This window comes from Schistocerca serialis, chromosome 12 (assembly GCF_023864345.2).
Source record: "Schistocerca serialis cubense isolate TAMUIC-IGC-003099 chromosome 12, iqSchSeri2.2, whole genome shotgun sequence".
NCBI classification, from domain to species: domain Eukaryota; kingdom Metazoa; phylum Arthropoda; class Insecta; order Orthoptera; family Acrididae; genus Schistocerca; species Schistocerca serialis.
The window spans coordinates 140560892-141052726 of record NC_064649.1 but is presented as its reverse complement, the minus strand read 5'-3'; the positions used below and the strand labels follow the sequence as shown (position 1 = coordinate 141052726).

Genomic DNA, 491835 nt, shown 5'->3' with positions numbered 1-491835 from the left:
ACTTTAATATTCTGCTAGGCACTCCATCATATACGTGAGAGTCTTTAGTGATTTAATTATTGACGCAATCTCGCCCTTGTCAGTATCACATAGTAGTATTTCAGACATCAATCTCGGAAAGGCATTTTCCAAGACAGTTGTGTGATTCCCTGTAGAAACTAAGTTTTTCTTTAATTCACCAACAGTGCTCAGAAAATGGCTGTTAAATACTGTACATGCATCTGACTTATCAGTAACAGAAATATTTTTACGACGAACTGACTTTATATCGTCAAGTATGTTCTGCTCACCAGACACTTCCTTCACAAATGACCATATCGTTTTAATTTAATCCTGTGAATTAGCTATCCTATTTGCGTACCACATGCTCTTGGCATTCCTAATAACATTTTCAAGCACCTTATAGTACTGTTTCTAATGGGCTACTGTAGCTTGATTGTGACTACTTCTAACATTTTGATATAATTCCCGCTTTGTGCTACATTATATCCTTATCCCACTAGTCAGCCACCCAGGCTGCCTTTTACTGCTAGAACGTTCTAATGGAAAGCAACTCTCAAAGAGTATGATAAATGTGTTAACGAAGCATTATAATTGTCGTCTATGTATTCACCTGCTTACTGTATTCATATCTTGGTCTCCAATACGATTTTTACCACCCACACTTCCCTGCAGTACAAAATTTGTGGTCCCTTTATGTCTTAGAATGTGTCCTGTCAACCGATCCCTTCTTCTACTCAGATTTTTTTTCTCCCCAGTTCTGTGTAGTACCTCCTCATTAGTTACGTGATCTACCCATCTAATCTTTAGCATTCTTCTGTAGCACCAAATTACAAAAGTTTCTATCCTCTTCTTGCCTAAACTATTTATCGTCCATGTTACACTTCCACACATGGCTACAGTCCACACAAATACTTTCAGGACACACTCCCTACCTATTAAATCGATATGCGATAATATCAAATTTCTCTTCTTCAGAAAGTTTTTTCTTGCTACATTTTATATCCTGTCTACTTTGGCCATCATCATGAGTTGTTTTGCTGCCAAAATACCAAAACTCATCTCCTACTTTAAGTGTCTCATTTCCTTGTCTAATTCCCTCAGCATCGCCCGACTTAATTCGACTACATTCCATTATCCTCGTTTTGTTTTTGTTGATGTCCATCCCGTGTCATCCTTTCAACACACTGTCCACTCCATTCAATTGCTCTTCCACGTCCTTTGCTGTCTCTGACAGAATTACAGACGTGCAGACTTCCTGATTTTTGGGCGGGCGCCCCCCATTACAGATGTCGGACATCATAGGTTCGTAGGTGTTGTAACCGCGACAGGGACGGTCGCCGAGTTGCCCCTAACGAAAACGTGGGAGGACCGAATGGGAGCGGCCCGCGAACAAACGAGACGGACGAACGGGAATTGAAGGGCAAGCACGACGACAGACAACTGAGCAAGACACCAAGATCAACAACAAAGTATTAAGCAACGAGGTCATAAGAGATAATCTCACGAAATCAAAACAACGTCCACTCGTAAATGGGAAGTAAGCACACACAACGTAAACACGATGGCTGTAAGCGACATATTAACTGACTCAAAGCAAATACCAGACTGCCTCGCTGAGTTTATTTTTTTTTTCCTTTAATGAATTTCTATTCCACCCGAAGGGGGCGCGCTGGCAGCAGCTTAGTACGCTGCTCTTCAGCCTACAGAACTTTTAAAACATAAGAAGAAGAAAAAACAATAAAAGCAGGCGATAAAACGGCAACGTAAATAAGCAGCGGAAAATTGTGGAAAGTTAAAACATAAAACAAAGGGTGGGCGTTGTTAATTAAATACACATGAAGAAGACAGGTAAAATAGTAGACAGACAATTAAAAATACACGGCGACAGTATGGTTTCTGTTCGCAAGAGATATAAAAATCACAAATGTTCAAATGTGTGTGAAATCTTATGGGACTTAACTGCTAAGGTCATCAGTCCCTAAGCTTACACACTACTTAACCTAAATTATCCTAAGGACAAACACACACACCCAGGCCCGAGGGAGGACTCGAACCTCCGCCGGGACCAGCCGCACAGTCCATGACTGCAGCGCCCAAGACCGCTCGTCTAATCCCGCGCGGCTAAAAATACTCCCAGCAAACAGTATGATGTCCGTTCGAAACACTTCGGAAAAGACGCACAACACGTAACAATCACTGGAAACACTGTACTAAAATGTCGGCATGAAGATGACACACCACAGCCAAGGGCAGATGGGGAGGGAGGGGAGGGGGGCTGGACAGATGAGTGAGGAAAAAAAGGGGGAGAAGAGGAAAAACGAAAGGGGGGGAAACGACAGAGGGAGAGGACTCATAAGGGGTAGCGGCAAGGCAGAAGCAGGAGGGAATGGGGAAAGGCAGAGGAGGGAAACGCAAAAGGACTCGGGGGAGCGAAGGGGGGCAGAGAGAGGGTAGGTGGGGAAAAAAGAGGATGGAAGGGGGGGGGGGGAGAAGGAGCTCAGGAAAAGGATAGAGGAAGGCTCAATATACGACAGGGTGTGTAGCTATTGGCCGCTGGGACCACGTGTTCCGCAGTGGCGCCCTCACATTAGAGGAGCATGTGCAGCCACGGCTTACAGGGCAACTGCTGCAGAGACCTGTAGTGGTCATCGAGTTGCATGGCTTCTTGCGCGGATTCGAAACATGGGGCACTCGGTACCAGAGTAGGCTGAGCAGACCGGTAAAACAGGATGACTGGCGAACTGTGGCAGAACTAACATCAGACTCTAATGCTAGGCAGGGTACAAGTGTGTCTGAGCACACAGTGGACCGATCACTCCTAACGAAGGATCTCCGCAGTCGACGACCTGTGGACGTGCCAATGTTAACACCACGACATCGGCAACTACGACAAGAATGGGCACAAAATCATCGGCACTGGACACTGGCGTTGTGGGAATGTGTTACACAGTCTATTGAATCCCGAAACGTTCTTCATCGTGCCCATGAAAGGGCACAAATCCGTCACCTTCCAGTAGAACAGCACCTTGACACCTGTACTGCAGAATGGATACTAGCTGTCAACGGCTCCATTATGCTGTGCGGAACATTGATGTGGGAATCCACAGGCCCAGAGGCGCTCTTGCATGGCACCATGACGGTCAAGCAGGATCACACACTGGTTCCAGACCATGTACACCCCTTCCTGAAGATCACATTCCATGACGATAGTGGTATTTTTCAGCAAGATAATGCGCTATGTCACGAGGCCAGGAGTGTGATGGAGTGACTCGAGGAACACAGTGCCGATTTCCAGTTAACGTGCTGGCCCTCCAACTCGCCAGATCAGAACCCGATCAAACACATCTGGGATACGACTGAACGTGGCATCAAAGGTCATCGGCGCCCTCTCCGGACCTTACGGTAATTAGGTGCCTTGCGTGTGCAGATGTAGTGCCAGCTCCCTCGAGCAACCTAACACGGCCTCATTGCTTCCATGGTACAATGTGTCACTGCTGTTACCCGTGTCTAGGTGAACATACCAGCTATCATGCATGTAGATAGTCATAATGTTCTGACCGATCAGTGTATGTATGTTAAACATTTCCTTCCAAGCCACTAGACCGATTTGAGCTATACTTGGGACACATATCACTTCCTGTCTGGAGAGAATCGCTGGGGAAGTATGAACAAACATCGTTCAAATGCCTCTGAGCACTATTGTCATCAGTCCCCTAGAACTTAGAACTACTTAAACCTAACTAACCTAAGGACATCACACAACACCCAGTCATCACGAGGCAGAGAAAATCCCTGACCCAGCCGGGAATCGAACCCAGGAACCTGGGCGTGGGAAGCGAGAACGCTACCGCACGACCCCGAGCTGCGGCCGAAGTATGAACCCCATACCTATCAAATGGTGGGGGTTGAAAAAGTAGTGTAGCCCACAACGTGGGAATACCCAGCTTTTTTTCAGCACCTATTTAAAAATAAGAGCACTTAGAAAATACTTTGCATATAATTTCAAACCTTTACGAAACTTAAGGTTTTTTAACATGGCTGTCAATCAGCGACTGTTGTATAATACAAAATTTTGAAAAAACACAGCCCTCAGTCGTGAACACAATTAATTTGTGACCTAGGTTTCGGGGTCACAAGGGACACATTGTTCGGACAAAATTAAAACTAAATGTTACAGCATAACGTACCAAAAAAAAAAAAAAAAAAAACGAAAGCTGCGGTCATACACATGGCAGCCCCTAGTGGCTTGCACCTCTGTTTCATTTTATTTTAATTCTGACTATCTGAGGGTGTCAGGTATGACCGCAGCTTTCGTATTTTTTGGTACGTTACGCTGTAACAGTTAGTTTTAATTTTGACCAAAGAAGGTGTCCCTTGTGACCCCCAAACCTAGGTCACAAATTAATTGTGTTCGCGACTGACGGTTGTGTTTTTCAAAATGTTGCTTTACGAAACTTTTTCTCGATGATAATCTTCACAAAATGATGAAAGGGAAAAAAAATTATTGCTTACTACTTTTCGCTTTTCATGCTGTAAAACTACTGTATCTAACGCGACGTTTTAATTTACTATTTTTTTACTACTAATTGCAGTTGTAACAGTCGCCAGACAGTATTCTCATACATCAGTGAATATACCTGCAAAATTGTATCATTCTGCGATACATAGTTCAGGAGATATTGTGTCGCACACACTGAGCAGCGTGTAAACGGAACTGCAGGGTAAAATCCGTTAGGGAGACACGTGGAATACATGTCAAATACATTAAATGTATCTTATATACAGAGGGGTCCACAAAAATGTATCCACTGTTTAAAAGTCCATAACTGGCAAACTAATTGACGGAGTTGTCACATCTTTGGTAATGTAATAGTTCGTAGTTCCGGCAATCGCCACATAATCGTTGTATTGTGTTGTTTTGTTTTGTCAGACGACAGTCGCCAGATAGTCAGTGTTTTGTTCTTAGTTGCACCTAGTTACTCGAGTAAACATGGCTGGCGCAAGGCTTACATTCGATGAAAGGAAGTCGGTTTTGAAGTGGTACTTTAAGTACGAAAACATTAATGAGGTTCAACAGCAATGGCAAAATGAGTATCAAACAGAGCCGCCGACACGTTTAACGATTCGTCGCATTCGAGACAAATTCGAAGGCTGTGTTACAGATATACACAAACAACGATCTGAACGACCTGTAACAGTAACAAGTCCAGCTAACTCCCGTCGTGTGTTACAACAATTCACTCGCTCACCACAGAAGTCTGTTAGACAGTGTGCCCGTGAAACTGGAGTGAGTCGCTCAAGTGTTCGGCGAATTTTGAAGACAGCAAAGTGGAAGTGCTACATCCCACGGTTGCTACACGCAATGAACGAGGACGACCCAGATCGTAGAATGGTGCGCAACGATGAAGAGTTTGCAGAGATGATTGTGTGGTCTGATGAGGCACAGTTTAAACTCAGTGGTACAGTAAATCGCCACAATTGCATCTACTGCGCCGCCGAAAATACGAACTTCCATGTAGACAAAGGCGTAAATTTGCCAGAAGTAAATGTGTGCTGTGGGTTGCCATGCGAGACTTGTATGGAGACGGAAGAGTTTACTTTCAACAAGATGGTGCCACAGCCTACTACCAAAATCGTGTTAGAGCGTATCTCGACGAAAATCTACCAGGAAGATGGATAGGCGGTAGAGGTGCTGTCGAGTATCCATTACGTTCCCCAGACCCAACTCCTCTGGACTTTTACCTGTGGGGAACACTAAAGGACGTCGTTTATCGACAAAAGCCACGCACATTGGAGGAACTTCGAGAATCCATCGTACATTCAGGTGCAAATTTCCAACTGAACGCGCTGCAGTAGGTAGTTCGTGCTGCAGTTCGGCGGCATCGTTTCTGTGTGGATGTTAATGGTGACAATTTCGAACACCTACAGTGATATATTTAAGTTGGACTTTAAGATACACTTTCACCAAAAATGAGACAAGTTATGGACTTTTAAACAGTGGATACGGTTTTTGGACCCCTCTGTATACGTCACATGTGCGTATGTGGGCAAAAGAGACACACATCATTTAATCAGCAATGACTGTCATGCCGCTTATGCGCAAAAGAGAAACAAAAATTTTAGAACGGAGACTCAGAACAGCTAAAGCTATGATTGTGGGAAAACATACACCACATTTGCAAACGACCTCATGACACTTGTAATGGTCGCCTAATCGTAGATATTGCTAATTGCTATAATCGCACTATTTCACTCCCATTTATGGAGCTTGTTAGCACTTGATGTTAGGTTGACGCCATTAAAATGCATTGTGTTGTGGTAATCGCTGTTACTTGCTGGATCGCTGCTGTGTCCCGATGCTGATGCTGGCTCTAAATCTGGTTGTCTAGGGTTAAAAACATGAGGTCCCGTGTTTTTTATATGCTTTTGATGATAAAGAACGAGCGAAACCAACAAATATGTAAACTTCAAATATTTATTACTCTGGTGGCCATCTTAATTCCACTGTCCACCAAAGACTATGACACAACACAAAGTAGTACTTCCTTTACATGTTCTTTGCATTGTTTATCCACCTCAAACAATAACACACAAACACACTTTACCAAAGTGACATTCCGACTGCCTCCCCGACCCTTCTTGCTGCTTGTATTTATAACATTGTCAAAGAACTATTAAAAAGAGATATAGTTTATAAGTCACATGTACATCTGTTATCATAATTTGTGCAGAAAAGTTATTAATTTGCATCGAGTAACATAATTTAACATGTTATTAAAATGACAGACAGATTTGTTGACTTGATGACAGAATAATTCTTTGTTACAAAAAGGCCGTTTTTTAGAAGTTTGTCAATTGACTTCTCTAATTTGCATAAATAAGTAAATAACATGAATTATTAAGAATTACATTGGTTTTCGTCTAAAATACGATTGATTACATGAATACTGAGTGAAAACGCTCCTAGTGAACAAATAGGTTTCACTGGGTGATTTTTATTTAAGGAGATCCAAAATACCTAAGTTGGCCACTATTTTTCGTACTTCATATTAATTATTTAAGATGGACTTAGTGTTTTTACATGATGACATTTGCTGTATCAGTGATCAAGTGATATAAACTTTTGTGTGGGTCAGTTATTCAGTATAATTTAATGGGTTGACTGTTTATGGAGACATGTTATGCAATCATTGTTAACATACGCAATAACTTTTCTATAATCATAAATACTCGTTAAACTGGTTGAATTTGGAGGGTATCGCATACTTCGGTACAGTAAAGCCTTTAATATGTTCCGTTACACACTATATCCAGCTTACTAGCTTAAAGACACCAGTCAGCATTAATAATAATTGTCCACCTATCACAATACACAAGATGCATTGCAGTAACTTTAAGCTTCAAAATAGACACGCGCCACCTTTGTCAGCTGAACCCACAATTTTTTGAGGTTATACTCTAGGCTAGAAATTTCCTATACAGATTTTTCGCGGGCCGGAGTGGCCGTGCGGTTGTAGGCGCTACAGTCTGGAACAACGAGACCGCTATGGTCGCAGGTTCGAATCCTGCCTCGGGCATGGGTGTGTGTGATGTCCTTAGGTTAGTTAGGTTTAAGTAGTTCTAAATTCTAGGGGACTGATGACCATAGCTGTTAAGTCCCATAGTGCTCAGAGCCATTTGAACCATTTTGCTTTTCGAGATCCTTTCCTGTCTCTGACAGAATTACAACGTCATCGGCAAACCTCAAAGTTTTTATTTCATCTCCCTGGACTTTAATTCCTACACCAAATTTTTCTTTTGTTTCCTTTACTGCTTGCTCGATACACAGATTGAATAACATCGTGGATGCGCTACAACTCTCTTTTTCTTCTGAACTACTGCCTTTCGCTCCCTGTATTTTACCCCTTGCCACCACTACAATTTGAAAGACAGTACCCCAGTCAACATTGTCGAAAGCTTTCTCCGAGTCTTCAAATGCTACAGATGTAGGCGAGAAGTCGAAGAGCCAGTATTGCCTCGCGTGTCCCTACATTTCTCCGGAATCGAAACTTACTTTCTAGTGCCGAACTTAAAGCTTTGTCACAATCCATTTTTTTGCGAACGGGATACCGGTGAGCACCACCGAACGAAACAAAACGATATGCGTCTCGCCGAATGCCGTCCGAAGACCCTACGTCGGAGCGTTGAGGTCGCTTGCACTGGGAGCGCGCACGTACTGGGGTACTGGTTTGATAAAGGACGGCCGTCTTCGTACGACGTCGGTGCGTTGTGACCGCAGCCTTAGTGAGGGGTAGGGGGAACGAGTACGAAGCGGCTGCACCGTCACCAACCTCAGATTCGTCATACTCATGGGAATGGCCTAGCCAGTGGGGTGTGGATGCGTAATTCCCCGACACTTTTCAGCTAGTGTTGCGCAACGTAATGTAATAAATGAAAAAAAGCTCATTTAAATAACAACTCAGGCAGACAGATCGAACGTTATAGCGCTTTTTTTTTATTTCACTGACTATTGTTAAGTTTTACAAAAGTAGTGAAAAGGTGCAGACCTAAATTATGTGACAAAGTCTCCTAAATGCTTGACACGGTTCTTAAATCCGTGATAGTGGCATCATAATTCCGTGAACAGTTTCCCAATTCCGTGGGACGAAAAACAACTAACATATATTACACAAAACTAGAACGTGTTAACATTACATTGTGATCCACTACATTGTGGTAACTTCGCCAACGTATTAATGCGATGGAAAACACACCTTATAGTTTATCTGCCTCGAGACATTTGACTCTCATTTTTGAATGCTGAAGATTAGATGGGTAGATCACATAACTAATGAGGAAGGATTGAATAGAATTGGGGAGAAGAGGAGTTTGTGGCACGACTTGACTAGAAGAAGGGATCGGTTGGTAGGACATGTTCTGAGGCATCAAGGGGTCACCAATTTAGTATTGGAGGGCAGCGTGGAGGGTAAAAATTGTAGAGGGAGACCAAGAGATGAATACACTAAGCAGATTCAGAAGGATGTAGGCTGCAGTAGGTACTGGGAGATGAAGAAGCTTGAGCAGGATAGAGTAGCATGGAGAGCTGCATCAAACGAGTCTCAGGACTGAAGACCACAACAACAACAGCCATGGTGGAAGCTGAAGAAATGAATTAAAATTTGTTAAAATACGATCTAAGAGGGGAAAAAAGGATGGCTTGAAAACTCCGTGCACCAATCTTAGGTACGGTGCTGCGCTATCGTAATCACTAACATTCCCGGCCTTTAAGTAAGAAGACCGGCGCTCAAGTCAAGAATTTTCCAAATCTATTAAAAACTGCGGTAAGAACTGACATTATTAACTGTAAAGTTTGAGTTTTTTTCTTAACATGAAGTATAAAATATCATATCTCATTCATGTTTTCATAAATTAACTAAATTCTAGAGTTTCATACACCTCTAAGTATGGTTTGTATGCTGTGCAGAATTCGCCGAAGAATCCCTCTTACTTATGAAGAACAGTGCACCTATAGCAACAAGTGCAGTCAAGAGTATGAAAAAAAAGATGAAATTTCACTTGTAAAAAAAAACTATTTTGTTATGTTTTGAAACCATCATATTTGCCATAAATAAATACCATATCGGCCTATTCCTCAGTCGTAAATTTGAAAGGCATTCCTGTTTCATAAATAACCTACAAACTACCACAGTTACTACGTAGTTTCACTTAAATACACTATTGTTAGTATGCTCTTTCAATGGACAATAAGGAAAACTATCTCGTTTCGAGGTTAGGAAGCGATTGAAACAAATCACTAATGGTTGCGAGCAATGACGTAAGCGTTTCTACATTCTTAACGGAAAAGAAACAATTTTACTTGTATAATAATCTTTGCTTCCCTGGATGTTCTGAAAAACTACTGCAGACACACGTCCGGGACATATTTATTAGGCTCACCAGACGAATAACAAGAAAATAAATGGAATTCGTGTTTTACTTTAACCTCGCAGTTTTGCAATGGCGCCGGCCGGAGTAGCCGAGCGGTTCTAGGCGCTACAGTCTGAAACCGCGCGACCTCTACGGTCGCAGTTTCGTATCCTGCATCGGGCATGGATGTGTGTGGTTTCCTTAGGTTAGTTAGATTTAAGTAGTTCTAAGTTCTAGGCGACTGATGACCTTAGAAGTTAAGTCCCATAGTGCTCAGAGCCATTTCAACCTTTTTTTTTATTATTTTGCTAAATTTGAGGCAAAATCTGTTATTAGCCGTAACTCCGTAACCAAACATTGCGGACCTAAGTTTATATGAACTTTTTTTTTTCTAGGGTTACTTAATAACATATTAAAGTATTTGGCTATCTTCGCGAATCACCCTATATATCGTCCGCCCCCGGTAGCTGAGTGGTCCCCGGAACGGTAGCTCAGTGTGTTCGGTCAGAGGGTTAACTGCCCTCTGTAATTAAAAGGAAGCTGAGTTAATGGATCAACGACGAACCGAAACGGATGTCTTGCGACGTCCGCTGCGAGCAGATACTACGAACCAAAGCGAGTGTCCGCAGCTCGTGGTCTTGCGGTAGCGTTCTCGCTTCCCGCGAACGGGGTCCCGGGTTCGATTCCCGGCGGGGGTCAGGGATTTTCTGCGCCTCGTGATGACTGGGTGTTGTGTGTTCTTCATCATCATTTCGTCATCGTTCACTCGTAAGTCGTCGAAATGGCTTCACCTAGAAAGGACTTGCAACACGGCGGCCGAACTTCCCCGCATGGGGCCTCGCGGCCAACAATGCCATACGATCATTTCATTTCTGCCGGCACGGTAGCTCAGCGTGTTTGGTCAGAGGGCTAGCTGCCCTCTGTAATGAAAAAACAAGTGAGTTAATGGCTCAACGACGAACTTAAACGGGCGTCTTACGACGTCCGCCCCGTGCAGATGCAACGAAAGAAAACGAACGAAATAACGCCGGCACGGTAGCTCAGCGTATTCGGCCAGGGAGCCGGTTGGCCTCTGTAATAAAAAACTGAGTGGCATGATCAACCACCGAACTTGATGTCTTGCGACGTCCGCAACGACCGAATACAACGATCAAAAAAAGAAAAATAAGTGGTCAGCGCGACAGAATGTCAATGCTAAGGAGCCGGGTACGATTCCCGGCTGGGTCGGAGATTTTCTTCACTCAGGGACTGGATGTTGTGTTGTCCTACTCATCATCATATCATCCCCATCGACGCGCCAGTCGCCGAAGTGGCGTCGAATCGAAAGACTTGCGCCAGGCAAACGGTCTACCCGACGGGAGGCCCTAGTCAGACGACATCATCATCACCCTGTTTATCGATGATTTTTTTTCAATATATCGACGGCCGATGATATTTTTTAAATATCGATATATCGGATTCTCGGTATTTTTGAAAATATCAACAGTCCTAAAAAGAACGGTATTTGAGTCGAGGCCGTTCCGCGCTCCCTACGCAGCTGGCGGGGCGACGTACGAGGACTCGCGGACTAACGGGTGGAGGCTCGACCCAGGATGTCGGTACGACTGAACTCCGAGCGACGAGGTGGCAAAGGATGATTTGTTTCTGCGGGGCGGGCGAGCATACCGGGGCGGTTCCAGGAAACCGGGGGCTTCCGTCGGCCGCTCTTGGGCGGCTGGGGTGCTCCACACAGCGGCCGCCGGACACGGTCGAGCTCCGTGAGTCACGCTCCACCCCCACCAGAGCCTTCCGCCGTTCCCCCCCACCCGGCCAAGACACGCGCGCCTTTATAAGCGGGGCCGCATCGCCGGTCGCGCTCAGTGTTCGCCGCCCAACAGCCGAAGTCGAGGTCGCGGAAGGCTCCAGCTTCAAGGTCGAGCGTCCAGCGGACATCAGAGGTAGGCACGCCGGCTAACGCAGATCTGCAGGCGCCAAGCAATGTCTCCGACCTGTCCAGTGTTACCACAGCAGCGCATGTATTGTCGAGGACAAAAATTCGCGGCAACTTTTTTTTTTGGTATCTTAAAATGCATTCTATAGTGTGGTGGCTAAAGTCATAGGATATCTGGAGCACCTCGGCGTAGGCTCAACTCGTTGGAATTCCCCTGCAGAAATATCAAGCCATTCGGCCTCCGTAGCCTTCCATGATTGTTGGCGGTGCAGGATTTTGTGCATTAACTGATCCCTCGACAGTAACTTCGGTAGGATTCATGTCGGACCATCTGGGTTACCAAATTGTTGTTGTTGTTGTGGTCTTCAGTCCTGAGACTGGTTTGATGCAGCTCTCCATGGTACTCTATCCTGTGCAAGCTTCTTCATCCCCCAGTACTTACTCCAACCTACATCCTTCTAAATCTTTTTATTCCTCTCTTAGTCTCCCTCTACGATTTTTACCTTCCACGCTCCCCTCCAATACTAAATTGGTGATCCCTTGATGCCTCAGAACATGTCCTACTAAACGGTCCCTTCTTCTTGTCAAGCTCCTCCCCAATTCTATTCAATACCTCCTCATTAGTTATATGATCTACCCATCTAATCTTCAGCATTCTTCTGTAGCACCACATTTCGAAAGCTTCTATTCTCTTCTTGTCCAAGCTATTTATCGTCCACATTTCACTTCCATACATGGCTACTGTTGTGTTGGCTGAAGAGCCAACACCGTGTTACTAGAGGAGGCCGAAATGCACGCGTTTTAGCTCACGCAGACTGGCGTGAGGAGGGAAGGACTATATTGACGTGAGGTCTGGAACATGACAGGGAATTAGAATTCAGAAAGCAGACGTAATTAGTTTCGTACTTAACTTTAATCCATTTGTGATGAACGTCGCTCTTGACGGTACATGATTCACAATATTATCTGTTCAGAAGACATAGTAACTGAATATGGCGCCTTGCTGGGTCGTAGCAAATGACGTAGCTGAAGGCTATGCTAAACTGTCGTCTCTGCGAATGAGAGCGTATATAGTCAGTGATCCATCGCTAGCAAAGTCTACGTATACTAACGGACCGCGGCCGATTTAAAGGCTACCAGCTAGCAAGTGTGGTGTCTGGCGGTGACACCACAGCTACACTCCATACAAATACTTTCAGAAACGTTTTCCTGGCACTTAAATCTATACTCGATGTTAACAAATTTCTCTTCTTCAGAAACGCTTTCCTTGCCATTGCGAGTCTACATTATATATCCTCTCTACCTCGACCATCATCAGTTATTTTGCTCCCCAAATAGCAAAACTCCTTTACTACTTCAAGTGTCTCATTCCCTAATCTGATTCCCTCAGCATCACCCGACTTAATTCGACTACATTCCATTATCCTCGTTTTGCTTTTCTTGATGTTCATCTTATACACTCCTTTCAAGACACTGTCGATTCCGTTCAACTGCTCTTCCAAGGCCTTTGCTGTCTCTGACAGAATTACAATGTCATCGGCGAACTTCAAAGTTTTTATTTCTTCTCCATGGATTTTAATACCTACTCCGAATTTTTCTTTTGTTTCCTTCACTGCTTGCTCAATATACAGATTGAATAACATCGGGGAGAGGCTACAACCCTGTCTCACTCCCTTCCCAACGACTGCTTCCCTTTCATGTCCCTCGACTCTTATAACTGCCATCTGGTTACAAATTGTAAATAGAATTTCGCTCCGTGTATTTTACCCCTGCCACGTTCAGAATTTGAAAGAGAGTAATCCAGTCAACATTGTCAAGAGCTTTCTCTAAGTCTACAAATGCTAGAAATGTACCAAATTATTCGCTCGAATTGTCCAGAATGTTCTTCAAACCATTCGCGACTTGGCGCATTGTGATCAACACAAAAATTTCCTCATTGTTTGGAATGAATGGCTACAAATGGTCTCCTAGTAGCTCAACGTCACCATTTCCAGCCAATTATCGCTTCAGTTGCACCAGAGCACCCAGTGAGTTGCAGATAAACACAGTCCACACCATTATGGAGCCGTCTCCTGCTTGGCCGGTGTCTTGTTGACAACCTGGGTCTGCGCTGCACTTGAATCCTATCATCAGGTCTTACCATCTGAAAACAGGAGTCATCGTACCAGGCCACGGTTTTCCAGTCTAGCGTCGAACCAATATGGTGACGAGCTCAGGAGAGGCGCTGCAGGCGATGTCGTCCTGTTAGCGAAGGAGCAGTAGTGGCCGAGCGGTTCTAGGCGCTACAGTCTGGAACCGCGCGACCGCTACGGTCGCAGGTTCGAATCCTGCCTCGGGCATGGGTGTCTGTGCTGTCCTTAGGTTAGCTCGGTTTAAGCAGTTCTATGTTCTAAGGGACTGATGACCTCAGAAGTTTGTCCTAGCGGATAAAAAATGGTTCAAATGGCTCTGAGCACTATGGGACTTAACTTCTGAGGTCATCAGTCCTCTAGAACTTAGAACTACCTAAACCTAACTAACCTAAGGACATCACACACATCCATGTCCGAGGCAGGATTCGAACCTGCCGCCGTAGCGGTCGCGCGGTTCCACACTAAAGCACCTAGAACCGCTCGGCCACACCGGCCGGCGATACTGGCAAGATATCAGTCACAGCGATTCCAAAACTTTCAGGAGCGTTTTAATTTCAAATCTGAAGACGAATAACAAATGACAAAACAAATATTATTTTCACGTGATATCATTACAGATTAACAGCTTTCGGATATCTTTTCCTTTACTTGTACTGAGAAATCTTGCTTTCATGGTTCTAGGTCAATGAGGAGTACCCTGTAGGTATTGACGAGTGAGTTTAGCAATATTAAAATTTGTGACATCAGTGGCCTTCCAGTCAATATTGTCAAAACGTTTCTCTAAATCTATAAATGCTAGAAATGTATGTTTACCTTTCTTCAACTTATCTTCTAAGATATGCCATACGCTCAGTATAGCCTTGAGTATTCCTGCATCTCTCTGGAACCTTGGACAGGATTTGTGATTGGTGTAAGGAATGACAGCTAACTCTAAATATAGATAAATGTAAATTAATGCAGATGAATAGGAAAAAGAATCCCGTAATGTTTGAATACCCCATCAGTAGTGTAGCGCTTGACTCAGTCACGTCGATTAAATATTTGGGAGTAACATTGCAGAGCGATATGAAGTGGGACAAGCATGTAATGGCAGTTGTGGGGAAGGCGGATAGTCGTCTTCGGTTCATCGGTAGAATTTTGGGAAGATGTGGTTCATCTGTAAAGGAGACCGCTCATAAAACACTAATACGACCTATTCTTGAGTACTGCTCGAGCGTTTGGGATCCCTATCAGGTCAGATTGAGGGAAGACATAGAAGCAATTCAGAGGCGGGCTGCTAGATTTTGTTACTGGTAGGTTTGATCGTCACGCGAGTGTTACGGAAATGCTTCAGGAACTCGGGTGGGAGTCTCTGGAGGAAAGGAGGCGTTCTTTTCGTGAATCGCTACTGAGGAAATTTAGAGAACCTGCATTTGAGGCTGACTGCAGTACAATTTTACTGCCGCCAACTTATATTTCGCGGAAAGACCACAAAGATAAGAGAGATTAGGGCTCGTACAGAGGTATATAGGCAGTCATTTTTCCCTCGTTCTGTTTGGGAGTGGAATAGGGAGAGAAGATGCTAGTTGTGGTACGAGATACCCTCCGCCACGCACCGTATGGTGGATTGCGGATTATGTATGTAGATGATATTCCTCGAGGTTGCCTCCTACCAGTTTTTCCATTCTTCTGCACATATATTTACCTTCAATTAATGTATAACCTCGACGTTCTGCAATATCCGCGACGGATTTCAAAAACTTTTTTTCCTACTGCAAAGGATTCGAAATTCGTGTAGAGGTCGGCTATCATTATATAAACTGACAATCATAATTTGTTTGCATCGCATCGTCTTTATCCTTCCTCATGAACTGTTTCGGTCACAGCCACCGTGAAATCAAAACGAAAACTAGAGTCAGCAGATACGAGCTGTCTCGTCAACTACAGAAATGGATGGTAGTGATGGTGTTGCACTTATCACTGTAAGGTGCTGTTGTTGACGAGAGACCTTGTACCCAATCTTCGTTTCATTCTGATCAGATTTTTTAAATCCAGATCCACAGAAGCCATAAATTTCTTACTTGGCTGTATTGCGGCTGAACTGTTTAATTTTAGTTTTTTTCTGCGGCAGTGCATAATTTACGCTTTAGACTGTTTTTAAGTATCATTCTGTGATGACAAATATTGACTTGTTTCAATGTCGTGTTTGTTTTATGTGATGCACGTTTGAGTGTATGATTCAAACATTCCAGCTAACGAAATTTCCTGGCAGATTAAAACTGTGTGCCGGATCGAAACTCGAACTCTGGACATTTGCCTTACGCGGTAAAGTACTCTCTACCAACTGAACTATATAAGCACGGCTCACGACCCGCCCTTACAGCTTCAATTCCGCCAGAACTTGCCGCGAAAGGCAAAGGCCCCGAGTTCGAGTCTCGGTCCGGCACACAGTTTTAATCTGCCAGGAAGTTTCATATCAGCGCACACACCGCTGCGTAGTGAAAATTTCATTCTGGATTCCAACACCACTAGCGTCACCGGTTTAAAATCACGTACTGTGCAAAACACGTTGACCACAATCTACGTAGAAGATAGACTGAACAACGATCTACGTCAACAGTTTCAGCATATAGCGCATGAACTAATGTATGTAATAATACGTAAATTGCGATCCAAACAAGTTCTGTGGTCAGCTACTGTCTTCCCTCGACAACTTTTCAGCAGCTACTTTTTTCTGGAGTTGTCTAACGGGATTTTTGATTTTACAAGGTTATTCTCCCAATTTATCCAAATCCTAAAGGATCACCGTTGCACCCTTTGACACGCCAAACGCTTAACTCAGTTTAAGTCAGTTTATTAAATCTCCACGTATAAATCACAACAGCTCATCTAAATCTCCCAGTTCTTAAGCTCCATTGGTTCCAAACTCCATAGACGTGTGCACGTGGCTACACATTACGTGAACTTATGGGTCCTTTCTATAAATCCCATAAGCGTGACCTTCGTTCTTATAAAGTTGAATTCAAAAGCCAAGTTTCGTTTGTATGCAACTAAAAACGTCTTCAGTCAAAATATTTTGGTAGATTTTCGACCCCCTAATTTCTTGGGGTCGACAGTAATTCTTGGGCAATTTATTCTTTTCCAAACTCACAGCTTTACGCATTGGAGAACATTTTAGGCACTGAAATCCCTTTTCATCAACAGATTTTGTGGTGGTCTAATAAGATATTCCAATTTTATTAAAAATCGTTCTCCCCAATTCATTCATCTCTAAATATCTTGTACGACTGTAGTAGATTTCCACAGCGAACTTCACTCTAACTGTTTACGATTTTCAGTGAAACTTCTTTTGATCTCCAGTTTTTAGAGTTGTTTGATGTATACTGAATTTTATCCAGTTTTAACATCCTTCCACCCCCATTACCTCGGTCCTCATTCGCAACTAATCTGTCTGTCTGTACCTATCGTATGTAGATATCTCAAATAAATTGCTATCGGTTCAAGATACAGTAAGTTTCTCAAATGCTAATACACTCAGAGGGCATATTTACTGTTTAAAACTCCCAAGAAATCGAAATGTGGAAGCGGTTGCGTCCTTATGTGCAGTCTTTTTCTCTTGGCGCTGTTCATCGAGTATCGACCATTATAGACGTCTTGGAAAGGAAATAGCAGTAATATAACTTTCACCAAAGTCTGCGCTTTTTTCACAAAAGAACTGTTAAGGATAAAAGGAAAGAAGGAAGTTTAAGGGTTTAGCGTCATGTTAACTACGAGACCATTAAAAGTTACATGAAACAAAAAGCACCCATCCGAACCCGATATTTACATGGTAATAGATGGAACTACTGTCTCGAGCCTTGCCCCTTATATTCGGCAACACCGCGCCCCACATTTGTAGCAAGTTCCACTGGAAACATTAACGAACAATTCTTCGCTTTTCAGACGGACTCGATCAAAGAAGTGGCTTGTAGGGTACTACATTCGTGGATGAACTACATCATTTCTTTAAGTTTCTTGCCACGTATTTCGATGTAGCATCTGCTTTACTACATCTGCTTTTATGTGGTCATTCCACTTCAGGTCGCCCTGGACTGTTACAACTACGTACCTTACCGTAGTTGCTGCTAACAGTGGTTTATCGCCTACAGAGTAATCGATTATTAATGGATCTCTTTACCTATTCATGATCAATAGGTAACATTTATTTCCGTTCGAGGACCACTGGCGGAGGCAGTATGATCAATCGTCCACAGGTATTCCAGCATTTCGATACAGCCTTAGTATCTACTCTGTAGGAACCAGCATGGGTTTCGAAAAAGACGATCGTGTGAAACCCAGCTCGCGCTATTCGTCCACGAGACTCAGAGGGCCATAGATACGGGTTCACAGGTAGATGCTGTGTTTCTTGGCTTCCGCAAGGCGTTCGATACAGTTCCCCACAGTCGTTTAATGAACAAAGTAAGAGCATATGGACTATCAGACCAATTGTGTGATTGGATTCAAGAGTTCCTAGATAACAGAACGCAGCATGTCATTTTCAATGGAGAGAAGTCTTCCGAAGCAAGAGTGATTTCAGGTGTGCCGCAGGGGAGTGTCGTAGGACCGTTGCTATTCACAATATACATAAATGACCTTGTGGATGACATCGGAAGTTCACTGACGCTTTTTGCGGATGATGCTGTGGTATATCGAGAGGTTGTAACAATGGAAAATTGTACTGAAATGCAGGAGGATCTGCAGCGAATTGACGCATGGTGCAGGGAATGGCAAATGAATCTCAATGTAGACAAGTGTAAAGTGCTGCGAATACATAGAAAGATAGATCCCTTATCATTTAGCTACAAAATAGCAGGTCAGCAACTGGAAGCAGTTAATTCCATAAATTATCTGGGGGTATGCATTAGGAGTGATTTAAAACGGAATGATCATATAAAGTTGATCGTCGGTAAAGCAGATGCCAGACTCAGATTCACTGGAAGATTCCTAAGGAAATGCAATCCGAAAACAAAGGAAGTAGGTTACAGTACGCTTGTTCGCCCACTGCTTGAATACTGCTCAGCATTGTGGGATCCGTACCAGATAGGGTTGATAGAAGAGATAGAGAAGATGCAACGGAGAGCAGCGCGCTTCGTTACAGGATCATTTAGTAATCGCGAAAGCGTTACGGAGATGATAGATAAACTCCAGTGGAAGACTCTGCAGGAGAGACGCTCAGTAGCTCGGCACGGGCTTTTGTTGAAGTTTCAAGAACATACCTTCACCGAGGAGTCAAGCAGTATATTGCTCCCTCCTACGTATATCTCGCGAAGAGACCATGAGGATAAAATCAGAGAGATTAGAGCCCACACAGAGGCATACCAACAATCTTTCTTTCCGCGAACAATACGAGACTGGAATAGAAGGGAGAACTGATAGAGGTACTCAAGGTACCCTCCGCCACACACCGTCAGGTGGCTTGGTCCAAACAGATGGAAGCCGGAAAGTGCGAGTTCCGGGCTGTAGGTTGGATGACGAAGAACAGTCCTATAAGGTTCTGCGAACTGCTCTCGGATGCGCTAATTTACGTGAGGCCTTGCGTTGCCATGGAGAAACAGAAGTTGAGCAGCGAGGTATTCGATTGTGGTCCGTCTATCACCTCGAATGAGACTGTCCGCACGTTCCAATGTTGCAGTAGTCACAGCTCTGTGCTCGCCCAAGGACTCACCGTGCTTTTGTTCACTGCCAGGTTTCGGCAGACCTTCTGCAGGTGCCTATGAATATCTGCGATGCTCTGGTTTTCCGACATAAGAAAGTCAGCGGCAGCTCTCTTTGCTTGGGACGCCATTTTGACGATTACGTATGGCGCCGCCAACTATTAGAAGTTCATGAAACTATAGGAGCTGAAGCAGGAATATGCCGCGATGTCCCATTCAAAATTCCGCATTTTTTTCAATCAAAAAGTGTTACATTAATTACTGCATGCCCCTCGTACTTTCCGATACAGTAAAGGAGGGGACTTCAGAAAGTACGAGGGGCATGCAGTAATTAATGTAACACTTTTTGATTGAAAAAAACAGTCCTTTGGGGTACTGGCGAAACCTTAACAGCTGTCGATTTCGTATCAGTAAAAAGAACGAGTTGAGTCCTGCCTGAAAACAGATGCTGATCAACATGGGCGCCGTTACCTGGTACGCTCTGGGTTTCACCGACGAACAAAGCGAGCTGCGTTGTGGAACTGCTCTTTTTGAAGAAACCGTGAGGATTTTTCAAGAAGGGTCGTCGAGCAGATGCGCAAAACTATAGGCCTATACCTCTGACATCGATCTGTTGTAGAATTTTAGAACATGTTTTTTGCTCGCGTATCATGACATTTCTGGAAACCCACAATCTACTCTGTAGGAATCAACATGGATTCCGGTAACAGCGATCTTGTGAGACCCAACTCGCTTTATTTGTTCATGAGACCCAGAAAATATCAGATACAGGCTCTCAGGTAGATGCCATTTTCCTTGACTTCGGAAGGTATTCGATACAGTTCCGCATTCTCACCTGATAAACAAAGTAAGAGCCTACGGAATATCAGACCAGCTGTGTGGCTGGATTGAAGAGTTCTTAGCAAACAGAACACAGCATGTTGTTATCAATGGAGAGACGTCTACAGACGTTAAAGTAACCTCTGGCGTGCCACAGGGGAGTGTTATGGGACCATTGCTTTTCACAATATATATAAATGACCTACTAGATAGTGTCGGAAGTTCCGTGAGGCTTTTCGCGGATGATGCTGTAGTATGCAGAGAAGTTGCAGCATTAGAAAATTGCAGCGAAATGCAGAAAGATCTGCAGCGATAGGCACTTGGTGCAGGGAGTGGCAACTGACCCTTAACATAGACAAATGTAATGTATTGCGAATACATAGAAAGAAGGATCCTTTATTGTATGATTATATGGTAGCAGTTACTTCTGTAAAATATCTGGGAGTATGCGTACGAAACGATTTGAAGTGGAATGATCATATAAAATTAATTGTTGGTAAGGCGGGTACCAGGTTGAGATTCATTGGGAGAGTCCTTAGAAAATGTAGTCCATCAACAAAGGAGGTGGCTTACAAAACACTCGTTCGACCTATACTTGAGTATTGCTCATCAGTGTGGGATCCGTACCAGGTCGGGTTGACGGAGGAGATAGAGAACATCCAAAGAGGAGCGGCGCGTTTCGTCACAGGGTTATTTGGTAAGCGTGATAGCGTTACGGAGATGTTTAGCAAACTCGAGTGGCAGACTCTGCAAGAGAGGCGCTCTGCATCGCGGTGTAGCTTGCTCGCCAGGTTTCGAGAGGGTGCGTTTCTGGATGAGGTATCGAATATATTGCTTCCCCCTACTTATACCTCCCGAGGAGATCACGAATGTAAAATTAGAGAGATTGGAGCGCGCACGGAGGCTTTCCGGCAGGCGTTCTTCCCGCGAACCATACGCGACTGGAACAGGAAAGGGAGCTAATGACAGTGGCACCTAAAGTGCCCTCCGCCACACACCGTTGGGTGGCTTGCGGAGTATAAATGTAGGTGCAGATGTAGAATCAGTGAAGTGTTTCGTTCCACAGCCGGACAAAAAAGTTATTAAGCAGATGGTGATAATGTTTTGGCTCATCAGTTTATGTTCGCTTGTTATCAGTTCCCTTTCCATCGCAATGCTGTCTGAGCAAGTTTTAGGCAAAGGTACAGGGGGGGGGGGGAGTCAAAAACGCGAAAACACTAGAAAAACAACAGAGTACCATACCTAAAACTGTGTGTAGGGGAGAAATTGTCATTCAGAGTAACTTCCAGTCGTCTCGGATCGTGTATGGTTTTCAAGGGAATCCTATACCATTCTCCCAGCGAAATAGTCATGATTTTAGGTAACAACGCTGGAGATGGATAGCGATCATACACCCTTCGCCGAAAGTAGACCTCAGTCTCACTAACGTTGAGATCTGATAAGTGTGGTGGGCAAAGGTGATGTGGCAGTTCATCCTGGAGCTCACTGTCAGTCAGTACGTAAGCGCAACCTGGAAAGAGAGCATTCAAATTAAAATAGTTTGTTATACATGTCGTTAAAAAGAGGATTTTGACTGATATTGACGAATGACAATTCTCGACATAGTGTCCAACCGGGCGCATTAATCACAGTGCCTTCTTTCACAGTCGTTTGCAGTATTTTGTATAGTCTGTAATTGCAATACTCCCTTGGAAAATTATTTGCAATCCCAGATTTCCCTTTGCCTTTTATTTCGATGTATTTGCCGTGTAAGTAACTTACGGATTCCAGAATGAGATTTTCACTCCGCAGCGGAGTGTGCGCTGATATGAAACTTCCTGGCAGATTAAAACTGTGTGCTAGACAGAGACTCGAACTCGGGACCTTTGGCTTTCGCGGGCAAGTGTTCTACCATCTGAGCTACCCAAGCACGACTCACGCCCCGTCCTCACAGCTTTACTTCTGCCAGTATCTCGTCTCCTACCTTCCAAACTTTACAGAAGCTCTCCTGCGAACCTAGCAGAACTAGCACTCCTGAAAGAAAGTTTCATATAAGCGCACAATCCGCTGCGGAGTGAAAATCTCATTCTGGAAACATCCCCCAGGCTGTGGCTAAGCCATGTCTCCGCAATATCCTTTTTTTTCAGGAGTGCTAGTTCTGCAAGGTTTGCAGGAGAGCTTCTGTTTGGAAGGTAGGAAACGAGGTACTAAATACTGGTAGAAGTAAAGCTGTGAGGACGGGGCGTGAGTCGTGCTTGGGTAGCTCAGTTGGCAGATCACTTGCCCGCGAAAGGCAAAGGTCCCGAGTTCGAGTCTCGGTCCGGCACACAGTTTTAATCTGCCAGGAAGTTTCATAACTTAGAGATTGTAGGAGTTTCGAACCCACGATCCTCGTATTAGCTTTCTGAACTTTCACCGCTACGCCAAACGCTGCCTACAAACAATAAAAACTACCAACCGTGAAGGAATTATCCGATGATGATGATGATGATGATGTTTGGTTTGTAGGGCGCTCAACGGCGCGGTTATCAGCGCCCGTACAATTTCCCAACCTTTGCTCAGCCCAATTTCGCCACTTTCCTGGATGATGATGAAATGATGAGGACAACACAAACACCCAGTCATCTCGAGGCAGGTGAAAATTCCTGACCCCGCCGGGAGAATTATCCGAATGAGACGTAAGTCGGTAGATGTGCAGACAAAGAAATGATTAAAATTTCAAAAAATTGGACGATTTATTCAAGAGAGAGAGAGCTTGAAAAACTGAGCTAGTCAATAAATCGTTGGTCCACCTCTGGCCCTTATGCAAGCTGTTATTTGCCTGAGCATTGATTGATAGCGTCATTCGATGTCATCCTGAGGGATATCGTGCCACATACAGTCCAACTTGTGCGTTGTATCGTCGAAATCCCGAGCTTGGTGATGCATCCTGTCCATAACGCTCCAAACATTTTCAGCCCAAGACAGATCTGGCCGCCTTTCTGGATTACGTAGGTTTTGCCAATCACGAAGACAAGCAGTAGAAACTTTTGTGTGCGGGCGGGCAATATCTTGCTGAAATGTAAGCCCAGGATATCTTGCCATGAGGCGTAGCAAAACGGGGCGTAGAATATAGTCGACCACTGTGTTGCAACGGTGCCGCAGAGGACAACCAAAGGTGTCATGCTACGAAACGGTTGTCGGGTCTTACGGCGCGCGACAGAGAGGTTGGTCGCCTGTCAGGTGTCCCGACAACCAGGAGTGATTTGTCTGGAGTACCATTTCTGTCGTCAGCGGTATCGATACAGCACGCGGACGATATTCCAAAGCCCATTTTGGTGCCCTTCATGGCCAGGTGCCCTGGGGTTACACTTCAGCAAGATAATGCCCGTCCCGACACGGCGACAGTTCCTACCCCTTGTCTCGGTGCTTGCCACACCCCACCCTGGCCAACAAGGTCGTCGGATACCTCCCCAGTAGAGAACCTTTAGAGCATTATGGGTGGGGCCCTGCTACCAGCTCCAGAATTTGACGATCTAACTCACCAGTTGGACTGAAACTGGCACGATATCCCTCAGGAGAGCATCCAACTCTGTGGATCATAGCCAAACCGAATAACTGCTTGCATAAGGGCCAGAGCCGCAGAAACGCGTTATTGACATGCTCAATTTGTGAAGGTTCTCCTCATTCGTTGGTCTGCACATGTGCATCACATCTACCGATTTGCGTCCCTTTCAGATAATTCCTTTGTGGTGAGTAGCTTTTTTCTTTAGTCGCAAAGTTACAATTTTTCTCCATAATCTTGGCCATCCCTTTTCTGTCACTTTCATTTGTCGCCAAGCCTTGAGTATGTCATAAATTTCGACGAAATCTTTGATGACAAGTAGACCCGGTCGTCTTGTTATTCTTAGTCGTGGGTCGACTGGAAGGAACACCTCTGTAATGGGTGTTTGGCATGTTAAAACTTCTTACAGGAACCCAAGTTTTTCTCTTCAGCCGGCCGGAGTGGCTGAGGGGTTCTAGGCGCTACAGTCTGGAACCGCGCGACCGCTACGGTCGCAGGTTCGAATCCTGCCTCGGGCGTGGATGTGTGTGATGTCCTTAGGTTAGGTTTAAGTAGCTAAGTTCTAGGGGATTGATGACCTCAGAAGTTAAGTGAGGTAGTGCTCAGAGCCATTTGAACCATTTTTTTTCTCTTCAAACAAGTTTAGTATCTGCTACACTACTGGCCATTAAAATTGCTACACCACGAAGATGACATGCTACAGACGCGAAATGTAACCGACAGGAAGAAGATGCTGTGATATGCAAATGATTAGCTTTTCAGAGCATTCACAGAAGGTTGGCGCCGGTGGCGGCACTTACAACGTGCTGACATGAGGAAAGTTTCCAACCGATTTCTCCTACACAAACAGCAGTTGACCGGCGTTGTCTGGTGAAACGTTGTTGTGATGCCTCGTGTAAGGAGGAGAAATGCGTACCATCACGTTTCCGACTTTGATAAAGGTCAGATTGTAGCCTGTCGCTACTGCGGTTTATCGTATCGCGACATTGCTGCTCACGTTGGTCGAGATCCAATGAGTGTTAGCAGAATATGGAATCGGTGGGTTTAGGAGGGTAATACGGAACGCCGTGCTGGATCCCAACGGCCTCGTATCACTAGCAGTCGAGATGACAGGCATCTTATCCGAATGGCTGTAACGGATCGTGCAGCCACGTCTCGATCCCTGAGTCAACAGATGAGGACGTTTACAAGACAACACCCATCTGCACGAACAGTTCGACGACGTTTGCAGCAGCACGGACTATCAGCTCGGAGACCGTGGTTGCGGTTACCCTTGACGCTGCATCACAGACAGGAGCGCCTGCGATGGTGTTCTCGACGACGAACCTGGGTGCACGAATGGAAAAACGTCATTTTTTCGGATGAATCAAGGTTCTGTTTACAGCATCATGATGGTCGCATTCGTGTTTGGTGACATCGCGGTGAACGCACATTGGAAGCGTGTATTCGTCATCGCCATACTGGCGTATCACCCGGCGTGATGGTATGGGGTGCCATTGGTTACACGTCTCTGTCACCTCTAGTTCGCATTGACGGCACTTTGAACAGTAGACGTTACATTTCAGATGTGTTACGACCCGTGACTACCCTTCATTCGATCCCTGCGAAACCCTACATTTCAGCAGGATAATGCACGACCACATGTTGCAGGTCCTGTACGGGCCTTTCTGGATACAGAAAATCTTCGACTGCTGCCCTGGCCAGCACATTCTCCAGATCTCTCACCAATTGAAAACGTCTGGTCAATGGTGGCCGAGCAACTGGCTCGTCACAATACGCCAGTCACTACTCTTGCTAAACTGTGGTATCGTGTTGAAGCTGCATGGGCAGCTGCACCTGTACACTCCATCCAAGCTCTGTTTGACTCAATGCCCAGGCGTATCATGGGCGTTATTACGCCAGAGGTGGTTGTTGTGGGTACTCATTTCTCAGGATCTATGCACCCCAACTGCGTGAAAATGTAGTCACATGTCACTTCTAGTATAATATATTTGTCGAATGAATACCCGTTTATCATCTGCATTTCGTCTTGGTGTAGCAATTTTAATGGCCAGTAGTGTAAGTTTCGGGCCAAGTTCGTATCAGTTCAAAATTGTAGTTTTAGCTCTTTCGGGTTTTAGATTCTGTTAGAGGACCCCCCCCCCCCCCCCCCTCACCAACTCGGGCTGCTGTCGCCTTGATAGTGCTCGCAGGTGGCAAACAGCGGAGAATGTTCCGTCGTTTTCCTAGGGACAGCACAGCAGCAGGACATTATATAGCTCCTTGTCATAGTTTACACACCACTCAACCCGTCTTCCGTCGTTACGGCACTTGCCGCAGCTCCACTTGCGGCGCAAGCTCTTGTTATCTTCGTCGCAAAGTGCGAAAGCGAACATCCTTTGGCAGCGCCTGCGCCAGCACTTGGGACTGGAAGCCACAAACGGCGATAGCTGGACTATAATGTGTGGCGTTGGCGTCATTAGCGGCTCGACGCCCTGATACCGGCTTACACAACATTCGTCACGGCGGGCCGGTGCTCTGAACCGTGGCTGGCAGGGAGTGGAGCAGAGGAAAACACTGCCAACCAGGGCTTGGAGGGGGCCGCCAGATATGCTGACCGGCTGCTCGCCCCACTTTACTGCTGCCTCCCAAGGTCACCGTGCGTAGAACGTCATGTCTCACCATTCGCCCATAGACCTGCTAGTGGGAGCTGGTTGAAAGACCCGGAAATGTAATTTAGACACCAGTTTCAGATACCTCTCATAAGCTTACTCGTCTACACTACAACAGGCCGTACATTTTCAATTCTTATGGCATTGTTGTTGTTGTTGTTGTGGCCTTCAGACCTGAGACTGTTTTCCATACTACTCTATCCTGTGCAAGCTTCTTCATCTCCCAGTACCTACTGCAACCTACATCCTTCTGAATCTGCTTACTGTATTCATCTCTTGGTCTCCCTCTACGATTTTTACCCTCCACGCTGCCCTCCAGTACAAAATTGGCGATCCCTTGACGCCTCAGAACATGTCCTACCAACCGGTTCCTTCTTCTAGTCAAGCTGTGCCACAAACTCCTCTTCTCCCCAATTCTATTCAATACCTCCTCTTTAGTTATGTGATCTACCCATCTAATCTTCAGCATTCTTCTGTAGCACCACATTTCGAAAGCTTCTATTCTCTTCTTCTCTAAACTATTTATCGTCCATGTTTCACTTCCATACATGGCTACACTCCATACAAATACTTTCAGAAACGACTTCCTGACATTTAAATCTATACTCGATGTTAATAAATTTCTCTTCTTCAGAAACGCTTTCCTTGCCAATGCCAGTCTGCATTTTATATCCTCTCTACTTCGATCATCATCAGTTATTTTGCTCCCCAAATAGCAAAACTCCTTTACTACTTTCAATGTCTCATTTCCTAATCTAATCCCCTCAGCATCACCCGACTTAATTCGACTACATTCCATTATCCCCGTCATGCTTTTGTTGATGTTCATCTTATACTCTCCTTTCAAGACACTATCCACTCCGTTCAACTGCTCTCCCAAGTCCTTTGCTGTCTCTGACAGAATTACAATGTTATCGGCGAACCTCAAAATTTTTATTTCTTCTCCATGGATTTTAATTCCAACTACAAATTTTTCTTTTGTTTCCTTTACTGCTTGCTCAATACACAGATTGAATAACATCGGGGAGAGGCTACAACCATGTCTCACTCCCTTTCCAACCACTGCTTCCCTTTCGTGCCCCTCGACTCTTATAACTGCCATCTGGTTTCTGTACAAATTGTAAATAGTTTTCGCTCCCTGTATTTTACCCCTGCCACCTTCATAATTTGAAAGAGATTATTCCAGTCACCATTGTCTAAAGCTTTCTCTAAGTCTACAAATCCTAGAAACGTAGGTTTGCCTTTCCTTAATCTAGCTTCTAAGATAAGTGGTAGGGTCAGTATTTCCTCACGTGTTCCAATATTTCTACGGAATCCAAACTGATCTTCCCCGAGGTTGGTTTCTACTAGTTTTTCCATTCGTCTGTAAAGAATTTGCGTTAGTATTTTGCAGCCGTGACTTATTAAACTGATAGTTCGCTACTTTTCACATCTGTCAACACCTGCTTTCTTTGGCATTGGAATAATTATATTCTTCTTGAAGTCTGGGTGTATTTCGCCTGTCTCATACATCTTGCTCACCAGATGGTAGAGTTTTGTCAGGACTGGCTCTCCCAAGGCCGTCATTAGTTCTAATGGAATGTTGTCTACTCCCGGGGCCTTGTTCCGACGTAGGTCTTTCAGTGCTCTGTCTAACTCTTCACGCAGTATCATATCTCCCATTTCATCTTCATCTACATCCTCTTCCATTTCCATAATATTGTCCTCAAGAACATCGCCCCTGTATAGACTCTCTATATACTCCTTCCACCTTTCTGCTTTCCCTTCTTTGCTTAGAAGTGGGATTCCATCTGAGCTCTTGATATTGATACAAGTAGTTCTCTTTTCTCCAAACATCTCTTTAATTTTCCTGTAGGCAGTATCTATCTTACCCCTAGTGGGACAAGCCTCTACATCCTTACATTTGTCCTCTAGTCATGCCTGCTTAGCCATTTTGCACTTCCTGCCGATCTCATTTTTGAGAAGTTTGTATTCCTTTTTGCCAGCTTCATTTACTGCATTTTTATATTTTCTCCTTTCATCAATTAAATTCAATATTTCTTCCGTCACCCAAGGATTTCTGCTAGCCCTCGTCTTTTTACCTACTAGATCCTCTGCTGCCTTCCCTACTTCATCCCTCAAAGCTACCCATTCTTCTTCTACTGTATTTCTTTCCCCCATTCTTGTCAATTGTTCCCTTATGTTCTCGCTGAAACTCTGTACAATCTCTGGTCTAGTCAGTTTATCCAGGTCCCATCTCCTTAAATCCCCACTTTTTTGCAGTTTCTTCAGTTTTAATCTACAGTTCATGGCGTTATGGAAACTGAAATCCACTTTGCCCCATTTCTCATACAAATCTATGTGTTCACTATGGCCGAGTCTGCAGCTCGTTGGCTAGTGGCTAGCCTTGCTGCTTCTGAATCACAGGGTCCCGGTTACGAGGCCCGGCCGGGTCGGATATTTTATCCGCCCGTGAACTGGGCGTTTGTGTTGTCCGCATCATCTTATCATCACCATCATCATTCGAGCAGGGGCGAGGCTCGAAAAGGACAAATTGGGAACTTGTAAAGGCGCTGATGTCCACGATGTTGAGCGCCGCACAAACAACAATCATCATCATTGTGGCTGAAAATGTTGCATCACCGCATTAACTGGTAGCCTCTTCAACTTCTAATAAAGTAACTTACTCGTTCATGATAACTTAATAAACACCAGCCTGATGGTATTGGAACTTTCCTGTTTATGAAAATCGAATACGCTGGCTGACTACTTGTCTCCCATGAATCCGCACAGGAATGATGAGAAAATGTACGAAGAAGATCGCACGATTTTCAGAACACCAATACATAACCTATACCGAGTTTCTCTCGCAGAATCTTACCCTTTGGTTGTGCTCTTGACTGGATGGCCACTATTATTACCATATAACAGCAAGACGGAAAACCAAAGACAGCGTTTTATTGACAAGACACTTAGAAAATGTAACAGACCTGCTAAGGAGACTGCCTACACTACGCTTGTCCGTCCTCTTTTAGAATACTGCTGCGCGGTGTGGGATCCTTTCCAGGTAGGACTGACGGGGTACATCGAAAACGTTTAAAGAAAGGCAGCACGTTTTGAATTATCGCGAAATATGGGAAGAGTGTCATAGAAATGATACAAGATTTGGGCTGGAATTCATTAAAAGAAAGGCGTTTTTCGTTGCGACGGAATCTTCTCACGAAATTCCAATCACCAACTGTCTCCTCCGAATGCGAAAATATTTTGTTGACACAGACCTACATAGGGCTCAACGATCACCACGATAAAATAAGGGAAATCAGAGCTCGTACGGAAAGATAGAGGTGTTCATTCTTTCCGCGCGCTATACGAGGTTGGAATAATAGAGAATTGTGAAGGTGGTTCGATCACCCCTCTGCCACGCACTTAAATGTGATTTGCAGATTATCCATATAGATGTTGAAAATATTTTGGACTACTGCCAAGTGTTAGGTTATGTTTGTCTGTGATTATAGAGCAACTTCAAGCCGACCAACTAACATGACACTTGTATGCCGAAAAAAGGCAACAAACATAGAAAATACGCCGAAGAAACGGCAACACTCATAGAACCCATGCAGCGACTTAAATGTAAAAAGAATAAGCAAACCCATTGATGACGTCGAAATTTTCGTTGCAACTAGTTTGGAACATAAATTAAACGTAAGTCTTTCGCATCAATGGGGCCCACCGTCCCGTCTTATAGCAACTTGTACATTATCATCGCAGAGCAAGTAACTCTCAATGAATGCTGCACTGCATTTTCAGAATGATGGAGCATAGCAATCAGTCGGCCTTTTCTTTCAGGTTTTATTAAACAAAATCTAGATTTTGGCTACTGCCTTGCCGTTACCAACCCTATAAAAGGAATGTCGTACACAGTCAAACGATAATATAAAAAGTTACAACTCTTGGCATAGCCTTCACCGCTGATACACTGAAGAACCAATGAAACGGGTACACCTGACTAATGTTGTGTAGGGCCGCTGCGAGTACGCAGAAGTAACGCAAAACGACGTGGCATGGACTCGACTAATGTCTGAAGTAGTGCTGGAGGGAATTGAAACCATGAATCCTGCAGCGCTGTCCATAAATCCGTAAGAGTACGAGGGGGTGGAGATCTCTTCTGAACAGCACGTTGGGAGGCATCCCAGATATACTCAATAATGTTCATAACTGGGGTGTTTGGTGGCCAGAGGGAGTGTTTAACTCAGAATGTATCAATTCTGGACGTGTGCAGTGTCGCGTTGTTCTGCTGGAATTGCTGAAGTCCGTCGCAATGCACATTGGACATGAATGGATGCAGGTGATTAGACACGATGCTTACATACGTGTCACCTGTCAGAATCGTATCTAGACGTATCAGGACTCCCATATCACTCCAACCCACTTCAACTGCAAACACTCCACACCTTCACAGAGCCTCCATTAGCTTGAACGGTCACCTGTTGACATGCAAGGACCATGATGTTCTCTCCATACCCATACACGTCCATCCGGTAGATACAATACGAAACGAGACTCGTCCGACCAGGCAACATGTTTCCAGTCATCAAGAGTCCAGTGTCGGTGTTGAGGGTCTCAGGCGGGGCGCAAAGCTTTGTGTGGTGCAGTCATCAAGGGCACACGAGTCGACCCTCGGCTTCGAAAGCCCATGTTTCGTTGAATGGTTCGCACGCTGACACTTGTTGATGGCCCGGCACTGAAATCTGCATCAATTTGAGGAACGGTTGCACTTCTGTCACGTTGAACGATTCTCTTCAGTCGTAATTGATCCCGTTCTTGCATGATATTTTTTCGGCCGCAGCGATGTCGGAGATCTGATGTCTTACCGGATTCCTGATGTTCACGGTACGGGAAAATCCCCACTTCATCGCTGCCTTGGAGTAACTGTGACCAATCGCTCGTGCGCCGACTGTAACACCACGTTCAAACTTTTTAAAATCTCATGTAAGTCTGCAGGCGTTCGTGGCCGTTGTCACTGAAGTTAGCCGGCCGGAGTGGCCGAGCGGTTCTAGGCGCTTCAGTCTGGAACTGCGCGACGGCTACGGTCGCAGGTTCGAATCATGCCTCGGGCATGGATGTGTGTGCTGTCCTTAGGTTAGTTAGGTTTAAGTAGTTCGAAGTTCTAGGGGACTGATGACCTCAGAAGTTGTGCCATAGTGCTCAGAGCTATTTGAACCATTTTTGAACCACTGAAGTTAAAATCTTCTGGGTTATTAGGCCGCGTCATGTTTCTTCTAAAATCTTCGACGTTTCGACACCTCTGCTGGTATCATCCTCAGGATCTTTTGGTGTCCACTACTGCTAGAACACTGTCAGAGACGAGTTTCGCGCCCACTTACATAAGGGGAATTTTCTGGCGTTCGTGCTGGAGAAATAGTATTGGTTAAAATTCATATGGCTACCATTGGTGGGCCATAGTCATAGGCTAATACAGAAGAAGGGGCGTTGGGAGCTAATCTCCTGTGGATACCATTGGCAGTCATCGTCATTGGATATAAAGGCACTATCCCACACTTATGCTGGAGAAGGGTTATTGGTTGAAATGCCTGCTACCGCTATTGGTTGGTCGTCATCAGTGGCTGGATTCGAAACGGACCGTGCTAGAGAGGGGGGAATGTTTACCCAAAATATTATTGTTCGCCGAGGTGACTTGCAGTGCGTTGTTTATGCCGCTCACACACCGCGGCCGCGTATTTACTTTCTTGATGGCGGGGAGCCACGATGCCGGAAGCCTATAGCCCTCCTCTCTATTGAAATTAGAAGCATTCATAGAAATTTCAACCGCTTCTCGGACCTTTATTCTATAAATGTTTGTTTCTTCAGTCAGTACACGTACGTTATTAAAATCGATGTCAAAAAAAACGGTTCAAATGGCTCTGAGCACTATGGGACTTAACATCTGTGGTCATCAGTCCCCTAGAACTTAGAACTACTTAAACCTAACTAACCTAAGGACATCGCACACACCCATGCCCGAGGCAGGATTCGAACCTGCGACCGTAGCGCTCACGCGGTTCCTGACGGAAGCGCCTAGAACCGCTCGGCCACAGCGGCCGGCACAAAATCGATGTCAGAGCCACAGTTTTCGTGATGTTCCGCTACTGCCGATTTTGCACTTTGTTTTTGCCGCATGTGCCGTTCGTGTTCCTTAATGCGTTCTTTAACAGTTCTTCCCGTTTCGCCTATATGCGCTTTGCCGCAGCCACATGAGACTTGATAGACGCATTGTGGAGGTAATCTGGTGCATCCGTTTTCCATCGGAAAATGTCTCTTATTTTGTTTTGACTAAAGAAAGACGTCTGAAAACCATTTTTCTTTAAAATTCTGCTTATGCGGTCAGTGACCTCAGAAACGAACGGTAACCTGACGGAGTGAGAAGGCTGTTCCTCGTCATTCTTATTACCGGTATAAATATTCCGCCTAAAAGTCCTGTCGATTGACTAACTATCATACCCATTTGCCTTCAATGTCCTCTTCAAAAAATTCAACTCCTATTCCAAGTTGTCGCCATCGCTGATACGGAAGGCACGTGAAGACAGAGTGTTGAGTACTGCTTGCTCCTGGGCTGGGTGGTGGTGCCAAGTGGCATCTAAATACCTGTCTGTGTTAGTCGGCTTTCTGTACACTCTGTGACCTACAGTGTTATCAGATCTTCTGTGTACCAACACATCGAGGAAGGGAAGACCGACCTCACTCTCAACATCCAAGGAGAATTTGATTTTGGGGTGAATTCCATTTAAGAAATTGTGGAACGCATGAAAATCCTAAGAAATTTTGGTCTTATGTCAAAGCGGTAGGTCGATCAAAACAAAATGTCCAGACACTCTGTGACCAAAATGGTACTGAAACAGAGGATGACAGACTAAAGGCCGAAATACTAAATGTCTTTTTCCAAAGTTGTTTCACAGAGGAAGACTGCACTGTAGTTCCTTCTCTAGACTGTCGCACAGATGAGAAAATGGTAGATATCGAAATAGACGACAGAGGGATAGAGGAACAATTAAAATCGCTCAAAAGAGGAAAGGCCTCTGGACCTGATGGGATACCAGTTCAATTTTACACAGAGTACGCGAAGGAACTTGCCCCCCTTCTTGCAGCGGTGTACCGTAGGTCTCTAGAAGAGCGTAGCGTTCCAAAGGATTGGAAAAGGGCACAGGTCATCCCCGTTTTCAAGAAGGGACGTCGAGCAGATGTGCAGAACTATAGACCTATATCTCTAACGTCGATCAGTTGTAGAATTTTGGAACACGTATTGTGTTCGAGTATAATGACTTTTCTGGGGACTAGAAATCTACTCTGTAGGAATCAGCATGGGTTTCGAAAAAGACGATCGTGTGAAACCCAGCTCGCCTGTTCGTTCACGAGACTCAGAGGGCCACAGACACGGGTTCACAGGTAGATGCCGTGTTTCTTGACTTCCGCAAGGCGTTCGATACAGTTCCCCACAGTCGTGTAATGAACAAAGTAAGAGCATATGGACTATTAGACCAATTGTGTGATTCGATTGAGGAGTTCCTAGATAACAGGACGCAGCATGTCATTCTCAATGGAGAGAAGTCTTCCGAAGTAAGAGTGATTTCAGGTGTGCCGCAGGGGAGTGTCATAGGACCGTTGCTATTCACAATATACATAAATGACCTGGTGGATGACATCGGAAGTTCACTGAGGCTTTTTGCAGATGATGCTGTGGTGTATCGAGAGTTTTTAACAACGGAAAATTGTACTGAAATGCAGGAGGATCTGCAGCGAATTGACGCATGGTGCAGGGAATGGCAATTGAATCTCAATGTAGACAAGTGTAATGTGCTGCGAATACATAGAAAGAAAGAAAGATCATTTAGCTACAATATAGCAGGTCAGCAACTGGAAGCAGTTAATTCCATAAATTATCTGGGAGTACGCATTAGGAGTGATTTAAAATGGAATGATCATATAATGTTGATCGTAGGTAAAGCAGATGCCAGACTGAGATTCATTGGAAGAATCCTAAGGAAATGCAATCCGAAAACAAAGGAAGTAGGTTACAGTACGCTTGTTCGCCCACTGCTTGAATACTGCTCAGCAGTGTGGGATCCGTACCAGATAGGGTTGATAGAAGATATACAGAAGATCCAACGGAGAGCAGCACGCTTCGTTACAGGATCATTTAGTAATCGCGAAAGCGTTACGGGGATGATAGACAAACTCCAGTGGAAGACTCTGCAGGAGAGACGCTCAGTAGCTCGGTACGGGCTTTTGTCAAAGTTTCGAGAACATACCTTCACCGAAGAGTCAAGCAGTATATTTCTCCCTCCTACGTATATCTCGCGAAGAGACCATGAGGATAAAATCAGAGAGATTAGAGCCCACACAGAGGCATACCGACAATCCTTCTTTCCACGAACAATACGAAACTGGAATAGAAGGGAGAACCGATAGAGGTACTCAAGGTATCCTCTGCCACACACCGTCAGGTGGCTTGCGGAGTATGGATGTAGATGTAGATGTAGAAGTTCTTCTTCGCCGTGTGGCCATATAACAAATGTATCGTCCACATAGCGGAGCCAGCGAGAAGGCTTCAAAAGAGCACTACTTAACGCTTGTTGCTCAAAATGTTCCATAAAAACGTCAGCTGCAACTGGCGAAATGGGTGAGCGCATAGCAAGGCCGTCAGCCTGTTCATAGAATTCACCATTGTATTTAAAATAGCTCGAGCGAAGACATAATTCAATTAAGTCACAAACATCTGGAGCAACATTCTCTCTTGTGATCTCCATTGTATCTGATACTGGGGCGTTAGTAAATAATGATGTCACATCGAAGCTAACAAGAATGTCACCTGGAGATATCCTCAGTGTGCGTATAATTTCTTAAAAAAATGTTTCGAATTGTTTATAAAAGTAATTGTTTTACCAACGAGATATGTCAGTTTGCCAGAATCTTGACAACCCGCTATTGTAGCAGCAGTAGCTGATCTAACAACTGCGGCAGACACTTGTTGTCTTATACAGGGTGTTACAAAAAGGTACGGCCAAACTTTCAGGAAACATTCCTCACACACAAATAAAGAAAAGATGTTATGTGGACATGTGTACGGAAACGCTTAATTTGCACGTTAGAGCTCATTTTAGTTTTCAGTTGGCCCAATTAAAGGAAGGTAATGTTCGCTTCGGTGCTTGTGTTGACATGCGACTCATTGCTCTACAGTACTAGCATCAAGCACATCAGTACGTAGCATCAACAGGTTAGTGTTCATCACGAACGTGGTTTTGCAGTCAGTGCAATGTTTACAATTGCGGAGTTGGCAGATGCCCATTTGATGTATGGATTAGCACGGGGCAATAGCCGTGGCGCGGTACGTTTGTATCGAGACAGATTGCCAGAACGAAGGTGTCCCGACAGGAAGACGTTCGATGCAATTGATCGGCGTCTTAGGGAGCACGGCCAGCCTATGAGTCGCGACTGGGGAAGACCTAAAACGACGAGGACACCTGCAATGGACGAGGCAATTCTTCGTGCAGTTGACGATAACCCTAATGTCAGCGACAGAGAAGTTGCTGCTGTAGAAGGTAACGTTGACCACGTCACTGTATGGAGAGTGCCACGGGAGAACCAGTTGTTTCCGTACCATGTACAGCGTGTGCAGGCACTATCAGCAGCTGATTGGCCTCCACGGGTACACTTCTGCGAATGGTTCATCCAACAATGTGTCAATCCTCAATTCAGTGCAAATGTTCTCTTTACGGATGAGGCTTCATTCCAACGCGATCAAATTGTAAAATTTCACAATCGACATGTGTGGGCTGACGAGAATCCGCACGCAATTGTGCAATCACGTCATCGACACAGATTTTCTGTGAACGTTTGGACAGGCATTGTTGGTGATGTCTCGATTGGGCCCCAAGTTCTTCCACCTACGCTCAATGGAGCACGTTATCATGATTTCATACGGGATACTCTACCTGTGCTGCTAGAATATGTGCGTTTACAAGTACGTCACAACATGTGGTTCATGGACGATGGAGCTCCAGCACATTTGAGCCGAAGTATTGGTACGCTTCTCAACAACAGATTCGGTGACCGATGGATTGGTAGAGGCGGACCAATTCCGTGGCCTCCACGCTCTCCTGACCTCAACCCTCTCGACTTTCATTTATGGGGGCATTTGAAAGCTCCGGTACCAAATGTAGAGACTCTTCGTGCTCGTATTGTGGACGGCTGTGATACAATACGCCATTCTCCAGGGCTGCATCAGCGCATCAGGGATTCCATGCGACGGAGGGTGGATGCATGTATCCTCGCTAACGGAGGAGATTTTGAACATTTCCTGTAACAAAGTGTTTGAAGTCACGCTGGTACGTTCTGTTGCTGTGTGATTCCATTCCATGATTAATGTAATTTGAAGAGAAGTAATAAAATGAGCTCTAACATGGAAAGTAAACGTTTCCAGACACATGCCCACATAACATATTTTCTTTCTTTGTGTGTGAGGTATGTTTCCTGAAAGTTTGGCCGTACCTTTTTGTAACAGCCTGTATAGGCGTTTCCGTTCGCAATGCCGTATTCTGCCTGTTTACATATCTCTGTATTTGAATACTCATGCCTATATCAGTTTATTTGGCGTTCAGTGCGTTTTTACAGCAAGATGTCTTTTAATCAATTTTGAAGACAGGTCATTACACGTCGAGGACAAATTGAAATGAAACTGGTTGTCAGGGTCTAGCTGACCGAGGTTTCTTTGGGAATGCTTAAGTATGGAGTTGGCAGGAAGTGCTGGGACGTGGCCCTTGACCTAGTTTCTCAGAGATACGAAGCAGCAGCCTTGTGTACGACACTACCTCGTGTGGAGTGCCAACCCTGGACTGTTGGTCGTAGCTGAAGATGCGGTCGCAAAGCAGGTTCCCTCCTTTTCGGGCTCTGAACTGCGGAAGCTGTGAAGTAAGGACATTTATTTTGTAGACTTATAGAGGCGCACGCCGTGCACAACACTGCTCCGCGGCCAGCTCATGAATTATTCATCCGCAGACCTGGTCATCCGCTGTCCACATTTGTTCGCCACGTCAGGCAAGAGGAGTGGGAGACACACATTTGCATAGCAGCCCACCGCCCGGACTCGTGCTGTTGTTGTTGTTGTTGTCGACTATGTGGCTGGCTCAGCGCCAGTCTACTGTCTGACCAAAAGGGGCACACGTGTCCGACAGCGTTACCACGGGACACGGAAACTCGCTTCTCGCCTTTAAACTCCTTGGTTGTACTATGATAACCACACAGTTGTCCGCTCCAGGTAGCTCAGTGGTTTGGCGGAAAATAGATCGGTCCAGTAATCTGTGTTGCACAAATTTCTGACCTGGTTCCATGACGAGCTCAGTTTCTTCATGTAGCTGATTGGTATTTTGAGAAATCAAGTATCCATTGTTGTAGGTTCTTCGATAAATACAGCCGTGCATCATCAGAAGAAAAAAGAATTTCAGGAGCAACATTTCCACCATGCGCACAATACAGCATTACGTCCCAGTACAGAAATGGAATAACAGTACTTGAATTTTATTTTAAATTTGTGCTCCACATCTCTAATGCGTTTGATATTCCGTACGCACGTATGTTGTTCATTACGCGGCAGTTCTTAACAGTAGGGACATACATAGCCAGACTATCAGCTGACACTTCATGCGCGACAGTATTGTGGTCTGCCTAGCTGCCAGGGGAACATCTGTTCGCTTTCCATCCCACAGATGTGATTCGTCCAATTATGGCAGGAACAAACGCTTACTATCAATGAGGCATTTTTACTGCTCTTTTGCACAGAGCTTCTCAGCACGCCACGTATATTTGCTTCAAGTGCACCGTTACAGCGTTTTAAGCAATATCGAGCTGTGAACACCTGCTGATGGGTGAATGAGTATAGCGTCGGAGAAGCGGTGTAGTGTGGTAATGCGGTATGTCTCTGAAACGACTCCCTGTTTGCTAATTATCGATCTTTCACCGCCAGTGGTTTTCAGTACATCACTGAATAGCATACACACATGTCAAGTCTCCGCTATTTTGGCTCCCAGCTACCTCAAAAACCAACATAGACCTCACTATCATCTGTGTGTTTCCAGAGCGCAGTTGGTCGTTATCTTCAAACCCACTACACACGAGCGATTTAGCAAGGAATTTCGCATACTTTTATCAACATCATTGAGTTGCAAAGTTCTGCTATAGAAAATGAAGTGGCTATTTATGTCCGCATGCCGACTATTACTTGAAACAAAAAATTAAAAAAAAATACTTTCAACTGAATTCGGCGATGTGCGCTATCCCCCTAATTCTACGAAGTAGACCTGTGTGGATGCACACAGGGTGATGGTTGAAATGGCTCTGAGCACTATGGAACTTAACTTCTCAGGTCATCAGTCCCCTAGAACTGAGAACAACTTAAACCTAACCAACCTAAGGACATCACACACATCCATGCCCGAGGCAGGATTCAAACCTGCAACACAGGGTGACTTTGTAAAATTACGGGGATATGAGTTAGCACTTGTACAACGGCAAATTGACGAATTTAATCTGCAGAATGTTGAAAATTTCGAGACAGCACTTTGCAGGAGGAGTCGGACAACATATTACTCCCCCCCCCCCCCCCCCAACATAAACTCGCGTATTGACCACGAGGAGAAAATTCGAGAAATTAGAGCCAGTACAGAGGCTTACCGACAATCGCTCTTCCCACGCACTATTCGCGAGTGTAACAGGTTTGGAGGGATCAGATAGTGGTAACGAAACTACCCTCCGCCACATACCGTTAGGTGGCTTGCGGAGTATGATGTAGATGCAGAAAATTACGTGGCCTGATAAAAAATAGTTTCTAAACTATTTTCATCTCTATTATATAACGTACATTTTTTCACTGGTTAGTGAATTATAATACAGGCGAACGTAATTTACGAAATTTAACGATACGACATACAGAAGTAGTAAACTTTAGATTTCTACTAAAAATAATCTAACTATCAAGCTGGAGCTTTCGAAATGTACTCTGCAATCCATATACATAAAAGGCATTGTCTTGAGTGACCAACTCATCATTGCCCAGCCTAAACTCCTACGGATAGAAAATTGAAATTTGGAGAAGGTGTTGATCTTCTACCGTAGGCTTCATTTAAGGAAATATCTGCCAGAATTCGACCCCTAACACGATGAAAGGTTTTTTTTGTTTTTTTTTTAATTAATAGATTTCAGCTATCAGTCGTCCTTTCTAAATTTTATTGGCAGATCCATATTTCAGCCAGAAACTAGCCATTCTCAATGCACTATCATTTTCGATCTATGCATGTAATGCCTGTTGGTCGGGCCGTAGATGAAGCATTACATGATTGATCAAAAATGATTGTGCTTTGAGAATGGCTAGTTTCTAGCTGAAATCTGGATCTGCCAATAAAATTTGAAAAGAGCGACTGGTGGCTGAAATCTATTATTTACAAGTCAATGTAACAGTCGCTGAGTACAACAGTCTTCTGAATTTTTTTTTAATATGTTGCTATTATGGCAATTTTTAACCTAGGACTACGAAAATGTTATTTTGTTGCTCGGTCAGAATTAAAGAAATATGTGTTTCTCAATTTTGAAAATTTCATCCCAATGGGAATGAAATAGTGGTTGAAAGTTTTTCGACAATAAACCATTATTAAAGCACAAGCGAAGTATTTTTAAAGCTTCATCGATGAAAAATTGATAGTTGACTTCTCAGTTACAAACAAAAAAAAATACGAACGAAAAAAATGGTTCAAGTGGCTCTGAGCACTATGGGACTTAACTTCTGAGGTCATCAGTCCCCTAGAACTTAGAACTACTTAAACCTAACTAACCTAAGGACATCACACACATCCATGCCCGAGGCAGGATTCGAACCTGCGACCGTAGCAGTCGTGTGGTTCCAAACTGTGGCGTCTAGAACCGCTCGGTCACCACGGCCGGCTTACGAACGAAAATTCAGGTCCTAAGAGGTCGAAATAAGGGATGTAATGTTTTATGAATTTTTCTTAAAAGTTAAATTTATGAAATTTTGAATTTGGCTTCTCGTTCACAAATAAAAAATTACATGTTTCAGTGATTTTAGAAATTCAGCTCCAAAGGGTGTCAAATAGTTGTTAAAATTTTTATTAAAATATCTGATTATGAAAGCAGTTTGAAAGCTATACCTAAGAAAATTTGTAATTATGTTCACAATTAGAAATAAAAAAATAAGGGATTACGTAGGCTTTCCCGTAGGCTTCTTAATCCATTATCAAGTACAGCGACGTGGGGTATAACAGCCTTTTTTAATTGAAGTCATCCTGAATATCTATTAAACCATGGTCCCAATGTTTTGATATGTAGTTTCGAGACATTTTGGGTTGATCTTCAATAGTTCATTAACTAGTTTTCGAACCTTTCTCGGGTTCATCTTCAGCATTTCAGTAAACTAGCTTTCGAGCGTTTTTCAAGCTCATCTTCCATATTTCAATGAACTACGTTTCGATCCATTTTCAAGATCACTTTCAGTATTTCAATAAATTTGTTTTCGTTTTCAGGCTCATCTTAAATATTTGAGTAAAGAAATATTGGAGCCTCCTTCAAGCTGATCTTCAGTATGAACTAGTTTACGAGCCATTTTCAAAATCAATTTCAGTATTTCAGTAAATTAGTTTTCGAGACATTTTCAGGATCATCTTAAATAGTTCAGTAAACGAAAATTCGAACCTCACTTAGGTTGATCTTCAATGTTTCAGTAAACTAGCTTTCGAGCCTTTTCCAAACTCGCCTTCATTATTTCAATAAACTAATTTTTGAGAATTTCCTAGGCTCAGAAGTTGCACATTTATTTTGGTTGCGTGACTCTTGGCAGTGTGTCTGTGACAAGCAGGCAGGAACCACTTCGCGTCGCTTGAAGAACCCAAGATATGAGAGGGGCGTACTCGTTTGCAGAACAGGAAAGTACCATAAGCTGTTAAAAGCGCTCGTGCTGACACATCTTCGGTTAAAAGGAACTTTAATGTTCCCGAGGCCATAATCTTAAGAGCGGGTCTTTACAAAAGACCGCGTTGTTACAGGGCCCACCTGGAAACTCGTTATTCTCGCCGAGCTACTGCGCTTTCGTTTATGTGCGTCACCACGACCTCTCGTCATTGTCCTCGTACGAAAGCGTCTCTGCACGTCCGTCCCTCCGCTTTGCTAACATCCCCTGACTCATTACTCGCTCTACGACTGATAACGCTTCTCTGAGACGGCCTCCATTTCCTGTGCTGTCCACTCAGACGACGCGTCATCTGCCTATACAACTTCATGTCGACTGACTCAGTACAGCGGACTCAAACTTCCCTTCACATCAAGACTGTGTGCCTGACGGGGATTCGAACCCATAACCTCGCCTTTCGGGAGCACTGCTTATCCGATTTTTTCTTTTTTTTTTCTTCGGGCTTCTAATTTCTCCTTGTAGTTCATCCCGTCTCTCTCGAAAAGTGCCTTCTACAGCTAGATTGTCACACTGTAGTTCCTTCTCTAGGTTGTCGCACAGATGACAAAATGGTAGATATCGAAATAGATGACAGAGGGATAGAAAAACAATTAAAATCGCTCAAAAGAGGAAAGGCCGCTGGACCTGATGGGATACCAGTTCGATTTTACACAGAGTACGCGAAGGAACTTGCCCCCCTTCTTGCAGCGGTGTACCGTAGGTCTTTAGAAGAGCGTAGCGTTCCAAAGGATTGGAAAAGGGCACAGGTCATCCCCGTTTTCAAGAAGGGACATCGAACAGATGTGCAGAACTATAGACCTATATCTCTAACGTCGACCAGTTGTAGAATTTTGGAACACGTATTATGTTCGAGTATAATGACTTTTCTGGAGACTAGAAACCTACTCCGTAGGAATCAGCATGGGTTTCGAAAAAGACGATCGTGTGAAACCCAGCTCGCGCTGTTCGTTCACGAGACTCAGAGGGCCATAGACTCGGGTTCCCAGGTAGATGCCGTGTTTCTTGACTTCCACAAGGCGTTTGATACAGTTCGCGACAGTCGTTTAATGAACAAAGTAACAGCAGATGGACTATCAGACCAATTGTGTGATTGGATTGAAGAGTTCCTAGATAACAGAACGCAGCATGTCATTCTCAATGGAGAGAAGTCTTCCGAAGTGATTTCAGGTGTGCCGCAGGGGAGTGTCGTAGGACCGTTGCTATTCACAATATATATAAATGACCTTGTGGATAACATCGGAAGTTCACTGAGGCTTTTTGCGGATGATGCTATATCGTGAGGTTGTAAATTGTACTGAAATGCAGGAGGATCTGCAACGAATTGACGCATGGTGCAGGGAATGGCAATTGAATCTCAATGTAGACAAGTGTAATGTGCTGCGAATATATAGAAAGAAAGATCGTTTATCATTTAGCTACGATATAGCAGGTTAGCAACTGGAAGCAGTTAATTCCATAAATTACTTGGGCGTAGGCATTAGGAGTGATTTAAAATGGAATGACCATATAAAATTAATCGTCGGTAAAGCAGATGCCAGACTGAGATTCATTGGAAGAATCCTAAGGAAATGCAATCCGAAAACAAAGGAAGTAGGTTACAGTACACTTGTTCGCCCACTGCTTGAATACTGCTTACCGGTGTGGGACCCGTACCAGATAGGTTTGATAGAAGAGATAGAGAAGATCCAACGGAGAGCAGCGCGCTTCGTTACGTATATCTCATGAGGATAAAATCAGAGAGATTAGAGCCGACACAGAGGCACGCCGACAATCTTTCTTTCAACGAACAATACGAGACTGGAATAGAAGGGAGAACCGATTGACGTACTCAAAGTACCCTCTTCCACACACCGTTAGGTGGCTTGTGGAGTAACGATGTAGATGGAGATGAATGGTCTGCAGTGTTTCTTCCCGTTTTCCTTCCCTTGTTATTGCTGCCGGTGTGAACAACTTATCTTCGGTGTAGCAAAGCAGCTTAAATCAATTCATAAAGGCAAGGTCTCCAGTCCAGATTGCATACTAGTTAGGTTCCATCCAGAGTATGTTGATACAGTACCTCGTTACTTCGCATCCATATACACTGAAGAGCCAAAGCAACTGGTACGCATGGCTAATATCGTGTAGGGCATCCGTGAACCAGCAGAAATGCCGCAACACCAGGTGTCATGGACTCGACTGATGTCTGAAGTAGTGCTGGAGGAAAAGGACACCATGAATCCTCCAGCGCTGTCCATAATTCCGTAAGAGTACGAGAGGGTGGAGATGTCTTCTGAACAGCACATTGTAAGGCATCCCAGATATGCTCAATAATGTTCATGTCTGGGGAGTGTGGTGGCCAGCGGAAGTGTTTAAACTCAGAAGAGTGTTCCTGGAGCAATTCTGGACGTGTGGGGTGTCGCATTGTCCTGCTGGAATTGTCCGAGGCAGTTGGACTGTACAACGGGCATGAATGGACGCAGGTGATCAGACAGGATGCTTACCTACGTGTCACTTATCAGGGTCGCATCTAGACATATCAGGAGTCCGGTATCACTCCAACTGCACACGCCCCACACCATTACAGAGACTCCACCAGCTTGAACAGTCCCCTGCTGGCATACAGGGTCCATGAATTGATAAGGGTTTCTCCATAATCGTACACGTCCATCCGCTCGATACAATTTGAAACGAGACTCGTCCATCCAGGCAACATGTTTCCAGTCACCAACAGTTCACAGTCGGTGTTGACGGGCCCAAGTGAGGCGTAAAGCTTTGTGTGCAGTCATGAAGGCTACACGAGTGGGCCTTCGGCTCCAAAAGCCCATATCGACGATGTTTCGTTGAATACTTCGCACGTTCAGCATTGAAATCTGCACCAATTTACGGAATGGTTGGACTTCTGTCACGCTGAACGATTCTCTTCCCTCGTCATTGTTCCCGTTCTTGCAGGATATTTTTCCGGCCGCAGCGACGTCGGAGATTTGATGTTTTACCGTAACTGATATTCACGGTACGTTTGTCAAATAGTCATACCGGAAAATCCTCACTTCATCGCTACCTCAGAGATGTTGTGTCCCATCGCTCGAGCCCCGACTATAACACCACGTTCAAACTCACTTACATCTTGATAACCTGCCATTGTAGCAGCAGTAACCGATCTAAGAACTGCGTCAGACTTTTGTTGTGTTATTAATGCGTTGCCGACCGCAGCGCCATATTCTGCCTGTTTACAAATCTTTGTATTTGAATACACTTGCCTGTGCCAGTTTCTCTGGCGCTTCAGTGTACAACTGCTCGCACGACGAAAATCCATACTTAGACATGTTGTACAGGCGACACTGATATGCAAGGAAGGAAATGGGAGCAATGCGCCGAATTATACACCAGCATCACTAACGACGATTTTCAGCAGGATTTTTGAACAAATGCTAAGTCCGATCTTTATGAAATACCTCGAAGAAAATGATTTATCATCCAGCTGCCGACACGGATTGAGAAAATATCGTTCTTGTGAATCACAGCTGGCGCTTCATTAACTCGAAGCAGTGTTTGCCATCGACAGAATATCTCTAATTTATTGCATATTTCTAAAGTTGCAGAAGACTTTTGGTTCCGTTCCTCACTAAGCGACTTCAAAATATGTGCCTATGGAGTTTTGCGACTGGAATCGTGCTTTCCTGTCAGGAAGGTCACAGTTCGTAGTACGAGGTGCATTCAAGTTCTAAGGCCTCCGATTTTTTTTCTAATTAACTACTCACCCGAAATCGATGAAACTGGCGTTACTTCTCGACATAATCGCCCTGCAGACGTACACATTTTTCACAACGCTGACGCCATGATTCCATGGCAGCGGCGAAGGCTTCTTTAGGAGTCTGTTTTGACCACTGGAAAATCGCTGAGGCAATAGCAGCACGGCTGGTGAATGTGCGGCCACGGAGAGTGTCTTTCATTGTTGGAAAGAGCCAAAAGTCACTAGGAGCCAGGTCAGGTGAGTAGGGAGCATGAGGAATCACTTCAAAGTTGTTATCACGAAGAAACTGTTGCGTGACGTTAGCTCGATGTGCGGGTGCGTTGTCTTGGTGAAACAGCACATGCGCAGCCCTTCCCGGACGTTTTTGTTGCAGTGCAGGAAGGAATTTGTTCTTCAAAACATTTTCGTAGGATGCACCTGTTACCGTAGTGCCCTTTGGAACGCAATGGGTCAGGATTACGCCCTCGCTGTCCCAGAACATGGACACCATCATTTTATCAGCACTGGCGGTTACCCGAAATTTTTTTGGTGGCAGTGAGCTGACTGGCGCTTTGTTTCTGGATTGAAAAATGGCATCCACATCTCATCCATTGTCACGACCGACGAAAAGAAAGTCCCATTCGTGCTGTCATTGCGCGTCAACATTGCTTGGCAACGTGCCACACGGGCAGCCATGTGGTCGTCCGTCAGCATTTGTGGCACCCACCTGGATGACACTTTTCGCATTTTCAGGTCGTCATGCAGGATTGTGTGCACAGAACCCAAAGAAATGCCAACTCTGGAGGCGATCTGTTCAACAGTCATTCGGCGATCCCCCAAAACAATTCTCTGCACTTTCTTAATCATGTCGTCAGACCGGCTTATGCGAGCCCGAGGTTGTTTCGGTTTGTTGTCACACGATGTTCTGCCTTCAGTAAACTGTCGCACCCACAAATGCACTTTCCACACATCCATAACTCCATCACCCCATGTCTCCTTCAACTGTCGATGAATTTCAATTGGTTTCACACCACGCAAAATCAGAAAACGAATGACTGCACGCTATTCAAGTAAGGAAAACGTCGCCATTTTAAGTATTTAAAACAGTTCTCATTCTCGCCGCTGGCAGTACAATTCCATCTGCCGTACGGTGCTGCCATCTCTGGGACATATTGACAGTGAACGTGGCCTCATTTTAAAACAATGCGCATGTTTCTATCTCTTTCCAGTCTGGAGAAAAAAAATCGGAGGCCTTAGAACTTGAATGCACCTCGTAATTGACGAGAAGCCATCGAGTAAAATAGAAGTTATGTCTGGTGTTCCCCAAGAAAACAGTTACAGGCCCTCTACTCTTCTACACTGCCGAAAAAAAAGTAATTAGTACACCTGGAAAGACAACGTAGATCCTCATCCGATGACGGCATATGCCACCTAGGGGATAATACATTGAAGCGCCAAAGGAATTGGTATAGGCATGCGTACTCAATACAGATCTATGTAAACAGGTAGAACACGGCGCTATAAGAGAACAAGTGTCTGGCGCAGTTGTTAGATTGGTTACTGCTGCTACAATGGCAGATTATGAAGATTTAAGTGAGTTTGAACGTGGCTTTGTAGTCAGCGCACGAGCGATGAGACACAGTATGTCCGAGGTAGCGGTGAAGTGGGGATTTTCCCGTACGACCGTTCTACGCGTGTACCGCGAATATCAGGAATCCGGTAAAACATCAAATTTCCAACATCGCTGAGGCAGGAAAAGATCCTGCAAGAACGGGGCCAACGACGACTAAAGAGAATCGTTCAACTTGCTTAAATAGCAATCCTTCCGCGAATTGCTGTAGATTTCAATGCTGTGCCATCAACAAGTGTCAGTGTGAGAACCATTCAACGAAAGATCATCGATATAGGCTTTCGGAGTTGAAGGCACACTCGTGTATCCTTGATGACTGCACGACACAAAGCTTTACGCCTCGCCTGGGGCCGTGACAACCGACATTGGGCTGTTGATGACTGCGAACATGTTCCTACAAGGACAAGTCTCGTTTAAAACTGTGTTGAGCAGATGAACGTCTACGGGTATGGAGACAAGCTCACGAATGCATGGACCCTGCATGTCAGCAGGGGACTGTTCAAGCTGGTGGAGGCTCTGTAATGGTGTGGAGCGTGTGCAGTTGGATTGATATGGGATCCCTGACACGTCTACATACAATTCTTGACGCGTGACATGAACGTAAGCATCCTGTCTGATCACCTACATCCATTCACATCCACTGTGCATTCCAACGGACTTGGACAATTTCAGCAGAACAACGCGACACTCCACACACGCAGAATTGCTACAGAGTGCCTCGAGGAACACTCTTCTGAGTTTAAACACTTCCGTTGGTCATCAAACACCCCAGACGAGAACAGTATTGAGCATATCTGGGATGCCTTGCAATGTGCTGTGTGAAGAGATCTCCACCCCCACGTACTCTTACGGATTTATGGACATCCCTGCAGGATTCATGGTGTCAGTTCCCTCCAGCACTACTTCAGACATTAGTCGAGTCCATGCCACGCCGTGTTGGGGCTCTTATGCGAGCTGGCGGGGCCCTACACGATATTAGGCAGGTGCACCAGTTTTTTTGGCTGTTTGTTGTTCTGGTCTTCAGTCCTGAGACTGGTTTGATGCAGCTCTCCATGCTACTCTACCCTGTTCAAGCTTCTTCATCTCCCAGTACCTACTGCAGCCCACATCCTTCTGAATCTGCTTAGTGTATTCATCTCTTGGTCTCCTACAATTTTTACCCTCCACGCTGCCCTCCAGTACTAAATTGGTGAACCCTTGATGCCTCAGAATATGTCCTACCAACCGGTCCCTTTTAGTCAAGTTGTGCCACAAAATTCTCTTCCTCCACATTAGTTATATGATCTACCCATCTAATCTTCAGGATTCTTCTCTAGTACCACTTTTCGGAAGCTTCTATTCTCTTCATGTCCAAACTATTTATCGTCCATGTTTCACTTCCATACGTGGCTACACTCCATACAAATACTTTCAGAAACGACTTCCTGACACTTAAATCTACACTCCATGTTAACAAATTTTTCTTCTTCAGAAACGATTTCCTTGCCATTGCCAGTCTACATTTTATATCCTCTCTACCTCGACCATCATCAGTTATTTTGCTCCCCAAATAGCAAAACTCCTTTACTACTTTAAGTGTCTCATTTGCTAATCTAATTCCCTTAGCATCACCCGACTTAATTCCACTACATTCCATTATTCTCGTTTTGCTTTTGTTGATGTTCATCTCATACCCTCCTTTCGAGACACTGTTCATTCCGTTCAACTGCCGTTCCAAGTCCTTTGCTGTTTCTGACAGAATTACAACCTCAAAGTTTTTATTTGTTCTCCATGGATTTTAATGCCTACTCCGAACTTTTCCTTTGTTTCTTTTACTGCTTGCTCAATATACAGATGTAATAGCATCGGGGAGAGGCTGCAACCCTGTCTCACTCTCTTCGGAACGACTGCTTCCCTTTCATGTCCCTCGACTCTTATACCTGCCATCTGGTTTCTGTACAAATTGTAAATAGCCTTTCGCTCCCTGTATTTTACCCCTGCCACCTTCAGAATTTGAAACCGAGTCAACATTGTCAGAAGCTTTTTCTAAGTCTACAAATGGTAGAAACGTAGGTTTGCCTTTCCTTAATCTTTCTTCTAAGATAAGTCGTACGGTCAGTATTGTCTCACGTGTTGCATTATTTCTACGGAATCCAAACTGATCTACCCCGAGGTCAGCATCTACCAGTTTTTCCATTCGTCTGTAAAAACTGGCAGTGTAAACGCAGAAAGCAGAAAGTACGCAGCGGCGTATCGCCTCGCCTCAGGCGTGTACGCACTGCTAGGGAACGCGTCGCCCTCGCACGGGTCACGTACCGCTGTGAAACCCAGTACGGCGTTATCACAGGTGTCTGTGTCTGTTCCGCTCGTCACGCATGCGGGCGCTTCCTGCTTACAAAAGCCAGCCGCGGTGTGCGCAGCTTGCGGGACCATGAAAAAACTACACCATTGTGAGACAGAAAAAATACGCACACTCTCAGTCGAAAATCTTGAAATTTATTATCAGAACTGTTATTTTTACATGGCATATTTTATGCACACTCCGTCCAAATAGGCCTTCGAGACGCTAGGGAACCGATCGACCGCCGTGTCACCCTCTGGCACAGGCGTCACTGGATGCAGGTATGGAGGGTCATGTGGGCAGCACACCTCTCTGCCAGCCGTTGTCAGTTTATGAGACCGGAGCCGCTACTTCTCAGACAAGTAGCTCCTCAGTTTGCCTCACAAGGGCTGAGTGCACCCCGCTTGCCAACAGCGCTCGGCAGATCCGGCGGTTATCCATGCAAGCGCTGGCCAAATCACGTCCAGCTCCCCAAGCCACTTTACGGTGAGAGACGGAGGCTGTGGTGCGACACTCCCCCCCCCCTCCCCCCCACTCCCTTCACTGTCTGCTCCATTCGAGAATGGTGCATGAAAAAAATGACTGCATGAGCTCTAATGTCGCTGATTTTTCATTGTGATAACTTCTTGAGACGTATGTGGGAGGAAGTAAGGTGTTGCCAACTTTTCGTTTCAACAGTGCTCCTCTCTGGTTCAACTGCCTCTGAGCACTATGGTACTTAACAGCTGAGGTCATCAGTCCCCTACTTAAACCTAACTAACCTAAGGACATCACACACATCCATGCCCGAGGCAGGATTCGAACCTGCGACAGTAGTGGTCGCGTGGTTCCAGGCTGAAGCGTCTAGAACCGCTCGGCCACTCCGACCGGCCCATACCTCTCTGGAAGTGACTTCATAAACAATAAATTCAACAAGATATATTTATTTTTCCGCGACGAATTCTCTATCAGCTGATAGCCACATCTTCTTTCCACACCATGGAAGTACTGGAATCTGCAGACAAGGAGGTTTTCGCTTGATATTTGCCATGACCTGATCAGGATTCTTGCAGCCGGTCTTGTGCCGATAGGGATGTTTTCCATCCTATAATGTAGAGACAGAAATTGTCTGAGAAGCGTTTTCGACGAGACAGATAAACTACTTTTTATAAACTGCAACAAAATCGATGTTTTGTTATTTGACACGACATTTCATCCGTTTCCTTGGATGTCGTTCTCGTCGGGGAGAAACAAATGCGTAATTAGCTTCGACTGTCCCTGAAAGAAGTGACTACAGGTTCGTTACTGTATTCAGTAAGGTGTTTGATTTGGCACTCTGTACTGAGCAGCCGAGTCCCGCAACCATCTCTGAAAAGATGGCCATACAGAGTCATACCACCAAGTTCTTTATAAATCTGATATGATTTTGTAATCACTGAAATAATATCGCAACGCATGGTTTCATTTCGCTCTCATCTCCTGTCCTCGGTACTTCAGTTATTCTGCCGGGCAGTGTAATTTTATGGTAGCTCTACCTGATGATGATACTGATGGTGATGATCGCTTGATATAGTTCCGCACGGCCGCCTAATGGACAAGCTGTATGACTGAATTTAGGAGTTTGTAACAAACAGCACGCCATTCTTAAAGCAATGAAGATTTCAAATGTAAAATAACTTCGGCTGTAGCCCAAGTCAGTGTTACAGGACAACTATTTTTTACAATATACAGGGTGTTACAAAAAGGAAACATTCCTCACACACATATAAAGAAAAGATGTTATATGGACATGTGTGCGGAAACGCAATTTCCACGTTAGAGCTCATTTTAGTTTCTTCCACCTACGCTCAATGGAACACGTTATCATGATTTCATACGGGATATTCTATCTGTGCTGCTAGAACATGTGCCTTTACAAGTACGACACAACATGTGGTTCATGCACGATGGAGCTCCTGCACATTTTAGTCGAAGTGTTCGTACGCTTCTCAACAACACATTCGGTGACCGATGGATTGGTAGAGGCGGACCAATTCCGTGGCCTCCACGCTCTCCTGACCTCAACCCTCTCGACTTTCATTTATGAGGGCATTTGAAAGGTCTTGTCTACGCAACCCCGGTACCAAATGTAGAGACTCTTCGTGCTCGTATTGTGGACGGCTGTGATACAATACGCCATTCTCCAGGGCTGCATCAGCGCATCAGGGATTCCATGCGACGGAGGGTGGATGCACTATCCTCGCTAACGGAGGACATTTTGAACATTTCCTGTAACAAAGTGTTTGAAGTCACGCTGGTACGTTCTGTTGCTGTGTGTTTCCATTCCACGATTAATGTGATTTGAAGAGAAGTAATAAAATGAGCTCTAACATGGAAATTAAGCGTTTCCGGACACATGTCCACATAACATATTTTCTTTCTTTGTGTGTGAGGAATGTTTCCTGAATGTTTGGCGGTACCTTTTTGTAACACCCTGTATATGTACATCACCTAGTCTTTAACGGCGAAAGTTCCATGAGGCTTTTCGCTGCAGACAAGCAGTGACGCTGTAGCGAAATGCGGGAAGACTGCTGAGGGTCGGCGCTTGGTGCAGGGCGCGCCAATTGACCCTCAACATAAACAAATGTAACGCATTGGGACGACATAGACGGAAAAACGCTTTGTTGTATGATTACACGACTGCACAACACTCACTGGAAGCAGTAATTGGCATAAAATACCTAGGAGTTCGCGTAGAGGGTGGTGCGAAATGGAAGGACGATATAATGTTAATCGCGAGTAAGGTACAGGCCATTGGAAGGACCGTCGAGAAACGTAGCCCATCATCAAATAAACATGACAGCGGAAGTTCACTGAGGCTTTTTGCAGATGATGCTGTGGTGTATCGAGAGGTTGTAACAATGGATAATTGTACTGAAATGCAGGAGGATCTGCAGCGAATTGACTCATGGTGCAGGGAATGGCAATTAAATCTCAATGTGGACAAATGTAACGTGCTGCGAATACATAGAAAGAACGCTCCCTTATCATTTAGCTATAATATAGCAGGTCAGCAACTGGAAGCAGTTAATTCCATAAATTATCTGGGAGTACGCATTAGGAGTGATTTAAAATGGAATGATCGTATAAGGTTGCTCGTCGGTAAAGCAGATGCCAGACTGAGATTCATTGGAAGAATCCTAAGGAAATGCAATCCGAAAACAAAGGAAGTAGGTTACAGTACGCTTATTCGCCCACTGCTTGAATACTGCTCAACAGTGTGGGATCCGTACCAGATAGGGTTGATAGAAGAGATAGAGATGATCCAACGGAGAGCAGCGCGCTTCGTTACAGGATCACTTAGTAAGCGCGAAAGTGTTACGGAGATGATAGATAAACTCCAGTGGAAGACAATGCAGGAGAGACGCTCAGTAGCTCGGTACGGGCTTTTGTTAAAGTTTCGACAACATACCTTCACCGAAGATTCAAGCAGTATATTGCTCCCTCCTACGTATATCTCGCGAAGAGACCGTGAGGATAAAATCAGAGAGATTAGAGCCCACACAGAAGCATACCGACAATCCTTCTTTCCACGAACAATAAGAGACTGGAATAGAAGGGAGAACCGATAGAGGTACTCAAGGTACCCTCCGCCACACACCGTCAGGTGGCTTGCGGAGTATGAATGTAGATGTAGATGGAGAAGTAGCTTACAAAACACTACTGCAACCAACGCTTGAATATTACTTGTCAGTCTGGGATCTGTTCCAGAGAGGACTGATAGAACAAACAGAGAAGATCCAAAGAGGAGCAACACGTTTCGTCACAGGTTCATTTAGTGACCGCGAAAGCGTCATGGAAATGCTCAGCCTCTTCCAGTGACACACACTGCAAAAGAGGCGTTCTGCATCACAGTATGACCAACTGTGAAAAGCAATATATTGGTTCCTCCTACGTTTACCTTCCGAGAAGACGACTAAGATAAAATTAGAGAGATACGAGCCCACACACAAACTTATCAGCAATCTAGATCGACGTATGTTTGCAGGTGGGGATATTCAGCCGCCAAATAATGGTGGAACCTTCCTCTGCCCTTTATTTCGCACAGTTCGCTACTAGTTTTGGTCAAACGACCATTACGAAGTTAAGCTGGCAGAAACGGAAGGAAAGTTATACCGTAATTTGAGCAAATCAAATTTGAACAGAGCAAATTACTTTCGTTCAAATTACGGTATGACCTAGCTTCATAATGGTCGTTTGACCGAAACTAGTAGCGAATTGTGCGAAATAAAGGGCAGAGAAAGGTTCCACCATGGATTTTAACAATCTACATCTATACTCTGTAAACCACAGTGAGGTGCATGGCAGAATACGTAGCATTTTACCAGTTATTAGGATTTCCTCCTGTTCCATTCACGTGCGAAGCGCGAGAAGAATGATCGTCTGAATGGCTCTGTGAGTGCAGTAATTATTCCAATCTTATTCTCACGAGCCTTATGTGAGCGATACGTAGGGGACTACAGTATATTCCTAGAGTCATCATTTATAGCCGATTCTTGAAACTTTGTTAACACATTTTCTCGGGATAGATTGCGGCTATCTTCAAGAGGCATCCAGTTCAGTTCCTTTAGTATCTCTGTGACACTCTCCCACGTAACAAATAAAGCTATGACCATTCGCGCTGCCCTTCTCTGTATACGTTCAATATTTCCTCTTAGTCGTATCTCGTACGTGTCTCACACACGGAATGGGTCGTACGAGAGATTTGTAAGCAGTCTCGTTTGTAGACTGATTGCACTTCCCTAGTATTCTACCAATAAACCGAAGTCTACCACCTGCTTTACCCACGACTGAACCTATGTGGTCATTCCTTTTCATGTCCCTACAAAGAGTTGGCCGATTCCAACGGTGACTCATTGAAATTATAGTTACAGGTTACTACTTTTTTTTAGTTTTGCAAAGTGCACAATTGTACATTTCTGAACACTTAAAGCAAGTTGCCAATCTCGGAATCTTATTAATATTTATGCAGCTTCTTTCAGACACTACTTCATTCTAGATAACTGCGTCATCTGCAGAAATTATGAGATTACTATTAATATTATATGCAATTATTAATATTATATGCAACGTCGTTTACATACAAAATGAACAGCAAGGGTCCGAACACACTTTCCGAACGTACATCCGAAGTTACTTCTACATCTCCCGATAACTGTGCATCCCAGACAACACACTGTGTCATTCCCACCAAAAGTCCTCAATCCAGTCACAAAATTCACTTGATGCCCCCATATGATCGAGCTTTCGACAGTAAGAGCGGATGTGGCACTGAGTCAACTGCTTTTCGGAAATCAAGAAATACTGCATCTACATGACTGCTTTGATCCAGTATGTTCCGCTACGTTCTTTTCGCGAACCTTGCGCTACTGGAACATTGACTTTCGCGGCCGCCATAGTCCCACAGCGGAACCGAGAAGCATACATGGACGTGTACACACGTGCTCGTAACCGCGCATCGCCAGTTATCTCAGTAAACCGCTCATATGCAGATCAAACCTGATCAGACCTGTTTCCTTCCATCATGGTGCACTTTCTTCGCTAGCAGTATTCAGTACTTATAATCAGAGGTTTTATTTATTTTATTTACACATCTAGTTCCGTAGGACCAAATCGAGGAGCAAATCTCCATGGTCACGGAAAATGTCAGCACATGAAATTACAACAAAAAGATAATAACAGAAACAATAAATCGTTTACGAACCCAAAAAAGTCAAGTCATAAGTTTAAGTAAACACAATCAACAATATGACATAAGAAACAGCTTAATTTTTCAAGGAACTCCTCAGCAGAATAGGAATGACCTGTGAGTGGGCTATTCATTTTCGCTTTCAAACTGAGTAGTTAACTGCTAAGATTTTTTAATTATTGTGGTACTTCATTGAAAATGGATGCAGCAGTAAACTGCACACCTTTACTGCACAAGTGTTAAGAAAGTGCGATCCAAATGCAGGCCGGATTTATGCCGAGTATTAACTGTGAAAGCTTCTAAATCTTGAGAATAAGCTGACATTTTTAACAAGACACGACAGTAAAGAATATATATACAGGGTGTTACAAAAAGGTGCGGCCAAACTTTCAGGAAACATTCCTCACACACAAATAAAGAAAAGATGTTATGTGGACATGTGTCCGGAAAGCTTAATTTCCAAGTTAGAGCTCATTTTAGTTTCGTCAGTACGTTGTATCAGGTTGCAATGAAGCCTCATCCGTAAAGAGAACATTTGCACTGAAATGAGGATTGACGCATTGTCGGATGAACCATTCGCAGAAGTGTACCCGTGGAGGCCAATCAGCTGCTGATAGTGCCTGCACACGCTGTACACGGTACGGAAACAACTGGTTTCCCCGTAGCACTCTCCATACAGTGACGTGGTCGACGTTACCTTGTACAGCAGCAACTTCTCTGACGCTCACATTACGGTTATCGTCAACTGCACGAAGAATTGCCTCGTCCATTGCAGGTGTGCTCGTCGTTCTAGGTCTTCCCCAGTCGCGAGTCATAGGCTGGAATGTTCCGTGCTCCCTAAGACACCGATCAATTCCTTCGAACGTCTTCCTGTCGGGACACCTTCGTTCTGGAAATCTGTCTCGATACAAACGTACCGCGCCACGGCTATTGCCCCGTGCTAATCCGTACATCAAATGGGCATCTGCCAACTTCGCATTTGTAAACATTGCACTGACTGCAAAACCACGTTCGTGATGAACACTAACCTGTTGATGCTACGTACTGATGTGCTTGATGCTAGTACAATGAGTCGCATGTCAACACAAGCACCGAAGTCAACATTACCTTCCTTGAATTGGGCCAACTGGCGGTGAATCGAGGAAGTACAGTACATAGTGACGAAACTAAAATGAGCTCTAACATGGAAATTAAGCGTTTCCGGACACATGTCCACATAACATCTTTTCTTTATTTGTGTGTGAGGAATGTTTCCTGAAAGTTTGGCCGTACCTTTTTGTAACACCCTGTGCATTGAGACGGCAATATCAAAATACCCAGACTCGTCAACAGGGGGTCGACAAGAGGTTCGTGAACTTAACTTACTGTCCGAACTGCTCGTTGCTGAGCCAAAAACATCCGTTTAGAATGGGAAGCGTTACCCCAAAATATAATACCGCAAGACATAATCGAATAAAAATAAACGAAGTAGGCTAATTTTCGTGTAGAACGATCACTTACTTCAGATGCCGTTCGAATAGTAAAAATGGCAGCATGAAGTCTTTGAACAAGATCCTGAACATGGGCGTTCCACGACAGTTTACTGTTTATCTAAACACATAGAAATTTGAACTGTTCAGTTTCACTAATCATATGCCCATTCAGTGAAATTAAAACGTCGAGTTTTGTTCAATTGTGTGTTAGAAACTGTAAAATCTGAGTCGTACTGTGATTTAGCGTTAGTTTATTTTCTACAAGCCAGGAACATGTCATGAACTGCACTATTTGAAACAGAGCCAATGTTGCACACAACATCCTTTACTACCAGGCTAGTGTCATCAGCAAACAGAAATTGTGGGGAAAGCGGATAATCGTCTTCGGTTCATTCGTAGAATTTTGGGAAGATGTGGTTCACATGTAAAGGAGACCGCTTATAAAACACTAATACGACCTATTCTTTACCGTTCGAGCGTTTGGGATCCCTATCAGGTCGGATTGAGGGAGGACATAGAAGCAATTCAGAGGCGGGCTGCTAGATTTGTTACTGGTAGGTTTGATCATCACGCGAGTGTTACGGAAATGCTTCAGGAACTCGGGTGGGAGTCCCTAGAGGAAAGGAGGCGTTCTTTTCGTGAATCGCTACTGAGGAAATTGAGAGAACCAGCATTTGAGGCTGACTGCAGTACAATTTTACTGCCGCCAACTTATATTTCGCGGAAAGACCACAAAGATAAGATAAGAGAGATTAGGGCTCGTACAGAGGCATATAGGCAGTCATTTTCCCCTCGTTCTGTTTGGGAGTGGAACAGGGAGAGAAGATGCTAGTTGTGGTACGAGGTACCCTCCGCCACGCACCGTATGGTGGATTGCGAAGTATGTATGTAGATGTAGATGTAGATGCAGAAATATTTTAGAGCTACCTGTAATACTAGAGGGCATATCATTAATATAAATAAGGAGCAGGAGTGGCCCCAACAGTGATCCCTAGGGCAACCCCTATTTGACCGTATCCTACTCAGACCCCACATCGCAGCCATTTTCAATACTGTGAATAATGACCTTTTTCTGTCTGTTGTTAAAGTAAGAGGTGAAGGAATTGTGAGCTACTCCCCATATTCCATAATGGGCCAACTCCTGGAGCAGTATTTTGTGATCAACACGATCAAACGCCTTAGTTAAATCAAAAAAATATGCCTAGCGTTCGAAACCTTTTGTTTAATCTATCCAGCACTTCACAGGGAATATAGAAAATGTTCGAATGTGTGTGAAATCTTGTGGGATTTAACCGCTAAGCTCATGAGTCTCTAAGTTTACACACTACTTAACCTAAATTATCCTAAGGACGAACACTCACAGCCATGCCCGAGGGAGGACTCGAACCTCCGCCGGGACCAGCCGCACACTCCATGACTGCAGCGCCTCTAACCGCTCGGCTAATCCCGCGCGGCAGATAATGTAGATTTATCTTCAGGGGTGTACAAAGTACCCTCCACCACACATCGTAATGTGGCTTACAAAGTACAGATGAAGATTTAGTGGTAGTCCGTAAAGTTTTATTTCATCGTCGGCTCTTGGTGGTTCCTTCTCCTTCTCCTTCTTCTTCTTCTTCTTCAAGTATTTAGGAGCTGTCGGAGCGACCTGTACACAATAGATTCGATAATTATGCCACCTGTAAAACAAATGCACATTTCCCTCCTTGAGGCGAACAGGTTCGCACAGCACTTCCGTAAGTTGGCCCGGAAAAAAGGAACATACAGAGAGTATTGTCCCAATGGACACGCGTTACAAGTGAATGTTGCTCTGTTGGCGTTGACGTGTGTTTGTCGAAGACTTGTATCAGCTGATTAGGTGTTTGTTTGCTGCGTACAGTCATTGGAAAGTTCAGGCTGGCCACGGCCACAACGGGACCCAAGCGCTCGAGAGTCCAGCGGGCAAGGTTCCAGGGAGTCAGTGGAGAGCGCGAACCGGCATACACTGAGACGAGAGAGAGCCCAGCCCGCTCGCTTAGTTAGCACTATCGCTCCCTCCTCAGTGACTTTCGCGGCCTGCATAGGCCCACAGCAGAACCGGGTAGGATACACAGCGGCTCGTAACCACGCATCGGCAATTATCTCGCTACACAGCTCGTTTGCGGATCCATCTTTTACTGGGACCTGTTTGCTTCCATTACCGTGCGCTTTCGTCCGTGGCAGTTTCGGTACTTGCAAAGATAGGTCTTCAGGGATGACTACAACTTTTCGAAAACACCCGTACTCTGGTGCAGACTAGGTCCCAGATATCACACGCTGCAGTCATTACCCTGGTGGGCTCTCGTTTCAGAGTAATCGACAAAAAAAAATTCTTGTAAGCCACTAGAGCCTTAAGGGGGGTAGGACGTCAAACTGGCCGACTTGGAGCAGGAGAGGCACCACAGGACATTTGAATTCCCACTGTCTATACTTTTACCAATAAATTCATAAGACTTTGTTAGCATGACCAGGAATGGTGCAGGATTCACGCTCATAGCAGTGGAAGCTCAAAAATATAACAAAATATTTTCTTTACATGTGAAATGTCATCATTTTTTCACTTACTATTGGGTGCATTCGTTGCTATAGGTACACTTTTCTTCATAAGTAAGGGAGATTCTTCGATGAATTTTGAACAGCATACAAACCATACTTACAGGTGTATGAAACTCTAGAATTTTCCAAATCTATTAAAAACTGTTCTAAAAATTGAGATAATTAACCATAAAATTTGAGTTTTTTCTAAATATGAAGTTTAAAATGTAAAACTCATTCATTTTTTCATTAATTAAATAAATTCTAGAGTTGCATACACCTGTAGGTGTGTTTTGTACGCTGTGCAAAATTCATCGAAGAATCTCTCTTACTTGTGACGAAAAGTGCACGTATAGCGACAAATGCACCCAATAGTAAGTGAAAAAATGATGAAATATCACACGTAAAAAAATTTATTATGTTATACTTTTGAACTTAGATTGCTATGACTTTGAATCCTGAATCCTTCCTGGTCGTGTTGACAAAGTTTTATGAATTTATTTGTAAAAGTTTTTGTCGATGACATTGTAATTCTGTCAGAGACAGCAAAGGACTTGGAAGAGAAGATAAACGGAATGGACAGGATCGAGAAAGGAGGGTATAAGATAAACACCATCGAAAGCGAAACATGGATAGTGGAATGTAGTCGAATTGAAACACGTGATGAATTAGATCAGGAAACGAGACTCTATAAGTAGTACATAAGCGTTGTTATTTGGGCAGCAAAATAACCGGCGATGGCCGAAGTAGACAGGATATAAAATGTAGATTGGTTAATGGCTCTGAGCACTATGGGACTCAACTGCTGTGGTCATAAGTCCCCTAGCACTTAGAACTACTTAAACCTAACTAACCTAAGGACAGCACACAACACCCAGCCATCACGAGGTAGAGAAAATCCCTGACCCCGCCGGGAATCGAACCCTGGAACCCGGGCGTGGGAAGCGAGAACGCTACCGCACGACCACGAGATGCGGGCATGTAGATTGGTAATGGCAAGGAAAGTGTTCCTGAAGAAGTGAAGTTTGTTCAAAATGGTTCAAATGGCTCTGAGGTCATTAGTGCCCTAGAACTTAGAACTAGTTAAGCATAACTAACCTAAGGACATCACACACATCCATGTCCGAGGCAGGATTCGAACCTGCGACCGTAGCGGTCTTGCGGTTCCAGACTGCAGCGCCTTTAAACGCACGGCCACTTCGTGAAGTTTGTTAACATCGAGCATAGATTTAAGCGCCAGGAAGTCTTTTTTGAAAGTATTTGTATGGAGTGTAACGATGGTTGGAAGTGAAACATGGAGGATAAACAGTTTAAAGAACTATGAAGAGGTACTGAACAGAATTGGGGAGACAAGAAATTTATGGCAGAACGTGACTGAAAGAACGGATCGGTTGGCAGGATACGTTTTGTGGCATCAGGGGATCATCAGTTTAGTACTAGGGGGAAGGCGGGGGAAGCGGAATACAGTAAGCAGATTCAGAAGGAAGTAGGTTGCAGTAGTTATTCGGAGATGAAGAGGCTTGCAAAGGATAGAGTAGCATGGAGAGCTGTATGAAATCAGTCTTCGGACTGAAGAGCACAACAACAACATAATCTGCTGTAGGTCAGGGTCCCAGCTATCACAATCCGCAACCATTCTCCTTGATGAGCCCTCGTTTACGAGTAATCGACAAAATAGTAATTTCAAAATTTTGTTATATTCCGGTGGAGTCTTAACAACATCTACGTCTACATCGATACTCCGCAAGCCACCGTACGGTGCGTGGTGGAGGGTACCCTGTACCACTACTAATCATTTCCTTTCCTGAAACTTCCTGACAGATTGAAACTGTGTGCCGGACCGAGACTCGAACTCGGGACCTTTGCCTTTCGCGGGCAAGTGCTCTACCAACTGAGCTACCCAAGCACGACTCACGCCCCGTCCTCACAGCTTTACTTCTGCCAGTATCTCGTCTCTTACCTTCCAACCTTTACAGAAGCTGTCCTGCGAACCTTGCAGAACTAGAACTCCTGAAAGAAAGGAAAGGTTCGCAGGAGAGCTTCTGTTAAGTTTGGAAGGTAGGAGACGAGGTACTGGCAGAAGTGAAGCTTTGAGGACGAGGCGTGAGTCGTGCTTGGGTAGCTTAGTTGGTAGAGCACGTGCCCGCGAAAGGCAAAGGTCCCGAGTTCGAGTCTCGGTCCGGCACACAGTTTTAATCTGCCAGGAAGTTTCATATCAGCGCACACTCCGCTGCAGAGTGAAAATCTCATTCTGATTTCCTTTCCTGTTCCACTCGTAAATAGAGCGAGGGAAAAACAACTGCTTATATGGCCCCGTATTAACCGTAATTTCTCGAATTTTATCTTCGTGGTCGTTACGCGCTGTGTTGGCTGGCGGCAGTAGAATCTCTCGGCAGTCAGCTACAAATTTTCTCAATAGAGTTTTCGGAAAGAACGTCTCTCCCCTCCAGGAATTCCCATTTGACTTCCCGAAGCATCTCAGCAACACTGTTCGAACCTACCGGTAACAAACCTAGCAGCCCGCCTCGGAACTCCTTTAAATAAACAGCATTATTTCCAATTGTTGCCCTAGCCTAGCAGTTAAGGTTTTTGCTTGGTACGCTGATGGTTACGGGTTAGAATCCTGTCAGATGTTATCTGTCTTTTGTTTACATCTCTATCGAAATGAGTGTGGTCATTATTTTTAGTTTAATAACAGATTTAAATATTTTTTTTTCATTCGTAATCCTATGGCTCATAACGTTAATCATTGTTTTAACTTTTTTATTTTCTCTCATTTTGTATTCCTTTTATTCATTGTTTAATTAGGAATATTTGTCCATGATATTTTTCCATCTGTTTTCTCGATTTCCACAATTTTATATTTTCGTCCATATTATTAGAGTTGTTATTTCTGTCACTCAAAAAAATGGTTCAAATGGCTCTGAGCACTATGGGACTTAACTTCTGAGGTCATCAGTCCCCTAGAACTTAGAACTACTTAAACCTAACTAACCTAAGGACATCACACACATCCTTGCCCGAGGCAGGATTCGAACCTGCGACCGCAGCTGTCGCGCGGTTCCAGACTGAAGCGCCTAGAACCGCTCGGCCACACCGGCCGGCCCGCTGTCATTCATCTAGCGTGATTATTGTTTTATTTGTATTACCTTCCTCCGTTTAAAACCTCGTCTGTCCAAGATGTGAAAAGAACACACCTTTCAAATATTTGTGAGACGATTACAGTCCACAGACGTTTATTTTGTAAGAAAAAGTAAAACTTTTGACACCACACCACAGCCAATATAAATAGATCAGTTCGTCTCTTTTTTAACCGGTAGATCGGGAATTTTAATATTACGGTAGACAAATAAAAATAATTCAGATGACGTGAACAAAGATACCAAATGAACAACGAATAAAAGGAAGACAAAATCAAAACAAATAAAATATTTAGTATAATGATTAAAATTAGGCAGCGAAAGATTAGGAATGAATATATTCCTTCGATAGCAATGCACTTTCTCCAAGTGTTCCAGACGTATGCTTACATGTTACTCTACCTCTCTTTCCTCTTCGGTAACAACAGTAGTTGCAACATTGTACTATAAGGAAGGCTCCAGTCCTCTACTCCATAAACGGCATTTTTTTTTCTATGAGCATGTCGGCCGATGGGAAAAACTATTTGCCGTTGGCGTTTACTGGGCAAGAGTGACGTAGTGGTAGGAGGGGGGAGGGGCGGGGGCGGGAAGAAAGCCTTCACAGCGTCGCGGAGATCGTAAACTAGGCGCTTATGAATCGTGTTTTCGTCGGGCCTGTAGCAGTAAACAAGATATCATCACCGTGAATCAGTAAGAGACTCGTATTTCAAAGACAGCCGCGTCCGCTTCTGCGTCAATAGCTACGCAACGATTTCTAACAAGCGCGGTCCGCACACACGGACGCCTTGCGTTTACAGAGACCGAAGCTGTTGACTGTTGACTCGCAATTGGATACGCGCGGACGAGGAAGGAAGGCCTTGCTATGGTCGTGTAAACAGCGAGCCATTCGCGTGTCCGAAACTGCGAGATTCTGTTTACGGGGAATTCGCCTTGTAGGGCACACGCTGCAGCCGACAAGTGATCAATGTACAAGGTGGTTGTAATTAAACTGTCGCTACTTGAGCCGATGTAGATGGAAAACTATTTAGCGAGTGGGTGCCCAACGTTATTGTAATGACGTTCAGACTGTGCGCTGCAGGATTTGCATTGTTAGTAGTCACACGACTCGCCGTTAAGTCGTCGGCACACGGACCGTGCATCCGAAAGTTGAGCGTTGAACCTGCCGAGTTTCTGACGTCAATAGTGTGGAATGGCACGTTCGGGAGACTTTCCGAACGTGCAGAGCAGTATCTGGCATGTCAGATATTCTGAGCGTGCGTCTGAGCGTTGACCAATAAGATGGCACAACGGCACCTACGTCACACGCACGCCGTCCCCTTCAGTACAGAGTTGTGAGGCGCTATATTGCCCTATATGTACACAGGGTGTTACATAAAGGTACGGCCAAACTTTCAGGAAATATTCCTCACACACACACACATAAAGAAAAGATGTTATGTGGACATGTGTCCGTAAACGCTTAATTTCCTTGTTAGAGCTCATTTCAGTTTCGTCGGTATGTACTGTACTTCCTCGATTCACCGCCAGTTGGCCCAATTGAAGGAAGGTAATGTTGACTTCGGTGCTTGTGTTGACATGCGACTCATTGCTCTACAGTACTAGCATCAAGCACATCAGTACGTACCATCAACAGGTTAGTGTTCATCACGAACGTGGTTATGCAGTCAGTGCAATGTTTACAAATGCGGAGTTGCCAGATGCTCGTTGATGTATGGATTAGCACGGGGCAATAGCCGTGGCGCGGTACGTTTGTATCGAGACAGATTTCCAGAACGAAGGTGTCCCGACAGGAAGACGTTCGAAGTAATTGTTCGGCGTCTTAGGGAGCACGGAACATTCCAGCCTATGACTCGCGACTGGAGAAGCCTATGCTGCTAGAACATGTGCCTTTACAAGTACGACACAACAAGTGGTTCATGCACGATGGAGCTCCTGCACATTTTAGTCAAAGTGTTCGTACGCTTCTCAACATCAGATTCGGTGACCGATGGATTGGTAGAGGCGGACCAATTCCTTGGCCTCCACGCTCTCCTGACCTCAACCCTCTCGACTTTCATTTATGGGGGTATTTGAAAGCTCTTGTCTACGCAACCCCGGTACCAAATGTAGAGACTCTTCGTGCTCGTATTGTGGACGGCTGTGATACAATACGCCATTCTCCAGGGCTGCATCAGCGCATCAGGGATTTCATGCGACGGAGGGTGGATGCATGTATCCTCGCTAACGGAGGACATTTTGAAAATTTCTACATCTACATCTACATTTATACTCCGCAAGCCACCCAACGGTGTGAGGCGGAGGGCATTGTACGTGCCACTGTCATTACCTCCCTTTCCTGTTCCAGTCGCCGGCAGCGGTGGTCTCGCGGTTAAGGCGCTCAGTCTGGAACCGCGCGACAGCTGCGGTCGCAGGTTCGAATCCTGCCTCGGGCAAGGATGTGTGTGATGTCCTTAGGTTAGTTAGGTTTAAGTAGTTCTAAGTTCTAGGGGACTGATGACCACAGAAGTTAAGTCCCATAGTGCTCAGAGCCATTTGAACCATTTGAACCTGTTCCAGTCGCGTATGATTCGCGGGAAGAACGACTGTCTGAAAGCCTCCGTGGGCGCTCTAATCTCTCTAATTTTACATTCGTGATCTCCTCGGGAGGTATAAGTAGGGGGAAGCAATATATTCGATACCTCATCCAGAAACGCACCCTCTCGAAACCTGGCGAGCAAGCTACACCGCGATGCAGAGCGCCTCTCTTGCAGAGTCTGCCACTTGAGTTTGTTAAACATCTCCGTAACGCTATCACGGTTCCCAAATAACCCCGTGACGAAACGCGCCGCTCTTCTTTTTAAAGTAACAAAGTGTTTGAAGTCACGCTGTTACGTTCTGTTGCTGTGTGTTTCCATTCCACGATTAATGTGATTTGATGAGAAGTAATAAAATGAGCTCTAACATAGAAAGTAAGCGTTTCCGGACACATGACCGCATAAAATATTTTCTTTCTTTGTGTGTGAGGAACGTTTCCTGAAAGTTTGGCCGTACCTTTTTGTAACACCCTGTATATGCCGTTTCTGAGCACCAGAAAATTGAGAATCACTGGAAACCCGTTGCTAGTTGTGTGATTCGTTCCAATAAAATAGTGAGAAACATCATATTCGTGGCAAAAGAATTATTGTAACTTGCGTATTATGAGAGTAGGCTATTTGAAGGCAGCGACACACTGAAGATCCACCAAAAACGTATTGTTCTTGGTACAATTTCTTATAATTAAATATCAATTAATAACATAATTATCTACGATCAACGTTTTTAGGGTAACACGATATGGTCTAGTACACGCCGCGAATCGTTGGTTTAGCGTAATGAGCAGCGCCTCTGTCCATTTTGTTGGGGCGGTGATTCGTGTCTTGTTGTAGTTGTGGTCTTCAGTCCTGAGACTGCTTTGATGCAGCTCTCCATGCTACTCTATCCTGTGCAAGCTTCTTCATCTCCCAGTACCTACTGCAACCTACATCCTTCTGAATCTCTTTAGCGTATTCATCTCTTGGTCTCCCTCTACGATTTTTACCCTCCACGCTGCCCTCCAATACTAAATTGGTGATCCCTTGATGCCTCAACACATGTCCTACCAACCAATCCCTTCTTCTAGTCAAGTTGTGCCACAGACTCCTCCCCGATTCTATTCAATACCTCCTCATTAGTTATGTGATCTACCCATCTAATCTTCAGCTTTCTTCTGTAGCACCACATTTCGAAAGCTTCTATTCTCTTCTTGTCCAAACTAGTTACCGTCCACGTTTCACTTCCATACATGGCTACACTCCATACAAATACTTTCAGAAACGACTTCCTGACACTTAAATCAATACTCGATGTTAACAATTTTCTCTTCTTCAGAAACGCTTTCCTTGCAATTGCCAGTCTACATTTGATATCCTCTCTACTTCGACCATCATCAGTTATTTTGCATCCCAAATAGCAAAACTCCTTTACTAATTTAAGTGTCTCATTTCCTAACCTAATTCCCTCAGCATCACCCGACTTAATTCGACTACATTCAATTTTCCTTGTTTTGCTTTTGTTGATGTTCATCTTATACCCTCCTTTCCTGACACTGTCCATTCCGTTCAACTGCTCTTCCAAGTCCTTTGCTGTCTCTGACAGAATTATAATGTCATCGGCGAACCTCAAAGTTTTTATTTCTTCTCCATGGATTTTAATACCTACTGCGAATTTTTCTTTTGTTTCCTTTACTGCTTGCTCAATATACAGATTGAATAGCATCGGGGAGAGACTACAACCCTGTCTCACTTCCTTCCCAACCACTGCTTCCCTTCCATGCCCCTCGACTCTTATAACTGCCATCTGGTTTCTGTAGAAATTGTAAATAGCCTTTGCTCCCTGTATTTTACCCCCGCCACCTTCAGAATTTGAGAGTATTCCAGTCAACATTGTCAAAAGCTTTCTCTAAGTCTACAAATGCTAGAAACGTAGTTTTGCCTTTCCTTAATCTAGCTTCTAAGATACGTCGTAGGGTCAGTATTGCCTCACGTGTTGTAATATTTCTACGGAATGTAAACTGATCCACCCCGAGGTCAGCTTCTACCAGTTTTTCCATTCGTCTGTAGAGAATACGCATTAGTATTTCACATCCGTGACTTATTAAACTGATTGTTCGGTAATTTTCACATCTGTCAACACCTGCTTTCCTTGGGATCGGAATTATTATATTCTTCTTGAAGTCTGGGGGTATTTAGCCTGTCTCATACATCTTGCTCACCAGATGGTAGAGTTTTGTCAGGACTGGCTCTCCTAAGGCCGTCAGTAGTTCCAATGGAATGTTGTCTACTCCCGGGGCCTTGTTTCGACTCAGGTCTTTCAGTGCTCTGTCAAACTCTTCACGCAGTATCTTATCTCCCATTTCATCTTCATCTACATCCTCTTCCATTTCAGTAATATTGTCCTCAAGTACATTGCCCTTGTATAGGCCCTCTATATACTCCCTCCACGTTTCTGCTTTCCGTTCTTTGCTTAGAACTGGGTTTCCATCTGAGCTCTTGATATTCATACAAGTGGTTCTCTTTTCTCCAAAGGTCTCTTTAATTTTCCTGTAGGCAGTATCTATCTTACCCCTAATGAGATAAGTCTCTACATCCTTACATTTGTCCTCTAGCCATCCCTGCTTACCCATTTTGCACTTCATCTCGTTTTTGAGACGTTTGTATTCCTTTTTGCCTGCTTCATTTACTGCATTTTTATATTTTCTCCTTTCATCAATTAAATTCTATATCTCTTCTGTCACCCAAGGACTCCCTCTAACCGTCGTCTTTTTACCTACTTAATCCTCTGGTGCCTTCAATACTTCATCCCTCAGAGCTACCCACTCTTCTTCTACTGTATTTCTTTCCCCCATTCTTGTCAATTGTTCCCTTATGCTCTCCCTGAAACTCTGTACAATCTCTGGTTCTTTCAGATTATCCAGGTCCCATCTCCTTAAATTCCAAATTGACTGAAGTTCTATCATAACCACTGTGGACCCTTTAAGCTTGTAGTACCAGCCGAGTTGTTAAGACGCTTGGGCAGGGCTGTAAACAGAGAGAGCCCGTGCTGGCGCTAACTTGACCCCGTGCCAGAATGAAGCGAACTGACCCACTGGCCGCTGCTTAGCGATCGTCCCCTGTTTGTTTGGCCTCGCGCCTCTTCTGTTTACCGCCGCTGCCCACGTGACCGGAGATGATAAAATGGCTAACGGCCGGCCCTCTCGCTTGCAGCGTTACACAGGGAAGTCGTCAGTCACTGGGAAACTATTTAGCTCTGAGCTTCCAAGGTCATTTTCTTGTCACACTCTGTCCCGGATGTGGATTGACAGATCAGTATGTTTAAATAGCCATGAAAATTGCATTCAGCAGTTTCAGTGAAACAGTTCCCTTTTCTTTTTCTTTAAAGTCAGTACCGCCATTAGACTGTTTTTTATGTGCAGTGTTACATTTACACGATCACGATTGCGGCTTCAAAGTGCCATTATCAAGTGTTTTAATGTTGTACAGTGCCTAAGACGGCATGCTGTCGTATTTGAAATACACTATTAGACACATTGTCTAGGGTCAGCCTTTCTAGTAAAAGCCTACTGCTTTGTTTTGGTATACTCAGTGATAAAACAAAGCAGTAGGCTTTTACCAGAAATGTTGACCCTTTGACACTGTGTCTAATAGTGTATTTCAAATACGACAGCATGCCATCTTAGGCACTGTACAACATTAAAACACTTGATAATGGCACTTTGAAGCCGCAATCGTGATCGTGTAAATGTAACACTGCACATAAAAAACAGTCTAATGGCGGTACTGACTTTAAAGAAATATATTACGACTGTGGCCCCACATTATAAAAATAATTATTAAAGTTCCTTTTTTATGTAAAAGATAACATTAATACCACACACAAAATATATTAAAATAAATTTTGAAGTTTATTTTTACAAAAAAAAACGCATTTAAGCAAAAAACTGCACAAAACGAAGGTAATACATTGAAGAGCGAAAGAAACTGGTACACCTGCCTAATATCGTGTAGCCCCCGCGAGCACGCAGAAGCGCCGCAACACGACGTGGCATGGACTCGATTAAGGTCTGAACTAGTGCTGCAGGGAACTGACACCGTGAATCCTGCAGGGCTGTCCATATACCTGTAAAAGTACGACGGTGGTGGAGATCTCTTCTGAACAGCACGTTGCAAGGCATCCCAGATGTTTGTGCCTCGGGACTTTGGTGGCCATAGGAGGTGTTTAAACTCGCAAGAGTATTCCTCGAGCCACTCTGTAGCAATTCTAGACGTGTGGTGCGTCGCATTGTTCTGCTGGAATTGCCCAAGTCCTTCGGAATGCACAATGGACATGAATGGATGCAAGTGATCAGACAGGATACTTCCGTACGTGTCACTTGTCAGTGTCGTATCTAGACGTATCAGGTGTCCCAAATCACTCCAACTGCACACACCCCACACCATTACAAATCCTCCATCAGCTTGAACTGTCTCCTGCTGATATGCAGGGTCCATGGATTCATGAGCTTGTCTCCATACCTGTACACAACCATCCGCTGGAAACAATTAGAAACGAGACTCGTCCGACCAGGCAACATGTTTCCAGCAATCAACAGTCCAATGTCGGTGTTGACGGACCCAGAGGAGGCGTAAAGCTTTGTGTCGTGCAGTCATCAAGGCTACACGAGTTGGCTTTCCGCTAAGAAAGCCCATATCGATGATGTTTCGTTGAATAGTCCGCACGCTGACACTTGTTGATGGCCCAGCACTGAAATCTACAGCAGTTTGCGGAAGGGTTGCACTTCTGCCACGTTGAACGATTCTCTTCAGTCGCCATTGTACCGTTCGTGCAAGATGTCTTCCCAGCCACAGCGGAGATTTGATGTTTTACCGGATTCCTGATATTCACTGAACACTCATGAAATGGTCGTACGGGAAAATCCCTAATTCATCGCTACCTCGGACCTCGTGCGCCGACCAACACCACGTTCGAACTCGCTTCCATCTTGATAACCTGCCAGTGTAGCAGCAGTAACCGATCTAACAACTGCGCCAGATTCTTTTATACAGGCGTTGCCGACCGCAGCGCCGTATTCCGCCTGTTTCTGTATTTGAGTACGCATGCCTATACTACGAGGGCCGTTCAGAAAGTAACCTCCGGTTGATTTAAAAAAATACACCAAGTTAAATAAAAATATTTTAATATATACATCTTACAACTACATCTTTGCACTATTTTTCTACATAGTCTCCATAGCGATTGAGGCACTTATCGTATCTCTTCACAAGCTTTGAAATTCCCTCTGCATAAAAATCACCCGCTTGTGCCTGGAGCCAGCCTGGGACCGCATCTTTGAGCTCTTCGTCGTCATCAAACGGCTGTGACCCGAGCCATTTCTTCAAATGCATGAAGAGGTGATAATCACTTGGCGCCAGGTCTGGGCTGTAAGGTGGATGGTTGATAACGTCCCACTTGAAGGACTCAAGAGGGGCCGTTGTTCTGCGAGCAGAGTGAGGACGGGCGTTATCGTGCAAAAAAACGATACCGGAAGTCAGCATACCACGGCGTTTGTTCTGTATATCCCGTCGTAACTTTTTTATTGTTTCACAGTACACGTCTTGATTAATGGTCGTACCACGTTCCATGAATTCAACCAACAACACCCCTTTGGCATCCCAAAACACCGTTGCCATCAGTTTTCTGGCAGAAAAATGTTGCGAGGCTTTTCTTGGTTTGGTAGGCGAATTTGAATGTGCCCACATCTTTGCTTGTTCTTTTGTCTCAGGGTTCACGTACTTAATCCAGGTTTCGTCACCGGTCACGATTCTGTTTAACAATGGTTCTCCTTCGTCCACATAACGTGACAAAGTCTAATGCAGAGGCCATTCTTTGAGTTTTGTGGTGGTCGGTAAGAATTTTGGGCACCCATCGTGCACAGAACTTACGGTAACCCAATCTTGCTGTCACTATTTCGTACAAGAGAGTCTTAGAAATCTGTGGAAAACCAGTAGACAACTCCGACATTGAGAAACGTCGATTTTCACGAACTTTTGGATCAACTGTCTGAACGAGTTCGTCAGTCACCAATGATGGTCTACCACTCCTCTCTTCATCATGAACGTTTTCTCGTCCACTTTTAAATAAACGTACCCATTCACGGAGAACTCCTTCACTCATAACTCTTGGTCCGTACACGGCACAAAGCTCACGATGAATAGCTGCTGCAGAATATCCTTTGGCTGTAAAAAACCTTATGACAGCACGCACTTCACATTTGGCGGGGTTTTCTATTGCAGCACACATTTCAAACTGCCACAAAAACTAAACTAGCGCAGGTACGACGTTCACTCGACCACGGCTTGATGCCGACTGACCTGTTGAGTGCGTGAAGGCACAGATGGCGTCGCTACTCCCCCCACAACCCGCACTGTGACCAATCGGAGGTTACTTTCTGAACCGCCCTCCTAGTTTGTTTGGCGCTTCAAAAAGTCGGTACAGGTGAATAGCTAACCATAACGTAACGTAAAGCTTCTCATGCTTGGGATTCACAGTCGTATAATATATCTTAAAAGACATTATAGTCGCCGTTGACTGTATAAAATATTTATTGTTACTATTGCAATTTCGGCCTTATGGCCATTTTCAAGTAACACTGCAAAGTTACATTCTATATTCTGGCATTGCATTTTATATTCTGACAGAATATAACTTTGCAGTGTTACTTGAAAATGGCCATAAGGCCGAAATTGCAATAGTAACAATAAGTATTTTATACAGTCAACGGCGACTATGGTGTCTTTTAAGTAACGTAAAGCATTAACCCATGAGTCTCAAGTGCAGCATTTAGAGATTGGTGATACCACTGACAGTCCTCTCAGCGAAGATAAAATTTCTTCAGACTGTCTTATTGGTCACGGCACCGAACATTCTACTATCTCGGACGTATTGAACACTGGCGTGTAAATTCTCTTTCTAGTTCGCCACCATTTTCAGCAACTACCGTCGGTGACGCCCCTGTAAGCGAGTTTGCAAACTAATTCGGTGGTACAACGTACGAAACAAGCTTTGAGATTGCGTCTTTCACGTACTGTATCATTTGTTACGTTATGTGTAGCCATTTCCCTAAACCGATGTTTTAAAATGTTTCTTGGACTTCATAATTATCTCGTATTTAATATCTTACCGGCATTCTCGGCTGATTACGCCGACCGCCATCTTTCCTATATCATTTCAGACTGAAGTTGGCTTCTTATAGGCGCAACCCTTAGCAACGTCCTCGTGGATTAAAACTGTATGCCGGACCAGGATTCGAAGAATAGGGATTGCTTTTCACCGTCAGTGCTCTTACCAAATAAGGTATCCAGGCCTCGACTGCCTTGCGAAAGGCGAGGTTTCGTCGTTCTGGTCGCTTGTAACCAGTGACACCTATCAGGCGTCCCCTATCACTCCAACTTTTCTCTGGTAATTATTTTACGGAGACTATACAGCAACGGCGCTTCTGATCAAAAATTATTATTTTTGTTTAAGATGAAAACAGGAGTTACGTTGTTTTAAAAAAATGGGCTACTCTTAGAAGGATGAGACCACCTTGCCCGCCTCTCTCGTTGGTGGAGAAAGGAAACGTGCATAAATTCTGGAGTTCAGTCCATAGTCATTTCCAGGACTCAGTTTTTGAGAGTTCAAAAATTGCTGTGAGCACTACGTGACTTAACATCTGAGCTCATCAGTCCCTAGAACTTAGAACTACTTAAACCTATCTAACCTAAGTACATCACACACATCCATGCCCGAGGCAGGATTCGAACCTACGACTGTAGCAGTCGCGCGGCTCCGGACTAGCGCCTAGAACAGCTCGGCCACCGCGGCCGGCTAGTTTTTGAGAGTAAGGAACTACCTTCATTTAACAAGGAATTCAGCTTTTTGGAGTAGAGAACTATCTGCTAACTTATTTCAACTACTTCTGTTTTTCAACAACTTGCTCTTTCAACAACGTACTCTTAAATAGCGTAGGCAAGTACTCTGCTTGAAATTGTTTCCAAGGAAGAAGAACCCGCCGGTCGGAGTGGCCGAGCGGTTCTAGGCGCTACAGTCTGGAACTGCGCGACCGCTACGGTCGCAGGTTCGAATCCTGCCTCGGGCATGGAGGTGTGTGATATCCTTAGGTTAGTTAGGCTTAAGTAGTTCTAAGTCATCCGATGATCTCAAATGTTAAGTGCCATATTGCTCAGAGCCATTTGAACCATTTTTGAAGAAGAAACTGACGCCGATTAATTCGATTAAAGCGAGCTATGGACCGCCTGCAAGAGGAGAATGGAAGCCCAAAAAAATGAAAAGAAAGTGACATAAAACTTTAAAAATTAATAAATGAAAAAACGAGGAATAGAAAGAAAAGCGTATCAATTGAAACTAAAACGTTAAGAAATCAAGAAAGAAGTCAATGTGAAGTGTAGATAGTTACATTACGATATTCGTTTCTGGCTCTAGCCGTATTTTCTTTTTTTTAAATGCTAACAGCAGACCGCGTAAAAAGAAGGGAAAAATTGAGTAGCTGCCAGACTACAAATTGGAACAGCCGTGTTTCAGTTGCCAGTCTGTTCTACGAATGTGTTCAGTCGTTATAGTTCCTTTCTTCATTGGCCATTGTATGTGTGTGTGAAAAATGCGAAGTTGTACCGTCGTTCGGAGTACGTGTAGGTCCCCCAACAAATGTTTAAGTCAAATAAGAGTTGCAGTAAGGCATATCAGCTCCGATAGAAGCTTTCCCAGCAGAGCAGGGTAGTATTTAAACGAGCCCTTGGATTTACTACATCTTTACAACATACACTTTTTTTATTGTCACAAGTATTCGTTCCGTCTTCACGCCACGTATTTCGCGGGGTGAGTCACGCTGCTCGCCATAAAATCAGACGAACGACAATCCCTGCAGGCAGGAGCCTTCAATAGCCGCCCACCCGTACTTCCTGCCGCAGCGACGGACTGACACCTGGGCTCACTTGGAAAATGGCTGACGATACACAGCCGAAATATTAGAAGAAGAAGTGAAACTTAGGCGGGGGCGCGCCCGGAATTTTATGAAACACCCATTGTGCCGTGAAAGTACACTACCGGCCATTAAAATTGCTACACCAATAAGAAATGCAGATGATAAACGGGTATTCATTGGACAAATATACGTATTATACTAGAACTGTCATGTGATTACATTTTCACGCAATTTGGGTGCATAGATCCTGAGAAATCAGTACCCAAAACAACTACCTCTGGCCGTAATAACGGCCTTCATACGCCTGGGCATTGAGTCAAACAGAGCTTGGATGGCGTGTACAGGTACAGCTGCCCATGCAGCTTCAACACGATACCACAATTCATCAAGAGTAGTGACTGGCGTATTGTGACGAGCCAGTTGCTCGGCCACCATTGACCAGACGTTTTCCGTTGGTAAGAGATCTGCAGAATGTGCTGGCCAGGGCAGCAGTCGAACATTTCCTGTATCCAGAAACGCCCGTACAGGACCTGCAACATGCGGTCGTGCATTATCCTGCTGAAATGTAGGGTTTCGCAGGGATAGAATGAAGGGTAGAGCCACGGGTCGTAACACATCTGAAACGTAACGTCCACATTTCAAAGTGCCCTCAATGCGAACAAGAGGTGACCGAGACGTGTAACCAATGGCACCCCATAGCATCACGCCGGGTGATACGCCAGTATGGCGATGACGAATGCACGCTTCCAGTGTGCATTCGCCGCGATGTCGCCAAATACGGATGCGACCATTGTGATGCTGGAAACAGAACCTGGATTCATCCCAAAAAATGACGTTTTGCCATTCGTGCACCAAGGTTCGTCGTCGAGTACACCATGGCAGGCGCTCCTGTCTGTGATGCAGCGTCAAGGGTAACCGCAGCTGTGGTCTCCGAGCTGATAGTCCGTGCTGCTGCAAACGTCGTCGAACTGTTCGTGCAGATGATTGTCGTGCAAACGTCCCCATCTGTTGACTCAGGGATCGAGACGTGGCTGCACGATCCGTTACAGCCATGCAGATAAGATTCCTGTCATCTCGACTGCTAGTGATACGAGGCCGTTGGGATCCAGCACGGCGTTCCGTATTACCCTCCTGAACCCACCGATTCCATATTCTGCTAACAGTCATTGGATCTCGACCAACGCGAGCAGCAATGTCGCGATACGATAAACCGCAATCGGGATAGGCTACAATCCGACACCTTTATCAAAGTCGGAAACGTGATGGTACGCATTTCTCCTCCTTACACGAGGCATCACAACAACGTTTCACCAGACAACGCCGGTCAACTGCTATTTGTGTATGAGAAACCGGTTGGAAACTTTTCTCGTCAGCACGTTGTAGGTGTCGCCACCGGCGCCAACCATGCGTGAATGCTCTGAAAAGCTAATCATTTGCATATCACAGCATCTTCTTCCTGTCGGTTAATTTTCACGTCTGTAGTACGTCATCTTCGTGGTGTACCAATTTTAATGGCCAGTAGAGTATGAAGCTGCAAATTTACAGGCAATTAATTTATGTGATATCCTATACCATATGCCGAAGACACAAGCAAATAACGCTTGAACGCCGGCACTGAGTTCCCCACATAGTGCGCAAGGACAACTATAAGGAGTGAGTCGCGATGCAGGAATCATACCTTCTACTTCAGGCTTAGGAAAGAGGCCTCGGCAAATAATACTACGCAGAGGGGCGCAAAACACTGTTGTATAAGTAATGCTGTAAACTATGGTAGCGACCAGAATATCGAAGCTAGTATGGATGTTTAAATGAAAGACTTGGGTTTCGTTAACGCGACACGTGTACGATGTTGTAGAGTTTGTTAATGTTGTACGGAATGAAGAGAGTCTTGGTATGAGATGATAAGAACATACAGAATCAGGTGCACGCTTCCTATCTATTTCAAGGGGCAAGAAAAATTTGGTTTCCACTATTGAGCGAATTTAAAAATTTAAAATGCTGACGCAGTCTGTTCATTAAGAGGCAAAAACTTTTATGATAGGTTCAACACAGTAAACAAGTATCACAGTTATGAAGCGTATAAATGTCTTGAGGCTGGATAACCCACCACACACAGTTACCGCAGACTGTATTCATATGGTACTTGAGAATGAGACCAATTACTGAGTTGCAAAGAACGTTACATACAATTTGGGAACCTTTTAGTAGCTGACACTCACCAGAAAATAATAAAATAACGAGGGGAAGGAAGTGTACCGCTTACTACATTTTCCCTGTTCACCCACTAAAACTATCGCATCAGGCAAGACAATTTAGTTCGTCTTTACTACTAACTTTATTTGCAACACATTTTGCGGACAGTATCGATAAAATAGCACTGAGCGTACCCGCAAAACTATACGATTCTACCACACATGGTTTAGAAGATGTGACGTCATAAACGTTGAGAACGTGTGAAAAACTGGCTCTTGCGTAAAATGGAGCGCAAGTTACTCCGAGTATACGCATCCTGCGTTTACTATCGTGAGCACTTAGCGACATCCAACAAACTTTGAAGATAATTTAAAACTTTTTCTAAACTTTTTTTTCGGTGAAAAGCTTCCTGTAAGATTAAAACCGCGTGCCGTACCGAGATTCGAACTCGGGACTTTTGCCTCTCACGGGCAATTGCTGTACTACTTTTTTTTTTTTATCTCTTCAACTTCAGGCATTGGCTACCAACATCCATACTACCCCCAAAAACCTATCTAAGCTACAAACAGAAACAGTGTCTATTACCACCGCCATTTTCGCCACAAAAGCTAACTAGGACGGATGTTTGCCACCACTTGAGGCTCCGCCCACGAACAAAACTGAAATACGCCTCCGATCGTTTTGTAAAACGAAAGAAGGGGGAGAAAAAGGGTACAAGATTTTTTAAAGTTATTTTTCCATCGGTTTTTGTCCACAGCAGCCAAACGGTGGGGCGTCCAGGTAATCTTGTGGTTCATTGATGGTTAAACACCCTGTAATAACCGTTTATGTCTCTCGTCAGACCATCCTGTGCTACACCTTCAACTCTTCTCACACACTGTACTCCCTCCCCCCTCCCTCCACACAATGCTTTGCAGGGTGCATAAACAACGACCCCAAGAGATTCGCAAAGAGCCAACCATGCGCCTTGCGGAGCCTTGCGCCACAAAAACAATGTGGTTGCTCTTTAAATGGTGCCAAAGATCTAACAACTCCGCAACGCCTTCACTAAAAAAGTATGACAGCTTCATACCTTTAAGCCACACCGGGGCGTTATGTCGCATAGCAGGGTAGTAAGTGACTTCGGGATGGATCAGTTCAGTCGGCTCTACGCAACTGAGGCGTCCGTCCCAGTGAGCTACCCGAGCAAGACTCCTCGTCACAGCCTTACTTCCGCCAGTACATCACCTGCTACCTTCCAAACTGCACCGAAAGTTCTCCTGCGAAACGTTTTTTCGTTACCTGCTCAACTTCAAATATTTAACACATTAACTCGTTTGTTAAGTAATCAGAAGTTTCAAAGCTGTTTTCTGCATGGGAGTTCGATTCTTTAAAGAACCGGACGTTACTGGCTGGTAACTAATACAATGTATAAACTCCGTCCGAACAGATCTCGGAATGCCCAATGGTACCGACCGGCCGCCGTGTCATCCTCTGCCGATACACGACTGTGGATGCAGATGCAGAGTGGCATGTGGTCAGCAGACCGCTCTCCCCGATGTAGTCAGTTTTCGTGACTGACGCCGCTACTTCTCAGTCAAGCAGCTCCTCAGTTTGTCTGACAAGGGCTGAGAGCATCCCACTGTCAACAGCACTCGGTAGGCCCGGACTGCACCCATCTCGGTGCTAACCAAGCCCGACAGCTCTTAAGGGGGACGTATGTGAAGTTGCAATACTTTGAAAAAAACGTTAGAAAGTTCAAAGCTTTCAAGAAAGTGTAACGAAACTTGGCACAGTTGTTAAGGAATGTTACATGGATACACACATACCTTTTCATGGTTATTGAAGTTTTTAATTACAAACAGTTTAAATTTTTTCTACAAAGTGAGTACAAATGTTCCTTTTCTGAAAATTCTCTCAGAACGAATTTAATGAATTTTTATACGAAGTTTGATACCCCATTATTACAAACACCTGTGGAACAGAATATCGATATGTTCTCCTGCTAGAGTTTCACAGCTCTCCAAATTTCTGTGAAAAAATATGTCAGATCTTAGAACGACATCGAAGCAATCCAGAGGCGAACTGCTGGATTTGATACTGGTAGGTTCGAACAATGTGCTAGTTGTAAGGAGATGCATCGGGGAGCCAAATGGGAATTCCTGGAGGGAACCTGACGTTGTTTTGGAAGAATAGTATTCTGAAAATTAAGAGAACCGCCATCTGAAGCTGACCGCAGAACGATTCTGTTTGCTCCAACATACGTTGCGCGTAAGGACCACGAAGATAAGATACGGGAAATAAGGTTCTCACACGGAGGCATGTAATTTATAGCCAAACTATATAATTTTATTTATTGAATGCTTATATGTTGTTTAAACGTTTTCTGTGGGGGACATGTCACGATGTATGTAAAGCCTTCTATTGGTTAAGTTCTTACGATCGGTGCGCGCCTACATAAGATCCTAGCGGCCGACCCAACAGAGGGCGCTGTTCATTGATCTGTCTCTTCTTCAGCTGTCATATAGACATTTTATCTTTCATAAGTAATTTATAGGTTGCCACAGGCAAGGTATTACGCTATATTAATTGTTGACCGTAAATTCACTATAAAAAAGAGTCACTGTGGTGTCACCGCCAGACACCACACTTGCTAGTTGGTAGCCTTTAAATCGGCGGCGGTCCGTCAGTTTACGTCGGACCCGCGTGTCGCCACTATCAGTGATTGCAGACCGAGCGCCGCCACACGGCAGGTCTAGAGAGACTTCCTAGCACTCGCCCCACTTGTACAGCCGACTTTGCTAGCGATGGTTCACTGACTACATACGTTCTCATTTGCAGAGACGACAGTTTAGCATAGCCTTCAGCTACGTCATTTGCTACGACCTAGCAAGGCGCCATATTCAGTTACTATTCTGAACAGATAATATTGTGAATCATGTACCGTCAAGAGCGACGTTCATCTTTAATGGATTAAAGTTAAGTATAAAACTAATTACGTCCGCTTTCTCAATTCTAATTCCTTGTCATGTTCCAGACCTCACGTCAGTATAGTCCTTCCCTCCTCACGCTGCCGGCCGTGGTGGTCTCGCGGTTCTAGGCGCGCAGTCCGGAACCGCGTCACTGCTACGGTCGCACGTTCGAATCCTGCCTCGGGCATGGAGGTGTGTGATGTCCTTAGCTTAGTTACGTGTAAATAGTTCTAAGTTCTAGGGGACTGATGACCACAGCTGTTAAGTCCCATAGTGCTCAGAGCCATTTGAACCATTTTGCTGTTTTATGTTAAAAGACACCCTGCTCGCTAGATGTATATATTTACATATTTTAGATCTGAGGATGGTCATTACAGACTGAAACCGGTCATCGTCCAAAGAATTCATTTGTGATCAGAGACCGGAATAACAAAGCATTTTACAGTATTGGATCGCTGTTTCTACACGCGATTACGTCGCAGATAGTCGTTTTTGCGTCGTTCTGTTTGCAAGTGGAACAGGGAAATAAACTACTAGTAGTGCCACGGGATGCTCTCAGCCACGCCCATAAGGCGGATTGCGGAGTATCGGTGTAGATGCAGATTTCCCCAGGATCGGCGCACCTCCCCGTGCCACAAAGAAAGTGGTTAAGGCACGCTTCTACACGGCGGGTGTCTGAGCCGCCACAGTGGCGGAGACAAACACGAGCCGCCGTCGGCGGGCGCTGGGGTCGTCGGCCCACGAGCCGTGGAGCGCCGCCAACTCCGGCGCGGCACAAACACGCCCACGCGAGCCTCCCAAGGACGACCGGTGCGGGGTCACGCCCCCCTCCCCCTCCCCCCCCCCCCCACGGTGCACAACACCAGAGAACAACACAGAGGCACGGCAAAGGACGCTGCCGCCGCGACCGCAGCGTAACTCTCCAGAGACGTTTCTCTAGGCACTACAGTCGGAAATCGGTAATACCTGTTTGAAGTACCCTTCGCGATGCACTACACTGCACTAATTCCATTTGTAACATTCGGACATAATCCACGCAGGCAGCCGCCGTGACATGACACGCAACAAAAGTTAAACATGAAACTTCCTGGCAGATTAAAACTGTGTGCCGGTCCGAGACTCGAACTCGGGGCCTTTGCCTTTCGCGGGAAAGTGCTCTACCACTGACAGGGGAACCTCCCCATTGCACCCCCCTCAGATTTAATTATAAGTTGGCACAGTGGATAGGCCTTGCAAAACTGAACACAGATCAATCGAGACAACAGGAAGAAGTTGTGTGGAACTATGAAAAAAATAAGCAAAATATACAAACTGAGTAGTCCATGCGCAAGATAAGCAACATCAAGGATAATGTAGGCTCACGAGCGCCGTGGTCCGGTGGTTAGCGTGAGCAGTTGCGGAACGAGAGGTCCTTGGTTCAAGTCTTCCCTGCAGCGAAAAAATTAATTTTTTATTTTCAGACAATTATTATCTCTCATGTGACGCACATGCCGTCACCAGTGTCGTATAGAATATATCAGAAGTGTTTTCCTGTGGAGGAATCGGTTGACCTATGACCTTGCCATCAAATGTTTTCGGTTCCCATTGGAGACGCACGTCCTTTCGTCTACTAATCGTACAGTTTTGCGGTGCGGTCGCAAAAACACAGACACTAAACTTATTACAGTGAACAGAGACGCCAATGAACGAACGGACACATCATAACTTTGTGAAAATAAAGAAAGTAAATTTTTCACTCGAGGGAAGACTTGAACCAAGGACTTTTCAATCCGCAGCTGCTCACGCTAACCACGGGACCACGGCGCTCCTGAGCTCAGACTATCGGTGATGTTCCCTATCTTGCGCATGGACTACTCAGTTTGTATATTTTGCTTATTTTTTCACAGTTCCACACAACTTCTTCCTGTTTTCTCGATCGATCTGTGTTCAGTTTTGCAAGGCCTATCCACTGTGCCAACTTATAACTAAATCTGAGGGGGGTGCGATGGGGAGGTTCCCTTGTGAGCACTATGGGACTTAAACTTCTGAGGTCATCAGTCCCCTAGAACTCAGAACTACTTAAACCTAACTAACCTAAGGACATCACACAACACCCAGTCATCACGAGGCAGAGAAAATCCCTGACCCCGCCGGGAATCGAACTCGGGAACCCGGGCGTGGGAAGCGAGAACGCTACCGCACGACCACGAGCTGCGGACATGAAATTTTCACTCTACAGCGGAGTGCGCACTGATATGAAACTTTCTTTCAGGAGTGCTGGTTCTGCAAGGTTCGCAGCAGAGCTTCTGTAAAGTTTGGAAGGTAGGAGACGAGGTAGTGGCAGAAGTAAAGCTGTGAGGACGGGGCGTGAGTCGTGCTTGGGTAGCTCAGTGGTAGAGCACTTGCCCGCGAAAGGCAAAGGTCTCCAGTTCGAGTCTCGGTCCGGCACACAATTTTAATCTGCCATGAAAATTCATACCAAGAACCTGTCGAATCTATGTTACACAGAATCGCTGATATATTGCTTTCCAGAGGTCGACCAACACACTAACAACCAGATGGATACTATATTTCGATTCATCGATGTAAACGGTTCATAGAAACGTCTTCCAAGTACAGAGCGAAGTGACTTAGTGCTTAGCACACTTGATTCGCATTCGGGAGGACGACGGTACAAGCCCGCGTTCACTCATCCTGATTTAAGTTTCCCGTGATTTCCCTAAATCGCTTCAGGCAAACGCCGGAATGCATCCTTCGGAAGACCACGGCCGACTTTCTTCCCCATTCTTCCCAAAGCCGAGGTTCTACTCCGTGTCTAATGACTGTCTTGTCGACGTTAAACACTAATCTCCTCCTCTTCGATTTCCAAGCATTGAATTTTAAATTATTTTCGGCGATAAAAACTATACTGCACACAGTGTTAAAGAAACACTTCTTCGAATATCCGTCCATTAGTAAGACCACCACTTCGGTAACATCCTTAGTGCCGCCAACACACTTTTGTTGTGCGCACTACAAATGTGCCTGTCAGAAACTTCGACACAAATCCAACCTCGCACTCCTCTACCGCCTGAAGGTATGCAAACCGCAGCTAAGAGATGTCTAAGCAGTTGCATAACCGTCAGGCGCTAGAGAAGCCGCGACGTTGAATTACTGCCGAAGCTTCTGACAGGCACACTTTTTACCGTGCTCAACAAAGGAATGTGGGTGGCACCGAGTGTGTTGGCCGAACTGGTCTCAGAACGCTCCTTTGCTGTTGGATTCACGCATATCTTAATGTTGCACCTCAAAAATCACGCCACAGGAGGGCGAAAAACAGGGCGGCGGGGGGGGGGCCTGGGAAAGCAGAAACACCGTTCCGCTGCTATGCATCGCGTTCAGATTTCATCGAATGGTTTTGAACGGTCTCTAGAGGTTTCACTCTGTATAGCGGATCAAAAATTGTGGTTGCATTACGCTCAAAAGGTATTAAATTACGTTCAGTTGGATTGCAGCCCCACGTTGTCGTTAAGGTAGGATTGAAATGCCCAGAGACTGGCAGCAGTGTCGAAAGTTGTCAAAAACTTTCTATTGCTCATCACCCATGATCTGTCGTTTTCGATCACTAAATGTCTCAAGATCATCAAGAACATCTTCGTCTTCGTCGTCGCACTCCGAACTGTAGTTTTAAACCGCTAAATGCGCCGGAATCAACGCTCGAAAGGAAGGGGTGGTTTCATTGAGACCCTATATCCCACTCCCTGAGGCCTTTTCTTGTCGGTTCTGTTTGAAATGTTTTCCTCGGCCACCCGTGAGAACCCTGCCTGATTTCAACGCTGGGTGTCCCGGTTCTGAATTCCTTCGCAGAGGTGTCAAAAGAAAGGATAGAATATTGGGTAAGTGGAGACGTGACAACCTTCTCATAGTGTGACACATCCAAGATGTGTTGAAATTTGGTGCTATTGTGACGTCACTAACCCACCTTACAGCTCACATGAATTTCTGAGCTGTGGTCTTTTTTTCCGCAAGTGCCGACACCTTGCAGTTTGAAGCATCGCAGAGACCTAGGATGACGTCACAGGACGCCACGCATTTGCACGATTACGGAATATAGCTGTAGGCACCTTTGAGCCAAATTTCAAACTTATACATCGCACTCGGTGACAGTTACAGAATTTCTAATAAGTGATCCTTTAATTTTGTTGCGCAGTGTAATTCTCAACGGGCGATGTGAGGATTTTGAGCAACTTGGCATGTCGATTACTACAAATCATTAATCATAGCCTGCCGGGGTGGCCGAGCGGTTCTAGGCGCTACAGTCTGGAACCGCGCGGCCCCTACGGTCGCAGGTTCGAATTCTGCCACGGGCATGGATGTGTTGATGTCCTTAGGTTAGTTAGGTTTAAGTAGTTCTAAGTTCTAGGCGACTGATGACCTCAGAAGTCAAGTCCCATAGTGCTCAGAGCCATTTCAACCATTTTAGTCATCAAACAAATGTACAAATCAGGAACCATATTTGAGATCGAATATTCCACACTGCAACAGGGTTTCGGCTGTTGTGAAACTTCCTGAGAGTCTGAAATTGTATGTCAGGCCGGGACTCGAACCCGGAATTCTCACGTTCTGCGGGCAGTGTTTTAAGCCTGAGCTATCCAGGCACAACTCACGACACACCCTCACAGTTTCTACCTCCAGCCTACTAAACTTCAAGCACGTTCTCCTCTATGTGACCGATCTACTTGAAGAGAAGGACGAAAGACGGCGCTATCCACAAATAGTTGACAAGTTAAACTTCCGGTTTCACAAGGTACGTTCTCTTCCGTATCCGAGACACTGGACTGCTATTCGTGGGGACGACGGTTTCAATCCCCGACTGGCAATCAAGATTTACGGTTTCAGCAATTTCCCTAAATCGCTTAAGGCTAACGCCGGGATGGTTTCTTTGAAAAGGACACAAATGATATTCTTCCGCAGTGTTCCACAATCCGAGCACGTCCTCTGTCCCTAATGATGTAGTTGACAGCGAGACAAACCTGTATGTTCTCCCCTCTGCTTCTCTCCCCCCCCCCCCCCCCGTCCTCTCCTTTCCACACTATCCCTTCTCATCTTCTCATCCCCCCCCCCTCTGATCCTCCCCCCTGCTCTCTCTCTCTCTCTCTCTCTCTCTCTCTCTCTCTCTCTCTCTCTCTCTCTCCCTGCTCGTATCGCGTATCAACTTCACGGACATGGTTCTACACTATTTTCGCACCTGTTTGACTGCCTACTTGTCCTCAAAGTGAGATATGCATACTTCAGGGCCCGTAGTTCATGGTCATAAGCAGAAATATGGTCAATTATCATGGCAAACAGAGTTTGGTTAAATTAAAATTATTTGCTGTTAAATAAATTCTACATTCGACAGGATATGTGTGTGTGTGTGTGTGTATAAATTCTACATTCGATAGGATATGTTTGTGTGCGTTCAAATGGCTCTGAGCACTATGGGACTTAACATATGAGGTGATGACTCCCCTAGAACTACTTAAACCTAACTAACCTAAGGACATCACGCACATCCATGCGTGCGGCAGGATTCGAACCTGCGACCGTAGCAGTCGCGCGGTTCCGGACTGAAGCGCCTAAAACCGCTCGGCCACAGCGGCCGGCCTGTGTGTGTGTGTGTGTGTGTGTGTGTGTGTGTGTGTGTGTGTGTGTGTGTGTGTGTGTGGCGTGTGCATAGGCAATTTTTGTACAACAATATATTTCTACATGGTGCATAAATGCACATATATAAGCTAAAACAATGAAAATTATTCTTATACCTTCTTGTTTCAGGTCGAGTCTGTTGCGAGAGCTGCAGAGAGTTTACTGCGTTGGGTGAGTAATAAAAATTCCGCGGCGCTTTTATTACGATAAACCAATTAAGAGTCGAAAAGTGTACAAGTACTTTATACACCGTCACATACGGCGTAATTTTTTCCACCGTGTACAAACTCTAGTGACTGATCGATGAGAAGATACGGAACAAAAAAAGTCTAATAGACTTACATCCGTAGATGAGGTGGTTTCGTGCTAGAGACCATTTATTCAGTCATACATTGTTACAGAGACTGCGGTCTAATGCGCGCTGTACCATGCAGGGACAGTTACAGTGTGTGTTGAAATTGGTTTCCATGTGCCTCAACGCATGCGTGCATGTGATCTACCCATCTAATCTTCAGTATTCTTCTGTAGCACCACATTTCCGTAAGTAAACAGTTTAATAAGCCACATCTGCAAAATACTAACACGAATTCTTTACAGACGAATGGAAAAACTGTTAGAAGCCGACCTCGGGGAAGATCAGTTTGGATTTCGTAGAAATGTTGGAACGCCTGAGGCAACACTAACCCTACGACTTATCTTAGAAAATAGATTAAGGAAAGGCAAACCTACGTTTCTAGCATTTGTAGATTTAGAGAAAGCTTTTGACAATGTTGTCTGGAATACTCTCTTTCAAATGCTGAATGTGGCAGGGGTAAAATACATGGAGCGAAAGGGTATTTACAATTTGTACAGAAACCAGATGGCAGTTATAAGAGTCGAAGGGCATGAAAGGGAAGCAGCGTTTGGGAAGGGAGTGAGACAGGGTTGTAGCCTGTCCCCGATGTTATTCAATCTGTATACTGAACAAGCAGTAGAGGAAACAAAAGAAAAATTCGGAGTAGGAATTAAAATCCATGGGGAAGAAATAAAAACTTTGAGGTTCGCCGATGACATTGTAATTCTGTCAGACACAGCAAAGGACTTGGGAGAGCAGTTGAACGGAATGGATAGTGTCTTGAAAGGAGGATATACGATGAACATCAATAAAAGCAAAACGAGGATAATGGAATGTAGTCGAATTAAATCGGGTGATGCTGAGCGAATTAAATTAGGAAATGAGACACTTAAAGTAGTAAAGGAGTTTTGCTATTTGGGGAGCAAAATAACTGATGATGGTCGAAGTAGAGAGGATATAAAATGTAGACTGGCAGTGGCAAGGAAAGCGTTTCTGAAGAAGAGAAATTTGTTAACATAGAGTATAGATTTAAGTGCCATGAAGTGTTTTCTGAAAGTATTTGTATGGAGTGTAGCCATGTATGGAAGTGAAACATGGACGATAAATAGTTTGGATAAGAAGAGAATAGAAGCTTTCGAAATGTGGTGCTACAGAAGAATGCTGAAGATTAGATGGGTAGATCACATAACTAATGAGGACGTACTGGATAGAATTGGGGAAAAGAGGAGTTTGTGGCACAACTTGACTAGAAGAAGGGATCGATTGGTAGGACATGTTCTGAGGCATCAAGGGATCACCAATTTAGTATTGGAGGGCAGCGTGGAGGGTAAAAATCGTAGAGGGAGACCAAGAGATGAATACACTAAGCAGATTCGGAAGGATGTAGGCTGCAGTAGGTACTGGTAGATGAAGAAGCTTTCACAGGATAGAGTAGCATGGAGAGCTGCATCAAACCAGTCGCACGACTGAAGACCACAACAGCAACAAACAACAAGTAAACACCATGTCGAGAAGCTCTCGATTCGAATACAGAACCATTGTGTACAACGCTGTATCCCGTCCACTACAAGGTGAGTCAGCAAGTGGTGTGTATCGGACACAGCATTACCAATTACTGTGGCAGGAGAGGGGGCTAGGGCATGAAGTATTAGGAACAGTACCACCCTCTCGGATGGAACCATGTATACTATAACTGCGGTTGCATGGTACAAAGTATGATTGAATAAATAGTCTCTAGCTGGGAAACCATACATTTCTTTATGTCGTATCCTCTCATATATCAGTCCCTAGAGTGTGTACACGGTGGAAAATATCATCCTGTATATTATTTCTGCAGTCAACATCATTTTTTTACAACATGTACTAAACGTACAGCGATCGACGATATATCGTTTGAAAGGTTTTTTAATCGGCTTCTCACATTGGATACCGATTTCGCGCTAAAACTTATGACTTGAGAAAAATTTTAAAATGGCATCATGGATGCCCAGCTTCATACCTATATTTTACGAAGCTTGCGTATTTATCAGTAGCAAGAGACATATTATCGTATTACGAATACCACTTTATTTGTTTTAATGTACTTATTAACTGCATAATTACTATACAGTATTGTCATAGATAACAACCGTTACGACTGCAGTAGTCTATTATCTCTGCCGATCGTAGACTTTTCTAAACTAATATACTTTCCGAAACGACGAACATGTTTGACAATGTCCTCTTCAATTGCGATTCACGTATTGTTGCTACGGCCTAACATGGTTACTGTAATAGAGAATGCTAGTCGAGTTGGAGTTATAGATTATGTGACCCTACTGACAATCCCCGATCTCTGCTGCGACAAACATTCCGAATGAGAAACACACGGAAGGATATACTGAAGAGCTAAAGAAACTGGTGCACCTGCCTAATATCGTGTAGGGCTCCCGCGACCACGCAGAAGTGCCGCAACACGACGTGGCGTGGGCTCGAGTAATGTCTGAAGTAGTGCTGGACGGGACAGCGTGAATCCCGCAGGACTGCCCATAAATCCGTGAGAGTACGAAGGTGTGGTGATCTCTTCTGAACAGCACGTTGCAAGGCATCTCAGATATGCTCAATAATGTTGATATCTGAGGAGTTTGGTGGCCAGCAGAAGAATATTTCTGGAGCCACTTTGTAACAATTCTGGACATGTCAGTGTCGCATTGTCCTGCTGGAATTGCCCGAGTCCGTTGTAATGCACAGTGGACACGAACGGGTACAGATTATGAGACAGGATGCTTATGTACGTGTCATCTGCCAGGATCGTATCTAGAAGTATCAGGGATCCCATATCAATCTAACTGCACACAACCCACACCATTACAGAGCCTCCACCAGCTTGAACAGTCCTCTATTGACATGCAGGGTCCATGGATTCTTGACTATGTCTACATATCCGTACACGTCCACCCGCTCGGTACAATTTGAAACTGGACTCATCCGACCAGGTAATGTTTCCAGTCTTCAACAGTCCAATATCGGTGTTGACGGACCCAGGCGAGGCGAAAAGCTTCACCAAGGGCACACGAGTGGCCCTTTGGCTCCGGAAGCTTATATCGATGATGTTTTGTTGAATGGTTCGCACGCTGACGCTTGCCGATGGCCCAGCATTGAAATCTGCAGCAATTTGCGGAAGGGATGCAGTTCTGTCACGCTGAGTGATTCTGTTCAGTCGTCGTCGGTCCCCTTCTTGCAGGATCTTTTTCCGGCCGCAGCGATGACGGAGATTTGATGTTTTACCGAATTCCCGATATTCACGGTACAATCTGGAAATGGTAGTACGGGAAAATCCGCACTTCATCGCTATGTCGGAGATGATATGTCCTATCGCTCGTGCGGCGACTACAACACCACGTCCAAACTCACTTAACTCTCTATAACCTGCCATTGTAGCAGCAGTAACCGGTTTAACAACTGCGCCAGACACTTTTTGCCTTATATAGTCGTTGCCGACCGCAGCGCCGTATTCTGCCTGTTTACATATCTCTCTATTTGAATACGCGTGCCTGTACCAGTTTCCTTGGCGCTTCAGTGCATTTACCGGGAGGTATAATAAATTCATGATTATTATTTCGCGTCTTTCGGTTTATTTTTAACGTTGTTTTCTCTTCATTTTCACAACTACCTTTATCCCAACGGCTACACTTACTCCAGACACAGCCATTATTTATAACTAGAAAAGTGGTAAAGTTTCGAAAATGGTTCAAATGGCTCTGAGCACTATGGGAGGTCATCAGTCCCGTACAACTTAGAACTACTTAAACCTAACTAACCTAAGGACATCACACACATCCATGCCCGAGGCAGGATTCGAACCTGCGGCCCTAGCAGTCGATCGGTTCCGGACTGAAGCGCCTAGAACCGCTCAGCCATCGCGGCCGGCTGGGAAAGTTTCGCTCGGGTCCTCTGGTGTCCATATACTTTCTTTTCATTTTGCGGCCAGGGTTAGTTTCCCTGAACGTTTTTTGGGTTGTAGATCGCGTCCTGTTATAAACCAACAAGTAGACTAACACTCTCCCCTACCTCCACCCAACGCCTATGTCTTTAAAGCATCGAATTCCCGTGTACATAACAGCTTCAAACGTCAGACTACTTTGCACATGAGTTAATATGTTAAATATTTGATTTGACGTTAAGCATATAAAACCTTTGTGGTTGAAAAGGCAGAATGCTAATTTTATTTGTTTGGGATTGTTCACCCATAGACAGATGAGACAGTCCGGTTCACTTTGGTAGCTCAGGCCACGCCGGGCGCAGAAGCAGTGGTGTCCATTATTATAATTAGTATTATTATTATTATTATTATATCGCGCGTATTATCAATCAAAGATCAGTTCGTGTTTACACAGGGAAAAGGCACTAGATCTCAAGAAGAATGCTAAAGTATTTCCTGACGATAAATCAGAACTGGACAAACATATTTTTGTTGCCAGATATAAATGTCGTGTGACTAGTGTCTACCGACGGGTAGACCGCAGGTGCAAGTCTTTCGATTTGACGCCACTTCGGCGACTTGCGCGTCGATGAGGATGAAATGGTGATGATTAGGACAACACAACACTCAGTCCCTGAGCGGAGAAAATCTACGACCCAGCCGGGAATCGAACCCGGGCCCTTAGGATTTACATTCTGTCGCGGTGACCACTCAACTTCCGGGGTCGGAGCGTTTCCAGATGAAACTGCCTAGCAATGCAGAGAAAGAATTTCGTGCAACTGCAGTTACAGTGGATTACGAAGACTCACGGACATATATATCCCTGGCAGCGTCAGTGTAGTACCCTGGACGTATTGCAAAAACCGGTGGGGCGTTCCCTTACGCAACGGCAGATATGCGGCGTCTGACGTCAGGCCGTATCTGCAGAGGTCGCGAACCGACCCGTATCTCTGCCGTACACTCTGAATGGCTACAGCCTAGCAGAAATAGAAACAATAACAAAAAGTAGTAACATCACTGTTTCGCCTCCCACGTCGCAAAGTCGTCATCGTCACCTCACTGAACCCCCCCATTCACAGAAGGTTAACCGAGGAGGGCATTTACAAAATGGTTCAAATGGCTCTGAGCACTATGGGACTCAACTGCTGAGGTCATTAGTCCCCTAGAACTTAGAACTAGTTAAACCTAACTAACCTAAGGACATCACAAACATCCATGCCCGAGGCAGGATTCGAACCTGCGACCGTAGCGGTCTTGCGGTTCCAGACTGCAGCGCCTTTAACCGCACGGCCACTTTGGCCGGCAGGGCATTTACACTGAAGAGCCAAATAAACTGGTACACCTGCCTAATATCGTGTAGGGTCCCCGCGAGCATGCAAAAGTAGCGCAACACGATGTGTCATGGACTCGATTAATGTCTGAAGCAGTGCTGGACGGAACTGACTCCATGAATGCTGCAAGGCTGTCCATAAATCCGCAAGCACGTTGCAAGGCATCCCAGATATGCTCAATAATTTTTGTCTCTGTGGAGTTTCGTGGCTTGTTGCCTTATATAGGCGTTGCCGACCGCAGCGCAGTATTCTGCCTGTTTACATATCTCTGTATTTGAATACGCATGCCTGTACCAGTTTCTTTGACGCTTCAGTGTAGTTGCCACACGCTTTCGTCCAACCAGCTTCTCGACTGGACTGAGGACTTCTTCGTAGGTAGAACTCGATACGTCTGTTTTAAACAAGGCAAAATCGTCAAACGGAATAATAACCTCAGCGGGACGCCAAGGTACTGTGAGGGCCGTCACACTTCATAACACACACAGCACAGCCAGAAGATATCCACCGCGGGGGTCAGTGCTGCCTGAGTGAGTTGCCAGCACGAGACACGGCAAGGAGTACGTTCTAGGGAGGGAAAAAAAAAGCGACGCACCACGAAACGCAGGAGAACCGTACTAACATATCGTCCCGTATGGACGACATAGAAATAAACATACCTGCCGTAGACAAACAACTGAAAAATTTGAAAACAAACAAATCACCAGGATCGAAAGGAATCCCAGTTCGATTTTACAAAGAGTACTCTACGGCGTTGGCCCCTTACCTAGCTTGCATTTTTCGTGAATCTCTCGCCTAAGACAAAGTCCCAAGCTACTGGAAAAAAAGTGCTACGGTCGCAGGTTCGAATCCTGCCTCGGGCATGGATGTGTGTGATGTCCTTAGGTTAGCTAGGTTTAAGTAGTTCTAAATTCTAGGGGACTGATGACCACAGCAGTTGAGTCCCATAGTGCTCAGAGCCATTTTTTTTGGAAAAAAGTGCAGCTGCCTCCAGTAAATAAGAAATGTAAAAGAACAGACCTGAAAAATTACAGACCAATATCCCTAACTTCTGTTTGCTGCAGAATTCTTCAACATATTCACAGTTCGAATACAATAAACTTCCTTAAAACTATCAAGCTTGTTTCCACGAATCGTCATGGTTTTCGAAAAAGTCGCTCATGTGAAACTCAGCTTGCCCTTTTCTCACATGACGTACTGCGAACTATAGATGAAGGGCAACAGGCAGGTTACATAATTCTAGATTTCCGGAAAGAATTTGACTCGGTGACCCACTGGAGGCTGTTGACGAAGGTACGAGTATATGGAATAAGTTCACAGATGCGTGAGTGGCTCAAAGACTTCATAAATAATAGAATCCAGTATGTTGTCCTCGACGGCAAGAGCTCATCAGAAACAAGGGTATCGTCAGGAGTGCCCCAAGGAATGTTCTCTGTACACCAAAATGGAAATTTGGAAATTTGTGGTAAGTTCCTGTGGGACCAAACGGCTGAGGTCATTGGTCCGTAGGCTTAGACACTACTTAATCTAACTTAAACTAATTTACGCTAAGGACAACACACACACACTCATGCCCGAGGGAGGACTCGAACATCCGACGGGGGCAGCCTTAGATGGCGCGGCTATACATAAATGATTTGGCGCACACTGTGGGCAACAATCTGTGGTTGTTTGTTGACGATGCTGTGGTGTACGGTTAGGTGTCGAAGTTGAGTGACTTTAGGTAGATACAAGACAACTTAGAGAAAATTTCCAGTTGGAGTGATGTATGGCAGCTAGGTATAAATGTATAAAAATTTAAGTTAATGCGGATGAGTAGGAAGAACGAACCTGTTACTAGTGTCCTGACTGACACAGTCAAGTCCTTTAAATAACTGGGCGTAACGTTGCAAAGCTACATGAAATAGAACGATCGTGTGAAAACCGTAGTAGGGAAGGCAAATGGTCGACTTTGGTTTATTCGGAGAATTTTACAAAAAACTGGTTCACGTGTAAAGGAGACCACATATAGAACGTTGCTGCTCGAATATTTGGCATCTGTACCAGGTCGGATTGAAGCAATTCATAGGCGGGCCACTACAACTTGTTACCGGTAGGTTAGAACACGCAAGTATTACGGAGATGCTTTGGGAACTTAAATGGGAATCCCTGCAGGGAAGGCGACGTTCTTATCGATGAACACTGCTGAGAAAATTTAGAGAATCCGCATTTGAAGATGAGTGCCGAACGAGTCTACTGCTCAACATACATTGCGCGTAAGGACCACGAAGATAAGATACGAGAAATTAGGGATCATACGGAGGCGTGCAGACAGTCACTCTTGCCCCGCCCTGTTTGCCATGTACAGACAAATAAATGATTATAATTTCAGAAAAATTGGATCATTTATTTAAGACAAAGAGATTCACAAATTGAGCACGGCAGTAACGTGTTTGTCCAACTCTGGCACTTATGCAAGCAGTTATTCGGCTCGACGTTGATTGGCAGAGTTGTTGGAAGTCGTCTTCAGGAACATCATGCCAAATTCTGTCCGTTTGAAGACGTCGATGGTCAAAATCCCGAGCTCGTTGGAGGATCATGCCCATGTTGTTGTTGTTGTTGTCTTCAGTCCTGAGACTGGTTTGATGGAGCTCTCCATGCTACTCTATCCTGTGCAAGCTGCTTCATCTCCCAGTACCTACTGCAGCCTACATCCTTCTGAATCTGCTTAGTGTATTCATGTCTTGGTCTCCCTCTACGATTTTTACCCTCCACGCTGCCCTCCAATACTAAATTGGTGATCCCTTGATGCCTCAGAACATGCCCTACCAATCGATCCCTTCTTCTGGTCAAGTTGTGCCACAAACTTCTCTTCTCCCCAATCCTATTCAACACCTCCTCATTAGTTATGTGATCTACCCAACTAATCTTCAGCATTCTTCTGTAGCACCACATTTCGAAAGCTTCTATTCTCTTCTTGTCCAAACTATATCGTCCATGAAACTTCCTGGCAGATTAAAACTGTGTGCCCGACCGAGACTCGAACTCGGGACCTTTGCCTTTCGCGGGCAAGTGCTCTACCAACTGAGCTACCGAAGCACGACTCACGCCCGGTACTCACAGCTTTACTTCTGCCAGTACCTCGTCTCCTACCTTCCAAACTTTACAGAATCTCTCCTGCGAGCCATGTTTCACATCCATACATGACGACACTCCACACAAATGCCGGCCACAGTAGTCTAGTGGTTCTAGCTGCACAGTCCGGAACCGCGCGACTGCTACGGTCGCAGGTTCGAATCCTCCATCGGGCATGGATGTGTGTGATGTCCTTAGGTTAGTTAGGTTTAAGTAGTTCTAAGTTCTAGGGGACTGATGACCACAGATGTTAAGTCCCATGGTGCTCAGTGCCATTTGAACCATTTTCGAACTCCATACAAATACTTTCAGAAGCGACTTCCTGACACTTAAATCTATACTCGATGTTAACAAATTTCTCTTCTTCAGAAACGCTTTCCTTACCATTGCCAGTCTACATTTTATATCCTCTCTACTTCGACCATCATCAGTTATTTTGCTCCCCAAATAGCAAAACTCCTGTACTACTTTAAGTGTCTCATTTCCCAATCTAATTCCCTTAGCATCATCCGCCTTAATGCGACTACATTCCATTATCCTCGTTTTGCTTTTGTTGATGCTCATCTCACTCCTCCTTTCAAGACACTGTTCATTCCGTTCAGCTGCTCTTCCAGGTACTTTGCTGTCTCTGACAGAATTACAATGTCATCGGCGAACCACAAAGTTTTTACTTCTTCTCCATGAATTTTAATACCTACTCCTAATTTTTCTTTTGTTTCCATTACTGGTTGCTCAATATACACATTGAATGACATCGGGGAGAGGTCACAACCCTGTCTCACTCCCTTCCCAACCACTGCCTCCCTTTCATGCCCCTCGACTCTTATAACTGCCATCTGGTTTCTGTAAAAATTGTAAATAGCCTTTCGCTCCATGTATTTTATCCCTGCCACCTTCAGAATTTGAAAGAGAGTATTCCAGTCAACATTGTCAAAAGCTTTCTCTGAGTCTACAAATGCTAGAAACGTAGGTTTGCCTTTCCTTAACCTATTTTCTAAGATAAGAGGTAGAGTCAGTATTGCCTCGGGTGTTCCAAATTTCTACGAAATCGAAACTGATCTTCTCCGAGTTAGGCTCCTACCAGTTTTTTCATTCGTCTGTAAAGAATTCGTGTTAGTATTTTGCAGCAGTGACTTATTAAACCGGTGATTTTCACATCTGTCAACACCTGCTTTCTTTGGGATTGGAATTATTATATAATTGAAGTCTGAGAGTATTTCGCCTGTTGGTTGGTTGGTTGTTTGGGAGAAGAGACCAAACAGCGAGGTTATCGGTCCCATAGGGTTAGGGAAGGATGGGGAAGGAAGTCGGCCGTGCCCTTTCAAAGGAACCATCCCGGCCTTTGCCTGGAGCGATTTAGGGAAATCACGGAAAACCTAAATCTGGATGGCCTGACGCGGGATTGAACCGTTGTCCTTCCGAATGCGAGTCCAGTGTATTTCGCCTGTCTCATACATCTTGCTCACCAGATGGTAGAGTTTTGTCTGCGCTGGCTCTCCCAAGGCTGTCAGTAGTTCTAATGGAATGTTGTCTCCTCCCGGGGCCTTGTTTCGACTCCGGTCTTTCAGTGCTCTGTCAAACTCCTCACGCAGTATCGTATCTCCCATTTCATCTGCTTCTACATCCTCTTCCATTTCCATAATATTGTCCTCAAGAACATCGCCCCTGTATAGACCCTTCCACCTTTCTGCTTTCCCTTCTTTGCTTAGAACTGGGATTCCATCTGAGCTCTTGATATTCATACAAGTGGTTCTCTTTTCTCCAAAGGTCTCTTTAATTTTCCTATAGGCAGTATCTCGTCTCCAAACACCTTGCCTGGTTAACACGGCTCAGTTCGTAGCGGGACTCACCACTAAAGACAATTCTGCTCCAGTCAATGAGATTCCAACCCCCACCCTTTCCCCACCCGTCCTCTCGCTCGAGTGCGACATAAATCATATTTCCCATCTGTGTGCATTACGCTAGTCTACGACGCAATTGTAGCAACTAAAACGTTCAGCTGCAAACAGTAAATTTTAACACTGTAACAGGTGCATATAGCAGCAATTGTATGTATTGTAGGGCCCATTAATCTTATAAGGAAACAGGCTATTTATTCAATAAATAAACTATGCGTGTATTGTAGGGCCCGTTAATCTTATAAGGAAACAGGCTATTTATTCTACAAATAAACTGTCTTACCGCCCGCTGCTTCTCTCGCATAGGTCGTATGGCCATGAGACGATTTTTTTCTTTGTTTGTTTTGATTTAATCTAATTTTTATGTTGTTCACAAACTGCTACGCCTTCTAAGCTTTTCGCGCTAATTAATGCCTTATAACCATGGTCTTTTCCAAATGTACCTCTCACCAGGCGATTCTGGCAGCTTATGTCCAAAGTTGTTGTTATCATGTCTTTTGCGTTCTTCTGGAGATATTTCCATACCAACTTTTATCACCTAACAAATGTTTCTTTACATCTAACCGAGAACACAGATACTAATTTCCATAAATTTGGCTTTAAATTTTTGTTTAACGCAACAAAATATTTTCTTAAATATTTTCATCTCCTATTGCATTCCTTTATGGGCTGCATTTCTAGAAACACTTAAACACGTATTTTCTTTATTTCTGACTGAGAATCAAATACAAACTGGCGTATGTGTAGCCTTAAAAATCCTTACTAATTCCTTAGTAATTAAATGATAATTAATTGAAATCCTCAGCTGCTGTCAGGTGTTGTTGACATACCTTGATGGGGACAGCTGAAAATGTGTACCCCGACCGGGACTCGAACCCAGGATCTGCTGTTTACATGGCAGACGCTCTATCCATCTTTTTTTTTTAATTCTTTGTTGATCTCATTTTGTTCCTTGTATATGTTCGGGGCGGACGTCTCATGACACCCGTTCAGGTTGTTCGTTGATCTGTTCACTCAGTTTTTTTTATCACAGAGAGGGCCATCTGAGCCACCGAGGACACAGATGAATAGCGCGACTGCAGGGACTTATCCCTTGCAGGCCTCCCGTGAGACTCACATTCCCAACTGTTCCCAATCTACATACGTAATTTTCCTAATAGATACTTTACCCATCCACTCGTTACTCGCGCCCACTTAAGTTGACCATTCCCGTAAGAGTTCGGGCAACCTGTGTGCACTCACACAGACGAAGATCAATGGCTGGTTAGCCATTTAAGTATATATGAAGATAGTAACTGTTCTCGAAAGAACAGATACCATTGATTAGTAATTACTTATTTTCAAAAACACTTTCAATCGCTATTTCACTCCCTTAGTGATTGAATTTCCAAAAATGCAGAAACGCATATTTTTCTTATTTTTTTGACTGAGAGACCAAGTACCAGTTTTTGCAGTTCTAGCTACAAACTTCCCATAAAACGCCATACTTTCAAGAAGCCTTTCGTCCCTTGTTTCAACTGCTTAGGACTGCAGTTTCGGAAAATCGGTTCTTAAACGATGCCTACAGCTTATGATCCACACTCTCTCCAAACTTCAGATTTAAGTTGGAGGATCAGTCTGACCTGATTTCACCCCTTTTGAGGTTGAATTTTTTTCCATCTATAGCTATGAAGCCAAACATCAGTTTTCAAAGATTTACCTTTATAAATACTTTTGCAATGAATTATTTTAAAAAAAACTTTCACCAACTATTTCACTTCCATAGGATTATATTTCCAAAGATGCTGAAACATGTGTTTCTTTATTTCTGACCAAGAAACTAAATACCAATTTTATTAGGTGTTGCTTCAAAATTGCCTTAATAGCAACATTAAAAAAAAAAAAAGAACTCCATTCCCTTACATTGGAATTTCGGAAAATCGGTTCTTAAACGACGCCTACAGCATAAGATCCACACGTGCAAATTTCAAGTTTCTGTCATTCACTGTTTATGCTGGACAATGATGAGTCAGTCACTCAGGACATTGCCCTTTACATATACAGACGCAAAAATTGTCTACATTTAGTGTTATCCCACATGACACTGTAAAAGTTTCCTAAATGTTTGGGTAGTGGGACTTTGGAACCAGCCCTGTATTCATCTAGTGGGATGTGGAGAACCGCCTAAAAACCACATCCAGGCTGGCCAGCACGGACGCCGTCGTCCTTACTGCGTACTGTGCATACAATCTTGGTCCGCCGCGCCTCTCCGAATCCCGTAATAGAATGGAGGGGGAAAGGGAGTGGAGTGTTAATGGTAGTTTTATAATACGACGCTCTCTACAACCCAAAACACGTTCAGGAAAACTAACTCCGAACGCTAAAGTGCGCGGCTATCCGGGAGCATCGATTCAAATAGTGTCGGGATAGAGTTGAGAAGTGTGTGACACACTGTCTTGCTACATATAATGACAAACATTAAGATGTATTTATTAACTTCCTTAATATTCTAGTTTACACGGCCCTGTTTCGTAGCAGCTGTTATTACTACGCCTATTGCAATTAACGAGTATTTTTCACCAGACATATATAAAGCATCTTCTGTGGTCGTTCTAGAAATACGGATGCATAATAAGTCTCTACATTTTGGTGTTTATCAATTAATAACGGTACTTGCTTACAAAGTTTTCTTGCAGTTTACCTACGGTGTTTCTGTCTCTTTTTATCATACAGATAAAAAACAAAAAACACCTTCTCACCCTACAAGAAAACTGCCGCATTCAGAAAACCATAACAGGAAAGAAACAACTCATAAATGATTGGACTAGCCTGGCAGACCACACTTTTTCTTAGTGAATAGACCATTAGTATGACAAACATAGACGTTCGACCACACCTCTATAAATGTCCCCTACTCACTACCACTCTCCCACACCACTCACAGTCAGTTTTCATTTACCACTACCACATCTTCAAGTTCCTTTCCCTCCACACACATGCACACACACACAGAAACATGAAGACTGTGGTGAGCGCGGAACTTGTGAAATTGGCAGTACTGTTTCTCGTGTGAAGTTTTACGAATGTTACGTGAAGTGGAAATAACACCAACGCAGCGTAAGAAGAAGTGAGGTCCAAAACGAAAAATATTGCCAATTGTTGACACGCAACAAAGTTTCTGTGTATCTCAGGTTTCGCTAACAACGAAGGAAAACAACTATGTAAACAAGAGCGAGAAAGACTTAAGTATGTAAATTGTAGGCCACTTCTTTGAGGAAATACTGTTTTTAATATATACATATGAGAATGTAAAAACACGTTATGCCTCCATATTTCCAGAACGACCACGCGTCTAGTGAGAAATACTCATTTACTCAGTTTAAGACGGAGAAACCAATAATGATTTATTGTAACAGCTATTGCGGAAGATTGCCATGTAAACAAACTTATTGAAGAAGTTCAAATTGCTTCACCGTAATGTTGATCTCCATATGTAGTGAGACAGTATGTCACCTACTTCTTAAATATATTCAGACACTACAGTATTTGGTTGTACGAATATATATGAGACGCAAACTAGCCAGCTTAGAAAGTTACAAGAACACACTTTAAATGATGACTCTAGAAATGTACCACAAATAATTACACAGATTCTTCCCGCGCTCCGTAAGCGTATGGAACGGGATGAAGCAATAATAAACTGTTACAATGGAAAGTACCCTTTGCCATCCACTTTACAGTGCAGAGTATGGCTCTAGACGTAGATAAAGATTACTTGATTCATTTCTTTAATTACCGTTGTTTCAATTCAAACGCACATTCATTTATGGTGCGTATTTTGAAACCATAATAGTGAACAGTTTAAGGGATGATGTTAGCGACATATTCTTTCTTGTGTGCACGTCAGACATTCGGTCAGAACGTTGGTAACGAAATCGTAGTTAGCTTGTCAGCTGTTGACAAAGTGTGCCTGATACCTGCTGCCATCTGGCGGCAGTTCTGACAGACAACTGCGTTCGCTGACTAACAGATGGCGCTGGCGTGCAGCGTGGTGAGAGCAGTGCGCAGTACTGCGTTAGCGTTGTCACTGCTTAGTTGATTCGACACGCTTCGCTGCTTCTATTCTGCTTCTTCTTGATTAATGACATTGTATTAATACACGGTGAAACACTAACCAAAGACACGCACGACAAATATAATACAAGTGCGTGATCTATAAACTAGGTAAAATTGATACGACTCTTATTTCAGACATCAGGCAATTCTATGTTGAAATTGTGACCAACAATTACCGTGACGCAGAAATGAATGAAAAAAAGTCTTTGTCTGACGTCAGTAATACACTTAGTGCGAAAGGACACAGCTCCGCTGTCTGTATAGTTTTCACAGAAATTGTAATGAGTAATTGGAAATGACCGATTAGTAGCCCCGGTGAATGACGTTTTGAATGCAGCCAACTCCTGGGAATAGGAGACTTGGACTGTTTAACAGATGCAACTACCGAGCCAGCATAACATGTTTCTCAAATGTTTTACGCTCACTAACCTAAATAATTACTTATTAATGTATAATTACATGTATTTGACGGGTATATTCGAACTGTATATCGTAGAATGAAACAATTTTGCAGTTATATTCACTGATGTATGAGAATACTGTCTGGTGAGTGTTTCACGACTACAATTAGTAGTAAAAAAATTAGTAGTAAAAAAATAGTACATTAAAACGTCGCGTTTCGTACAGTAGTTTTACAGCGTGAATAGCAAAAGTGGTAAGCAATAATCATTTTGTGGAGATTATAATCGAGAAAAAGTTTCGTGAAGGTTTGAAATTATATGTAAAGTATTTTCCAAGTCAGTAAGTGCTCCTATTCTCAAGTACGCGTTGAAAAAAGGCTGGGTGTTCCCGCGTCGTGGGCTACACTACTTTTTCATCCCCCCACCATTTGATACATCTACATCTACATCTACATGGATACTCTGCAAATCACATTTAAGTGCCTGGCAGAGGATTCATCGAACCACCTTCACAATCCTCTACTATTCCAATCTCGTGTAGCGCACGGACAGAATGGACACCTGTATCTTTCCGTACGTGCTCTGATTTCCCTTATTTTATCGTGGTGATCGTTTCTCCCTATGTAGGTCGGTGTCAACAAAATATTTTCGCATTCGGAAGAGAATGTTGGTGATTGGAATTTCGTGAGAAGATTCCTCCGCCAAGAAAAACGCCTTTCTTTTAATGATTTCCAGCCCAAATCCTGTATCATTTCTGTGACACTCTCTCCCATATTTCGCGATAATCCAAAACGTGCTGCCTTTCTTTGAACTTTTTCGATGTACTCCGTCAGTCCTATCTGGTAAGGATCCCACACCGCGCAGCAGTATTCTAAAAAAGGACGGACAAGCGTAGTGTAGGCAGTCTCCTTAGTAGGTCTGTTACATTTTCTAAGTGTCCTGCCAATAAAACGCAGTCTTTGGTTAGCCTTCCTCACATTTTCTATGTGGTCTTTCCAATTTAAGTTGTTCGTAATTGTAATTCCCAGTATTTAGTTGAATTTACGGCTTTTAGATTAGACTGATTTACCGTGTAACCGAAGTTTAACGAGTTCCTTTTAGCACTCATGTGGATGACCTCACACTTTTCGTTATTTAGGGTCAACTGCCACTTTTCGCACCATTCAGATATTTTTTTCTAAATCGTTTTGCAGTTTGTTTTGATCTTCTAATGACTTCATTAGTCGATAAACGACAGCGTCATCTGCAAACAACCGAAGACGCGTGCTCAGATTGTCTCCCAAATCGTTTATATAGATAAGGAACAGCAAAGAGCGTATAACACTGCCTTGGGGAACGCCTGAAATCACTTCTGTTTTACTTTCCGTCAATTACTACGAACTGTGACCTTTCTGACAGGAAATCGCAAATCCAGTCACATAACTGAGACGACATTCCATAAGCACGCAATTTCACTACGAGCCGCTTGTGTGGTACAGTGTCAAAAGCCTTCCGTACGTTGTTCACATCGGCGTCTGAAACAGATGGCACGCCCCCTTTTTATGGAAAACACTACCTGTCTCCATAAATGACGTATGCCAAGCCCGAATAGTTGGTCGGAACGATAGCTGCCTTCCATACCGTGTTCGAAAATTTCGCTACAGTTGGGGATCGGACGCCCTTTGTATGCACTAGACCACACGCTGATCTTTTTCCTGTGACAGACACATTTTATGAGGTTTCCAAGTTCAATTTTGCAAAAATAGCTTAGTTGTAAACCGTTTGTTAACATCATTAATATCTAGCGTATTTTTAAGGTTATTTAACTGTTAAGGTAGTTACGGACTCCCTTGTAAACTGCTGTCGTAGCAGACTCGATCGAGAACAGCGTTCCAAACTCAACGATTTAAAGAACACTGCTGGCATAGTGCCACATGTCAGGAAACATAACACCTGATGGTACATCGCATAGAACACCGTTCTCCAGTGGTTCGCGTGAATGACACTGGTCACTCAACAGTTAACAGCAGTTCTAATACATACCGACAACATACGCCTCTGCCACGTTGATCGAACCTATCCATATGTTTCACATTATCATCATATATAACTTTTAGCCTGCGTATAGAAAAACGGGAAATAAAACTGAGGATCTGGTACGTGATATGAGTTTGGCTTTGGGAAAGTTGAAGGGTCCAGAAAGGAAGTTCTGACGTTGTGACTGACAATACAAGCAAGACTTAAGAAAAACCAAGACACGTTTATGGTATTTCGCCGAAGTAGAAAAAGCGTTCGACAATTTAAAATGGTACAAGAGTTGAGGTTCTTAGAAAAACAGGAGTAGCTACAGGGAAAGATATTTAATGTGCAATATGTACAATAATCAAGAATGAACAATGAGAACGGAAGACCAAGGACGGACTGGTCGCATTATAAACGGCTTTAAAATAGGGATGCATTCTTCTACTGTTGCATCTGCAGAGTGATTCAGAAACAAAATGTTTATTACAGACAAACTATACAAGATAAACACTGCGCATGTCGCCGGATAGAGGAAGTTTAAAAGTTGTGACATAGCTGCACTGTTGTTTGTAACATGGCAACTACACCACAACATAGATCACTCTGCGTGTTGGAATTCGGGTGAAGTCTTTCCATTGTTCAAGGGTTGCCAACTGTCCCGTTTTAGGTCGGGCAGTCCGGTTTTTTCAATAAAAACGAGCCAACCGAACATCAGAAGTCCGGTTTACAGGCCCCTAAATTAGGCTACATTCGTATTAACTAATTTCATTTCTTAAATTTTTTTTACGGAAGCCAAATAATGAAAATGGAGTCAGTTAAGCTTTTCAATTTGATTATTCTTTGGTTTCAATATTTTGCATCACAAGTTGGGGGCACTGTAAAAAAATAGTCGCAACGAATTCCAAGAACTTTGAACATTTCTGTTCCAGTGACGTGGGCATTGTGTTTCTTTTATGGTTTGTCCGCAATAAACTTATAAAATCTGTTCTTCTTTTTGAGCCATATATGGAAGAAGCAATGATGGAAATGAAAGATAGGTTCAAGAGTGGGATTAACGATCAGATTGGAAGTAAATGAATGATAAGATACGCAGATGAGATTGCTATCCTTCGCGGAAATGAGGAGAAGAACCGAACAGAGGTAAGGAATGAGTAAGGAACATGGGCTAAGAGTAAACCGAAGAAAGACGAGATAACTGAGGAGTAGAAGAAATGAGATTAGCGATAAACTGAGCATCAAAAGTAGCGACCATGAAAAATAACGTCCTCTGCCATCTTGAAATCAAAATAACCCATGATGGACAAAGCAAGGAAATAAAACGCAGATTGGTACAAGTAAACAGGGCATTGCTAGCAAGGGGATGTGTACCAGTATCCAACATGGGCCTTAATTTGAGGAAGCAATTTGTGAGAATGTACATTTGGAGCACAGCATTGTATCGTAGGGAAACATGGACTGTGGAAAAACCGGAACAGAAAAGAATCAAAGCATTTGAGATGTGGAGCTACAGAAGAATGTTGAAAATAATGTGGACCGATAAAGTAAGGAATGAGGAGGTACTTCATAGAAGAAAGGAGTGTATGGAAGCACAAGAAGGAGGGAGAAGATGTTAGGTTATTTGTTAAGGTATCGGGGAATAACTTGCATGGTACTAGAGGGTAAGAACTGTAGAGGAAGACAGCAAATAACTGAAGGCAAAAAACTTGCGTAAACATGTATGGGCAGGCTTACTTCAACTCATTATAAAAAAAATTGTTCAAATGGTTCTGAGCACTATCGGACTTAACATCTGTGGTCATCAGTTCTCTAGAACTTAGAACTACGTAAACCTAACTAACCTAAGTACACCACACACATCCATGCCCGAGGCAGGATTCGAACCTGCGACCGTAGCGGTCACGTGGTTCCAGACTGAAGCGCCTAGAACCGCACGGCCACACCGGCAGTTGAGTCCCATAGTGCTCAGAGCGCCCCCCCCCCCCCCCCCTCTCTACCCAGTACGGCTAGCAATGTGCTTTGCAAATAATTTCCAAACCAAAGGCTGAGTTTTGTTGGCAGGGCACTTGGAAAATGCAACAGATCTACTAAAGAGACCGCCTACACTACGCTTGTCCGTCCTCTTTTGGAGTACTGCTGCGCGGTGTGGGATCCTTACCAGATAGCATTAACGGAGTACATCGAGAAAATTGAAGGGAGAGAGTGTCACTGACATTATACAGGATTTGCCGTGGAGACCACTAAAACAAAGGCCTTTTTCGTTACAGCAGAATCTTCTCACGAAATTTCAGAGTCGCCACTTTCTCCTCCGAATGCGAAAATATTTTGTTGACGTCGACCTACATAGGGAGATACGATCATCATAACAAAATAACGGAAATCAGAGCTCGCACGTAAGGATATAGGTGATCGTTTTCCAGCGCGCTGTTCGAGAGTCGAATAATAGGGAATTATTCTGAATTTTTTTCGATGAACCCTCCGCCAGGCGCTTAAGTGTGATTTGAAACTTTTATCCATTCTGGATTTGGAACACTGTGACTGTCTTGTTAAAGGTTTCAGGAATTACTGCAACCAATCGCCATTTTTTCTTCAATTTTTATTTATTCATGACCGGTAGAGAAAGTATATATTTTATGACGAATGCTACACAAAACGAAAAATGAGCAAAGGAAATCTCAGCCCCCATAAAACTCTTTGGAGACAACAAGAGCCACACTCTTTGGTTTGTTTATATATTGCAAAGTGTGTGGGAGTCGCCATCGATGAAAAAGTGCCTGTTTCACTTGGTATTTAACGATACTGGAAAGCATGCATAATGTTTTCCAGAGCAGTGCTTGCAACAAGAATAAAAACAGCGAGTAATACCATATAATTAATCTTACAACCTTAATATTCTTCCCACATACAGTGCTCACTTTTTCGTCTCTATATTTGCCACAGATGGACGACACCCACAATACACCAAACTAAATTGTATCATAGCAGGGAATTCGAAACCGGCCATGAATAAATAAAAATTGAAGAAAAAACGGCGATTGCTTGCAGTAATTCCTGAAACCTTTAAGTGTGATTTGTTTTTAATATCCATGTAGATGTAGGTCATGGATACTAATGTTTTTATTTATGTATAATACAGACAGAACAACATGACTAGCATGGGGACAAGGAAGAAAATATGCGGGTTAATAGAGCTGACGTAGAAATTGTAAACCTGTCCATTTTGTTAACAAAACTGACGCTGGAGTGCGCTGCAATCGCACCCGTGCCGTGTTCGCCAAGTCGCATAGGTTCTGTGCGCTCAGCGTGTGATCTCCCGCTTCCTTCCTAATTCCATTTCTTGTCCACAATAGTCTTTTATGATGATTTGAGAGGAGCGAAGATTACAATGAACTTTCTAGTTTACTTACGGCTTTTCACGTAGAGTTGGCTCCAGTTCTTCTTGTCAAGGGGTCTGATTCTTGAAGCTGAAAATGTCACATTTTAGATCCTCACGGTTGGGATTGATCGATCTAAATAAATTTGAAGATTGTTGTTGCAGAATTCTTGTTGTTACGTTAATAAAGCTTCTCACATTTCAGTATATCATACAGTCTTTTGATTTCGAAAGAACAGATGTCATATACTGTAGTTAAGGCTCACCGGTCATTTGACCATCTTCTTCTGTGCGGATTCACAAACAGTGCCCGAACTCTTACGAGAATCGGCAAAAAGCCGTGAGTAAAGAGCATAATGAGCAGGGGAACTATGAATATACAGGGTGCGTCAAAAACATGTATACACACTTTAAAGCGTCATAGAAAACTTATTTCCCGTTCTACAATGTTAAATTTCTGGAAATGGAAAGCTTAAACTCCAATGGAAAAAATAAATGTACTTTGCAAATGTGATTAATGTTCAAACTGGTGGCCTTCAGCATCAATACATTTCTGAGTACGTCACCACTGATTCCGTACATCGTACCAAAGTGTCCAATGAGATTTCTGCGCACACCGGCTGAATCTCATTCCAAAGTGTGTCCAGGTTACGAGGTGTACGTTTGTACACCTCATCTTTTACTGTGCCCCATAAGAAGAAATCCAGCGGCGTGAGGTCTGGAGAGCGTGCAGGAAACTCGATTGGTCCCCTGCGTCCTATCCACTGGCCTGGCACACTGTGATCCAGGTATGCTCGTACGTCCCTATGATAGTGCGGCGGGGCGCCATCTTGTTGGAAATAAAACTCATCATTACCGTATAATGCAAGAATGGCAGGAAATATGGAGTCAGCAAGCATTGTTAGGTACGTTTCTCCATTAACAGTACCTTCAAAGCGGAAAGTCTCAATGAGTCCCCTTGCAGACAAACCACACCACACCACACATTTACACCAGGCAAATTCACAGCCTTTTCAACTGTAATGTGAGGATTATCTTCATCCAGTACACACAATTGTGCCTATTGACAGTTCCATTGAGTTGGGCTTCATCCGACCAAATTATGCTACCCATAAATCCCGGTTCACGTCTCACCATCTCCTGAACCCATTCACAAAATTCTAACCTTAGATCTGGATCGTCACTTAGCTGTTGCAGTTACTTCCTTGCCACTGCTGCCACCTGTTGCAGAAACATAACATTACTTTCTCACAGATACTTAACCTTGTAGAACGGGAAATAAACTGTCTATGACAGTTCAAAGTGTGTATACATTTTTTTGACGCACCCAGTAGTGCAGGACAATAAGTTGGGAATGTGGGTCTCACGGGAGGCGTGCCGGAAATAAGTCCCTGCAGTCGCACTATCCTCTGTGTACTCGATGACTAGCCGGCACGGTATCCTCCGAAGAAAAAAAAAAAAAAAACTGAGTGAAAAGATCAACAACGAACTTCAACGGATGTCATGTGACGTCCGCTACGACGAAATACAACGAACAAAAACGAGCAAAATCCAAAGAAAAAGAAAAAAAGAAAAAAAAGTGGCTCAGATGGATAGAGCCAGCTGATAGAGCGTCTGCCATGTAAGCAAGAGATCCCGGGTTCGAGTCCCGGTCGGGGCACGCATTTTCGACTGTCCCCGTTGACGTATATCAACGCCTGTATGCAGCTAAGCGTAGTGATTTCATTGTAATTTCATCCGAAATTACATTGTTCTCATAAAATACAAAAATATGTCCGATCACATCAGAGGCATGCTTACGACTCCCACACCTTGCGGAAATATCAATATTCCAACGGGTTTGCAATTTTTCTTAACAAATGACTTTCTACTGTTTTCTGTTACAATATTAATTTCGATTATTATTTCATAAATGAATCCAGAAATAAATATAATAAACAGTACAGAATTGCGTAATTAGTAATGGAAATTTTAAGTGTACAAATATTTCGTAATTTTAAATTTTTCTAAAAAAATAATTTTAACTGTACATTCACAACTGACTTATCGATTATAACAACGAGACTAAAATTTTGTATAAAGTAATTCATTTTCATAATTCTTAGCTTGAAATATAACATGTTGTTGTTGTTGTGGTCTTCACTCCTGAGACTGGTTTGATACAGCTCTCCATGCTACTCCATCCTGTGCAAGCTGCTTCATCTCGCAGTACCTACTGCAGCCTACATCCTTCTGAACCTGCTTAGTGTATTCATTTCTTGGTCTCCCTCTACGATTTTTACCCTCCACGCTGCCCTCCAATACTAAATTGGTGATCCCTTGATGCCTCAGAACATGTCCTACCAACCGATCCCTCCTTCTAGTCAAGTTGTGCCACAAACTCATCTTCTCCTCAATTCTAGTGAGTACCTCCTCATTAGTTATGTGATTTACCCATCTAATCTTCAGCATTCTTCTGTAGCACCACATTTCAAAAGCTTCTGTTCTCTTCTTGTCCAAACTATTTATCGTCCACGTTTCACTTCCATACATTCCATACAAATACTTTCGGAAACGACTTTCTGACACTTTATACTCGACGTTCACAAATTTCTCTTCTTCGGAAACGCTTTTCTTGCCATTGCCAGTCTACATTTTATATCCTCCCTACTTCGACCATCATCAGTTATTTTGCTCCCCAAATAGCAAAACTCCTTTACTAATTTAAGTGTCTCATTTCCTAATCTAATTCCCTCAGCATCACCAGACTTAATTCGACAACATTCCATTATCCTCGTTTTGCTTTTGTTGATGTTCATCTTATACCCTCCTTTCAAGACACTGTCCATTCCGTTCAATTGCTCTTCCAAGTCCTTTGCTGTCTCTGACAGAATTACAATGCCATTGGCGAACCTCAAAGTTTTTATTTCTTCTCCATGGATTTTAATACCTACTACGAATTTTTCTTTTGTTTCCTTCACTGCTTGCTCAGTATACAGATTGAATATCATCGGGGAGTGGCTACAACCCTGTCTTACTCCCAAATATAAAATACTGCGTAGAAAATTATATGACAGCTTTCAGAAAAGCAACTGCGATAATATTGACCTGTCCAAAATTCGAAAAATAATGCTGGTATCGACAACTATTGTTGAGGAGAAGTAATGCTAGAGGAGGATGTCCCGTTGACGTTCGAAAGCACGGTCCGTGTGCCGAGGCTTAAGGAAATGTCAGAGATCCATTTGTCCATTGTGTTAAATACGAGGTACAAGGAGAATTAGCGAAATAATTTCGCTCCGCTACCCTGGATAGCTATAAATAGAACCTTCCTGCTCCGTCCACGACCAGTTCGTGTTTTGTTCGCCATTGGCGGAACAATAAAGGACGCTGGGGGCTTACGTCACCGCGTTACTGCGCGAGACCTTCGACTGACGGGGCTGAGTTGTGATTGCGCTGACTCAGGCGTACATTCTCGCAGTATCGAGCACCGGCAAGCCCACGGAGAATATCGTAAGGTCCGCCTCCGTAGCGTAGCGGAATCGTTACCGCCTACCACGCGAGGGTCCTGGGTTCGATTCCGGGCAGGGGACTGGGTGTTGTGTATCTTTCATCATCATTGACTCGCAAATCGCCGAAGTGGCGTCAGCGAAATAGGACTTGCAATACGGCGGCCGAACTCCCCGAATGGGGTCTCCCGGCCAACAATGCCATACGATCATTTCCATTTCCACTGTAAGTACGGTTCCAGTACCACAACTTAAAAAATTTCTTGATTATTACGAGAGGTGTTTCGGAAGATTTCCATTTTCAAGTACACCTACGTGGTCCTGTGGTATATATAACATTTGGTGTGACTGTATCTGCTGACTGTCCCAGTTATGTTTCACGTGAAATTCTAAAATATCGATTTCACGTTCATTTTGTATTGTTTTATACAGCGTGGATAAATATTTTGATGATATTGGTGCAACAGTGTAGATATTTACTGTCATTTTTGACAGTTCACACCACAGATGTTTTATATTTACATAGTTACAGACTATGGTCTACGATATTACGTCAAAATATTACGCCACACTGTATAAAACCGTGCAAAATCGACATAAAATCGATATTTTAGAATTTCACGTTAAGCATAACTACAACAGTGACCCAGTACAGTCACACCAGACGTTGTATGAAGGGCTTATTTCAATAGTGGTAGAAGTCCATTTTTGTTCACTTTGAGATACAGAGCCCTAAAGTTAAAAAAAAAAAAAAAAATGGTTCAAATGTCTCTGAGCACTAAACTTCTGAGGTCATCAGTCCCGTAGAACTTAGAACTACTTAAACCTAACTAACGTAAGGACATCACACATATCCTTGCCCGAAGCGACAGTAGCGGTCGCGCGGTTCCAGACTGTAGCGCCTGGAACCGCTCGGCCACTTTGGCCGGTCGTAAAGTCAAATGAGCGCTGAAAAATCTGCAGTTGAGATACCATAAATATTCAAGCATATGGTTTCTTGCTAGAGATGAACCTTTCTTTCTGTTTGATCGGATGATTAATTTCAGAAGCATTATAGGCAGAATAGCGGAGGTAATGGACTTGTACCACTATTGAAATAAGCCGTTCATATATACCTCAGGACAACGCAGACGGACTAAATGGAAATCTCCCGAAACAGCTGCCGTAATAATCAATAGGTGTTTTAAGCAGTAACGCTGAAACCTGACTTACAATGTCCTTTCAAGACATATATTTCACTGTAGGCTCAGTCATCAAGAAATCACGGAGGATAGCTGACTAGCCTTCGTATTTCTTACATTTTGCCTTTGTAGCATTGGTTAATTAATGTAGCACAAACTTAATGAACAAGGCTGGGAGGTTTAGCGTCATCGTAACAGCAAGAAGCCTTGGAGACGTCGTTTGGTTGGAATGCTGACTCCAACGAAGCCTCACGTGAATTCCATCCCTTCCCAGAGTTCACCATATAATGATCTCAAGCGTTTTTCTGGCCTCTGACATGAAAGGACAGAACACCACAATAATAAACACTTTTTACCCCTCCGTCATTTTGCGTGATCTTTCTTGGTACATGTTATGTGATGTATACGATTCAAATCATGAAATGCAGAGGGAATTAGATGAGCAAATTAGAATAAACACTTTTTATCCCTCCGTCATTCTGCGTGATCTTTCTTGGTACATGTTACGTGATGTATACGATTCGAATCATGACATGCCGAGGGAATTAGATGAGCAAATTAGAATAAACACTTTTTACCCCTCCATCATTCTGCGTGATCTTTCTTGGTACATGTTACGTGATGTATACGATTCGAATCATGTCATGCCGAGGGAATTAGATCTGCAAATTAGACGTTCAGAGTCGTGAAGGAGAGAAATTTGTTTACATGGAATAAAAGTTTAACTGCGAGAAAAGTCTTCTCTGAAGGTATTTGTATGGAGTGTAGCCATGCATGGAAATAACGTGGATGATAAGCTGTTCAGACAGGAAAAGAATAGCTTTTGAGATGTGGTGCTACTGAAGAATGTTGAAGGTCGGATGGTTAAATCGAATAAGCAATGAAGAGGTACTGATTCTAATTGGGTAGACAAGAAAAGTATGGCAATGAGTTGATTAAAAGAATGAGTCGATAAATAGGACACATCCTGAGGCCTCAGTGAATCGTCAGTTTGATAACAGAGGTAGGTGTAAGGGAACAAAATCGTAGAGGGGTACCAAGATTTGACAACAGTGAGCAGGTTCAAATCGATGTACGTTGCAGTAATCATTCAGAGACGAAGAGAATTGCACAGAAGCTGCATCAAACCATTCTTCGGACTGAAGACAACCACAGAACTAACCTTTCTTTTCTTCTGTTAACGTTCCACAGTTTGTTTACAGATTCGCTGTCCGCCATCTATTTACTCAGCATCACCTTCATTTTTGTTTTCACAATATATTCTGTACACTTCTAGACCAAGTTTTCTAAACTATCATTACTGTTAACCAGAAGGGCAATAATACTAGCGAAACAGCACGAATCACTGACATATATATCTATACGCAAACTCCGCAAGCTTTCTTACGGAACATGGCGGTGGGTACTCTGTACTGCCAACTCCGCATTTGTAAACATTGCACTGACTGCAAAACCACGTTCGTGATGAACACTAACCTGTTGATGCTACGTACTGATGTGCTTGATGCTAGTACTGTAGAGCAATGAGTCGCATGTCAACACAAGCACCGAAGTCAACATTACCTTCCTTCAATTGGGCCAAGTGGCGGTGAATCGAGGAAGTACAGTACATACTGACGAAACTAAAATGAGCTCTAACATGGAAATTAAGCGTTTCCGGACACATGTCCACATAACATCTTTTCTTTATTTGTGTGTGAGGAATGTTTCCTGAAAGTTTGGCCGTACATTTTTGTAACACCCTGCATAAAAGGTAATGTCTAACTGAATCATCACCGCCCAGTCGAAGCCGCTAAGGACAAAACTTGAAATTTCCAGATGGTGTGGATCTTATACTGTAGACGTCATTTAAGAAGGGATTTTTCGAGATTCCAACCCTAAGGAGGTCGAATAGGGGATGAAGCGTTTTTTTTTAAGAATGTCGCTATTAAGGCAATTTTGAAGCTGGACCTACGAAAATTGGTATTTGGTTTCTGGTCATAAATAAAGAAATACACGTTTCACTGTCTTTAGAAATTTAACCCTTTTTTGCAAATACATAATTGAACAACTACTAACAGGTTTTTAGGGCTACTAAGGGGGTGCAATAGGGGATGAAAATTTTTAAGAAAATATTTCGTTACATTAAAAAAAATTTAAACCTACATTTACGAAGCTCTGTTTGACTCAATGCGCAGGCGTGTGAAGGCCGTTACTACGGCCAGAGGTGGTTGTTCTGGGTACTGATTTCTCAGGATCTACGCACGCAAATTGCGTGAAAATGTAATCATATGTCAGTTCTAGTATAATATATTTGTCCAATGAATACCCGTTTATCATCTGCATTTCTTCTTGGTGTAGCAGTTTTAATGGCCAGTAGTGTATTTCATGTAGTTCACTAATTCTCACCCTGTTCATGCAGCACACAGTTAGGTTTGTATGAAACCCTCAGAGTACGTGTCCGCCGCACTAGAAGAACTCTTAATTTTTGTTATAGTTTCGCATTCACGAACATATCCGTCATTGTTGTTGTTGTTGTTATCTTCAGTCCTGAGACTGGTTTGATGCAGCTCTCCATGCTACTCTATCCCGTGCAAGCTTCTTCATCTCCCAGTACCTACTGCAGCCTACATCCTTCTGAATCTGCTTAGTGTATTGATCTCTTGGTCTCCCTCTACGATTTTTACCCTCCACGCTGCCCTCCAATGCTAAATTTGTGATCCCTTGATGCCTCAGAACATGTCTTACCAACCGGTCCCTTCTTCTTGTCAAGTTGTGCCACAAACTCCTCTTCTCCCCAATTCTATTCAATACCTCCTCATTAGTTATGTGATCTACCCATCTAATCTTCAGCATTCTTCTTTAGCACCACATTTCGAAAGCTTCTATTCTCTTCTTGTCCAAACTATTTATCGTCCGCGTTTCACTTCCATACATGGCTACACTCCATACAAATACTTTCAGAAACGACTTCCTGACACTTAAATCAATACTGGATGTTAACAAATTTCTCTTCTTCAGAAACGCTTTTTGCCATTGCCAGTCTACATTTAATATCCTCTCTACTTCGACCATCATCAGTTATTTTGCTCCCCAAATAGCAAAACTCCTTTACTAGTTTAAGTGTCTCATGTCCTAATCTAATTCCCTCAGCATCACCCGACTTAATTCGACTACATTCCATTATCCTCGTTTTGCTTTTGTTGATGTTCATCTTATATCCTCCTTTCCATCATTCGTCATTATCTTCATTGATTTCAGATATACTCCTGTATGCATGCTACCTTTAGACTTGTTCGAAGACAGATGATGATTTGAATGATGGCTGTCATATGAGTGATTTGCATCGTCTGAAAGGGCCAGAGACGCAGCATCGCACGTAGAGTGCGTATATGCCGAATTTATCAGTGGGTCACGGTTAAGTTGAGACGTGCCTCTTGTTAGCAGTGCTTAATGAGATCAGTAACCTGGCTTGCACATACACGTGTGTGTGTTTAGACACGCCCACGGCCGCGAAGCGCTTTGGTGTCAGGGCCTTTAGACGGGCGATAGTCTCCGAGCTCAGTGAATCAGGACAGATAGCGCTCTAGGACGAACGCGGCGCGTTACTGTACTTCCAAGAGGCGTGGCCCTGACCTCGCAGGCTCTACCTTCTCGCGCCGCTGCCGACAGTACGAAAACCGGCAATTATGCCCTTATTGCGTCAAATACGCGCCGGAGAAGCTTTACGTCACGTCTTCTGGCCGGAGGCAAGCAGCGCCTGTAGTGTTTAATAAAAAAGAAAAAGCGAATAAAATAAAATAAAAGAAAAGGTTGAAAATGTGGGAAGAAATGGTGAATAAAAAGGGGGGTTTTAAAATCGTTAATGACCGTGAAATAGGAAAAGAATGAAATGCAAATCGGACTTCGTATTACAGAAAAGCTATCGGACTTCGTGATGCGGAAAAGCTATTGTTGGGGTGGTCCTTGTGGCGTTTCTGACAAGGGAACCTCCCCATCGCACCCCCCTCAGATTTAGCTATAAGTTGGCACAGTGGATAGGCCTTGCAAAACTGAACACAGATCAATCGAGAAAACAGGAAGAAGTTGTGTGAAACTATGAAAAAACAAGCAAAATATACACTCCTGGAAATGGAAAAAAGAACACATTGACACCGGTGTGTCAGACCCACCATACTTGCTCCGGACACTGCGAGAGGGCTGTACAAGCAATGATCACACGCACGGCACAGCGGACACACCAGGAACCGCGGTGTTGGCCGTCGAATGGCGCTAGCTGCGCAGCATTTGTGCACCGCCGCCGTCAGTGTCAGCCAGTTTGCCGTGGCATACGGAGCTCCATCGCAGTCTTTAACACTGGTAGCATGCCGCGACAGCGTGGACGTGAACCGTATGTGCAGTTGACGGACTTTGAGCGAGGGCGTATAGTGGGCATGCGGGAGGCCGGGTGGACGTACCGCCGAATTGCTCAACACGTGGGGCGTGAGGTCTCCACAGTACATCGATGTTGTCGCCAGTGGTCGGCGGAAGGTGCACGTGCCCGTCGACCTGGGACCAGACCCCAGCGATGCACGGATGCACGCCAAGACCGTAGGATCCTACACAGTGCCGTAGGGGACCGCACCGCCACTTCCCAGCAAAGGAGGGACACTGTTGCTCCTGGGGTATCGGCGAGGACCATTCGCAACCGTCTCCATGAAGCTGGGCTACGGTCCCGCACACCATTAGGCCGTCTTCTGCTCACACCCCAACATCGTGCAGACCGCCTCCAGTGGTGTCGCGACAGGCATGAATGGAGGGACGAATGGAGACGTGTCGTCTTCAGCGATGAGAGTCGCTTCTGCCTTGGTGCCAATGATGGTCGTATGCGTGTTTGGCGCCGTGCAGGTGAGCGCCACAATCAGGACTGCATACGACCGAGGCACACAGGGCCAACACCCGGCATCATGGTGTGGGGAGCGATCTCCTACACTGGCCGTACACCACTGGTGATCGTCGAGGGGACACTGAATAGTGCACGGTACATCCAAACCGTCTTCGAACCCATCGTTCTACCATTCCTAGACCGGCAAGGGAACTTGCTGTTCCAACAGGACAATGCACGTCCGCATGTATCCCGTGCCACCCAACGTGCTCTAGAAGGTGTACGTCAACTACCCTGGCCAGCAAGATCTCCGGATCTGTCCCCCATTGAGCATGTTTGGGACTGGATGAAGCGTCGTCTCACGCGGTCTGCACGTCCAGCACGAACGCTGGTCCAACTGAGGCGCCAGGTGGAAATGGCATGGCAAGCCGTTCCACAGGACTACATCCAGCATCTCTACGATCGTCTCCATGGGAGAATAGCAGCCTGCATTGCTGCGAAAGGTGGATATACACTGTACTAGTGCCGACATTGTGCATGCTCTGTTGCCTGTGTCTATGTGCCTGTGGTTCTGTCAGTGTGATCAAGTGATGTATCTGACCACAGGAATGTGTCAATAAAGTTTCCCCTTCCTGGGACAATGAATTCACGGTGTTCTTATTTCAATTTCCAGGAGTGTACAAACTGAGTAGTCCATGCACATCATAGGTAACATCAATGAGGATGTGAGCCTACGAACGCCGTGGTCTCGTGGTTAGCGTGAACAACTGCGGTACGAGAGGTCCTTGTTCAAGTCTTTCCTCAAGTGAAAATTTTAATTTTTTATATAATCAATTTCGTTCTCCAAAATTCCAGGACATGTTCAGATTTGCTTGCACATATGCAGGATTTGACGGTCTACACACGGAAAAATATGAAAACGTGAAAAACACATGTTTTGGCAGAGCACAGGGAAAACGGTGCGACTGTGAAACTGTTGCATTCATTTATTGCAGTTTATGTGACAAACTCTTATGTTTTCATTACTTTCACATCAACAAGAAAACCTAAATCGGGCAAGCTAGAAGAATCTTTTCACCCATTCGCCAAGTGTACAAGTTAGGTGGGTCGACAAAATATTCCTGTCATGTGACGCACATGCCGTCACCAGTGTCGTATAGAATATATCAGATGTGTTTTCCTGTGGAGGAATCGGTTGACCTATGACCTTGCGATCAAATGTTTTCGGTTCCCATTGTAGAGGCACGTCCTTTCGTCTACTAATCGCACGGTTTTGCTGTGCGGTCGCAAAACACAGACACTAAACTTATTACAGTGAACAGAGACGTCAATGAACAAAAGGACAAATCATAACTTTGCGAATACAAAAAAAAGTAAACTTTTCATTCGAAGGAAGACTTGAACCAAGGAGCTTTCGTTACGCAGCTGCTCACACTAACCACGGGAGCACGTCATTTCTTCGGATTAATTCACGTTCTGTTTACAGCATCATGATGGTCGCATCCGAGTTTGGCGACATCGCGGTGAACGCACATTGGAAGCGTGTATTTTTCATCGCCATACTGGCGTATCACCCGGCACGATGGTATGGGATGCCATTGGTTACACGTCGCGGTCACCTCTCGTTCGCATTGATGGCACTTTGAACAGTGGACGTCACATTTCAGATGTGTTACGACCCGTGGCTCTACCCGTCATTCGATCCCTGTGAAACCCTACATTTCAGCAGGATAATGCACGACCGCATGTTGCAGGTCCTGTACGAGCCTTTCTGGATACAGAAAATGTTCGACTGCTGCCCTGGTCAGAACATTCTCCAGATCTCTCCCGAATTCAAAACGTCTGGCCCATGGTGGCCGAGCAACTGGCTCGTCACAATACACCAGTCACTACTCTTGCTGAACTGTGGTATCGTGTTGAAGCTGCATGGGCAGCTGTACCTGTACACGCCATCCAAGCTCTGTTTGACTCAATGCCCAGGCGTATCGAGGCCGTTATTATGGCCAGAGGTGGTTGTTCTGGGTACTGATTTCTCAGGATGTATGCAACCAAATTGCGTGAAAATGTAGTCACATGTCAGTTCTAGCATAATTTATCTGTCCAATGAATACCCGTTTATCATCTGCATTTCTTCTTCGTGGGGCAATTTTAATGGACAGTAGTGTAAATGAAAGAATACAATATTGGAGTGACTGTGTTATTCTGATGACGATGCTCTGCGGCCACCACAGCCGTTCCTAAACACATCAGATGAATTCGCAGTTGCGAATAATGACTACCATCAGCTGTAGAATGGAGTGACGACATTGAAAATTTGTGTAGGATCGGGACTCGAACCCATATTTCCCGCTTAGCGCGTGCGGTATCCTTACCCTTTTCTTCCCTTGTTGATCGTTCCTCTCAGTTTTTCTTTTATGACAAAGACGAGTCAGCTCTCTGATCGAATGCGCTGAGCTACCGCCTCGGAAATCCTGTGAGTATCCGTGCACGACACTCGGCCACAGCCGACCGTCCATAAGTTGTTAACCATTTCCCGCGATGAGCGATGGCAGGAGGGGGGGGGGGGGGGGAACTTATAAGCTGATTGCGTCAGGGGTGATGGTCTAGGAAAGGTTGCGAACCGCTGTACTAGAGGGAACTGTAGAGGGTAAAAACTGCAGGGGAAGAGACAGATTTATCCACGAAATAATTGAAGCCGTAGGCTCCAAGTGCTACTCTTGAGATGAAGAGGTTGCCACAGGATAGGAATTCGTTGCGGGCCGCGTCAGACAAATCAGAAATCTGATGACTCAGAACAAAACAGTGTAATTATTATTTGTTGTTGCCCCTGTTACCTTTGTTTCTGTGAAAATGTCTTCACAACAATGCAAAAGCCAGGAATGTGCAGTCTGTCTAACAGGGAAGGGCCGTTTTCCGGTAGGTTCCTAGGAACAGATGAAAAAGCACAGTGATGTGGTTGCGGGAACAGCTCAACATGGCGTAGCTGTAGCACTGACTGAGCCCATACGTGTGGTGCGTAACTTCAGTATACCTACCCATAGTTAACACCGGCGGGACAACAAACACGACACATAGCCGAGCAGTACTGAAAGCTGGCTTGTGGGCGAACTGTTAACTGCAAGTACCGTGGGCGACTGGAACAAGTTTGTTTCTAAACAAACAACAGCGTAACGTCGACATTTGCGCTATTGCGCAGACATTTTCAGTGCAATACATCTACATCTACGTGATTACTCTGCTATTCATAATAAAGTGCCTGGCAGAGGGTTCAGTGAACCACCTTCAAGCTGAAACTTCCTGGCACATTAAAATTGTGTGCCGGACCGACACTCGAACTCGGGACCTTTGCCTTTCGCGGGCAAGTGCTCTACCAGCTGAGGTACCCAAGCACGACTCACGCCCCGTCCTCACAGGTTTAATTCTGCCAGTACCTCGTCTCCTACCTTCCAAACTTTACAGAAGTTCTCTTGCGAACCTTGCAGAACTACCACTCCTGCAAGAAAGGATATTGCGGAGACATGGCTTAGCCACAGCCTGGGGGATGTTTCCAGAATGAGCACTTGCCCGCGAAAGGCAAAGGTCCCGAGTTCGAGTCTCGGTCCGGCACACAGTTTTAATCTGCCAGGAAGTTTCATATCAGCGCACACTCCGCTGCAGAGTGAAAATCTCATTCTGGCACCTTCAAGCTGTCTGTCTCTACCGTTCCACTCTCGAAGGGCACAAGGGAAAAACGAGCACTTAAACTTCTCTGTGCGAGCCCTGATTTCTCGTATTTTATCGTGATCATCGTTTCTCCCTATGTAGGTGGGTGCCAAGAGAATGTTTTCGCAATCGGAAGAGAAAACTGGTGCTTGAAATTTGAGAAGATCCCGTCGCAACAAAAAACACCTTTCTTTTAATAATTGCCACTCCAAGTCACGTATCATGTCTGTGACACTATCTGCTCTATTTCGCGATAATACAAAACGAGTTGCCCTTCTTCGTACTTTTTCGATGTCATCCGTCAGTCCCACCTGATGCAGGATCCCACACCGCACAGCAATACTCCAGAATAGGGCGGACAAGCGTGGTGTAAGCAGTCTCTTTAGTTGACCTGTTGCACCTTCTAAGTGTTCTGCCAATGAATCGCAGTCTTTGGTTTGCTCTACCACCAACAATACCTATGTTATGGTTCTAATTTAGGTTATTTGTAACTGTAATCCCTAAGTATTTAGTTGAATTTAGAGCCCTCACGATTGTGTGACTTAGCGTGTAATCCAAATTTAGCTGATTTCTTTTAGTACTCATGTGAATAACTTCACACTTTTCCTTATTCAGGGTCAATTGCCACTTTTCGCATCATATAGATATCTTATCTAAATCATTTTGCATGTCGTTTTGATCATCTGATGACAGCATCATCTGCAAACAATCTAAGACGGCTACTCAGATTGTCTCCTATGGCGTTAATATGGATCAGGAACAATAGAGCGCCTGTAACACTTCCTTGGGGAACGCCGGATATTACTTTTGTTTTACTCGATGACTCTCCGCCTATTACTTCGAACTGTGACCTTTCTGACAGGAAATCACGAATCCAGTCGCACAACTGAGGCGATACTCCGTAGGCACGCAGTTTGGTTACAAGACGCTTGTGAGGAACGGTGTCGAAAGCCTTCTGGAAATCTAAAAAGATGGAATCAATTTGACATCCCCTTTCCATAGCACTTATTACTTCATGGGTATAAAGAGCTAGTTGTGTTTTACAATACCGATATTATCTGAAACCGTGCTGTGTCAGTAAATCGTTTTCTTCGAGGTACTTCATAATGTTCGAATACAAGTAGAAACCAAACGAAATGGAATTAATTTTTGACGAGACCATTATACCAGAATATATTCCTCAACAGCCTCCGAAATTTTGTCGGTGAATTTCGGGTTCACAGTGTGTACCCAGAACCACCTCAGGTATGGTTCGTGTGTTAAACAATATGAAGCTCGGCAGTCTGTGCTCTGCTGTCGTAACAGATGTGACGCTTTCAGACTTTCACGATGTGCACGAAAGTCAAATGGCGCGCTGATGAAACGTCTTCGCGGGTAGCCTGCCATCCAGGCGAATCCAGTCGCGGCTGAATTTTACGTTCTGACAGTACGAAGAACACGCAACTGTAACGGTACCAGAAGCTATAACCATAGGCTGTTCAAACAGTGAAACAAGAGAACACATATAACTGAAGATATTCTGTGACGTATAATAAAGCAGCTTCGGTAGTTCTTTCTTCCGATGGTTAGTAGAATAGCTGAAACAAAACCATCTAAAATCTGAATGACAGGCGCTGGTTCTTGCATAGAAAACAAAGCATTGGCAGACACCGTAATAACTGACGTTTATCTTCATGTCCTCTGTGATGTCAAAAAATTAGGAACAGTTACTCTGATACAGATTAATAAAAAACTTTCCGGTCCGCAGCTAGTGGTCTAGTGGCATAATAAAAAAAATATTAAGAGAAAGTTGTTAGCATTGCTGCCTCTGGATTACAGGGTTCTGGATTCGATTCCGGCCGGGTCGGGGATTTTCTCCGCCCGAGGACTGGGATGCCTGTGTTGTTGTCATTCGGGAAAAAGACGCGACTGGACAGAGCAAAGATTGGGAATTTGCGCGGGCTCTGATAACGGCGTCCTTGAGTACTCCATAAACCACACATTATCATCATAATCATCAAAACTTTGTGCTCTGTGTGGAAATACGTAACGCGTTTTTTTCGGGGCATCTGCTTCCTAAACATAATGCAATAAGATGTCACAGTATGTATAGGTTCCTTGAATGTTTACTGGCTCTGTAACGCAGGGGACACTGGATCTAACATGCAACCAATATTCATGCTATCAATACTGGCCCGATGATACATCCGTGTACAGCAGGGTGTTTGTGTAAACGAGAGACAACTAAATATCTCGAAAACGACGCACCTTACGAAAAATATGTTGTAGGTGCAAAGTTAATATTGGTAAAGCGAACATATGTCCGTGCTGCAACTGACCAACTGCTAACCACTCTGCCTGCGTTGGTGGCATCGACTTCCCCCGTCCTGAAACACACAATGTGTCACTTCATGAAGATTGTTGACCGAAGGCGGGTATGAAAGAAAACTTCTTCCAACCGCTTCTTCCCATCGCTTCTTCCCATCACTTCCCAGATATGCTCTAAGGTTGACTAATCAGGACATACCAGTCAAGGATCCATACATTCCTGAAGGTAACATAAAACTATATGATGTGGTCTGTGCAGTTTCCTCGAAAACGACGCATGTGCTAGGTGAAAAGTCTCAAATCTCAAACATCCATGATTTGTATATTGTAAGTTCCCCACTACGTGTTCCTGTATGAAATTTAGCCCAAATTTATCTCCCACTTTCTAAAAAGTCTACATATTACCAAAACTATGTACCCACAAACTGTTATCCAACTTATACTCGTATGCTAACCTTCGGCTAAACAGGACCTAATTTGAAAGCCGGCCGAAGTGGCCGTGCGGTTAAAGGCGCTGCAGTCTGGAACCGCAAGACTGCTACGGTCGCAGGTTCGAATGGGCATGGATGTTTGTGATGTCCTTAGGTTAGTTAGGTTTAACTAGTTCTAAGTTCTAGGGGACTAATGACCTCAGCAGTTGAGTCCCATAGTGCTCAGAGCCATTTTTTGAACCTAATTTGAATTGAACTGTAACTAGTCATAACATGTCTTTATATTAAATGTGCAACTGAATTAAACAGTTATCTGGCCCCGATCAAAATTTTCACTTACCTCGCATCCTGACAACGTTGTTATTGATTTCTCGATAGCACGACGTCAAACAGCTAGCAGGCAACGGCTAACCTAGATTTCTAATATTACATAAAATTTCCAAACAATATTCAAACAGTTGCGTACCACATGGTGCAGTGTGGCAACGCGTAATCATAAACATTCTTTAAACAGTGAGACAGGGAGAGTAACTATTCCAATGAAATGATATTTCAAGACAAAGATTTTGCAATGAAGTACGTATTCAAAAAGACAGCGTAAAACTTCGCGTAACCTTCAAAACGAACAATGATTTAAAAAAGGGCACAATGTTAACAGAGAATTTGTGTAAAAACCAAACAGCTTCATCAGTTGATATACACGACTCAGGGTAGTGGGGTGGTCTTTCTCTCAGCTCTGAACGAGTGAACAAAGTAAACTAGCTGACAATAATCGTTCCGAGAAACTAGCTGCTCACAAGGGATCCTCCCCATCGCATCCCCCTCAGATTTAACTATAAGTTGGCACAGTGGATAGGCCTTGAAAAACTGAACACAGATCAATCGAGAAAACAGGAAGAAGTTGTGTGGAACTATGAAAAAAAATAAGCAAAATATACAAACTGAGTAGTCCATGTGCAAGATAGCAACATCAAGGATAGTGAGAGCTCAGGGGCGCCGTGGTCCCGTGGTTAGCGTGAGCAAGCAGCTGCGGAACGAGAGGTCCTTGGTTCAAGTTTTCCCTCGAGTGAAAAGTTTAATTTTTTTATTTTCAGACAATTATTATCTGTCCGTCCGTCCGATGCGAGGTGACTGCGCCGTAGTATGGGGACGCTGCACCTAAACAAACATCGAAACACACGACGTTAGTCGACCACAGCGCACGGAAGAGAGAGTATTCCTGCTAACGAGACTCCCTGGCTGGCAGTTGACTGTTCGCTACCTTGGACGAGAGTGCATTAAATACGTGAGATGTATTCCGTGGGCAATATGTTTTCGGTTCCCATTGGAGAGGCACGTCCTTTCGTCTACTAATCGCACGGTTTTGCGGTGCGGTCGCAAAACACAAACTTATTACAGTGAACAGAGACGTCAATGAACGAACAGACATATCATAACTTTGCAAAAAGAAAGAAAGTAAACTTTTCACTCGAGGGAAGACTTGAACCAAGGACCTCTCGTTCCGTAGCTGCTCACGCTAACCACGGGACCACGGCGCTCCTGAGCTCACACTGTCCTTGATGTTGCATATGTTGCTTATGGACTACTCAGTTTGTATATTTTGCTTATTTTTTTCATAGTTCCACACAACTTGTTCCTGTTTTCTCGATTGATCTGTGTTCAGTTTTTCAACGCCTATCCACTGTGCCAAGTTATAACTAAATCTGAGGGGGGTGCGATGGGGAGGTTCCCTTGCCAGTGCCGTAGTCTTACCTCAAACTTCTTCTCTAAAAAAAAAAAAAAAAAAAAAAAAAATATGAACAGCTGCTGAATCAGCAAATAGACTTGACTATATATGACGGTAGTATCTGTTCCCGAAAGAACAGTTACCGTTGATGACCATGCAGCTTTGCTAGAAATTAAATGATAATTAAAATAGTTAAAATTGCGGACATGTCCGAAAGAACAGATACCATCGGTGACCATGCAGCTCGTTAGAATGAAATGAACACCCTTAGCTGCTTACGTCAAAGCGGACAGATGAAAATGTGTGCCCCGACAGGGACTCGAACCCGGGATCTGATGCTTACGTGGCAGACGCTCTATCCATCTGAGCCATCGAGGACAGAGAGGATAGAGCGACTGCAGGGACTTATCTCTGGCCCCCCTCCCTTGAGACCCACATTCCCAACTGATTGTCCCGCACTATATTCGTAGTGCCCCCGCCCATTGTACTCATTACTCGCGGCGCGTTGCCGATTCCCGTAAGAGTTCGGGCTCTGTTTGTGCATTCGCACAGAAGAGGAAGATGGTCAAGTGGCCGGTGAGTTAGTATATACAGGGTGTTTCAAAAATGACCGGTATATTTGAAACGGCAATAAAAACTAAACGAGCAGCGATAGAAATACACCGTTTGTTGCAATATGCTTGGGACAACAGTACATTTTCAGGCAGACAAACTTTCGAAATTACAGTAGTTACAATTTTCAACAACAGATGGCGCTGCGGTCTGGGAAACTCTATAGTACGATATTTTCCACATATCCACCATGCGTAGCAATAATATGGCGTAGTCTCTGAATGAAATTACCCGAAACCTTTGACAACGTGTCTGGCGGAATGGCTTCACATGCAGATGAGATGTACTGCTTCAGCTGTTCAATTGTTTCTGGATTCTGGCGGTACACCTTGTCTTTCAAGTGTCCCCACAGAAAGAAGTCACAGGGGTTCATGTCTGGCGAATAGGGAGGCCAATCCACGCCGCCTCCTGTATGTTTCGGGTAGCCCATGGCAATGACACGATCATCGAAATATTCATTCAGGAAATTAAAGACGTCGGCCGTGCGATGTGGCCGGGCACCATCTTGCATAAACCACGAGGTGTTCGCAGTGTCGTCTAAGGCAGTTTGTCCGCCACAAATTCACGAAGAATGTCCAGATAGCGTGATGCAGTAATCATTTCGGATCTGAAAAATGGGCCAATGATTCCTTTGGAAGAAATGGCGGCCCAGACCAGTACTTTTTGAGGATGCAGGGACGATGGGACTGCAACATGGGGCTTTTCGGTTCCCCATATGCGCCAGTTCTGTTTATTGACGAAGCCGTCCAGGTAAAAATAAGCTTCGTCAGTAAACCAAATGCTGCCCACATGCATATCGCCGTCATCAATCCTGTGCACTATATCGTTAGCGAATGTCTCTCGTGCAGCAATGGTAGCGGCGCTGAGGGGTTGCCGTGTTTGAATTTTGTATGGATAGAGGTGTAAACTCTGGCGCATGAGACGATACGTGGACGTTGGCGTCATTTGGACCGCAGCTGCAACACGGCGAACGGAAACCCGAGGCCGCTGTTGGATCACCTGCTGCACTAGCTGCGCGTTGCCCTCTGTGGTTGCCGTACGCGGTCGCCCTACCTTTCCAGCACGTTCATCCGTCACGTTCCCAGTCCGTTGAAATTTTTCAAACAGATCCTTTATTGTATCGCTTTTCGGTCCTTTGGTTACATTAAACCTCCGTTGAAAACTTCGTCTTGTTGCAACAACACTGTGTTCTAGGCGGTGGAATTCCAACACCAGAAAAATCCTCTGTTCTAAGGAATAAACCATATTGTCTACAGCACACTTGCACGTTGTGAACAGCACACGCTTACAGCAGAAAGATGACGTACAGAATGGCGCACCCACAGACTGCGTTGTCTTCTATACCTTTCACATCACTTGCAGCGCCATCTGTTGTTGAAAATTGTAACTACTGTAATTTCGAAAGTTTATCCGCCTGAAAATGTACTGTTGTCCCAAGCATATTGCAACAAAAAGTGTAATTCTATCGCTGCTCGTTTCGTTTTTATTGCCGTTTCAAATATACCGGTCATTTTTGAAACACCCTGTATATAGTTAAGGCGCCACATGAACGGATTACAAACGAAGCCGTTTCGGATATGCTCGCATCCTCGATCCGAAGCGAATGTCGTGTCCGTTTGGTCGACAGATAAACCGCTCCGTTTCCGCACTACGACAGCGGCAGCACTGATTTACACGTCCCCCAGACTCGCTTTCTAGTGCTGCCACGTCCCGTTTCTGAGTTAACGCCGAACGTAGGCAGTGGTAACATTAATGGACCGTGTAGTGTGCAGTCACTACATCCATCATGAAATCATATTTTATTCTTTTTCTCTGAGACATTTAAGTCTCTTCTTTATCCGCAATAATGACTGAATCAGAAGAAATGGATTAAAATTTGTACAGCGTCCGCAATCGAACCCGGGTCTTCTTCCTTGCTATGCAGTAATGCTAACCATTACACCAGCAATGAGTGATGGTTAATGCTACTGTACGAACTACCCACGTTGATTGCCCTCCCCAACACAAGCTTCAATTCAGATCTTCTGCTTATTTTCCCTTACATTGTCACTACTGCCAGGGCTCTCCGGCATTGGGGTATAGCACCCCAGCGTTGGACGTAATGGGAAAGTCCTCTAACATACATGATCTTATAGGTCTTACAATTATATTTTTCCCTGAGACATTTAAGGTTCAAATGGTTCTGAGCACTATGGCACTTAACTGCTGTGGTCATTAGTCCCCTAGAACTTAGAACTGCTTAAACCTGACAAACCTAAGGACGTCACACACATCCATTCCCGAGGCAGAATTCGAACCTGCGACCGTAGCGGTCGCGCGCTTCCACACTGTAGCCGCTAGAACCGCTCGGCCACCTCGGCCGGCGACATTAAAGGGAAAATAAGCAGAAGATATGAATCAAAGTTTGTGTTGAGGAGGGCAATCAACTTGGGTAGTTCGTGCAGCAATGTTTGGCACGGTAGCTCAGCGTGTTTGGTGAGAGGACTGCGTGTTCTCTGTTAAAAACTAACAAGGGGAGGCCGCCAATTGTGAAATTCAGATTCGATTCATACTGCGCATTATAAAAGCTCATGGCCAGAGGTGTAATGTGGCAAAGCACCAAAATGCACTTCTCAGCCGTTGTCGAGAAAATCGACAGTTAAAAGAAACCGTTGCGGTGAAATACTCTCTACGATTAATAATTTTCTACAGCGTTGTGGCGCAGCGGTAAGCGCTCGGGTTCGTAATGCAAAGGTCGCCGGATCGAATCTCGCACCATGTAACTTTTTTTTTATTATTAGTTTTTTGTAATTCAAATATATATATACTATTAATGAATTGCTTATGCATGTTGGTGAAGGCGGATCGCTCTCCAATTGTACCGCCTCCATTTTTCCCTTTTTTTTTTTTTTTAACAGGGTGTAGCAAAGCTCTCCCGTCCGCACTGATTTTCGACAATGTTATAAGTTGCGCTAGGGACCGCATCCACCTTCTTCCGAAGTTAGCACGCAACTACGCTGTTATGCGGCGGCTCGTTTCGGCCCATTCAACATCTGTCCTTCATGTGTAACGAGCGAGTAACGGAGTTTATATTTCATACCTGCCACAGCAAATTTGTGTTCGTGGTGTGTCTATTCTAATTCGAACGTTTGACTTACGCTATACGTATTCGTTTCGGAATATCGTTTCTACGTCTTCCGTTAACTATACGTGGATAACATTATGAAGATAATTAATAACATTTGTGAAATACAACTTTGTTTGCGGAAAAGATAATGATGTTCGAAGTCGCCAGTTTTTCCACGACAAACCACTTTCAACAACTTATTATATGCATAATTGTTGCAACTGATTGCCGGGAATTATATATATATATATATATATATATATATTTGAACTACAAAAAACAAATACTAAAAAAAAAAAAAAAAAGGTTGCATGGCGCGAGATTCGATCCGGCGACCTTCGGATTACGAACCCGAGCGCTTACCGCTGCGCCACGACGCTGTAGAAAATTATTAATCGTAGAGAGTATTTCACCGCAACGGTTTCTTTTAACTGTCGATTTTCTCTACAACGGGTGAGAAGTGCATCTTGGTGCTTTGCCACATTACACCTCTGGCCATGAGCTTTTATAATGCGCAGTATGAATCGAATCTGAATTTCACAATTGGCGGCCTCCCCTTGTAAGTCAAGGAATCAACGATCAACTTGAACGGATGTCTTGTGACGTCCGCCCAGACCAAACGCAACGAACTATATCGAACAAAATAATAAAAAAAGTTGGTGTGATGGTTAGCATTTCTGCCTAGTAAACAAAAAGACCCGGGTTCGAGTCCCGGCCACACCACAACTTTTAATCCATTTCTTCTGCTTCAGTCGTTGTCGCAGAAATTCATCTTGAATTTCCCGATATTCCTGCTGGTGGAGCATGTTGGGTACGATCCTTCGGCGTGTGACAGCCAACAGGCAGGGCCGCCTAGGTGCGAAGCCCGCCAGTTCCTGGAAGGCAAAGGACGTCCTCTGCGTCAGCTCGCCTCAGCTGGTGCAGCACCGGCCGACCTCGCAAGTCTCCAGCGCGACTGCGCAGCCGCATATTTAGATATCCGCACTTTATTTCGGCTCCATTCTTTGACAGTCTGAATAAGGATTGCAACGGGAGAGGTCAAAGTTCAAGGGCTTTATTTTTATAGTTTGACTCGGGTGAGCCACCGCTTCTAGGAGCGGAAAAAATTCTCCCCGGAAAATCAATTTACCACTATCAAACCATGACTGCAGCCCTGGAATATTATCATCATCATCATCATCATCATCATCAATATTCCGTCGCTCTGGGCCCGTTGAATTCATAATTGTACTGGTCAGTGACACTATTTTCGGCAGGAACTGAGACAAGCGATACGCCCGAACAATCGGAGTACTCGATACACGCCGATTCACTCTGACCGATACACAGAAATACTTGAGAAACAAAACACTATTTCAGAACATGGTTGTGTTTCTTTTGGCAAAAAACTAAACCTATGTCTAACGGTAAAAATAAATTAAGTAAAATAGACTATCTCCAGTGGTCACAGGTTCCCTTCACTGTCGTAACACGTCACATGTATACTGTCATATTTTGTAAACAAAAATGGCGTCTGGAAAGTACTAGGTGCAAGGATCGTATAGCAGAAGAGAAAACATGATCACAAAGTGCAAAGAATATGCATCATGACAACACCATTACAGAATAAATTTTAAAGGATTTTGGAGATGTTGGTTTTGTGCTGTCGAATGCATGTCTTGGAATATATATATCAGGTGGTGTAGAAATCCGATTTTGACAAGTCAATATTTCTTAAACTTCATACTCATTTATACAATCAGGTGACATGTTACAAACTTTAAGTACAATAATTATGTTCGCTACAGTGGTAAAATTATACACAAATAACGATTTTGGTTGGGATTCACAGATAGATATGAAAGGCTGGAGGCAGAGGGGGAGGAAGAGGAAGAGAAAGTGAGAGGGAGAGAGAGAGGGTGGAAGGAGTGGTTGTGTGAAAGCAAACTTTACAAAGCAGGAGGGTCTTAAGATTATATCTGCTACACGTAAAAAATGGTTCAAATGGCTCTGAGCACTATGGGACTTAACATCTATGGTCATCAGTCCCCTAGAACTTAGAACTACTTAAACCTAACTAACCTAAGGACATCACACAACACCCAGCCATCACGAGGCAGAGAAAATCCCTGACCCCGCCCGGAATTGAACCCGGGAACCCGGGCGTGGGAAGCGAGAACGCTACCACACGACCACGAGATGCGGGCTCGGCTACACGTAATAACTGCCTAAAGGTTGGGGTAATTCATTGATTAATGGTTTAAAATATGCAGATGGACGTACAATTAGTGCCAGTAGTTGATGCACATATAGTTTCAAGCTGACAGTAGCTACAAGCTGTTGGTGTGATGATATATTTATAAATGAGATCAATCCCTTGTACATTTGGGGGCTGTCATTGTAACACAATTAAATATTTATGGTAAATCTTAACAGTAAACTTCGTGTTTGATTTAGTCTCAGTAACAGTCACAGTAAAGCCTAACCTAAAATGATGATGATGATGTTTGTTTGTAGGGCGTTCAACTGCGCTGTCATCGGCGCCCGTACAAAGTCCCAGTTTTTTCGCAGTCCAGTTTTGCCACTGTCGCGAATGATGGTGCTGATGATGAAACGATGATGACAACACAAACGCCCAGTCTCCGGGCAGAGAAAATCCCCATCCCGGCCGGAAGTCGAACCCGGCATCCTGTGATCCAGAGACAGCAACGCTAACCATTAGACTACAAGCTGACTAACCTAAAATGTTCGCATTTAAAATAATGAATGTTTCCTAGTGACGTCAATTTCACCACACTTCACACTCTTAACCACAGAGCTCGCACTCTTTGACATAACTTTAGCTATACGCCTTGGTTTATTTGCGTTTTGTAAAGCATGTGGAACGTGTTACCTGTGGCTATGAGTGTGAAGTGTAGTAAAATTAACGTCGCTGGAAAACATTAATTATGTTGTCCAGAATACTGTGTGGGCCAACAACCAAGCAGCGGACACTAATAATTGCAAGTAACGCAACAAAATCGAGCTCATAACGTGAACAATTCACACCGCCCTCAGAGACTCGTTTATACATCTGGCCACAGCTACAAGACTCCCACACTGCTGCAGACAATAAATACACTACTGGCCATTACAATTGCTACACCAAGAAGAAATGCAGATGATAAACGGGTATTCATTGGACAAATACATTATACTAGAACTGACATGTGACTACATTTTCACGCAATTTTGATGCATAGATCCTGAGAAATCAGTACCCAGAACAACCACCTCTGGACGTAATAACGGCCTTGATTCGCCTGGGCATTGAGTCAAACAGAGCTTGGAAGGCGTGTACAGGTACAGCTGCCCATGCAGCTCCAACACGATACCACAGTTCATCAAGAGTAGTGACGGACGTTTTTTGACGAGCCAGTTGCTCGGTCACTATTGACCAGACGTTTTCAATTGGTGACAGATCTGGAGAATGTGCTGGCCAGGGCAGCAGTCGAACATTTACTGTGTCCAGAAAGACCCGTACAGGACCTGCAACATGCGGTCGTGCATTATCCTGCTGAAATGTACGGTTTCGTAGGGATCGAATGAAGGGTAGAGCCACGGGTGGTAACTCATCTGAAATGCAACGTCCACTGTTCAAAGTGCCGTCAATGCGGACAAGAGGTGACCAGGACGTGTAACCAATGGCAGCCCACACCATCACGCCAGTATGGCGATGACGAATACACGCTTCTAATATACGTTCACCGCGATGTCGGCAAACACGGATGCGACCATCATGATGCTGTAAACAGAACCTAGACTCATCCGAAGAAATGACGTTTTGCCATTCGTGCACCCGATTCGTCGTCGAGTATAACATGGCAGGCGCTCCTGTCTGTGACGCAGCGTCATGGGTAACCGCAGTCACGGTCTCCGAGCTGACAGTCCATGCTGCTGCAAACGTCGTCGAACTGTTCGTGCAGATGGTTGTTGTCTTGCAGACGTCCCCATCTGTTGACTCAGGGATCGAGACGTGGCTGTACGATCCGTTACACCCATGCGGATAAGATGCCTGTCATCTCGACTGCTAGTGATACGAGGCCGTTGGTATCCAGCACGGCGTTCCGTATTACTCTTCAGAACCCACCGATTCCATATTCTGCTAACAGTCATTGGATCGCGACCGACGCGAGCAGCAATGTCGCGATACGATAAACCGCAATCGCAATAGGCTACAATCCGACCTTTATCAAAGTCGGAAACGTGATGGAATGCATTTCTCCTCCTTACACGAGGCCTCACAACAACGTTTCACCAGGCAACGCCGGTCAACTGCTGTTTGTGTATCAGAAATCGGTTGGAAACTTTCCTCATCTCAGCACGTTGTGGGTGTCTCCACCGGCGCCGACCTTGTGTGAATGTTCTGAAAAGATAATCATTCGCATATCACAGCATCTTCCTGCTGTCGGTTAAATTTCGCGTCTGTAGTACGTCATCTTCGTGGTGTAGCAATTTTAATGGCCAGTAGTGTATGTACCATCTGATGACCAATCGTTAGGCGATTCGAAACCGTTAATGAGATAGTAAAAATTGTAGAAGAAAAGAAAAGGCGACTGGCTGCAGTAATTTGGAGAAACCCTTATTATGTCTTTTAGGTACTCACATCAGAATATTTTTCAGAAGCGGATATTTCTACTGCAAGTCTAAGAGACGGTAAGAAGTGAGTGTAGGCAGAAATGACGCGCAGACTCTGTGGAGACGGCGGTGTCGTGGTTAGTGGCACGAGCAGACTGCGTGGACAGCAAGTGGTTCCCGCAAATGCTGGGCTGTTTCCTCGCAGTCTCTCCGCCTCTGCGGCCGGGCAGCGGCTTGCATAAGCACGGTCTTGTTTTTCCACACACAGCGCACTGAGTTGCGGTACGGGACAGAGCAACGCTGACTGTACCCGCCGAGTTGCGTCACCCACTACTCATACCCACTCGCCTTGTTGCCTTCTGGTAAGCGCCGCAGCTATTCCAGATAGCCTTCATGAATTTCAATTGTGGTAACGTAGAGAGGGGAAGTGGCCGACGCTTCACACTTTCGCAAAGGCACAGATCGGTTCTATCGGAGACAGACAATGAACACCGTTTTACTAGCTCTAAACTCTCATCTGATAGTGACGGTAGCTGAAACGTCGCCCTAAATAAAAATATATTAAGCGATACAGACAAATTTACTACCAAAAATTAAGAGTGATCACAGATTCATTTAAGGGGGTGGTAGGACGTCAAACGGGCCGACTTGCAGCAGGAGAGTCACCACAGGACATTTTAATTTCCACTGTCTATACTTTTACAAATAAATTCATGAAACTTTGTCAACATGACCAGGAAGGATTCAGGATTCACACTCATAGCAGTGGAAGTGCAAAAACGTAACAAAATAAATTTTTTTTAGGTATGAAATTTCATCATTTTTTTCACTTACTGTTGGCTGCATTTGTTGCTATAGGCACATGTTTCTTCACAAGTAAGAGAGATTCTTTGATGAATTTTGAACAGCATACAAACCATACATACAGGTGTATGAAACTCTAGAATTTTCCAAATCTATTAAAAACTGTGGTTAAAAATTGAGATAATTAACTACAAAATTTGATTTTTTTTCCAAACATAAAGTTTAAAATGTAACAGCTCTTTCATTTTTTCATAAATTAAATAGATTCTAGAGTTTCAGACACCTGTAAGTATGGTTTGTATGCTGTGCAAAATTCATCGAACAGTCTCTCTAACGTCCGCAGCTCGTGGTCGTGCGGTAGCGTTCTCGCTTCCCACGCCCGGGTTCCCGGGTTCGATTCCAAGCGGGGTCAGGGATTTTCTCTGCCTCGTGATGACTGGGTGTTGTGTGATGTCCTTAGGATAGTTAGGTTTAAGTAGTTCTAAGTTCTAGGGGACTGATGACCATAGATGTTAAGTCCCATAGCGCTCAGAGCCGTATTTAGCCAGTCTCTCTAACTTATGAATAAAGAAAACTGTACCTATAGCAACAAATGCAGCCAATAGTAAGTGAAAAAATGATGAAATATCACACGTAAAAAAAATTATTTTGTTATGTTTTTGAACTTGCGCCGCTACGAGTGTGAATCCTGAACCCTTCCTGGTCATGCTGACAAAGTCTTATGAATTTATTTGTAAAAGTATATACAGTGGAAATTAAAATGTCCTGTGGTGACTCTCCTGCTCCAAGTCGGCCCGTTTGACGTCCTACCCCCGTTAAGGCATTTACACTGAAGCGCCAAAACAACTTGTATAGGCAGGCGTATTCAAATACAGAGAAATGTAAACAGGTAGAATACGGCGCTGCGGTCGGCAACCCCTATACAAGACAAGAAGTATCTGGTACAGTTGTTAGATCGGTTACTGCTGCTACAGTGGCTGGTTACCAGATTTAAATGAGTTTGGACGTGGTGTTACAGTCGGCGCAGGAGCGATAGGACACAGCATCTCCGAGGTAGCGATGAAGGGAGGATTTTCACATACGACCATTACACGAGTGTACCGTGAATATCAGCAAACCGGTAAAACATCATGTGACTATGTACTCACCCGGCGTATTACTATATCAAATTCTTCTCGGGTTTCCAGCCGGATCAATCTGTCATCGCCGGCCGGTGTGGCCGAGCGGTTCTAGGCGCCACAGTCTGGAACCGCGCGAACGCTCCGGTCGCAGGTTCGAATCCTGCCTCGGTCATGGATCTGTGTGATGTCCTTAGGTTAGTTAGGTTTAATTAGTTCTAAGTTCTAGGGTACTGATGACCTCAGAAGTTAAGTCGCATAGTGCTCAGAGCCATTTTCAAAGTGTCTCACACAAAAAAATTGTACTATGCTAAAGAAAAGTGTAATTATATATATATATATGTTCTCCAGAGGAAGTAGTTTCAGGATTTCATAAAAGGTGTCACAGTTAATGTTGCCTAGTGTTCGTAGTAAAAAAGAAAGCCGTATAAATGTCCGGAATTCTAAGAAACTGCACGGTTTACATGGCCACCAATCAAAGTGTTAATCAATTAATCATCTGTTCCCATACAACACTACTTCATCAGGCGATTACTGTGTCTCAAGTTTGGTGTCTTTGAGCGTGACAGCAATGTCAAACAGGCAACACTGAACTCATCAGTGTTCCGAACGGCCCCGACTTAACCATCAGTACTGGGGAACGGCGGCCTTAACAGTAGCTATTCTATTGGGAGCTCATAATACACTAATTTATGTAGACTGGTACATATGCAGCCATACGTACCGTCCCAAAATACACTACTGGCCATTAAAATTGCTACACCACGAAGATGACGTGCTACAGACGCGGAAATTAACCGACAAGAAGAAGATACCGTGGTATGCAAATAATTAGCTTTTCAGAGCATTCACACAAGGTTGCCGCCGGTGGCATGCTGAGGAAAGTTTCCAACGATTTCCCATACACAAACAGCAGTTGACCGACGTTGCCTGGTGAAACGTTGTTGTGATGCCTCGTGTAAGGAGGAGAAATGCGTACCATCACGGTTCCGACTTTGATAACGGTCGCATTGTAGCCTATCGCCATTGCGGTTTATCGTATCGCGACATTGCTGCTCGCGTCAGTCGAGATCCAATGACTGTTAGCAGAATATGGAATCGGTGGGTTCAGGAGGGTAATACGGAACGCCGTGCTGGATCCCAACGACCTCGTATCACTAGCAGTCGAGATGACAGGCATCTTATCCGCATGGCTGTAACGAATAGTGCAGCCACGTCTCGATCCCTGAGTCAAGAGATGGGGACGTTTGCAAGACAACAACCATCTGCACAGAAGAGTTCGACGACGTTTCCAGCAGCACGGACTATCAGCTAGGAGACCGTGGCTGCGGTTACCCTTGACGCTGCATCACAGACAGGAGCGACTGCGATGGTGTACTCGACGACGAACCTGTGTGCACGAATGGCAAAACGTCATTTTTTCTGATGAATACAGGTTCTGTTTACAGCAACATGATGGTCGCATCCGTGTTTGGCAACATCGCGGTGAACGCACATTGGACGCGTGTATTCGTCATCGCCATACTGGCGTATCACCGGGCCTGATGGTATTGGGTGCCATTGGTTACACGTCTCGGTCACCTCTTGTTCGCATTGACGACACTTTGAACAGTGGACGGTCCATTTTTACGACCCGTGGCTCTACCCTTCATTCGATCCCTGCGAAACCCTACATTTCAGCAGGATAATGCACGACCGCTTGTTGCAGGCCCTGTACGGGACTTTCTGGATACAGAAAATTTCTACTGCTGCCCTGGCCAGCACATTCTCCAGATCTCTCACCAACTGAAAACGTCTGGTCAATGGTGGCCGAGCAACTGGCTCGTCACAATACGGCAGTCACTACTCTTGATGAACTGTGGTATCGTGTTGAAGCTGCATGGGCAGCTGTACCTGTACACGCCATCCAAGCTCTGTTTAATGCCTAGGCGTATCGAGGCCGTTATTACGGCCAGAAGTGGTTGTTCTGGGTGCTGACTTCTCAGGATCTATGCACCCAAATGGCGTGAAAATGTAATGACATGTCAGTTCTAGTATAATATATTTGTCGAATGAATACCCGTTTATCATTTGCATTTCTTCTTGGTGGAGCAATTTTAATGGGCAGTAGTGTATCAGTATTGGCTCTTGAGCAAAATAAGTTTGACAATTGCTGCTGACCGTCAACGTCATCGTTACCATCATCATTATCATGATCATTAGCCAGTCCATTGCTCGTTAATGTACTGCGATCTATAGCTGTACGCTTCCCTTTACATCGTCTTATATTCCTCAGTATTTAAGCCCCTAGTTTAGTAAAACGTCCTTGAGTATCATTCTGGCGCAGATGGCAACGCGATTGCTTTTGGAGCGAGACATACTTTATTATGCCGCTGATGTAACTTTATTAGTAGTGACTAGGAGCGAGTATCACCCGCTAACAACTGTGCTCGCAGACGAGCGAAGGCGATTAATGGCTGTTAGTGGGGCCGTAAACAGACGTTTAGCACACGCTGCGTAGGGACGCTGTTGTCGTAACACTGTGTCGCTAACCGTGCGCCATCTTGGAGAAGCCCGTGCCACCCTGTCACCTTATTCTGACGCTGTTTTGTTGCTTCTGTCACTAACTGAGACACAGCAGCCTGCTCCAAAACTACTGCAGTTTATCCTCCACTTTTCTCTCAGCACGAAAGATGCAAAAACCCGATGTAGAAGATCGGCACAGTTAATACCAGCATGGAAATACGAGGGTAATCCCAAAAGTAAGGTCTCCTATTTTTTTATAAGTACATAGACCTGTTTGTTTCTACAATGGGTTACATCAGTTTACAGCTTGAAAAATGGCTCTGAGCACTAAGGGACTTAACTTCTGAGGTCATCAGTCCCCTAGAACTTAGAACTACTTAAACCTAACTAACTTAAGGACATCACACACATCCATGCCCCAGGCAGCATTCGAACCTGCGACCGTAGCGGTCGCGCGGTTCCAGACTGTAGCGCATAGAACCGCTCGGCCACCACGGCCGGCTTACAGCTTGAACATTTAGTTATTTTTCGAGCAGTTCTCTTAGGTTGTTCGCAGATGATGCTGTAATTTACCGTCTAGTAAGGTCATCCGAAGACCAGTATCAGTTGCAAAGCGATTTAGAAAAGATTGCTGTGTGGTGTGGCAGGTGGCAGTTGACGCTAAATAACGTAAAGTGTGAGGTGATCCACACGAGTTCCAAAAGAAATCCGTTGGAATTCGATAAATAGTACAATTCTCGAGGCTGTCAATTCAACTAAGTACCTGGGTGTTAAAATTACGAACAACTTCTGTTGGAAAGACCACATAGATAATATTGTGGGGAGAGCGAGCCAAAGGTTGCGTTTCATTGGCAGGACACTTAGAAGATTCAACAACTCCACTAAAGAGACAGCCTACACTACACTCGTTCGTCCTCTGTTAGAATATTGCTGCGCGGTGTGGGATCCTTACCAGGTGGGATTGACGGAGGACATCGAAAGGGTGCAAAACAGGGCAGCTTCTTTTGTATTATCGCGTAATAGGGGAGAGAGTGTGGCAGATATGATACGCGAGTTGAGATGGAAGTCATTAAAGCAAAGACGTTTTTCGTGGCGGCGAGATCTATTTACGAAATTTCAGTCACCAACTTTCTCTTCCGAATGCGAAAATATTTTGTTGAGCCCAACCTACGTAGGTAGGAATGGTCATCAAAATAAAATAAGAGAACTCGAACACAAAGGTTTAGGTGTTCGTTTATCCCGCGCGCTGTTCGGGAGTGGAATAGTAGAGAGATAGTATGATTGTGGTTCGATTAACCCTTTACCAAGCACTGAAATGTGAATTGCAGAGTAATCATGTAGATGTAGATGTTCACCATTTCTGTCGATGCATTATTGTAGACGCTGTGGCAGTTTTTGTATGCCCATGTCATACCAGCTCCACGCCATGCTGCTCAGAAAGTTATGAACGCCTTCTTTCACCTCATCGTCGTCACAGATGAATCGCTGGGACCACAATTAACGCTGACTGGTACTGTGAGACTCTGAAAAAAAAACTCAAACGGGCAATTCAGAACCGGAGAAGTGGAATGTTGAGCAAGGGCGTACACATTCTCCATGACAACGCTCGCCCACACATCGCTCGGCAAACCGTTGCTCTCCTGCAACAGTTTCAGTGGAACATAATGACCCACCCACCCTATAGGCCTGACTTGGCACCCAGTGACTATCACCTGTTCCCTAGGTTAAAAGAGCATTTGGCCAGAAAGAGTAAAACTCCGTCGACGAGGTGAAAGAAGAGGTTCATAACTTTCTGAACAGCTTGGCGGCGAGCTGGTATGACATGGGCATACAAAAACTTCCACGGCGTCTACAAAAATGCATCGACAGAAATGGTGATTATGTCGAAAAATAGCTAAATGTTCAAGCTGTAAACTGATGTAAACCATTGTAGAAATAAACATGTTATGTACTAATAAAAATACAAGAGACCTTACTTTTGGGATTACCCTCTTATAAACAGCGTGAGTCACTTAGGACGTAACAGCCATTTTATTTCGTGAACGGTTACACATATCGAAATGCGGTTTGCGTAAAACTATTAGAGCGTTGAGGGGCACGTATGTCTCTGTTTGGGTAATGTATTTAGCGCTGGTATCGACGGAGATATTGAAGCAAGTACGTTTGCCTTTGTAGTACTTTTTATAACTGCATTCGATAGCTCTTGAGAAGAAAATTACAGACACATACCGTTTGTTAATGTTAACGATGGGAACCGCCGTAAGAAATTCGAGAAATATCGTAGGATGTGAGAGCATGGAGGCCGGGAACGGCATTTGCGGTGCAAACATGGACAAGTAGGCGTTTCGGATCAGACTGCGTAGTTGTATACTGTAAGGAAGGCCTGCGCTACGAGAATAAGGCTTTATTTGCCCTTGAACCAACTTACGACCTAGGTGCAGCTTTGCCTACGAATGTTGTGTCCGGAAATATGACATAGGCTCAGATCTAGCGTATCGCAAAGGGCTTAGGAAAACTATTTCACATTTGTGTATCTTGTCAGATTTACGTGAGATGAAATAGTGAAATCAATTGTTCATTCTTCAAAAATAAAGAGGTCTTATAAGCTGCGAAAAGCAACCACAGTATTAAATATCTAAATGTTAGAAGGAAGATCTGACATATCTTTTCCTGTACGTGGCTGTGTGCTTCTTAAGAGGTGAAATACATGCTGTCAGACAACTGTGTCCTCCTACACTGCTCTAAATTATATCGTTAGGGATACATTCACCGAACTAAACATTTTATTAAAATTACTTTGGTTACCACCTGTACACCGCAAAATAAATATTCTTCTTAACGAAACGCAAGCGCGTAATGACAGTATTATCAGCTACGTCCAGTACACGATGTCGACTTATTTGACACTGCAGAGCAATTTCGTACACACGTAAAGCAAATAAACAATTTTCTAACAATAATTTGGTAAGCACACAAATCACATAACATAAATTTTGTCTTAAAAAAATTCTTTATTTAAGCATGTGTTCAAACTGTTGACCGTAGAAAGATAGGCACATTTGCAACCGCCGTTCGAGAGAACAATGAATTACAGTGGATGATATGGTAGAAAATGCTCTGACGATTCGACGACACATATCATCTGGCAAAATCGGAGCTCCAACATAGTCTGCATCTTTGATTGCTCCCCAAAGAAAGAAATCAAGGTGAGTCGAACAGGGGGACCTCGCAGGCTATTTGACAACAGAACTCCGTCCTATCCAACGCCCAGGAAAGTTCTGATTCAGTATTTGCAATACTGGTCATTGTCGCGTTGCAGCCACATACCCTGTCAAACATCCAAGGTTAACTCTTCTAGAAGAACCGGCAGAATTTTCGTCGGAAATTGTGCGTACAAATGCCTGAGATGAAGTAAAGTACCACAATGTAATTTCCTATGATACCGCACCATGTGTTTACACTCCACGGCCTTTGATGTCGCACCTGAAGAAGCCAGTGTGGATTTTCGGCTGCCCGTGGTGCACGTTACGGAAATTTCAATTAGCGTGGTTAGCAAACGTCGCCTCATCGGTAAAGAGCACACGTTCGAAGAACGTAGGGTCTTCTCTCAGTTGCTTAAGGGCAAACCGATAAAACTGTGTACGACGTTCGAAATCACGGTCGCCGAGTGTCTGACGTAGTGACAGATGACAGGGATGGGAAATCTGTCAATCTAGGATGCGGATGACACTCGTCTTGCTGATTCCACGTTCCTTGGAAATGTGTCTCGTACCACTGTGAGGATTCATTAGCGTCGTAGCCAGAACGGCTTCTTCGTGTTAGTTGCAGTCTCCTTTCTTGTCCTCTTTTTGACGTTCAAACAGCCTGCCCGCGCTAGCGTCTTAATAATTTGTGCAATTGCCTGGCGCGTCGGACAATGCCGATCCGGATAGATAGCCCTGTACTGTTTTTACGGCATTTCTTTTACATTCACCATATAATAGTTGCATATCCATTTCTCCTCATTGGTGTACACGTCTGCACGCAGCGAATGTTGAAGAAGAAACGAGAGGCACGCAGTGCAGACACCTAGACAGGTGAATGTGTTGACATTCTGACGCAGCGTAGCACGAGAGCTCTGCTTCACAGTGTTTTCACCGCAAAGGCCGATTCCAGCCATCGTGTTCTCAAATTCTAGAACATTTCTCGAATTTTTTACGACATCTTTCAACGTCAGCATTAATAAACGCTTTATCACTAACTGTCTCCTCAACACCTGTCTAATGCCGTTCCGTTTTGGAAAACGTATTTGCTTCAATATACCCGTTTATACCAGCGCTAAAAACATTAACCAAACAAAAATACACGTTCCCCTCGAACTTTTAACATTTGCCGAAAACTGCGTTTTGAAATGTGTAACAGTTCAGGAATTAAAAGGGGTGTCTATGTCTCACGTGATTCATCCTTTTCGTAAGGAACGGAAAAATTAGTCTCATTATCTCTTTCTCTAGGGTTCATATACGGTACTTTGATCAAAGATTAACCTGTTACGGCCGGCCGGCGTGGCCGAGCGGTTCTAGACGCTTCAGTCTGGAACCGCGCTACCGCTACGGTCGCAGGTTTGAATCCTGCCTCGGGCATGGATGTGTGTGATGTCCTTAGGTTAGGTAGGTTTAAGTAGTTCTAAGTTCTAGGGAACTGATGACCTCCGATGTTAAGTCCCATAGTGCTCAGAGCCATTAACCTGTTACACGAAGATAGCAGCAAGACAACAACACTTAAGTTGCAATGATGTGTGTGTTGACAGCAGACTGCATAATGTTAACACACAGCGAACTTTCTTTGTATGTACACATGAACCCAATTGCAGTGCCTATTTTTCTGACTTACGTTATTTCTTGTGCTTCAGGTCGCTGCTACTTCACTCTACGTCAACACCGAGGGCACCGTACAGACCCATTGGGTAAGTCCGGAACCGTAAACACGTACATAGAACATTAAAAATACGTACTATTTATTTTATTTATTCTGGAAAGAACAGCGTCAAAATCCTTGTCATACACCTAACCAGGCATTCTTCATATCTCACACATGCTCAGCGTCCGCTGCTTCGCTCGCGTAGACTGTATGGCCTTCAGAGATTTCTTCGTTTTTGTTTAATCGAATCTTGATGTTGTTCACAAACTGCAACACCTTCTAAGCTTTTCACGCTAATTAAGGCCGTATAATCATGGCCTTCGCCGAATGTATCTTGAGTCAAAGTTTTTGTCAATCAGCCCTTTGGCGTGGAGATATTTCCATAGCAACTTGCATCCCGTAGCAAATATTTCTTTATATCTAACCGAAAAGTGAAATACCAAATTTAACTTAAAAATTTTTTAACGTACAGAAGTATTTTCAAAAAAATTTTCATCTCTATTTCACCCCGTTAGTTCTTCAGTAATTATTTAATTTCCGACATACGAGTAATCTCACCCACTATTTTACCCCCACAGTAATTGAAATTCAAAAAATGCTGAAACGTATTTTTTACTTTCTGGCTGAGAAACCAGATACCTGTTTTCGTAGTTCTAGCTTCAAAATTCCTTTAATAGCGACATACTTTCAAAAAGCCTTTGATCCCCTATTCCATATCCTTAGGAATGGAATTTCGGACCTTTCTTAAACGTTGCCTGCAGTATAAGATCCACACCGTATCCAAAATCCAAAATTCAAGTTTCTATCTTTACTGCCGGCCGAAGTGGCCGTGCGGTTCTAGGTGCTGCAGTCTGGAACCGCAAGACCGCTACGGTCGCAGGGTCGAATCCTGCCTCGGGCATGGATGTGTGTGATGTCCTTAGGTTAGTTAGGTTTAAGTAGTTCTAAGTCTAGTTGGCTGATGACCTCAGATGTTAAGTCCCATAGTGCTCAGAGCCATCTGAACCCTTTGAAGTGTGAGCAGAGAGTAGGGACGGATGGCAGTAACAGGGAAGCAGCCTGCTAACGTTTTTCTTTGTGGATGCGCACGGCTGGGGTACTAGATAAATGACATCACGTATTGCAACAGTGAGATGGCAGGTGTTTAATCTCTCTGATGCGAGGTACTGGGTTGTTTACCAACTGGGCTGCCGATGAAGTTTGTCTGGACGCTTCCGTCCTGTAGTGACTACTGAAACATTTCTGTTTTCTCGAGCTACATCTGAGTCTGCTGTTTGTGTGACAAGTCGGTGGAAAGATGAGCTACGCTTTTGCCCACAGTCACCGCTTCGCTAGTCACAAGGAAATTCATGTTGCAGCTCTCCACGCGGTCTGCTCGTGGTACGAGAGTGATTTCCGCGAAGAAGTGAGTGTCATCTCTTCCGCTGCTCACTTCCTTGCGTCGTGTTGACGTGCGGTAGGATACGATTGCAACGATAAATATGCCGCTAATAGTTTCATGGACGTGAGCCATATCGGAATTCCCTACTGAGCCTGCTGCTAGTTAATTATATAAGGGGGGGGGGCGGGGGGGGGGGGGGGGGTAGGTCGTCAAACGGGCTGGCTTGGAGCAGGAGAGGCGCCACAGGACATTTTAATTTCCACTGTCTATACTTTTACAAATAAATTCATAAAACTTTGTCAACATCACCAGGAAGGGTTCAGGATTCATACCCATAGCAGTGGAAGCTCAAAAACGTAACAAAACACATTTTTTTTTACATGTGAAATTTCATCATTTTTTCACTTACTACTTGCTGCATTTGTTGCTATAGGTAGACTTTCCTTCCTAAGTAAGAGAGATTCTTCGATGACTTTTGCACAGCATACAAACCATAGTTACAGGTGTATGAAACTCTAGAAGTTATTTAATTTAAGAAAAAATGAATGAACTGTTACATTTTAAACTTCATATTTAGAAAAAAATTCAAGCTTTATAGTTAACTATCTCAATTTTTCCCACAGTTTTTTAATGTTTGTATGCTGAAAAATTCATCGAAGAACCTCTCTTACTTACGAAGAAAAGTGTACCTATAGCAACAAATGCAGCCAGCAATAAGTGAAAAAATGATGAAATTTCACATGTAAAAAAAGGTATTTTGCTACGTTTTTGAACTTTCACTGTAATGAGTGTGAGTCCTCAATCCTTCCTGGTCATGCTCACAAAGTTTTATGAAATTATTTGTAAAAGTATAGACGGTGGAAATTAAAATGTTGTGTGGTGCCTCTCCTGCTCCAAGTCGGCCCGTTTGACGTCCTGCCCCCCTTAATTAGACGCAGCTTCCAATACTACCAGCTGTGACGGCTTCTTCTCGTTCGCCGGCCGTGGTGGCCAACATCTACATCTACATCTACATCTACATCTACATCTACATCCATACCCCGCAAGCCACCTGACGGTGTGTGGCGGAGGGTACCTTGAGTACCTCTATCGGTTCTCCCTTCTATTCCAGTCTCGTATTGTTCGTGAAAAGAAGGATTGTCGGTATGCCTCTGTGTGGGCTCTAATCTCTCTGATGTTATCCTCATGGTCTCTTCGCGAGATATACGTAGGAGGGAGCAATATACTGCTTGACTCTTCGGTGAAGGTATGTTCTCGAGACTTTGACAAAAGCCCGTACCGAGCTACTGAGCGTCTCTCCTGCAGAGTCTTCCACTGGAGTTTATCTATCATCCAATGAATCTCAGTCTGGCATCTGCTTTACCGACGATCAACTTTATATGGTCATTCCATTTTAAATCACTCCTAACGCGTATTCCCAGATAATTTATGGAATTAACTCCTTTCAGTTGCTGACCTGCTATTTTGTAGCTAAATGATAAAGGATCTATCTTTCTATGTATTCGCAGCACATTACACTTGTCTACATTGAGATTCAATTGCCACTCCCTGCACCATGCGTCAATTCGCTGCAGATCCTCCTGCACTTCAGTACAATTTTCCATTGTTACAACCTCTCGATACACCACAGCATCATCCGCAAAAAGCCTCAGTGAACTTCCGATGTCATCCACAAGGTCATTTATGTATATTGTGAATAGCAGCGGTCCTATGACACTCCCCTGCGGCACACGTGAAATCACTCTTACTTCGGAAGACTTCCCTCCATTGAGAATGACATGCTGCGTCCTGTTATCTAGGAACTCCTCAATCCAATCACACAATTGGTCTGATAGTCCATATGCTCTTACTTTGTTCATTAAACGACAAGCGGTTAAAGGCGCTACAGTCTGGAACCGAGCGACCGCTACGGTCGCAGGTTCGAATCCTGCCTCTGGCATGGATGTGTGTGATGTCCTTAGGTTAGTTAGGTTTAAGTAGTTCTAAGTTCTAGGGGACTGATGACCTTAGAAGTCAAGTCCCATAGTGCTCAGAGCCATTTGAACCATTTATTCTCGTTCTATTCACATATGGATCGACGAAACAATGATTGGTTAACTCTAGAGGAAGCGCTACGTTGCTGCTTAATAGCTTGCTTGTCCATCTTTGAAACGAAATAAATTTTGCTTTTCAGGGTCCCGACAGTTTCTTGGTAGGCTTTTGCAGGTGTGTGGCATTAGATGTCTACGCTCAGACATGTGTAGAGTGTGTATTAAAGCGGGGACCTAGAAGCAACGAAGAGGCTCCGTCCCCGTCGCAGCCCTCAGTGGTTCACAACCCCACAACAGGCTGCAGCAGTCCACCCACCCCACCGCCGCCCCACACCTAACCCAGGGTTACTGTGCGGTGCGGTACCCTGAGGACCCTGCCGGGAACGCCTCATACCAGATAAGTGTAACACCAATGTTTGCGTGATAGAGTAGTTATGGTGTACGCGTACGTGGAGACGGTGTTTGCGTAGCAATAGCCGACATAGTGTAACGGAGGCGGAATAAGAGAAACAGCCCGCATTCGCCTTAAAACCCATCCACAGGCTGGCCGGCTCACCGGACCTCGACACGCGCTCGACCGCGTAAATAATGGAGTGCTGATTTGTGTACGCGGCGATAGCAACCCAGATTGGCTTCCATAAGATTTATATCAGGCGAATGTTGTCGCCGAGACATCATCGTGAGTTCACTGTAATGTTCCTCAAACCATTGTAGCAGCTTTCTGGCTCCGAGACACGGACAGTTAATACTGCTGAGAGATGACATCGTTGTCGGGGCAGACGTCAAACATGAAGGGCAGCAGCTGGTTCGCAGCTGTTAGCGTGTATTCACAGGTCCCACGAAAGCGCAGGAGTGTGTGTCCCATAGCATAATACTTGTCCCACCAGCCAGCGTCCGTGCCGCTCTGCACGTTTAGATCCACAGTTCACCTCGATGACGCGGTTTGTGGAGACGACCACTGACCTAGTGTAACAAAATTGTGATTCACCTGAAGAGCCGACACGTTTCCATTGCTCGACGGTCGAATCACAATGGTCCCGTACTCACTGCAATGGTAACTGACGGTGTCGTTGGGTCCACATGTTAATACACTGCTAGCCATTAACATTGCTACACCAAGCAGAAATGCAGATGATAAACGGGTATTCATTGGACAAATATATTATACTAGAACTGACATGTGATTACATTTTCACGCAATTTGGGTGCATAGATCCTGAGAAATGAGTACCCAGAACAACCACATCTGGCCGTAATAACGGCCTTGATACGCCTGGGCATTGAGCCAAACATAGCTTGGATGGCGTGTACAGGTACAGCAGCCCATGCAGCTTCAACACAATACCACAGTACATCAAGAGTAGTGACTGGCCCATTGTGACGAGCCAGTTGCTCGGCAACCATTGACCAGACATTTTCAATTGGTGAAAGATCTGGAGAATGTGCTGGCCGATGCAGCAGTCGAACATTTTCTGTATCCAGAAAGGCCCGTACAGAACCTACAACATGCGGTCGTGCATTATTCTGCTGAAATGTACGGTTTCGCAGGGATCGAATGAAGGGTAGAGCTACGGGTCGTAACACATCTGAAATGTAACGTCCACTGTTCAAAGCGCCGTCAATGCGAACAAGAGGTGACCGAGACGTGTAACCAATGGCACCCCATACCATCACGCCGGGTGATACGCCAGTATGGTGATGGCGAATACACACTTCCAATGTGCGTTCAACGCGATGTCGCCAAACACGGATGCGACTATCATGATGCTGGATTCATTCGAAAAAATGACGTTGTGCCATTCGTGCACCCAGGTTCGTCGTTGAGTACACCATCGCAGACGCTCCTGTCTGTGATGCAGCGTCAAGGGTAACCGCAGCCACGGTCTCCGAGCTGATAGTCCGTGCTGCTGCAGACGTCGTCGAACTGTTCTTGCAGATCGTTGTTGTCTTGCAAACGTCCCCATCTGTTGACTCAGGGATCGAGACGTAGCTGCACGATCCGTTACAGCCATGCGGATAAGATGCCTGTCATCTCGACTGCTAGTGATACGAGGCCGTTGGGATCCAGCACGGCGTTCCGTATTACCCACCTGAACCCATCGAGTCCATATTATGCTAATAGTCATCGGATCTCGACCAACGCGAGCAGCAATGTCGCGATACGATAAACCCCAATCGCGATAGGCTACAATCCGACCTTTATCAAAGTCGGAAACGTGATGGTACACTTTTCTCCTCCTTACACGAGGCATCACAACAACGTTTCACCAGGCAACGCCGGTCAGCTGCTGTTTGTGTACGAGAAATCGGTAGGAAACTCTCCTCATGTTAGCACTTTGTACGTGTCGCCACCGGTGACAACCTTGTGTGAATGCTCTGAAAAGCTAATCATTTGCATATCACAGCATCTTCTTCCTGTCGGTTAAATTTCGCGTCTGTAGCACGTCATCTTCGTGGTGTAGCAATTTTAATGGCCAGTAGTGTAATTCAGAACGGTGAAAAAATTTTAATGACTAGAAGAAATAATGGAGTCTTACAGGGTTCAGTTTTGTCTTCACTCCTATCCGATATGACCTTCCAAGTAGAGTTGTAGCTTCTGCGTACGTAACATGCGTTAATGCCCTTAATTTCATAGCAATAGAAAAAATTGCTAACAACGCTTTTTCAAATAATATAGACGTGTTTCTCAACAAATAGATTCTGCTTTAACTTCAGAAACAAGGTATACTGTATACTGTACAGTTAGAAAGCCTTAACAATTGCGGGATGGGAGTCAGCGAATGAGACAGAATATTCCACATTATTTTTCATTGTGAGTATTGATGAGAAATTCAATTGATTTTGTAAAACAAGTAATTATAACAAGTTCTGCTCTTTGTACAATTGCTAATACTGGAAGCAAACCAACCAACATAGCTGCACTCATTTGCGTCTGATAATTCTCTACGGCAAGTTATCGCTTAGAAAGTGCGTACTGGGTATACAAAAGCAACTGGCGAGAATAGTGTGCGGTGTTCACCCACATTCACTTTGTAGGCACTTCTCCAAGGATTTAGGCAAATTAACTATAGCTTCACCATGTATAAAGTGTCAATCGTCATACATAACCTCCTCAGTTTCAGAAGAGTGTTAATATGCACAGCTTGTACACGAGAAGAAAAACTTATCTTCTATTAAAGATGTCGGTGGCTCAGGGAGGACTTTAATGTGTAGCGACAAAAATCTTTGATCACTCGTACCAATAACTTAAAATATCTGACAGACACAAGGACAAATTTTAAATCCCGAAAAAGAGCATTTAAAGATGGCCGCACAAATGTGCACGATGAACAACGGAGTGGGCGTCCTTCGGTCGTTCATGAAAGTTTGGTGCAGGAAGTGGACAATAAGGTGAGAGAAGACAGAAGCTTTACGACTTCCTCCTTGCAGGATGACTTTCCTAATGTTTCTCCTCGTGTTTTGTATGGTATTGTGACCGAGCACTTGAATTACCGAAAATTGTGCGCACGTTGGGTACCGAAAATGTTGACGGATGTGCACAAAAGCAAATGTTTAGACAGTGCATTGACTTTCCTTGAGAGGTACCACCACAACGGCGGTTACGATTTCTTAAGCCAAATTGTTACGGACGATGAAACATGGGTGGCCTACGTCACACCAGAATCAAAGCAACAGTCCACGGAATGGCGGCATTCAGATTCACCCAGAAAAGTGAAGTTTAAGCAAACAATTTCTGTCTGGAAAATCTTGTGCACAATTTTTTGGGGCAGAGAAGGAGCATTGATTGTGGAGTTTCAGCCTCGTAATGAGACAATCAATGCATCAGCTTACTGTAAGACATTGCACAAACTGCGCCGTTCAATTCAGAACAAAAGACGTGGCAAGTTAGGCAAGGGCATCGTTTTGCTTCAAGGCAATGCCCGTCCGCATGTCGCGAATCAGACCAAAGATCTCATCACATCTTTTCGATGGGAAACTCTAGATCATCCTCCGTACAGCCCCGATCTTGCGCCCAGTGACTACCATCTGTTCTTACACTTGAAGAAACACCTGGGCGGTCAGCGTCTTCAAGACGATGGCGAAGTCAAAACAGTGGTGATGCAGTGGTTAACAAGGCAGGCGGCAGGCTTCTATGAGGAGGGTATTCAAAAACAGGTACAACGTTATGACAAGTGCCTCAATGTTGACGAAAATTATGTAGAAAAGTAGATTAAGGTACAGAGTTTCATGTAAAAATTAAATTATTGAGATATCTTAGCACGTCTTGTTTTTAAATTTCAAAACGGTACTTACTTAAAAAACACGCCTCGTAAATGATGCAGCCTCTGGCAGTTGACTGTGAACGTAAATAAATTTAATATAACGCGGATACATGGGAAAAGAAATCCACAACTGTGCAGATGTACTACTGATATCAAACCGCCGGTAACAGTATATGCCGTAAAAAAACCTAGGATAGAGACCTTAAGTGGAATGACCTCATAAAACAAACAGTGGGAAAAACAAACGCCAGACTCACATTCGTAGGAAGAATATTAAGGAAATGTAACTCATCCTCAAAGGAAGCAGCTTATAGGGTGTTTGTTCGACCGATTCTCCAGTGTTGTTCCCCAATATGGGATCCTTACCAGATAGGACTGATATAAGAGACAGAGATAATCGTTTAGTCTGCGTGAAAGTGCTACAGATATGCTTAGAAAACTTCGTTGGCAGGCGTGCATCACGGATAGGTTTACTATTTCAATTTCTAAAGAGCGGTTTCCGGGAAGAGTCGGACAACATATTAGTTCCTCCCGCGTAGACATCGCATAATGGCCATAACGAGAAAATTCGAGAAATTAGAGCTAATACAGATGCTTACCGACAATCATTATTCCCACGCGCCATTATCGAGTGGAACAGGGAAGACGGGATTAGTTAGTGCTACCAAAAGTACCCCCCCCCCCCCCCGACACATAACTATAGGTAGCTTGCAGAATATCATGTGTACGTAGATGATTAATTCTATAAACGTTAAGCGACAACTATTTTACCACACGGAATGTCGGTATCATTAAGACCACAGACTCACTGGTGGCCACGCATTTTTAGAAATAGTATAGCAGGAAATAAAAGATACCACTGCGTTTGAGATGAGCCGGAAAACATGCTGTGGAAAACACATTTCAGTGTCGGGTGTTTACATGATAATGTCCGGCTCGTGTATGTTGGGAGGGGCGTGATGCATCGGGAAGCAGTTGTGTGCAGCTGTCTGTTATCGTATGCTAGGGTAACAGGAGGCCGATATAGGAGCTGGTTTATCTGCCGCGGCCAGAAATAAACCACGGAGATACGTGCCGGCCGTCTCGCATTGAACCCGCCGTTGCTCATATCGACATGTTTACCATTTTCCCGTGGAGGTGTGGCTGTTTACTTCTCACGCGCAGACGGCCGAATCTTTGTTACAAAATTACCGTCACTCTGTAAGGCAGTGCTAAATTTGTGTACTGCATTTCAGTCTTATCTGCGTTGTTTTTTGTTGGTTTAACGAAGAGGGTGTGGCTTTTGTGAATGAGCGAGTGTCGTACGGTAAACACCAACATGTTATCTCACTTTCGAATGGTCAACTACGGGCCTGGTTCAGTGGGAATCATACATATTCAATGACAATGGCTCATTAAGATTGTAATGTCCTTGTGCGGCGCGAAGGTGACAACTGACGTTGTACTGTACATCTACAACATACGTGCTCACTGAGGGTACCTCATAGCAGTACATTGATTTTTTTCTCGTTTTTCACTCGCATATTTAACGACGGAAAACTGAATGTCTTCACGTACCTATAAGCGCATTAATCACGATTACTCATCATAACTAGGCAAGGTGTAAGATCGTCGCACAGTCTTTTTGCAGCACAGCTTCTATCAATTTACACAGTAGGGTTTCGGGAGAACTGTGTTGTCTTTCTTTCAAGAAATCACATTTATGTTCCTCGAGCACTCCTGTTACAATTTAGTATTGACCATACCCACTTGCTAGGGCGTTCAAATGGTTCAAATGGCTCTGAGCACTATGGGACTTAACTTCTGAGGTCATCAGTCCCCTAGAACTTAGAACTACTTAAACCTAACTAACCTAAGGACACCACACACATCCATGCCCGAGGCAGGGTCGAACCTGCGACCGTAGCGGTCGCGCGGTTCCAGAATGTAGCGCCTAGAACCGCTCGGCCACTCCGGCCGGCGGTAGAGCCTTCGCAGCGTGTCCCTAACTCGTTCGTGTCTGCTGTCACGCTTACTTGATACAGACTCCAAACATATAAAATGTTTATTTGACACCACAAACGGTCGCTCCTGCTGCCATTGCTTCAGTTTACTAGTTTTAGCGTATTTTTAGCAATATTTGAAATAAATGTGGTTGGTGTTATTAATTCAGTTTTCCAGGTTTGTGATTACATTTGAAAATAGCGACTCAGGCGTCGAAACCAGTTATGTAACGTTTTGAAAATTTCTTTCCCTAATCCGACGGGACGGATGACGCCGTTGTTTGGTCCCTTCCCCAGGTCAATCAACCAACTTTCAAATATCCGTAGTTTGGCCCTCAATGTTATATCCTTCGAGCACCAGATAGAGCGGAGGGTTGTAAAGGCGTCTTTGGCTTTGTTGATGCGGCTGTTAATGTCCTCTGTTGCACCACCGTACGGTGTAATCATGCTTCCAAGGTAGCAAAACGTATCCACCTCTCCGATTGCCTGGCTCCCAAGCTCAAGCTCTCCACTATCATTTGCCCTCATGTCCTATGTTTTTTGGGCATTAATTTTCAAACAGATTTCCTTCGCTGCAGGTTTCAAATCTTCTCTTTGATGTCGTTGCGGCTGTGGTATACAAGGCAAAGGTCATCTGAATAATCTAGGTCTTCTAGATGTGTTCCATTGCTCCATTTTATTCCTCACACTTTATCCATTGCTTCTGTCATTACAAGATTCAGTACTATGTTAAATAGTATCGGTGAGAGTATGCACCGTTGCTTAACTTCTGTTTTCACTGCTATTGGATCTGAAAGTAGACCTTGATGTTGAACTTGGCGTGCACTCCAAAAGAGCAATTATTGTCTTGAGAATTCCAAAAGTTTGCAATGACCTCCATTTGCAACTAGTAGCAGCAAACAAATAAAATATTGTTATCAGAAGTGTCACCTGTGTTTACTGAATTTCGCAACCTGTATAACGTTCAACCATCCATTCTTCCTTCTATAGTGTATACGTTCTGCCATTCTGACCACAACTGGCCCAGGCGATACCGACCGACCACCGTGTCATCCTTCAGCCAAAGGTGTCATGTGGATGTTGTATGGGAGGGGGAGGGGTCGCCGAGGTCGTCACTCCGCTCTGCTGATCGTTGCCGGCTTTTCCAGTTCTTGGAGCGGCTGTTTCTCATTCCAGTAGCTCCTCAACTTGCGTCATGTGGCTGATGGCGTCCTCCCATCAAGGCAAAATCCTTGGCAGTACTGGGAACTGAACACGTGTCATCCACCCACCCACGTACAGATGCGGACAGACAGTATACCCACAATCAGTAAAATTTCGTTCAAATGGTTCAAAAATGGCTCTGAGGACTATTGGACAACATCTGAGCCCATCAGTCCCCTAGAACTTAGAAGTAAACCTAACTAACCTAAGGACATCACACACATCCGTGCCCCAGGCAGGATTCGAACCTAATATGATTACGAAGTCTTTCGCGACGGAGTCCTTGCATAAAAAATTCTCGGTTTACTTATCGCGTCAAATTTGGATAAAATCCCAAACTTTCAATGACTACCTCCGTCATCTTCTTCAGGGGTAAAACTGACTGTCGTGGACCTCTGAGGCTTCCGCTTTTATAAGCAATGGACGGCTTCTCATTGGCTGGATGACGTCACGGTGAAAACGTCCACAGATTTTGTTTGCGCGCTTTATCCAGAGTTGCTTGCAGCGCCATCCATCGCAACAGGGGGAGAACTGCGAGAAATGTAAGAAGTCTCCCTCTGCGCTCTTTCTTTATCAATTGCGCGCTTCCATGCATTGCTGAGTGCATAACCGGAGTCTCTGTTGAAACTATTTTCACAGAGTCTAATTTCAACTGCTTCCCTGATGACAGAGTCCCAATAGTTTGAAGCGTGAGCCAGCAGTCTCGTTTCATCGAATAAAATCTTATGTTTACTTAACAAACTGTGCTCAGCCACCGCTGATTTTTCTAGGTACCTGTATTTCAGGTGACGCCGATGTTCCACACAGCGATCGGCAACAGTTCTTATAGACTGGCCCACACAATTTTTGCCACACTCGCAAGGAATGCTGTAAATTCCCGGCACTCTCAGGCCAAGATTATCTTTCACGGGTCGCAGCATCTCCCTGGGTGGCCGGAAGACTGGTCTGATTCCCTGCCGGCTCAGGACTCTGCCGATCTTGCTGGTCGTTGCACCGCAGAATGGTAGCCTCTTCATATGTTCGAACAGCGTCCTTCCAAGGTTTCTTCGCGAGTAGATCTGATATCACGATCGGAATATCCATTTTTTCTGAATACCGTCGTCAGATGGTTAATCTCGGAGCCGAGATGATCCTTGTCCGAAATACTCCTTGCTCTGTGTACCAAGATATTCAGCATAGCTCTCTTCTGAGCTGGGTGGTGAAAACTACGCGCGTTTAGATATAAATCTGTATGCGTCGATTTTCTGTACACAGAATGTCCGAGACGTCCATCTGATTTTCGCTCCACCAGAACATCTAAGAAGGGTAACTTCCCATCCTTCTCCACCTCCACTTTAAATCTTATGTATACCATTCAAATGACCAACAAACTGCTGCAGTGCCTCATTGCCATGTGGCCAGATTAAAAATGTATATTCAACAAACCTGAAGAAGCTGGATGGAGGTAAGGGAGGACTGATCAACGCTCGTTCTTCGAAATCCTCCACGAAGAAGTTAGCTATGGCTGGTGACAGTGGCGAACCCACGGCTCTTCCGTCAGTCATTTCATAATATTTTCCACCATACAAAAAACAGGTGGTCGTCAAAGCGTGTCGAAATAATTTCAGTATTTCAGGAGAGAAATGAGCAGCCAACAGTTTTAGCGTATCTTCCACCGGAACCTTTGTAAACAAAGAGACCACATCTAGGCTGATCATGATATAGAGGCCGCCACTTCAGTACGCGCCGTTCTCACCGTGACGTCATCCAGCCGTCCACTGCTTATAAAAGCGGAAGCCCCAGAGGTCCACGACAGTCAGTTTTACCCCTGACGAAGATGACGGAGGTAGTCATCGAAAGCTTGGGATGTTATCCAAATTTGACGCGATAAGTAAACCGAGAACTTTTTATGCAAGGATTCGAACCTGCGACAGTAGCGGTCGCGCGGTTCCAGTGTGAAGCGCCTAGAACCGCTTGGCCATACCGGCCGGCTAAAATTTCGTTATTTCTTATTTAATCGTCATGATTCTGCAGGTTTAATGACCCAACAATGTTTTAGCTAGTGATTACGGTCGTTCCGTAGCCACGGTGAACGGGCTGTGGAGCCTGAAGGCTGTCACGACCACTACTTCCTGCCAAGGTCCGCCCCCGAAGCGGCAGTGACCCAGTTCGCTTGCTGACCTCACGCAAGGCTTCCTTCCTTCCTTCCTTCCTCCTGTGGCGCGGCGGCCCTCCGGAAGGAGACCTTGCCGCAAGGTCGGGTCAGTGACGCCCCTACTGCTCGATGCCAGCTCGTCACCTCCTGCTGCCTCTAGCCCCACCTCTTCCCACTCCCCCAAAAGATGTTCCATCAGTAGCCAAATCGCCTCTGACGTGCATTAATCACGAGATTAATTCTAATCCAACGATGTATCACTATCTACCTTCCAGAAATTGCTTTCAGCTGTATATGAACTTGACCGAACTGCTTCGGTCCAAATATCTCTCCAGACAGTTCAAGATTCGACTGTACAAAACCCTGATCCAGCCTGTTGTTCTATATGGCTGTGAGACATGGAGTATCCGGAAACAGGACTTCCATAAGCTCCTCGTTTTTGAGATAAAAGTGCTTCGGAAGATCTTCGGTCCGGTTCCAGATGCAGATACAGGGGAATGGAGGATCAGATACAACCAAGAGCTCGAGGAACTATACCAGCAGCCCAACATAACAGGAACTGTCAAAGCCAAACGAATGCAGTGGGCCGGCCATGTGGCCCGGATGGAGGATCACAGATGGCCTCGGAAGCTCCTGGATTTCGCACCTACAGGAAAGAGACCGCCATGGAGGCCCAAGAAGCGTTGGAGGGATGGACTCCGTGAAGATTTAAACCAAGTGTCACAAGCTGTGAACGCATGGCGGATAGCAGCAATGGACAGAATACAGTGGAGGAGGAAACGTGTAGATGCGTGCGGTCCACTGGGCCTGATCACGTAGTAGTAGTGGTGGTAGTAGTAGTAGTATATGAACTTGAACTTACAAGAGCACGACCGGTTTCGTGATATCAGATCACATCTTCAAGTGTACGTCTATAAGACAGCCGCTCGTTACCTTCTAATATCGTGTCGCACCTCTTTTTGTACGGGGTCGTGAAGCTGCTCCACACGGCTTGAACCGATCAAGTCGTTGAAACTCCCTACGGATATATTGGGCCATGTTGCCCCTATGTTGCTGCTGTGGTCTTCAGTCCTGAGACTGGTTTGATGCAGCTCCCCATGCTACTCTACCCTGTGCAAGCTTCATCATCTCGCAGTACCTACTGCAGCCTACATCCTTCTGAATCTGCTTAATGTATTCATCTCTTGGTCTCCCTCTACGATTTTTACCCTCCACGCTGCCCTCCAATACTAAATTGGTGATCCCTCGATGTCTCAGAACATGTCCTACCAACCGATCCCTTCTTCTAGTCAAGTTGTGCCACAAACTCTTCTTCTCCCCAATCCTATTGAATACTTCCTCATTAGTTATGTGATCTACCCATCTAATCTTCAGCATTTTTCTGCAGCACCGCATTTCGAAATCTTCTATTCTCTTCTTGTCCAAACTGTTTATCGTCCATGTTTCACTTCCATACATGGCTACACTCCATACCAACACTTTCAGAAACGACTTCCTGACACTTAAATCTATACTCGATGTTAACAAATTTCTCTTCTTCAGAAACGCTTTCCTTGCCGTTTCCAGTTTACATTCTCTACTTCGACCATCATCAGTTATTTTCCTCCCCAAATAGCAAAACTCCTTTACTACTTTAAGTGTCTCATTTCGTAATCTAATGCCCTCAGTATCACCCGATTTAATTCGACTACATTCCATTATTCTCGTTTTGCTTTTGTTGATGCTCATCTCACTCCTCCTTTCAAGACACTGTCCATTCCGTTCAACTGCTCTTCCAGGTCCTTTGCTGCCTCTGACAGAATTACAATGTCATCGGCGAACCTCAAAGTTTTCATTTCTTCTCCATGGATTTTAATACCTACTCCGAATTTTCCTTTTGTTTCCTTTACTACTTGCTCAATATACAGATTGAATAACATCGGGGAGAGGCTACAATCCTATCTCACTCCCTTCCCAACCACTGCTTCCCTTTCATGTCCCTCGACTCTTATAACTGCCATCTGGTTTCTGTACAAATTGTAAATAGCCTTTCGCTCCCTGTATCTTACCCCTGCCACCTTCAGAATGTGAAAGAGAGTATTTCAGTCATCATTGTCGAAAGCTTTCTCGAAGTCTACAAATGCTATAAACGTAGATTTACCTTTCCTTTATCTATTTTCTAAGATAAGTCGTAGGCTCAGTATTTCCTCACGTGTTCCAACATTTCTCCGGAATCCAAACTGATCTTCCCCGAGGTCTGCTTCTACCAGTTTTCCCATGCTGCCCCTATAGCCGTCAATAATTGCGAAAGAGTTGCGGTGCAGGATTTTGTGCACAAACTCACCTCTCGATTATATCCCATAAATGTTCATGTTGGGCATTTTGGGTGCCGAGACCATTCTCTCGAAACTGTGCAGATTCAAACCAACCGCGAATAATTGTGGTCTGGTGTCATGGCGCATGGTAATCCATAAGAATTTCATCATTGATTGGCAACATAAAGGTCTCGAAAGGTTGCAGATGGTTTCCAAGTAACTGAACGCAAACATCTCCAGTTCGGTTGGACCAGAGCACCCAGTCCAGTCCACGCAAACACAGCCCGCACCATTGTGGGACCATCGCCAGCTCGCACAGTGCCTTGTTGACAACTTGGATCCACGGCTTCGTGGGGCCTCCGCCACCTCGAACCCTACCGTCAGCTCTTACCAACTGAAATAGGGATTTGCTGACCAGACCACGGTTTTCCAGTCTAGCATCCAACCGATATGGCCATGAGCCCAGGAGAGCCGCTGTAGGCGATGTCGTGGTGTTAGCAAAAGCAGTCGCGTCGGTCGTCTGCTGCCACAGCCCATTAACGCCAGATTTCGCGTCACTGTTCTTACAGATACCTTCGCCATACGTCCCGCATTCATCTGTGCTGTTATTTTACGCAGTGTCGCTTGTCTATCTCTACGCAAACACCGCTACTCACTGTCGTTAACTGAAGGCCGTCGGCTGATGTTCGTGGTGAGAAGTAATGCCTGAAATTTGGTATTCTCTGCACAGTTTTTGACACCTTCGATAGCGAAATATTGAATTCTCTTACGGTTTCCAAAACTGAATGTCCCTCTCGTCCAACTCCAACTGAATCACTTCGGAAACCTTTTCAGATGGATCACCTCACTACAAATGACAGCACCGACAATACACCGCCCTTTTATACCTTGTGTACGCGATTGTACGCGACACTACGGCCATCTGTACAGGGTGTTACAACAAGATACGGCCAAACTTTCAGGAAACATTGCTCACACAAAGAAAGAAAATATGTTATGTGGACATGTGTCCGGAAACGCTTACTTTCCATTTTACAGCTCATTTTATTACTTCTCTTCAAATCACATTAATCATGGAACGGAAACACACAGCAACCGAACGTACCAGCGTGACTTCAAACACTTTGTTACAGGAAATGTTCAAAATGTCCTCCGTTAGCGAGGATACATGCATCCACCCTCCGTCGCCTGGAATCCCTGATGCGCTGATGCAGCCCTGGACAATGGCGTATTGTATCACAGCCGTCCACAATTCGAGCACGAAGAGTCTCTACATTTGGTACCGGGGTTGCGTAGACAAGAGCTTTCAAATGCCCCCATAAATGAAAGTCAAGAGGGTTGAGGTCAGGAGAGCGTGGAGGCCACGGAATTGGTCCGCCCCTACCAATCCATCGGTCACCGAATCTGTTGTTGAGAAGCGTACCAACACTTCGACTAAAATGTGCAGGAGCTCCATCGTGCATGAACCACATGTTGTGTCGTACTTGTAAACGCACATGTTCTAGCAGCACAGGTAGAGTATCCCGTATGAAATCGTGATAACGTGCTCCGTTGAGCGTAGGTGGAAGAACATGGGGCGCAATCGAGACATCACCAACAATGCCTACCCAAACGTTCACAGAAAATCTGTGTCGATGACGTGATTGCACAATTGCTTCCGGATTCTCGTCAGCCCACACATCTTGATTGTGAAAATTTACAATTTGATCACGTTGCAATGAAGCCTCATCCGTAAAGAGAACATTTACACTCAAATGAAGATGGACACATTGTTGGATGAACCATTCGCAGAAGTGTACCCGTGGAGGCCAATCAGCTGCTGATAGTGCCTGCACACGCTGTACATGGAACAGAAACAACTGGTTCTCCCGTAGCACTCTCCATACAGTGACGTGGTCAACGTTACCTTGTACAGCAGCAACTTCTCTGAAGCTGACATTAGGGTTATTGTCAACTGCACGAAGAATTGCCTCGTCCATTGCAGGTGTCCTCGCCGTTCTACGTCTTCCCCAGTCGCGAGTCATAGGCTGGAATGTTCCGTGCTCCCTAAAACGCCGATCAATTGCTTCGAACGTCTTCCTGTCGGGACACCTTCGTTCTGGAAATCTGTCTCGATACAAACGTACCGCGCCACGGCTATTGCCCCGTGCTAATCCGTACATCAAATGGGCATCTGCCAACTCCGCATTTGTAAACATTGCACTGACCGCAAAACCACGTTCGTCATGAACACTAACCTGTTGATGCTACGTACTGATGTGCTTGATGTACTGTACAGCAATGAGTCGCATGTCAACACAAGCACCGAAGTCAACATCACCTTCCTTCAATTGGGCCAACTGGCGGTGAATCGAGGAAGTACAGTACATACTGACGCAACAAAAATGAGCTCTAACATGGAAATTAAGCGTTTCCGGACACATGTCCACATAACATCTTTTCTTTCTGTGTGTGTGAGGAATGTTTCCTGAAAGTTTGGCCGTACCTTTTTGTAACACCCTGTATATGTACATATCGCTATCCCATTACTTTCGTCACCTCACAGGACAATCGACTCTATGATTTTTTAATCATAAAACGTATTAGGTCAAAAACATAGACAGTTTTCTAGTGCAAAAAATGTACACACAGTATCACAATGTAGTAGCAAAAAAATGTAGAATAGTCAGGATATTGAGATATAAGGAAAAATGTCAAAGTCAACTGGTGTTTGTTACATCTTAAATATTTCATAGTGCATACAGACAAAAATTCTACTTTCGATAGGAAAACAATCGTCCATACACAAAAAATGAAAAATGTGCACGGTCTGATGTCTAACGACAAGAAAAGCGACCTATCCGATTAATCTGTGCTCTGTGACAGCCAATACGAAATGCCCAGAGGTCAGTAAAACGTTCAGCCAATGATACGGGAAGCAGCAGGACGCAATCTTCTCTACATAACAAGCAGGGCGTCATAAATCAAACTGACCAGCTGAGAAGTCGACATGTTAATAGCGCTTTGACCTACACTGAAAAGAGCAAAATAAGAAAAGAAAAGATGGTATGAAGCCCCAGCTAGCACCGTTGAAAGGCTGGTGGTTAAGAAAGCGCACTTCGTACCAGGAAGCAGCAGACAGCAGGCAGTTTGATCTATGACGCCGTGCGTATTATTTTGAGAAGGTCGAGTCCCCCTTCTTCCTCGTATCTTGGGCTTGATTTGTGAGTATTTCATATTGGTTGCCATACAGCATAGATTGTGGGGATAGGTATACCATTTTTTTATATCATAATGTCGAATGTATGTTTACACCTGACGATATGATACGATATCACGAAACAGGTCGTGCTCTTCATATACAGCCGAAAGCGATTTGTTTCTGAAACGTGGAGCACTTCAGTGTTTCTGAAACATGGATTACTTCAGCTGCACGATGGAAGCTATCAAGAAAGTCTTCGAGGAAACACATCTTTCCTCCTACTTAGGTTATGCCATATTTCTACGTTCCCCAATTGGTTTCAGTACCTTAACATTAATTTTCCTGCCTATCGATCTAATTTTCACATTTGAAAATCATCTTAATTCCGTCCATCATAATCGATGTTTTAGGAAAGCCTGCGTCATTCAAGATTTAAATAATGACAAACTGCACCAGTTACTTATTTTTTCATGCGCAAAATGTTTTGATTACAAAAATGGTTCAAATCGCTCTGAGCACTATGCGACTTAACTTCTGAGGTTATCAGTCCCCTAGAACTTAGAACTACTTAAACCTAAGGACATCACACACATCCATGCCCGAGGCAGGATTCGAACCTGCGACCGTAGCGGTTACGCGGTTCCAGACTGTAGCGCCTAGAACCGCTCGGCCACTACTGCCGGCGTTTTGAATACAAAACCAAACAATGTAACCGTGCGCGCGCGCGCGCGTGTGTGTGTGTGTGTGTGTGCGTGCGTGCGTGTGTGAGAGAGAGAGAGAGAGAGAGAGAGTGTGTGTGTGTGTGTGTGTCTGTGTGTGTGTGTGTGTGTGAGAGAGAGAGAGAGAGAGAGAGAGAGAGAGAGTGAGTGTGTGTGTATCATTTCGTGTAATGGGGGAGGCACAATACCTTATAGCCTCAAAAAGACGTCTACAATGCGAGAGAGGCAGAAAACATGTAAACATCATCAAAATTATTCATATAAACAAATGCACTTGAAAATCATAATCAGTTCTCGCAATACGTTATGCAGAGCATGAAAAAATAAGTAATTGGTGCAGTTTTTCATTATTCAAACCATGAAAAGCTTCTTCTCTTAAAATTAGGGTAAATTCTTTATTTTACACCTTTCAGTTCCGTACAAGGTTACAGTCCATATGAATTCCTTCTGAAAAGACATTATAACGCTGAAAATTATATTCGATATGACCTGAGATGCTGTGAAGTCTTCGACGTAAACACTCCAAAAACGGATTTACGGAATACAGATACTGGAGGTTCTAGTATGCAAGAATCGATATACCTGTTCAAATAACTTACGGGTTTGCTGCCGGGTGACGTCGTCGACAATGCGAGAGAGGCAGAAAATGATACGTGTAAACATCATCAAAAATACTCATATAAAGTCGGTGGTTGACGACGCCACCCGGTAGCAAACCCGTAAGTTATTTGAACATTCAATTCGCCGGCAAAAGTTAAGGTCTGACATCGATATACCTGATTGTCTACACACGGAGAGCGCAGGACCATGAAGATGGGATTCTTGAGATGCTGAAACTGGTCGTCTAAAGTTCTCAAAACATACTGCTATTTTGCAATTTTCCTTCGTAAATATTTGAGTGGGCGCTGTCCCGTGTCCACAGTGGATCAACAGAGATTACGCCATACGACGTCGAACTTTCTGTGCACAGCTGGGAGATCTCTGGCAGCCTGGTGCTCCAATTTCACTCATTCCTACAGAGTAGTTAATATGTTACGTTGCTTTATCTAGCTCGTCCCTCAGCTGTTAAGAGCAGCGTATAATGATAAACGTAGTTTTCAGTTTTGTCATATGATGACATGTTGGAGAACGTGGCTGTTGTTTGAAGACAAATGTTGATGGTGTTAGGACAGCAACGAGCCACAAATTTATTTTCATGTCCTTTATTCAAAGGAAACCGTTACCTGTTTCGAATCGTTGTGATTCATCATCGGACGGTTTACACGCTTTCTTTCTGACATTTGGTGTGTTTTTATAGATTAATTGTCCTAAAATATAAATAAAACATAATTATAAACACGCCACACACACACATGGTTGCGTTACAGATTTTCGTTGCATGTGACTTACGTGAAACGTCGGTTTCGAGTGTTTGTTTTCATAACGTTCGTCCAATCGATGTAAATGCATTCCCACTGCATCGTCGTTGTTGCACACGTAATAGTTCTCACTGTACACTTTACATTTGTCGCTGAGATCATTTCAACCACGCACCACATGTTCTGATACATACAAAGAGCTTACAAACACATGAGTATCACAGATGCTATGATATGTCGTAACATTTTACGATGATGTCCTATGTTTGGAAAGGATCATATATTCATTTACAAAACTGTAATGCTTTTTACATTAGTACAGAGACATTGATTTTTTTTAGCTGATATTGCTAAATTAATTATGAAGTTTTTTATATATATTTAGAACTGTATAGGTAATTTAGCAATATCAGCTAAAAAAAAATGTCTCCGTACTAATGTAAAAGGCATTACAGTTTTGTAAATGAATATATGATCCTCTCTAAACATAGGACATCATCGTCAAATAGCATCTGTGATACTCATATGTTTGTAAGCTCTTTGTATGTATCAAAACATGTGGTGCGTTCGTTGAAATGATCTCAGCGACAAATCTAAAGTGTACAGTGAGAACTATTACGTGTGCAACAACGACGATGCAGTGGGAATGCATTTACATCGATTGGACGAACGTTATGAAAACAAACACTCGAAACCGACGTTTCACGTAAGTCACATGCAACGAAAATCTGTAACGCAACCATCTGTGTGTGGCGTGTTTATAATTATGTTTCATTTATATTTTAGGACAAATAATCTATAAAAACGCGCCAAATGTCAGAAAGAAAGCGTGTAAACCGTCTGATGATGAATCACAACGATTCGAAACCGGTAACGGTTTCCTTTGAATAAAGGAACTCAAAGTAAATTTGTGGCTGGTTGCTGTCCTAACACCATCAACGTCATTTTCAGTGTCAATGTGAGAGCGCCATGCCCTCGCCGGTTTTGCGTACATACAGGTGAGCGGTTATTACGCGGCGTTTCTCAGCGGGTCACCCGCGCTGGCCCCCGCTGCAGCTGAGAGGACCCCCCACCACCGGAGCTCCGCCCCCACCACCACGCCCCCGCGAGCCGCAAGACGGGGTCGCTTGCTCGGCGATCACGTGGACAGCGGCTGATCGTGCTTCCCCCGACCCCGCACACCCACCTGTTGCTGCTGGCTCCGCAACCGCCTGGCGGAAACTGCGCTTCTCAAAACTGCCACCCAGAAGCGGCAGGCGGATAGATAGCTGCATGATGCACGTCCGCGAAAGCGATTCTCAGACGGCGCGGCTGACGAAACGGCCAACACCGTCCCATATCAGAAACACTTCCCTGAGGTCCCGCTTGACACGTTCGTGACTAAAAACGCATCCACGAAGAGTACGCAAGGCACACCGAGTAATGCAAACACTTCACAACAAAAAAATTCAAATGGCTCTGAGCACTATGGCACTTAACAGCTGAGGTCATCAGTCCCCTAGAACTTAGAACTACTTAAACCTAACTAACCTAAAGACGTCACACACATCCATGCCCGAGGCAGGATTCGAACGCGCAACCGTAGCGGTTGCGCGGTTCCAGACTGAAGCGCCTAGAACCGCTCGGCCACCATCGCCGGCACTTCACAACAACAACAACGACAACAACAAAACGATCTGAAACAAAACTCTTGAACACATTCCGTAACAACCGATGCATCATTTAACCCTCGCAATACGAACGGTGAGGGGAGGGAAGAGGCACTTTGTGCCCACTGCTTGAAAATATTGTAATCCAGTCGTATAATTTACAACTTAAAATTTTGAAAAAAATATTTGTTTCAAATTATTCCTTACAGCAGTTCTGTAATTGGCCGGCCGGAGTGGCCGAGCGGTTCGAGGCGTTACAGTCTGGAGCCGCGCCACCGCTACGGTCGCAGGTTCGAATCCTGCCTCGGGCATGGACGTGTGTGATGTCCTTAGGTTGGTTAGGTTTAAGTAGTTCTAAGTTCTAAGGGACTGATAACCTCAACAGTTAAGTCCCATAGTGCTCAGAGCCATTTGAACCAACTCCGTAATTGTTTCGAATTTTTCAGTAAAACATAAACTAAAACGTTAAGTCTTACTAGCAAATGTGACTATTCGCAACAAATGTCACATTCATATTTTCAAGTTCTGGACATTTATTACACATCTATATAACTTTGAACGATATCTTGTGAGTAAAATGTAACGACAATTGAAGAAATATGTATTTTTAAAATTTTTGTTATAGTGGTTATAAGGTACCCCTCCTCTCTGTGTACACATAACGGAAAATTTCCTGAAAGAGATTTTTATTTTCTGGGACCTACACTTTGTGATCAAAAGTATCCGGACATCTAACTGAAAATGACTTACAAGTTCGAGGCGCCCTCCATCCCTAAAGCTGGAATTCAATATGGTGTTGGCCCAGCCTTAGCCTAGATGACAGCTTCCACTCTCGCAGCCATACGTTCAGTCAGGTGCTGGAAGGTTTCTTGGGGGAGTGGCAGCCCATTCTTCACGGAGTGCTGCACTGAGGAGAGGTATCGATGTCGGTCGGTGAGGCCTGGCACGAAGTCGGCGTTCCAAAACATCCCAAAGGAGTTCTATAGGATTCACGTCAGGACTCTGTGCAGGCCAGTCCATTACAGGGATGTTACTGTAGTGTAACCACTCCACCACAGGCCGTGCATTATGAACAAGTGCTCGATCGTGTTGAAAGATGCAAGCGCCATCCCAGAAATGCTCTTCAACAGTGGGAAGCAAGAAGGTGCTGAAAACATCAATGTGGGCCTGTGCTGTGATAGTGCCACGAAAAACAACAAGGGGTGCAAGCCCCCTCCATGAAAAACATGACCACACCATAACACTACCGCCTCCAAATTTTACTGTTGGCACTACACACGCTGGCAGATCACGTTCACCGGTCATTCGCCACACCCACACCCTGCCATCGGATCGCCAGACTGTATACCGTGATTCGTCACTCCACACAACGTTTTTCCACTGTTCAATCATCCAAAGTTTACGCTCCTTACACCAAGGGAGGCGTCGTTTGGCATTTACCGGCTTGATGTGTGGCTTATGAGCAGCCGCTGAACCATGAAATCCAAGTTTTCTCACCTCCCGCCTAACTGTCATAGTACTTGCAGTGGGTCCTGATGCAGTTTGGAATTCCTGTGTGACGGTCTGGATAGATGCCTGCCTATTACACATTACGACGCTCTTCAACTGTCGGCAGTCTCTGTCAGTCAACAGAAGAGGCCGACCTGTACCATTTTGTGCTGTACGTGTCCCTTCACGTTTCCACTTCACTATTACATCGGAAACAGTGGACCCAGGGATGTTTAGGGGTGTGGAAATCTCGCGTACTGACGTATCACGCAAGTGACACCCAATCAGCTGACCACGTTCGAAGTCCGTGACTTCCGCGGAGCGCCCCATTCTGCTCTCTCACGATGTCTGATGGCTACTGAGGTCACTGATATGGAGTACCTGGCAGTAGGTGGCAGCATCTACATCTACATCTATATACATACTCCGCAATGCAACATACGGTGCGTGGCGGAGGGTACCTCGTACCACAAGTAGCATCTTCTCGCCCTGTTCCACTCCCAAACAGAACGAAGAATAAATGACTGCTTATATGCCTCTGTAGGAGCCCTAATCTGTCTTATCTTATCTTTGTGGTCTTTCCACGAAATGTAAGTTGGCGGCAGTAAAATTGTACTGCAGTCAGCCTCAAATGCTGGTTCTTTAAATTTCCTCAGTAGCGATTCGCGAAAAGAACGCCTCCTTTCCTCCAGAGACTACCACCCGAGTTCCTGAAGCATTTCCGTAACACTCGCGTGATGATCAAACCTACCAGTAACAAATCTAGCAGCCCACCTCTGAATTGCTTCTATGTCCTCCCTCAATCCTACCTGATAGGGGTCCCAAACGCTCGAGCAGTACTCAAGAATAGATCGTATTACTGTTTTGTAAGCGGTCTCCTTTACAGATGAACCACATCCTCCCAAAATTCTACCAATGAACCGCCTTCCCCGCAACTGCCATTACATGCTTGTCCCACTTCATATCGCTCTGCAATGTTACGCCCAAATATTTAATCGATGTGACTGTGTCAAGCGCTACACTACTAATGGAGTATTCAAACATTACAGGATTATTTTTCCTAGTCATTTGCATTAATTTACATTTATCTGTATTTAGAGTTAGCTGCCATTCATTACGCCAATCACAAATCCTGTCGAAATCATCTTGTATCCAGTGAACAACGCACCTAGTATGAAAAACGTATGTTTTTGGGGGTGTCCGGATAATATTGATCACTTAGTGTGCTTATACATCGATACCTATTTAAATCGATGATGTTAACAAAATTTATTAATAATTAATGAAATTTTTTTTAAATTTCATCCACGGTGATAGGTGTTGTAGTAAATACGTTGGTATTGCTACGCTTAAGACATGCTCTCAGCGTGTGAGAGCTAGTCACCTACTTTGCTGATCCAATTCAGGATACTAGGAATCAGTTGGAACAGTTTTGGTCCAGCTTGACTCAGGAGGGGAGACAATGGCTTTATGACATCCTCCACTACGGAACCAGTGAAATTACGCAGGCCAGAAATGTTCAAATGTGTGTGAAATCTTATGGGACTTAACTGCTAAGGTCATCAGTCCCTAAGCTTACACACTACTTAACCTAAATTATCCTAAGGGCAAACACACGCACACACACCCATGCCCGAGGGAGGACTCGAACCTCCGCCGGGACCAGCGGCACAGTCCGTGGCTGCAGCGCCGGAGACCGCTCGGCTAATCCCGCGCGGCTATGCAGGCCACAGTTGAGTCATATTACCACATCCTTTGGATATGTGTCTCGATTTTGTTCAAAAAAGGTTCAAACGCCTCTGAGCACTATGGGACTTAACTGCTGTGGTCATCGGTCCCCTAGAACGTAGAACTACTTAAACCTAACTAACCTAAGGACATCACACACATCCATGCCCGAAGCAGGATTCGAGCCTGCGACCGTAGCGGTCTCGCGGTTCCGAACTGTAGCGCCTAAAACGTCTCGGCCACTCCGGCCGGCTCGATTTAGTAATCTATGACGTCACGTAGCTTTCATTTCGTTTCCTCCCCCTCCTCTCTGGCTACTTTGCTTCCTTTTTCCAGACAGAGTAGCTAGCGTGCTCCCTTTTGACAATGTCACGTTCCATTCCGCACATAAGGCTGGTTATGTTTTTCCCTGAAACCGCACCACTTACTACCCGACCACAGTATTAGTGCACTTGGCCTTCCGTGGCCCTTGCCGGAAACACGCGGTCACGTTACTAACAAGGGAATCTCCCCATCGCACCCCCCTCAGATTTAGTTATAAGTTCGCGCAGTGGATAGGCCTTGAAAAACTGAACGCAGATTAATCGAGACAACAGAAAGAAGTTGTGTGGAACTATGAAAAAATAAGCAAAATATACAAACTGAGTAGTCCATGGGCAAGATATGCAACAACAAGGAACCAGCAAGGGCAGGAGTGCCGTGGTCCCGTGGTTAGTGTGAGCAGCTGCGGAACTGGAGGTCCCTGGTTCACGTCTTCCCTCGAGTGAAAAGCTTAATTTTTTATTTTCAGACAATTATTATCTGACAAACTCTTATGTTTTCATCACTTTTTTGGGAGTGATTATCACATCCACAAGAAAACCTAAATCGGGCAAAGTAGAAGAATATTTTTACCTATTCGCCAAGTGTACAAGTTAGGTGGGTCGACAACATATTCCTGTCATGTGACGCACATGCCGTCACCAGTGTCGTATAGAATATATCAGACGTGTTTACCTGTGGAGGAATCGGTTGACCTATGACCTTGCGATCAAATGTTTTCGGTTCCCATTCGAGAGACACGTCCTTTCGTCTACTAATCGCACGGTTTTGCGGTGCGGTCGCAAAACACAGACACCAAATTTATTACAGTGAACAGATATGTCAATGAACGAACGGACAGATCATAACTTTGCGAAAATAAAGAAAGTAAAATTCTCAGTCGAGGGAAGACTTTAACCAAGGACCTCTCGTTCCGCAGCTGCTCACGCTAACCACGGGACCACGGCGCTCCTGAGGTAACACTCTTCTTGATGTTGCATATCTTGCGCGTGGACTACTCAGTTTGTATATTTTGCTTATTTTTTTTCATAGTTCCACACAACTTCTTCCTGTTTTCACGATTGATCTGTGTTCAGTTTTTCAAGGCCTATCCACTGTGCTAACTTATAACTAAATCTGATGGGGGTGCCATGGGGAGGTTCCCTTGTAAGTACAGTGGTGACTAGGGAAAACGAATCGTATTGTGAATGATTTCAAGACAGTTGCGCAGATGCGCTCAAGTGGTTCAGCGTGTCCTTGTCAAATATAAAGTTAAAAACTCACGATAGGCCGACTGAAACGCCTTCACTCCTAAGTGCAATAATACTGTGGTCTGAAACTTCCTGGCAGATTAAAACTCTGTACCGGACCGAGACTCGAACTCGGTACCTTTGCCTTTCGCGGGCAAGTGCTTGGGTAGCTCAGCTGGTACAGCACTTGCCCGCGAAAGGCAAAGGTCCCGAGTCGAGTCTCGGTCCGGCACACAGTTTTAATCTGTCAAGGAAGTTTAATGTCAGCGCACACTCCCCCAGGCTGTGGCTAGGCCGTGTCTCCGCAATATCCTTTCTTCCAGGAGTGCTAGTTCTGCAAAGTTCGCAGAAGAGCTTCTGTGAAGTTTCGAAAGTAAGAGACGAGGTACTGGCAGAAGTAAAGCTCTGAGGACGGGTCGTGAGTCGTGCTTGGGTAGCTCAGATGGATTGCCGGCACGGTAGCTCAGCGTGTTCGGTCAGGGAGCTGGTTGACCTCTGTAATATAAAACTGAGTGGATGGATCAGCAAACGAACTTGACCGGACGTCATGTGACGTCCGCAACGACCAAACACACCGATCAACAACGAAGAAAATGAAGAAAAAAAAACATGGTAGAGCACTTGCCCGCGAAAGGCAAAGGTCCCGAGTTCGAGCCTCAGTCCGGCACACAGTTTTAATCTGCCAGGAAGTTTCATGTCAGCGCACTCTCCGCTGCAGAGTGAAAATCTCATTGTGGAAATACTGTGGTCGCGTAGTGTGTCTCGTGTCCCACATGCCGGTCTACTGTTTCTCTGATCTGGCCGGGACTGGTTCGCAGTCAGCAGAGCCGCGACTGGTAGAGATAGCGGCTAAGGGCGCGTACCTGCTACTGTGACCAGGCAGACAAGCGGAGCGGCTGGAGAAAGCTGGAAACACCTGGAGGCCATATGTCAGCGGCTGGGGTTTGGCGCCTTCCGCGAGAGCCTGGCCAAATGCTTCTCTCTCTCTCTCTCTCTCTCTCTCTCTCTCTCTCTCAGGGCAGTATTACACTATCAAATTTCTTTCTCAAATATCTTTGTCAAAGATATTTGATGGTGTAATAGGAACTTTGTCAAATGTCGTCCAATATTTGATCAAATCTAGGGCCTCGCTGTAGATTTGATCAAAGAAATCGCTTGTCTTCTGTTCGCTGCAATGTGACATGTTACCGCATGGAGAGCTAGCATCGTTGCAGCACTGTTGTCTGTAGTGTTTTTATAAACATTGCCGGTAAATACAATTGGTGTGTGCCGACAACTACAAAATTAATAGAGATGTCTGAAGCTGATGAGGCGCTTTACAACGTGAGGCAACCTGAATATAAAAATAGATTAAAAAGATTGGAGACCTGACCTGACCTAACCTAACCTAACATAACAAAACCCTCTGCTGTAGCAAGGAATCGGAGTGTTACAGTGAGCCTGCCTTCTGCAGATGTAGCAGTTCTTAAGTGAATATTGTGCTGTGTGATACGAGGATACACTTCACTGAGCACATGCAGAAATGTATGCTCATTGTTATTGGTGTACGACTTCACGTCTTCCACTGTAAGCTCACGTAACAAGGCTTGTTGAATGCTTTTATCGTGTCGTCGTAAAACCCACGGCTTCGCCCAGATCAGATTAGTTTTTCGTTCCATAGATCCGAGCTGAGGAGATCCTCGTGGATGTGGAACATGTCAATTTTTTTTAAGCTGAAATAACAATACCAATAGTGTGAATATATACAATACATCATTTGTTTCTATTAAAAATTTCGTCAATGGAGTAGAAGGAGTTGGCCACTAGTAAGTCTTTCAGGCTCCTTTTAAACTGATCTTTATTTGTAACTAAATTTTTTATGTTTGTTGGCAAAGTATTGAAGATGAGTGTTCCTGAGTAGTGGACCGCTTTTTGAACTGAAGTAAGTGCTTTTAAGTCCTTGTGCAGATCACTTTCGTTCCTGGTATTGTATGTATGAACTGAGCTGTTTGCTGCAAAAAGAGATATATTATTTAGGACAAATTTCATTAAGGAGTAAATATACTGAGAGGCAGTAGTTAGTACACCCAGTTCTTTGAAGAGGTTTCTGCAGGACGTTCGTGAATTTACTCCACAAATAATACGTATTACACGCTTTTGGGCTCCGAAAACTTTTGTTTGACTTGAAGATTTATCCCAAAATACTATACCATATGACATTATGGAATGAAAGTTGGCAAAGTATGCAAGCTTTTTCATTTTTATGTCGCCCATGTCTGCTGACACTCGAATTGCAAATACAGATTTGTTAAGGCGTTTCTGCAGTTCTGTGGTGTGCTCCCCCCCAACTGAATTTATTATCAAGTTGTAATTCCAGGAATTTAAGACTGTCAACCTCGTATGTATGGTTCCTTCCCCCCCTCCCCCCCCCCTTGTCTTCCGCATGTGCACACAATGCAATTGCGGTACGTGCAACTGCTGCGGTTAATAACAAGTTGTTGTTGTCAGGCAACTTGAACTTTGACGAAAAATTTGATGACAGTGTAATACCCCTTTTAGCGCTACGTCAAAGATCTTCGTCAAATATATTTGACGGAATATTTGATCACATCTTTGATCAAATCTTTGACAAAGAAATTTGATAGTGTAATACCCATAGAGTAAATATCTCTGGAGTGAGCATTCCGTTCTGCGCATGTTGTCAACATTAAACCGGGATTGTCACGTGTTTTCGGGACTTGGCTGTGCGTGTGTGCTTTCTGCAGCGTTTGAAGTTTATAATATCAAGAGTTTTTGTTGTGTTTCACCGTTTGTTGATAGTGTAATAGCAAGGGTGAATTACTGTTGTTGCTACGGATGCAAAGAAAAATATGTCAAAGGAGGGATAGTAACTTTTCATGGGTACATACCATGTAGCTCTAATTATAGTTATCATATTAGTAAGAGACACTGTATATGTTTAAAAATTTCGAGACGCCTTATAATTAAGGCTTGATTCTACAGACCTATTTTTCTACGATTTTATGACTATATAACAGATATTACGGCTCGTACAAAAGCTTACAAACAATCGCTTCCTCTCATAAATTTGCGGGTGGAACAGGAAATGGAATGGTTAGTTGTTTCAGTAAATACGATCCTCCATGCATTTATCAGTGACTTGTCGATTATGTATATAGATTACTCAGTCTACTATTTATTTATTAAACTGGGAGCAAGTTCTTAAAATGCGTTAAATAAATACCTCAAAGTGCCACCAGTAAGAAAAATTGTGCTTTAGGTCGCAAAAACGAGAAAATAAATACACAGAAAAAAAGGACGAATTAGCAGGGATATAATCGCTAATGTGTGGCAAATTCGGTGTTTTTTGGACACTTGCTAAAGTACTAGCGTACTGTCAAGTCGTTTTGCAAGACTATCACTGCAAAAATGTACGTCAGGCAATGTAATACTATAAAGTGCGATATCATACCGAAAACTACCAAAAATCGAGTGCATCTGAACCGTGATACCTATCGCAAAGAAGCAGGATGTAATATCACTTGTCCTTAAAAGTTACGTGGCTGGTTTATTCCCGGTATCATATGGATACTGTTAAAATGTCTGCGCAACATATATAAATAATTCACGACACGTACGAAAAGAATCCGTCTGTACTACGGGTGTAGTGACATTCTAAATATACAGGGCGCTATACGGACAAACACACGACGTCCCGAGATCACGTGACCAGGCCGGCAATGTATGTTGACAACACAAAATTTGTTCTGCGCATGTGAATGCTCACTCCAGAGATATTTACTCTATGGTAATACCGGCCTCAGCATGCCATACTCTTCTACCAGGGAAGCTAGACGTGTACAAGCAAAGCGGCTGCGGAGTTTGGTACGAAAACCGTCCAGGTGACTTGGGGGACACTGCGACCTAACGAAGAAAATTAGAACACACAGAAGATCACATCAGCTGTGTCATTGGATTGAAGAGTTTCCAGCAAGCAGAGCACAGCATGTCATTCTCGGCGAAAAGAAGTCTTCAGAAGCGAAAGTAGGCTCCAGTGTACTCCCGAGGGAGCGCTATATGATCATCACTTTTCCCGATATATACAGCGTGTTTACGTAAGAGCGTGCAAAAATGTTTACCGGACATAGAGAATGCTCAACTGAACAATTTGAGGTAGGGAACCTGGGATCGGAGAAACCAGCTTAAGCAGATATGGAAGTAAACTTGCCTACCGCTTTTAGTACAGAGAAGTGTAAAAGTGACTTATCTGAGTCGTTTGAAAATGTCTATAAAGCTTTGGTTCAAATGGCTCTGAGCACTATGGGACTTAACATCTGTGGTCATCAGTCCCCTAGAACTTAGAACTACTTAAACCTAAGTAACCTAAGGACATCACACACATCCATGCCCGAGGTAGGATTCGAACCTGCAACCGTAGAGGTCACGCGGTTCCAGACTGAAGCGCCTAGAACCGCATGGCCACCACGGCCGGCCTATAAAGCTTTATCTGCAGTTTCAATGCTGAGCAATTAGTACAGGATAACATTTTTAAGATTCTGCCGTGCTTAGAAAAAACCCCGCTCATGCTTTACGTCAACCACCAAAGTTATTACCTACGATATGCACAATCGAATATACTTAGTTTCCTTAAATTTGAGGGAGGGATCATTTGCAGAAAGACAGCCAATAATCGTTCTAAACACCTTATATAGAGTTTCTGTAGTATCTCCACGTCTACATGGCTTGGTTACAATTCTTCTGACAACTACAGAACGTACTCCTACTGCTGTATGTATATAAAATGTAAAATCAGTGACAAATATGACAAATAACAGAGGATCCAGTATTAAACCTTGTGGAGCACCAGCATATTCACGACTTCGGCCATTGCGTACATTTATTGAAGCGGTAGCGTTGAAATTCCGTCCAGTTATGCAGATTTAGTTTTTGTGCAGCCTCCAGAAGCTATTTCACGTCAATGCTGGCATTGTTTGTTTGGACAACATACTGCCTTATTCTTTTACATTGTGAATTTCAGTCGAGTATATAGGGTGCTACAAAAAGGTACGGCCAAACTTTCAGAAAACATTCCTCACACACAAAGAAAGAAAATATGTTATGTGGACATGTGTCCGGAAACGCTTACTTTCCATTTTAGAGCTCATTTTATTACTTCTCTTCAAATCACATTAATCATGGAACGGAAACACACAGCAACAGAACGTACCAGCGTGACTTCAAACACTTTGTTACAGCAAATGTTCAAAATGTCCTCCGTTAGCGAGGATACATGCATCCACCCTCCGTCGCCTGGAATCCCTGATGCGCTGATGCAGCCCTGGAGAATGGCGTATTGTATCACAGCCGTCCACAATACGAGCACGAAGAGTCTCTACATTTGGTACCGGGGTTGCTTAGACAAGAGCTTTCAAATGCCACCATAAATGAAAGTCAAGAGGGTTGAGGTCAGGAGAGCGTGGAGGCCATGGAATTGGTCCGCCTCTACCAATCCATCGGCCACCGAATCTGTTGTTGAGAAGCGTACGAACACTTCGACTGAAAAGTGCAGGAGCTCCATCGTGCATGAACCACATGTTGTGTCGTACTTGTAAAGGCACATGTTCTAGCAGCACAGGTAGAGTATCCCGTATGAAATCATGATAACGTGCTCCATTGAGCGTAGGTGGAAGAACATGGGGTCCAATCGAGACATCACCAACAATGCCTGCCCGAACGTTCACAGAAAATCTGTGTCGATGACGTGATTGCACAGTTGCGTGCGGATTCTCGTCAGCCCACACATGTTGATTGTCGAAATTTACCATTTGATCACGTTGGAATGAAGCCTCATCCGTAAAGAGAACATTTGCACTGAAATGAGGATTGACACATTGTTGGATGAACCATTTGCAGAAGTGTACCCGTGGAGGCCAATCAGCTGCTGATAGTGCCTGCACACGCTGTACATGGTACGGAAACAACTGGTTCTCCTGTAGCACTCTCCATACAGTGACGTGGTCAACGTTACCTTGTACAGCAGCAACTTCTCTGACGCTGACATTAGGGTTATCGTCAACTGCACGAAGAACTGCCTCGTCCATTGCAGGTGTCCACGTCGTTCTAGGTCTTCCCCAGTCGCGAGTCATAGGCTGGAATGTTCCGTGCTCCCTAAGACGCCGATTAATTGCTTCGAACGTCTTCCTGTCGGGACACCTTCGTTCTGGAAATCTGTCTCGATACAAACGTACCGCGCCACGGCTATTGCCCCGTGCTAATCCATACATCAAATGGGCATCTGCCAACTCCGCATTTGTAAACATTGCACTGACTGCAAAACCACGTTCGTGATGAACACTAACCTGTTGATGCTACGTACTGATGTGCTTGATGCTAGTACTGTAGAGCAATGAGTCGCATGTCAACGCAATCACCGAAGTCAACATTACTTTCCTTTAATTGGGCCAACTGGCGGTGAATCGAGGAAGTACAGTGCATACTGACGAAACTAAAATGAGCTCTAACATGGAAATTAAGCGTTTCCGGACACATGTCCACATAACATATTTTCTTTATTTGTGTGTTAGGAATGTTTCCTGAAAGTTTGGCCGTACCTTTTTGTAACACCCAGTATGTAGATAATCTGATCGATGACGACCAGCGTGGCTTTAGGAAAGGTAATCACGCCAGAAGGACACCTCTGACGTTTGCTTGACAGTTGAAGCAAGACAAAAGAAAAAGCAAGATACGCTCATAGGATTTGTTGACTTAAAAAAAATCTTCGACAGTGTAAAGCTGTGCAAAATGTTCTAAATTCTCAGGAAAATACAAATAAGCTATACGGAAAGATAGAGAATACTATACAATACCTGCAAGAACCAAGTGAGACGAATAAGAATGGAAGGTCAAGAACTAAGTGCTCAGATTAAACAGAATGTAAGGCAGGGGTGTAATCATTCGCCTCTACTGGGCTAGCGGTGCCAAAATTTTAAACAAAGGCCCTTTGTCCCATGGACATTTTTCGTGAAGCTTAAAATACACAAGGATGACGAAAAAGAAATTAATTTGTAATTTGTTTAAATTTAAACCATATTTTTAGTTCGACAACGGACTATAGACCTTAGTGTATGCATAAATTTCAACTTGATTCTTCTAGTCGTTCCTGTGGTTAAGGGGTCTTAGCAGTCGGGTAGACAGACTGACAACAAAGAGATCCTTTTGTATCGACTGAGGCACGGACTCCTAAAAAATTGGCCAAATGCTAGTAGTACTTGCGCACGGAGGGTTCCGTGCGAAGTTAACCGTATGTCTGTGTGTGTGTGTGTGTGTGTGTGTGTGTGTGTGTGTGTGTGTGTGTGTGTTAGTTTATCCATACTGAGAATCGAGAATCTCAACGATTATTGCCTCTTTTCAGTATCGATACTGACTAGATATCGGTCCCGCGTCAGAATCTATGCAGTAGTTTCTCAGATTAGCCCGGACATACAAAATGATGCGAGCAGCGGATTTCAGTTCAAACGTGTTGATGTTGTCGTTTGTTGTGGCCTTCAGTCCTGAGACTGGTTTGATGCAGCTCTCCATGCTGCTCTATCCTGTGCAAGCTTCTTCATCTCCCAGTACCTACTGCAGCCTACATCCTTCTAAATCTGTTTAGTGTATTCATCTCTTGGTCTCCCTCTACGATTTTTACTCTCCACGCTTTCCTCCAGTACTAAATTGGTGATCCCTCGATGCCTCAGAACATGTCCTGCCAACCGATCCCTTCTTCCAGTCAAAGTTGTGCCACAAACTTCTGCCCAATCCTATTCAATGCCTCCTCATTAGCTATATGATCTACCCATCTAATATTCAGCATTCTTCTGTAGCACCACATTTCAAAAGCTTCTATTCGTTTCTTCTCCAAACTAGTTATCGTTCATGTTTCACTTCCATACGCTTCATACAAATACTTTCAGAAACGACTTCCTGACACTTAAATCTATCCTCGATGTTAACAAATTTCTCTTCTTCAGAAACGCTTTCCTTGCCATTGCCAGTCTACATCAGTTATTTTGCTCCCCAAATATCAAAACTCCTTTACTACTTTAAGTGTCTCATTCCCTAATCTTATTCCCTCAGCATCACCCGAGTTCACTCGACTACATTCCATTATCCTCGTTTTGCTTTTGTTGATGTTCATGTTATACCCTCCTTTCAAGACACTATCCATTCCATGCAACTGCTCTTCCAAGTCCTTTGCTGTCTCTGACACAATTACAATGTCATCGGCGAACCTCAAAGTTTTTATTTCTTCTTCATGGATTTTAATACCTACTCCGAACTTTTCTTTTGTTTTCTTTACTGCTTGCTCAATATACAGATTGAATAGCGTCTGGGAGAGGCTACAACCCTGTCTCACTCCCTTCCCAACCACTGCCTCCCCTTCGCGCCCCTCGACTCATAACTGCCATCTGGTTTCTGTACAAATTGTAAATAGTTTTTCGCTCCCTGTATTTTACCCCTGCCACCTTCAGAATTTGAAAGAGAGTATTCCAGTCAGCATTGTCAAAAGCTTTCTCCAAGTCTACAAGTGCTAGAAACGTAGGTTTGCCTTTCCTTAATCTTTCTTCTAAGATAAGTCGTAGGGTCAGTATTGCCTCACGTGTTCCAACATTTCTACGGAATCCAAACTGAACTTCCCCGAGGTCGGCTTCTACCAGTTTTTCCATTCGACTGTAAAGAATTCGCGTGTTGATATAGAAGATTTAATAAAATATTTTTATTTACTTAACTAAAACATGACTACAACTCATATTTTATGTTTTCATTGAGTAATGCACGTCTATAATTCTTTTGACGGATAATGAATGCAACGTATGTGCTAATGGAAGAAGTTTTTTATGTGATATAATTACAATTTAACACTTTACTTTTAGTGTCAAACCTTGGTTCTTGATTCTAGGTCAACGGGAAACACTCTACAGGTTTTAATAGCGATACCTCTTGACTGCATTGCCTTACAAGCTTAAAATTCTTACGCCGCCAAGGGATCATAGACCTTAGTGTGTGACATAAATCTGGATTTCATACGTCAACCTGTCCCAGACAGATTAAAAATGACAAAAGAATATTTTTTCGTGCTATATAATAACAAGTTCTGGACTTTTTTCTTTAGTTGTACTGTGAGATCTTGCTTACTGCTAAATTTCGTGATTGTGGTCAATGGGAAGTGACCTATAGGATTTTATGTGTGAGTTTTTTAGTACCAAAATATCTTGTACAAATGGCCGTATTTTTTGATTGCATTAACTTACAAGCTTAAATTTTTCACACCATCAAGCGACCATAGATCTTAGTATGTCACAAATTTCAGCTTGGTCCTTCTACCCGTTGCTGTGAATAAGGGGTATTAACAGTTGAGATGGGTAGATCACATAACTAATGAGGAGGTATTGAATAGAATTGGAGAGAAGAGAAATTTGTGGTACAACTTGACTAGAAGAAGTGATCGGTTGGTAGGGCGTATTCTGAGGCGTCAAGGGATCACCAATTTAGTATTGGAGGGCAGCGTGGAGGGTAAAAAATCGTTGAGGGAGACCAAGAGATGAATACACTAAACAGATTCAGAAGGATGTAGGTTGCAGCAGGTACTTGGAGATGAAGAAGCTTGCACAGGATAGAGTAGCATGGAGAGATGCATCAGAAGACAACAACAACAGTTGAACAGGCAGCCGGGATTCTGTGAAGGTTTCGCTTTTACCGATGAACTAAAAAAATTACAAAAATTCGATTTCCATGTTGTTTCCCTGTGAAGTATACAGGCACCCGACCTGAGAGCATTACTTTTGCCAGTACCTCTGTCGCACTATTCAAACGTCACCAAAGTGTTACAGGATTAGAGCTCCTGAAAAAAAGACATAGCTGGGGGGCAGTGACTCAGTCAACCTCTGATATGCTTCGCTTTCGCCACAAGGTGAGCTGCACGTCGGCGGGGGTGTGTCAGTTGGGAAGTAAACAAAACAGAATTGGCGGCCGCTGGGGGGCGTGTTTGTTTACGGCGGCGGGTAAACAGGGCTCTCGAGATGAAAGGCATGCGTCTGCGCTTCCGCCCGCACACAACCCACGCGCTGGCTTATCTGTTCCGCTGCCCCGCCTACCCTGATGTGTTCGCAGATAATGCGGGGGCGGACATTCCAGTCCCCGAGGACACTGCGATGTTTATCTATGCGTATCTGTCTCTCTCTCTCTATCTCTGATAAGCCCACATAAGCCCACGTCGCTCCACTCCGACGCAAAAGCGATAGAGCGTCCAGCGCTAAAGCCGTTTCGAAACAACCGCTCGCACATTCTATACTTCACCTTGTCTTACCCTTACCATGATCTCCTCAGGTTTTTAGGCGCACGTCTAAATACCTACATTTATAGGACTACTCTGAAATTCATACTTACTACTTGCCAGAGACTTCATAGACCCACTTCAAGACTATTTCTCGACTGCTCTACTCCAGAGTAGCTCGTCGAAAAACGAACAGTTAAATCTTTCCGAGCGCGCTCCGATTTCTCTTATTTTTATGGACGGTCATTTGTCACTATGTAGGTGGGAGTCAATAAAATATATACGCATTCGGAGGAAATAGCTGGCGATTAAAATTTCCTGAAAAGCAACGAAAACGGGATTTGTTTTAATGATTTCTTCCCCAGCTCGCGTATCATACTCTTGACAATCTCTCCTCTATTTCACCGCTTCTTTGAACGTTTTAGATGCTCTCCGTCAATTCTATCAGGTAAGGATCCAATACCAGGCAGCAATACTTCAGAAGAGAACGGACAAGCGTAGCGTAGGCACTCTAGAAGACGCGTTGCTTCTTCTAACTGATCTGTCAATAAAACGCAGACTTTTCTTCGCCTTCCCTACAACATTATCTCGTTCGTTATTCTAATTCCGAGGCATTTAGTTCAATTGACAGAAGGAAGGAAGGAAGATTGTGTTTAATGTCTCGTCGCCATCTAGGTCATTAGAGACGAAGTTCGTTTTGTGTCAAGGATAGGGTACGAAATCGGCCGTGTCCTTTCGAAGGAACCAACCCGGAATTTGCCTGGAACGATTTAGGGAAATCACGGTAAACCTAAATCTGGACAGTGGATATGAACCCTTGTCCTCCCGAACCTGAGTCCAGTGTGCTAACCATTGCGCCGCCTCGCTCGGTTTCAATTGACTGCCTTTAGCGTAGTATGATTGATCGTGTAACCGAAATTTAACGGGTGTCTTTTAGTAGCCGTATGGATGACTTCACTCTTATCATTCTTAAAGTCAATTGCCACCTCTCACACTATGCAGATATCTTGACTCGGGTAGGCGCGTTGGCCCAGGATCGAATCCGCCGGGTGGATTAACGACGACGGCCGGTGTGCCGGCCAGCCTGGATGTGGCTTTCAGGCGGTTTTCCACATCCTACTAGGTGAATAACGGGCTGGTCCCCACGTCTTGGCTCACTTACACGACTCGCAGACCTTTGGAACACTACTTCCATCCCAGGGAGGTATGGGGTGGCAGCAGGAAGGGCATCCGGCCACCCCTTCACATTAACCATGCCAAATCCGAACTTAACCCTGCCGACCCTGCGCACAATGCGGGATAAAGGCGGTAGCAGAAGAAAGAAAGAAAGAACACTATGCACATATCTTGTTTGAATCATTTTGATTTTTTGATGACTGCACAAGATAGTAGATCACAGTATCATCTGCAATCAGTCTAACAGGGCTGCTCAGATTGTTTCCTAAATCGTTTATATACATCTGGAACAGTAGAGGGCCTGCAACACTTCCTTGGGGAACGCCGGATATCACGTCTGTTTTATTCGAAGGCTTTCTGTCATTTACTACTGTCTACGACCTCTCTGACAGGAAATAAATAATCCAGTCACATAACTGCGACAATGGTCCACAGGCAAGCATACTGATTAGAAGCCGCTTGTGAGGTGAGTCTGGCAAACGCTTCAAGCGCAGAAATGTGCCTGGGCACAGTCACCTAATATACCGTACTCACAATCGATTGCGTATTTCAGAGTTGCGAGTCCACTGCATGACTGTTCTCACTCTCTTTCCTAACATTTATTCTATACTAGCGCTCCGCTATCTGTCACTCTCCGGCAAGTTTATTCTATACTAGCGCTCCGCTATCTGTCTCTCTCCGGCAAGTTTATTGTTATTTTAACTTTGTGGTCGGCTGCCACAGTCGTCAGCTAGCCTAACCTACGTTCGCACCTGTTCACTTTTCTACACGCGCTATGTCACGAGGCGAGATGGAAGGTTCACCAATTCAAAGTCCCGCTTGTCTCTGATTTTGCGTTGGCACAGGAGTCTCGCCATAGACGAAGGCACATGCGTAGTCCAACAGTTGTGGTGTTCTCTCCGCCATTCTCTCCGTCTGGCACTTTGTTTTCTGTCATCTCACTCTTAAGAGATACAGATATTCTCACTAGAGTTGTTGACCGTAGGCTGTCGTAGACTGTCTGAAGTAAGCTTTGATCAGTTAACATCGTAACCCCATTACTTGTATGTGAGGTGTGTTGCATAACTGTCAGGCGTTACCTCATTTCGATCACTTTGTTTGCGTATGTGATCAGTGTCTTACTAACCCGCCAGGGTCGCCGTGACAGCTAGTGTGATGCTTCCTGGACTCGTGTAGGCGCGTCGGCCCCAAATCGAATCCTCCTGGCGAATTAAAGACGGAGGCCAGTATGCCGGCCAGCATGGATGTGGTTTTTAGGCGGTTTTCCACATGCTGCTAGGTGAATACTGGGCTGGTCCCCACGTTCCACCTCAGTCACACAGCTCACGTTTGCACTATTTCATGGCTTACACTAGGTACAGACAGCTGGGGTACACTACTTACATCCCAGGGTTGGGGGGGGGGGGGGGGGGTTGGTGTGGCAGCAGGAAGGGCAGCTGGCCACCAACTGCAACCAACTCTGCCAAATACGTAATAACAAGGACGACTCCCTGTTGGTGCGGGAGAAAGCACAAAGAAAGAAAGATAGAAAAATCAGTCTCTTATTAGATTCCCCTATAAGCCAGAAGTGGTGAACCATCTGGAAACAATGTGCATATGAAAAGGGCCATGTAACCTGTGGAATATTTTCGTTCCATGTTGTTATCCTTTTTCTTGTTACTTAAAAAATAGTATTTATACCGAAACTGAAATTGTCATTGTTAATTTCAGCTTTTATTCGAAATTTGAAGATTTGTTACATGTAACAAAAGGATGTTGTTGTAAAAATTTAAAAAATACAAAGACATCATATAGCACTAAAAAATGCAATTCCTTCAAAAATAGGTAAAATTGAATTACGCAAAAAAAATCATATCAGTACAGGTTACACCTGGTGTTAACGTACCAGCATTTCACATTTGTAACGGCTTATCCTGCACTTACATTAATGTGTTATCTTACAATGTTAATGAAATATGTTACCTAGCCAATCTACTCCCGAAATGTCAGTGCTGTACATTAATTAATTTTTGGTTTTACGATCTTTTTTCGTCAGTGTATATGACAGTTGTGAGGCACTAATTACCAAAAATTTTCAGTATCTACTTTTTTTCTATGAACTTTTAGTATTATCGACATAATTCACGGAAACATGTCATTCACTTGTGTGTTAAGGTTAGTTCTTTTGTGGCACTGATATTGTACTGATGAATGTTCATTGGGCAATTAATATTTTAATTTAACATTTGTCAATATGCATATTTCACCCCATTGAGGTGCATGTACTGACACCCTGCGTCTGGAACAGGACAATTCTCCTCACGTAATCAGTATTGTGCTATTCGGTTAGTGCCAACCATCACAAACAGGTGTGACGGATCAATTTGATGAAGCAGTCCCGTACAAAGAATAGTAAGTGTCTCTCAACGACATCCACTGCTTTCTTCCAGTAATTGCTAGTGTGATCTGGCGTGTACAAAACAGTGATAGTGTTATTGTTTATAGCTCCCATAGCACATGACATATTGCTAACAAGGCAAGGTTCTGGTTCAGATAGCTCTGAGCACTATGGGACTTAACTTCTAAGGTCATCAGTCCCCTAGAACTTAGAACTACTTAAACCTAACTAACCTAAGGACATCACACACGTCCAAGCCCGAGGCAGGATTCGAACCTGCGACCGTAGCGGTCGCGCGGTTCCAAACTATAGCGCCTAGAACCGCTCGGTCACTCCGGCCGGCGGCAAGGTTCTCATTCAAATGAGCAAAACATAGGCTAAATTTTGGAATTTTTTTTTTGAGGTAGTGAAAAATACAAATTATCTGTTTTGCTATTATGATTGATCATACTTTGAATTTTATTTCAGATTTTCAATACAAAACACTAAATCAAACTGCCGCCCGTAATTATAGTTTGATCAAGGGCCTGCGAGTTTGAAGTGCGCAAACTGCGTGCAGTGTAACGCTTGAGGGGTTGTCTTAAATCGAGAATGGATAACATCGGTCGATACTACATAAAATTTATGGGAGCTTATATGTAACCACAATGAAATAAGCTTAAATTTAACGATATGTTGCTAACTTGAAATGTGAGTTCGATTTTTGGGGATTTATTACACTTTTTATGGCTTTACACAAAATAGTTAATATTAAAAATTTAATATATTATAGGTACAAGCCGTGGAGAAAAGTATTTACTTTTTTTTTGGGGGGGGGGGGGGGGGCAAAGGCAGAAGTTAACTGATTGAACCGTTTTTATTTTAAGCTGAATGCAGTTTTGAAAAATCGTTCCCGATAAAAAAGTATTTTAAGTTTATGGAAAACTTTCATATGTATTATTAGTTCAATCTGCATGAAAACTACGTGTTATTATACATTTTTGATGTCGCTGTACACAAATCTGAGGTTAGATTTTGAAAATTCAAAGTGGCTAATCCAATAGGGCGAACCAAAAATCATGTTTTGGCCGGTTTTGATCAAAATTTTACCAAAAAAAGTGTTTTTGTTAGTTACGCTTATCTGCAATTCCAGGACTTAGAACAACCCTTCGTCTAACTCGAATTGTTTATGAAGAGCGATTCCCTCGTTCTTCTTGTCGAGAACAGCCGATCTGGCTGACCTGGATTTGCTGTGTTTGGCAGCCTGCACACGTTGTCCGTCAGCTTTTCCGACGAATATGTTTGCATGCGTACTGCAGTATAAATCATTTTGGGTGAACTGTGCGTCACGGCACAAGTCTTCCACCTGAGCCGAGCGTCTCTCGCTAAGAGCATCCCACGGCGGCCGTATGCTTTTGTAACGCACGGATTAAATAAACCTTTTCGTCCCAACATTCTAGACACATATACCTTCATAAAATGCAATAAAAAAATCGAATTTTCGCCCGTTTTGAATGAGAACACGGCCCTAATATCGCACGGTTATGACCCAACTAAAATATGGATAGATTAAAAAATAATAAAATCCAAATGCAGCCTACACTATGCACTTACAACAGAAGAAAACTTCTACGTGCAGAAGGCATTAGTAGAACGAAAACAAATGATTAGCGACTACAATACACCATGCAAGGGCACACTGTTTAATACATTAAAGAAACTCCACAGGAATGACCACACACACACACACACACACACACACACACACACACACACACACACACACACACACGTACATACAGCGACGGAGAAAGTAAACACAGTTCAAATTCGGCGCCACGCTGCGATATGATAACAAGTGAACTGCAGGGACTGCAGAGACAGCAACAAAATTAACAGTGTGTTATGTGCAGTGAAAAAATGTTATTTTCGAGTGAAGATCTGTAAGATAACTAATGTTTGTGGGTGCACCTGAAAAACTGACGAGAGTGCAGATGAAAAAAGATTTTCGTAAGCTAACCGTAAGAAGTAAAATACAGTAACGGAATACTTTCGCATAAAAAAATTACGTTTATGGCTAAACTGATTTGTAAACTCACCAAGCTCGCAGGAACATCATTTAATTGCAGATGACGAGCTACCAATATGCAGTAATTTACAGCAGGTAACTCAATAATGCAGAAAAGTTAAGATAATGAGAACATAAAAACTGCTAATAGGGCTAACTATCGTTGGAATAATTATCACTTAAAGCTTGTTTAGATTGCCGGCCGCTGGTGGCCGAGCGGTTCTGGCGTTACAGTCCGGAACCGCGCGACCGCTACGGTCGCAGGTTCGAATCCTGCCTCGGGCATGGTTGTGTGTGTTGTCCTTAGGTTAGTTAGGTTTAAGTAGTTCTAAGTTCTAGGGGACTTATGACCTCAGTAGTTGAGTCCCATAGTGCTCAGAGCCATTTGAACCATTTTGAAATTGTTTACATTTTTCAGAACCGAATAAAAAACACCCAACGGCGACGGCACATAGGTGCTGATGAAACATGTTTGGCTTTATTCGAAAAGTGAAGTGTGTTGCATAACACCAGGCCGTTATATCCAATAATACCAAATTACTGGCGAACTTCCAACTTCAGACAGATCAGCTGCTGGAAACCAATACACCAGACATCACAGTTCTGGAGAAGAAGGAATTCACACAGCCGTCGCTGGTGTTGGTAGTAAAACTCGCCACGATGACTTGAAAATCTAATTCTAGTGACTCTGGCCTAAAACAGAGAAAGTGGCCCTAGTAGTTCAGCAACAATGGAAGCGGTGCCAGAAGATCTTAGGAGGCAGTTGAAAACCATTGGCATGAATTAAATATACATCTTTCAACTTTAAAGGCCAATTTACGTGGGATCCGCCCGATTTATCCACCGATACATCACACAGCCCTAGACGCTTGGGAGTGTCCCGCTATAGATTAAATACGAAAACCCGCAAAGGAAACTCATTTGCTATGTTTTCTCCTATAACAACAGTAAGCTGATCGCAGCTCGTACAAGTATTTCCTACAGTGCCATCCTCTCTATTCTCTTTCAATTTCTTTATTTTTTTTTTATTTTTAAATTTTTTATGAAGCAGCTTCTCTCATCTACATCTACATCTACATCTGCATTTATACTCCGCAAGCCGCCCAACGGTGTGTGGCGGAGGGCACTTTACGTGCCACTGTCATTACCTCCCTTTCCTGTTCCAGTCGCGTATGGTTCGCGGGAAGAACGACTGCCGGAAACCCTCCTTGCGCGCTCAAATCTCTCTAATTTTACATTCGTGATCTCCTCGGGAGGTATAGGTAGGGGGAAGCAATATTATTCGACACCTCATCCAGAAACGCACCCTCTCGAAACCTGGACAGCAAGCTACACCGCGATGCAGAGCGCCTCTCTTGCAGAGTCTGCCACTTGAGTTTGCTAAACATCTCCGTAACGCTATCACGCTTGCCACATAACCCTGTGACAAAACGCGCCGCTCTTCTTTGGATCTTCTCTATCTCCTCTATCAACCCGATCTGGTACGGATCCCACACTGATGAGCAATACTCAAGTATAGGTCGAACGAGTGTTTTCTAAGCCACCTCCTTTCTTGATGGACTACGTTTTCTAAGGACTCTCCCAACGAATCTCAAAATAGCACCCGCCTTATCAACAATTAATTTTATATGATCATTCCACTTCAAATCGTTCCGTACGCGTACTCCCAGATATTTTACAGAAGTAACTGCTGCCAGTGTTTGTTCCGCTATCGTATAATCATACAATAAAGGATCCTTCTTTCTATGTATTCGCAATACATTACATTTGTCTATGTTAAGGGTCAGTTGCCATTCCCTGCACCAAGTGCCCATCCGCTGCAGATCTTCCTGCATTTCGCTGCAATTTTCTAATGCTGCTACAGCATCGCCGGCCGGAGTGGCCGAGCGGTTCTAGGCGCTACAGTATGGAACCGAGCGATCGCTACGGTCGCAGGTTCGAATCCTGCTTCGGGCATGGATGTGTGTGATGTCCTTAGGTTATTTAAGTTTAAGTAGTTTTAAGTTCTAGGTGACTGATGATCAAAGAAGTTAAGTCCCATAGTGCTCAAAGCCATTTTTTGCTACAGCATCATCCGTGAAAAGCCGCATGGAACTTCCGACACTATCTACTAGGTCATTTATATATATTGTGAAAAGCAGTGGTCCCATAACACTCCCCTGTGGCACGCCAGAGGTTACTTTAACGTCTGTAGACGTCTCTCCATTGATAACAACATGCTGTGTTCTGTTTGCTAAAAACTCTTCAATCCAGCCACACAGCTGGTCTGATATTCCGTAGGCTCTTACTTTGTTTATCAGGCGACAGTGCGGAACTGTACCGAACGCCTTCCGGAAGTCAAGGAAAACGGCATCTACCTGGAAGCCTGTATCTAATATTTTCTGGGTCTCATGAACAAATAAAGCGAGTTGGGTCTCACACGATCGCTGTTTCCGGAATCCGTGTTGATTCCTACAGAGTACATTCTGAGTTTCCAGAAATCTGAGATGAAGACAAAGATATTTTCAGGATACAAAAACATCTGAGTCTTTTAGCGGTTATCGAACCCAGGACGTCTATCTCACTAGCATGTAACGTAACTCACTACATAACATGCGCTATTAGTAAAGTACGTGTAAAGCCATACGTGAAGTGACTGGTCAGAACTTCGCGATCGCATAACCTCTGGTACGAGGTAGGGGTTGTGAAATGGAAAACAATTCAGTGAGAAGTTTATAGACATCAATTCTCAATACTGTATAATCCTTCACGGAACATCTGTTTGTCTGGCGCTGGCCGCTGCTAAGTTCAAACTGAAAACGCAGTTCAGACATTCCACTTTCTCTGTTATCTCCGGCAGTCACGTCCGCTCTACTTTGTCTGCAGACAACAGATAGCCAAACATCGCAACTCAGCAGCTGATTTGGGCATTCAAAAAATGCCTCGACACTGAATTCTTGCGCCATGGGCACTTAAAAATCTTCAGACATCCTTTTCCATTGTTTCGGAAAGGGAGGGAAGAAAGAAAGAATGATGTAGTTTAGGACCCGTCCACGAAATGGTTGTTAGGGACGCAGTATTCGCCCAGTTGGACAGACATTTTAAAAGCTTTGTTGAAGAACCACTTCGCCAAGTGATTTTGCTCTTGTGAAGTGTTCTGAGAACCCAAATCTGGGTAGGAGATCGTATGTTTGAAGCCTCCTTCAGTTCACATTCTGTGCATTAATCACGTCCTACCTCGGTTAGTAAACACACCGACGGGAATTTGCAAATGTCTGTTCTAATTCAAATATTTTGGTTACCAATAAATCTTCCAAACAAAGTAACTTACTACACAATTTAAAAGGAGAATTAATATGCGCGTAATCGTAATTTTTACAGGCGTAATCGCAACGTTTACTTATTAATTCATAAGGCGATTCGACGATTAATTCTGTCGTTGTGGTAAATTTCTTAATATTTGTATCGTAGAAGAGAAATTATGACTTGTGTTTTGTAACAGAAGTTTATTTAATCAAACCTGTTTTAGGGATCTTCAAGGTTTCTTAATTCTTATTTTCTATGCGTGCACCGGTTCCTTTGTTATCAGTTATGGGCACAAAGTCCCACAGTATGAAAACTTTCACTCACCTGGACTTCTTGACCCTGCTCCTTCTTTACACGGTCATTCAAAAGTAAAGGAATATCTGAAAACGAAAAGCGATGTAATATTCCAGGACACTCACTGAGGACAGATTGTTAAAAGGGCGAAACGCGTCTGGCTGTACAAATAAAGATTAGTGTGCAACATCATCCAAAATACTTGCTCTTGCTAACTGCGACTATATACAGGGTGGTTGTAACTAAACTTGCAGTCTTTGAGCAAGTTTAGAGGGAAAACCATTTAGCGTATAACTTTATTTATTTATTTATTTATTTAAGGGCGACCACATTTCAATCCCTTAGAGACTGAATTTCCCCGGGTTCCCGGGTTAGATTCCCGGCGGGGTCAAGGATTTTCTCTGCCTCGTGATGACTGGGTGTTGTGTGATGTCCTTAGGTTAGTTAGGTTTAAGTAGTTCTAACTTCTAGGGGACTGATGACCATAGATGTTAAGTCCCATAGTGCTCAGACCCATTTGAACCATTTGAAATATTTCCACGGAAACTTTCATCCCCGGTTTCATGCCCATAGGGCTTGAATTTGCAAAAACAGTGAAACACGTCATTATTAAAATTTTCATAGATTCAGGTTTAAAAATGCTTTCACAATGAAATATTTTCATAAAACATTTCGCCTTACAAAAACAATGAAACACTTTTTTTTTTTTGTACCGAGAAGTCACGTACCAATATTCATAGGCGTGGCTTTAAAATTACTGTAGCAGTTTTTTAATAATGATATATTTAAAAAAAATCTTTCACCCACATCAGCCCCATAGACCTACGTTTCCGAAAATGCTGAAACACGTATTTCTTTATTTCTGACCGAGAAATACCCATTTTCGTGGGTCTAGTTTCAAAATTGCTTTAATAGCTACATTTTTCCGATAAAAATTCCATTCCCTAAGTTACTCCATTATGGTCGGAATTTCGACGTCCCGTATCTTTCGTCATAGTTGAATCGCATTTATGAAATTCATTCAGTTCTGTCTTCTACTTCTCAGCTGCTGTACACAACAAACTAACGAGAACAAACTACTGACAGAATAGCTAGTTACATGTGTGAGGAGTAGGAAACAAAGGTGCGAGCGAGAGGTAAGTGTTTACAGACAAGGACAGAGGAAGATACTGCCCTGAAATAGGAAACAGTCTCCATCCTCGGTGGACAACATCAGCAACCATTCGGCAATACCTGGGCAACTGCCAGCAGCATCAGCAGCAGTGCTCGACCATACCATGAAATTGCCATGTATTGCGGCCACAGTGCAGCATTGTTGACGGCAACGCCATTGTGGCCAAATATTGCCGTAAAATTTAGACCTTGTAGAGGCGCGATCAGATGACGCTGTTGCTCGGCTGATTCGAACCAGTCACTACGCACCTCTTTTTTTTCCTTTTTTCTCTGAGCACTATGGGACTTAACATCTGAGGTCATCAGTATCCTTGACTTAAAACTATTTAAACCTAACTAACCTAAGGACATCACACATATCCATGCCCGAGGCAGGATTCGAACCTGCGACCGTAGCAGCAGCGCGGTTCCAGCCTGAAGCGCCTAGAACCGCTCGGCCACAGCGGCCGGCACTACGCAGCTCTCTGTCTTGGCGTTTATTAGGTCGTACACAGTCGCCGTGTTCATGATTTTGGAAATTTATTTTATTTCAACATGGGAGGAATGGATCTCGTATACGGCACGTGTAGGTGAATCGAGTAAGCTTTATTCAGTGTGTTATCGTATTTTAGCAGCTCGTGTGATGTACTTCCCGAAGCGAAGGTTATTGACCAGCCGATCGTTTGCTGAAAGACCGCGGAAAACCGCCTAACGACTTTCAAGCTGGCCTCTGTATCAGAGCAACGGTCGGTAATCGATTCCCAGTCACCATACAGCTCCCAAATAAAATGTGACGAACCATTTATCTCTGTATGTCTGCAGAGGTGATTGACAAATACTGTCAACAGAGTTGTAAGCAAGTGGAGAGTGCATCGACAACAGGCAGTAACCGGATTCTGCAAACCAGCCAGAGCATCGCACAAGGCCCTGCTCGCTATCCACGTTCCAGATAATTCTGCCTCTCACAACTGTCTTCCCCCCCCCCCCCCCCAATTCCCCCCTGTTCCCGCTCCACACCTCTCCAAACGTTTATCTCGAGAGCTGCTCCAGATAACGGTCGCGAATCGCGCCACCGACAGATAAGGGCGAGTGGAAAAGTACCGGCTGTGCGTCTCTCTCTCTCTCTCTCTCTCTCTCTCTCTCTCTCTCTCACTCTCTCTCTCTCCATCCTCTTCCTCTCTACCCCACTACTCCCTTCACCCTCCCCACTCCCCCCACCCCCCCTCCTTCCACTGTTGCTCTTTCCTTCCTTATTCAGCCCACGAGCTCCTTGTCTTAGTCTTGTGACCAAGAGATTAGCACAACTAACTGAGCAACAATGTGCAATCATATCTTCATTAAATGTGTGTCGTTCTCTTTTCAGATTTGATTCCGTTCGATATACGTGATGTGTTCAAAAAATAACGGGAATACTGTTTTTTTTTGTTTTTTGGAAAGAAATCTAGTTACGAAGTCTGACATTGCTTGGACGGGCACAGCAGCTTTAATGTAATTTTTTTATAAATAAAAGTTCTTAATGTAAAAAAAAAACACTTTTAATTCCAGACCGCAATTTTTTTGTTAGAAAGTCTGATACAAAAAATAGTACACTCCGCGAAGGAATTATCTGAATGGGACAGAAATTAGTAAATTTTGTGCACACATACAGACAAAAAAATGATTACACTTTCAGAAAAATGGGTTGATTTTTCAAGAAAATGAGCTACATAAAAACTGATGAAGCCAATAACGCATTGTACCACTTCTGGCACTTAGGTAAGCACTTATTCTGGTTTGCATTGATTGATAGAGTTGTTGAATGTCCTCCTGAGAAATATCGTGTCAAATTTTGTCCAATTGGCGTCTGCCACTTACGTAAGCACTTATTCTGGTTGGCATTGAAAATTTTGTTCAGTTGGCGTCTGGCACTTAATTAAGCACTTATTCAGGTTGGCATTGAAAATTTTGTTTAATTGGCGTCTGGCACTTACGTAAGCACTTATTCAGGTTGGCATTGAAAATTTTGTTCAATTGGCGTCTGGCACTTGCGTAAGCACCTATTCGGGTTGACATTGATTGATAGTTGTTGAATGTCCTCCTGAGAGATATCGTGTCAATTTTTGTCTAATTGACGCGTTAGATCGTCAGAATCGAGACACGTTCGTATCCCACCGGTATCGTGGGCGTCTCCAGATTCTTCTTCAGCTTGGAATTTCACTGCCTGGAGTTGTCTTCAGTGATGAGTCCCACATCGAACTGAGCTTCGATCACCAGCGAACATACGTTTGGAGACGCTCCAGACAAGTAGAGGAAAAGTAGCCTAATAAAATTTTGTACAATAAAGTATGATATAAACAGTGCAAAAAGCTGAACAAAATATGAACAACATACCATAATCTCGCAAGATGCAGGCAATACGTCATGTTGCTGTTTAACTATCTAAGATAACTTCCCGATCTTGTAATTCTGACTTCATCGACATGTTTAGCTGGATAAAAAATACAGCGTAAATCAGGCTAACAATAAGCGAAATTGCAAAAGATGTGAGTTAGCATTTTCCTTACGCATAACTCCCATTGAAAGGACTAGTAAGATGCGCTGGAGTCAGTGGAAAGCTGAGGAGTCGTACGCAGTAAGACGACCTCGCTCCAGGCTGACGCTTTGAAGAGTGTCAGACACGTGGGCAGGTCTCGTGTGCGCTTCGGTTGAGGCTCTCTGATGTAAGAAAGCCAAGGACGTCGCAGAACGAAACATGGAACACGCAGCACGCAATGTTCCTGTGGTGGGATTCGTTCAAAATGGTTCAAATGTCTCTGAGCACTATGCGACTTAACATCTGAGGTCAGCAGTCCCCTAGAACTTAGAACTACTTAAACCTAACTAACCTAACGACATCCCACACATCCATGCCCGAGGCAGGATCGAATCTGCGACCGTAGCGGTCGCGCGGTTCCAGACTGCAGTAGGATTCGTATAAAGACGGGTTACAAAAACTTTATCTCGGGAATTACGGCGGGAGAGAGGTTACCCCACATTGAATGGACAGCAGGTGACAGAAACGTCTGACAACGTCGGTTTTCAGAAATGGAGAAAAATTGTGAAAAAAAGAACAAATAAAAAGTTATTTGTGGGTTATAACGGACCTAAATTTATGTGCAGTTTCAGACATGGCTGTTACTCAGCAACTGTATACTAGAAACTTCCTGGCAGATTAAAACTGTGTGCCGGACCGAGACTCGAACTCGGGACCTTTGCCTTTCGCGGGCAAGTGCTCTACCAGCTGAGGTACCCAAGCACGACTCACGCCCCGTCCTCACAGCTTTACTTCTGCCAGTACCTCGTCTCCTACCTTCCAAACTTTACAGAAGCTCTCTGTGGTGTCACCGCCAGACACCACACTTGCTAGGTGGTAGATTAAATCGGCCGCGGTCCATTTAGTACATGTCGGACCCGCGTGTCGCCACTGTGTAATCGCAGACCTAGCGCCACCACAAGGCAGGTCTCGTGATACGAACAAGCACTCGCCCAGTTGGACGGACGACCTAGCTAGCGACTAGATGTACGAAGCCTTTCTCTCTCATTAGCCGAGAGACAGAATAGCCTTCAGCTAAGTTAATGGCTACGAACTAGCAAGGCGCCATTAGCCTTACAGTGATTGTAATTAAAGTCTCCTGTGTATAGTCAAGAGCGATGTACCACAATGATTGATGAAAGATAAGTATTAATCCAGCTACGTACTTTTCTTCATAGCATTAATTACGTAGCCTGCTCCAGTACTTCACGCCCGTCTGCGTTAGTCTAGCGTGCATTTTCAGCCATCTCGACCTACAAGGTGTTGGCCCAGCTGCCGACACATCACTCTCCTGCGAAGCTTGCAGAACTAGCACTCCTGGAAGAAAGGATAATGTGGAGACATGGCTTAGCCACAGCCTGGGGGATGTTTCCAGAATGCAATTTTCACTCTGCAGTGGAGTAGCTCAGATGTTAGAGCACTTGCCCGCGAAAGGTAAGGGTGCCGAGTTCGAGTCTCGGACCGAGGAGGTTTCGAGGCCAGCGTACACTCCACTGCAGACTGAAAATTTCATTCTGGAAACATTCCCCAGGCTGTGCCTAAGCCATGTCTGCCATATCTTTTCTTCCAGTAGTGCTAGTCCTGCAAGTTTCGCAGGAGAGCTTCTGAAGGGTTTGGAAGGTAGGAGGTGCAAGTTTCGCAGGAGAACTTTCACTCTGCAGTGGAGTAGCTCGGGTGTTGGAGCACATGCCCGCGAAGGGTGGAGGTGCCGGGTCCGAGTCTCGGGCCGAGGAGGTTTCGAGGCCAGCGTGCGCTCCACTGCAGACTGAAAATTTCATTCTGGGAACATTCCCCAGGCTGTGCCTAGGCCATGTCTGCAATTTCTTTTCTTCCAGTACTGCTGGCCCTGCAAGTTTCGCAGGGGAGCTTCTGAAGGGTTTGGAGGGTGGGAGGTGCAAGTTTCGCAGGAAAGTTTCTGAAGGGTTTGGAAGGTAGGAGGCGTTGATTTTTGGTTAGATAACCGGTATAACGACCTTCCTGTTGTTATTCGTTCAAAGTTACTATATATCGCTTGCGGCGCGTTTCGCATGCGAGAGCGAGATATTTATTCCTTGACTTAGCGTTGCTCCTTGGCGAGCGAAGAAATTCGGTATGTGGCCTGACTTTGTTGCGAGACAGGATAACTAGAGGACGTGTATGAAGCGTGTGCAATGAAACAATCATTGTTAGCCACCATATTGTATAATTTGTGTTTTTTGAGATACTCAAGCCATATGTAACATTAATGTGGAGTTCAGTAACAGCCATAATACAGCCTGGTGTATTTCAAAGATGATTTCGCGTACTGATTTTTTATCAAAAGATACTGGGATGAACTGTAATGTACGACAAGCTTGTATAGGACTTGGGACATTTGGTGGTCGATGTTTGCTGCAGAACCTGCTTCAATAACTCAGTGAAAAGCATAGAGAAAGTTTTCTCTGCTAAAACGAACTCATTTCACTCGCAGACAATCATCGAATGATCAAATGCGAATGGCAGTATTCCAGTTCGAGAAGATGAAACGGTTCAAATGGCTCTGAGCACTATGGGACTTCTGAGGTCATCAGTCCCTTAGAACTTAGAACTACTTAAACCTAAGTAAGCTAAGGACATCACACACATCCATGCCCGAGGCAGGATTCGAACCTGAGATCGTAGCAGTAGTGCGGTTCCGGACTGAAGCGCCTAGAACCGCTCGGCCACAACGGCCGGTTCGAGAAGATCCTATACAAGTTTTCCTTCTCTTACATTCCAAGAACTTTACAGGCGACCGTCGGAGTAAGCAGCTGCTTCTACACCACAAGAGTAGCTTGTCTACGTGTACGAAATTACGTACGCTGTGAGAGGTGTCGACGTCACTCCGCAAATTGATATTATCCTTCACGGACATACAGAGACATTACACACACTAGTTCAATCCAGTTTAATATTACCAGCATAGAAACATTAATTTCTTCTTTTGAGTCATAATATCATACGTATACGTAAGTCATACGTCCCACATTGATTTCTGCGGTTATTTAAAGCAGTGTTGCTTGTCTAGTAGCACTGACAGCTGTACGCGAAGGTCGCTGCTCTCGGTCGTTAAGTGAATTCCGTCGGCAACTGCGTTGTTCGTCCTGAGAGGTAATGCCTGAAATTTTGTATCCTCGGCACATTCTTGACACTGTGGGTCTCCGAATACTTCATTCCCTAACCATTTCCGAAGTGGGATGTCCCATGCGTCTATCTCCACCTACCACCCCGCATTCAAAGCCTGTTAATTGCTGTCGTGCGGGCATAATCACATGAGAAACCTATTCACAAGAGTCCTAATGACAGATTCGCCATTGCACCATCCTTTTATACCTTGCGTACGCGATGCTACAGCCACCTGTATATGTGCATATCGCCATCCCACTACTTTTGCTGCCTCAGTGTAGCGTCACGTACTGTAACGTACGCCATAGTGCCCGTATATCTAGTTGGCCCAGGTCTCGATATGGAGACGCCAGCAAGCGACTGAGGAGGTGTTTGGAGAGGGCTGTGGTCAACGACTCCCTCCTTCGCAACGCCTCGCGCTGTCAATCGTGCAGCCGTTCGTCTCCTTGCGAGGACGGGGAAAGCGCTGCGTCGGCAGCCGGCCTGCTTTCCCCTCCACTACTCATCATACCAGCACGCCTCCCGTGGCCATTCACACCAGCCGCGGAGGTGTCCACGGAGTTTACGGTTGTCTGCGCAGAACTTGCTTACAGGCCTACATCGCTGACGCCAGGGCGTTGTGGAATATGCTCACGCATTGTTAGAAAAGTGCCGATCTAGCTACTCCAAAATCGCAGAGCGTACAGTCAGCCTATCCTACTACCATTTTCGTTGGACAAAAGAAAGCAGGTAAATCTCTGCACATAAAAGTCAATTCCCCGTCCGGATGAGTCACTGACTCAGCATCGCCCAGCCCAAACCATTAAGGATAGAAACATGAAATTCGCAGACGGTGTTGATCCTTTAGGGTAGGCGTTGTTTAAGAGGGGATTTTTCTAAACTGTACTCCCAACGGGGTGAAATAGGGGATGAAGGCCTTTTTAAAAAGTATGTGTCGTTATTAAGACAGTTTTGAAGCTAGCCCTACGAATATTGGTATTTGATTTCTCAGACAGAAATAAAGAAATATCTGCTTCAGCATTGCCGGCCGGTGTGGCCGAGCGGTTCTAGGCGCACCAGTCTGGAACCACGTGACCGCTATGGTTGCAGGTTCGAATCCTGCCTCGGGCATGGATGTGTGTGATGACCTTAGGTTAGTTAGGTTTAAGTAGTTCTAATTTCTAGGGGACTGATGACCTTAGAAGTTAAGTCCCATAGTGCTCAGAGCCATTTTGAACCTTTTTAAAAAGAATGCGTCGCTATTAAGACAGTTTTGAAGCTAGACCGACGAATATTGGTATTTGATTTCTCAGATAGAAATAAAGAAATATCTGCTTCAGCATTGCCGGCCGGTGTGGCCGAGCGGTTCTAGGCGCACCAGTCTGGAACCACGTGACCGCTATGGTCGCAGGTTCGAATCCTGCCTCAGATATGTATGTGTGTGATGACCTTAGGTTACTTAGGTTTAAGTACTTCTAAGTTCTAGGGGACTGATGATCTCAGAAGTTAGGTCCCGTAGTGCTCAGAGCCATTTTAACCATTTTTTGCTTCAGCATTTTCGTAAATTCAACCTCTGTGTGTAAAATAGGGGACGAAATGTTTGGTGAAAATATTTCACTTTGAAAATTGGTATTATCTTCTCGGATAAAGACGGCTGCTGTGGCTGAGCGGTTGTAGGCGCTTCAGTCCGGAACCGCGCTACCGTAGGGTCGCAGGTTCGAAACCTGCCTCGGGCATGGATGTGTGTGATGTCCTTAGGTTAGTTAGCTTTAGGGGACTGATGACCTCAGATGTTAAGTCCCATAGTGCGTAGAGCCATTTGAACCATTTTTCTCGGATAGAAATGAAAAAAAATGCTTGTTTCACTGTTTTCGGAAATTCAGCCCCTAAGTGAATGAAATGGCCAGACACCGACTGACTTATCATCGCCCAGCTCAAACCACTTAAGACAGACACTGAAAAGTTGCTGATCTGTTGATCCTCTAGTGTAGGCGTCGTGTAACGAGGCATGCTTCGAAATTCCACTCCTAAAGGGGTGATATAGGAGATGAAAAGTTATTTGAAAATATGTCGCTATTAAGGCAATTTTTGTCCTAGAACTACTAAAATTCGTATTTGGTTTCTCGGTCAGAAACAGGTGTTTCAGTATTTCTGTAAATTCAACCCTTATGGGGTGAAACAGGGATGAAATGTTTTATGAAAATATTTCGCTTTCAAAATTGGTATTTGGCTTCCCCATTAGAAATGAAAAATAAAAAATGCATTTTTCACTGTTTGCGGAAATTCAGCCCTTGTTGTTGTTGTTGTTGTTGTGGTCTTCAGTCCTGAGACTGGTTTGATGTAGCACTCCATGCTACTCTATCCTGTGCAAGCTTCTTCATCTCCCAGTACCTACTGCAACCTACATCCTTCTGAATCTGCTTAGTGTATTCATCCTTGGTCTCCCTCTACGATTTTTACCCTCCACGCTGCCCTCCAATACTACATTGGTGATCCCTTGATGCCTCAGAACATGTCCTACCAACCGGTCCCTTCTTCTTGTCAAGTAGTGCCACAAACTCCTCTTCTCCCCAATTCTGTTCAATACCTTCTCATTAGTTATGTGATCTACCCATCTAATCTTCAGCATGCTTCTGTAGCACCACATTTCGAAAGCTATTTCGAAAACTATTTATCGTCCATGTTTCACTTCCATACATGGCTACACTCCATACAAATACCTTAAGAAATGACTTCCTGGTTGAAATGGTTCAAATGGCTCTGAGCACTATGGGACTTAACATCTATGCTCATCAGTCCCCTAGAACTTAGAACTACTTAAACCTAACTAACCTAAGGACATCACACAACACCCAGTCATCACAAGGCAGAGAAAATCCCTGACCCCGCCGGGAATCGAACCCGGGAACCCGGGCGTGGGAAGCGAGAACGCTACCGCACGACCACGAGCTGCGGACTGACTTCCTGACACTTACATCAATACTCGATGTTAACAAATTTCTCTTCTTCAGAAACGCTTTCCCTGTCCATTGCCAGTCTACATTTTACATCCTCTCTACTTCGACCATCATCAGTTATTTTGCTCCCCAAATAGCAAAACTCCTTTACTACTTTAAGTGTCTCATTTCCTAATCTGATTCCCTCAGCATCACTCTACTTAATTCGACTACATTCCATTATCCTCGTTTTGCTTTTGTTGATGTTCATCTTATATCCTTGTTCCAAGACACTGTCCATTCCGTTCAACTGCTCCTTTGCTGTCTCTGACAGAATTAAAATGTCATCGGCGAACCTCAAGGTTTTTATTTCTTCTCCGTGGATTTTAATACCTACTCCGAATTTTTCTTTTGTTTCCTTTACTGCTTGCTTAACATACAGATTGAATAACATCGGGGAGCGACTACAACCCTGTCTCACTCCCTTCCCAACTACTGCTTCCCTTTCATGCCCCTCGACTCTTATAACTACCATCTGGTTTCTGTACAAATTGTAAATAGCCTTTCGCTCCCTGTTTTTTACTCCTGCCACCTTTAGAATTTGAAAGAGAGTATATAGAGAGTAAAAAATTCATCACATTATACAATTACTGTTTAGTTTTTGAAGAAAAATAGGAGGTTAAGTGATTCAAAAAATTTAGACTCAGTTTTCGAAGAAATAGTCGTTTTCTTGCGCCACGAATAACGGCGCACTGTTTGTAGACCCACACTGCATATTTTGAGCACTTGGAAATCTTTTCTGGAAACCAGCAGTCCACTCCTTTCCAGGCATTCAGGTTTCTTTTTTAAAATTATCTGTAAGTTTATTCCATTCGAGCAGTTAAAACACTGCGAATTGTAGACGCTTAACTGGCTTGCCGAGTCGTCCGCTGTGGCCGAGCGTTTCTAGGCGCTTCAGTCTGGAACCCCGCGACCGCTACGGTCGCAGGTTCGAATCCTGGCTCGGGCAATTAGGTTAGTTAGAATTAAGTGGTTCTACGTTACAGGGGACTGATGACCTCAGGTGTTTAAGTCCCATAGTGCTCAGAGCCATTTGAACCATCTGGCTTGCCGAAAAATATTGTCGTCCAACTCGTTACGTGGCTGACTGTGGTTTGTGCCGCTGCTAATGTTTGGCTTGCTGGTCACTATCCGTCTCCCACGCGTCACCTGTAGACCGCCACTGGCGTAATCAGGGCGAGACGGCGAACGGCAGGAAGTCCAACTTCCATCCGCCCCGCATCGAGCTGCGCCCAAAGAAAGGCTGGCTGGCAAACCAAACCGGCGGGAGAGCAGTCGCCGTCCATCTCATAGTGTGCCATCGGAAGCGATAAACAATGAAGCGACAGAAGTCACGGGGTAGCGATATCCACACATACGGATGGCGGTAGTATCTGTATAAAAGGGCAGTGCGTCGGTGGAGCTGACACTGTACACAGGCGAGTCACGTGTAAAGCTCTCCGACGTGATTACGCCCGCACGACGGGAAGTAACAGCTCTGAACATGGAATGGTACGAGGGTAATCCCAAAAGTAAGGTCTCGTATTATTTTATAAGTAGGGGAAGGCGGGGCAAGATGTGGAAGCTAAGTTTGAATCCTTACAAAGGGACAAAAATAAACAAATTCAGGTAGGTTTGATTATCATTTGTTCACTTAACCATTGAATTACAATAGCATGCAAAGAAACCTGCAAACCTGTTACATTTACGAGGTGCATTCAAGTTCTAAGGCCTCCGATTTTTTTTCTCCGGACTGGAAAGAGATAGAAACATGCACATTGTTTTAAAATGAGGCCGCGTTCATTGTCAATACGTCCCAGAGATGGCAGCACCGTACGGCAGATGGAATTTTACCGCCAGTGGCGAGAATGAGAACTGTTTTAAATACTTAAAATGGCGACATTTTCCTTACTTGAACAGCGTGCAATCATTCATTTTCTGAATTTGCGTGGTGTGAAACCAATTGAAATTCATCGACAGTTGAAGGAGACATGTGGTGATGGAGTTATGGATGTGTCGAAAGTGCGTTCGTGGGTGCGACAGTTTAATGAAGGCAGAACATCGTGTGACAACAAACCGAAACAACCTCCGGCTCGGACAAGCCGGTCTGACGACGTGATCGAGAAAGTGGAGAGAATTGTTTTGGGGGATCGCCGAATGACTGTTGAACAGATCGCCTCCAGAGTTGGCATTTCTGTGGGTTCTGTGCACACACTCCTGCATGACGACCTGAAAATGCGAAAAGTGTCATCCATGTGGGTGCCACGAATGCTGACGGACGACCACACGGCTGCCTGTGTGGAATGTTGCCAAGAAATGTTGATGCGCAACGACAGCACGAATGGGACTTTCTTTTCGTCGGTTGTGACAATGGATGAGACGTGGATGCCATTTTTCAATCCAGAAACAAAGCGCCAGTCAGCTCAATGGAAGCACACAGATTCACCGCCACCAAAATAATTTCGGGTAACCGCCAGTGCTGAAAAAATGATTGTGTCCATGTTCTGGGACAGCGAGGGCGTAATCCTTACCCATTGCGTTCCAAAGGGCACTACGGTAACAGGTGCATCCTACGAAAATGTTTTGAAGAACAAATTCCTTCCTGCACTGCAACAAAAACGTCCGGGAAGGGCTGCGCGTGTGCTGTTTCACCGAGACAACGCACCCGCACATCGAGCTAAAGTTACGCAACAGTTTCTTCGTGATAACAACTTTGAAGTGATTCCTCATGCTTCCTACTCACCTGACATGGCTCCTAGTGACTTTTGGCTTTTTCCAACAATGAAAGACACTCTCCGTGGCCGCACATTCACCAGCCGTGCTGCTATTGCCTCAGCGATTTTCCAGTGGTCCAAACAGACTCCTAAAGAAGCTTTCGCCGCTGCCATGGAATCATGGCGTCAGCGTTGTGAAAAATGTGTACGTCTGCAGGGCGATTACGTCGAGAAGTAACGCCAGTTTCATCGATTTCGGGTGAGTAGTTAATTAGAAAAAAAAAATCGGAGGCCTTAGAACTTGAATGAACCTCGTAGTTAGAAATATCTAGATTTGAAACGTAAACTACCAATTCCCCGTCTTGCCCCATATGCGGGGTAAGATGGGGAACTAGCATGAATTCATCTCTAAAGCTTAAATGAGGACTGGAATAACGAAATCATGTGACGATAAGGTTTCGAAACACGGTTCTGCGAATTGTGGAATCAGGTATTACGTTTTATTTAGGCCTCTTACTGTCACACAGTACACAAGTGTGGGCAGCCTCGCCATCATCACTTTGTATCCCTGCACAAGTGTCGTGGGCCCAGCGTCCGCAGCTGATACACCGTATCCAGCCTCCTTCAGAGAAGTCATAGCACTATAAACATTCTTCACTCTCTTCTTCGTTGTCATTCGACCTCAGTTTATTATCCCTTGAGCATGAAGGGGTGGTATGAAATGAAATGTCCTGTGACGAGGGCCTCCCGTCAGGTAGACCGTTCGCCTGGTGCAAGTCTTTCGATTTGACGCCACTTCGGCGACCTGCGTGTCGATGGGGATGAAATAATGAAGATTAGGACAACACAACACCCACTCCCTGAGCGGAGAAAATCTCTGACCCAGCCGGGAATCGAACCCGGGCCCTTTGGATTGACAGTTTGTCGCGCTGACCACTCAGCTACCGGGGGCGGACAAGGGGTGGTTAAGACGTCAGCAGCGTTCGTCACTTTTTTGTTGTCATTATGTCCTTTTGGTGGTATCCCAGGTTTATTAAACGTCTTCGAGAAGAGTTTTCGTTTCCCCGCAGCACGTTTAATTTCTTCAGGTAGTTCACTCCTATAAGGAAATTCGGTTAAAACAACGGGTTTTCCACGCCTGTTAGATGGTAAACACACTAGTGATTGGTCCTAACATTTTCACAACTGTATAGCCACGATTAGCACGTTTCTGTGCCACATGTCGTTCAATCGTTGTCTGTGGCACGTTGACCTGTAGAGCACCCCTCAAAGAACCTATATGACCTTCCATAACAGCATTTAATCGCCTTCCATTGACTCCAATGACCAATCTCGCCTAGACGTTTGTCGCCGATACTTGCGAACCATCTGAAATAAAACACGTGGAACGTACTTTTGAGTCAGATCGTTTCTGGTAATCTATATTGTATACTAAATACCATATTTCCAGTAGTCCGTCGTCAAAGCATAGCAAGAATACTGACTTTGCAAGTTTTGTGTATTTTTATTCACTATATAGCCTAAGGCATACTTTGTAATTAATTAGGAAGCGTTGGAATAACGAATAGCATTCTATTTACAATTGTATTCAATGTATAATGTACGTGTTCAAAACCCGCAGCAAGGTAAACACATGAGACGATAAGAACGCAATGGTTGGACAAATAGTAGGGGCGAGACAGGGAAGCTCCCCATCTTGCCCCACCCCGTCTTGCCCACTACCATGCTGTCAGGTTATGTTACGCCTACATGAACACTATTTAGTGAACATTGACTACTGACACAGCAGTTTACTGTTAATAAGACTTACTATTCAGTGCTATATATATATAGTCTGGACAAACGTTCACGAAACACATGTTTTAGGACCTCGAAAGGTGTAAAACATTGCAAATCAGTAAAACAAATGTACGTACCTTGCAAAGATCACAGAAACCGCCGCGGAAACTAAGGTTCAGCAATGGCAACACATTGGGACATGTGTATTGATGATGTTGACGTAGATATCCACAGATGACAATACTCTAACTGTAGCTTATAGCCCTTCCCCGTCTTACCCCACCTCTCCGTCTCGCCCCGCCTTCCCCTACACAGACCTGTTTGTTTCTACAGTGGTTTACATCAGTTTACAGCTTGAACATTTAGCTATTTTTTCGACATAATCACCATTTCTGTCGATGCATTTTTGTAGACGCTGTGGCAGTTTTTGTATGCCCATGTCATACCAGCTCGCCGCCAAGCTGTTCAGAAAGATATGAACCTCTTCTTTCACCTCGTCGTCTGAGCTGAATCGCTTTCCGACCAAATGTTCTTTTGACCTAGGGAAAAGGTGATAGTCGCTGGGCGCCAAGTCAGGACTGTAGCGTGGGTGGGTGATTATGTTCCACTGAAACTGTTGCAGGAGAGCAACGGTTTGCCGAGCGATGTGTGGGCGAGCTTTGTCCTGGAGAATGTGTACGTCCTTACTCAACATTCCTCTTCTCCGGTTCTGAATTGCCCGTCTGAGTTTTTTCAGAGTATCACAGTACCTGTCAGCGTTAATTGTGGTCCCAGCGATACAGCTCCGACGACGAGGTGAAAGAAGAGGTTCATATCTTTCTGAACAGCTTGGCGGCGAGCTGGTATGACATGGGCATACAAAAACTGCCACAGCGTCTACAAAAATGCATCGACAGAAATGCTGATGACTTCGAAAAATAGCTAAATGTTCCAGGTGTAAACTGATGTAAACCATTGTAGAAATAAACAGGTCTATGTACTTAGAAAAAAAATAGGAGACCTTACTTTTGGGATTACCCTCGTAGTTGGAGCTAGGCGTATGGGACATTCCAATTAGGAAATGGTTGTTGTTGTTGTTATGGTCTTCAGTCCTGGGGTTGGTTTGATGCAGCTCTCCATGCTACTCTATCCTGTGCAAGCTTCTTCATCTCCCAGTACTTACTGCAGCCTACATCCTTCTGAATCTGCTTAGTGTATTCATCTCTTGGTCTCCCTCTACGATTTTTACCCTCCACGCTGCCCTACAATACTAAATTTGTGATCCCTTGATGCCTTAGAACATGTCCTACCAACCGATCCCTTCTTCTAGTCAAGTTGTACCACAAACTCCTCTTCTCCCCAATTCTATTCAATACCTCCTCATTAGTTATGTGATCTACCCATCTAATCTTCAGCATTCTTCTGTAGCACCACATTTCGAAAGCTTCTATTCTCTTCTTGTCTAAACTATTTATCGTCCATGTTTCACTTCCATACATGGCTACACTCCACACAAATACTTTCAGAAACGACTTCCTGACACTTAAATCAATACTCGATGTTAACAAATTTCTCTTCTTCAGAAATTCTATCCTTGCCATTGCCAGGCAATGGTTAGGGAATTCAATATCCAGAGATCCACAGTTTCAAGAGTGCGCAGAGGAAACATTTTAGGCATTACCTCTCACTGCGAACAACGCAATGCCGACGGCCTTCACTTAACAACCGAGAGAAGCGGCGTTTGGGAAGAGTTGTCAGTGCTAACAGACAAGCAACACTGCGTGGAATAACCGTAGAAATTAATGTGGGGCCGGCCGCTGTGGCCGAGCGGCTGTAGCAGGTTCGAATCCTGCCTCAGGCATGGATATGTGTGATGTCATTAGGTTGGTTAGGTTTAAGTAGTTCTAAGTTCTAGGGAACTGATGACCTCAGATGTTAAGTCCCATTGTGCTTAGAGCCATTTGACCCATCAATGTGGGGCGTACGACGAACGTATCCGATTGGTCAGCGCGGCGAAATTTGACGTTAATGGGCAATGGCAGCAGATGATCGATGCGACTGGCTTTGCTAACAGCACGACATCTACATCTACATCCATACTGCGCAAGCCACCTGACGGTGTGTGGCGGAGGGTACCTTGAGTACCTTTATCGCATCTCCCTTCTATTCCAGTCTCGTATTGTTCGTGGAAAGAAGGATTGTCGGTATGCCTCTGTGTGGGCTCTAATCTCTCTGATTTTATCCTCATGGTCCCTTCGCGAGATATACGTAGGAGGGAGCAATATACTGCTTGACTCCTCGGTGAAGGTATGTTCTCGAAACTTCAATAAAAGCCCGTACCGAGCTACTGAGAGTCTCTCCTGCAGAGTCTTCCACTGGAATTTATCTATCATCTCCGTAACGCTCTCGCGATTACTAAATGATCCTGTAACGAAGCGCGCTGCTCCCCGTTGGATCTTCTCTATCTCTTCTATCAACCCTATCTGGTACGGATCCCACACTGCTGAGCAGTATTCAAGCAGTGGGCGAACAAGCGTACTGTAACCTACTTCCTTTGTTTTCGGATTGCATTTCGTTAGGATTCTTCCAATGAATCTCAGTCTAGCATCTGCAGCGCCTCTCCTGGGATGGTGACCACATTGATTGGACCCTAGGCGACTGGAAAACCGTGTCCTGGTCAGATGAGTCCCTATTTCAGTTGGTAAGAGCTGATGATAGGGTTCCAGTGTTGTACAGACCCTGTTCGTTCTTCATGTCGATGTCTCCATATGCTGTGCTGCTCGCCAATTCTGCGGAGACACGAAATCGCTTAGAGCTAATGTTGGGATGGTTCGCTGGCCGGAGTGGCCGAGCGGTTCTAGGCGCTACAGTCTAGAACCACGCGACCGCTACGGTCGCAGGTTCGAATCCTGCCTCGGGCATGGATGTGTGTGATGTCCTTAGGTTAGTTAGGTTTAAGTAGTTCTAAGTTCTAGGGGACTGATCACCTCAGAAGTCCTATAGTGCTCAGAGCCATTTGGACCATTTTTTTGGGACGGTTCTCTGAAAAGGACACCTCAAGTATACCCTTTCACACCCTTCCCCGACCCGAGATTGGGCTCCATCTGTAATGATCAAGTCATCGACGGGACGTTAAACACAAATCTTCCTGCATTTCCACTGTCGACCAATAGCGGGACAAGGTTAATCCTCGCAGTTGTGTAACGGAATAGATAAGATTGTCGCAGCGCATTCAGTAAAGCCTCGCCTACTTAACTGATTAGGATATGCTGATAATGCAGAACGATATAGCAGGCAAAGAATGCGAGATTTATAGCAGCGAAACGCAGCTCGTGGATGAGACGGTGATATCAGTGGCTAGAAATGAGGCTGCAGTGGAAAAAGCCAGCAGATAGCGTTACACAACGGGCAGATAAGATACCGCGCAGGTTAATTCCGCGGCAGCAAACACGGGCTTCAGATGTTACTATTTACTGTTTATTGTTGTCATAGGGAAATGCAGAAGTCATTCGATCTTAAGACGAGCTTAAAATTACTTGATGTCTCAGAATATGTCCTATGTACCGATCCCTTGTTTTAGTTAAGTGATTCCAGAAATTTCTTTTCTCTCAATTCAGTGCAGTACCTTTTCCTTGGCTACGCATCTACCCAACCAATCTTCAGCGTCTTTCTGTAGTACCACATTTCAAAAGCTTCTTTTCTCTTCTTGCCTAAACTCTTTATCGCCTATGTTTCAGTTCCAGACATGGCTACATTCCAGACAAATACCTTCAGAAAAGACTTTCTAGCACTTAAACCTGTATTCGATGTTAACAAATTTCTCTTCATCACAATCGCTTTTCCTGTTAGTGTCACTCTACATTTTATATCATCTCTTCTTCGGTCATCATCAGTTATTTTTCTGCTACTTCTAGTGACTTGTCTAAAAATCTAACTCGCTCATTATCGCCTGATTTAATTCGCTACTTTCCATTGCCCTTGTTTTGCTTTTGTTGATGTTCATGTTCTATCCTCCTTTCAGTACACTGCCGATTCCATTCAACTGCTCGTTCAAGTCCTTTGCTGTCTCAGACAGAATTACAATGGTCGTCAGCAAACTTTACAGTTGTTATTTCTTCTCCCTCGACTTTATTTACCTTTCCAAATTTTTCTTTGGTTTTCTTTACTGCTTGCTAAATGTATAGTGTAAATAACACGAAAAACAGTGATAGGCTGCAACTATATCTCACTCCCTTCCCAACAACTCCCTTTCATACGCCTCGACTCTTATAAAATGGTTCAAATGGCTCTGAGCACTATGGGACTTAACATCTAAGGTCATCAGTCCCCTAGAACCACTTAAACCTAACTAACCTAAGGACATCAGACAACACCCAACTGTTATAAAGTCCGTCTGGTTTCTGTGCGAGTTGTAAACAGCCGTTCGCTACCTGTATTTTACCCCTGCTACCTTTAGAACTTCAAAGAGACTATTCCACTCAACTTTATCAAAAGCTTTCTGCAAGTCTACAAATGCCAAACGTGTATGTTTACCTCTTCTTAACCTATCTTCTAAGATAAGCCGTAGGGTCAATACTACGAAATCCAAACTGATCTCCGCGGTCGACTTCTACCAGTTACTCCATTCCTCCGTAAAGAATTCGTGGTAGTATTTTGTAAATATACATCAATTATCAAACTGACAGTTCGGTAATTTACACACCTATCAGCAACTGCTTTCTTTGATACTGGAATTATTACATTCCTCTTTAAGTCTGAGGGCATTTCGCCTGTCTCATACATCTTTTACACCAGATGGAATAATTTAGTCATGGGTGGCTCTCCCAAGACTATCAGGACTCTACGGTCGCAGGTTCGAATCCTGCCTGGGGCATGGATGTGTGTGATGTCCTTAGGTTAGTTAGGTTTAATTAGTTCTAAGTTCTAGGCGACTGATGACCTCAGAAGTTAAGTCGCATAGTGCTCAGAGCCATTTGAACCATTTGAACTATCAGGGCTCTGTCGAATTCTTCTCGCTGTATCATATCATCTTCACCTACATCCACTTTCCTTTCTACAATATTGCCTTCAATGTTCATCTCCCTTGTATACACGCTCTGTACACTCCTGCCACCTTCCAGCTTTCCATAAGAACTGGTTTTCCGTCTGAGCTAGAGGACAAATGCAAATCTATAGAAGCATGTACAACTAAGCGAAAAATAGAACCGTTTGGAGAAAAAAATAAGCAAGCGTCTGAATATCAGTTGCTTATTGTATTTTCTCCAAACGTATCTATTTCTCGCTTAGTTGTACATGCTTCTATAGCTTTACATTTGTTCTCTAGCCATACGTGCTTAGCCATTTTTCACTTTCTGTCAATATTTTTAGATGTCTTTATTCCATTTTGCCAGCTTCATTTGCCGCATTTTTATATTTTCTTCTTTTTATATTTTCTCCGTTTCTCAATTAGTGTAAAATGTTCTAGGTTTACAAGTCGTAGCAGGTTTCGTTCAAAGTCGAGACTTCAAGATATCCATCGTCTTCTCTATCAGTAGCTGACTGTTGCCACCACAGGTTCATTTATCTCCTTCAGTTGCCGTCGAACTTCCTCTAGGTGGAGTGAAGTCCGCTCTTATGTCATCTCAGTTTAATCGACTAAACTGGTAAGAAAGCTACTTTTTTGAAGAAACATGCTGCCTTCGCACCTATACTAAATAACTGGCCTTTATCTGCTATTGGCTTTGTAAGAAATTAATGTTATTGTGATCGTTTCATAGCTTTGGTTACTGATAATAACTTGACACCAGTGCCTATGAGTTTTAATTTGTACACTACAGCACTGAAGATGATCATTATGTGATTGAAAATCGATTTTGCTGTCAATAAACCATCAAAATTACGGCCAACGCTGAACTTCCGTCTAATTTCACGTACATGATCGTTGTGCACACAGCACTCTATGGAGTCGCCAGTCAATGAAAATAATGTACGCAGTAAGGTCAGCGATCTCATCTTTTTTTGAGGTTCTGTCTAACTCATATCGTTGTACCGAATGTATCTGTGACTGAATCTCGTTTATCTAATGTTTTAAAACAAAATACGGAGCTTAGCCTTGTTGAGGCGTTATCTCTCCTGTCTTGCACCATGTTAGCACGCCAATTTCTTTCTCTTCTACAATATTGTAGAACAAAAGCAAACTGGTGCTTTTCATTTATTATTGACTTTGATCTATGTTTTATTTATTGGAAGAAGTACTACTATCGTTTACTTACAATATGTAAAGCATTTATCTGTGATTCGGCATTTTAATAATGTTGTGAAGCGATTGGTTTGGTGGCGTGTCCATTACGCGCCATCCGTGCGCCGCTGCATGCACATTTGTTTTCTTTAGAAGCCGAATATTGCGGACTAAGCTTTTTGTCACGAATCCCGATTACTGTTTTTGTTTGTGTGGTGCACGTGATTCCCTTGCCTTACACGTCATATTATCACGGTCTGCCGTCACCAAGCTATTCTCCTCCCAACAACGACTCTGCACTTGTCTACAGAGAAAACAATAAATGTATTCCCAGTTGCGAAAATGGACCACCCTCACCTGTAAAATGGAATGAACACAGTGAAAATTTGTGCCGGACCGGGACTAAAACCCGGATTTCTCGCTTATCACAACCGCTCACATTAGCATTCGTCTATCACTGCACGTCTACGGCCAGACCCAGACATCTGTATGTCGTCAACCAGGCGTCTACATCTGTACTCGTTCATGCGTTACGTATATTCACGTGCAGGGGAGACATTGTACTTGAAAGTTGCTTGTCCGGAGTCAGCGGATAAATACGATATTTCAGTGCCTGTGTTATTCCAAATTACGATGGAAAGGTCATTTGCACATGATGCATATCCAAAGGAACTTTGCATCGTAATTCAGAACAACGTAGGCAGTACAATATCGTACAAAGAAAACAAGTTACTTAGGAGTTTTATTTTGGTCAAGTGGGAGGTCTGAGTTTATTCAAAATTGAACTCCTGTGGCCACTCTGATGTATCCCACTTCCGAATAATTAGCTTTCGGAAGAATCAAGGACAACCATTAGCAATTCATTTCTTTCTTCTCTTTATTTTTTTCCATAAGAGTTGCGTTAGATAGCTTTATATTTACTTGACTACACTGGTATTTATAAGAGAAAATAGTTACCTATATCTGTAAACACAGAGCCCTGTTTCTAGTACATTACTATTTGCCATTCATTTTTACAACAGATGCTGCCGTAGCTAAGAGAACTGTTCAGTACGTCTCGGATCTTGGTCTGATAATTTGTAGAAAGTATGCGTGATGACGTATTATATGTTTTTAAATTTCTTTTAAATTGCTAAGGATTCTGAATTTTTTGCTTTTGGAAATATTTTCAGTACAGTAAGCCTACATAATTTCATTCTGAACCCTTGAGAAGGAGTGAAAATCTGTATGAAAATTATTTGCGTCTCTTCTATTGTGATTGTGTAGGTAACAGTTTAGATCAACTTTGCTTTTATTATCAGCAACAAGATCGAAAATCTATATGAAAATTATTTGCGTGTCTTCTATTGTGATAGTGTACATAACAGTTTAGGTCAACTTTGTTTTTTATTATTACCAACAAGAACCGTTAAGGGATAAATGCGTTGGGCAGTGAGTGAGATGATTCACTGTAGAAACACAGGTGACGATGGTGTGGCTGGTGCTAAGATGATGATGATGACGATAGTGCTCCCGGAAAGTCTGTTGAGATCGGCTTCCAGTAGATGCTGTGAGAATAGGAAATTGAGGATGGAGAACTGAAGGGCAGTTGTGCATCTGGCAGGTGCATGTGTGAGTGTATTTGTGTGGGCCGGATGTAGGACTGGGGCGTACGATAAGTGAGTGGAGGAACACCGCCTATCAATCAAAATGTTCAAATGTGTGTGAAATCTAATGGGACTTAACTGCTAAGGTCATCAATCCCTAAGCTTACACTCTACTTAACCTAAATTACCCAAACGACAAACACACACACCCATGCCCGAGGGAGGACTCGAACCTCCGCCGGGACCAGCCGCACAGTCCATGACTGCAGCGCCACAGACCTCTTGGCTAATCCCCTGCGGCGCCTATCAGTCTCTTACATACTTTTGAACATGCTAGTACACGGTTATTACAAATGATTGAAGCGATTTCACAGCTCTACAATAACCTTATTATTTGAGATATTTTCACAATGCTTTACACACACATACAAAAACTCAAATAGTTTTTTTAGGCATTCACAAATGTTCGACATGTGCCCCTTTTGTGATTCGGCAGACATCAAGCCGATAATCAAATTCCTCCCACACTCGGCGCAGCATGTCCCCATCAATGAGTTCGAAAGCATCGTTGATGCGAGCTCGCAGTTCTGGCACGTTTCTTGGTAGAGGAGGTTTAAACACTGAATCTTTCACATAACCCCACAAGAAAAAATGTTGCTTCATCACTGAAAACAAGTTTCGCACTGAACGCATCCTCTTTATGAGCTGCTGCAACCGCGCCGAAAACTCAAAGCGTTTGAGTTTGTCGTCGGGTGTCAGGGCTTGTAGCAATTGTAAACGGTAAGGCTTCTGCTTTAGCCTTTTCCGTAAGATTTTCCAAACCGTCGGCTGTGGTACGTTTAGCTCCCTGCTTGCTTTATTCGTCGACTTCCGCGGGCTACGCGTGAAACTTGCCCGCACGCGTTCAACCGTTTCTTCGCTCACTGCAGGCCGAGCCGTTGATTTCCCCTTACAGAGGCATCCAGAAGCTTTAAACTGCGCATACCATCGCCGAATGGAGTTAGCAGTTGGTGGATCTTTGTTGAACTTCGCCCTGAAGTGTCGTTGCACTATTATGACTGACTGATGTGAGTGCACTTCAAGCACGACATACGCTTTCGCGGCTCCTGTCGCCATTTTGCTTCACTGCGCTCTCGAGCGCTCTGGCGGCAGAAACCTGAAGTGCGGCTTCAGCCGAAGAAAACTTTATGAGTTTTTCTACGTATCTGTAGTGTGTCGTGACCATATGTCAATGAATGGAGCTACAGTGAATTTATGAAATCGCTTCAATCATTTGTAATAGCCCTGTATATGTTCCACAGGACGCTGTTTCGTCTTGCTTTGGTCCTTATGCTGTTTCATGACAGTGTACAAACTATTGCGATGCAAACGGCACAAATATTCTGAACAAATCATAGTGGTACTCAAACATTTCAAAATATTCGTCACCTTAGCGCTTTAAATTGTATATTTTTGTTTACAATGCGAAAACCATTCGGTAAGCAAAGATGCCAGACATTTCCTACTAAGCGAAGATGTCATATGCCTTGTCGGGCCATATGGTGGGCCGCAGTCAGGTTTGGTTCCTTCCTGGCTGGGTGAGGATTTGGATTGGATTGTTTGAGGGAAGAGACCAAACAGCAAGGTGATCGGTCTCATCGGATTAGGGAAGGACGGGGAAGGAAGTCGGCCGTGCCCTTTCAAAGGAACCATCCTGGCATTTGCCTGGAGCGATTTAGGGAAATCACAGAAAACCTAAATCAGGATGGCCGGACGCGGGATTGAACCGTCGTCCTCGCGAATGCGAGTCCAGTGTGCTAACCACTGCGCCACTTCGCTCGGTCCAGGTTTGGTATCCCATCGTTGTCCACGGTGTCTCAAGACACGCGTCTGGCTTGTTATTTCATTGACTGGAATTGTCTTCAGTGATGAGTTCCACTTCGAACTGAGACATGATGGCCAGCAAAGGCATGTATGGAGACACCCCAGAGAGCAGTGAGATACCAATTTAACTGTCGCCCGCCCTACGGCTCGATAACCATGAGTGATGATCTGGGGTGCCATTCCATTTCATAGCGGGGCATCCCTTTGGTTCTCATCAGCACAGCGGGTCGTCGACGGTATTGTACATCCCATTTTGTTGTCCTTCGTGGCAAGCTGTCTTGGGCTCACAGTTCAGCAAGATAGTGCTCGAAACATCCTGGCAGAATAAAACTATGTGCCGGGCGAGACTCGAATCGGGACCTTTTGCGGGCAAGTGCTCTACTAATTGAGCTACCCAAGCACGACTCACGCCCCGTCCTCACAGCTTTCATTCCGCCAGTACCTCGTCTCCTACCTTGCCCGCGAAAGGCAAAGGTCCCGAGTTCGAGTCTCGGTCCGGCACACAGTTTTAATCTGCCAGGAAGTTTCATATCAGCGCACACTCCGCTGCAGAGTGAAAATTTCATTCTAATGCTCACCTGCACACTGAGAGTTTCTACTGCTGGTCTTCGTGTTTGCCAAACCCTACATCGGCCAGCAAGATAGCCGGATCTCTCACCAGTTGAGAACGTTTGACGCAGGACCCTCCAACCAGCTCGGTATTTCGACGACGTAACGCGCCAGTTGGATAGATTTTGGCACGATATCCCTCTGGAGAAAATCCAACAACTCTATCAACCAGAGATAAGCCGAATAACAGTTTGCATAAGGGCCAGAGGTGGACCACCAGGTTATTGGCTTGCTCGGTTTGTGGCGCTCTTTCTCCCGAATAAATCATCCAATTTTTCTGAGATTATTTGTCTCTACATGTACGTCATGTCTAACGATACCTATCCCATTCGGATAGTTCCTTTGTGGTGCGCCGTTCTTGGAGTAATGTATAAATAAGAGAGATGAAGAGAGAAAGCGAGAGAGAGAGAGTGGGGAGGGAGGGCTAAGAGAGAGGTAGTGCGTGTGTATGTGTGTGTGTGTGTGTGTGTGTGTGTGTGTGTGTGTGTGTGTGTGCGTGCGTGCGTTTTCTGCCAATCGTATCTTACAAGGAAACCTCCCCATCGCACCCCCTCAGATTTAGTTCAAAAATGGCTCTGAGTACTATGGGACTTAACAGCTGAGGTCATCAGTCCCCTAGAACTTAGAACTACTTAAACCTAACTAACCTAAGGACATCACACACATCCATGCCCGAGGCAGGATTCGAACCTGCGACCGTAGTAGTCGCGCGGTTCCGGACTGAAGCGCCTAGAACCGCTCGGCCACCGCGGCCGGCTCAGATTTAGTTACAAGTTGGCACAGTGGATAGGCCTTGAAAAACTGAACACAGACCAATCGAGAAAACAGGAAGAAGTTGTGTGAAACTATGAAAAAAATAAGCAAAATATACAAACTGAGTAGTCCATGCGCAAGATGGGCCACATCAAGGATAGTGTGAGATCAGCAGTGCCGTGGTCCCGTGGTTAGTGTGAGCAGCTGCGGAACGAGAGGTCCTTGGTTCAAGTCTTCCCTCGAATGAAAAGTTTACTTTTTTTATTTTCGCAAGGCTATGATCTGCACGTTCGTTCATTGACTTCTCTGTTCACTGTAATAAGTTTAGTGTCTGTGTTTTGTGACCGCACAGCAAAACCGTGCGATTAGTAGACGAAAGGACGTGCCTCTCCAATGGGAACCGAAAACATTTGATCGCAAAGTCATAGGTCAACCGATTCCTCCACAGGAAAACACGTCTGATATATTCTATACGACACTGGTGACAGCATGTGCGTCACATGACAGGAATTGAGTAAAAAGATTCTTCTACGTTGCCCGATTTAGGTTTTCTTGTGGATGTGATAATCACACCCAAAAAAGTGATGAAAACAAAAGTTTGTCACATAAACTGCAACAAGTGAATGCAACAGTTTCACAGTCGCACAGTTTTCTCAGTGCTCTGTCAAAACATATATTTTTAATGTTTTCAAATTTTTCCGTGCGTAGACCCTCAAATCCTGCACATGTCTAAGCAAATCTAAAGATGTCCTGGAATTTTGGAGAGCGAAGTTAATTATGTGTGACTGCCTGAACTTTGGTAATTGACACACGATCACATGCCGTCACCAGTGTCGTACAGAATATATCAGACGTGTTTTCCTGTGGAGGAATCAGTTGACCTGTGACCTTGCGATCAAATGTTTTCGGTTCCAATTGGAGAGGCACGTCCTTTCGTCTACTAATCGCACGGTTTTGCGGTGCGGTCGCAAAACACAGACACTAAACTTATTACAGTGAACAGAGACGTCAATGAACGAACGGACAGATCATAATTTTGTTAAAATAAAAAACTAAACTTTTCACTCGAGGGAAGACTTGAACCAAGGACCTCTCGTTGCGCAGCTGCTCACACTAACGACGGGACCACGGCGCTCCTGAACTCACACTATCCTTGATGTTGCCTATCTGCGCATGGACTACTCAGTTTGTATATTTTGCTTTTTTTTCAGTTTCACACAACTTTTCAAGGCCTATCCATTGTGCCAACTTATAACTAAATCTGAGGGGGGGGGGGGGGGGGAGGTTCCCTTGTTAGCACCATCCATTTCAAATATTGTTCCTGTGTGTCGCAACAAATCTCCAATGATGGGACCACAACGCAGTGAGCAGCATCGTCCTTGAAAAGCATCAAAGAGGTCACCTGTACTGGCCCCTTCATTGTTTGTCAGATCAGAACTCCGGTAAACACTTATCGATCCAAATAAAACTGGTCCCAGAATAGACCCCTGTGGAACACCAGCGATTTGCTTCGCCCGTGACCGGCAGTCCTATCAGAGTCAACAAGGCTGGCCTTCTCCGGCGGTTCGCGGCGCACGTGTTGTTCCTCCACCTCCTCCAGCGCGCCTCGCTCTTTCGCAGCTATTCCCGTCTCGAACCCGACGAGCACCTCGCCCACCTTGCGACGGGCGCACGAGGCCCTGTTCGGGTGGAGAGAGGCAACGTGCCGAGCCTCCAAACCTGTTACGTACGCTGTTTACAACACACCTCTCCTCTCTCCCTCCCTTCTCTCCTTCCCCCCTTCCCCACCCCTTCCTCACGCAAACTGACCCGGCAACGTGATCGAGCCTTTCTCAAGCTGCTGACGCGGCCCTGAAGTCTCCAGCGGCGCAAACCTCGCCTCACCTGCTCGCCTGTATACTGCACTATTTTACTCTTTCGTGTCCGGAGATTTGTTTCAAAGCCTTTCAGCCCAATGTCGGGCCAAGTCCAATGTTTCTCTCTTCTCAAGCCATAGTTCTTCAAGGGTACACCTTGTGGGGCAGATGGAGCACTGTAGAAGGTGTTCCATATCCTGAACTTCACCACAGTCGCATTTGTTGTCTCCTTCGTCCTTGAAGCCCCATTTGACTAGGTTTGCTTTAACTGGTGCTACGCCTGTTCTGATGCGGTTCAGTGTTCTCCAAATCTTCCAGCTTGATGTACTGCCGCTGGGTATTTCTCGTGAGGCAGGGTAGTTCTTCGGAGGCTGGTTCAACTCACTAGTGGGAAATCTCTTGCGGGATTTAAGTCTGCTACGTCCACATGAAGAACCATGCAGTGGGTGGCGCTCGTCGAAAATCTGTTTAAATTTTTCTGTATGTTCGTGCGCAATTTTTCGGGATTCAGGAGATAAGAATCCAGCTGCTTTGTATATTTTCCCAAGTGGAGTGGGTTTCATGCATCCTGTTGTTAGCCTGCATGTTTCATTAAGGACTGTAGTGACATTTTTGGCATGTGTGGATCGAGACCATACACGGCATGCATATTCTGCCATGGAGAAGCAAAGTGCTTGAGCAGTTGTTCGTAATACAATCGGACTAGCTCCCCAATTACTATTCGTCAGTTTTCTTAAAATATTGTTCCTGGCAGCAACTTTTTGGCAGGTTCTTTCACAGTGATATCTGTACGTCGGTGATCTATCCAGCACGACACCAAGGTATGTTGGTTTGTGCGTATGGTCCAGTTTGTTGCCATTCCAGGTGACGTTCAGCTTCCTTAGAAGGAGAGACAGCATTGGTCGTATTTTTTGTTATATTAACCACAAAATCGATTTTCGGTCACTTAGTGACCATCCTCAGTGCTGTAATATATAATTTAAATTGGTAGGCACTGGTGTCAACAAGCTTAGGGCGATCCCATAAACTGAGAACTCAGTTTATGTGATCGCTCTAAGCTTGTTGACACTAGTGCCTACCAATTTAAATTATATATTACAGCACTGAGGATGGTCACTTAAGTGACCGAAAATCGATTTTGTGGTTAATAAAACAAAAAATACGACCAATGCTGTCTCTCCTTCTAAGTATATCCATTATGTGGTCGTGGTCCATAGGACACTCCACGGAGTCGCCAATCAATAAAGTTCAGCTTCCTGTTTGCCTGTTTTGTGCGGAGGTGGAAAGCGCTAACCTGTGTCTTAAATGGATTTGGCTTGAGGGAGTTCTCTTTACAGTATTCAGACATTACGTGTAGCGAGCTTTCTAATTTCCCTTCTACTTCCTCGAAGCTATTTCCTTGCGCTGTAATGGCCAGATCATCGGCATACAACAAATGGGTAGTACGTTCCGGTGTTGGTTGATCATTGGTGTATCGGTTAAATAGTAGGGGGGCCAGCACACTGCCCTGGGCGAGACCGTTCTTTTGTCGACGCCATCGGCTTTTCTTTCCGTCCAGCATTACATAGAACTGTCTGTTTTGCAGCAGAGATTCAATGATTTTTGTGAACTGATGATCCTTAAATGTACAGTACAGTTTTTCCATGAGCTTTCTGTGGTTGACGGTGTCGTATGCAGAACCATTGCTACACCTGTTATTTGTTTGTTTTCAAACCCTTCCTCTATGTGTTCTGTGAGTGCTAGCATTTGACTGGTGCATGATTTCCCGGGTTTGAATCCAGCCTATTGGGGAATGAGCTTTTGCTCCGCGATATTTGCTATGCGGTTTAGGATTATTCGTTCGTACAGTTTGTACAGATGGCACAGGAGTGCTATTGCGCGGTAGTTCTGCACTAAAACAGCAGTTGCTATGTTACGAGCAGCGAAATTCCACTATCCTTACGTCATAAGCTGGACTGCGGGGTACGGATGAAGATGATAGGGCCTGTTTAGAATCTATAGATTCCTGGATCAGTCTGACAGCAAATTGAAGTAAGACGAAAATTATGAGGAATAGCTGAAATGAGATTAGCGGGAAACTTAACAGACCAGCACAGGCAAAGAGGGCATTAAACTTCCTGGCAGATTAAAACTGTGTGCCGGGCCGAGACTCGAACTCGGGACCTTTGCCTTTCGTGGGCAAGTGCTCTACCAACTTTCTTTTTTTTTTTCTTTTTTTTTTATTTTTTTTTTATGTTCCGGGCTGAGCGCCTGAACCGCTTTTTTTTTATTGCCTAGAACCGCTTTTTTTTCTTTTTTTTTATAAGTGCTCTACCAACGTTTTTTTTATTTTTTTATTTTTTTTAATTTTTTTTATTTGCAATGGCAAGACGCGAACCACCGCCCCAATCAACAACTCAACAGGGGGCAGCGATGCTAGTTTTTTTTCTTTTTTTTTCTTATCGTAAGCGGTCGCCTTACCATTTTTTTGTACTTTTTACTTTTTATATTTTTTTATTTTTTTTATTTTTTTTGTTTTATTTTTTTTATTTTTTTTCCTCTGCCATCCTTTTTTTATATATAGATGGAAAAGGCGTCTTTCAGTTACGACAAACAAAATTAGAATGTACATCCGTAGCAACAACAGAACAAGAGTTTCTTCTAAACTATGAAAGAGAATTTGAAACCAATAGCGTGGTGATAGGTAATAAAGAAAGAAAAACGTAACCAAATCCCGCACGCCATTCCGTGTGCATGGCCCATCTGCGTACAGATTCCATGTTCTAAATTGGTACAACATTTCGCAGCGTTTGGAGCTCCATAACGGCGGTCATCCTCTGCCCGGTACTCCCCAACTGTGAGGGGGGTTATCGAAGACACTGCGTAAATAGTTGGCAAATAGTTGTCGATATCGGGGTGTACACTCAAGTGTGCTATGACTGTCCTGGAGAAATTGCCAGTAATCAAGCACCATCTTCTCATCATCTCGAAAGAGGTAGTATATGGACATGCCTTTAAACCATGTGAGAGCATGAGTCTTCGCAGGTGGGAAATAAGTATCCTCTGGACAAAGGAGGAGCCGTGGCTCAATTGTGCGAGGCGCGATACGTAGGTAGCAGGCGAGGATCTTCTGCACTAGCAGCCATACCTCTAACGCCGATCCACATATTAAACGGTGGTCGTCAGTATCCACGAGGTGGCAATGTGGACAAAGGGGGGAATCCGCCATCCCAATAGCGTGCAGCCTTTGTCGTGTTACAACCTTCCCGTTCACCACCTGGTACCACGCGGCTCGTACCCGCGTGGGGAGGAACGACTTCTGGACCGCTCTCCACACTGCAGGCCATAGGGTCGTAGGGCTCTTCCTCTCAATCACATTGCGAGGGATTGACCTTAGCAGCAGTCTGTAAAAGTCTCTCGCCTTGGGAGGGCGAGTGTTGGGAAGGTCTGGGTGCACGTAACTATACTCAAGAATAAATGCCGAGAGGTGCGAGAGTGAGGGTGTAATGTGCGCAACCGTGACAGGTGGCAGAAGAGACGCCGGCAGCAATTCCTCTAACAGACTACCCGTAAGGGAAGCATCTTTGTGGGTCCACAATTTCATCATTGTGCACAAGTATAATGCTGTAGCCCTCGCTCGTACATTTATAAGTCCCAGTCCGCCATCAAGCGGAGGGAGGGTGAGTGTTTCGTAGCGGACTTTGAATAGGTGTCCGGCGGTAAGGTAATATCCAAACGCTGCTTGCAGTCTGTGTGCCATCGCTGTCGGTATCGGTAGGACCTGGGCCATGTGGATCATCTTAGTTGCCACGTGAAGGTTGAGGTATTCCACACGCTGTAGGAGGTCCATCCGTCGAAGTAAGTTCCGGCGAACTTCTGTGCGTATTGCCTGTAGTATTCGTGCATAGTTCATGGCAGCTGTGCGGCGCACATCCTGTGTAAATGTTATGCCCAAGAAACGGATCTTGTTAACGAGTGGGAGTGGGGCTAAAGCGTCCTCCTGTAGACCTCTCCCAATGGGCATCGCTGCCGACTTGGCCACATTCATGAGGCTGCCCGCTGCCAAACCATAGCGATTGATCCATTGTATCACTGAGCGTACCTCGTCACCAGATCGGACAAGTAATAGAAGGTCATCAGCATGTATCCTGCAGTGAAAGGTGTGATCCCTCAATGACATGCCCGAGAGCCTGTTTTTCAACCCTCCAACAAGTGGTTCGAGTGCGATCGCGTAAAGGATCATGGAGAGAGGGCAGCCTTGGCGAACTGACCGTCGGATCGGAAAGGGACCCGCAATCCGTCCATTCACCAATACACGGGATGCAGCTCCACGGAAAAGGCGCTGAAAGATGTCGAGAAAGTCAGGCGGGAAGCCCATGCGGGCCATAACGGACAGAAGGAACTTGTGGTTGACTCTATCGAAGGCGTGGTCGTAATCAATGGAGATCAGAGCAGCTCGAAGGCGACAGGATGAGGCGATGGCTATTAAATCCCTGCATTCACTGGTTGCCGTTTGCATGTTGGTCACTCCGCCCTGTGTCGTTTGCTCCATTGAGAGGAGTAGGGGCAGAACCGTCTTCATGCGGCTGGCGAGTAGTCGGGCGAAGATTTTATAGTCCGAGTTGAGCATTGTAATGGGCCTGTAGTCCTCGACCGTCCGACCTCTGGAAGGCTTGTGTACCGGTATTAGGAGACCTTCCACGAATGCAGGTGGCACGTGAGAACCGGGGGTCATCAGTTCTTGGTACATGGTGATCCATCGGGGCATCATGAGATCGCGGAAAGTACGATAAAACTCGAGCGGCAGTCCGTCTGGCCCGGGAGATTTGTTGAGTGCTCCCTTGTTAAGCGCGTCCTCGATGTCGTCTCGTGTAAGTCCACCTAACAGCATCGCCGCTGCTGCATTGTCGAGGGTGTGCGACACGTGCTGCAGTATGTCGTGATCGTCCGCTCCCTCGTCCTCTGTATTCACCTCGTCGTAAAACCGGCTATAGTGATCTGCGAAGGCTTCTGTAACTGCCGCCTGAGTCATTACGACCCTACCACCCGGCAATACGAGGTCCGTGATCAGCTGCTGTCGGCGTCGGCGGCTGTCGAGCACGATGTGATGCATAGACGGGTTTTCTCCTTCCACTCGGTCTTGACGTCGCGATCGCACTACGACCCCCTCCAAACGTTTCCTCGTAAGAGACAATAGTTTACCTTTAATTCGGCGGCTTTCCATTTGTCGGTTTGGAGATGGTGGTTGGCTGTCGAGTTCGCGAAGCATCGTGTAATAAAAGTCCAATGTGTGACGATGCCAAGCTGCGATATCTTTTCCGAATTGTGTTAGCACACGCCGAAAAGCTGGTTTTGCACAGTCCACCCACCATGCTAGAGTCGATGGGTATCGGGGAAGACGACGTTCGCAATCCAGCCATGTGTTGGCGATAATCTGACGGCATTCCGGGGCTTGAAGATGTGCCACATTCAGCTTCCAGGGTCCTCGGCTGCGCCATACCCGCTGCTGTTGTAGAGTGAGTGTGCATATGAAAGCGCTATGATCGGAGAAGGCAAGCGGCCAACGTTCGGCGTCCAATACTCCCGGCGCTAAAGCTCGTGATACATAAATGCGGTCTAGGCGACTGGCGGAGTGACTAGTAAGGTATGTCGGCCCGGGACGTTCACCGTGCACCGTCTCCCACGTGTCGGTGAGAAGCAGATCTCGAACCAGGAGCCGAAGTTCTTGACAAGTCGAGAAATGTGGGACTTGGTCTTTGGGGTGGAGCACACAGTTAAAATCGCCCCCGAAGATATATTGCTCGAAGCGGCTGATAAAGAGGGGGGCGATATCCTCCGAGTAGAACAGCGATCGTTCGCGGCGTTGGTCAGTTCCTGATGGAGCGTAAATGTTAATGATGCGCATTCCCAGTGCTGTGATCGCCAACCCCCTTCCTGACGGAAGGTAAGTCACTTCTTCGACGGCAATTCCGTCGCGCACTAGTATTGCCGTACCGCTGCCATTCCGGTCCGCCGGTGACACATATGTCACATAACCGTAGAAAACGGGGAGGGCCGCTATATATACTTCTTGCAACAGGGCAATGTCAACATCGGAAGAACGAAGCATCTCACGCAGCAACTGGATCTTCACTGCCGTTCGTATCGTGTTGAGGTTAAGCGTGGCGATACGATAAGCTTGTTGCCGAACCGCAGGTGTTAAGTTATCCATTAAGACTGGAATGACCTATGACGCTTCTGACTGTATTGACACCTTCGCATCCCCCCAAACCTCACCGGCAGTCCTTGCTAGAGAGCCGGCGCCAATGGCGTGGGCCCTGTTGGCGTAACTGGCATGGTTCCGTTGTCGTCGTGGTCATCCGCCCACGTCGGGGAACTGAAAGTAAGATCGGCCTCCCTAGCTTCCTCAGGACACGGCATGGGTGCTTGCATTCCAGAAGGTGGTGGGCAGCATCTGTCCTGCAGCTCGGCATCCGATTTTGCCACTGTAGATACATGTGGTTTGTCCTCAGTTTCGTTCGATGGTGTCACACTGCAGCAAATGGCGGCTGCCTCTGTGGTAGCGTCGTCATTGAAGGTGGAATCGTCATCCTCTGGAGGCTGTGTCGCATCCCGTTCGGAAGTTGCTCTACGCCTCCGCTTCCGTCGCTTCGGAGAGCGTTGCTTCCTGGTGTGTCCTTCTGTGTCAGACGATGGCAAAGAGTCACGACGATCCGGCACAAAGGCAGCCGTAGGCACAATAAGCGAGTCTACGGCCATGCTATCGTCATGTATGTTGTTATCAGTCGACGGGGGCGGCGGCATCGGAGTTGAATCCGTATCTTGTGGAACGGGTGTGGCATCATCGCCCTGTATTGGAGCATGGAGCCGCGACCCAACAGTGGATGTCGGCTGTCGTGGTGAAGTGGTAGCTGTCGTGAGGGCTGCTGCATAAGTCACAGGAAGCAGCGTCGGCTGCGATGGCGGGTCCACTTCAGCCGGCGGCAGTTGAGTGATGCGACGTTGCATACATTCTGATCTGAGGTGTCCCTCCTTCCCACAACCAGAGCAGGTCTTCGGTTGCCCATCGTAGATGACGATGGCACGGCAGCCACCGATAGTCAGATATGAAGGTACATGTCTTTTAAGTTCTATTCGAACCTGGCGGACTCCGTTCAACACGGGATATGTCTGGAATTGCGTCCATTTTTCCGCAATATGATCATGGACCGTGCCGTAGGGGCGCAGCGCTGTCACGACGTCCTCCGCCGGTAGTTCGAAAGGAAGTTCGAAAATTCTGATCGTGCGAAGTCCCATGCCAGAATAATTGACGTGCACAGTCCCCACATTGCCATCAGCATGGCAGAAACGGAGGCCCTGTTTCGTGTCCCGAAGGATCCGTTCACATGTTGCGTCGTTGATGATCTTGACATATACGATACTACTCACAATGGACAAGTGAATGCCGAGAATGTCGGTCGCCGGGATTTTAACTTCTTCTCGTAGAAATCGTTCGACTTCGAGTGCTTTGGGCCGTGCAAATTCGTTGCGGAACGTAAATTTGAGCGTCGATTTTCTGTATTGGTGCGCCATAATGATCTATATGCTGAGTACGGCACGCGCGAAACGGCCGAGTACTATGTAAACAAACACGAGCGCTCGCTCCGCGGCAGGAACACAAACAGCGCGTCCTCACCGCAGCACAGCCAAAGGCCAACTGTTGACTGAGCTACCCACGCACGACTCACGCCCCGTCCTCACAGCTTCACTTCTGCCAGTACCTCGTCTCCTACCTTCCAAACTTTACAGAAGCTCTCTTGCCAACCTGGCAGAAGTGAAACTGTGATCCCCAGAAATCAAGTTCGATTTAGCACCATATCGTTAAATTTAAGCTTATTTCATGTTGGTTAGGTATAAGCTCCCATGATTGGGTAGCTCAGTTGGTAGAGCACTTGCCCGCGAAAGGCAAAGGTCCCGAGTTCGAGCCTCGGTCCGGCACACAGTTTTACTCTGCCAGGAAGTTTCATATCAGCGCACACTCCGCTGCAGAGTGAAAATCTCATTCTGGAAACATCCCCCAGGCTGTGGATAAGCCATGTCTCCGCAATATCCTTTCTTTCAGGAGTGCTAGTTCTGCAAGGTTCGCAAGAGAACTTCTGTAAAGTTTGGAAGGTAGGAGACGAGGTACTGGCAGAAGCAAAGCTGTGAGACCGGGGCGTGAGTCGTGTTTGGGTAGCTCAGTTGGTAGAGCATTTGCCCGCGAAAGGTAAAGGTCCCGAGTTCGAGTTTCGGTCCGGCACACAGTTTTAATCTGCCAGGAAGTTTCACATCAGCGCACACTCCGCTGCAGAGTAAAAATCTCATTCTAAAGAGGGCATTACTGACCAGACTAGTCAACTCCTGTCAAACATCGGCCTTAATTCGGGCAAAAAGTTTCTGAGAATGTACATTTGGAGCAGAACATTTTCGTTATCAACGTGTACATTTTCGGATGAGAGACCTTTGCCTAAATCGAAACCAAGTGATTCAAAGCTAATCGCATCATCGGTTTCGTCGTTGCCCTATCTTTCTTCTACCGTTGGATCTTTAGTAATAGATTTTTCCCCGGTATCTTGTCCATACATAGCGGATGTCATGCCTTTCCATTCCATAGCCTAGAACCTTTTCTACTATCTTAGAACATGGAGCTCTTCTCTCATCTCACTGTACATCATGAAGTGTCCACCACATAACCAAGTGGTCAGTGAGGCAGAATGCTATGCGAGGGGTCCGGATTCGATTCCCCGCTGGTCGAAAATTTTTCCACTCGGAGACTGAGTGTTGTGTTGTCCTCATCATCATCTACATCTACATCTACAGCCATACTCCGCAAGCCACCTGACGGTGTGTGGCGGAGGGTACCTTGAGTACCTCTATCGGTTCTCCCTTCTATTCCAGTCTCGTATTGTTCGTGGAATGAAGGATTGTCGGCATGCCTCTGTGTGGGCTCTAATCTCTCTCATTTTATCCTCATGGTCTCTTCGCGAGATATACGTACGAGGCAGCAATATACTGCTTGACTCCTCGGTGAAGGTATGCTGTCGAAACTTCAACAAAAGCCCGTACCGAGCTACTGAGCGTCTCTCCTGCAGAGTCATATCATCGTCATCGACACGCAAGTCGCCATAGTGGCGTCAACTAAAAAGACTTGCACCAAGCGACTGGTCTACCCCGTGGGAGACTCTCGCCATACAACACTTCATTTTACCTCATGAAGCAGCACCTTAGGGTAGTGAAGAGGTTTGTGTCTCAATGACCCACTGAACTATGCTGACAGCAGCTAAGTTCCTGGTAGCGTCTCTAATGCCAGACAGGTCAGTAGGTGAGCATAGCCCCTCTAGTGGTCTCCCACCTTGGAATTATTGTTTGCTGTCAGCCTCTCTTGGGGGATCCTTGGTTTGTCCAACCAGTAGTTGGCCTGACCCGAATCCGTTTGATTTCTGACTGTTTGGATATTTATAAGCACTGGAGTAAGCTCAATCCATCGACAATGTCTACACATTGCACGAACATGTGACCAATGGATGTGAAGCAGTCTGAAGGCTCCAGGTATGTTTGAAAGAGTGTGTGATCCACTGCAGAGAAGGGCTGAAGGATGTGTCACGTGCAGAACTGCCTATAGTGTCTGTGCTTGCGTAACAGACAAATCGGAATGAGATGAGAGGTTGGCCGTATCTCTATAGCTTTGGGTTTGTGGGCAAATCATTATAGGATATTTTTTTTACACCATGTACATTGTTCAAAAGAATTAAGAGACGATGTGTATCAACGTCTGGTATGTTAAACATGTTTTGATATGGGCAGTACCTGTGGTGTTATTGTCTTGCTTGAGTGCTTCGCTTTCACTGTACAGTAGGTAACAATTAAAATCATTCACCATCTATCGGCTATGTAATGCATTACAATGTCAGATGAACTCTCTGAAGGAGATGAATAAAGGTACTGTGATGGCAGTTGTCATTTGTGGGCGTTATATTCAACCAAGCACTGTTAACAATTTGTCATTATGTGAACAAAAGGTTTTGAAATGTTCTTAAAATCTTCGAACCAATACGTCTGATAAAGCTTCGCGTATGTGACGTCAACGGTATGAAATTATTTAGGATTGCCCGACATACAAGGTACACTGTCGAGAGGGACACTCACGTAAAGAAAAATTATTGTAACTGTTGTGACTTGGCAAGACAGCCAAGCCACTATGAGATAGCCGAAAGGCACGCGTTTAAGCTCACGCAGGCTGGCGTGAGGTCTGGAACAGTTAAAGGAGTTGAGTCTAGTAAAAAAGGACGTAGCTTCTGGAATACTTAACTTTAATCCATAATTGGTGAACATCGGTCTGACGGTACATGCATTACAAGATAAATAGCAAATGGTAATGGCGCCTTGCTAGGTCGTAGCAAATGAAGTAGCTGAAGGCTATGCTAACTATCGTCTCGGCAAATGAGAGCGTAATTTGTCAGTGAACCATCGCTAGCAAAGTCGGCTGTACAACTGGGGCGAGTGCTAGGAAGTCTCTCTAGACTAGACCTGCCGTGTGGCGGCGCTCGGTCTGCAATCACTGGTGGCGACACGCGGGTCCGACGTATACTAACGGACCGCGGCCGATTTAAAGGCTACCACCTAGCAAGTGTGGTGTCTGGCGGTGACACCACAGTAACGAAGTAATTCGTACTGTCTGAGCATCCAAAATGAAAAAAACTTGACTTTGCTTATCCGTTTAATATTTATCTTCAAGTTAATTCTTTGATAAAACATTCACTGTTATCACATTTCGTGAAGCGAAATCAATCGCGCCAGAGAATTTTATTACATAAGCAAAAAAAAATTATTCCTGGGCGTTCGTGTTTTATGGTATCATTAAAAGACTAAATATTCTACTCATTTTTATTCCTGTAAAATTATTCAAGAAGTCAGGGGAAGCCCGCAAATTATTACATAAATATGAAGCTATTAGCGGTTTATGGCCACGATCCAGGAATGATCTGCAATGGCTTATTGCCGTTAGAAAACTTTTACGTATTTACTTAAAAATCCGAGGGGAGGAGCTTTTCAGAAAGGAACAAAGTAGGCTAATATTTTAACTATTGAATCATATTGTGAAATTAAGCGCTTTGTAATACATTTACAATGCATAAGTTTTCGTTTTACTAGCACTAAACGTCAGAGGTGCTATTAGACAACTTCCTTCCTGCATAGCGAGGCAAAAAGAAGAGTTAGTCAATTTTCTCTCTGGCGGCGCTTAATTTGTTTATTACGTCAGACGGGATGATGAGTTTATGCAAAGCAAACAGTGTCAGCTGCTATTCGTTATACATTTTATATATTGTGGGCGCACTGTATTGCCGTTCATTTCACACTTCATCATACACTACTGGCCATTGAAATTGCTACACCAAGGAGAAATGCAGATGATAAACGAGTATTCATTGGACAAATATATTATACCAGAACTGACACGTGATTACATTTTCTCGCAATTTCGTTGTGCATAGATCCTGAGAAATCAATACCCTGAACAACCACCTCTGGCCGTAATAACGGCCTTGATACGTCTAGGCATTGAGTTAAACAGAGCTTGGATGGCGCGTACAGGTACAGCTGCCCATGCAGCTTCAACACGATACCACAGTTCGTCACGAGTACTGACTGGCGTATTATGACGAGCCAGTTGCTCGGCCACCATTGACCAGACGTTTTCAATTGGTGAGAGACCTGGAGAATGTGCTGGCCAGGGCAGCAGTCGAACATTTTCTGTATCCAGAAAGGCCCGTACAGGAACTGCAACATGCAGTCGTGCATTATCCTGCTGAAATGTAGGGTTTCGCAGGGATCGAATGAAGGGTACAGTCCCGGGTCGTAACACATCTGAAATGTAACGTCCACTGTTCAAAGTGCCGTCAATGCGAACAAGAGGTGACCGAGACGTGTAACCAATGGCACCCCATACCATCACGTCGTCGAGTACACCATCGCAGGCGCTCCTGTCTGTGATGCAGCGTCAAGGGTAACCGCAGCCATGGTCTCCGAGCTGATAGTCCGTGCTGCTGCAAACGTCGCCGAAACGTTCGTGCAGATGGTTGTTATCTTGCAAACGTCCCCATCTGTTGACTCAGGGATCGAGACGTGGCTGCACGATCCGTTACAGCCATGCGGATAAGATGCCTGTCATCTCGACTGCTAGTGATACGAGATCGTTGGGGTCCAACACGGCGTTCCGTATTAATCTCCTGATCCCACCGATTCCATATTCTGCTAACAGTCATTGGATCTCGACCAACGCGAGCAGGCTACAATCCGACCTTTATCAAAGTCGGAAACTTGATGGTACGCATTTCTCCTCCTTACACGAGGCATCACAACAAAGTTTCACGAGACAACGCCGGTCATCTGCTGTTTTTGTATGAGAAATCGGTTGGAAACTTTCCTTATGTTAGCACGTTGTAGGTGTCGCCACCGGCGCCAACCTTGTGTGAATGCTCTGAAAAGCTAACCATTAGCATATCACAAGATCTTCTTCCTGTCGGTTAAATTTCGCGTCTGTCACACGTCATCGTGTCGTAGCAATTTTAATGGCCAGTAGTGTATTTTCTCAACACGACATCGTTTTCCATTCTATCGCAGCGGCTCATACAAGAATTAAATAGGGATGGCACAGTCCTCAGTAGGTCTCACGAGGTAGTGTACTTCGTTCCAGTTCTCCCACAGAGGACAAAACCACTGGCAGCACCAGGAATCGAATCCGGGCCCCTCAGATGTCTATCAGCCGCGCTATCGACTCAGCTATGGGGGCGGACAAACACGACGGAAGTGCCTCACATAGTATGCAGGTTGTATGAGAAAGAGTTCAACGAGACTGTAATATCCCAGTACCAGAGGTGCTAGGAGCTGAAAGATATATTACTCAAACAGCAGCTAAACAACAGTAACTCTCCGTCTCGGATCTTTAAAGAATCCAATTCCCAGCTTGAAACGTCTGATCACTTTCCAGATGAGTTACTGTATTAAATATTTGACGTTAAACGTGTAAAGCTTTTATGGCTGAAGGCGCTAAAACATAATTAAGATGGTTTTATTGCTTTCGGATTGCTCACTCACAGACTAATGACAAGGTTAGAGAAGGTTTGCCATTACGCTGGAAGCCCCTAAGTGCTCACATTATCAAGCACTGGATTAGCACTGCCTGGGTAATTTGCGCTCCGCTTTAAGAAGAGCCACTTTTCCACGCAGTCAAATGTTTATGTCGCCATATCTCCGGAACCGTGTGTCGTACAATGGTACGGCTTTGCAGCTACATTCAGTGGTTTGTGTGGGTACTCCAGTTCTGCATCTACATAGATACTCCGCAAGCCACCGAACGGTGCGTGGCGGAGGGTACCCTGTACCACTACTTGTCATTTCTATCCCTGTTCCACTCTCAATTAGAACGTAGAAAAAACGACTGTCTATACGCCTCCGCATGAGTCCTAGTTTCTCGTGTCTTGTAGTAGTGAAGGCAGCAGAGGATCAAGTAGGTAAAAACACGAGGACTACTAGAAATCCCTGGGTGACAGAAGAAATATTGAATTTAATTGATGAAAGGAGAAAATATAAAAATGCAGTAAATGAAGCAGGCAAAAAGGAATACAAACGTCTCAAAAAGGAGATCGACAGGAAGTGCAAAACGGCTAAGCAGGCATGGCTAGAGGACAAATGTAAGGATGTAGAGGCTTATCTCACTAGGGGTAGGATAGATACTGCCTACAGGAAAATTAAAGAGACCTTTGGAGAAAAGAGAACCACTTGTATGAATATCAAGAGCTCAGATGGAAACCCAGTTCTAAGCAAAGAAGGGAAAGCAGAAAGGTGGAAGGGATATATAGAGGGTGTACACAAGGGTGAGGTATTTTAGGGCAATATTATGGAAATGGAAGAGGATATAGATGAAGGTGAAATGGGAGATACGATACTGCGTGAAGAGTTTGACAGAGCACTGAAAGACCTACGGCAAAACAAGGCCCTGGCTATAGACATCATACCATTAGAACTACTGACAGCCTTGGGAGAGCCAGTCCTCACAAAACTCTACCATCTGGTGAGCAAAATGTATGAAACAGGCGAAATACCCTAAGACTTCAAGAACTTAGAACTACTTAAACCTAACTAACCTAAGGACATCACACACATCCGTGCCCGAGGCAGGATTCGAACATGCGACCGTACCGGTCTCGCGGTTTCGGACTGCAGCGCCTAGAGCCGCGCGGCCACCGCGGCCGGCACGTAAAACAGTAAAGGAGTTTTGCTATTTGGGGAGCAAAATAACTGACGATGGTCGAAGCAGAGACGATATAAAATGTAGACTGGCAATGGCAAGGAAACCGTTTCTGAAGAAGAGAAATTTGTTAACATCGAGTATAGATTTAAGAGTCAGGAAGTCGTTTATGAGAGTATTTGTATGGAGTGTAGCCATGTATGGAAGTGAAACATGGACAATAACTAGTTTGGACAAGAAGAGAATAGAATCTTTCGAAATGAGGTGCTATAAAAGAATGCTGAATATTAGTTGGTTAGATCACATAACTAATGAGTAGGTACTGAATAGAATTGGGGAGAAGAGAAGTTTGTGGCACAACTTGACAAGAAGAAGGGACCGGTTGGTAGGACATGTTCTGAGACATCAAGGGATCACCAATTTAGTATTGGAGGGCAGCGTGGAGGGTAAAAATCGTAGAGGGAGACCAAGAGATAAATACACTAAGCGGATTCAGAAGGATGTAGGCTGCAGTACGTACTGGGAGATGAAGCAGCTTGCACAGGATAGAGCAGCATGGGGAGCTGCATCAAACCAGTCTCAGGACTGAAGACCACAACAACAACATCTCCTTGGTCCCTACGCGCAATGTATGTTGATCTCAGTAGGATCGTTCTGCAGTCGGCTTCAGATGCCGGGACTCTAAATTTTCTCCATAGTGTTTCTCGAAAAGAACGTCGCCTTCTCCTATTAATTCAAATTTTTTTAAGCTCTACTCAGAAATCATTCTGTAGTCGAAGACAGTACGACTATTTGGGCTATACCAATATTCAGTGCTACAGGATGAAAACCGAGGTTAAAGAATATTTTTCGGGCTAATTTGTCCGTCGTCAAGGACTACATTCAGATAAAGACATATTACGTAGACACAGACAAAGCTATGAAACAGCTGATAATTTTAAAGTTATCTCATCATTACGATGTCGCCACTCCTGGTTTTTAATCTTCTAAAGCAAACGGAACATTGTACATGATTGATACAGCACTTCGCAAAATACTTGCTGACTAGGCATGTTGCAACTCTGTAATGCAACTGATGTCCGACAACGACAGCGAGAAATTGCCATATAGATCAGATGGGGAAAATGTTGCACAATGCATGTACACACGTACCATCTAATAGGCCACGCCGCATGGTAAAAGGTACAAGGTGACAATTATTGAACTACACTACTGGCCATTAAATTCCTACACCAAGAAGAAATGCAGATGATAAATGGGTATTCATTGGACAAATATATTATACTAGAACTGACATGTGTTTACATTATAACGCCATTTGGGTGCATAGATCCTGAGAAATCAGTACCCAGAACAACCACCTCTGGCCGTAATAACGCCATTGATACGCCTGGGCATTGAGTCAAACAGAGCTTGGATGGCGTGTACAGGTACAGCTGCCCATGCAGCTTCAACACGATACCACAGTTCATCAAGAGTAGTGACTGGTGTATTGTGACGAACCAGTTGCTCGGCCGCCATTGACCAGACGTTTTCAATTGGTGAGAGATCTGGAGAATGTGCTGAGCAGGGCAGCAGTCGAACATTTTCTGTATCCAGAAAGGCCCGTACAGGACCTGCAACTTGCGGTCGTGCATTATCCTACTGAAATGTACGGTTTCGCAGGGGTCGAATGAAGGGTGGAGCCACGGGTCGTAGCACATCTGAAATGTCCACTGTTCAAAGTGCCGTCAATGCGAACAAGAGGTGACCGAGACGTGTAAGCCATACCATCACGTCGGGTGATTCGCCAGTATGGCGATGACGAATACACGCTTCCAATGTGCGTTCAACGCGATGTCGTCAAACTCGGATACGACCATCATGATGCTGTAAACAGAACCCGGATGCATCCGAAAAAATGACGTTTTGCCATTCGTGCACCCAGGTTCATCGTTGAGTACACCATCGCAGGCGCTCCTGTCTGTGATGCAGAGTCAAGGATAACCGCAGCCACGGTCTCCGACCTGATAGTCCACGCAGCTGCTAACGTTGTCGAACTGTTCGTGGAGATGGTTATCTTTTTGCAAACGTCCCCATCTGTTGACTCAGGGATCGACACGTGGCTGCACGATCCGTTACAGCCATGCGGATATGATGCCTGTCATCTCGACTTCTAGTGATACGAAGCCGTTGGGAGACCAGCACAGCGTTCCGTATTAATCTCCTGAACCCACCGATTCCATATTCTGCTAACAGTCATTGGATCTCGACCAACGCGAGCAGGCTACAATCCGACCGTTATCAAAGTCGGAAACGTGATGGTACGCATTTCTGCTCCTTACACGAGGCATCACAACAACGTTTCACCAGGCAACGCCCGACAACTGCTGTTTGTGTATGAGAAATCGGTTGGAAACTTTCCTCGTGTCAGCACGTTGTAGGTGTCGCCACCGGCGCCAACCTTGTAAGAATGCTCTGAAAAGCCAAACATTTGCATATCACAACATCTTATTCCTGTCGGTTAAATTTCGTGGTGTAGCAATTTTAATGGCCAGTAGTGTATATGAAAAAAAAACTTAAATTAGTTACAAACTACGGAACGCACACACTTATTGAACATGTTATCGTCACTACAGATATTCGGCTTTAGATTGTGCCATGTTCGATATGCCTGCTATCATTGGCGATGATGTGGCGCGGGCGAATAGCGAAATTCTGCATGACCTGCTGAAGTGTCGGAACATCGATGCTGTCGATGACCTCCTGAATGGCTGTTTTCAGCTCTGCAATGGTTTTGGGATTACTGCTGTACACCTTGCATTAATATAGCCCCACAAAAAGCAGTCGCACGTGTTCAAATCTGGAGAATATGGCGGCCAATCGAGGACGATACTAGTGGCCTCTGGATACTCCAGAGCCAGAATGCAGTCCCTGAAGTGCCCCTCCACGACATCAAACACTCTCCTGCTTCGATGGGGTCGAGCTCCGTCTTGCATGAACCACAACGTGTCGAAAACTGGGTCTCTTTGGTTAATGGGAATGAAACCATCTTCAGAAACCATCAGGTACCATTCGAGGAATATCGCACCGATTATTTAGTGACTGGACACTGCACAGCACAAAGTCACCTGTTGAAGGCGAAGAAACTTCTCGATCGCGAAATGCGCATTCTCAGTCCCCGAAATGTGCCAATTTTGCTAATTGACGAACCCATCCGAATGTAAGTGGGCTTCGTCGCTAAACCAAACCACACAGCGCACACTAATTCCCATCATGCTGGCAGTCAACCGTGCAGTTTGAACGTCCCAACGCAAACCGTTCAAAAGTTTCACGATTCTATTTCATATAGTTCAATAGTTGTCACCCTTTACGTTACTGTCCCAGCAACACTGTGCCACTTTTATGCTCTGGGTTTGTTGCACCACTGCCAGTTTGCTGTATCCATCGCACCCTCACGTTAACGATTCAACACAGAAATTGCGTTGCTCGTTTCTGTCGAAATTGTCATTAAAATAGCACTGACTGCTTTTCCCATTCTCTGTAATAACCCAATATTTCAGACCAATGCAAATTTAAGAATAAAAATTACTCGTCTTTTAATAGAGGTTTATTTGAAAACGAAAAAAAAACAGCACTACTGCTATGGATAATTGATGTATCGACTTTTTATGTTACTTGGTTATTAGCAACAAATTAAAAAAAATGGTCCAAATGGCTCTATGGGACTCAACTGCTGAGGTCATCAGTCGCCTAGAACTTAGAACTACTTACACCTAACTAACCTAAGGACATCACACACATCCATGCCCGAGGCAGGACTAGAACCTGTCACCGTAGCGGCCGCGCGGTTCCAGACTATAGCGCCTAGAACCGCTCGGCCACCCCGGCCAGCAAAAAAATAAAAGTCACCAGTTATAACCGAGACCAAAAAGATACCGAAAAATACCAGTTATTCAGAACTAAAACACCGGTTTCCATTTTAACGGGACCGTTTTTTCTATCTCTAATTCAGTGAACCACGATGTGGCTGGTTCAAATGGCTCTGAGCACTATGGGACTTAACATCTGTGGTCATCAGTCCCCTAGAACTTAGAACTACTTAAACCTAACTAACCCAAGGACACCACACACATCCATGCCCGAGGCAGGATTCGAACCTGCGACTGTAGCAGTCCCGAACCACGATGTGCATATCGGTCAACTACTCATCAGTAAACCTATCCATACCGCTGCGTGTCACTGTTAGCGTACAGCTACCTTGCCGGAAAAACAAACTCTAAACAGAACGGAACAATGCTGAATACAGATTCTGGCCGAAGAGTAAACTGTGCATTACTACCATCAACACAAAATACGGTGAGTGAGTGGAACAAATTTGTTTCGAAAACAAGGCACCTGTCCAATACGTCGCCATCTGCACCGTTAATAACATATTTTCATTGCAACACAGAAACAACGGTTAATCCGGGCAGGAAATGAAACGAAATGAAATTACTCCACGAAGAGCCATCGAAGATCATTGGTTCCTTATACCAAAATACTCAGAAAATATAGCTGAAAAAACTCCTAAATTTCGTCGGTGGTATTCCGGTTCAAAATGCGGTAAACTAAGTTAAGAAAAACGACACGTCATTATTCCTCCTATGTTCTAGCCATTTCTGTATTACGTGGAGCCTCCCATTTATCCCGAAGACGTCGGTGACAGGGATTTAAAAAAGGTGCTGAAATCCGTTTACGAGTCGTGGTAAATTGCACCTTTAAGAGTGAGAACGGTGAAACTGCCGCAATTTACGTCGGTTGCGAGACTTCGCCAGCTTGCGAGACTATCGTCACGTAAATGCCGCAGCCAAAAGCAAGAATACAGCACAACAGACAGCGATAGGTGTGGCTTTACTGCGCCTGGTACAACAGAAGCGGAATTCCACAGAACAGCAGTGATGTCAGACATGCTGTGCTATTGTCCTCTGCGTCATTTTCTTTTACTGACAGGGATTACTTTTGTTCCACGCGGCACAGTAGTATCGTCACCACCATCTCTTCAGTTGTAACGTCTACCTTAACGCCATCCTAGGTAGTATACCGTCTTTGACGACGTGAGTCATTTGTCGTCCTATGGTAGCGATGCAATAACAAACGCCGGTATTGTTGCAGTTTTATGGGTTTCATTCCTAGCTACAAAATTGTTCTCACAAATTGCGCCGGAAACATCTACCAACAGCGACATTTTATGCAACTGTTCCCTGAATCATCTTAACGTACGTAAGCTATATATATACAGGGTGTTACAAAAAGGTACGGCCAAACTTTCAAGAAACATTCCTCACACACAAATAAAGAAAAGATGTTATGTGCACATGTGTCCGGAAACGCTTAATTTCCATGTTAGAGCTCATTTTAGTTTCTTCCACCTACGCACAATGGAGCACGTTATCGTGATTTCATACGGGATACTCTACCTGTGCTGCTAGAACATGTGCCTTTACAAGTACGACACAACATGTGGTTCATGCACGATGGAGTTCCTGCACATTTCAGTCGAAGTGTTCGTACGCTTCTCAATAACACATTCGGTGACCGATGGATTGGTAGAGGCGGACCAATTCCGTGGCCTCCACGCTCTCCTGACCTCAACCCTCTTGACTTTCATTTATGGGGGCATTTGAAAGCTCTTGTCTACGCAACCCCGGTACCAAATGTAGAGACTCTTCGTGCTCGTGTTGTGTACGGCTGTGATACAATACGCCATTCTCCGGGGCTGCATCAGCGCATCAGGGATTCCATGCGACGGAGGGTGAATGCATGTATCCTCGCAAACAGGGGACATTTTGAACATTTTCTGTAATAAAGTGTTTGAAGTCACGCTTTTACGTTCTGTTACTGTGTGTTTCCATTCCATGATTAATGTGATTTGAAGAGAAGTAATAAAATGAGCTCTAACATGGAAAGTAAGCGTTTCCGGACACATGTACACATTACATATTTTCTTTCTTTGTGTGTGAGGAATGTTTCTTGAAAGTTTGGCCGTACCTTTTTGTAACACCCTATATATACACTCCTGGAAATTGAAATAAGAACACCGTGAATTCATTGTCCCAGGAAGGGGAAACTTTATTGACACATACCTGGGGTCAGATACATCACATGATCACACTGACAGAACCACAGGCACATAGACACAGGCAACAGAGCATGCACAATGTCGGCACTAGTACAGTGTATATCCACCTTTCGCAGCAATGCAGGCTGCTATTCTCCCATGGAGACGATCGTAGAGATGCTGGATGTAGTCCTGTGGAACGGCTTGCCATGCCATTTCCACCTGGCGCCTCAGTTGGACCAGCGTTCGTGCTGGACGTGCAGACCGCGTGAGACGACGCTTCATCCAGTCCCAAACATGCTCAATGGGGGACAGATCCGGAGATCTTGCTGGCCAGCGTAGTTGACTTACACCTTCTAGAGCACGTTGGGTGGCACGGGATACATGCGGACGTGCATTGTCCTGTTGGAACAGCAAGTTCCCTTGCCGGTCTAGGAATGGTAGAACGATGGGTTCGATGACGGTTTGGATGTACCGTGCACTATTCAGTGTCCCCTCGACGATCACCAGTGGTGTACGGCCAGTGTAGGAGATCGCTCCCCACACCATGATGCCGGGTGTTGGACCTGTGTGCCTCGGTCGTATGCAGTCCTGATTGTGGCGCTCACCTGTACGGCGCCAAACACGCATACGACCATCATTGGCACCAAAGGCAGAAGCGACTCTCATCGCTGAAGACGACACGTCTCCATTCGTCCCTCCATTCACGCCTGTCGCGACACCACTGGAGGCGGGCTGCACGATTTTGGGGCGTGAGCGGAAGACGGCCTAACGGTGTGCGGGACCGTAGCCCAGCTTCATGGAGACGGTTGCGAATGGTCCTCGCCGATACCCCAGGAGCAACAGTGTCCATAATTTGCTGGGAAGTGGCGGTGCGGTCCCCTACGGCACTGCGTAGGATCCTACGGTCTTGGCGTGCATCCGTGCGTCGCTGCGGTCCGGTCCCAGGTCGACGGGCACGTGCACCTTTCGCCGACCACTGGCGACACCATCGATGTACTGTGGAGACCTCACGCCCCACGTGTTGAGCAATTCGGCGGTACGTCCACTCGGCCTCCCGCATGCCCACTATACGCCCTCGCTCAAAGTCCGTCAACTGCACATACGGTTCACGTCCACGCTGTCGCGGCATGCTACCAGTGTTAAAGACTGCGATGGAGCTCCGTATGCCACGGCAAACTGGCTGACACTGACGGCGGCGGTGCACAAATGCTGCGCAGCTAGCGCCATTCGACGGCCAACACCGCGGTTCCTGGTGTGTCCGCTGTGCCGTGCGTGTGATCATTGCTTGTACAGCCCTCTCGCAGTGTCCGGAACAAGTATGGTGGGTCTGACACACCGGTGTCAATGTGTTCTTTTTTCCATTTCCAGGAGTGTATATCATACTCAGCTGAGTGAAGATGTTAAAGCTATTCCATGACCAAAATTCAAAGAAACTTGATTAAATTGAAGTGTTATATTCTGTTTGGCATATAAGTTGTTAAGCCAGGTACGGTCTCACAGACCGCTGGGGTTTATTGTTCAAAAATGACTCTGAGCCCTATGGGACTTAACATCTGAGGTCATCAGTCCCCTAGAACTTAGAACTACTTAAACCTAACTAACCTAGTGACATCACACACATCCACGCCCTAGCAGGATTCGAACCTGCGACCATAGCAATCGCGCGGTTCCTGACTGAAGCGCCTAGAACCGCTCGGCCACCGTGGCCGGCGTTTATTCTTACTCTGTTGCTAATGCGTAGAATGCGTAGACGTGGGATAGGAGATTACAGACAGGGTTATTTAGGTGTTCTTTAGCGAAGCTGCAGTAATTTCCTTTGTCAGTAGCCACTTTGATGTGACCTGAACCTGTACTACTACTGCTTCTTTCGTGCTACCAGTCCATGAGATCGCAACTGGGACTTTGCGTTATGGTGTCAGTAGCCAACTTTTCATCTGCTTTTCATGTTACGGAGCCACACTTTGAGGATACTGTTTTAAAATGGTTTGAGGACAGTTTAGGAAGTGATGTTGCATTAGATAGTGACAACGAAACAGAAAGTGGACATAGTCCAGAACAGGAACAGTGCGGAAGTGAAGCGAAATTGTTATGAAATCTTTGAATGAAACGAGTGATCAACATGATGAAGACGGAATTGAAGAGGCTGGATCTTTAGCTAAAGGTCCTGCAAGAAATATATTTCGTTGAAACAAATATAGCTTGTCGTCGAAGCCTCTTCTATCTATGGCCAATGGCATTATTTTACGGCATGTTGCACATAAGTGGGGGAAGGGGGGGGGGGAAGAATCTCAGGTGACCCGCTTCAATTTTTTAAAGAAGTTTGCAAACTCGTGGGTGACACCACAGACAAAAAGCGAGTCCACGGCTATCACATAGCCCGTGAACTTCGTGCATCCATTCACTGTGTTTTGGATATAGCACAACTAAGAGTAGACGTCATTGTAGAACGATGGGAAAAACGCAAAAAATGCTCAAACTGCGGTCCAAGAGAGACGTCTTATATTTATCATTATTGCAGGAAGCCAATCTAGCTTGATTTCTCTACAAAAATTTCCAACCAGTGCAAAGTAAACCTCTGACAAGAAAACTAAAAACCTGAAAATTGCTAGTGTAATTTTCATTTTTTGAATATTTTATGTTTTCATTATTACATGTATAATAAACAATAAAATTATAGCGAAAGGTAAAATTTAGATGGCAGGGTATTTAAGCATTCATAGCATTAACATTATCATGTATCACTGTGTTCATTTTGTGCAGTTATTTGTTGAAATGCGTTTTTTCGTAAAAATAAATTTTAAAATTTATTTGAACATGTTTTTGTGTAAACATCTACATGGATACTCTGCAAATCACATTTAAGTGCCTGGCAGAGGATTCATCGAACCACCCACACAATTCTCTATTATTCCAATCTCGTATAGCGCGCGGAAAGAACGAACACCTATTTGTTTCCGTAGGAGATCTGATTTCCCTTATTTTGTCGTGGTGATCGTTTCTCCCTATGTAGGTCGGTGTCAACAAAATATTTTCGAATTCGGAGGAGAAAGTTTGTGATTGGAATTTCGTGAGAAGATTACGTCGCAACGAAAAACGCCTTTCTTTTAATGATGTCCAGCCCAAATCCTGTATCATTTCTGTGACAATCTCTTCAATATTTCGCGATAATATAAAACGTGGTGCCCTTCTTTGAACTTTTTCGATGTACTCCGTCAGTCCAATCTGGTAACGATCCTACACCGTGCGGCGTAGTGTAGGCAGTCTCCTTAGTAGATCTGTTACATTTCCTACGTGTCCTGCCAATAAAACACAGTCTTTGGTTAGCTTTCCCCATAACATTTTCTATGTGTTCCTTCCAATTTAAGTTGTGCGTAATTGTAATTCCTAGGCATTTAGTTGACTTTGCGGCCTTTAGATTAGACTGATTTATCGTGTAACCGAAGTTCAACGGATTACTTTTAGCACTCATGTGGATGACCTCACACTTTTGGTTATTTAGGGTCAGCTGTCAGTTTTCGCACCACTCAGCTATCTTTTCTAAATCGTTTTGATCTTCTGATGACTTTGTTAGTCGATAAACGACAGCGTCATCTGCAAACAACTTAAGACAGCTGCTCAGGTTGTCTCCCAAATCGTTTATATAGATAGGGAACAGCAAAGGGCCTATAACACTATCCTGGGGAACGCCAGAAATCCCTTGTATTTTACCCGATGACTTTCCATCAATTACTACGAACTGTAACCTCTCTGACAGGAAATTACAAATCCAGTCACATAACTCAGACGATACTCCATAGGCACGCAATTTCACTATAAGCCGCTTGTGTGGTACAGTGTCAAAAGCCTTCTGGAAATCCAGAAATACGGAATCGGTCCCTTGTCAATAGCACTCAACACTTCATGCGAATAAAGAGCTAGTTGTGTTTCACAAGAACGATGTTTTCTAAATCCTTGTCGACTGTGTGTCAATAGACCGTTTTCTTCGAGGTAATTCATAATGTTCGAACATAATATATGTTCCAGAATCCTGCTGCTTATCGACGTTAATGATATGGGCCTGTAATTAAGTCGATTAATCCTACTACCTTTAGCCGGTCGATGTGGCCGTGCGGTTCTAGGCCCTTCTGTCTGGAACCGCGTGACCGCTACGGTCGCAGGTTCGAATCCTGCCTCGGGCATGGGTGTGTGTGATGTCCTTAGGTTAGTTAGGTTTAAGCAGTTCTAAGTTCTACGGGACTGATGACCACAGATGTTAAGTCCCACAGTGCTCAGAGCCATTTCAACCATTTTGAACCTACTACCTTGATTAAATATTGGTGTGACCTGTGCATCTTTCCAGTCTTTTGGTACAGATCTTTCGTCGAACGAACTGTTGTATATGATTGTCAAGTATGGAGCTAATGCATCAGCATACTCTGATAGGAACCTAATTGGTATACAGTCTGGACCAGAAGACTTGCTTTTATTAAGTGATTTAAGTTGCTTCACTACTCCGAGGATATTAACTTCTACGTTACTCATGTGGCAGGTGTTCTTGATTCGAATTCTGGAATATTTGCTTCGTCTTCTTTTGTGATATTAATGCAACCTTTCCCATTAAAGGGAACTGTTTCGCTGAAACTGCTGAATGTAATTTTTATCGCGATTTAAACATTGTCGTATGGAAGACTACACTTGGGACAGAGTGTGATAAAAAAAAAAGACTTGGAAGTTAAGGGTTAATTACTAAACATTAAAATCTGCTGACCAACGCCACCTGATGACCTTACCAATATAAGTAAATAAGTATTGCAGTTTTCTCGCCGGCTCTCTCTCATTTGGTTTCATCGCAAGTCTTTCAAGTCATAGAAGTTAGAGCAATATGTGTAACAGATGGCTCCAACTTAAGAAACCACGTAACCGTACACAATGGCACAATAACAGTATTGCCATCTCTGCAGACATGTGTGGCTCCAGCTGGACAGAACTCCAGAACACTTTCGCATACAGGTGACCACAGCAGTACAACTTTACATTCCAAATAGCTCTGCAGCTGATTCGGGATAAACATAGGGACATTCGAGGCAATACTGACCCTACGACTTCTCTTAGATTTACAGACTTACGAGAAAGCTTTGACTGGAATACTCTCACTGAAATTCTGAACGTAGCAGGGCTAAAATGCAGGGAGCGAAAGGCTATTTACAATTTGTACAGAAACCAGATGGCAGTTGTAAGAGTCGAGGGACATGAAAGAGAAGCAAGGGAAGAAATACACGATGAGATAAAAGAAATTATTCAGATAGATAAGGGCAACGAACATTTAAGTATTATGGGCGACTGGAATTCGATAGTAGGCAAAGCAAGACGAGGAAAAATAGTAGGCGATTGGACTCAGGGGAAAGAAATAAAGGAGCAAGCCGCCTGGTAGAATTTTGCACAGAGCATAATTTAATGGTCGCCAGCACCTGGTTTAAGACTCATGAAAGAAGGTTGTACATCTGGAAGAGACGTGGAGACACTGGAAAGTTTCAGATTAAGAAATCTTCGTCTTACCTTTACATAAAGATTTCTTAACCAGATTTTAAACTGTAAGACATTTCCAGGGGCAGATGCGTACTCTGACCACAATTTTTTGGTTAAAAACTATAGACGAAAACGGAAGTAATTATAAAATTAAGGAGATGGGACCTGGATAGCTTGAAAGAACGAGAGATTGTTGAGATTTCAGAAGGAGCATTAGGCAACGATTCACTAGAACAGCGGGAAGGAATTCAGCAGAAGACAAATGGATAGATTTAAGATGTGTTATAGTGAAGGCAGCAGAGGATAAAATAGTAAAAAGACAAGGCCTCGTAGAATACTTAGATAGCACAGGAGGTATTGAATTTAACTGATGAAAGCAGAAAATATTAAAATGCAGCAAATGAAAGATTACAAACGCCTAAAAATAAGATGGACAGGATGTCCAAAATGGCTCTGCAGGAATGGCTAGAAGACAAATGGTTCAAATGGCTCTGATCACTATGGGACTTAACTTCTAAGGTCATCAGTCCCTTAGAACTTAGAACTAATTAAACCTAACTAACCTAAGAACATCACACACATCCATGGCCGTGGCCGGATTCGAACCTGCGACCGTAGCGGTCGCGCGGTTCCAGACTAGCGCCTAGAACCGCTCGGCCACCTCGGCCGGCGCTAGAGGACAAATGTAAAGATTCAGAAACACATATCACTAGGGAAAAGATAGATACCGCCTACTTGAAAATTAAAGAGGCCTCTGGAGAAAAGCAGCTGTATGAATAGCAAGAGCTCAGATGCATAACCAGTACTAAGCAAAGAAGGGAAAGCTGAAAGATGGAAGAAATTTCTTGAGAGTGTATACAAGGGAGACGAACTTGAAAGCAATATTATGGAAAGGAACTAGGATGTAGTTGAGATGAGAGATGGGATATTGCGAGAAGAAATTGACAGAGCACTGAGAATCCTGTGTCGAAGTAAGGCCCCGGGAGTAGATGACATTCCGTCAAAACTACTGATAGCCTTGGGAGAGCCAGCCATAACAAAACTCTTCCATCTGGTGTGCAGGAAGTATGAGACAGGCGAAATACCCTCAGGCTTCGAGAAGACCTTTGCAATTCCAATTCCAGAGAAATCAGGTGCTGGCAGGTGTGAATATTACCGAACTATCAGTTTAATAAGCCACGACTGCAAAATACTAACACGAATTCTTTACAGAAGAAAGGAAAACCGGTTAGAAGTCGATCTCGGGGAAGATCAGTTCGGATTCCAGAGAATAGGAACACGCGAGGTAATGCTAACCCCACGACTTCTCTTAGAAGATTTGTAGACTTACAGACAGCTTTTGACACTATTGTTGACTTGAATACACTGTAATTCTTAACGTATCAGGGGTAAAAGATAGAGAGTGAAAAATATACACAACTTGTACAGAAACCAAACTGCAATCACCTGTATAAGAGTCGAGCGGCATGAAGCGAAAGCATTGGTTGAGAGGGATGATGAGGGTTGTAGCCTATCCCCGACGTTGTTATCTGTACACTGAGCAAGCAGTGAAGGTAACAAAAGAAAAATTTGGAGTAGGAATGAAAAGTTCAGGGAGAATAAACAAAAACTTCGATATTTGCCGATGACACTGTAGTTCTGCCAGAGAGAGCAAAGGACTTGGAAGAGCAGGTGATCAGAATGGACAATGTTTTGAAAGGAGGGTATAAGATGAACATCAACAAAAAGCAAAACAATGGAGTCGAATTAAATAAGGTTGGTTGGTTGGGGAAGGAGACCAGACAGCGTGGTCATCGGATGAAGAAGGAAGTCGGCCGTGCCGTTTTTAGAGGAACCATCCCAGAATTTCCCTGGAGTGATTTAGGGAAATCACGGAAAACCTAAATCAGGATGGCCGGACGCGGGATTGAACCGTCGTCCTCCCGAATGCGAGTCCAGTGTCTAACCACTGCGCCACCTCGCTCGGTAATTAAATAAGGCCCTAAGTGCAGGCATGTATGGAAGTGACATGGACGATAAACAGTTTACACAAGAAGACGGCAGCTTTTGACGTGTAGTGCTACAGAAGAACGCTGAATATTAGATGGGTAGATTGCGCTACTAACAAAGAGGTTGTTGTTGTTGTGGTCTTCAGTCCAGAGACTGGTTTGATGCAGCTCTCCATGCTACTCTATCCTGTGCAAGCTTCTTCATCTCCCAGTACCTACTGCAACCTACATCATTCTGAATCCGTTTAGTGTATTCATCTCATGGTCTCCCTCTACGATTTTTACCTTCCACGCTGCCCTCCAATACTAAATTGGTGATCCCTTGATGCCTCAGAATATACTCTACCAACCGATCCCTACTTCTAGTCAAGTTGTGTCACAAATTTCTCTTCTCCCCAATTCTATTCAATACCTCCCCATTAGTTATGTGATATACCCATCTAATCTTCAGCACTCTTCTGTAGCGCCACATTTCGAAAGCTTCTATTCTCTTCTTGTCTAAGCTATTTATCGTCCACGTTTCACTTCCATACATGGCTACACTCAATACAAATACTTCCAGAAACGACTTCCAAGTAATGAATTTGTGGCACAACCTAGCTAGAAGGCGGGATCGGTTGACAGGACACATTTTGAGACGTGAAGGAATCAGCAATTTAATACTGGAGGTAAGAGTAGCGGGTAAAAATCGTAGAGACGAATACAGTGAGGAGATTCATAAGGATGTTATTTGAGTGGTTATTTGGAGATGAAGACGCATGCACAAGGTAGAGTAGCATGTAGAGCTGCATCAACCCAGTCTCAGGACTGAAGACCCCAATAGTAACGAGTTCCTTGATGAATGATTTTGAGGTCGCTGAACTAGACCTGGTTTTGCAACAGACGCAGACCCATTGATATGGCCACCACTATGCCTGGGGGTTACTACCCCAGACAAAATCGTACAAATGGCTCTGAGCACTATGGAACTTAACTTCTAAGGTCATCAGTCCTCTAGAACTCAGAACTACTTAAACCGAACCAACCTAAGAACATAACATACATCCATGCCCGAGGCAGGATTCGTACCTGCGACTGTAGCGGTCGCGCGGTTCCAGACTGTAGCGCCTAGAACCGCTCGACCACCACGTCCGCCAGACAACTCATTTGCGAAATAACCAAGTTTCGGACAAGTGGGAGCAGTACTCGCGCTCTGAGGTTTCTTTGCAAACTTAATTATTTACCCTGCACAGCCAAAGAAACTGGTACATCAGCCTAATATCGTGCAGGGCCCATGGGTACACGCAGAAGTGCCGAAACACGACGTGGCATGGACTCGACTAATGTCTGAAATAGTGCTGGAGGGAACTGACACCACGAATCCTGCAGGGCTGTCCATAAATCCGTAAGAGTACGACGGGGTGCGGAGATCTCTTCTGAACAGCACATTGCAAAGCATCCCAGATATGGTCAATAATGTTCATGTCTGGGGAGTTTGGTGGCCAGCGGAAGTGTTTAAACTCAGAAGAGTGTTCCTGGAGCCACTCTGTAGCAACTCTGGATGTGTGGGGTGTCGCATTGTCGTGCAGGAATTGCCCAAGACCCTCACAATGCACAATGGACATCAGTGGATGGATGTTATCAGACAGGATGCTTACGTACGTGTCATCTGCCAGAGTCGTATATAGTCGTATCAGGGGTCCCATATCGCTCCAACTGCGCACGACCCACGTCATTACAGAGCCTCCACCAGCTTGAACAGACTCCTGCTGACATGCAGAGTCCATGGATTCATGAGGATGTCTACATATCCGTAGACGTCCATCCGCTCGATATATTTTGAAGCGAGACTCGTCCGACCAGGCAACATGTATCCAGTCATCAACAGTCCAATGTCCTTGTTGATGGGCCCGGGCGAGGAATAGAGGTTTGTGTCGTGCAGTCGCCAAGGATACACGAATTGGCCCTCGGCTTCGAAAGCCCATATCGGTGATGTTTCGTTGAATGGTTCGCACGCTGACACTTGGTGATGACCAAACGTTGAAATCTTTGGCAATCTGCGGAAGGGTTGCCTTTCTGTCACGTTGAACGATTCTCTTCAGTGGTCGTTGGTCCCGTTCTTGCAGGATCTGTTTCCGGCCGCAGCGATATTGGAGATCTGACGTTTTATCGGATTCCTGTTATTCACGGTACACTCGTGAAATGGTCGTAAGGGGAAAATCCCCACTTCATCGCTACCTCGGAGGTGCTGTGTCCCATCGCTCGTGCGTCGACTGTAACACCACGTTCAAACTCAAGATACCCTGCCATTGTAGCAGCAGTAACCGATCTAACAACTGCCACTGACACTTGTCGTCTTACATAGGCGTTGCCGACGGCAGTGCGGTATTCTGCCTGTTTACATATCTCTGTATTTGAATGCGCATGCCTATACCAGTTTCTTTGGCGCTTCAGTGTATTTTTACCGACCGAGGTAGAGAACCGTAAAAAGAATGCCGCAGGGGGCGGCACTGGGCAAAGTGGCAGAATGTCTGACGTGAGTGAATTTCGGGCACGCCCTCTGCTTCCGGCCACCCCCGCTTTCCAGGGAAACAGTGGAGCCACGTGTGTGGCGATAACGACTCGACACAGCTCGGCGGAAGTGTAGGGACTCAGAGCGGCACTAGGGGTCCTCTGACAGCGGCGTCGCTCCAGCTCTTTTCTCGGAACCGTCTCTGGAAGCTTCCGGCACGGTTTTAAGTAAAAGCTGCGCGTAAATTCCTTTAGTCCATCCTCCAACAGCCACGCAAACGGACAGCATCCGCAGTTCGCGCTTCGGACCACGAAGCTGTTGCGACCGTATGGATAGAGGTGTCCAGGAAACAGAGCCAGTGGGTGTGGTGACTACTGCCATTGTGATCACAGCCTGATAGTTTCCTCTCGCACCGTCCACTACAGGTAACTACGGAAACATGTTGTTGTTGTGGTCTTCAGTCCTGAGACTGGTTTGATGCAGCTCTCCATGCTACTCTATCCTGTGCAAGCTTCATCATCTCCCAGTACGTACTGCAGCCTACATCCTTCTGAATCTGTTTAGTGTATTCATCTCTTGGTCTCCCTCTACAATTTTTACCCTCCACGCTGCCCTCCAGTACTAAATTGGTGATCCCTTGATGCCTCAGAACATGTCCTACCAACCGATCCCTACTTCTAGTCAAGTTGTGCCACAAACTCCTCCCCAATTCTATTCAGTACCTCCCCATTAGTTATGTGGTCTACCCATCTTATCTTCAGCATTCTTCTGTAGCACCACATTTCGAAAGCTTCTATTCTCGTCTTGTCTAAACTATTTATCGTCCATGTTTATCTTCCATACATGGTTACACTCCATACAAATACTTTCAGAAACGACTTCGAGGCACTTAGATCAATACTCGATGTTAACAAATTTCTCTTCTTCAGAAACGCTTTCCATGCCATTGCCAGTCTACATTTTATATCCTCTCTACTTCGACCATCATCAGTTATTTTGCTCCCCAAATAGCAAAACTCCTTTACTACTTTAAGTGTCTCATCTCCTAATCTAATTCCCTCAGCATCACCCGACTTAATTCGAATATATTCCATTATCCTCGGTTTGCTTTTGTTGATTTTCATCTTATATCCTCCTTTCAAGACACTGTCCATTCCGTTCAACTGCTCTTCCAAGTCTTTTGCTTTCTCTGACAGAATTACAATGTCATCGGCGAACCTCAAAGTTTTTATTTCTTCTCCAAGGATTTTAATACCTACTCCGAATTTTTCTTTCGTTTCCTTTACTGCTTGCTCAATATACGGATTGAATAACATCGGGGATAGGCTACAACCCTGTCTCACTCCCTTCCCAACCACTGCTTCCCTTTCACGTCCCTCGACTCTTATAACTGCCATCTGCTTTCTGTACAAATTGTAGATAGCCATTCGCTCCCTGTATTTTACCCCTGCCACCTTAAGAATTTGAAAGAGAATATTCCAGTCAACATTGTCAAGAGCTTTCTCCAAGTCTACAAATGCTAGAAACGTAGGTTTGCCTTTCCTTAATCTAGCTTCTAAGATAAGTCGTAGCGTCAGTATTGCCTCACATGTTCCAACATTTCTACGGAATCCAAACTGATCTTCCCCAAGGTCGGCTTCTACCAGTTTTTCCATTCGTCTGTAAAGAATTCGTGTTAGTATTTTGCAGCTGTGACTTATTAAACTGATAGTTCGGTAATTTTCACATCTGTCAGCACCTGCTTTCTTTGGGATGGGATAAAAGGTCGATGTTCATTTATTCATATCTAGAAAATAGGAAGCAGATTGTTTTCTGACAGGTAGACTGTAAAGTGGTGAAGGTAGGGGTGTGGGTGGGAGTGCGAGGGTGGAGGGGCAGTTCAGTAAGGCTCTGTTCTGAGTCCACTGCTTTTTAACCCTTGGATGCAAGAGTGGCGGGACTAACAAAAATCCACGAGAGGGGTCTGTGAGACCATTAGCTTAAAACAAACACTAAATATTGGCATTGAAATAAATATTATCAAATTTTGATCTGGTTGGGGACACAGAATGAAAAAGAAGATATTTATTATGATATTGTGAACTCTGTTTTATTGTGATATGAAATACAATATTATGTATTACTCTATAACTTTCCAGAGTCGAAAAGCTGTCAGTTTTACTGATCCATGCCAGAATATTTGCTCATTAAAAATAACACTCTGCAGAAATAATTTCACTACGTTCTTTGCATATATCATTTGCGCATTTGCAGAATGTTTGACCACATTCCTGTCTAGTACATATGGGCACATGGAGCATCTGCGTTTTGGTGATCTTTCAGTTTCCGCAATCTTCGTCTGTTGCAGGGTAATTTCGCAACGTTATCCATATGAGAAAAGTTCTGCTTTTATCACCTAATACATCCAATAGTTTGTCCGTAAGATAAAATACGATCCTCTTGACTAACCCTTTCAAGAGTATATAGTATCTTGTAGCCAAACTTCCTCTCACTTGTTAGGTCTTTAATCTACAGTGGTGCTTTGTTGCAGAGACTTAGCAATATGACTCATTTGTTCTTTTTGGCCTTTTGGCCACACAACACATAACCATAAAATTGTCTTTCAGACGAAAATGGTGATTATAAAAGTTCCCTGGACGTGAAACTCTTCATTTCGAGTGGATGTTCCTTTTTGTTTGGTTACAGTATCTGTTACTGGGCCAGGTGGAATTTTCAGACATTGTACACTTTTATTCTGCTCACTGTTGCCGACCGGAGTGGCCGAGCGGTTCTAGGCGCTACAGTCTGGAGCCACGCGACCGCTACGGACGCAGGTTCGAATCCTGCCTCGGGCATGGATGTGTGTGATGTCCTTAGGTTAGTTAGGTTTAAGTAGTTCTAACTTCTAGGGGACTGATGACCTCAGAAGTTAAGTCCCATAGTGCTCAGAGCCATTTGAACCATTTGAATCTTTTCTTGATCAAAGAATTCTTCATTTACAAGCTATTCATTAACAGTTGATTGAAAGTTTTGGTCACTTGAGCTGACTTTTGATGTTCTTCTGTCTCTTACAGGTAGTATAGTATCTATGTCCTAAGTAACGACTAAAAGTGTCGTACATACCAATTCTGTTTATGATACGAAACTTATGTTCATCTGAATGGGAAGAATGAGAAGCAGACTTACCTTCAAGTCAGTACTTATACGTACCTTCTAGAGTATTTCTGACCTCTGAACAAAGAGTATAATTCAGCGAAATTAATAATTGTTATCAGTACTCGAGCTACTTTAACACTCCATTCAAGTAAAAGATAAATCAAGTATCGGAAAGACGCCTGGTTAGCCAAGACGTCTTAAAGTCTCCTGTCATGCATTATGCGTGAAGGATTACAAGATTCATAAAATAAAGTGATTAATTTGACTTGAAACAAACAATGTTCCTTCCGAAGAAAATCAACTGTATTTCCTAGGATTATACAGGACAACAACTAAAATAAACAAATTTCAAGAGAATTTCTCGTGGAAATGAAATATAGCCGGTTCTAGAAGACCCCCGTTAAGCATCCAAGAGTTAAATATGAGAGTGATTTTCCACAAAACATTGCAGGAAATTAAAAAAATCGATTAAAAATTACGGAAGTGTCTTTGTCGAAGACACGGTACGTACTACTGTCAACGATATAGCAAACACTGTACTCGCGTAATTGGCACAAAATACAATGCATACAGTTTCTGTCAAGGAACTCGTCTAGATTTTTTTTTTTTGGTCAAGCGTGAGTAGAGAGTATAAACTTAGCTTGCTGACTGTAATTTCATAGAAGCAGTAGCTGAAAATCCATGTGTATCATCAGTCAACAACCTTTTAGGGCCATTTGTTCATACTATACGGGAAAATATCACATGTCGTCTAGTACGTTTCCATTCTACCGGGTAGTCCTGTTTTCCACTGGACGTGTTTTCATAATCTCAGTTTCCCTGTAATTTCTCAGAATGAATTTTCTGTTGTATAGCATTAAAATACATATCTGTTCTTTTGTTCCAGGTTGCACCAGAGGTACGAGAGTTGGACTGTGCGCCGTGCTCAGTGGGTAAGTGCGTGTAGCTGCACCTGTCTGGCTGTTAGATATTATACTGGTCTTGTCGCAATACAATGTAATTACAACTAGATGATAACCGATTTCACGTCACTAGCAACCATCCTCGTATATATTGAAAGAAACTGAAAAATTGCCTTTCAGTTAATGCGAAACGCTTGTAACAACAGCTAACTATGTTGTGACCAGCGTTTTAATCCTTCATTCCGCACTTATTTTAAAACACCATTTTTTAAAAATTGTTCAAGGCTATTGAAAAAAATAATACAGTCTTAAATTGACAAAATCTTTTTTATGTTAATAGAAAACTGTGAGAAACTTATCATATTCACTGTTACGTGAAACTTTGCACTTACGCAGAACCCTGTGAAAATGATACCATTAATAAACATCTATTAAGTAAAAAAACATTATTTTAAATACCAGATGAACAGTATTTATGACAGAATTAATGGTACTATCGAAAACGGACGGATGGCACGTGGCTTTAGATACTATAGAATGCAAAAAAGCAGTTTTTGTCTTTTTTTCGTTGTGGATGACGAACTCCAATTTAAACTGGCGATTTATCTGGCAATAAATATGCAACCAATCGCTTTTTTAAAATATTTATTCAACCATGAACATGTTTTCCAGACAATGGTTCAAATGGCTCTGAGCACTATGCGACTCAACTTCTGAGGTCATCAGTCGCCTAGAACTTACATCTACTTAAACCTAACTAACCTAAGGACATCACACACATCCATGCCCGAGGCAGGATTCGAACCTGCGACCGTAGCGGTCACGCGGTTCCAGACTGAAGCGCCTTTAACCGCACGGCCATACCGGCCGGCTCCAGACAATGAAGGCTCATCATCAGATGAAGTAGATAGTGTCGGAAGTTCCATGCGGCTTTTCGCGGATGATGCTGTGATATACAGAGAAGTTGCAGCATTAGAAAATTGTAGCGAAATGCAAGATGATCTGCAGCGGATAGGCACTTGGTGCAGGGAGTGGCAACTGACCCTTAACATAGACAAATTTAATGTATTGCGAATACATAGAAAGAAGGATCCTTTATAATATGATTATATGATAGCGGAACAAACACTGGTAGCAGTTACTTCTGTAAAATATCTGGGAGTATGCGTACAGAACGGTTTGAAGTGGAATGATCATATAAAATTAATTGTTGGTAACGTGGGTGCCAGGTTGAGATTCATTGGGAGAGTCCTTATAAAATGTAGTCCATCAACAAAGGAGGTGGCTTACAAAACACTCGTTAGACCTACACATGAGTATCGCTCACCAGTGTGGGATCTGTACCAGACCGCGTTGACAGAAGAGATAGAGAAGATCCAAAGAAGAGCGGCGCGTTTCGTGACAGGTTTATTTGGTAAGCGTGATAGCGGTACAGAGATGTTTAGCAAACTCAAGTGGCAGACTCTGCAAGAGAGGCGCTCTGCTTCGCGGTGTAGCTTGCTCGCCAGGTTTCGAGAGGGTGCGTTTCTGTATGAGGTATCGAATATATTGCTTCCCCCTACTTATACCTCCCGAGGAGATCACGAATGTAAAATTAGAGAGATTCGAGCGCGCACGGAGGTTTTCCGGCAGTCGTTCTTCCCGCGAACCATACGCGACTGGAACAGGAAAGGGAGGTAATGACAGTCGCACGTAAAGTGCCCTCCGCCACACACCGTTGGGTGGCTTGCGGAGTATAAATGTAGATGTAGATGAAGGTGTTACAAGAACGTAATGTTGTGGACCAAGTGTAGTCATATGCAGTGCTGATGCGGCTGGCGGAAATGAGGGAAATTTAGCAATCGGTGACGAAACTTTACGAACCCGAAAGTCTTTCATGCTTTAGGTATTTACAGTGCACTGCCTTCTGGTATCCATATCAGATAGCTTCTTATAGCGTACATTATTAAGCTTCGTACACAAATATACACAGTATTTAGCTGCACTAGGTTTTACACTGACTCACAGAAAGTAAACACTGGATGTTTTTACAAGGAATATGGTCATGATAGATATCCACCATATATAGTGGTTCGAAAACATGTTCATGGTTGAACAAAGAGTTAAAGAAGCGACTGGTTGCATATTTATTACTAGATAAACCGCCGGTTTTTGTCTTTATTTAAACATAAGGTACGGCCGTTGCAGTTTGCACATTATTCACTCCTCGTTCTACACTGGCTAGTGATCAAAGGAATCTAATCTTATATTCTTTGGAAGTAACGATGTTCCCCGGTGTTTACGCCCGTTGATCTCTATTTGGTCTGTGCTGCGTGGTCTACTGCGCTATTTTTCTCCGGAACCAATCTGGTAAAGAACATGAGCCAATTTAGTTCTAAACTTATGGTTCATTGGCATGTCTGCTGTTGTTCTTTCAGTGAGTAGCCTTCTGTAGAGAATCGATGAAATTTATTACAATCATATAAATCACATGGAGAATCAAACATAAATGACATCGCTTGGAATTAATCTTTTCATGACATCTGGCAAGGGCCTACATAATAAATCTACATTTCCCATATGTGAGTCGTAAATAGAAACTACAGCAGTACATTCTGTCATTCTGCATTCTCTCTTCTTCCTGTCAAACATTTTCATTGCAGATTTTGGCAGCTCGCCGACAGAAGTAGACAGAAAATAGACGATATATTGTCAATAAAAAATCGAGGAAATTTCCGCTTTGCCAACGTTATTAATGTGTTCCTCAGAATACAAGCACTTTCGTATTCTGTTCCTTTGGATCGTTCCCACAAAATGAATAGCCAGCTTGAATAGGCATACAACCAGATCTAGAGAGTTCTGTCAAAATAGATCCTGGATTTCTGGTCGTATGGAATTCCGTTAAGAAATGAATCACAACGTTTCCAAATGCTGCCATATCTGGTTCATTATGAAATGAAGCACTGTACATTTTCCTTTTTTTCAAATGATTCGATTTTTATGTAGCTTTGAGTGATTTTAGAAACTTTTAGTATATCAGCAACAAGTTATATTGTTATTTTTATTGTTTTGTATGGTTTTATAGACCAGATTAGCATGTATTCTTGGTTTTCAAATGGTCTATTGAAATGTCCATTGAAATTTCAATACACACACCTTGTGTGTGTTTTGTCGAGTGGTAATACGTTAGTAGAGAGCTGTGGAAGATTTTTCGTTGTGTGCTCTCGAGTCTGTTGAAAGTCGCCGTGTTTATTTGCTGGTTCGTTTCGCAATCTCCCCAGCGTCCTTCCAACTCCAGATCGACGTTGTGTATCTGAAACTGAATGACTAGAAAGAGTAATATTTACGTTCGAGTCTCACGTAATTATTTATCAGAGATGAGCACTCGTTTATTTGTTCGCGAAACACAACTTCTGCTCTTGCTATCCAGTTGTAACATGTAATATTCACAAATTCCCTTCGTCTTTATTAGAGCAAGAAGAAAATCAGAGTTATTTACACTCAACAACAGACAAAATAAAAATCAGAGATAATGCAATGATAACATATACTTTTCTTATGGAAGGAGAAACGTCTTTGGTTCCTACGCACAGCACAGTATCTGATAGTTATTTCCGTAATAATATATGATTTTACAAAGTTCATTATCATCATCCTCCATAAATTATTTGAATTATATGTAGTATCAGTAATATCAGGCTCGCTACCACTATCTGCTGATTTCAGAACATTTACAGTTATAGTAGTATCTTCATCCGAATCGTCAAATCAAAGTCATTTTCAAAATACGGCAATGACAACACTTGAACCAGCATGAGAAACTAGAATGAGGCATAATAAAGGAAACCCTAATTTGTTATTTTTTGACTGTGGGTAGCAACATTACTACGCGCTACTGCACATATGCAAACAAAATTGATTCATGTAGTACTTCCGTATTTATTAGCAAAAAATTAAAGCTGAACTGGACAGTATACTGTGGAAAGGCTGTAGAAGCATTATACATATTTTGCGTTCAAGTGTTCTTGCTCGCGAGTACCAACAATCACCATCAAAAGAGGGCAGAATGCGCCAGACACGCAGCAGCACACATTGTCACGCCATGAGCTCAGTAACTCGTTCTGGCTTTAGATCCTTTTCAATCATCTTCATAAAGTAACACTGCTCATCTGTAAAATCCAGTTTTCAGTGTTAAACGTCAAGGACACCGATGAAAAGAGAACTGAAACTTTGCTTTTCACATCTACAAAGCAGCGCAGTGCTGTGTTTATACTGACAAGCTACACTTAGTACCCATGTTGTGATTTATACTGTACTTGGCGTACAAGGGCGTCCAAACCCGTGGCAGGGGGGATCCGCCCCCCCCCCCCCCCTCCCATAGCTCGTAAGGTAAAGAAAATAATACAGTGCAGCCAGGTGTCTTTCTTTCAAGAAAATGATTAGAAGTCGGTATTACGTAGGTTTTTAACAGGTTGCAACTGCAACTTATATATGGCTGCTTATAAGTCGCCATTCGCCTTCAAAAATTTAAAAAATACACTTTTCCCCAAGTCTTTATTTACAATTTTTAATGTTTTAATACTTTCATGAATAGTGTATATTTTTTCAATATTGTTAGGCTGTTTTCGACGTTAAATGGAAGGTAATTTTTCTGTTTGTTTCCATACACCTGAAGATGGTTGCTAGTGAACCGAAATCGCTCATCATCTAATTGTAATCACATTTTATTGCGATCAGTACTATTAAAAGCTACAAACATTGATTCCAGCTCATGGTCTAGCGATTAGGTTCGCTGGCTCCAGATCGCGCGGTCAAGGGTTCCATTCCTGCTGGGTTCTAAGATTTTCTTCGCCTTATTAATGTGTGTAAATACAAACAAATACAAATGCAAAACCCAATACAAATACAAAGCTGACCTACATTACTCTAGTCCTAGTTTTATTATTGACAGTGTTCTCTTTCTGCAGTTTTTGCATGGTATTTTTCACAGTGTTCATTGCACAGGTAACGTACGCAGTCTTTATTCGGATTGTGAAATCTCTTGTTTTGGCAGAACTTGTGGTGGAACCCACGTGTTGCATATCGTGTTACCACGTTGTCGTAGTTCGTAATTTGCCTTTTTTCACTCTTCTGTTATGACAGCGCCGGCTGGAAGTCGTTTCAGGTAAGAGTTGTGTTTTTCTGTGAGTATTTGGCGTGTGCTTTCCCCGGCCGTGGTGTTGGGCAGGAGTATCTTCATTCTGATGTCTTCTATGAAGAAGCTTTTTGTGTTTAAGACGTAAACCAGTGTCTACATCTACATAGATACTCCGCAACCCACCATACGGTGCGTGGCGGAGGGTACCTCGTACCACAACTAGCATCTTCTCTCCCTGTTCCAAACAGAACGAAGGAAAATGACTGCCTATATGCCTCTGTACGAGCCCTAATCTCTCCTATCTTTGTGGTCTTTCCGCGAAATGTAAGTTGGCGGCAGTAAAATTGTACTGCAGTCAGCCTCAAATGCTGGTTCTCTAAATTTCCTCAGTAGCGATTCACGAAAATAAGGCCTCCTTTCCTCTAGAGACTCCCACCCGAGTTCCTGAAGCATTTCCGTAACACTCGCGTGATGATCAAACCTACCAGTAACAAATCTAGCAGCCCGCATCCGAATTGCTTCTATGTCCTCGCTCAATCCGACCTGATAGGGATCCCAAACGCTCGGGCAGTACTCAAGAATAGGTCGTATTGGTGTTTTATAAGCGGTCTCCTTTACTGATGAACCACATATTCCCAAAATTCTACCAATGAACCGTAGACGATTATCCGCCTTCCCCACAACTGCCATTACATGCTTGTCCCACTTCATATCGCTCTGCAATGTTACGCCCAAATATTTAATCGACATGACTGTGTCAAGCGCTACACTACTAATGGAGTATTCAAACATTACGGGATTTTTTTTCCTATTCATCTGCATTAATTTACATTTATCTATATTTATGGTTAGCTGCCATTCATTACACCAATGACAAATCCTGTCCAAATCATCTTGTATCCTCCTACAGTCACTCAACGACCACACCTTCCCGTACACCACAGCGTCATCAGCAAACAGCCGCACATTCCTGTCCACCCTATTCAAAAGATCATTTATGTAGATAGAAAACAACAGCGGACCTACCACACTTCCCTGGGGCACTCCAGATGATACCCTCACCTCCGATGAACACTCACCATCGAGGACAACGTAGTGGGTTCTATTACTTAAGAAGCCTTCGAGCCACTCACATACTTGGGAACCAATCCCATATGCTCGTACCTTAGTTAAGAGTCTGCAGTGGGGCACCGAGTCAAACGCTTTCCGGAAGTCAAGGAATATGGCATCCGTCTGATACTCTTCATCCATGGTTCGCAAGATTTCATGTGAAGTTCAGTGTAGAAGGCGCTGTCCTGTCAACGCCCAGGATTCGTTTCATATAGCGGGATTTGACTTTCTCTAGTGTTACTAAGTAATTTATTTCCAGTTTGTCCCAAATTATGTGGATCCTGTAAGCTGCTACTGGTGCTACGGCCGTTTTAAGTAGTGCCTTCGTCGTTCTTATTGAGAGTTTTTCAGGCCGTTGGATGTTATAAATTGCCTTTATTGCTGCTGTTGCTCTTTCTTTCACATATGCGTTGAATAACATCGGCGCTGTTTTCAGAGTGACTGACATATTTGTACTTTTCTACTACTTCTAGTGGTTTGTCAGTTGAGCACCTTTTGTAGCTCTTCTTTGTCTTCTGAACCTGTTACCATGCCATCCGCATAAAGCAGGGTTGCCATTCGTCCAATATATCGGGACCGTCGCCGTAATGGACCTTCTTGTCCCGACATTGGCAACAGCGCTGCCGCAGTGGATACACCAGTGCCCGTGAGATCACCGAAGTTAAGCGCTGTCGGGCGTGGTCGGCACTTGGATGGGTGACCATCCAGGCCGCCATGCGCTGTTGCCATTTTTCGGGGTGCACTCAGCCTCGTGATGCCAATTGAGGAGCTACTCGACCGAGTAGTAGCGGCTGCGGTCAAGAATACCATCATAACGACCTGGAGAGCGGTGTGCTGACCCCACACCCCTCCTATCCGCATCCTCCACTGAGGATGACGGCGGTCGGATGGTCCCGATGGGCCACTTCCTATAGACGGAGTGGTTTTGTCCCGACATTCCGACCAGACATAATTTAGTCCAAACTTTGCAAAATGCTGTTACAAGCTTGGCTCAAGTACTGAAGTGGCGCCATCTGTTACCGCAACATGTAAATGCACCCTCAGTTTTATTTATCTCAACAAGTTTCTATTGACAAGGTCGCCTAACAATTTTTTGACGCCAAAGACAGACCACCTAAAATAATTACAGATTTTTTCAGTAGTCCGACCAGTGAAATTTACTTCATGTTCCTGCAATCAAACTTGGCTCTGTTTGAAAAAAATACTAAAAAAGCATGGAGAAGAATAAAGTCTCGGTAATTCAGATAAGAAATACATTATGAGATTTTCACTCTGCATTGGAATGTGCTCTGATATGAAACTTCCTCGCAGATTAAAACTGTGTGCCGGACCGAGACTCGAACTCGGGACCTTTGCCTTTCGCGGGCAAGTGCTCTACCGTCTTCACAGCTTTACTTCTGCCAGTACCTCGTCTCCTACCTTCCAAACTTTACGGGGCGTGAGTCGTGCTTGGGTAGCTCAGTTGGTAGAGCACTTGCCCGCGAAAGGCAAAGGTCCCGAGTTCGAGTCTCGGTGTGGCACACAGTTTTAATCTGCCAGGAAGTTTCATATCAGTGCACACTCCGCTGCAGAGTTAAAATCTCATTCTGGAAACATCCCCAAGGCTGTGGCTAAGCCATGTCTCCGCAATATCCTTTCTTTCAGGAGTGCTAGTTCTGCAAGGTTCGCAGGAGAGCTTCTATAAAGTTTGGAAGGTAGGAGACGAGGTACTGGCAGAAGTGAACCTGTGAGGACGGGGCGTGAGTCGTGCTTGGGTAGCTCAGTTGGTAGAGCACTTGCCCGCGAAAGGCAAAGGTCCCGAGTTCGAGTCTCGGTGTGGCACACAGTTTTAATCTGCCAGGAAGTTTCATATCAGTGCACACTCCGCTGCAGAGTTAAAATCTCATTCTGGAAACATCCCCAAGGCTGTGGCTAAGCCATGTCTCCGCAATATCCTTTCTTTCAGGAGTGCTAGTTCTGCAAGGTTCGCAGGAGAGCTTCTATAAAGTTTGGAAGGTAGGAGACGAGGTACTGGCAGAAGTGAACCTGTGAGGACGGGGCGTGAGTCGTGCTTGGGTAGCTCAGTTGGTAGAGCACTTGCCCGCGAAAGGCAAAGGTCCCGAGTTCGAGTCTCGGTCCGGCACACAGTTTTAATCTGCGAGGAAGTTTCAAGAAATACATTGATCAGCATACAAAAATGTCTGAATGAAAGGAAGAAGTTTTGTTGGCGTGCAAACCAAGATGAATTTGAACAAATTAAAGAATGAGAATCCTAAGAAATAATTAATATTATTAAGAAATTTGAGGAAGATACAATGGCTTTCTACACCATAGCATTTGATTACTTATAGGAATTAGCTATTTCTTCTAACAGATATCAAGCATTTGAGTGGATGACGCTCTACGAAACCCCAGATTGGGTGACGACTGAAAATACTGTTATATACCTCACTAAAAATAGTGTGAAGATTTCCGGCGACTATTATTTGCAGGAAGAGCTTTTTGAAAATTTAGCGTGACTCCCAAGAATGGAATTCTAAATACTTCCTGGAAGAAAGGTGAATTTATTTTTTAAGGAAACCGAAAATCCTGAATTCAAACGACAATTGTTAAAATTATGCGACTATTTCTTTTCTAATCCCGCACACGACGCCAAGGTAGAAAGATTATTTTCGCTGATGTCGGCCCAGTGGACTGAAGAAAGAAACCAACTGCTGCCAGAAACAATGGAATCAATCTTACAGTACCAGTTTAACTACAAGCTGACTTCCACGCAGTTTTATAAATACGTAAAAGGGAAAAAGAACTTGCTGAAAACTTGCCGAAAAATGTCGTGCCGCAATAGGTTCCATGTAATTGCGTTATAAATAAAAAGTAATTATATTAAATAAATCTTTTACTTAATTTCGACACCCCCGTCTGAGAGTGTCCCGACGAGATCCCAGCTAGAAATGGCAACCCTTAGTATGAATGTTGCTGAGCTGTCTACAATGATCTTCGTGGTGTCTACTGTCATCATGTTGAACAGTGTCGGATTGATCGGGTGTTTGTGCTGTCGTAATTCTTTCATCTCATCTTTATTGATGCGCGAGTCGACGAAGCGATACAGATTGCTGTGTACGTTACGACGTCAGGCTGTACAAATTTAGTTGACTGTTAGCCAAGCTCATTTCGTTGGCACATTTGTAAAAGATATAATGTTATCAGTTATGTGTCATTAGCCAACATACACCTCAACAAACAAGAAGTAATGTAAAATGTGTCAAATAAAATAGAGGTCTGAAGGAAATTAGGAAACTATGGAGAGCTTCTATACTGTCGATGACACTGTGGGAACTTAGAACCATTGATTCTACCCCTCCCCTCCCCCCTTCCCAATAATATCGCTGCCCTACTGAAGGGAGAGCAACTGTGTCTTTGCCAGATCAGTTCTCTGTAGTACACGCTCTATGCTACACGCATTGCGTATACGCTGCAAGAATAAAAGTATTCATAGTAAGTGACGGAAGTACGAGTGATTATTTATCATCTTAATTACCACATCCGCTCCCCACTACCTACAACACAATGTGATGTCAGTAAATCTCAATGCAGACACCCATAATGGCTCATATGTATTGCACTTGTCAATAAAAAATAACAAAATACACACGTCATCATTTCGTTTCTTGTTGCACTATCAGACGGAGTAATCATCAGAGTGTCATATTTTATTCATGTTTTTGTAACATTATATTGAAACTCCAATTAGGCATAAAACGACGTTACATCTGCTATGATCATTACCTTATTCTCTAGTCTGGAAGATAAGGTTCTTTAGTACCTGATGTACGAAACTCGTACACTAACTTCACAAAAACGTCATGTTGTTGAAAGTGGCATGTAAATAAGGAAAGATGAAAGCTAACCTTCTAGAGAGTAAAATAATACTCGCAGTACATATAAGCATAGTACAGTAGTCGAATTAAGTCGGGTGATACTGAGGGAATTAGATTAGGATGTCTCTGAGCACTATGGGACTTAACATCTGAGGTCATCAGTCCCCTAGAACTTAGAACTACTTAAACCTAACTAACCTAAGGACATCACACACATCCATGCCCGAGGCAGGATTCGAACCGGCGACCCTAGCGGTCGCGCGTTTCCAGACTGAAGCGCATAGAACCGCTCGGCCACTGTGGCCGGCATTTGATTAGGAAATGAGACACTTAAAGTAGTAAAGGAGTTTTGCTATTTGGGGAGCAAAATAACTGATGGTGGTCGAAGTAGAGAGGATATAAAATGTAGAGTGGCAATAGCAAGGAAAGCGTTTCTGAAGAAGAGAAATTTGTTAATATCGAGTATAGACTTAAGTGTCAGGAAGTCGTTTCTGAAAGTATTTGTATGGAGTGTAGCCATGCATGGAAGTGAAACGTGGACGATAAATAGCTTAGACAAGAAGAGAATAGAAGCTTTCGAAATGTGGTGCTACAGAAGAATGCTGAAGATTAGATGGGTAGATCACATAACTAATGAGGAGGTATTGAATAGAATTGGGGAGAAGAGAAGTTTGTGGCACAACTTGACAAGAAGAAGGGACCGGTTGGTAGGACATGTTCTGAGGCATCAAGGGATCACAAATTTGGCATTGGAGGGCAGCGTGGAGGGTAAAAATCGTAGAGGGAGACCAAGAGGTGAATACGCTAATCAGATTCAGAAGGATGTAGATTGCAGTAGGTACTTGGAGATGAAGAAGCTTGCACAGGATAGAATAGCATGGAGAGCTGCATCAAACCAGTCTCAGGACTGAAGACCACCACCACAACAACAACAACAACAACATATAAAAACATTTGTACGACTTCCTGTCATTGCAATAATTGTTGCGTAAAGCATGTACATTCTAGACCCGAACAAAATGTCGCCGAATGATAATGTCACAAATCTGGTGATACATAATCAGGCAATTATACTATTAGTTCTTTGTTCAATCAAGCAGGACCACAGACTAATATATAGAGTGTCACACTCTTTCTTGGGATACCGTTCGACAGGTGGAACAACACTAGCGCTCAAAGCCGTTAGAAAGCACTCACATGCGTCATAGGGAAAGTATTTGTCTTTCATTATTTTCTGCTTAATTAACAATATAGTTTTCATATTTATTCGTTCCCATCCGTTGGTAAAAAAGAGTTACGAATTATCGTGAAATACATTTAAAAACAGCCGAATTACACTGATTAGCAACAACTTATTCATGAAGAAATACTTTCGAATATATCTGTATTTGCAGCTTATTCCACTGAGAACAAGAGAATATAAACACGTATGTAATGTATGAGAAGAACATATTTCTGTTGTTATTGTGATTGGCATTTTTCTTGACACTTAGAATTTTTTGTGGAGTCTAATGAGTCATCTATTCTTGGACTTCACTCGACTTTCTAACATACGAACATTTTTGTAGATGTAATTACTTTTACTTCAAAGGCGAATGTGTTGAAGATTCTTGCCGTATGTGGGTCTCATTTAGCAACAATTCTTGAATTTGTTTCTTCTGTGTTGGGAAACAGTTGCTTTGCTTTTAACGATTTATTACCACGTTTGTGTGGTTTTTCCTTAAGCTATAGATATGGTGGCACCTTTGAAACGTTGAATAATGTAATATTACATTCCATATAGGTTTCCTACGTTCTACATGCACTGATTTGGCTGAAAGTGTAGCGAACAAAACTCCGCTTTGTTGGGTAGATATACGACGTCTTTCTGTAAAAGGTCATGTCTTCTGATGTATACTAGCAATTTTTTGTTATTAAAGGAAAAATGACATTATTCAGTAAACATCTGAACAGAATCGTAAATACTGTATTGGAAGGTACCATTTTGTGCCTCCCAGGATCCTTAGGAAGCCAAAGAATGAGAAATGTGGTGTAATTTTTGGTTATTGTCTACTTTCAAGGCACTACATACAGAACCTATTGGAAAACCTATGCTATAAATCAATATAACGTTGGTATTTGCGCTCATCCGATATCGTATTCAGAAGTGTTACGTGCTGGTCGCTTCGGGCGATAATATTGCTGTAGGTAACAAAAAATGGACGAAATTTTGCGACTGTTACGTTATACTGTGGCAAAATCAAATTGCTATAATGAAGCGACCTCAGTGAGAATGACGCAATAAAGATACCTTTGTCGCGGAAAAACAAAAGCACAAATTATTGTGTTACGCAACACAGTTCTTCCTAGGCTACTGCAACGTGCCGCAGACGTGTTCGCTATTAATATGCATTTTGCACAGAGCTAGCTTCTGACGCGACGGTTGTGACCTTGACGTCTGGAAAAGCTTGGGAACGTGCTTGTCCAGTGTGGTAAGAAATAAACTGTATACTTGCAGAAGCCAACAGAAATTAACATTTTGACCGCAAACTGCAGGTGCGAAGGTGAATAATATTTTCCAACAGCAGAATATTAGCAACTTGCGGTTACAGCATTAGGAATTAAAAGAATGTTATGAAGAGAAACGAATAGTTAAAAGGAGTGGTAAACACGTGTGTATCACATTTCGCATCAAGTCGCCGGTTCCCGCGCTGCTTCGCATAATCAGGTAATCTCATTTCTCACTCGTGTCTATACATGAAAACCATGTATTCAGACTACATCTACATCTACATCTGCAACTACAACTACATCTACATTCATACTCAGCAAGCCACCTGACGGTGTGTGGCGGAGGGTACCTTGAGTACCTCTATCGGTGCTCCCTTCTATTCCAGTCTCGTATTGTTCGTGGAAAGGATTGTCAGTATGCCTCTGTGTGGGCTCTAATCTCTCTGATTTTATCCTCATGGTCTCTTCGCGAGATATACGTAGAAGGGAGCAATATACTGCTTGAGTCCTCGGTGAAGGTATGTTCTCGAAACTTCAACAAAAGGCCGTACCGAGCTACTGAGCGTCTCTCCTGCAGTCTTCCACTGGAGTTTATCTATCATCTCCGTAACGCTCTCGCGATCACTGAATGATCCTGTAACGAAGCGCGCTGCTCTCCGTTGGATCTTCGCTATCTCTTCTATCAACCCTATCTGGTACGGATCCCACACTGCTGAGCAGTATTCAAGCAGCGGGCGAACAAGTGTACTGTAACCTACTTCCTTTGTTTTCGGATTGCATTTTCTTAAGATTCTTCCAATGAATCTCAGTCTGGCATCTGCTTTACTGACGATCAACTTTATATGATCATTCCATTTTAAATCACTCCTAATGCGTACTCCCAGATAATTTATGGAATTAACTGCTTCCAGTTGCTGACCAGCTGTATTGTAGCTAAATGATAAAGGATCTTTCTTTCTATGTATTCGCAGCACATTACACTTGTCTACATTGAGATTCAATTGCCATTCCCTGCACCATGCGTCAATTCGCTGCAGATCCTCCTGCATTTCAGTACAATTTTCCATTGCTACAACCTCTCGATATACCACAGCATCATCCGCAAAAAGCCTCAGTGAACTTCCGATGTCATCCACAAGGTCATTTATATATATTGTGAATAGCAACGGTCCTACGACACTCCCCTGCGGCACACCTGAAATCACTCTTACTTCTGAAGACTTCTCTCCATTGAGAATGACATGCTGCGTTCTGTTATCTAGCAACTCTTCAATCCAATCACACAATTGATGTGATAGTCCATATGCTCTTACTTTGTTCATTAAACGACCGTGAGGAACTGTATCGAACGCCTTGCGGAAGTCAAGAAACGCGGCATCTACCTGGGAACCCGTGTCTATGGCCCTCTGAGTCTCGTGGACGAATAGCGCGAGCTGGGTTTCACACGATCGTCTTTTTCGAAACCCATGATGATTCCTACAGAATAGATTTCTAGTCTCCAGAAAAGTCATTATACTCGAACATAATACGTATTGCAAAATTCTACAACTGATAGACGTTAGAGATATAGGTCTATAGTTCTGCACATCTGTTCGACGTCCCTTCTTGAAAACGGGGACGTCAGTTAGCAATAGGACGAAAAGATTTTTGAAGAACTGACATAGCTTACTATCAAGTGATTATTTTAAACTAATCGAAGAAATTAGAAATAAACAAAGCAATATACTATTACAGACAACTCATCCCGCAGTCTTAAAAAAATTGTAGTAACTGCACGATATCCACAAAACTTTGCGGTCAAAATTACACAAACTGTAGAGGATACGAAACTCACAGCAATGAGATATATAATTGATGGTCAGAAATGAATACAGATTTTTTATTGAGATGTACAACTTAACACCTGATAGTGCGAGGGCCGTTCAATAAGTAGTGCAGCACATTTTTTCTCTAAAAGAAAGTTGGTTCTATTCAGGATCCCAATACACTGTATTATTCTCCATTCTACTGAGGGCCTGTATGCCTGCATGGTACCACTCCAAGTCGAAGCCAACGTCTACATCTCCATCTGCAAATCACATTTAAGTGCCTGGCAGAGGGTTCATCGAACCACCTTCACAATTCTCTATTATTCCAATCTCGTATAGCGCGCGGGAAATATGAACACGTATATCTTTCCATACGAGCTCTGATTTCCCTTATTTTATCTTTGTGATCGTTCCTCCGTATGTAAGTCGGTGTCAACAAAATATTTTCGCATTCGGAGGAGAAAATTAGTCACTGGAATTTCGTGAGAATATTACGTCGGAACGCAAAACGCCTTTCTTTTAATGATGTCCATCCCAAATCCTGTATCATTTCTGTGACACTCTCTGCCATATTTCGCGATAATACAAAAAGTGCTGCCCTTCTTTGAACTTTTTCGATGTACTCAGTCAGTCCCATCTGGTAAGGATCCCACACCGCACAACAGTATTCTAAAAGAGGACGGACTAGCGTAGTGTAGGCAGTCTCCTTAGTAGGTCTGTTACATTTTCTAAGTGTCCTGCCTATGAAACGCATTCTTTGGTTAGCCTTCCCCACAACATTTTCTATGTGTTCCTTCCAATTTAAATTGTTCGTAATTGTAATTCCTAGGTATTTAGTTGAATTGACGGCTTTTAGAGTAGACTAATTTATCGTGTAACCGAAGTTTAACGCATTGTTTTTAGCACTCATGTGGATGTCCTCACACTTTTCGTTATTTAAGGTCAACTGCCACTTTTCGCACCATTTCGATATTTCTTCTAAACCGTTTTGCAATGTGTTTTGGTCTTCTGATGACTTTATTAGTCGATAAACGCTTCAACAGCGTTCCCATCATTACTTCCCGCGGAGTGCACACTTTATTGGCCAGGCAGGTGGAAGTCGGAAGCTGCAAGATCTGGGCTGTAGGGTGCATGAGGAAGAACATTCCAGTGAAGTTCTGTGAACTGCTCTCGGGTACGCAGACTTGGAGAAGCTCGTCTGTGTTTTTGTGGCGACATTTCTTCAGTTTCCTGAGGGTAGCCAATAAATTTCCGAGTTCATCATTGCACCATCAAACACTATAATCCCTTCAGAGTCCCAGAAGATCGTCGCCATGACTTCGCCAGCTGAGGGAGCGGCTTTGAGCTTTATTCGTAGGAGAGGCGGTGTTTTGCCACTCCATGGATTGCTGTTTTGTTTCCGGTTCGAAGTGATGAACGCCATGTTTCATCGCCTGTGACGATGTTCGACAAAAAGTTGTCACCAGCAATCAACGTAACGCGTAAGGAACTCCGCACGGACGGTCCTTTGTTGCTCATTACGGTCTTCCACTAGGCGGCGATAAACCCAACGGGCACACTCCTTTGAGACCGTAACTGGTGGACGAGTGTGTCAGCACTACGAGACGTCCAGTTGAGCAGCGAGATGTCTGATCCACCTCGAATGAGACTGTCCTCACGTTCCAACATTGCAAGACAGAGCTGTGTGCGGCCAAACGGCAAGCGGAAGATCGAACACATTTGCGCGAGATTACTTCGATTAAGATACACATCTCATCCAACGACTCACCGTGCTTTTGTTCACTGCCAGGCTGAGTACACATTCTGCAAGTGCCTATGAGAATCTCGAATGCTCTGATTTTCCGTCAAAAGAAACTTAACGACAGCTCTTCGCTTGAAACGCACCCCCCTTTACAGACGCCATTTTGAACGCTACATATAGCTCGGCCACCTGTCGGAACTTTATAAAACTATAGGGGCTGAAAAGGGAATGTTCCACGATGTCCACAACAAATTTCGAATTTTTTAAACCGAAAGCGCCCGAAAAAAATATATGTGTTGCGTTTCTTTTTCAAAGCCTCTCGTTGTTGTTGTTGTGGTCTTCAGTCCTGAGACTTGTTTGATGCAGCTCTCCATGCTACTCTATCCTGTGCAAGCTTCTTCATCTTCCAGTACCTACCGCAGCCTACATGCTTCTGAATCTGCTTAGTGTATTCATCTCGTGGTCTCCCTCTACGATTTTCACCCTCCACGCTGCCCTCCAGTACCAAATTGCTGATCCCTTGATGCCTCAGAACATGTCCTACCAACCGATCCCTTCTTCTGGTCAAATTGTGCCACAAACTCCTCTTCTACCCAGTCCTATTCAATACCTCTTCATTAGTTATGTGATCTACCCATCTAATCTTCAGCAATCTTCTGTAGCACCACATTTCGAAAGCTTCTATTCTCTTCTTGTCTAAACTACACTCCTGGAAATGGAAAAAAGAACACATTGACACCGGTGTGTCAGACCCACCATACTTGTTCCGGACACTGCGAGAGGGCTGTACAAGCAATGATCACACGCACGGCACAGCGGACACACCAAGAACCGCGGTGTTGGCCGTCGAATGGCGCTAGCTGCGCAGCATTTGTGCACCGCCGCCGTCAGCGTCAGCCAGTTTGCCGTGGCATACGGAGCTCCATCGCAGTCTTTAACACTGGTAGCATGCCGCGACAGCGTGGACGTGAACCGTATGTGCAGTCGACGGACTTTGAGCGAGGGCGTATAGTGGGCATGCGGGAGGCCGGGTGGACGTACCGCCGAATTGCTCAACACGTGGGGCGTGAGGTCTCCACAGTACATCGATGTTGTCGCCAGTGGTCGGCGGAAGGTGCACGTGCCCGTCGACCTGGGACCGGACCGCAGCGACGCACGGATGCACGCCAAGACCGTAGGATCATACGCAGTGCCGTAGGGGACCGCACCGCCACTTCCCAGCAAATTAGGGACACTGTTGCTCCTGGGGTATCGGCGAGGACCATTCGCAACCGTCTCCATGAAGCTGGGCTACGGTCCCGCACACCGTTAGGCCGTCTTCCGCTCACGCCCCAACATCGTGCAGCCCGCCTCCAGTGGTGTCGCGACAGGCGTGAATGGAGGGACGAATGGAGACGTGTCGTCTTCAGCGATGAGAGTCGCTTCTGCCTTGGTGCCAATGATGGTCGTATGCGTGTTTGGCGCCGTGCAGGTGAGCGCCACAATCAGGACTGCATACGACCGAGGCACACAGGGCCAACACCCGGCATCATGGTGTGGGGAGCGATCTCCTACACTGGCCGTACACCACTGGTGATCGTCGAGGGGACACTGAATAGTGCACGGTACATCCAAACCGTCATCGAACCCATCGTTCTACCATTCCTAGACCGGCAAGGGAACTTGCTGTTCCAACAGGACAATGCACGTCCGCATGTATCCCGTGCCAACCAACGTGCTCTAGAAGGTGTAAGTCAACTACCCTGGCCAGCAAGATCTCCGGATCTGTCCCCCATTGAGCATGTTTGGGACTGGATGAAGCGTCGTCTCACGCGGTCTGCACGTCCAGCACGAACGCTGGTCCAACTGAGGCGCCAGGTGGAAAGGGCATGGCAAGCCGTTCCACAGGACTACATCCAGCATCTCTACGATCGTCTCCATGGGAGAATAGCAGCCTGCATTGCTGCGAAAGGTGGATATACACTGTACTAGTGCCGACATTGTGCATGCTCTGTTGCCTGTGTCTATGTGCCTGTGGTTCTGTCAGTGTGATCATGTGATGTATCTGACCTCAGGAATGTGTCAATAAAGTTTCCCCTTCCTGGGACAATGAATTCACGGTGTTCTTATTTCAATTTCCAGGAGTGTATTTATCGTCCATGTTTCACTTCCATACATGGCTACACTCCATATAAACACTTTCAGAAACGACTTTCTGACACTTAAATCAATACTCGATGTTAACAAATTTCTCTTCTTCAGAAACGCTTTCCTTGCCATTGCCAGTCTACATTTTATATCCTCTCTACTTCGACCACTATCAGTTATTTTGCTCCCCAAATAGCAAACTCCTTTACTACTTTAAGTATCTCATTTCGTAATCTAATACCCTCAGCATCTCCCGACTTAATTCGACCACATTCCATTATCCTCGGTTTGCATTTGTTGATGTTCATCTTATATCTTCCTTTCAAGACGCTATCCATTCCGTTCAACTGCTCTTCCAAGTCCTTTGCTGTCTCTGACAGAATTACAATGTCATCGGCGACCCTCAAAGTTTTTATTTCTTCCCCATGGATTTTAATACCTACTCCGAATTTTTCTTTTGTTTCCTTCACTGCTTGCTCAAAATACAGATTGAATAACATTAAGTAGAGGCTACAACCCTGTCTCACTCCCTTCCCAACCACTGCTTCCCTTTCATGCCCCTCAACTCTTTTAACTGCCATTTGTTTTCTGTACAAATTGTAAATAGCCTTTCGCTACCTGTATTTTACCCCTGCCACCTTCAGAATCTGAAAGAGAGTATTCCAGTCAACATTGTCAAAAGCTTTCTCTAAGTCTACAAATGCTAGAAACGTAGGTTTGCCTTTCCTTAATCTAGCTTCCAAGATAAGTCGTAGGGTCAGTATTGCCTCACTTGTTCCAATATTTCTACGGAATCCAAATTTATCTTCCCCGAGGTCGGCTTCTACCAGTTTTTCCATTCGTGTGTAAAGAATTCGCGTTAGTATTTTGCAGCGGTGACTTATTAAACTGATAGTTCGGTAACACCTGCTTTCTTTGGGATTGTAATTATGATATTCTTCTTGAAGTCTGAGGGTATTTCGCCTGTCTCATATATCTTGCTCATCAGATGGTAGAGTTTTGTCAGGACTGGCTCTCCCAAGGCTGTCAGTAGTTCTAATGGAATGTTATCTACCTCCGGGGCCTTTCAGTGCTCTGTCAAACTCTTCACGCAGTATCATATCTCCCATTTCATCTTCATCTACATCCTCTTCCATTTCCATAATATTTTCCTCAAGTACATCGCCCTTGCATAGACCCTCTATATACTCCTTCCACCTTTCTGCTTTCCCTTCTTTGCTTAGAAGTGGGATTCCATCTGAGCTCTTGATATTCATACAAGTGGTTCTCTTTTCTCCAAAGGTCTCTTTAATTTTCCTGTAGGCAGTATTTATCTTACCCCTAGTGAGATAAGCCTCTACATCCTTATATTTGTGCCTTAGCCATCCCTGCTTAGCCATTTTGCACTTCCTGTTGATCTCATTTTTGAGACGTTTGTATTCCTTTTTGGCTGCTTCATTTGCTGCATGCCTCTCGTATATTTAACTAATCCGAAACAATATTTAAAAATAAGTATGTAACGTTTTATATACAGGGTGATTGACGAAGATATGCAGATATTTTAATATGTTATTGTATAAGTAAAACTAAAGAAAAAAGTTCATATAAACATAGGTCCGCAAATGTGTTGTGACGGCGTTATGGTTAATAAAGGATTTTGCCTGAAATTCAGCAACTTCGCTAATGTGAAGTAATCTTAAAAACTGTAAAAGGTTAAAGTAAAGCACGATTTCCAGTTATTTTGTTGTTATTGGTCTGGTGAATGTAATAAAACATGTCGCAGACGTGTATCTGCAGTAATTTTCCAGAACATCCAGAGAAGCAAAGGTCGTAATTTCGTAAAATTTTTAATTTGTTAACTACCTAGCGCAATTTTTTTTTTTAATTCCAGACAATTGCATAAAGTTTTCAATAGAAGTTGTAGAGAATTTAATTTTGGAAAAATGATGGTAATAACGTTAACTGAAACTGTATGAATGTGTCAGATAATGTGCTTTTATTAATACCACAGCACACGTGAATTCATGTTAAACCGTTGTTATTGTGTTCTTTCACGGAATATTACAGAGAAGTAACTCGTTTCAAGGTTAGGAAACGACTGAAACAACTTACCAACGGTTGCCAACAATGACATAAACGTTTCTACACTCTTTATAGAAAGTAAACAAATTTATTTGTGTAATAATAACTTTGCTTCTCTGGATGTTCTGAGAAACTACTGCAGATACACGTCTGGGACATGTTTTATTAGATTCATTAGACCAATAACAATAAAATAAATGGAAATCATGCTTTACTTTAACCTCGTACAGTTTTCCGATGGCTTCATATTAGCGAAGTTACTAAATTTCAGGCAAAATCTTTTATTAGCCGTAACTCCGTAACTAAACATTTGCGGACGTATGTTTATCTGAACTTTTTTCTTTAGTTTTAGTAGTAGAATAACATATTAAAATATCTGCATATCTTCGTGAATCACCTTGTAATTACACAGTAAAACGTAACCTAATGAGTATGGCAAACATTCGCCGAAAGAAATTTCGGAAGAACAAAAAGATAAAAAATGCATCGAGGCAAAGCATTGCTCAGTCCCAGGTTCCATTCCCACTCTGACGCGCAGGTTTAGTCTGCCACGAAGTTTCAAATTACGTACAGTTAAGGATCCATTACGATCCATATAATTTTGGTCCAAAAGGTTTGGGGTACTCTGTATACACTCAGTCGCAAAAGTATTCGGACAGTGGGAAGTTTCACAATGAGTACTGGAGAAACACTAACTATGAAACCCAAACATATTTATTAGCAATATATATGCGGAACAACATTAATTACAAAAGAATTATCATATTATTTCGTTTCCAAAACATAAATAACAGAAAAATTAACAACAAAAATGAAACATCCTGCACACTCTGTTGCTACAAAGTATTCGGACATGTCCAATAAATATTCATAAGTTGTACGACGAAAATATCAGTACCTTGTGGGTCCACCTTTCATTTTCAATACTTCCTCCAATCTACTAGGCATACTTTCCACGTTTTTTCGTGAAATCTGGGCCTATATTTGCCCGTTCTTGGCGCATTTTCTCTTTCGAGGTCTCCTTCGTATAGATGTGCTCGCGGAAGGTCCGTTCAGTTTATCCCACAAATGTACGATTGGGTTAAGGTCTGGTGATTGGGGAGGGGGCTGCAATACTTTCGGGCAATTGAAGAGCAACCACATTTGTACAATATGCGCGGTATGCTTGGGATCATTATCCTGATAAAAATGAAAGTTGTTCGCAATACCTAGATGTCGTGCACTCTGCTTCAAATGTCCTCGCAGTATATTCAAATACCCTTCCTTGTTCATCGTATCATCAATGAACACTAAATCACCCACACCACTGCCGGACATGCATCCCCACACCATGATGCTCCCACCTCCAAACTTTACTGTCGGTTTGACGTTCCTGGGATTCAGCTCTTCATTGGTCTTTCGCCACACGTTTGCCTTTCCGTCGCTTTGCCATAATGCAAATTTACATTCTTCGCAAAATATCACCCGATTCCACCAAGCCTGACCGTATTCGGCGTATTCCCCCGCAAACTGCATACGTTTCTTCTGGTTCACTGCATTTATGAATGGCTTTCGCAGTGCCACTCGACCACGGTACTGCGATCGTCGTAGTACTCTCCGCACGGTTTCGGGATGAACTTTTATACCAAGGTCTCCCTCCACCTCACTTGCAATTTGTGTGGCAGATATTTTCGGATTCTGTTGTACCTTTCACACGTTCATCTCTCTGTGAAAATGTCCGTGGCCGTCCTGTACTGCAACGGAATTCCAATCGGTCTTCTTTCTCAAACCGTTTAATAATGTCGTGAACTGTACTTTTCTTCATGTTCGCTATTGCGGCAATTTCCCTGCAGGTTTTCGCCTTCGCGTGATGATAAACGACAAGTTGCCTTTTCTCGAACGCCAAGGTTTTAACCGCCTGCCACCCTGGTTGCTGAAGAGGCCTGGAGTGATTTTAGATTTATTGCAGTACAAGAGAGATTGCAATCCTGCCACCGTTTTTAATGCAGCATTTTCTGCCATTTTATCTGAGCACCACGACTATGTAGCTGTTTTTACGGATGGGTCGAAACAAGGGGATTCTGTTGGTTGCTCAGTTGTTTTTCCATATCGTGTCCTCAAGGTCCGACTGCCTCAGACTTTTACTGTCTTTGATGCAGAATTGTTTGCGATCTTGCGGGCACTGGAGCACATGAGACATTCTTCCTCTCCTAAATTTCTTGTCTGTTCCGATTCACTCAGTGCCCTTCACTCATTGCAACGTTTGTATCCGGCAGACAAAATTGTCCAGACCATCCAGGATGCTCTCCTCCGACTACAGCGACTGGGGAAGGTTGTAGCTTTCTGCTGGGTTCCCGGGCAATGTTGGCATTGCTGGGAATGAAACGGCAGATCTCGCAGCCAAGGAGGCATGTCTCACCCCACAAGTATCTCAGTGTGCTATCCCCTTGCACGCACTCACCTCGCTGTTGAGCTCACGGGCCATGCGTCGGTGGGAGGATGAGTGGCTGGAAGTGACTGACAATAAGCTCCGTATAGTCAAGCCCACAACGCGTGTGTGGTGTACTTCCCTTCAGCCCCATCGACGGGACGAGGTTCTCCTCACGCGGCTTCGAATAGGCCACAGCCCTATGACGCACGGCTTCCTTCTCCGGCGAGAGGACCCTCCAATGTGTGGTGATTGCGGCGTCCAGGTCACTGTGCGCCACGTTTTATTGGATTGCGTTTTATTTTCTGACCAGCGGGTCGCGGCTGACTTGCCAGCGGACCTGCCATCTCTTTTAGGCAACACTCGGACGAATGTGGTTAAAGTTTTAAAGTTCTGTGCCCTGTCAAACGTTTTTACAAAGATTTTAGGGAGAGAATTTTAATTTGCTCACTGTGTGACAAGCTCGCCCATATTTTATGTAAGTGGCCAGCCTATAACAATTTCCTGTGACATTCTTGTTGCTATGTTTCCCCTTTCCTTAGGTTTTACTTTCTTAGGTAGCATTTTCCTTCTTTTCCTGCTTTGTTTGCGTGTGTGCTTTAGTTTTCTTAGGTCTGTCCACATTCGTTCCTTTTAATGTGTGTCAGGGCGCTGATGACCTCGATGTTGAGCGCCCATAAGCCCCAACACAACACCACCACCACCATAGAACACTTCCCTCTGCGTCTCATCGTCGACCCGCACAGGCTCGCGATACGTGTTTACTAATCATCGCTATCGTCTCGCGGAAATGTCGGACACACTGCAGTCGCTTCACCCTCTGTGCGTCTCGGAGTGAACTATTCTCTCACGTTGTCCGCCTTTGTCCGAATACTTTTGTTGCACCTTCCCATGCCTTTTTCATGAAATATTACGTAACAGACACATGTCCAACAACAATTCTTCGTATTTGACGCGTGTTTCACGTAGCGACATCGTACCCAGAGTCCCAAATACATTACAAAGTGCAATTTCTGTATTTGTTCATGCGGAAAACTGCAAAATTATGCGCCGTTACGTGCTGTCCGAATGCTTTTGCGACTGAGTGTAGGCTTAGGATTTGTGGGGGTAACTTATGGGTTAGTTTGGTTCCGCTTCAAAAGGTATGTCAAGCTGGCATAGTAAGTACAATGGAAAGCGCAGTTGAAAACAAGATTTCCGCTTCGTGGGCTGTAAAAAGATTCGTGAAATGAATGGCGCGCTGAGCCTTATTTTTCTCGGCAGCAGGTGGGGAAACAGAACAGCCGCTGTTGACTGTTTTGCCGGCTCCTGGCGGCGGCTCCATAAGCAGTGGCTACAGAGAGCGGCAGCGCAGTGCAAACAAAAAGTCTGCTGCCGATAGAGTCTTGAAGGACAACTTCGGTAAACAGCGACACCGCGTGGCGAAAAGCTACCGAGGCGCTACTGCCTTGCACTGACATCGCCGTATTTTGTACTGCGCAATAGTTGTAGCTTTTAATACACGAACGACCCAGAATGGTCGCAATAAAGATTCCCAACATCGTATCCTGCCACCGAAATGCATACGAAATACAAACATGCGCTGCAGAGGTTTATATGACTGTGTACAACAGTGTTCGTCAACGACATTGTGTGGAGGTATGTCGGGTGGCGTGTGTACAGATCTCATTAGTAATTGGTAAGTTATATAGATTAGTGTGTAATGAGCCCCGAATAGACTAGCTATATTAAGATGAACATCAACAAAACCAAAACTAGGATAATGGAATGTAGTCGAATTAAGTCGGGTGATGCTGAGGGAATTAGATTAGGAAATGAGACACTTAAAGTAGTAAAGGAGTTTTGCTATTTGGGGAGCAAAATAACTGATGATGGTCGAAGTAGAGAGGATATTTCTGAAAGTATTTGTATGGAGTGTAGCCATGTATGGAAGTGAAGCATGGACGATAAATAGTTTGGACAAGAAGAGAATAGAAGCTTTAGAAATGTGGTGCTACAGAAGAATGCTGAAGATTAGATGGGTAGGTCACATAACTAATGAGGAAGTATTGAATAGGATTGGGGAGAAGAGAAGTTTGTGGCACAACTTGACCAGAAGAAGGGATCGGTTGGTAGGACATGTTCTGAGGCATCAGAGGATCACCACTTTAGTATTGGAGGGCAGAGTGGAGGGTAAAAATCGTAGAGGGAGACCAAGAGATGACTACACTAAGCAGATTCAGAAGGATGTAGGTTGCAGTAGGTACTGGGAGATGAAGAAGCTTGCGCAGGATAGAGTAGCATGGAGAGCTGCATCAAACCAGTCTCAGGACTGAAGACCATAACAACAACAACATTAAGTGTGTAGCAACAATAACAACACTAGCCATATGTATCAGTTTTATTTAATTGCAGCTGTTTTCGTTCACATAATCCGAAACCTTCGGGCCCCTCGGGCTACTCACTTTTTTTCAACGGCCATCATCACCATATCTCTTATGGGGTGCTTCCGTATGATCGTGCAAAAATGTAACAGGACATACGGGGTGAAAAGTATTTAAACCGACCAACTCTGGGAGGTTGTAGGGGACATCAAAACAAATATTTTTCCCTAATGTCATTTTTTCCTATGAGGAGTATTTAAAGCGGTAGAGGAAGATTTCTCTGGCGGCAAATTAATTAAATCAACAAACACTTTTCCATTTTTTTATGACCAAGAGACAACAACTAGGTAGCAGATACGGCCCAATTAAACAGTCTCCAACAACACCGACCCGCACATTAACGAAGAACCGCACTTGATGAACCCCAGCAACTGTGTCTTGTGAGTTATCCTCACTCCAAACATGCGAATTGTGCATGATGGACTCCATCACGCCCGAACGTTGCTTCATCGGTAAACAACACAGAGGATTTCACACTGTTCCAGGTACCACTGCGAAAACTGTGCTCCGGGTGGATAATCAACTGGTTCCAGGTTGTGGACACGCTGTAAGTGAAATGGTCGCAACAATTGCTCTCAAAGGACTGTTCTTACATTCGTCTGATTCGTTCCCATGTGACGCGCAAATGCACGAGTGCTGATTGAAGGATCCCGCTCCACATGCTGCAAGACAGCTACCTCAAATTGCAGCGTTCTTACCGTGCGACGGCGTCCCTGTCCAGGTAATCTGCTAAATGACCCGGTCTCACGCAGACAGCAGCAAAGGTCGTATGATGCGGGATACGGCGATTAGGATAAACCCGCTGATAAACCCTCTGTCCAGCTCGTCCGCTGTGGTGCGCTACGTAGTACGCACCAACAATCAGTGTACTCACTCCAGGTGTATCGCTCCATTAGTAAACAGAGACAATGCACTACTACACTGGTGTACAGCAGTTGCCTACAACTGAAGATCGTAATACGCCCTCTATCAATTGAAGAGCGTAATACGGCCTCCAACGGTTTAAATAATCCTCGTAGGAAATAATGACATTAGGGAAAAATATTTGTTTTGATGTCCCCTACAACCTCACAGAGTTTGTCGGTTTAAATACTTTTCACCCTGTAGAGAATGCTCCACTGAACAATTTGAAGTGGGGAATCTGGGGTCAGAGAAGCCAGCTTAAGTAAACTTGTGTACCGCTTTGTCTAGCATTTTTGTTTTCCAGCTTATTTACAACTAGCATACGTACAAGTTTGCACATACTGTGCTGCTTATTTACAAGTACATTCATTATTTCCAACAAGGAAACAAGGAAGACGAGTCTGATTAGCAGGAAGTCATGATTCAGGTTTTGTTTCCGTGTCCATAAGGTGGCTCTGTTGTATCGTATTTAGATTGCCCAATGACAGAACGTGCTATGCGTCAACAAGAAACCCATTCAACATGACGGACCACCTCCTCACTTAAGTGTGAAGGTCTGCAACTATCCAAACGCTCATTTTCGCAATCCTAACGCTAGGGGCGTGAAATAGGAGATGAAGAGTATTTTGGAAAATATCGCTATGAAGGCAATTTTTTAAGCTAGACCTACGATGATTGGTATTTGGGCTGGCCGGAGTAGCCGTGCGGTTCTAGGCACTACAGTCTGGAACCGCGAGACCGCTACGGTCGCAGGTTCGAATCCTGCCTCGGGCATGGATGTGTGTGATGTCCTTAGGTTAGTTAGGTTTAAGTAGTTCTAAGTTCTAGGGGACTGATGACCTCAGAAGTTGATTCCTATAGTGCTCAGAGCCATTGGTATTTGGTTTGGTTTCTCTTCCAGAAATAAGGAACACTTCTTTCAGCATTTTCAGAAATTTAACCTTATGGGGGTGAAATAGTGGGTGAAAGGTTTTTTTAACTATATCATTATTAAAGAACATCTAAAGTATTTTTAAGGATACATCTGTGAACATTGACATTTGACTTCTCGGTCACAAATAAAAGAAATACGCGCTTCAGTGTTTTTGGAAATTTAACTCCAAAGACGGTGAAATAAGGGGTGAAACGTTCTATGAAAATATTGCATTGCGAAAACATTTTTAAAGCTAAATCTTCGAAAATTGGTCTTTGGCTTCTCGGTTACAGATGAAAAAAATACATGTTTCAAAGTTTTTGGAAATTCAATCCCTAAAGGGGTGAAATAGGGTCAGGCTGATTCACTGACTCAATATCATCCAGCGCAGATCACTTACGATAGAAACTTGAAGTTTGTAGAAGGTGTGGATCTTGTACTGTAGACATCGTTTAAGAAGAAATTCTCCGCAGTTCCATTCCTAGGAGGGTGAAACAGGGGATTAAAGGCTTTTTCGAAGTATTTCCATATTAAGAGAATTTTGAAGCCAGAACTATGAAGTCTGGTATTTGCTTTCTCAGTCAGAAAATTAAAAAAATATTTCAGCGTTTTTGTAAATCATCCACTATAGAGGTAAAATAGTGGGTGAAAACTTCTTGAAAATAAATAATTACTAAAGAACTACTAAAGGATTTTTAAAGTTACATCTATGATAATTGGTATTTGACTTTTCGGTTAAAAATAAAAGAAATACGTGTTTCAATGTTTCTGGAAATTCAACACCGAAGGAGTGCAGTAAGGGATGGAAGTTTTTATGAAAATATTTGGTTACGTTAAAAAAATTTAAAGCTAAATATATGAAAATTATTTTTATCTAACTGAGAAGTGAAGTACCAAATATTTGTTAGTGTATGAAACTTGCTGTGGAAACATCTCCACAAGAACGCAAAAGGTATGATTAACGAAAACTTCGGACTCCAGCCACCAAAATCACTTTTTAGGCAGAAGTATATTCGGAAAATATGGCCCTAATTAGCGTGTAAATCTTAGAAGGTGTTACAATTTGTGAACAACATGAAAATTCGATTACATAAAAACAAAAATATCTCTGCAGGCCATACAGCCTACGCGAGCGAGGCAGCGGGCACTGAGCTAGTCTGTAATAAAACGAGCAAAAACCACTCGCGTCCACAGAATGTATCGTACATGAAGTTTCTGATGCATGTTGGCTGCAGTATAAGTTCCGCCGACGCCACTGGTTTCTGCTCAGTTTATTAGGGATATAGTGATGACGCCCGTTGAAAGCGTGATCACCCGATGTTGCGAAGGGGCCTTAAGGTTGTGAATTATAGCGCCGAAGCTGGTCACTATTATGTAAAACTAATACACTCGGCTGGTGCTGTTATTGTTGCTACACATAAATAAAACAACTGCTGCCACATTATCCATTAGAAGTCGAACGTACGTAAATTTGTCATACTAAGGGAGCTATAACTTGGCCGCCGGCCCTAATGTTGATCGTTAAAATTCGGCACCACCTTTGACATACGCCGAAAGGCCGATAAAGCTTTTGAGGCTTTGACAGATATCGCCACCGCTCTGACTTCGTATGTATGTGTGTGAATTCCTAAGGGACCAAACTGCTAAGATCATCGGTCCCTAGACTTACACACCACTTAAACTAACTTAGCTAAGAACAACACACACACCCATGCCCGAGGGAGGACTCGAACCTCCGGCGAGAGGGGCCTCTGACTTCGTCTGTGTTCAATTGTTTACATCATTCAGTCGGAACTTCTTTCGTGAGTGACGGATGTGTTTTTCTTGGTACTACTACTTTGTGATTGGCCTATATTTATCATCATACAAAGCCAGTAACTGCCACATGCACTTACGGAAGAGCCAACAAGAGATTTGGCCCATCAGGAAGATTCATCCTCAGAGAATTGCAGCTGGACATGCCAGGGAAGTTCTTTGTTCGACAAACGATGACGCTGTATTGTTGGATGAAGATGGTATTGCCACATCGAATGTTCCTCACATTAAGAACGAAGCGAGTGCTAAACCAATCACAAACACGAGGGTGGTTTGAAAAGTTCTCGGAACGGAATAGAAAAAATCTTGTTTATTTTTCGATGTAGTCTCCCTGTAGATTAATGCACCTGGTCCAACGATGTACCAGTGCGTTGATCCCGTCTCGAAAAAGTTTCCTCCAGTTCAGCAAAACAGTTGTCCGGCTATCAATTCTTCGTTTCAAGTGAATCTTCGTCCACCAAGAATTATTTTCAGTTTTAGGAAGAGATGGAAGCCTTACGGAGCCGTATTAGGTGAATAAGGCGGGTGTGTCAACAATTCATATCTTAGTTCGTGTAATTTTGCCATGGCGACGGTACATGTGTGCGGACGCGCGTCAAGAGTCACGGCACCCATCTTGCAGATAATTTTTTCATTTCTAATTCTTCACTTAAAGTTGTTAAAATTCTTCTTAAAATTCTTTACCCTTTCAGATGACATCTGGCAAGCGTGAGCAATTTCACGCACTTTCAATCGGCGATCCTCCATGACCATTTTGTTCACTTCTGCAATGATTTCTGGAGTAGTGACACATCTACATCTACATCTACATGATTACATCTTGGCCGACTACTGCGCGGATCATCATCTAAGCTCTCCCGATCAAATTTAAATTCATTTGTCCACTTGGCAACAGTTGAATATGAAGGAGCAGAGCTCCCCAGTGTATTCTGGAAATCGGCATGAATGTCCTTTGCTTTCATACCTTTCTTTACGAAGAACTTAATCAGTGCTCGATTCTCGATCTTTTCCGTCTTCGCAAATCACTACACGGGAGCAACAACAGAACCACGTCACCGCCACAGCTCTCTTCCAAGAGCACTGACGTAGCAAGTGTTTATGGGCACAGTCCAGTGAATATCACGTGAACAACTCGTTGCGCTAGCGCTAACCTCTCGTGGTGATACCGAGAACTTTTCAAACCTCCCCAGAAATATAAAGGAATGGGTTCGAAGTCCTTGCACACTAGATGATTGAATTTTGTATTGTTCATTCGATATGTTTCGTAAATTTTCCAAAACGTTTTATTTAGTCTTGGTTTTATCAAAAAAACTTTTAATATAGAAATGTATAATTAATTTTGGAAGTGCTGTTTTAATTTAATAATTTCTAAATTTAAAACGGCGAAATATCACTCAAATGTGACCACCTGTGACAAGGAGGGGGGGGGGGGGGGGGGAGGGGAAGGGGGCTTCAAAAATCACGAAATTCGTGTGGCGTATGGATCACCCCTATACGGCTGCAATGTCCGTTTCTGGTTGCGGGTTGCCTATCTAACGCCTCCCACGTGCAAGAAAAATTTATTTTCTATATTTCGCATAATTACTGAGCGAATATAAAAGCTTAAATCGCTTTCATAATCTACTCATTAAGAGGCATAGTGTTAATGTTAAAAGTTTAACACAGTGAGACAAATACTTCAGTTAGCAAATGCGTGTTTCGCCTGGACGCAGCGTAAGTGATGGCTACAAACACAATGGTTTTAGTCATCCAGTATTTGAGAAAAAGAGCACTCTTCCAAAAAACGCTACAGGTAATTTCAAATCCTTACGAAACTTTTTCTCGCTGACACCCCTCACAAAATGATGAAAGGAAACAAGTTTATCGCTTTGCACATTTCCGCTGTTCATGCATTGAAACTTCAGCTTTAGGATGACGTTTTAATTTATTAATTCGTTACTACCGACTCCTATGGTAACACAGATTGCACAAGGTATCCACATTTAACTCTGAATGTACCTGCAAAATTATGTCATTGTACGACTCATAGTTCAGGAGGAATCACGTCATAAACTTTTAGAAGCGTGATAAATGATATTTCGCTTGAATAAGAGCGCAAATTACCCAACTGTGATATCTTGTAAACGACTCGCACTAGAATGCTAACATTCTAATTTATCCTACTTGTAGTTTAATGTTAATAGACATGGTTCTATTAAAAAAGTGTATGTTTGCACAAAAAATACACTGTATAAGTATTATTATAATCTCTGTATTGGCTAACAATACTAGCCCCTGGCTAACAATCCGTTCTGTGAAGACCGCACATCAATAGCATTTCCCATTTCCACAATATATGGGGTGCAAGTTTTAGGTGGGGTGGAGATCTCTTCTGAACAGCACGTTGCGAAACATCCCAGATATGCTCAATAATATTCATGTCTGAGGAGTTGAGTGGCCAGCGGAAGTGTTTAAACTCAGAAGAGTGTTCCTTGTACTACTTTGTAGCAGTTCTGGACGAGTGAGGTGTCGCATTGTCCTGCTGGAATTGCCCAAGTCCGTCGGAATGCATACTGATCAGGTATGTATGCAGGTGATCAGACTGGATGCTTACGTACGTGTCACCTGTCAGAGTCGTACCTAGACATGTCAGGGGTCCCACATCACTCCTACTGCACACGCCCCGCACCATTACAGAGCCTCCGTCAGCTTGAACAGTCCCCTGCCGACATGCAGGGTACATGGATTCATGAGGTTGTTTCCATACCCTTGCACGTCCATCCACTCGATACAATCTGAAACGAGACTCGTCCGACGAGGCAACATGTTTTCAGTCATCGACAGTCCAATGTCGGTGTTGACTGGCCCAGGCGAGGCGTAAAACTATGTGTCGTGCAGTCATCAAGGGCACCGTAGTGACCCTTCGCCTCCGAAAGCCCATATCGATGATGTTTCGTTGCATGTTTCACACGTTGACACTTGTTGATGGCCCAGTATCGAAATCTACAGAATTTGCCGAAAGTTTGCAGTTCTGTCACGCTGAAGAACTTTCTTGAGTCGTCGTTGGTCCCGTTCTTGCAGGATGTTTCTCCGGCCGCAGCGGTGTCGGAGATTTGATGTTTTACCGGATTCCTGACATTCACAGTACACTCGTGAAATGGTTGTACAGGAAAATCCGCAAGTTATTGCTACCTCGGCGATGCTGCGTTCCATCGCTCGTGCACCAACTATAACACCAGGTTCAAACTCACTTAAATCTTGATAACTTACCATTGCAGCAGCAGTAACCGATCTAACAACTGCTCCAGAGACTAGTCTTATACAGGAATTGCCGACCGAGCGCCGTATTCTGCCTGTTTAGATATCTGTATTTGAATACGCACGCCTACACCAGTTTCAAATGGCTCTGAGCACTATGGGACTTAACATTGGAGGTCGTCAGTCCACTAGAACTTAGAACTACTTAAACCTAACTAACCTAAGAACATCACACACATCCATGCCCGATGCAGGATTGAAACCTGCAACCGTAGCAGTCGTGCGTTTCCAGACTGAAGCGCCTAGAACCGATCGGCCAGAACAGCCAGCACACCAGTTTCGTCGGCGTTTTAGTGTATTATTGTACTGTCGATGGAAATTTACAGTAATAAAAACGACATCCCCCGACAGATGAAAGACTACTTGAAGATGGTATTAACGTCGAAACCGCTAATCGCTATAAAAGTCGTTGCTATTGTGCCGAAAATAAAATTATGTTGTTTCCTGTTCTTCGTACGGACAATAGCGTGGTATTCTGGAAAGATCTGCGGGAACAACACTAGGAGCGGCAGAGCACGTGTGTAACAGCACTGGGGCTTCAGCATTGCCTTGACAGTGAACAACAACCTGCCCGTAAGATTTATTGCCAATATTTCTGCCGAGATAAGGAGAGAAAGCCTCAGCTCTCGCCACAAGGTGATATACGGCGTCTCTTGTCAGCTTCTAATTCACCAGTAACCCTCAGACTGAAATCGAACGTATAAAACATCACTTCTCCTAAACGCAGTACAGTGGGATAATTTTAAAGGTACAATCAGCGCTATACGTAAATACTCCATGAAGAGCGAAAATGTACTTAGCGATAAAGTTTCCCCTTTGATCAATTTGTGTGGTGTGGCGCGAGAAAGTGTTTCGTTGAGGTTTGAAATTATACACTCCTGGAAATGGAAAAAAGAACACATTGACACCGGTGTGTCAGACCCACCATACTTGCTCCGGACACTGCGGGAGGGCTGTACAAGCAATGATCACACGCACGGCACAGCGGACACACCAGGAACCGCGGTGTTGGCCGTCGAATGGCGCTAGCTGCGCAGCATTTGTGCACCGCCGCCGTCAGTGTCAGCCAGTTTGCCGTGGCATACGGAGCTCCATCGCAGTCTTTAACACTGGTAGCATGCCGCGACAGCGTGGACGTGAACCGTATGTGCAGTTGACGGACTTTGAGCGAGGGCGTATAGTGGGCATGCGGGAGGCCGGGTGGACGTACCGCCGAATTGCTCAACACGTGGGGCGTGAGGTCTCCACAGTACATCGATGTTGTCGCCAGTGGTCGGCGGAAGGTGCACGTGCCCGTCGACCTGGGACCGGACCGCAGCGACGCACGGATGCACGCCAAGACCGTAGGATCCTACGCAGTGCCGTAGGGGACCGCACCGCCACTTCCCAGCAAATTAGGGACACTGTTGCTCCTGGGGTATCGGCGAGGACCATTCGCAACCGTCTCCATGAAGCTGGGCTACGGTCCCGCACACCGTTAGGCCGTCTTCCGCTCACGCCTCAACATCGTGCAGCCCGCCTCCAGTGGTGTCGCGACAGGCGTGAATGGAGGGACGAATGGAGACGTGTCGTCTTCAGCGATGAGAGTCGCTTCTGCCTTGGTGCCAATGATGGTCGTATGCGTGTTTGGCGCCGTGCAGGTGAGCGCCACAATCAGGATTGCATACGACCGAGGCACACAGGGCCAACACCCGGCATCATGGTGTGGGGAGCGATCTCCTACACTGGCCGTACACCACTGGTGATCGTCGAGGGGACACTGAATAGTGCACGGTACATCCAAACCGTCATCGAACCCATCATTCTACCATTCCTAGACCGGCAAGGGAACTTGCTGTTCCAACAGGACAATGCACGTCCGCATGTATCCCGTGCCACCCAACGTGCTCTAGAAGGTGTAAGTCAACTACCCTGGCCAGCAAGATCTCCGGATCTGTCCCCCATTGAGCATGTTTGGGACTGGATAAAGCGTCGTCTCACGCGGTCTGCGCGTCCAGCACGAACGCTGGTCCAACTGAGGCGCCAGGTGGAAATGGCATGACAAGCCGTTCCACAGGACTACATCCAGCATCTCTACGATCGTCTCCATGGGAGAATAGCAGCCTGCATTGCTGCGAAAGGTGGATATACACTGTACTAGTGCCGACATTGTGCATGCTCTGTTGCCTGTGTCTATGTGCCTGTGGTTCTGTCAGTGTGATCATGTGATGTATCTGACCCCAGGAATGTGTCAATAAAGTTTCCCCTTCCTGGGACAATGAATTCACGGTGTTCTTATTTCAATTTCCAGGAGTGTATGTAAAGTTTGCTGGAAGTCGCTAAGTGCGGTCATTCTCAAAAAGTGGAGGAATGCAGTGTGGGTAATTTGCGCGTCGTGATTCATCCTACCTCAAGACATATTCACTGTTTCCAACTTTAAGACTTGATTTCTTGTGCTTAACTTTTAACATAAGATTACACCTACAGGGTAATTACAAATGATTGAAGCTATTTCACAGCGCTACGATAACTTTATTATTTGAGATATTTTCACAACGCTTTGCACACACATATATAAAAACTCAAAAAGTTTTTTTAGGCATTCACAAATGTTCGATATGTGCCCCTTTAGTGATTCGGCAGACATCAAGCCGATAATCAAGTTCCTCCCACACTCGGCGCAGCATGTCCCCATCAATGAGTTCGAAAGCATCGTTGATGCGAGCTCGCAGTTCTGGCACGTTTCTTGGTAGAGGAGGTTTAAACACTGAATCTTTCACATAACCCCACAGAAAGAAGTCGCATGGGGTTAAGTCGGGAGAGCGTGGAGGCCATGACATGAATTGCTGATCATGATCTCCACCACGACCGATCCATCGGTTTTCCGATCTCCTGTTTAAGAAATGCCGAACATCGTGATGGAAGTGCGCTGGAGCACCATCCTGTTGAAAGATGAAGTCGGCGCTGTCGGTCTCCAGTTGTGGCATGAGCCAATTTTCCAGCATGTCCAGATACACGTGTCCTGTAACGTTTTTTTCGCAGAAGAAAAAGGGGCCGTAAACTTTAAACCGTGAGATTCCACAAAACACGTTAACTTTTGGTGAATTGCGAATTTGCTGCACGAATGCGTGAGGATTCTCTACCGCCCAGATTCGCACATTGTGTCTGTTCACTTCACCATTAAGAAAAAATGTTGCTTCAGCACTGAAAACAAGTTTCGCACTGAACGCATCCTCTTCCATGAGCTGTTGCAACCGCGCCGAAAATTCAAAGCGTTTGACTTTGTCATCGGGTGTCGGGGCTTGTAGCAATTGTAAACGGTAAGGCTTCTGCTTTAGCCCTTTCCGTAAGATTTTCCGAACCGTCGGCTGTGGTACGTTTAGCTCCCTGCTTGATTTATTCGTCGACTTCCGCGGGCTACGCGTGAAACTTGCCCGCACGCGTTCAACCGTTTCTTCGCTCATTGCAGGCCGACCCGATGATTTCCCCTTACAGAGGCATCCAGAAGCTTTAAACTGCGCATACCATCGCCGAATGGAGTTAGCTGTTGGTGGATCTTTGTTGAACTTTGTCCTGAAGTGTCGTTGCACTGTTATGACTGACTGATGTGAGTGCATTTCAAGCATGACATACGCTTTCTCGGCTCCTGTCGCCATTTTGTCTCAGTGCGCTCTCGAGCGCTCTGGCGGCAGAAACCTGAAGTGCGGCTTCAGCCGAACAAAAATTTATGAGTTTTTCTACGTATCTGTAGTGTGTCGTGACCATATGTCAATGAATGGAGCTACAGTGAATTTATGAAATCGCTTCAATCATTTGTAATAGCCTGTATTAATGAGTTGGTTATGACAGCATTTTAGCTTTTTTAAATTCTGTTCATGATTGTATGAACATGTTGCCTGGTCAGACGAGTCTGATTTAAAAATGCCTCGAGCGGATGGACGCGTACGGGTATGGAGACAACCTCATGAATCCATGGACCCTGCATGTCAGCAGGGACCTGTTCAAGCTGATGGAGGCTCTGTAATGGTGTGCGGCGTGTGGAGTTGGAGTGATATAGGACCTTCTGATACGTGTAGATACGACTCTGACAGGTGACACGTACGTAAGCATCCCGTCTGATCACCTGCATCCTTTCATGTCCATTATGTATTCCGACGGACTTGGGCCATTCCAGCAGGACAGTGCGACACACCACACTTCCAGAAGCACTACTGAGTGGCTCCAGGAACATTCTTCTGAGTTTAAACACTTCTGCTGGCCACCAAACTCCCTGTACATGAACATTATTGAGAATATATGGGATGCCTCGCAACGTGCTATTCAGAAATCTCCAACCCCTCTGCTCTTACGGATTTATGGACAGCCCTGCAAGATTGATACCGTCAGTTCCCTGCAGCACTACTTCAGACATCAGTAGAGTCCATGCCACGCCGTGTTGCGGCACTTCTGTGTGTTCTCTTTGGCTTTTCAGTGTTTTTCTATACTACTGGCTAAACGTTTTTGTTGCGACTGACGGTCAGCTCGAAGAAACCATTCCGAGGCATTCATCGCTCGTCACAGTCGGTGATGCCACAAACAAATCTCTCCTCTATTCCATCATCTTATTACATTCCTCTTAAAACAACAAAATTTTAGTTGTACTTCAGCCTAAAGTATTGTTATTTTTTTAAAAAAATGTTGTTGAAAAAAAAGCTACAAAAATGATTGTGTGTGTTGTGGTGGTCTTCAGTCCAGAGACTGGTTTGATGCAGCTCTCCATGCTACTCTATCCTGTGCAAGCTTCTTCATCTCCCAGTACCTACTGCAACCTACATCTTTCTGAATCTGTTTAGTGTATTCATCTCTTGGTCTCCCTCTACGATTTTTCCCTCCACGCTGCCCTCCAGTACTAAATTGGTGATCCCTCGATGTCTCAGAATATGCCCTACCAAGCGATCCCTTCTTCTAGTCAAATAGTGCCCCAAATTTCTCTACTCTCCAATTCTATTCAATACCTCTAGTTATGTGATCTACCCATCTAATCTCCAGCATTCTTCTGTAGCACCACATTTCGCAAACGAAACCTGTGAAATGTACTGTGTGCTTTTAAACATCAGGTAACAGGTCTTTAATTTTGCAGCAAATAAATAAAATTAAAGTAGCTCCGCAAATGAAATGACGACGCTATGGGGACCCCGTTCCGGCCAGCCGGTGTGGTGCTTCAGTCTGGAACGGCGCGACCGCTACGGTCGCAGGTTCGAATCCTGCGTCGGACATGAATGTGTGTGATGTCCTTAGGTTAGTTAGGTTTAAGTAGTTCTGAGTTCTAGGGGACTGATGACCGCAGATGTTATTGCTAGACGCGTGAAAGATCTTTTGCGCGCGTCGTTTGGTGATGATTGTGTGCTCAGCCGCCACTTTCGTCACGCTTGGCCTCCCAGGTCCCCAGACCTCAGTCCGTGCGATTATTGGCTATGGGGTTACCTGAAGTCGCAAGTGTATCGTGATCGACCGACATCTCTAGGGATGCTGAAAGACAACATCCGACGCCAATGCCTCACCATAACTCCGGACATGCTTTACAGTGCTGTTCGCAACATTATTCCTCGACTACAGCTATTGTTGAGGAATGATGGTGGACATATTGAGCATTTCCTGTAAAGAACGTCATCTTTGCTTTGTCTTTCTTTGTTATGCTAATTATTGCTATTCTGATGAGATGAAGCGCCATCTGTCGGACATTTTTTGAACGTTTGTATTTTTTTTTGGTTCTAATAAAACCCTATGTCATTCCAAGCATGTGTGTCAATTGGTACCTCTCTGTCTACATTATTCCGTGATTTATTCAGGTTTCAAATTTATACTGACCTTTTGATCACCCGGTACATCCATTCTGAAAATCATCAGGGTGTGAGCACACACTCGAAGAAGGGACCACCTCCAGGTGTGGACTGTTGCGCAGCTTCTGCGCCAGCCTTGACGTCGGCTGCCGAGACAAAGCTTCGCCGCACGCGGCTCGTGTGTCGTGACGCAGACAACAAGGAAACGACGCTGGCGATGCCGTGCACCGGGCAGGGAGACGCCAGTGGCTGACAACAGCACGTGGTTGTCGCGTGTCTCCTGCGTGATCAGGATTACGGCTAATTCCTCGGCGAGGCAGCGGTCGCCAGACACCTGGACAGCTCATGCTGGGAGTGGTCTCCACGATTGCCGCGGATCTCGAGTTGTCCCTTCATATCGAACCCAACCCAATACAGATCCAACCCTCCCATTTACCTTCACACGCAGCACTATTTCTGTTGACCATTGCACACCTGCTAAACATCAGTAATACTGGTGGCGCGTCGTAGCATCCCAGGTGAGCTCCATCGTGTTCAGATCAAGCGAATTTGGTGGGCAACACATCAACGTGTGCTCACTTCAACGATGCTCAAACCATTGTAGCAAAATTCTGGCCCTCTTACAGTTTTCCTGCTGGAAGAGTCCAGCGCCGTTGAGGAAGATTCTACACGGAGTACGCGAAAGAAATTGCCCCCTTTCTAACAGCCGTGTACCGCATGTCTCTAGAGGAACGGAAGGTTCCAAATGATTGGAAAAGCGCACAGGTAGTTCCAGTTTTCAAGAAGGGTCGTCGAGCAGATGCGCAAAACTGTAAGCCTAAATCTCTGACATCGATCTGTTGTAGAATTTTAGAACATGTTTTTTGCTCGCGTATCATGTCATTTCTGGAAACCCAGAATCTACTCTGTAGGAATCAACATGGATTCCGGAAACACGATCGTGTGAGACTCAACTCGCTTTATTTGTTCATGAGACCCAGAAAATATTAGATACAGGCTCAAAAAAATGGTTCAAATGGTTCTGAGCACTATAGGACTTCTTCTGAGGTCATCAGTCCCCTAGAACTTAGAGCTACTTAAACCTAACTAACCTAAGGACATCACACACATCCATGCCCGAGGCAGGATTCGAACCTGCGACCGTAGCGGTCGCGCGGTTGCAGACTGTAGCGCCTACAACCGCTCGGCCACACCGGCCGGCTGATACAGGCTCCCAGGTAGATGCCATCTTCCTTCACTGGCGTTCGATACAGTTCCGCACTGTCGCCTGATAAACAAAGTAAGAGCCTACGGAATATCAGACCAGCTGTGTGGCTGGATTGAAGAGTTTTTAGCAAACAGAACACAGCATGTTGTTCTCAATGGAGAGACGTCTACAGACGCTAAGGTAACCTCTGGCGTGCCACAGGGGAGTGTTATGGGACCATTGCTTTTCACAATATATATAAATGAGCTAGTAGATAGTGTCGGAAGTTCCATGCGGCTTTTCGCGGATGATGCTGTAGTATACAGAGAAGTTGCAGCATTAGAAAATTGCAGCGAAATGCAGGAAGATCTGCAGCGGATAGGCACTTGGTGCAGGGAGTGGCAGCTGACCCGTAGACATAGACAAATGTAATGTATTGCGAATACATAGAAAGAAGGATCCTTTATTGTATGATTATATGATAGCGGAACAAACACTGGTAACAGTTACTTCTGTAAAATATCTGGAAGTATGCGTACGGAACGATTTGAAGTGTCCTTTGTAAACTTTGGAGCCGCTACTTGTCACTGAAGTAGTCTTCAGAAGGCATCACAAGCTTGAGTACACCTCGTTCCAGCCCTCCCATCAGAGAAAAAAATCTGTGGCAGTACCAGGAATCGAAATCGGGTAGCCGCGCGTGTTAACGCGACCGCTTCCGCGACGAGGAGGTATGCAGGCTCTGAATCGAAGCCGCCCAGCGGATTCACAACGAGGGGTCCGTGTGCCAGCCAGCCTGGATGTGGCTTTTAGGCGGTTTCCCACATACCACTTAATGAATACCGGTCTGGTTCCCATGTTCGGTCTCAGATACGTACTATGCAATCATTTAGACCACCTTCTCACACTTGTACAAAGAGACACATGGGCACCCTGCTGCTGTCTTGAGAGGTGCATAGGAAACTGATGACCTTCGCTATTTGCCCTCATTCACTCACTCAGCATCGGCGGTAGCGTGAATCGAACCCAGGTCCCTCTACACAGCGGCCCGACACGCTCACTGCGGAGCTATGCCTTTACTATCTCAGGCAGCGCGTAATGCTTCATTTCATCTTCCTCCTTTTCCGTGACATCCATTTATTTAAAAACGAGGAATAAAAATAAACATTGACATCTTGAATACAATCAACAAAAACAGACATAAAAGCATACTTTTTCATTATTCTATACATGTTTAAGTATTTTGAAGCCATTTAGCAGAACTGCGGGATGTTTGTGTCACCGACAGATCGCCTCCTGCCCGTAAAACACGACGGGAATTAAAAAATATAATTTACCTACACAATTTCGACTAAAAAAGAGTTGTCAGGGCTTGGCTTAGAAGGTGCGCTAAATTCAATGCAGTGCAATGGAAACAAAAGGAAAATACGAGGCCACTTGAAAGCGTTGCTAGTTTGAGTGAAATGTACCAAGGCTGCACGAAGCAGGCGTGTTTTCTTTGAGAGGGGGGACAGTGTTAAGCAAAAAGTATCGTCAATACGAAGGACAACTCCACAAAAATGCAGAACAACACTCTTGGATACATACTATACGCACATATGTACTGTAGACCTCAGCTCTCTTGAGAATGGGAAGAAATCTTTGAAGCGAGTCGGGTCGCAGACAAAAGATGCCTCCTTTTGAGCCTATGCTTGTATTTTTGGGTACTTCTAATAATTTTACTTGCAATGAATAAAATTAACATACGCTGATAAATTAACGTTACAAACCGTTCTCGTGATTACTTCTGCCTTTTGCAGTTTTTTATGTACATTTTCTGAGGTATTTTTTCTCTTTGCGGGTTTGTATAAGACGTCGAATAAACAAATGACGTCACTAATTTCACCCGTATTTAGAAATACCTCTTTCAGCCAGTTAACCACTATTAACCGAAACTTGAAAACGGCCAGAAACACATTTCTGCACCTCAGGTTCCATTTGCATCATTAATCCGGACGTTAAAGGAAGGATTTCGCTATTTGTGGTTTGTTTATCAACTATGAAACGTAATGTGACGTGGAGTAGCCCTCTGAAAAGCTAATGTAATGGGTGCTGCAACATTATTCTTACAGATGAACAAAGGAGGCAGAGAAAGAGTAACACAAACATGTGTGTCGTAGTGTTCGCTGGCGTCGTTCAGCGAGTGGTAAACAAAACGTTATTGTACACACCGTGCGTATTTGGCAGTACGTAAGCTAGAGCTGCCGAAAACCTACGCTAGTCACTGAGTACGCCTTAACCACTGTGCTATCGATTCAAAGATTGTGAACAAGCTTTTTCACTCGATTCCAACCGAGTCTGACTTCCATTGTTACGACGTTTGTAAATGTTGTGGCCATGAGTCCGAAGACTGGTTTGATAAAGCTTCCCACCCTAGTCTGTCCTGTGTTCATCTCTGAATAACTACTGTAACCTACATTCACTTGCCCCTGTTTCCTTTAGTAAAGTTTTATCACTTTCTGCAATTTTTAACCGCGTCACTTCACGTCACCAAATTCACGATTACTTGATGCCTCAGGACGTGTGGTACCAACAGGTCCGTTTTAGTGTTTCTAGTCAAGTTGCGTAGTAAATTTTTCTCCCCAGTTCAGTACGTCTTTGTCCGTTCTTGGATTTATCCAAAAAAACGGTACAAATGGCTCTGAGCACTATGGGACTTAACATCTGAGGTCATCAGTCCCCTAGAACTTAGAACTACTTAAACCTAACTAACCTAAGGACATCACACACATCCATGCCCGAGGCAGGATTCGAACCTGCGACCGTAGCAGTCGCGCGGTTCCGGAGTGAAGCGCCTAGAACATTTCGGCCATCGAAATTTGTACCGTTTGCTGGAAAGCACCGCTCAATCACACCTTCACGCCCAACAGCTGCAGGTGACGTGCGCGTTGTTCGTCAGATGTTCAACATTTCTCCTGACGTATGTGACCCCAGTGTCTGACATTAAATTACTTGTCTCAGTGACATGTATGTCGCTTCGGAGGTTTTTAAACGTCAGTGATAATCACCCTGTATATTGTGAAAAGTGATGGTCTTACGACACAGTGTTGGGGCACACCCGAAGATAGTTTAACGTTTTCTAAGATATCCCTCCGTTGATAGTGCCATACTATGACCTGTTTGCTAGAAGCTCTTCAGTCCAGTACACAGATGGCCTTGAAGATCACACTATACCGAACGGGGGAGAACAGAAATTTATGAGCGACTTCACTAAAGGGATCGGCTGATACCACACGTGGTGAAGCATCAAGGAATCATCAGTTTGCTGAGGAAATGAAGTGTGTGTGTGAAAAACGGCGTGTGACGAGGGCCTCCCGTCGGGTAGACCGCTCGCCTGGTGCAAGTCTTGATTTGCGCGTCGATGGGGATGAAATGATGATGATCAGGACAACACAACACCCAGTCCCTGAGCGGAGAAAATCTCCGACCCAGCCGGGAATCGAACTCGGGCCCTTAGGATTGACAGTCTGTCGCGCTAATCGACCGAGACTCGAATTCGGGACCTTTGCCTTTCGCGGGCAAGTGCTCCACCATCTTTTTTTATTATTTTTTTTTCAAGCGCTCTACCGACTTTTTTTTTTTTACAAGGGAACCACTTTTCTTGTCAGGAGTGAGGGTTTTTTATTATTATTATTTTTATTAAGGAAGGTAGGAGAAACAGAAACCTTTATTATTCACAAAAGAAACATCGTACGTCCTGACACATGATAACTGTCCTGGAAGGAACCTCGCTGCCGTCCTACCATGCAGCATGAAATAACAACAAAATCAAACTGGGGCCATCTCCGGCACCCTAAAGAAAAGTATTTATAGATATGAAAACAAAATGTGAAGTACATCCATTTGATAACTGTGCAAGCGTTAGTTTTTTTTCTAGATCGATCACTTCACTTGGCCGGTTTCACAACGAAAGCACCGCCGCTCATCTTTGCGCACCCGGCACACCCCTAGTACATGGCGGGTCCGCAAAAACCGCTACTTGGGAATTGGCATACCAATCCTTGTACTTTTGTAGCCGTAATAGTTTGGTGTGTCCATCATGCAAGTATTGCCAGTAATCCAGGACGTTCAGTACGTTCGTACGTGTGTCTCTATAGATGTAATGGACCGTCATACCTGTGATCCACGCCACTGCGTTCGTCTTATGACGCGGAAAATACGTTTCCTCTGGAAAAAATACTGTGTCAGAACAGACCGCTGTATAGATAGTTTGCCGCATGAACGCTATTATCTTTCTTGCGGGAGTCCAGACAGCCAATGCCTCGCCGCAGACCAGACGATGGTCGTCCGTATCCAGCACGCCGCATTGCTGACACAAGGGCGAATCCGCCAAATGTATTGCGTACTTTTTATCATTTGTAGGGTATTTTCGGTTCACGACGATGTACCATGTTGATCTGACTGATGTAGGTAGGTGGGGGTGGTGGTGGTGGTTGTTGGGATGTTTAAGGGGGACTAAACAGCTAAGGTCATCAGTCCCCCATTCCAAAAACAAGCGAGACAAAGTCGCAGAGCAGATAAAACCCCAAGGGGAAGGAGACTGCCCCCCCCCCTACCCCCAGGTGCTAAAGAACACAAATTAGGCAACAAACACTACAGAAAAGAAGAGTACAGACGAATACCAGACAGAAAGAAATAGAAGAAAAGAAGATGGCCGGAGACTGGTTGACTGACCACGACAACAAAAAAGGGAAAGAGTCAACCATCCGATGAGACACCAAAGCAGCAACAAATATGGAGAGACGCGAGGACAAAAGACACAGAAACGGAAAAGTGCAGGACCCCCCTAAATGGATCCATAAAAAGGACTAGCACGGATAAAATGTAAAACATTGTCAGTCATGGAGGCATCGTCGCATAAAATCAAAGGCAAAGTGCCCGGGAGATTAAAAGACTGCCGAAGGGTGCGCAGTTGGGGACACTCCAATAAAATGTGGGCGACCGTCAGCCGGGACCCACACCGACACAAGGGGGGATCCTCCTGACGCAACAGATGGCCGTGCGTCAGGTATGTATGGCCGATGCGCAGCCGACACAGGACTACCGAGTCCCTGCGAGAAGATCGCAGGGAGGAGCGCCACACATCGGTCGTCTCCTTAACAGCCCGCAGCTTATTCGGGGATGTCAGGCCACGCCACCCATCAGCCCACACCCCAAGCACCTTACGGCGCAACACCAGCTGCAGGTCGCGAGCTGTGAGGCCGATCTCCAAAGCTGGGGCGTCGATCGCCCCCTTGGCCAGCCTGTCAACACGTTCGTTCCCCGGGATGCCAACATGACCTGGCGTCCAAACCAAGACCACCGAACGTCCAGAACGGGCAATGGCGGAAACAGACTCCTGAATAGAGGACACCAGAGGAGAAGAGGGATAGCAGCGGTCGATGGCCTGAAGGCTGCTCAGGGAGTCACTGCAGATGACGATGGACCTACCTGAGCAGAAACGCATATGCTCAAGAGCGCGCAAGATGGCCACCAGCTCTGCAGTAAAAATACTGCAGCCAGCCGGCAAGGAGCGTTGCTCAACATGGGCAGCGTGAGCGAAAGCGTAGGCAGTGCGACCATCAACCAGGGAACCATCAGTGTAGACAGGCTCACAGCCCGGAAATGATTCGAGGAGCGCAAGAAAACGGCGACGGAGGGCCACAGGCGGAACCGAGTCCTTAGGTCCCTGTGCCAAATCCAGACGGACGGACGACTGGGACAAACACCAGGGAGGCGTAGGTGTACGAACCCAGAAGGGAGGCAGAAGAGGGAATGACCCCAGTTCTGACAGCAGGGACTGGACACGGACAGCTACGGAAAGCCCAGACCTAGGTCGCCGTTCGGGCAGATGAAGGACCATGGCAGGGAAAAGCAGGCGACGATTGGGATGGTCTGGCGAGCAATGCACGTGGACAGCATAGTCGGCGAGCAGTCGATGGCGGCGAATCCACAGCGGGGGAACCCCGGCCTCCACCAGTAGACTATCTACGGGGCTGGTACGAAAAGCGCCAGTTGCAAGCCGAACCCCACAGTGGTGTATGGGGTCTAACAACTTCAACACTGTGGGTGATGCAGACCCATAGGCCAGACACCCATAATCAAGCCGGGACTGCACAAGGGCTCTGTACAATCGCAGCAGCGTGCAGCAATCTGCACCCCAAGACGTGTGGCTAAGGCAGCGGAGGGCGTTGAGGTGCCGCCAGCATTTTTGCTTCAGCTGAGTAACATGAGGAACCCATGTGAGCCGGGAATCAAACACGAGTCCCAAGAAGCGGCAAGTGTCCACCACTTCAAGCAGGTGGCCGTCGAGGTAAAGTTCAGGATGAGGGTGGACCGTCCGACGCCTGCAGAAGTGCATAACGCGAGTCTTGGCTGCAGAGAACTGAAAACCATGAGTCAGAGCCCATGATGCTGCCTTGCGAACGGCGACTTGCAGCCTGCGGTCGGCGACTCCCGTAGTCGTGGAGCTAAATGAGATGCAGAAGTCGTCGGCATACAAAGAAGGAGACACCGACGACCCCACTGCTGCAGCCAGACCATTAATGGCCACTAGAAATAAGGAGACGCTCAACACCGAGCCCTGCGGGACCCCATTTTCCTGTATATAAGATGAACTAGAGGCGGCACCGACTTGCACCCGGAAAGAGCGGCGCAATAAAAAGGTTTGAAGAAAAGCCGGGAGCCGACCACGAAGACCCCACTCATACAACGTGGCGAGGATGTGATGCCTCCATGTGGTGTCATATGCGTTCCGCAGATCGAAAAATACAGCTACGAGATGCTGACGTCGGGCAAAGGCCGTACGGACTGCAGATTCCAGCCGCTCCAAATTGTCCGTGGCAGACCGGCCCCGACGGAAGCCACCCTGGGATGGAGTGAGGAGACCGCGCGACTCAAGGACCCAACACAAACGCCGCCCCATCATACGTTCGAGCAATTTGCACAAAACGTGGTGAGGGTAATGGGACGATAGCTGTCCACCGCCAGTGGGTCCGCACCGGGCTTCAAGATGGGGACAATAACACCCTCTCGCCATTGCGATGGGAACACGCCTTCGCTCCAAATGCGATTAAATATCGCGAGAATGTGTCTCTGGCAGTCCCTGGAGAGATGCTTCAGCATCTGCGCGTGGATGCAGTCTGGGCCTGGTGCTGTATCATGGCAATCGGCGAGGGCAGCGAGGAATTCCCTCTCGCTGAAAGGAGCATTGTATGTTTCAGAACGACGCGTGTGGAATGAGAACGGCGTCTGCTCGGCTCGCTCCTTTAGAGAGCGAAAGGCAGGGGGATAGGATGCAGTCGCAGAGCTCTGAGCAAAATGCGCGGCAAGCCGTTCAGCAATGGCGGCAGCGTCCATGCAGACAGCGCCGTCCAAGGAGAGCCCAGGGACACCCATAGGGGTCTGGTATCCGTAAATCCGCCGGATCCGGGACCACACGAGCGAGGGGGAGACATGGGAGCCCAAGGATGAGACATACCTCTCCCAGCACTCCTGCTTACGCCATGCAATAAGACGACGGGCGAAGGCACGGAGCCTCTTAAAGGTGATGAGGATCTCAAGAGACGGGTGCCGCCTATGACGCTGGAGAGCCCGCCGACGGTCGCGAATAGCCTCAGCAACCTCCGGCGACCACCAGGGTACAGCCCTCCTCCGAGGGTGGCCAGAAGAACGGGGGATGGCAGCCTCGGCCGCTGAAATGATGGACGTGGTTAAAACACGGACCACCTCGTCAATGTCACCCTGTGGGGGAGACTCAATGGTTGCAGCGGAAGTAAAAGCTGGCCAGTCAGCCCTGTGGAGAGCCCAGCGGGGCAAGCGCCCAGAAGAATGACACTGGGGCAGTGACAAATAGATGGGAAAATGGTCACTACCACACAGGTCAAGATGCACTCTCCAGTGGAGGGATGGGACAAGTCCAGGGCTGCAAATAGAGAGATCGATGGCCGAGAACGAGCCATGGGCCACACTGAAATGCGTGGGAGCACCGGTGTTCAAGAGGCTAAGGTCGAGCTGAGCCAACACATGCTCCACGGCCCGACCGCGGTCATCGGAGACAGTCCCACCCCATAGAGGGTTGTGGGCATTGAAATCGCCCAGCAGCAAAAAAGGTGGCGGCAGTTGGGCTACCAGAGCAGCCAGGACATGCTGCGCGACAGCACCATCAGGTGGAAGGTAAATACTGCAGACGGTAATAGCCTGTGGCGTCCACACCCGAACAGCGACAGCCTCTAAAGCTGTTTGTAGAGGTACAAACTCGCTGTGAAGAGAGTTAAGGACATATATGCAGACGCCACCAGACACCCTTTCATAAGCTGCCCGGTTCTTAAAATAACCCCGATAGCCACGGAGGGCGGGGGTTCGCATTGCTGGAAACCAAGTTTCCTGCAGAGCAATGCAAAGGAAAGGATGATGGCTGATAAGTTGGCGGAGCTCAGCTAGATGGTGGAAGAAACCGCTGCAGTTCCACTGGAGGATCGTATTAGCCATGGATGGGAAAGGCGTGAAGGGATTGGGGAGGCAGATTATGCCTCCGGGGCCCCTGCTGCTACTGAGTCACCACCTGGACAACAGCTATCTATTGCATCCGAGGGACTGGCGAGATCCATGTCCTCAGTGGACGCCAGAATCTCCACCTCATCCTCAGACGCAGAGCTTGTAGGAAGCGGTGGAATGGGTGCCACCGCAATGTCGGTAGCCTTGGGGAGTTTCTTCTTCTTCTGCATCTCGCACTGCGCCTTGGGTGGTTCAGGCTGGGAGGGCGTCACTGGGTCAGTCTCAGGGACAGACGATGACCGTGTGTCCCGACGACCAGGGACTGGCGGTTGTTTGAGCCACTTGTGGCTGTCGGCTTTGGAACCGGTCAGAACGTGCGAAGGGAGGTCCCCAAGGGACCCCTTCCTTACGAGAGTAGCCGAAGAAGTCTTACGCTTCTCCGGCTGGGAAGGGGGGACTGATGTCCCCGATGGTTGGGGGGGTGTTGCTCCTGAAGTAGATGGAGCAGGAGCAACAGGAGGTTTAGTGCCCCCCACCATCAAGGGGGCAGGTGTGGGACTTCGACTCTGAGAGCTGACTGGAGTGGATGGAATTGTAGAAGGAGTGACAGTTGCGGCATAAGAAGCTGTCATGCGCACTGGATGAAGCCGATCATATTTCCGCTTCGCCTCAGTGTACGTCAGGCGGTCGAGAGTCTTGATTTCCATGATCTTCCGCTCCTTCTGCAGAATCGGACAGTCTGGCGAGCAAGGCGGATGGTGCGCACCACAGTTCACACAGATTGGAGGCGGCGCACAGGGATGATCAGGATGGGAAGGTCGACCGCAATCGCGACAGATGAGGTCGGAAGTACAGCGAGAGGACATGTGGCCGAACTTCCAACACTTGAAGCACCGCATCGGGGGAGGGATATACGGCTTGACATCACAACGGTACACCATCACCTTGACCTTCTCAGGTAACGTGTCACCCTCGAAGGCCAAGATGAAGGCACCGGTGGCAACTTGACGATCCCTCGGACCCCGGTGGACGCGCCGGACGAAATGGACACCTCGGCGCTCCAAGTTGGCGCGCAGCTCGTCATCGGACTGTAAAAGGAGATCGCGGTGAAAAATAATTCCCTGGACCATATTTAAGCTGTTATGTGGGGTGATAGTAACAGACACATCCCCCAACTTCGTACAAGCCAGCAAGGCTCGTGACTGGGCAGAGGATGCCGTTTTTATCAACACCGATCCAGACCGCATCTTGGACAAGCCCTCCACCTCCCCAAACTTGTCCTCTAAATGTTCGACAAAGAACTGAGGCTTCACAGACACAAACGAGTCCCCGTAAGCTCTGGTACAGACGAGATACCGGGGCGAGTATCTTTCGCTCTCATTCACAGCCTTTCGTTCCTCCCATGGTGTGGCCAGGGAGGGGAACGATTTGGGGTCATACACATTAGCCTTAAAGTGAGCTTTGGAACGCTTAGAGACTGCTGACGGCTGGCCGCCAGCGAGAGATGATGTACCACGCTTCATTGCGGGTCATCCGCCCTGATGCCACCTACTCCGACCAAGGGCCCTCCCCACGGGCGCCACCCAGCCACAGCAAAGGCCACCTGGCAGGATGGCCATTGCCGGGAGTCCCGATGCCCCAGGGCGATGGGCATCTACTCCTTGGCATACGTGGGGAGTTAACGGCGCAGGCATCAGTAGAGCGATCCCTGTGTTGTCAGGGGGCTACAACCAAGAGGGTACATGGCGGCCCCACCACAACGGACTGGCTACCGTGCTGGATCTTAGGTGCAAAAATGGCCAAGATCGTCGTCGCAGTTAAAAGAAACACTGCAGAGTGCAGCGTGGTAATCGCCCAAGAGATCGAAAACGAGTGGGACACCATTGCAACGACGAGAAAGACGGCTAAAGGTCTAATTGCACGACGGATACAATGCACCATGTAAGGCGCCCTTCCCCAAGTGGCTCGCTCTTCGGAATAATTTAGAAAGATGGAGGTCAAACCCGAGAGGGGACCATCACATAAGGCCAAAACATGTGAGACTCCTTTTAGTCGCCTCTTACGACAGGCAGGAATACCGCGGGCCTATTCTTACCCCCGAACCCGCAGGGGGTGTAGGTGGGGGGTGGACCGTGCGCCACACCACGTGCCAATTAACAGCTGGATGTTTGCGTTCCACCCTATTCCGGGCGATCTGTGGAAGAAGCACATGGTACACGTCCTTCGATGTCGACTGTCGGGTCATCGGTAAACGTTCGCGAACGTAACTGAGTTCCACGATGCACGTGCGCACATACGTTAAAGGGGGCGATATATTATGGCCGACACTGACTGGAGGAAGATGCGATGTTATCGATGGGGATGAAATGATGATGATCAGGACAACACAACACCCAGTCCCTGAGCGGAGAAAATCTCCGGCCCAGCCGGGAGTCGAACCCAGGCCCTTAGGATTGACATACTGTCGCGCTGACCACTCAGCTACCGGGGGCGGACTATGTGTGTAAGAGGAGGGGAAGGTGCGAATTGTACAGGCAGACCAAAGCTTGATTACATTAAGCAGGTTGAGAAGGATGTACGCCCGCATCTCGTGGTCGTGCGGTAGCGTTGTCGCTTCCCACGCCCGGGTTCCCGGGTTCGATTCCCGGCGGGGTCAGGGATTTTCTCTGCCTCGTGATGGCTGGGTGTTGTGTGCTGTCCTTAGGTTAGTTAGGTTTAAGTAGTTCTAAGTTCTAGGGGACTGATGACCATAGATGTTAAGTCCCATAGTGCTCACAAGGGAACCTCCCCATCGCACCCCCCTCAGATTTAGTTATAAGTTGGTACAGTGGATAGGCCTTGAAAAACTGAACACAGATCAATTGAGAAAACAGGAAGAAGTTGTGTGGAACTGTGAAAAAATAAGCAAAATATACAAACTGAGTAGTTCACGGCAAGATAGGCAACATTAAGGACACTGGAGCCGTAGTAGCGCCGTGGTCTCGTGGTAACGTGAGCAGCTGCGGAGCAAAAGGTCCTTGGTTCAAGTCTTCCATCGCGTGAAAACTTTAATTTTTTATTTTCAGTTTATGTGACAAACTCTTATGTTTTCATCACTTTTTTGGGAGTGATCATCACATCCACAAGAAAACCTAAATCGGGCAAGGTAGAAGAATCTTTTTACCCATTCGTCAAGTGTACAAGTTAGGTGGGTCGACAACATATTCCTGTCATATGACGCACATGCCGTCACCAGTGTCGTATAGAATATATCAGACGTGTTTTCCTGTGGAGGAATCGGTTAACCTATGACTTTGCGATCAAATGTTTTCGGTTCCCATTGGAGAGGCACGTCCTTTCGTCTACTAATCGCACGGTTTTGCGATGCGGTCGCAAAACACAGACACTAAACTTATTACAGTGAACAGAGACGTCAATGAACGAACGGACAGATAATAACTATGCAAAAATAAAGAAAGTAAAATTTTCGATCGTGGGAAGACTTGAACCAAGGACCTCTCCTTCTGCAGCTGCTCACTCTACCACGGGACCACAGCGCTCCTGAGCTTACGTTCTCCTTTATGTTGCCTATGTGGCCAAGACTGATGAGCAGTTTGTATATTTTGCTTATTTTTTTTTACAGTTCCACACAACTTCTTCCTGTTTTCTCAATTGATCTGTGTTCAGTTTATCAAGGCCTATCCACTGTGCCAAGTTATAACTAAATCTGAGGGGGGTGCGATGAGGAGGTTCCCTTGTCAGAGCCCAAGGATGTACGCTGCAGTAGTTAGTCGAAGACGCTTACACATGATAGACTGGTCTGGAGAGCTGCATCAAACCAGAGAGGTATAGAACGACGTATGCGGGCAGGCGACGCGCTATCCTAGCGTGCGGGTGCACACGAGGTCAAAGTCACGGCGGTGCAGCCAGGTGCAAGCGAGTTATGCGGGTAGTGGGCAAGGGATGCAGGCTGCGCTATCGACCCGGGGGACCTTCCATGCTGCAGCGGCGGGGGTATCGACCGGGGGAAACTTCCGCGTGCTTTGCGTCAGCGTTGCCTCACTTGGAGGAGCGTTGCGCAAAGGGCGGAGGCTGGCCACAAACCAGTCGTGCCCTTAGCGCCAGGATTTCACCCGGAACAAGTCCCGCCCATTCAACCCCCTCCACGCCTATCCGTAGTGTAAGGCCCTTTCCTAAATAGCCGCCAGTACCACAAACTGGAAGCTACATCAAAGTTGCTATCGTCGCAGTTCAACACACGTTACACTGTGATGAGAGTCAGTTATGATAAGAAATTTAAGTTTTTCTGGATAGTAATATAAAATGAATGTGCATTATTAAAGAAATGAAAGTATTTATAGAGAATTGAAGGGCATCGCCAGCAATAGAAAACAAAAAAATAACGTGATGTTATTTAAGGACAATAAGGACAAATTTTCATTAACTACTTCACTTATTATAATACGTTTATTTGAGGGAAACAGCAGAGCAAACACACTGTGCGAAAACAATGGTCTTGAATCTGTCATGTCGGTAGTAAAGCCACGGATGCAGTCGACTAACTCTGTTGTCTAAAATCAACGTTATATAGAAATAAGTGAAAGTCGTTTTGTTTATGTAGGCACTCATAGAAGCTCGCGAAAATTAAAGAATATAAGAATGCCATAAAGTAGAAATGCCTAATGAAAGCAGTAACATATTTGCTTATATGCCATATTTCGTTAGTATTTGCATAGGAAATGGATGAATTTTAACTTGTAAATTCTTCCAATGCCATACCTGCGGATTATAAACGAGGTTATAAAGAATTGTGGCTGTTTCTGTGTGATTACTGTCCTATATGCTGTTGCAAACGTCTCAGGAAAATAACCTGTCTGTTTTTATCCAAAAGATTTATTAATTTCGTAAATGTCATTCAAACCATTTTTTAAAAATAATAATGATGATGTGTAATGTTTGTCACAGAGCAGTTATGGAGGAAATAAATGCTGCAGTGTTTCAAGTGTTCAAATGTGTGTGAAATCTTATGGGACTTAATGCTAAGGTCATCAGTCTCTAAGCTTACACACTACTTAACCTAAATTATCCTAAGGAAAAACACACACACCCATGCCCGAGGGAGGACTCGAACCTCCGCCGGGACCAGCCGCACAGTGCAGTGTTTCACGGCTGTAAAACGTCCTTCATGCTGTGCTAGCGCTTCTTCCACCCCTAAAACTTTTCAGCAAAACTATTCAGTGAATAAGACGCAAAAACAGCTTGGATCGATCTAGCAAGAACAAAGTAATTTTGATGCCATCTGGAAGTATAGTGAACATTGGTGGTTGTCTGAGTTCTGAAAGTTAAGTGTCAGGTATACCGTGGTTCCTCTTTCTCCAAGCAAATTATTCTTTGAGGGTAGGTTTTCCCTGTTGTAGCTTTGGGTGCTTTTTCTCACACAGAAGTATGTTTCTTCATAGGCTATTTATCTGAATACTGAGTTCTAGTATTTAAAGAATTCAGTGCTAAATTGTTTTCTCTTATGTTTGCTTTGGAAGTATCTGGCACAGCTGAGACCAATTCGGCACGTCTTTTGTAATGTGTCTTTTAACTACCTGGCAAAATTTAAAACCTAGCAAGATATTAATTTAACATTCACTCCAAGTGCAGCCGAACGCGATAAACCACGTGGGTCAACTGAAACGACGGTCAGGCGCCGAACAAAGACCGGGAAAACCGGGGGTCAGTGGGTGGGACTTGTTCCGGGTGAAATCCTAGCGCTTAACGATTACTACAAACCAGCCATGCCCTGGCTCTCGCGGGGAGACAGGTTCACGCGGCATTTCTAGGCTCTCCACCAGCTTCTGTTTCAGTAGACCATAGACCATAGGCGGCCGTACGATTACTTTCGAGGTCTGTGGTAGGGATGGGAAAAACCGACCGGTTAAAACCGAACCGATATTTTAGTTCTGAATAACCGGTATTTATCATCCAACGGCCTTGCCGCGGTGGTAACACCGGTTCCCGTCATAACCCCGAAGTTAAGCGCTGTCGGGCTGGGTTAGCACTTGGATGGGTGACCATCCGGTTTGCCGAGCGCTGTTCGCAAACGGGGTGTACTCAGCCCTTGCGAAGCACAATTAGGAGCTACTTGAAATAGCGGCTCCGGTCTCGTCAGCTGACATACGGCCGGGAGAGCGGTGTGCTGACCACATGCCCCTCCACATCCGCATCCAGCGACGCCTGTGGGCTGAGGACGACACGGTGGCAGGTCGGTACCCTTGAGCCATCTTCGCCTGTTCGGACGGAGCTAAACAAACATTTTTTTTAAAAAAAGGAGAAGCTCCATTGCTTGTAAATACACATTTCTCAACATTCAAATCAAGTTGCCAGTCCTTGTATCACTTTTAAATCTTATCAAGATCGAGACAATCCTATAGGGACAAATCTTGGTATCAGAATTTTCTTTGACACACAGTTCTCTTCAAGAAAAGGTACGAAGTTTTGCGCAAAATGCTATTTCTTTTTGGTCTGTTGTTTGAGTGGAGGGAAAACAGTAGCAATTACACAATGGACTTTTGTCCGAATTTTCGTAGGTAAACGAAAAGTGAGAAGCAGGGTTTCAAATTGACCAGCGTAAAAAAAAGCTGGGATGAATGCGAATAGGACTTCCGCATCAAGGGTTCCGTACAAACGTAACTAGGAACACAGACAGTTCATCCATCCCGGAAATCGAGAAGCTCGACAATTTTTGCCTGTTATCGATATCGACACAAGTAAGATGTCGTAAATCTATGCATTCCTGATAAAAAGGGGTGTTAACATAAAGACAGACAGTCGGAAAACAATTGATTAAAAAAACATTGTTTTGATGTGATATAATTACAAATTAAGCATTTTAGATTTTTTTCCTTTACTTGTTTCTTTCCAAATTTCATGATTCTAGGTATCTTATAGATTTTAATGAGTGAATTTACGCATATCAAAACACGTGATATAGACCTAAATGGGCGTATCTTTTGACTGCATTGACTCAATAGCTTCGACTTTTTACACATCCAAGGGACCGTAGACCTTGATATTTTACATAAATAGCAACTCGACCAGGTGCTGAGAAAAAGGGGTCTTAAACGACGGAGGAAAAAGTTTTGCTTTAAGGATTCCGTTTTTACCGATTGGGGTACAGAACGCTAAAAAGGTTTTAATTAGTTAAAAGTAATTAGAGTAATTCAGAAAAGCTTAATTAGAGATAGGAGGGAAAATCTTTGTCCAAATTTTGATAATCAAACGAAGAATGGGAAATGACGTCTACTTCTAAAAAAAAGAACACATGCGTGAAAGTGATTAGGGTGACTGCGGGAATATTAATTAGTGATTTTGTGGAAAAATCTGAATATTTCACGAACAGCTGCTGCTGGCTATATAAATGAAGCGAAAAAAATTCATCTCTTCAAGGCCTCACTATTTTGCACATAAAAACTTATATGAGTGGGGTATTTAATTGTCAAAAATACTTTCTTCGAATCAGCCACGCTAGAAAGGCAAATGACGGGTCAAAATGTTCGTTTGTTTCGCGCATAAAAAGTTACATTGATGTGATATTTAACTGTCAAAAATTTTAAAAATAGCAAAGGATTAGAAAGAAATTGATCACGAGTCTTGTGAAATGATTTATCCAAAGGTAAGAAATACTGTAGGTTAGAGGAACATTAGACAAGTCTCTGAATGTACTTGAAATCATGTACAACAAATAAAGTGACGATAGAGAATTTAAATTTCATTGCTTAACACAGAATCATAGAATTTTAAAGAGGACATTTGTCTGGTGGGTTGTATTGACCCTGCATCTGCTCTAATGTGGCCTTGACATATTTTCTGTCATTTTCGCTCGACGGTGTAAAAAAAGTTCCAACATTTTTTCAATCCCATAAATTTTTCAATAGAGGATCCTTAAAATTTCAGGAAAGAGAACGTGTGTGGTGCAATACATAATGTCTGCCTTACAATTGCTGTCGACATCATTGTTCTTGCGTACTTTCTTGACAAAAAAAATTGAATATAAAAAATGGAATGAAATTAGAAGTGTGAATTGGAACTTAAATTGTCTGTTGGCTTCTGATTTGCTGTATATGATTTTGACCATCATTCAAAGGCTCACCAAATGTTTCTCTACTCTATTCTTTTTTACCTTGAGACAAATCAGTCCACAAAACATTTTCCGTTTCTTTTTAATCATCTAAGACCTCTGTACTTAGGATTTCTTCTCGAGTCATGAGATGAAATTTCCGCTCTGGTTTATTCGGCAGTTTTGCGTTTCCTACAACTGTTGTGAGAAATTGGGTCGTTTATTGATGAGCCACGCCGTACAAGAGCGGGGATTTCTGAAGCCCGCGACTGCTCCGCGTCACAGAAATTACCCGCAGAGGTCATCGGAGAACGCGTGGACGGCTAAGTCAGGGGTCGCCCTGCTACACACCGCACGTGTCAGTACGTAGCTAGCTGCGTCACCGGCGCTCCACCTTGGACATTTCAGACTTTACAGACACACCCGTCCCCTAAAATGTGTTTCCCCCTTTCATTTTTAAATGCTACAACATTTCGTGATAGGAAAGCGACGCAGCGTGACGTTCTTGTTGATCGTGGATAATTTTGAGTTGCGCCCTGCCAAAACTATGGTTCGGTAGTTTTGGTACAATATATAAGTGACATAGTAGATAGTACAATTACCGGTAGTAATGGTAGCGTTGGTAAAGAAACATAAAGGAATGTGAGAGGAACTGGAATTCGACGAATTCTCTCTCTCCCTCTGCCTCTCTCTCTCTCTTATTTTCATTCATTTATTTATTTATTTATTTTTTGCACAAGATTAGAACCGTTCTTTATTCGGAGTTAGCGTATTTTACATCCTTGTAGAATAGAAATTGCATTTTATAAGGTTCAGGAGTGGAATTAAAATACAAGGTAAAAGGATATCAATGATACGATTCGCTGATGACATTGCTATCCTGAGTGAAAGTGAAGAAGAGTTAAATGATCTGATGAACGGAATGGACAGTCTAATGTGTACACAGTATGGTTTGAGAGTAAATCGGAGAATGACGAAAGTAATGAGAAGTAGTAGAAATGAGAACAGCGAGATACTTAACATCAGGATTGATGGTCACGAAGTCAATGAAGTTAAGGAATTCTGCTACCTAGGCAGTAAAATAACCAATGACGGACGGAGCAAGGAGGACATCAACAGCAGACTCTCTATGGCAAAAAAGGCATTTCTGGCCAAGAGAAGTCTACTAATATCAAATACCGGCCTTAATTTGAGGAAGAAATTTCTGAGGATGTACGTCTGGAGTACATCATTGTATGATAGTGAAACATGGACTGTGGGAAAACCGGAACAGAAGAGAATCGAAGCATTTGAGATGCGGTGCTATAGACGAATGTTGAAAATTAGGTGGACTGATAAGGTAAGGAATGAGGAGGTTCTACGCAGAATCGGAGAGGAAAGGAATATGTGGAAAACACTGATAAGGAGAAGGGACAGGATGATAGGACCTGCTAAGACATGAGGGAATGACTTCCATGGTACTAGAGGGAGCTGTAGAGGGCAAAAACTGTAGAGGAAGACAGAGATTGGGATACATCAAGCAAATAATTGAGGACGTAGGTTGCAAGTGCTACTCTGAGATGAAGAGGTTAGCACAGGAAAGGAATTCGTGGCGGGCCGCATCAAACCAGTCAGTAAACTGATGACAAAAAAAAAAGGAATAAAAATTAGCTGATCACGCAACTTATGCGCTTTTATGTAACTAAAGTAACTATTTTCGTTCCAAACACAGTTTACATGCATAAACATAAAAGATATATACAATTATTGTTGTTATTTTGTATTTGTTGACTCAGGGATCGAGACGTGGCTGCACGATCCGTTACAGCCATGCGGATAAGACGCCTGTCATCTCGACTGCTAGTGATACGAGGCCGTTGGGATCCAGCAAGACGTTCCGTGATACGCTCCTGAATCCAACGATTCCATATTCTGCTAACAGTCATTGGATATCGACCAACGCGAGCAGCAATGTCGCGATACGATAAACCGCAATCGCGATAGGCTACACTCCGACCTTTATCAAAGTCGGAAACGTGATGGTACGCATTTCTCCTCCTTACACGAGGCATCAAAACAACGTTTCACCAGGCAACGCCGGTCAACTGCTGTTTGTGTATGAGAAATCGGTTGGAAACTTTCCTCATGTAAGCACGTTGTAGGTGTCGCCACCGGCGCCAACCTTGTGTGAATGCTCTGAAAAGCTGATCATTTGCATATTACAGCATCTTCTTCCTGTCGGTTAAATTTCACGTCTGTAGCACGTCATCTTCGTGGTGCAGCAATTTTTTTGGCCAGTAGTGTCATTTTTGGTGCGATAAAGTGAAAATTGAAAAGACGGTGTTATATTGAAAAATGTGACGAAGAATAATACAGGCAAATCTTGATTAGTTATTTAGTCATCAGGAACCCACAAAGTAATAAATCAAAATTTCAGCCGTAAGAATGTACCCCTAGACGCAATAACTGCAGCCAACAACAAGAAGAGAAAATGAAGATAAGTAAAAATTTTTTCTTTTGTATATCTTACGCCTCTCGAAGCTTTTGAAATTAATGAAGAGACTAAGAGATATTAAATGGCGATGTGTGGGTGGGTAAGATTACAATGCCCACCAGTGTTTGCCCTTCGCCAGCGAAGAAAAGAATAACAGCACTTTAGTCGTGTTTGGACGCGTTAGATAACAACGTCGTCACATTCTGGTTTTCGCATTTACCGCTCGCACGTCGGAAAGACATGTCGGTACCAATATACCCGCAGCAGAGTCGCGCAGCGCTGCAGCAACCCCCTCAGATGGAAAATTTTGACCGCCTCTTATACACTACTGGCCATTAAAATTGCTAACCACGAAGATGACGTGCTACAGACGCGAAATTTAACCGACAGAAAGAAGATGCTGTGATGCGCAAATGATTAGCTTTTCAGAGCATTCACACAAGGTTGGCGGCGGTGGCGAAACCTACAACGTGCTGACATGAGGAAAGTTTCCAACCGATTTCTCATACACAAACAGCAGTTGACCGGCGTTGCCTGGTGAAATGTTGTTGTGATGCCTCGTGTAAGGAGGAGAAATGCGTACCATCACGTTTCTGACTTTGATAAAGGTCAGATTGTAGCCTATCGCCATTGCGGTTTATCGTATCGCGACATTGCTGCTCGCGTTGGTCGAGATCCGATGACCGTTTGCAGAATATGGAATCGGTGGGTTCAGGAGGGTAATACGGAACGCCGTGCTGGATCCCAACGGCCTCGTATCACTAGCAGGCGAGATGACAGGCATCTTATCCGCACGGCTGTAACGGATCGTGCAGCCACGTCTCGATCCGTGAGTCAACAAATGGAGACGTTTGCAAGACAACAACTATCGGCACGAACAGTTCGACGACGTTTGCAGCAGCATGGACTATCAGCTCGGAGACCGTGGCTGCGGTTACTCTTGACGCTGCATAACAGACAGGAGCGCCTGCGATGGTGTACTCGACGACGAACCTGGGTGCACGAATGGCAAAACGTAATTTTTTCGGATGAATCCATGTTATGTTTACAGCATCATGATGGTTGCGTCCGTGTTTGGCGACATCGCAGTGAACGCACATTGGAAGCATGTATTCGTCTTCGCCATACTGGCGTATCACCCGGCGTGATGGTATGGGGTGCCATTGGTTACACTTTGAACAGTCGACGTTATATTTGACGTGTGTTACGACCCGTGGCTCTACCCTTCATTCGATCCCTGCGAAACCCTACGTTTCAGAAGGCTAATGCACGACCGCATGTTGCAGGTCCTGTACGGGCCTTTCTGGATACAGAAAATGTTCAACTGCTGCCCTGGCCAGCACATTCTCCAGATCTCTCACCAACTGAAAACTTCTGGTCAATGGTGGCCGAGCAACTGGCTCGTCACAATACGCCAGTCACTACTCTTGATGAACTGTGGTATCGTGTTGAAGCTGCATGGGCAGCTGTACCTGTACACGCCATCCTAGCTCTGTTTGACTCAATGCATAGGGGTTATTACGGCCAGAGGTGGTTGTTGTGGGTACTGATTTCTCGGTATCTATGCTCCCAAATTGAGTGAAAATGTAATCACATGTCAGTTCTAGTACAATATATTTGTCCAATGAATTCCCGTTTATCATCCGCATTTCTTCTTGGTGTTGCAATTTTAATGGCCGGTAGTGTAGTACCCGCACGTGACTTAGGCCACAGTATTCCATGCTTAGGCGCACGTCTCCGCCAAATCGGAGTACTACCCGCCGATGCACTCGCGTCACCTTTCAGCGCTGCCTGGCGTCCCTTTCGTTTTCGCGTCGCCGGCTATTCCGGCACAGCCCAGAAATAGTGCAGGGGTCGGCCGCGTACGAACGCAGCGCATCCCGCAGACACGCCGTGGGTTCGTGATCGGCCACCCACAAAGGCTGAGCCAGAGGTGGTGACGATAACGCTTCCACGGAACGAGGACGGTTTTCCTGGACTTACTGCGTACGGCGTATGCGGGCGCCAGCGAACGTTCTGGCTGATGTGAGGGTATAAAGGCAGCGGCCGCTCGCGATGGACCACATGCGGTGGTGGAGCTGCGACTGCCGACCTCCTGCCGTGCACACACCGCCATATCCGGGCGTCACGACGACTAGGTAAGGTAAGAGCGATGTGCTGTGCGGCCGCGTAGCCTTTTCTGACGCTATGGCTCTTGCTGGTCCCTTCCGGCTCACTGCCCGAACGTAGAACAAACATGATATTGCGGAGACCCGCCTATCCGCCATCTTCGGAAGAAACACTGTTGTTGTTGTTGTGCTCTTCAGTCCTGAGACTGGTTTGATGCAGCTCTCCATGCTGCTCTATCCTGTGCAAGCTCCTTCATCTCCCAGTACCTACTCCAAGCCACATCCTTCTGAATCTGCTTAGTGTATTCATCTCTTGGTCTACGATTTTTACCCTCCACGCTACCCTCCAATGCTAAATTTGCGATCCCTTGATGCCTCAGAACATGTCCTACCAACCGGTCCCTTCTTCCTGTCAAGTTCTGCCACAAACTCCACTTCTCCCCAATTCTATTCAATACCTCCTCATTAGTTGTGTGATCTACCCATCTAATCTTCAGCATTCTTCTGTAGCACCACATTTCGAAAGCTATTCTCTTCTTGTCCAAACTATTTATCATCGATGTTTCACTTCCATACATGGCTGCACTCCATACAAATACTTTCAGAAACGACTTCCTGACACTTAAATCAATACTCGATGTTAACAAATTTCTCTTCTTCAGAAACGCTTTCCTTGCCATTGCCATTCTACATTTTATTTCGTCTCTACATCGAGCATCATCAGTTATTTTGCTCCCAAAATAGTAAATCTCCTTTACTACTTTAAGTGTCTCATTTCCTAATCTAATTCCCTCAGCATCACCCGACTTTAATTCGACTACATTCCATTATCCTCGTTTTGCTTTTGTTGATGTTCATCTTATATCCTCCTTTCAAGACACTGTCCATTCCGTTCAACTGCTCATCCAAGTCCTTTGCTGCCTGTGACAGAATTACAATGTCGTCGACGAACCTCAAAGTTTTTATTTCATCTCCATGGACTTTAATACCTACTCCCAATTTTTCTTGTTTCCTTTACTGCTTGCTCAATATACAAATAGAATGACATCAGGGAGAGGCTACAACCCTGTCTCACTCCCTTCCCAACCGCTGCTTCTCTTTCATGCCCCTCGAATCTTATAACAGCCATCTGGTTTCTGTACAAATTGTAAATAGGCTTTCGCTCCCTGTATTTTACCCCTGCCACCTTTAGAATTTCAAGGAGAGTATTCCAGTCAACATTGTCAAAAGCTTTCTCTAAGTCTGCAAATGCTAGAAATGTAGGTTTACCTTTCCTTAACCTATTTCCTACGATAAGTGCCTCAAATTGCTTCAAATGGCTCTGAGCACTATGGGACTCAACATCTGACGTCATCAGTCCCCTAGAACTTAGAACTACTTAAGCCTAACTAACCTAAGGACACCACACACATCCATGCCCGAGGCAGGATTCGAACCTGCGACCGTAGCGGTCTCGCGGTTCCAGACTGTAGCGCCTAGAACCGCACGGCCACTCCGGCCGGCTCTAAGATAAGTCGTAGGGTCAGTATTGCCTCACATGTTCCAACATTTCTGCGGAATCCAAACTGATCTTCCCCGAGGTCGGCTTCTACTAGTTTTTCCATTCGTCTCTATGGAATTCGCGTTAGTATTTTGCAGCTGTGACTTATTAAACTGATTGTTCGGTAATTTTCACATCTGTCAACACCTGCTTTCTTTGGGATTGGAATTATTATATTCTTCTTGAAGTCTGAAGGTATTTCCCCTGTCTCATACATCTTGCTCACCAGATGGTAGAGTTTTGTCAGGACTGGCTCTCCCAAGGCTGTCAGTAGTTCCAATGGAATGTTGTCTACTCCCGGGGCCTTGTTTCGACTCATGTCTTTCAATACTCTGTCAAACTCTTCACGCAGTATCGTGTCTCCCATTTCATCTTCATCTACATCCTCTTCCATTTCCATAATATTGTCCTCAAGTACATCGCCCTTGTATAGACCCTCTATATACTCCTTCCGTCTTTCTGCTTTCCCTTCTTTGCTTAGAACTGGGTCACCCCGAAGTCTGATCTCTGCTGAAGATGGTGAGCAGATGGTTTGTCGAAACATCGAGTCATGATTTTACGATCCGATAGCAGACCGGAGGAAACTAGGAATGCGCTATGGAGCTTTCCAGATTTTTTCATTGATTTTATTTCCATCTGCATGCAGTGTGTGGTGGAGGTTGGTCAGTTGGGTTGCATTGTTTGGGGGAAAGACCAAACTGCGGGGTCATCGGTCCCATCGGATTGAGGAAGGACGTGGAAGGAAGCCGGCCGTGCCCTTTCAAGGGAACCATCCCGGCATTTGCCTGGAGTGATTTATGGAAATCACGGAAAAGCTGAATCAGGATAGTCGGACGCGGGATTGAACCGTCGTCCTCCCGAATGTGGTGGAGGGATTCCTGTGTGAGGCCATAGTCCAACTCTCAATGCGGAGATCACAACGCACCGGTTTCCCAAGTGTGAGATTTATTTAATTTAAAAACAGGATATGTTTCGGGAAGACATGGGCCCATTATCAAATTGTAGACCAAACCGTCGATCGCGAGCTACTAGTAGCTCGCGGGGACATTTTCGGTAGGTCTCCGTAACGCTCAGGTTGGCAAACCTCGGATGCTCCATTGAGCTCAGATCGATGAACGGCAACGACTCCAGACTGGAGGGTTTCTTCGCGGTTTTGGGGAAAATTAGTTTTTGGGGAAACCTAGGGGAAATTTTGGGGGGAAAAACATCCCGGTACTGGGAAAACCGGGAAATACGAGGATTTTATGGTTCAAATGGCTCTGAGCACTATGGGACTTAACATCTGAGGTCATTTATCTGTCCAAAGCCATTGGTTCAAATGGCTATGAGCACTATGGGACTTAACATCTAAGGTCATCAGTCCCCTAGAACTTAGCACTGCTTAAACCTAACTAACTTAAGGACATCACACACACCCATGCCCGAGGTAGGATTCGAACCTTCGACTGTAGCAGTCGCGCGAACTGAAGCGCCTAGAACCACTCGGCCACCGCGACCGGGTTTCTGTGTTGACAATAGCGCAATGGAGAGAGGCGTCCAGATGCGAAGTATAGTTGGTGCGCTAATGCTAAATCAATATAACAGTGAAAAAACCAAATGCGGCTCTCCTATAGCAAGATTCTTTTTCCTACTTAGACCATTGTTTTGTATAAAAATAAAAAATTAGTTTATTTACTATAATTTTTTGATATGTACCATCATTTTACAGCTCTGAGCACTTAATTCCACCTCCTCAACATGTCACCTGATAAAAAAATAATAATTTAGCGGAATATCTAAGTTGAAGATATTTCGAAAAAAGTTGCCGTAATGGTAACATTTTGCGGAATTCCTTTGACTGCTATGCGGGAATTGCGAATAATCAATGTGGAAAGGCTGGCTCACGGCAACAAGCGCTTGTTTCTCCCGCGCAACTGCCATTGTCAGTCAAGAATAATACATCGTCATTTTCATAGCTTTTTTTATTTTTAAAAGAAAAAAAGACATTCTTCAGTATGTATACATAGGGTGTTACAAAAAGGTACAGCCAAACTTTCAGGAAACATTCCTCACACACAAAGAAAGAAAATATGTTATGTGGACATGTGTCCGGAAACGCTTACTTTCCATGTCAGAGCTCATTTTATTACTTCTCTTCAAACCACATTGATCATGGAATGGAAACACACAGCAACAGAACGTACCAGCGTGACTTCAAACACTTTGTTACAGGAAATGTTCAAAATGTCCTCCGTTAGCGAGGATACATGCATCCACCCTCCGTCGCATGGAATCCCTGATGCGCTGATGCAGCCCTGGAGAATGGCGTATTGTATCACAGCCGTCCACAATACGAGCACGTAGAGTCTCTACATTTGTTACCGGGTTTGCGTAGACGAGAGCTTTCAAATGCCCCCATAAATGAAAGTCAAGAGGGTTGAGGTCAGGAGAGCGTGGCGCCATGGAATTGGTCCGCCTCTACCAATCCATCGGTCACCGAATCTGTTATTGAGAAGCGTACGAACATTTCGACTGAAATGTGCAGGAGCTCCATCGTGCAGGAACCACATGTTGTGTCGTACTTGTAAAGGCACATGTTCTAGCAGCACAGGTAGAGTATCCCGTATGAAATCATGATAACGTGCTCCATTGAGCGTAGGTGGAAGAACTAAAATGAGCTCTAACGTGGAAATTAAGCGTTTCCGGACACATGTCCACATAACATCTTTTCTTTATTTGTGTGTGAGGAATGTTTCCTGAAAGTTTGGCCGTACCTTTTTGTAACACCCTGTACAGCTTACAAGAAAATTGTAAATAACTAACCCTGTATTGTAGCGTTTCATACCGTCCAGGGTCCCCAGGAAATTATAGAAGGTCAAATATGGTGTAAATTTTTATTTCTTGCCGATTTTTATGGTGATTGTAATTAATGTGGCGATTATAATTAAGATGCAGCTACACGCGAGTGTCCAGTGTGGGTTGTAATTGTCGTACGTCAGCGAAACTGATGTGTTAATGAGAAACCCATTTGTGTTCGAAAAAAAAAATTAGTTCCAATTTTGGCCACCAGGTACAAATCTGGCGCTGAGACAAGAAACACGTATAGAAATGTTTTCTTATGAGATGGATTACGAATGAGACGAGGGAAGAAAAGTTCAAACAAGTGAAAAAGGCATAAAGCTGATTTTATTACTAACCGCCGCTTTCACAATTTGTTCAGTATGAACAACGGAGATGACGATGAGAAGCATCCGTAAAACGACGCTATCGACAGTTGCTCGCAGCCGTTCCGGTGGAACCTGAGCAGCGTGCTCCTTTATACTGGCCTTCAGGTCAGGTAGAGACCGAACGTGTCCCTGGCAAACGCGTTATTTCATATACCCGCAGAGCCATAAACCACATGGATACAGATCATGTAATCTTGTAGGCTGTGCATCTGGAAAGCACCTGGAGATAACACGTGCGTGGAACGTTGCGTTTAGCTCTTTCACTGGACGAGCAATATGGGAGTTTGCATGAAAAAAGTGGTTTTCACACTGCTGCGTTCTTCCGAAAAAGGAACCAAATGGTGAACAACGAGGACTCGTTAATGCGCTGACGTCACGGTACAAATAACATACTCTCTGGATGTGTTGCCTTCAAAGAAGAACAGAGAGAGAATAAAGGTGCTTCATAGTCCACACCACACATTCACATATGGTGAGTGCAATGCACAACACACGATTTAACAGTGCCCCAAATTCGGCAGTTCTCTGTATTCATTACACACTGTAGTGTAAAATGTACCTACTCCATATAATATTGCCTGGATAAGAGTCATGAGCTTCGATTCGAGCCATAAACGGAAGAGCAAATTGAGAACGTTCCTGCGGATAACGAGGTTCCAGTTGCGGCACCGTCTGGATCTTGTACGGTTACCAGTGTAAGATAGACCAGAAAACACCCGTACTGTTGACCATGGGATGGACAATTCTCGTGACACTGCACGACTGCTATAATAGCCATAGTTGGACACGTGCTGCATAGTCGGTTACACCCCTTCACACTTAAACGTCACTTAGCAGTATCGCACAATGAAGGGCTGATACTGTATGCTTCCATTAAAGTCACAACGCATGTTGTTGTTGTTGTGGTCTTCAGTTCAGAGACTGGTTTCATGCAGCCCTCCATGCTACTGTATCCTGTGCAAGCTTTTTCATCTCCCAGTACGTACTGTAGCCTACATCCTACTGAGTCTGCTTAGTGTATTCATCTCTTGGTCTCCCTCTACGGTTTTTACCCTCCACGCTGCCCTCCAATACTAAATTGGTGATCCTTTGATGCCTCAGAACTTGTCCTACCAAACGATCCCTTCTTCTAGTCACGTTGTGCTACAAATTCCTTTTCTCCCCAATTTTATTTAGCACCTCGCCATTAGTTACGTGATCTACCCATCTAATCTTCAGCAATCTTTTGTAGCACCACATTCCGAAAGCTTCTATTCTCTTGTACAAACTAGTTATCGTCCATGTTTCACTTCCATACATGGCTACACTCCACACACATACTCTCAGAAATTACTTTCTGACACTTAAATCCATTCTCGATGTTACCAGATTTCTGCCATTGCCAGTCTATATTTTATATCCTCTCGACTTAGACCACCATCAGTTATTTTGCTCCCCAAATAGCAAAAATCATCTACTACTTTCTCTCATTTCCTAATCTAATTCCCTTAGCATCACCTGATTTAATTCGACTACATTCCATTGTCCTCGTTTTGCTTTTGTTGATGTTCATCTCATATCCTCCTTTCAAGACACTCTCCATTCCGCTGAACTGCTCTTCCAGGTCCTTTGCTGTCTCTGACGGAATTAAAAATGGCTCTAAGCACTATGGGACTTAACATCTGAGGGCATCAGTCCCCTAGACTTAGAACTACTTAAAGCTAACTAGCCTAAGGACACACACATCCATGCCCGAGGCAGGATTCGAACCTGCGACCGTAGCAGCAGCGCGGTTCCGCACTGGAGCGCCTAGAACGTCTCGGCCACAGCGGCCGGCTACGGAATTACAACGTCATCGGCAAACCGGAAACTTTTTATTTCCTCTCCATGGATTTTAATTCCTACTCCAAATTTTTCCTTTGTTTCCTTTACCGCTTGCTCAGTATACAGATTGAATAACACCGGGGATAGGCTGCAAACCTGTTTCACTACCTTCTCAACCACAGCTTCCCCTTCGTGTCACTCGACTCTTATAACTGCCATCTGATTTCTGTATTTTACCCCTGCCACCTTCAGAATTTGAAAGAGAGTATTCCAGTCAACATTGTCAGAAGCCTTCTCTGACAAGGAGACGGCACGAGCGTGGGGTTGGGGATTTGTCCGAAATTTTGTGCGGTGAAAGAGGACCCCTAACACCTCACGTAGTTAAAATATTTGGACGCACTACCTTGAAAAACCCGTGGAAAAATGGATCCAAAGTTTCTTAGGTGCCTTATAAGTATAAAATGTTAGTCCACTGGCGAGCCGCCGTCTGGCGTAGATGTTTAGGGCTAGGACACTTACGCCAGAGGTCTCGGGTTCTATTCCTCCTCCGGCACTTTTTTTTCTTCTGTTTCATTTTCTTTTGTTATTCCACCAATTATTCAGAAAGTTTCCCAAACCTACATTATCTTTAACAAATTAGTTACATTATTGAATAAAAACTATTTTCTTTTTGTCCAACAACACAATTCATGGCGGTGGGTTTTCATTGTAAAGTATATAAGGAGAATCATTGGGTTTTTAATCGGAATAACAAAGTCGATTGGGAAACATTTAATTTTTATACATATAATAATTATAAACAAGAACCGCAGTGGTAATTATCGTAAAAACAAACAAAGCAATAATTTTTGCCACACCTGCGCAACATATAAAAGCGGATTTTTTACAATCACAGGGCGTTTGCAATAAATCTGTACAAAACTATGCCCCATTAACATTTACGAAAATGTTTTGAGTTTCTGATAATTTTTAGGCAAACCAGGCATATTGAATCATGTCTCGGAGTATTGGTGACGATAACTGATGGTGAATTATAAAATGAATTTTATACAATCTTCCCGGGAATTAATTTCACGATTCTCCTGTAACAATGCGCTGCAATTTTGCAAGCAACAGAAGAAAAAATAATGTGCCGGAGGAGGAATCGAACCCGAGACCTCTGGCGTAAGTGTCCGAGAGCTAACCATGTAGGCCAGACGGCGGCTCGGCAACGGATTAACATTTTATACTCATAAGGCACCTAAGAAACTTTGGATCCATTTTTCTCGTGGTTTTCCGAGTAGTGCGTCCTAATATTTTAACCACGTGAGGTGTTAGGAGTCCTCTTTCACCACACAAAATTTCGGACAAATTCCGGACCCCATGGCCGTACCGTCTCCTTGTAAGTCTACAAATGCTAGAAACGTAGGTTTACCTTCCCTTAATCTATCTTCTAAGAGAAGTCGTAGGGTCAGTATTGCCTCACGTGTTCCAACATTTCTACGGAATCCAAACTGATCCTCCCCGAGGTGTGAGAACGCATATAGTATGTGAAATCGTTGGAAAGACGGCTGTAGTTTGGAACCAGATAAGCTGTGACGTGTCTGGTGTTGCAGTGAATGCGTTGGCTGCGTGGAAACTTCCGGATGCAGTGTCTCGTCAGCTGGAGAGGTGCCCATCTGTCCACTCCGTTGTAAACTAATTTTACGGCTCGCGACTCAAGGCAGGCGAGCAGCCAAAAGTTTAGCGCGAATGGGTCTCGCCTTTCAGCTGAGAGAGAACAGCGCTAAGCTGACGGTGTTTCTTCTGAAATTGCTACTCATCCGACTAGACAGCAAGTTTGATCGTGTAACACTAGTTTTCAGGTAAATGGTCTGTCACTTGCAAAACAACACAGCTGACTTCATTCTGCACAAGGAAAGATACACACTGATGATCCAAAAGATTATGACTACTGTCCAGCTGGGGATTCGACGGCGCATAGTGCAGTGTGGCCATATGACGTGGCAAGTAGCGTGTTATAACGCATCTCCTTCTTGATGATTTTGTTTGATTTGTACTTGGCCTCGGCGACAGTCGGTAGTGTGTTGAGACCGCTATCAAGTTACAAAGACGACGTTACACGAAATAACAGTGCTGAAGCGAAATGTCGACGTGCGAGAGATATTTACTTCAACAAGAATCGTAACTAATAGTTCGTAATCGATGTTTAACTGCTTAGTGATGAAATATTAATGATAAAACCAATACAGTCACATCCACAACAAATTCCCTACAAGCTGGTTGTAATTTCAAGTATCTAATAAATCGTAACAGTGGGCTTGTTATTTGAGTCAAAGATTCTACACAAGCGCCGAGCCCTACAGTCAAATATTATCGCTGCGCGTAATTATTACTCGGGAGTTTCATGTCAATAATTTGATAGAATTTTAAATCACAAATGCACGACTTGGCACGAGAGGGTGTTTTATTGCACAAATCAGTCACTTCCTAATCGAGCCTTGAGAAGAAAACTTTCCCAGGTGCTGGGGGGATTTAAATTATATGCTTCGGACCTATCACTGAAGTTCCATAAACCACTGGCTATTATGAATGAAAATTGCCTATCAGTGTTCGTTGCCTAAATCGCTGTCTAAGTAATGTTTAGTTCAATTATCTAGTTAAAAGTTCACTTTATTCTAGTAGGTAAAAGTCCACCGTTCGAATTCTAATGCCGTGTTATTTGTAGTCAGAATATCGTATTATTGCGTCATAATACATCGCAATTATTCAATCTCAAAAGCAATCTAAGCGCGCCTACATGTACGAGCATTCAAATATATGACCTGCTTCGGCTAACTCTCGTAACGTAGTGACAATGCATTCAATTATACTTAGTCATTACTCACGATTCCCAAAGAGTACTCCACGGAGTATTCTTTGGGATCGTTGGTTCTACTTTGCGAATGTTAATTTATGCTAATTATGCGATTTATTATGATTCTGATATTAATTTTACTGAAATTTAATCTTTCTTTCGTAGATTGCTAAATTGTCAAGTCTTAGATTCCTGATTTAATTACTTTTTATTGTCCTAATAATAGGGATAAATGGAACTTAGTTCGCTTATTCACTTTTCTGGGACTTCGGGAGAAATCTTTGGGGTATTGGAAGCTAATTTTTGATTTTTATTTCTCGTCCGAGGAAGTGGCATTACAGTGTGTAAGCTGTGACAGGTCATACTATGGAGACCCTTATATGAAGTAGTTGGTACCATGCTTTTACGTATTATACGATACACATTTCGCAACAAATGTTAAAATACAACTTTTGATGCTCTGTTTTGTATCAAGTAGCATTGTACGCGAGATACATAAAATGTAACACAGCCATTTAGTCAGCTACAGCTCATTTAAATACAGACATCAAATAAAAGTTTTGCATCATCACAGTTTCCAGAACTCCAGAAGACAGACGTTGACTGTGGATATTGTACCACAGACACCGTCCCTTTGACTGTTCAGAGATGTCACTAAAGTAAGGTGACCATATTTTCTAGACTCAAATTCGGGACAATAACATGTTTCCTAGGCCCAAATCCGGGACACATAAAAAATTTTGCAAAATAGGCTATATTTATTTATTTATTATATGAGAAGAAGGTTTCAATTAAATATAACAAATACAAAATATCAGTTAAATTTGTTACAAAGAAAAGCACATTTACATTTTATTAATACCTTCTAAGATGAATGAGTGTGATCAGGGCAACTGTATTTATCAGTGCTGTGAATTTTCTTTATCAAATCTGTATTTTTCAACAACATATGAAAAAACTCGACATAAGTTTCATCATAATTTATTCTAATTACTAACATTGCTTTCATGGTTTCTGCAGCCAACTGTGTTTTTTCACTTGTCCATATATTGTTCATGTGCGAAAATACCCTTTCAGTAGCAGCATTAGTGCCAGGAAGGCAGAAAAGAAACTCCACTAGCTTGAGTACATTTGAGAATGGCACATGATTCTGGCTGAAATGAGAAATCATCTCAACCCATCTTTAACCTGGAACAGTGTTGTTAGCAGTCCACTCAATCATTTTCTCAGTGGTTACTAACTGTTTCACACTGACATACTCATTCGGGAGGTTGACGGCTCAATCCCGTCTCCGGCCATCCTGATTTAGGTTTTCCGTGATTTCCCTAAATCGCTCCAGGTACATACCGGGATGGTTCCTTTGAAAGGGCACGGCCGACTTCCTTCCCCGTCCTTCCCTAATCTGATGAGACCGATGACCTCGCTGTGTGCTCCCCTCCCCCAAACAACCCCAACACTGGCATACTCATCATACATTACATTTTCTGCAAACTGAACTTGTGGCACAGTTTCGCTAACTGCATGTTTGCCATAAAACCTCCTCTGCCTCTTCCATGGCTATCGGAACATATGCAGATTTCTTCCTTCTTCTGTTCGAGTTACGGTTAGAACCGTTTCGACCGCGCGAATGCGTTCGAGTGCGACTTTTTCCCAGTTGCCGTGGTCTCTGACTGCCCATTAGCTGTTCGAGCTGCGGCCAACACGTGTTTGCACAGTAGAAACAGTTTGATAACGGTTTCGACAATTTGTCGTACCCTCTTGTCAAACAATTTCCCACTAAAACTAATAATAAAATACACCGATACAGGTGAAATGAATGTCTGATTCAGGACAAATTGGGTCATGATTGTTTCACTTCCATACATGGCTACACTCCATACAAATACTTTCAGAAACGACTTCCTGACACTTAAATCTATACTCAATGTTAACAAATTTCGCTTCTTCAGAAACGCTTTCGTTGCCATTGCCAGTCTATATTTTATATCCTCTCTACTTCAACCATCATCAGTTATTTTGCTCCTCAAATAGCAAAACTCCTTTACTACTTTAAGTGTCTCATTTCCTAATCTAATTCCCTCAGCATCACCCGACTTTAATTCGACTACATTCCATTATCCTCGTTTTGCTTTTGTTAATGTTCATCTTATATCCTCCTTTCAAGACACTACCCATTCCGTTCAACTGCTCTTCCAAGTCCTTTGCTGTCTCTGACAGAATTACAATGTCATCGGCGAACGTCAACGTTTTTATTTCTTCTACATGGACTTTAATACCTACTCCAAACTTTTCTTTTGTTTCCTTTATTGCTTCCTCAATATACAGATTGAATAGCATCGGGGAGAGGCTGCATCCGTGTCTCACTCCCTTCCCAACCGCTGCTTCCCTTTCATGCCCCTCGACTCTTATAACTGCCATCTGGTTTTTGTACAAATTGTAAATAGACTTTCGCTCCCTGTATTTTACCTCTGCCACCTTTAGAATTTCAAGGAGAGTATTCCAGTCAACATTGTCAAAAGCTTTCTCTAAGTCTACAAATGCTAGAAATGTAGGTTTGCCTTTCCTTAATCTATTTTCTAAGATAAGTCGTAGGGTTAGTATTGCCCCACGTGTTCCAATATTTCTACGGAATCCAAACTGATCTTCGCCGAGGTCGGCTTCTACCAGTTTTTCCATTCGTCTGTAAAGAATTCGCGTTAGTATTTTGCAGCTGTGACTTATTAAACTGATAGTTCGGTAATTTTCACATCTGTCAACACCTGCTTTCTTTGAAATTGGAATTATTATATTCTTCTTGAAGTCTGGGGCCTTGTTTCGACTCAGGTCTTTCAGTGCTCTGTCAAACTCTTCACGCAGTATCGTATCTGCCATTTCATCTTCGTCTACATGCTCTTCCATTTCTATAATATTCTCCTCAAGTACATCGCCCTTATATAGAGCCTCTATATACTCCTCCACCTTTCTGCTTTCTTTGCTTAGAACTGGATTTCCATCTGAGCTCTGGATATTCATACAAGTGGTTCTCTTTTCTCGAAAGGTCTCTTTAATTTTCCTGTAGGCAGTATCTATCTTACCCCTAGTGAGATAAGCCTCTACATCCTTACATTTGTCCTCTACCCATCCCTGTTTAGCCATTTTGCATTTCCTGTCGATCTCATTTTTGAGACGTTTGTATTCCTTTGTACCTGCTTCATTTACTGCATTTTTTATTATCTCCTTTCATCAATTAAATTCAATATTTCTTCTGTTACCCAAGGATTTCTAGTATCCCTCGTCTTTTTACCTACTTGATCGTCTGCTGCCTTCACTATTTCATCCCTGAAAGCTACCCATTCTTCTTCAACTGTATTTCTTTCCCCCATTCCTGTCAATTGTTCCCTTATGCTGTCCCTGAAACTCTGTACAACCTCTGGTTTAGTCAGTTTATCCAGGTCCCATCTCCTTAAATTCCCACCTTTTTGCAGTTTCTTCAGTTTTAATCTACAGTTCATAACCAATAGATTGTGATCAGTCCACATTACCGTTGCTTTCATCAAATTAAACGAAATGATTCCGGAGACCTTTTCGAGTCTCAACGTGCTGTGATGTATATATGCAGATTGAAGTGACGGATGAAAATTTGTACGAAGTCCGGGATTCGAACCCAGGTATCCTGTACACTAGGCAGATGCGCTAACCACTAGCCCCCGCCCCTGGCATACTTGCAATTGGCACCAGATCAATGACTTTGACCGTGTATCAGTGGAATCATCTCGTATGACAGGATGAACCAGGTTTCTTGTTACACCAGGTCGTTGGTCCTTTGTTGCTCTTTATGGTCCTCTGTTAGGTGGCGAGTGACCCAATGGGCACACGCCTATGAGTATCGAAACTGGCGGACGAGTGTGTCAGTACTACAACAGAGATGTCCGATTCAAGAGCGACGTATTTGATTGTGATCCGCCGACTACCTCGAATGAGAGTGTCCGCACGTTCCAGCATTGCAGAAGTGATTGCTGAGTGCAGCCGGCCGGCACGTGGGAGATCGAGCAGGTTTGCGTGAACTTGCTGCGATGGTGACAGGCGCCTCGCTCAACGAGTCACAGTGCTTTTGTTCACTGGAAGATCTCAATAGACATTAGTCAAGCGCCTGTGAATATCTTGGATGCTCTGGTTCCCCCCCTAAAAGAAACTCAATGGCAGATCTCTGATTGGAACACATTTCCGTTGCAGACGCCATTTTGAAGACGCCGTTTTGAACTTCATGTGTAGAAGCGCAATCTATAGGAACTTCGTCAAACGAAAGGGGCTGAAGGAGCAATATCCCACGATCTCTCACAAACAATTCCTCATTATTTCAACCGAAGTTGGCCGAGAAAAAAATGTTTTCCATTACATATTAAACCCTCTCGTATTTGGATTCCTGTATCAGCTCCTTCAGTTTTTCCTTAACGTTCTGAATAACCCTGGCAGGGACATTTTGCTAAATGGGGGTAAACTTCAGGAAACGATCCCTGAAAGGATACGGTTCAAATGGTTCTAAGCACTATGGAACGTAACATCTGTGGTCATCAGTCCCCTAGAACTACTTAAACCTAACTTACCTAAGGACATCACACACTTCCATGCCCGAGGCAGGATTCGAACCTGCGACCGTAGCAGCAGAGTGGTTCCGGACTGTAGCGCCTAGAACTGCTCGGCCACAATGGCCGGCAAAGGATAAGGAATTGAGCAGGCCATGTGGATATTTCCAAGAGACGTAAACCCACATGGGGGTGGAGATGAAAGATGTGTGACAGTGGGCCCTTTATCAACACCAGGCAGGTGGCCTAGCACCATGGCGTAAGCCAGACGACCGTATGGAACATTGTCTACGATAATCGACGCAGTCGGTTGTCAGAAAGCGTGCAGGTCTTCTTACCTACGGACTTGCCTCTGTGGCGACGGATTTGTCGGTAGTTAGTGGCACAGGTCACAATATCGTGCTGGCATTTCCGCCATCCATCACAGTCACAGAAGAGGCAGCCTTTACGAAGGGCGGTATTGTCAACCGTCACGACACCCACTTGTCGACTGCGGAGAATCCGTACAGTGCTGTGGCAGCGAACCTTCAGCGCCGGTTCAGCCTCAGTGTCTGGGCGGGGATTAGGTCGGTATTACACTATCAAATTTCTTTGTCAAAGATTTGATCAAAGATGTGATCAAATATTCCTTCAAATATATTTGACAAAGATCTTTGACGAAGCGCTAGAAGGCGTATTACACTGTCATCATATTTTTCGTCAAAGTTCAAGATGGCTGACAACAACAACTTGTTATTAACCGCAGCAGTTGCATGTACCACAATTGCACTGTGTGCACATGCGGAAGAGAAGCGGGGAAAAAAAAGGAAGCAAACCTGGGTGAAGCCGTGGGTTTTACGACGACACGATAAAAGCATTAAACAAAACTTGTTACGTGAGCTTATAGTGGAGGACGTCAAGTCGTACATCAATTACTTAAGAATGAATCAGCATACGTTTCTGTATGTGCTCAATGAAGTGTATCCTCATATAGCAAAGCACAATATTCACTTAAGAACTGCTACATCTGCAGAACACAGGCTCACTGTAACTCTCCAATTCCTTGCTACAGGAGAGGGCTAGGGTTGAGTTAGGTTAGGTCAAGTCAGGTCAGGTCAGGTCAGGTCTCCAACAGTTCGTAATCTATTTTTGTATTCAGGGTGCCTCACGTTGTAAAGCGCCTCATCAGTTTCAGACATCTCTATTAATTTTGTAGTTGTCGGCACACACCAATTGTATTTAACCACAATGTTTATAAAAACACTACAGACGACAGAATGCAGCGATGCTAGCGCTCCATGTGGTAACATGTCACATTGCAGTGAACAGAAGACAAGCGACTTCTTTGATCAAATCTACAGCGAGGCCCTAGATTTGATCAAATATTGGACGACATTTGACAAAGTTCCCTGTTACACCAGAAATTTGAAAGAAATTTGGTAGTGTAATACCGTCCTTAGTGGCGACCGCCTCGTGGGACAGCCAACCTACCACAACGCCTCAGAAGTGAGGGATGTCTGCACCTGTGGGTGACCCTGCCTCTTCTACTGGAAGACATGTCTCTGGTGCTACAAGGGATAGTGTGGTTACTACATGGTGGTTCTCTATCTCACCGACCAGTTAAGTCTGTAGCTAACATTTCCTCTTGCCTGGTGTGTTGTGATGTGTGCTTTCCGTCATTTAAACCTAATCCATCATAGTTTTTAATCTCCACCTTGAAATGAGTGTACCTCCCTTAGAACGCATTTCCTGTCATATGTGTGTATGACCATTTTTGCTATTTATCCTCGTTCGCAGCAGTTCGTCCCCACTTAGCAAAACTGCCCCCTACGTGTATACAGTAACGACAGTAGCCGTTTGCTGTACTATACGGCCTGCCCCTTTAGCGGAGATTACGCACAGTCGCAGCCCGCGATTCGTAGCGGCGCAGATGGAGAGCGGCGGTCCGCTTATTTTGGGCTGCAGCGGCGTGTGTAGAATGGGGCCACTCGGAAAGTTCCAGAGGACACGCCGGCCTGTTCGAGCGTTCCTTGTGCCCAAATGACTCACGACGTTTACCGGACACGCCAAGGCCGCTGCGGACCTGTCCATCACCTACCCAACAGAGTGCTAAGACAGCCTGCTCCTCGAGACTTTCTTTCTCGTCCGTGAAACTGTTTAAGAGAAACCAGTGACACTTACCAACTAGGTATCATGTTGATGCTGTTGTTGATGTTGTTGTTAGTCCGAAGAATGGCTGCCTGTCGAACACGTGGACCCCTTAAAGATACACACGGTATATATTAATAAAAAATGGTTCAAATGGCTCCGAGCACTATGGGACTTAACTTCTGAGGTCATCAGTCCCCTATAACTTAGAACTACTTGAACCTAACTAACCTAAGGACGTCACACACGTCCATGCCCGAGGCAGGATTCGAACCTGCGATCGTAGCGGTCGCGCGGTTCCAGACTGAAGCGCCTAGAACCGCTCGGCCACCCCGGCCGGCGATGATAATGTTGTTGTTGCCTTCAGACATAAGTCTGGTTTGTTGACGCCAGTCTATCCTGAGCAGACGACTTCAGCTCTCCATAAATACCGCAACCTACGTACTATATTCATCCATCGTGGCCGGCCAGAGTGGCCGTGCGGTTCGAGGTCTGGAACCGCGTGACCGCTACGGTCGCAGGTTCGAATCCTGCCTCGGGCGTGGATGTGTGTGATGTCCTTTGGTTACTTAGGTTTAAGTACTTATAAGTACTAGGGGACTGATGAACACAGCAGTTAAATCCCATAGTGCTCAGAGCCATTTGTACCATTTTCATCCATTTGTCAACCAATGCAGCTCCTAACCGTCGCACTTCCTTACACCACACTGACAATTCCCTGGCGCCTCAGACGCTCACCTGTCAATTTGTCTCTTCATTTAGTCTGGTTAGGGCTTAAATGACACTGCTATCTTCGATGAGGCGAAGAAGTGTTACAGGACGTGTTGAATAGAATAAACACTCTAATGAGTGTAAGTACAGTACTGGCCATTAAAATTGCTACACCACGAAGATGACGTGCTACAGACGCGAAATTTAACCGACAGGAAGAAGATGCTGTGATGTGCAAATGATTAGCTTTTCAGAGCATTCACACAAGGTTTGCGCAGGTGGTGACACGTACAACGTGCTGACATCAGGAAAGTTTCCAACCGATTTCTCATACACAAACAGCAGTTGACAGGCGTTGCCTGGTGAAACGTTGTTGTGATGCCTCGTGTAAGGAGGAGAAATGTGTACCATCACGTTTCCGACTTTGATAAAGGTCGGATTGTAGCCTATCGCGATTGCGGTTTATCGTATCGCGACATTTCTGCTCGCGTCGGTCGAGATCCAATGACTATTAGCAGAAAATGGAATCGGTAGCTTCAGGAGGGTAATACGGAACGCCGTGCTGGATCCCAACGGTCTGGTATCACTAGCAGTCGAGATGACAGGCATCTTATCCGCATGGCTGTAACGGATCGTACAGCCACGTCTGATCCCTGAGTCAACAGATGGGGACGTTTGCAAGACAACGACCATCTGCACGAATAGTTCAACGACGTTTGCAGCAGCATCGACTATCAGCTCAGAGACCACGGCTGCGGTTACCCTTGACGCTGCATCACAGATAGAAGCGCCTGCGATGGTGTACTCAACGACGAACCTGGGTGCACGAATGGCAAAACGTCATTTTTTCGGATAAATCCAGGTTCTGTTTACAGCATCGTGATGGTCGCATCCGTGTTTGGCTACATCGCGGTGAACGCACAGTGAAAGCGTGTATTCGTCATCGCCATACTGGCGTATCACCCGGCGTGATGGTATGGGGTGCCATTGGTAAGACGTCTCGGTCACTCTTCTTCGCACTGACGGCACTTTGAACAGTGGACGCTACATTTCAGATGTGTTACGACCCGTGGCTCTATCCTTCATTCGATCCCTGCGAAACCTTACATTTCAGCAGGATAATGCACGACCGCACGTTGCAGGTCCTGTACGGGCCTTTCTGGATACAGAAAATGTTCGACTGCTGCCCTGTCCATCACATTCTCCAGAGCTCTCACCAATTGAAAACGTCTGGTCAATGGTGGCCGAGCAACTGGCTCGTCACAATACGCCAGTCACTACTCTTGATGAACTGTGGTATCGTGTTGAAGCTGCATGGGCAGCTGTACCTGTACACGCCATCCAAGCTCTGTTTGACTCAATGCCCAGGCGTATCAAGGCCGTTATTACGGCCAGAGGTGGTTGTTCTGGGTACTGATTTCTCTGGATCTATGCACCCAAATTGCGTGAAAATGTAATCACATGTCAGTTCTAGTATAACATATTTGTCCAATGAATTCCCGTTTATCATCGGCATGTCTTCTTGGTGTAGCAATTTTAATGGCCAGTAGTGTAATAGAACGTAGTATGTTGTCGTCGACAGCGAATATTCCTGAGAGACATGGGTATCAGGCGTGGCCCAGGAAATTGTGATAAGGTCGCTGATCTTGCGGACAGAGTGGGCAGCAATCTCATCGAAAATATAGTTAAAGTTTTCTGTGTGTTCTCGTGCAGTTCTTCGGGATTCAGGATGTGAGAAACCGGCCTCTTTATATAGTTTCCCAAGTGGTGTCGGTTTCATGCATCCTGTTGTTAGCCTCATGTGTCGTTTAGGCTTGTACAGAGTTTTTTGGCGTGTGCGGATCTGGACCATACGGGGCATGCATTTTCCGCTGTGGAAAAACAAAGAACTCGGGCAGATGACCTCAATAAAGATGGCCTGTTTCCTCATTTAGTATTCTTCTTACAAGTAACTTGTAGTTCAGTCTACACATTCTTTTTTCATAATGTACTCGTCACGACAGAAAACAGCAAGATACTGAAGTCTTTCCGTCTTTGTCGTACGTCGTTAAGTTCGAGGGAGAGATAAATACGTCTAATGTTGTGATAGCTCTAGTTTGGAAACAAAACAGTCGTGAAGAGTTGCTTATTTTAATACGAGATAAAACAGTTGGTTTCCTATCTGCTGCGTCGTTTCCTGCTTTCATTCCTTATCTCTCGCTCCGGAAAGAGCCTGAAGTCTGGAAAATTCCCTTCGCTGTATTCCTTGCACGCGCCAGTAGCGAAAGCTTTCGTGTTGCAGTTTGCTGGCATTGTTGACGATGTCCTGCAAGAGGGGAATCGATGTTCGTGACCGAAGCCAATCGCAGCTTGCGCGCACGAAATTATCTTCACCGAGTAGTCGGTAATTTCCGAGGAAGATTCGCCATGGGAACACTATATCTACACCTATACTTTGTACTGTGAAGTGCATGGCACCAGTTATTAGGAATTTTTCATGTTCCACTCATGTAGGGAGCGCGGGAAGAATGATTAAATGCCTCCGTGCGTGCTGTAATTAATCTAATCTAGTCCTCACGAACCTGCGGCAGAAAGGGGTCATAATTCAAAGCTGGTTGTTGGAAGTTTGTAAGCAGGCTTTCTCAGGATAGTTTAAATCTATCTTCAAGAGTCGGGCAGCTCATTTTCTTCAGTATCTCTGTGACAGTCTCCCGCGGATCAAATAAACCTGTGGCCATTCGTGTTGCCCTTCTCTGTATACGTTCAGTGTCCCGTGTTCGTTCTAGTTGGTATGAATTCCACAAACTTGATGAATATTCTAGAAACGGTCGCACGAGTGATTTGCCGACCTCTGTGACCGAGCGGTTCTAGGCGCTTCAGTCCGGAACCGCGCTGCTGCTGCGGTCGCAGGTTCGAAACCTGCCTCGGGCATGGATGTGTGTGATGTCCTTAGGTTAGGTTTAAGTAGTTCTAATTTTAGGGGACTGATGACCTCAGATGTTAAGTCCCATAGTGCTCAGAGCCATTTGAACCATTTTATGAACGATTGATTTGTAAGCAATTTCCTTTTAGACTGATTGCACCTCCCAATATTCTACCAATAAGTCAAAGTCAACCACCTGCTTTACACACGACTGAACCAATGTCGGTTTTATCGTCACAACACTGTGCACTCAGAATCTGGTAGCTCACAAAAATACTGGAGTTAAAATAAGTTCGACCTATTTTGTGTATTGTAGACATATTTTCATTGGGGACTGAACTGTTTCTTTACTTCGGTGATAAAACAAATGGTGAAAGGCAAAGTAAGCATTTCAAACAATCAAAAATAGGGATGGAGAGTCATCTACAAATGTAGAGGAAGCTTCAGGCGTGCATCAGGAAAAGTGCGCTGGGTCCATTGTCGTTCATGTTGTACCGGGTGATCAAAAAGTCAGTATAAATTTGAAAACTGAATAAATCACGGAATAATGTAGATAGAGAGGTACAAATTGACACACATGCTTGGAATGACATGGGGTTTTATTAGAACCAAAAAAATAAAAACGTTCAAAAAATGTCCGACAGATGGCGCTTCATCTGATCAGAATAGCAATAATTAGCATAACAAAGTAAGACAAAGCAAATATGATGTTCTTTACAGGAAATGCTCAATATGTCCATCATCATTCCTCAACAATAGCCGTAGTCGAGGAATAATGTTGTGAACAGCACTGTAAAGCATGTCCGGAGTTATGGTGAGGCATTGGCGTCGGATGTTGTCTTTCAGCATCCCTAGAGATGTCGGTCGATCACGATACACTTGCGACTTCAGGTAACCCCAAAGCCAATAATCGCACGGACTGAGGTCTGGGGACCTGGGAGGCCAAGCATGACGAAAGTGGCGGCTGAGCACACGATCATCACCAAAAGACGCGCGCAAGAGATCTTTGACGCGTCTAGCAATATGGGGTGGTTCTAGTAAAACCCCATGTAATTCCAAGCATGTGTGTCAATTTGTACCTCTCTATCTACGCAGACATACTAATACTAACCTCAGTTTTTTCGCCAATTATGCATTTATCTGCAGGGTGTCCCAGGAAGAATGGTCAATATTCAAGGATATGACAGAAACGATCATTTGAAGCAGTGAGTGTCATGTGGACATATAACTGTTAGTCCCAGAGGAAGAAATGAATAGGACCATCTTCAAGGAAATTCAAGGTAGTTTAATTTTGTACTGCGACACCTTCTCGTTATAGGCCGCAATCTTCGAGTTATTCAAGAAAAGCGTACAAAAGCGACATTAAATGTGTTCTGTCTGAACAGGACAGGTGTCCATATGAAGTTTCCTGCTTCGAATGGTCATTCCTCTCATATCCCTGAATATTGACGTTTTTTTCTGGGATACCCTGTATGACGAAACCCCGATAAAACAGTACAAATATTGTTCATAAGATGTCAAAGCAGTGTAAAGATTGGCAACTTGCTTTTAATGTTAAGAAATGTAAAATACTGACCTCTACAAAACCAGGAAAACATTGTACTCTGTGACTACAATATCAATCACAGTTGGAATCAGCCTAGTCATACAAATACCTGGATATAGCAATTTGTGGCGAGACGAAATTGTACCATCGCATAGGCTCAGCCGTAGGTAAAGCAGATGGTAAACTTCGATTCATTGTTAGGGTTCTGGAAAGATGCAGTGTACCGTCCATCTCGTTCAGAGCAGTGTTGCTAGGACCAATATTATTTCGCGCCTTGTTCTGCCAACATGAATCGTCTTTTTCGCAAGAGCGGCGCGTCAGAGATTATTATGGAAACTTTGAGACGTGCGATTCACGGGTAAAGACGAGAGCGCTCGCCTGACACGTATCGTAAATGCGGAAGCACGAATTCGCTGACACTCAGCGATGGCAACAATCAAAGTAAAACAGAAAAAGCGAAGAAAAGCACACTTTCGGACGTTGGGAAAATGTTATTCGATTACTAGCTGTAAAGGATCCACTTGTCTTGATCTTTTTATTGTTTGTTTTCCGAATAGGAAAAAAGTGCAGTTAATCATTTCTTTTGTACAGCATCTACCTTTTTCAAAGCATATAGTAATAAATTACGTTTGATATTTTCCTTTTGCGTGCGTAGACGAATAACTTTTGTGGTTGTCTGACACACTGGCATCCTACGTGTAGTTGTGCGAGCGAGCAACATGATTCTTTTAAATTCACTCCGCAACTCTGGAATTATTGTAAGCCAGTTGGAATGAGATGAGTGGAGTTCGTGTTATGGATACTGACTTGGTGGTTTTTAGATAATATTTTTCATTTTTGTGATGTTATTTAGAATTTTTTTCAATAAATGTGGAATTTTTCTGCACTTTTTTGAGAGGGCATACCGGAAACTCTTTGCGAATTTAGGAATTATATTCGAAAATTTACGTTTTCGTCTTAGTTCATCATTGCATCAATAGGTTTAAGTATTTTTCCTTGCTCTCATCTCAGTCCGAATTCGCTGATTCATTTGTATAATTACATCATACGTGTTCGTTCACAGCCAACCATAATTTGTTTACGTCGTTTCCCTCTAGAGGTGGGAACACTTTCTCTACGAGTTATTCCTGTGCCTTTATGTGTCGTTTCCAAGTTGCATTCTAAAACATTCGGGACTATTGCAGAACATTCGAAAACATTGGTTAACATTGAGAACATTCGTCAAAAGTTAAGAACATTATTCACTGAAGAGCCAAAGAAACCGGTATAGGCATGCCTATTCAAATACAAAGATATGTAAACAGAATACGGCGCTGCGGTCGGCAGCGCCTATAATAGACAACAAGAGTCTGACACAGTTGTTAGATCGGTTACTGCTGCTACAATGGCAGGTTATCAAGATTTAAGTGAGTTTGAAAGCGGTGTTTCAGTCGGCGCACGAGCGATGGGACACAGCATCTCCGAAGTAGTGATGAATTCTTCCGTACGACCATTTCACGAGTGTACCGTGAATATCAAGAATCCGGTATAGCCGGCCGGGATGGCCGATCGGTTCTAGGCGCTACAGTCTGGAACCGCGCGACCGCTACGGTCGCAGGTTCGAATCCCGCCTCGGGCATGGATGTGTGTGATGTCCTTAGGTTAGTTAGGTTTACGTAGTTCTAAGTTCTAGGGGACTGATGACCTCAGAAGTGAAGTTCCATAGTGCTCAGAGCCAATCCGGTAGAACATCAAATCTCCGACATCGCTGCGGCCGGAAAAGGATCCTGCAAGAACGCAACCAACGACGACTAAAAATCGTTCAAATTGACAGAAGTGCAACCCTTTCGCAAACTGCTGCACATTTCAATGCTGGACCATGATCAGATGTCAGCTTTCGAATCATTCAACGAAACATCATCGATATGGGATTTCAGAGCAAGAGGACCGCTCGAATACCCTTGATGACTGCACGACACAAAGCTTTACGCCTCGCCTGGACCCGTCAACAACGACACTGGACTGTTGATGACTGGAAACATGTTGCCAGGTCGCACGAGTCTCGTTTCAAATTGTATGGAGCAGACGGACTTGTACGGGTATGGAGACAACCTCCCGAATGCATGGACGCTGGATGTCAGCAGGGTACTGTTCAAGCTGGTGGAGGCTCTGTAATGGTGTGGGGCGTGTGCAGTTGGAGTGATATGGAAGCCTTGATACTTCTGGACACGACTCTGACAGGTGACAAGTACGCAAACATCCTGTGTGATCTCCTGCATACATACATGATCATTGTGGATTCCGATGGGATTGGGCAATTCCAGCAGGACAATGCGACACCCCACACGTCCAGAATTTCTACAGAGTAGTACAAGGAACACTCTTCTGAGTTTAAACACTTCCGCTGGTCACCAAACTCCCCACACGTGAACATTATTGAGCATATCTGTGGTGCCTTGCGACGTGCTGTTCAGAAGAGATCTCCACCCCCTCGTACTCTTACGGATTTATAGACAGCCCTGCAGGATTCATGGTGTCAGCTCCCTCCAGCACTACTTAGTCGAGTCCATGCCACGTCGTGTTGCGGCACTTCTGCGTATACGATATTAGGCAGGTGTACCAAATTTTTAGCTCTTCAGTGTAAGTTCCACTCACAGTGCTTTGACCTGTCATCTGTGTGTGGTTGTTGCATGTCGATGTCTAACACTGCCGGTGGTCACATTAGAACCACTGGACCGTGAATATTGCTTACCTCTGTTAATAGCTCATAACAGTCGCAAATGCCTCGGGAGAGAAAAAAAAACTATACCATGAGCTACAATAAATGTAGAATAAGGGTAATCGAAGTTAGTCAAGCTGAGTCACGTTGACGCGTCCGTAGCATACTGCGACCGGATCAGGATTACAGCTGAGTGACGCTAATTCTCGATTGTGAAATGAACTCGCCCACACACGCTCGCTTGTGTAAAAATTGTGTTACAAATGGAGATAATCGTTACAGCTCACCAGATATCGTATCCAACAGAACGCCTGATGCACTGTTGTCGCAACGGATAACAAAATTTCGTCGCTGTGTTGTGGTGTAGGGGAAGAGGTGGAGGGGGGAGTCGTTTCTCTTAGATCTGAAAAGTACGGAGTTAAGTTTTCATTCATTATAGAATTCTGACACAGTTTTAGAAATGAATGGATAACCACCAATTCTCTGGGATCTAATAAGTTTTTTGTGTTGCTAAAAAATTAAGTTCTTGTGGCGTGAGACGTCTCGAAACTGACCAACTCTTCTATACAGAAAACAATAATTTTAGAGTCTCAACCCCCTCCGCGGAAAAAATATCGGCGTAAGACCGTGATATGGAATGATACTGATTATCGCGCACGTTTTGAGTAAACGTTACAGTTTTTGCTGCAAACACGAACCGTCACACTTAAAAAACTGTATCATCTGTACCTGCCACTTCCCTGGTATAAGCCCTATCTATCTCTGCAATTTTTTCTTCGTGTAGGTCATCTGCGTACATAGTGTATGCTTCTTCGGTTTCAGCAACTAAGGTTGGCTGCCCCATTCTTGAGTGAATGAAAACAAACTTTGAGCGACCAGCTGCTTGCTACACGCACACACACACACACACACACACACACACACACATACAGGAAGCTCCACAGATGTTGCGTTGTGAGGTGATCAAAAACTTTGTGGCACGTTTCAGTACAGGCAACATCGCGTGTGGTACAGCGCATTCATCAACACCAAAACAGAAGTTGTCATGAAATGAATCCAGCGGAAGACAGATGGCTGTGAAATTAGGTCTGTGAGGGAAGGGGGGTAGCGAGATGGAAAGATTCTCGTCAGGGAAAAAACAACTTGGGAGAATGGCAACGCACACCCAAAGGATGCAGCCCGCAATTATTTATCCAAGAAGATGAGGTTATATGTGGCGAACGACACGTTAATAACAAGCCGAACCGTTCTAACTAACGTATACCAATTTGTAACTGCCAATAAACAATTTCTGTGCACAGGCTACGAAAACACATGTAGCGACGTATGATTGCCACCTTCTGTACTTCGGAAGCCGCGTACAGTGTGTGATAGATGGTACATTGTGAACCGGAATTATTTCATCCCCTTTCTGTTCCAATCGCAGACTCTCCGCACGAATACAGGTTCTCTTCCATGGATGGTATTTATCGCTGAAACAATGTGGTTTCGGTTATACCATTTTTGTTTTCATCTCCAGTTTAGCCTGGATGTTATAACAGCTCAAACCGGTTTCCGATATAATCGATTTTCGATTTCTGTCATTTCCAGTAATAAACGTAGACATCGAGCACACACTGAAAAATTCTTCAGATTTTTGCATTATTTATTTCAAGATACGTACAATCTATATATTTAAAAACAACTTTGGCCGTCCACTGTTCGCAGCTCTTCTCGAAAGTTAAAAAAGGGCTGAATGCGACAAAAAATGTAATTTTTTTGAAACTCTGATCAGAAATTAAGTTGTAATCGAGGGTCGTACCACTGTTTCGGCATTACAGACAGTCAGTGCTGAAGGGCGAAAGGTAAGGGAGACCCGTATTTTTCGTGAAGTTACTCGGCTGCTGGCAGGAAAAGGCAAGGTATGAAGACACAGGATGCAAAAATGGCTCTGAGCGCTATGGGACTTAACATCTGAGGTTCTAAGTCCCATAGACTTAGAACTACTTAAACGTAACTAACCTAAGGACATCACACACATCCATGCCCGAGGCAGGATTCGAACCTGCGACCGTAGCAGCAGCGCGGTTGCGGACTGAAGCGCCTAGAACCGCTCGGCCACACCGGCCGGCCACAGGATGCAGATCAGCTATTTTCTAATTTTATTATAAACGGTCTTCATCAGTGTTAGATCAGGTGGATACTGGTCGTGCACATCCATCGTCTAACTGGACGCACCATTTGCCAACAGCACATTATTATCTCAGCAGTTCTGTACTGATTCTTACGACATGTGCCTGTTGCTTGTTTCTAACTGCCATCATTGTTCGAAGTCTGTTGAAACCCTTGATGTTCATGTTGTACAGTACAATAGTCAACCGCTAAGAAACATCAATAGACGTCTAAGACCTGCTGCAGATGATGCAGTCATCTGTAACAAAAAAGCTGCACCAGTATTAATTACACTTCAATAAGAATTCAAAGTACTGCAAAAAGTTGCAACTTGTTCAAATGTCCGGAAATGGAAGACTGAGTATGTCACAGAAGCTGACAGGGTTAAGTGGTGGTGGTTGCGCCTTTTTAGTGGATGTGTGTTAATGTACGTATGTGGCTCCTGTACTGCTTTGGTCAGATGACAACCGAAAAAATGTCACTGACTGAAAAATAGTCCCAAAATTTGGGATACCGAAAGGATGTTGACAGTGTCTTGCCTTTGTGGTGGAAACGCGTTGATGTATACACCTCCAAAGTTGTTTTTGTCAACTTGGTACTATAAATAATGTCAGTGACCAAGTAGCCCCAAAATGAGACGCTGAATGGATTCTGTCTTTATAATGGAGACACGTTGATGAAACTGGTCTCAGTTTTGTTTCGGTCGGCTGAAAACAATGAGAGTTTCAATGACCGGAGGTAGTCTGAAACATCGGTGTTCAAAATGACACTCTTCTAATCGTGGCGTGTTGACATACAGGGTGAATCAGGAGGAAAGATACATGCTTTGATGGCTGATAGTGTTAGTGATGCTCGACAAAGAACGTCCTATGACCATATGTCCTGTTCTGAACAGTTTCAGAGGAAACTATCGAAAATAATGCGGAACAGGTCAAATGTAGGTGAGAGTATATGCGACATTGTGATCTGATGTTTTGTTTAATTGTGTACATTTCCTCACGAAAGATGTTCAAAAGAGCCACCGTCAACTGCAGTGCATTTTGCAACTCTTTGTAGACAGCCACTGTGTTGCTGATCGGAACACCTTCGTACGGTCCTTTACTTGAGCACACACATATAAAACACAAGAGAGAAGTTCCTCCATAAAAAGAAATTGTGTGATCTCAGTGGCTAAGAAATGACTCCACGGCGACCATTCCAACACCTGGGATATGTTTCCTGGGGTACTGTGTGTCACCAGCTGTACAGTATGTGCGCATTGAACTTTTCAGTAAAGGCAGTGAAATGTAAGCATGTGGATAGTGGTGAAGAAGCACATAAAACGTTGCTCGTGTGTAAGATGGCAAGAACAATGCCCCTTACATGAAGTCATTAAAGATCACCGAACTCACTTTGAGCAAACAGTAGTGCTGAACAAAAATGACTGACAATGTACCTTGTAGAGGCTATATTATGGACGTATTGGAATAATTAATGTCGGGTGATGGTTTTAAAGTAATTCACGCGACATGAAAACTTTGCGGAAACGCGTCGATTTACTGGAGGCTAGTTTATCCCACGGAAGTATTCAGAGTTGACCGCGGCTGGGGGCGCGCGCGGCTGGGGATGTAGAGGCTTATCTCACTAGGGGTAAGTTAGATACTGCCTACAGGAAAATTAAAGAGACTTTTTGAGAAAAGAGAGCCATTTGGATGAATATAAAGAGCTGAGATGGACACCCAGTTCTAAGCAAAGAAGGGAAAGCAGAAAGGTGAAGGAGTATATAGAAGGTCTATACAAAGGCGATGTACTTGAGGACAATATTATGGAAGTGGAAGAGGATGTAGATGAAGATGAAATGGGAGATACAAGACTGTGTGAAGAGTTTGACAGAGCACTGAATGGCCTACGTCGAAACAATGCCCCGGGAGTAGAAAACATTCCATTGGAACTACTGACGGCCTTGGGAGAGACAGTCCTGACGAAACTCTACCATCTGGTGAGCAAGATGTAGGAGACAGGCGAAATGCCCTCAGACTTCAAGAAGAATATAATAATTCCAATCCCAAAGAAAGCAGGTGTTGACAAATGTGAAAATTACCGAACTATCAGTTTAATAAGTCACAGCTGCAAAATACTAATGCGAATTCTTTACAGACGAATGGAAAAACTGGTAGAAGCTGACCTCGGGGAAGATAAGTTTGGATTCCGTAGAAATGTAGGAACACGTGAGGCAATACTGACCCTACGACTTATCTTAGAAAATAGATTAAGGAAAGGCAAACCGACGTTTCTAGCATTTGTAGACTTAGAGAAAGCTTTTGACAATGATGACTGGAATACTCTCTTTCAAATTCTAAAGGCGGCAGGGGTAAAATACAGGGAGCGAAAGACTATTTACAATTTGTACAGAAACCAGGTGGCAGTTATAAGAGTCGAGGGACATGAAAGGGAAGCAGTGGTTGGGAAGGGAGTGAGACAGGGTTGTAGCCTCTCCCCGATGTTATTCAATCTGTATATTGAGCAAGCAGTAAAGGAAACAAAAAAAAAAAAAAAAAAAAAAATTCGGAGTAGGTTTTAAAATCCATGGAGAAGAAATAAAAACTTTGAGGTTCGCCGATGATATTGTCATTCTGTCAGAAACAGCAAAGGGCTTGGAAGAGCAGTTGAACGGAATGGGCAGTGTCTTGAAAGGAGGATATAAGATGAACATCAACAAAAGCAAAACGAGGATAATGGAATGTGTTCGAATTAAGTCGGGTGATGCTGAGGGAATTAGATTAGGAAATGAGACACTTAAAGTAGTAAAGGAGATTTACTATTTTGGGAGCAAGATAACTGATGATGGTCGAAGTAGAGAGGATATAAAATGTAGACTGGCAATGAAAGGGAAAGCGTTTCTGAAGAAGAGAAATTTGTTAACATTGAGTATAGATTTAAGTGTTAGGAAGTCGTTTCTGAAAGTATTTGTATGGAGTGTAGCCATGTATGGAAGTGAAACGTGGACGATAAATAGTTTAGACAAGAAGAGAATAGAAGCTTTCGAAGTGTGGTGCTACAGAAGAATGCTGAAGATTAGATGGGTAGATCACATAACCAATGAGGAGATACTGAATAGAATTGGGGAGGAGTTTGTGGCACAGCTTGACAAGGAGAAGGGATCGGTTGGTAGGAAATGTTCTGAGGCGTCAAGGGATCACAAATCTAGCATTAGAGGGCAGCGTAGAGGGTAGAAATTGTAGAGGGAGACCAAGAAATGGATAAACTAAGCAGATTCAGAAGGATGTAGGCTGCAGCAAGTACTGGGAGATGAAGAAGCTTGCACAGGATAGAGTAGTATGGAGAGCAGCATCAAACAACAACAATGAAAACATGTCGATGAATAAGGCTTCAGTGTACTCTCAGTCAGCTGGGAACCACGAGAATTTCACTGACAGGAGGTAATCTATAAATTTAGTGTACAAAACGACATCTCTCTAGAGAAGGCGTGCTGGCGTTACATCTGCATTGATGTTTTGGTCGGGTGAGAAACAAGGGAGTGTCATTGACCGAAAGGTGGCAGAAAATGCGCGGTTGCAGAAGGTCGCTCAAGGGGTTCGGTGGAGGTGGCTACAGTGTCATTTAGCTGTGTGACGCTAAAGCACGCGCGAAGGCCGTTGGGGTAATATTATGACAGCGCAGACCGACTCGGCCAGCTGCGTGACACACACACACACACACACACACACACAGAGAGAGAGAGAGAGAGAGAGGGAGAGAGAGAGGGTGGGAGGGAAGGGGCGTGAGAGCGTGTTGTAGTGAGGGGGGGCGGAGGTGACAAAGGCAGCAGCGGGCAAAGGCGGGGGCGGGCAAGAAGTCGTTTTTTCGTAGCGGCGTGGAGGGGACACACGAAGGGGAAGGGAGGGGTGATCACGCGCAGGACGCGTGGTTTCGGCGTGCTCGCCGCGTGCAGACCCGGTTAACTCTGCGGCCGCTCGGCTGGGCGCGTCAGTCTGCAACGGGCCGAACAGACGTACGCCCGCTGCTAGCGCCCATGCCTCGAGCCGGGAGCGACGACTTCGTCATCATCGTCAGAAGGTTCTCGCTGTCTAGGGTCGCCTACCCCATACACAGGCTTTGACACTAAGCCCCAGTCTCCTTCTCTACACCCACTCTCAACTATCAGTATTCCTCAGTTTCTCGCCGAGAGAAAGTTGCCCTCGTTATCTTGTATCAAGAAGTCATTCACCTCTCTTGTTTTTCTCACAAGTCTGTTTACAAATACCAGTACCTGAAACAACATTAGTTTTCTAGTTAGCTTTAGAAAAAAAAACGCACATCAGGAAACGAGTGTTCCTGTCGTGAAAAAGACTGAAAGGAGTCCTTAATTTTGTAAGGATTCTTTTACGATCCGCTTCGTCTTTCGTGAACAGTATTTCGTAGTACTCCTACAGATTCTGAAACTAGTCAGCTACAATCAACAGAGATGGCTAACCACCAAGTTGCGGCGAAGAAAGTGCTGTTGACCTGCAAGGAGCTGCACAAACCGCTGGATTTTGTGCCAGGTAACCTCAACTTCCGCGTCAGACGATTTTTTTCTCTTTGCTGCTTTATGCCTTTTTCCACCTCTTCAGTGGATCAATTAGTTGCATATATCGTAGAAATAGTCATATTTCAAATTATTTTCTGCATATGGTGACCGATAGCTCGTAGATATTTGAAAAAGAATGTAACATTTAAGATCTGCCAAGAGCTGCTGATGTAATGGATCATCATCTACTACCGCTTTCAATCATTTGGCCATCATAAAATCATTTATCGTATGGCAATATTGTTGCTTTGACGTAAGGGTTGGTTTTTACTCCACAGTCATAATTATGCCATGTAAATAATTTTATTGCGGTACGTGCATCGTGCGCAAGGTGTTAAGACAGAAAATATTTTTTCATTGTTGTTTTGTAAGTGTATGCCATTTAAATTTTTATGGAGTTTGATACCATGTAAAGAATAGTTGCAAATTTAAGTAAGAATTGGTTTGCATATTCCGTTGGCTTACAACTTACTTGAACAATTAAGTGGATGAATGACGCATTTTCATGCATGACGTACTGTGAAACTGAGTGAAAGCAGTTTTCCAGTATTTATGATACGACAGATTTCGTTCAAATATGTAACCAATAATGATCAAGGTAGCATATAGAAATTTATTTTATCAGCAGCTCGTGGCCGTTCTGAAATATCACTATTTTCAACCGTATATCACTTATAAGCACAATACGTATTTAATTCTTATTTATAACACTTGTCTGTTGTTGATGGGTGTGGGGAGACGGATTGTGCTACTACGCTTACGATGTGAAAGCGCGCAGCATATGTGATTTTTAAAATGACATGTAACTATGTTTACGAATTGTGTCGCTTGAAGCTGAAAGCAGTATATTTTATTGTCGCGGACATTTGTTTGTACAGTAACAAAAGTTATTGTGACGTTGTAAAAACGCCATAATACCGGAGTTTTGTGCATGAATAATGGATACAATGCCAGTGCCTTTAAAGGGGCTTTTGACGTGGTAATGCAGTTTACGAGATTACGAAACTTGCCGTCATATATTTACCCACAGTGTTCTGATACCTACATAAATTAAGAGAGGATGCAATCTTATCAGATATGCTAGAGAAGACGACCAGACAACAACGCCTGCCCGTTTAGCTGTCCCTTAGTCATTAAGGACCCCTGAATAAAGAGTAAGAATTAAAGCGAGGATATTTGTATGTATTAATGCAAACATATGCCTCGCAACGAAGCTGCGACTCTGTGGTCTTTCCCCTTTAACTACAGCGCTGTTATATAAATCGATCAATAAAGCTCTAGCATTTGGAACCGCAGTTCACCACGCACTAGATATTCCAGTAGTGCATTGTTATCCGTGATAAGCAACGGCTCCCGTTATAGACATCCCTATTCTTATTGCCATTGGTGCCCATTTGCCCCGCATTGTTGCCACATGTTGTCTTCAGTTTATTAGCGCACTGTTCTCCAAAATAACAACAATAATAATAATGGTTCTGATTGTCATCAACGTGACATAAACCTACGGATAGGAAAACGGTTACTGCGATAATAACAGACCACACGTTCAAGTAGAGTATTATCGGCCTCACTTGGCACCTACTCGCAACTGCTTAAGACTTTGTGGTACAAGTTATAATTCAACCAGTAATGAATAAAATATCGCATTTGACAATAAAATTTGTAGCTGATACTGATGTATGGGCTAAATGATGAATTACTAAGGTGATGAATTCTGTTTCCATTTGTTGCAGGAAGCGTCAAGATGACGTGCTCAATGATGGTTTTATGCCTCGGCGTGTGGATGAGCATACAGTTCGGTTCGCAGCTGAATACAGCCGCTGCCATCAAGATCCCGGTGTCTCTGCAGTCATACCTGGGCTCTATTGCCGGTAAGTTGTTCAGTCTGATTGACACTTCTGCGTAACAATTACACCTAACCTTTCCAAATTGTTGCGAAACAATGTCGGCTCATTTGGCTAATTGTGTAACGATTGCAAAGTAAATCACATCACATTTACTTTTTGCTGTGTGATCGCCTATAATGGAATTTCCCGCATCATAGCGTGAGGTGTTATTGCCTGTTCCTTAATACGAATTGTGAATTGTCAAGGATACCTAGGAACACTTAACAAATCGAGACACACCACTTTTCTCTGATAAATACCTGAGCCAAGTATTTGATTTATCGCACATCTTTTTAACCAGTCATAACAATGACTTATTTAAACGCCCGCCAAAATTGGTTTCTAGAACGATATCATATAAGATGGTAGCGATATTGATGAAGATATACAGCGCTACTTTCATTTTCCACCACGCTATCGTTGTCAAGAGGAGTCAACATTGAAGTTACACGAGATCAATATACAGCCATAGTCGAAATTGTCGATAATCGATATATAGCTGATTGAGGCTCCATGCTGGAAAACTGAGTTCTTTTCGCTATTTTTTCTTGGTCCTCTCTGCTGCACAGCAAAATGTTTACTTCTTCTGGCGCCTTACAAGGTTGCAGGAGTCAATTTAAATCTGTAATTTATGGCCTATGATATAGGGATGACTGTTTTCCATGTATCAATAAGATGGAATGTGCATCAACAAGTTGGTACATGGGAAATAGTTTTCTCTTGCTTTTTGTCAGCAAGTGACACAAATGAAAAATTTAAGTACATACTTGCGTCCTTGTAAGGTAATGGTGAAACTTGGTTATGAAATCAATAGTACGTAAATTTATCCTCAGGATTTGCAAGGACAGAGTAAAAGAATGAAATAAACATGAACTAAATAACATACAATAAACAACATACTTCTGTCTTATGTTGCTATAACTTTTTGCCCTTGATCTGCCAGTGTCTTGCACACTAACAAATAATCTCATGCAGGTTGGTCCGAGTCATCACAGCCCGGACCGGATCCGACTGATGCCATCGGCTTCGCTACTGACCACACCCGAAGACTTGGCCGCCTGGAACACAACCTCATAGCCGCTGAAGTCCAGATCAAACCCAACACCCCACTGCAGGGGCAGCTGATCGAATCCGGACAGGCTGGTCCCAACGAAGACTGGCTCGACGTCTGGGAAAGGTCCAAGGATGCTGCACTTGCCAACACCGCAGCCCAGTACCTTGCACGCGGAACCTGCAGCAGGTACTGAACCGTCAACGTTCCACCTTTTCATTATCTTTTTCACACAAATGTATTCTGCTTCTTGTTCCATCCTCACACCTCCCATTTTATGTCATGAAACTTGGTAGCAGCAAACTTTTCCCAAAGTTTGTGTTTACAATGACATTTTTATGGAACCTTCATGTTTCGTGATTCTAATTGCTTTGATTTTTCCTGTTTTTATCCTTCTTCTGTACTGTTTTGCCGCATCTGTATATTGTAATTCTTCCCTTATTCATTTGGCACTGCTAGATCATCTCAATAGTTGTCTTACTCATTTCTCCTCCTACTATAATCACTCCAGCTCTAATGCTTTATATTTAAAATGTTGATGATGAACAGTAGCATTGTCTAATACCTTTTCCTGTACCTGCCTCATCTACCAATAAAAGAACTGCTTCAAAACGTTTGGGGAAGAGCACAAGGGTAATTGTAGAAGAGGAGAAACGGAACGATCAGCTGCTGCGGTGCATGCTTTCCAGCCAGGGAACCACCATATTTGTTTTGAGGAGACACAAGTACTAGGGGCCAGAAATGGATATTATGAAAGGCTCTACAGGGAGGCGATTGAAATCGCTAATCACCCTAATAATTTCAATCGAAAGGAGGAGGGTATGAAATTAAATGGTATATGGATGCTGGTGTTAAAGAAGATGTGTGCCACCCATCCACGGACTGGGTGATGGCAACGGCGATCGATGGCGACGGACAGCGGCCAATTGCACTGACGTTTTCAAAACACGTGACGTCACGCTGCGGTGCGGGAGCACGCGGACACAGAATTTAGCGGCAGTCAGTAGCGAGCCAGTGGGTGTGTTGGATCTTCCATCGAGCTACAGACCCCCTTGAAGATGTCTCCCGCAGACGGGGGCGAAACGTTGGGAAACAACACAGAATTCATCAACCAACCACGGCATAACAGCCTGGATAACTATAATGGACATGACATTTCCGGCTGTGAAAGTCTACATTTCAGTATTTCTCTATCCCCAGTCCGTGTTCCCAATCCCATTTTGTGTAGAGTTCATGTCTAAATCTTTTATCCTTCCAGTCTACACCAACCTCTTTTAAAGTCTTGAGGAGGATACTCCAGTCCAGTCTGCCAGACAGACTGGAGTACTGTGTACCAAAGGTAAATTATTTGGGCTGTAAATGTGAGCCGCAGATCATACATGTTAAAGTGAGAGTATTATCCACTGAAAAAATGAGTCAAGCTGCTTATCTAAATGGCACTTAATCTGCTTTCAGAGCAAACCCCAAGCGTGACGCTTGCCTGCGTTTCATCGCGTCAGCCGCACTGCCGTCGACGGACCTGGGTAAGCGCTGTCAGGAGCGCAGGGGCGAGACGACCCTCCTCTGTCCCCCAGATGCAAAATACCGCTCGGCTGACGGATCCTGCAACCACGCCGCCAGCGCGGATGCTCTGCAGCGTACGTGGGGGCGTGTGCATACGGCCTACCGCCGACTCCTGCCTGCCGATTATTTAGACGGTGAGCCGGCCTGACACTTCTCCTCACATACTGTGATGTTTAGCTTAGTGCGTCTGTCTGTAGTTATAACTTCCTTTGAAATATTGCATTGCTAATATGAATGTATTTGATAATGTTCCGTGTTGTAGGTATTGCATCTGTGAGCCCCATCCTCCCAAACCCTCGATACATCAGCTACAACCTCGCAGGAAATGCTACCCTCCCAGAACCTGCACGCACGCTCTCTCTGGCCTTCTGGTCCCAGTTCGTGGCTCACGATATGACCCAGACACCTTTTAGCCGGATGTGTAAGTAATATTACCCACTAAGTAAAAATCATTAAGTTTCAAATACGGTAGAAACCAGTAAAATAGACTTTGTAGGGCTACTGATCACATGTGATTACATTTGTGCAATAATTGGGCTTTTATTATCATCATCATCATCATCATCATCATCTAGTACAGTTTTCCATCACTGTCAGGGTATGCTTCGAACACCAGCCTCTCCATTTTCTCCTGCCGTACCCTCATCTCTCTTTCACTCTTCTGACCCACACTTCTCCTTCCTTCTTGGTGCTTTCTTCCTCTGCTTCTAATAAATTGTCCCATAGCCTTCCTATCGGTCTTGTGCATCTTTCTACACATCCTCATCTGGTTCCCTTCATATGCCCATACCATTTTAATTTCTCGCTCTCTCTCTCTCTCTCTCTCTCTCTCTCTCTCTCTCTCTCTCTCTCTCTCTGTCTCTCCCTTTTTTTCCAATCTTCCCTTGTAGAAGTTGCTCATGTGTTATCTTCCATTCCCCAATTTTCCATTTCTGTTACAAAATTTAATTTCACTTTCAGAATGCATTTTCACTCGGCAGCCAAATGTACTCTGATTTGAAACTGCTTGGCAGATCAAAACTGTGTGCCAACAATACTCAAACCCTAGATCTTTGCTTTTTGTCCTCGAGTTGCACTCAGATAGCATCGTTGTTAGAGCATTTACCCATGAAAGGCAAAGAGCGTAGATTCATTTCTTGACTTGCACATCTGTCTCTTTTCATCATTCCTTGCATTTTCCTGTGTTATGCCCTACAGGAACTTAAAATTTTCCTGTATTTTCAGCTGCTCTCCAATCAGTGTCTCATTTACTATAGTTGTGCTTTATTCTTCTTGTTATCCTCAAACTTTAAGTCCTTGGTCAGTCATTACTGCTTTCTATTTATTTGTTTACTACTCGTACTGAATCAGTGCCTATTCGACGATTACAGTGAACTACGGCAATAATGTGGCCTGCTGCCGCTCTGATGGAGGTTCCCTCAGCCCACGACACCACCACCCGTCCTGCATGGCCATGGACCTCACCGACCGGCTGCCTAACGGCGAACGCAACCAGCAGTACTGGGAAGGAGAAGTGCGCTGCATCCACTACGCGCGCTCTGCACCCGCCATGCGTCCCGACTGCCGGCTCGGCCCCCTCGAACAGGTGAGCAATAAACTCTACACGTATCTGTGCCAGAAGTTTGAACATTGCCATTGCAGTATCTTTACTGTAGCATTTGAAATGTGGCAGTGTGAGTATTAGAAACTAAATTTGTAGGATATCAGTGTTGCATTATTGTTATTGTAGTCTTTGGACCATGGCAACAGTGACATTAGAAACTAAATATCGACTTAAAAAACACTGGCTTTAGGGTTTTAGCAGTGATGTTATAGTATTATTACTGCAATCTTGGAAAAGTGCAACATCGATTAAATATCGACTTTTGGAGGACAAAGTAAGGGTCAGTCACTTTTATGTAAATCAGCTTTTTTTTTAGGTAAATCTATTTCAGAACAAGTAATTCCACTAATTCAGATTCCAAATACATAAATATCTGGTATGCAGTCATAACTAATGACTGAAGGAAACCTTAAATATCATACCAGATGTTGAGAAGTGCTTGCTATGAATTGAACAGGTTAACAATACAGCTGAGTTCTAGATTCAGGAACAAACACTTACAGAAAAGGTTCAACTTGTCTGAAAGTCACTAAAGCCAAACAAGCATTTTTCCCTTCTCAAGTGGTAAATTCCTAACATGTTGAGGCACGAGCATTTTTTTGCTTCAGAACAACATTGACAATTTTGCGACATTTCGTAAGTGGTCTGATAGTTGAATTTAACGACTTTGACACCAACTACATTTGAATATTTGATCGTCATGGTCACAATTGTTAGTGGGAAATAAATTTTGTGAATAAAGGAAAATAAATAGCATATCACTTGGACAACTTGTTTCCATCTTTCGTAACTTTACACCAGCATTGCAAAGAAGTCAGTGACTACTTCCTTCGTTCGCGATATGCGAGACAAAACTTATCCCCTTTCTGGCACTGCATCAGTTCAAACAGCACTAGTGGATAGAGTTCCCTCTCCACTATCTGCAGCTCTTCGGAAAACAGTAAAGAAAAACTTCACTCATATTATGAAGCACTCATATTGTATCATATCGTTTTTCAACACATTTTAGGATGAATCAATAAATAAATTGTGTGGTCATTGTAAGAGCCATTGAAATTGTTGCAATTTGTGACCATTAATTTCTCAATCAAAAATTGTGCAGACAAGTTCCATTATAAGCTACATAGAAATCACTGCAACTGAGTGACTTCATCCCCTCTCATTTCAACGTGGGCACTTAAAAACAACCTGTTTTGTCTCGTCAGAGCCTTTAGCGACCCAGTGTTCTCTCCTCATTGAGAATGAGTGTAAAAATTTCAAAACTCTTTTGTTTCTGCCACAGTTGAGGCAGGCTGAGAACAGTGTGGAGAATGTGTCTAACTAACTGCTTTCACAATAACTTAACACACTATCCTGTGTCTTCTTTTACAGATGAATGCGGCCACACATTACCTCGACGGATCGGCAGTGTACGGTTCTACAGTGGCCCGTACCAGAGCACTTCGTGAGGGCACCGGAGGTCGCCTGAAGGTCCAGGTTAAGGGGGGCAACAAGAAGGGTTTCCTACCAGCTTCCAGCTCTCCCACCGAGGCCTGCCAAGTGGAGTCCGACAGTGAAGTCTGTTACCATGCAGGTGTGTATCTTACAATGTCTTGCCCTCAGCTTTGCTGTAGCCATGTCATAGTCTTCATTCTTAACAGTTTCCAGTCTTGGGTTTGGTCTGCTGCAAATGCAATCCTCTCCAATGTCCTCTATTTCTTTTTTTTCCCCTCATCTTCCTCCGCATTTTAGTTCTTTCCTTTCCTTTCTTGCACTTCTTTCAGCCATTTCTCCCTCAGTCTCCTTCCTTGAAACCTCATTTCGGGCAGTTCCTTTGGCATTGCCTCTCACTCCATTCCTCTCATGTGGAATCACTGCAGTGTCAATCCTCGTGTTCTGTCTTGTACAGGCTCCTCATACATCTTTCACTCTTCCCATCACTCAACCCATCAGCTTGTATCACTCCAAATCTTCTCTTAAACTTCATTGCACTCACCTGCATTGTGCTTATATCCTTTCCCTTTATAGTCCACTTCTCTTCAGTATAACTTAAATGGTTACATTGTGCATCTTGATATACTATATTTTTGAGCTTTTGTGGCACTTACGTATTACAGACCAGACTTCCGTACATTCTGGAAAATTCTCACACTATTCTGCCTTTTTGTTCAACACGTAATGTTTATCTCAACTTCTTCAATCACATTACCAAGATACATGAAGCTCTCAGCATTTTACAGCATCTCTCTTCTTAACAGAGCTTGACTATCGAGTCTGTTCTTTATATTACTACTTTGCTCTTGTACGCCGAGAATCTCATTTCTTAACGCAGAACTTTTCCTCAACGTGAACCTAGCTCGTATCTGATCACATTCAAATAGCTTCCCATATCAGGTCATTTGCAAACAGCACTGACTTCACTTTGTTTCCTCTCAACTTCCCTGTCACAAACTGAATTGCACTGTCCACTATTGTTATAACTATCGTTACGATTACTAAGCAGTTGTAAGCTATTGTAAACTCTTTACTGCTGGTTTATTAAGATTTTGCCGAACTTTCCTGTTTTTACAGTGTTCTCGCTTGTTAGTAATCTCCAAAAAATAAAAGTAATTTTCCTAATCGTCAAAAAATTGTATCTGTGGGAATCCTTGTGGGCTTATTCCATCTGGGTAGTTTCTACCACACTCTTGGTCAATTTGTCTTCTTGTGATCTCATTACATGACCATTACACAACTAACTAACTGCTTGTTCTGAGTACTGATTTCTTAGGTTTATTCAACCAAATCGCGTAAAAAGGCAATCACATGTCAGTTCTAGTGTAATATATTTGTCCAATCAATACTCGTTTACCACCTGCATTACTTCTTTGTGTAGCAATTTTAATGGCCAGTAGTGTATGTACTGCACAGTCTTAAATGAATGTTGTGAACAATAAAGCAGAAACAACTAACATGATTTTAGCTGAAAAATTTAGGGAGTAAAGGTAACAACTCGCTGGCTAGTAGAGCTGCTCAAACCTCGAAGGGCACGTAAATGAGGATGAGAGCTTTGCTAGCTTTCTGAAAAGGATTTGTCAGGAAGCTAGCAAAGTTCTTGTCCCATGCCTTCTGACAACTCAGCTACTCCACTCCTTAAATTATTTACGTTTCAACAGAACTTCCCATAACGATATTGTTTTCAGCTGTTATTTTTGCCACGGTGTTTGGTTCTTTATGAGTCTAATAGTGGTACGTTTTTTTGCATTTGTCATTCTCCAGTGTCAGGATCATTCAATGGTACCAAAATCTGTGTAGTATTTTTCTCTTGAATATCTCAAAGGCTTGATCACCTTTTTGTTAAAGTTTTTCCACGCATGTATTAGGTTATCCACAGCCACAGTACAGAGGAGCTGCAATATTTCTTGAAAACTGTCATATTGTGTGACAGAGAGATAGTAATAGACGTGCATACTCAGTGGTTCGTTTAATGCAGTTTCCCGTCCTTCCTCTGCCCCGCAGGAGACTCGCGCGTCAACCAGCACCCGCACTTGGCGGCGCTGCACACGGTGTGGCTGCGCCAGCACAACCGCCTGGCCGCGCAGCTCGCTGCGCTCAACCCGCGGTGGGACGACGAGCGCCTCTTCCAGGAGGCGCGCCGCGTCGTCGTCGCGCAGATCCAGCACGTCACCTACAAGGAGTGGCTGCCGCTGCTGCTGGGTACGTACGGCACCGCCGCGCCCTGCCTCGACTCGCACCGAGCGACGGGCGTCCTTACGTTTTAGTCTAGATACCTCGATACTTGCAATTCCTCACTCTGATTTTTCTTCTGTAAATTCAGGCAAGACGTACATCAAGAAGATGAACCTCGAAGTGAGGAACAGCGGGTTCAGCAAGCAGTTCGACACTAACGTGGACCCCTCCGTCACCAACAGCTTTGCGACGGCAGCCGTGCGCTTTGTGCACTCACTCGTGGACGGGGAACTGAGGTGAGCTTTCCACTTTTTGTTCTTTGAGGTCTTTTATGTATTTTAAACGCTACCTCCGGTGTACTCGACACTTTTTATATCGGGGCACTACGCAGTGCTCTTAACCCTGTGGTGCATCAATTTCACTGCAGTGGACAACTTTTAATGGTCAGTTCTCTGGCGGTTTCAATCAGTCACGAGGCTGCAAATGCATACGGGACACAACACCAGTAGGGAGTGCCCATTGCAGTGAACTGTGTACATTTGCAGTCTCGGGACTGATTGTAAATGCCAAAGAAACTGTAGTGGACGCTATGCACCACAGGGTTAACTTACTGACAATGCTGTTTGCCTGCTAAGAAATTTGCACAGATGGCAGCTTAGTATGTTTAACACCTGTTTGAGCCAAGCAAACAAAGCGAAATGTGCTATTGACAAAATATAAAGTAATGAAGCCTGTTTTGCAGCCAAGACTCTATATCTCTTCGGAACACTTATCACTGATTGCCGTATCATCCTGTCATGAATTGGAAAAAGTTCTAAATTAAATGAACTGGACTGAGATATGTTAGTTCCTGAATGATGGAATTTTGAAGCTTTATTGTTCACAACATTCATTTAAGACTGTGCAGTACATACACTACTGGCCATTAAAATTGCTACACAAAGAAGTAATGCAGATGGTAAACGAGTATTGATTGGACAAATATATTACACTAGAACTGACATGTGATTGCCTTTTTACGCGATTTGGTTGAATAAACCTAAGAAATCAGTACTCAGAACAACCACCTCTGGCTGTAATAACAGACTTGATACGCCTGGGCATTGAGTCAAACAGAGCTTGGATGGCGTGTACAGGTACAGCTGCCCATGCAGCTTCAACAGGATACCACAGTTCATCAAGAGTAGTGACTGGCATATTGTGACGAGCCAGTTGCTCAGCCACTATTGACCAGACGTTTTCAATTAATGAGAGATCTGGAGAATGTGCTGGCCAGGGCAGCAGTCAAACATTTTCTGTATCCAGAATGGCCTGTACAGGACCTGCAACGTGCAGTTGTGCATTATCCTGCTGAAATGTAGGGTTTCGCAAGGATCGAATGAAGGGTAGAGCCACGGGTCGTAACACATCTGAAATGTAACGTCCACTGTTCAAAGTGCCATCAATGCGAACGAAAGGTGACCAACACGTGTAACCGATGGCACCCCATACAATCATGCTGGGTGACATGCCAGGATGGCGATGACGAATACCCGCTTCCAATGTGCGTTCACTGCGATGTCGCCAAACACGGATGCGACCATCACGCTGCTGTAAAGAGAACCTGGATTCATCCGAAAAAATGAAGTTTTGCCATTTGTGCACCCAGGTTCGTCGTCGAGTACACCATCGCAGGCGCTCCTGTCTGTGATGCAGCGTCAAGGGTAACCGCAGCCACACTCTCCGAGCTGATAGTCCCTGCTGCTGCAAACGTTGAACTGTTCATGCAGGTGGTTGTTGTCTTGCAAACGTCCCCATCTGTTGACTCAGGGATCAGACGTGGCTGTACGATCCGTTACAGCCATGTGGATAAGATGCCTGTCAACTCGACTGCTAGTGATACGACGACGCTGGGATCCAGCATTCCGTATTACCCTCCTGAACCCACCGATTCCAAATTCTGCTAACAGTCATTGGATCTTGACCAACCCGAGCAGCAATGTTGTGATACGATAAACCGCAATCGCGATAGGCTGCAATCTGACCTTTATCAAAGTCGGAATTGTGATGGTACGCATTTCTCCTCATTACACGAGGCATCACAACATCATTTCACCAGGCAACGCCGGTCAATTGCTGTTTGTGTATGAGAAATCGCTTGGAAACGTCCCTCATATCAGCACGTTGTAGGTGTCGCCATCAGTGCCAGCCTTGTGTGAATGCTCTGAAAGTCTAATCATTTGCATATCACAGCACCTTATTCCTGTCGGTTAAATTTAGTGTCTGTAGCACGTCGTCTTTGTTGCGTAGAAATTTTAATGGCCAGTAGTGTAAAAGTTTCCCTTTCCAGTACAATAGTTGACACTCATATTGACATGTAAATGTCTTTAGGTTTTGTCTGGAGTCTAAGGCCAGTGTTTGTGTTACACAGACTGATAGCTGAGAACCGTTCGGTCGCCGCACGCCACCAGCTGCACGAGCACTTCAACCGGCCGGCGCTGGTCGAGTCGGAGGACGGCCTCGACAACCTGCTGAGGGGCATGGCCACGCAGGAGGCCCACCGCAGGGATCTGCACTTCTCTCACTCGGTAAGTGTGGCTTCCCTCCTGCACCACTATTACAACAGCAAGCCTAATTTCTTCCACTTTCTCCTGACGTGTCGGTTCTCACAATAACTGGATATAGTTCAAGCAGATCAGTGTTGCTCACTAGACAAGTCTTTGCTGCACAGCAGTTATCAGACTGATTTTGAATTTCGTGGCGAATGTATTGAGCCTGTAAAAATTGTTTGAATGAGGTCAAGTCCACCTACGGTGCCTTTATTTTATTATGCCCTGTTGCAGTTCATTGTGCTTGAAAATTGCATTATGGTGAAACTTCAATAGCATATAGTAAATTATAGTTCACCATAGGCAGACATGAAATGTTAAGATAATGAAATTGACTGATCGTGATCATTTCCACTTCGTCACATGTCATATTACTCATTGCTGATTGTTGTGACCCCACAAAAAGAGCATCTTCATTTTGCTTATGGCTGTCAGACATAATTTTATTTAATGTAATTGCAAGTTCGAGTTTTACTCATTTCCTCCCAGAGATACAACTATGCTTACAGCTACAAATGTAGCCGCCAGTCCAAACAACAAGAAAGTACGAACAGTGTCCAAGTCATTAGTTACATGACACATCACAAAATCAGACAAAAACAAGACAGTAGCATTTTTTTTTTATTTGTTTGGTACCACTTGACAATGAGAAACATGTTACTGTAGTGACTTTTACCTGATTTTGTAATTATTTGCCAACCTTACCAAAAAATGGAAGAGAACTGTTCCTTGCACAAGACATCATCTTTTGTTTTATTTTCACCGTATCACTTGGACATCTCTTGTATTTACTGCATGTTTAGACTAATGGCTATGTTTATGCCTGTGCGCACATTTGCATTTGAGATCTCTGCCGGAAGATAAGTAATACTCAGAATTGAATTTGCAATAAATAACATATTTGACTGTCATAAGTGGAGATTACAATGTTTAACAATTTTATGAATACCATGGACCCCTACAGCATAAACTGTCTCATTTTGGTCATTGCTGAAGGAGAAGGGAAAGGGACTGTCCCTGCCGTACATTCAGACAGTTTCTCCCCTTCGCCCCCAAAAAAGAATTTTTTTTCTTTCCCTCAGAGTTCATATGGTTAGCTTCTATCACTGACACTGGTAAAGCTATGCCAGGCACACTGTAATACCAAACTAATAATATCAACCCTTCAAGTCATACACAGGAACTCAATGAAACTACTTTACTTTATCCTGCAAATGTGATGTGGCTAAACAAAAATTTAATCCAGTGTGAGAGGTCATTATACAACTGATTTCGTTCTTTCTGCTCCAGGTTTTGAAAAACCTCTTCCGCAACGACGGCAGCTACGGCTTGGACGTCCTGAGTCTGGATATCCAGCGTGGACGTGACCACGGGCTTCCCGGTTACAACGCATTCAGAGAGCGGTGTGGTCTCCCAAAAGTCACAGACTTCTCTGGATTTGCTGACTACATGCCACAAGAGGTGAGCCTTCCATCCACCCAGCAACATCAAATCTGGTTTTGCTGTGTTGAAATTTTTGTGTGAGGTGCAGTGAAAGGTACATGTAATTTTGTAAAACACAAAGTAATTGGAAATAATTAGTGGGCCTTTGATAAAGCGATTTTTTGGTGGATAAAAGTTAGGAAACTGCATTGTCTGTGTGGCTTCTAGGTTCCATCCTTGTGCTTCCACTGCAACTTATTTATTTTACCTCAAAGAACAGGACATGTTTCAGATTTGTGTACAATTTCAGCTGTCTTCTACATAAAAAGTAACAGACCTGTTATTTAGTCTGAACATACTCTGATCTTTTACATCATGCGTTTCACATTTTTATGTAGGAGACAGTTGAAAGTGGACGCAAGTCTGAAATGTGTAGTTTACTTTGAAATAAAAGAAATAAATTGTAGTAGAGGGGCAAGGATGGTGGTATTCAATAAGTGCTCTACATGTGTTAACACTAGACACTGATTGCATTAATAGTCAAGTAATGAAATGATAGAAAGTGCTACAGACTTGGAAGTTTAAAATAAATACAACATAGCGGTACAGGTAGACAGTAGATGGGAATCGTGTGTTGATAACAGATTATCTGGTGCTTTCGAACTGTCGTATTTTGGAAATACATTGCAAACACTGGCTGACGTGCGAGAGGGTGGTGATTGATACCTCTGTGGTTTGTGCCGTGCAGGTCGTGTCAAAGCTGAGGGAGCTCTACAGCTCTCCGGACGAAGTGGATTTGGTGGTTGGAGGCTTGGCCGAGCACCCGGCGTCTGACGACTCCCTGCTGGGCCCCACATTCCGCTGCATTGTCGCTGAGCAGATGGGGCGTACCAGGAGGGGAGACGCCTTTTTCTACGATCTCTCAGGAAGGCAGTCATCATTCACTGCCGGTAAATATATTTCAGCTCTGATGTCTCTTTTATTCTAATTGCTGGCATGAATATTCATGTTTGTATTTTGTAAACATAATGATGTACAATAACATTTCACTTATTTAAGCTCGAATAGGCTCCTCATCCAAAAGTGTTTGGATTTATTCGCTCACAGTAAATCTGTTTATTTTCTTTATTTATTATTTTCCTAAAGGTGGTAATAAGAAACATATCAGACCCAACACAGGGAATGTATATTAAGTATTCCCTAAAGAGGAAACAAGTTTTGAAATATTTGAGATTTGGCAGTATTATAGCATCATTCTCAGTTGCTGTTACACATTTTGTGTTTGCTGAATTAATGCTGGAAATTGCTAGTTAGCGACTACTAATAAACTAGGGGTCTGGAATAAGACAATAGCAAATGTCACAAAAAGGATCTTTAATCTGTTGCATACATTTTAACATTGGGGTACTGTCTTGCTGTTCATATCTGTCTCAGTATGTGTATGCACTAGCACAGAAAATATGTTTCTTTAGAATCAAGAAATTTAATATAAATTACCAGCCCGTAAAGATACAAGAAGTTTCTACATACTATTTAGCAGAAGGTTTGGATGCAAACAAAAGTTTATAGAAAAAAATATTTTCCGGTATCTGCTATGCTGAAAGAAATAGGAAAGAATTTAACAAGATGAGATAAATTTGGGATTAAACAGTAAGGGAAGGAAGACTATAACTTGATGTCTCATCATTGTTGGAGATGGAACATTAGTTTGTGTCGGATGAATATGATGTGAAAAAAGGTGGTTATGGCTATTTAGTTAAACAGTCGGCATTCTGTTGCAAAGATTTGATGAAATCACAAAGGAAAACCATATCAGGAAAATAGGATGGTTACTTGATCTCCACATTCAATGTATTTAAGCAAGCATCAACTAGGTCCTAACTCATAGTGTTTCTAAAAGCATTTATGTGTATCTTTGGAGTTCAACTATACGTAAGAGAATAATTTGATTGCAGTTTGAGAAAAGCTATTATACCATCATAACTACCAAATTTTAAGTTTCCTTGAGAAAAGCACAGCCCACTGAATCACTCTTTTGATTGGTTGTATTTGTTTCAATTATAGACCAGCTGTGTGAGATTCGCAAAACCTCACTTGCCAGAATCCTCTGTGATAACAGTGATGGAGTGCAGCAGATACAGGCTGATGTCTTCCACAAGCCATCAGAAAGGTAAGTTACTATCTCACAAAAATTTGGAAATAGAAGCTAACTGCATAATGAGTTAGTCACCTTCACGTAAATAGTGTGTATCAGGCCGCAGAGCCAAATTAGCAGCCGTAAGTCATTGCAGGACAATAAAAATAGTTCTAGATACAGGAGACATCAGTATCCTATCATTTCTACTACAGCCACTCAGCACAGATTTGACAGAATGTGCACTTACCATCGCTGATGTTTGCCAGTTTCTCACACAGTTCAAATCTGGGACACACTGAATGCACAGTTGTTCTTCATGTGCTGCAGTCCCAATTTTTGCCAGGTAGACATGAGAATTGTCATGTTGGAAGATAGATAGTGATTTTTACATGATAGTCAAGCAGAGAAAAGCAGTTGCCTAACAGATCAGGGTGACTGCTTCTTTTTGAGTCACTTGTCACTTCACCCAAAGAACTTATATTTTGCATGATTAAAACATCATCAGACCATCAAAAATTATTTGTGTTGGTCATCAACCCTGGTGTGATGCAGTTTTCCATGCAAGTCACTTGCTAGCTATTCTCTCAACTTCAACAGTCTGTCTTGTATACTCATATTTATCATACAGTTGTCTCCTTCCTTCATCCCTTGAGGTTCAGTTTTCAGCAATGACTTGTCTCGCAATATGTGCCCCAACTATTGTTTCTTTGATTCCCTGTCTTCCTTATTAGGCCAACAAACTACCTACCAGCTTTAGAATGTATTGATTCTGGAAGCCATCATGAGATCCATACAACACACAACAGTCATGCATGTACAAAAGATGTGCTTTGTTTGGTCAATCTTCTGTCTGTGATCCACATTCCATTTTTTGCATCTTCTTTGCAGTGAGTCGGAATCTTTGTGTGCAGAAGTCAATGTGGTGCTCTTATGTGAAGCTATGTATCAAATATTCATGCAACACAGGTTCCTCTGTAGAGTTAATTTGGAAATAAGTTGAGGAGGACTGATCTTTACATCTTGAAACAATTCATTGTAGAAAAGCAATTTTTAACCACATTGTCAATCATAAATCTGCTTTCTTCTGAAATTTTTCTTTCATCAGGTTCTGTTTGCAAAAGGTAGTTGATTGTAGTGTGAGTCACTGCAAATTTGCAGAAAACAAATTACAAAATTTAAAAAGTAAAAAAAGAAAATGTTAAGAAACCAAAACAATTAGTAATACTATATACGGGTAATTGCAGTGCAAGGCTTTAAACTGTATACAATAAAAGGAAAGTATTATAAGGAAGACTTTCAGACTAGGTTCAAAGTTTGTCAATCACATTTTTCAGTTCTCCTGGAAGTCTACTAAAAATGAAATCTGTAGAATAGTGAAGACCTCCCTATACAATGGTGAAACCTATGTTACCTAAGTGAAAATCATTTTTCTGTCTTTATGTTCACTGAGTGAATGCAACAGGTCCTTTTGAATGAGTCTGTACTGCTAATCTAGTCCTCTGGATCATCTTTTGACATGAGTTCCTTGTAAATGAATGCCTATCATTATTAATTAAATCTTTAGGACAGTGCACATTGCTACATTCCTTACCAGAATGCCCAGAGACAATTTTGTACCATGCTGCCAACATTGCACGACAGCATTATTGTCCTTTGTTACACACAGCAAACAAAACAGTGAATATACTCTAAGATGTGAACATTAGGTCTCCGTTTCGAATGTAACCGTATCACCTCAGTCTATGCCACGTATGGATAAACGACTTAATTATTAGCTTTAATTCACCATGTGACTAGTGTTTTGCTTGGTGAGTTTGAAACTTATTATATTTGGTGCCATTTGGCTCTTAATAAAAACTAATTTTTGTTTTTATTTCTTTAAACAGTAATCCACTGAAGCAGTGCACTGATACTGAGGCAATCCCACAACTGGATCTGTCCGCATGGAAAGAAGGCGAGAATACCGTGTGAACTGCGACGTGTTCGCAGAACGACTGAATTTTGACAATGCACACAGAGACATTTATTTATTGTGCAGATCCTTTATAAAAGACTCTTAATGACATAAAAGACTGCATCAAGAAACTCATCTGATGAAAAATATTTTTGTACACTGATTAATTTGTGCCATTACCATAGCTGTATTCGTTTTCTGAGCCAGACAGGCGAAGAAAAGTAGATTTTGAATGTGTGTTACTCATAGAGTGGCACAGTGTGTCAAAATAGTGCACAAGGACATTGCGTGTGTTGCACATTTTCTTTGCATATTTAATTTTGTTTGTGTGAGGACTATGTGTGTATAGGATGGCTCATTGATTCCAAGAAAATTGTGTTTTTGAGTGGAGACCTGAGGAGAATAGCAATATTGATCTCAGTGCAATAATATATATTAGCTGTTAATTACATTTACTTGCAACCATCACTTATCATAACAGTTTGAGAAGTGTGGGCCATGTTGCTCTTCAAGTAAAATGTAAGAGACAAGAGGTCTCTTCCAACAAATTTATGTCCATTTGGACCGCTGTCATTTGGTGCTTAAAAATACTCCTAAACTAGAATTTTATATTGGTGGTGCAGATCACTCTTAAACATTGGGCTTGTTTTGGGACAAGAGTAAATGTCTAAAACTGTTTTGTAATGAACACTTAGTATGTTGTCTGTTTTTTGGAATATGTTCATGTTTCATGACTAGTCATTGTAACAGGAAAAGTTGTTTTTTAAATAGTGTTTGATTTTAAAAGGAAAATTTAAAAATTATTTTTAATTTTTTAAAAGTCAAAACAAACTCATTGTTTTCCTTGCACAACAATAAAATTTCATTTTAGAAATAAAAGTTTGCCACCATTTTTAGCAGTCTCATATCTCATATAATCATGAGCCAGCTACATTCCATCACAGTGTCTTTTGTATCCAAAGAAAATAAACGTCATGTCATGTATCTCTGCTGTACATGTTAGTGTTGTATTTATATGTAAATTTTTATAGTTTTTTAATATAAAATAATTAAAAAACACTGATATTAAAGTATTCATGTTATATAAAAATGAAGTTTTTTTATTTATTTCTGATCCTTCCTAAAACATTAAAACAAATATTATGTTGAATCCTCATCCTTATCCTTTTATAAAACTGCACCAGTGTGCTACACCTCAGCGAAGACAATGTCAGAACTGTAAAGCTCTTAAGGAATGACCAGTAGAGATCTGAGTTTCCTACACCAGATTAAAACTCTATACAGGACCCAGCTGTGTGAGGATAATTTCCACTGACGTAACCGACAGGCTGTGTGACTATTTCTCATGAGTGGACTCCACACTACTCTGCTTTCTACAAACAATCCTAAAATGAGGTGCTTTGCTGGTAGGACTGTTTGTTCACATTTCTGTAAAGTGTGAAATGAAGCAAACATTGCTGAGGTTAAGGAAATTTGTGGTAAGATCTTATGGGACCAAACTGCTGAGGTCATCGGGCCGTAAGCCTGCACACTACTTAAAACTATCTTACGCTATGGACAATAGAGACACTGATGCCCGAGGGAAGACTCGAACCTCCGATGGGGGGAGCTGCACAGACTGTGACGAGGCTCCTCAGAGGTTAAGTTTATATGTTTATCTTAACACATTAATGATATAGTTTATAAGGTTGCTGTTATTTTTTAATTGTCAGCTACACAAATTTCACCAAAAGCCAGAAGACATACATTTTATTTTTGCTACATGCTTGCATTTAAGCTGGGGCCCAGTGGCATGTTATACTTAAGATAACTTAAATTTCATCTGCTCATCCCTAAGAACTTGAGGCAATATGTCCACAACTGACAAGAATCAACAATGAACTATTCTAAAATAAAGAACAGCTGCCTTAAGTCACCATTGTGATTTTATTGAACATGAAACAAATCAATCCATGAAAGACTTAAGACGTCAAAAGCAAGTTTTACATTTACAGAAAGCCAATGTGCACTGATACAGCAATAAATGTCATTGTGCCATCCAAATAGGCACAAGTATGCTCGCCATCCAAATAGGCACAAGTATGCTACATTTAGAGCCATGCTAAAGAGGGCCCACACATTATGCTTAAAACCCAAAGCATTAACACAGGAAATTGATATAATCAAAGCAACTGCAATAAGTAATGGGTACTCTGAAAAATCAATTGCCAAACTATCCAACAAAATACAGGCCAACATCAGTAATAGAAGCAGTAGAGAAATAACTGCTGTCAACACATATCTTCTCAAGCATTCCCTATTTGAGCCCTGCATCACAAAAAATTGCTGACTCATTTACAAATGCCAATATTAAAATATCCTTTTCCGCAAACGACAAACTTTGATACCACTTTCTTTGCAGAGTAAACACGAACATCCTAATAACAGAATACAGTGGAATATATAAATTACAATGTAACATTTCCCCTGCATTCTACATAGCCAAAACAGGAAGGCCTTCCCATGCACATTTGAAAGAACACACTTGCTTTTATTTATTTACTTAGCATCCTTGTATCTCATCATTATAAAAATGATATAGGATTTGTCATCCATTGCCTTACATAGAAAATAGAACATGGAAAGATTTACAATTATATGCCCACAAATAAAATATTATTACATATAACATGAAACCATATGTGTAACAACATTCATAATATGCTAAATTAGAATAATAGATGAATACAATTCAGTTTTCAATGAGCACCTGGGTCATTACGATGAAGTCAATAAGCTACTGTATATTGAATGCTGGTGATTTAAGTATTCCTTGACACTATAAAAACTCTTGCTAATTAACTTTTTTTAGTTTTTTTTTAAATATGTGGCATTTTGGTATACTTTTAATTTCCTTTGGTAGTGCACTAAAGAAGATTTTTGACTGATAAAGAACACTTCTTTGATACACAGCTTTTGTCGTCTCTATTTCTCATTTTGTAGTTACGAACTTGACTGTTTAACAGTGAATGTTCCTGGTGTGCCTTCATAAAACATATACTTTCATAAATATAGATATCATGATATGTAGTTCCTTGAAGATTTTTTTACAGGATTCTCAACCAATGTACTTTAATGGACAAAGACTAAGTGTCATCCATAACGACCTAACTGTACTCCACATGGAACACAATGGTAAAAACTTAATCTGCTAGAACAATTAGAAATAGTGTTGCACAAAGAAAAATCTTCTAAAAACATGTTGAATGAATGAATGTAGTTCAGCAACCACAGTTTTTTCAATAATTTTAAAAGTATTTTATTCTAAGTTAACAAATATCTAATAGCAGAAACATTTGACAACATACAGGCACATTTGACATATTCACAAATATTTGTTTTACAAAATATGTCTACGTATAATTATTAATGCAACCGTTTTTATCTTCTTTGAAATGATAATCCATCTACATATACGTCTGTACTTCTGTATTTGTAGACGTGCAGTAACTTTACATTTGCAATTCTTTGACTTATGTTTACAAATGTGCTGTATGTTATGCGGACAGTATATCATGACTGCTGGGCGCGTCCATAAACAAATGAGAACTTAGACTGCCTGAGGGGAGAGGAGTGGTGTTGGGGGAATAAGCACCTCCCCTCTCTCGCAGGGCTGCCACCCCCTGTCTACATTCTGTGCTTCCATGAAAAGGAGAGACGACATTACGGTCACAGAGTTCATGGAATTCCTTTAGTTGTGGCGACAGTTGCATTCAAATGCACCAGAATTATTGTCTTCACTCATTTCAAAATAATAATAAAAGAACAAGCAATCCACAACACAAAGCAAATTGGAGTATACAGAGCATTTGTTAATGGTCACAGTGCAGTTGTTTGCTGCAGTTGGCAGTGGTAGTTGAACCGATGCCTTATGTAACCACAGTTCAAAACATTCCCCACCTACAACTGCCATGATGTTATAATGGATTTTAAAAAAAACCGTTAATATACATAGACAAACACCCTTGTTACTTCACATTTGATTTTTGTTTTGTGTGCCGGTGAAATTTTGAACTGTTCTGGCAGATGGCAGGGCTGCAGTACAGCATCAAAATGGCGTCTTCATGCTATTCACATTAGAAGCAATGTGCTGTTATTGAATTCTTGCGTGCAGAAAAAGAAACTACGGCGGACAACAACATTTGTGTGCAGTGTATGGTGATGCCGCAGTTGATAGGAGTATAGTTGAGCCATGGGTAAAGAAAGTTACAGCCTCAGGAAATGTAGAAACAGAGCTCCATGATCAGCCATGCTCGGGATTTCCTGTCACAACCACTGCTCCAGACATGCTGAGCCGTGCATATACTATTTGTTGTAACTGCAACCGGAACGGTCGCAGGGCTGAAGTGACAGAAAGTGCAGCGGGACCTGTGGAGTGGCCCAAGAACAACAACACAACGGGAGTGGATGGACACGACCAACAAACGACAGAACGAACAACAACAAGATAGACACAATGGAGTCGCAATGAAACCTAACAACCACATCCAGTCGTACACAGAACAGGAAAGTAAGTAAGCTGTCTAACGTGAGGCGATGTGTCCAGAGATGTACGCAAGATTAGACTGTCTGGCTGAGCGAGAGGCAGGCGCTTAAGTACTCTATCGGGTGTGCCACTATTGGCTGCTGGAACCACGTATTCCACTGTGGTGGCCTCACACTAAATACGGGCCAGGTGGCGCCCACCGCCACAGCTTACGGCGCGATGGTGCAGAGACCTCTAGGGGTCTTCGACATCCATGACGTCTGGCGGGGATTCAAATTCTGCGGTGCGTGGTACCAGACTATTGTTCTTGCCAACCGGCGCATCATAAGCTCTACAGTTGTCGCTCAGCATTGGAAGTGCATCTGCAATGATCAAGACACTCAAGTATTCAAAGAGATGCTCTGAATGGTTTCTGCAGATGCTCACAGTGGACCACAAGATTCAAAGAAAGGCCATTGAATCTGAATTGTTGGAGCATTTTGAGACCGACGAAGAGGTCTTTCTGTCATGGATCGTTACGGGGGGCAAAAGATAAGATCGTCACTTTGCGCCGGAAACAAAACGGCAGTCCATGGTGTGGTATCATCCTCATTCACCACTGAAGAAGAAATGCAAGACAACCTCTCTGCCGCAAGTCATGCTGACAGTTTTCTGGGATTGTGATTGCACCATTCTCTTGATCGTGATGCCAAGAGGGTCAACCATCAATTCAGAGGCATACATAAATATCTGAATAAGCTCAAGAACTGTTTCTCATGTGTTCAATCGGACAAGAAGCCAGCAGAAATCTTGCTCCAAGACAATAATGCATGCCCACACACAAGTCTGAGAACCCGGGAAGACATCACCAAATTGGGTTGGACATCATTGCCTAATCCACCCTACAGTCCAGACCTGGCACCCTCACACTTCCATCTCTTTGAGCCGCTTACAGATTCTCTATGGGGAACACACATTGAAGATGATGAGAGTGTCAGTCATGCAGTGAAAACATGGCTATGTTTACAGGACAAGATCTTTCACCAGCAGGGTACACGTGTGCTTCTACAATGTTGGCATATGGCCATAGAACGTGATGGAGACTATGTAGAAAAATAGGACATGAAAAAGACATGTTCATGTATATTGTCACCAGATTCTAACTCTTAAAAACAAATACATTCTGAAAAAAATGTGGGGCATTACTTATTGAATGACACTCATACATGAACATCACTATTCATAGTCTACTTTGAAACAATGTATCCACTACTGGAAACAGTAAGTTATATGTTGATTTGTTTCAGTTTTACAAACTTATGTTCACAAAGTGTGCTTTATGATATATTGGTGTAATCTTACAAGGACCAGAATTAACCTAAATTTGGAAAAAAAATTGATGTAGACTGTCAAAGCACTTGAAGGTGATCCCCCAGAACTCAAAATGCATTCTGAATTGAAATAAAATCTCATTTGTGACTGAAGGCAGTTGCTTTTTATTTTCTAAAGTAATGTAGACACAGAAAAAACTATGACAGCAATGTACAAAATCAAGCAATAATAAACTAATTCACATGGCTGTGGTATGTAGTGACATGGCATAAGCTTCTCAGCTGTTGTCAGCTTTCTGAATGTTGAAGCCACTACTTCTCATTCAGTACCACCTCAATTGCCCTTACAAGACTGAATGCAGCTTGTTCCAGCCCTCCCATACAGGTAAACTTACTGGCAGCACTAGGAACTGAATCTGGGCCCACATCCCAGTCAGACTAATCGATCACTCACAATGGAGGCTGAACTTGATTGCTAAGTGATTATTTATTTATATTACTTTTAATCTACTACTACTCAAGAGGACGTCATTATCAGGAGAAAGAAAACTGGCGTTCTACGGATCGGAGCATGGAATGTCAGATCCCTTAATCGGGCAGCTAAGTTAGAAAATTTAAAAAAGGAAATGGATAGGTTAAAGTTAGATATAGTGGGAATTAGTGAAGTTTGGTGGCAGGAGGAACAAGATTTTTGGTTAGGTGAATACAGGGTTATAAACACAAAATCAAATAGAGATAATGCAGGAGTAGGTTTAATAATGAATAAAAAAAATAGGAGTGCGGGTAAGCTACTACAAACAGCATAGTGAACGCATTATTGTGGCCAAGATAGACATGAAGCCCACACCTAATACAGTAGTACAAGTTTATATGGCAACTAGCTCTGCAGATGATGAAGAAGTTGATGAAATGTATGATGAGAAAAAAGAAATTATTCAGGTAGTGAAGGGAGACGAAAATTTAATAGTCATGGTTGACTGGAATTTGACAGTAGGAAAAGGAAGAGAAGGAAACATAGTAGGTGAATATGGATTGGGGCTAAGAAATGCAAGAGGAAGCCACCTGGTAGAATTTTGCACAGAGCATAACTTAATCATAGCTGACACTTAGTTCAAGAATCATGAAAGAAGGTTGCATACATGGAAGAACCCTGGAGATACTAGAAGGTTTCAGATAGTTTATATAATGGTAAGACAGAGATTTAGGAACCAATTTTAAATTGTAAGACATTTCCAGGGGCAGATGTGGACTCTGACCACAATCTATTGTCTATGAACTGTAGATTAAAACTGAAGAAACTGCAAAAAGGTGGGAATTTAAGGAGATGGGATCTGGATAAACTGAAAGAACCAGAGGTTGTACAGAGTTTCAGGGAGAGCATAAGGGAACAATTGACAGGAATGGGGGAAAGAAATACAGTAGAAGAAGAATGGGTAGCTTTGAGGGATGAAGTAGTGAAGGCAGCAGAGGATCAAGTAGGTAAAAAGACGAGGGCTAGTAGAAATTCTTGGGTAACAGAAGAGATACTGAATTTAATTGATGAAAGGAGAAAATACAAAAATGCAGTAAGTGAAGCAGGCAAAAAGGAATACAAACTTCTCAAAAATGAGATCGACAGGAAGTGCAAAATGGCTTAGCAGGGATGGCTAGAGGACAAATGTAAGGGTGTAGAGGCTTATATCACAAGGGGCAAGATAGATACTGCCTACAGGAAAATTAAAGAGACCTTTGGAGAAAAGAGAACCACTTGTATGAATATCAAGAGCTCAGATGGAAACCCAGTTCTAAGCAAAGAAGAAAAAGCAGAAAGGTGGAAGGAGTGTATAAAGGGTCTATAATGGGGTGATGTTCTTGACGACAATATTATGGAAATGGAAGAGGAGGTAGATGAAGATGAAATGGGAGATATGATACTGCATGAAGAGTTTGATAGAGCACTGAAAGACCTAAGTCGAAACAAGGCCCCGGGAGTAGACAACATTCCATTAGAACTACTGACAGCCTTGGGAGAGCCAGTCCTGACAAAACTCTACCATCTGGTGAGCAAGATGTATGAGATAGGCGAAATACCTTCAGACTTCAAGAAGAATATACTAATTCCAATCCCAAAGAAAGCAGGTGTTGACAGATGTGAAAATTACCGAACTATCAGTTTAATAAGTCACAGCTGCAAAATAATAACATGAATTCTTTACAGACGAATGGAAAAACTGGTAGAAGCCGGCCTCGGGGAAGATCAGTTTGGATTCCGTAGAAATGTTGGAACACGTGAGGCAATACTGACCCTGTGACTTATCTTAGAAGAAAAATTAAGGAAAGGCAAACCTACGTTTCTAGCATTTGTAGACTTAGAGAAAGCTTTTGACAATGTTGACTGGAATACTTTCTTTCAAATTCTGAAGGTGGCAGTGTAAAATACAGGGAGCGAAAGGCTATTTACAATTTGTACAGAAACCAGATGGCAGTTATAAGAGTCGACGGTTGGGAAGGGAGTGAGACAGGGTTGCAGCCTCTCCCCAATGTTATTCTATCTGTATATTGAGCAAGCAGTAAAGGAAACAAAAGAAAAGTTCGGAGTAGGTATTAAAATCCATGGAGAAGAAATAAAAACTTTGAGGTTCACCGATGACATTGTAATTCTGTCAGAGACAGCAAAGGCCTTGGAAGAGCAGTTGAATGTAATGGACATTGTCTTGAAAGGAGGATATAAGATGAACATCAACAAAAGCAAAACAAGGATAATGGAATGTAGTCGAATTATGTCGGGTGATGCTGAGGGAATTAGATTTGGAAATGAGACACTTAAAGTAGTAAAGGAGTTTTGCTATTTGGGGATCAAAATAACTGATGATGGTCGAAGTAGAGAGGATATAAAATGTAGACTGGCAATGGCAAGGAAAGCGTTTCTGAATAAGAGAAATTTGTTAACATTGGGTATAGATTTAAGTGTCAGGAAGTCGTTTCTGAAAGTATTTGTATGGAGTGTATCCATGTATGGAAGTGAAACATTGACGATAAATAGTTTAGACAAGAAGAGAATAGAAGCTTTCGAAATGTGGTGCTACAGAAGAATGCTGAAGATTACATGGGTAGATCACATAACTAATGAGGAGGTATTGAATAGAATTGGGGAAAAGAGGAGTTTGTGGCACAACTTGACTAGAGGAAGGGATCAGTTGGTAGGACATGTTCTGAGGCATCAAGGGATCACCAATTTAGTATTGGAGGGCAGCGTGGAGGGTAAAAATCGTAGAGGGAGACCAAGAAGCAGATTCAGAAGGATGTAGGCTCCAGCAGGTACTGGGAGATGAAGAAGCTTGCACAGGAGAGCTGCATCAAACCAGTCTCAGGACTGAAGAACACAACAACAACAACAACAACAACAATCTTTTTTTTAAAAAAAAGGAGAAAAATTGTAATCTCTGTAAACTTATTAATGTTGTTGTTGTTTCTCACATGGCTTTTTCTGCTGTGACTGGCAGAAGAAATATTTTATAATTGGAGTGATAAAAAAAATATACTCACAAAGTGATGGTAGGATAACACACACATTAAAGTTACAGAAATGTGTCAACTTTTGGAGCTGTTGGCTTCTTCTTCTGGCAGAAGATTTGAGGGGGAAGGAAGAGTGGTGAGGAAAAGGACTGGCAAGGTTGAGGAAATGGGAGAGTTATAGAAAAGTTGCCCAGAACCCCAGGTTAGGGAAAAACCAACAACCATTCTGTCAGAAGAAGGAGCCACTGAAAACTTGCACGTATCCTTAACAGTTGTCTCTTGCTGCCACTTGGTTAGTAGATTTTTATCAATCCAATTATATTACATTTTCAAAAATTGCTTATTTTTGTTGATATAGAAGAAATGTTTTAGTTGTTTTGTACCAATATTCTCTTTCTTCTCTTTGATAAACAAAACATAAAACAGTTAAACAGGTTAATGAATAATGTGATCAGCTCCAATGTATTATGAAACTCAACATTTATTTTAGCAAACCTGTTAACAAAACTTGAGTATTTGCATTTGCATCCGATCAGCTTTATGACTACCAGGAGAAGCCAAAATTAGGTCTGCCTTTATCCAGTTACTTTACGACAATTGAAAATGACACAACAGAAATAAAACTGCTCAAGAGAGCATCTATTTGATAATAAAGGATGCTTAATGAGAAAAATAAACAAAAATGTTACAAACAACCAAAAACCTAAATGGAAAGTTATTTTACAACCAAGGGAGTAGAGATGTACTACATGATGTTTTCTTGAACTTGAAAACTGATGTAATACACCCCTGCAGTGTAACTTGTTATTTCTTTTGGATTTAGAGACATCAAAATGAAACAAATAAATGAGTTCTGCCTGTCACCATCTTCTCTACCACCAGATCAGAAGAACCTAATCTGGCGATCTGCTCTCCAGATCGTGATGGCTTTGGATTCTTCCTCATGTACTGCAAGTATATCAATTGCTGACTGAAATTAACTGATTAATGAAGGGAAAAAGCGAAGGTTACAGATCATTAACAGTTAACTAAAAGAAAAGTAGATATATTCTTGTAAACACAATTAAATGAGAAGTACTCTCAATACAAGTAGGTGGTAGCTAGCCAGTCCACAATTTTGGACTACACAGGCGATCCACTGGCTTGCTGTGGGCCAAGTGTGTGGGGGAAAGACACAAAATATGAACAAACAATAACTATTCTGTAGAATGAAAAACCACTCGAAGTTGCAAATTTTTTATTCATTTGATGACTAGTCTCAGGTCAAGACTCATGTTCAAATTGTTGGGTTGGCAGAAGAGCCAACACCATGTTACTACTGGAGGCTGAAATGCATGCGTTTTAGCTCACGCAGGCTGGTGTCAGGAGGGAAGGACTATACTGACGTGAGGTCTGGAACATGACAAGGAATTAGAATTCAGAAAGCGGACGTAATTAGTTTCATACTTAACTTTAATCCATTAATGATGATGAACGTCGCTCTTGACGGTACATGATTCACAATACTATCTGTTAGTAACTGAATATGTCGCCTTGCTAGGTCGTAGCAAATGACGTAGCTGAAGGCTATGCTAAACTGTCGTCTCGGCAAATGAGAGCATATGTAGCCAGTGAACCATTGCTAGCAAAGTCAGCTGTACAACTGGGGCGAGTGCTAGGGAGTCTCTCTAGACTAGACCTGCCGTGTGGTGGCGCTTGGTCTGCTATCACTGATAGTGGCAACATGCGGGTCTGACGTTTACTACTGGACTGCGGCCAATTTAAAGGCTACCACCTAGCAAGTGTGGTGTCTGGTGGTGACACCACACAAATCATTACCATATAGTGGAAAATGGCGTTTTGAAGATGTCAAATTTTGCAATGAACATTTATAGTGCATACAAAGTAAAAATTTGTGATTTGGACTGGTTTTTCATTCTACTGATTAACAGAAGCTGCTGACCCAAACTACTCCGGCATGCTGGAAGTTCATAATAACTATTTCAGTTGCTAGAGAGATCTCTGATGCAACTTAACACAGAAGAACTCCAGATTAAAATCACAAGTTATGGTATAGAGCCACAAGTGGGAACAAATTGTGAGCACACAGACACAGGCAGTGCGACAAAGACTACCGCAATAACACTGGTAAAACCAGGAGGTTGATCTCTTGTGGTCCAAACCGAATATCTCCATCTTAAACACAGTTGGCTTTACTATAAGCATTCTACTGTGAATGAATTGATCAAAATTTTAGCATAATGGTGATCGGTTGCCTCTACAGCAATGGAAATGATCACAAGCAGCACAGAAATGGCATACACTGTCGTAAGACTGCTGATTGCAAAATATGTGTGCTGTCACAACCTGAGCTTACAAAGCACTGCCGTGAACCGAGAGCAAGATGGTGACTCAGTAGCTCTGTAACCTTGGGTCCTCAAACACTGTAGGCTTCCTCCGATGGCAAAAAGACGCTGCTGCGACATGAACGAGGGTGGAAATGCCTGCAGTAGGTCAGGCTTTCAGCTGAGAAACTATTTTGCCTGCCCACACAAAAGTTGGAGTTACTGGAGTGCCACCAGGCATCTGTCCATCAGAGAGACTGGTGCCCTCCGTTCAAATGTCTCCTGGGCATGGATTTTTAAACCTATGACCACTGGATCTTCAGCAGTTCTACGCCACTTTGACAAATTTATGTGAAAATGATTTGTGAACCCAGGAAATTCTCTGTCCCCACCATTTGATCATCCTGCCTATTTGTGGTTACATATGGCTTGAGAAAATTACTTTTAATGCATCACTAAGTAAATTACATTCATTGTCTTTTTAATAAATGAACGTGTAGCCCTGCACCTTCTACCATAAAACTTGTAATTGTATGAGGTTCATTCAAATGAAACCTGGTCAGTGTGTCTACTTTTCCCTTACACGTAAGGTGGCACCACGTAACTGCGGGTATGGTGGCACCATCTATTGGTAGACAGACTGATGCATGCGCACCATTTGATGTTGCATAGCATAAGTGTGGTGAAGAGAAGGTGGTCACACAAGTTATCGTCCACTACCGAACATGCAGGCGTTTGACTAGGAACAGCGAGGAGTGATTCAATTTTTGATGGTGGAGGCCGTGAAAAGTATTGACAGATGAAGGCTGTGTACGGTTATAATGATACAACCTTCCCCAAAATTCAGTACCTTACGTGCACCTGTGGTACACATTGCAAACACCGCTGTACAGGCACCACAAATAGTCTTCGATAGAGAGGGCTCTCAGTGCCATACGATGCACATGCTTAGCCTACATTTGGGTGGCACTTTCCAGATTAGATTAGATTTATTTTCATTTCAATTGATCCGTAGTGAGGAGGTCCTCCAGGATGTGGAACATGTCAGAAAAACAACAATACATGAAAAATATTTACAACTGAAACAAATAAACTAATGCACCATTCCACAGGTCCCAAGTGGAATGATAATCAGTTTTTAATGAACACTATGTGAAAGAGTCATTTTACAAATACTAATGCACTGAATTTAAAATAAAAAAGTTTATTTATTTATTTATGAGGTAATAAACATGTAATACAACTACTATAATACTTATTTACAATGAACACATTACTGCACTGAAATTGCGCAGAAGTTATATTGTACTATATATATACTGAACGGGAAAGCACTGGTAGATAGACACAATAAAAAACACACGAACACACACACACAAATTTCAAGCTTTTGCAACCAAAGGTTGCGTCAATAGGAAAGAGGGTAGGAGAGGGAAAAACGAAAGGATGTGGGTTTTAAGGGAGAGGGTACACACACACACACACACACACACACACACACACACACACACAAGTGCAGAGGCAAAGATGTTGTTGAATGACAGGTGATGTACGAGGGGCGGCAACTTGAAATTAGTGGAGGTTGAGGCCTGGTGGGTAACGGGAAGAGAGAATATACTGAAGGGCAAGTTCCCATCTCCGGATTTCTGACAGGTTGGTGTTGGTGGGAAGTATCTAGATAACCCGGACGGTGTAACACTGTGCCAAGATGTGCTGGCCGTGCACCGAGGCATGTTTAGCCACAGGGTGATCCTCATTACCAACAAACACTGTCTGCCTGTGTCCATTCATGCGAATGGACAGTTTGTTGCTGGTCATTCCCACATAGAAGGCTTCACAGTGTAGGCAGGTCAGTTGGTAAATCACGTGGGTGCTTTCACATGTGGCTCTGCCTTCGATCGTGTACACCTTCCAGGTTACAGGACTGGAGTAGGTGGTATTTTTCCCATGTGCAATTTTTCCCTCTCTTAAAGTGAATTTCATTGGTTGTTAAGCTTTTTATGGCTGCTGGCAAGTTATTGAAAATGTGTGTTGCTGAATAATGCACACCTTTTTGTACAAGACTAAGTGACTTTAAATCCTTGTGAAAATTATTCTTATTTCTAGTATTGATTCCTTGAATTGAGCTGTTGGATTGAAAAAGTGATATATTTTTAATGAAAAATTTCATTAAGGAATAAATATATTGGGAAGCAGTAGTTAGTATCCCTAGTTCCCTAAACAGGCTACTGCAGGATGTTCTTGAGTTCACACCACGTTTTTGTGCCTGGAAAACTTTAGGTTGGCTTGATGAATTACCCCAAAAAATAATCCCATATGAAATTATGGAATGAAAGTAAGCATAGTATGCCAGCTTTTCCATTTTTATATCCCCTATGTCTGACAAAATTCACATTGCAAACAGAGATTTGTTAAGACGCTTCAGCAGTTCTGTGATGTGGCGAGAGAGATGGCAGAATTTTAAGAGCGGACGATCTGGACGTGTGTCCGCCACAAATAGTAAATTAGAAATACTGGATATCATGAAGTGAAACATATATTATGACTTTTGAACATTATTAAGGTAAATACATTGATTGTTCTCTATCAAAATCTTTCATTTGCTGACTATGCCTAACAGTAGTTAGTGCCTTCAGTAGCTAGAACCTATTATTTAGCTGGCAGTAGTGGCGTTTGCTGTATTGCAGTAGTTCGAGTAACGAATATTTCTGTGAGGTAAGTGATTCATGAAAGGTATAGGTTATTGTTAGTCAGTGCTATTTTTTTGTAGGGATTTTTGAAAGACAGATTGCGTTGCACTAAAAATATTGTGTGCCAGTTTAGTGTTGATCAAAATAAGCAAAGAGAGAAATGTCTGAGTACGTTCAGTTTTCCTCAGCTGTTTGATAATCGAATAACGTAGAAGTTTATCGGCACAGTAATTACATAATATTTCAAAGAGTATGTTTCAAGTTGTGTGGAGGTGGCAAAGTGGCCGATGTGAGCTTCTATTGCCAGGACCCGGGGCCAGGATGGCAGCAGGCACAACGAGATGGAGCGGTGGCTGATGTTAGTGTCTATCGCCAGGTCTTAGGCCATGGTGGCAGCAGGAGTGAAGAGGTGGCGCAGTGGTGGATGAGAACATTTATTGGCAGGACATGGGCCAGGGTGACAGCAGGCGTGAGGAGGTTGCATGGTGGCCGAAGTTAGCATCTATCGCCAGGTCTTGGGCCAGGATGGCAGCAGGTGTAAAGAGGTGGCACGGTGGCGGATGAGAACATTTATTGGCAGGGCCTGGGCCAGGGTGGCAGTAGGTGCAAGGAAGATGCATGTTGCAGGATGTTAGCGTCGATCGCCAGGTCTTAGGCCAGGGTGGCACCAGGTGTGAAGTGGCGGTGCGGTGGTGTATGATAACATTTATTGGCAGGGCCTTTGCAGGGGTGGCAGCAGGCGCGAAGAGGTTTTCGTGGTGGCCGATGCTAGACTCTATCGAAGGTCTTAGGCCAGGATGGAACCAGGCGCGAGGAGGTTGCGTGGTGGCTGATGTTAGCGTCTATCGCCAGGATTTGGGCCAGGGTGGCAGCAGGTGTGAAAATGTGGCGCGGTGGCGGATGAGACATTTATTGGCAGGGCATTGGCCAGGGTGGCAACAAGCGCGAGAAGGTTGCATTTCGGCCATTGTTAGCATCTATCTCCAGCTCTTAGGCCAGGGTGGCAGCAGGCGTGAAGAGGTTGCGCGGTGGCAGATGAGAACATTTATTGGCAGGACCTGGTCCAGGGTGGCAGCAGGCGCGAGGTAGTTGCATGGTAGCCAATGTTAGAATTTACCACCAGGTCTTAGGCTAGGTTGGCAGCAGGCATGAAGAGGTGGCGCGGTGGCAGATGATAATGTTTATTGGCAGGGCCTTGGCCAGGGTGCCAGCAAGCACGAGGAGGTTGCATAGTAGACAATGTTAGCATTTACGACCAGGTCTTAGGCTAGGTTGGTAGCAGGCATGAAGAGGTGGCGCAGTGGCAGATGACAACATTTTTTGGCTGGGCCTGAGCCAGGGTGGAATCAGGTGTGAGGAGGTTGCGTGGCGGCCAAAGTTAGCGTCTATCACCAGGTCATAGCCCATTGTGGCAGCAGGCGTGTAGAGGTGGTGCGGTGGCGAAAGAGAACATTTATTGGCAGGGTCCATTCCAGGAAGGCAGCAGGCGAGAGGAGGTTGCATGGTGGCCGATGTTAGTGTCTATCGCCAGGACTTAGGCCAGGGTGGCAGTAGGTGTGAAGAGGTGGCGCGGTGGCAGATGACAACATTTATTGGCAGGGCTTTGGCCAGGGTGGCAGCAGGCACGAGAAGATTGCATAGTGGCCGATGTTGGCGTCTATTGCCAGGTCATAGTGGCAGCAGGCTTAAAGAAGTGGTGCGGTAGCAAAAGAGAACAATTATTGGCAGGGCCTGGGCCAGGGTGGCAGCAGGCGTGAAGAGAAGGCACGTTGGCAGATGAGAACAATCATTGGCAGGTCCTGGGCCATGGTGGCAGCAGGCAGAAGAAGGTTGCATGGTGCCCGATGTTAGCGTCTATCGCCACATCTTAGCCCAGGGTGGTAGCAGGTGTGAAGAGTTGGCGCAGTTGTGGATGAGAACATTTATTGGCAGGGCCAGGGCCAGGGTGGCAGCAGGCGTAATGAGGTTGCGTGTTGCACTGTGTTAGTGTACATCACCAGGTCTTATGCCAGGGTGGCAGCAGGTGTGGAGAGGCGGTGCGGTGGTGTATGAGAACATTTATTGGCCGGGCTTTTGCCATGGTGGCAGCCAGTGCGAAGAGGTTTTCGCGGTGGCCGATGCTAGAGTCTATCGCCAGGTGTTAGGCCAGGGTGGAACCAGGCACAAGGAGGTGGCGTGGTGGCTCATGCTAGCGTCTATCACCATGTCGTAGGCCAGGGCGGCAGCAGGTGTGAAGAGGTGGCACGGTGGTGGAAGGGAACATTTATTGGTGGGGCCTGGGCGAGGGTGCGAGCAGGCACAAGAAGGTTGCGTGGTAGCAGATGTTAGCGTCTATCGCCAGGTCTTAGGCCAGGATGGCAACAGGTGTGAAGATGTGGCGCGGTGATGGATTAGAACATTTATTCGCAGGGCCTGTGCCAGGGTGGCAGCAGGCGCAAGTAGGTTGCGTGGTAGCCAACGTTAGCGTTTATCTCCAGGTCTTGAGCCAGGATGGCAGCAGGTGTGAAGTGGTGGTGCGGTGGTGGATGAGAACATTTATTGGCAGGGCCTGGGCCAAGATGGCAGCCGGTGCGAGGAGGTTGCACGGTGGACGTTGTTAGCATCAATCGCTAGGTCTTATGCCAGTGTGCCAGTAGGTGTGAAGAGGTGGCGCGGTGGCAGATAAGAAGATTTATTGACAGGACCTGGGCCAGGGTGGCAGCAGGCGCGAGGTGGTTGCGAGGTGCCCGATGTTAGAGCCTATCATCAGGTAGTAGACCAGAGTGGCAGCACAGCGTGAAGAGGTGGCGCAGTGGCGAATGAGAACATTTATTGGCTGGGCCAGGGCCAGGGTGCCAGCAGGCGCAAGGAGGATGCATGTTGCACGATATTAGCGTCGATCGCCAGGTCTTAGGCCGGGGTGGCAGCAGGTGTTAGAGGTTGTGCGGTGGTGTAAACATTTAATGGCAGGGCTTTTGCCAGGGTAGCAGCAGACACGAAGAGATTTTCGATGTGGCCAATGCTAGAGTCTATCGCCAGGTCTTAGGCCTGGGTGGAACCACCCACGAGGAGGTTGTATGGTGGCTGATGGTAGAATCTATTGCCAGGTCTTAGGCCAGGGTGGAAGCAGGTGTGAAGAGGTTGCGCGGTGGTGGATGAGAACATTTATTGGCAGGGCCTGGGCCAAGATGGCAGAAGGCAAGAGGAGGTTGCAAGGTGGTCGATGGTAGGGTGTATCGCCAGGCTTTAGGCCAGGGTGGCAGCAGGCGTGAAGAGGTGGCGCGGTGGTGAATCTGAATATTTTTTGGCAGGATGGGAGCTAGTGGAAGCAGGTGAGAAGAAGTTGCGTGGTGGCCTACGCAAGAGTATATCACCAGGTCTTAGGCTAGGTCTGCAGCAGGTGTGTAGAGGTGGCTCAGTGACGAATGAGAACATTTATTGGCTGGCCTGGGCCACGATGGCAGCAGGTGAAGAAGGTTGCATAGTGGGCGCTGTTATCGTCTATCGCCTGGTCTTATGCCAGTGGTCCAGGAGGTGTGAAGAGGTAGTGCGGTGGCAGATGAGATCATTTATTGGTGGGGACTGGGCCAGGGTGGGAGCAGGCACTAGGAGGTTGCGTGGTGCCCGATGTTAGCGTCTCAAGACAGGTCTTAGGCTGGGTGGCAGAAGGAGTTAAGAGTTTGAGCGGTGGTGGATGAGAACATTTACTGTCATAATCTGGGCCATAGTGGCAGCAGGAGTGAAGAGGTTGCATGGTGGCTGATAATAATGTCTATCGCCGGGTGTTAGGCCAGGGTGGCAGTAGTCTTGAAGAGGTGGTGCTGTGGCGGATGAGAACATTTATTGGCAGTGCTTGGTCCAGGGTGGCAGCAGACGAAAGGAGGTTGCATTGCGGCCGATGTTAGCGTCTGTCACCAGGTCTTAGGCCCGGGTGGCAGCAGGTGTGAAGATGTGGTGCGGCCGTGGATGAGAATATTTATTGGCAAGATGTGAGCTAGGGTGGAAGCAAATGCGTGGTGGCCTATGTAAGCATATATCGCCAGATCTATAACCAGTGTGGTAGCAGGCATGAAGAGGTGGCGCAGTGGGAGATGAGAGCATTTATTGGCAGGGCCTTGGCCAATGTGGCATCAGGTGCGAGAAGGTTGCATGTTGGCCAATGTTGGCGTGTATCGCCAGGTCTTAGGGCAGGGTGGCAACAGGCTTGAAGAGGTGGCGAGTAGGCGGACGAGAATATTTATTGGCAGGGTCTGTGCCAGGGTAGCTCCAGGCACGAGGAGGTTGCGTGGTTACTGATGTTAGCATCATCGCCAGGTCGTATGCCCGGGTGGAAACAGGCGTGAAGAGGTGATGCAGTGGCAAAAGAGAAAATTTTTAGCTGGGGTTGGTCCAGGGTGGCAGCAAGCGTGAGGTCTTTGCATGGTGGCCAATGTTAGCGTCTATCGCCAGGTCATAGGCCAGGATGGCAGCAGGCATGAGGAGGTGGTGCAGTGGTGGATGAGAACATTTATTGAGAGGACCTGTTCCAGGGTGGCAGCAGGCATATAGAGGTGGTGCGGTGGCGGATGAGAACATTTATTGGCAAGGCCTGGGCCATGGTGGCAGCAGGTGCGAGTAGGTTCCATGATAGCCAGTGGTAGCTTTTCTATCCAAGTCTTAGGCCAGTGTGGCAGCAGGTGTGAAGAGGTGGCACGTTGGTGCATGAGAACATTTATTGGCGGAGCCTGGGCCAGGGAGGCAGCAGGTGCAAGAAGGTTGCTTTGTGCTTGATGTTAGCGTCTATCACCAGGATTTAGGCCAGCGTTGCAGCAGGTGTGAAAAAGTTGTGCGGTGGTGGATGAGAACATTTATTGGCAAGACCTGGAAACGGGTTGCAGCAGGTGCAAAGAGGTTGTGTGGTGGCTTATGTTAGTGTCTGTCACCAGGTCTTTGGGCAGGGTGGCAGCAGGTGAGGTGGTGCGGTGGCAGATGAGAACATCTATTTGAGAACCTGGGCCAGGTTGGCAGCAGGTTGGTTGGTTGGTTTGGGGAAGGAGACCAGACAGCATGGTCATCGGTCTCATCGGATTAGGGAAGGATGGGGAAGGAAGTCGGCCGTGCCCTTTCAGAGGGACCATCCCGGCATTTGCCTGGAGTGATTTAGGGAAATCACGGAAAACCTAAAACAGGATGGCTGGACACGGGATTGAACCGTCGTCCTCCCGAATGCGAGTCTAGTGTCTAACCACTGCGCCACCTCACTCGGTGGTTGGCAGCAGGCACTAGGAGGTTGCATGTTAGCAGATGTTAGTGTTTATCTCCCGGTCTTAGGCCAGGTGGCAGCAGGCGTGAAGAGGGGACCCGGTGGCTGATCATTACACTCATTGGCTGTGCCTGTGCCTGGGTGGCAGCAGGCACAAGGAGGTTGTGTGGGGGCCAATGTTACCCTCTATTGTCAGGTCTTAGGCTAAGGTGGCAGCAGACGTGAAGAGGTGGTGCAGTGGGGGATGAGAACATTTATTGGCAGACCTGGGCCAAGGTGGCAGCAGACACAAGGAGGTTGCGTGGTGACGGATGTTAGCGTCTATCGCCAGGTCTTAGGCCAGGGTGGCAGCAGGTGTGAAGAGGTGCGCAATGGCAGATGAGATCATTTATTGGCAGGACCCTAGCCAGAGTAGCGGCAGGCGCGAGGAGGTTGTATGGTGGTCGATGTTAGCATTTATCGCCAGGACTTAGCCAGGGTGGCAGCAGGTATGAAGAGGTGGTGCGGTGGCGGATGAGAACTTTTATTGGCAGGGCCCTTCCAGGTAGGCTGCAGGCACAAGGAGGTTGCGTGGTGACCGATTGTAGCATCTATCGACAGGTCATGGCCAGGGTGGAAGCAGGTGTGAAGAGGTGGTGTGGTGGCAAAAGAGAACATTCATGGGCAGGGCCTGGGACAGGATGGCAGCAGGCACAAGGAGGTTGCATGGTAGCCAATGTTAGCATTTATGCCCACGTCTGAGGGCAAGTGGCAACAGGTGTGATGAGGTGGTGCGGTGGTGGATGAGAATATTTATTGGCAGGAGGTAAGCTAGTGTGGAAGCAGGTGAGAGGAGGTTGCGTGGTGGAAGATGAGATCATTTATTGACAGGACCTGGGCCATGGTGGCAGCAGGTGCGAGGAGGTTGCGTGGTGTCTGATGTTAGCGCCTTTTGTCATGTCTTCGGGCAGGTTGGCAGCAGCCATGAAGAGGTGGTGCGGTGGTGGATGAGGACATTTATTGATAGGGCCTGGGCCAGGGGACAGCAGGTGCGAGTAGGTTCCATAGCAGCCGATGTTAGCTTTTATCTCCAGGTCTTAGGCCAGGGTGGTAGCAGGCTTGAATAGGTGGCACAGTTGCGAAAGAGAACATTGTATGTCATGGCCTGGAAGAGGGTGGCAGCAGGTATGAGGAGTTTGCATGGTGGCCAATGTTATCGTCTATCACTAGGTCATAGTCCAGGGTGGCAGCAGGCATGAAGTGGTGATGCAATGGTGGATGAGAACATTTGTTGGCAGGGCCTGGGCCAGGGTGACCCAAATGCACGAGAATGTTGCATGGTAGCCGATGTTATCGTTTATGTCCAGGTCTTAGGCCAGTGTGACAGCAGGGATGAGGAGGCGGTGCGGTGTTGGATGAGAACATTTATTTGCAGGGCCTGTGACAGAGTGGTAGCAGGCATGAGTAGGTTTCATGGTAGACGATGTTAGCATTTATCTGCAGGTCTTAGGCCAGGATGGCAGCAAATGTGAAGAGGTGGCGCTGTGGTGGATGAGAACTATTATTGGCAGGAGCTGAGCCAGGGTGAAAGCAGGTGTGAGGAGGTTGTGTGGTGGCCGATGTTAGCGTCTATCGCTAGGTCTTAGTCCAGGGTGGCAGCAGGCATGAAGAGGTGGCATAGTGGCGGATGAGGAAATTTATTGGCAGCAGCTGTTCCAGGACGGCGGGAGGTGCTAGGAGCTTGCATGGTGGCCAATGATAGCGTCTACCACCAGGTCTCAGGCCAGCGTGGCAGCAGGCGTGTAGAGGTTGCGCGGTGGTGAAAGAGAACATTTACTGTCAGGGCCTCGGAGAGGGTGGCAGCAGACACGAGGAGTTTGCGTGGTGGCCGATTTTAGTATCTATGGCCAGGTCTTAGGCAAGGGTGGCAGCAGGCTTGAAGAGGTAGAGCGGTTCCGGATGGGAACATTTATTGGCAGAACCTGGGCCAGGGTCTGAGCAGGCGCGAGGAGGATTCATGGTGGCCAATGTTAGCATCTGTCACCAGGTCCTAGGCGTGCTTTGGTAGATGGTAGAGCACTTGCCCGTGAAAGGCAAAGGTCCCGAGTTCGAGTCTCGGTCGGGCACACAGTTTTGATCTTCCAGGAAATTTCATATCAGTGCACACTCGGCTGCAGAGTGAAAATCTCATTCAGGTTGTGTGTTGCCCAATGTTAGCGTCTATTGCCAGGACTTAGGCCAGGGGGCAGCAGGTGAGAAGAGGCGGCGCAGTGGCGGATGAGAACGTTTATTGGCAGGACCTGGGCCAGGGAGGCAGCAGGCGTGAAGAAGTTGCATGGTAGCTGGTTTTAGCGTCTATTTCCAGGTCTTAAGCAGGGTGGCAGCAGCTGTGAAGAGGTTCCGCGGTGGTGGATGAGAACATTTATTGGCAGGATGTGGGCCAGGGTGGAAGCAGGTGTGAGGAGGTTGCAGGGTGGCCGATGTTAGCATCTATCGCCAGGTCTTAGGCCAGGGTGGTAGCAGGTGAGAAGAGGTGGCGCAGTGGCGGATGAGAACATTTATTTGCAGGACCTGGACCGGGGTGGCAGCAGGCGCGAAGAGGTTGCATGGTGGCCGATGTTAACGTCTTTCACCAGGTCTTAGGCCAGGGTGGCAGCAGGTGTGAGGATGTGGCGCGGTGGTGGATGAGAACATTTATTGGCAGGGCCTTGGGCAGGGTGGAAGCAAGCGTGAGGAGGTTGCGTGGTGGCCGATTTTAGCCTGTATCGCCAGGTCATATGCCAGCATGTGAGAAGAGGTGGCGCAGTGGCGGATGAGAATATTTATTAGCAGTACCTGGGCCAGGGTGGCAGCAGGTGCGAGTAGGTTGCATGGTGGCCGATGTTAGTGGCTATCGCCAGGTCTTAGGCCAGAGGGGCAGCAGGTGTGAGGATGTGGTGCAGTGGTGGATGAGAACATTTATTGGCAGGACGTGGGCCAGGGTGGAAGCAGGAGGAAGCATGTTGGCCGATGTTAGCCTGTATCGCCAGGTCATATGCCAGCATTTGAGAAGAGGTGGTGCGGTGGCCGATGTGGGCATCTATTGCCTTGACCTCGGTTAGGACGGCAGCCGGCACAACCGGCTGGAGCAGTGACCAATGTGAGCGTCTATTGCAAGGACCTTTCCAGGGTGGCAGCGTTTGTGTGAAGGTGGTACGGTGGCCGATGTGAGCATCTATGGCCAAGTCTCAGGTCTGGGCTGGCAGCAGGCGTGATGAGGTGCGTTTTGTAGTTGATGTTAGCGTCTACAGCGACGATGTGTGCGAGGGTGGCAGCAAGCTCGAGGAGGTAGTCTGGTGGTCGATGTGATCATCTATTGCCAGGATCTGGGACAGCGTAGCAGCAGGTGTTGGGATTTGGTGTGAGGGCCAATGTGAGTGTCTATTGCCAGGACCTTGCCAAGGGTAGCAGAATAGGTGGGGCAATGGCTGATGTGAGTGTCTATTGCCAGGCTTAGGTAGGATTTCTTCTGAAGTAAATGATGATGTAAGATATTGGAAAATAAATTATGAGGTAAGAAACATGTGAACATGTAAATACACAAAGCATGCTTTAATAGGATTTTTTTTTGTGTGTGAACAAATGTTGAAGTAAGAGGAAAGATCTATGGAATGAAATATTGGTTTGGACTGCAGTACCAAATGTTACACTGAAAACAAACCCTATCCTTTCCTTTTGTGTTATTCTCCTATGTGTTTGTGTACCATTGTGTATTTGTGTTTTTCCTGTCTTTATGTGTTTAGCTAACAATATTTATGTTGTAGAATTTTTCTAATGGTTCAAATGGCTCTGAGCACTATGGGACTCAACTGCTGTGGTCGTAAGTCCCCTAGAACTTAGAACTACTTAAACCTAACTAACCTAAGGACAGCACACAACACCCAGCCATCACGAGGCAGAGAAAATCCCTGACCCCGCCGGGAATCGAACCCGGGAACCCGGGCGTGGGAAGCGAGAACGCTACCGCACGACCACGAGATGCGGGCAATTTTTCTAATGCTAAGCTACATTCACAATGATGAGGAATACTGTTATCCTCAAATATAATTTGCATTAATAATATGTTATTTACCTTGTAAAGATTGGTAGACATTGTTTTCGATAGCTATTCTGATCTTTCATGTATTTACTTACGTCATAATTCCTGTAACACTGATGTGTATGTTTATTTCTGTTCTTTTGTAGAACCTGTATTACTACAAATGTTATCTGTACTATTACGTTTTAATGATATTTTCTGTACCTTTGTAATCGTATTCTCATCCTATAAATTAGTAATTGACACCAGTTCATCAAATTATGTAACTTGTAAGCATTCATTTCAGTGCACACATTTCTGTTGGTTGTAGTATATGGACAATATGTGAGAAGTTGGTGCTGTTAGTGTCTGCACGTGTGTTAATAATTCAGCAAGGGACTGGTTAACAGCATTGTTGGTTCTAAGGACAATTCCAAAAACTTTGTGAGTGCAAAGGTAGTGGTTTATGGACTTGCTATATTGTCCGCAAGACTCTTCGTTGGTGATTGTGGACCTGCACAGCTGCAATAGATGGCTGCTGGCCATCTCTACAAGGACTGCAGTGGGTCTGCACCTTTGATGGCCCACCAATACCGTACTCTCTACCAGGACTGCAGTGGGTCTGCTCTGTGATGATCCTACCTTCCAACAGTCTTCAAAAATTCGAATGACTCTGCTGTGGGTTTGCTCAGTTGGGGTCCGTTACCTGTCTGCACGTCAAGAGTCAGCACTGTCTTTCTGTTGGAAGGACAACACTACTTCTTCAAGACTGCATGGAAATCTACTAGTTCCGTGTGCATTTTCTTTTATTGCTCACACTTTGAAAAAAAAAAAAAAAAAAAAAAAAAACTGTAATTACTATTGTGATGAATGATCGGGACTGTCTTTATGAGAAAAATTTTTGCTTTTGACCAACATTGCATCAATAAGTGTGTGAATTTGATATCTTTGTTCTTATAATTATGAAAACATTTATCAAATCATTATTGGCCACTGCCCAAAACAATTTGTAAAATTTTTTATGTGGAGCGTGGGGGCTATGTAAGTAGGCTGTTTAGGTTTTTGTGTTGGTAGTGCCACGTAGCACTATGTATGAAAGTCACTGACTGTGCTATGTGCAGCTTGTGGGTGGATTGTATTGTTGGAATATTTGCTATTGTAGTGTTCGGCAGCGGAATGTGAACAGTGCGTAGCATTGCACAGTTGGAGGTGAGCCACCAGCAGTGGTGGATGTGGGGAGAGAGATGGCAGAATTTTAAGTACGGACAATCTGTACGTGTGTCCGCCAGAAAGTGTAAATTTGTAATACTGGATATCATGAAGTGATATATATGTATTATAACTTTTGAACATTGATAAGGTAAATACATTGATGGTTCTCTATCTGACTATGCCTATCAGTAGTTAGTGCCTTCATTAGCTAGAACCTTCTATTTAGCTGACTGTACTGGCTCTTGCTGTATTGCAGTAGTTCGAGTAATGAAGATTTTTGTGAGGTAAGTAATTCAAAAAGGTATAGGTTATTGTTAGTCAAGGCCATTCTTTTGTAGGGATTTTTGAAAGTCAGATTGCGTTACGCTTAAAATATTGTGTGTCAGTTTAGTTTTGATCAGAATAAGTAAAGAGAGAAATGATTGAGTATATTCAGTTTTGCTCAGCTGTTTCAAAATCAAATAACGTAGAGGTTTAAAAGCACAGCAGTTCACTAATTTTTCAAAGGGTATGTTTCAAGTTGTGGGGAGGTTTCAGAGTGGCCGATGTGAGTGTCTGTTGCCATGACTCGGGGCCAGGATGGCAGCAGGCACATCGAGATGGAGCGGTGGCTGATCTGTGTGTTTATTGCCAGGACCTGGGCCACCGTGGCAGCAGGTGTGGGGAAGTGACGTGATGTGAGCGACCGTAGCCGGGCCTTGGCCACAGGTGCAGCAGGTGTGGGGAGGTGTAGCAGTGGCTATTGTGATTGACTATTGCCAGGACCTGGGTTAGTGGAACAGTAGGTGTGAGGAGGTGTAGCGGTGGTCGATGTGGTGTCTACTGTGAGAACTCAGGTCTAGGGTAGCAGCAGGCGTGAGGAGGTTGCGTTGTTGCCTATGTGAGCCTCTATCGCCAGGTATTGGGCCAGGGTGATATCAGACGTGAGGAGGTGGTGCAGTGGCCGATTTGAGCATCTATAGCCAGGGCCTGGGGTAGGGTGGCAGCCGGCATGAGCAGATGGAGCAGTGGCCGATGTGAGTGTCTATTGCCAGCACCTGGACCAAGGTGGCAGAATGCGTGGGGAGGTGGAGTGGTGTTTGATATGATTGTGTATTGCCAGGACTTGAGCCAGGGTGGCAGCAGGTGAGAGGAGGTGGAGTGGTGGCTGATTTAAGTGTCTACTGCCAAGACCTGGGCTAGGGCGAATGCATGTGTGAGGAGGAGGCGCTGTGTCCAATGTGAACGCCTCTTGTCAGTACCTGGACCAGGGTGGCGTCAGCCACGATTAGGTGGGGTGGTGCCTGATTTGAGTGTCTATCGCCAGGTCCTGGCCCTCCTGCCAATCTGTACCAGGTCCAGGCGATAAACACTCGCATGGACCACCACACCACCTCCTCCTTCCTGCTGCCACCCTGGCCCAGGAGTGGGCAATACACACACATTGGCAACCAGGGAACCTCCTCACGCCTGCTGCCCAGGTCCTGGCAATAAATGCTCACATCGACCACAGAGCCACCTCTTCATGCCTGCTGCCACCCTGGCCCAGGACCTGGCGATATTCGCTCTACCTCTCCACTCTACCTCCTCGAGCCTGCTGCCACCCTTGCCCAGATCATGGCTGTAATCGTTCACATCAGCCACTGCTGATCGGTGGCTGATGTTAGTGTTTATTGCCGGTACCTGGGCCTGTGGAGAAGCAGGTGTCTGGACGTGGCACGGTGGCAGATGTGACTTGGCAGGACATAGGCCAATGTGGCAGCAGGAGCAAGGAGGTGACACGGAGGCCAATGTGAGTTCCTATTGTCATTACCTGAGCCAGGGTGGCAACCTCTGTGGGGAGGTGGTGTGGTAGCGGAAGTGAGCACCTATTCCGAGGACCTGGGCCAGAGCGGCAGCAGGCAAGATGAGGTGGAGTGGTGGCTGATGTGAGTGAATATTGCCAGGACCTGGCCCAGAGTGGCAGCAGGATGAAGGAGGTGGCGCAGTGGCCAATATTTGCATCTATTGTCAGTATTAGGGCCAGTGTGGCTGCAGGTACGAGGAGGTGAAGTGGAAGCTGATTGAGGCTCTATTGCCAGGATCTCTGCCAGGGTGGTTGCCTGCAGGAGGTGGTGGCGCAGTGGCCGATGTAAGCATTTGTTGGCAGGACCTGGGCCAGGGTAGCAGCACGCATGAGGAGGTGTAGTTATTATGAAGTTATTATTACGCAGGAAGAGGAATGAGGGTTTACAGGATTTTCGTGCAAGTGATGATATGTCACAAAGGTCTTCCTGTGAACAAAAAAATCAAGCACAGACATCATCTATCACTTGTACAGAATTCCTTGAGTAGTATTTTAGTTATTCTCATTTCTTGCCGATTGTGATTGTTACCGTTTTTTCCTTGCTGTTACTTCAAAAACTTTTTTTTGTGTTATTTAGTTCTCCTTCAAAATTTCCTCAAATGGAAGCCAACGTGGTTTCATATAAATTTGTTACTGTAATTGTGCATGGTTGGACGTGATGAACATAAAAGGTGATTAACTGTACTCTTGCAACTGTGCAGAGCTTTATCCCATCAACCACAAATAAAACACCACTCTCGCAACTGCACACAGCCCTCGCAACACATACTTCCCCCGTTCATGTCACCCTCACGATGAACTTCTTCACATAATTTTGCAGGTCACCGTGACTCTGCTAGTAGGTACCAAATGCATAAAAAATAACTAACTACAGCGTCATGAAAAATCTGTTCGTTAACCTCTTGAACCAATGCTCATCGCATTTTTCACATCTGTTTCAACAAGCTCGCTTTTCAAGATGTTCGCCACAGACTCAGTTACCTAGCCATTTTTCTGCTTTACTGTAACTGTTAAGTTCTCCATTGTTTACTCAACATTCTGCACATTTACTGACGACGATAACGTCACTTGAACCGCAAATTACTGACTTCTTATGGACAGAACTGCAGGCCATGTTTGCCCGTATGTACTCCTTATTTACTAAACAACAATATTCACAAGAACATACCACAACAATAATATTTCTAATATACAACTAACACTAACATTATTTACAAAAACGGAACAACATGGACTCGTCCTATCCCACATAGGGCTTCACATGCGTATGGTCCACTCCCAAGGACTTTCCGGTGTTCAGGCTCTGTAGCTCCTCCACAGCATTGGGATGGGGAACTCGCCACACCCGCACGGGGCCATGACACAGAGCAAAGAACTTTCTGCACACTTTCTTCTATTTGTTAGACAAGCGGTGAGATGTTACCAACACTTTGTCATTGACTGAAACTGTCCTCACTGCTGCCGACTTGTCCGCTCTCACCTTATGCGAGTGTGCAGCCACCTGAATGTTTCGCAATGCCTGGCGTACAATCTCCCTGTGTCGTAATCTTGCGAGTGGGGGAAAATCTACAAGCTCCTGAATTCTGTCCGGCAGATAGGTGTTCCTAAGCACTGTCACCGGGGGAAGAAGGGTGGTGCTATGGGGCATTTCATTGATGGCCTCCTCAAAGTCTTCAAGAAAGACATCTGATGTATCATGTCTTCTCAAACAGTACACGTGGCACATCGCTCCCATATCCTTCGTCATTTGTTCAGCAGGGTTACAACTTAGTTTGTACCTAGAGATGTAAATAGCTTTATATTGTATTCGTGAAGGATAGCCTGCCACTGTTTTGACCCGTACTGAGGGCCGTTGTCAGATATAATCTGGTCGACACCCCCAACTTGCTTTAAAAAGTCTCGCTGCAAAGCTTTATTGACAGTGAGACCCGTAGCCCTTTCCAAAGGTGTCACCATTACTTACTTTGACATCCAGCTCAATTACTACCAGTATGTGGCAGCAGCCTCTCCTAGTCCTGTATAGAGGCCCCGTTAAGTCTGATGCTGCAGTCTCTAGTGGTTTTGTAGGGAAGATAGGATACATTGGTGCCTGCATGGTGATAGTGCTTTCTGGCAAACCTTACAGTAACGCAACACTGCCCGTACTCTCCTCTCCAAATTCTGGGAGTGGTATACGCTCCGCAACTGAACACTTTCGAGCGCCGAAGTGGGCATAGGTAAAATGCGTGTACCAGGTGACCTTGTTGATCAGCTCATCCGGCACACATATTACCCGTAGGGAGCTGTCGATGTTCCTCCAATAGAAAAGCACTCTCTTGTGCATCGAATAGTGCTACCTAATCTCTAATTGGGTTGCATCGAGGTATTTTTATTTGATTGTTAACAGGTGTGAATCCTTATCTTGTTCGTTCTGACTATCTTTCATAGAAACAGCCACGTAGTTCTCAAACACCACCTTCATGTAGTAGAGAGAAATCTGTTCATCATCTCTGTCCCGTAGCTGGGTGTCTTACCACCAATTATCAATCATGATAACATGTCAGCGATGACAGTTGATGGCCCCGGTACATAAATGGTTTAAAATTAAATTCTTGTAACAACAAAGTCCACCGGGCCAGTGGACCTTGCGTGAGCTTTGCTGTTTGGAGGAATTCGAGCACTCAGTGGACCATGTACACACAGGTTCTATGGCCAAACAAGAAGTACCGAAATTTTTGGAACCCAATAAACTATCGCCAAAGCTTCCAGTTCCATTGTGGAATAGTTCTGCTTGTTCTCACTGAGCACACAACTTTGGAAAGCTATGGTTTTGTGTATCCTCTGACCATCCTGCTCATAGTCATGACTCTGAGACTCATCTTCTCCGAGTCACTGGCCAAGCAGAAGTACTGTTCAAGATTGGGATGGGCGAGAATAGGAAACTCAAGGAGTGCCTGCTTCAGACTCCTAAATTCCCTATCGACTACCTCATCCCACACAAAAGGCGTATTCTTCCCTGTTGGTGCACATAACCAGGGTATGGCTAACTTCTCTATGTGTATGAATCGTTTAAAAGAGCTAACCACTCCGGGTAGCCTGAGGAGGAACCTACGTAGACTCTTCCGAGAGTTTGGAGGAGCCAACTGGGCTATTGCTCCCAATTTCTTAGAACTGGGGTTATCCCATGTGCTGAAATGATGTGCGTTAGGAAGTCCACTTCATCGGTTCCGAAACACGATTTCTCGATATTTGCCATGATGCCATGCTCACGCAGTTTGTCCAGAAACATGCCTAACACCTTGTTGCACCATCCTCAGGGACAGTCCCCTATCAAAATGTTGTCTACATAGCACATGATGCGTTCCTTCAATGTGTTAGTTCACTATCATTCTCAGACCATGAATGAATGCAGTTGAAGACACATTTAGCGTGAAAGGTAAACATCGGAACTGGTAACATTGATCGAATGCTAGAAAGGCTGTGTATTTGCGACACTGGTGTGAACTCCGTTAGCCAAAAAGTACTTTGTAAGTCGATTGAAGACAATATTGATTTGCCATCAGACTTTTGCAACAGCTCTTCTAACGTTTGTGGTCTATGAGTTTCTGGAATGATTATGGTTTTAATTTGGCATGAGTCTAGGACCAGGTGGATTTTTCCATTCGTTTTCCCTACACAAAGTGGTGTTGTAAGTGTAAGTAGCCTCTTCCATTACTCCATCTCATAGCATTTCTTGAAGTTCGAGCACCACATGTTTCCCAGTGGTATGGGATAGGGAACAAGTGTCCTTACTCTAAACCTATATTGAAACAATATTATGGCTCCCAGTTTTGGAAGAAATACCTCCATATTTATTCTTAGGACTGTTTTTAATTCTATTCTCTCTGCAGTGGCTATGTCTTCCAGTACTGCCAGTTTTGATTGTATTGCCTCATGGATTTCTGTCAGTGTTTTGTCTCTATCCTGACAGCTTGTTTGTAATTGGTCCTGTGAAGAGTGTGGTTGCACACCCTGACTCTGGTCTCCAGTAATCCTTAGATTCAGACAATCCACCGGTAGTTCATCTTCCATCATTTGTTCTGCAAACCTAATGCACATTTTGTCCTTCTCGCCCAATGTCAATGTGCCTAGCCCCATATTGATGATCGTTTTGTGTTGGGTCATAAAATCAGTGCCAATGATCATCTGAGCCGTGAGGTGTGGAATGATGAAAAAATTTCATTGGGGTACATACCCCTGACAACTAAACACCAGTCTTGTCTGATGCTTAATTTCAATGGATTTCCCTCTGACGGCAACTCGGATTTTAGTCTTCTGGACCTTTAGTGCCAGAGGTTTCAACAACATGTTGCATCTATCAAATAGGATTTCCGAGATCGCTGAAATTTGGCTCCCACTGTCTAATATAGCCTAAGCTCATATGTCACCTAATTTAATCTTAACAGCTGGGTGCAGACCTTCCTCCCTCTCCTCTAAGAGTGATTCTCTAATACCCTCATACTCGAGCATGTAGCTGTGTTGGTTTCTGACATGGGTGTGTGTTTTTTGTGCCACCATCCCCGCAATGTTGCCTACTCATGGCTGTTCGTGCATCTCTTCTATCCGTGCATGCCGAGGATTTGGTCCCCTAATATCTATTGTCTGCGGATTGTTTTCTCATCTTTCGTGAGATGCAAAGTTAGGTTGTGGGTGTCCTTACAACCACAGTTGGTTATTCCCTCACTTTTCTTTCCTCCATTTATTACTGTTATTCGTTTTTGCTTCCTGTTGACCATTACGCGTTTACCAGATGTTACTACTATGCCATTGGTTCACCCGTTTTTGCTCTGCTTGTGCATTCAAATTTTGTGACACGACTTTTGTTTCTCTATCTTTCTTACAGCTATGCGTCAGCTCCCCATCTAGCACCAATTCGATTTCTTTCAGTATATTCCTGAAGCCCTCCACAATGTCTCCACATTTACCTATCAGATTTTGCATTTACCTATCAGATTTTGTTGGTAATGTGTGGGTAGCTTCCTGTCTTAAATACAGATAATCTTGCTATTTATAGACGGGTACTCTAGGAATTGATTTTTCTTGACCATCTGGTTGAAAAATTTCGCTGCACTTTTGAAGCCCGCAGTTTCCATGTCTTTAGCCATCATCATTTTCTGTTTCATTCTGGTCTGAGTACTTCGTGACCAGTATCGAATGAGAGATATTGACTGAAATTCTTCGAACGATTTGCAAGACTTCCCATATTTAAGCATCATTTCTGCCACCAACCCTGTGCACATACGAAGTCGATCTGTTTGCCAGTGTCGTGGCAGTGCTTCTGTGAATTGGTGGATGAAAGTCCGTGAGTGCATAACATTGTTCTCCTCTTTTTAGTGTTGGAATCTTTGTAGGCTTAAGTACTTTTCATGGTTGAATTGTTCCTCATATCTTGGAGCACGTTCATTTCCATGACCCTACTGTATACTGTAATGTGTCAGCGGTGTACTGTCTCCTCCATTCTTACTGTTTTGTGTTTCTGTACAACTGGAATCTCCACTCTGTGAGTTGCACCATTGCAGTGGTAAACAGTTCTCGTGGCTGCTTCATACCGACTTCGGCTCTGCAACCGCGAGTGGCGCCGTACCTTGCCCCGCGGGACCTGTCTCGCTGCCTGTGGGAGGTGGAGGACCTGACTGCTTCTGTCCCGTGCTGCCTCCGCTGTGTCCCTTGTCAGCTGTGTTACATTTCCTGTGCTCTCTTGTGATTGCACCGTGTCCCCAGTTATCTGCATGTGAAGATTTTCGCGTTCTTGCTGCACAGTCTGTGCGACCCTTTTGTCGATCGAATTTTCCATCTGCCGCATCTCTCTCTTCAACTGCTTCCTCGACTTTAATCTGTGATGACTTTCCCACAACTTCTGCCAGTTTGTCGAGGCTCTGTTTCAGTTTAGTCAGTTCCTTTTTTCTGACAAAGGTTGCTGTCTTAGTTTGCTCGCGAGCCTTTTGGGCATCCGTTTTGCACCGTGTGCGACTCATCGTGCCAGAACTGCGAATCATAGGACCGTTAAGTTAAGGTCTCAGCCAAAGATTCACAAATTTGGTTGTCCCTTACATCCAATTGATTATTAACAGGCCAGGATACAAAATTACCAGAAAACTTCATGATCTACTGAAGAAAAATTACACCATTGAAAACAGAACAACAGTTTTGAGTTAATCAACTACATTAAAGGTCTAATAGTGACAGACACACCATTATTTGCCTCCTTTGACATAGTAAACTCTACATCAATATCCTCTGGAAAGACACTCTCACAATAGTACAAAAGAATCTAATCAAATACAAAAAGCTAAGCAATCCAGAAATTTATGAACTCATGATGTTGCTTGAATTAGTCCTCTCACATACGGTACTGTATTTACTCGAATCTAAGCCACACAGTCAGTAAATGAATTTTAAAAAAGGTGGAAGACGAGCATTTTTCTCCGCCCCGAGTTTTGACCACTGCATTTTCATGCATTATCCAACGAAGTAAATACAAATTCCGTATTGTTCATCTTTGAATGTAGCAGCATTTCAATGTACTATGAAAATCCAACTGGCAAGACTGTTTGGGATGTTTGTCAATATGGCCAACTCTACATTCTGAATTTTTTCCTACCTGTGAGAAGAGATGGTTGCTAATAGGAACTTTTATGAATTGTGAATCACATGCAGTATTGTCTTCACCATAAGAATAATATGAATATAAACATTTTGCTATGTATTCTTTCATGTTTGCTGCTAACTCATTTAAATCGTGTCTGCCTAATAAACTACGAAACTAGTGTGAGACAACAGCAAACGCGGAAGAATGTACATATCATGTCATGTCATGTTTATATTCGTATTATTCTTATCCCTAATAGTGATACAGTCAGAAATGAAGCACGGCAATTGACTAGATTTTTAAATCTAAGATGACTCTAATTTCTGTGCAGAATGTAATGTACAAAAGAGGTGTCTGCAAAGATTTTCAAACGGCAAAAAATTTTAGCGAAACTCTCGTTCAGAACATCTTCTATCATACACAGTCTATTATTTGGTTCTTGTTGATCATTATCAAAGAAAGCAGCAGTGTAAGTAACAACAAATAGCAGTCTCCTGCCATTGTTTTGCTAATGAGACAATTCCTCTCTTTTTTTTATCGTAAGCGGCGGTAGCGCGCACAAAAGCAAGCCATGATGCGAGCGGACAGGTTGTAAACACACATTATCAGAATGCGACAAACAATGCATGACACAGTACAATAACGCATTTTCAGCTTCGAGTCACGTAAACACCTATAACAAAGAGAACAGCACTTATGAGATCAAAGAAAAATAAGCAATCGATTCAAACCAGACAAAGCACGTGAAAAAGGAAGGTATCTGTATAAATACGGACGGAGTGCCTGACGCATAGCAATGGCTACTTGGTGAAGCTTAAGTGCTAAGCTTACGACTCGAGCCAAACTATTGTAGCTGTATCATCATTCATTCGACCTAAATTGTGTCTCATATTACAATGGACCAACTTTGTTTTCATTTGGAGGTGCGGCCTAAAACTTTTCTCTCCCTTGAATTTCGAGTCTCAAATTTCGGGTGTGGCTTAGATTTGGGAATTTTTTTTTTTTTTTTTCTCTCCTTAATTTCGAGTCTCATTTTTCAGGTGCGGCTTAGATTTGAGTAAATACGGTAATTATTTTTCATTCAGTGGCAAATTTTACATGCAAAACAATGGTCTGGCAGCGGGTAGTAGCCTTGCAGGCTTGCTTGCTGACATATTTATACACAATCTAGAACAAGAGTTCTTCTTAACACAACCACAATTCACTGACAGAATTCTGTATTATAAAAGATATGTGAATGACACAATAATACTTTTCAATGATCCAAAAGAAGAACTAAATAACCTAGCAGATGAAATGAATAAAATGCACCCAAATATTAAATTCACAGCTGAACTCCTGTAAACTGTATGCTCTACATCCCCATCAGTGAAGAAGAAATGAACATACTTAAATCTATAGACCAAAATAATGGTTATAATGCCTCTTTGATAAACACCCTAGGTGAAAGAATCCAAAGTAAAATGAAGCAACCACCATCACCATTACAAATTAAGAAATAAATGCCAAAAATTGTACCGAGCGAGGTGGCGCAGTGGTTAGACACTGGACTCGCATTCGGGAGGACGACGGTTCAATCCCGCGTCTGGCCATCCTGATTTAGGTTTTCTGTGATTTCCCTAAATCCCTCCAGGCAAATGCCGGGATGGTTCCTCTGAAAGGGCACGGCCGACTTCCCTCCCCATCCTTCCCTACTCCGATGAGACCGATGACCAAGCTGTCTGGTCTCGTTCCCCAAACAACCAACCAACCAACCAAAAATTGTCTGTCTTCCATTCCTTGACAAAGTGTCATATCAACTTGCAAATCTTCTCAGACCACACAACATAAAAATATCCCTCCACACAGACAAACTTTTGCTATTCAGTTTCTATGACTGCTACTTTAAGATCCATTGTATCAGAAGCCTTTTACTGATAGATCTAGAAGTATGATTTTAGTGGACTGTTCCTTAGCCAGGATATCTGGTATTATGTTAATGCAGTCACATATCACCATTTGTATTCATTTGTTGGTCCAAACCTGTACTCTGTATACTTTTTATGTGAATCAAGCCCATCAGTTTGGTGTACTTGAGAGAACCTGGGTCGCATGTAACCTCTGCATCCCTGCTCGATACACATCTGTGTGAGCTGATGGGCCTTCCTGCATTATGATTGTCAAGAACGTTGGTCTTAAGTTAGTCCGTTTCATAACTTGAGATTTGTTGTTATGAATCTGCAAAATGTAAAATGAAAATGAGAGAGAGAGCAATAGTGTTGTAATCTGTTGTGTTGGAATATTTCTGAGGTTATTGTTAGTCATGAGTTGTGAATTTGTTAAAAGATGGACAATGCAAGTTTTTGAAGCAGCAAGAGGCTGAAGTCACCATGCAGTTTGAAACCTCCCCCCTTTCCCCTTGACCAATCTCCTAATATAAGATGCATATACACAGACTGAATTGACAAATGAAAACTTGTACCAAAAACAGGTTTCACACCTGGGTCCCCTGCTCACTAACCATTGAGCCACCCTGGCTTTGCAGAACTGCACGGACTACCTTAGCATACATCCCTTGTCAGTCTGAACTCCCACTGACACCTCAGCACACTTGTTGGTATTCCCTCTAAACTCAAACAACATTGCAGAGGCTCTACAACTGTGAATTTGGATCGAGGATGGAGGCATGCTAGGATAAGCCACTGGGCCAGGGCGGCGTAATGAGCAGGAGAACCGTATGTGAATCACAGCCTTCGTACAAATTTTCATTTTTGTTTGTACTTCAGTCTGCAGATATACATGGTAAGTGTTTGAAACGTAAAGAGGTTTCTAGAACCATACAGTTTCATTTGATTTTACTATAAGACTGGTAAACAAAAAGAATTTTTTTTCCCCGACACGGAGATCCAGTTATTTTTTTGCCATCACTCTCCCATGTGGTTGTTTTAAGATACCTATGTGTAAAATCAGAGACTACAGTGGTCCGTGTAAGTCCTACATTTAATTTGGACAATTATAACTTACTTAATGTCATGAAACCAAGTTACAGTGGCGTCAAAGGCCTAATGTAGATATTTATGATATTGCAACATCCATTTTCTGGGTGGTGATGTTGATGGTGGATGGTTGAGTTTTTTCAAAGACTTCCTTCTTTGGGATGTAGATCCCTTACACTTCAAAACCCATCAGTAATCACTTAACATTCCAGGGTTCCATCTATCTTTGTAGCAACTTTCCATCAGCAGTATGTACTGATGGAACTTTTTCCTATGCTCCTCTCTGCTCCCAAATTTGCTGGGAGGAAATATAAATGTGAATGAAGTGCATTTTTAGAGATACTCTGCATCCAAGGTTTTTTATAATTCTCTCTAAAATTTCCCACTAATGTGACTGTTTTCTGGTCTTGTGTTCTCTATGAAACTGTCAGTGACACTCATAAAAGAACACCAGGCTGCAAGCTCTTGTGTGTTAACTTCATAACCTGTGGCTGTTTAAAAACCCTTTTCTTTCAGTTTTTTATAACATAATTCAGGGATCATTTTGTAATGTGCCGGGTTGTATCCTCACCCGGGGCACCACATGTAACGTGCTGGGACATGTCCTTATTTTAATGCCACTTAAAGTTCACGTCACAACCGGATGTACCGGTATTGAAACATTTCCTCACCCAGTAGATAGTGCGCAGTATTCTCAACCTACCTTGCTTTGTTTATTCAATATTGTCTTCCCAATAGCTGCATCTGTCTCACCTAAATCACACTGAAATTAAGAAGATTGTATTCATTGTTGAACATTTATGCCAACCACAGTACGATTTATTTGTTATCACTCGCACGCACAATATTCATGTGACCAGGCCTCTTACACTTAATCATCACATTAGGTAGGTTAAAAACTTCCAGTCTTTAACAAAGTTCACAATTACAATTACCAAAAAATTAACCAACTTGCCGCACTTTTGCTCCAAGAGAATCTGACAGAGAACTAACTTAGAACTGCCGCAGCTCAGACCTTATGTAGACGAGCGCTTGAATATTTGACTATTTCTGTTAATATATTATAGTTTACAATTTCCCAGGGTTAAAATGATCCTTTATAACTGGTTTTGAAGTTAACTATTGGGTTTTATTATTTAAATAACACGAGTGAGCTGTATCAATTTAAATACGCGGAAATAGCTTATACATCCGCCATGGGAATTCCCGACTTATAACCATGGCAGCCCTCTTGAACAATAATTTTTACATATTCAAATTTATTTAATTCTTGATTAATGCACTTACAAAGTTGAGACTGGAGTTATTTTACGTAGAAAAATAAAGGTAGCAAAAGTATCAAAACAGATCTCAGACTTATTTGGTAGTTTGGTCACAACTGGCACTGAAAGTCATACAGGCTACAGATTTTAAGTCTTAATATCTATTTAACTAACAGACTTTAGGTTAATTTAAACACTTTGCTGGAATAAGTACAATTTAGGCTTTCTTTTGGATGCATTATTATAGCTGAATTCGCTCTATTAGCTCACTCTAATTTTACTTAATATGTACTGCGCTATTACGTCATTGTTCATAACTGTTAATATGATGCATTTCCAATAAAACTGATTAGCTCATTTCTTTCAGAATGAACATTAGAATGTACTGAAATAATTGATTTTACAAGGGGAATTTTATTTAAACTATTTCTGAATTTTGTGCTATGAGGCTGAAGGCCACAGAATCTGTAGTCGGAATCTGAGCAGTGAAAATGAAAAAAAAATAAATAAACAAATAAATAAAACTTCATTGCTTAACGAAGTTACTGAAGAAGTGTAAAACCAAAACAGGATAGCAGTGGGCAACCCTGCTTCGTTACAATTTCTCATAGCTGCATGAAAGTGATACCACTGTCCATATTTTTCACATAATCGTTGGTAAGTCCGAGCTTTATATGCAGCAGGGGAAGGAAGACACTTTGAGAATCAGCCAAAGGTACATATTTCTCGTTTTCTTTCCCTTCAGTAAGCCAGTTCCCGTATTGGTGGCCACTGTTTACTGTCCACTGTCTGTCTGTTGCAGAGCTATCCCGAAGACAAAAGAAACAGTGAAGCTTTCTGAAATCACTCTGGAGAGAAGTTAATAAACCAATTACATTAAGATCACCACATTTTCTAGCTGTTTCTCTTTATATGAGGACATTCAATAAGCAGTGAAATATTCATTTTTTGTCCCCCTGAAGGCAAGGTGGTTTTATTCGGGATTCCAGTACGCCATATTATTCCCCACTCTTTTGGCTACAAAACCCCATTTTTCAATATAATCTCCAGTCAGTGCAATGGCCTTACATTACATTCCTGGGAGCTCTTGTAAGCCGGCCAGCCACTGTGGCTGAACAGTTCTAGGCGCTTCAGTCCGGGACCGCACTGCTGCTACAGTTGCAGTTTCGAATCCTGCCTCAGGGACGGATGTGTGTGATGTCCTAAGGTTAGTTAGGTTTAAGTAGTTCTAAGTCTAGCGGGCTTATGACCTCAGATGTTAAGTCCTACAGTGCTTGGAGCCATTTGGAGTTCTTGTATGCCTGCACGGTACTATTCTACTGGTTGAAATAAGAGGCATTGTGTTGCTGCATTGGTAACCTCCCAATCGTCCCCATACTGCTCCTCAACAGTGCATCCTTCATCCGTCCAAACTGATGGAAGTCGGAAGGTGCTGCAGTGTGGTTGAGGAAGAAACAGTCCAGTGAAGTTATGTGGCTTCCTCTTGGGTGCAGAGCACTGCCAACAGAGATGTGCAGTTGAGCAGTGAGGTGTTATATTGTGACCCATCTACCACCTTAACTGAGGCTGTCCACACATACCAAGACTGCAGAAGTCACAGTTGTGCACAACTGTCTGGCATGTGGCAGATCAAACAGGTTTGAGTAATCTTGTTGCGACGGCGACAGAACCTCACCTGTGCTGATCTTCACTGCAAAATCTCCACAGAGATGCAGCTAGTGTCTATGAATATCTGCGTTGCACTGATTTTTTGCCAAAACAAACTCAGTGGCAGCTCTCTATTTGAAACACACCTCTGTTGCAGGTGCCATTTTGAAGGCTCCGTATAGTGCTGTCACGTACTGGGGCTTCACGAGACTGTAAGGGCTGAAGTGGGAATATTCCACCATGTCCCACAATGAATTCTGCATTTTTTCAGCCGAAAATGGCAGAGAAAAAAATGTGTTGCATTACTTCTTGAGGACCCCTCATAATTAATAGCTACAAATATGCAATAAATTTATGTAATTCTCTTCAGTTGTCATAGAGTAACCTACAGATTTAGATTGAAACTTATGCCATTATAGGTTACAATCTTCAGGTGTCTTGCAGGCATCTATAAACAAGCACTACTTTGCAGGTTGATATGTTAAGACTGTTTCATTAAACATACACTAACAAAGAGATAGAGGGGCTGGCCAGTACTTACCTCAGCTCAGTACAGCCGATAGATACACATAAAACAGAACTGAAAATTTACATTCCTAGCTTTCGGAACTTTGTTCCTTCATCAGGGAGGAGAGAGGGGAAAAAAGGGAAGATCTTCCCTTTGGCTTCCCTCTGACAACCATGCCTCCATCCTTGCTACCCTCCCTGTTTACCTTTCCCTGTTGCTTCATAACCTGGGTTGTGAGTAACTGAATCCACTTTCCCTTCTTCCCTTTTTTCCCCTCTCTCCTCCCTGATGATGGAACAAAGTTCCGAAAGCTAGGAACGTAAATTTTCAGTTCTGTTTTATGTGTATCTATCGGCTGTACTGAGCTGAGGTAAGTACTGGCCGGCCCCTCTATCTCTTTGTTAGTATTTGTTTCACATCTTATATGAGATTTTCCATTAATCATTAAACATACAACATCACTAAAAGCACAAATGTTGCTTACCATACGGAAGATCTGTATTACGTCATCTAATGTGAGTAATATACATTTAGCCGTGAAATAAGCCCCATTCCTGAAGATTTAAAGATAAAATTGCAGCATGCTTCTTGGATAAGTACACTACTGGCCATTAAAATTGCTACACCATGAAGATGTCGTGCTACAGACATGAAATTTAACCAACAGGAAGAAGATGCTGTAATATGCAAATGATTAGCTTTTCATAGCATTCACACAAGGTTGGCACCAGTGGCGACACCTACAACGTGCTGACATGAGGAAAGTTTCCAACCGATTTCTCATACACAAACAGCAGTTCACCAGCGTTGCCTGGTGAAAGAAACGTCGTCGTCATGCCTCGTGTAAGGAGGAGAAATGCATACCATCATGTTTCAGACTTAGATAAAGGTCGGATTGTAGCCTATTGCGATTGCGGTTTATCGTATTGCAACATTGCTGCTTGCGTTGGTCGAGATCCAATGACTGTTAGCAGAATACAGAATCGGTGGGTACAGGAGGGTAATACAGAACGCCGTGCTGGATCCCAATGGCCTCATATCACTAGCAGTAGAGATGACTGGCATCTTATCCGCATGGCTGTAACGGATCGTGCAGCCACGTCTCGATCCCTGAGTCAACAGATGGGGACGTTTTCAAGACAACAACCATCTGAACGAACAGTTTGATGACGTTTGCAGCAGCATGGACTATCAGCTCGGAGACCACGGCTACGGTTACCCTTGATGCTGCATCACAGACAGGAGCACCTGTGATGGTGTACTCGATGACGAACCTGGGTGCACGAATGGCAAAACGTCATTTTTTCGGATGAATTCAGGTTCTGTTTACAGCATCATGATGGTTGCATCCATGTTTGGCGACATCGTGGTGAATGCACATTGGAAGTGTGTATTCATCATTGCCATACTGGCGTATCACCCGGCGTGATGGTATGGGGTGCCATTGGTTACACGTCTCGGTCACCTCTTGTTCGCATTGACGGCACTTTGAACAGTGGACGTTACATTTCAGATGTGTTACGACCTGTGGCTCTACCCTTCATTCCATCCCTGCAAAACCCTACATTTCAGTAGGATAATGCACAACCGGATGTTGCAGGTCCTGTATGGGCCTTTCTGGGTACAGAAGATGTTCGACTGCTGCCCTGGCCAGCACATTCTCCAGATCTCTCACCAACTGAAAACGTCTGGTCAATGGTGGCCAAGCAACTGGCTCGTCACAATACTCCAGTCACTACTCTTGATGAACTGTGGTATCGTGTTGAAGCTGCGTGGGCAGCTGTACCTGTACACGCCATCCAAGCTCTGTTTGACTCAATGCCCAGGCGTATCAAGGCCGTTATTACGGCCAGAGGTGGTTGTTCTGGGTACTGATTTCTCAGGATCTATGCACCCAGATTGCGTGAAAATGTAATCACATGTCAGTTCTAGTATTATATATTTGTCCTGTGAAGATCCGTTTATCATCTGCATTTATTCTTGGTGTAACAATTTTAATGGCCAGTAGTGTATATATCATGAACTAGGTCGTTTATGTCAGCTTGTTACTAAATGTGGTCTTAATTCTGGAAAGGGCACTCTTCTTCCTCGGGGTCTGTATATTCACAGTCAGGATTAGGAACTTTTTCCCACATGGATGGAGCAGCCAGCATGGGCTGGTGTTCATGATAGGGAATGGATCTAATCACCAAGGGTGATGAAAAACCAGTTACAGTGATCAAACAGTAGTAACAACATGGTTCTGAGACATTTGCCACATCACTGGTATTTCAAATGGTAACAAATCTTTTTTGTCTTTCAGCCATTGTGTCAATTTACAATTATGTGAGGTGCCCAATCGATATCCTGATTTTCCATTTGGCATTTGAAACATAAGCAATATGGCATCTTGAAGAGGTTGAAAATAGGTTGTCTTTGTTTCCATGTCATGAAAGCACCTCATGTCCATTACTGGCATATTTGGAATCAGTCTGCCCAGATCTGTTAATGTGTAAAAAGAGAAGGAGAAAATCTGTCTCTCTTTTTACCAAAGAAAACGTCTAATATGAGACAAACCAGAGGTAAAAATGAGATTGAATTGTATCAGGATTGGGATCGGAAAAAATGAGATAGTACATGTTTTGTTTGTGCGGAAAAAAAATATTTACTCACTGAAATACATTAAAAGCAAGTTTTAATACGAGAAGTGAACATGTACAATGCAATTGTGAGACTCACTTTTTATCATAAGGAAACAATAGTAATCATTGAAGTGTTTCCTGTGTTACCCCTCAGCTAAATTATAGTTAGATCTACAGTTAAAGTTGAAAGGGTACAGAAAACATAATACGATCACCTGAGATTCCTTTCTGTATCGTGATTATTCTTGTTGTTGACTGAAATCTTGAGGCTGAGAACATAAGTCCAAACTCTCTCGAACACACAAAATATTCTTCTAATTACCGGTACCTGAAATTGCCCGAGTTGTACGAGGTGATCTTTAAATACAGTGTTCATCACCTTTTGGAAAACTATGTAAGTGCCAAATCTGCAAGGGAAGATAAAAATATTCCTAGTTTAAGTGGACATCATCAGATCCCATAATAGAATGCAGTGTCGGCATTGGTTATTGAAGTGAGACACTTTGTCAAAGTCATGTTTACAGTTCCAAACTAAAAAATCGTAATTACATGATTGTGGCAAAGTATCTCCTTTACTAACCATTGTAAATTGCTTTCTGTTATGTGATATGAAAATGGCCATTTAACTGGTTGAAACCAGTCATCTCTGTACTATCCTTGGGACCTTGGGGAATAAGAAGTATTCCAAAGATGACTGGAACACTGCATAGCTTCTCCATGGATCATTGTGTAAGGCACAGTGGGGACCATGGAATCATACAATTCAAAACTAAGCACCCCACACATTAAGAGATTATCCCACAGGGATGTGAGATGATCAGTTCCTGCAGTTGGCTGGTGATGGATTGACTTCCTCAGCCGACTGAAACCAGTGTCCTCGTTTGTCTTTCTTCAGGTTGCCAAAGAAGTGAAAACCCCCATGATGAAAGAACAGCACTGTGCGCAGGATGTTGCAGTGTTTCCCAACCAAATCACTGAAGCACAGCCTTTGTCCTACTGGCAATGTGGAGGACAGGCGTTATCGTGCAACAGCACCTGACAGGTGGACCAATCGGCAATTTGGGATGTAGCAGCCCTGGCAGTCACCTCTCCCTGGGCCTCGCCTGTACCAGGGCATACATGCAAACCCTACCTGTCACCCTGGGGCTGGGAATTGTGTGTTACTAAGTCACACGTTACGCATCAGACGTGTGGGTCGGCCCTTAGGAGTGCACAGTGAGGAAGAAGAGAAAGAGGAACCACAAACGCTGAAGCGGAGGAAGGACAGGAGAATCTGAACAAAGAAAGAAAAAAAAAGGGACAAAAAGCAGTGGTGAGACAGTTCAGATGTCAGATCCTGAAAATGCAGAATACGTTCCACAATAACACCCCAGACATGATCCGTAAGGGAGAGGAAAAGGAACAGCAAGAGGGTAGACATCCAGCACAGAAAGGAGAAGATGTCGCAAAGCCACGTGGTAGCCAAGCATGAACTTGCCAAAGAGCGGTGAGGCCCCTGTGGGGGGGGGGGGGGGGGGGGGGGGAGTGAGAGCCATCGTGCATGAACCACATTTGTATTTGTTGCTGCAATGGCACGGTCTCCAGCAAGGCAGGCAATACATTAATGAGAAAGTCCAGATAATGCGCTCCAGTTAGCCTTTGTGGCAGCACTTATGACCCTATTAATCTATTGCCAAGCACACCTGCCCGTAACTCGATTGAGAATTGGTGCTGATGCCCTCTTTCCTGAATTGCTTGAGGATTCACACATGCCCATACATGCTGCTTATGGAAATTTACAACACCATTTCTTGTGAACCATGCCTCATCCGTAAATAAAATCTCTGATGTGAACAGTGGATATGCGGCACACTTCTATAAAAGCCAATGACAGAACTGCTGTCAATCATGTTGATCCTGTGGCCATAGGGCCTGAATGTGCTGTAGACAATATGGGTAAAGCAATTGTTCATGAAGTACTCCCCAGATAAGAGAGTATAAGTTTATATGGGTTCAACAGTAAAAACATTATTCAGCTGGTGCTTCCTGCTGCAGCTAATCATCGCAACTAGTCACAGGAGTTTCTTCCATCGAACCTGGCACAAGCTCCTCCTTGACAGGTATTCACACACTGTGCGGCTTTCCACTGTCAGTCTTCTGAGGCACAAGGGTACCTGTGTCCCTCAGGGGCTGGAAAAGTCTGTCAAACAGCTTATCAGAAGCCATTCTTCACTGTGAATGCATTTCAGCATCGAGGGCAGGAGCTCAGAGGCTATATCCGTTTGCTAAACCATAGCAGAATATCGTATCGGCCATTTCACTTGTCGAGTAGTACGCGTCCGTTGCCAAGTGGTGGAAGTGAGAAAATGTAAATGTACTACACCATTTGTACATACAAAAAGTGCAATAACAGCAAATACATAAGTGAATCCACATTTGTTCGCAGGGTTGAGTGTACTGACAATAAGGAACACGAACATTATGAAAACTAATGCAGCCTACAACACAACTCTAACCACACAACTGACTTCAAATCACGTAACGGTAAGACATAATACCCTGCTGACACATTTGACAAAGCACCAAAGCAATGACAGCGTATTGTCCACAACTGAGAATCTCACAGCCATTCCTACAAACACTTGTATCTCAGAAAATATGCGCTTGTGGACCCGTGTTTATTGGACTTATTTTTCTCAAAGTATTTAAAACATTTTAAAACACCCTATGTATAAAACTTCCTGGCAGATCAAAACTGTGTGCCGGGCCGAGACTCGAACTCAAAGCAAAGGTCCTGAGTTCGAGTCTTGGCCCAGTGCACAGTTTTGATCTGCCAGGAAGTTTCATATCAACGCACACTCCACTGCAGAGTGAAAATCTCATTCTGGAAATATCCCCCAGGCTGTGGCTAAGCCATGTCTCTGCAGTATCCTTTCTTTCAGGAATGCTAGTTCTGCAAGTTTCGTAGGAGAGCTTCTGTAAAGTTTGGAAGGTAAGAGATGAGGTACTGGCAGAAGTAAAGCTGTGAGGATGGAGGTGGTGGAGCACTTGCCCGCGAAAGGCAAAGGTCCCGAGTTCGAGTCTCGGCCAAGCACACAGTTTTGATCTGCCAGGAAGTTTCATATCAGTGCACACTACACTGCAGAGTGAAAATCTCACCCTATATATATTTTGTAACAAACTTTTGTTTTAAATTGTCTGCACAGCTTAGTAGTCTGGATGTTAATCATTACAGTGTAGTACACCAGAGAACAAAGTTAGTTTTTGTTAACTACATGACTGGTGCATGAGAGGAAGTTTACCTCAGTGACAGAATTAAGCACTGCAATCTCGTCTTTAGGTATACAAACTAATTGCGAAATTGCTTTGCTAGGATATCCAGATTTACTGATTATGCTTTGTGTATTGTAAAACAACAGTGGTGCACTTCTTTCAATAGGTTTTATTTATATTCTTTGCTAGGAAAAAACGAGTTGTTAAATCTGCATTTTCATTTGAATGCCTACTCACTACACTCCAATCCCATTTTGTTTGCACATAAAACTGCCTAGGAAACAGTCAAGTTTTTCTGATTACACCAGAATGGCTAATAGACTGAGGTCTATGCTGTCTAAAGAATCCAATAAAAATCATGAGGCAGGACTTGCTTCAGATCGAGAACATCGGGTTTTGACTTGCTCTTTCGAAACTTCTTTCAAGAGTGAGGCACAACATAGCTCCGATCGGGAATGTCACGCATCATTTCACTCCTCAGACCTCTTCACTCACACAGGGTTTAAGTTACTTCTCTCCAACATATCATCATACAAACAGAAAATTTGGTGGAAATCAGCACAAATGAGGCACCTCTTACACCAAAAATCCCACTTATTCTTATCAGTTTATCACTTCCCTTTAAACATGTACAATTGACAGTTATGCAACACAATGCCAGATGCTGTGTGTTGCAGGCATGGACCTTGGAGACAGATGCTTTTTGCATGGGCAGCTTTATGTGGCTCTCTCCCGTGTTAGTGAAGCAAACAGTCTCTTTGTGCATGTCCCCAATCACACTGCTTCAAACATTGTAAAAAAAAAAATCTTATAAGTAAAAAATACGTATGTGGACAACACCAAGCTTCTCACCTAGTCAATGAAAACAAACAAAGAAAACGACACATATATAATCAGTAAATAAGATACCTTGATTTACACGTATCAGTTATCAGTGTAAATCAAGTATAATACCTACTGAGCCGTGTGTACTTCCATCTTTCCATGGCTCGTTTCCTGAGCGTCATGTGGAGCCAATATTTTTTGGTAATCAACAGTGTTTGGGTGCAATTGGGCTCTAGCATCTCATTGCAGTCTTTTATTGCTTCGCTCCTATTTCATTTTTCCACAGTTGTTCAGGGTTGGTCTTTTATGAAGCTCTTTTGTTTGAACTCCCGCCCGTAGTGTACCCACTATCAATTGAGAGTTCTGTCTTTGGTGTACTTAGAAACCGTAGGTTGGCAACACAACTGACTCACGTGTTTATTGCAGCAGACTCTTTGGCCTGTACTATTTATAGGCGAGCGCGGTCACGCTGGAGGAGGTTTTCGCGGAGTGGCCTTCGTGTCTGCTCTGGTGACGTCGACATCCTGCCTTCCACGTACGGGTGTTGTTATCGAACCTGCACTTCTACCCGTGGAGGAATGCCGGCCTGGTTGGGCCCCTCTGTTCACTCTTCACTGGTTGTCCGCTGGAGGCGGATTGCAGTCTAAGCATCGCCTGCGTCGACGAAGGCAAACAAACAGTAACCATCATGGGGCGGTGGAGCCGCCGTTCGGCGAGGGTTTGAGTACGGGAGCAGTTTGGCAGGGTCGGTGTCTGCCGGGACAACTGGGGACGGCTCAGAATTGTGCACAGCAGTCCTGGACAAACAAAGAAGTGCAGTGAGGGAAAGGAGAAAAGAAGTTAAGTGTGAACGTTTCAAGTTGATCGTCCTTTGGGATTGAGTTCATCCAGTCGTCTTTCCCACCTTGTGGCCACCGCCATGGCAATCCTCTGTTCTGTTCACTGGTGTAATTCTGACAGTGCAGATTCCTCCATGCATCATTGCTAACCGGTGTAGTGGTGTATTTTGGTAGTTATTTGTGTACGTTTGCACTTCTATGTTTTGGTAGTTCATCCTCCCGCCCTGTGGTTACAGAATTTCGGTTGGGGAGTTAGTTCCTTGTCTCCCAAGATCTAGTGCTGTATTATTAAGGTTAATTCTAATTCAGTCTAGTGTTCTGTTAATCCCTGGGTATGTGTGTCTGCCATACTATTTGCGCTGTATTTATTCTAAGTGAGTTGCACTGACAGTAGTTGGGGGTTCAAGTCCTGTCACGGAGCTGATAAGGAGTCACTTTGGTTTCGGCTTGTCAGTTGGAGGGTGTTGCCTTAGAGGTTTGTTAACATCGGCATGTCAGCATTGTCTAGCGCTACCGGGACCTAAAGAAGAACATTGTGCTGCTTAGGGGATGTTGTTACACATTCTTGTCTTCATTTTGATACCTGTATTTGTGAAGGCAACCGCATGAAGTAAGATCTGTTCTGAAGCTATGCTGGATCTTGCGCTCTTGAGATTTTTGGTTTTGTTTTGATCCTTACTATTTTGGTGTCAGGAATATGGACCTGTGTTGTTAATGTTTGGCTTGGACAGTGGATACGCGGCTAGTTTAGTACGTGTGTAGTGGCATGGCATCCTCGTGAAGGCTGCCTGCTAGATTGCTATTGCATCTCCTCAAAGCGTAATTTCCACCTTTTGTTAAAAAGGAGGAAGAAAAAAAAAGACTCAAGAATTACGCAGAAGTGTTTGACCAGCCGCTACAGAAACTTTGGTTACATTCACACATGAAACAAAAAACAATATCACCCGATGTGAGAATCAGTTAACTCAAATAGTTAATGTGCAGCAGGAAGTGAACACTCGTGTGGAAGAGTTAGCTCAGGCTCGAACTTCAGCTAGTTCCACCCAAGAAAAGCTGACTGAAGAAGTGGGAAATATTACCCAACAGCTCACAATGGTAGTTCTTGAACAAACCCACCTCAAAGAAAAGATAGAAAAATTAGAAGATCGAGCGGACCTCGCGTCACTAAACGACACCAACATGGCCGAAAGAATTGTACATGAATGTAAATTGTGTGACGACTACCTGGACAAAAAACTTGAAACAATTACACAGGACATACTTTCAAAAACAAAGACACATGTTAAAGACGAGACAAAACACATACAAGACGAAGTGACAAAATTACGAGACAATGTTGTGCTGTGTTTGGCGATTGGTGCAAACGCATCGTCAGGAAACGACAAAACAGCTAAAAACATGGCTAATGAACACAAAGCAATCATAGATTTAAGTAATGGCATATGTCAATTATCCGTAGGAGAACAACTAATTAATGTTGAACTTAACAAGACGATTGAACCACGACAAAAACATTACGAAGTAAATCAATTTCAATTGGTATATCCTACCATAGTTAGTGCATGTAATTTAACACCTGAAGATTCAGACTATCAGGAGACTGAGCAGGATTTATTGTATCAGAAATGTGTCGAATCTGACTATTTAACGAAACAACAGCAAGAGGAACTGTACAAATTATTATGTGATTATGCACAAGTTTTCAGTGAGAGGCCTGGTGTAATCAGTAGTTATGGCTACAAAATGGATGTTAGGCCACATAAGACTTATTGTAGGACACATTATAATATTCCATGGGCGAAGAAACCTGCAGTTTTACGTGAAATCGAGCGTATGTTGACCTGGGGTGTTATAGAAAAATCACATTCCCCTTATTGCAGTCCTATCCTGGTGGTAGGCAAGCAAGATGGAAATGTCAGATTGGTGCTAGACGCACGTGAAATCAACAAAATTATTATACCCGTTAACACAAGACCCGTCAACTTGGATGAACAGTTGCTAAAATTTTATAATGTACAATACCTAACTAATATTGACCTCCGCTCATCGTACTGGCAGGTGTCCCGTCACAATGACAGTCGTAAATACACTGCTTTCCTTTGTGAAGGACGCAGTTATCAGTTTTGTGTGTTGCCTTTTGGTTTGCGCGTAAGCGCGGGCGTGTTCATCGAGGCGCTTGACGCCGTTCTCGGTCCGTGTTTGTTGTCACGCGTCACGGCGTACGTCGATGACATCGTCGTGGCAACAAATACGTGGGAGAAACATATTGATCTGTTACAGCAAATTTTATTTAAATTTTCACAAGCTGGAGTCACAGTAAATCTTTCGAAGTCCAAAGTAGGAAGGCGTGAAATCAAGTTTTTAGACCATATTGTCTCGCCGGAAGGTATTCGTCCCGATTCTAAGAAGATTGATGCTATTCGTAATTTCCCTCCTCCACAAAACCCAAGCGGGGCTGCTACGGTCGCAGGTTCGAATCCTGCCTCGGGCATGGGTGTGTGTGATGTCCTTAGGTTAGTTAGGTTTAAGTAGTTCTAAGTTCTAGGGGACTTATGACCTAAGATGTTGAGTCCCATAGTGCTCAGAGCCATTTGAACCATTTTGAACCACAAAACCGCAAACAGTTGAAAGCATTCTTAGGTTTATCTTCTTTCTTTCGTAAGTTTGTTTCAAAACAGCTTCTGAACAGCTCTCACCTGCTAACTTTACTGAAAAGGAACGCAATTTGGAGATGGACAGAGTTTTGCCAAGCTGATTTTCAGGCTATTAAAGATGCATCGGTGAACGCACCCCTCCTCTGCCACCCTGACATGACGTCAGATTTTTGCCTAGCCACGGATTCGTCATCATACGGCCTTGGAGCTTTTCTATTTCAAATTCAGTCCGAATCCAGACAATCTGTCATCAAACCGGTAAGTTTTGCGAGCCGCACGCTCACTGAGTGCGAGAGGTCGTACTCGGTGACGGAACGGGAGGCTCTTGCCATTATTTGGGCATTCCGTAAGTTTCGCTACTTTCTTTGGGGTAAACATACTCGCATATACACAGACCACCAAGCCCTTTCTTTCTTGCTATCATGCAAATTGCTTCATTCACGGCTCACCCGGTGGTGCCTTTCACTGCAAGAATACAGCTTTGAAATTATTTACATTAAAGGTAAATCAAACGTAGCAGCCGATGCCCTGTCCCGTTTGCCCCAAGGCATACAGGATTTTTCGGAACTTTCCGAGCAAACATCAGACTTTAACATCTTACTTATGTATGATGGTACATACTACCGCAATATGTGCAAGAACTTTGCTTCACTTCAGGACAGCGACCCCAGGTGGTCAAATATCAAAAAGAAATTACGTACAGATCCTTCTTCACATGTACAAAAATATTACGCAATACACAAAAATGTACTTTTTCATAGGCGTACCCCAGACTCGCACCATTGGTGTGTTTGTCTACCCGACGCGCATGTTGACGATTTTACTCTGTTCACACACAAAACTTGGGGCCACTACGGAGTCACCAAATGCACTGATAAAATAGTACAGTACTGATATTCTCCCAATCTGCGTCGGAGAGTGTTGCAAATTGTTCGTAAATGTATCATCTGCCAAAAAGCAAAATTTTCCAACCGATCATCTTTGAATGAATTACATCCTATTGTACCAACCCGACCTTTGGAGATAGTATCATTGGATATCGCCAGAGCTCATGGAGGTGTGAAATACATCGTTGCTGTATTTGATGTCTTCTCAAATTACTTAAAATTGTTTGCTATCCGCACTGTCAACGCATCTACTATTACTAGACGTTTGACTAACAGTTACTTTACAAGGTTTGGCAAACCCCACAGCATTATCACGGATAACGCACCCTATTTTACGGGAAGAAAATAAAAATCTTTTGTTGCCACACATAACATCAAACATATTCTTACATCAGCATTTCACCCGGAAGGGAACCCTGTAGAAAGGATTTTTAGAGAGTTTGGTCAATTCATGAGAATACATTCACCTCGCAAACACACAAAGTGGATCGAATTTTTAGCACCCTTTGAGCAGATAGTAAACAATTTGCCTCATGCCTCGACAGGATACCCACTACAGGAATTATTATTAAACAAACCTGAACAGAACAAGTGGGCTATGCCCATTCCAAAGCTAACCCCATCCACAACACGTATACCTTTGGAAGAGAAAGTAAGACAGGCATACACTACGTTGTGCAATAAAGCCAAAATCAGGAAAGAGAAGTATGACAAACATGTTACAAATACACAAACCTATCAGGTTGATGACCTTGTTCTTTTGCGTTCACATCCCAAGTCTACAAAGTTAAAACAACTGAACAGAAAATGGCAGCTATTATATTCAGGTCCTTTCAGAATAGCAAGCATACCTCACCCAGGTTGTTACTCCCTAGAATACCCGTTATCTCGCAAGCCGAGGGGGCTGCATCCCCACAGACATTTGAAATCCTTTGTGCACTAAAACAACATAATATAATGACAACTAATTTGAACATGAGCAAGCTGCTGTGAAAACGAGATCGTAAATATTTGTATTGAATACATGAAGTTATACAGCCTAAGAACACAAACGTTAATTTATGGAAATTATATACTGCAGTTACACTTGTACACATAATTACGAAGAGAATGTAAACCCAGGTGAGTACACTTACTAAATGAGAAAATATATTCATATAGGAATGAGACCTACGCAGGTTACATTGGTTGTTAATTGTAAATTATAAGGTGAATCAAGAACTAGTTAGTTATTTCAAGGCACTATAATGAGAGGAAATAAGAGCTATTGACATCAGTAATGACATAGGTATGTAGCAGAATGAATGAGGATGTAAGAACGAATGATCAGTATGAATGAGTTAATATTTAGGTTAATATAAGAAGGTAAGTTACTGTGAAGTAGTTGATGGAGATAAAAGATTATTTGAGGAAAATATTATTGGAGTTGTATGAGAATGGAAGTGCCAAATGGCCCCACGTATGTGATATACACTCCTGGAAATTGAAATAAGAACACCGTGAATTCATTGTCCCAGGAAGGGGAAACTTTATTGACACATTCCTGGGGTCAGATACATCACATGATCACACTGACGGAACCACAGGCACATAGACACAAGCAACAGAGCATGCACAATGTCGGCACTAGTACAGTGTATATCCACCTTTCGCAGCAATGCAGGCTGCTATTCTCCCATGGAGACGATCGTAGAGATGCTGGATGTAGTCCTGTGGAACGGCTTGCCATGCCATTTCCACCTGGCGCCTCAGTTGGACCAGCGTTCGTGCTGGACGTGCAGACCGCGTGAGACGACGCTTCATCCAGTCCCAAACATGCTCAATGGGGGACAGATCCGGAGATCTTGCTGGCCAGGGTAGTTGACGTACACCTTCTAGAGCACGTGGGGTGGCACGGGATACATGCGGACGTGCATTGTCCTGTTGGAACAGCAAGTTCCCTTGCCGGTCTAGGAATGGTAGAACGATGGGTTCGATGACGGTTTGGATGTACCGTGAACTATTCAGTGTCCCCTCGACGATCACCAGTGGTGTACGGCCAGTGTAGGAGATCGCTCCCCACACCATGATGCCGGGTGTTGGCCCTGTGTGCCTCGGTCGTATGCAGTCCTGATTGTGGCGCTCACCTGCACGGCGCCAAACACGCATACGACCATCATTGGCACCAAGGCAGAAGCGACTCTCATCGCTGAAGACGACACGTCTCCATTCGTCCCTCCATTCACGCCTGTCGCGACACCACTGGAGGCGGGCTGCACGATGTTGGGGCGTGAGCGGAAGACGGCCTAACGGTATGCGGGACCGTAGCCCAGCTTCATGGAGACGGTTGCGAATGGTCCTCGCCGATACCCCAGGAGCAACAGTGTCCCTAATTTGCTGGGAAGTGGCGGTGCGGTCCCCTACGGCACTGCGTAGGATCCTATGGTCTTGGCGTGCATCCGTGCGTCGCTGCGGTCCGGTCCCAGGTCGACGGGCACGTGCACCTTCCGCCGACCACTGGCGACAACATCGATGTACTGTGGAGACCTCACGCCCCACGTGTTGAGCAATTCGGCGGTACGTCCACCCGGCCTCCCGCATGCCCACTATACGCCCTCGCTCAAAGGCCGTCAACTGCACATATGGTTCACGTCCACGCTGTCGCGGCATGCTACCAGTGTTAAAGACTGCGATGGAGCTCCGTATGCCACGGCAAACTGGCTGACACTGACGGCGGCGGTGCACAAATGCTGCGCAGCTAGCGCCATTCGACGGCCAACACCGCGGTTCCTGGTGTGTCCGCTGTGCCGTGCGTGTGATCATTGCTTGTACAGCCCTCTCGCAGTGTCCGGAGCAAGTATGGTGGGTCTGACACACCGGTGTCAATGTGTTCTTTTTTCCATTTCCAGGAGTGTATTAATGTTTGATGAGGAATATGTTTAATGTATAAGGATATATATATATTATGATGAATATGTGAGTAAGGAATGAGTGAGAATGTTTTGGTAATATTGGGCTACATAGAGAAGTGAGTAAATAGTCTACATCTTTAAGATTACATAAGGATTTCAGTTTGAAAGAAAACATTTGTGATGAGTTAAAACACGTGAGTACAAGGCGTTAAAGGTGAATCTATTTACAGTGCCCATGAAAATGAACGAATGTAAGAAAAGCAGAGTGAACATAATGGTGATTACAGCTGTTGAAAGAAGCGTAATAAGAATGTAACTTGGAAACACATTAGCTTTAATTTATTTCAGAAGTGTAACTTAGTAACATTTCGTTAAGTTTTGTTAAGCCGTTGTGTGAAAGAAAACATAGTTCGTGTCCAGACAGGAGAATGATATTTTAAAGAACTTAAGTAGAAATATAGTTTTCACACAGCCCTCATGTGAATACATCTGTGTATATGAAAGTGAAATTTAGTGCCATGTTAGCCTTTATTATACTTACATATGACAGAAAACCCTGATGAAGCAAAAGATAGGAGAGTTATTAAGGCTGTTTTGCGACTCGTACAACACCTCCACTTAAGCGAACAGATGACAAAATTACATCTATGTTGAAGACAACATTTGACTTTTCAGGCTATGCAAGGTAAGTGCAAAGGAGCAGTCACCATCCGTGCAACCGACGTCGCGCAACGGACAATGAGAAAGACATTTTACTGTCAATTATAATATAATGTTCTTTATTTATGATTTATAGATAGAAATGATATATATATATATACACCACATACATGATGTTTAACCTTCCCTAAAGCAGAAGAAAGTTCATGATTGAACTCTTGAGAGGAAAATTGATATGTTATCATATAATACACATTATGAGAGGGACAATCTCTGAGATACATTTTCAATTTGTATAGATGATATCCACAAGAAGTGGAGATATTGAGGAAGTACTGAGCAGATATGCAATTCACTCATGCAAGGATTTGTTAAGGTATAATACACAAACAGAGAATCTGTAATGATGTTACCCTACACAGACTTGACGTAAGGACACTTACATTTACCCATGATTTGGTAAATTGTAAGCACCCCCTTTCACACACCCCTTAAAGGTGATGCAAACATTATAACGTATTGTGTACTCTTTTTATGTATTAGCAGTAGGATTTAGCAGTTTTTAGGTAGTGAATAGTTTCTTCCAGTCTATCTTTCTTTCTTTCTCCATTATCCTACCACCTACTGCAGCTGGTTATTGTTTGTTTATGGAATGTAAGAATATATTGTGTGACTGTAAACTTTCAGGTAAGAATTAAAAGACATGAAGAAAATTGAGTATGGCATTACAAGCCTGGTCAACCACTAGCCAAGATATGGAATAAAAAAAAAAGGGTCGACAGAAGCGTCCGATGCAACGCGTCGGCTTTGACCCGTGACGTAAGGGTGTTGTGTGTGACGTCATGACGGCGCGGAGTTTGGTTCGAGTGTGGCTGTCTCCAGTTCCGTTTTATCTTATTTTATTTACTTTTCTGATCTGTTCGCTCTATCTCGTGAGATTTTTTTAAAATTTAAAAACACTTATTACTTATTTTAATTATCTGTTTCCTCGAATTTCTGTTTTAGTTTATTATATTTATCTTTCTGATCTGTTCGTTCTATCCCGTAAGATATTTTTTTTTTTAAGACAAAAAACACTAATCAGCTACTGAAGCATCTTTATCTTCTATGGGTTGCAGGGGTTACGACCGCTGGTGAGGTGGGTGGGTATTCATGCATGGCTGTCTTCACTTACACGTTGTAGCTACGCAAGGCGTCTAAATTTGTTTATATTTAGTTTGCCCCCCACCCAAAACACCCCATTTCCCGCGCTTGTCCCGTTAGTGTCATTAGGCTTCTTGTGGAAAGTGTGTGTGTTTGTTTTTGTTTCCGCCATATTTGTGACGTCATGGGTCAAAGCAGACGGGTGGGATCGGACGCTTCCGTATTTCCAAAAAAAAAAGAAAGAAGTAAATAATAAATGAAGGAAAGCCCGTGCTTTAAGTATTAAGTCTGATATCCCTTGGCACGCCCAAACCTGAATTTAAAACAAAAAATTAATTAATACCCCAATAAGAGAAAGCCAATGGGACTTAGTATAAATTTTAGTGTAAATATTTCACATGCATATTCTTGTAAATTTGTATGTATTTGTATATGTGTTAAAACTTTGCATATTGTCAACATATTTTGAAATGTGACCATGAAATGTAAGCTTTCATAATTAACTATGTGAACATACTGGGACACAGTGAACTTCGTTGAAATGTAAATATGGCAAAATGTGTGGGACTAGTGCAGCAGGGGATACAACCCGTCGGCTTTGAACAATGACGTCACAAGTCGACAGAGAGCATGTATTAAAGAGATGAAAGAGCTGAGGAGAATGTTGAGAAACAAAGGAATGCGAGAGAGATAAACATTGATCTTGTCAAAAGCATAAGTGTTTTTTGACTTAAAAAAAAAAAAATCTCACGAGATAGAATAAACTGATCCTACTTTATTAACCAATATCTTGTCAAAAGCCGAGAAGCGATTGTTCTTGATATTCTAGCTCCCTTCAGTACGTAATAAGGGGTTTTTGACTTTAAAAAAAATCTCACGAGATAGAATAAACTGATCCTACTTTATTAAGCAGCTCCTTTCAGTACCTAATAAGTGTTTTTTGGCTTTAAAAAAAAAAAATCTCACGAGATAGAATAAACTGACCCTACTTTATTAAGCAATATCTTGTCAAAAGCCGAGAAGCGATTCTTCTTAGTGTTCTAGCTCCCTTCAGTACGTAATAAGAGTTTTTTGGCTTTTTTTAAAAAAAAACCTCACGAGATAGAATAAACTGATCCTACTTCATTAAGCAATCAGTAAAGAAACGAATCTGAAACATAACAGCAAAAGCTTTTAGATTTACATTCAATTATTTTAATGATAGTACTTATTAGAACACAGAACTGCTTTATTATCTATGCCTCGAAGTGAAGTCTTTACGATCTATGACTAAGGAATGACGTCATTGTTCAAAGCCGACGGGTTGTATCCCCTGCTGCACTAGACCCAAATGTGTTAAACGGTGAACGTTATAAACGACGAATTTTGTGTTATTTGTGAAACTTATGTTGCATAAACCAAATAACTGTTTGTAAACCGATATAAACTGCAATTTACTTTGACGATAATGAGAATTTTCACACTGCAAATGAACGTTTGTTGGCAAGTGTAAACAACGTGGTGAAACACACCTACCTTTGCGAATATCGACGCCGTTGTTCCTGGCCGGCCTTCAGATGCTTTGGAGAAAATAAACTCAGCACCTGTCGTAGGCGATGTGGAGGCTAAAAACTACATCGACCATATATGCCCCGGGAACAATAGTCATGAAAACGCACAAGGACCTGGAGTGTTGTGTCGTAACAGAAGACATGGACGTTGCTTCAGATCACGCACACGCTCAATCTTATGACGTCACCGGACTTAACGCGTCATTTATGCTGGAATAACAACTTGTAATGAACACTATGTGAACGTGAATACTGTGCAAGATTGTCATAACACAGCGATTTTGAAACTGCCGCACGCGAAATTCAGTGATGCTATTGCGCATGCGCAAAGAATACGAGCTGCCAGAGATGCATTGGGAAAGCTGGAAGCCAACGATTGCTGGAAGCGCACAACATTAACTGCGCTGGTGAGCAGCTTGCTCAAACACACACTATGTAAACATATATATATATATATTAATTGTCTAAAAAAGATCAAAACTTTAACAAGTGTATGTAGTATATAGATTTAGAAACCAAGTATTGACAAAGATAATCCTCTAAGTATGCACGTGGCGTTTCCTGGGAAAATATGTATAATAGACATTTAGGTATATCTATTCTATTGTTTACTAGCCTGCCACGCTAAATGTTTTAGCGTGACAGTCGAGGGGGCGATGTAGCGGGACTTTGAATTTCGCCGCGCTACACTCGTTCCCTCAGACAAAAAATATCCCGTCGCAGCGGTATGAGCGCTCGACGGCAGAGAAACTACTAAAATTGTAACTCTTTTTTTGTTTTCTATCCGTTTCAATTGTCTCTTGATAGTCGAAGCTTAAGGCAGACGTGATCTGATTAAGACGAAAAAACTTAGTAATGTGTAGACATTTTGGAAGTTGTTATGAAATTCGGAGGATGGAGAGAAGCAACTAAAATAAATTGCATTTAATATGAAGACGGTTTTTGTGTACATTAGAAATTCCTGGACAATGAAACTTATTGCAAGATTTCGGAGCCGACTTTTCACGCAGAAATGAAGGAGATTTTTGAAGACCTGGACGCCGCACGAAAGAAGACAAGTTAACCTGGTAAAGGATGATTTATCTACGCCACTTACCCCTGTCAGTTACGTTTCTTTTCATTAAGTTTTGTAGTGGAAATTGGGGCACTTATGCAGTTTAGCAGGTACGGAAAAAATTTTTCATTTTTTTTTTAAATTTGATCGATTATAGTCAAATTTGATACGCTGATTACGAATACGATAATTATTTTCGCCCCAGTCAATTATTTACATCAAAAAAATTGTTTTAAATTTTTTTAAAATTTTTATTTTTCAATATTTTGTCGATTACAGTATACGTTCATTGTAACGGAACAGTAGGTACGTATTTTTACTAATTAACCACAATCAATACTCTTGCTCATCAAACACCAGTGCAAAATTAACAAACTTTTAACTAAATTTAGCAAAATATAAATAAAACGTAATCACTGTGCTGCTTCGGGATACACTAAACGAACATGCTCAACCAAGTTATGAAATGCATCCTTTTGAAAACGCTGACGCCACAAAAATTCTGCCAAATAGTTATCTAGCATAGTACGATGGGTACCGAACCTGCGTTTGTTTTCTTCCTTGGCTTTCTGCCAAACAGATTCTACGTGATTGGTTGTAGCGTGAGTAAGGGGGTCAACGAAATTAATCGAATGGTTTACAGTCAAATGCTGATATCCCAGATTACCCACTGTCTTGTATGCTGCCCACAAATCCGAGACAACAGTAGTACCAGGGAGCACGAACTGTTGCTGCCGATGACGCAACATTGCGTAATACACTAACTAATCAGTATTTTCAAATCATAGGCGGCCGCTGCCGCGGCCGCATTCCAAAAAAAAAACTCCCAACCTAACCTCAAGTGGGCTACGCTACAGATCAATTTATGCAGTTTAGCAGGTACGGAAAAAATTTTTCATTCCAAATGTATCTGGCTTGGAGAGCTTTGTGGGTGAATATGTAAAGTTTGTTGGTGATTGTACTTTGTATTTTCATAAATAAAGTGATCTGTAGCGTAGCCCACTTGAGGTTAGGTTGGGAGTTTTTTTTTTGGAATGCGGCCGCGGCAGCGGCCGCCTATGATTTGAAAATACTGATTAGTTAGTGTATTATGCAATGTTGCGTCATCGGCAGCGCCGCGCAAAAAAATTTAAAACAATTTTTTTGATGTAAATAATTGAGTGGGGCGAAAATAAATATCGTATTCGTAATCAGCGTATCAAATTTGACTATAATGGATCAAATTTTGTAAAAAATTGATAAATTTTTTCCGTACCTGCTAAACTGCATAAGTGCCGAAATTGGTTTAACTTTTGCTCAAAAACGCCACAAGGACCACCCCAACAATAGCTTTTCCGAATCACGAAGTCCGATAGCTTTTCTGTAACAAAAAGTCCGATTTGCATTTCATTCTTTCCTTTTTTCACGGTCATTTACGATTTTAAAACCCCCTTTTTATTCACCATTTCTTCCCACATTTCCAATCTTTCCTTTTCTTTTCTTCTCTTTTTCTTTTTTATTTTCCACTACAATAGCCAGGCACTGCATCATAATAATGTCCCAGATGTGCCTTCAGTCGACAGAGCAATTGTGGCACCCACCTCGCACACAGCTTCTTCGTAGCAAATTCTCTGTACAGGATATTAGGCACTCACTCAGTCGAGATACTTACAGTCTCAGCAGTCACACAAATTTTTATTAGGCCATCTCGCATTACTGTGTCACGGATTTTGTCAATGGTTTCCTTTGTGGTTACCTCAATCAGATGACTGGAGCACATTTTGTCTTTGGTGCTTGCCTGACCACATTGAAATTAATTAATCCAAAGGTAAGTGGTCTTTAATGATGGTGCAGAGTCATGTGAACTTCATCCAATTCTGTTTTTATCTGTGCAGCAGTCCAACTCTTCAAATGAAAATGTTTAATAACAGCACAAAACTCTGTTTTCTCTATTTTCAATTGCAGTCAAGACACTGACCAATTGAGACAGCTGGCAACATTGAACTGTACAATGTACATTGCTGAAGCCGTGCAGTTAGAGGCGTAATGTCACTGAATGCGCGGCACCTCCTGCCGGAGGTTCGAGTCCTCCCTTGGGCTTGTGTGTGTGTGTGTGTGTGTGTGTGTGTGTGTGTGTGTGTGTGTGTGCGTGCGTGTGTGTGCGTGTGTGTGTGGTGGTGCTGTTAGCATAGGTTACTTTAAGTAGTGTGTAAGACTAGTAAGACTAGGCACCGATGACCTCAGTAGTTTGGTCCCTTAGGAATTCACACACATTTGAACATTTGACCATTGCTGAAATTCTTTATTTGATCCTTGGAATAATCAACATGAACGTGCAACAAAAATTTTTCCATCGTGGATATTTACCAGACTTATCAAACCACCTTTGTAACGGCCTTACACAACAAGAGAGGCTCACAAAGTAAGTAGTAATTAGCAGGGAAGACATCCATGTACTAAAGGGTGTAATGCAAGGTACAATAGGTAAATTGGAAACCATTGATCTGCAATTACTAACAGGGAAAATGACAGTGAAGCACAAGTTACATATCATAGGAGCAGGAATGGATATTCCTTATGAAGGTCTAGCAGGGAGTGACTACCTGAGAAAGCAAACAAAAAGTTATTATCAACTGTGGTGAGAGCACCATTGAAATACAGTTTGAAATATTCCACTACTGACAATAAGCAAGACTGAAGCAATGCCGCAAGTCAGAAGTGTGCATATAGTCAAATTTATGGTACTAACAGAACAAGGGAAATACATTCTCAGTGTACTGATTACAAGTGACGCCAAGTGGAATCTGAGTACAATGAAAGTCTTATGGGAACTAATAGACAATGTGATACCAATATGAGCCACACAGGAAGCAATGAACGGCATGAGCACATAAGGAAATAAGTTAGAGAAATGATCTGAGAGGTCATCTGGATAAAGAAGACTGATACGAATTGTACGGCATATGGTGAGGTATTTTATCTAAAAGGTGACAATTTGGCATACACAGAAACAGTATGGCATGCACAAGCTATATTGCCAAAAAAACAAAGGAAAGGTACATCCATACAGAATGCTGGAAGCACAGAAGGTGATATTACAGGAGCAAATATAGAAAATGTTTAACGGGAATATAATCGTTCAGAGTCCCTGAAAAGTACCCATGGACACCTGTGGTATAGGGATGGAACAAAATTTCAGTGGGGGAAACCCTTCCCCATCCCCAACATAAGGAAGATACTAGACAAACTGGGGAAAGCCAACTATTTCTCCACTTTAAATTTGGCCAGCAGATATTATTAGATTTTAATAGATTCAGCAGGTAGTGGAAAACACAGCATTTACTACAATTATGAGCACTATGAGTCCAAAAGGATGTCAATGGGGCTAAAGAATGCATCAAGTATATTTCAGAGACTAATGAACATTGCTTTAGCAAGATTGCAAGGGACAAAGTGTTTTAATGTACTTGGATGACATAATTTGCTAAGGTAGTTCAGGAAAGGATGTAATGAGAAGCTGCAGGAAAATATTGGATGGGTTAAGGGCACCTAGGTTAAAGTTACACCAGATAAGTGTGAATTTCTGAGAGAGAGGTAATATTCTTAGGACACAAAATAACAAAGAGAGATGTGGAACCAGGTGAGCATAATGTGAAGAGGTGGAGAACAGTTCTGAAACCCATGACAGGGTTTAAATGATATTTAGGAGTGGCTGGATATTAAAACTGTGAACCCATCATATAAATCGTTGAAGACTAAAGTGCCACACGAACTGGGAGATCTGCCACAAGCAGCATTTAAGGAACTGAGAGATTAGTAAATCCTCCCATACTGAGATACCCAGATTTCAAGAAACCATAACACTGGTGCTACAGATACCAGTGGAGAGCAGTTCTGTCACAAGGGATGATAGGTGCAGATTTGCCAGTCAACTGTGCTCCACGGTTGTTGAATAAGACTGAAACTAGAGTGCTTAGCAATTGTATGGTCACAAAGCAGTGCAGACCACACATCTAGGAGGATTTTACCATAGTAACAGATCGCAAGCCACTGACACAGACGCAGACTTTTGGTGTCGAAGACCTGTCCCGAGATTACTGAAATGGTGGTTGAAACTAGAAGAATGTTCTTAAGACATCGTGTATAAACCCAGAAATCTCAATGCACATGCCGATGCATCAGTGGTGGATGGTGGTATCTGAAGCTGGGTGTTGCACAAAGTTTCAATGTTGCATTTTTATACGAGACGGTTACAAGGAAGAAAATTCTTTTATCAGTGCCTCGCCTCCCGACATTCATTACGATTTAAACATCCTGACAATTAGTGCTGTATGAAGGCCAGAAAATTCATTTTTTTCAAATCCCAAGTTATGATCCTGCAAAAAGTGAGAAGTATATCTGACAAAATCTGTAGCAAAGAGCGTGCAATGATTTATCAGATATCTAGAAAAACTATTGAATGAGCTAAATTACTAGTAGAACTGAAACACAATCGCCATTTAAGAGGATAGGACGTCAAATGGGCCAACTTGGAGCAGGAGAGGCACCACAGGACATTTTAATTTCCACTGTCTATACGTTTACAAGTAAATTCATAAAACTTTGTCAGCATGACCAGGAAGGATTCAGGATTCACACTCGTAACAGCAGAAGTTCAAAAACATAACAAAATAATTTCTTTTACATGTGAAATTTCATCATTTTTTCACTTACTATTGGCTGCATTTGTTGCTATAGGCACATTTTTTCATAAGTAAGAGAGACTGTTCGATGAATTTTGCACAGCATACAAACCATACTAACAGGTGTCTGAAACTCTAGGATATCTCAATTTTTACCACAGTTTTTAATAGATTTGTAAAATTCTAGAGTTTCATACACCTGTAAATATGGTTGTATGCTGTGCAAAATTAATCAAAGAATCTCTCTTACTTGTGAAGAAAAATGTACCTATAGCAAACAAATTCAGCCAACAGTAAGTGAAAAAATGATGGAACTTCATATCAAAAACAAAATTTATTTTGTTATGTTTTTGCACTTCCACTGCTATGAGTGTGAATCCTGAATCCTTCCTGGTCATGCGGACAAAGTTTTATGAATTTATTTGCAAAAGTATAGACAGTAGAAAATAAAATGTCCTGTGGTGCCTCTCCTGCTCCAAGTCGGCCCATTTGACGTCTTACCCCCCTTAAAGGACTTGTCTTACTTGTACTGAAACTCTGTCCTTCTGTTTTTCACTGACAAACTTGTCAGTCACACACCGATTGGAGTCTGTAATCTGCATCGTGAGGGCTCTTTTAGAGGAAAGTGTCACTGAGGCCGTCAATCTTTCCTCACTCAGAGTTATGTAAGAATAATTTTATTATTTTCAAAGTTGAAAAGCAGCCTTTCGGTTTGACCAACATCAAGGGAATTGTGAGAATTACCTACAACAGTTTAGAGTACTTAGTGAACATCTTCCCTAGGTAGTTAGTTGTCATAAAGTCAACTAAACTAAGTGCACCAGACAGTGATCTGCATTCTTGTGCTAGGTAGTTAGAAGATAGTTCACAATATAGTTTCAGTTTATCCAAATAATTTAATTTAAGATAATAATTTAAGATATGACTGAAAAGAACATTTTTATAACCAAGAGCTTGGAAAATTGAGTTTCTCTTCTTATAGGCTCACCTTCCAGTATGTGATTTATAAATTCTTGCAGTAATTAACTGTGTTTACAAATTGAGACTGAAAATTCCTCTGGATAAGATTGAGGGAAATGCTTTCTCACTAAGTCATCAAGGACGTATTCCCTGAGAACTTTGGGGCTTTGTATTCATGACACAAAGCATTATGGAGATGCACCAGGGCCACTATTACACAGGGTGTACATGCGGACAATTTAGAAAAAAAAAGGAAAAATATGAATTTTTCCCCATTAAAAATACACTTTTTCTGGGTGAAAATGTACTATACTGTGAGAGAAAGTACATTTTTCCTTCTTAAGTGACAGTATAGTTTCCTTCGGAGCTGTAAGACTTTTCAATTCTCTGAATGGTAAAAGTTTTATACACCAGCACAGAACTTCTGGTACTTTAGGAAACAAAATCCAGCAAGAAAACAATGCGTCTAAAAAATTCTTTAATGCGGGGAAACATATATAAATACAAATTCCAGCAAATACAGTATGGTAGCTTCTGAAGCAATGAAATTTAGACTGTACTGCAAAATGCACTTTTGGTAGCCAATCATAGTTTGTGTCACAATATCTCAACAGCTGATGACAGCAGATATTCAGAGCACGGTACGGAGAAGATGAGGCAATTCACTGGTAAAACGAGCAGAAATGAAGCAAACAGGTATTGCTACAATTGCAGCAAATCTCCCTATGTGCCAGAAAACTTTGACCTTCTCATTGGAAAGCCAATTACGTGTGAAATTGCTGAACTCATCTTTCACTTTTTTTTTGTTTTCCATGAACCATGGACTTTGCCGTTGGTGGAGAGGCTTGCGTGCCTCAGCGATACAGATGGCCGTACTGTAGGTGCAACCACAGTGGAGGGGTATCTGTTGAGAGGCCAGACAAACGTGTGGTTCCTGAAGAGGGGCAGCAGCCTTTTCAGTAGTTGCAGGGGCAACAGTCTGGATGATTGACTGATCTGGCCTTGTAACAATAACCAAAACGGCCTTGCTGTTCTGGCACTGCGAATGGCTGAAAGCAAGGGGAAACTACAGCCGTAATTTTTCCCGAGGGCATGCAGCTTTACTGTATGATTAAATGATGATGGCGTCCTCTTGGGTAAAATATTCCGGAGGTAAAATAGTCCCCCATTCGGATCTCCGGGCGAGGACTACTCAAGAGGACGTTGTTATCAGGAGAAAGAAAACTGGCGTTCTAGGGATCGGAGCGTGGAATGTCAGATCCCTTAATCGAGCAGGTAGGTTAGAAAATTTAAAAAGGGAAATGGATAGGTTAAAGTTAGATATAGTGGGAATTAGTGAAGTTCGGTGGCAGGAGGAACAAGACTTTTTGTCAGGTGATTAAGGGTTATAAATACAAAATCAAATAGAGGTAATGCAGGAGTAGGTTTAATAATGAATAAAAAAAATAGGTGTACAGGTAAGCTACTACAAACAGCATAGTGAATGCACTATTGTGGCCAAGAGAGACACGAAGCCCACGCCTACTATAGTAGTACAAGTTTATATGCCAACTAGCTCTGCAGATGATGAAGAAATTGATGAAATGTATGATGAGATAAAAGAAATTATTCAGATAGTGAAGGGAGACGAAAATTTAATAGTCATGGGTGACTCGAATTCGAGTGTAGGAAAAGGGAGAGAAGGAAATGTAGTAGGTGAATACGGATTGGGGCTAAGAAATGAATGAGGAAGCCGTCTGGTAGAATTTTGCACAGAGCGTAACTTAATCATAGCTAACACTTGGTTCAAGAATCATAAAAAAAGGTTGTATACATGGAAGAATCCCGGAGATACTAAAAGGTATCAGATAGAGTATAATGGTAAGACAGAAATTTAGGAACCAGGTTTTAAATTGTAAGACATTTCCAGGGGCAGATGTGGACTCTGACCACAATCTATTGGTTATGAACTGCAGATTAAAATTGAAGAAACTGCAAAAAGGTGGTAATTCAAGGAGATGGGACCTGGATAAACTGACTAAACCAGAGGTTGTACAGAGTTTCAGGGAGAGCTTAAGGGAACAATTGGCAGCAGTGAAGGAAAGAAATACAATAGAAGAAGAATGGGTAGCTCTGAGGGATGAAGTAGTGAAGGCAGCAGAGGATCAAGTAGGTAAAAAGACGAGGGCTAGTAGAAATCCTTGGGTAACAGAAGAAATATCGAATTTAATTGATGAAAGGAGAAAATATAAAAATGCAGTAAATGAATCAGGCAAAAAGGAATACAAACGTCTCAAAAATGAGATCGACAGGAAGTGCAAAATGGCTAAGCAGGGATGGCTAGAGGACAAATGTAAGGATGCAGAGGCTTATCTCACTAGGGGTAAGATGGATACTGCCTACAGGAAAATTAGAGGGACCTTTGAAGAAAAAAGAACCACTTGTACGAATATCAAGAGCTCAGATGGAAACCCAGTTCTAATCAAAGAAGGGAAAGCAGAAAGATGGAAGGAGTATATAGATGGTCTATACAAGAGCGATGTCTTGAGGACAATATTATAGAAATGGAAGAGAATGCAGATGAAGATGAAATGGGAGATATGATACTGTGTGAAGAGTTTGATAGAGCACTGAAAGACCTGAGCCGAAACAAGGCCCCGGGAGTAGACAACATTCCATTAGAACTACTGACGGCCTTGGGAGAGCCAGTCCTGACAAAACTCTACCATCTGGTGAGGAAGATATATGAGACAGGTGAAATACCCTCAGACTTCAAGAAGAATATAATAATTCCAATCACAAAGAAAGCAGGTGTTGGCGGATGTGAAAATTACCGAATTATCAGTTTAATAAGTCACAGCTGCAAAATACTAACACAAATTCTTTACAGGCGAATGGAAAAACTGGTAGAAGCCGACATCGGGGAATATCAGTTTGGATTCCGTAGAAATATTGGAACACATGAGGCAATACTGACCTTACAGCTTATCTTAGAAGATAGATTAAGAAAAGGCAAACCTACGTTTCTAGGATTTGTAGACTTAGAGAAAGCTTTTGACAATGTTGACTGGAATACTCTCTTCCAAATTCTAAAGGTGGCAGGGGTAAAATACAGGGAGCGAAAGGCTATTTACAATTTGTACAGAAACCAGATGGCAGTTACAAGAGTCGAGGACATGAAAGGGAAGCAGTGGTTAGGAAGGGAGGGAGACAGGGTTGTAGCCTTTCCCCGATGTTGCTCAATCTGTATATTGAGCAAGCAGTAAAGGAAACAAAAGAAAAATTTGGAGTAGGCATTAAAATCCATGGAGAAGAAATAAAAACTTTGAGGTTCACCGATGACATTGTAATTCTGTCAGAGACAGCAAAGGCCTTGGAAGAGCAGTTGAACGGATAATGGAATGTAGTTGAATTGAGTCGGGTGATGCTGAGGGAATTAGATTAGGAAATGAGACACATAAAGTAGTAAAGGAGTTTTGCTATTTGGAGAGCAAAATAACTAATGATGGTCAAAGTAGAGAAGATATAAAATGTAGACTGGCAATGGCAAGGAAAGCGTTTCTGAAGAATAGAAATTTGTTAACATCGAGTATACATTTAAGTGTCAGGTAGTCGTTTCTGAAAGTATTTGTATGGAGTGTAGCCATGTATGAAAGTGAAACATGGACGATAAATAGTTTGGACAGGAAGAGAATAGAAGCTTTCAAAATGTGGTGGTACAGAAGAATGCTGAAGATTAGATGGGTAGATCACATAACTAATGAGGAGGTATTGAATAGAACTGGGGAGAAGAGGAGTTTGTGGCACAATTTGACTAGAAGAAGGGATCAGTAGGTAGGACATGTTCTGAGGCATCAAGGGATCACAAATTTAGCATTGGAGGGCAGCGTGGAGGGTAAAAATCATAGAGGGAGACCAAGAGATGAATACACTAAGCAGATTCAGAAGGATGTAAGTTGCAGTAGGTACCGGGAGATGAAGAAACTTGCACAGGATAGGGTAGCATGGAGAGCTGCATCAAACCAGTCTCAGGACTGAAGACCACAACAACAACAACAACAAGGATAATTATACTTTTGCCATTGTTTTTGCATAATCTGTCATCTATGAAAGAACTGTAATAAGTATGAAAAACTAACCTTGAACCTTGGTCTTTTTTTAGCATGTGTTAATCTTTAAACACAAATGCACCTTTAAAATTTTAAATAATGTCATAAATGGCTGGCCTTCTGGACCCCAATTTTTTTAAAGTGGCTGACTCTCTCAATGTTTAAGTTTTGAACAATAGTGAAACACTCCACAATTTAAGAAATTCATCGCATATTCTCACACATGACATAATTCATCTTGTGTAAAAGGAAATTCACTTTGAAAGCAATGCTTCTCATATCACCATTTGCAATATTTTCCCACAGCTTGTTAGAAATGGAAACACCCGTGATGTCACTCTTATTGAAAGCAGTTTGTTCTTACAGAGTTTTCATGGTCTTCGTCCTCAAGCCTTTGACACATTTTGCTGTCATCAGACGTTTGTGAGTGCATTGCATTTTGTAGTAAATGGTGCATTTTATTTGCAACTTAAGTTTTGTTTCGGTGTTAGTCTCTGGTTTATGTTTTATTGCTGCAGTATTATCCTGCAGGAATGGGCTAAAGTAAAATTATTTGTTAGAGTATCAGTTTTTATCAATCAAAACTACAAAAATTGAACTGAAAATTAGAACACTGAAAAATTCCCAAAATTCTAAGAAATTGCTGGACTTTTCCCAGATGAAAAAGTTCCATTTTTTCTAGATTCACTGGTTATCCTGGGGCTGTAATTCAGAGAAGTAGCAGTAATTCAGACTGACATTCCATCGAATGGTCACTCTGTGTGCAGGAACTGGACGAGTACGTCATCAACACTTGCGACACTTTGGGACGGTTCTGTTTCTACGAACATCTACAGCAGCATAAATGGATGCACTAGCGCGTTGTGTGCAATTTCCTATGCAGACACAAATCACTTTCCCAGCACCCTTTCCACAAATCTAAGCCTTCCGCGCACCTTTCCTAATAATGTTTTTGCCTGATAACCATATTTCATATCACTTCTTACTATTATCGATTAATGCATACATAATGTGATACACTAAAGACGTTTGCTACTAATCTTGTAAGCAGATACTACACAGTTTGTTCTCTCTCTATCTTTCTCTACCTCTCTCTATCTCTCTCTCTATCGCTATCTCTATCTCTCTCTCTATCGCTATCTCTATCTCTCTCTCTATCGCTATCTCTATCTCTCTCTCTATCGCTATCTCTATCTCTCTCTCTATCGCTATCTCTATCTCTCTCTCTATCTCTCTCTCTATCGCTATCTCTATCTCTCTCTCTATCTCTCTCTCTATCGCTATCTCTATCGCTATCTCTATCGCTATCGCTATCTCTATCTCTATCTCTATCTCTATCTCTATCTCTATCTCTATCTCTATCTCTATCTCTATCGCTATCTCTATCTCTCTCTCTATCGCTATCTCTATCGCTATCTCTATCTCTCTCTCTATCTCTCTCTCTATCTCTCTCTCTCTCTCTCTCTCTCTCTCTCTCTCACACACACACACACACACACACACACACACACAGTAATTATCTTACATTTATCCATATTTAACATGGGTACAGAACTGCAAGAGAAGTTATTCATTTTCCCCACATGCTATCTTAGAATGGAACATAGAGAAAGCCTAAGTGCTTCTACATTTCTGAACCCTTCGCCAAACAAATGTGAAATTCAGGAAAAGGATAGATTACTATTCACCATAAATATGACGTGTTGAGTTGCAGACAGGCACAACTAGAAGACTGCTACATGTTAAAGCTTTCGGTCAAAGCCTCTTGAAATGTGGGATATCCTACACAAGATCCTTCACTCTCCTCTTAAAGTGGTGTTTCATCACCCATCAACCTCCACAACATCTTAGTCCATCCTTATGCCACTCCGCATCCCAGGCCCTAGCTACTGGGATCACATCACTGTAGAGGACCCTGGTACAAGATCAGCCCAATCCACAACCCAGCATTTCCAATTCCAGTTCTGTCACAGCCTTGTCCTAGCCCATCAGAGGCCAGGCCATCTGAGAGAGCATCCACGTCATCTACCAGTTCTGCTGCAGTCACTGCATAGCTTTCTGTACTGGTACGAGTACAAACCAGCTATCCACCAGGGCGAACAGGCACCGCCAAACTGGGGCCGAGAGCAAAGTAGAGCACCACGCGGTACAACGTGCAGCTGAACGTAACGTGCTGGGTTTCGACGGGTGCTTCACTACTCGAGCCATCTGGATCCTGCCCTCCACTACCAGCTTTTCTGAACTACAAAAATGAGAATTATCCTTACTAGACATTCTCCACTCCCAAAATTATCCCGGCCTGAACATACAGTAACCAATTGTCCGTACACCCTCCACCTTGCAGTTTCCATCCTCTCACCCTCATTGTGTGCTGCCCTCTGCCAATGCACCTGACCATCCTTTCCCCTTGCCTTCTCCTCTTTTCCACTCTTCCCCCTTCCCCCTCCCCTCCAACTCCCGACACTGCACCTGGCAGTACCTCTATCTAGTCCCCGCATGCCCCGCCAGACAGTCTTCTTCTCTCCTCCCACCTGCATCAGATTACTATCAATGTTACAGTTGCATTCCAGTCAGACCTGACGGTGGCAGCGGGCATGTGTGTACTGTATTTACTCGAATCTAAGCCGTACTTTTTTTCTGATTTTTGTAATCCAAAAAGCCGCCTGCGGCTTAGAATCGAGTGCAAAGCGGAAGTTCTGAAAAATGTTGGTAGGTGCCGCCACAACTAACTTCTGTCGTCGAATGTATGTAGCACTTTGCAGGCACAAAGATAAATACTGGCACCAAAATCTCTGTGTCAGTAAATAAATTTTAAAAAAAAAGGTGGAAGACGAGCTTTTTTTCACCGCCCTGAGTTTTGACCACTGCATTTTCATACATTATCCAATGAAGTAAATGCAAATTCCATATTGTTCATCTTCAATTGTAGCAGCATTTCAATGTACTACAAAAATCTGGCTGGCAAGACTGTTTGGGGTGTTTGTCAATATGGCCAACTCTGCGTTCTGAATTTTTTCCTACCTGTGAGAAGAGATGGTTGCTAATAGGAACTTTTGTGAATCACATGCAGTATTCTCTTCACCATAATAATAATACGAATATAAACATTTTGCCATGTATTCTTTCGTGTTTGCTGCTATCTCATTTAAATCCTGTATGCCTAATAAACTACAAAACTAGAGTGAGCCAACAGGAAACTCGGAAGAATATACAGATCGTGTCATATTTATATCCGTATTATTCTTATGCCGAATAGAGATACAGTCAGACATGAAGCACAGCAATTGATTATATTTTTAAATCTAAGATGACTAATTTCTGTACAGAATGTAATGTACTACAGAGGTGTCTGCAAAGATTTTCAAACGGAGAAAAATTTTAGCGAAACTCTCGTTCAGAACATCATCTATCATACGCTGTCTATTATTTTGTTCTTGTTGACCATTATCAAAGAAAGCAACAGTGTAAGTAACAACAAATAGCACTCTCTTGTCATTGTTTCGCTAATGAGATGATTCCTCTCTCTCTGTCTCTCTCTCTCTCTTTTTTTAATTGTAAGCGGCGGTAGCGCGCACAAAAGCAAGCCATGCCGCGAGCGGCGACAGGTGGTAAACACTCATTATCAGAATGCGACAAACAATGCATGACACAGTACAGTAATGCATTTTCAGCTTAGAGTGACATAAATACCTATAACAAAGAGAATGGCACTTATCAGATCAAAGAAAAAAAAGCAATCAATTAAAACCAGGCAAAGCACATGAAAAAGGAGTGGTACTCATATAAATATGGATGGAGTGCCTGACGCATGGCAACGGCTGCCTGGTAAAGCTTAACTGCTAAGCTTACGACTCGTACCAAACTACTGTAGCTGTATCATCATTCATTCAACCTAAATTGTGTCTCACATTAATGGACCAACTTTCTTTCGATTTGGAGGTGCGGCCTATAACTTTTCTCTCCCCTTGAATTTCGAGTCCCAGATTTCAGTTGCGGCTTAGATTTGGGAAAAATTTTTTTCCCTCGATTTCGAGTCTCATTTTTCAGGTGCGGCTTATATTCGAGTGTGGCTTAAATTCAAGTAAATACAGTAATGAGGTGTGCTGGCTGGTTCCAATGTGTGTGTGTGTGTGTGTGTGTGTGTGTGTGTGTGTGTGTGTGTGTGTTTGCTGCAGAAGGCTTTGGTCCATAGCTATAAATGTGATGAATTTACTCCTAGCTGTCACCTTTTAGACAGAGCATTTTTCATGTAAATCAAATGTTACAATGTTACAAGATAAAAATGGTGCACAGAATATATAAAACTAGCACTGATGAAAACTTTAAAGAGTACTACAGAAAATATAAAAGAGTGTGTGCTAAAGCACTGCAAGCAGCCAGATGACTAGAAACAAAAAAGTACATAAATAGTGCTGCTAATAAAAGCAAGGCTTGTTATAAGTACAAATCACAAACCCTCCAACTCACAGGAACACAGCAAACTACAGTTCATGATCAGCAAAAAAACTATAACTGAACAGAATTAAATCATAAATCTCTTCAATGACTATTTTGCCACAGTAGAAAAAAAAAAAACAAATAATAAAAAAACATTTATTAATCCCCAGGGAAAAACAATGGCACTTTTCCCAGTGACAAGAAGAAGAAACACTAAAGATAATAAAAAAACTAAAGCAAACAAAGTCATATAGAATTGATGGAATATCAAGTACAGAAATTAAACAATGTATGCAGAAACTCAAGAAACCACTTACACAACTAATCAATTCATCATTCCTGGAAGGAACTTTTCCAAAGTGCTTAAAGACAGCTCTGATAAAACCAATACACAAAAAGGGGAATGAATACAATCCAGAAAATTATAGGTCTATAGCGCTTTTACCAGTCATATCAAAAATATTTGAACGAGCTTGTGCACAGAGACTCATTGCTTTTCTGATGAAATATGAAATAATCAACAAGAATCAGTTTGGTTTCCAGAAAGATAAAAGTACCATCGATGCAGTAATAGATCTCATCGAAAATGTCTTAACACACTTGGACTCAAAGTAAATGTGTAGGTGTATTTATGGGCCTAACAAAGGCATTTGACTGTGTAGACCACAAAACTTTAGTAGAAATATTAGGAGCACATGGCACAAGAGGAAATGCAGGAGACTGGATTCTCTCATACCTGACAAACAGGAGCCAATATACTGAAATTACAAAAACTATTGGTGAAAAACTAAAATCTAAAACAAGAATTTAACACTTCTCTGTGCCACAAGGCTCCATTCTTGGCCCAATACTCTTCATTCTATACACAAATCACATCTCAAATATGATTAGGAATAGTAGTGTAGCTACCTATGCAGATGACACAACTCTTCTGTTCATGGATAAAGACACAGAAAAGCTAGAAATAAAAGCCAATGTAGAAGTAAATAATGCCACCCAAAGATTTACTGAATTAAACCTGCACAACAATATTACTAAAACACTTTGTGTAAAGTTTAGACTTTGAAACTTTTGCAGTGAAGATGTCAATGTATGCATAGATGAGTGCATAGCAGAGAACACCAAATATACAAAATTCCTTGGGATAATTATCGATGAACATGTAAACTCGGATAAGCATGTTGAATATATAAGGGGGAAACTCGGCACAGCAAACCTATATGTGCTGCACAAACTCAGCTACCTAAAAGATACAGGCATTATGAAAACAATATTCTATGCATTAATTCATATGACATTAAATTACAGCATAATTTTGTGGGAAGATGCCTCGAATACAAACATTAATAAAATAATTAAATTACAAAAAGAGCCATAAGAATGATAGCCAACCTTAAATGGAAAGACTCATGTAAATCAGTATTTAAAGCTCTCAAAATACTAACATTACCCAGTATATACCTATACGAACTCCTCTGTTGGATAAAATTCAAATATTCTACCGATACTAGAGCTAACAACACAGAACACAACCATGACACAAGAAAACGGAACCTCTTCCATGAGCTTACACACGACACATCATATGCTGGACCAAAAGCCCTTGAAAAACTCCCTTCATTCTTGAGAGAAATAAACAATAAAAATATTTTCAAAAAATGTCTCAAAAATTTACTAATAGGAAACTGGTATTACAGTGTTAATGAATTTATGTGCACTACAGTTCAAAACAATTGCAATACCATTATTGTATCAAAAGAAAAATTGTAAAAAATCTAATTTAATATGAAATAGTCCTAGAATAATTTTGTAGTAAATTATATTTTTGTTAAACAGTAGACAGTAAAAACTATATACTATAAAGACTCCATTTATTACTAGGCTAATTACTGTTTAGCTCTACAGGGCCTTTATACTGAAATGTTTCCCCACACCACCTAGTATTGTCTTTCTATGTGTGTGAGTAACTGTATGTTCACTGTTGTGGGTAAATACATACAGCGTACACAGGGCGGTGTGTGAAACTGATAGCGATTACACTCTTCTGCTGTTGTAGAAATCTGCTCCAGATGCTGCAGATACCGTGTTGAGCTGAAAGTGGTAACCAAAGTACAGAGAAATATTCTTCGGGGCTCTGTTGCATAGCAATCAGATTGCTTTCAGTTCTGAGAAATGTCCAGTTACTATTGTGGATTTGAATGATCCATGAAGTGACTTCTTTTCCGAAGAAAACATCGAACTATTTCACTAGAACTGAACGCTCCCGTCGGAACTGTTCTCAGCTGTTGTTTATTAGTAAATCACAATAGCAGTATATCGCTGGGTGAATAATAAGACGTATCTTCTTGAAATGAACAATATTTTATTGTTCTATTAACTGATTTCCTTCCATATGCACTTATATTTTACAATGTGAATCAAAAACTCTCAATGGCGTCGATTTTTTACATCACAAGAATGGCTCTCCTCTCCTCAAAATTACTCTTAACAAGAACAAAAAAACTCTATATCCTAAGAATAATTATGTGAGCGCTGATCGCCACAGAGTAATAAACAATATCTTTGTCTCTCTCTCGCACTGTCACAGCAAGTTACGCTGCATGGTACATCATATATGCCCCTCTTGTGGACGAACGTTTTTGGGCAAAAACAAACACGAGCATTCACACAACACTATATCGGTGATTGTTTATGACACTGTATTAATGTCCACTAGAGTATTAATGTCCACTGTTTTCTTATGATATTTTGGTATTAGTGAATGACTATCTAAAATGTAAATTATAGATTTGGGTGCATATATTGCTGACAAAGCCTGTGCTGAATTCCTGATGCAGCATATATGCATAGCTTACATGCTTGTTTTTATTCATTTGTCGAGGATGGCATGAGATGTGATCAGAAACCTTTTTTATCATCACTCAAAGCTTCTGTCACTCGCCTTGGGATGTCTCAAACGGATAATCTAACCATTCGGCCAAGCCCCACAAAGGAAAACCAAGGAAAACCTCGGGGTAGATTTACCATCCTCGTATTTCTCATTTGCAAAGAAAATTAATTGAATTACAATGGAAAATAAAAAAAAAAAAAATATTTACAATATGGATTTTTTTTTTTTTGTATGATTTTAAACACTGTTCACAAAAGAAACACAACACTGTTAATCTTCTGTGTCTTGAGGTGAACCGTCGACACGTTGGTTTACGTCCATCTACGATTCCCTTCTATCTGTATCTTCGGGTAACTGATTGAATTCTATTCCCATTTCACCGTCTCCGCGTGGGTATTATGGTTTTCCACATATGGTTAACATGAAAATAAGAGTCAGTGTAAGTTCCGTGGAAAAGGTGTTTGATCTATGCTGAGCTGAAATAGAATCTGATCTAAAGTTCTTTATAATTCTCTGTCCTGAATTCGAAATATTCGGAAGTCGTAAGGTGTTCTTCATTTCTATCAACAACCCTAGAATGCACTATACACAAATCCAACTGGTGCTGCCGTGTCAACTTATGCTCGTCATCTTTCAGATGGACTTTAACACTTGTTGATGTGCTTATAACTGAAAGGCATTCGCTCAGTTGGTAACTTCGCGAGCAACAATTGATATAACATAATTTACATACACAGGTATGTTACAACAATAGTACAATTCTAAAGACAATGTTCATCACAAAAGATTGAAACAAAGTGATAGGCATCCTTTTAAAACTGAGAACGGGTTGCCCCTTACGAACAGCATGACTTCAGCTCAGTGAGTAAAAAAGCAAATACAAACATACATTGAGATTGTTAAATTGACATAAGAAAAAATATCTAGCCATAGACCAGATTCATTTGAGTCACTAACCCATGGTCATTATGCATTGTGAAACCTGATTGAAGTTACTATCAACTAAATAAAAAAAATTTTAAAAGAAATCATTCATACTATAGCTAAATTCTCTGCATACTGAAAAGAAAACTTATCTTTACAGTGGAAAACAAATACATAATGTCTGCATATCTCTCGTACATTATGCCTGAAAAGAAAAACTAACTACTAAATTGCAAAAAGAAAGAAACTATCTTAAGTATGATTCATAGGTTTAATGAAAATTCTCTAATCAATATTATTTGATAAGAATAGTACTTTCAATCGTCAGAATCTTCAGTCATCATGAAATTGCTTTAACAAGTGATGAGGATACATTCCTTTCACCTTTCCATTCTTCACATCCTTCAAAACGTAAGTTCCTGGATGGTGTATTTTGGTAATCACAAATGGTCCTTGATACAATAATTGCCATTTTGTGTTCTTCCTCTGTATAAGTGAAGCCTTAGGATGAGTTTTTACTAAAACTTGGTCTTTCGCTTTATATGTTTTTACTTTTCCAAGTTGATTGTCAAAATATATTTTCCTTTTTCTTGCCTTGTCCATTATATTAAGTAAGGATTGTCGTACTTTATTTTGTAGGTCTATTGTGTTAATAGCTACTTTAGGAATTGGTCGAATCCAGTCATTCTGTTCCTGTTTTCCAAACATCAGTTCGTATGGGGTGTATTCTGTCGTAGTATGTGGCATATTGTTTACAATTTCCAGAAAATCGTGAAGATAATCGATCCATTTGGGTTGTTGGTTGTGGCAATATGTTCTCATGAACCGGTTTAATTCACAAAAAATTCATTCCACGGGATTCGCCGAAGGGTGGTACACTGATGTTAGAATTTGTTTTATACCACAACTGGCTAATGTTTGCCTCCAACGAAATCCAGTGAACATTGGCCCATTTTCAGAAAGAATAGCCTCTGGTTTGCCTACCTTGACTATATAATCCTTGACCAGCTTCTTGGCTATGGATGCAGCAGTAGCTGATTTTAATGGATAAAGTTTGACATACTAAGTGAATATATCAAGAAAAGCTACAATATATTTGCATCCTCCCCTTGATGATGGTAGAGGACCACAGACATCGACCGAAATGATTGACAGCGGTTTAGTGGGTATAATAGGATGTAGGAAATTTTTCACACAAAAATTTCCTGGTTTGGCTAGCTGACAAATTTTACATTTCCTTAACTGTCTGTGCACTTTCCTGTGAATGTTTGGGAAGTAGCAATATGCTTGAATCTTTCGAGCACACTTTAATACTCCAAAATGTCCCCAAGTGATGTGCGTGTGCAAAATTAAGTCATTCTCATTCTTCTCGGGAATACACACCTTCCAATTATCTGAATCAAGATGCCCTTTGAAAAATAAGATGTCGTCCTCAACTTTGTACAGTCTCTTCAGATCATCGTTTCCAGGCTTTGCTAAAGTTTCCATTATTGAATGCCAACGAGGATCTTCATTCTGTAGTTTTTCCATGTTCTTACACATGTCAAGAAAATGTTTCTTATATATTCTATCAGTCATTATAAGAACATTAAATTCGGACGGATTGTCCGTGATGTTGATAGTTGACAAATCTCCATCTGGCATTCTAGACAGTGCATCAGCGATAAAATTATCCTGTCCGCTTAGGTATTTAATTTCAAATTGAAACTCTTGGAGTAAGAGCGTCCATCTTGCTAATCTTGGATGTAATAATTTACATGTTTGCAAAAAACTTAACGCTTTGTGGTCACAGTATACTGTTGTCTTCGCTCCATATAAGTAATAGTAAAATTTCTTAAATGACCAGACTACGGCCAATGCTTCGCTTTCGGTAGTCGTATATGTTCTTTCACAAGCAGTTAAGAGTCGGCTAGCAAAAGCTATTGGACAGAAAGTTGATTTTCTATCTATCATCTTTACTTGGAAGAGGCATGAACCTGTTCCAATTTCCGAAGCATCTGCCATTAAACTGAATTTTTGGCTCATATCTGAATGATATAATATTTGTGAATTGACTAAGGCATGTTTTATTGCTTCAAATGCATTCTGACATTGTTGCGTCCACACCCACAGAGTATTTTTTGTGCAACAAGCTGTACAACGGCTCTGCATTAATAGAGTGGTCGTGAATGAAACACCTGAAAAAAGAGATAACTCCGAGGAAGCCCTTTAACTGCCTTTTTGTTGTTGGAAGTGCAAAGTTTTTGATTGCCTTTAGTTTCTCGGAGTCCGGTAAGATGCCTTTTCCATTTATAAGATGACCCAAAAATTTGATTTTATCTCAAGCAAAGTGGGACTTTTGCAGATTTGCGGTTATGCCTGCTTCCTTGAAACGTTCTAACACTCTTCTCAATAAATCAACATGCTCCTTCCATGTGGTCGTAGCTATGAGCATGTTGTCCACAAACAAAGTTAAATTGCTTCGAAGTGCAGGTCCCAATGCATAATCTAGAGCATTTATAAAAACTCCTGAGCTCACGTTTAGCCCGAAAGGTAAAACCTTAAATTGATAGCTTCTACCTGCATGTACAAATGCGGTGTACTTTTTTGATGGTTCGTCTAGAGCCACCTGCCAAAATGAACTTCTCAAATCAATATTTGTTAAGTATTTCATCCCCTCGAACTTTTGAATTAGCTCATCGATATTTTCCGGATGAGTTCGCATGGGCACGATAATCTTATTTATCTGCCATGCGTCTAGCACGAGACGAACTTTTACTCCCTTTTTTGAGACAACATGAAGCAGAGTACAGTATGGACTCGTCGAAGGTTCGATCAGATCCCATTCAAGCATCTGGTGGATTTCCACATCAACTGCCTTTCGTTGGTGCCACGGTACTGGATAAAAAATATGGCAGAAAACTTGGTGTGGTATCACATCCAAATGGCATGTGTATCCCTTGATTACACCAGGTCTTTCTTGAAAGACTTCATGATATTCCTGTAGAAGATCATATAATTGCTTTCTTTGGTGTTGTTGCAAATATTCAGGTTCTTGTACCTTTTCATATACCATATCTTCAGGGTTTAAAACTGGTTGCAAGTAATTAATTTGGTAATACCGTACAGGTTTGCTATGTATCCACTTTATTTGCAGCTTTCGTCCCTGACAATACTTTCCATGGGTACTATATTCCCTGAGAAGATTCACTTGATGTTTCTGATCTATTATTGCAAAACTGGCTCGGCCTAGAGAAAAATCGATATGCCAATTTCTCTCTCTAAATTCATCTATATCCAGGATACAGTCCTCAACCAATTTTTCTATTACAAGGAACGTGCAATTTATAGCTACATTTCCTATATCTAACTGGAGTTGAGTCTGCACTTTAACCTGAGAAGACTTATGACCAGTAGGACCTACATTTCTACAACATTGAACAGGAAAAATCAGTGGATTTGCTTTCTGAAGTATTCTTTGAAATAACTTCTCAGAAACGACATTTACTACTGCTCCTGTATCTAAAGTAACTTGCACAGTAATGCCTTCAATTGCCACCTGAATTTTCGCAACAGGTTCAGTGATATGTTCCTCTTGACAAGGCATCATATCCTGCTGAAGTTCTTCTATTAATAATTTGCCATCATTGTACCGAAAGAAATTGACGCTTGAATTTTCGCCCCTGAAAACTTCCTCGACAGCACCGTCGGGGCTTCTGACAGTCGAGTTTAGTTTGACGATTGTCCATTATTAGTAGATGTCTGCTCCATTATGTTGGTTATTATTGGTGGTTGATTTCTCCATTCATTTGCATTATCATTTGGTACCCAACCTGAAGTTTGTGGTTGGTTGTGATATTCTTGGGTTGGTTGCTGATATCGGCGTTTTTGTTGATAATTCCCTTCTTGATAGTATCCTTTCCTCTTCTTATTATTCTTCCTCCATTTCCGTTTATATGTTTGTTCACACTGTTGGTCATGATTACACTGGTCGGGATTTTCGTTACCAAATTTCACGTTTTTCTGGAAATAATTCACCTGTGGGTTTGGTGAATTGTGTGCAAAAGGTTTGTTTCCATACTGTTTGTTGCTACTATTGTATTTGTTAGGTTGGTAACTTGGCTGGTTATAGCGCACACGTGATTCTTCAAATAGAATGTCTATTGAATCCAATGTGGCTAGAAAATCTTCCACATGTTGTTCAGGCACATGTATAAGTTTTTCCTTAACTTCAAGTGGAAGTTTGCCCTTTAATATTTGAATGATATCCTGCGTCGGGATTGGTTCATTCCAGTATTTACTTTTATTTATATACTTCTCGAAATACTTTCTTAAAGATCCATTTTTGAAAGAAAAAGGTTGTGGGTCAAAAACTTCCTTACATAGTCTTTCTTGTACTCCCTTATTCCAGTATTTGTGCAAGAAAGAGCGTTCAAATTGGTCATATTCTTGACACCAGTCGGATGCTTCTGACGCCTACATCGATCCATCTCCATGTATGAATCCTGCAACGTACATAATTTTTTGTTGCTCAGTCCACATTCACGGCAATATCCCTTTAAATTGCTTGATAAAAACCACAGGATTGATCGACTTCCTTTCGGGAATAAATATCTGGAATTGACGATATTAAACATTTTTTCTTCATTCATAGTCACAGGTGTATTCTGGTGGCTACTTCACGGCGAATGATAATCTCAATAATTTGTTTCTGGTTGATTACGTAAATATGCACCAATACATGGATATTGTTGCATGGATTCAGTTTCACTGGTTTCATCAGGAATAATGTCTGCTTTTGATAAACTGCAAGTAGTATGTGCCCCTCTAGTATTTACTAGACTTTGCTGGCATGCTTTTAATGTATTTTCTATCTTTGCTTTCCAAGCAGGAAATTCATGTCCTATATTCTCCTTAATCTCTTTAACTTCTGCTTTAAGTTGTTCTTGTGCAGCTTCATTGTTAACTTGCACGTTAGAAACTATTTCTTTCAAGGTTTTGTCAACATAATTTCGCACTGTCTCGGTTTGCTCTTTCGCCCAATCTTCAATGTCCTTAGAGAATGCGATCTTATGTTCATTGAAAAGTTTCTCTATGTGTCTCTCGCCTTCGAGACAGAGTGTCTATCCTCCGAGTAAGCTCAATGACAGCTTGCTCGTTATCGTGCTTAATTGTATTCACGTCTTGTGCAGTAGTGTTCTGTACATGAATAACTTCCTGCACTTGATGATTTAGTGTATCTTGACGACATAAGATGTCTTTGTATTTGTTCGTTAAGGGGCTCCGGAAAGGCTCAAAATCATGAAAAGTTCAATTTTTACTTTTTTGCGTTTTCTGAATCTGCAGACTATTACCTTTTAATAGATATATAATTTATTCAATTCCGAAGACTACAACTATTTTTAAATTTTTTTTGAAATGTGTTCTACATGGGTGTGACCCACTGTGGCGCTGTTAAACTGCTATCAAATGGTGTTATTATTAACGTCCGTATTCATCAGGTACATTTTAGTGATGTGAGATAAAGTATGTGTTGTGGCTAACCTGTGATGGTTCAATATATATCGCTGGTGTGATTGTTGATTGTTTCATGTTTATTTACTCTGTCGTTATCTCGAAAATATTCGTAATTAATTCTGTTTCTTGAGTCTCTGTTTTGTTGAAGTATAATAATGAGTAAAAGTAAAGTTATTAGAAATCCTCTGAAGGCTTTTAAGAAAAGGAGAAATGTTGGAAAGCCAAAAGTATGTGTTATTACTGTAAACAATAAAGACGATAACCAAGTGAGAGTACCTAACCTCTCAAGTACACCTGCCCATAGCAGTCAAAGTGGGAAAGAAAATACTTCACAGAAGAAGCTTGGTTCAATGAATGAAAACTATGAATGTTTTATGGGCGAATCCGATGTGAATGAAATATTTGATATGTCGGTTCTCAAAGGAATTTTTTCAAACTGTGTAAGATGTATTCATTGTAGTGAAGTTGGCCTGGAACTCTCCATAATAAAGCACGTAGGACTTGCTAGTGAAATACAACTGAAATGTGATAAGTGTTCATACATGACCACCTTTTGGAACAGTGTTGCAGTAACTGCAACTGTAGAAAATGGTAGCAAAATCTACGAACACAACAACAAGCGATGCTTGCTTTAGACAAGGAATGCCTTCAGGCTGCAGACAGGGCTGTAAAGAGTCTAGAAATACAAGCAAGAGCAAACAGGAGGAGGAACAAGAGGAAGCTGGAGGAGGAGTTTGCAGAGGATGAAGATAATCCATCCTATGGACCTGGAATGCACTAAAAAGTTAATCCAATCTTTGTCGCTCGATTCCCAAAACTTTTATTTTCTCATACTAATTACATGTTTTCTAAGGATCTTCCAAACATATTTGTTTCAAACTTTCAGTAAATGTTACACAGTACCTTCTGCATAATTTAACACAGCCTTTTTCCAATTGAAAAAAAATCATCTTTAATAACTGAACTAAAATTTTGTAAAATCCCTGTGTTAAGTTGTAGCCCATATTCCAATAAATAATCTGTAAAAAGTTCAACTTCCTACCTCAAATACCTTGTGAGGAAAGATGTAATTTATAAGCGTTATTTTAACATTGCAAGTATAGGGCATTCCGGAGCCCCTTAATTCCTGATACTGTTGTTCTTGTGTAACTATGAGTTGTGCCTGACTGGTAATCAAGTGACTCTGCTTTGTTTCCAAACTCTGGAATTTTTCAGTAATCTTATCATTTATTTCTTTTAGTTTATTAGATTGCTCCTGAGCCAAATTAAATTACGCACTCTCCAATACTTGGAATCTACGATTCATGTCATTTGCAAAAGTGGATTGCGTAGTTTCCAATGCCTGGAATCTACGATTCATGTCGTTTGCAAACGTGGATTGTGCCATTGCAAGATTAGATTGCGATGTTTCCAATGCCTTAATCCCTTGTGTTATGACAGTCAAACTTGACATCAGCTGGGATAACAAATCGGTATTCTCAGCAATTGGCGATTGCACTGGGCTTAATGAGGATTGTACCGACACAATTTTCGGTACAGTCATTTCGTTTTCACACGCGTCTGTGTCAGAGATGAAATTCATGTTTGTTGGTTGCTGCATATTTCTCTGGACTTCTTTCGACATATGAATGTCGGAACTGGCAACCGTTTGTGTTGAGGGCATGAGCGCATTAATTGTTACTGGTTGCTCAGCCGTAATCGACATATCGCTAACTACGGCGGTATTAAATTCTGTGGCACTAGCTGACGATGCATTCACACTATTTAATTCATTTTGTGGCATTGTGATGCGTGCTTGCTTATTGGCTTCGAACATAGATCTAGTTGTCACCATGTAAATGAGCAATTGACAGTTTCTCCTCTAAATAAGTCCTACAAAAGTGACTATTAAAATTTTACACACGCAAAAAGCGTTAATGTCCTAATGCTGTTAATGTACACTTTACAATGTGACACAAAAAAGTACATAAATAACACATAAAATATTGTCTTACTATATCTACTGAAATACTGGAATTCTAGTAAAAGAAATATAGTAACACTATTTATACTTAGAAAATTAATACATGAAAGGTCACTACAATGCCTAAATGCTCAAGAAAGCAAGTAATTCAAATGTTCTGGCCTTTTTGAAGTTTCTGCTTGGCTGCTGGGACGGCGCACTCGTTCTCTTCACAAGATACTCTTGCACGTTCAGTTAGCATGAAACATACAAAGGACCATAATGTAGTTACTCTATAAAACTAGACATATATACACACAATGAAACATTAATTACTAAATTACTAACATATTTATTTTTGTGGCGGTGTTCGTAGCGACAAGCAATTCGCTGTAGAAACGGCTTACGAAGTCACCGCCACACTTTAATAGTGGGCCGACAGGTCCGCTGGAACAGTGAACAGAAAGATGAAAGCCCAATCACTCAGATTAAATAAAAGTCGGTACTTATCTTTATTAACGAAGATACAGAAACACAGTAGTGAACTCCGTGTCTACAGAAATCTGTCTAGTTCGAGTCGGAGCGGCTAGGTCAGCGTCGGCTGACGACAAACAACAACTCTGCTGCGATGAACACACAACTGACTAGCAAGTACACAATTAGGTGGCGAGTATACAACTGAGCGGTGAATACAGAACTGTCCTAGCGCTCGCGACTCCAGCGCTTAAGAAGCCAGAAGCCAGCGGTGGCGCGCGCAGACTTGCGGCGATTTCCTGTATCGCGGGCGCTGCTTATGCGGACGGCGTCCGGACTTTGATGCTGCCAACCTTTTGGCAGCGGGCTCGGGTGGCATTACTGGCTAGGATATAACATTTATATTGCGGATTCACTATGAGTGTTGTATCAGGATCGTGTCCTGTTACGGTCGCCATCTATAAAGACTCCATTTATTACTAGGCTAATTACTGTTTAGCTCTACAGGGCCTTTATACTGAAATGTTTCCCCACACCACCTAGTATTGTCTTTCTATGTGTGTGAGTAACTGTATGTTCATTGTTGTGGGTAAATACATACAGCGTACACAGGGCGGTGTGTGAAACTGATAGCGATTACACTCTTCCGCTGTTGTAGAAATCTGCTCCAGATGCTGCAGATACTGTGTTGAGCTGAAAGTGGTAACCAAAGTACGGAGAAATATTCTTTGGGGCTCTGTTGCATAGCAATCAGATTGCTTTCAGTTCTGAGAAATGTCCAGTTACTATTGTGGATTTGAATGATCCATGAAGTGACTTCTTTTCCGAAGAAAACATCGAACTATTTCACTAGAACTGAACGCTCCCGTCGGAACTGTTCTCAGCTGTTGTTTATTAGTAAATCACAATAGCAGTATATCGCTGGCTGTATAATAAGACGTATCTTCTTGAAATGAACAATATTTTATTGTTCTATTAACTGATTTCCTTCCATATGCACTTATATTTTACAATGTGAATCAAAAACTCTCAATGGCGTCGATTTTTTACATCACAAGAATGGCTCTCCTCTCCTCAAAATTACTCTTAACAAGAACAAAAAAACTCTATATCCTAAGAATAATTATGTGAGCGCTGACCGCCACAGAGTAATAAACAATATCTTTGTCTCTCTCTCGCACTGTCACAGCAAGTTACGCTGCATGGTACATCATAGTACCTGTCGGTGCATGAAATGAAAATATATCTTGATCCATACAATGTACTTTGTCAAAGTATAAATAAAAATAAGATAATGACCATCTTCAAGTAAAATTGTCACAAAATTAAACTTAAATCTAAGGTGAGGGGGATGACAAAGATACCTACAAAGTGGCACAACTGTCACAAAGGAAAAGTCATGAAAACAATACCTTACACAAGTTTTGAATCAAAGAATTGCAGCATTGATGATAATATCCTACTCCTTGAGAAAGCCTAAATATCAGGTTTATAATCTGTAAGCCATTGTTAACACAGTGCAAAAGAGCAAAATTATACATTCACCACCATCTCACAATGAGAAATTTTAGGGTTATGCATGGACAAGAAAAAATTTCCAGGATTTCTTTAACAAAAACACACTTTTTCCCAAGAGAAAACACACTATACCCTGGGTGAAAATACATTTTTTCCATGTTAAGTGACAATATACTTTCCCACTGAGCTATAAAATTTATCAGTCCTGGGAACTGTACAGGTTTTATGCTCCAGCGTAGAACTTCCTGGCACTTTAGGAAACCATGATGCACTTTTGTGAGCCAATGATAGCTCGTGTCACAAGATCTTGCTCCCAATGGCAGCTGGTATTCAGAGCATAGGACACGTGTTGTAGTCAGCCAATAGCAACATCACTGCTAAGTAGCATGAATCCACAAACATGAAATATTAATGTTTAAATTTATATGCATATATGCAATACAGCTACAAGTAAAGCTATACTTTCACAGATAATAATGGTCATCAAATTTTTTTAGTTTCTTCTAAGGATTTGGCTGGGAACAATCTTAAGAGTACAGCTTAATTGCACGAGCTGAAAATTTCTGACGAGCACAATTATAAATGTCACTGCGGTCCACCAAATATTTCATAGATTATGCAGCCGAATATGTGTTTTGTTGAACATCGACATTTTAAGCCAGTTATGTATCAAATTGCTCAAGAACTCGCATTACTTTTTTAAGGATAATTATACTTTGCCATTGTTATAGCATAGTTTGTAATCTATGGAAGAACTAAATTAAATATGAAAAAGTAACCTTGAAGCTTGGCGCTTTTTACTGTGTCTTATCCTCTACGAGATACCGAATGGAAATATGCCAGAAAAATTTTAAATAATATCACAATTTTCTAGTGTTCTAGGACCAAAATTTTTCTAAGTGGCAGGTTCTAAATATGTTAGTTTTGAACCAGAGTCAAATGCTCTGAGAGTTACAAAATTCATCAGATATTATCACATGTAACGTAGTTCATCTCTTTTTTTTATGGTTTTAGGGCGCAAAACTTCTATGATCATAAGCGCCCATTCTGTGGCTTAGGGAAGGGTAAAAACTGAATGGGAAATCAGCAGCAATGGGACCGAAACTCAAAAAGGGGGGAAACAAAGCAGAAGGAAATCTTAGAAATCTACCATATAAGGGAAAGGGGGGGGGGGTGTTTTACCCAAAAAAGAGCTTCAAATGACCGATGTCATCTCACTGACACTGATAAACTCAAAGATGTGATCGGCTGAGCATGTGTATCTGCTAAAATGTAAAATGGAAGATATATCAGGCAACAGATGTAAATGAGAGCATAGCGGATTAAAACGGGGGCACTGAAGTAAAAGATGTATCACCGTCCACAGTTGAGTGCAGTGGGGACAAAGCAGGTGTGGATCACCACTTAAAAGTTGTCGATGGCTAAAAAGACAGTGCCCTATACAGAGTCTAGTTAAAATTACCTCCTCCCACGACTAGGTCAGGAGGAAAAGGTCCAAGCACACGGATGGGGTTTCATGTCCCGTAATTTATTATCAGGAAGTGTAGAACAATGTGCGTGCCATAAAAGAGCAACACAATGACATAAAACACTCCGCAGATCGGTGAAGGGAATCATGCGAATAGCAGACTGAAGAAGAGAGACTGCAGCCTTGGCCGCTATATCGGCTACCTTGTTTCTGTGGATACCATCATGCACTGGGACTCAGAGGAATGCCACAGAGACGCCCCCCAAGTGGAGGCAGTCCTGAATCCAGTGGACCAGAGGATGGACAGGATAAAGAGCTTGGAGGCTGAGGGGAGAGCTGAGCGAATCTGAGCATATAATATACTGTACCTGCTTATGGCGAGGGAGGTATTGGACAGCTTGGAGAACAGTGTAAAGCTCCGCGGTAAAAACCGAACACTGGTCGGGAAGCCAAAATCTAATAAGGGTGTCGCCAACAATATAGGCACTCCCAACAACAAATGTTGTTTTAGAGCCATCAGTGTAAATAAATGTGGCATCCTCCATTTGTGCACACAGAGCAGCAAATGCCTAATGATAAATGAGGGGAGTGGTACTATCCTTGGGAAGGTGGCAAAGGTCACAGAGCAAGCAGGTCTGGGGGTGAAGCCGAGATGGTGCCATACCCCCAGTTGTCTCTTGACTTTCTTTAGTTTTAGGAAAGAGAAAGGAAAGAACGTAGCAGTTGACAGAAGCAGACTCCCGGAGGTAGTAGATAGGAAGGGTGGTCTACTGTAAATCCAAGGAGGCGTCAAAAAAAAAAAAAAAGGTCATGGGCAGGATGAGCAGGCATTGAATACAGACAACTAGCATAACGACTCAGAAGGACAGCTCACCGATTGGACAGTGGAGGTTCAGCAGTCTCAGCGTAAAGGCTCTCCACGGGGCTGGTGTGCTAGTGTAAAAAGCTCCAGACACTAAACCCAATCCACGGTGGTGGACAGAGTTGAGACGCCGAAGAATAGATGGTCGTGCAAAGGAGTAAATTATTCTTCCACAGACCAATTTTGAATGCACTAAGGCACAATATAGGTGGAGAAGGACCCCTTGGTCCACTGCCCAGGATGTACCATTCAAAACATGGAGAGTGTTGCCAAATTGCAGACAGTGAGCCAAAAGACATGAAATGTGCGAGGAACAGCACAGTTTTCTGTCAAACATAAGACCAAGAATTTAGCGATGTTCGAAAATGGAAGGTTGACAGGGCCTAGATGTAGGGAAAGCACAAGAAGCTGCGTATGACGCAAAAAATTTAGACAGACAGTCTTACTGGGAGAAAAGTGGAAGCCAGTTTCGAAGCTCCACGAGTGGAGTGCGGTCGAGACTCCTTTAAGACGTCATTCAAGAAGGCTGGTACATTGAGAGCTGTACTAGATCACAAAATCGTTGACAAAGAGAGAGTCCGAGACATCAGGGAGGAGACAATCCATAGCTGGATTTATGGCGATGGCAAACAGTACGACACTTTGTACAGAGCCCTGGGGCACCCCGTTTTCTTGGGAGAAAGTACAGGAGAGAGTAGTGTTCAGCCACACTTTAAATGAGCGCTCTGTCATAAATTCACAAATAAAAAGGGGTAGTCAACCTCGAAAGCCCCAAGAGAACAGTGTGCGGAGGATGCCTGTCCTCCAACAGGTATCGTGTCCCCTCTCCACGTCAGAAACTATTGCTACCGTTTGGCGTTTCCTGAGAAAATTGTTCATGATATAAGTGGAGAGAGCAACAAGATGGTCAACTGCAGAAGGATGCTTTCAGGTAACACGAGTGACCTGATCAACGATGCTAGGAAAGTGACGGTCATCAAGTGTCACTAGAGAGAAGAAAAGTATCCAATCGGCTTGGGAAAACTTCCAGTGTCTTGGGCGCATAGATGGCAGTTGTGGCTGTAATCAAAGGACACACGGAAAATGGTCACTCGAGTGTGTATCAGCAAGAACAAACCATTCAAAGTGCCGAGCTAGCTGAACAGTACTGACCGAGAGGTCCAAATGAGAGAAATTGTTGTGGAGGCAGACAAAGATGTAGGTTCCCCAGTGTTGAGGCATGCAAGATCCGCTTGGTATAAGAGGTCAGTCAATAGAGAGCTTCACATACAAAGACACAGATCCCCAAGATCAACCACCAACAGGGGGCCGGGAGCTGACCAAGGAGATGAAGAATATCAGCTCTTGTCATCGGTGTGCACGATGGAATACATATAGTACAAAGAGAGAAGGTGTATCCAGAAAGGGAAAGATAGACAGTGACATCTTGGAAGGAACTGTTTAAGGGAATTGGATGATAATGGACAGTATCATGGAGTAGAATCATAAGCCCCCATGTGCCAGAGTGCCATGAACAGAGGGGAGATCAAAACAGACTGATTGGAAATGAGGGGGAACAAAGCGATTTTGGGGATGCAGCTTTGTTTCCTGAAGACAGAAGACAACCAGGGAGTAGGATCGTAAGAGGATCGACAATTCATCCCGATTGGCTCGAATGCCGCAGATATTCCAATGGGTAATTGACACAGTGTGGAGAGAAAGGGGAAGAATTTTACCACGGTTACTGTCAACTCGACAAGCGCTGAGAGCTGGCGGCCGACAGCGAGGATCAGCATTCAGCCGAAGGCAGAAGATCCTGATCCATAGGTTGTTTAGGGGGCAGTTCCTGCCACCAGGGATCGGCCGCCAGTGGTGCGCGTCGGTGACTCGGAATATGGCTGAGGGTGATTACCGCTGGGTGGCACTGTAGATGAGACACGCTGTGGGGCGACCAATTTTGGGGCTCGTGATTTAGCAGGAGCTGATGAAGGCTGAGCCAGAGAGTGAGCAGGTGACAGTGCGGAGGTTGAATGGGCGATCTTTGGGCTGGCCGATCTGACGATCGTGGCACTAAAGGTGAGATCTCAAGTCTGCTTGGCTACCTCCTTAGTAAGCCGAGGAGAGGCAAGGGCAGTGCCACATTTACCTGCTGGGGGCACAGTGGGCTTTTGACTGGCAAATAACTTACGAGCAGCAAAAGTAGACACCTTTTCCTTCACTCGGATTTCCCAAATAATTCGTTCATCTTTGAAAACGGTGCAGGGCAATCTCTAGAGGAAGCAGCATGGCCGCCCATGCAGTTGATGCAATGAGGGGATGGAGGTGGACAATAACCCTCATGGGCATCCCTGCCACATGTAACACATTTGGCCAGATTGGAACAGGACTGGCTGGTATGATTAAACTGCCGACACCAATAGCAATGCGTAGAGTCAGGGATGTAAGGACAAACTGAAATTGTCTCATATCCTGCTTTAATGTTTGATGGGAGCTGAACTCTGTCAAACATCAAGAAGAGAGTGCGGGTTGGTACCAAGTCCTTGTTAACCCTTTTCATGACTATGTACAGCTGTTACGCCCTGGTCAGACAGGTAGTTTTGAATGTCCTCATTGGACAATCCATTGCGTGAGCATGTATAAACCACCCCACATGATGAATTTAAAGTGCAGTGCACATCCACCCAGGCAGGGAAGGTGTGTAGCAGTGGAGTGTGCAGTAATTTTTATGCCTGGAGGGCACTGACTGCTTCTAACAATGAGGTGCTGTAACGCCCCAATGACCACCTTATAGTCAATTAAGAAAGAACATGAAGTAGGGAAAGTTATCTTGGCAGTTATGACATCTTTGCCGATGAGCTAACACGAAAGAGTTTTGTCAACAACTACACTGTACACCACTGAGCATATTTGTTAGCGAAACAGAAAGAAGAAACATCGTATTTCAGCAATGGACAAATATCCCTGTGACAAACGTGAAATTAATATCTCAAAACTTGTCCAAAGTAATGTCATCAGAGCTAACTTTTATGTGGAAGAGAGTTGTAAGCGCAACGAAGAAATTCAATGCGCCTACAGTGCTCTTCCACAGAAGAAGTCACTTGCTAGCACTCATCCAGTGCAGACGTACGAGAGCAGTTCTGATCTGAATTATTGAGTTTGCGAATCATGACGAGATTGTTTTCGAGTTTAGAAGTGTTTGTTGCCTGACGGGATTCATGGCTTAAGAAACTGATTTTATGAACTGAGACAGGAACAGATAAACTCATTTGACCGTGCACTATGGGTTAATTGAAATCTAATAATGGAATTAGTGAACATTGGACTTGACTTTAAATTAGTTGGACCTTAAGGAGAAGTGAACATTCTATGAAAGAATACATGCAATTAGTCTTGAGTAGTCCCCAAGTACACGAAATCATGAAGATAAAACAAGTACACTAAAGTGTTGAGTTGTGGTAATTGCCAAGAAACTATAACTCAATTGGTCTGACTTAACTAAACTATTCCGTGTGCATGTGGTGTGGGAGTTATAAGTATTTAGTGACAAAATAACAGAGAACTGTTCGTTACCAGTTAAATACCCAATGTTTGATAAATAACTAAATCAACAACTACTCATGAAAGACTATTTCATTGAAGTGCATATATTCATGTCATTAGTTGAGAAGTGAACTTTAAAATATTTTTGTATTACAATGCAATCTTACAAAGACTGAATCAAAGAGTATCTCTGGATCTCGCTGCATACCAGCACAATAATTCCATAGCAATGAGACAATAGCGTAAGAAGAAACTGTTAACTAAAATAATTCCTTGCAATCAGTGGTGTGTGCTATGTGAATGAGAGAAGAATTAATAACTACTGCAAATCTGGGCAATTAACAGTACAATATTAATAATAAAAAGCATTAATTATACGAGTTCACATAAGTGGAAATGTTGTGGACTTGTAATTGAGATTTGACGACTACGCGAGGAACGCCTTTTCGGAAGTTTTTCAGGTTTTTTTTCCTCCCGTTAATCTACATTATATTGCATCATGTCTCTGCTATGCCGCCAGAGCTGTGGCAGTAGCAGCTCTATGGCGTCGACCACATCAGCACGTAGTTGGAGTCTGGGCGCACGCGCCACAGTGTCATTCCGTTATCAGGAACAAGACCTCACCGGACCTGCAATTGCATCAATGAATAATGAAAGGACTGACTGTGAAGTCTCGACCTTCATCAGACCGATAAACAACTAGTAACTGTGGCACTAACTGAAGAATTGTCTGTGGCTGAGATTCATGAAACTTTTGCTTGTGAGCAGAAGTTGTAGACGTAGAGGAAACCATTCCAAAAGTATCCCCCATTATTACCAGCATCTCCGATAGTGCAGTCCTTCCTTGTGGTGCCCTCTCAGAGGGCACTCCCAACTTAGGTGACTGTTCACACCTCAGGTCATATCTCCCGAGGAACAGACAGAGGGACCAACTGGCACATTTGGAAGGTATCAACTTGGGTAATCACCCCTCCCTGGGCCTGGTCTTTACCAGGGGGTACGTACGTGTCCTACCTGGCTACCTGGGGTGGGAAATTACACGTTACCCAGTCACCGGCTACGCGTGGGTCGGCCTTCAGACACACACCGGGAGGAAAGAAAGAGAAAGGGAGGAACAAAGAAAAGGAAAGAAGAGAGGTCTCAAATGCGACAGCAGAGAAGAGGGTAAAGAGAAGAACCAAGGAAAAGAGAAGGACAAAGGGAGGACAGAGACTTTCCAGCATAGAGAGGAAAGGAGAGAAGCTACGTCTTACAGTTAAAAGCATCCGTCTCCAGACGTAGGCACAAAACCAACTTCCAAAGAGGTTGAAGGGGAAAGGAAGAAGCGGGAGAAGGGGGGGGGGGGGGGCAGGTCAAAGGATGGGGGACGGGGAAAGATGTGGAAAAGGAAGGTATGCAGCCCGGAAAGGAAAGAGAGCTGCACTAGCTCGGGGTCCCGTGCCCGCCATGATGTGTGTGCACGAACGAGCTGTGGACGCCCTAGGGGGATAGTTCATCTTGTGTGAAAGAAAATTTACTATGAAAGCAGTGATTCTCAAGTGCTGTTCACAATATTTTTCTGCAACCTGGTAGAAATGTAAACAGTTGTGACATCATGCTCATCAAAAGCAGTTTGTTGTCACAAAATCTTCACTGTAAAGCCTTCCATGCATTTTTCTGCATGTTTCTGCTCTGTGTTTAGTTGTTGTCAATGGGGCATTTTCTTTGCAACTAATGTTTTATTTTTGTGTTATTCTCTTGTTAATGTTTTACTGCTGCAGCAATATCCTGCAGTAATTGGCTAAAGTAAAATTCTTTGTTGGAGAAGCAGTTCTTACCAGTCAAAAATATTACAGTAATTTACCTGAAAACTACAACAATGAAAAATTTCCAGACTTCTAAAAAATTGGCAGGTGAAAAAATTTCCACACTTTTCTCACATTTCCTTGTTGTCCTGGGACGTATATACCCCGAAATTATGCTGTACTCAATGCAACATTTTATATATATATAAATAATAGAAGGAAACATTCTACATGGGAAAATTATATCTAAAAACAAAGAAGATGTGACTTACCAAACAAAAGCGCTGGCAGGTTGATAGACACACAAACAAACACAAACATACACACAAAATTCTAGTTTTTGCAACCAATGGCTGCTTCATCAGGAAAGAGGGAAGGAGAGGGAAAGACGAAAGGATGTGGGTTTTAAGGGAGAGGGTAAGGAGTCATTCCAATCCCGGGAGCGGAAAGACTTACCTTAGGGGGAAAAAAGGACAGGTATACACTCGTATACACACACATATCCATCTGCACATACACAGCCACAAGCAGACATTTGTAAAGGCAAAGAGTTTGGGCAGAGATGTCAGTCGAGGTGGAAGTACATAGGCAAAGATGTTGTTGAATGACAGGTGAGGTATGAGTGGCGGCAACTTGAAATTAGCAGAGGTTGAGGCCTGGCGGGTAACGAGAAGTGAGGATATACTGAAGGGCAAGTTCCCATCTCCGGAGTTCGGATAGGCTGGTGTTAGTGGGAAGTATCCAGATAATCCGGACGGTGTAACACTGCGCCAAGATGTGCTGGCCGTGCACTAAGGCATGTTTAGCCACAGGGTGATCCTCATTACCAAACAAACACTGTCTGCCTGTGTCTGTTCATGCGAATGGACAGTTTGTTGCTGGTCATTCCCACATAGAAAGCGTCACAGTGTAGGCAGATCAGTTGGTAAATCACATGGGTGCTTTCACATGTGGCTCTGCCTTTGATCGTGTATACCCTCCGGGTTACAGGACTGGAGTAGGTGGTGGTGGGAGGGTGCATGGGACAGGTTTTACACCGGGGGCGGTTACAAGGGTAGGAGCCAGATGGTAGGGAAGGTGGTTTGCGGATTTCATAGGGATGAACTAAGAGGTTACGAAGGTTAGGTGGACGGCGGAAAGACATGCTTGGTGGAGTGGGGAGGATTTCGTGAAGGATGGATCTCATTTCAGGGCAGGATCTGAGGAAGTCATATCCCTGCTGGAGAGCAAACATTCAGAGTCTGATCCAGTCCCGGAAAGTATCCTGTAACAAGTGGGACACTTTTGGGGTTGTTCTGTGGGAGGTTCTGGGTTTGAGGAGATGAGGAAGTGGCTCTGGTTATTTGCTTCTGTACCAGGTCGGGAGGGTAGTTGCAGGATGCGAAAGCTGTTTTCAGGTTGTTGGTGTAATGGTTCAGGGATTCCGGACTGGAGCGGATTCGTTTGCCACTAAGACCTAGGCTGTAGGGAAGGGACCGTTTGATGTGGAATGGGTGGCAGCTGTCATAATGGAGGTACTGTTGCTTGTTGGTGGGTTTGATGTGGATGGACGTGTGAAGCTGGCCATTGGACAGGTGGAGGTCAACGTCAAGGAAAGTGGCATGGGATTTGGAGTAGGACCAGGTGAATCTGATGGAACCAAAGGAGTTGAGGTTGGAGAGGAAATTCTGGAGTTCTTCTTCACTGTGATCCAGATCATGAAGATGTCATCAATAAATCTGTACCAAACTTTGGGTTTGCAGGCCTGGGTAACCAAGAAGGCTTCCTCTAAGCGACCCATGAATAGGTTGGCGTACAAGGGGGCCATCCTGGTACCCGTGGCTGTTCCTTTTAATTGTTGGTATGTCTGGCCTTCAAAAGTGAAGAAGTTGTGGGTCAGGATGAAGCTGGCTAAGGTAATGAGGAAAGAGGTTTTAGGTAGGGTGGCAGGTGATCAGCATGAAAGGAAGTGCTCCATCACAGCGAGGCCCTGGACATGCGGAATATTTGTGTATAAGGAAGTGGCATCAATGGTTACAAGGATGGTTTCCGGGGGGTAACAGACTGGGTAAGGATTCCAGGCGTTCGAGAAAGTGGTTGGTGTCTTTGATGAAGAATGGGAGACTGCATGTGATGAAGGTGTTGATTTACGTAGGCAGAGATACGTTCTGTGGGGGCTTGGTAACCAGCTACAATGGGCGGCCGGGATGATTGGGTTTGTGAATTTTAGGAAGAAGGTAGAAGGTAGGGGTGCGGGGTGTCGGTGGGATCAGGAGGTTGATGGAGTCAGGTGAAAGGTTTTGTAGGCGGCCTAAGGTTCTGAAGATTCCTTGAAGCTCTGCCTGGACATCAGGAATGGGATTACCTTGGCAAACTTTGTATGTAGTGTTGTCTGAAAACTGACGCAGTCCCTCAGCCACATACTCCTGACGATCAAGTACCACGGTCGTGGAACCCTTGTCCGCCGGAAGAATGGCAATGGATCGGTCAGCCTTGAGATCACGGATAGCCTGGACTTCAGCAGTGGTGATGTTGGGAGTAGGATTGAGGTTTTTTAAGAAGGATTGAGAGGCAAGGCTGGAAGTCAGAAATTCCTGGAAATTTGAAGAGGGTGATTTTGAGGAAGAGGAGGTGGGTCCCGCTGTGACACAGGATGGAACTGTTCCAGGCAGGGTTCAATTTGGATAGTGTCCTGGGGAGTTGGAGCATTAGGAGTAGGATTAGGATCATTTTTCTTCATGGCAAAGTGATATTTCCAGCAGAGAGTATGGGTGTAGGACAGTAAATCTTTGACAAGGGCTATTTGGTTGAATCTGGGAGTGGGGCTGAAGGTGAGGCCTTTGGATAGGACAGAGGTGTCAGATTGGGAGAGAGGTTTGGAGGAAAGGTTAACTACTGAATTAGGGTGTTGTGGTTCCAGATTGTGTTGACTGGAATTTTGAGGTTTTGGGGGGGTGGAGCTGGAAGTGGGAGATTGAGTAGATGGGAGAGACTGGGTCTGTGTGCAATGAGAGGAGGTTGAGGTTTGCTGGAAAGGTTGTGAAGGGCGAGTGAGTTGCCTTTCCGGAGGTGGGAAACCAGGAGATTGGATAGTTTTTTGAGATGGAGGGTGGCATGCTGTTCTAATTTGCGGTTGGCCTGTAGGAGGATGCTCTGAACAGCCGGTGTGGATGTGGGAGAGGAAAGATTGAGGACTTTTAATAAGGATAGGAGTTGACAGGTGTGTTCATTGGCTGAGTTGATGAGTAGGTGAAGGATTAGGTGGGTGAGGGCAATGGATTGTTCAGTTAGGGACTGATGGAAAGAAGGGTTACAGCCTGAGATGGGAACTTTTAAGTGTGAGGCCTTTGGGGGGTAATGCCAAATGTCAGACAAGCCTGAGAAAATAAAATATGGGAGTGTAATCTGGCTAGGGTGAAGGCATGTTTGTGGAGGGAATGTAAATAAATCTTAATGGGGTCGTTGTGGGGATGTTGTAAGGGTGACATGGTATTAGAAGGTGGAAAGTGTAACATGAGGCTGAAATGAAAATGAAAATAAAAATGTATGGGGAGAGATAAAGGTGAACTAGAAAGCAACTGGGGATCTGGTCTGAAAAAAGGAGAAAAAGTGTTGGTTATAGCTGGGCTATGTTGATCCTGTGGTGAACTTGGGTTGGTGGACAACGATGTGAACAAAGGTTAGGTGGTTGTGTTGCCGCCAAAACATGTTAAAGGGTGGAGCAATTCGGGAAAATTTCGAAAAAACTGCGTGTAAATGTATTAAAAGGAGTGGTTTTGTGGTGGCAGATTGTGAAAATGAGGGTAACAATTGTCAGATGAAGAAATGTATGGTAGATTCGGTAAAGAGAAGGTGAATACAAAGTGAAACTACTTGCAAAAACAGAAAGAGAAAATAAGATGACAGGAAAGATTTCGAAATGCAACAGTGACAACAACAAACATAATTGTTGGGTTCAAATTAATGATATGAATATAATAGAGGGAAACATTCCACATGGGAAAAATATATCTAAAAACAAAGATGATGTGACTTACCAAACGAAAGTGCTGGCAGGTTGATAGACACACAAACAAACACAAACATACACACAAAATTCTAGCTTTCGCAACCAACGGCTGCTTCATCAGGAAAGAGGGAAGGAGAGGGAAAGACGAAAGGATATGGGTTTTAAGGGAGAGGGTAAGGAGTCGTTCCAATCCCGGGAGCGGAAAGACTTACCTTAAGGGGAAAAAAAGGACACAGGTATACACTCGAACACGCACACACGCACACGCGCGCGCACACACACACACACACACACACACACACACGCACACGCACACACACACACACACACACACACACACACACACACACACACACACACACACACACACACACACACACAGAGCCATAAGCAGACATTTGAAAAGGCGCGCGTGCACACACACACACACACACATACACACACACACACACACACACACACACACACACACAGAGCCATAAGCAGACATTTGTAAAGGCAAAGAGTTTGGGCGGAGATGTCAGTTGAGGCGGAAGTACAGAGGCAAAGATGTTGTTGAAAGACAGGTGAGGTATTAGCGGCAGCAAATTGAAATTAGCAGAGATTGAGGCCTGGTGGATAACGAGAAGAGAGGATATACTGAAGGGCAAGTTCCCATTTCCGGAGTTCTGACAGGTTGGTGTTAGTGGGAAGTATCCAGATAACCTGGACGGTGTAACACTGTGCCGAGATGTGCTGGCCGTGCACCAAGGCATGTTTAGCCACAGGGTGATCCTCATTACCAACAAACACTGTCGCATGAATGGACAGTTTGCTGCTGGTCATTCCCACATAGAAAGTGTCACAGTGTAGGCAGAGTAAGTCTTTCCGCTCCTGAGATTGGAATGACTCCTTACCCTCTCCCTTAAAACCCACATCATTTCGTCTTTCCCTCTCCTTCCCTCTTTCCTGATGAAGCAACCTCGTGAAAGCTTGAAATTTGTTTGTGTGTTTGTGTGGTTTTTATTGTTTTTATTGTCTCTACCAACATACCAACGCTTTCATTTGGTAAGTTACAGCTTCTTTCAGCACCATACGATCAACCACTCAGGCTTGTTCAACATTATTTTGTATGCCAAAGCTTGTGGGTGCGTGCGTGGGTGGGTGCGTGTGTGTGTGGGTGGGTGCGTGCCTGCGTGGGTGGGTGCGTGCCTGCGTGGGTGGGTGCGTGCGTGCGTGCGTGCGTGGGTGGGTGAGTGGGTGGGTGCGTGGGTGGGTGGGTGGGTGCGTACGTGCGTGGGTGCGTGCGTGCGTGGGTGCGTGCGTGCGTGTGTGCGTGCGTGTGTGCGTGCGTGCGTGTGTGCGTGCGTGGGTGGGTGCGTGGGTGGGTGCGTGGGTGGGTGCGTGGGTGGGTGCGTGGGTGGGTGCGTGCGTGGGTGGGTGCATGCGTGGGTGCATGCGCAAGTAAATGATGCAGCTATGACCAAACTAAACATTTAAATATGTATTACGTAAGCAAACATTTTAAGGATGAATTACCACTCTGGAGCAGAATGTGTATTGATTTGGAACTTCCTGGTAGATTAAAGCTCTGTGCTGGGCCAGGTCTCGATCCCAGCACCTTGGACTATTGTGGCCTAGTGGTCTATCAACTGAGCTATCCGAAGATGACTAGCTTGAGACATCCCCCATTCTGACAGCTTACTTTCACCAATATGGAAAGTACAAGATAGTTAATAACTAAAGTAAGGCTACAATAGTGGGTCATGAGACACGATCAGACAGCTCAGCAGATAGAGCACTCGCCTGTGAAAGGCAAAGGTTCCGGGATCAACACCTCATCTGGCTGTCTCGAAGCTATGCAGATAGTTGTCTCGCACGATAGATTGTCGACACTGCAACTTGTGATTAGCCTAGAAGTACAATCCACTAGCTAAATGACGCTTAGTATCTACTCTTCTCCCATCTGCAATGCAAACATAACAGTTACAAATTATACATTCTACTTCATATTCACTTCTCTTATTTTTATGAAGAATCATTCTGCCAAATGTTTTTCTCGGAATTAACCACAATATGACTTAGACAGAGAAACAGAGAACCACATTGCTGCAAAGCTTAAACTGAACTGAGATAAGGGACAATAAGTAAAAATTAGGAGTACTATCATGCAATAATGGTCCCTACAGGTCTCAGTCGCTTGCAGTAGCAAAAACATTCGTTATATAGCTTAACAGCTGGAGTTGAAATATAGATCCATGCCAGAATTTGGAAAAAATAGAGAGTATAAGACTGTTTCACTGAAATTGGAAATCCGTAACAAACTGCCATCCCTAAAGTATTTTTGGGCCCTGATTTCTTTAATCTGAAATTGGGAGTGTCCTGGAAAACTGAAACATCTGGCAACCCTACTGATGACACAAATGTTAAGGGACACTCTTAATATCACAGACTACTTTTTAATCTGTATATTGAGCAAGCAGAAAAATTTGGACTAGGTATTAAAATCCATGGAGGAGAAATAAAAACTTTGAGGTTCGCCGATGATATTGTAATTCTGTCAGAGACAGCAAAGGACTTGGAAGAGCAATTGAACGGAATGGACAGTCACTTGAAAGGAGGATATAAGATGAACATCAACAAAAGCAAAATGAGGGTAATGGAATGTAGTCAAATTAAGTCGGGTGATGCTGAGTGAATTAGATTAGGAAATGAGACACTTAAAGTAGTAAAGGAGTTTTGCTATTTGGGGAGCAAAATAACTGATGATGGTCGAAGTAGAGGATATAAAATGTAGACTGGCAATAGCAAGAAGAAGAGAAATTTGTTAACATCGAGTATAGATTTAAGTGTCAGGAAGTCGTTTCTGAAAGTATTTGTATGGAGTGTAGCCATGTATGGAAGTGAAACATGGACAATAAATAGCTTGGACAAGAAGAGAATAGAAGCATTCGAAATGTGGTGCTACAGAAGAATGCTGAAGATTAGATGGGTAGATCACATAACTAATGAGGAAGTATTGAATAGAATTGGGGAAAAGAGGAGTTTGTGGCACAACTTGACTAGAAGGAGGGACCAGTTGGTAGGACATTTTCTGAGGCATCAAGGGATCACAAATTTAGCATTGGAGGGCAGCGTGGAGGGTAAAAATAATAGAGGGACACCAAGAGATGAATACATTAAGCAGATTCAGAAGGATGTATGTTGCACTAAGTACTGGGAGATGAAGAAGCTTGCACAGGATAGAGTAGCATGGAGGGCTGCATCAAACCAAACCACCACAACAACAACAACAACAACAACAACATTTTAAGGTTGTTATACTTCATTATTTCACAAACTGGTAATGCAAATCATAGTATAACAAACAAACAATTCAGACTTCCTAAATATGCATTTTTGAAAGGTTTCACAGTAATGTTTTGTTAACTCTCCCAGCAAGAACACAGTATTAAGTCAACACTAATCCTTATTAAGTGTGCTCTGTTTGAAAGCAGACAACGTGAAATTTTTAAGAATATATTTTGGATAGAATTAACAATTTTGCAAATATGTTATTACTCCAGAAATGTTTGGAGACAATGACTTATCTGATAAAGAAATAACAACAGTGTACTTGAAATATCTTATTTATGAGATTTTGTTGAAATTTTTCTGTGCAGTTTCTCAAAACAACCAACTTTTTCCTAACCACTGTTTACAGTCAAGATCTAAAATTCTCATGTCATCATTAATTTTATGCCAACCTGTAGCTGAGTGTGGGCAAAAGAAAGCAATGCTTAAGTCATATGTACATGAAATGGGGTTCTCATAAATTGTTTCTGAAATCAGTCATTCTAACCTACTGGCAGTTTTTTTAAATTGTCAGCAATGGAGTGCAAGCAGAAATTATTCATTTTTCTTTTTCATAAGTGAAGTGCTTGAGATGAAATGTATTACAGGCAACCATTTGTGTACACAAACTCTGACAAACATAACTATAAGTAGCTCCACCTCACAGTGTTACCCATGCTTAAACAGTCATCTATAAAAAAATGCCCGGGTATATCTTCTATTAGTCCATCTCCCCCCCCTCCCAATCCATCCATCTTCTCCTTCCGCCCTCTCGGTCCTCCTCCTCCGTTGTCAGTATGTCAATTTTCTCCTCCCCCTGCCTGACAATCTCCTCCTCTGCCCCCTCTGTTCATCCCCTCCTCCCACCTTCTCTCACCACATTATCACTCACACACCAATAGGAGACTGGTGGTTCTTGCCCTCACAGTATTTCTTTCCAGAACACAACTAATACGTGTACCAAATTTGGTTGAAATCATTCCAGGCATTTAGGATGAACTTTTTACCTGTGGCCATGCCCATGTACACACATTCAAATATATTTTACGTATATTTACTCGTAACATATTTCACAGATACCTGTATCTCTGGTGAATTTCACACAGGTCAATGTTTATGACAATGTGTCCTCTTTGTCGTACAATGGTATAATTTTGCAGGTACTGTCTGCATCTACATCTACTATCTACATGGTTACTCTGCAATTCACATGTAAGTGCCTGGCACAGGGTTCATTGAACCATTTTCATACTACTTTTCTACCATTCCACTCTCAAATGGTATCTGGGAAAAAGCAATACCTAAACCTTTCCGTTCAAGCTCTGATTTATCTTATTTTATTATGATGATCATTTCTTCCTACGTAGGTGGGTGTCAACAAAGTATTTTCATATTCAGAAGAGAAAGTTGGTGATTGAAATTTCGTAAATCTATCTAACTGCAAAGAAGACCGCCTTTGTTTCCGTGACTGCCACCCCAACTCACGTATCATACCAGTGACACTCTCACCCCTATTATGCAATAAAACAAAATGAATTGCCCTTCTTTGCACTTTCCATCAATCCTACCAGGTAAGGATCCCACACCGCACAGCAGTATTCCAGCAGAGGACAGACATGTGTAATGTAGGCTGTCTCTTTAGTGGGTTTGTCGCATCTTCTAAGTGTTCTGCCAACAAAGCACAGTCTTTGTTTCACCATCCCCACAATATTATCTAAGTGGTCTTTCCACTTTAAGTTGCTCATAATTGTAATTCCTACGTATTTAGTTCGAATTGACAGCCCTTAGATTTGTGCAATTAGTTGTATACCCAAAATTTATCGGATTTCTCTTAGTACCCATGTGGATGACCTCAATTTTCATTGTTTGATGCCAATTACCACTTTTTTGCACCATACAGAAATTCTATCTAGATCGTCTTGTTATTGGAATTGATCGTCTGATGATTTTATTAGACGGTAAATTAGTGTCATATGCAAACAATCTAAGGGGGTTGCTCAGATTATCACCTAGATCATTTATGTAAATTGGGAACAGCAGAGGGCCTATGACACTACCTTGCGGAATGCCAGATATCACTTCTGTTCTACTCAATGATTTACAGTCTATCACTACGAACTGTGACCTCTCTGAGAGGAAATCACAAATCCAGTCACACAAGTGAAGTGCGTTGTGAATACAGTGAGTAGTAAAGAAGCAGTAAATTAAAACTTCATGCACAATGCAGCACTCATCTCAGTATTTGACTCGATACCACCTGAAATATCTTTTGTACAGCAATATATTTTTGGATATATAAAAAATCTACTCACCGAGTAGTGGCAGAACACACACATAAAAGAGGGTTTTAATTAGGCATGCTTTTGCAACCAATAGCTCCTCCTTCAGTCGTAATGGTTGAAGGGGATGGAAGAGGAGTGAAGAAAACGCACTGTAGAGGTCTAGGAAAAGAGATACATTTTGGAAAAGTCACCCAGAAATGTGGTTCAGGGAAGACTTTCTGCACAGGATGAGACGGAAAGACAGACGTTTGGGGACTGCACCGGGCGAGATTTGAAAACCAAGAGCTTAAAGATGGAAGATGGGGTAATATGCAATACAGAGAACATTGTGCAAGAGTTAATAAGAGTGAAAAGACAAGTGGATTGTACGTAACAGAGGTGGGGTGGGGCAGTGAAAAGTAGACGGGTAAGAAAATGAAACACGTAGAAAAATAAAACGGCCTGAAGAAAAGAGCAGTTACTGTGACGAAATGCTGAGATGGAAGACATTAAATTAAGGCTAGGTGGGTGGCGAGAACTCTCTCTGGTGCCGTGTGAAGGGAAGTTGCAACAGTTGTCGCTGTGCCAACAGCCCTCGATGCTGCCGATATCGTCAGACGGTCCACGTCGTATACTTGTCTTGTTGCAAACAACCTGTTTCCTGACTATGAACATAACACGGCTATACAATCCTGCATGGGTGAGGGAACAATGTGTCTGTCCTCTCAGGTGACAGTCTCTGTCGAGATCCTGCATCGGCTCTAGTACAGATCTCCAAAACTGTCATTTTTGTATTCACACTACAGTTGTGGGATCCCAACCAATGTGAGCTGTAATATTGCTGAATGACACACTACAAAGTCTACAAGCCATGAGCCTGCTGCTGTTGTATTCTGACACATCCCAGTTTACATTTCTCCATCTTACTAGAGGTATAATGTGGTCTTTTCGCAAATGACATCTAGTGCAATTTCTTAATGAGAAACCCACAGTGTAATATTTCCTTACATAAAGAAGGTAGCAAGAGTTATTGCTAAGAATTTTGTGAGATTGTGCTGAAATACTGATTGTCTGCATATACAAAGATTTACTGCATTTACTTGGTGGTGGTGGTGGTGGTGGTTAGTGTTTAACGTCCCGTCGACAACGAGCTCATTAGAGACGGAGCGCAAGCTCGGGTTAGGGAAGGATTGGGAAGGAAATCTGCCGTGCCCTTTCAAAGGAGCCATCTCGGCATTCGCCTGAAACGATTTAGGGAAATCACGGAAAACCTAAATCAGGATGGCTGGAGACGGGATTGAACCGTCATCCTCCCGAATACGAGTCCAGTGTGCTAACCACTGCGCCACCTCACTCGGTGTATTTACTTGATTATAAGATGAGGCTTTCCCTAAACTCATCATTCCTAAACTGCAGGATCATCTCATCTCATTCACAGATGAAGCTGTTGCTGATGCAGTCAACATTTTCACATTGTTTAGTAGTGCATATAAAGGTCATAATACATTTAGAGATGAAGCTTTGAGGTCACATGCAGATCAGTTTTGAAGAATTTGGAAGGGCAGGGGAAAGGGGGATGGCAGATGTGTTCTCAGTTCCCATCAAAACCTTCGAAATTGCAATGTATTCTGATAAACAGACAAATAATTGTGATAGCAAATGTATAGATTTCACAGTTGTACTATTAGGAAGATGATTACAAACAGTGGTACCACAGAAAACAGGGTTAGAGGCAAAAGAGGTAGCAAAGAAAACAGTCCACATGTTAATGAAAACCATATCTTTTCCTTTATTTTAACTCCTTATCATAAAACCCTGAGTTACCTCAATTTTATTAATTTGACACATACTTAAAATCGCTAGTGTACTTGGGCAGCTTCAAAATAGACCTCTGAAAGAATAAAACTCCATTTATATCTGTTTCAGCACTGATAATTAAGTGTTCAGCCACTACAGGGCACGTGGTATTGCATTTGTACCTGGCCATCATGTTTTGTTTGAGGTGCTTGCCACCAGGTATCGTCTTAACTGTGTGCCGCTTTAGATGCTCAACAGTGAAACAAGTGCTTCTCAGCCTTTCTCCTGTATTGTTTACACAATGCTTTTAAAAAGGATTACTACAGTGATCCTGAGTTTGGCATCGAATTAAAGCAGCTTAGAAAGTGAAGAAGAATGTGAGGTTACTTCATTAGAGACTGAAAGTTTTGTGGCGGTGTTCGTAGCGACAAGCAATTCGCTGTAGAAACGGCTTACGAAGTCACCGCCACACTTTTAATAGCGGGCCGACCGGTCCGCTGGAACAGTGAACAGAAAGATGAAAACCCAAACACTCTGATTAAATAAAAGTCGGTACTTATCTTTATTAACGAAGATACAGCAACACAGTAGTGAACTCCGTGTCTACAGAAATCTGTCTAGTTCGAGTCCGAGCGGCTAGGTCAGCGTCGGCTGACGACAAACAACAACTCTGCTGTGATGAACACACAACTGACTAGCAAGTACACAAGTCGGTGGCGAGTATACAACTGAGCGGCGAATACAGAACTGTCCTAGCGCTTGCGACTCCAGCGCTTAAGAAGCCAGAAGCCAGCGGTGGCGCGCGCAGACTTGCGGTGATTTCCTGTATCGCTGGCTCTGCTTATGCGAACGGCGTCCGGACTTTGATGCTGCCAACCTTTTGGCAGCGGGCTCGGGTGGCATTACTGGCTAGGACATAACACTCCTCCCCCCCAAATCGCCGCCCCGTCGTTGAATAATGACGTGGCGAGCGTCGACGGCGGGGGAGGGGTCTGGCCGCAGGCGTAGCGGACGAGACCAGGGCGGAGACTGTTGTCGGTGGCAGTCCCCGGTCCGCACCCCAGCATTGGCTGCGCGGGGCCTCGGGAAACACCGATTGAAAACCGAGGTCAGGGTGCACGCCTGTGACGACGGGCGCAGCTTCTGGTACTGGACGCGACGGGGCGTCGGGACCCACGAAGAGAGGCAGCGTCTCCTGATGCTGCGTCGACGGCTGCAGAGTGGGCGCCGGACAAGGCGCTGCGGTGTCAGACTCCTTGGGGGTGCCCAAGGAAAGCGGCTGCAGGACAGGCTGCAAAGCCACCGCTTGGAAAGGCGGCCCGGCTGAGGGGTCGACGTCCATCAGCTCCGAAGGCGGTGGCGACTGAAGAGGGACCGCAGGCGCCGGAGCGACCACCTGGGGCGCTCCCGGATGAAGCTGTGCGGGAGGCATCAACGGGACGGGCTGTCGGCGTGGTAGCGGCGACGGCTGCTGCTGCTGCCGTCCTGGGGGCGGCAGCGAAGTCGGAAGGCGCGGCTGGAACCCGCCGCGGACCAAATCTGTGGACAAAAAACGAGTGGCAGAATCTGGGCGGCCAGCACGGCGCAACTGGTTCTGATGCCTCCTGTGCACCCCAGTAGCACCTTGAACAGTATAAAAACCGCGACTCTGGACACTTATCATGGTACCACGTTCCCAACGACGGCGACCGTGATAAACTCTGAAAAAAACGGCGTCGTTGCGCTGAAAACGCGTGCGATGCTCAGAAGCGGCGGGTCGATCCGGGGGGTGCAACAACCGTAGTAGGGTGCGATGACGACAGCCGTGGAGAAGCTCCGCAGGCGAAGGGCCGTCGCGTGGCGTGGTCCGGTACGACGACAGGAAAGTGATGAGGGCCTGCTGACGAGAGTGCGTAGCACGAAGGCGGTCCATATGATCCTTGAATGTACGTACAAATCGTTCCGCTGCACCATTCGATTGAGGGTGGAACGGCGGAGTAAGAACATGGCGAATGCCATTGGCAGAACAAAAATGGCTCTGAGCACTATTGGACTCAACTGCTGTGGTCATAAGTCCCCTAGAACTTAGAACTACTTAAACCTAACTAACCTAAGGACATCACATACATCCATGCCCGAGGCAGGATTCGAACCTGCGACCGTAGCGGTTGTGCGGTTCCAGACTGTAGCGCCTTTAACCGCTCGGCCACTCCGGCCGGCTTGGCAGAACAAAAACTTTCAAATTCAGCAGAGGTAAATTGTGGACCATTGTCAGACACTAAAACTTCTGGAAGACCCTCAATACAAAAAATTGAAGTCAACGCCTGTATAGTTTGTGCAGACGTTGTAGACTGCATGGGCACAACAAATGGAAAATTACTAAATGCATCTATCACGATGAGCCAACGAGAATTCCAATATGGACCAGCGAAATCAATATGTACTCGCTGCCAGGGACCAGCAGGGCGTGCCCACTCTAAATAGCATTGAGGCGGAGCAGCTTGGTGTTCGGCACACGTCGAACAATCTGTAGACATCTGCGTAATCTGCTTATCAATGCCGATCCATGTACAATGACGGCGGGCAAGCTGCTTGGTGCGGACCACTCCCCAATGACCTTGATGCAACAAGTCGAGGACCTTGGATTGGAGCACTTGGGGAACCACTACACGAAGCTGGTCATTCTCGGTGCGTAACAGCAAAACTCCGTGCGAAACAGACAACAGATGACGTTGCGGATAATAGCGACGAACCACAGGATCCGATATGTCCTTTGCCTTGGACGGCCAACCACGTTGAACAAAACTTAATAGTAAACTCAGATGAGGATCCGTAGCTGTCTCACGTGCCACCTGACGATAATCAATCGGAAAATCCCGGAGGGATTGATGCTCATCGGCGTCAATCGGATGGCAAGAGTCGTCAGAGGAATCGAAGGCATCATCCGCAGCAAACGGCAATCTAGAAAGCGCGTCAGCGTTTGCATGCTGAGCTGTAGGGCGATACAGTATCTCATACTGGTATTGTGATAACAAAAGAGCCCAACGTTGTAGTCTCTGAGCTGTCCGCTGAGGAACTGGTTTAGACGGATGAAACAGTGACGTCAGGGGCTTGTGATCTGTTACTAAATAGAATGGTCTACCATAGAGGTAGTGATGGAATTTTGTGACACCGAACACAATAGCCAACGCTTCCTTGTCCAATTGGCTATAATTACACTGAGCTTTGTTTAGCAATGTAGATGCGAACGCAATAGGACGTTCGGTGTTACCGACTCGGTGAGACAACACAGCACCGAGGCCGAAAGAAGAGGCATCACAAGCTAACACCAGAGGCTTGTTAGGGTCGTAATGGACCAGACAACGATCATTCAATAAAGCCTCTTTAAGCTGCTGAAAGGCTGATTGGCAATCAGCTGACCACACAAACGGAACATTCTTACGGCGGAGACGATGCAACGGTGCAGCAATCTGTGATGCATTAGGTATAAACCTAATATAATATGTCAATTTGCCAAGAACTGCTTGCAATTCCTGCAGATTGCGAGGGGCGGGCAAATCACGAATAGCTGCTAAATGTGACTGGGAGGGATGAATGCCTTGAGCATTAATAACATGTCCCAGATACTCCATCTCCGTAAGGAAAAATGAACATTTATCGATGTTGCAACGTAGGCCTGCCTGAGACAACACTGTAAACAAACACTCCAAATTACGGAAATGTTCAGCAGGCGTCCGACCGGACACAACAATATCGTCTAAATAGTTGCAACACGATGGCACATTAGCCAGAAGTTGTGACAAAAAACGCTGAAAAACAGCTGGAGCTGACGCACAACCAAAAGGCAAACGCAGAAAACGGAACAATCTCAACGACGTGTTTATGACAAAATACTGTTGTGATTGCTCGTCGAGGGGCAATTGCAAATATGCTTCACGGAGATCAATTTTGGAAAAGAAACGAGCTTCCCCTAACTTATCCATCAGCTCGTCCGGTCTAGGCAAAGGAAAAGAATCAATGACAGTCTGAGGATTAACTGTCGACTTAAAATCAGCACACAAACGTAACTTGCCAGACGGTTTCTTTATAATAACTAAGGGAGAAGCCCACTGGCTCGCTGAAACGGGTTGAATAACACCGTTGTTTTGCCAACGACGAAGTTCATCTTCTACAGGTGCCCGGAGGGCGTGAGGCACTGGACGAGCACGACAAAATCGAGGCTGAGCATTATCTTTTAACGTAATATGAGCGGCAAAGTTCGCAGCACAACCTAGTTCGTCTTTAAATATGTCACTGTATCGTTTACACAAATCGGTTATGCTGTCTTGAGGAACAACAACAGAATTAATTTGCAACACATTGTCTTGGATAGACAGGCCAAACAAGTCAAAACAGTCTAATCCGAAAATGTTTACACTGTCTGTAGCGCGGAGCACTGTGAATGAAACTGTTTTTGTATTGCCACGGAATGTGGCTGGCACGCTTCATACACCTAACACAGGAATTTGTTCTCCACTATAAGTAGCCAAAGAATGTTTTGCCGCTGAAAGTTTAGGGCGGCCGATAGCCGCATACGTAGCACTATTTATGAGAGTCACAGACGCACCAGTGTCTAATTGAAAATTGAAGGTCTTATCCTGGATGCGTAGCTTCACAAATAGTTTATTACACTGTCTCTGGATCGGTGCAGTGGAGGTGGAAGACACAAAATCAGCGCGTTTAGCGCGTGTTCGCTGCTTACGACAACTCGTGGGTTGGGCGGGTGGAACAACAACTCCCGCTTCACTTGCAGTCTGTACATTACTTGTTACAGCGTTTGAATTACGCCTGGGTCGCATAGCAGAGGGCTGGGTGGGTGGCTTATTGCGAACAAGTTTATTACCCACACGAACCGTGGAAGAGTCTTTAAACGCGACCTTCTGGGCGGGCTGGCTTTGAAGAACATGAATATCCATGGGCTGGGCAGCGCTAGAATTGTTCTTGCGTTTACGCAAACAAACAGTCTGGATGTGTCCTTTCCTTTGACAAAAGTGACAAACCGCGTTTCTTAACGGGCAACGTTCACGAGGATGAACAAGAACACACTTAGGGCAAGACTTAACTCTATCATTTTGCACACGTGGCTGACGAATGTGTTTAACATGACGCGGCCGGCTAGTGTTTACAGTCTGACTCTGCCGGTGGGGCCGCGGGCGTGACATAACTTGCTTAGCACAGGCAATTTGAGAAATACATGGCTGATCTAACTCACACTCAGCATAGTCAAAAGTATCTTGGGCTTCAATGATGTTCATCACAGTCTCTAATGACGGGTCAGGCAACTTTAAGATAGCAGCATGAATACGAGAATCTGCAATGCGTCTCGTAACATGACATCACTGTAGGAAGCTCCACACACACAATTAAATCGGCACTGACGGGTGAGGCCCCGTAAATCTGTTAACCACTGTTTATTAGATTGATGTGGCAGTTTCTTCAATCTGAAGAACTTGAATCTGGCTGCTGCCACATGAACTCGCAACTCGAAATACTCAGCAAGCTTGTTAACAACAACGTCATAGTCTAAAGCTTCTGGCTTGAATTCCGGGAACAACTTACAAAGTAGTCGATAGACTTCCACGCCTGCAGTGGAAATTAAATAAAGCTGCCGCTCAGTACCCGTGATTTTGTAGACTGTCATGTGCGCCTGCAACTGCGCGAAATATTCTCGCCATTCTTCTCTTGATGCATCAAAAGCACGGAAAGGTGGTGCTGCCTGTGCTTGTTCCTTTTGTGTTGGAGGATTAGCCGCTTGTTTGGCGATTGCTTCCACCAGACTTTGTATTTGCTGACTCTGTAACAAGATCAACTGTTGTAAGTCGGCAGACATAGTGAACACAAATTAAACCAGCCCCCAAAATTTTATCGCTATAATTAGTATAACCAGAAACAAGTTGAACCAGCCCTGCACACGAGTTCGGAAGTCCTCGTCGCCAGTTTTGTGGCGGTGTTCGTAGCGACAAGCAATTCGCTGTAGAAACGGCTTACGAAGTCACCGCCACACTTTTAATAGTGGGCCGACCGGTCCGCTGGAACAGTGAACAGAAAGATGAAAACCCAAACACTCTGATTAAATAAAAGTCGGTACTTATCTTTATTAACGAAGATACAGAAACACAGTAGTGAACTCCGTGTCTACAGAAATCTGTCTAGTTCGAGTCGGAGCGGCTAGGTCAGCGTCGGCTGACGACAAACAACAACTCTGCTGCGATGAACACACAACTGACTAGCAAGTACACAAGTCGGTGGCGAGTATACAACTGAGCGGCGAATACAGAACTGTCCTAGCGCTCGCGACTCCAGCGCTTAAAAAACCAGAAGCCAGCGGTGGCGCGCGCAGACTTGCAGCGATTTCCTGTCTCGCTGGCGCTGCTTATGCGGACGGCGTCCGGACTTTGATGCTGCCAACCTTTTGGCAGTGGGCTCGAGTGGCATTACTGGCTAGGATATAACAGAAAGTGACGACAGTTCGTCTGTCGAGTGACAAGTACGCACCGGTGGTATGAGATAAGTACGTCAAATGTGCTCTGGGCAGCTCCTACGAGATTTCTGTTCACAGGAAACCATTGTGAAATACGTGCTTAGAATTGACAACTACACAGAAACTAAAAAATGATTTCAAGTTTCGGATATTTTAGTCAAAGTCTAGTGCCTGAGTATGTTTGGGATTGTATTATTGGCGATTTTAAAAATTTTGTAACTTATAGTTTTGAGCTCTAAAAGCCATCTTTATATTTCAGTATGTAATGTCCTTCAATATATAATGTTTTTCATTAATATAAAATTATTATTTTTTGGAACATAATTCGAAAAAAAAAAATTGTTGAGGGGTCCATGCCCCTTGTATTATCAAATATAGACAGTCACAAATGGAATAAGTTTAGAATAGGTACAATGCTAACATTTGAGACAGAAACATTATGTCAATAAAACAGTTTTATATTTACTAATATAGTTCAGGCTCACCGGCCACTTGACCATCTTCTTCTTCTGTGCGAATGCACAAACAGCGCCCAAACTCTTATGGGAATAGGCAACGCGCCGCGAGTAATGAGTATAATGGGAGATGGCTCTACGAATGTTGTTGTTGTTGTTGTTGTTGTGGTCTTCAGTCCTGAGACTGGTTTGATGCAGCTCTCCATGCTACTCTATCCTGTGCAAGCTTTTTCATCTCCCAGTACCAACTGCAACCTACATCCTCCTGAATCTGCTTAGTGTATTCATCTCTTGGCCTCCCTATACGATTTTTACCCTCCACGCTGCCCTCCAATACTAAATTGGTGATCCCTTGATGCCTCAGAACATGTCCTACCAACCGATCCCTTCTTCTGGTCAAGTTGTGCCACAAACTTCTCTTGTCACCAATTCTATTCAATACCTCCTCATTAGTTATGTGATCTATCCATATAATCTTCAGCATTCTTCTGTAGCACCACACTTCGAAAGCTTCTATTTTCTTCTTGTCCAAACTATTTATCGTCCATGTTTCACTTCCATACATGGCCACACTCCATACAAATACTTTCAGAAATGACTTCCTGACACTTAAATCTATACTCGATGTTAACAAATTTCTCTTCTTCAGAAACACTTTCCTTGCCATTGCAAGTCTACATTTTATATCCTCTCTACTTCGACCATCATCAGTTATTTTGCTCCCCAAATAGCAAAACTCCTTTACTACTTTAAGTGTCTCATTTCCTAATCTAATTCCCTCAGCATCACCCGACTTAATTAGACCACATTCCATTATCCTTGTTTTGCTTTTGTTGATGTTCATCTTATATCCTACTTTCAAGACACTGTCCATTCCATTCAACTGCTCTTCCAAGTCCTTTGCTGTCTCTGACAGAATTACAATGTCATCGGCGAACCTCAAAGTTTTTATTTCTTCTCCATGAATTTTAATACCTACTCCAAATTTTTCTTTTGTTTCCTTTACTGCTTGCTCAATATACAGATTGAACAACATCGGGGAGAGGCTACAACCTTGTCTTACTCCCTTCCCAACCACTGCTTCCCTTCATGTCCCCCGACTATTATAACTGCCATCTGGTTTCTGTACAAATTGTAAATAGCTTTTCGGTCCCTGTATTTTACCCCTGCCACCTTTAGAATTTGAAAGAGAGTATTCCAGTCAACATTGTCAAAAGCTTTCTCTAAGTCTACAAATGCTAGAAACGTAGGTTTGCCTTTCCTTAATCTTTCTTCTAAGATAAGTCGTAAGGTCAGTATTGCTTCACGTGTTCCAGTGTTTCTACGGAATCCAAACTGATCTTCCCCAAGGTTGGCTTCTACTAGTTTTTCCATTCGTCTGTAAAGAATTCGTGTTAGTATTTTGCAGCTGTGGCTTATTAAACTGATAGTTCGGTAATTTTCACATCTGTCAACACCTGCTTTCTTTGGGATTGGAATTATTATATTCTTCTTGAAGTCTGAGGGTATTTCGCCTGTTTCATACATCTTGCTCACCAGATGGTAGAGTTTTGTCAGGACTGGCTCTCCCAAGGCCATCAGTAGTTCTAATGGAATGTTGTCTACTCCGGAGGCCTTGTTTTGACTCAGGTCTTTCAGTGCTCTGTCAAACTCTTCACGCAGTATCATATCTCCCATTTCATCTTCATCTACATCCTCTTCCATTTCCATAATATTGTCCTCAAGTACATCGCCCTTGTATAGACCCTCTATATACTCCTTCCACCTTTCTGCTTTCCCTTCTTTGCTTAGAACTGGGTTTCCATCTGAGCTCTTGATATTCATACAAGTCGTTCTCTTATCTCCAAAGGTCTCTTTAACTTTCCTGTAGGCAGTATCTATCTTACCCCTAGTGAGATAGGCCTCTACATCCTTACATTTGTCCTCTAGCCATCCCTGCTTAGCCATTTTGCATTTCCTGTCGATCTCATTATGGAGACGTTTGTATTCCTTTTTGCCTCATTCATTTACTGCATTTTTATATTTTCTCCTTTCACCAATTAAATTCAATATTTCTTCTGTTACCCAAGGATTTCTACTAGCCCTCGTCTTTTTACCTACTTGATCCTCTGCTGCCTTCGCTACTTCATCCCTCAAAGCTACCCATTCTTCTTCTACTGTATTTCTTTCCCCCATTCCTGTCAATTATTCCTTTATGCTCTCCCTGAAACTCTGTACAACCTCTGGTTCTTTCAGTTTATCCAGGTCCCATCTCCTTAAATTCCCATCTTTTTGCAGTTTCTTCAGTTTTAATCTACAGGTCATAACCAATAGATTGTGGTCAGAGTCCACATCTGCCCCTGGAAATGTCTTACAATTTAAAACCTGGTTCCTAAATCTCTGTCTTACCATTATATAATCTATCTGATACCTTTTAGTGTCTCCAGTTTTCCTACACTCAAATTCCAGTCACCCATGACTATTAAATTTTCGTCTCCCTTCACTATCTGAATAATTTCTTTTATTTCATCATACATTTCTTCAATTTCTTCGTCATCTGCAGAGCTAGTTGGCATACTACGAATGTAGTGTGAGACAATATGTTGAGAATGTGGGTTTTGCGGGTGGCGTGCCAGAGATAAATCCGTGCAGTTGCGCTATCCTCTGCGTCCTCGGTGGCTCAGATGGATAGTGTGTCTGCCATGTAAGCAGGAGATCCCGGGTTTGAGTCCCGGTCAGGGCACACATTTTCATCTGTCCCCATTGACGTATGTCAACGCCTGTAAACAGCTAAGGGTGTTCATTTCATTGTAATATAACAGTTTGTTACTCTGAGTAGTCAGGGTATGTTAAAATAAATGTTTCTAAAGAAGCTTCACGGATGAGCAGAGTGCAGGGGTTTGGGGAGATCATCTCATATTCGGGGTTGTCTTATACTTGGGTCGAAACAGTAGTAAACTTTGTGCAGATTTGACAATTGTTCCATTCTACCTCTGTGATATTGCAGTTTTAATAGACAGCTGCATATTTTATTTAATGTCTGGACTTACGATTCTTTTTTAACTCAATTTCAGTCATGACATTTACGAGTGACTCACACAGTTCTCAGCTACTTCACCAGTTACGGTTTCATTACTCAGCCAATTACTCTGTTTGCACTACGCTGCTTACACTTTGAGATGCTCCAGACAGTCGATCTCCGAGAAGACCGCAGGCGACAGCTTCCTAGTGTGAGTGATGGAGAGCTGCCACAAAGAGGGACATCCGCGGCTGATGGCAATTACTGTGTTATCTTCCACACGACGTCCATGTGGTAGACCCAGCACTTTCAGTTCTTGCAGTCCTCCATTCCTTAAAAACACAATCGAGTACACAGTTTATGTTGTGCCACATTATTTTGTCTTTATAATGAAAAATAATAATAATAATAAGAGACAGCAATCTGACACGTTCTGCTCACAATGACAGGACACACCCTGCTCACCAGTTTTTATAACTTTAGGATGCTAATCGGGTGCCACAAGAAAGTAACTCTTTTGAAAGGATATAGGTCACAACACTACATTTTTTGGAAATATCCAAGTCAAATGACCTGAGGCGCTATGTGATTTGGAGCAAGTACAATTTTAGAACACTAAAAAATAAGAAAATTGTAACTATATTAATTTTCCAGATATTAAAATCCTAATTTCAATTTGTTTCAGATATGCTAGACTGATCACAGACTGTGGGGACACTCGGATATTGAGGTGATCACTATATAGGTTGGGAAAATAAAACCGGCCAGAACACAAGATCAGAGCGACATAGGCAACTTCGAGTTGAGCAAAATTTCACCGTCAGGAAGCGCCCACTGTAGAACAGCAGCCAATCAGCTACAAGCACACGGAAGTGTGTCTGATACGAGGATGTGTCTAGTGGTGTAATTTTGTCAGAATACAGTGCGAATAAAAGTTAATTCAGGCTATCTCTACATTAGAAAAAAAAAGAATGTATAGCCTTTACATTTCAGTACTAACAACACTGAATCTTACAGTACCTCATGTCAACTATCTTAGTGCAGAATGAGATTTTCACTCTGCAGCAGAGTGCACGCTGATATGAAACTTCCTGGCAGATTAAAACTGTGGGCCGGACCGAGACTCGAACTCGGGACCTTCACCTTTCGCGGGCAAGTGCTCTACCAACTGAACTACCCAAGCACGCAAAGGTCCAGAGTTCTAGTTTCGGTCCAGCACACAGTTTTAATCTATCTTAGTGCAGTGCTGTTTCTGCAGTACCAATTAGTATCTTCACAAATTAATGACATTACAGTACTGTTAGCATAATTGGATTTAGTAGTCTACCATTACCCAGTAAACATAACAGCAAATTCACGTGTCGAGTAACTAGCTGTGGATATGAATTAAGTTTTACCAAGTTTGACAGATCAGCTGAAACTGTCATCTGCAGCTAATTTAAATAGTAACTGGGCTCTTTAGTGTAAAAGGTAATTATGCTACAGAAAGTTAATTCAAATGCACACACTTTTCCACGTTCTCATCACTGATCAGCTGTAGTTCCTCAACGATGCAGTTACGAACTACAGTTATTCAGAAATTTTTTGTCAATTCTATGCCCTCTTCTGTGCTCTGAATTGATCAGTCACATTGTTTTTCTCTGTCTTACATATGACCAAAACTACTCAGTCATTTATGTCATACAACTGAGATTGTGAAAATAAAAGTTTCTTAAAATGTATACATCTGTGGCACATATCACGCTGAAGTATCACCCATTACCACAGATATGCTTTGTGGTGGAAGCCTTGCTGACTGTGGCCAACTGGTACAAGACCTGTGTACACATTATTAGTTTACTTGTCAACTTATATGTTGTAGAGATTACAAACTTTGACAATTCATCTTTCATCCTTGGTCCAGAGTCTGCTTTCTGTACTTTTTCTGTTTTTTTCTGGCAACACAGTGTTTTACAATTCCTATTGCAGTCTTGTAGGACTTGTAGAGGGGACTCAGTATACAAGTTTTTCATAATGAGCCCATGTCTCTTTGAATGTAAAATAATATATAAAAACAAAGATGAGGTGACTTACCGAACGAAAGCGCTGGCAGGTCGATAGACACACAAACAAACACAAACATACACACAAAATTCAAGCTTTCGCAACAAACTGTTGCCTCATCAGGAAAGAGGGAAGGAGAGGGGAAGACGAAAGGAAGTGGGTTTTAAGGGAGAGGGTAAGGAGTCATTCCAATCCCGGGAGCGGAAAGACTTACCTTTGTGGGAAAAAAGGACAGGTATACACTCGCACACACGCACATATCCATCCACACATACAGACACAGGATATGGGCGTGTGTGCGAGTGTATACCTGTCCTTTTTTCCCACAAAGGTAAGTCTTTCCGCTCCCGGGATTGGAATGACTCCTTACCCTCTCCCTTAAAACCCACTTCCTTTCGTCTTCCCCTCTCCTTCCCTCTTTCCTGATGAGGCAACAGTTTGTTGCGAAAGCTTGAATTTTGTGTGTATGTTTGTGTTTGTTTGTGTGTCTATCGACCTGCCAGCGCTTTCGTTCAGTAAGTCACCTCATCTTTGTTTTTATATATAATTTTTCCCACGTGGAATGTTTCCTTCTATTATATTGAATGTAAAATAAGTTTGAAGATCAGAGAACTTTTGAGTCCTCCACTTCAAATGGCTCTGAGCACTATGCGACTTAACTTCTGAGGTCATCAGTCTCCTCCACTTCACATTGCACACAGCCACCGAGAAGAGCGTGCTGTTGTCACACGCTGTTGTAATAATGACATCGTGTACCATTTTCCTCTGACTACAGCAATGGTTCCAAGAAACTGGTACATTTACAACTATAGCAATCTTACGTGGTGCTTCACAGACTGGCCAAACTCTCAACTTTGGAGAGAATGTCCTTCACCACATAGAATGAGCACTCTAAACACTGACTGTAATGCATGCACCTACAAAAAGTCAGAGCTCATTACCCCCACTGTGTGCGTGTCTGCATATGGTGAAGTGGAAGACACAAAAGTGATCCGACATTCAAACTTCTGTTGCGTCCAAATGGTCAATTTGCAGACGTGGGTTCCTTACCAGATTTTATCTGACAAGTCACCTTCACAACCCTTAGGAACCTCTAACAGGAATTGTGAAAAATCTTTAAGTGTTTTTTTTTTTTTTTTTTTTTTTTTTTTTTTTTTTTTTTTTTTTTTTTTTTTTTTTTTTTTTTTTTTTGAAACATAAATATGAAAAGCAACTCATGAAGCCAGTAGTCTTGGTGATTAATTTTGTCATGTACTCAACTAACACACACACAAAGGATTGGAAAAGGGCACAGGTCATCCCCTTTTTCAAGAAGGGACGTCGAACAAATGTGCAGAGCTATAGACCTATATCTCTAAAGTCGATCAGTTGTAGAATTTTGGAACACGTATTATGTTCGAGTATAATGACTTTTCTGGAAACTAGAAATCTACTCTGTGGGAATCAGCATGGGTTTCGAAAAAGACGATCATGTGAAATCCAGCTCGCGCTATTAGTCCACGAGACTCAGAGGGCCATAGACACAGGTTCCCAGGTAGATGCCGTGTTTCTTGACTTCCGCAAGCCATTCAATACAGTTCCCCACAGTCGTTTAATGAACAAAGTAAGAGCATATGGACTATCAGACCAATTGTGTGATGGATTGAAGAGTTCCTAGATAACAGAACGCAGCATGTCATTCTCAATGGAGAGAAGTCTTCCGAAGTAAGAGTGATTTCAGGTGTCCCGCAGGGGAGTGTCGTAGGACCATTGCTATTCACAATATACATAAATGACCTTCTGGATGACATCGGAAGTTCACAGAGGCTTTTTGCGGATGATGCTGTGGTATATCGAGAGGTTGTAACAATGGAAAATTGTACTGAAATGCAGGAGGATCTGCAGCAAATTGACGCATGGTGCAGGGAATGGCAATTGAATCTCAATGTAGACAAGTGTAATGTGCTGCGAATACATAGAAAGAGAGATCCTTTATCATTTAGCTACAATATAGCAGGTCAGCAACTGGAAGCAGTTAATTCCATAAATTATCTGGGAGTACGTATTAGGAGTGATTTAAAATGTAATGCTGATATAAAGTTGATCGTCGGTAAAGCAGATGCCAGACTGAGATTCATTGGAAGAATCATAAGGAAATGCAATCCGAAAACAAAGGAAGTAGGTTACAGTACGCTTGTTCGCCCACTGCTTGAATACTGCTCAGCAGTGTGGGATCTGTAGCAGATAGGGTTAATAGAAGAGAGAGAAGATCCAACAGAGAGCAGCGCGCTTCGTTAGAGGATCATTTAGTAATCACAAAAGCGTTACGGAGATGGTAGATAAACTCCAGTGGAAGACTCTGCAGGAGAGACGCTCAGTAGCTCAGTACGGGCTTTTGTTGAAGTTTCGAGAACATACCTTCACAGAGGAGTCAAGCAGTATATTTGCTCCCTCCTATATATATCTCGCGAAGAGACCATGAGGATAAAATCAAGAGAGATTAGAGCCCACACAGAGGCATACCGACAATCCTCTTTTCCACGAACAATACGAGATTGGAATAGAAGGGAAAACCAATAGAGGTACTCAAGGTACCCTCCGCCACACACCGTCAGGTGGCTTGCAGAGTATGGATGTAGATGTAGATGCAGATACATGACATGTGTCCAACCTACACAATATAGGCACATCTCTCTCTCTCTCTCTCTCTCTCTGTGTGTGTGTGTGTGTGTGTGTGTGTGTGTGTTCTCTAGCTCGCCAAAGGGTTTCTTCTGAAAACCCTACACTTCTGCTCTCTGGCCTCCTTTACTTTATAACATTTACATTAGAACTGCCAGATCTTTGGTTGGTTGGTCCATTTGAAGCCACCAAACTTGAGTAGCCATGACGGCTGAGAGACCTAACTTCTGCTGGCTCAATACATGTTTCTAGTAACAAACAGCCCACCATACCATATTTACATGAGGGTAAGATGACCCTGATTTTATGGTGAGCCCCTTTTATTCAAGTGGCTTCTTAAGAAAAAAATTTTTTAACATATTCTTGAGTAATCAAAATTACAACTATTTTATTGACAAAGTATCTGCCTAAAAAGTTAACATTATACCTGTTCTAAATTTATGCCATTTTAATTGAATTAACTGTGAGTCCTTATTGAAACATTGTAAATTAACTAAACAAACACTGTTTCTAGCCTTGTTTCACAATTTATTATTAATGTTATTGCACAACCTAGGTTTCGGTTTATAAGCCCATTTTCAAGTACATTACTGATCCTCAAAGATAATACATCAATAAACGTGATGACGAAGCAAAGATAATCTCAACTACCTGGGTATCAATCCATAGCTTAATGTACACTTACATCAATGACCATTTTTTTAACGACTATCTACTATTACACATTCACCAATTATACTACAATGACTGGACTAAAGTCATGCATCAGCTAAGACATTTTTAACTATGATGGACTGGGGCCCAAAGTTTTGCTTCTATCCTGGGGTCATGATCGCAACTATTCACCACTTTTAGATGAGATCACAACCCCAGGATGGAAGCACAACTTTGGGCCCCAGTCCATCGTAGTTAAAAAAGTCTTACCTGATGCATAACTTTAGTCCAGTCATTGTAGTATAATTGGTGAATGTGTAATAATGGATGTAATTTGTTTAAAAAAATGGTCATTGATGCAAGTGTACATTAAGCTATGGATTGATACCCAGGTAGTTGAGATTATCTTTGCCTCGTAATCACGTTTATCGATGTATTATCATCTTTGGGAATCAGTACTGTACTCGAAAATGGGTTTATAACCCGAAATCTAGGTCGTGCAATAACATTCGTAATAAATTGTGAGACAGGGCTAAAAACAGTGTTTGTTTAGTCAATTTATGCTATTTATTGATTGATTACATCTTGATAATGCAAGGAGAAATAAACAAACTAAAAGAAATGGTTTCCATTAACTTGCAGTCTGTTTTCTTTTCTACATTTTTCCATTTACTAATTTGCCATCTGCCATATCAGTACTTTTAATCATAATCATGCTAATAACACAAGCGCAACATTTATATCTACATTCTCACAAATATTTCACTGTTTCCTCCAAATATGTTGCAATTTCTGATGTGATTACCGTGGGATCTCAGAATACAGTTGTTTTCATCCAAATACATGTAGGATTTTGCTTTTGTACAGATGTGGGGATTTTGCAGTGTCTCTCACAAGCACACCATCTGCCCACCACTCTCTCATTAGCTACACAGAACAGGCAGCTGACACATATCCTTTCATGCCCGTCATACATCACAGTGAACATCGATAACCCTACATCGTGAAACACACAACTACTCCACTGGCCCCTACACAGACTTACTGTCTGCTGCAGAAATGAATACTACTGCTCTGTGTTTGTCCAGTTTTAAAGTCAATTCAGTTCTGAATATGAAAGGATTCAGGCAAACTGCAGTTTAAACATGCCAGATGTACATAAAATGACAGAGTACGTGGTACAGATTACCACGGTTGGCAACACAACATAATTTCCCATGTGCTCACTACTCCACTCCACATACTCATCCTAGTTCTCCACCAAGCTGTTCCCCCACTAAGCCTCGTGTAGAACTCTGCTTGAGATACTACAAAACACAGACTACAATATCTCCCAGAGTGCAAGTCAGATGTAACAACAACGACAACCACAACCGATACATAAATATAGTTTTCCATTACGATTCAGTCCAATTCTTAAACTATTGCTCGTCCCACGACCTATTGATGTCTGTCAGCAGTGTCTCCTGACGAGTCTTGCCACTGTAATTTATTCTTGCGATAACAATTACAGTCAATCTAATATGATTTATTTTGTTAATTAGAAATCTAATTCTCGATTAATTTTCCTCGTTTTCCATCTGAATGTCACCATGTTCTAAAGCTGATTAAAAGCTGGTAATGTTTTTACCCATTCTTCTAATACATGAACAGCAAGCGAATTTCTCACCTTCAATGCACTTAATAAATCATTTCAGTCTCTCCCAATCAAATAAAATATTGGTCTGGGTTCAGAATAGAGCAATGTTTTTTGGACGACAACATTTCCACTTCTGAATGTTACGTTTACTTAAAAATTAGTATTAATGTTTCTATTGGGAAATCTCGAGACTCTTTCAACACATTTGCCCGGCCCTGCTCTTCTGAATTCTTCAAAATAAAACTTTACGTGACCTCTGCTGGCAAAGCTTCATCTGTAAATGTAAGATGCCCCCTATGTACTCTGTTAAACAATGTTAAAATGTTAATCTCAGCAGCAGCAGTTTAATCTGTGAATATAAGATGATCTTGTATGTTTTGAACGGCAAATTTGAGAAGAAACCTCATCTTATAATCAGGTAAATACAGTAGTTACCTACTCGGGGGTCACTCTGTGTGGTTTTTTAAATGTTCGTGCCACCTGGATTCTTCCTACCAACATCCGCTTTCCTCAGTTCTGCGGGCGGGGACTCTACTCGCAATATATTCTTTGTTCCTGTAAGTCCGCTGGCCCCTCCCTCTGTCAGCCTCTATTCCCTCCAATGCTCTCACTCCAGCCTCACACATGCTTCTTATCCCTCCAGAGCACCTGCATACCATATTTACTCAAATCCAAGCCGCACTTTTTTTCTGGTTTTCGTTATCCAAAAAACTGCCTGTGGCTTAGAATCGAATGCAAAGTAAGCGGAAGTTCTTAAAAATGTTGGTAGGTGCCGCCACAACTAACTTCTGCCGTCGAATATATGTAGCGCTACACAGGCATGCTTTGCAGGCACAAAGATAAATACTGGCGCCAAAACCTCTGCGTCAGTAAATAAATTAAAAAAAAAAGGTGGAAGACTATCTTTTTTCTCCGAGCCGAGTTTCAATCACTGCATTTTCATACATTATCTAACGACGTAAATACAAATTTTGTATTGTTCATCTTCGGATGTAGCAGCATTTCAATGTACTACAAAAATCCGACTGGCAAAACTGTTTGGGATGTTTGTCAATATGGCCAAATCTACGTTCTGAATTTTTTCCTACCTGTGAGAAGATATGGTTGCTAATAGGAACTTTTATGAATTGTGAATCACATGCAGTATTCTCTTCACCATAAGAATAATACGAATATAAACATTTTGCCATGTATGCTTTCATGTTTGCTGCTAACTCATTTAAATCCTGTCCGCCTAATAAACTATGAATCTAGAGTGAGACAACAGCAAATGCGGAAGAGTATACATATCGTGTCATGTTTATATTTGTATTATTCTTATGCCTAATTGTGACACACTCAGAAATGAAGCACGGCAATTGACTAGATTTTTAAATCTAAGATGACTAATTTCAGTGCAGAATGTAATGTACTAAAGAGGCGTCTGCAAAGATTTTCAAACAGAGAAAATTTTTTGCTAAACTCTGGTTCAGAACATCTTCTATCATACACTGTCTATTATTTGGTTCTTGTTGATCATAATCAAAGAAAGCAGCAGTGTAAGTAACAACAAATAGCAGTCTCTTGCCATTGTTTCGCTAATGAGACAATTCCTCTCTCTCTTTTTTTAAATTGTAAGCAGCGGTAGCGTGTACAAAAGCAAGCCATGCTGCGAGTGGCGACAGGTCGTAAAACACTCATTGACACAGTACAGTAATGCATTTTCAGCTTAGATTGGTGTAAACACCTATAACAAAGAGAACAGCACTTATCAGATCAAAGAAAAATAAGCAATCAATTCAAACCAGATGAAGCACGTGAAAAAGGAAGGGTACCCGTATAAATATGGGCGGAGCGCCTGACGCATAGCAATGGCTACCTGGTAAAGCTTAACTGCTAAGCTTACGACTCGAACCAAACTACTGTAGCTGTATCATCATTCATTGAACCTAAATTATGTCTCATATTATAATGGACCAACTTTGTTTCGATTTGGAGGTGCGGCCTAAAACTTTTCTCTCCCTTGAATTTCGAGTCTCAAATTTCGGGTGCGGCTTAGATTTGGGAATTTTTTTTTTTTTTTCTCTCCTTAATTTCGAGTCTCATTTTTCAGGTGCGGCTTAGATTTGAGTAAATACGGTAACTATTTTTCATTCAGTGGCAAATTTTACATGCTAAACAATGGTCTGGCAGCGGGTAGTAGCCTTGCAGGCTTGCTTGCTGACATATTTATACACAATCTAGAACAAGAGTTCTTCTTAACACAAGCACAATTCACTGACAGAATTCTGTATTATAAAAGATATGTGAATGACACAATAATACTTTTCAATGATCCAAAAGAAGAACTAAATAACCTAGCAGATGAAATGAATAAAATGCACCCAAATTAATGGTCCTTATCCTGTATTTGTAACATTCTGTCACATTTACATCACTTGCCACTGAAATATGACATCATTGATATTATCAACAGATTAATTTGCATCGAAAGTATACCCTTGAGTGACAAATTGTACTGCTTTACATAAGACACAATGATGAGTGTCAGGGCACTAGGTATTTGGTACAAAATAGTGTTTTCAGTGGACAGTTTTTAATGCTCCTAAGGCTTCAACATAAATAGTACTTTTTGACTTTACAAAAGTGAGCATTCAATATTTATGACGTATATGCAACACCTGACAAGTTTGTGGCTGCCATCTGTTGACTGCTCCTGCAACTCAGTACCAACTTAAAATATTGCTGATGTATATAGGCAAACGGTCATGAGAATATGCAGCCAAAATGAAAATCTTTGTATAAAATATCTTCATTAACAATACATACAGACCATACAACACAGGTTTTCAAAGCCGGTGTTTAGAGGGGAGAACCGATAGAGGTACTGAAAGTACCCTCCGCCACACACCGTCGGGTGGCTTGTGCAGTACGGATGTAGGTGCAGATGTACCCAAGTCGAAACTTCAATGCCGAAAGGCTGTGCTCGGCATGTAAAACTATTGTTTGACATTTCGTTTCCAACTGTGGAAGGTATCTTCAGAGGTAAATCTATGATTGGTATGCTCTTTCACCTAAAAAGTTTTAACTGAAGAAACACATACTTGGTTATTCAAAAAGAAGGAGCAGATTTTAAAAAATTACTTCTCACAAACTACAAACAGTACAAGCACAATTTGAATGATCCTGAGACAGGAAAAGGTTTAGATTTCAATGTTCCAACAGTTATGCACTCATTCAATGTGAGCACCATTTGTTACATCAAAATGAAGTTCTGCCCACAGACCAATGAGCTGGTCTCTATCGGATTCACACCTTCAACAATTTCACATCTTAGAGTGAAGTAGGCACATGTAAGGCGAAAAAACTGTCTTGTTTAGACCAATGCATAAAAATCTCAGGGCCATAAGGTCTGGTGGCCCAAGAAGGCTGCTGATAAACTGATCACCCACTCCTCATCCTTCAACCAGCATCCTAGATTGGTGCTATTCAGTGACATCGAACACGGTTGGAGAAGAAGCACGTGTGACATTATGGGAGGACGACTTTACATGAATCACTTTTAAGTTGAGGAAACAGCCAGTTTTCTATCATATCTGGATACAAGATTCCTACAGCAGTGTTCAATTTTAAAAATGGAAGGAGGGGGGGGGGGGGGGGGAGATAGAATGCTTCGTAAACTTTGTTTATGGCAACTGAACAGAAGACTTTCACTTTTTGTGAGTCTCATTTGTGCTGAACTACTACCATAGGATTTTCACTCTCCTGAAACCTAAATCTAGCATTATGTCAATCAACTGTACCAGAAAGATGAAAAGTGGATTCATACAAAAAATATAATTGTTCAGAAAAAAAATATCCTCTTCCATTTCCTCTAGAATTTTTGTGCAAAATTCAAATCTTTTGGTGTGGTCATCAGAATGGAATGCTTGCAACAATTCCGGTGTATACAATTTCTGATGCAGACAGTTTCCTAACTCACAATATCTCTAGTTGAAGGGTCTTAAGTTTATTGTTTGCTTATGTCACGGATTTTCTAGGGTGCCTTTTGTAAGTTGCACAGACACCTTTGACATCTTCACTCTGTGTGCAAGGATGACGCACACTTTTCCATTTGCAGATGCACCCATTTTCTGTGATTTTCAACGGTACTCATACATTTGTTTACCAGTAGGCAGCTCTCTGTCAAATTTTTATCAAAATACATGTTTGACACAAACAATGTGTAGTGCTTCGAGAATTTTATCGTAAATTCTAGAACCTCTCGGAATTCCGCCGACTCGAACACATGATATTTTAGATGTGAGTGGGGAGAAAGGAACCCCATCTACTACGCATCACCTGTCTGTGTGTGCAGGTCCAAAGTTTATCACGAGAAGACTGTAGAAACGGCAGATGAATGGCACCAGCAAGCACTTGTTCAGTCGGTAGACCTAAGTCATAACGAAAGCACATGGCAGCACCGAGGAACTTCTGTGTTATTCTGTGCTGTTTAGTAACTGTGACTATTGTTAGTGACGAAAGAACAATTGCGTGGAAAAGATATTTAGTAACTTTTAACACAGACTTGCTAGAGGCAAGACATGGTTACGATTTCTGTCGTTGTTAAACCAATTCTGTAGTAAATGTGTCTTAATTGTGTCTAATTTAAGACAACACGGGTGACTTACAAGAAGTCTGATGTTTATATTGAAAGTGTGAATTTGTTCTTGTGCATGGAGTCCAAATATACCGATGGTGTTGCTGAAAGAGCACAGTTTTAGAAGAGAAGGCCTATTAAAAAAGTTGTCACAAAATGTTAGAACATGGCAACCAGTGAAAAAGGACACAAAAACACGGTAATTTTAAGACCAAAAAACGAGAAAAGTGGATGTTGTATGTTACCATAGCAACTAAACCAAACCGGATAAAGGATTTGCTCCGAGACTCTGGGACATGCTTGAGTATTCAAAAGAGAAAAAATTTGAATTGAGAAATAGTGAAGTTCCAGTGTGTTTCTCTAAGAAGAAATACACCGAGATCACTTTGACTAAGAAGATCTGGTGCAGGGAGTGGATAGCTCTCACACACATCGAGGGGATGCAGACGTGGAAACCAACAACTGACACCATGGCACCAGTTGCTGTTCACTGGGGATGATTACATGTCCGCTCATTGACGCAGCCCAAATTCTATGCCGAGTGAGTGCAAAACAGAACTTTATTGTTTTAATACAATGTGATATAAACTGTTGAATGAACTTTATTAGTGTAGTTATTATAACGAAAGTTAATTTTTAGATGCTCACAAGGTCTAAAGCTTGTTAAATTATGGATCAGGAACAGCAAGTTGGGGAAACTTGAGAACCAGTCATGGCTATGAAAATTAGTAAAGAAGGGCCACACTGATCTTAGATAGTAAATCTAATCAAAGCTCAAGATGCTACTTTAAGTGTGACTTTAAGTGAAAAAATAGATGCCTAGAGTGAAGCTTTAAGTAAAGAACTAGGCTCAGTAGATTCTCAAATTTGTTGAATGCTGAAGTTGATGCACAGAGCAAAGAATTTAGTAATCTATGAGAAGGCGTGGAAGTTTTAAAGACTGAATTTGAAACCTTGAATAGTAAAGGAGAGGATTTGAAATTAGACGTAAAGAAAAAATTAACCAATTCCTTGGACATTCATGTAAATCAACTGTTCACTGACTTTAGTCAGAAAGAGAATGATCAATTACAAGATTTGGCAAAAAATTTAGAAATTGATATTGAGGAAAAATGTAATACTGTAGAATCAGAAATCAATGAAAAGTTACCATAATTTGAAAATGTACGCAATGCTAAGTTTAATGCTGTAAAGTAGGGATGGCATACTTTGAAAGAGAGTGTTGATAAGCATAGCGAATTAATGCCTGCCACTCAATCGCAAATTAATGGTGTAAGTACGTGAGTAGACAGTGTAGAAAGAAGCTTCAAAGAGAATACAGCAAGTGCTGATATCATAAATGTAAGTAGTCTGGAGGAACAGATAGAAGAAATTATAGATTGGAAACTCACTGAGAGAATAACATTCAGGAATGCATCACCTATGGCTTCTTCCGAACTTACTGATACCGGGAAGGGTATAGACGAACTCTGGAAAGAAGTCAAACTTTTCCAGGAACAAGTAGAAAAATGAGGAACTTCACCCTATGTTGTGTTGACTAGTGAAGTGGTGACTGATTTGCAGTGGGGAGACTTTCAAAAGAAGTTTAAAGAGAAATACTTGTCTGCCAGTGCACAAGAAAAGTTAATGTCAGATTGATGGGACCCGGGTGGAGTCATATATCCCCCAGGGATGTTAACATTCTGAGTTGACGGGCGGAGTGACGACTGTCAGATCCAGAGTTGTTTTCGTTGTTTCTTCCAAAATAGTTTTCTCACACTGAATTTCCTTCAGATCTTAAACTATTGTCATCTATTCCTAAAATCTTAAACTATCCTACAATCTTATTACCTAGAAAACTGGATATGACTACAATTTAGGAGAATCATGGGATACAAAAGAAAGTGATCTCTAGACATGAAATAAACAGAATAAGACTATTATGTCTGTGGCAAATGTAATATAATGTGCCAAACTGAACGACTGTTAGACTGTAGGGTATAATTTTCTATTTTGTACAGAATATTTTATACCTTTTCTAAGATGTGATGTAGATGGGAGGGTTGGGTATTTTAGATAAAAGCGTGGTTTATGAGAACACACAAATCGTGACTAACACAAAACACATGCCACACCTTTCATACAACCCTTCACAAACAAGTGTGACTGATTCTTTACCATTAGCCGTGTTCATAAGGTTGCTAAGATTTCCTTTGAGGACCTTGAGGGTGAAGGTGGGAATGTCTGTTCTGTAGGAGACGATTTAATACCAAACCTCCTCCGGCATCTCACTCAAGTATCTGAGGGGTAAGGATCCTGGGGAGGGGAGGTGTAAGGGTTTCCTGTCTATGGGGATTTCTTCTTTCTCTTCTCCAATCTCAGCAACCATTTCCATTTATTTCCTTTCTTACTTCTCATCTGAGGACCTACCTAATTTTTCCCTCTTTCCATATTCATCTACTTCTATCACAGAAGTCCTTCCTGGTTCCCATGGTTTCCAATAACCTTATCTTCAGATAAGAAGGCTGAAGAATCAGACTACACGAACACACATCTACATACACACAAAATTACATTTATACACAAACATAGTATATAATAACGGTATAGGAGTTGAGAGGTGGAGGAGGACTCCGATGATGTATTATAAAAGCGAATGTGAAGTGTCAAATAGATTTGTAGTTTAACAGAAAATATTTAATTATAGTATACATAGAAATGTATGCGAGGGTAATGAACCATGAGGCCTACTCAGAAAGAATAAGGGGGGCGTACCCTGCATTTTGTAAGTATACAGGGCAGGTGCACCTATATGGAGATAGGATGACCTGTGGCCTGAAAAATAGGAATGTTTTATAAAGGGGCATACGTACCAGAACGGAAAGAGGAAGTGCTCTCAAAGGTCAACCCACATGCAAGGTATAGGTACTGATCCTAGGAGAAGGGGACAGTATTGTGACAGAAGTCACACATTTTATGGGGATTATTCTGGTAAGTTTGAATTCTATGCACAACTAGCATTATTACATTTTATGGAAGTTTATGAGTGTCAAAAGAACACTTTCATTTTGCCCAGAGTTCCTCCAAACTACACAAAAATACTACAATTAGTACATACTTAGGAAAGGTAGTACAAAAGGTGAGAACAGAAAGTAGGTTACTCATGTGTCATGAACACCTGGAGTTTACGATTGGAAATACAGTTGAAAAAAAAGGAAAAAAATAATTTATAGTCCTCACGATTATTAAAAGAAAAAAATGTATACTGTTGAAATGTGAATTGTTATTACGTGTGATATTAATGTACATAACGATTGAATAAAATATCACGTGTTCGATCTAAGAGGGGCGATACGTAGTGCTTTGAGAATTTTTGTGTAAATTCTAGAACCACTCGGCCTTCCACCGCCTAGAACACACGATATTTTAGATGTGAGTGGGGAGGAAGGAAAACTATATACTGCGTGTCACCTGTCTGTGTGTGCAGGTCAGAAGTTTATCGTGAGAAGACTGTAGACACAGCGGTCGAACGACACCGGCAAGTACATCTGGGTCAGTACACGGAAGTCGTAATGAAACCACACGGCGGCACCGAGGAACTTCTTTGTTATTCTGTGCTGTTTTGCAACTGTGACTATTGTTAGTGACGAAAGAACAATTGCGTCGAAAAAGATTTTTAGTAACTTTTAACACAGACTAGAAGCAAGATTTGTTTATGATTTCTATGGTTGTTGAACCAACTCTGTAGTAAATGTGTCTTAATTGTGTCTAATGTGAGGCATCACAGGCTGTTTACAAGAAGTCAAATATTTATTTGAGAAATGGCAATGTGTTCTTTACGAAATTTGAAATATACCGACAGCGAACTAAAAGTATTCTTCGAGTATCTAATTATTTTGCAAGTAGAGAGAGAGTCTTTAAGGTTCCTGTAACTAGCATCATTCTTCGGATAAGAAGTTTATAGAGATTCCAGAAGCCAGTTGTCCAGAGAAGAAGATCAGCTGCGCGTTCCCAAGTAAGTCGACTCGTGTAAGAGAAGTGGGGAGTTTTCACACACACTTCACACACTCTTAGTCTTCAAAAACATTAGAAATGGACTCTAATTTTTCTAACTGCAGCAGCACAAAAAATGAATGCCCCTGTGGTGCCTCCATTTTCCTACAAACGGGCAACAGCAGCACTGCACCTTCACTTGATCTTCTGTGTGAACTAATCAAAAGTTTCCACTTTTCTCTGTCTAGGAACACTGGAGTTGCATTTCTATCCTTTATAGTTTGTAAAAGATTAATTCCAGAAATATGCCAATCCTTTTTGAATAACCTTGTATTTTGGCACTGTAGGCCCACCCACTGTAGTCCTCGAAAATGACTGTCCTGTACGAGGCGAGGACTGACTAGCCACAGTGGAAGAGATGCTCTGCACTAGCTTCGAATATGAGTGGGCGTGCGATCAAATGCTGGGCACTCATCAACAGGTGGTACCGAGATGATAACCTGGGCATGTAAACAGGGTGTATACGACCCGGGGAAAAAGGGAGATTCGGTAAAAAGCCGGGAATTTTTTCATCCGGGAGAAAACCAGGAAAAACCCGGGAATTGTTTAGAATTCCAGGAATATTTCATTGTTTTAGTTTTCAGTTACATTTTTATGATTTTGACTGGTAAGAACCAATGCTCAAACAAAGGATATTACTGTATCCCGCTACTGCAGAATAATACTGCAACAACAAAACATGAACGAAAAAAAAGAAGAAAACTTAAGTTGCAAAGGAAATGCGCCATATACAACAACAAAACACAGTCCTCATACAAGCACCTGCCAACAGCAAAGTGTGTCAAAGGCTTTAGGAAGACTATGCAATGCTTCTTAACAACAAATTGCTTCCAATGAGCGTGACATGTGACAACTGTTTAAATTAGATTTGTTTGAGCAGTTGCGGGCGGGCTCTTGCGCATGCACAGTTGAGTCATGTATGAGTAGTATCTTCTTTTGTTTCTGGTTACGGAAGTATGGCTGGGCGCCAGTACTTAATATTGCACCAGTTCAGAAATATAGTAAATCTGGCGCTGATGCCCGGAGTAGTCTGAGTTGTGGTGGGTAGATGGGTCGTATCCACGTGAACTGTATTTAAGTTCAGTCATTCTGTTGTTTCCTCTTCATTTATTGTTCTCACGTTAAATGATAACAAACGGATTTTTGCGGCCAGGAGTTATCAAATGAATTAAAATACGTTCCCATGATTACAGAAGGCTAAAATATGTTATTAGTTTTATATTTTATTTCCACTTCCTGACAGTCAAGCATTAATTGCCTTGCAGAACAATGAAGTTATTTTTGTTGGTTTGCTAAAGAGGTTTGGCTTTCATTAATCTTTTCTGCTTTCTTTGAAATGAAGTTATTAAAAATTTGCTGGTACATTTGTATGCTGTATCTTGAAGTGTAACACGCGCAAAAAAGATCAACATTGTATGTGGAAGCTTAGCTTCTCTTCCAGCTTATTAATCTTTGAGACCAACATTATATGTGAATGCTATGTATATTAATTTAAACCACTAAATTTTCTTATTTGTGTGTTTGCGCAACTTAAGAGTGATCTTGCTATTGGCTGACTACATCACGTGTCCTATGCTGGCATCAGCTGGTGAGATCACGTGAAATGAGCTATGACTGGCTTACAAAGCGCATCGCAATCTCGATTTCAATGCTTCAGAAAGTGACATGCGGTGTATGGTGGAATTCAAATTTATACCTTCGTAACACGGAAATATGCAGCATACATGTTGGTGCACATCAAAGGTCATTCAAAACATATTTTCCCCCTCTGAGTTTAGTTTCCTAAAGTGGTGGGAAATTCTAGGTCCGTATATAAAACCATAAACATTCAAAGAATTGATGAGTTTTACAGTCCCGAGGAAGAGTACAGTGTCACTTAACACGGAAAAAGTGTATTTTCACCCGGGAGAAAGTGTATTTTTATCCGGGAAAATCCGGGAAATTTTTTTCCTTGTCCACTTATACACCCTGGTAAAATGCCCACGCTAGTACTGGAGAATTTGTAAGACAAAACTGGAAGCAAGGGCAGCTTCCCCTGTGACATGGCAACTGTGCTAATGGTTAACTGATTTCTGTAGTTCAGTTAGAGCCTGATCAGTTTGAAAGTTCACCACTATGCAACTTTACAAATCTTAATCTGAGAACGCAGAGTTTGCAGTAAGTTTGTGTTTCAGTGCGAAGCTTGTACCACTGCTTGATATCTGTTCCTCACTACTGGATAATAGCCAAGACCACGAGTCATTGCTGCTGTTGCTGCTGCTGCTACTATCACTATTATTATACAGTCATATTATGACCATCTGTCATATTATATCGGTATTTATCTAAATAATATCTAAATAATTTAATTAAATTTTTGTGAGTTCAATGTGTCATTGCAAGATATAAAATATACATTTATGCTGACGTGAATCCATGAACAAAAGGTGTTTATGGTTTTCTTCTCTCTCTCTCTCTCTCTCTCTCTCTCTCCCGCCCCCCCCTCCCTCCATCCCCCCCCCCTCCCCCCCCCACCAAAGTGTGAGGTTTATTTCATTCAGATATTGTTGCCCCATGTGTCAGTGTTACCAACCATCACTGCAAATACATGTGCTCACTTAACACTATCTATGGAAAATTCTTTACTGAATTTAATTGTTGATTTTGTGTGCATATTCCACAGGGAGTTACTTTATATAGTTTTGTGTCTTTTTGTGTGTGCATAACAATGAAACAATGGCAGTCCAGGCCACAGTGGTCCTAATAATGCTTAATTGTGGACAATAGTTAACGTATCAGAGACAAAAAGACTCTGAAGTGTGTAACTGAACTGTAGTATACTGAATTTTTACACCCAAGTGGTGGAACCAGCTCTTGACATACAGTTAAACCCCTGCTTACAATTTTCAATGGAATGACACAAAAAAAGTGTAAGATGCTGGAAAGTGCAAAATACAGGAAAGCACTGGAAACAGAACAAGTAAAAATGAATAAATTTATCTCACTGTCATTCTCTATATATTGTTCAAAATAAGAAATTATAATGATTTAAAAAAAAACTGAAATAATTGTTTTTGTTTCTTTCTAACAGCAATTTGCTGTACTCTTTCATGAAACCACATTAAAAAAGCAGTGTGAGACTTATTACTGTTAATCATTATGTTGTTGTTGTTATGGTCTTCAGTCCTGGGACTGGTTTGATGCAGCTCTCCATGCTACTCTATCCTGTGCAAGCTTTTTCATCTCCCAGTACCTACTGCAACCTACATCCTTCTGAATCTGCTTAGTGTATTCATCTCTTGGTCTCCCTCTACGATTTTTACCCTCCACGCTGCCCTCCAATACTAAATTGGTGATCCCTTGATGCCTCAGAACATGTCCTACCAACCGATCCCTTCTTCTGGTCAAGTTGTGCCACAAACTTCACTCCTCCCCAATCCTACTCAATACCTCCTCATTAGTTATGTGATCTACCCATCTAATCTTCAGCATTCTTCTGTAGCACCACATTTCGAAAGCATCTATTCTCTTCTTGTCCAAACTATTTATCGTCCATGTTTCACTTCCATACACGGCTACACTCCATACGAATACTTTCAGAAATGACTTCCTGACACTTAAATCAATACTGGATGTTAACAAATTTCTCTTCTTCAGAAACACTTTCCTTGCCACTGCCAGCCTACATTTTATATCCTCTCTACTTCGACCATCATCAGTTATTTTGCTCCCCAAATAGCAAAACTCCTTTACTACTTTAAGTGCCTCATTTCCTAATCTAATTCCCTCAGCATCACCCGACTTAATTAGACTACATTCCATTATCCTTGTTTTGCTTTTGTTGATGTTCATCTTATATCCTCCTTTCAAGACACTGTCCATTCCATTCAACTGCTCTTCCAAGTCCTTTGCTGTCTCTGACAGAATTACAATGTCATCGGCGAACCTCAAAGTTTTTATTTCTTCTCCATGAATTTTAATGCCTACCCCGAATTTTTCTTTTGTTTCCTTTACTGCTTGCTCAATATACAGATTGAACAACATCGGGGAGAGGCTACAACCTTGTCTTACTCCCTTCCCAACCACTGCTTCCCTTTCATGCCCCTCGACTCTTATAACTGCCATCTGGTTTCTGTACAAATTGTAAATAGCCTTTCGCTCCCTGTATTTTACCCCTGCCATCTTTAGAATTTGAAAGAGAGTATTCCAGTCAACATTGTCAAAAGCTTTCTCTAAGTCTACAAATGCTAGAAACGTAGGTTTGCCTTTCCTTAATCTTTCTTCTAAGATAAGTTGTAAGGTCAGTATTGCCTCACGTGTTCCAGTGTTTCTACGGAATCCAAACTGATCTTCCCCGAGGTTGGCTTCTACTAGTTTTTCCATTCGTCTGTAAAGAATTCGTGTTAGCATTTTGCAGCTGTGACTTATTAAGCTGATAGTTCGGTAATTTTCACATCTGTCAACACCTGCTTTCTTTGGGATTGGAATTATTATATTCTTCTTGAAGTCTGAGGGTATTTCGCCTGTTTCATACATCTTGCTCACCAGATGGTAGAGTTTTGTCAGGACTGGCTCTCCCACGGCCGTCAGTAGTTCCAATGGAATATTGTCTACTCCGGGGGCCTTGTTTCGACTCAGGTCTTTCAGTGCTCTGTCAAACTCTTCACGCAGTATCGTATCTCCCATTTCATCTTCATCTACATCCTCTTCCATTTCCATAATATTGTCCTCAAGTACATCGCCCTTGTATAGACCCTCTATATACTCCTTCCACCTTTCTGCTTTCCCTTCTTTGCTTAGAACTGGGTTTCCATCTGAGCTTTTGATATTCATACAACTCGTTCTCTTATCTCCAAAGGTCTCTTTAATTTTCCTGTAGGCAGTATCTATCTTACCCCTAGTGAGATAGGCCTCTACATCCTTACATTTGTCCCCTAGCCATCCCTGCTTAGCCATTTTGCACTT

The 491835-nt window shown here is 43.7% G+C and overlaps 1 protein-coding gene across 1 annotated transcript; it reads left to right on the top strand.

The window, feature by feature from the left end:
• Window positions 1-11769: 11769 nt before the first annotated feature.
• LOC126428420 (peroxidase-like) lies at window positions 11770-357991 on the top strand. The gene is made up of 17 exons (XM_050090348.1): window positions 11770-11846; window positions 84594-84635; window positions 140271-140324; window positions 248176-248221; window positions 340783-340920; window positions 341911-342175; window positions 343442-343683; window positions 343812-343970; window positions 344920-345134; window positions 346524-346725; window positions 348630-348827; window positions 348949-349096; window positions 351211-351367; window positions 352679-352849; window positions 353559-353760; window positions 354875-354980; window positions 356834-357991. Exons 5-17 carry the CDS (start codon window positions 340794-340796, stop codon window positions 356916-356918), a joined length of 2277 nt encoding a protein of 758 aa, XP_049946305.1. The 5' UTR covers window positions 11770-11846; window positions 84594-84635; window positions 140271-140324; window positions 248176-248221; window positions 340783-340793; the 3' UTR covers window positions 356919-357991.
• The last annotated feature ends 133844 nt before the right edge of the window (window positions 357992-491835 follow it).

What these genes read in the sequence shown, in the direction of transcription:
- LOC126428420 (XM_050090348.1), top strand. Translation starts at nt 340,794, where the DNA reads ATGACGTGCTCAATGATGGTTTTATGCCTCGGCGTGTGGATGAGCATA. An exon ending in ATACCTGGGCTCTATTGCCG is followed by an intron (nt 340,921 to 341,910) that starts GTAAGTTGTTCA and finishes AATCTCATGCAG; the next exon opens with GTTGGTCCGAGTCATCACAG. An exon ending in GCACGCGGAACCTGCAGCAG is followed by an intron (nt 342,176 to 343,441) that starts GTACTGAACCGT and finishes ATCTGCTTTCAG; the next exon opens with AGCAAACCCCAAGCGTGACG.